Source organism: Colius striatus, chromosome 7 (assembly GCF_028858725.1).
Source record: "Colius striatus isolate bColStr4 chromosome 7, bColStr4.1.hap1, whole genome shotgun sequence".
In the NCBI taxonomy this organism is placed as follows: Eukaryota; Metazoa; Chordata; class Aves; order Coliiformes; family Coliidae; genus Colius; species Colius striatus.
In genome coordinates this window covers 10,667,569-11,159,632 of record NC_084765.1, presented here as the reverse complement: position 1 = coordinate 11,159,632, position 492,064 = coordinate 10,667,569, and the positions used below count along the sequence as shown (strand labels likewise).

At 37.4% G+C, this 492,064-nt stretch overlaps 6 protein-coding genes across 28 annotated transcripts; 2 read left to right on the top strand and 4 right to left on the bottom strand.

Annotated features, from left to right (window-relative positions):
- Positions 1 to 50,983: 50,983 nt before the first annotated feature.
- On the bottom strand, positions 50,984 to 292,961 carry SBF2 (SET binding factor 2). 6 transcript variants are annotated; one of them, XM_061999218.1, is made up of 42 exons: positions 292,771 to 292,961; positions 249,107 to 249,195; positions 192,823 to 192,960; positions 179,400 to 179,513; positions 177,698 to 177,808; positions 175,270 to 175,375; positions 157,253 to 157,385; positions 155,702 to 155,810; positions 154,872 to 154,985; positions 153,995 to 154,072; positions 151,560 to 151,673; positions 151,086 to 151,214; positions 150,233 to 150,331; positions 147,249 to 147,453; positions 145,180 to 145,289; positions 143,611 to 143,760; positions 117,676 to 117,744; positions 101,109 to 101,279; positions 100,224 to 100,486; positions 98,941 to 99,113; positions 98,616 to 98,689; positions 98,031 to 98,226; positions 96,207 to 96,334; positions 93,882 to 94,057; positions 92,828 to 92,973; positions 88,454 to 88,652; positions 86,181 to 86,377; positions 84,207 to 84,344; positions 83,037 to 83,132; positions 79,616 to 79,687; positions 76,758 to 76,942; positions 75,994 to 76,170; positions 73,018 to 73,119; positions 71,670 to 71,855; positions 66,449 to 66,575; positions 65,347 to 65,474; positions 64,510 to 64,743; positions 58,276 to 58,380; positions 56,774 to 56,967; positions 56,303 to 56,390; positions 53,865 to 53,996; positions 50,984 to 53,572 (listed from the first exon to the last, which is right to left on the bottom strand). In XM_061999218.1, the coding sequence occupies exons 1-42, from the start codon at positions 292,823 to 292,825 to the stop codon at positions 53,474 to 53,476; spliced, it is 5,709 nt and encodes a 1,902-aa protein (XP_061855202.1). In that variant the 5' UTR covers positions 292,826 to 292,961; the 3' UTR covers positions 50,984 to 53,473. The 6 variants fall into 6 exon arrangements, with proteins under 6 accessions (XP_061855202.1, XP_061855204.1, XP_061855205.1 ...); XM_061999220.1 differs by having other exon boundaries at positions 249,107 to 249,192; XM_061999221.1 differs by lacking the exon at positions 79,616 to 79,687.
- Positions 292,962 to 298,776: 5,815 nt separating this feature from the next.
- Positions 298,777 to 301,987, top strand: ADM (adrenomedullin). Its single transcript, XM_061999233.1, has 4 exons — positions 298,777 to 298,979; positions 299,564 to 299,674; positions 299,997 to 300,137; positions 300,651 to 301,987. The coding sequence occupies exons 2-4, from the start codon at positions 299,577 to 299,579 to the stop codon at positions 300,958 to 300,960; spliced, it is 549 nt and encodes a 182-aa protein (XP_061855217.1). The 5' UTR covers positions 298,777 to 298,979; positions 299,564 to 299,576; the 3' UTR covers positions 300,961 to 301,987.
- A 33,540-nt stretch (positions 301,988 to 335,527) lies between these two features.
- Positions 335,528 to 369,637, top strand: AMPD3 (adenosine monophosphate deaminase 3). Of its 3 annotated transcripts, none has more exons than XM_061999226.1 (15): positions 335,528 to 336,048; positions 339,399 to 339,624; positions 342,169 to 342,364; positions 342,809 to 342,974; positions 345,095 to 345,314; positions 347,614 to 347,743; positions 355,563 to 355,757; positions 356,003 to 356,134; positions 357,007 to 357,170; positions 358,296 to 358,422; positions 359,256 to 359,419; positions 361,788 to 361,908; positions 363,548 to 363,721; positions 364,841 to 364,951; positions 365,883 to 369,637. In XM_061999226.1, the coding sequence occupies exons 2-15, from the start codon at positions 339,404 to 339,406 to the stop codon at positions 366,057 to 366,059; spliced, it is 2,298 nt and encodes a 765-aa protein (XP_061855210.1). In that variant the 5' UTR covers positions 335,528 to 336,048; positions 339,399 to 339,403; the 3' UTR covers positions 366,060 to 369,637. The 3 variants fall into 3 exon arrangements, with proteins under 3 accessions (XP_061855210.1, XP_061855209.1, XP_061855211.1); XM_061999225.1 differs by lacking the exon at positions 335,528 to 336,048 and adding an exon at positions 336,342 to 336,591; XM_061999227.1 differs by lacking the exons at positions 335,528 to 336,048; positions 364,841 to 364,951; positions 365,883 to 369,637 and adding exons at positions 336,342 to 336,591; positions 363,948 to 364,390.
- Positions 369,638 to 372,565: 2,928 nt separating this feature from the next.
- Positions 372,566 to 384,740, bottom strand: RNF141 (ring finger protein 141). 4 transcript variants are annotated; one of them, XM_061999228.1, is made up of 6 exons: positions 384,653 to 384,740; positions 382,647 to 382,849; positions 381,071 to 381,179; positions 380,118 to 380,299; positions 376,951 to 377,058; positions 372,566 to 375,307 (listed from the first exon to the last, which is right to left on the bottom strand). In XM_061999228.1, exons 2-6 carry the CDS (start codon positions 382,829 to 382,831, stop codon positions 375,157 to 375,159), a joined length of 735 nt encoding a protein of 244 aa, XP_061855212.1. In that variant the 5' UTR covers positions 382,832 to 382,849; positions 384,653 to 384,740; the 3' UTR covers positions 372,566 to 375,156. The 4 variants fall into 4 exon arrangements, with proteins under 4 accessions (XP_061855212.1, XP_061855214.1, XP_061855215.1 ...); XM_061999230.1 differs by having other exon boundaries at positions 382,647 to 382,846; XM_061999231.1 differs by lacking the exon at positions 384,653 to 384,740 and adding an exon at positions 384,145 to 384,469.
- Positions 384,741 to 387,349: 2,609 nt separating this feature from the next.
- On the bottom strand, positions 387,350 to 397,045 carry LYVE1 (lymphatic vessel endothelial hyaluronan receptor 1). Its single transcript, XM_010207095.2, has 6 exons — positions 396,787 to 397,045; positions 393,163 to 393,322; positions 392,917 to 393,056; positions 390,186 to 390,485; positions 389,263 to 389,341; positions 387,350 to 388,523 (listed from the first exon to the last, which is right to left on the bottom strand). The coding sequence occupies exons 1-6, from the start codon at positions 396,866 to 396,868 to the stop codon at positions 388,340 to 388,342; spliced, it is 945 nt and encodes a 314-aa protein (XP_010205397.1). The 5' UTR covers positions 396,869 to 397,045; the 3' UTR covers positions 387,350 to 388,339.
- Positions 397,046 to 399,951: 2,906 nt separating this feature from the next.
- IRAG1 (inositol 1,4,5-triphosphate receptor associated 1) lies at positions 399,952 to 467,641 on the bottom strand. Of its 13 annotated transcripts, XM_061999810.1 has the most exons (26): positions 467,581 to 467,600; positions 467,266 to 467,409; positions 458,014 to 458,134; positions 444,061 to 444,154; positions 443,587 to 443,650; positions 440,238 to 440,291; positions 439,683 to 439,826; positions 433,166 to 433,331; positions 432,260 to 432,330; positions 427,993 to 428,166; positions 427,039 to 427,116; positions 426,613 to 426,662; positions 426,142 to 426,183; positions 424,403 to 424,993; positions 421,290 to 421,368; positions 418,648 to 418,768; positions 416,403 to 416,433; positions 415,470 to 415,610; positions 412,980 to 413,111; positions 412,153 to 412,294; positions 411,465 to 411,514; positions 409,733 to 409,840; positions 408,485 to 408,552; positions 405,617 to 405,736; positions 404,623 to 404,754; positions 399,952 to 403,351 (listed from the first exon to the last, which is right to left on the bottom strand). In XM_061999810.1, the coding sequence occupies exons 7-26, from the start codon at positions 439,711 to 439,713 to the stop codon at positions 403,111 to 403,113; spliced, it is 2,568 nt and encodes an 855-aa protein (XP_061855794.1). In that variant the 5' UTR covers positions 439,714 to 439,826; positions 440,238 to 440,291; positions 443,587 to 443,650; positions 444,061 to 444,154; positions 458,014 to 458,134; positions 467,266 to 467,409; positions 467,581 to 467,600; the 3' UTR covers positions 399,952 to 403,110. The 13 variants fall into 13 exon arrangements, with proteins under 13 accessions (XP_061855794.1, XP_061855795.1, XP_061855793.1 ...); XM_061999811.1 differs by lacking the exons at positions 467,266 to 467,409; positions 467,581 to 467,600 and adding an exon at positions 467,190 to 467,263 and having other exon boundaries at positions 443,552 to 443,650; XM_061999809.1 differs by lacking the exons at positions 467,266 to 467,409; positions 467,581 to 467,600 and adding an exon at positions 467,190 to 467,263.
- Between the last annotated feature and the right edge of the window lie 24,423 nt (positions 467,642 to 492,064).

Sequence of the window (492,064 nt, the reverse complement as noted above, 5' to 3'; positions counted from 1 at the left end):
GATCCTGGAAACACAGTCAAAGCTGCCTTAGCTGGGCAAATCGGCACTGATTTCACAGCACTCGTCCCTGGAGGTACAGGTCTGCTGACGTCAAGGCTGTCATCGTTGCACGACTCACAGTCCTTAAAACATTTTATCTGCAAGCCCTAGTCCAGCTCAGTGCACAGAAAAACTCTTCAAACGCTTCTGATAGGGGCCCTGGGACATAAGAACGTTGAGTGCTCTTTACACCTCCTCACTTACCTGCTCCAAATGTGCAGCTGGATGTTTTAGGGGTCTCTGAAATATGCACTTTGAGAAGCCAGTTGCTCTCCTGTTTGACTCAGAAATCCTCCTGGAACATTACAGTTTCCTGCCTGAACTCCTCTTCTAAAGCCAGGTATCCTTCCTGCTATGCCAAAGAAGCCTGTAAAAAAGCAAAAGACAGCAAAGTTCAGGAAAGCACTTATCTGATATGCAAAAAGATCACAGGTGCAACACAAAGGAATGCACATGCTCAGGATTACATGCCCGTTAGGAAGATGGAAAAGCCATTGATGATTTTCAAAGCTCGACTGCACTTGTAATTTCTATCTAGCTATAATTTTGGGGAAACTTGGAGATTCCTTTTACTCAGAAATGTTTCTTGAAAATTTCTTACAGAAAGAATATTGTTTTTATCCCTTTGCATTCAAGTAGATGAAGCACTTCATAAGCTGCTCACTGAGTACTGCTCCAGGTCAGGAGTAATTGGGGTTTTGGGGGGGGGGCTGAGACATGTCTCTTGCTGGAAGAGCTGGAGCAGAGCCAGCAGCTATGATGAACCAGCCCTGCAGTGGCGTGTGCTGGTGGTGGGATGGTGCATTGCTGTCCCAGAGAGCAGCTGATCAGCTGCTTTGCCTCTGGAGCAGCGGCACAAAGCAGCACGTGGGCTCATTTTCCCTTTCCCCATGTTCAGCACTGCAGACATCCCCTGGGGTCCCAGAGTCGCAGGATGAAAAAATCACCCTTCCTTTTGGCCCAGATCCTGACCAGACATGTGCACAGGCTTAGTGCTGAGCATGTGAGGAGCAGCCCCCATTTCCGTGGAGCAATCCACGTGCTCGAGCCTCCACACTCTCGGGAGCGGAGGAGAGAAGGACACTCAATTCTTTGGTCACCTGTTCAATGTACTGGTGGAGATCCCACCCAAGAGGGGGCTGTGCTGCACGATGGTGCTCAGCTCTAGAGCTATGTTTATTTCCATCACTCCTGGCCTTGCTGAGACCTGCTAAGAATTATCTGGGATATTACACCCCAGACGAGTCCAAACAACAGGTCTTGCTGCAGACTGTCTGTGTTTAGTGGGATGATTTAGTTACTGCTTTCCCCCCACCCTGTCTTCTTCCTTATTCCCATTAGTGACACGTTGGCTGCAGAGAAAAGTTATTCATGCTCTAGAAATGTAATATTTACTCAAAACAATTTTTATTTGGCTTGGCTTCTTCCCAGTGCCATAAAGTGATAGCCAACCCCAAGTGCTTACTTAGACAACATGTGCATCTGAGTCATATTTATGATCCTAGTTATAAAAAGCACACAATCTTGTTGTTTGGTGCAATGGGATGGGACCGAAGGCATCAGCACGTCTTGAACATAGCCTGACTCTGGAATCTGCAGAAATTTGCCATGCTCCAAATTTAGAACTTGTGGGTGGAAGCTCAGGCAGGAGCCAACTTTTTATACCATTACATCACAGGAATTGAGGGCTTCATGCCAAAGGATCCAAGGAAATTAATAAAGAGCAGAGGCTGTCCAGCTGTTTGAATTTAAAGTCATGGCAGAGAGGTAATTATTAATGAAAGTGGCTTTATTCAGAACATAGTAATCTCATTGCTTAAATTGAACATATCCCCTCTCTTTACTGCAGCTTACTATTCTGTTGGAACTGGTAAAGATAATAGCAAGGAATTAACATCTGCAAGAGATAGGCCTGGTGTACTGAGACCGTTCTCGGTAGAGGCCACGCTTCAGCAGTAACTCTGCAGCCGAAGTCACGCTCAGAGCGCTCAGGCCTTTGCCAGGGGCACTGCAGCTCTCCTGGCTGCAGGAGGAGGCTGGAAGGCTTCCTGCATTTTTCCAGCTAAAACACATGAGGTCTCAAATGGACAGTGATCAAAGCCACATCCAGCTAATTTGGAGAGCAATTCAATTTGTTTGACCTCCCTGCGCTGGGAGCTCAAATGTCACAGCCTCCCGGGAGCTGATGGCCAAGCAGCGGGGCTGCTCCCGAGGTGCAGCGGGGAACGTGACCCACCTTCCGGCCCCTTTGGGAGGCACCACGTGTGCCCATGGCCCCGCTGGGGACTGGCCCTGTGTGCAGAGCGTAGCTGTGGCTTGTGTCTGTGCTGGGGAGGGGTCACTGCCTGTGGATGTACGGGCACATATAACCCCGACACACCATGGAGTCCAGATCCACTTCTGTTCTAAAGGCACAGGGCACACAACAGGCACTTTCCTGTAGGGACAGGAAGGAGAGGCTTGACAGAGGGAAAAAAAAGAGTTTGCACACAGAAAGGAGTCATAGGGTTTAGGTGCTGAGACTTTGCATGCCAAGGGCTGAACACAGAATTGCCACAAAACAGAATACAGCAGTGTCTTCAGAAAAGAGGATCCCCAGATGCTTAAACCACAGAAATGTTGATATACTGCTTCAGATATTTACAGCTTATACTCTCCTCAAAGGTATACAAAATCCATGAATTAATAAAAGTTGAGGTTTGGGTTCTCTAGGAAGTTCCCTATTACCCATTTTACAGATAAAACAAAAGGGGGTGAGAAGCAGCTAAAAGTTGTTTCACTGCAGCAATGCTGTCAGCAAACCAAACACTAGATTTCCCAAAGAGATGCTCTTGCATCCACAGACATCATGCCACGTTTGCACATGTATTTCCTGCAGTAGCACATACCAAACAGCTTTATACGTCTATGCCTCACTGAGAGCCATCACAGCCAAGAGCAGGACCTGCAGCTCCAAACATCCCCTGCTTTACCAGGAGTACCCACACACATACAGTAATCCTTTCTGCAGGGACAGCTGATTTAAAAAACACCCACACAAACAATCAAAAAACCCCTCCAAAACCTCTTCAACCACATGTCCACAGGGTGACAATTTCCACAATGGAAAAAAACAATTACTGGTTGGGAAAATTAGAGCATAAATAGTAGCAACCCAATCATTCTTCATCTCTTACATGCGTTGTTGTTTTCACCTCCAACACTGGCATGTGTGTGCAGGGGGTGTTACAAGACTTCAGGCTGCTCTGGATTCAACAAGCTCTGTTACTACATAAACTTCTTATATTTCACCCAGAAAAAGTATGATGCCAACCATTCATTCCTGACAGAGAACCCACTGAGAGATCCTGGCCCGGCCCAAGTACAGCGCTTCAACGCTATGTGGGTTTTTTTCTCCCAGCATGTAGCTGATCATGCCAGACTGTGTATTTTGGGTTTTTTTTTGTGAGTAGCTATGAACATCTAAAGATTAAAAGCCCTTAGGTTTATTAAACATCCCATTTATAGTTAAGAGACACATGACTCACGGAGGTAAGCTGAGGTGCTGCAGAGGGCGAGGAGAATCTTTGGCTGCTGGTTCAGTCTGGGATAGGAGACATCTTTCTGGGAACCTGGGGCTGGACTGGCTCTTGTGGCTGCCTTGTCCCCATGGCTGCATGCCAAAAGCATCTGACATGGCTCTGAAACATTTCTCCACTCCATAGGGAGGCTTTGTGGAAGGACAGTACAGGGATTTCCGTGACTACTAAAAATACCTGCAACACAGGACTTAAAAGGAGGAATGGAGTTGAGTAATTAGACATCTTGAAGAGAAATTTATTTTAAAATATTATCAGGAGCAGAAAGCACCCCAAAAACTATCATCAGATATTTGTCATAGTAAAAAGACAAAAGATTCTTTATTTCCTACTCGAGTGCACCAAAGGAGGTTCAGTTTGAGGAGTAAAGTAGCCATTTCACATGCAGGTGTCATGCTGTCACTCCACAGCTTTTCAGTGCATGCTTCATCTTGTGCTGGAGAAAGTCTGCAACCTCACAGCACTGCCTCTTTGATGTGGAGGAAGGTGGAAGGAAAACAGCAAAATAAGCAGTCTTAAGGATAGCATCATGCACCTCATGAGGTGGGAATGCCTACCTGTCAGAGCCAGACAGGGGATACTCATCACCCTCAGTCCTCCTTTTCAGATATTGCAGGACAGTAACCTCTCTTCTTGGAGCACTATGCTAGACAAATAACTGTAATAAGCAAGTGATGCTGTGGAAGTAGATGAAACTCTGTGAGCTATAACCTAACAAGTTTCTAACCCATGGCTAATCTCCAACTCTCTTCCTGCTGAAGTCAGCAGCAACCCCTCCCACCTCATCTACAGCCTTTAGAAACACAGCAAACATGAAAAGAATTTGGAGACCATGTTCATTCTTACAACTGGGCAAGAGTCAGATTTCCAAGACGCTATTTATGCTGCATAGAAACTTCCTTCCCAGAAGCCCTCGTGTCTCCAGAAGATCGTCCCTTCTTTTGCTTCTAGTTCTAGACTCGGCCAACCACCACCCTGTTTAAGAGTCATTCCCTTGGCCATCATCTTCCAACAATGGCAGCAATAACTACATTTGATAAAACACATTAAATTTACCTTCTGCAATCTCAAAGCTCCACTAACAACCTCTTTTATCTTCTGGCACGTAGCTTGCAAAACCAACTCAAGCTAGTAGCACAGAAACAAATACTAGCATATAAAACATGGAGAAGGGTTTTATAAGAAGGTTTGTGGCTTCTTGGTTTAACTTTCTTCTATGAGATTCTTAAAAGTCTCGAATCCTGAAATTAGGGAACCACAGTGGTGCCTTATTTCCCAGCAGTTTCTTTAAAAGATGAGTTGTTTGGAAAGCATGGAAAGTATTAGAGGCATTGCTTTGATGTCCTTAATAGAAATTTGGTATTTGGATTTGAAAGAAATGAGGAAAGTGCTGTTATTTCCTTTTGGAATGGCAGTCTGACGTGACTGGTGCTGTTATACAACAGTGACCAAATGGCAGTGCACACGCTAACCCAGCAGCGGGCTGAGGAACTCGGCCTGCTAATCAAGTTTATAGCTGGATGCTAATGGGCTCAGCAAACAAACACTTATGTTTATTATAACAGAATGAACAGAATGTACCACAGAGAATATGAGTCACTCTTCCATAGGAAGCCTGTCTATTCTCCGGGTTTGGATAATGAAATATTGCACCTCTCGCTCGCAGTTTGTTTGACTAAGTTTTAATGAGTTCATCCCAACGAGCTGTAGCCCTGCCACATAAAAAACTGATTCATTTGCCTCGTGAAAATAAGTGTGCCTTTTGACAGGACACTCTGCTCTGGGCTCTACTAAATCAGCCAGAGAGGCTAGACTCACTCACAGGTGGTTTTAGTCTCAAGTGCTTTTTGAAAATGAAAATATGCAGTCAGCTTCAGCAGCATGTCGGCTGTTTTCCCTTGGGTGACAGGCTGTCCTGCTGCATCCAAAGCACCCCTCCTCCCCCTCTTCCTCTCTGCAGAGTTTGTCTTTTAAACTGGGGCTTTGAAACCATTACTTCCTGTAAGAAAAGGGTTTGGTTTAAAGCATAGTTTGGGAGAGCGGCATTTAAAGAATGATTACACCATTTCAAAACATGCAAAACCCCTCAAAAGCTGCCTATTAACTCACAGGAAATTCTGATTAAAGTAGGTGTCCTTATAAGACCCTCCTGCAAGAAATTCAAATGAAGGGAAGGGGAGGGAAAGAGATTTTTAAGTAAACAAGTGAGAAGAGCCAGGGAAAACAAGAGCAATGAGCCGAGTCTCAGGTGGCCGACTTGGCAGAGTGGGGCGTGAAGGAAGGAAGAGGTTGTGGGACAGCAAACCGCTGGCGTTTACAGTAGTCGAGGAGTCTCCAGAGTTTGTGACTTCAACCACAAGTTGCTTAATAATACTGTATGCTCCTTTTCTTTCACATCCAGCCCCAGTCATGTGAGTAAATCCCTATTCAAGTCAAGAGAGTGGATGCAGGTGCATGGGTGGTGGTGTGGATGGAGCTGTTTATGAAAGGAGGATCAGCAGAGGGGATGGTTCACTGGCTCTTCAAATGGCAGGAGATGTGATGAGAAAAGACAGCTCCCTTGGTCCTTGGACAGGAGAAGGCTGGTGAGTAACAAGTCAGGGACTGAGGGACTGTCCTGTGGTGTAGACAGGGCCAGTTGCAGCTAGATAGACTACTTCTTTTTCCCCCCCTGAGGTCCATGGAGGCCTTCAACTGCCAGCAGAGAATGATGAGACAGGAGAAGTGGTATGCTTGTTACCTCCTAGCAATGGGTGCAGTGGAGCAGAGGATCCACTAGCACAGAGCTGGATGTAAGCTGGCACTTCAGGGACCAATTTGTTGCTGTGGCTTTTTACCATGCAGCGACAGTTATGCAAAACACACACTCGATTCATGTTTGTGGTGGAGATTAACCTTGGCTAAGACTTTGCAAGTCAGAAAACCATTTCAAGTTAAGAAATTAAATATTCCCCAGGTCAAAGATTGCTCAGGTTATGTCATCCCTGCGGGAATTTTCAACGTGGATCTGCAAATGCATTGCTTGAAAGTTATTTAAGCACCTTTCTGTAGCCTGAAACACTAGCTGCAATAATGGGGAAATTAACTGAATGACAGAAAAGAAAACCCTAAAATAGTGACCACTCACACCAGGAAGCCTGGGGGGTGTGTTATCCTGTGGTTTTCTGTGCTTGGTAGCTATGTGTCATCACAAAGAGCCTACATTTTAACGGCTGAACAATGTGGTGCATAGTGTCACCTTCCCAAGGGCTAACTGTGCAACAGCTTCTCCAAACTGCTGAATTTCCACTGCTGAAGCAGCTCATAAAAAAAACCCAAAACAACCCAAAAATCCCCATCCTTATACAGCTGGGATTTACAAAACTCTGCAAGAGCCCGTGATGCCAAAGACCTTCATTTGGAGGCACATCTACGTTTCTAGTGCTTTGGAAGCTAGTCTTTTCCAAAAATCTTTCTATAGATGCTAAAGCAGGGATGAATCTGGCTACAGTCCATTCACCATGAATAATTATATCTTACAGGGACATTCTCTCTCTTTAAAGACTCTAATTCTTCACATGTTTCTGGTTAAAAAAACCCACAAAAGAACCAACCTTTGTGCCTATGTCAGTGTCTTAGCTGCATAAATTTAAACATTCCAATTGTAAGCTAAGATTATCTTGCCTTTTGCCCACTGAGACATGTGGGTTTGGCTTTATAAGACTCCATAACTGGCCTGCTTGAACCCTATCCAACAAGTTTTCATCTAAATTGATTAGTACTTGGAACGTATTTTCTTGGACAAATTGTGTTCTAATGAATAGAACACTCCCTCACAGCTGTCCTGCCAGAAAGCCAAGATTTTTTCTGTCTAGAAATCATCCCAAAGTGACCCTTAGATAAAGTTCAGAATCCATTTTCATTTTTTAATTAAGAAAAGGTTTGCTTAATTCCATTCCATGCATTTCAGTGCTAGGCAGCTGACACATGATTCCCCTTAAACATTTTATTTCAAAGAATTTCATTGTGATGTCAGATCTGCCACAGACAATACACATCTAAACACACTGTTTACATTAAATACAAAGCATAAAGATGTCTTCAGCAGGAGCAGAAGTCTGTCTCATCCTAATACCTGTAGGTGGCACATAGAGCAAACTCAAGGTCGGCTCTATTCTCCACACGATACATTTAAACATTGATGAAGACAAACTGGGGACGCTGTTCTAAAGCCTCTCCGAGGCACCAGGGATTTCCATGATGCCATTGCCCAGGGACATGGCTCCCCAACAGACCTCTCTTCCCACTCAGTAGGTAGATTCATGAGCCCACCTTCAAGACCAAGAGTGAACTGGCTGGGAAACAGTCGTCAATTAATGCTGGCCAAACAAAGAGGACATTTCCTCTCAATAAGGGGCCCTGGCCACACCAAGGTAAGAGCCTTCCTCTGTCAGGATGAACACACCTTTTCTTTTTTAGCATTTTGCTCCACAGTTGTTCTCCCAGGTGTCCTATCTTGAAACCTCAGTAAATGTTTGTGTTCTGATTAGCCCATCTGGATTTTTTTTTTCTATGACCATTCTCATGGTGCACAAGAAGGATTTCATTCAATCCAGAATACCCAGTGGACATCCAGGGTTACATAATTTTGCTTATCTTTTAGCAAGAGTATTTCTAGGAATCAGGAGTACAATTTGAGACAAGATCAGATTCTTCCTAGTCTTGCAAAAGATAGTCTGATCCATGTACCTTTGTGGCAATAACATACCTTCAACATGGTTTTAGAGTTTTGCTGACATGTGGCACTCAAAAGTTGAAGATGTTTGTTTACAGGAATTCAAAGCAACAAGTGTTTCAAGGAATGTGACTTTCCTGCTCTTTAAAGACCAGCTGTACCTTTAACAGGACAGGAAACTGAAAGCCACTTATGCTCAGTCTTGAATGGAATTTGGCTCCTTCAAGTACTAACTATGCTCAGAGAAGAAAAATAAAACACGACAAATTGCTCTGCTAGAGAAGTAATTAGGATTGTGGTATTGCTTGTGGAAAACAGGTCATAAGATGACAGGAGGAACGGGAAAGCTTCCTCTGTTTTCAACAGACTCTGCTTGCTCATACTTGCAAGACACACAGAGCTTCAGAAATCTACCTGAAATCCCACAGAGAAAGATGACAGCTGATGCAGTTGTTCTCCAATGCCTTTACTGAAAGCTGGTCCAGCCACATCAACGTGATTAGTCAATCTGCATGATTAGGTAAAAAAGATCTTGCTTAAGCTTATGCTGTTTTGGCAGACAGACTCAGATGGAAAAACATCACCTACCTCAGCTAGAGGCCAGGTCATCTTTGCTTGTGCACTAAGAAAACTGGTTACATTTGCAGCCATTGCTTTGAGTTAATGTTTGGTTGTTTTTTGGTTTATGTTTTCCTGTGTGCTCTTAAACTAGCTCATTGGAACCTAAATATAACGACAGGGACAAGATTTGCTAACAATCACACCATATTCTGCAGCCTACTGTTGTCTGGAAATGCAGTTATAATGGGCAGATTGTACAACATGAAACCCTCCTGAAAGCATACACAGAAACTGTGACACAATCGTGCTTGGAGCAGTTATCTTTAAGCACAAGCATGAGTTCAGCACCCAGTGGAGAGTGGTGAGCAAAGCTATGGGCCCAAGGCAAAACAGTGACCAACTGCCAAGAAACAGCCTCGCTAGTCTTTGTTAGAGTTTGTATTTTTAAAGTCATTGTGAAGTTTAATCAAGCTGCTAACACACGGATGAGAAAGTGGAAAAAAATGTGAAGACATAGGGAGATGAAATGCTAAAGCACTGAAAGCTGTCACCTCCTCTGTGAAATGCTTACATTGTGAAATAGGGAAGAAAGAACAAGTCATTTCAGGATAAGTCTGGAATGAGAGATAAGACCAGAAGATTACAATCTTCTAGTAGTCTTCCACAAACCCTCTTTATTTGCATTCTACATGGTGCGGGCTGATTCTGAACACAAATCAACGGGGCACCAAATGAAGAACACACAAGGTGAACCGCGGCCTAAGAAATGGTGTTTCAGAACACGGTGGCACTCAGGTGACCCTGAGAACTTGATCCATGTGTTTCCTGAAGACACCGACTATATACTCAAAAGGCCTGAAGATTTCATTGAGCCTAAGTCATCACAGAATGATTAACTCAGAGATGAAAGATGTAAATGGGATAAAAAGGCAGAAGACAGAGCAAGAAGAACTCAAGCCAGCCCTTGTGACTGGTCATCCCTGCATGCTACCAAGTTGATCACAGTCTTTAAGCATTATTTGGTTGAATTCCAGCTTGTTATACACTCATCTCCTCTCCTTGTTTATCTGTTTTGCAGTGCTGGACATGTGAGTAGTTTTGTGAAATTATATAAAGCTTTTAAGCAGAGGCAGCCAAAAATATTTAGATAGAGACAGGCAAACTATTTATTGAGTTAAAAGGGAGACTTCAGGCCAGATCCAGCTATGACGTCCAGGTTAAGTTCCCCTTGCCCCATTTCCAGAAAAAGAGAGGACTTCAAGCTGTCCTTGGGAGCGGCTGGGAATTTCCTCTTCCTGGGGGGGACCCATGGGTGACATCAGGCCAGATGAAGCCAGACTCATGCTCTCCACTTTTTGCTGAGAAAGCGAGTGCTCCCCAGCTATCCCATGACAGGAGAGGGCGGCCAGCCCTCTCCTGTCAGTGGTGGTCCCCTGGGGAGCCCAGCAGGCTGGAGTTGCAAAAAAAAATCACATGAGCATTTCCTGACTTCACCTCAGGTAACAGCTGCTTTGATGAGTCTCAAATTGCAGGTAGTGAAACCAGAGAAAGAAGTGAGCTACTACCAGTGGCTTGCCAGGATTTTTGCCCCTCACCTGTGCAGAAAGTGGAAGACTTTGCCCTCGCTTCCTTTGGACGTGTGGCTGCCCTTGTCTTGCTGCATGACTCAGAGGTTGGCACCCCCTCTGCATGAGCAGACAGGTAGGAGACTGACAGCAAGACCAGACATTACATTAACTCTTACATACCCAGTAATTAATCAGCACCCGTTTCACAGAAGTCATGTGGATTGCCAATGTCCCGGAGCGGCTCTGGCTCAGCAATCTACTTGTCTGTTGAATTTCTACTATGCTTAAATGACAGCTTTGCCTAGGGACAAAAAAAAGCCAACCCCAAAACCATCCCAAAAGAAGTGAACACCAAATACAGGCTCTTGGTAGTTAGTGTTTTGCAGGATCCATCCTTGTTAAAGGACCGCAGGTTTGTACCCTCTGCTATTGAATGGAGGGACAGAAGGGTTACAGGAAAGGCACACTAGGACCCTCTGTAGCCAATATATAGCATTACAGGGAATGAGCCAAAATGTCAATGCTAAGGAAGCAAAACAGAGAACCAAAGAGAGATGGGAGTGAAGTAGAAAGCTCAGAGATATGGTCAAATTAATGAAATAGCAGTACTGGCAACAGGAATAAGCTGTCAGAACTTTGCCTCTTACAAGGGACAAAAAAAATTTAGTCATAATTTCTGATGCTTTTGATTGAAACAGAATTAGGCAAGACTGATATTCTTCACACTGATTTAATTAAAACTCTTGTCAGCACTGTCAAGCTTAATTGGCCTGGTATTTAACATTTATAGAAGTCAGTTATAAAAACGTGCTCGGCACTAAAATCCACATTCTATAAATGGTTCAGTCCTAGAAGGGTCGCTTTTTTGGCACAGCAGGCTCTTGAGAGTACCCCACTTATGTGCTAAGATAACTCTAGCTGAAAAGATTACAAGCTCATGCCACATTCCTTGCCCCCACAGTCCTCTCCTCACAGTTTGTGGAAATCTGGGGTGTCCAAGGAATGCAGAGTCAAGCTTCCTGGCAGCATCCCATCATGGAAATTGTTTCAGAGAATTAATCCCCTATTCTGAACCTTCTTGTCATGTTAGATCCAAATCTCTGCATTTGCTGAGCTGTAATGAGTATGGAAGGGCAAGGACTAGACAATGGACTTACATCACTTGTAAACGTTTTGGTTTCTGGGCTGTTACATTTTTGGTTAGTGACAGAAGCAGTTCTCTATGTAGAGAAATGAGCTTGTCTGGGTGTCAGCAACAGCCTGAGGGTATAGTATGCCACAGACCTTGGTTACTGTCATGTACAGCCCTACTCATCGAGGCCATAGCACCTCTAGCACTAACTCCTACAGCTGTGGGACATACCTTCTTTCCTTAGTGGGCAGCAGCAAGTACACACCAGCCTGGAGTCACAGCACCAGTGAAATCAGTTTGGTCTCTAGTGGGCTGCCTCAGGGAGTGTTATAGATAAGATTGAAAGAGAGGTAGCAAAATTGATATAAATGAGAACAACCAACCAACACTCCCAGAAAATCCCGTGTTCTGTAATTGTTATTGCTTCACTGGTGACAGGAAAGAGTGGTGTTTTAAAATACAAGTTCACTTAATTGAATTTCCCTTAAGGCACAAAAAATAAGGTTAGATGAAGTGGTATCAATTGTTCAACAATAACATGCTCTCCTAACTGAAAACTGGGTTAGGAATTTGTATTGTATTTTCACAAAACATAATTCCTAGCCCAGTTTCCTCCTTCTCCTTGAGATAACCAGGGAGATTCTACCTCAGTGAGACTATGGGGGTCAGTTGATGCATAACCAATGTCCACCTTTTCCACACGCTGAATTAATGGAAGCTGGTGGATTCAGTAGAGGACTTTAGACACACAAAGACATGAGAAGAGTTGGTTTCTTAAATACCTTTGTAGATACCCATTCTCTCTGCTGGGGGTCAATGTGAAAAACTCTGGGTCAGCCCAGGTGAGGACAGCTGGATGCAGGACTCACATCCTTGTCCCTCTCAGGTTACAAGGCATGCAGAAATATATATCTCAGAGTACTAGAAAAGGGAAAACAAAGGATAATGAGGACCTATACCTCTTTCTGATGATACAGAAAGTGTTAAGAAACAACAGTCATGTGAAATATTGTCTTTCGGAAAGCTTGTCATAAATGTGGCTCACACCACAGGGATGGCCACGCTTTCCAAGTTTGTGCAGCAGGAAGAATATCTCCTAGGGAATAAGGTCAAAATATTAGTATTCAACTGAATTGGTATGGGCCAAATTAATGAAGTTACTACTCCACCATAGACTTCCATATGTGAAATCCGAGAAAGCGGCTGTATCAACAGCACATCAATCCACGGCACTGGTCAGAGGAACAGAAAAACTAACCTCCAGATTCAAAATTTCATTCAGCTTTGGCAAAGAAAGGTTAACTTTTGTTTAAATAATGCTTCTGAACAGATAACGTTAATTAGATGTTTGCATTCAAATCTTATTACACAGCGCAATGAGTTTGCTCTCTGTACAAACACTACGCGTCCGGTACGGAACAGAGAGCTGGGGGGGGCGGACACTAATGAGCAATAGTTCAATCCCATGGACCTTTTTAAAACTAAAAGCAAGCAGGGGGGAATGTTTGCCATCTCCAGACTCTGTGTGTGTTCGTCTCTGAGTTCCTTCTTGCTCTCCAGGGATTTGCAAAATTATGTGTTTAAATATTCATTTTCCTTCTACTGTAGCGCTGCTTAAAACTCCTTTTTCGAGCCCAACAATGACATAGCCAGTGGATGGGAATTATATTCAGTAAAAACAGAATCTTTTAGCAGCACTGGGCAAGTCAAATGCCAAGTTAGCGCTGGTGTGAAGTGAAGCAGATAAGTCATCCACCCAGACGGGAAATGTCAACAGTCCCTTAACTGCAACGGTTCTAGGTGTGCAGTTTGTCCTCATTAAGCAAGCACGATGGAACTATTTACTCTGTCTGCAAGCTCAAACAGGAAGTTTATTAAACTTGCATATTGTTGGACATATCACCTGGCTGCTGTGTTTTGTGTTGGAATGCAAAGTTGGACAGTCCATTTCTGTACTGACGTAACATACTGCCATGCGGAGGATTTCTCTTCAAGCCTAAGACCCGTTTCTCTGACCCCCAGAGCACATTGGATATTGTGCATCCAATTCCTGACAGGAATGCTTCATTTTGTTCTTGAGCAACCACTTTTGAGCAAGCCAGGAGTAGAATCCAGCTCTTCTTGGCTGAAAGAAGTAGGATGTCCCAAAATGGGGCTTTTTTAACAGATGAGTGAAAAAGCAGAGAGCCCCAAGGACCATCCCTCTCCAAAGAAAATCATACAAATCAACAGGGAAAAATTCCTCTTCGTAAGCTAGACTTTCTATGATGGTAAAACAGCTGTGTGCTGTTGGGCTTAGCTCTGCTCCAACATATCCCTGAATGTCAGTCTGTCTTTCTCAAAAAGGCCTCAAGAGACAGCAAGGCTCCTGGGTCTGCCTTTGGCAGATGCTGAACTAAGTCAACTTTAAACATGCCCCAGATTTCTTGAGGCAGAACATCTTGGTCAGGCAACTCCTCCTTGCAGCAGACTTTCCTGCCACCCCAGCACGTCATCGTTCTACCTCCCTAGGGGCTGGACACTTCTTTCCATGGGGCTTGGCTGGGCTGTGGCTTCCTCCCCTGCCCAAGGGGTGGGTTACAGCCAGCATGGCTGCTGGGGGCATGCTTGCTGCTGCCACCAGTATGCTCTGGCAGCATGGAAAGCTGCAAATACCGACCTGTTTCCCATGCAGCAGAGCTCTTACCTGCCCCAGGATGGGGAGCACAGGATGTTAGCAGGGTACAGGATGATTTTTTGGAGCACAGCATTATATCCACCTGAAGGCTCCCTAGGGAAGAAAACAAGGGTGATGTCCAAGCTTTTCAGACTTCACTTACTAAATCACCAGCTCCTCCCTGCAAATGCATCAGAGAGAATGAGAAAGTCTTGAGTAATTTTTGTAGCATCTCTTCTCTGTGCAGTGAGCTGCCGAGGATGACCACCCCTTACTTACCAATATAAGCTATGTGGCAGAATTGATTTTTCCCCAGTTTATTTGCCCTACAGAAACAATTAGTTGTTCCATGTCAATCCCAAATCATTTCTTTTCACCCTGATGAAAGCTTTCTGTTAACAGCAAACAGTGTAGTTTTCAGACTTCTCTTAACACCACTCAACATGCATGTATAATTTTGCTGAATTTAGCCACTGAATATCCTTTCAAAGTGGAACAGTTCAAAAGATTGCTTGTTTTCAGCTGAACCAGTATGTGCTAGGTGTTTTACCCAAAGAAACCCTCTGAGATTTACAGCAGGCCAAGTGGATTAATAAATTGCTCACAGATAATCAGGCAGATCTGGAGAATAGGAAACATTTTCTTCTCTATTTGTGCTATTTATTTTTTCCAAACCAGATGACAAATCCAACATCAGCATGATGTATCATCTTACAAATGCATAAAGGCCTTTCCCTGACATTTCACTCCTCACAGCAGCCTGCAGAAGGTAATTTAAGATGCAGGCATTTTTTGAAACAGACAGACACACACTCATCCAAAGCATACCAATCTTTTTTGGCCTGCTACGAGCAGAGAAATTTTAACTGTTATAAACATTTCAAGCAGGTTGGATCTCTCTTGAGATGAAGAATTACATCTTTTCACTTCTAGATTAATACAGTAGGAACAGGCAAACCCCAGTATATGTACAGGCATGTGAATCCAACAGCCATTCTTCAACACTCCTTCGTGGCCTAATGCTATTGTAATTGTTCATTCTGTCTCTGCACCTTGCCTGCTTGCTTGGCTTTGCATGTTACTGAACCTCAGTGTCATCTCCCTGAACTACCACAAAGCACCACAAAACACGGGTCAGCAGGGATGCTGGGATGTTACTCAGCCCACGCTCCTACTCAGCACGCATCTCTCACCAGTGCCAGGGCAGACATGCAGGTTCAGCTGCTGTCACACTCATCAGGAAGTTTCAGCATAAAACCCATTCAAACTACAAACCTGCTTCAACTGGGAACCACTCCGGGGTCCACTTGAGCCTTTACAGTGGTCAGGAGCCGCCTCCTGTGAAGAAGAGAGTGCTAAATAAAGGTCCTCAGGGATGCAGAAGCTTCACCAAGCCTGACAACATTATGAATTCTTACAAACTGTAAATATGACCAGATTCCAAGCTTTGGGGCATGGAGAAAAGCTAACTATATACTACAATTACATTTTCTTTGGACTTATCTATCTGTACGTGAGAGCTGGGGTTGAAAATGGTACAAAGCAGAGAGGAACTTAAAACACTCACGTCTTTAATTCAGTTTTCAGCATTTCTGTTCAAAGTAAATGCACAACAGATATAAAGTTTTAGTGTAACAGAAATTCTTTCTTTTTGTTTTCTACAATGCTTTTAAAAATGCTATCCTGTCTGTTCCATTTCCAGAGAATTAACATTCATCTGTGTATAACCTCTGCTCCAAGGACAGAGAATAGTAGGGCAAGACTGCACAGGGCACTGCTCCTGATGTGTTCACCCAGTCACTGGAAAGCAAGCAAAGTGGGATCTGTTAACACTTCTCAAGCACATTCCTTATGCAGCTGCAAGAGGCCAACCAGAGAGGATGCCCTCTGAGCAGCCTCTTGGACAGGCCAGGGGCTTAAGGAACAGACTCTGACTTTATGACACCCTCATTTTGCTCTAGTTTTTTTTTTGTCACTTGTCATAAAGCCCTACGCATTCCGTCCCCTCGCATGGAAAAAAGGCTTCTACGGTAAATATTCAGATATTTTCTGCAAGTCCAGTGAAGTTCAGTAAACTGTTTTTTCTCATTGCTAGGAACGTGTCTGCTTCAGCTGGGAAACTTCCTGTCTAAGTGCAAGTCTTTAACGGAGGAGTTGGTGCTTGTCAGACCGTACGGAAAGCTTGAGAGCTCCCTTCTCAGCAAGCCTTACACCTTTCTTTACAGTTCCTGGGGCTTTGCACACGCCTGCAACTACATGCCCCAGAACCATATGCTAGTTTAAAAGGCAAAAGAATACTTTTTTGCCAGAATCTGAACTTTGGCTTTGTTTTTAAACCTTCCCCTTTTTTCTTGACTAATGCAGCTCATGAAGGAACACCTCCCTCAGGCCAAAAGCATGGAAGATGCTTGTGATGATCTGCCAAGATTTTAACAAGGGCGTCCTCAGCACCTCAAAGCTGCACATCAGTGGAATGTGGCCTATATTAATAATACTTTAACTTCTCTCAACATGCTCAGAGACAGCCCTGATGCCAACCCACAGGGTCCTGAGGGCAGAATGACACCATCCACAGAGGCTATAAACCTGAAAGACAAACGTTTGCATTTTTTTGCTAATCCCCTCAAGTAGTCAGTATTTTGGAATCTCTTTCCTCATAGTCGCACTCACAAGATCATGGAATTGCTTATTGTATTCTGAAAGAGGCCAGTCATGTGCTGGCATTAATTGTGGGAACTGTCACTTGTTAATTGTTGTATAGCAAACGTATGGGGTTTACAAATGAAGGGCTTTGTTTAGGAAATCACTCAGATGCTTGCAAAACCTCTCTAAGAAAGAACATTTTGGAGATGTAAGTGTGAATTATTCCCAATATGCCCATGAGCATTTCTCTGCACATCCAGGAGTTAGCCTGATAGGTATGGGACACAGCTTTCCCACCCTAACCCTGTCCTGGCGCAAGCCAAAGAGCCAAGTCCTGCTGCAGCACTTCACCCAGTGTTACAGAAGTATCAGCCTCCTGCTCACTGCAGGAGCGTAGACTGACCATTGCACAAAGGAAGCCAAGGCTTATGGACTTCTCTATGGTAGAAGTCACCATGACGTCAGGAGAGATCAACATCTCGATTTGGATGTATATCTCTGAATTACTTAATCAGAGAGAATATAATGGGCAACAGAGATTCAAACCAATCACGTAATCCAGTCAATTTTATACTGGTCTTATTGGAAGATGTTGCAACAAGACACTTTGTGCATTGTTTACATTTCCACAATGATGCCACCAGAGGACAGAACAAATGAAACCAAAACCCCAAGCTGCTTCACGGTTTCTTCACCTTGACAAATCAAAGTCAAAGCACAAACCTAAAATTTCTCCACATCATCTTCTCACCTCTCACAAGGGAGTGAAAGAAGGATTCTTAAGTACTGTTAAAAGACTAACTTTTAGCAATACTTCTTCATCTCAAGTTTGTTAAGAGAACACAGTGGTTACCCTTCTTGTGCCTGGAGAAGAGGGCTTACATGGGAAGGTGAAGAAAATACCAGCAATAGTGAGAGAAAGAACAGCAAGAAGGCAAGTTTAGTATTATGGACTTGTTGCCAAGTGGAGGCAGATCTTTCCTTGCTGACATGACACAGACTTTACTCTTGGGCTAGGTGTGCTGTACAGCAAAGAGCTGGGATCCCCCCCAGCTGCTCCACTGGTCTTGGTCTGGTTAATCTCTACCAGAGACACACTTGCCAACCCTCTCCCTTTTCCAACCATCCTAAGAATCAAGGTTAAAGATCAAAATCTGAAAACAAAACATGTTGAAAGGCTTGTATTCTCTGAAAGTGAGAAGAAACTATGCCTAACTATTCAGACTGCATGCTTTTTCAGTATGGGCATGCTGGATTATCAGAGTTTACATGATAGCTTTCATCAGGGGATCAAACAACACAGTGCAAAGAAGCCATATGTTAACCCTGTGAGGTGAGGATAAAAATAAAGATTTTCTATATTTCATGGAGCAAAAGATTGAAGAACTGAGAAGTTTAGGGATTTGTCCAGGGTCTCATAGAAGCAGCAGAGCTATGAAGGGAGTCTCTGACCAAACTAACACGAATGCATGGGAACAAGTCCAAACTCCACAGTTTTCCTAATTCTCAAGAGATCACAGACCCCAAGATTTCACCAGGTCAGGTGAGCCATGGTCTGCTCAAGGATACACATTCCTTTTTTATCATGTAACCACTATGTGACCCTGACAAAAAGTTTAAGGGTTTCTTTTGTCAAATATAGACTCTTACTGCACTTTTTTTTTCTGGAGGGGGGGAGAGGGAAAGAAATGAGACCCAGGTGAGCATATGACAACAAAACAATCACTCCAGCCTCACTTCCTTTCACTTGCAAAAAAAATCAGTCCTTTCCTGTTAAGGTACATACTTTTGATATACACTGTATAGGTATATACTTTATACATACCATTCTGTTCTAGAATAACAATAACCTATGTCCTGGGCACAGCACAACCAAGAATCTCACACTGGATGATAATTATCTTGCTAGAGTCACTCATCAAGAAGTAGCTTCTCTAGGGAATAGCCCATCTAGGAAATGGAAAGCAGAGCTTGGAATTGAAGGTGCCATTGTACAGACACCCAGTCACAGTCACTTTTAGTCACCATTGCCATGCACCTCTGTTACCACAGGGCTGCGTGTCCCCATGAGCAGCAGCATTACACTTTTCATTCTAGGCAATAAGGAAGGTGTGGGGCAGATGCAAGAGCAGGTCTTCTTGTTGGTTCTATGAATACAGCAAGATAAAAACCACAGCTGTGTAGCAGTGCAGAACAAAAATAAGCTAGGCATCCCACAAAGTCATCCAACATGTCTATTAACACTCCCAGTAAGTGACAGCTTCTACCTTTTGCAGTCAATGGCATCAGAAATGTTACGAATTTAGTGATTCAACTTTTCAGTGAAGTATAAACAAATTATAGTCTCTGCAAGGAACAAATGGTCACGAAATCTGGACTCAAGCGAGATACTTTCCACAACTCAGAACTTGACAGGGTGTGCTTACAGATCTAGCAGGGAACTTCCATTGAGCTTTGGAGAAGCTTACGAGAACTTCAGTCCTCTCACTTGCAGCAGATACACATCTTGGGAGATTCATTCTTCTTAAGCAGAAAGCATTTTAACCATTTCAAAAAAATGTAAGTTCAAAACTAGCATATGTTCTGATACTGTGTGCAGAAGACAAAGTTCTCACTCGTTTCCCAGTAGGCTTAAGACTGCAGCCAAGATCATAAAGATGCCAAAGAGATGCCTCCCACAGGCTTGTAAGAACCCTCTTGCTTTTTTGAACCTGAGAAGACCTTTGGTCCAAAGTTTTGCAGTGCTGAGTTCCCAGAAATGTGAACATGCAAGGAAAAAAAAAAATCCCTGGAGAGCTAGCCTTATTAATAACCTGCTTCTCCCTACTTAAAGTTGGTTTAGAGAGAAACACTGAATCTCAAATACAGATAATTATGAGTATGACATCGTAATGCCCAAATAGGCATGGCAGAGCTCCCAGTGATTTCACACAGTCTGTTCTCAAGTTACAGAAGTTAGAGCTTCACTCACAAGTGGCATCAAACCAACCTCCAAATCCAAATCCTGAGGTATCTTCAAAGTCTACACCCAAATCTTATGACTTCTCTCACTAGCATGAACACACGAACCTTTAAAGGAAGAAATGTTGCTCTCTGTCCACTTGGGTGACAAAACGCACACACACGTGGGAAAGGTCAGAGACTGAGAGTTCATTCTGTGCTTTTATCATACTTTAGGAGACATGGGTGGATGGAGAACTAACTGCTGCCAATAGAAACATTGTTTCTTATTCACAGGACATGCAGCAGCAAAACCAAAATTACTCAAAACAAATAGTACTGAAATTACTTAGGTCAAGGACAGTGGAGCCAAGAACACCCAAGAAGGGTGGGACACAGGTACCTTACATCATCTTGACATTTTAAAGGGACTTTTGAGGGTTTAACTCCCCTGGTCTCATGAAGAGAGTGAGGAGTGTGAGAAAAATCTCTTCCTCTCCCATTCTTGAATTCTTTGAAAGGGACAGTCAGTATTTCTGACTACAGAGGGACTTTTCCTGCTGAGGAGAGCTCCAGAAAACAGCCTGCTGGTGAAGTGCACCAGAGCTATGGCAGTTGTTGCAAGTGCAACCACCACAGCAAAACAGTGGGTTTCATTCACCCAACAAAGCACTAAAATAATTGGACATATTGGTTTTTAGTAGCCATAACCAGGTGAGCCACGAATATTGAAGCAAACTACAGCAGACTTCTGAACTCGCCCAAACAGAGCTTTACCTGTCTATATGGGCAGTGCAGCTCAAACAATGCACATGCAGTATGTGTAGAGACACACAAATAAGTTTCAAACTACCTTCCAAGAAATGACACAGAAATGATCCTAGTCAAGGTCCCAAAAATCCACTCTGTTTTCTGGCCAGGTTTTACAGGCTGCAGGGACTCTCTGGCCGCTGTTAACACAGCAACAGGAAGCGGCATTACAAAACTCCCCGAGGATTACAGGTTAGGTCTGCTGCTCTGACAGCAAATTTGTCAGATTACATAACTGATTCTGAATGCACCTCTGCTGAGCCCATTTATGGTGCAGGCGAGTGGCATTACGTGCCTGGCCAACTACTACTCTCCCACCACAGCCCCGTGACACGGGCTCAGAGCCCCGCTGCCACCAGACAGGGATCATCCAGAATCACAGAATCTCAAGGGCTAGAAAGGACCTTGAGAGATTGAGTCCAACCCCCCTGTCAGAGCAGGACCACCTAGAGTGGTCCAGGTGGGTTTTGAATGTCCCCCGAGGAGGAGACTCCACAACCCATCGGGACAGCCTGTGCCAGCACCCCGTCACTCTCACAGTGAAGAAATACAGTGAAGAAATTCTTCCTTGCATTTCTTTGGAATCTCTTACATTCCAGCTTATACCCATTGTCCCTTATCCTATCATTGGACATCATTGAGAATAGCCTGGCTCCATCTTCCTGACACCCACACTTTACATATTTGTAAACATTAGTGAGGTCACCCCTCAGTCTCCTCCAGCTTCCTCAGCCTTTCACGTAAGGGAGATGCTCCACTCCCCTAATCATCTTTGTGGCCCTGGTCTGAGCTCTCTCCAGCAGTTCCCTGTCCTTCTTGAACTCAGGGCCCAGAACTGGACACAATATTCCAGATGCTGTCTTACAAGAGCAGAGTAGAGGGAGAAGAGAACCTCTCTCAGTCTACTCACCACTCCCCTTCTAATACACCCCAGGATGTCATTGGCCTTCTTGTTCATGAGGGCACGTTGCTGGCTCATGGTCATCCTGCTGTCCACCAAGACTCCCAGATCCCTTTCCCCTACACTATTCTCTAAGAGTTCACCCCCCAACCTGTTTTATATATATTTTTATATATATATTTATATAAAAATAAAAAGGTACATGGGGTTATTGTTTCCCAGATGCAAGACTCTACACTTGTCCTTATTGAATTTCATTAGATTTCTCTCTGCCCAACTCTCCAGCCTGCTCAGGTCTCCTTGAATGGCAGCACAGCCTTCTGGTGTGTCAGCCACTCCCCCCAGTTTAGTATCGTCAGCAAACATCAACATCCCTCATCAAAGTCATTAATGAACATATTGAACAGTACTGGTCCCAGCACTGACCCACCCAGGCACAGAGCGGGAGGAGCTGGGTGCCTCCAAATGCCAACCACTCATAGCATCATCTGGCCCTGGCTTTCTCTGGCAAAATTGTTTCTATAGTGGTACAAGCACAAATGGTGTTGTGTGTCAACTGGTCAGAGTGCTACTAGCCTCTGCAGTGAGGTGTCATAACCCTGTGGGCCTCCAGTCTGGTGAGTGTAGCTACCCCTCTGTTTCTGACAGCTTGCTGCCATGCAAAACATACACCAAGCCAGTTAGTTCACAATCCCAGATTAGAAAGTGTCACCAGTTAGTATCACCTGATGGCATTGTTTAGCTAAGGAATTTTTTTTTAAAGACATGTTTATAGCAGTTATTTTGATAGAATAATCACAGCACTTAGTGTTGGCTTTCATCTCCTTCATGTGACTCACTTCTTCCATTTTCTAGTGCTCAGCCGTGATTGCTGTAGTGGTTCAGCTATCTGCATTGGAGAATCAGGCTTGTGCCACCACGCTCAGAGCTGGCTCAGAAGTGCTGGGAGGCACCAGGAGTTCAGAGCAGCAGGTTTTAATCACTCTGCCGCAGCAAGGCAAACTCTTATCTCTGCAGCTGGCTCTGCTATGTGTCTGCTGGCCGAAAAGGGACAGGGGCAAGCTGGGTTTTAAAAGGTAGATTTGCTTTAGTCTCATCTCTAAACATACATGTTTAGAGATATCTTTAAAGATATACATAACTCTAAACATATATATTAAAAAATACCTTTATTTTACGTATCCACATAAGTACATACAAGGTTTCAAAAGCGTCTCACTCTGAAATCTTCCTCTCTAAATCAACAAGGGGAAAGACCAACTCACTTTGGAAATACCAAAAGCTCCTACAGGAATCTTAAAGAAGCATCTTTGTCCCTCCATCCCGACAGCATGGACAGAGCCATTGAGGAGGTATTTTGCAGGCACCAGGGGCTGGTGGTGCAGAGGTGGTGCAGAGCAGAGGCAGTCACAGCCCTACCAACTGCAGCACCCTGGCCCAGCTCTGCCATGGAGGAACCTGGTGGGGCTGGCAAAGCAGCCATGCCTCCTAGACCCAGGATGGGGTGGCTGGTGTGGCAGCTGCATTGAGCAATGTACACATGGGGAGGAAAAAACCCTTCATTTTCCTCTAGTATTTCATCATTCTACGTATTTTTGCATTAGCCAATATGAACCCTCCTGTCTTTTTCCAGCAGCATTGGAAGTATAGCTAAACATTCCCACTTTCAGCATCACTCCTTGAGTTCACTTTCTTGACAGTTTTCAGGAAAAACTGACCATACATGATCTTCCAATTTTTATGGAATTTAGGCTCAAATAATTTTTACCTAGTTAATACAGGTCACATTTATTATCACCACCAGTGGAAAATATTATCGTCTCAGATTTCCTTGCACTGTAAGCAGTGGGAATATAGTTAATCCATTCTGCAGTTATACAAACATGTAAATTGTTACAAATACAGCACTGAATGCATTTTATCAAATTCCTATGCTGTTTGCAGCTTTGCTTCTGGCAGCATCAATATCCTTCTGCTGATGATCAGATTGCTCTTCAGTCCTAGAATAATTCCTGGAATAAAGTTATTGATTAATGCTCTTGTGACATACTAACTCACATGGCAATAGGGAATTGTTCTAATTGCTGGAGGCTATTTGTCCCTCATACGTGCACACGTTCTGATGTGTCTCACAAGCTGTCCTACAGTTTGATCTTGTCTATCATCCCATTGCAGCTCTAACACTCCTGTTGCAAGGAATTCCGTTAAGCACTAGGGGTCAGTCGACTGTATCAGAAACATAAAGCAATTCACTAAACATACATTTAATGAGGCTTCAGGGAGGGAAAGGAACACATGCACGAACTATAGTTTAAGGAATCAGAAGTAAACCCATAGTGGATAAAGTCTAAAACATGATCAGTCTGTGACAAATCCTCAATATAACCCCATTCCTGGATTCTAACAGCAGACTGTGCAGTCTAGACTATATAATCTTTTGGGTCTTACCTGTAGGTGTAATTTATTATGCATTGATCAGAAACATTTTCCACTTCAACAACAACAAAACAAACACAACAAATACCCCTAAAAGTTGCATGTGAATTCAAATTTTGTTGCTGCTACTTACAAGTTTTCTAGCAGCTGTGCACGGTGGATGGGGGAGTTCAGTTTTCTCCCAGTGAAGCCACAGGCTGGTCCCATCCCACATTCACTTGTTTTCCCAGCAACTTGTGTAATTTTTGCTGGCATGTCACAATGTCGCCATCATCCCAACCAGAGCTGGCCTCACAGACAGTGCTGATGGGCAGCCAGGATCTTTCTTTGCAGAACCAGTGGTGAGGATCTCCCAATTGCTCTGTTGCATCCCCCTTCCTACCAGAGCCAGCAGTCATGGTTCATACCCCTGCCTAATGCAGTACACAGGCCTTTGGTTTCACTGCTCTGGAGAGAGATGGGCAGCAGCACGCATCTGAGCTGCAGCCATTGTGAGGAGTAGATGCACAAAAGCAGTAATCCAGATGACTGTGCCAACAGCATGGAGCAGAAGCCCAGATGACCCAAATGCTCATAGAAACCCAAACCTTATTGCTCCCTGAGGTGGGAGCTCCCAATAAAACCCATCACAGCATGTTGTGGGTGTCACAGAATAAATCTGTCCTTGTTTCAAGTGATCAGGGAGACCAATGTAAGAGGACCAATGTAATACTGAAACTCTCAACTGGAGGGTTAAGCCAGAGAAGAGATGGTCTGAAGACCATCATGCTGATCTGCCAAACAAGATGCATCACAGAGCTGAAGGTGGAAATGTTTCTACTGTGCCAGAGCTCCTCTTGCCCTTTCAGTTGTTTCATTAAGACAGTCTGGTTCCAGATAGCCTACAAGGGATGCTGTGTTCATCTATAATATCCCCATCTTCATTTTTAACAACAGGCACTATCTCTCACTTCAAGAAGACATCATGCTGGAAGAAGTACAAGCTCTCTGGATTCCCCTTAATGATAAACAAGAACAATCACTTGTTCAGTCCTGCCATGTAACATCTGAGTACTTACCCCACCTCCCTTCTAAGAACTCTCTCTTCCCCTCCAGCCTATGTGGTCACCTAACTGAAGATTGCAGCACTCCACCAATTAACGGAACAGAAATACAAGCTCCAACTGCAATGGCAACGAAGCAGCTGAGGATTGAAAAAAAAACAAAACCAAACCAGCCAGAGATTGCAAAAATACAAATGATTCAAGGCACAACTAAGGTTTCACATACCTCTTTCAGGACTGTTGAGTCACTTAGCTGTTGTGCAATTCATGCTGACTGCAGTTGTTGGGAAAGGTAAGAGAACCCAAAATGAAGAGCAACCTTAAGGAAATCTAATTTAGGGAAGAGAATTGCACAGCAGTGCAGTTATCTCAAAGTGACTCACAACAGATGGTACCATTCAGAGACAGTGCTGTCCTTCCACTCCAGTGTAACAGCTCCGTTTATCCGACGTCTTTTGGAAAAGGGGTATCTGCTTAAGTAAGGACAGTCAGTACCAACTGCAAACAAACATCACCTTGCTTCTGCATGCACTGTTGTTTTCCTCTTGCCACAGCACAAGTTATAAGAACAGATGCATTAGTCTGATTTGCACTGAATTTTTCTCATCTCCTTTCACCAAGGTAGACTGATGCCCCCCCTGCTCTTCAGAGGCAAAAGGTTTTGAAAATGTCTTGCTGTCTCCAAGACTGGGAATAACCAGAAAGCTAAAACAAAGAGAAAAGGGGGAGCAACCCAAGCTCTTTGTTCCAGTTGGCATGAAAGCATCATTCTTACAATAGCTCATTTTCTCCTTCCCCCCCAACAGCCGACAACTCATGGCAACTAAGGACAGGACTGCTATTGTCGTTAAGCAAATACTTGTCCAATCTACGTAGGAAAAAAGAAGAGCTCCAGCGATGATGAAATCTTCAAAATGCTCACAAGGGCATCCCAGGAGGCCAATAAAGAGACAGAGCAGTGGAGGAAAGGGTTCCTGAAGCAAAAACAGGGGACAGAGAAGTGGCCTCGCAGATACAGCTGTTGCAGAGGTTGAAGAGACAGTCTGTTTCACACAGCTAGGGACCCAGACTCTTAAGAGTCCACCACAGATTGCAGACTCCAGTCTGGCTGTTGTCTGCAAGTTCCTGCTGCTGCAACTATCCTCTTACAGGGCACAGGGCACTGCCTGGCCTGTACTCCCACGCATTTCTGCACAAAGTGATGGCAAAGAGAATACTGGGCACTGGAAAAGCCCTTAACACGAGCTCTTATCAGCAGGACAGTTTTTCTCCAACATTCTATGACCAGAGTGCACTGATGACACATAGTTCTGATCTCTCACAAAAAACATGAACAATCGAGCAAACAAACAACTAGCCACACACCCACACAAAATGTGTTTATTATTAGAAATCTTCTCTTTCTCTACAAAGCATGAATGCTCCCCTATATAAAGCATTTCTGCATGTTCACCACTCCAGCCACACACTGAAGGGGAAGATGGAGGCTACACATCACAACATTAACATGTGGGATGAGTTCCAAACAAAGCACAACATACATTTTTCCATGAGCAGTCTTAATCCTCAAAGCAGGAGCATTTGTGGCAGCATTTGTTTAGTGTTCTGAATTGCTATAGGATAAGTCTGCCTTCAGGGTCTACCAGCCTTCTCTCTCATTCTGTTGCATAAGGCTGCCACCCTTACTTTCATGAAAAGACATGGAGACAACAGGCAAGCAAATCAGTCTCTCCTCTGCAGTGAGGGATCCAGCCCAAGGCTACAAGGGCAAGGATTGCAAGCATGGCTCTAGGAAGCCTAGGCATAAGGGGCTTTTCAAGACTGCTATGCCTTCATACAGGTGAACCTGCAATTGCTGGCTTTGTGGGCCTTTCTTTACAGAATTATTCCAGGGCTCCAAGTGTAAGCAACAGAGTCAAACCCAAACAATTTAGGGACTCTTAAATGTACAGACCTGCCAAGAACTTACTAGGGCTTGTTCAGCCTAATACATCTTCATGGCAGCAGCACATGGCTCTATGCAACAGGCAGCTCCTCTGTCTGGCACAGATAGTCAGTGGCTAACTCATGGCATGCTGAAGGATGAAGAAGCACAAGTCAAAGGGAAAACTACTGTTACACGAGGAATCCCTTGCTACCTCTCCAGAGCTCTGAGCTTTGATTACAGTAATTTTTACCCATTTTTGCTCTCAGTCTACAAAACTAACTTACTCCCAGTCACCACTGACTGCCCGAGATGGACCGTACTCCACCGAGCAAGGCTGCTCTGGTAAGGGTGGCTCTCTGTGTGCCTGCTCTCAGACTCCTCCTTTACTGCCCTTATTGCCCTGGTCCCGAAAACTCTGCATGTCTTCAGACATGTTTGCAACAGCCTGTTTGTACTCATCACCACAAACATCTCGGTGCTTGCCAATGTTTTTAAACTGGTGCTGGCTGCATTGCGAAAACTGAGATAGATGTGAGATAAGAAGAACCACGAGAATTTAAATTTCACTTCAAGCCTCAAAATTCCATCATCTTGAAGTCAAGTGCTATGATGCAGAGTATGTAAAGTCCCAGGATCTTACACAGCAGCAGCAATGCATCTTGAGAAGCCTGGCTAAAGAGCCTGAGACTTGCCTGGACACGCTGCAACAGTTGCAGTGATACATAGTTAAAACTACTTTGGCTGTAGAATGACAGTATTCACTGCACAATGTTTATGGGCACACAATCCAACTCTATGAAACCACGGTATGAATCTTGTTTCTAGCCTCATGCAAACCATTTGCTGCATATATTTGTGCTCTGCCAGCAATGGAGTGGAGCATGTAGCACCACAAGACAGCACAGCCACAGAAAATTGCTATTATTATGCTGGCCTTCAGCAATGCTTTCCCAAAAGGAAAAATAAAACCCTAGCTTTTCCAGTCTGATAGATTCCTTCCCAGAACATTGTGGTTCAGTTCTCTTATCAATTTGAGAACTCTACTAAAGGGTTTTGAGCTTCTCAGATTGTGAAATACCTAAGAAGCCACAACAGACAGGCACTGCAGATAAACAATCTCAGTACAACAGCAGCTGCAGAAAGGCAGTAAACATGCATTTTGGCATTCTGCAGCTAAACATTGTTAGACAAAAACAAGAAAGCATCCATGATTAGGGCGATTTATAGCCTAAAATAAACCTGAAGATTGATGAAGAACACGAGACCGAGAGAAACGATTCCTTCCATTTCACCAGTTTTGTAATCACTTTGGAACGAGAGAGGAGAAGAATTTAAGAGATTAGGGGAAAGTCATTCTTCATTCCCCATGCGTCTGATCCAGAGCTTACTGAAGTCAATGAAATGAATCCCAACTGCAGTTCCACTGGATTTTTTTCGATCGGGCCACAAGAGATGATTACTAAAGAGGCTGTGCAAGAAGAATCAAGTTTGTTTCAGAAAAATACATTTAATCAGCATTTTCCTTTAAGACAGTCACATACCCCACGGGGCAGTAAAAATGTAATGCATCTAGCTTCAGTACTTAGAGGTGAATTGCTGTGAATAACATTAATTTAAGAAAATAACACTTGTTTTCAACATTTTCCCCCACCCATTTACTGTTCCCATACCCAGGATTACTAGAGGTGATAACAGAAAAGAGTGTTTTCCTTCTCTCCACTTCAGTGAACCTGCACATTTGATAACACCTTGTACAGTCAAGCACATTGTTTCCTCTGTTTTTTGTGTAGCTCTTTCACAACAGTGAGGAGAACCTTTAAGTATGAAAAGCTGATAGTATATGACAAAAACGGGAGAATCCGCAAGCAGATTTGACTTAAACTGCTCTTAATCATCATTTACAGTTGTTTGGCTTGGAAGTCAAGGATGACTCTTTAAGTTGGAGTTTCCCCTGAAATTCTGCCTTCACAAGCAAGTTTTTTCAGGCCTCTGTCCAGAAGGGGAAAATTAATGATTCTTGGAATCATCATTATCTTTTGGGTCACTTTTTTTTTTCCTCTGATACAAACTTTCTGAAACAAAGGCTCAGTCAAGAATGGCACTGGTTTCCCGGCCTCCACTGCGGTAAACCGGAATGTTCTTAAAGAAAACAACCCCATAAAAACATAGGCAAAAGAATCCCCCAAAGCCACACTGTATGCGGTGAAGCAATGTTCAGTGGTTCCATCCAGGTGCCTTGATTGGGTCAGTAGTCATCTGCACTCTGAAGTTCCTCTAACAAACATTCCTGTCTTTAACCTTTCCAATACCAAACTTCCTTTTTGATGTTTGTTTCATCCTTGCACTTGCCTAATCTGCCTAAAAATGTAAAGACAAAGTCAGCCAGCAGAGAGGAAGGTAAATGCTGCAGTTTTCAGCTCTTTCATGACACAGAAGAGCAACTGAATCATCAAAAAATGTAGCTAATTATGTTCATGTAGGCAAAAAAGTAAAAGTAGTGGAGCTGAAGCACTTTGAGGGCAGTGCCCACAGGAGAACACCACCACACCAGCGCTGTGCCAAGGCAGGGATTAGGGCAAAGCCGCAAACAGAATTGCAGCCTCTGCAACAGGGAGATAAAGCCTCTGGAAAGCCACTCCTCTCTCCTTTCTGTGAGCTACTTTTGAAGGTTACCTATTCTCTGGTTTGAATACATGCATGTAGAAGTGAAACATGTCCTGTGGCCCTTGCCACAGAGAAATTTTGGTAAAGTGGTCAGGAAAGCTAATCACCCCTTCACCAAGTAGTTAGTGTCTTTGGATTCTCACACCTTAACCCTGAGTTTAAGAAAGCTTTCAGCAAAGTCACGGCCAATTTACAATGGTCTAAAGGAACAATGTATTGCATCCTTGTCTCAGCAGGTCACCATTAACCAAGAACCAAGCTATTGTGGCTTTTGCCACTATATTCCTGCTGTAAATCAAATTACTGAGATGAGGTTTCATCTCTCTTCCCATCTTTTCCTCTAGCATTGGATTGGTTATCCTCCAGTTGCTTCATTCTCACTTCAGTGTGAAGCCAAGCTTCAGTCCCATTGTTGTCTCCATCACACTTCACATATGAGTGTACCTACACATAAATCCAAGTCAACTTTTCCATTTCTTAATAAGAAGGATGTGATACTCTCAAGGAATTAGGCAGAAGCACTTCATTCATTCAGATAATTTTAACAAATTTGCTATTTTGGAGAATAAGTATTTATCCTCACCGGATGGTTGGAACAGGTATTTTCAGCCTTATTACACAGGCATGTTAAAATTCTATTACTGTTGTACTAACAGACATTCATTTCTTTATAACCTAAACTGTTCATAACAATTATGGTACATAAAATGCCTCCTATGTCCATACTGAAAACAAATCTTAGCCTAATTTAAATACTTCCTTCCATAAACATCACTATTTCTATCTCCACAAGGCACCCTTCAGCAATTAAAAAAAAATTACTTGTTCTGATTCTAAAGATAGTACTGACTGCTGCTGCTAAGGTTGATGTTTCTTCTCATCTAGAAAAAGAATTAACACAGTTGGTTTCTTGAGGCAGGTCATGTACCTACTTACTCTGCTATCAGTGTGCCTAATCCCTACTCATGCTGCCCCAAAGTTTCTTGTGCATATGCTGAGCCCATCTCTCCTGATGCACTGAGTGCATCCAAACCTGCTGTTACACCACAGGAAAGGGTAGAAGCTCACAAATAGCTAAATATTCTTACTACCCACATGTCGTCTACTCTGAAGACTCATTTGTGACATGCAAGCTTGCATCCCATGTGAATTTGAGCCGCCACTTTATACTGCTGGAAGCCTGGAGGTTTTACCTGAGGGGTTATATAGACAGGACAGCTGCCTCATATGGTAGCCTGGAGGTGCACAAAGCGTTCCTTCTAAGGAGCCTGTTCACTGTTTTGAAGTTCCCAAGCACTCTTAGGGGAAACTATGCAGTCTGTCCCAGCTCCTCCATTGACAGCAAGGGAACTGGTTTTGTTTTTTGGGAAGGATGCATTTGCAAAAGGACCAGACTGTTTGAGCATTAATGGTTTTTGTTGCTGCTTCTACGTGGTGACTTTTTGCTCTACGTCTCTTTCCAGGTCTTACATAGAAAACCATGACTCTATCCTATGAGAAGAAAGTCCTGAGCAGGCAAGTAAGCTTCAACTTCAACTGGCTTTGGCATCTATGCCATTCATGACCTATTCTACTTACCCACACTCACAGTAGTCATTGCACTAAAAAGTAATAGAATAGTTTTTTCTAAATTTCCGCTCTTCTTTTATGTAAGTGTGAGCTCTTCTCAAATAGCACGGCCATGAACAACCAACTTTTCATAACCTCTAAGGAAGAAAAAGAGACTAGAAACATTTGAAGTCAGAATGGTCCTTATTATTAATTCCTGGCCTTTCCATTCTATAGAGGACTGAAGCAAAATTTACATCTTATTTTTGCTTAGTGCTATCAGGTCTGGTAATCATACTGGGGAATAAAACTACTATTCAGTTCTGCATTAATAGTAGACTGGTCTGTGCAGTAATTTTTAAGCTGGGGCAGGAGCCACAAAGTATTAGAGTTGAAGTAGACCCATGAATGATAGTTTTCTGAGCTTGCAAGCCCATTTCAGCTGTTGTTCAAGATTTCTTGAAGACTTTTGACCAGTTAAGCTAATAAGTAAAAATATTGATACCTTTATGGATTCCACCTGTCTGTTTTTTGTCAGGGTATTTGCACACATTTAGTTTTCCAGGACACACTGATTCTGGAGAGACAGCAGACATTTGAGAAGGCTGAACTGAAGTACAAACTGACCAACATTTTAAAGCAGCAGAAGCTGCAGATAAGCCAAATTCCTATAGAACTGAGAGAAAAAGAAAAAGATGATAAAAAAAATGTAGTGATATATAGTCAATCAGACTTACATATTTTGTGTTACTTTATTTTCATCTCCTTAACTATTTTTTGCAAGAACTCCTAAGCTTCTTGATCAGGATGAAAAGAGGAGAAAAGCAAGACTCCCACATGTGAAATAGAGGCTTTGTACAAGGATTGTTCTCTAGGCATGTCCCTCTACAAGACAATGTACAAAGTTGCTAAACTGTCCTCTTGGGAAGATGCAGCACTCTCAAAGCAGGTGATCATAGATACTTCTGCTATGGGTGTTCAGTTGTAACATCCCTGCCAGTGTAGTTCCATTCTCGGGCTCCCACACTGATCTGGTCTGCCCTACTGCGATATTTTCAATTTCGAAAGCAATTTCTAAATTAGAAACAGTGAAGAAAGAGGGACATGTCAGCAGTCTCCATGGCTTATTTGAACTTCGTACTAGTCTGAACAACAGTGACTTGCCAACAGGATTCCAGGAAAGTATGGAGGCTGCTTTACTCCTAGATTTGCTTGGAAATATACTTCCAGCTGCTACACAGGAAACAGTCAGCCCATCTATTAAAATGGCTTTCTCAAGACCAGATTTGAAGGACCTTATGAATCCTAACACCAATTATGAAAGATCGGGAAATTATCTAGGTTTCTTTGAGGTCCACAGATGAGCACATAAAGGACAAACAAAATAAGTGCTGCAAAAGGCAAACATAAACATGACTGCAAACACAATTGTTCACTTTGCCTTGAATTACAAAACAGCATTCTTCACATGGCTAGAGTCTTAGGTCACAACAAGTGTCAGTGGAGAAGAATTCAGAGAGGCGAGGATGCAATATGCTAGCAATACGTCTGGTAGGACTGGGCTTTGGAAGTAACTTGTCTCAGAGAAAAGGCTTTAATAATAAGCAAGTGTATCAGATTTCTGCAAACACACTGTTAAGGTCGGCAGAGCAGCTGGCAGCAAAGGAGAGTTCTGTGACCTGCTCCTGAACCCTTCAAACTCATTTCCTGTCAAACATCAGACCCAAGAGGACAAGCAAAAAGCTGTTAAGTTCTTTTCTAGAAGAGTCTGAGATTAGAATTCCAGTAATGGCTCAAATTCCTTTCCAGTTGTCCTGAACTGGCCACTTCCAGGGCTGAGGATTGCTACGGCAGCGCTGTCCTCCTCTGGGGGAAGGAGGAGAGAGCGGGGGTGGAAGGAAGAGTGAGGCCATGGAAAATAGGTTCCAGCTTTTCAGACAGCAAACAGGAGAGTCAGATGTGCTTGCTATTCATTTAAATAAACTAGAGCTACTTTTGGTAGATCCAAGGAGTTGGTGAGAATTGCTTGACTTGTACTGAAGAACAAAGGTAAGCCTGGGTGTTATTTGCCTCCGTAGACCTCTTCTAGAACCGCAAATCAGGAGGCCAAGTGGAGGCTTGTCGCTCAGAAAGCCGATGGGCAGGAGCTGGCACTCACAGCCAGCGCCAGCAACCCTTTCCCAGCATGCAGAAAGGCAGAAGAGAAAAGGAAGCGTCACCCTACTCATTTCAGAACATTGGAAGGGAGCTGCTGATTTCCATAGCAGCAACTCCAAAAGCATGAACAGTGGGCAGATGGGAAAAATGTTAAGAGTTGGGCATTTTTCCAAAGGGAAGCACCCAAGAGCCAATGTGTTTATTCCAGTATATGAAACATATGCAACTGCACGCATTCTGTGGAAACAACTCATAAGAACTCAATATCACTTTAGATTTTCCCCAGTTTCTGCCCCAAACTGTATCCAACATTTCACAACTAAATGAAAAAGCCCAGCAAGGAATATCTATCCATTTGCTTCTATACAAGAGGCTTCCCAGTTTTCCTGCACCAGCTCCACAAGAGTCCAAGTTCACAAGGAGTTACAGCATCAGACCAAACTTCTCAAACTCCTCTTTGGTTTATTTGGCAAGACCATTCTGGAGCCAAATTCTTCCATTGTGTACCTTATCTATGGACAGAGAGGTATAGTACAATGCCAGGAGAGATCCTCTTTTATTCCATTTAAAAAAACCACAAGTATTTCCCTCTCTCTAAGTTTGCTCTGCCATCATTAGCCAGCAACACTGTCTCTATGATAAGGAAAACAAAATATGATGAAATTTTGGTTTTCTACCTTTCATAGTTAAGGAACAGAGATCTGAAAAAAAAATTAGATAAATTTAAATTCATTGCACCTCGGTAGTTATCTTCAATTTCATCTTTCTTTTCAATTACAGTGTTATAAGCAAAACAATATATCTAAATATATAGCAGACTATTCGTATTAAGATGTAAATCCAATAATAAAGAAAAATGTTAAGGAAAACAAGTGAAGTAAACTTGCAGCAAATTAATCAAAACATTTGCTGTCAATGAGGATGAAAATGTGAATAAATCATTATGGACAGATGCTTGTAATTTTGGTTTTGTTTCTGTATTATTCTGTCTATTATTGGCCAGAGGCTTATATTCCTCTCTGGAAAAGAGTCAAATTCTGATAAAAGGCACTTCTGCAGCAGGTGTATAAACTGAACAAATTCTACAATCAACAAAAAGTTAATATTTGGCAGGATTTTTGGATTTGGAGTCTGTTTCCTCTAGCTAGTTCATTAATATAAAGTTTAACAGCCTTCCTTCCCTAACCCAGAAATAGCAAACAAACTCTCTCCTTTCCCCCAAATCACACAGCTCCTAACCACTGATTTGTGTCCTAGAGACTTCATTTCTGCACACAAATCACAATGGTCATCACATGATCCTTCATGTCAAAAAAGCTGGAGAATGCTTTAGTGGGATTAGATGTATTTTCCAGATTTACTGCTGGAAATCCTGTGAAGCCTAGGGATGAACAATCATGCTAACAGTTTAGTTCAGTTTAGTGATTCTTTGAATTGGCCAGGCTGGTTGCTGGCTGAGCAATAACTGACCTGCAGCCAGCACATAAAAACACAGGGCTAAACAAAGAAGAAACAAATAAGAGAAATGCCACCCTCAGAGTACAAGGCTTGAGCTCCTCTAGACAAACCACAGTATAACAAGATCAGCTCTTGCATCAAGGGCACAACCAGGCTACATTCTGCTCATCGTAACTTGGGCCTGTTACTGCAGGAAGGCTGCATGGCATGTGCCAGAACACCCTTGAGTATTAAGGGTTATGAAGAAAATCAGGACTGCTTTCCCCATCCCCGCCCCCAGCTTCCCTTCCTGAAAGCAAATAGTCTGTTTTACAAATCAAAGTGGGAATCATATATATTCATGCCATCTGATGAACAACTACAGCCATTTGTGGACCTGCTGGAGAGCAGCTCTGTGGAGAGAAACCCGAGAGTTCTGACTGACAGCAAACTAAACATGAGCCAGCAATGAGCCCTCATGGCGAAGAAGGCCAAGGGCATCCTGAGGTGCATTAACAAGAGTATGGCCAGCAGGTGAAGGGAAGTTCTCCTTGTCCTCTACTCTGCCCTGGTGAGGCCTCATCTGGAGTCCTGTGTCCAGTTCTGAGCTCCTCAGCTCAAGAGTGATAGAGAACCTCTGGCGAGACTCCAGTGGAGGGCTACCAAGATGAAGAGGGGACTGGAACATCTCTTATGAGGAAAGGTTGTGAGATCTGAGGCTGTTTAGCTTGGAGAAAAGACTGAGGAGGGAACCTTATCAATACTTAGGAATATCTAAAGGGCAGGTTTCGAGACAACGGGCTGTCTTTTTTTCTGTATTATCCAGTGGCAGGACAAGGGGTAACGGGCACAGGCACACGCTGGAACACAGGCAGTTCCACTTGAACATGAGGAAAAACTTCCTACAAGGGTGAGGGAGCCCTGGCACAGGTTGCCCAGGGGGATTGTGCAGTCTCCTTCTCTGGAGTTTTTTAAAACCTGCCTGGATGCCTTCCTGAGTGACCTGATTGAGGTGAACCCACTTTAGTAAGAGACTGTACTAGATGATCTGTAGTCATCCCTTCCCAACCTCAACCATTCTGTAATTCTTTAACAGCAAACTTCAAGAGGCTCCAACTGAATAGCTCTCCTTGCAGCTGAATCCTTTAGAATATACTGAAAGCTATGCTTTCAAAGATACTGATCATAAAGCATCGAGAGGTCTAGGACTCAAAACAAAAAAGTTTTTCTTTCACCTATATAAATAATTTTGTAGCAACCAAATCAAAACTTTATCTTGACAGTGCCAGGCCTTACTGACCTCAGTCCAGAAGAGCAGTAAATACATGTCTATCATAATCAACTTCCATCTGAGTTAACAAGTTAAGGATATACATACTGTTGTTTTGATCAAGAATATTTACATTTCCACCTCTTATTACAGTTATCACCTTGTGGAGAGCTCAAACCAGTTTGAAATCCATTATCAAAGTAGAAATAAGTCAGTGCAGAATAACACACACTTTGCTGTGCTGATATGGTCAAAGCATTTATGTTAATAAAAACAGAATGCTATCTGAGGTTTATCATTGAAGAAAAATATCAGAACAAAACTAAAAGTAAATTTTGCACTATGGCTGCATTTCAGACTGCAGTAGTAGTGAATGTTCTTGAAAATCACCACGTTATATTAGGTAAGCTGTTTTAGAAGGTATCACAATTGCTTTGTAAAGCTGGTGCCTATTACAAGATCAGTCCTTCTCTGGCTGACTGGTACCTATAGAAGTGAGCCCCAAATGAGTGGTGCAGCTGAGGACAGGCACAGTAATGGCTCAGGAGATCAAGATGGAACTGTGCACTGATCAAAAGTAACCAAGAAGTACCTGAAGACTTCCACAGCTCTGTCTGATGCCTATGTAGACTTGTACTAACATGGTTAATTTGACTTTTTTTTTTTTTTCCCCATTTGTAGCCTTCAAAAAAAGTTATACTTAAGGAGGCACAGCCAGGCATGTTAAAGTTGGGTTTAATACTAAGTACTGGAGTATCAATCTCTTTACAACTTCCTGGATAACTCTGGAAACCTCTCCTGCAATATGGACAGATTTAAAGAAAGATGGTACATCTTAAAGTTTTGCTTGTTCTTCCCCTACAGCCATAGGAGAGAGCCATACAAAACTAAATAAAAATAGGAACACATGCAGGGTGATTGGACTTCAAACGTTGCCTCACTGTCAAAAGTAAGGAATCAGTGTGGATAAGCACAGAAGGAAGATGAAGCTACACTAATCACATATCCCAGTGAGCAACATTTTTAGCAATCTCATTTAATGAGCAAAGGTAAAAAGACAAGGTGAGAACACATAAAAGTCAGTGACTATTTCCACATTGAAGAGTTTGTAATAATAGCTCCTGAACATATTGAAAAATAGAAACTGAATTAGGTTCAGATGGTCTGCTCCTAACTGAACCACACTGTGAAAGATTTTACAAGGCACTGCTGAAGCATAAATAGTCACACCCAGTATAACAATACATTTAACCTTTGGGCATGGGGGATGGAGTAAGTTTTGGCAGGGGGTGGGATGGCTACACAACATAGGATGGATGACACATCTGTCCAAACAAAGTTAGATCAGCATTTTTAAGTACCAGTAACAGCTAAACTCAATTTATTACCAAAGGCTAATAAAACACAACCTCAGGTATACCTCAGGCCACATGGATGTGTAAAGTCCTTTGAAAACAAATTAAGTTCTTGTACTCACGCCTCCTTTCCCTCCTCACTCACGTTTGATGTGTACTCTACAATGGCATTGACATTTTGGAATTAGATCTTACAGATACTTCAGAGTTCAGCATAAAAACTGGAGTAAGCTATTTGGAAAACTTGAGCAAGCTAGATAGGAATTGTTTTAAGTCTTCATCAATTCAATTTTTAAAGGAATGATTAAGTTAGAAATGAAGATTATTCACTTCTATCAAACAGTATGTACTGAATTTCAGTCACTAAAAGGACAGGTATATTGTGTTTGAACATTTTTCAAAAATTGCTGAAGGACACTGGCTAACAATCTGAAGTCATATCTAGGAATACTCTGAAAAGCATTAAGAAATTGTCCTAGGAAGACACTTAGGAAGACATTAATAAAACTAACCTCTCAATCCTTTTTGGTTTTGGCTTTCCATCCAAACACTGTTAAACTCAATAGTAAGAACTTGTAGAAAACTTGTAGCAAAACAAGAACTTCCATCGGTATTTAAACAAAATGGTTCATCTTCCAAACACAAAACAAAATATTGCAGCACTATCACAAATGCTCTATAGCAGGGATATTATCAACAGCATAAGGAGCTTTTACACCAAATGTCTCAAATAAGATTTCTAAAGAAAAAAAAAGCAACAGTGAAAACAAGCAAAAGTGACCCTCCTGATGCAAACACTCATCTCCTGCAATGTAAAAGGTTGTATTTGCAGTCTAGAAATGGCAAAAAGCCTCCAAAATGAAAATAAATCAATCACAAACCCAGAGTGTCAGCCACCTTCCATGTAAATTAGGAGATCTCTTCTGTATTTTAAATTAGGGCATACAAAAAAATAACCCTGCATAGGGAAAAAAATATGTCACATTGTCTAATATATTGGTTCTACTGTGCAAAGGACTAGAAGATCTAGAACAAAGGTATATAAATAATTTTGAAAACCATCAACCTTTTTTTTTTTTCTGGAAATGCCTACCCTGAAAAACTACAAAGAGTGTAAGTTTTTGCTCTAGTCATCTTTTTTTGAGTTGAGAACTTCCCTAAATAATGACAAGAAACTCGGGATAGTCAGAATAAACAGTTCAACTGGATTACAAACAGAAGGAGTAAATTATCATATTGCAAGACTGAAAGCCTGACCTTTGTGCAGTGAGGTACTTTGTAGGACATTAGGGACTGCAAATGCTCTTTGGTATTACCAACAACAGTATTTTGTTATAGAACAGGCGGTCCAGGAAGAAAGTGCATTTGCCTATATTGCCAAGCACCATGCTTAGAATGCTTTTGTTTGAGAATTCTCTGCACTAATGAACAATTCCAGGCCCTCATGTAGTGTTCCTCATTCAGAAGCATCCACCATCCTGTTTCAGATCTGATGTTGGGATACAGATGTGGCTGGCTTGCTTCTGAGAAATCTGCTAAGATAAAAGGCACTCAAGTATGATGCTCTGTTGCTTCTTGATTCACAAGGTATTTTATTTGTTTTACTACAGAACACTGGTTTTAGTTAGCACTTCCATATTTAGTTCCATTTTTCATGGGTTAAATACACAAATACTTCATATTCAGCTTGAGTTCATGTGGGCTTGAGCAAATTCCTTATAGAAGTCTAACACTTACTTTGCTGTGTTTGTGCTTTGTTTTGGGGGTTTGTTTGTTTTGTTTTAAATCACAAAGCTGACCTCATGATGTCTCTGAATTTGTATGTTTTGGAAAATGAAGGAAACATCAAAAACACATGCTCTGTTTCTTCTGGTGTAAATATAGCAACTTCTCAAGAAAGTATACAATTTTCTTTTCTGTAGGCAGAGAGGAAAGAGAAGGTCTTACATACACTTAAGAGCTTGGTGCTTTAACAGACACTAGAGTACCAACTTAGGTGTAAACTAATAGGGCTCATATGCACTAGGAATATCCTTTTCCCTTCTTATGTCAGCAGAGGAGTCATACCTGTGGAAACAAAAAAACTCCCTCAAAACAAAAGCCAAGCCAATGAAGGTTGCCACCCCCAACTCATTCATGAATTTTACCTTATGGATCTTTGCTACTGCATCACCCTTCACAGAGATGTCTGCAGTTGACATAACTCTAGCACTTACAGTATTTAACATAAACAAGGCTTTTTTTCCTGCATAAGAATTAACAGCTTTGCACACAAAAAAATACAAAATTCTTTCCAATAAATAGAGCCTGAGATCTTTCAGAAGTGGTGTTTTTATCAAAGCCAGCGTTTAAAGAAAGATGTGTTACCGTTTCCACTTTCTAAATAATGGATACTCAAAAGGATAAACTAAATGAATGACTCTGGCATACAGAGCACAGACTCTAAAGATACAGAAGCATTTTTTGGTGTATTGACATATGTCTTCACATTTTTTAACTGTGATCCACTGGAAGTATAGACTAGAATTCTAAACTTAAGTGGGACCCTAGGACTGACAAAGTCACACTGAGATACAGAGCAATGCAGCATAAGCATTGCAAACCATATGAAATGCAATGCATATAATCCTTCAGAGCAAACCATACGCAAAATCTCCATCGGAAGGGTCTGAAGTACAGAAATACTGGCAAAACCAAGTTTGAAGTTATTGCATGTCTTGCTCTCACAATAACAAATGTCATTGGCAACCTATGTTAGCAAGCAAGCTAGCACAGGACATATGTCACATTAAGCTTACATGAGCAGTAACTAGCTTTGTAAGACACTTGGAATGCTGAATTTCTTTGCCATACAACAGTATAAGTTAATATCACATGTCTTCACTAGGGTTTGGCTTGAACCAGAACAGCACATCAGAATTTCTCTGTGCTTCTAAATAGTTTCCTGAATTCAAATGGTCTGTAACTTGACTGAAGAGATCCGTCAAGTCCAGTTTTGCTTTTGAATCACGACTCAAAGGAACGTTCCTGAGTTACATTACATCTGCAGGTGGATATCTCACAGCGCAGCACTTCAGGAGAGCAAACATAGCCCTCACTATAGGAGGCTGTACTAGAACCAAAGAGCTGCCCTGCACATCACTTCAGGAATAGGTTGCTGTCTTATGTGTTAGGCTAACCTCCATTTTCTAATACTGGAGCTGTCCATCTAGAAATGTTCAGTGACACTGAATGCATTATGAACACACTGTGGTAGTTCTTCTGGGAACACACCTGCATGTCTCCTTGAAGGGTCTGTGCACAGCTTGAAAAACAAACAGGAAGAATTAGAGGTCTGCAGGCAGTTGCAGGGATATGGTATCTCATGGACATCAGGGAGATATGGTGGGATAGCTCACGGCACTGCAGTGCTGTGATGGATGGAGATAGGCTTTTTAGGGATGACAGGCCAGGAAGATGAAGAAGAAGAGCTGCCATTTGTGTGAGAGAGCAGCAAGAGTGTCTAGCACTCTGCCTTGAGACATACAACGAGCCAGCTGATTGCCTATGGGTCAGAATTAACAGGCAGCCCAACGTGGACAATGTTGGTGGGTGTCTGCTACAGACCACACAATCCAAGAGTAAGTAGATGAGGCCTCCTTGAGAAAATTGGAAGCAGCCTCACATTCACAGGCCCAGGTATTCATGGGCGACTTTAACCATCCCTACCTCCACTGCTCCTTTACTGAGTGCCACAGACTCTCCGCTGGTGCCCACCTCAGGCAGGCAAGGACACTGCCCAGCCTCACAGGCAGGGCCCATGGATCCCCACAGTCCCAGGTCTACTGACCTGCATACTCCCTTGGCAGCTTGGCCTGAGGCAAAGCCTCCAATGATCCTGGGGCAACTGCTCATTATACGTAGTTACAAAATTTTCTATACTTCTCACAACCAAATATGGACCTGACATCTCAGAATATATGTTTTACTTATCAATAGTTTGAGAGATAACTGGGAAAATTTCTGTAGCCTATACTATAACTTACGACTCTACACTAGCTTATTTTGGGCTATGTCTCTATAAGCAAGGGTTGAAGGACCGAGTCCCATTTAACACAGTAAACAACCTATACAAGCAAGATCTCAGGGTCACTCTCTTGGCTGTGCACTCAGACTGCTCAATGCTTTGACATAAAAGCTATGTATTTATTTTACAGATAATCAGAACTCATTGCCTATAAAGCACAAATTAGTTTCTACAGTTGCTGTGTTAGCAAAGAGATACAATCAAACTAGCTGACTCTGCAAAAAAAAAATTCCTGCACCATATATTCATCTTGATTACTACTTGTAACAAATACTATCTCCTTGTTTCTTCTGTGAAACCATAAATTCACAAAATTAAAACCCATTTATGGCATCACTTTCAAATCCAGTTGAAGTTTCCCTTCATCCCATGGTTATTAACATGTATTATTTTTGTTCTTTTTCCAAAACACAGTATTTTGGAAATTATGATGATAAATCCGGAGAGGACAGAAACACGGTTCCAAAATACGCTGCTAAAAGCAATCAACTTTAATAATAACAGCAAGTCTTGGTTTCCATGTGACCAAAACTCAAACTCAATTTAATAGATATGATAACCTTCATGAGGGATGAAATCTCTTCTTTGCTGAACACAGGGTGAGCTTTGCCAAACAGTTGAACAGGACATAATTTAACCTCCCCAAAAGAATTCAGAAACAAGAGTATAAAAGACAAAGAAACTAAAAATAGCCCTTTTCCTGGTCTCATATATATGTTTTCCTGTTCAGCTGCATGTTTTCCTGGATTAGGCTACCTATGACAGCAAAGAAACAGACCTGTCAAAGAATGTGCCAAGAAAACAAAGAACTCCAAATATTTTTATTGTTGACAGCACTATTCCAGAAGTCAGCTATAAGTCAAACTAAGTACTGTTTATATTAATGTAATCACAGAGAAATGCTCTGGTTGGCTACAACATCACTTAGCAGAGGAATTGATTCCTTCTGAGAGTCCGTTATATCCAAAAGTACTACAGCAAAGCAAAGAAAGATTAGTCTAAGATAGTAAAATTATCTGAAATCATCATTACAACCATTAAAATACAGTAGCTGAGAGATCTTTAAAAAGGTGTTTTAAGATCATCCTATTGCATGGTGAAAGAGGGCTACTTTATCCTACTTCATGTCTCTGAAAGCAGTCATCTATATGGAGCTCACCTATAGCACTCACCTGCCACTTATAGGAAATTTCTTTACTTAATGACACACTAATTCATATGGTTTCTAGTGTGAGCTGTTTGAATGGGCAACATCATCTGAAAAGGTCCTGCCTCAACTGGCACATCATACACAGGTTAATGACACGTGTAATGCACAAAATGCAAAGATGTAAGTATGCTACTCCCTTGATCAGAACAGAATCTTATCCTTTTGAGTGCAGGAGATTTCTTCTTGTTCGTAACAGAATGAAAGAAAGAAATATTTTCTAAAATGTCACATGCATGACAATTTTTCAGGTAAAACATAAGAAACAGTTAACAACAGGAAAAAAAGCTGAGTACTTATCAGTGCTTTATAACACACTGCAATGCAAAAAGAATAAGGAATCCTTGGTTGGGAGGTAGAAACATTTGTATCTGTCAACAGTCAGTCTGACTTCAGTGTCTCTGGCAGCAATTACTTACACATGCTTTTTAATTAAATTACAACATCAAAATACTCTCCATCATGTTAATACAATGTCCAAACTTCCTTTTATTCTACATAACTCCAACACCTTCAGTTATGTGCAGATTTGGTATTTTATTTTTCTGTTGAAGAACTCCACTGACATGATTAGGCTCAGAAGTATTTCTGATCTACACTAAATCTGTTGGGGAGTTTGGATGGGATACAGAAAAGCTCTGTTGTAATGTGAAAATTAGATATTGAAGATGTGTTAGCTGTACTTACTTTCTCCAATTTGGATAATTTTTATTTGCTTATTCTGAAGCACATCTTTTCCGTGGAGGCACATATGGAATCAAAATGTGTAATAATGTAGTAAACAACAGCTGGAGTCACCTCTTGGCTTCCTTCTCTATAGCCTATTAGCAGGTTTTGCTTGGACTATGCAAAGCTCTAGGTGCTATCACTTCAATGAAGGGAAAACACCCTTGCATTTATTTCAAAGTTAACAGACATCAGCTCAGGCAGGATGTAGTATCCATATGCTTCTTTAACAACTTTACATAAAATGTACTGTGAGAGGCTGGTGCAACACATCTCAAACACTAACCACCCAGTTACACAGCTGGTCTTTGAATAGTAAGTTGAAACTCCCCTTCTTAGGGCTAAGTTCATTACCTGTATCATAGCATTTGAGTCTTGTACCACCTACTTCAGAGCTCCCTATGAAGCAAGCTGAAGGTGACATGCTAAATAGCACAAAAAAAGTCATCAGGGAATTCCTTTAAGTACTAGGTCCCTTAACACAACGAACATCTGTGAATATCATCCCAACACAGGCTACAGATAAATAATCCAGAATAGAACATACTCTCAGGAACATCCCATTCCCAAAATACCACGCTGAAAGACTGCTGCATACTAAATTATTTCTGTTGAACAGCCTTTTACACCTTAGCAGTTTCCAGAGAACAATAATCCTTGAAATTACACTGTTACATCAGAACATTCAGCACTGCCCTCCAAACTCTCTCTGCCCCCTGCTTACCTTTTGGAACCTCCTTGGGCAAAACCACATTTAGAGCAATAGGCAATCCCCCACACACTCTCGAGAAGATGGTGGCTTCTGCTCCCTTCTCAGTGGAGGTGAAGAGGCGGCCTTGCTGCCCACAGGTGCCACTCGTCGAGGCCTGCTGCCCCGCCGGGCTGTGCACGAGGCACACCTGGGCCCTCTCTTTTCTCAAAGGGCACTCAGGACAAGTAGGAGTAAACTCTACTTGGCATGAGGACTGTGTTTCAGGATTCATTAGGCATGTTTCTCTTCTACGGTGTTTGTTCAGTTTAAGGCCTAATCTTTTTTTTTTTTAAGGCTTAGATTTAAGACCTATCGTTATGGAGGCTGACAGTGCCCCTCCTCCCCAGTGCTGCCAGGCACAGCTATGGGTCAGTCCCTGCCCTCTGCTGACCAGAGCCACTTGCAGCTACAGATACTTTCATACTGATTAACCATTTCCAAGCATTCATACTGTGTTGCATGTCTTCAGTTGTTTTGGCCCATCATCCCAGGGTAACTTCTTTGGTGCACAAGCTGTCATTTCATCCAACCAGACTGTGTTTCTGTCAAGGGCTTTAATAACCCCCAATTCTCAACCTGATAATTCTCTTTCGGAGTAATAAAGTATTAATTTAAATAACATGTACAAGAATGGTACAATTAATACAAATCACACCTGTTTCTCTACCTCTGAGTTTGTCCTCAGTCTTTTCCTTCAGAAGAAAAGGTTGCAATGATCCAACGACAACACTGAAACACACTGACTTTACCTAAATTGCAGTCTACAATTTCTGTCCATCCTGGGCTTGAGATTGTTAGACTTTTCTAAGCTCTCTGCAAGCCTGTGCAATACCAAGCAAGATGAAAGCCTTTTAAAAGTTCCATATGCAAATAATAATTTCCCATTTTCTCCATTGGCCTGGCTGCTGTCCTGTCACCTCTAGATCCTCTCACTTCTCTGTCCCCCTCCTCCTCATTTATTTTTTAATCCAGCAGTGATAATTCAGATGTTGACCAATATGAAGGTTTGTTTCTTAAGTACATATCTCACTTTGTAACTACTATCCATGTTTGTTCTCAAAAAACAGACAGTAGGTTTATCTCCTCTCTCTCATTCTCTTCAAGCCTTGCAAATCGGAGTTTGACAATGATCAATTCTGATTTTGCTAGAAATAAAGCAAAAGGAACTGCTTTACTCAACACAGCAAAAGCTCAGGTTTGTTTTAACCACATATTAGTTTACAAAAAATTGTTTACGTTATCTAGCAATTTCCTTTAGTTTAGAGAAGGAGAGCAAAGGTAACAGTCCTAAGGAGCATTACTTTCCTCAAGTAATGACATCTGAGCCAACTGTTACTGGCATATCACTTCTGTGTTGTGCTTCTTTATGCACATAAAATGAAACAGGTGAGTTTGCTGTGTGGCTTCTGATTGAAAAACATTCAGTAAGTGCATTAAAGGAGCTTTTGGTTTAGGTGTGCTCTTTGTGTTTCAAACTGCTAGGAATTCTCTCATTCTTACAGGAAATATCAATATTTACATAACAGCTCAAAATAATATTAGCAACAATTACCCTAGTAATAGGACACAGCATTATATTAGCAGTATTTGGTCAGCACAGTGGTCTTTTTTTGCCTTCTGTGCTGTCTCTGACAGTAGCTCATACTCAGATACACTGAAGAAAACACAAGAAAATTTATAACCAAATTATTTTGGTCAAACCAACAAACATTAGGCAAAAGCATCCATATTCTACTATATGGATAAAATTCTGTATTATTAATTATTCCACATTTGAGAATATCTATATAACAGATAAGTATGTTACATCATGGAAAGAATGGCCCAAATTTGGAAACTTAAGTAGAGACCTGACAGTGCATCCTTTGTACCCATCTCCAGCAGCTGATAACAATTTGGCTAAGCCTACATTTGATAAACAAAGCTGTGATGTTCTACTGGAAATACACTTATAGTAATATTAGCAATGGTATTTTCAATGACCAGAGTTCAGCATACTTGATGTTGGCTTCATGTTAACCTCTTTCCTCAGTGCTGTTAAATCTAAGAACGATAATCACATGTCAAATGTTGAGAGTGTTTGAAATCCAGGCTCAGATCCAGTTTTATGAACTGGCCCCTTATCCCTTATAGCAGACCAAACTCAATTGCCAATTCTGTTCCCCTGCCCCCTAAAATTCCAAAATGTAGACGTACAACTTGAATTAGCCACTCGTTTCAGAGCACTTTGAAAAACAAACTTTTCCTTTTGGCTTTAATTATATCACAGCACCTGCAAGTATTCTAGGCACCTCTAGGGAAGAAGTTAACACTGATCATCTCCGCTTCTCAAAAATTTCTCATCTAAATTTAGACATGATCAGACAAGTAAAGGTCAAAAACACAAAACAGGGAGACAGACAAGTACAGAGGGAGATTTTTGCAAACAGATAATGCAACTACCGAGAGGAAAGCAAAGGACCTTACAAGTCTTCCTTTGCTGCTGGAGATGTGGGTGTATGGGATCCAGTAACATGGCCTTGGTGAGAAGAAAATATAAACAAAGGTTAAGTTTAAAATCCTAACTTCTAATATACACCAATGAGAGCAGTAATACAGTCAACTTGTAATTTCAAGTGTCACTGAAGGCCTCACTACACTGTCACGTAACTCAGACTGATAATGACAACAGAAATCAATGGTCTGGAATCCTACAATAAACTGAAGGATCTCTGTCTGGTTTGGTTGCACATGTTCATTTTTCAAATAAAGTTATCAAGTTGTGCTGAGATACCCTCAGCAAAAAAAAAAAAAAAAATGCTGTCCTTGTCTCAAGTATTATATGAATGTAATACAATTAAAATATGCATAATGTTTCCCTGTGAAATGGTGAACAGGCCTGAGAAAAGAAAAAGTGTAGAAGCTGCACAGAACTGTGTTTTCAGGAAAGATCTGAGTATTAAAAGGCAACATACATGCCTGCATGTGACCTAGGGTGGCAGAGAAATATTTTTAAATGGAGGCTTTTCTGACAACAGCTGAAAAATTTTGTCTTAGTCCATAACAAGTTGCTAGGGTATACATGACCTTATTGACAGCAATATTTAGTTTTGATAGCAAAAATGGAAAATCTGCTCATATGACAAAAATCTCTGCACAGTGTTCTTTGAACTAAATCACATTCAGTATCATAGGAAATAGCTCCATGTTTGTTTATTATTCCAAGGCTGAGAAACTTGGCACATATGCCACTGTGTGGTCAGCTGTGTGGTTTAACAACTGAAATAATAATTGATAAAAATGAGTTTATCTTAAAAATTATTTTCTCTACAGAAATGTTGTGTCACTAAAGAGACAAAGTCTCAGTCTCATTTCTGCAGGAAGAAGAGGACACAAGGCTTAGCTATTTTACAGTTAAAACCAGATGTCTGATTGCTGTAGCAACAGTATGATACTTTCGGAGATTGCAGTAAGACCTATAGCCTGCCCTGACACTGCTAACATACATAACGCACACAGTGGTCTATGACACAATTCTACATACCACAACTAACTCCTCAATTTACTTCTGGCTCTGGTTCATTATCACTTGAAGGGATATTTTCCAGGTTTTCATGCGTTGCTACATATACATTCCAGAAAAGGAGACTTACTGCACACTTTTCTTGAGTCAGGAGCCTCAAGTGCAAGAAGCCAAGTTAATTTTGACTTATATTTTCACTATTTTTTTTTTGTCAGAAAACAGTTATAAAGATGAACTACTTGTTTAAAGTAAGAAAAGCAGAAGAGATTTTTTTCGACTTAATTTCATCTCACTTTAAAGCAAATACATTACTGACACTCCAGTTCAGGAGGCATTGGAAGCAAGATGCATATTTTAAATAAAAGCTCTTCGAACATTTAAAAAGAGTATCATCAAGAAAATATCTCTGAGGCATCTGAGAAACAGGCTGTCCAACTGCATCAAAATGGTAATCACACCACCAACTGTCCAAGGTTTTCTTTGTCCAAAATTCCAATCCCAAATCATTTGCCTGCCTGGAACACTGCAAAGATGTTAATGCTTTATACTAAACAAGTATTTTTTGATTTAAAAATATCAGTGTAAGCATTTCCTTCAACCATTGCATTAAAATATTTGCCAGTGATAATCTGAGCAGAGCTGAAATAAAAAAGTTTGAATTATTGTGATGGCAGAAGTGCAACATATGCAAAACCTGAACACGTTAACTATTAAATGTGAGAATGATTTTACCTGTACTACAGCTTACTATGTTGAGCTTAAATTAATAATTACACAGAATTTTATTAAGTTATTTTGAACTTACTGGAAGTCTTGATGTGAAGAGAATTATTAACATGCTGGCACTATCAATGAAGATGGTTCACAGCCAGTGCAATTCAGCAAAGCTCTCAGTGCTGTCAACATGATGCTCATTTCTTGAGCTACCTTATAATTTCTCCTTATTGAGAAAGCACTTGCACAAAATGCTCTTGCTGAGTGTTTAATTCAAAGCTGTCTCATTTGACCATCATTTGTCCATCCCATTACAAGGATGAGGTACCTAACATAAATTCTGGACAACTAATGGAGACTTCTAACACAAAGGGACACTACAAGTTCCAGACATCCTGTTTGGTGACAGACTGATCATATAAGAATCCTTATCGAGTTGAACAGAGAGAGAAATTCATTAAGCAAAAATGTATACATTGATATTTTGTCAATATGCATGAATAAATAAGTCATCACAAACAAAACATCTTTGCCAAAGAATGGGCAATGGAAAACAGCAGCATTAAACTTGCCACAATCAAGCAACCTTTCCTATTTGTAAATGCACAAATTCTGATATATAAGCAAAATTTGAAGAGAAAGGAAGAACCTTGAATTACATGATGCAACGTGAAACTGGACAAAATGTAATTTCCCATTGGATGTTGACAACAAGCAATATTTTAGAGAAGCTGAGATTAGATTAGAACAGGTTAGGCCACTGTGAAAAATATAAATAAGGCAGTATTTTGGCTAGCTACGATTAGCAGTCTGGAATTATAATTCATCTGCCAGTAGCACATCCCCTGGATTTTAGGGTTTGCACAGGGATCAAGATATAAACAAATTATGTTGGAGAGCCTGCCTTTAAAATGCAGTTTTTACCTTTTACTCCGAGATTCAGTTTTGAGCTAGGAGTAACATATAGAGTCCACATACAAAACCACATATCACTGTTTAAGACTGTCTTCTCAGGAATCACTCAAGTGAGCATTTTGACAATCCCAACTCATTAAAAGCCGTGTTTATTTCATAGTTGCTTGCTAAACCAGAAATGACATCAGTGTTCAGTCCCTTCAGCTCTTGACTGAAGGAGAAACTTCCGTATCTGTCAGTGCTAAAGAGCAAAGTTAGTACCTGAGTTTTAATTACTGGAGTATGACTGCAGACAAAGATGGTAGCCACAGTTGATTGCACTTAATTGATTTGGTCTTATAATCTTAAAGAATAGTCAATTCAAGATAAAGAACTGAAGAGTCTGAGTGAAAACTCCTAACAGCTTAGACTGGAAAAGTCTACAGCAGAAAAATAGAGGTAAAATTAGTCTTGGGAGATTTTGTATTATGCTAAAAGAAACACAAAACTAATTCTTATCAGCAATACTTATGTTAGTAATTAATTCCTTTGAGAGGCTAGCTGGACTAATAAGTAAAGAGAGGAAACAACAGTGAAGTTGCAGCATCCTTATTTGAAAGTCAATGAAGAAAAAGTTATACGTAAAAGAACTCCAGGACAGTAATTTCCTAAATAAGAATGTGGATGCTAATCCTGCCCTTGGCTTGCACAGTAGCCAAAATTTAGGAGGAAATCGATCAAATACAGACAAAACCCCATAAAGTAGGTGTGACAGTGATATTCAGCATGAACTTTAGCATAACTGTGGAACTGGTAGATTCATCTCAGTTTTCTGACCCCCAAAGCAACCACAGGATAATCATGAACAGACAAAACATTTGGATGATCACAAATATGAAAAACCAGAAATGTGATGCAGCCACTTTGACATATTCCAAGAATATTAGAGGATGAAAAGGTAAAAATGACAGTATTTGGACAAGATTTTGGACATTTTTGTTACGTCTGCAATTCACAAAACATCAGATACAAATAATGTGTGTGGGATGTGATACATTTTGAACATTTGTTCCCGAGTCTGTTAGCTTGTTTGTGTATTATTACATAACCAGTGACCCACACATGTGGCATGTTAAGTATTTTATTATTTAGTACAGTAACTCTTAAGTTCATCAAAATAAAGACTTTTATATTATATACTTGTGTGCCAGATAGGAAAGAGACATTACTAATATAACATATCAGCAGTAACTTCAAAACTTAAACTCAGCTCATCCTGTCCCCTATTATGCAGGCATTTTGTTACTCAGAACAGAGAAGGGCACATAATCTTCCCTTATGTAAAGCTCCAGATAATTCTCTTTTCTACAGTAGGAATGTTAAGATACATCGTATGAAAATTGTGGTAGGACACACCAGAGATGTTTTCTTCACCCCCAGCTCCTTGATGGGTTCCTTTTTCTGGAAAATATTCACAGGATATGAAGATGGATCCCTTTGCGCACAGAATTTTTCCCAAGCAAATTCTCCATTCCTAATGCCCTCCTTCTGCTGTCACAATTCAAACACACAGACAAACCCTGTAGCTTATGTTATGCTAACTTCTCCAAGTTTTCTCTAAGCCTCTGTTTGAAAGTTCATTTTGCATAGAAGAGACCCTCAGCGACACTGCAAACTTCGTCTTCATACCAAAAGCCTATGCCTACCATTCCTTTGCATGTTTCTTATATAAACACCACAAATGTCATGTCTCATTTCAGCTTTTATTTGGATATTTGAAAGTTAAGTTGCTCAAGTCCATTTTCCATCAATACAGACACTAAAAATTGAGATCAACATTTAAGGCAACATTAGCATCCATGCCAAGCTCAATATGCGAACCTTATCATCTAAGCACCACAGCATCCAAGAATTGTCACAGGTCCCCTACCTCCATCACACATTCCCTTTCCATTCCTCTGCTATCCCATGCTACACTCAGTAATTCAATTTAGATGGACATTCTCATGTAAGACCTTGCCATTTTTTACATTTTATTATGAACTAGGTAATTTTTTGCATAAGGTGATATAAATGAGCAAAATATGTTCCAGGGTGAAAGTATGCAGTTGATTTGTGATACCATATAGTTGTGTTTTTTAAAAAAACAGTGTTTAATATCATTATTCAATGACTTAATATGAACATTACATGTATTTAGCCTTTTAGTAAAAAGGCTATACATTGAGACTTGTTAGAATGATAACTTTGCTTTAAATTCTGGTTTCTTTAGTCTTTAGTGTTACTGTTGACAAGTGTCTGAGTTAACGATGCTCAAGTGCAACTTTTATGTTGAGAATATTTACAAGTATACAAAAGACCACATAGTTTTTAATACACCTACTATTCTTAATACAGAGTAAATAAGGATTTGTCTTGTGCCTGTGGAGATATTTCAACATGTGGGTCTTGCTTTTTTCTCTTTTGCAGTAAAAGGAAAGGTTTTACTTTTCCGTAAGAAGTGTGTTTATTACAAGATGGTTAGCATACACAGATCACATAACATACAAGAATTAAAATTAACTAGTTACAAAATAAGCAGTGGTATGTATATTTTCATTTAACCTAACAACAGGATCAGTATTTTACAAAGTACATATAAAAGTACTTCATATACAAAGAAAAATACAAATGTGCAAACATCATTGTCACAGGTGGAAATTCATCAATTCAAAAATGCTAGAAAAATCCTTCATATTTTTGTTTTGAAATTGCAAAGGCATTAAAAACAGCTGCATTTCCTATTGTGTGTGGTGAGAAATTTATGTTCCTTTCTGACAAAATACATTAGTTATAAAAAAACCACAAACAATTTAATAACTGAAAAAAACCCTTATAAGTACAGTCAGTTTGGTTAGGCTGACATTAAATTACAAGCAGAACGTCTGGAAAAATGAGAAAATAGTGAATCATATATACAAACCTCTTTCAATATTAGTGTGCTATTTACCATATTAACATTTCAAAATAAAAACAATGGCTTAATTACCTATGCATTCTACTCAATGTCATCACTATCTGTAGACTGTAAAATTTCTACTAATTTGGGGCCATTAAAAATGTTTTGCCAGGATTTTAAGCTGAACAAACACAATTTTATCAAATGTAAAAATCTATAAACAGTCTTCCAATTCATGTGCAAAAAACGTTTAAAAAGTATCAAGTCACAACACATCAAACCTGATTATGTACATATTTAGTATCTGTAATTGTTGTTAAGTAGCTAGTAATGTTCTGCTATAAATAACTTAGCTCTGGCCTGCAAAATGTTGCATTTTAAAGATTTCAGTGCAAGTGCTTGCTTCATTGTTTAGTGCATTTTGTTTGTTATTTTTTTATTTTACAGTGAGCAGAACGGCATATAAATTAACATATACAACTCACACATAAGAGATCTTTCTACTACTGAATTCCTAGTTTGTTGTTTTCTGTTTCACCTGGACAGTGTTGGCCAGTTTTCATTCCTTGATCCCATTGTAATCGCAAACAGAATCTCAAATAAAAGTGCTGTGATCTTCAGATAATCCCTAGAATTGGGAATTCCATCACAACACTGCAGAAGCACTTAGTAGAGCACAAGATTAGAGAATGACCTGCACGATGAGAAGACACTTGAAAGTCTGGTATTGGGCAACTTCACGTCTTGGTCATTAAAACTACCAACTATCTATAAACACTGGCAATCTGATATATATGTCACTGGACTCACAAGCTTAAATTATGAATTTTTATGAATTGTAGACATTTTCCCTCTTATTCATGATTAACCTGGAAATAAGAACATACTGCTTAAAAATATAAATAAAATGAAGATATGTCTCTTGTTGGAGGGAAAATTTCTACAGTTTCATTGGGACAGGTTTCCTATTTTGCAGAACTGTTCTGCTCTGAAATGAGAAAACCAGGACTAGGTGATAGTGCAAATACAGCCCACTTTATAGTTAGGAATTGTACTGAAGAAACTGGAAATTCAGGATAAATGGATTATTATTTTTCAAAGTCTCCCCTGCTGAAAAAAAAGAAAAGCAGTTACAGTGGTTATAGGCATTAAACAGAAAAGGAACTTTAGCATATGATGAACTTTCATGACTGAAATGTAAGGAAGGTTGGTTGTCTGTTAGTAACATTTCAGAACTTAGCTTCTCACAGGAAGAGGTGCTTTAAAGATGTCTTTATTATGGCAACTTTTTCCTCTCTAAGCATCTGAAATGCAACTCTGGATCCTATCCATCCATTGTTGAGCACTCTGTGCATCTTGGGCACAAAAATTATACACGCGTTTATTTGTCTTCAACTGCAAAGGAAAAATAAGAACATGAAGAAAAACAAGTCAACACACAAAACAGAGAAAGAAACCTGCAAACTTTAAACTGTAATTCTGAATGCACTAATTGGGTCTGAATGTAACATTTTTTGAACTTCTGCTGTTCAAAGTGAGGCCCAGGTGCTAGCTGTTTAAAATCTTTTGTCCTGAGTTTGCGTGACAGCTCCTTCCTAGCACATACCTTCCACAGTTAACCAGTAGGTCAACACACTAAGAAAAGAGAATTCCACATAAAGATCAAATAAGGACCAGATATACTTACATCAAAAAACGCCTTCTCGCTTGCATGTTTTGGGGCTCCAATTGTTGGAGATGCAGGAATCACAGTTTCTACTTCTGCAAGGTCTATGTGTCCCTTACAGCTCGTATCCTCACCAGAATCATAGTATCGCAGCTAAACCACAAGAGAAAAAAAAGTCCAAATACACTATTTAGATGTCTCTTTCACTTCATCCTTTCCCTGGATATAACTTGGGGTCATGGAGTGGTATTATTAGGACCTGAGGACATCAGACATGGGACACAGCTGACAGAAACCATAGGTTTGCTATATAGAAAATGGTGGGATTGGTGATAGCCCTTAAATGGCCAGTCCTCTATTTGACATCTCTGGGTAATAGCAAAATCTCCATCATCTGCTCTTGTGTAGACGTGGAGTTGGAGGAGATCCATTTTGTCACCAGAGATTCAGAGCAGAGAAACTGCAAATAGTCACGCACTGCTGCTGGGCAGAGGATGTGTGAAGGTTGAAAGCAGAACCTGATCTTCAAGATTCAGCACTCCTTATCAATCTTTCTAACAGAAATAATTTCTTCACTGTTTATTATGCTGAAACTAACACAAAAGCTTCTCTTCATCAAGGAGTTAACATAACACTTATTCTCTATATTTCAAGAATTTCAAATGATCAGCAAAAATTTAAGTATAATTGTAGATAATGATAAACTACACAGAGAACTCCAATTTTCCCACACTGCATTTAGTGGGTAAATGAAGCTTTCCCCCCCGCCTCACCCTTTGCGAAGATAATTTGATACCAATGCTAACCACTCTGTAAACTGAGTTTCAAGATACAAACAAATTCCGGAAGAGAAAATCTGATACTTGCTTAAAAAAAAATTAAAATCCATAAATCAATGCAAAATAGTAAAGCAAACCTATATATCAAAGGTCAAGCAACAGAATTCCAACCACAATTGACCTTTATTACTCCTACATCCGTGACACTCAGGAGGATATTTGCTTATACAGCAAATATAAAAGTATTCCTTTCTTCTGCAAAAATGAAACCTTTCTCCAGTACATCAGGAACAATAATTATAATTAGTACATTTATGGGTATTTTACCCTGCTAATCTAGAAATCCTCAACTAGCATTCTGAAAGATGGCTGTCTATCTATATTACCTATTCTTAAGTGTATTGTTTACAATAAATTAGTATTTTTAGACAAAAGCATACATGAGTCTTGGAGGTTACAACCTCATATTTGGCTCAATGAAAATTACTGCCTGATGACCCAACATTATTTAAAGTACTTGAGACTACAAATTTCCACTGCAGAATTCTGGTGCACATCGTAAATTGGCTACAATGTTTAGAGAAGCAGATCTGTGTTTTTAGTGCTCCTTGCTGTATAATGATTTGTCAGAATATTTATGAATAATTTTGCTACTAGATTGACATCACTATGATTAATCTAAAACACACCTATATATGGGAGATGAAATTCTTGTTCGATCAGCAATTTTGCTTTTCAGGACTTTTAGAAATGAAGATTTAAGGTGAAGTTTTAACTCATTTAAAGTAACGTACAAAATTCAAACTAATTTCAGAGTGATCTGTGATCCTGTACTCTATACTTAAAAATACTTTCATAGACTCCAGGTCAGCTTCTTAAAATACAGGTTACAGAAAACCACTAAAACGTCAAGTGAGAGAAATGGATTTTTCTGCTGAAGCAATTCAGATTATCATTTTCCAGAGTGTATAATGCCCTTTCATTTGCAAAGAAAAATGTTCATAGCAAAGTGCTTGAGGAACAAAGAGGCTGTGTGAAATACACACTGAGTATATAATAACTACTACAGTTTCAACATGAATGCTTGAATTAAACTTGCTATCAATTACTGTATTAGCTCTCTATATTCCAATTGCACTCTAGGAAATACTTTCTAAGTTTTTTACTCTCTACTTTAGAAAGAGTTTTTTTAGTTCTTTTGGAAACTAAAGAGGTCATATTTAAAGGGCAAATTACGCTCATCACTCAATTGCTTAATGACATTCTAGAATTAGCAGTGCTTTCAAGAATTCCCTGTATTCTCTGTGCACCACAATGCCCAGAAAATGTCCTTAGGCACCACATGACTTTTTTTTTCTGATGTATGAAGCAGGAAAAAAATGTTTAGGTCTAAACAACAACATATGACTTCCAGTTCAAGAAGTCTTTCATCATTATATGTTAAACAGTTACCACTCCTTTAAAAAAAATCAAAATACTAACACCCCTCTGTCCATTCAGAAGGCTCTATCAGTTACAGAATGCACAAGACCAACATAGACATATGGTCTACAATCATATAACACACATAGCACCTTTGAAAATACTCAATATTATTTGTAAAATCAATCTATACAAACCCAGTGAATAAAAAAGCAGGAAACTAGTCATTAAAAAATCCATTCTCTGAAAAGGTTTTACCTGATGTTTTGTCACATCCAGCACAAACCAGCGCGGTTTCCAACCTTTTAGTAAAGCTCCTCTTTTGTATAGCGTACCTTCGAAAGATCTGAAAGGTACAGAAAATACAAATGGCAAGTGGTTCCATAATGTGAACACTAGTGATACATAATGTATGGCTACATATATATTCAAACACTTCTTTCACAGAAGTAAAACAAATCAGGTTTAAAAGAACAGTTTAGTCATTGATAACTGCGTTACACGGATAAACAGTTTCAGTACTCTGGATGCATTACACAGGTAGCTAAAATTGTGCATTTAAAGGGAAAGACTGAAAGTTACTGCTAGGAGAGAGAGGCCCATCCATCAACTACATGTAATTAAAAGTAGTTGTGGAATATTCTGTGCATATGATTTTTCTCCCTACAGCAGACGCTTGTACCAGACTAATACAAGTACCATTCTAATAGAACTGATTATTCAGTTTACCTATTTTCATCATTCTTTGATGTGAAATGATTGTACAGCGTAGTGTTTCTTCTCTCTACTCCATTAGAAGGAGAGATATTTGCACTCTGTTCCTCACTCAGCCCACTGTCAGGTACTTCCAACAAAGACCTCTTTTGATAGGAATGTAGATTAGCTGACATCATCCCTGAGGTGCCAGAAGGATGTCTCCGGAGCTAAAAATGATGAAAATAAGAGAGAAATGGTAATGCAACGTCTCTCGCATTGTGAGATCGTGTCAACATTTTACTCATAATACATGGTACAACATGTAAGTTGTGAATTATTATGAGGCCAAAAAAATCTTCGTAATACAAGTCAGTGCTGCCTCAGAAAAGAATTCAGAGGAAAGGCAATTCAATGCCCTTCTTAAGCAGAAGGGTTTCACCTGGTGTGAGAAATCATTACTTCAGAAAAGCCTTGTATATTCTACTGACCTAATCTTGAACAATGTTTCCTTACAATATATTTCCCTAATTTCACAGAGAAGGAAGGAAAGGGTAGGGAGGGCTAGAAAGAAAAGGGCTGCAGTTTCCAAGAGCTGCTTTATAGATCTAAAGCATTTTATCAGAATCTCAATAACCTGGAACAAGAAGGATCCTGAATTTGGTCTTAATTTAAATGACAGAATCCTAGAGTTCTTTGTGGTTGACCCTTAGCTACTGCATTATCTGGGAATCCTTACTTGTATTTTTTTTCTGCTTCCAATTCAATTAAAAATCCTCAATAAAAAGTCTTGAGTTTGTCTAAGGTATAAAGTGAATTGGAATAACTCTGAGAAACATAAAAGTATATTGCTTTACTGACAGCACAATGCATATAACAAAGCAGTGCTGTGGACTAACCATTGCAAAGAAGCTGGTAAATTTGAACAAGCACATGAAGCTAAAATGTTAGGGCACAGCCTTGAGCTGCTAACTCACTTTGCCAAGTTTATCAGTAAAGCTCACAAAAAGCAGCACCCAACATTCTTCCTAGTGCACGTAAATAGTATAGGGGCAGCCTTTGACTGTCAGATATTCTTTTTACTGCAGTCAAGAATTGGAAATATGAGCATGAACACTTCCTACCTTTACTAGAATGTACAACTAAAAAATTCCATTTAGACATGGAAATATCTTTACTCATCTCTGAAACTCAGTGATGTCCTTACTGCTACTTTCAGGAATTGATTTTTAATTTTTTTTTTTTTACTTCCAAGAATCTTTTACATATATCTATCAAGTCATATATTTGTGTATTACTAAAATGTTCATGCTCATTCTATCTGTACACCTTAATCTATTCTGGAAAAGCAATCAGACAAACAGCACATGTATAAACATATTTTTCTACATGCAGAAATACAGAGCCAGTATCATGGGTTAGAACAACATGTTCAAGTTTTCAAAAGCAGTATTTTACTCCAAGAAATACAGTGATTTTGTCAGTGCCCTGGGTAGCGTATATAGCAGGAATCAAATTACTGCTCTTTTATTACTTACATTGTCTTGTCTCGTATCATCCTTTAGATTAATTTTGACCCTTTCCCACAAAAGCTGCCACCTTTCTGGGCTCTGATTTAATTTACTTTCCAACCTTTCAATTTCCTGAAACAAATAAGAAGGATTCCTTAAGGATAAGCACTTTTACCTGATCATTTCCTGGTAATTATTTTTATATTATCATTTTCTAGTCAATGTATTTACACAGAGAACTTTTAGCCCATGTTACCCAGTAAAGTACTTGTCAACCAGCTATAAACTGAAATCAACCAGACTCAGGAATCAAAGACAACCAAGTACAGCATCAGCCACATCGCTCCTCGTGCACATCACAGGCTGGGGGAGCCATTATGCTTTCATTTCTCTGCCAAGTCTCCTGAACACACAAAATTCAACACCAATTGCCACACTAGAAATACAACAATGAAAAGAATAGGCTATGTTTTACAAAAAAAACCCAACCATTTGCAAAGAACAAATTCTGTGCTATGATACCAACGTTGTACATGGCCAATATTAACATTTACACTCGTTTATAAAACATGATACAAAGCTGTAATAAAAGAAGGAAATGAAACAGAAAGATTTATTCCGTTTGGATGCCAAACTGTAACAACATGTTCTTGTTGTGGAACTTGGGAATATGACCTATGTTGATAAACTCCAGTTAGGGATACTTCCTGTTAATAAGACAGTTCATACAAAGTTAAGTAAAAAGAGGCAATTTCATTAGTTTACGCTTACTTGTGGATACTCATCAATACATTTGTCATTGCTTTGATGTGTGGTCTGTATTAATTGACATGCTTCCTTTCTGTGTGTTTACTTTCGACAACTACATTGTTAGGAAATCAGAGTCTGAATGACATCAAATTTTAAAAATCAATTTTACAAATCCAATTAAGAATTGATGCTGGAACAAGAAATTGCCACAGGACAGAGAACTCCCATGCTCTGTAAAAGCAACTAAACCCCAAGACAGTTATTTTTCAAGTAGGGACAATAAGTTTCTGACTTTATTTACTCTGAAGTAAATTTACTTCAACCAAATTATTAAAGTAGACTACATAATGTTCTCTAACTCCTATTGGTTTTTTAGAATGACAATTTCTTCAGGAAATCAATTGAAAGACCTAGAGAAAATTACCATATTTTAAAGTAAGAAAACATTTAGACCAGGAAATTAACCCCTAAATTTTAAACTCTGAAGTTAAAATAAAAAAGCCAGTATTTGATAGTGTAAACAGGAACAAAATATTTCTAAACCCCCTTCCTTGCTAAAGGAAAATGGCAAAATTAAAACGTAAAACTAAATACAAGAAATCTGGCTTCACAGCTGGAATCAAACCAGAAATTTTAAATACTGAAGGCAGTTAAAAGCCACATAAACATTAAATATTGTGGAACTTTCTTCTTGCCAAGAAATAAAACCTGAATAGTTTTGTTTAGAGTATCTTCACAGGTAGATACTTAAATAAGGAATGGTGAACAAAAGCCAGACTAAAGGCTTCTCTAGATTATTTGTCCCACTTTCAAAGTTTTGAGTGTAAAGTGCTTCCTGATGGAATATGTTTGACTGAATCAATTCACCGATGGAATACTGATGGAATACGTACGACTGAATCAATTTACCACAGACTTTTCATGTAAAAGGCTTTCCAACTTGCTGCAAAAGGATACAAGCTCTTCAGTGCTGAATGTTACTCAGGTTTTAATCTGATCTTTCTCTTTCTGCCCCAGTTTTGACTTCTGAGTACGAGTCTTTCTCTGCAAAATCTGGAAGTCACTGAAACTTGTTACTTAGCAACCGGGTTACATTCCTTCTCTTTTGGCTCCACAATGAGTAGTGTCAAGAATTTAAACTGAAAAACTTTCAACAATCTCCTACACAGAACTTGAAAAGTTAGGAATAAATTCTTCTTTAATAAACTCCATGTAAAAAACTTAAATGACAATAAATCAGTAAGATTTAATCTTGCCCCTTGAGTTTTAAATTTTACTGAAAATGTGAGATTTTTTTCCTTCCATGTGTGGAACAGACTATGAATAACTGTGTTGCCTTAAATTTATCTTTCTGGTTCATCTCCTTGAAATGTACAAAAAAGAAAGGTTATAACAAACAGAATTGTATGAATACCCACTTCCTGAAAAGGAAGTGCCTTTCAAAGGATGTATCCACTAAGTAATCTGCTTTGTAATATTTGGATGGTACAGACGGGAGCTAACTCTGCAGACATTCCAGAACTGTGCAGACTGATCACCTCCTTTGTATGCACTGTGGTCGTGCACACACGGAACAATCTGGACAAAGTCTTACACTAGTGAACCATTTCTTCTGTAACAGAGTACCCTGTTTTGGAAGTCTATCTTGTCAGTATTTTCTCTTCAACACTTGGGCTAGAAGGTTTCTGAGATTTCAAATACAAATGAAAACATGTATATGTAAAAAACGGATGTGTATCCAGCGATTAAACTGCTGCCTCTGTCAAGTGTTCAGACTTGTGTGTGCAACAAGTTGTTCATTGGATAAAGTTTTTGGTTCAGTGTCCACTTTGACGAATCAGCCTTTATGCACAAAGGTGGAAGTTACAGAACAGTTCACAATCTGAAGTGCTGTTTTTATTGTTTCATCGGTTATTCTCTGATTCCTTTAGGTCTTTACAACATATATCTGAATCTGGCTTCCTGAAGTGGCATCTTTCAGTTTGACAACCTCTCTGTGAGCAATCATCATCTAATGTTAAGTGATGTAACTGTAACTGTTTGTTTGTCAGAATAGGACACATAGGTTCATCTCTCACACTTCTTAAAAGTACCAGAATCTGAGTCACTCCCGATGAAATATGGGCATGGAATATCTTTCTAAGAACATTAGCAAATTAGTGGGAAACACAGAAGATGTGTCTGCCCTCAAGGATCTGACTAGCATTTTCATTGAAATACAGGTAGCTTACCAGCTCTAATACAACCAGCAACCAGGCATGTAGCACAGAACGGCTGAGGTTGGAAGTGACATCTGGAGATCATCTGTTCCAACCCACCTGCTGAAGTAAAGCCACCTTGAACCAAGTGCCTAGGGCTGTACCCAGATGGCTTTTAAGTATCTCCAAGGATGGAGACTCCATGGCCTCTCTAGGCCACCTGTGTCAGTGCTCAATCACCTTCACACTGATGAACTGTGTTCTCGTGTTCAGATAGAACCTCTGTTTTAGTTTGTGCCTATTGCCTCTGGTCCTGTCAACAGGGCACCACCGAAAAGAGTTTGGCTCCATCTTCTCTACACTTTCTCTTCAGATATCTACCAATATACATTGGTAAGATTCTCCTCTAAGTCTTCTCTGTTCAGGCTAAACAGCTGCAGCTCTGTCCTCCTCTCCTCATGTGAGACATGTTCCAGACCCTTAATCATCTTCATGGCCATTTGCTGGACCCTCTCCAGTAGCTTCATCTCTGTCTTGTACCTGGAAGCTCAGAACTGGGCATGGTACTCCAGGTTTGGTCACAGGAGGGCTGAATAAAGGGAAAGAATCAACTCCCTCAATCTGCAGGCAACAATCCTAATCTAACCCAGGATACTACTAGCTGTCATTGCTACAAGAGGTAGGGTGCAGGACTTTGCACTTTCTTTCGTGAACATCACTCAAGCAAGTTCTTGCATTTAAAATATATCACAACATACTCATGAAAAAGGATCATTCAAAGAGCCACTCTTTACAGGAAAGAAAGACTCAACCCACAACATCAGACTGTACTGAAGGCACAACTCTTGGATGTGCTACACTGGTATTACGGAACGTTACAAGCAAGGAAAGGGAGTTCTGAGTGTTTTTCTAGAAATCTACCTTTTTTAAATGAAGAAATTATTTTAAAGCTATTTGCAACTAATCCCTGAAAGAGAAAGTAGAGGCATAGGTGTGCTGTTTCACAATCATATTTAAAATAAAAGCATGGGTGGCTACTTTTACTATAAGTACCTTGTTTCTGATTTCTATCATGCAGAAAGGCCCTCAGAAAATGGTCTTAAAAGAAAATACCTCTGTTCAGTTTTGCTTTGGAGCATTAATGTCTCCAAAGTAGCCTTCTCAGAATTTAAGATTTGAACAATCTAGCTCATATTTGTTGGCTGCCTCTAATGTGGTAGAGGGAACTCAGAAGCTTTCTGCAGAAATCTATGCTTCTGTATTTATCATCTGTGATCTTTAAAAAGCTTCATTTATGACTAAATGAATGAACTGTGCTGATAAGTTACCTTCCTAACACTCATAAACATATGGATTTTATGTTACGTGCCCAAAACACATTAAAATGTGTACTGCTAAAAAATGACACCTTTCACTGTTAATAGAAGAGCACTACATTATACCAAGGAAAATTCTGAATTAGGACACTCAATAATTTCTCTGTTTCAGCTGTACATTCTGAAGGGGACTCTAGTTTTCAATTGAAAAATATATTTGGAACAAACAAATTTAGGCTCATCATCATAAACCAAGGGAGAATCAATCTTCACTAGTAATTCACCATGATCACAGTTTATATATTCTTTGGACACCAACACATTCTCAATGGATTTACGACTAAAGAAAGGTCTTTCTCCTACATTGGCAATAGCCTTAAATTAACAACTTGTTTTAAAAGAAAGTTCACTTTGCTTTTTAAACTTAGAGGAATATTTTTGTAACCTTTATACAACCTCTTAAAAGTTTTCCAAATGTTCCTCTCCATTGCTATCTTTTATTACTATAATCTAATTCACAAATAACATTTAAACTCTATAAAACCTGACCCACATATCTTTAGAATAGAATATGGCTAATTTCCCTGTTATGTGGCAGTTTCTCACAGTTGTGGATATAGATGGTTTGGCATCTACCCCAGGAAGAAATGGAGAAGAACATTACTGTTATATTCCTGATATACTTCTGGCCTCTTGTTACCTGATAAGTAAGCTCTGTTTTTTTGCTAAAGAGTCCCTAATATGACCCCTGCTCAGAAGCTACTCCTTTATAAGCTCTGCAAAGTTCTGACTATCTTATTTTGAGTCAAGGGGAGTTTTACAACTGATTCTTTTTCTTCCTTTTTTTTTAAAAAACTGCACATTGTTGCTGTGTTTGACCAATAATGATTGGAATGAATGAACCAAAAAATATGAGGAATGTGCCAGAATAAAGCTAACTCTCTAGCAAAAGTAAGTCTGCCCTCAAGGACTTCAGCCCATTCAGAAACTTCCAGCCTTAGGACTTGGCTAAAAATCATACTTGATTCAAAAGAGTTTGAGGACCCACAGCATATACCAATTTTCCAAACATTGCAATATTAGGCTTCATAATCCTATCTTTAATATAAGATAAAGTCTCCAAATAGTTTTCAAAATAAACACACCTGTACATAGTGATGTGTATCTGAACAGGCATGTAGCTAGAAACAATAACTGCAGGAAATTAAGAACGTCCTTGTCATTTTCCCATGCTAACAATTAAGTTGATAATCTAAATATTAGGACTGTTAGTTAATTGTAATCAACCAACAAACATTTAAGAAAAAAACAGTTGTTAAATCATTCTGAATAACTACAACAATTATCATGATAATGGGATTCTCTTTCATCTTCTAATGAAGAAAGGGTGAAACCTAAGCAGCTTACATGAGCCCAAATAAGAAAAAGACAAAACCAAGCATCTAATTCTGAAGAATCAAAATTTATCAGTTTGGTCCTAGTAAACACAAATAAATTAAAAGTAATAATGGAAAGCTTTTGTGAGAAACCTCGACAAAAATGTTCACTTTATGTATCTGCCACTCGTTAAAAATCAACAAATGTCAGACTATTTTCTGATCTGTCTGGTAATCTGTGCCTTTATCATTTTCCACACACCTACTTTAACTTGAGTAAAAGGGGACAAGGGAGCTAGATTGAACATTTGCCCAAATTAAAATAACAGTTACTGCATTCTTATAAAAAGCAAGGTAAGTATTTACTATGCTTAACTACTATTGAAGCTTGCTACTAGAAAAGTGTTCAGATCAACATATGCTTTGCAGGAAGTCTGATTGAGCGTCAGACCAACATCACTTCTCCAGATCAACCAGTTGATTTTACTAAGCATCTGCTTTGACACCTATCACAACTATTTTAATAACAATATATCTATAAGGCGATAACTTAAATAAAAAGTAAATATGAATGTCAGGAGCATGAGAGAACTTACTGTTCTGTGTAACACACATACTTACATTTAAAAGGCTGCTGATGGCATCAGGTTGTATTTTTTTAACATCATCATAACATGGCCATACTATTTTCCTCTTCGTCTGAGAGAGTGAACCATCTGTTTGGTCAGTTTCCTCTGAAACACTGCATTTTGTAGTTACCATTGTCCAGTCATAAGAAGGACCTGTAGCCAAAATCTCTTCTACATAATAATCCCACTTTTTGAGGCTGGACATATTTACACTTGGTTTCAGTGCCTATTTGAAATAAAGTTTTATGATAACGACAGAAAGGAAGTCTATGAGTTTCAGACTTCAAATACACTACTGATATTTTTTAGAATACTACAAAAGGAACATTACATTGCCCTAGGTGAGTACTGCTGCAGATTGATAATTTCCACAGCAAGATCTTGGCTCAGTCACATCAAAACCTAATAATAATACTAATTTTGGGGATATACTGCTCATTTTTATTCAACTAAATCAGGTGCCTACAAAGAACTCTAACGCAGCATATGTAGTTGGTGCCCTCACAGGCTTTTTGCCTTCTGTTAAAGATACAAAAGACACTCCATAGCAATCATCCTTCAATTTTTCATAGCAGAAAATCCAAGACTCTTCACCATCAGAGAAAGAAGACAGGCTATATAATATAGGTGGACATGCCACTTGGAAAGAAAACAGTAACATAAATTAGGCTGCCAGAGACTGTAGATCTTTCAGAGTAGCTTAAAACATACCACTTTATATTAAAAAATGGCAGGTCAACTTTGCCAAATGCTGAGAACAATTAAGATATCAAATTATACTTAAGGGATTACTCAGAATAGCAAACAACCTGGTTTTTTAAACTCATACCTCAATTTCAGCAGGGGCATAGAGGTAATTGAAGAAAATAGGGCTCCTTTTGTGCATCTTTTCAATACATTCCCAAATACAGATTCCTTTTTTGGCATGTTTATCTCCTTTATCTTCAAACAATGTTCCTAGGGAAAATAATAGCAGCAAAAAGGTAGATTCACGATACTACGTAACAAATACTAAAGCACAGCCTAAAGGAATTTCATAGGTTAAACGTATAGTAAAATCTACTACCCAATGCCACCACAACAGGGGATTGTATTTGATGAAAATACATCTGTGCTTTGCAACTGCAGCTATTCAGTAATGTTGTATTTCTAGACCTGTTCTAAAATTTACTGAAATACTTGGGTGTATTGAAGGTCCCTTTCTGCCTGTAGCTATACTGACTGAGCAGAACACCAAGCCCTGCTAACTGATTCTGGCTCCCACTACCAGAGGGTACCAGCCCTACTGGACCAGAAGAAATTACTTGCTAACTCATTTTAGAGAAAACAAATCAGACTAGTGTAAATAAGTTAGCTATAGTTTTGTGCTATCTGAAATGACTTTGGAAGGACATATAGTCTCATAGAATCAGAGAATTTAAAGAGTTGGAAGGGGCCTATAAAGGTCATCTAAGTCCAACGCCCTTGCTCAAGCAGGTCCACCTAGAGCAGGTAAAACAAAATATCAAAGAAGCGGAACACTGAAGCGAACACAAGAGAAAGAAGTAAGATACTAGAGAAATTTTCCCTTCCTGAAAGCTCAGGCACTCTCTGAAGGATTCCCAAGGACTTTGTTTCTGCTGAAATAAGGTATTTAGTAGAGGAAATTCAACCACATGGATAAATTGCTAACAACCCCTGAGACACAGCATTAATTTCTCTACTTTCTCTTAGTTCCATCAGTGTCATGGCTCAAGGAACCATTCATGTAGAAAGTTCTACATGTTCTTCATCTCCATTTTGCCTTATATTCCTGAAATGGATTTCATTACACCACCATCATGCAATTACTGAATCATCTTAAACAAAGCAAGTTTTTGTAGACCAAATATTGACCAGAACAATAAAAACAACTACAAAATCAACATGCAATAAACAAACATCACATGTACCATGCTCTAGTCTTTCGTAGTCTGAATCCAGAAGAAATGTTTTAAATCGATTTGATATGTGATGAAAAGCCAGAAACTTCAGATAATATTGATTGAACTCAAACTCGGTTGGGTATTGGTTGTGAATCTAAAGAAAAAATCCAGAAATAATAATGTGAAATGGCAGCAAAACGATTCCCATGTGAATGTTGACAATAAATACATTTATAGGCAACTGTGCATGAAGTTCAATACTCATGGCAAAATATTTCAGCATTAATTACTGATTATATTTATACTGGACATCGGTATAAAATTAAAGATTCTAAATATCTGGATGTGATATAGCTCTCAGAAATGCCATTGTTAATTTCACAAACTTATATGAAGAGTAAATTTTAAATTTTAATTGTGCTTTATTTTCAGAATTAAGTCTGGTAACTACTGAAATCCCCAAGCTTTGTCTAGCTTCACGTCAAACTTGTAAAATATTTTTAGTTCTGCAGTCTTCTCATGTCCTGTGTTTTGCAGTCCCATAATCTCTCATCATCTCTCTCAGCTCTACTTATCGGTTCCTCAAGAGAGAAATGTGAGCTTTTCAGGACTTATGGAAACTGGTATTAGACTACTTGAAGCTCCTTATATTGAGATTTTCACATGCCAGCCAAAAAACAGACCAACCAGTTAAATGAAGAAAAAACATATACATTTAGCAAAGAAAAGTTATCTACTAAATATAAAATAGTGACAGGAAAATCCTTTGAAAGGACCTATAACCCCATACACAGCATTTCAGCCAGAGATACTGTAATTATCATATCTCAATATTAGCTTGTGGCTAAGCATTTAAAATGTAAGATACTTTCAGATATCTCAGTTTGATATACTCACTTTATCCCCATTTCTCCCCTGACATAAATGACTACATTCCTCTACTGTTTTGTAAGAATGAAGCTAAGCAAATTTTCTCTGAAATTCAAGACTTCAACTTCATAGGCAAAACAATGTTTTAGTTCTCTTTAAAGAGATTTTTTTTTTCCTGGCATATATTAGATTTAAATATAGTCTGAGTACAATAACCCTGTTCCAAAATTACTTTTGAGCTGAAATCCTAAAAGCTCTGTGTATGTGTGTGCATTTAGACAAATATACAAACATAGAAAAGTACTTTAGTATACATTTTCTCCTTGTGTTAGGAGAAGTTTTCTTTAATATATTCTAAGAAGAAAAGTCTCCATTCTACTATTTGACATGACTTATACAGGGTCCTAATTTCTACTTAAAGCTCAGTCACTATTTTAATATATCTGAAGAGTTAAAAAAAATAACGTGTTACTAAAATCCTGTCATGGATCTAGGTGTTTTGAGTGATCCCATTTCTGAGATTTCTGGAACTACAAGTAAATACAAATTATAATAATATAATTTCCTTTTTAAGTGAAAACAACTATCATCTAAATCGCTTATTTGATAAAGGTGAATAATGAAGTTACTGTTATGGTCCGTGTTTTAATGGCTGTGGCTGATTTCGGCACACTTGGGACACTGGAAAGATGCCACAGATAGGTCACAGCTACTGTTATTGATGATTTGTTAGGTTGCAGTGCAGTCCCCAAAATTTAAATATGGCTGAGCTATTAGGGAAATGAATCTCCTGATAAAACACAGCTCCAACATCAGAAGTGCTAAATTAGAAATCTAACAGAGGAGAAAGTTATTTTATCAATTTAAGCAAATTAAAAGAGAGATTGATATTACTGTAGACAACATCACCACCGAGACTGCAGTTCAATATAGCTGGCTTCTCTCTGATAACTCTTTGATGCCATTTCAGTTATTTCACTGCTTTTAAGTGACATACTAAAAGCTGACATGTAAATTAGAAGTATTGTTTTATACATTACAACTTCAACACATACCTGGCAAGATAAGTCTACAGAAACAGCGTATCTTTGCAAATTACAACTGCATCATCTTTTAAAATGCTTAATCTCCACTGCATGAGAAAATTTAAAACCTCAGTAAATCAAAAGGTGTTTCTAATCATATTATGATTAGAGAAACTCAGTATTTTAGAATTCTTTTTCAAATCACCATGGTCCCAATTAAATATCTCCTAAACATATTTATCTTATACTTCCACCAGCCTTTCTTAGTTTTCTAACAAACTTTAGATTTGTAATCCCATTATGTATCAATATTTATTTAGTTTAAGTAAGGAATACAGTATCCAAAATGTCCTGTGCTAGTAATCACTAAGAGGCTACTCCTGCAAACACTGCAGTAACTGGAGATATCTTCCATGGGAGTAGCACACTCACCTCCTCTTACACAGGGTGGTGTAACAGAGGTCTTGATTGAGCTTAAAAAAAGTCAGTTCTAGAAAATAATTTTGTTTTAATTGTATTTAGTAAATTACCAAATAGATAACAGGAGAAAAACAAGGAAAGCTTCCTGCACTGACATCACTTTCACAAACTCAGTCTTAGAAGCAGGAAAAGTATCTGCCAGATGCTGCTATTATGAAAGAATGATTTTGCATTAATAATTCAGCTGACACCTGGCGATATTGGCATAAACAATGACTTTTTTCAAGATGATGCAGTTCTAATTTAGGAATCACTGCTTTATTTGTTTCCTCTGTATCTTTACTTTAACCCATGAGATTTAATGCACAACCTGGCTCTCTGTGATGACTTACCGCACCTAGTATGTTGACACTGTAATGGTTAAAATTATTTTGAAGGGACCAAATGCTTATTTCCAGTTAATGGGCAATTTTCAAAACTAGATCATAATATATTAGACTTCAAGGTCAAGTTGCAATCTAATTGGATTCTTTAGGTGTCTGACAAGTACAGAAACTAATAAAACTTAACAGAAATATTCAAGTACCAATGTTGAGTAAATTTATTTTTCGTAGTAAATTCCTATGAAGTTTAAGCATTAATTTTATTTCAAAAGTAATTTACCAAGGTTTACAACCACACTGTTAGAATTTGATAAATCAATACTATGCCATCATGAATTAGAACACTGATCTTCATAAGTCCATTTCTAGAAAACTTACTTAGAGTTGCATTCTGAATAGGATTGTAAGTCATTTAGCTTAAAGATTTTTCCTAATAACAGACAAGTCTACATTATCTATATTTCACTGATTATGCAGTAAAGCTGTGTTCCCATGCCCTTTCTTAGCTGATGATAACACTGTCTGAAAAGATTGTAACTACTAGACAGCCCTATCTTTCCTCATGAGAAGTTACTGCCTCCTTCAGATTGATCAGCTGAATTGCTTCTAAATCCACGCCCATCAAAATAAGATGGTCTTTTCTACCAATCTCTTTCTATCATTTTGATCATTAAAGACCAGCAGGTTCCTATGGATCCCTTAGCTAACAGACTGGAAGGGCTGCATCTTCACTAGAGGAGAAGGGAGGAACAGAACAAAGCAGCTGGTGCTGAGGTCCCTGCAGCTATACTACACATTTATTGTTTTACTTTGGACTTGATTTTGTCCAGTTGAGTTGATGACTCAGTTGTACACTGATGACTCCAATGGTTTTAAGCTAAGTGATGAATCATTGGTTCATATCATTTTAAGAGTTGGTGAACATTTAGTAGATACCTGAAGCAGAACTTTTGAGTTAAATTCTTTCAAGAAAAATCTAGTACACATGCACCAAAACAGCATCAACAGATACTAAAATGGGATGCTGGAGGGATTCGCTTCAAAATGACATTGCTGCTTGAATCAAATGTAGCTTTACCTCATTCTGCTAATGCACAGTGTTATCCAGTCAGTTCATCAGCTTGGAGAAGACAATTGACAGCAGAGAATACAGCACCAGATGGAATGACTTACACATAGAACTGAACAAAACACCAAGCAGATGGATTTCACTACTGGAAGAGACGGCTACTCTGTCCTGTTGCAGCCATTGCAACCAAACATTTGTTTTTTTCTACTTCAGAAAAGGAGGAATACCCTTAAGCTATTGTAAGGAAGAATTAGTGTGACAATTGGACAAATTAACTTGTTTAAATGAAAAATGCAGTACTTTCAAATAAAAATTACCCTGAGGACCACAGCCATTGGGAAACAGATTGATGAAACAGGAGATGTGAAAATGCTTCTAAGGTTTTCTAATGGGGAACGCTGTACGAATCAAATCACATTCAAAGTACATGATTTATTAACTTGCAAGGCAGCAATAATGTGTATTAATGCTGGGATACAAACAACATTTTTCTTTACTGCAACATGCTGTTCCATAAGTCTTTACTCATCTTATAAGCTCATTCATTATCAGACTCCCATGGATATCTAAAGATTGTTTTACATTGGTCTAGCAAGTTATTTAATCTGTGGAATTTGCTTCAGATAGCAGAGTAAATCTACTTGCTGACTTCTCTTAAAAGGTCTATTTCATTCAAGAGCTCAATATGAATGTCTGTTTCCAGTAAGAAGGCTGGTGCTTTAACGGTCACCTTCTGTGAGACACAGTCATCCTTAAATTTAGTACAGGTTAATAATGTCCAGGTGCCTTCTCAGCTTTTCGAATGAGAAAAATAGAAGTGGGAAAAGAAAGACGTACAGTCTTCATTAGTCTTTCATATGCAAGCTTCTATTTTCTGTTTGCATATACAAAGATTTTGCAAAGCACTTATACTTACTGGTTTGCGATGAAGAAAAGGATAGGCTTTAGAATTAATCTGAAATAAGGGCAATAGTATTAACTTCTTCCTATGTTACATAACTGTTGGTGTTCACCATCTTTTGAACATGCAGTATACAGAAATATAAGAACAGCTTAGGACCTGGTTTACAGCTTGTCTCCACAACCGATTTGAATACAAATCTTCTTCAAAGCTCAACATCAAGCACAAGGAATTAAAAACTGTTTAGTCACTGTACTAACAACCAGTTTCTTCTTTTGAATAAAGGTACTCTAGACTGCCAAAAGCCATTCTTGTGCTTAAAAAACTTCCATTTGAAACCTCCGCACAAATGACCTTAAAGCCAACCACTCCCCCCGAGTCTATTTTGTGTGGACACATCAGCCTCCTCTGGGCAACCATTCCAGCTCTTCTTGAGGTAAAATCCACTTTAACAAAACCCATAGAGTAGGGAGTTACTAGTTTTCTCTCAAACTATTATTTACAATATCTGAAACGATGCATCTGAGCACTTATTTATGAATTCTTCTTGTAAAGTAAAATTAGACAGAGATTGACTTACCTGATGCACACAGTCTAAGAATTGCAAGAAAACAGGTGTAAATCCACTACCCTGACAATTGAGAGTCAGATTACTACGTTGACTGAATTTATGACCAAAAGAGAGCCATTCTTTTTCCACTAGCATTCGGAAGCCTTCAAGTGTCCTATAGAAGGGATCACTGAGTAACTGCACCAGAGATACTACCTAGATCACAAGACAGAATACATTGTGTTAAGAGTGTCAGAAGTTAGGAGAACACTTTAGTTAATGAATATAAATATTCCATAATCTACCCACAGTTCAAGCAAACAAAAGTCTTCATATAAACCCAATTACAAGTATTTTACCATAATATTTCACATGAAAAGGCTTCAATTAATTTGAGGCTTTACAAAACCTGCAGAAGTCAAACCTGAAAAACTACAGATTCTGGAAGTTATTATAATGCTTATCACATTTAAATTACATTTGAAATAAAGTAATTTTTATTAACAAAGGATAATAAACATTCATAAAATAGTAGTGGCGACCTCAGCAAAGAAAGGATTGGTCCTGAGGGTGACTAAGGGAGTTTCTGCAGTGTTGCCGTGCTATGGTGCTTCAGTCCATTTTTATAGATAGCATCTCTGGAGACTTTAAAATGCAGCAAAGACTTCTCCCCATTCTAGCCATGTATGGCCCCTTCTTGATTCTTCACTGTTTGACAATTATTCCAATAGCTAACATTCTTTCATAGGCTTGTTTACCTAGTACCGGGATGCTGACTACACATGAAGTTTTTATTTACTAGAATCCGTGTTTACTTTTTGAACTATGAAGCAACTACATGGACACAACGCATCCATTAAATGATGCAGTGGGTCTTCATTTACCTAATTTATAGCTTGTTTTAGAAAGTTATCTGTTGTGGAAATCTGTTCTTGGAGCAGGTGTTACAGTCATTTTGGCACAACTTTAGTTTTCTTGCTGTGTGTGGTCTCCTAACTTCAATCATGGAAGGTCAATAGCAAAAGAAAGAATTCCTCTCCTCCTCTCCTGTGTTTAAAGTGTACTGTGTTGACAAAGATACAGTTGTGGCAAGTTTCAGCTTTTATTCTTACATATGCTCAGGTGCAGGAATGCAGATTTTATACCTAAACTTTAGAACCCTATGTGCATTTGAAACAAATTTAAAACAGATTAATTTTAAGGAACTCTTTTATGGTATCAATTGCAAATGAATGGAAGGATTCATGTATTCTAATTTCTTCTCTGCTGCCACAAAAGTATTAATGTTATACCAAATTCACAGTCATTTTTGTAAAAAAGTATCACCTGATGTTTTTTCATTATACTTGGTTATTTCAAGGTTTTAAAAGCAGCTTACTTGTGCGGTAATATCCCAGCCATCTTCCAAACAAACCATAACAGAGGAACCATTTTCCAGGAGCTCGGATATGATCACACCCAACTGCATTATCCTGTGAAGCTATAAAGTATTACAAGTAAGTAATACACTTATACTTAAGTTTATAAATGTTATCAATAAACACAATATTTTAATATTTAATTTACAATTAAAAAAACATATTTTGAGATCTACATATAGCACAGGGAAATTAATTCATGCAATGGATTAGAAAGCTAGAAAATGTTAACAGTCTCAGAATTTTCATTTGAACTACAACAAAACCAAGCAAAGATTTGAAGATAGGAACTTAAACCATTAAAACCAATGAGTGCTGTAATAAAAAAGCTGTCATAAAAAGGAGAAAAGGAACAACAAAGCTGACAGATTTATTGTAGAGGAATTCCATCCTGGGCTTAACACTAAAATAATTTCCTGTGAAATGTTAAGGTTCCATGAAGTCACTCAGGACTTCGATGGGAGAACCCATGTAAGATATTTACAAGGTATTTTCTAATGTTTAATGTCATGGAAGTTGAAAAAAATCTTATTTCTATATTCTGGAAATAGTTTAGATAGATAAAATAATGTTTCTTATACTTGAGCAGACTGGCTAAGACCTGGAAAGAGGATGCATTAATGATTTGCATTCCAATATTCATTATGCAGTGATATTAAAATTCCTTGACATCAATTACTATTACTTCAAAGGAAAATCTGTAGGTTTCTACTCATTTTTGCCATACTCTGACACCATTCCTGGTAAACAACATAACAGACAATATGGGAGCAATTCAGTTTCTTTACTGTGAAATGAAACTGCCCTTTGCAGAGCACGGAACATAATCCAACCCATACCAGCAGTAGGAAAGAGGAAAGATGAAAGAAAAGAGAAAGCACTAAAGGAAAAAACCCAACAAAAGGCAGTAAGACATCTAAGATCATTTATGCTAAGAAAAAAGTACATTCAGAAAGTATACAAGGAAAGTGACTCACAAGAAAATTAAACTGGAGAAAATAAAAAGAAAATAGATCAACCAGTGAAGACCTAGAAAATTTACCACTGTTCAGGGCAGTCTGATTTTTTCCTCTTAAAACCTCCCAGTCCTATGACTATTACCACAAAAACTGTGATGGAAAACACTTAACTCCTCTGCAAAATCACATAGTCATTACCTAGAAAAGAAACTATTTTTCCTGAAATTTTAATGGAAGGATCTTGAAAAGAGAATCACTTTTAAAAATAGGCAGTTTTTAAAATTGTTTTGCATTTTCTTATGCAATAAAATAGAAAAAAGGCTGTTTTTTGCCACCTTTAATGAAGAAACTGATAAGAAATCTGGTTATGTAGATTCAATATAAAATATGCAAAGTACCATTTTATCATTTATATTGAGAAGACAGGGTAGCACTTCAAATTTCTTCTTATGTCTTCACATCTTTACTAAGAAATACTTAGCCTATATAGTGTTAAAATCAATACTGTGTAACTTCTGTTGCCCAGGAGAGGTAAGAGTAATACAATAAAAACACATTTCCAAGATGACAGATCTATGTTCTTTCTCAGGAATTGCAGAATATTTGTCAAATCAGGCATAAATTAGCTTTATCACATAAGTCACATATGACGTGATTTAAACCACAGAAATGTGGTTTACATGTCACAGTTAGTGTGTGACATTATGATCTAGTCCTGAGCAGAGACTGATAACACTGTTACTTTTCCTATGCCAAAAGATTAACTCTAATGTTCTGATCTCTCCTTGATCTCTCTGCTTTTATAGGGATATGTTTATTTAATTAAATTGACATTCAATTAATTTATCTACATTTTTCTCAACTTGCTCAACTACTCTGTGATTGACAACGTTCACGTGATGGAGTCAAGTCTTCATGCTCTTCCCACTTCTCCCCTTCCTGAAGAACATGGTGGCCAGACACAATGAACAGCTCCTATACTATGCTCACTAGGGAGTGATCATATCTCAAGGGAAGAAGTTAAGCCACTTCCTGCACTGTAGCACATTTCAACCAGTACGTTTTCTGACACTTAATTACTCAAATGACTGTGTTACATGTATATCCTCCTTGAGAAATGAGCATAAAAGTCTATTCTGTTTTCTATGATTAACTGCACTTGAGAGGAATATATTCAGCAGAAGATTCCAAACATAATATGTAAATGTTAAAAAACATTCACTATAATTAAAATGGTTTTAGAGTTATGAAGAGCTGATGTTCCCATATCCTTCTTAGTTTCAATTTTGCAACATTACTTCCAGCCTTGCCTTTGCTAGTTAATATTTTATGTAAAGGAATATAGGATAGGAAAGTAAAGGAACAGATTCAGAGAGAATAGGCTGACAAACACAATCCTCTTTCCCCAAAAACACTTCCCTGTATCCACAAAAGATAACAGATGCTAGCTTATTTGTTAAATACTTGTGCAAATGGAAGTTCAGAGTGGGAACACATATGAAGAGTAGAAAATCATTTTTAAAATTAAAAGGTTCCTTTATTTTCTATACTTCTTTCTATACTACTTTTCTATACTACTTTCTTTCTATACTACTTCTGTTTTTTAAAATGTATTAAAAAATGCAGTTAAAACTAAGACCATAAATTTTTATAGGCAGAAAAAGGGGTCATCTCTACTTGTGTATGTGTTCCATGTTACAAACCATAACTTATATCATGAACACTGCCTCCCAAATTTGTAAATGTTATGATTGTGTAATAATAATAATAATAATAATATTAATAATAATAATAATAATATTAATAATAATAATAATAATGCTATACAATGACAGAATTAATATTGTGCAAAATAATTACAATGGAGAAGGAACAGTTGGCTAGAACACAGCAGTTCTCTTTCAGAAGAGCCTGAAATTTATTTTGTGAGAGCAGTGGTGCATATAGATTATTAGAAGTACTTGTCATATAAATTACCTGTGGGAACCACTCTGACTCCCCAAGTGCTTTAAGGAATGTTGCTTCAGAATCTGTAGGAATGGTGCTGGGAACACAAGCTCTCATCAGCTTTTTAAAGCTTGCCTTTGTCTGTCGGATGTCACTGAACTCAACAGGAACAAATTCACAATTCAAAGCAAAATCAAGTTTGAATCCCTGTATGAAGAGCACAACAGCAGATGTCATTGGAAAATGATGCATATTTTTCATTAACAGTCTCATTAAATCTGAAAGTCTTGCCTGATTTATTAGTAAATATTTCCATTCCTAATTTAAAATCTGTTTAAACATCTGTCCAAGACAATAAAAATCCTTACAACACTTATAAAATGTACTGTAATAAAGTCATCCAGTGTAATATAAAGATCTTTGGAGTACTGATTTTTAAACAATCTCCAAATTATATACATTTGACTGGATTTCAGACTATTTCATGCTGATTTTGTCCAATGCTTGTTGTTTGTACATCTACTAGTAATCTCTTTCCATATCCTGCATAATAACACACATCTTCATAGTAATAACATAGAAAATATTATAAGCCATACCAAGCACTAACATAGTATTGGTGTTGTTATTCTGCATATAGGAATAATCCTTGTGAGAGTTTACACCTTTAGAAGAGTCATCCTTCTGCCTTACCTAGAATAGTATTTACTGTTTGTTAAAGGCATTAGGGTTATTAAATTCAAGCCAAACAAAACATCTGTTAACAATAAAGAAAGAATAAAAATTGCCATTACCCGTAACTGAGATTTTTCTCCAAATATATAGAGGGCTGCTTGCCGTCTCAAAAGCTGACTTTGCAGAAAAGTGCTGCTACTGTAGGAAGGGGTGTTATCTTTCCCTGCGAGTCTTGCACCAACATCAATGAACGGGGTCTGAGTGTTGATGAATCGGTTGCTTGAACGAAGACTCGCCCACACACCTTCATCAAGATGAAAAATATTTAAAAACCTCCTTGCACGAGGCAGTGGAAATAATTATTAAGGCATATGCTAAAATTTAATTTGGAAAGTAGAGTGCTTAAACATGTCATATGCATCCCTCATAGGACATAATTAACAGCACGTACTGGAGAGAAGTTTTTCCACATTAAAAATCATCAAAACCATCCTACTGCATTGTCATTTAACCTAAGTCACTAATCAAACTCTGCACATTGCTTTCCACTGTAGAGAAAATCATAGAATGGTAGGGGTTGGAGGGGACCTTAAGAGATCATCTTGTCCAACCCCAAATGGTTGCTACGAAATTGCTATTTTACCAATGATAAAATAAACCACAGCATTCGAGTCCAGTTAAGTATATTGAAATTAAAGTTCTAGTGGTGTAGGGACAAAAAATTGATGTATTCACTTGTCAAAGGCACATTTAAGTCTAGTAAGAATATTAAATAAATAATTGCATTTAAAACCAGAAACAGTATCATTTAAAATTTCCTTCCCTCCAACACAATGTATTAGTGTTGACTATATTGTACCCTAATGACAAAATACGTAAGGCTGATCAACCCAAGTATTACATTTCAGGATCAGGTATTCCATATTTACTTTTGCTATGACATGATGAAAATACAGAATGAGATTAACTTTAGTTTTTAATCATCCATGCCCAAGAAACAATTAGAAATAAAAATGAGTTTAAGGAAGTTCTTTTTTTAATCATTTGTTTCATGACTATACTCTAGCAGATGTGAACACAGTACAGCTGTGTAAGTAGAGAGAAGTAGTTTGAATCTGGCAGTAAGATTGCCATTGCTCTGGCAGCAGGGCATGGTACAGAAATCTCAAAGCTAGCAACAATATGAGTTTGTAACAGTGCAGTGTGACAAGGAACCATGGACCTAGATTTGAAAGCACACAGCACTATTTGAATGGCACTGTACCAACCTCATAACCTCTGCCTCCAAACAGCATTTTTAGTTTGCATATTGTGCCTCACTGATGTTGTTATGTTGTCATTTCCAGAGGGGGAAGTTCCTACAGCACACAGACATGCTCTGATCTGATCAGAGCTTAAGTAAGTTTTGTGATTTCAACCTAAGATAGTGATGAGACAGATTGCCAAAGCCTATTTAGCACTACAGAAGACCAGTAGTAAATATTTTTGCTTCATTTGCCATAGTTAATAACAATGGTTTTGTGAGACTGCTTCTGTGTGTCTAATGTGAAGTTGTGAAAGGTATTTAATTTTCAGAATATAAACAGCACTACTTCAAAATCAAATTCCTTAAAGTATACTAAACTTGGCAGCCAAATGGCAGTGTGAAATTCTTTAACCCAATATGCAGTAAATCAGGTTATCAGAAGAGACCCTTTGTCTATAAATCTGTGAAGTTACATCCAAAAGAGGCATCAGAAATAACCCATAGTAGTAGAAATTTAGATACTACAGTACCAAAAAAACTCTCCAAACCCCACAGGAAAATCCAATAATATGCATAGTTAATATTTCTTGTATGGAAGAAAAAAAAGCTGCAGAAAACAGCAAAATCCCAGTGAGACAGCTCACCAAGTAAAATTTTTTATCCTATTTTTTAGAAGTAGGATGATGTTCTTATTAAAGAATAATTCTGTACAGTAATCTTTAACAGGGACCTTACAATTTAGCTTGTCTGCCCATCTGTCTGCTAATCTTAGTTGTGAGCAAATGAATAGGAGTAACTGAAAATGGTCAGCTAGAAACTTAGGAATTGGTAACAGTTCTAAATCGTTTCCACTTCAAAGACAGCCAGTTTTACAAAATACTTCACATAATAAAGCACTATGTTTAGCATAAACTTTTGTTCCACATCTCAGCTACTACAGATGAAATAATAATGACTTCAGCAATGAGAAATCACAGCAAGCATTTAATAAAAGAAATACTTTCCTGTTTGCTATGAAAAGACTCAACGCAGACAACTGTTCCCCAAGATGATATATACAAAAGCACACCGTCACTTCCCAACATTTTAGAAATGCAGGCCATCATTAATGCCAGTAGCACATAAAAAGCCACAAAATTGGTTACAAATATATGCAGATGATGTTTAACACTGATGGATAAAAGTGATTAAAAGACACAATTCTATTTCTATCCTACTTCTGCTTAGTATCTTTTTTTTTTGTTAGCAGTATCTAGCTTTCATTATTTGGCATATTACTGTATTATTATGACTTTCTAATTTGGAAGAGATCAATTTTCCCCCATTAACTAACATTAAAAATAATTTTGGAAAGAAAGTTCATTGACTAGGTAACAGTATTTCTTAGCTATTTGCTAAAGCAGTCGGAGTACTAAATGCTCCTCTGCAGAGCTAATTTTTTGCTGTTTAAAATTTTCACGCAGAAAATTTTGTATTTTCTCCACATTTGATCATAACTATTAAACAATAACATGGTGAAGTGTGTGAGTAATCACAGTCACTGCATCATACATTCAATGGCCAAAAAAGCCTCAAACCAAACAAAAAACACAGCACTGAACTAAAAAATCCAAAATGTTAATGTAGAACCAAGGCTTTCTATCAGTATCACTTTAGCATGTATTAAGAGATACTGTAGTAGTTAAGGAGATAGCAGAAAAGAACGTGCTTTCTGGACACAGAATACAGTACCTTGATGGACTCTTCCTTTAGTTGCTGATTTGGAATTTGAATGAGTGAAACATTTATCTCTGTACCCAAGCACTGGTAGATAACAGTTAAGACAGAAGGAGGAGGAATGGAATGCACATTGCAGCGAGACACATTGCAGGAAAAAAGAAAAGGGGTTACTTATTAATTTTCAAAGACTTAGTATATATTGAATATAGCACATGACTTATCAGACAGCACAAATCTTAGTCATCACAAGACAAAACATCAGTCAACCCAGAAAACCAATATAAAATGGGAAGGAAGTACCCATTTGTCAAGAAGGAGCAATTTTAATTGTCACTGCCAGAGTTTCAAACATGTAGCACAGTCATCATGTGTTTTTCCATATTTATAATACCAAAGGAAATATATGATTAAACCATTCTGCTGAATATTTATTGAAAGCTTCTATCCAAGTGGAAGTCAGTTTAATTGAAAATCATACTGCTGTGCTTTTTTTATTAAAAAAATGGTTTAGTCTATTATAGGTACACAATCTGATGGAGCTCAAAATCAAATCAAGGTGAAAGATGTTAGTTCCATACATCTACAAATATTTTTAAAAGTACTATGCAAAAGTATCCAATTTAGAAGCTGTGCTAGCACACAAAGAGATTTCTTTCCCTGTTGCAAAAATTCTCATTTTCATATTGGGAGCCTGATATGCTTATCAGAGGTATATTTTTGGCTCCAAAGCCACATCAGCACAAGCCAAGGCTGGAAAAGATCTTTAAGATCATCAAGTCCAACCACTAACCTCACACACTAACTAAACCATATCCCTCAGTACCTCATCTATGTGTCTTTCGAATAATTCTATTGATGGTGACTCCACCACCTCCCGCGGCAGCCCGTTCCAATGCTTAATAACCCTCTCAGTGTACAAGTTCTTCCTAATGTCCAATCTAAACCTCCCTTGGCACAGTGATGATTTTAAAAATGAGAAATACTATCTAAACATTAGCACACAGCTTTTAACTTAAATTTTAGAAGGACTTTTATTAAAAATACATTGTGTGGCACAAAAACCATAAAATGTCATTTTTGATTAGCGAATCAGAGCTGAACCTGACTTCTGAGCCCTGGTATGTGAGAGGATGAACCAGGAAGGAAAGAGGAATCCAGAATAAAAAACCACAAAAATACTGCTATTGTATTTGGTACAGTGCAGTGCACAATCCATAGCTGCTTGCTATGATAAAGTAGCCAGCTAACACCATTGTCTTTTTTTTCCTTTTTCTTTTGATTTTGAGTAATTCTTGGAAATACAAAGGAGTGAAAAATGAGCATGTTTAGATTGTTTTTTCAGTCAATCAAAATCCTGTATTTTTGGTCCTGCATTCAGTCCTGTGACAGTATTTCATATGTGAAATATAACTAGCTGTGAAAGAACCGTAAAAAACTTTGCAATAACAGATCATGTGAACCAATTTATTTGAAAACCATAATTTTAGACATTCTATATACTTTGTGTATTTAAAGTTTCTTATAAAAGAATTGTGTTTCCTTCTCTACAGGGAAATATTCCTTTTCCTTGTTCTCTCTTACCCTGCCAACTTCTCACCTTCACTACAGCTTCCATTGTACTTGTCAAACATTCTCATGTTTCAGCAAAGTCCTCATGTATCATGCTGAATTGTGAATAGACTGCAGATACTAGGTTGTAATTACACCTTTCAGATATGTAGAGTACATGTGGCATCAATCCAACAAGACACACGATAACTTCTCTGCCCTCTATTCTGATTACTGCTGAAATTTAGCCAAGGGATTTCAATGTCCAACAAAACAACATATCTGTGACCTAATACTGCCTTCAGGCTCCTTTTTTCTTCACCGAGTAGCAATAAACTCATCCTGTCACACTTACTGCAAACTCTAATCTCAGAAACCAGCAACACTTACTGCAGTAATCCTTTTATCTTCAAAAGACAACTTTATGAAGTCAACCAGCAAGCTTTCTCTTACTTATCTGGAGCACCTTCACTGGCCCTCAGCACCATTTTGCCGTTGGTACTTTTGTCCCAACACAAGGGGATGGAATACAATGAAATATCTGCAGTCATCTACACAGCATTTTCACTGTTTCACTACAAAGTCAGGCTGGGCACAGCCACCAATTTACCTAATAATTCCAGACACTATAAACTCCTCTCTTAGGTCCCTAGCTGTTTTACCTATTTAATTCAAACCACCATGTCTTTGCATCTCCATGTACTACAGTAACAAGACAGAGTTGAGAACATAAGCAGAAGTTTTAGATATGAAATATACATATACTATACACACACACGAACATACACTATACTGCATCAAAATGCACAGAATGTTCTATTTGGTAATTACTGCCCTTCCTCTCTTCCCTTCTACTACAGTTCTTGTATAACTTCTCCATGTAGCTCTGAGTATTTTCCTTTCTTCTTTCCTATCTCCCTCCCTCCTGCCTTCCTCCTTCCTTCATTTCTCTAATCCTATCCATCTCTTTTGGAAGTTTTCTCTACAAATTTGTTTTATTCTTCCCCATATGAAGCTACAGTTTTTCTAGCATACAGTAATTTAGATTGGAATGAACCTCAGTAAGTCTAAACTACTTTAGATAAGGTGTTAAAAAGGAAGAGAAGCAACTTTTAGATGCTTAAAAATAATTCTAAGAGGAACATTCAGGGTAAAAGCTAATAAATTAAATATAAAATGCTCCATTTGGGGAAATAAGATTAATCCCTATTCTAACAAACGTATTTAAGGAATTTGATGCACTAATTTATGAACGTATTTTGCATGAAAAATTGTAAAAATTTCATCAGACTGAAAGAGTAAAAGTATCTGGAATCCACTTCACAGAATGAAAGCTTCTTGTGGAAATGACACTGATGAGCTCTTGCACCTGAGAGCAACTACTTCCAAAGAATGCACTGTATCTCCCTACTTATTCCACCTGGCCACATAATTCCCTCCCTTACCTAGCGTAAAATTATTCAGACAGATTATGTGTAACTTTCTGAAGCATCAGCTAATCTTCAGCCAAACGTTGGAATAATCTGTAACTGGAGATTTTACAGTGCACGGAATCCTAATATAAAACATGCATTTTCAGGCCATACATTTTAGACAAAATAGAAATACCAATGAACCACAAAGTATTTAGAAACTTAATTCCTGATTGAGTGCTTAATTTTCCACTAACTTCCAACATGAAACAAGCTTTATTTCAATGGCAAGTGAAGGACTCAAACAGAAACTAGATACTGAAATAATTTTATGGATTGGGACTAAACTGTAATTTGTATTTTGTTGTTTCACAGAGTAATGAATCAGTAAGCAGAGTAATTATTTTTATTTCACTAACATTTTGTTATAATTCATGAATTCAAATAATAGATTTTGAGCTAGTCTTACTAACCTCCTTGAGCAAAGCTACTGGCTAGATTTACATCCAAATGTCCTGGCACTACCTGCTTAAACACAGTAGACATTCTTGAAGCCCTCCTTTCAGTGCCTAAAGTTGGTTAAAAAAAGAACAAAAGATTAAAAAACTACAGTGTTACTCAGACTCACACTTAACATAACTGATAAAATGCCCTTTTTCATACAGTACAGCTAATCCTTGACAATTTTGTACCTCAGATTTATTCTTTAAGACAGATGTGTACATTGGCAACAGTATAGAGATGTTAGACACAGCTAAGCCAGCAACATATTTTACAATAAATGAAGCAAAGCATGCACGCTTTGGGAATGGTGTTATTTTACAAGAAAAGCCACTGTTTGGCTGTATTAGGCCAATTACCACCAACTGAATAAGACAGACACAGTTGCAAGTCACATATTCCTCTAAGACATGGGGTTACCTTCACCTAAACCCTAGCAGATTTCATCACATAACAACTGAAATAAAGTTTTTGCTGCAAGTGAAGCTGTACTTGAAAATGACATTAAAAGTCTATCATGAATATGTAACACACATGAAAATACCTATATACCATCCATTGCTGTTGCAGCTAAATAGTGTTCCTCTTAATGCAGAATTGGAGCTTGCAATATTGTATTTTCTCATTATATGGCAAAGTTTTTTGCATTCTCTTCAATATGTGAGTCTCTTATTCAATATACAGTTTTTAATTTGTTATAAAAGACTTTAAAGTCTTTGATTTTGATTATGTTATGTAATATAATTTTTGCATTTGATGTTAAAGTAAAAACAAACCTTGAAAGTTTTGGCATTTTGATACTCCAAAGAACTGTATTATATTTGTTCCAGAAGTGTAATAAATTATTAATGCCTCAAGATTGGCCATCATACTCAAGTCAATTTCTTCAAAAAATATGACCCACAGGTAGATAATCATTTATTGACAGACCGAGAATACGGAAAAATAGTTTGGGAAAGGATACAAATATCCTTCTACATATGAAAACCACATTTATTGAAACTGAGAGTGAACAAGCCATCTGGAAATTGTAACAATAAAGAAACAACAGAATTCATCAGGAACACTGAATTAACATCAAATGAGAGAAAATTCACTTTTCAACTTAATCCTAGAAGACCACTATATAAAACAATACTTACCTGGAGACAGAGCAATTGTTGGCCTAACAGTGAGAGTATTACTGCCATTCATCTTACAGTGGACGGATATCACATTCAGTAAGGCTTGTAGGTATTTTTCCTGTTCTATACTGCTTGAAGATTCTAAAGAAGCAGGAGCTAAAGGAACAAGAGGAATTAAATACATTAAAATACAACTACATTTATAAATATATAGAATAACAAAATAAATAGCTTATTATCTAAAGCAAAGCACTGAAAACGTCATGGTTCAAAAAGCTATTCCTTCGATGACAAAGAATGCTCAGATGTTCATCATCTAGCTGCAGAGCAGTACCCAGCAATGTTCTCTTGCATTCCACTCCACAAAGCTAAACTTCTGAAGGAGTCTGTTACCTTCTGGTCACTACTTAAAACGTTCATCATTAGCCAGTGATCAATGCAAACAGAATGGAGATGATGTAGTCTTCCTTTCACTCTCAGAATAAAAAGAAACATTTCTAAGTTTTTGCTACTTGTCAGCAAATTTCAGACTTTTAAAAAAAGTGTGGATAACAGAATTGATTCTGTATCAAGAATACTCAACCAGCTCTTCCTCACTGCAGTAAAGGAAGGTTACTTACCTGTTACATCACCTGTTCACTGAAAGTACACATGTATCTAAAGACTCCAGTGTTCATGCACTCTGCTGCATTTATAAACATCAATGGACACAATTTACATGTCCTTCAGGCACCCTACTCCCACTCCTACTCCTAATCCAATCTTTTTAATGGACTAGAGAGAGGAAAGAGGATGCACACCTGGATAACACATGTAAAGGGATCTCCAAATATGAAAAGTAATGCCCCTGTTCCCCAGTGACAGTCCGCCTGTCTCTGGTAACTTCAGGAAGTGTCTTCCAACATGCTTACTTAAGCTGCAGGTGGGGGCTGCACTGTTATGAGAACAATTCCTTCTCTGAGAACCTCTGAATAATCCTTTACAGGCATGTAGTTTCAGGTAATTACAGATCTCAAAAACAGAATAATTTTCCAATTGTTACTGATGTTGCTTAAGTTGCTGGAGACAGGAAGGACGATTTCAGAGAGAGAGAAGTGGCTGCAAAAGACTGGATGAAAGCAAAGCCAGAAAGGAAACTGACATAGTTTAAACACAGAGAATAGACAAAAACCAAACAAACAAGGAACCCCAAAAACCAAAAAAACAAAAAAATAAAGATGTGAAGGTATGATGCTCTGAGAAAGTTAAACAGACAGTGCACTTCAGACAATCTTCAAACAAATAAGAAACCAATTACAAAACACAAAACTATGGCAAAACCCCTCAAAAAAAAAAAAAAAACACCAAACCCCAAACCTCCAAACAACCAGAAAACCTCCAGTCATTTGTGTCCAGGTGCAAGGATTTACAAGTCCTGGGCCACACTATTATGATAAAAATGCATCCAGTCTAAATGAGTTAGGTTTTCTTCAAAAGTAATTCTGCCCTAACGTTAAATTATTCTGAAAAATTAACTATTCTGATAAACTTTGTGCTGATCCTATCATGATCACACAAAGGAAAATACTTAATGCAAAGTTTCCAACTAGAATCTTTTAGGTCTACAGACAATCCCATGCATAATTGTCTCTCATATTTTATCTAAACCTCTATTAAAAGGGACAACATGCACGCATTACATAAACCAGTGCAAAGGAAAACAGATAACTAAAGGAAAATGGGAAAGTTTGCATTTCATTTGGCAGATACCAGCTTTTATGAAGACCTTTGGTACATATATATCTCCAGTCAAACCCTTCATTGACATTTTTGGAACCACTTTCACACCATTCAGGATCTGCTTTTTAACATACACTAGTTAAGCTGAATAAACTTAATATCAGATAACTACACATATCCTGAGACTTTTCATTCAATCATATCACTGAATTCCTCTAGGCATACATGTTTACATAAATTACTTAAACAGAAAGCCTAGATGCATAAACTCACTTGTAGTGTGTGTGTTTTGGGATTTGAAGAGGCCAACAACACCTTTTCCATGAAAGCCCCCAGATCGAAGTAGAAGAGTACTGTTCTTAGTGTTCTTCCAACAGACAACTGGCAGGCGATTGTGACGGTAACAGCGAGCGACTCTCTGCAGGCTGCTGTCTTGAACAGACTGAGGTACTACCAGAAGCCCAGGATAACTGTATTGACAAAAATGTGGAAAAAAAGGACCAATAATAATAATAATAATAATAATAATAATAATAAAATACTTCCATAATTTTTGAACAATGAAAGAAAAAATTGCTAAAATTACAGGGTAAACACCTTAATGAGAACATACCTTGTAGTTTATTTAGTAAACCTCATTTTTAGTACAATCCTAGCAAATACATTAATTTGTAAAGAAAACTATATTTTGAAAACAATTTTAATTACAAAACATTTGCAAGACTGCTAGTCTCCTTCCATGAAAGGTTATCCTTTCTCTGGTGGAATTTTTGTTCTTAGTGTATCTCTTACATGTCATTATAATGAAGCCATATTTTGAGCATGACAGAAAGAGAATTTTGACACATGCAAATGATGCAGTAGTTTTGAGACTTGTGTATGAAATAAGAGAACTGAAAAGAAAGAATGCTAGATTGCCTAAAGTACAACAACTACAACAATAGCTTTTTGTTTATGTCAAAATACATTTACATTTTACAGTCAGATTCCTTGGAACAGTGTATTTGAGAAGGCATTTTTGTGTACTTTTTGAAACACTGTAACTAAGAGATCAAGAAATTCACTGATCATACATCTTTAAAAAAAGAAAAGCCAGAAAGATAGTAGTTCTGTTCATGTCAGTGAAAGATGTATTCAAGCAACATGAAAGATCAACCCTACCATGATTCTTTTCTTTCTCCTCCAAAAAACATTCAAGTGCCAATTTTATATGTTAAGAAAAAACCAAAGATGAGCAGCAGGAAAACTTAGTGCTTACTAAACAACGTTGTTGTTCTATAATATACATTGTTGCCATAAATTCAGTCCAAGATCAATGTCCATAATATTTATGGTCTACTTCTTAAATAACAATAACTGAAACAATATGCCAATAGATAAGTATTTACATCCTGAGATTTGTAAACAATTCAGATATTAATTACATGTTATAAAACATCTTACAGAATATAAAAAAACAGTGATTTTAGGGGACGAAAGAGTATTCTGCATAATGTTCAAAGCTGAACAAAAATGTACAGATTTGATGCCTTCATCTGCATTGTGCTCTGTGGTGATTCAACAAAACCAGTTATCACTCTGTTACTTGGGATAACTCAGAAAATAAGATCTAACATTTTTCTTGTGTGTCCATCTTCCACGAAGAACTGGCAATTCCATTATCCATAATGAAAGCAATGACTAGCCAAAATTGGCATTTGAGAATTCAAATGATTTGCTGATATGACTCCTGTAGATATGTTTTTTGCATAAAAAAAAATGTAGCTAGTAGTAGTACACTTTTCAAAACAAAAGAGGAGTTACTAACATTCATGTGTTAAAACATAGCACGTGACTTTCAACACGACAAACTCTTAGAAGTAGAGACCTTCATGAATTCAATATAAAACATTTTCATTTGAAGAAAGTGGTTATGTAGAATTGCTTTCAAGGCTTGTTTTTTATTTAGGAAGAAAACAGATTTTATAAGCAACTGTTATATTATTAATAATTATGATATGAAAAAAATCACAGTGCTATTATAATAATATTTATATCATTAGAATTTCCAGTACCAACACAGCAAGTTACACAAATCTTAGCGAGAGTGAGTTCTTTCAGCTAACTTTGTTGGCTAAGTCAGAAAGATGAAAAATAGCCTAATGATTTAGACATCAGTGTAGAAAGCCAAGAGAGTGAAACTCCTTCAAAATGAAAATTCTGAGTATGTAGGTTAGTCTCCTGCAACAGCCACAGGGGCATTCTCAGTCCATGGGCTACAGAAAGAACCTAGAAAGGAAGACTTGCTGTTGTTTCACAGAGCTTCTGGGGCAGCTCTGAAGGCTCACTTGCAGCTATCACTGCTGGCAGTCTCTCTGAAACTTCTGAATACATATGCAGGCACCAGAAGACAAATCTCTGAATGGAACACAAATAGCTTCAAGGTCACTGGTTGCATACTCTTACTGTAGACAAAAACTTTCTCAGTTGCTTAAACGGATGCGTCATGTGGTATGTGTGTTATGTCATCTTTATTTTCAATTACTCAACCGAATTGGTAAACTCACCTCCTGCAAAGTGAATACATCCTGTTCAGTGCAGTTATTCTTAAGTATTCTGTTTTTGAGCGAGAAGAGTTGCTACTGATGGTCCCTAATCCCAAACGTTGATAGTCTCTGAAACAGGCTCTTTCTACTAACTGCTCCATCGTTGATTTTTCTGATGCTTTTAGGGTACCACTCGTGTGCAGCTCACTGTCATCTGAAACTAAATTTAAAAATTGAGGAATTTTTAATTCCTACTGAGGAAGCCAGAAGTTACATGGAAAATGATGCCATTTTCTTCTGAACAAAATTAAGTTTATGTTACAGTACATGACAAATGACATGAACTAATACATTCAACCCACAGTTCATAGAAACTTTAAGCAAGATTATCAGGGGACTGGAGCATTTTTCTTACCAGGAAAGGCTGAGGGAACTGCCATTCTATGATTCTAACTGAAGCTGTTTAGTCAAGAGAAGAGGAGACTGAGGGGGGATCTCATTAATATTTACAAGTATATAAATGGTGGATGTCAGGAGATTGGGGTATGACTTTTTTCTATACTAGCTAGCAACAGGATAAGGGGTAATGGGATGAATATGGAACACAAAAAGCTCCATTTAAACATAAGAAAAAGCTATTTTACTGTGAGGGTGAGGGAGCCCTGGCACAGGCTGTCCAGGGAGGGTGTGGAGTCTCCTTCCTTGGAGGTCTTCAAGACCTGCCTGGCTGTGTTACTGTGCGACCTGATCTAGGTGAACCTGCTCCTGCAGAGGGGTTGGACTAGATGATCTCTAAAGGCCCCTTCCAACCCCTACCATTCTATGAAAATAACATTTTAGTCAGGAAACTTGAATAGATTGCATAGTTACCTACTGCACTTGAGACTGCATTGGTTGAGAAGTCTCTCACTAAAATGCTGGAAAAAGTTCTCTCTCTTATTCATCTGAACTGAGATGAAGGCAGAGAGTATTTGTTTCAACAATTTATGAACACCTGTTAAACTCACAACTACTATACAAAGACGTACACAAAACAGAATCATGAAACGTGCACACAAATTCATTAAGCATCTAAGATAAAACGGATGGCACAATTCTTTTAAGCTATCTTTAAACAATCTTTTTAAGGCTTTGTCAAATAAAAAAAAGTTTCTGTGTCACAATTTCACAATGGATGACTGTCAGTTTCTTAATGTCTCAGTTTCAATGTCAAACAGCCGCTTTCTTCAGCCATGCACATCAGTTGCACTTTCCAAAGCAGAAAGAACTTTAACCATGAGAGATAAAAAACCATAAGTTCAAACTACACTGAAATTCAAGTCAAGCAAGGTCTCCGTACAAAACCTGCCACCTGCCTGCTATTGACACTTCCAACTATTTCCAAATACCTCTGAAAGCAGATTTACTGTTCACAGCATGTATCTGTTACTTGCAACCACCTCAAACACTGAAATATGTGCATATGAGGGGAAGGATTTCTTCATGGAAGAGGCACTGAAAATTATATAAGGATTTGAATTTAAAGCATGACTTTATACAGTTGGAAATTAAAATAGTTTTTAAAAATAAAAATTATGATACAATTAAAACATTCAGAATTGGCAGCAAGAGGAGTCATATAATTTTTTTTTGGTCATCTTAGCATAAAAGCTAAATGAATAATTTTATTGCTGCTGCAGCTCATCAGACACAACCAACAATTCTCTATTTGACCTAAATAAAGAGTTTCATCCTGTGGATATCTCCTCTTCTTTTCTGTGGTGTTGGATTTGTCATGGTAAGAAAGAAGTTATAAAATATTTACAAGTTCGAAGTGCACTAATAAGAAACAAATGAATTTTACAAGTAATTTTAATTATGAGCATACAGAAACTTGGTATTTATAATAGTTTTGAATGGAAAGCCACAACTGACTCAGGCAAGATGAGGGTTCATTTTCTAAGAGAATCTCTTCTATATGCATTTTTCTCTCATAAAGTAGACACATCAGTAACCAGAACTTGCAAAGTGTTTTCTTGTGCATAAAAAGCTAGAGATTATGAGAGCTCATATCAGTGTAACTAACATGTAGGGGGAGACAATGTTTTGCACTGTGAAGTTTAAAATGGATTTTTTAGAACACTTGATTTTGAAAAGAAGATAGATAACCCATCTATTTCACTATTTCTGAGACAATACTGTCTCCTCTTTTATGGAACACACCAGTATGAAAGAAAATACATTAGTAATGAGATTCTAAACTCTGAAAATAAAAAGATGGGAAGGAGATGGAGACAAATTAGGTGTCCATTAGCAACAACTAATAACTAGAGTACTGTACCCAGTTTTGGAAATCACATTGCAAATTACAAGTAGATCAGCTAAAGAGGACTGAGAAAAGAGCAATGAAGATGATCAGGACTAATAAAGAAAAAACTGAAAGAACTGCAGACATTTAATATCCAGAAAAGAAAAAAGAATTATTACAGTAGTCCATAACGACACTGAGCACTGCCATCGGAATGAAGGGAATTGTCTCTACATGTATATGATGGCAGTATAAAAATGAAACCTTTAAATTGTGGCAAGAAAATGCTTCAGCCTGAGCATCAGGAAGTTGCTTGTTTTTCTCAAGCATTAAGGATGGTTAAAGCACTAGTACAAATTGCCTGGAGTTGTGGAACGTTCTTTTTTGAAAACTTCTAAAAAAATTTAGGTAAACATCTATGAGGAACAGATTAAGTATGTTGATCTTGCCTTGGACAGAGAGATGTAGTAGATGATCTCCTGAAGTTCCTTCCAACCCTGTCTTTAATGTTTCTCTTTTTAAGACAATGTATCACCTGCTGCAGATAGGTCCCATTTGCCTCATTGTTGATACAGCTGCATAATTTCCTATACTTTAGTTTTTGAGACTTGCAAACAAAAAGTCATTCAGAGCGGTCAGTATAAAATACATTGCAGTGATTAAATAGCAAATTTCCTATGGCTCTTTATACTTTGTCAGAAGCAAGGAGCTACTACTGTTGTCAGTTGACTGTACCTGAAGAGTTGGTCCAGTGTGGAGAGAAAAGCATGTTCACACTTTGACAACCTTACATGTTCACAGTCAAAATGTCTGGAAAGCAGCAGGTAGGAAGCCTCTCAATTTATATATTTATGATATTGTTACAGAAGGAAAAAAGTGAATACCATTAATGTTTCTATAACACCTGTGGCCATGGAAAAATATAACTGTTTTGTACATCAGCAACACAAAAACTCTTAACATCTCTTCATTGTCAAGAGAAATATGAGCACACAGATATGATTGTGCTTTGTGCACATCTGAATGCATACTAATTCAGAACTTAAGGAAGATGATGGAAGTTCCATTAAGAACTTATTTTTTCAGCACTGTAAAGACATTTGATATTTCATCCTTTCTTCTTGCATTTTTCCCACCACTTTCATCAAAAATGAAAGAAGAGAATTGATATTTTTTAGCTTTCCTGGAATGGCTTTCTTCCATTTTGGAGATGAGAGAGATAGTGCAGTAACACAGTCCCGCTTCAGACAACTTTATATATCTGCTCATAAGCCACATAAGTTGCCTTGCTCACTGACCAAAAGGCATTTGGTATGTTTGATGTTTTGAAGATACTATTAGTGTTTGATATTTTTGTTATCAGAAATGCTTTATTTTTTTTTTTTTTTAACAAAAAAAGAAAGAATGGTATGACAAAACAATACCTGTTTATGTACAGGAGAATCTGGTTCCCTCTAGTGGTTTATTATAAATTAGCACTGGTCCAGATAAGGATATACTGACAGCAGCACATGGTAGGAAAAGAAGTATTTGGAAGACAGTCAAACTCCACACCACTACACCAACTATACAAAGTGCCCAAATCACTGTCTACCTTCTGTCCCCGAATGTGTTAAACCAAATTTTGGGAAATGGTATTTTCAGTAGCAAAGACTTCTGCTGCTTTCAGAAATCATTTGCCACTTCCACATCTGCTCACGTCTCCCGTAGTATTTGCTCTTGCTTGAATCTCACCAATTACTGCTTTCTCATCACAGACTAATTGCAGATGTCATGATTTCTAAAGATAAATGGAAGCTATAACATGCTTCTGTGCTGTTTCATCTACACTGTTATCATGTAAAAACTGGTTGAAAGATACCATATGCAATACAATAATTAAAAAATAATTATCTAGTCTTTTGCTTTCTTGATGAATGAAGTCAACTTCCTCCTTTGCTTCATCATCACAGAAGAAAACACAAAGTATGCATTGGAAACTTTTCTCTTTCCTGTCTAGGAAGACTCACAATTTCTTCTTGAAGTCACTTTTTAGTCACTATGTTGGAATGGAAGCATAATAGGACAAGACTTGTCAACCAACATGGAAAAAAATGTTTAACTATTACCAGAGATATCATCATCTTCATTCCAGCCCGGGCGATTCCCTCTTTCTTCCACTATTGTGCCTGTCTTCTTCTTTAATAAATACTGCCGTCCAATTGTCATCTTCCCAGCACGTTTTGCTCCTTTTACAATGCTTTTTGAGAAGGTACTATAAATTCACAGCAATATAAATACTTAGAAAGATACATATGATTCTCCTCAAATGCACATATAAAATTTTATGACGAACCCACTTACACAAACACAAAGTATTTCCCAATTTTTCATTTAATACAAAAGAAAAAAAAAATCATGTCCAGAAAAAATGACTTCTTATGTTGTATTTTTAAACACCAATTTTATTCTTTTGAGATAAATTTGTGTTTAATATGTCCAATGGTAAAGAATAAGCACCTATCATCTCTCTTTAGATATTTGTATTTTGTATCAGCAATGTGATAAATCTACAAAGTTGACAAAATAAAGGCAGGAAAGACAGAAATTACATTACAGTTTTAGGATTCTATGACAAGCTTGGGATTCAGCTTTCCTGTGTCAACAATGCAATATCAATCACAGGAACTACCACTGGAACAGGCTAATGATCCAGCTAGTCTAGTAAAAATTAACGTGTACAATAAATTTCAGAAGAGAACTCAAAGCTCAAACTCTAGATTAAAAAACACTGGGACAGCTGTACAGACTGCATTAAGGGTAAAATTCTAACTCACCACATTAGGTTATTAACTTATACAGTAATACATAAGAAAACTGTTTTTTACGTTGGCATAGTTTGCATAGCTAAGATGCTACTTACAATGTACGTGTTTCAAAATGCAGTAAGATGCTTGTTCAAATCTATTGCGGCCAGTAATTTGGATAACAAATGGACATGCATAATATACTAATCTTCCTTTTATTCAGTAAATATAAGATGCAGAATAGCAATCAGTTCTTTTGACTTTCTTGAAAGCTGCTTGAATGATCTGCATTACTGGAAAGCTGTCAGATTGTTCAAGGTATTTGATTAATACTAAACGAGACACACAAGTAATAAAAGAAGAATGACGACTATACCGGAATGAAGTGTTCTTTTCTTTTTGTTTTGGTAAAATTATTTGTGGTGCTGTTTGCCCAGCTGCAAATGCAAAAGTGCTGAAGATAGACTGAGGATAACGGAACTTCATTAGCTGTTTCTTAAATATTTCCACCACTTCAGGACTGACTTCTTCATCAAATGCTACTTTAATTAACTGCACATTAAAGACATGACATGTTAGAAACTGGGAAAAAAAATACAGAGTTAAAGAATATGAAATATCCTAATATATATTAGCAACATTCCCATACTCATGCAGTACTACGTCCATTGAAAAAAATAAAAGTATATGTACATGTATCTTACTGATTTTGAGAGATATTACACAGCTTACTAATTTTTTAACTAGATTTTTACATTTATGTCCTAATGCTAAGGTATTTGGACTAAGAATCATCTGGAATTCTCTTAACATCAAACACAAAGTATTTTGGTAAATCCAGGTAGCAGTGCTGGAACTAAGATGCCTACAACGGTTCAAATACTAGTCACATGGGACAGCTCAGCTTGGGAATATTCTGCCAGCTCTGCCCATATACTGAGAACTAAGTTTGGTAACGCATTTCAAAGACTCATCAAACCAACAATTTCAACATTGATACGTCACAACCATTACATTTCCATTACTGAGTCATTCCAATTTTTACCTTACCTTGCAAAGCGCAGAAAACTGCTATGAAAAAAAATGTAGTAGTGAAATCCAACCCTTAAAAACAAACTAATGCTATTCAACACTGATCCATCCACTCCACTGAAAATGCCTTTTGAAAGGTTTTGTGGAATAAGATAAACCAGCAGTAACAGTCAGTGATTTGGTGGCATGGGAGTGGTGAAGGGAACCGAGAGAGAAAATAAGGAATCCGGAAAAGGGCCTGAAAGAACTTTAAGAATGTGGAAAAGCCAACAAAGAAATATCCTCAAGCATCATTTCTGAGTGCATATCTATTCACCTTCTCAGTGTCTTTTGTTTGCCGTCTAGAAGGTGGATTTCATCATTGCTTTTTTAAATTCCACTTGTTTTGTAAATACTTTCCAAATGACTAATAACTCTGTTGTTCTAGGACCTCCTTGAAAGGAGTTCTTCAATCTTTAGAGGTTACACTGATCTGAAATTTTAAAGTATTAACTGTAGCCAAAATCTTTTAGAAGTCATAATTAATAAACAAAGAGGATGGACTATTTCATAATGCAGAGAACTCTATCTGTTACAAAGGAAACAGAAAGTAAACTGCTGCTTGTTTTTGTTCTCATAACCTAACACAAAAATATGCTAAACAAAATAAAAGTCCCCATGAAGTCCTCTCAAAAGTCCACACAAACAAGTATCTTTCAGCTGTTTTACTCACTTGTACTCCTAATCTTATGATTTTGAATATGGCATTGAAGGACGCTTTGCTAAATAATGTCCATTATTGTAAGGAACTAGTAAAAATTATAATAATCTATTTCATTATGTTTTCAAATGCTAGAGTTATTGTTCTTAATGAAAACAGACTTCTCCAGTTAAACAATCCTAGAAAATATTTCCTATCTTAAGTGCTGCAGTCTACTTTCAATTCATGACATAAAATTCTTTGCCTTCAACTTTCCATCTCTTAGGGTTTGACCACAGTTACAACTACCACCAAGAAGAAACATTTAGGGAAGATTTCCCAGATTTCATGATTCCTAATTTTCAGAAGTCCAATCCTGCCAATCATCCTGTAGTACATGCTTCTGCTGAACACACTGAAGGGCATCCTACAGACAGGAAACTACCAGGATTTGTGCAGAAGACAGGAGACTACCAGAATCTATACAAGCTATACAGAGGTTCATTGATTCTGGCTAGTGTTGGGTACACTAAATAGTTCTGGAAGTGCAGCTTCCATGTGAGACATAAGATGACTTTTTGCCATGGATTTTTACAGAAAGCTGGCAATGTAACAAATCTAGAGAAGAAAGCAGCATTTATAACTTTTTCATCTTCATTCCACGTAACTGGAGGAGAAAGCATGCTCCTACTGGCCTGCCTAGGCCTCTAGTTACTCTCCTTAAAATATGTTGGACCCAAAATAACCCTTTATTAGACCTACAACAAAAAGGTGAGGAATGCAGTGAAAGAAATCAAATACTGAAATGGCAACTCTATGTAAATATCAACCTGGCCAAGAAACACCAGGTTTCTATGAGAGGGCTGAATTCTCTATTGGCTTTACAGATCAGAAAACGGATGTCCTCACAAACACCAGGACAACATGCAGCTCAGAAGTATTTTGAGATGACTGTACTGTCATACAAATTTTCACAAAACATCCTTTTACCTGAAAGGTAGCTGAAGTGATCTGCAGTCCTTCCTGCATACTCTGCTGCAGCTGGTTCTGGATAGTGATCTTCTTCTCCTTCGTAACGGACGCAATAGGAAAGCTCCGGATCACCGTTTGCTCTCCAACTGAGGACCACAAAATTGTATTTACAGATACTTGTTATATGACAGAATCAGATCTAGTTTTGTCACATTATACTTTGAACAGACAGGAATGAGTATGTACAAAGCAACATGAAAACAATGGTACAGCACTAATTTCAGGCAAGATACTTGAAAATCTGCTAAACTCTCAAAGTTATCATTTGTAATCCATATTTCTGTTGAATTCCATCTGGAAAAGAATATTTTCATTGCTTATGAGTCTTTCTACATAATGGAAACACAAGCCCAAAATATAGGTTGGTACAGGGTGAAGAAACAGTTTCAAGCTTACTCAAATTTCAAATTGCATTATACAACTTAAAAACAATGAATGATATACATTGATATATTTACATATAACCTTGAATTTTCCACAATAAATTTCTATTTCTGAATGACAATCTTCTTAGAAAGGGCAGATGTAAAAACAAGAAAATGTATAATTCAGAAGAGTATATTAAAAAGAATTCTGAAATTATTAATAACCATCTTAGGGAGAATATTAACTCAGGAATATTTTTCATTTAACACACTTTCAGTGGCTAAAAACACCTGTATAATGAAAAGCTGTAGATCTCAGAGTGTATAAATGTTCTCTTTTACTGGTGAAGCTTACAAGCATTCTGTAAAGTAGTTTCAACTTTCACAGAATCATAGAATGGTAGGGGTTGGAAGGGACTTTTACAGATCATCTAGTCCAATCCCCCTGCAGAAGCAGGGTTACCTAGATCAGGTCGCATAGGAACATGTCCAGGCAGGTCTTGAAGACCTCCAAGGAAGGAGACTCCACAACCCCTGTGGGCAGCCTGTGCCACTGCTCCGTCAGCCTCAGAGTGAAACAGTTTTTTCTTATGTTTAAGTGGAACTTTTTGTGTTGCAGCTTCATCCCATTACCCCTTGTCCTGTTGCTAGCTACTACAGAAAAAAGGGATGTCCCAACCTCGTGACACCCACCCTTTAGATATTTATAAATGTTAATAAGATCTCCCCTCAATCTCCTCTTCTCTAGACTAAACAGCCCCAGCTCCTGCAGCCTTTGCTCGTATGAAAGATGTTCCATACCCCTGATCATCTTGGTGGCCCTGCACTGGATTCTCTCCAGCACTTCCCTATCCCTCTTGAGCTGAGGAGCCCAGAACTGGACACAGTACTCCAGATGAGGCCTCACCAGGGCAGAGTAGAGGGACTTTACAGATGAAACTGAGATATCAAGATACTAAACCTCTGGTCCATTCAAATATCTATGAAAATTGCTGAAGTATGGTCAGGGATGTCCTTACATTCTGTCTCCAACTTTAGGTAGTCCATAAAAACCCTTAATACCATGGTGACTACTGAACTTTCTCCTAAGTTCATACTATGATTTTATATTACATAAATTACTGAAAACAGTACTCTAAATAAATATCTACTGACACACAGGAATGAACAAACATTTCGCATCTATAGCCTAATTCGAATAAAGTAAGTTCTAGTTAAGTTAAATGCAAAATCAAAATCTATCATTGTCATATCTAGCAACAACAACCTACATTAAGAGACTACTCTTATATGGTAAATGTGAAAAATTGTAGTGAGGTATATACATCTTGATGTTGATGCTTGAATAGGTGGATAGGTCAGCTCAAAGTCCTTCCTATCTGAAGGACCACAATCATCACTGTTTATTTTTTCTTACCCAGCTGATCATGAGGAGTGCCTTTAAATATAATTCTGTAAGTGGTAAGGAACAAAGCTCCTTCAGCAGGGAGGATGTGAGGACCTCCAAGTAGTCCTCCTGTAGCTTCCTCTCTGCCATCAGGATCCAGTAGCACACGGAGGCCTTCACAAACAAATTCTTCTCCTGGCAGTAAAGTTGGTCGTAGAATTTTGGGCTGATGCAAATAAATGATAGTGTAAGTGTAATGGCAATATCAGTGTCATAACTCAGCCTAGTTTTAATATTTGGCTTAAAAAGCTTCAAAACAAAATTGTTATGAGATGGAGTCCAAAGAAGGGAGATGGAGTCTGGACTCAACTAAAAGAAATGCATTTCAAAAAAGAATGGGCACACAACGGCTTGTTTTTGATCAGAAGTTTGGCTCTACTACTTTCATAAGTTCATATTTCACGAGACCAAAGCCAAGCACTTTATTTATCACTGGTGGAAATTTTCTTTCACTGTTTTGATGTTTCCTCCTAACATTATGAGAGGAGAAAAAAAGATGACCAAATTGCATGATTCTAATACTTGTAAAGAATACAAATATATTTCATAACTTGCCTTCTGTATTGGTGGGAGCCGTCTACTCTCACGATGGACAGCCTCCAAGGTCTCTATGTGCATTGCTACAATGCCTGGAAAGCAGTAATACCATAAAATGAAGTCTCACTAGATATGAGAGTTGCAATCTAATTGAAACCCCAACATTCTGAAATTCTCAAATTGAAACATCAAGGGAATAACTACTTGAAATTCGACAGCAATTACAGACTAGAAAAAAATCTAACTTTCTAATGTCACTGAAAGCAACATGCTAAAAAGTGCATTTCTCTCACTAGAAAGAAAAAAGAAAGTCTTCAAACAACTTTTTGGTCACAATTCTTACCTGGTATCATACAATGAAGACCCTTGATGTGATCCTGTGTAACTCCACTCTCTGTGCAAACCTTGTCAATAAATCTAGTGATGAAGCGCACAACTGCGTTTGCAACGTCATTGTTCTCAGAGTCCTCAAATCCACTTTCAGTGTCGTAACTCTCTGCAACACTGCCTGCAATACTATAGACATAAATAAAAGACATTTCAAGTCTGAAACATTTAACTGATGCACATATGATACATATCTAGATCTAGATGTGGTGTTTTTTCTAGTTACGATGCATAAACCCCGCTGAAAGCATATGTGGTTCCACAATTACATCTTCTTTTCACTGTCATAAATACTATCTGAAGCGCATGGATGTTGACAAAGGAGAACCTCCCCTCCATGAGTACAGCACAGACAAGCCCACAAGAGGAAAAAGTGCTGTTTAGAAGTGAGCTCTGCATCTTCTCTTCATAGAGTTAATACATTATTTGCACCCAGTGGGAAATGAACTTTGAACATCTAAAAATGCCCAGTATAATAATAAGGAACAGATTAATACATTGCAACACATACCATAACCTGTATTGAGCACGTCCCAATCATAGAATCATAGAATGGTAGGGGTTGGAAAGGAACCTTTAGAGATCATCTAGTCCAACCCTCCTGCCTGAGTTTAGAGGTGTTTAGTCTGCATAAGTCAGCAGCCATGGAGAGTTTGATACTGATATCAGTCTTATCCTTTACTTGATGTCAGTGTTCTCACATAGTGTTCTACAGTTTATCAGGTGGCAATTCTGATAGATCATAGATGGTAATGAGGACAATAAGAAGAGAGGGCAGAAGACTTGTTATGAAATGTCCTGGATTTGCATGCTACACTCCTCCTGTCTCCTTAGTAGGTTAACCTTTGCAACAGTAGCTTAGCCTTCTTGCTTTTTGTGACCTCAGTGCCCTTCTTCCTTGCAGCTGTTGCACAGAAACTGTGATTTTACGGGTGTTATACAAATGCTTTCTTGATTTTAGGTTCATATACTGTATTTTTTTCAAGTTATATAAAAACTAACAGTAGTTTTGGGCTGCTGTCTTCTCTGTCATTATACCCTATTGTTTCTCTTCAACATTTGGTGTTAATAGATTATAAGTTCTTACTGAGACAATAAAATTTTTACCTTCCTTTATTGTGGTAAATTACTCCAGATTAAGTTGTGTTATTTAAGAAAATCATGTCAGACTTACGCTCTCTTTATTAATTTATTTGAAAAGAAGTGAAGACACTGAAATATTCTGGTATTTAGACCCACCTGTTTGTGACAATACTGTTGCTTCCACTCTCCCAGTCACCAGTTGCTGATGTTCTCAATAACTTGTTCTTACTTGTATCCAGTGGTACTAGCAGGTAGACCATGAGGTTAGCAAAATGAATTGCCTGACTGAAAACTGTGCTTTCCTCATTTTGGACTAGCTCCTGCTGCATTTGTTTATTAAGAGTTGGCCATAAACGCAACTGCTCAGCAGCCAAGTCCATTGCTGTCTTATCCTGGCCTGGACCTACACAATTTTTCTCCTGGAAGACATAAAAATAAATAATGAAGACATAGAAGAAATAATGAAGCTAAAAACTTCAATTAAAAAATTTAAAAACTCACATTTAGTCAAAAGTTTATTTATTTAATTGCTTGTGAATATTCTTCAGTTATTTAAATTATATATTCACTAAAAAAGAAAAAGCCAATGACTACACTCAATTTGGTTTATGGTTTTTCTTCACAGTGGTTTACTGATTTTAATATACCTGCTCTTGTTAGCTTATTCATTTAGCTCACATAAGAACAAGCATAAATCATAATGAGAAATAACATGCAGCTCAGTGCTCGATCGTATTGTCCAAATTCCTAGAATGTTCAGGTGAGGTAAACTTTTATCATAAATACTTTCCAGACCAGTTGAAACATTCACATTTTCACATGTTGGAGTTGGATGCTTATTGGAAAAATGTAAAAACTGACATCAAATTATAATGTTTTGTAGACAACTGTACATTTTTATTATTTTTCTGTTACTAAAAAAAACCCCACCAAAATTCATAACATTGCAGAAATCATTCCTTAACTCTGTATAACTTAGGAAACAATTAAAATGTGAATTAAAAAAATTACCTTGCTATTTACTTCAATATATTCTCTTACCTTTTGTCTCATCTGTACTGCATGGTTGTCATCTTTGGCTGTAAGGTAGAGGGAACGAACTTGATTCTGTACATTGCTATAAAAGGTTGTTTCCCAAAACTGTTGGTTAGTCCAGATAGGATGGTCTTGTACACAGGTGTAAGCAAATTGACTAACTCCAGGTGCTAATTTCTGAAAGTAAAAAAGTGTAAAATAAACAAATTAGTTCTATTGTTTCATTTCCTATAAAGGCCATGGCTTAAGTATTGAAAAATATATATGGAACATCAATTGTACAGACTGAAATATACAATATATACCATACTTTGTACTGCAATATAGGAAAGAGAAATTATCTCCAGCTTTGTGCCATTAAAGAAATTAACATACAGGAAGCTTTTATATAAGTCTAATGCTAGTGCAAGGCATGGCTTTTTTGATTCAGAGTAGAAAAGACTCAGGAGGAAGAACTCAGTGGGGACAGCACAGAACACAGTTCTAATATAAAACGTTATCCTTGCCAGCAGAACGTAGTATTTTTGATAACCCAGCCCAGCAACATAGAAATCAGTATTAAAAAAAAATGATGAAAAATATTTTCCCATTTTACTTAGAAATCAGACTACAGTAACAAAATTGAAAATCATTTTAAGTGGCAACTGAGTCCTTCCAATAAACGGAATTTGTTGCAATAGTGGAAGCTTAAATAAATTATCTTCATTGTTATCTACTACACTGTATGACCCACATCTAAGTCCTGAAAACTTATATACAAATTGGGTATATTCTTTGAAGTTGCAAGGTCTGGATCCCTACAAAATCTCAAACAAAACCAGAACTGTTACAGCATTACTCATTGTGAATGTACCATTTTTTTCCCCCAAGTAGATCTATTTATTTAGGTACGACTAGATTCCCAGTGAATTGTTTAGTATTCTTGATAACCACATACAATGAATGGAGATTTATTTTAATGACCTGAACCATGAATAACAAAATCTTTTATCCTACCGTCTCACTTTTTGAAAAAAAGAAAGCCACACACACAAAAAATTGTGTAGTATACTGCATGTAACAAATCAAGCAGGTAACCCGGACACCTGCTTATGATAACGTCTGCAGTGGAACTCAAGTAGTGCATTACTGGCTGCCTCATTTCATTATTTTCACTCAGAATACTATCCATACCTGAAAGATATACTGTATCTATAAGTTAAATTTTAATTTAATGGTTATGTTGGATAACACTTTCCTGTAGATCATACATACTACTTGATTTAACCTTTATAACTGTGTAATTATACATGACAGTCAGTACATACAATACCCCCTCAGAAGGCATCCAGGCACTCAAGTGGAATGCTTGGAAATTACAACTGTTTTGCAATACTTTGAACTGTGTTTTCCACACTCTGCTCTTCCAAGTACATCATGAACTAAAAGTCCTGATCATGTGCCATGTGTTCATTCCCTATCAAAGACAAGGCCCTTTGAAATGGTATGTTTGAGGAAATAATATGTGACAAGCTACTAAAATTGACCTAAGTGAAATGCCTTCTATGATCGGACATAAAAAAATGAGAATGGGAATTTTATTTCATCATGCAGAATTTCATCAAAAATCTCTTGGTAGCCTGGTAAATGTGTGGAAGACTCAAAATATATTAAATATAATCATTCAATACAAACTGCAACAGAAGACAGATTGTTTAACAGATTTACAAATTTCACTTGTGATGAGGTTTATGATAGCTCATAGGAAATTATAACTGACCACAAAATAATGGCTCCCATGCTTGATCAAGCTGTAAAATCACAGAACAGGACAATTCAAAGTGTCCTATTGATGCTTGTAGTGACTGCAGGGCATCCCTTTAAAAAATCTCAAGCATACAGAATACACACAGACTCACGACTCTATTAAGACTGTCAATTAGCAGGATGACTAACTGTACATGAAACCGAGTCTTTTAACTGTAAAAATGGGAAAATGTTAGACTCAAATATATACAGGAGGACTATACACCTGTAAATCTCTCCCCTTTAATTTTTATTCTTTAAGAGTTGTACACAGTTCCTATCTTTAATCATTGGTAGGTGTATATACAGCTAGCTTAAAATGACACAATATGTTCAGCTGTGGTAATTAACACAGGACTCACAGGATGGGTCTGGCCCAATCAACCACCTAACTCAAAATGCAGATGCATAAAACTTGTTTTACAGTGGAATGGGGATGACAGGTAAATCATGGAAGATAAATATGAACAACTCATCTTGAAAGCAATAGTTACTGCTAAAGCAACATATGGGATTTTACTTTTGATTTTTTTTTCCACTACAGTAATTCTCAGTCACAATACAGCTGCAGAAAGGGAGTATGATGTCAGGAAAAGAAAGAGACAAAAGAAGAAACAAGGAAAAGGTAAGCATCTGTTCAAGTCTAGATAGTTGGTATTGGTCAACTCATGCCAATTTATGTGGTGAATGCCACACAAAGGAGTGATTTATCAATCTGTCAAGTTGCCTTTGATGCCTAAGACCAAATCAGGTAATTGTGTAAACTAGGAAAAGTTGGAGTGATCTTTGGCACAAATCCAAAAGTAATTTTAAACTCATAACCCTGTGTCCATAGACATAGTGTACAGAAATTAAAATTACACAAATCATTTTCACATGGAGACAAATATGACGGGAAAGCTGAAGGGCTTTTAGATGCTCTTCCTAAGCTCATAATTTAAAACTATGAACAGCCATGCACAAAACAATTTTTAAACGATGGAGATTTAAAACACAGCAATATAAATCAGCACCTATGACAACTCCTATGCAAAGTAAAAACAGTTTGTTTACAAAAGGTTGAAAGCTAAACTATCATAAACATTACCCTTTTCATCATCTGCATGTGTTGAAACAAATGGCAAAACTGACTGTGGGTAGAGTGCTGAATTAGTCAGGACTTGAAATTCCAGGCTCAGCACTGCCAGGTATTTTGGACAAAATCACTTTGGATTCTCAGCTTGTTTTGGTTAATTTGTTTGCAAAAAAGCAGTATGAAAACTAACCTGAAGAAACACGCTGCTGCTCCTATGCAGTCAAAATCCATGGACTAAAAATACTTCCGGTACAAATACAAGCAATTCTATGAAGCTGGCGGTGTCTGTATTCTCTGCCCTGGAAGTGCTTAGTCAGCCTGTTTGACTGGAGTGGAAACTAATCTAATCTATCAAAAGGGCCCCAATGTTTAAAGCTGTATTCAAAAGAATTAGCTCAGAATTTCTCCAATTTAAGTAAAACAGTAGTTCAGTGGTTTTCATCAAGCAACAGTACATATGTAAACCAAATCTGCACCTACTTTTCCATAGGACAGCTAAACTACACTTATATTTATGTTCTTTCTCCCTGTCCTGATAATTCATTTCTGCCAGACAGAGTGAATGTAGGAGCTACCAAAAGAATTTCCTACTTACAAGGGAGGATTTAAGGGCTGATAGTTTAAAAAAGACACCAAAAGAAAATGATAAAAATAGTTCTGAACTGGTGAATTCCTCATTCTGAAGTTGTCTATATGATAGTTTAAATGAGCATTAAGGTGTAACTTGTAATAATCAAGAGGAAATGAGTAAACTTCTGCACAGGACATGGAGCTCTTCGAGTTCTTCTGGGACTTAACCCTCCCTCTTCCCTCACATATCACACATAAAACAGGCATTAGCCATATCAAAATAATGAATTACAGTTTGTGAAAACATAAGGTAAATTTGGGACTTGCTATGCGTGACTACATGCAGCTTCCCCATTTCAGGAATTTTCTTTCCATTATTTCCACCTTACTGAGTGGCACTGGATAATATCTGCCTAGAATTTGTTCTCTGTTTCCTGACACTGGATACTTCGATTCTGAAAAGGATATCTGCAGGTCAATAAAAAATGCACACCAACTCCAAAACCCCCAAATTTACTGTAAGGTGCAGGTCTCCAAAAAGTTTCTCTATGGCATTATATTAATTAGATTGCTTGTTTCTGGAAAAGCAAAGTATACTTTGCGCTGATCACTCATCAGTCATCGTCCTTTACAATACAAAAGCTTAAAGAAGAAAACAAGTTTATTCTAGTAAAGTAAAGGATCCAGTTATTGATTGTGAAGCTGGAAAAAGAGTTATTGAACAAAAAGAGTAAAACCCAGAAGATAAATAAATATACCTCAGACTGTGCTCTTCTCACAGGATTTTGCTGCATGTCTCTTGGCTATGGAAATGATGGGGAAAACTCACCAGTAGTCTATGTTTCAGAGAAATCCAGTTTAGTTCAGAAATAAATTGGATTTCTGACCCCAACTTATATCCTGGCTTATTGGTTTGGATATTTTTGGTGAGAAGAGGAAGGAAAGAGGAAGGAAAAGGAAGCTGCTGCTGAATGCAAAGAATAGCTTCCTCCTCAGCTCTCGAGGAATCACTGTACTATCGGTTATCTTGACCTCAGTGAAAATGCTTTTGCAAAACTGCTTTTGGGTGAAATTACCAAAGGAGATCACAGCACTTCCTCTCCTATATTGGTTAAGGTTCTCCATGGAAGTCTGCAAGCGTAAGCTCATAGACCACCCAGCACACAGTGACATTGCTCTTTTCAAGGGTTACTCCCCATCTAGGAGCTATTTATACAGTCAATTGCCACCTGTTGCACAACATGAATAGGCACCAGTTACTGTAGGCAACACACTGCCCCTCTTCAAAGGATGCAAAGTCCTTTATCCAATGTATACTGTGCCTCTAGCAAGTTCAAAAAGACTTCAAAGAAGATATATAGGATCAACCGTGCACGTATATCAGTATTTATCACAGCACACACGTACTCAAACAAGTATATAGTATATAAGTTTTCAAGTCTGAGCACTGGTGGATAGCATCAGTCGAAAACTCAATGAAATAAATAATTTTCCCATTTGATCTAAAATAGAAAATTACACCTGCATGTATTGTCCACACAAATGAGATGGAATGCCATGAAAGCATAAGGCATGGACTGGGAAGCTTCATGTTTGGGGTGTTTTTTTTTAGTTTTAATTTTTACCACTTTAAAAAAAAATAGACAACACAACTTCAAGCTTCTTCTCCAACTTGAAAAACAATTTGCCACCTTCAGAAAGACATCAAACAAGACTGGACTAAAGATTTACTTATATTTTAAAATACTGTGAAGTGTGAGTAGCACTTCATTACACTGTTATTTCACCATGAAAAAGAAAAGAAAGGCCAATGCACTTCAAATTCAGCACTACTAAGTCACAGGCAGGTTCATTAAACCAGCAGAGGGCAATACAATTCTAGAATTTTGCAAAATTGGGATGTAAGTCTGCATGGAGCATTATTTATTGTATAGATTTTCTGGCAAAAGTGACTTAAACATCTGACTACTCATGATCTTTAATTGTAGATTCCTGAAGATCATGTATAATCTGCTACACATTACTGAAAGCCATACAGAATATCTCAGATTTCTATATAAATTTATCAAGACAGATATATGGTAATAAAAAGTTACATATAACTTACAATACATACAATAACATACTTCTTTCTCCAAAGATATAATAAAAACATTTACAAAGTTCTGTTACACATCAGACACACTAAGTAAACAAAAACCATCTAGAATGAAGGATATTTAGAAACCACAAAAAAAGAGAGAAGACTTTTTCATACCCGAATGTCACTGTTTTAAATAAGGTTAGGTTCCAAGAAATTTATAAGAAATATGCTGATTTTCTGCCCAGCTATAGCACATTAAAATTGTTTTCTTAAAATCAAATTGCTTTACAGAAATGACTCTATTCACCAGAGTTTAAATCCATTAGTTAAGTTACAGAATCCACAAATTCTCTGTTGTGGTGTTGAATCCATCTGAAGAGTTTCTCAAATTGTAACACAGCTATTTTGCAAATGTAAAATATCACCATATTCCCTTGACATTGGGTAGCTCAACAGTGAGCATGCACCTGTGAGACTGCATTGGAATGGTGGAATTTGCTCTACCCACAAAAATACTCTCCCAGCAACACAAGGTGTTATCCAGGGCTACGCTCAGAAACAAAGAACCCCACGAAAATCTCACAAGGTTATGATTTTATTTATATTCAGATATAATTTATAATTTATATTCTGTTCTTAGAATCACTGATGATCTGATATGAAATATATATTCTAAGCCCAGTTAATAAAGCATCTATCTCCAAAAGAGTAATAAAGTAATTCTAAGCTCTGTTACTTCATTCTAGTATTTCTTTAATTACTGTTTTCCTTTTATCATGGCCATTTTCTCTTTCTTGAGTGGTAGAAATGTCTCTGAAGTTCTCTCAACATACAGCGTTCCCTTATCTGAAGAAACAATAGTCCTTAAGTAGTCCTCAAGAACAAGATGAGCAAAATAGTCAGAAAGATGAAACGATACAATATAGAATATAAATTGCAAACTGCTAAAAAAAAAAAAAGCCAGAGTAGTAGATCTCACCTTGGCAATAAAAATGATATATACTACATGGTTCAAAAGGTGAAAGAGAGGAGGGACAAAACTGGGAAAAGCAATATCATTAAGAACTCAGAAATTAAGGACAAGAAACTGAACTTGTACTCTGAGGTAAGTTATTTGAAAGATTAAATCAAGATCCAGTCGCTCAACAGTGAAAGAAAATGATTGTGGAGGGGCTGGAGGCAAGTGCAGAGCAGGACATTGTAAGGAACTCTTCTGCCAAACGCTAAGATCCAGATATGGAGTGAGCACTGCATGAGGGAGAGGAGAGCTACAACATATGCCTACTAAATTCTTACTGGTAGGAGTGTTTTGAACTAGAGACAATGAGCTGATGTAATATTCACAAGTTCAGAGGAAGTGAAGAAGAGGATCCTAACAAGAATTTCAACTGTAGGAAATATTATGAAAGACAAACAAGCAGCAAGAGAATCAAATGCAGGGATGTGGATGAAAACATGAGTAGTAGACATAAATTATGGGCTTGAATCACTGGGAGAATAATAATGTGTATGAGTGAAGAAGAAACCCATAAGACAGGGAAGCATTTGTGACACCCCAATTGTTTGGCCACATCCAGTTTATATAGCTGATAAGACATCTAGGGTGCCAATATAGAAATTCACACAAAATCCGGCAACATTCACCAACATATCATTCACTGATCTCCTGTATCATCTGTAAGCATTTGTTCTCTTCTGGAAACATAAAATAATCCTGCTTGAACCATGACAGATAATAACGCTCCAATGAAACTGAATCCAATAAAAGGAATTCTATTTTCATGCAGAAAAGTTCCATTCTACTGGAATAAGATTGTAGTGATCAGGAAGGGAAGCTGAACTTACAGATATGTAAGTTCTCTCTTACTTCAGATGCATATTTCTTCACTTCAAGGTCAGAAGCTTTACAAAACATTTTTATTAAACCATCAAAAATTCTTTCATAGTGAAAACTGTAAATGAAACAGTATTTCTGTAACACTGTAATCACTCCTAGAAATAAGAACGAATGGTTTATAACTAAATCAAAGTTACAGTCAAACCAAAGTTCCATATCATTGTTAGAAAAAGAGACCAAGTGGAATCAATATGAATCACAAATTACATAATCCAATGCTTGTGGGAATACAATGGAAAGGTTTATTTTTAGTCTAGAAGATAGTGGATGAGCTCCTCAGTTACAGACCTAAACATTTACTAGAACATTTATCTTTATTTCTTATTTTAATTGGAGGAGACCAATTAAACCCTCCCACAAACCACTAAGAAAGGAACTGCACATTGCAAAGTTCTTTTCAATGTTTCTCATCATGTTATCATTCTGGGAAAGTAAGATTCATCAACAGAGAAAGTTACTACAGTAATTAATTTCCAAAATTCCTTGTAAAGACACGTTCTTCTACTTAGACTCTCCCACTAATGTGCTAAATTGTTACACTACAATTTCCTGGTTTATTCCTTACAGATTATTTTCACCTAAAAATAACTTTGGAAGTGAGATATGTTCTGCCTATGAAGATATAAAATCTGTTCTACAGACATGTGTTATGTATCCATGAAAACCAAAAGTACACTAATTAAAATCTTAAGGATCAAAGATGACATTTTGGCATCGGTGTTTGCAACTAACACTGTAAAACCACTCAATCGTAGCTAACAAGAATCCCTAGATTCCTGTTCTAACCTTAAAACTATGTTTGCTCTTACAAAAATAATTGAATGAACTACAATCTTTATATGAAAGGAACTTCCACTGTATATAATAAACCTCCTTGTCTGCAAGAGGGTTTGGAAATATTGACAAGAACTTTGACCATGACCTTACTATTCTCTTCATGACTCCACTCACATTCATAAGCACCTGCCAAGTAACCACATTATCCTCTCTCAAAATTCCATAAAATACTGCTTTTATATCATGTCTATAAAAACTTCAGTCACAGTTAACTTACTGGCAGACAGAATCACCAACAATAATGATGACTAAAACTGCCCCACAGCTTCCTTGCAATGCCTCAAACTGCCTGGCTTCAAGTATTATTACTTATTTCAAATTCATATTATAAGTTCTTGAGGACAAGGATCTTCATCTTTGTGTTTGTTTGCATGAAAGCAAGAGCAGTAGTTCTGGTCTGTAATTAGGGCTCCTGGATTTTCTAGTAATGACAATAATGCTAATAAACACACTGTAAAATACTCTTAACCAATCTTTTGCTTGGCACCTTGAATACATGCAAAATGAGTAAGATCTCTGCATGAAGAATTGTTAAACAAGATGATATATGGAAAAACAATTTACATATAAAATTAGCTTAAGATTTTATAATCCAGTTTATAATATAAAAATACTGCATAATGTTTTTAAGTTACACTAATGTCAGAAACCTAGGAACTGACCACAGTATAAAGGATAAACGTGCATTTTTTCTTACAAAATACCAATCATCTCTAGGGATTAACACCCATCCCTACCCCTGCAAAATAGGTCGTTTATCGTGCCCTTTTACACTTTTCACCATTACCATTTGCCTTCTCCTAACAAGCCAGACTGGTATCTGGAGTTGGAACATTATAATCTCTGCTGACATAAAGCAGCATTAGGGCTCCAATAATGAAATAACAGTAAAATTCAATGATGAAAGCTAATACATGTTCTTTTAATATTTATTACTTCATTTGAAGTAGTGCAGAAGAAGCTTTCCTCTTTCCTGCATGATGTCCTCATTGCTTATTTTAGAAGACTTATGTAAAAAATAGGAACCACTTACAGTGTGCCTACATATATTTTCTTTCATGGTTCAGCTTCTTCCACAGCACCCACTATATGATACAGATATGTTCCTGCTGTTTTTTAAGCAGGCAACTTAATATGTTTCTACATTGAAGGGATTACCATTCAGAGAACGGACAAATAAGGATAAATATAGAATTAAAAATAATGTTACTTGATACAATTTCAGGCATAAAAGCACTAAGACAGATTCAGAACTGGCAGAATAGAGATACAAGAAAAAAATGGAAGCAGAAAAAACTTCTTGCCAAGACAGTAAAGCAAGTCTTTCAAGATGGGAGTTTCTTAACTTAAAGTCAGCAATTCAAGAGCAGAGAATTTTGAAGTAGAAATTTATCTCAAGCATAGCAGAGTAAGACAGAAAGGAAAACATAGTAAGACAAAGGGAAATACAATAACTAGATGAAAGAATGACAGTATTTTAGTACAGAAAGCTAACACATTACATGAAGTCTTTCTAGCTTTATAGAGGGTTAACAGCATGCTGATGTTTGAGAATTACTTGGGCCAATTGCAGGTGCACAGAAAAACATGATAAGAATGAAAAGTCATGTTAAATGTAAAAACTCGACTACTTTTGCTTTTCAAAATTAATTGTATCATTGTATAACTTTGTGCAATTCCCTGGTATTTACACAAATTCTAAAATAAAGACAAATTCTTAGTTATTTTTTATAAAGTAACAGATAACTGTTAGTACCAAATTCTCCACTGTTCTCCATAGTACAGTTTGATCAATAATTCCACTTTTTCCATCTGATACTAACTATAAAATTTCCATACTAAAGACATAATAATGGAATCAGCTCTTCACCCATCATCACAGACTTCCACATCAGCCCATTAGGTAGCTTTTTGTGACTTTGTAACTGATGCTACACAACAGAATGTACATTTCAAATGACGATGCTTCTATTACATGATTAAGCTTGAACTGTGTCTCTCTTGGAAGAGTACTTAACGGTAGTAGTTAAAATACTGTCAGCTACTCAACTTCTCTAGTACTACCTCTTTAATATCCACAGAAAGCCCTTATTGTTAAAACTGGAAATCCCTAACACATCTAACAGGCTCTGGAATAAATTCATTTATTTAGGCATTTCAAGGAATAAAGGCTTTTATCACTACCCTATGCAAAAGAGCATACATATTTCACTGTGGAAAACATGAGAATTATTTACATGGATGTCTTCACATGGAATACTTCCAGTTTCCCATTTTATCATTAACTGATTTTTTTTTCTTTGATGACAGTTTTGTACTTGCCCTGAAGATTATTTTTAAAAACTTAAACAAAACCCACTTCCAATAAACACAGACTAACATCTTTTTCATCTTGAAAAAGCTGCTAGCATAATCCATAAGATGAGCAGAATAAATGTCCTGTACTATATTCAAAGTTTTAAGCAAAACATTTAACATCATTTTGGATATCTTTTAAAAACATTGTATAAAGCAATTCTCGTATTTAATATAATTCTACTTCCTTCTCTGTAGAGAAAGATAAAGGCATATGGAGCACAAATGATAAATGGGCAAACATGCAGATGAATAGCCAAACAATAGCCTGCCCTAAGGGTTTCAGTCAGCCCTAGTCTGAAACATATTTATCTGATGTTTCATTGCAAGTTCTAGAATAAAAATAGCATCAATATATACGTGAAATGTTACTCAAATTTTGGTATCTTAAAAGCATTAAAATGACAAAAAAAAATCCTTAAAATAATCAGCCCTCCCCTCAATCTCTCCAAGAATTACAGAATTTAATAATACAAAAACTATGAAGCAGTCACCGATGCATCTCACTGTGTTCTGCTAAATGACAAATGTCAATTGAATGTAATACAGTCAATCTCTGAGACAGCTCTTAATGCATTTGTGTTATTTTTACTAAAACTAGATCAGCACTATCCAACTCTACAACAAAGTCATTAAAAACAAATGACCCAGAAACATAAAAAATTACATACTTGTGATTTTGAAAATAATACTGCTCTGGCTGCTGCAATTTAAAGAAATGCTCATCTACAAAATCTGGAAGTCCAGTCATTGTTTCTACAGTGAAGAAATCTTACTTCCAGAATAGCATATTTCTTTAATGTCACTTCCTTTATTCAAACATAGTTGATCAAACCTGTCCACTCTGAATGGCAAATAGAAAACATTTGCAAGTGCATTACTATCTACTATGTAATGTGGTAGAGTATGCTTAGAAAGGTATGGGAACAGAGATGATGATAGAGTTTAAGCATATCATTTCAATTATAAAATTTTGAAAAAGATCCCCTGAAAGTGTATTGTAATCTGTACACTTAGGTTCTGCAATGGTTGAAGGATACAAGAATGTCTGATCAGACTGACAAATATCACCTCAGCTCAAAAGGGAGGGAAGATGAAGTGGATCCTGACTGTGAGTTGGCATGGAACAGCAGTGAGGTGGAGAGCTTTTGCTCTCTCTGTCTGTTGTCCAGCAGACAAGCTGAAACTGGTGCCTGGCCACTGATCATCACATCAAATCTTCAAGAAATGTAGCATAGTCAACATGACACTTTGCCATTTTGGCAGAGACAGAATTAAAACACAGTATCCAAATCCTGTGAAATTGACCATGCCAAGCATACAATTGTCAAAGTGTTTTCCTTCATGAGTTAAAATGAAAATATGATGGAAGTATGTCCTTTTCATCTTGTCCTCTCTTCACATGTGAAAATAAAAGATTTCTGCAGCACCAGGGAACACCAGATTTCTGTTTTATACACAGAAAAAAAGGACCACATACCAAATAAGCATGGGTCATCTGTACAAAAAAAAAGTGGAAAAATTCTTTTATCTTCACGTATAAATACATCTTATTTACACTGTTTCCATTTTAAACAAAATTCCAACAGTATTACTAATGGTAAACTAAAACCTTTTCTAACTCAGAAGCAAAAGACGTGTTTGTTTTTGTGACATTAACAGTACACACCAAAGTCCATTGTCACTGATGAGTCAGGTTTTGCAGCTCATGTCTAATCTTTAAAATTCTAAAAAAACCCATTGCTACCATTTTTCCTAGAAAAACCTCAATTTTTTCTCCAGGCCACATATAAGCAACCAGTACTGACTTCCTGTCTACTAATTTAATCCCACCAGCTACGAGTTAGAGTGTGATCAAATCCTGCCTGATCATGTTCACAACAGATCACACACCAGATTTCGGGAGGTGGAATTCTGGAGTGTCACCAGGCACTCCAAGAGCTGATAGCATGTTGCAAACAAGGTGATGTTTCTTGTTATTTAATTACATATATATGTAGAAATAACCTAGACTAATCTTTACAGAAGCAAAGATGTTAAGACAAGACCTGTTAGAACTTGCAACCTTGCTCCTTTCTATAAATTTTCCTCTGTTTTCCCAGGAATATTTTAAAATACATCAAGGCTAGAGCATTGATTGCTTCATGAGAAGACCATTCCAGAATCTTACCAACATCATCCTTAGGAGGATGCTTCTCTTAATACTCAGTTTCTTGTGTCTCATTTGCGGGACTCAAATCATTATTTATGCACCTCAAACACCTGGTCTCTGCACCGTATATGGCCATGTATAGTAAAGCCATTTAGGAAGAACAAGGAATCGTTTCATTAACTCTCTGCTTTGTGTTAGGTAAATAAAATTAAACTTAACATTTCATATACACAATAGTCAATTCATAATAGAAAGAATTTACACGACATCACAGTTTCTTCATTTAATTTGAAGCAACAGGAATTATGTTAACAATAAAATGTTGTGACATGATATCCCATCATAATCTCCTATTAAAACGCTATAGCAAACATAGATGGTAAAATAATACAGAATCACAGAGTCTCAAAGGCTGGAAGGGATCTTGAAAGATATATTTGACTGATAGAACTCTACAACATTTTAAAACTTATTACAGGCTTTCTCACTGACAACATGATGTGGACTACCACTTGTGCAGTAATATCAATGCACAAATGAAAGCCTGTGTCACTATTACATTCAGAACTTCTGTATATCCCTAGCTACCAAGAACACTGAGCAATTTCAAGTGGGCTAGGAGAAAAAAAGTATTTAATATGTTGCTGGCACTAAACATGGTATTCTGATAATCGAAATAACAACAGAAACAAGTCCATACTGCCAAGTGCTACTACACCATTTTTTGGGAAGCCAAAACACAATGACACATAGCAGAGGTAAGACAGTTTTGCATACTAACTCAACAGTACTGGATGACCTGTGCTCTGCCTACAGAAAAATGGAATGCAGCTTGAAATGCAAGTGTGCACGTGTGTGCTTGTAAACTACATTGTATACGGTAATTAAACACAATGGACATGCAACTCACTAGAAAAGGCACTGACATGATTTGGCAGTGCAAACATACCCGTTTTCCTGAAGATATTTTAATAAAAACCAAATAATCAACCAAGTAACCTTAATTTTAATTTGTACATCCCTCTGGACTTATCAGAGGCAGAAAAGCAATATGCTGTGTCAAGCAACAAAACTTTAATCACTCTGTCTAAGATTCCAGTAAAGGGAAACCAATTAAAAGAGAACTTTTGATCTGTTAATATACTTGAAAACAGGAAGCACAAGGGAAAAAAATAAAGCAGCAGGATTTGAGAGAATTTATCCCCAAGACAAGGGAAAATGAATATTAGTTTAGTGTAACTCCAGAGCAGGAATCCCTCCAAAGGGTTACAGAGGTGTTAATAGAGTGGGAAAATGACATACATTTTTCTTAATTCAGGGAAACTGACACAGAACATTGGTCCTACACATGTTCATGTCAGATAGAATATACTCTAGTGTGGGACGCAATTTTGGAAAGAGAGAAGCTGAAAAATACCCTGAAAAGTTTCATTTTTACTCAAATTCCAAACAGAACCTTAAACTGTTAATCTTAACTAATCGCTGCAATGTTTGTCCACTGATATTATGATCCTAACAACGCATCAGTTTGTGTTTAGTATGAATAGTTTTATACCAAAATAAGTACTTTTGCCAAAGAATTGTATCTAATGGGACATACCAAAGGGGACCATCACTGAACCTGAGGATTAGATCTGGGAAAAACAAAATTCTTTTTCTATTATGCATTAACAGCTGGCTTTTGCAAGTTAACAGTCAGGTTACTTTAATTTCATGTCAGGTCTGGAACATTAGGAAAATAATCATGCTTTGCTACATCCGGGGACTCACAGTTTCCTGAGTGTATAGGCTTGGAGTTAAATAGTAAGCATGAGGCCGGGTTTTTACACAAAAGACATCAGATAACTTTTTGAGAGAGGAATGGTGTGAGAGTATTCCTACCAAAACCACAAGTATATTGAAAAACCAGAATCACAGATGGTAGGGGTTGGAAAGGACCTGTAGAAATAATCTATCCCAACTCCCTTTCTATAGCATGTCCACCTAGATGAGGTCATACAGGAATGCGTTCAGGTGGGTTTTGAAAACCTCCAGAGAAGGAGATTCCACACCCTCCCTGGGTAACCTGTGCCAGGGCTCCCTCATCCTCACAGTAATGAAGTTGTTTCCCCCCTCAACTTGGGCAAATTTTACCAAACGAGGAATCTAATCAAACTGCTACAACTCCCCAAAATACTCTCTGCACCTCTAGAGATAAAGAGCTATGTGGACTTTCTTGGCCATTTTTATTGGAGGAACTAAATAAAAGAAAACTGAAGTCAATCTTTCCTCATAACACAGGATTAATACAAGATTAAAATAGGAATATGGAAAATCTCTATAGCTCATTAGCTTTCTCTAACTTAAGTATTATTGGCAGCAAGAAATGACAGCTCTCAAACTGCTACTTGAAAACTCAAAGTAGAGGGAACAGAAAAATATAAACTTTTAATTAAAGATGGGAGAAAGTTTATTCATTGCAATTGAAATATGTAATGTGTCACCATGCTAGCTAATATAAGAGAATGAAAATGCTCCGTAGACTCCTTCCAGAAAGCAGTTGTGGAGTATTATGTACAGCACAAAATAAAGCCCATTTAAATAACACTTTTTTCACAATTGAAACAATTAAAAGAGAGAAAATCTACCACTTTATGCTTCATGCATGTAGTAAACACTGTCTTAGGTAGGAGATTTCAAGAAGCTTCCTATGCATATGACTGTGTCAAACCTGCTCTCATCTTTAGCAGATGTTTCTGTGTCCTATGACCGGTACAGGTCCACATTTTTTATTCTAAAATCCACATCACAGGATCTATTTGTAGTTTAAAACAATCAGAAATTATTCGCTTAGAATGTACAGTTTAAATTAAAAAGCATTGGTTGATTTATCAGCTTATTGTTGTACAAACCTTAGTTTCTATTCAGCTAAAACAGGAATCTCTCTGCATTTTACTTTTGGGTACTCATAAATACCTCACACACCATCTGAAAGACGATTTTAATTTTCATCACATTATGAATGTCTAGCTAGACTGTCACAGTATCTACCACTTTGCAGTATCATAACATACCAACTACCAATGACTAAATGCTTACTTCCCAAACTGAATTGTGTAACAATATTCACATTAAATAAAGATTATTTAATATTGCAAGTAAGTACATGTTCTGAACTTCTCATCTCCTCAGATATGCACATCCTAACAAGTGGCACTTGAGCTAACCAGAAGTGGTGAAAATGCTAGTGTACTGGGATACTGAAATAACTACAGCCTTGCTACAAAAGTTCTGGTTTTTTAATAATTGCTTGTTGAATTTGCATTACTTACTTTTTTTTTTTTTTAAATTTACTACCATATTATATTTTATCACTATCAAACACTGCAAAAAAGGAAAGGGGAAAAAAAACCAACATGAGAAATCAAACCCAAATATACATTTAAAATAAGCCATCCACAATATTCTCCAAAGTTAACATCTACAAAGACTGAATGCTTCACATAGACTTTTTGGCCAGTGTTTAATATGTCAAATGAAACAAAAAAGTATTTAAGTGAACAGTTATTTTATTAACTAATTATAGATGATAATTCTCTAGCTCACCATATAAGCTGGCATTTAGTTCTAGGTAAATTTATTGTAATCATCATCGACCAACACCAGCAAGTGTAATTCTGAAGCAATGTCCATTGCAGTCTATTAAAAGACTTTTGTTGGCATCAATCCATTTTAGAATGAATCTTCCCACCTGCCATGTATCTCTTGGAATCACTCTTCATTTTAACAATGTACATAATGTAAAAGAAAACCGACAAAAACAGGAGGGTAACAACTTACCCTATAAAAAGCAGTTGTCAGGGGTAGCAATGCTGCAGCGATGCTATATTCTTCTGAAGATGAACAATCCTTCAAGAAAAACATATGAAGAAAATAAGTAAAACCATTTTCAATGTCATAGAACGGTAGGGATTGGAAGGGACCTTTAGAGGTCATCTAGTCCAATCCTCCAGCCGAAGCAGGTCCACCTAAATCACGTCACACAGGAACGTGTTCAGGTGGGTTTTGAAGACCTCCAAAGAAGGAGACTCCACATCCACCCTGGCAGCTTGTGCCAGGGCTCCCTCACCCTCACAGTAAAATAAACATTCTTATGTTTAAATAGTACTTCTTGTGTTCCAGCTTCATCCCATTACCCTTTGTCCAGTCACTAGATACAACAGAAAGAAAGTGGTGCCTCAATTTCCTGACATCCACCATTTATATACTTGTAAATATTAATGAGATCCCCCCTCAGTCTCCTCTTCTCCAGGCTGAACAGCCCCAGTTCCTGCAGCCTTTCCTCATAAGGAAGATGCTCCAGTCCCTTGATCATCTGCCAGACTCTGTCCAGAAGTTCCCAGTTGCATTATAATTTCATTTCTGCCTTACGAAGTCTCTCTGATACCTCTCCTATATAACTCTTAATCACTTGATATCATGTAAGAATAATGGATTTATGTGTGTGTATCTCTCTATTCTGCTAGACAGATACTGCTATGACTCCTCCCATTTAAGGAATTTATTAGCAGCTTTCTCACTTTCATGTCTGAATCAACTTAGTTTACATGTAACAAGGAAAGTATTCCTCATTTAGGGAACAATAAAAAGGTAGCTTGCTTCCATTTGCGTCAACAGCGTGTATAACTAAAATGGTGTGATGACCAAGGAATGTACTTTCAAAACATTTACACAAAGAAACTGACATTTATTTAATATTAATCACCTCTACAGCCTCTACAAAAGTTTGGCACAAGGTTAACTTTATAAGAAGGTGAAAACCCATTCCCTTCACAGACTCAGAATGCCTCATCCAACAGTCAAGTGTGTCATTCGTGCCTCTCTAGGCAGAAAAAGGGTATGCCAAAGTAAATCAACTAGTAATTGCACTGATGAAAACAGTGATTTTATTACAGAAATGCTTTAAAAGAAATCAGAATTGGAATGTAACTTAATATTTAAAAAACAAACTACTTGAATTTTTAAGACTTTAAAAAAAAATGTAGAACAAAACATACCAAGAGTTAAAAAAGATACTTTAAGTGGCTTTTTTCTTAGCTCTTTTTGCCAACTCAAGGACACAATAATGTACATAGTTCTACTAGACAAATGTACCATCATTGTGCCCCTGGATAATGATAGTAAGACAACACTTCCATTTGAACACTCATTTCAATATTTTTAACATTCACTCTTACAATGGGCACTCTGCAATTCAAACCACATGTCTATTAGCTATCTATACTTCTGATCAAATTCCAAGATTGAAACATCTCATGTGTTCCTCTGCCAGACTTCTTTTATGCCTTCATCTCATATCAGAGGTCTCTAGAACACTGCAACCAGCAAAAACTTGGCACCAGCCAACTGTGAGAGCAGAAATATGAAATCTGCATTGCAGGAACAATCATGTTAAGGATCATTAGGATGTTATTTGTATTCATCTCACGTTTCTTCTTTAAAGGGCTGCTGAGTGATTATGGACTGCAGGTCTAAAATAAAACCCCCAAAAAACTCATCACAAGACTCTCTTGTTTCTCATGACTTTAAAACTCCATTTCATCCTTTGTGATTTTCCAGTAACAGATGCTTTATATTCCATTACTTTAATCAAGCCCTCCTAAACAGAATACCAATGTCCATACACAGTTAAATACAGTAATTTTAGAAAACTACTTACACATACATTCTGAAAAATACCATAAAGTGTTTTAATGATGTCTTTCAGTACTGACACATATATAAACCCCAAAATTAGTGTATAAGATGTCAGAACAGTAAGACTAAAGTACACAGCCTCATCTGCTTCTTATTTTCAGTTTCTGCATTATTTTCAGTTCTTATCTACATCCTCAACCCTAATGTGGAATTTAACACAGTATTTGTAGTTTAATATAAAGGTATGATAAATACTGTTAGTATTTTTTCACCTAATCAGAAAACTTCTAAAATCGGAGCTTACGACCTTTAGGTTGTAATGTTCAACAGTTTTCAAAGAAATACATACCTTATTTCTGTACTTGCTTATTTATAACCAAGTATAAAATGATCCATCCTCATTGTTTCAAGTTATCTACATAATCCCTTAGCTTAAACTACTTGGAAAAGTTTTGGCTTTTATCCAAGGTACACATAAAAATATCTTTATAAAAACTGAGCAATGTATCTTTACCTAGAGAGCATTCAATATTCCAAGAGCTAACATAGGTCTCAAAGATATATATCATCACCACATAAACAACAGCAGATTACTTTTCCATTCCTTCTTGCAAGTATGAAATTCTCCACATATTATACGTCAACAGTATTCCCTGGACTTGCAGTATGGAAGTATTATATAGATATATTTTTTCTTCTCCAGCACATGACAAGAAACATAAAATGATCTCAGGAATAAAGTATCATATTGCTGTCTTAGGAACAGTAAAATCAATTAACTGTTTATTTGCTTTGTAGCTGCAAGACAGAATGCCATAGTTAACAGAGGTGTTGCACTGAAAGCTTCTCAATTTTACAGGCAATAGAAAGTACTGGAAATGTCATATATATATCTCTCTCTCTATATATATATATATTATATGCAACTAATTTAGACTTCTGAAACAATGTGATTTAGCTGCCTTATATATAACAATATCTCTACCAAACAAAAGTAGGCAAATCAAATGCCATAAAATAATTAAAGCTGCTCCCTCTAAGTGGCATGACATGAAGCTGAAACATCCGAGGAACAAAAATCATTCTCAGCAAACACATAATTCTAAAAACGATGTCTTACGACACTGAAATACAGATGTCCGCCATGCCATGTGCAGAGTACTACTCTGAAACATTGCCTGACTGAGTGAAGACCTGGCACATTATTCTGGTCATACTGATCATACATTGAGATATTTGCTGAACTCTGTAGCAGATTGGAAGCATTACAGGAATTCACATACATTTAAAACAGCTTTGCTATCCTAAATCGACAAGCGAATAAAAAAAATGAGAATGTTTTTCCTTACATTACTTAGATAACACATGTGATTTACTTTTACGTTCTACTCAGTTTAAATAGGCAATTTAAATGTTCTTCGACTAGATGATCTCTAAAGGTCCCTTCCAACCCTACCATTCTATGATTCTATGATATTGCAGGCCTGACAGGTAGGACGTTACAGATTCTGACTGCCTGGACAGATGCATGGAACTGCTACCATCTGTTGATGGCTTTTGGAATCTGGAAGGTGGCTTAAGCTTCTGCTACTGTAAAGGAGAGGCAACAGACTAGCTGAAGAAAAGCCAACCCAGGTAATGGTTCCTCCTTGATCTGCTATTGAAGGTGCAGGCCCAGATTCAAAAAATCTTTGCACCCTTTGATGTGCCATTGACTACAAGAGCAAGCTGGAATCAGTGAAGCACAGTGACAGTGAAATTGATACTTGGGGATTTCTGCTTTCTCTTAGTCACATGAGAAAAATCTTAGGAAAAAGATATTAAGTGTCTGATAACATCTGGAGTTCAATTTTCTATTTAAATCCAACTTGAAAGTCCTTCTTATTAATTGCTCGCTGGTACAGTATGTTTCCTGTGTTAACCCACATTCTGCTTTGGGCAGCAAGCTTTTCAGACAGAGGTAACATTTTAAACAATCTTTAGAAATTCGAGTATGCTGAAAACTTGGGACTCAATTTTGCTTTGCATTTAGCAGCACTATAAATAAAAGGGATTACCTGCAGGCTCCACTACAGCATGTGTGCACTCAAACTAGAAAGCTAAACATGGCAGCTCTCAATCAACACTTTTTTGGCAGTACAGGATGATCTATGCTCTGTTAAAACTACTGCTGAAGTAACCCTCAACGCTGCATTGTCCCTCTTGAGAAGTATCAAATTATGTCAATTTTCATGAATACCAAGGGTATTCATCACCATACAGGTCTAAGCTCATAATTAATCAAGAAAGAATGACAGAACCTAGAGTTGTATGTGTTTTTAAAGCACTAAGACAAGAATTCTTAAGTCAGCACGTGTAAGGTAAACAAAAACTATATGCAGTGCATTGGCTACAAATTACAGGTCAAATATTGGCTCCAAATTGAAAGATGATTTCAGGTGTGCCAGGATTTATCCTTATTGTTATAGACATAACGGGTGGGTGGTTTTATTGAATCATAGGATTTTTATTGCTGGTGTAGTTGATACTTTAGAAACATAAATGGTCAAACCTAAATGCACAAGACTTTTTGTCTAAAGAAGAGAAATCAGCAGTCCAGTTTAGAAAAAAGACTTTGTTAAAAGCAATAGCAATTCATCATGTAGAACTGCAATGTAATTAAAAACTAGAACTGAATTTCAATGAGCTGATTTAGAAATATCATTCATTTTCATTAGATAAGCTGAATTAAGTTTACACATCCATATATAAGTACAATATTAATGCAACTGAACTATTAAAAACGGTAGTTTTTATCTAAGGAAATCTATTCCATGTTAATTGATGTTAATATTAATGTCCTTTACGTTCAATCTCAAACTCAAGAAAATAAACTGACAATTTCATAATGTACTGACTACATCTACTACAATAACATGCAGCCTTGAAAGAAAGGTGGAAAAAATAGTCCTATTTGGAATTTCCAATGGAACTCTTAAAAATATTTAAACTACAAGTTTTATCTCCATAGGATAAAACCATCATCTGAAGCAAGAACCAGAATGACATATTTTGCTGGAATAAACACCAACATGGCATTAATTACTTACGCTACTTACTAACAACAGCATATAATTAACTTAGAAAGTTTGGAATCTTCTTATTGAAAACATAAGCAAAATTTTTTCCAGTGAAAATTCAGGTACAGTTTCTTTCTACCATTCACATACAGTTTTGCATACTGAAGTGAACACCACTGGTAGCCACTGCTGTTTTATAATGGATCAAAGCTGTTTTGTTTTGTTTTGTCTTTGTCACCAATGGTGAAATCAAACTTTATTGAGACAGCAGCAATTTTGTTAAATGCAGCACTTCCAGGACTTGAGAAACAGGGTAGAAGATAGACATATATGAGGTCCATATAGCTGACTACCTGTGGACTTACTTATCAGCAGAATTACAAGAACACACTCAAGACTTGGAAGATATTGTCTTATGTAATCCTCATGAATTTTAAAACTTCTCATTTTGGTAAGGTTATGTACAATCTTTCAAAATTATTAACTCACAAAACCACCTCCTCCCTCATAAATAACCTCAGCACATTTTACCTGTCACTCCTTACCACAAGCTTTTAACTTTTGTTCGACTTAAAATATTGTTGAAGTGATTCTCAGTTAATAAAACAAAAAATGTACATTCTCATTCTCTATTGATTCCATGTTTAACACTGACCAGAATCCCACTTTGGGCTTTTAAGAGGCAACTTCTCACATTGCTACCTGGCTATGATCTGACAGCAGTAATTCAACTCAACATCTGTATTAGAATAGACTTCCCCCGTGCTCTGAATGATGCTGGATGTAATACTTTCTTTATCCTCTACAGCTGTTACATTCATATGAATGCCAACACATAAGATGATGGAATTGCACCCAACCCAGAGAAATTCTCACTAATTTGTTTTAATTTTGTAGTCTTTCTGCCTGACTAGAAATCTTCATAAAGACCATCTCATTGAGGAAACTAGGATATCAGCACTAGGACACAAGATGTTGTAGGCCTGTCATTCCAGGTAACAGCAGATCCAATTCCATTTTTAAAGGCTGTTACTACGCCTTGAATTCTCACAGGTTTGTCTGTCCTTGCAACATAGTGGTATAAGGGACAGAATTCAATTGATACAATTTAGACAGACAAGCAGACAATGTGAAGTTTCCTTTAGCTTTACAAATGTAGCACATTTTCTCCGCAGCTAGACTTCTAATCTCACAGAAAAACAAAACAACGCTTTACTCAAAGAAGAGCTGTGGAGTCCACTCCCCCACCCTCCACCCCCCTGCTTCTTTCCCAATAAATACATTTCTGTCTAGGGTTGAGATTAGTCATTTCCTCCTTCTCGTAACAAATTATGTTTAGGAAATCAGGAACCTCAGTTTTTATGTGCATAAATTCCACATTCTTCACTGTATTTTAGTGTACCCCAAAAGTGTAAAAACATTTAACTTTTTTTTTTGCAAGATACTGATAAACACAAGAATGCCATCCCTTGCGTCCAAGCACATCTGAGTTTCTTTAACAGAAATGCCATGCATGTTTCTGAATACTGTCATGAGGCCCATGGCAATAAAGTTCAACATACTCAGGCTGTAATCTTCTCCCAAGGAAATGGTTGGGATGCCAAGATGCCTTTTGACTTTTATTTCACAGCAGGGCTTCATTCACAGTGACTCTGTCCAAACCTTAAACTACACCAGCTGTGATACAAGCTCCTGCACAGTAATTCGTAAAAAGTATTTGACAAACAACATTTAAATGACAGAAGACATTGCAGTTTTTGACAAAAGTGATCGATATCTATTAACTACTTGGTTGGAAAGGGGCAATTAATTAATAATATATCTACAAACTTCAGTGTACTCTTAGAGCCCTGGTAGATCAAAGGACTTACGCAGTGATTACAAAACATAAATACAGGATACTTTGTAAATCACTTTACAGACAGCTTGGTTAACTGATTGAAAGAATAACAGAAAAGTCCTTAAAATGCTAGAAGAACTATTAAAATATACGTCATATTCCAGCATATTCTAGTTATCTATTTGCTAACCAGCTCACAAGTGCACAGTAGACATTCTTATGCATTCCAGCACTCATTCAGCATGGAGCAGCGTCCCTCTCCCTTAATGACAAGCAGTCACAAACTTGTTAAAATACAGTCATTCTGCTTAATTAAATTTTACTGTTCTTCTCTAAGCTTCATGCAATTTTGTAAAAATGCATCACATCATCAGTGCACATTCTATAGAATTTTTAGAACACAACTAGAATGAACATCTTTCCAAAAAAAGTATCAGATGAGTATGAAAAGTCCTTGTCTGAAAGATCAGTTTTTCACTTCAGAAAAATGTTGTTTGGATAGAAGTGTAATTTTACATCTATCTTCTGAAATGCAAAGAGTTGAGAGTCAGCTCAAATCAATTACCAAAAATATTCTGGCTCTTGTTCACTATGGAGAAATTCAACAAAAAATGGCTGAAAAAAAAATGTGATTTGAAAGTAGGGATCACTGAAAAATTTTCCTTTGAATAGCATCTAAAAGCAAAATACTTTTAAAATTTATGCTAAAAATCATCATCTTAGAAAAGAGAAACTTCTAAATCCCAAAGTCTTCCCCTTGGGAGTCTCTTACAAGTAAGTCATCAATTATAATGGATTTTGTGGGGAAACAGAAGCAAAACCTTGGGGAACACCTCAGAGAAGGCAAGGTACAGCTTCAGGAGATCTCTAGGTTGCAGATCTTTCCTCATAGAAAGCATTTCCAGATATATGAAGAACAAGAAAATGACTGAAGACAGAATGCACAGGCTGAACAAGGGAAAATGGATCAACCTACACAGAAAAATAACAAGCACTGCAGCTGAGGAAAGAGCAGAGTATCTCATTTACCTTGGCTTTAACAGGACTTTTGACACAAGCTCCCCTGGTGTCCTTATAGGCAAGATGGGGAGACAAAGCCTAGGATGAAAGTGTCAGACTCAAAGGATAGTGGCCAATGCTTCCAAGCTTAACAGGTGGGTGGTTAGGAGTCGTGTTGATACGGTAGCAAATGCTACCTAATGTTCTCATAACAACCTGGAAAATGGCATGAAATGTAACTGCATCAAATTCCTGAACAACACCAAATTTGGTGGAGTGATAAACGCTGGAGGGCAGGAATGCCACTAAGTGGCATCACAGCCTGTCAGAAACAGATTGACAAGAACTTCTTGAACTTCAACAAAGGCAAATGCAAAGTTCTGCGTGAGGGACAAGGTAACTCCATGCAAAAGCATAAGTTACATATGAACAGCATATGGACAGCACTGGGAACCACGTGCTGTGTTACATATTTCAAGCCAAGACCATGCCCTAAAATTCAGAAGAAGGGCCAAAATGAATTACTTTGTTTTGTTGATGGTTTCAGCTATCGGCAAACTGTACAGTACAGACAGCTTCAAGGAATCAATAAAATAGGTAATACTGCAGTTGCACAGCTACTTAACATGAGAGGAAATGGAAAAGTACCTCGATGTCAGAAAAAAGTCATTATAAGAACAGCAACAGCCAGAAGTGAACAGATTTACAGTTGTGATATTAAGTTTCCCCTCAAAATATATGAAGTAAATAATTGGAAACAATGCCTAAGACTGATGGGAGATAGAAGGAGGAAGAATATCTTGTACCAATTCAAAAATGGTAGAAGCATTTGTCCCACCAAAAGACATAATCATAGCAGGGGTAAAAGAAGAAATAATTAGAGAGTTTAACGATCTCATCCAAGAGATGGAAACTGTCAGGAGTGCAGAACTGAAAGAAGCCCAGAAGAACTAAATAAGTGTATAAAGGGAAAACACTGTGCTCAACCAGAAGAGACAAAAATTCCTGGAGAGGAAGCCAAAGCCAATGATGACTTTTAAAAAAAAATTTAAAATAAATATATGTATGTGTGTATATGTATATATATGTGTGTATACACACACACACAACACCCTCCCAAATGCATCTGCAGGGCTCTGGCAGGTGCTCCTTGGAACCCAAGTGAATGTTTATGTGGAAGTAACACTGCCTCTGGGAGACGAATTTTTCACAAACTGCCAAAACTGGAGTCTCTCTTCAAGATGTATTTGACATCTTGTTGCCAGATAGCTTCAGTTTTTCTACGTCAGCCTTGTAGTACTGATAGTACTGAGAAGCTTTGCTACAGTTTTGGCAGAGGCACCAGTTAGTCTGTGTACAGCTGCACCAAAGGACAACAAGAACGACAATGACCAGCTGCTTCTGGAAGAGGTTTTCTTGGATGAGCTTTGTTGGTGCAGCTCCATTTCTGGATTCATGAAACAAGTGTCAGCTGCTGGAAGAGGATATTTCTGGGATGACCAGCAATGGCTGCAGAATTTCAAGGATGACAAAGGGGAGTTTTGTGGTTTTTTTTGAGGTAATTCTGCTTATTATAACGTTGGGAATATTAAATTCAGCCAGCAAGGGCTTTTCCATGCTTAGGCACAAATGACACATTGTATTAGTTGCACTGGTGAATTTGACAGAACCTGAAATCCCTTGTTTTCAACCCCACTGCCAGATCTCTCAGTTCCCGAATAGACAGGAATGTAAATTTTTTGTTACTGTTCAACCAGTAGGTGCAGTTTTAACAATTCTAACACAAGTTGTTGTATAAGTTGCTTAATCTAAAAATCAACCTTATAACGACATCATAATGTGCTCACTTCACATGAAAATGCTTCTTAAGCCATTATCATAAATATCCCCTTTTTTTTCTGGAGGAAAATCTCCAGCAAATCCTTCATACAAAAGAATGGCTATACGAAATTCTGGAAATTGAAGGGCATATGTTGTGTGTTATTAGGTAGCATGTTGTAGAGCAGTGTACAGCTTGATTAGCACATCAAATCTTTGTGATCAACGAGGAATGTTGTTGCAAAGCCTGAAAAGCCCAGGAGAGCCAGAGATTTCAAGAGCTGCTTGATTTAGTAAAGAACTCTCTGCAATATAACATTCATAATGAAACTTATACATTCTAATACAAATATTTCAATTACGGAAAACAAAACCTAAATAGAAATATTTTATTTAAACTATTCTGGAGTGTTGAGATTGTACTTTCCAGTTCATGGGCTTCTTCCATATAGATTTTATTTGAAATCTTCCAGTTTTTTGTGATTCGATAATACAAGTATAATAAGTGCATGTGATGTGTGGGAACTGTTTCCTATGAAACTTCTATTAAAAACAAATTCCCTGAATCTTAATCTCTAAGAATACAAGTGAAACTAAGTGTGAAGCTTTATTTTTAAGAGATAGAGACAATGGAAGTAACAGTAAAACAATTTTGAACTGACGTGTGTAAAACTATCCTCTCACTCTTTCATAAAACTTGTTGAATTTATACTTTTCTCTGGGATTTTCAAATGATTCCAGGAAATATGAAGGTTAGAATTCCATGAAATAACTTCTCTGACTTTAGTTATTGAAGTAAAAATGTAAGTTCCCAAAACATACTGGTTTGTCAGCTGCTTAAAGAGGCATGTTTCAATGTCTTTGAAACAAATTATCTCTCTGCAAAAACAGTTATTTAGGACAAACACTAATAGAGGAAAGAAGAAATCCTTGAGCTTGGTGGGTACCTCAAAGAAGCAGAAGTGTAGGAGAGAACTTTGCTGTAGCACTGCCTTCCAGCAAAACTGTTACTTAGATATAAATTCTAAGAAATCTTGGTCTGGTCCTTTTCTGTTCCACAGACTTCTAAATCATTGCTAGTAGCAGCATTGAGCTAACTAGACACAGATAAGTCATCTTTGCAGTTTTTGGGTTGTCAGTTAATCCATTTAAAAACCCTGACACATCTTCTCCTAGACTATGTGACCTTCCTTCCTTAGTGTTTCAGTCCAAACACTTTTCTGTCTTATTCTTGAATTTACACGGTAAAAATGCAGCAAGATGAGTTCTGCTGTGGAAGCACAGTAAATGGCAATGAAAAGATTCATAAAAGGCAATTTGGGATACAGTGAAATATTAGTGAAGTATTAAGTCCTAACTACACTCACATTGTTTGAAACTCCTTCCACACAATTCATATTTGGAGCTTTCAGAAAGATGAGCCAGATTGCAATAGCTGAAAAAAAGAGCAGGTAGTGAAAATAAAAATGAGAAGTTTAACCATTAGCAATGACTTTGGCATCCTAAAAACATCGAGACTCCAGTTCCAGTAGTAAATTACAGAATGAGTGCAGGACAGAATTCTGAAGATCAATAGCTAATTTCTGGACAATATGTCATATTTAGTGTGTATTCTGAATGAAACATATTTTATCAGCATTAACTGTCAACTATGTACAATAAACACAAATGTGATGATTCAAAAGCTAAATATTTCTAATCTGTGTCCGCTCTGAATAAGAAATAAGAGCAGATATCCTGGTACATTTCACCATATCCTGAATATATTTCATCACCTTCTCAGTCTTTTTATCTTACCTGCAGTTCTAAATAGCAAAGAAATCCTTAGGCTTTTGGGGAGACCTTCACTATTACAGTAGACATGAATCTCTCAGTACCCATTGCCTCTCTTTTAGTATCTTGTATTGAGGTATATTTCAACAGTCAGACATAGTTGCTGACTTGTAAAACCAGATAATTTTTTAACAAATTGCAAGAATGAAAAGATTAAAAAGGTCTCCCTTTTTGTGATAATTTACCAAGTATCTGGTATGCAACTACAGAAATATTTTCCCAAGTTTTCAAAAGAATCCACCATTGCCTTTGAAGCACATGACTTTCTTCTGACGTTAAACACATCTAAGTGGCAGCCAAATTTCACCATTGTTTAACAGTAACATGGAGATGCTGCACATCTGATTTTTATGAAAATCTACAGAAAATATTTTGTCATTAAATGTTGGGCCCAAAGTCTTTACCTTCATCCTGAATGAGTTAAGTATAGAGACATACTATGTGCTGCACTTCTGCTAGTTTTTAATAATGGCATCATTGCAGCCAGTACACAACAAAACAAGGGTTACTCTCCTGTAACAGTGACAAACTTAGCATCAATACACGAATGGGAGCTTTTATACACCTAAAATAACACGATTAATTCAGCTGGGCACACACAGAGTGAACAAAACCAAAACATTTAAAGATACGCTCAGAAAATCTTATTACCTGCCAGCTTTTACTAGCATACCAGTAATCACAGAAGTAAGATAAAGGAAATCTATATGGTAATACTGGTAATCATTAGAGGATCATAGCAGAGTCTGCGGAGCATTGCAACTATTGCTGGAATATGCTAAAGTCTCATCACCCAGCAGTGTCTCAAATCAAGACATGAAGAAACCCTAAATGAAGAAGACATCTCTCAGTTGAATTTCAGTAAGTTTCAAAACATTGGGTTTTCAGATATGTCTTTTACTGACGTATGATTTCCTAAACATAGTCAACAGATCCACCTATTTCACAATCAGTCAGTTGTCTGTCATAAGGAGAAAAAAAAAGTGAAATAAATCACTATGGAGTGCTGACTAAAAAAAAAAAAAGCAAGAGATTTAGTATCAGTTAAAATATTATTTCCAAAGGATGTCTACCAAGAACACTGAAAAGAATCTAGAAAAGAATAAAAAGGAGACTAAGAAGGCTCGGAGAACATTACTTTAGCTGCTCTGAGGGCATCTGTTCTGAACTGAGAGCTGGGTGCTGACTAGGAAAGGATATCAACTTATTCTGTTAATAATATGGATTATAAATCATAGAATCATAGAATGGTAGGGGTTGGAGGGACCTTTAGAGATCATCTAGTCCAATCTCCCTGCAGAAGCAGGTCCACCTAGATCAGGTCACACAGTAACACAGCCAGGCAGGTTCTGAAGACCTCCAAGGAAGGAGATTCCACACCCTCCCTGGGCAGCCTGTGCCAGGGCTCCATCACTCTCACAGTGAAATAGTTTTTTCTTACGTTTAAACAGAACTTTTTGTTTTCCAGCTTCTTTCTATTACCCCTTGTCCTGTCACTAGATACAACAGAAAAAAGTGATGTCCCAACCTCCTGACATCCATCATTTACATACTTGTAAATATTAATGAGATCCCCTCCCAGCCTCCTCTTCTCTAGACTAAACAGTTCCAATTCCTGTAGTCTTTCCTCATAAAGAAGATGTTCCAGTCCCCTGATCATCTTGGTGGCCCTGTGCTGGACTCTCTCCATAAGTTCTCTGTCCCTCTTGAGCTGGGAAGCCCAGAACTGGACACAGGACTCCAGATGAGGCCTCACCAGGGCAGAGTAGAGAGGGAGAAGAACCTCCCTCGATCTGCTGGCCACACTTGTCTTGATGCATCCCAGGATGCCATTGGCCTTCTTGGCCACGAGGGCACATTGCTGGCTCATGTTCAGTTTATTATCAACCAGGACTCCCAGGTCTCTCTCTGCAGAGCTGCTCTTCAACAGTTCTACCCCCAGCCTGTACTGGTGCATGGGGTTGTTCCTCCCCAGATGCAGGACTCTGCACTTGTCCTTGTTGAACCTCATGAGGTTCCTCTCTGCCCAACTCTCAAGCCGGTCGAGATCCTGCTGAATGGCAGCACAGCCTCTGGGGGATCAGCCAGTCCTCCCAGTTTGGTGTCATCAGGGAACTTGCTGAGGGTACACTCTGTCCCCTCATCCAGGTCATTGATGAAGATATTGAACAAGACTGGCCCCAGAATCTATCCCTGTGGAACTCCACTGGCCACAGGCCTCCAACTCGAATCCGTGCTATTGATCACCACCCTCTGGGTTCTGTTATTCAGACAGCTCTTGATCCATCTCACTGTCCACTCACCCAAGCCACACTGCCTGAGCTTTCTGATGAGGATGTTATGGGAGACAGTGTCAAAAGCCTTGCTGAAGTCAAAGTAGATGACATCAATCTCCTAATAAATGCTGCTAACCACTAGTTCATGCATAGTTCCTGCACACATTGATAAATTACATTCATTTTTTAATAAGTACTTCATCTTTTCCTTCCAAAAAAGGTACATATTCACATGAAACTGTGATAGAGTCAAGTTTTACAGTGGAACAGTACAAGCTAAAGGTTTGCGAAGTGAAGCTAGGAAGCTACTAGACAGTGAAGCTCATGATCAAATGTTGGGTTTAATCTTTATAGTATGCTTTTTAAAGTCTTTCTTCAGGAAAACATTTAATTGGAGAATTTTGAAAGTATTTAGGTTATGACTTAAAATGTCTCCATTGAAATTTAATTTGTTCATAATTTCTTTCTTACTAGACTGTTTCCTGAGTAGCCAAAGATGTTTCATCACTAACATGGAGATTACAGGCTCCATCAGGATTTCAACTACCCCCAAGGGCCTCTAAGGTCAGCTTCTTTTTACTGACCAGAAAATGAGCTACACACTTGTTCACTTTATTTTTTAAGTACATAATTATGTTTCTATTTTTGAAAATTAGATAGGAATAGATGTAGGAGATTTTAAATGTTTTGTAATACTCCCTGTTCTCTTTTAGCAAGCATCTTTGTTTCTTACTCTTCATGTTCCCAAGAGCATGTACTATCAGTAACTGAAACCAAATTTGAACTGTCATTGAAACAACGCACATCAAGAAAATATGCAGACTTAGGTAAATTTGTTACACATTACTTGGTTCAAGCTGACTTGGAAACGAAGTCGTTGTCCTCCCAATCCCCTTCTCCAAAAACAGTGTTTATGGAGACCTCAAAAATGTTTGCGGAATATTAGAAAATTTCTGGCTGCAGAAACACTCTTTAACGGGCTCTTGTGGAAAAACGCATCCAAGAATAAGCTATTCTCCCCAGAGTTTTGATTACTCCTAGATGTAATACAGATAAGATGTATTTCGAGTAGGCTATTGGAGAAAGTGAATGTTTGTATAAAAGAGAGAATCTGAATGCTCACGTATTTCTTACTTTTAAGCACAGAGCGCCTCCAGATTTGAAGCCAGGAATGAACACCACTAATGGCACTCCAAGTACCCTTCAGGTAGGATCTTACACCCTTCTCTAAGTGAAAGCTTTTCATGAATAGTCAATTATGGTTTCCTGCATTGATTTTAAGTTTATCAGCTCTGATATCTGTTTTCATATGCAGGTTGTATCTTCAATTTGAAATTAGAATTTAGACAAGATGGAGGGCATTCAAATCTTTGTTTTATGGCACTTCTATATGAATTTATCCTGAAGCAGTTCTTTGCACTGATCATCTGTAAAATGCACATGGCAGTCTGAGTCCCTTTGCTAATGTTCAGTTGAAATATGGATATTTAAAGAAATGATTCTCACTACCTCTCAAAATCCTGGGTTGGATTTTCTCTGGTTTTCATCTTTTGATCCATGCAGCACTGTTGGCCTATTGACTCTGCCTAAGGTTGTGAGCAGTAACAGGAAAACCCCAAGCCTACTGTAAGTCAAGTTTTCTTCACAGAAAATGTTTTACATAGTAACTAGCTCTGTAGGGATGGAGGCTATATGGACAGGGGATTGGGAAGCTAACAGCTATCTATCATAATCAAGTTAGGATCAAAGTCCTTGACTTCCTTACACATGTGATTCAGAGGCTGAGTAACAAATTGTGTTAACATAATTGTAGTTGTGGCCTGTGGCTTTTAAACAGAGCCACATATGGTTAGTATTTCAGCTGTTCCCAAATGACAAAGGCAAGGCTCCAAAATAGTCCATTAAATAATTTTTTTCCTTTCATTCTTTTTTTTTTTTCAAAAAAGGTAATTATGCCTTTTAACTTCACAAATGTAACATGCTAAATTCCAATGAAATCAAAAGTCTAGAATCCTGAATTTGACCTGAAAACAATAAATAAAAGGCCATGTTTAGTCCATTGGCTTTGCCTGCATTAACATTTTTTTCTCTTCTTACAAGGAAAAAAAATGTCCAAAATAACAACTTGTTTTGCCTCTGTTCTAATACAAAAGTAAATTACTCAGCAAAGACTTTACTTCATTTGAGGGTTTGAACTCAAGCTTCTGCTGGCATATAGGTAAGGCACTGGCCAAGAAACATGTTGTGGGCAGGCTCATATTTTGTGCTGTTCTGACATTCTGGCTTATACTAATGCTAATGTTCTTGCACAACTGGAAAGTATCAGAGCATGCAAGATATTTACAGAAGTAAATTTTGTGAGACTTGAAAGCACAGGAAAACAAAGCATTACTAACATCAAGGTATTAAAAGTGAAAAATGAAGACTTGTTGAAAATTAAAATCACCAGTAGTACTGAAAGTATGTATAATAAATAAAACTCAGATGCTTATGGTTCTGATGCAGACAGAATATTACAATGCAGATAAGGAAAAAAGATGAAGTTTCTAAAGATGAAGTGATGAAAATCAGGGATGCTCATAGTCCAGATTGATTTTAAGTGTATTATTATTCCTACAGTTAAAGTAGGAGATGATCTAGTAAGATATTTCATTCCATACGTCTGGAAGGGATAGAGAATATTATATTCCAATCGTATGCAACTTATCTAGGTATAAGAAAGGATATGTATTCTCTAAAGCAATGTTTCAATTAAAATTGAAAGCAAAAGTTTTACAAGGTAGTCAACTGACCAGAGGCATTAATTTAATCCAAATAAGTCACTTTCATCCTCAGAAGTCAAATAATCTAAACACAGAAACTAATTCAACTTGTACACTCACAGACATTGTGAGATTTTTGACTGCTAAATGCAATTCAAACTTTAATTCCTAGCTCTCAAGTGGAGTTTTGGAGTTGAAGAATCGGAGGGAGAAGTAGGGAAGGGGGTTGGAGGGGTGGTTCTTTTCATTTGTTTGTTTTATCTGTAGGCATTAGGCTAAGTTATTTTTACATACTTTGTTGGATGCCAAAGCCAGCTCCCCTGACTGTGTACACGGTTGGTGAGGAATTACTCAAAGTAATGTTCACCATAGCATGCTTCCTAAAAAACAATTCATGTAAGCCATAAATCTGGGCTGTAATATTGAAAAAGAATGTGAACAGCTGCAGGGTCTTTTCACAACATATGTAGATTGTCAAATGTTGTTTTGTTTACACCTTTACTTTCTGGTTTTGTTTTATGACTTCACACACTTTTTGTTTATGCAACAGCAGAGATAGATTTGTTAAGAAATCAATTCTTACTCTTTTTTCCTAAAAAAATCCTTCAAAAATGCCACATACGTTCACTAATTTTTTGTCATATTAATGCTTTTGTCAAAGTTTGCACAAAATATTGATAAAACCCAGAACTGGCCTATGTTTTATGGTATTTATCTCAACATCACACTTCAATTTTTTTAATACAAGCTGCCAAGATTTCAATTGTTTAAACCAAAGGTTATACAAACATTACAGCAACCAAATGATTTCAAGACTTCTAATATATTTAAATGTTCTTCCTGTTTTAGAGTGACTATATGAGAAAAATACATTATGATCTCACAGTCACTCATTGGCATCTTTAAGCAAATTCCTGCAAAACAAAATATTTTAAAACAGTCAACTTGATAAAATTCTGTATAGAAACAACAAGTCTGTCTTCTATATGGCATGTTTCTTCCAAGTAAAGTACCATCAATGATGAATGGAGCGTATTCCACTTCAGCTGCTTTACTACACCTTGGTTTAACAGTTATTTGAGGGGTGAAACACAAGATGGGGCTTAGACCGGAGTAAGGCTATGCTAGGCAAACTCTTTCCCTTCATTTTAGTAATAAAAGACTGCTTTTATATAAAGCTAAATACAGACGTGCATATGGGCGGTTCACTGAATGGGTACACTACATGCATAGTGTATAACATTTTGTTACTTATATACATAAAATGAAACTCAACACAGATTAGGTGCACTTACACATATCTAAGAGCATTATACACAAATCTATATGGAACTATGTACCTATACTCAAATACACATTAGATACATTACATAAAATTGAAAATAAAACCAAAATCCCATGTGTTCTGTATTTTTATTAGACATAAAACTTGTAAAACCAGAAGTCACTATTTCACGTAACTTATTCTATTAGCAAAATGCCCACTCTTTCCAACATCAAAGACTTCTTTTGAATTTTGCTTTCTTTTTAGTACCTTTCATCAGTCCAAATCTTTCATAGGCAAGCTAGAGAGCAACTACTCAGCAGTATAACCCAAGTCTTAAACCAGACTTTTTTATTTACAGCAGTGAGTAGCATACAACCACATGTCTGCTTTTCATCAGGACGACCAAAAATATTTAGAACACAGAGTTATTAGGAATACTTGGCAACCACAAGGCCACAATTAACAGTAATGAACACTTAAGAGCAGTCAGAGCCTACCACATCAACGTTCCAAGAAACTACATGGTTTCAATAAGATACCTATGTGTTAGCAAGCGTGCCCTGCATTAACAGCAAATGCAAGAGGACTGAAGAAAGGCCAATGACAGGAGACATCCATTAAGAATAAAAACTGCTCTTGCTGATGAATATCCAAGACCCAACCAGGATGGGTGAGTTTATACCATTCTCCTTATCCCTGCTACTTAGTGTGACACCCTCATTCAGTGTCTGATACTCTAGGGCTTATTTCTGCATCCTAAAGGCTATCATATTGTTATCTATCTAGAAGCCAAATACAGTCCAACTGAAATCTATGTAATACAGACACAGGCCAGATGTCTGCAGTTTGGATACTACACTCCATATTTTTTTCTGAAACAGCTACATTGCTGTGCAAACGCCATGTAAAATCTGCTAAAATATGCTTTATGCTCTTCAAGATCATCACAACTCTTAACACATTTGATTTTGTTGCTGCTGTTTCACTTCAGGGGCCTCAATTTTGATTGTGCAGTTCCTCTGTGAGGGCACGACATGCTGTAGGCAGCCGGGAGCTGTGAGGCACCCTGGGCTGGTATCAGCTGCTGGTGGAAGCTCCACTGTGAGCCCCAAAGCTGCAACTCAGAGGAGCTGATAGCACTACTGCTCACATGTGCAAGCTGCTTTGACCATAGCAGGACTTTGAGACTATTTTAACTTCTAACATTTCTACTGAGTTTATATTTATTTGTATATATGCATATATATTTCTCTATATAATAGACAGATATCTGCATCACCTGTGCTTCATGTATGTACATGCATATGTATATACATAGAGGTGGGGAGGAAGTGTGTGAACACAGAACATTTTGATGAGAAGCCAAGAGGGAGGGAGGTTGAAGACAGTTGTAGGTATGGACAGCACACCATAAAACTCTTGAATTACTGCTCATCCTTCTCTTCTCCTTTTTTTAAATAACAGTCACATGCAACAGTTATGGAGGGTAGGTCCAAGCAGAAGCCACTGATTATCAGAAATAGGGTCTCAGATGTCTGCAGGGAAATGTCTATCTAGGAAGTGCCCAGCCAAACAAGAGCTCATTCTTGAACTTCTCCAGTGACACAGGACCAGCATGAAAAGCAGATATGCTTTGAGACAACCACCTTGGTGCCTGGACATACAAGCAGAACCAGCCAGCCAGCTCTCTGGGACAAACAAATGTCCCTAAGTGATGCAAAAAGGAATTACTTGGACACTGTCATCTCCACAGAGAGAGCCCTGGCCCAGTGAAGAATAGCTGCTACTATGTCAAGGTGCCCACCTCCCTTGAAAACTAAAGAGTGGGTAACTGTGGGCTGGTCTTCTAGCAGAATAATAAAGCTAAAAAGTCTGCAATGCTGAGTGACAGCAGCAGACATATACCTGCTTCACCAACACATACATACATGTGCAATCTTACAAAGAAAGAAACTCTTATTTTCTGGATGTCATAAAAAGATGCCTGTGAATGGATTTTTCCCGGACTGTGTGGCCATCTGATGAGATGGGATGTGCACAACAGCATGTTAAGAGCAAAGAAAAGAAAGAACAGATTAGCAATACAAACTGTTACAGTATACTTCCAATTTTTTTCCAAGAGAAAGTCTGTGACTACCATTAGTTCAGCCACATGCAATGATATTCTAGTACCTTGCAATTTCTTGGGAAAGAGACACCATCACAATGACTCAGAAACAGCAGCTTCTTTGATTAAGTCCAGAACATTATCGTGGACCCGTAAAAAGTCAGCAGGATGGAAAAACAAATTGTTTCTGCTTTTTGAGTAACAGAGCTATGGACCAAAGAAACTATGTGATGGGCCTATTGTGACAAAAAATAATCTGCAGTACAGTATGGAATTAAATCTCAAAGTTTCAAGTTCATACCTTAAATACTATAAATCTCCTTACTTTCACTTAATAATACCATGACTATGTCTATGATGCAAAAGAGAAAATTGTGAATAACTGATGAATTAATCAAATTGTGTCTCTGTTAATCTCTCTACATTATGTACTTTTTATGTTTTAAAATACCTTAAAATATTTTCAAATGCTGCTGTTATTCCAACATTATGTGAGACTCTCCACTTCCAGGAACGCAAGTCAAGCTTGTAACAAAAAGCAGGCTATGAAACAAAAGTTTGAAAGGAGAGAAACCTACTATAGTTTTCCAAAATGAAGACATCTAGATACATAGTTTTCAACACAAAAATATGAGAAATGCTAGTTCATTTTATCCTTTATATTGCCAAGAATTTGAATCGTACAACAAACACACACGACTGATTTTCTCTCAGAAGTAATAAAATCTTTCCTGTTATCGGACAGTATTTGCAAACCTCTGAATTCTGAGAACTGACTGACAATTTTAAAACTTTATCTGGTGGAATAATACAATACAAAAATTACTAGCATAAGAAAAACACATTTGGTATTATTTATAGAAGGTCTTTTTAAATTTTGCATAAGAAAGTTTCTTTCATAACAGACAGTATCGTAAGAGCTAGAAAGAATCCCTTATTACACCAAAGTGATACAGAACAATCACAAGCAAAATTCTAGAGACAAAATTCATCTATAATATTTTCAACTGCTTTTGGCCATTGCTGGAGAACAGAATGCTGGCCCAGATGTACCTTTGTTGTAACCAATACAGGTAAAATTTTTAATTTTGCTCTGGTTGCTACTAAGACTTCCTACAGGTTTTTTTTCATTATGCTGTAAACTTTTGGAATACTCAGTATATTCTATTTGAATAATAAACATCTGCTTACTGTGACTATGAAAAGCCCTAGTGAGTCAGTAGAAATTACATAAATCTCTAAAATTATGAAGAATTTCTCTACTTTTGCCCAGGTGTGACACTGGAGCAAACCTAAAACAGCATTGATGATGTTGTGAGCTTTCAGATTAAATCATGTCATTAGAAGACCTCACCTCTTTCCTATACCTAAAGAACATAATTTCAAAAGTAATTATGCATTGAGATGCTCTATGCATCCTATTCCAGCTCCAACTACATTTAGATTAAGTACTCCAGATGTCTGGGCACATGTTTTCCAATTTGACCCACATTTGCCAAAGAAAAGCATTAATATGCAGTTAGGCAATATTACTGACAAGTATCTTAGAAAAACAATGTTACATTGCAACACTGTCATTTTGGAGTTTTTCTTTTTAAACTAAAAGGTTTATCTGCCTTTAACTCCCAAAGGAAGATCAGGACTATGAACTAGTTATCTGAAGAGACTCTTTCCCCAGAAAAAGAAAAAAAAAAGGAAGCCTTATTTACTCCTCTTAAGTGTTTTATGTAAATTGTTTAGAGGGTTTTTTTTAATATACAAATTGTTTCTGATTATCAAGTACCCTCCACCTACACAGTGGGAGAAGTTACCATCTTCAGGTCTCTTTTTGCCTTTACTGTCATTTTATCAAATGAAGTGCTCCTATGACCCTGCTTGAGCAGGGGGGTTGGACTAGATGATCTTTAGAGGTCCCTTCCAACCCCTACCATTCTATGGTTTTTTGTTTCAGAATTCGGACTTCTCTTGCTGCAGCCACAACAGAGGCAACTGAAAATCTGGACAAGTCATGTTGTTTGTAATAAATTAGTGAAGAAGTATGCAAATTGAGCCTCAAGATAATTTTTGCCACTATTTCTTAACAAGTATGAAAAATAAAATATGTTGCTGGAAACATATAGAAAAAGTGTTTCTCTGGGGAAAAATAGGCTTTTTAGTTGCAAAAAATGTTCAGTAGTCTTTTCTGAAAAGTTTGAGAACAGCATTTCATTACAAAAAATAAACAGAAAACCTTTTAAAATAGGAACTTCTGTGTAATTGCAAATTATGCTGAGGTAACCACAGCAGCATAGAGTAAATATGATGGAAACAGTTTCTAGAGAAATAATTTTATGTTTTTCTCATTACAATGCTATCTGTATGAATTCCGTAAGCTTTTACAACACAATGGGTTTTTTAACAGTAATTTACTTCCTTAACACATGGAATAGAACATAATGCTTCTGCCTGCTATCACAGATATTAACTACTACTATAACACAGCTGATATAAATGTTTGTCAGAGTATATTATTTATCAAGGAAAAAAAAAAATCTTACTTAGGACATGACAGAGTGTTGAGCAGGAGGCCAACAACAATTTCTAGCGAAGACATAAGCAAATAAGTGGGAATTTAATTGCCCTCATCAGAATACATCTGCTTTAATCCACGAGCAATGCAGTCTATATGTAATTTTGATCTTCCTGCTACTAACAATGATCAGAAATATTTCTTTAATTTTCATTTCAGCAGCAGCCAATGCTTTGCAGACACAAATAGACACAGTAAAGCATGTTTATAATACTTTGATACTGACTTACTGCATCATCTTACCTTAAACTGCACTGGTAAAGCCAAATAAAACTACCACAAGGACTGACATGCAGCTGTCTACCTGCTAAATAAGGCAGATTAACATGCAACTCTATTGTACTTTTCCATAGGTCAAAAGCCTATTAAAAGTGAGGTCTCGTCCATTACCTTCAGACTGTAAATGGTCTAAAGTAGAACAGTTTAAAAGAATGTCATGCTTGGACTGAGAGACTCAAACTGACAAACACCAGAGACCTGGCAAGCCCAAACCTGGCAAGCCCAAGTTTTGCCATCTCTAGAGAAATCAGTAAAATACCACTCTCCCTTCCTCACAGTTGCAAAATGGCTAGATATCAGATACTTGGGGAAATATAGCTTAAGTACGTTTTCACTAAATTCAGCCAGCTATTAACTCGAAGCAATGGTATGAATATTTCATTCCTCTTCCTTAATCTATTTTCTATCACTGTTGTAGTAGACAAGTCACACAAGATACAATGAGACCAGCAACAATATACATGGTGAAATTATTACTAGTATTCTGTTAAAGTACTGATCTTCATCTACAAAACTAGTTACACAGAAGCTCTGAAAAAGCATCTGATTTTTATGAATTCTAGTAAAACAAAAACATACATTCTATTAAAAGAAAAAAGCCTGACACTAAGCAACCAGGAAAATCTTGAATAATAAGAGAGGGATCTGCAAGAAACTTGCACAATGAAACCCTGGTTTTGTAACATGTGGCACTGTTGCCAGCAAGACACAAGAATTCAGTACATGCCAATAATACAGTTTCTTATTCAAAAGACACTTTTAAGAAATGGCCAACCTGTACACATGTTCTGCAACAATTCATGTTATCAGTAACAGAGGTTTAGTGGCTGTGGAGCATCAGATTTCCTATCTGCATGAGCTCTGCCCAACCTAGCAACTATCCTGGGACCCTCCCTTCCTCTCAGTTTTTGTATCAGCTCTATATGCCTCTTGGCCACATCAGTATTTTAGTTTGGATTTTACAGAAGCCAATGGGCATACTCAATAACATACTCAGTTGGTACGACTGAGACAGTTTCTACAACTCCAGTAGTTTGGTAGGTATCAAAGCGATACAGTCCAACTCTCCCGAGAAAACTCCATCATCATTAATGTGGTTTTTCCGTAAAGCTTGAATACATTTCCAGTTAAGACCACATTCCTTAAATTAGATTTTTGTATCTTTTTAACAGACACTGTTTAAATGACTCAGTCTTATGACCAGCAGTTTAAAGAATTCATTTATCTACAGCAAAATGCTGACTTGCTGAGTCCTACTGCAACAAGGGCAAATCTACATACATTCTTGATAATGTTTTTCTTGAATCAATAGAGGGAAGCTCCAAAACGTTGCAACTTACACATTGTTCTAAATAATACTGTTGTCCAAATGGATTATAAACCATGCTTTTATCTTAATAAGTAATTTCATATGTCATTAAAGTAGATCTACTAAATACTTTCTTCTAACTAGCTGCCCAGTGTCAGGAGCTGAGATGTCTTCATATTGGCCAAGCTTACACCTGAGAACTGGAAATTTCCATTTTATATTTTCAAAGATATGAAAACACTGTCATAGTCAAAAACAAGCACAGCAACTTTTGCCTCCTTACTTGACCTCTGTTTCCTTTGCATGATCTGAGTTACATTTGCTAGTTTTACTGAGAAAAAAACCACGCTATTTTAATTTTATGAAGACTTCCAGATACATTCATTTCTATGAACATCGAAGTCCTTCTTGGCTCTTCAATTCAAATCATAGGGAAGAAAAAAAGAATTTCTCCTAGAGAAAAACTGGATATTACCAATTTATTAAAAGGTGATACCAGTATTTCCTTCCTCAGCAAATGAAATTTTCTCAATTCCCCATTTTCTTCTGCTGTTTTGTACTAAGACATGGCAAATAACAAGGATCTGTATTTTGTTCCTATTGTCTAAAAAAATCTCATTTTTTTAATCCCAGAAATGATCAAAAGAGTAGCACATCTAGACAATCTTGTTTTCTGCTTTAAAAAAAAACCCATCTAACTCTGGAATACACAGCAGATACAGTATTCCATTGGTTATGATCTTGGGCAGAGAAATACAGTTTCACAAATAATTTCAATTTTAGTTCCAATCTTGAATCTAAACTCAACATCTGTGCCAAAAAAGCACACTTTGGTAGATGCTGTCCAATTTCAGCCAGCTGAGTTTAGTTTCCATCTATTAACTGAAGGTAATTTTACTTCAAAGAACAATGCTCAGGGAATGCTGAATTTTGTTCCAAACAGTGAAAATCTTTTATTGTGAACAAATAAGAAATATGACAACAAAATGACCTGAAGTGGCATTGCTCAGTCAATGTTAATCTATTTTATACTTCAGTGAAACCTATATGTAGTACTTGCCTTTTTAAAAATATGAGTCAACAAAATGCTGTAAAATAATGTCAGCAGTTTTTAGGTTAGGGGAGAATGGGGTTATAATACCCATGTCTCAACCAAATCCCTAATTTGATACAATAACTTAGGGGCAATAAGAGGTAAATTATAACAAAATGGAGTCACAATACAAATTTTAATAAATACTGTTCTCAGGTATCAGAACGAAAACCATGATGTCTGTAAAATATTTCTGATAATGAACTGCAAACAAGTAAAGCTAAACCAAAAGAATTATTCCACATATTTTACTCACAGGTAGCTGCCATCATATGATGATGTTTATTCCACATCAAATTATCAATTTAACAGTAGAATAACTTAGTAAATGAACTGTAAACACCTTCAGCATGTCTCTTGCAAACTCAGATGTCACTATGACAAGTAAAACCACCACCATTAACCATGGAAGCGGAAACTATGCTTTCTTCTTGAACTATGTTCACAATACAGATGACAAAAGGACAAACTTATAGGATTTTTTTTTACCTAAGCAGTGATACACATTTTAGGAACTCAGAGTTGAAAATTACCTGGAACAGCTGATATCCATTCATTTAAAAAGTACTTCAAGACATTAACATAAATCACTTCAATACTTACCAAAACTAAATTATAGCTAATTATTAATAATGAGAACAATTCTCTTTCTGTTTTTCTTATCAGGCAGCTCTGTATAGACCTGGGCATTTTGTCCCTTATCTGTTAAATGAAGCATCTTAAATTCACTGTTACGTAGTATTCGCTACATCACTGTAGTACATGGTCCTATAATTTAATTACTTTGCTCCTCCACACCACTAGAAACAACTTCTTCCTCATCATAACAACAAAACAATCAAAGAACAAAACTTTCACAAACTGTACCTGCAAAGCACAGTTCATCATTCGCACAATGTAGTCAAACTGCTGATGGTCCAGTATTGCTCGATTTTGTTTAACATGCAGGCCCAATTCCTGTGTCAGGCAGTGCCGAGCTGCCTTTCCTTTTAGGGCTCTCAGAGCTGCAGGCAGAGTCTGGAAACAAGAAAATCTTAACTTGATTAAAATAAAATTAAATAGCATGATTCATATCCTTAAATCTTTATTAATCTTTCACATAATGGTTGATGTAGCTTGAGTCATTAAGTATTCAAGTTTTCACTTTTTTTTCCCCCCAAATGCATAGAACAGCATTTCTTATCTATATTTGTACATACAAATGTCCAAACTGGGACAAGCACTGAACGGATGTGAAATCAAAAATGAATTCTTGTGCATGAAAGCAAGGGCTCTATTCTGCACCAGTCAGGTGTCAAGTTAGTCTATCAAGGCCAACTAGCACTTTTTTTGATAAGCAGGGAATGACAAATGGCTTTAGAAGTGGCATATCTCTCATAGCAATGAGGCCACAAGACTGCTATGCAGTTTATCCTAAACCAGTGCCAACAGACTATTTAGCCAATGTTTCAAGGATGCAGCAAGTGCTCCATCAGTGATTATCAACTTCAGTTCTTTAGAATTGATGTAATGAGTCGCTACAGATAAATACAAAAAGGCAGCCTACTGCTTAAGAACAAATTTACTATGCAGGGGAACATAAGGCTACTGACATTTTCCAAGCATCTATAAGTCAAAAGACGTTAAAAACTACTGTGTTACACATGAATCAAAATTACTTAAAGAGAGCTACACATTTACTGAGACTTTTCTCATACGCATTTCTGTTACATAACTTCTAAATGAAGAAATGCTCATCCTCTATCTCGAGCTGCACAGCCTCAGACATACCCAGATGATACTCTTCTAAGAAAAAAAATTAAAATCTTAATTTTACAGTCATTTCCATAGGTAGAATTAGATTTGAGTGTAAGTTTTAGTGACTGCTCTCCAATCAAGAATTTAAAACCATGGATAGAGATCTACAAAACCTGGCCACTTCATAATGTGAAAAAGTAAGTATATAAAGGATGACAATTCACTTGTATATTTTAGCAGAAAGGTCAAATATTTAGAGTCATCTCTGAGTTCTATCAAACTATGAATTTTTAAAACCAGCAAAATTTACTGTACTTTAAATTTCTAAAAATGGTTGATAAACACTGAAATATCTATGTATGCCTTCTGTTTACAAGCCTCCTATTCAATACTGTTAGAGAAACACACACTCTTCTTAAAAAAATCATGTGGACAATACTATGTATAATGGTAACAGAAATTAGTAAAAAGGGTATGAACACCTATTACATATAGGTTTTGAAATCCATTAGCTTCATATTACATACAATTTTGTATTTAGATGATTAGTTATATTGTTTACTTCATTCATTTAAATGATTGAACTAATCATTAGTTTTTGAAACAAGACTTTAAAATGTACTTTCTGACAAGTTCTGTCTCTACTCTCTCATAAAGAGAAGAGGCCTATTTGGGAAAGTTAAAATTTTGGTTTATTACCTTTTCAGTCTCCAAAAACTTGTTTTCAAAAATGAATGAGATGCAGTTTCTAACAACTTCCAGTCTTTGTGCACTGTTGAAAACTGTGCTTCCTTTTTCCATTATGGAAACTGACAAACAAAAAGAAGAAAATATTTGTTTAAAATGTCTCCTGTACGAGCTACAAAGAATATCAGAAAAATCTTTGAAAACAAATAATCATTTTAATGTGCCCTCCATTTTGTTGAAGCAAACACCAATTGTAGACATATGTAGATGGGGACGTAAGATCCCAAATCTTTGCTTTTCCTATGCTCTCTGAATTTTAACTAGAGTAGCTGATTCTCTTTACCTCCTGTTCTATTTGTCTCATAAAGGTACACACCTCTAATATACCAATGAAATACATAAAACCAGTGTGTGTGCTCTGCAGTGAGCTATGTAGCCATCCATATTTCATAGCAGTACACAACTAGTTTTTTCCTAAAGAATTCATTGGCCGTGCCAAGAATTCTACAACACGGAATAAAATCTGACAAACCTGTTCTCTTATCGAGGCTGCAATTTGCTGAGATCTAAAGATTAATTTCTTAATGCACTGTTTACCTCTGAATTTTCAGGAAAATTCAGAATGGAAGAACTATTATTCTCTTTTTCTCTTTAGTAACAAATACATAGAATATAAACGCAGAATATGCTCTTCTTACAGATAATTATGAGCTCCTAGTATCCAAGGATTTTGACACAGGAGAGCAAGGAGTATGAGTGTGAAAACCATTCCTTGAAAAAAAACACAAAAAGCTTTGACATAAAAATAAATTTATTAAGAAATAAAACTTTCTCTTGTATCTAGTCTTTTAAAGAAAGGCAAGAGAAGATAACTACCTACCCTACCCTTTAAACTTTCTATAAGTAACAGATTCAATGAGATAGTCAATGGCAAAGGTGAATAGAGTTTATCCTCTTCTGGCATAAACCCAAAGAAAAACAGGGCTGGAAGGGGCCTCAAGAGGCCATCTAGTTCATCCTGCTGTCCCTAGACAGGATCAACTGTATTTATGTTATTTTTCATGTTTGTCTAGTATGTTCCCAAAGTTCTGTGATAACAAAGACTCCATGGCTTCCCAAGAAATACTTTCAACTGCCTCATGATCCTCATTTTACCAAGCTTTTCTTGACAAATAACGCTCCTTTTCTGCTGCAATTAAACTCATTATTTCTTATCAGTACAGATTATTCCCTTTCTTTTTTTTAACAACCTTTTATGTAATTGAAGACCTATTAAGTGTTCTCTCAGTCTTCTATTTTTCAGCCTAAACAACTCTCCATCCTTCCTTGTAGGTCACATTCTCCAGACCACTGGTCATTCTTGTTGCCGTCTTCTGGACTCCCTCCAACAGAACCAAAAACAGAGACAGTCTTCCAGTCTCCAAAAATGGATACAAACAGTCCAGCTGAGGTCTTACTGAGTACAACAAAAGGATTTCTCCATGGGGTTCACTGACTGCACTCCTGTTTATACATCCCACTAAAATGTTTGTCTTTTTTGCAATAGCTTGATATAGTTGGGTCATGTTTGCCCTATGATCATTATAATGCCCAAATTAATTTCTGAAGAACTAAGCTTCACATGTTCTGCAAGACTGCTAAACATACTTGCTTACACTGTCATTCACACTGATGAATATGACAGTGACTAATAGAATTTCTTTGGCACTAAAATTAAATTGACAGGCCTACAATGTCTACATCTGGTCTTTGTATTTAAGTATAGGTATATTTCTTTTGAGACAGATGCTATGTTTATTCCTTGCCTTTTTCCAGTACTTTCCGTGCCTTTTACTATTGTCAATGGAGAAACCGTTAACAGTTCAGAGCTTGTTTCAACCAGTCCTACCAGTAACCTACTCATACTCTGGATGTTTGACTTAGTAAAGGCTGATGTAAAGGGGCTTTTAAAATTGCTATGACCATCAGGCAAATCTACGAATTAAAGAAACTGGGAGCAACACATTGCAGCCATGCTAATTATATATTCAACTCATGCAACAGGATGACAAAAAGGTAAGTTGGAGAACAAATCAACATACCAACAGGGGGACCTGCTGGAACAACACATTTCTTGTCCCCCCGAGTGGCGGGAGGGGCACCCTGACTCCTTGCGAGGCCTTCCTGAAGCAGCTCCTGCACCCGGCACTCGTTGATCCGGGGGAAGGGGAGGATGTGAACACGCAAGTGGGAGCCCTCTGTGGGCCGTGGCACTTTCTGGAACGCTATGTGGGGATTGGGATTCTCCTGCACGTCAAAAGCAAAAGGTTACACACGAATGTGTTACACAGTGTTATCATCTATCTTCTCCAATTTTATTGCTCTTTTGCGTATGTCATACTTGAAAGACTAAGAAGCCAGATGTCTAACACAGCTGACTAATATAATGCTTCATATTCACATCACCCTTGATTCACTATCTGTAATACTTCCAATGTCGTTAGAGACATTATTTTTGTCAATATGCAAAATTCCAGAACAAAGAGAGTAAAAGAAAAATCAGTGCTTAACTTCAGTTGATTTAATCCTGCTTAAAGAATATTTAGGACATGATTGAAGAATATTAAAACATATAAAACACTTCATCAAGTACTGAGAAATATTCTCATCTTAGTCAAGACCATGAAGTGAAAATTCATTTTTGTACCACATTATATGAAACTGTGGCCATCCCTCATTAGAGACCAATTTTATACCTTCTGGATGTCCAATAAAACTATGTCACAGTGCTCACTATCCGCAAAAAAATAAGAATGAAAGAAGTCAACAAAGATGATGAGAGCAAATGAAGGACCAAAACTGTAAGAAAAGTAAAAAGAAGCTGTCACATTAGATACGGGGGTGTTCTTGAATGATAGAAACATTGTTGCAAAACTTTCAGAATTTCCTCTATGAAAATAAATGTTTGCCAACGTGATTTTTCACTGACTGTTTCATGGGCTGTAATAAGGAGTCCTAAAGAAAATTTTTATCTTTGCTTTTGGGTCTTCAGAATTTATTAAAAAAAAAAGTCTGATATTGCACAACACTGTCTGGTTTTACAAAAATAATTACCATACAACAGAGATGTGACTCTCTGTGGGATATTTGAAGATTTGCTCTATGTAGGTAAGCTCTATTGGTGTTTGTCAATATCAGATGCAGTACTGGTGCGATATATGTTCCTATATGTGGACGTGCATCTTCTGCCCCTGCTGTTCAGCAACCAGAAAGATCATGTACATCACAAACCACTAAATTTCACTCAACAGTCTCCACATTCATTTCAGCTTGCTTTAAAACATACTTTCCAGGGAGAAAGATATAAGAATTCACCATTTAATTTAATTTTTTCTTCAAATGACTGATAATCTTTCCTTTTAAGTTTGGGGGTTTTCTTTCTTGCTTCACATTGTACCTTTCCCAAAATATAGCTGAAATCTACAAGTTCCATGAGGATTCTACCACCATTCATAGGATCACATCTCACATCTTGAGTGTAATGACCAATGAAACAAACCAGGACAATTTAATCTCTTCATTCATACATCAAGGGTTATCATCAATTATGTTTACATTTACTGTTATCCAATTGGACTCTACGCTGTTACTTATTACTCATTATGTACCACTGCCAAAGAATTCTACTCGATCAACTAGATTTCTGTTATACCAGCACAACTAGCTTACAATAAAACTTGGAAACAGTAGCTAGCTTGATACTTTCGTTTATGGGAGCAGAATGTAACAAGATTAAATGCATCAACTTGAGAAATAGCAGTCAAAACAAGCCAGCTACTGAGCCATATAAATTCCATGCAGAGCAAAGTTTAATGAAACAAGACAGAAGTCTTGCTAGGGGAATGAGGGTAGCAGATGAAGACAATCTTGGCACAGGGTAACAGATGACACATAGCAGAAAAAGTCAGAAAAGGAGAGTAACTATTCTACATTCCATTTCATGGAGACAAGAGATCCAAAGGAGAGATCCCAAATCTTGGACATCACAAATGTCATGTCAGCTATATAAGCTATTAGGAATGTAAGTCTAACTACTGAAGCAGTAGATGCCAAAAACTTGTCTAGATTTTCCAGTTGTAAAAGCTAGACAAATTTAAACATTATCTCTCCCTAACAAATCTTGTTTCTCAGTAGTACCTTCATTGTCACAATTACAATATGATGACTATTTAACTGTGGAACAAGACGTCAAAATACATCATGCAGTGAGTTTAAAATCAGGCATCTCTAGGCCTAACTTCTAAAAGCAATGTTAGATATTAAAGTTCCTTACTCCAAGATAGCTGCATGCATAACCACTAAAAATCTGACCTTTTAATACAATGTTATTGACTTAGTAGTAGTGAAGTAGCAGGTCAATCCCAATGTTATAAGTAAATCTCATTACAAGAAAAAACAAAACCAAATTAATTTTGATACTGACTTTAAGAAATAATTTAAGTGAAAAACAAAAGAGATTTTACAAAAGAGACTTTACAAAAGCACCATGCAACATAAAGGTGTGATAGGAAGGCAAGAATGAAATGGGAAATGGTATTGTAGGAAAGCTAAAGAGTCCAAGAAACAGGCTGTAAGAAATTAAATAGCACTTGCTGAGCACAATCCATGGGGACTGGGTTGTACAGAAGGAAAGATCTGCTGAAAGTACACATTATGCCAAAATGGATGTACAGTTTTCATAAGAAAATTGTTTAGAGGCAAGAAGAGACATGTATTTGGTATGGACTGATTGTAGCAGAGAAAATAGTAGTTTACAAACATAACGGCAATATACACTAAGAAAATAGAATGCTAAGTAGTAGTAGGTATACATATATCAATATTAGCATTAATAAAACAATATTACTATATTAAACTTCCTTCACACGTACAAAACTGGTGCCATTTCAAGTTCCAAAGTCTTTTGTCACAATGCAGATGATGAATACCATAAGCAGTTATTTCCACTTTCAAACACTGAATAATTGACGAAATTTCAAGGTTATTACCTCCACTCTGAAAGTGCAGCGAGCAATAGTTAACTTACATTTTTGAAGAGTTGTTCTGCAAGTTCTCTAACGTGCTTTATCATTTTTGGTGGATTCCCTTCATCAGCTTTAATTCTTTCGACTTCAAAGGCTACCAACTTTATTTTTTTTTTTTTAGAAAAAAGAATAAAAATTACAATAATTCAACTAAATTTTTTTTTTCCATTTAAGTTAAACATTAATCTTGAATTGAAACTGAGCAAAGAACACAGAACACTGAAAAATGTGCAAAGTCACAATTCTCTGGAACATGAGACATTTTCATTTTCATACAGAGCTTCTGTTACCAGATTTTTTAGTGCTACCTAACACAAAGTCCTACATACTTAAAACATTCCTTTAATATTTCTAATACCACAATCCATATCTCTCATAAATACTGCTACTAAACATAATAAGCACCCAACTCTAATTCTACTCTACATTCAAATGAAAGCCAACACAATAAAAACATGGCATTACTGTATAAAAGAAAAACTGTTTATGACAGTTTGTACTTTTGGCATGTTTTTAATTTAGTATTTCTCAATTACTTTTTCAATGCTTCTAAGAATATAATTAATCAAAACAATCCTGTACTAGCATGTCTGATGCATTATGAAGTTCCAAACCTGAGAACAGGAATGGCATTACCATGACTTACATAACTTTTTAACATTACATGTATCATCAGGGCATAGTTTTATGGAAGTAAGCTAAAATGAATGATTAGTAGAAAATAAGAATTGAGAAGATTAATATAAACTTTATATAATAATCACTGAGGATTCAGGAGAATTTCAATAGTTTTTGACATGCTGAACTATCACTGGTACATTTTAATTTTCTTGGAAATACAGAAACAGTTTTCACCTCATCAAAAAGATCACAAGCTCTGAAAGGAGGACCCCTCTCTGACACAAAACCAGCAAATGCCATTCCATTGAGAACTTTGGTTAGGAAGTCATTCTCAATTAAGCCTCGCTGCCCCAAGAAGGCTGCCTGTAATAAAGACAGAAAAAATCCATGTGTTTTAGCAGTATCAGAACTACAACCAGCTATTAGAAAACTAGTATTGTCTAACTCCATATGTGTATTTTCAAAAGTCCTTAATAATGTCTCAAATGTTTCTGTTTAATGTTAACTTCTTCTCATGTTTCATCACTGCCCCTACAATTAGTTCCACTAAAATTTATATGGTGCTATGTCATAATGACTTTCCTCATGTATGTAGATTTTTCAAGTTTCGTTTTTTTCAACTTTAACACTTGTATGTAAAACAAACCCATGGGACTATCATGATACGAACAATGACTAACTAAACACACATAAATGCTTCTCCTTTACCTTATGGAAATGAATTACTGGTTCAGCATGAATTCTGATCAGCTGAAGACATGACCGGTAGCCTTGGAAAAGTTGTGCAAATAGCCTAAGGAAGATTGCTCGCACTTCTTTATCCTGTAAGCAGTAATTAAATATGCTGTCAAAACATTTTTGTTTCTAAAATTTTTCACATAGTATAGAGCTGAGAAATGCCTACAAATTCATCAAACAATGGAGCAGTGTAGCACAGAAGTGGAGATACTTTTAGACAGATGATGTTATCTTACACGAGGTTATGGTTTCACTGACCTGTCCGCAGATGGCAATGACAGATTTAGTACATATTCACTCACTTTCTAATGCTCTTTTCTATGCTAAACAAAAGGCTCTGGGCAATGCAAGTGTATCTGCAGGGGTGGTCAAGTGGTGAACAACATGAAGGAACAGCCACAAGATAAAAATGATTCTAAACTAAAGAGGGAGGGTACTTTAGGATGGACTTATTCCTTAAAGTGTGTCTCTGCAGCGGTACACACGCAGTGTCATTGCACTGGATGGGGGGTCAGGGAACCACAGGAACCCAACCTGGCATTGCTGCTGCTAGAGGAAGCAGGCTCAGTGCAACACCAGCACCATCCTAACCACCTGCTGAGCCTCTGTCAGCTGACAGGACTGCTCTGTTTGCTCAGCTACTTCTCTAGGACTCCTCCAACTCATGACTGCACTTGCCAATGTACTGCAGCCAAAATAAGACAGGGTTAGTTTAAAAAGTTTTAAATAGCATATATTTAAAAATATGATTTATTTTGATTTAAATTAGTAAGGGAGCACATATATAAACACTGATGGATCAGTGGAAATTACATGGATGGTTGGGGACAGGCTTGAGGCAGCGACATCTTTCACTGGCCCAGATGAAACTATAGAGGGTGATGAAATTCTGAGTCACTCATGTTATCATATTTTAGCTCAGGTACCTTCTCAGACTGCAGCCATGTCTAAAATCTGAGGTCCTAAAAATTCTTCTATGATCTCAGCTTTTATGGTGTCTCAAAGGACTTCTTAAACAAAGTTTGACTTCAAAAGTTACAAACAGCAAAGAATATTGGATTAAGTGATCAGGTAAACAGTTGATGAGCTAATCAACAAATAAATACAACGAAAATAAGCTCAAGCTTCATCTCAGAAGCAGTTCTTCCACTTTGGCAAAATAAATTGCCAAAGCCATTTTTCTTCCAGAAAATAACAGCTATATTTCAAATATAATGAAGAAGGAGGTACAGCACATGCAAATTTCCAGCATGAGTGGAAATTCTAACCGCTCACTTTACTAATATTCTCATTTTCTTTGTGTCTAGGCTGTTCTTTAGGATTTTAATGAGTATGTCTGTGATTTTACTTTTTGGAATACCTGAAAAAACAGTAATTTCTTTCAGATTTTTTTAAAAAATCTTATTTTGATACAAAATTCTATTCCTTTATAACTTCACTATTCAAAGTGAGATCTTAGCTGAATTCTGCCATTAATTTAAATGAAATCCTGATGACATTTCCTGTCTTTAGCAATGGAAAAAAGATCTTAGAGCAAGAAATAGAACACAAATATATTGTAACACTTAAGAGTTTTACATTCTAGAATATAACGTAGATCACAATGTCTGTTCTCAAAATAATTTGGCTTTTGGATTTCTGTTTGCATTACCAAGTAAATTTTAATTCTAGATAGTCTTACAAGCTAAACCCCAAAAGTTGTTACCGTAACATTACAATTACTTTTAATTTAAATCAAATAGATCTTTCTTGAAAAGTTTCTACAGGTGTTTTTAGGATAGAGAGCTAGACAGTTTCATGCAGGCTGAGGTTTGCTAAAGCCATTTAACCTCATATGGTTAGAGAAGAATATGTAACTCCTTTCCCAATATATCCAAACATAAAATGTATAATAATTACTAAAGTAAAACAAGTGACATGTTTTCCTGACACAGCTACCCCTCTTTTACTCATATGTACTCTAAAAATGTCTTGAATGACATTTATTAACCTTTTGGGGGGCAGGGGTAGTGTGTCAGGGGATGGGGAGGCAGACCTGTCTATAGGAGAACTTAGTTTTAACATTTACACAAATACACAGAAATCCCATTTGTCCACTCATGTAAAAATCTACAGTTTTTCTTGTTTACAAAATACAGGAGGCATTAAACAGCTACATTAGAAGAAAATAAGATGTTTCAATGTTGATACAAATATAAACAATACGTTAATAAAACGTGTAACTGATTAGAATGCTATTAGAGAGCAGAACGCAAAGTCCAATAGCCTTTCTTTGCTCCATCAAGAATATTATGCATAATATAGATATGGATAAGAAAACACAAAGTAGATATTCTTAAATAAAACCTAGGCTAATATTTCAACAGTTTTCTACTGAAGCAAGTCAGACACAAGAGAAATCTTACCAGCATTTTTGAGTGTGATAAAGCTGTTCGTGGGGGAGGGAATGCATAATCTGCTGTTTCCAAATCAGGATGCAAAACCTAGAGAATTTGTAAAACAAATATTTTTTCCCTCCTCATTTTGCTGAGGAAAGGTTAAATTACCTTTTCTGTTCTTTCTCAAATTAGTATTCTCTGACAGTAAGCACCTCAAATAACAGGCTGAACTAAATTACAAAGACTATATGGAAATGAAGGTGAGATTAATGTCTCGGCTTCAGATTTCTATAAGTGAGCTAGTTATCAAAACCTCCTACAACAGTCAGTGAAGCTAGCCAATACAGTTAGAGATTTTAGAGTTATCTGAAACAGATTAACAGACATAAAATTCTTCTAAGGTAAGATTTGTTATGAAGTCTCCAAATAAGGCTTCTGTCTGACCTATGGTAATGACAGTAAAAAGACACTACTATTTTAGTGATGTAGAATCGATCATTACTGAATATTGATATAAGGGAATTATACAAATAAACACTAAGACAACCTTGAAATTCATTTATAAAAACAGAAAAGAAGCTAAACTGAATAGTAACAGTGCTGTTCAAATACTGAGGTTGAACTCTTATTAACAACTCATTATTTGTTAATATTAGTAATATTAAAATTAGTAATAATTAGTACTACCTACCTCTTGAATAATAATAAAAAATTCATTAGTAAATTATTGATGACATTAACTCTAACTTCAGATAATAAATTCTTCTAGAAATGACTGCTGTCATGAATCAGTTTTAAAACTCATATTTCCAGTCTGTTTGAAAGCGATTTAATACTGAAATTCATTTTTAATCCGTTAAAAACCGACGAGAGGGTGGAAAAAGGGGGTTGTATCACAACATACTAGAGAAAGTGCCATTTGAGTCTGATGTAGCAGTGGCTCTGGCAGCTGAGAAAGATGAATACATTCAGGAATTTTAATTGTGCCTCCATCCAGGTCTGCTATGATTACATCTAACTGTAAGAGAAAACGAAACACATTACCAGTAGTGTATATTCTGAGCATCGTTTAAAAACATCAGTTCAAATTTTATGATCTGCACATAAGTAAAAATTGAAAAATTGAACCAGCACTAACTTTAATGTGTAGAATGAGAGAGGAAATACTTCAAGTATTTAATATTATTAAATCTAGGCATGAAAAAAGAATATACTCCAAAGAAAGTGAATAAAGGCCAAATTTTCAAAAGCAACTTTTTTTCCGCATATTCCAAGTCTGTGTTCAGTAATTTCAGGTATCTAACAGGCTGTTTGCAAAGGGCATGGTGAGGACAACTGTAAATGAAATTACATGTTTCTAGGCAGGCCTGAAACCATTCTCCAGCCACATGCTTTAGAAGTAAGGATAACATAAAATAATTGAGGATAAATTTGAAAATCCTAATTGAATTGTTCAGATGCATGATGAACACGGGACAAGGCCTGAAATGCATCCATTCCTTCCCATCCTGCTCCAAAATTAAATCACTTCCCTCCTCTATGGTCTAAATGTATATAAAAAAGAATTGATACTTTTTCTTTTTTCTCCTCCTGATCGTGTCCTCTTGCTCTCTACAATAATATTTTAAACATAGGAATTGTTCACATAAACCTCTCTGAAGCACAGAAAAATCTCTGCAACAAAGTATCCCAAGTGACATTGTGACTATGAATATGCTGGTCAGACATACTTACAAGCTCATGAATGTCATTGCGAAAGACAGAATGTACACCGATTATGAAAGGAGTGGGTGAGCTGAGAACTTCCAATAGCTGTGCAGGAAGAATTGGAATATAGGGATAACTGTGAAAAGAATAAAAATAAAAGCTTCTGACTATCCTTTCACATAAGGCAGCTTTGTTAATTTTAAAAATTAATCTTCCTGTTATGCATTACATTTACTATAAATATCTGCATTTGATAAATAGAAAACATGAAAATATTAAGTAGTTCTTTATAAGGAGCTGTACTGTTGAAATAAGTGAATTTTGCAAAATAATGGAAGCCTATATTTATAACACAAATATGTTACATGGACATTGTATTTGCCCACAACTTTTAGGTAACTAGGGACACTAAAGTTATACACACTATCTTCATTTTAAAACCATGGCTAGTTTTTGGCCAGACACCTACAATTTAGCCTTTTGGTAAAATGTCATTAATAAGAAATCTTAAAATAAAATCTTCTGCTTCTGTATTGAAAGAATAACTAAACATTATGTATAGTATATTGTATTTCAGATACTATTTACTTGATTTACCAGAGCACAGTGAAAATCAGAATCTAAACTGATCATGGGATTTCAACATATCATTTACTGAAAATTTACATTTGTTACTATTTTAGCATTAAGAAATGCATTCCAAAACTCACTTTCAATTTTTTTCCTTCTTATTCTATATGTAAACAAAGCCATTTCTGAAATATTTTAAATAAAAATATGCTATTAAAATACAAGTATCTTTTGAAATATGTGAGTCAGAACTAGAAGTCTTCTTCCTGAAATAGCTAAACAACTTGACATTAAGCTTTCCCTTTCTAAACTGGATTTGGATGTAGCTTTTTGGAGATGAACAATTTATTGACATAAGTTCACTCTCTGGCAGACACTTTTCAGTGACTTAACTGTGATACAAGCTAATGTAGTTATATTAGAACTACAGTATTTTCTGGGCTGTAAAGGGCCTCAGAAGATCATTTAGTGTAATCTACTGCTCAAAGTAGGGTCAAGGCTCAATGTCCTGGGCTCTGTTGTCCTAGGCTCTGTTCAGCTGGGTCCTGAAAACCTACAGCGATGCAAGCTCCATAAGCTTTCTGTTCCACTGTGTAGTTATCTTCATAATAAAACATGCTTTTCCTGCCCATAGTCAGAAACTTGCCTTTCCCCTATTTCACTTTTTGACTCCAATCTCCTGTTCTCTTGCTGCACATCTCTTATTGGCAAGCTGTTACTAGACCTCTCCTCTATCTTTTCCATGCATTTACTCATGGATCATCACGGACAAGTTTTACTATCCAACTGATGTTGTGAGTAGAGTTTCCATTGTACCTGTAGAGAGCATGCTTCTCTTTTAATTGTTTCTACTGTCGTGACACCATCAGATTTTTATTAAAGATGTGTACAGATTAAGGCTTGTATATATGACCATGAAAACCACAGTACATCTCCTTTTTTTAAAGACAATGTAAAGACAAGTTAAAAAATTGGTCAAAGAGTTCAAAGAATCAAAATTCAACTCACCTGTATTTGAGGGGAAACATCAAAGACTCCAGAGCCCTACAGGCATCACTGAGTCTCTGAAAACTTGCTGAGTGAAAGAGAACCTTATTTTCTGTAAGCACAGCACAGAATAAGCTGAGTACATTTTGGATTCCTTAAAAAGAGAATAACAAGAGAATCCAAACTGTAATAATGTGCCAAAAGAAGAATCAAAATTATGTTAAAATATACCATTTTTCTGAAGGAATTTTCAAAAAGGATATGATAAATTTGTCTAAAGTTGTCAAACCTCAAGTTTTTCTACCTTTTAACTTCTGCAGCCTCCTTTCTACTCTTCATTTTGCTAAAATACTATCTGAATGTATTTTTACATTTCAATTATATTGCATTATATGTCCATTTTAATACCACTTTCAAGGATTTTCTCTTCTCATCACAAATCCCAGCAATGTTTAATAATGTCTTCAAACAGTATTATGTGTATGTTGTGCATAGCCCCTTGTGTATCTAGAATTCAATTCTATTCACTGATCCAGGCTTAACTTCTACACCTTCATGTATCTCCATGGGGAAAAAAAAAGATCATACTGCTGAGCTCAAAAGAAAATGACAAAGACTTCCTAACAAATACATACTTGATCCATGGAGAATATTCTAGGAGTCACAAGGTTAAAAAAGGGCAGTAAGAGCACTCATGTCATTAGAAAGATATGTTAAAGAAGAGCAGCTGACTGTTTAAACAAGCCCCATTAGATTTAGGGTAAGACTCACGAATCAGATGATGGGGTGGTTTTTTAAGACAATATAATTTACCTAGGACACAAAGCCATGTGCTTTCAGGGAAAACCAAAAATATATTTCCTTTAAAACAAAGTCCCATCCTGAGAAGCAGACATGTCTGAGATATGTGAGATATGCTGAAATTTATGAAATTTCCTGAAATATGCTGGAATGCATGATGTTTCCCTGAGGACACAGCCTGTGTTATCAGTTAGACAGCCTGTATTACCTTTACAAAGCCACTGCTTATCTTACAATAATCTTCCCAGTAAGAAGTGTGACTCCAGAGAGCCACTTAGTATTGTAATTAACACTTTGTTTTGCTTAAGTTATTTTTATTACATACTTGGGACTTTTTTTCTTTCTTATGATATTCTATGAAAATTTGCTTTGATAGGAGTGAAGCTTGGTTCATAAATAGAAATGGACAAAGATTTGCAAAGGGCTGTTGAGAAAAAGACCTAATTCTAGAATGACAAGGCTGTCAAATGCCATTCTTCAAGAATCCCAAGGACAAACTCACGAAATCAAAGGCTAAGACTTGAGAGGACTCAAGGACAGAAGGTTTTGTTACGATGTTGAGTGAGTTACTCTTGCAACTATTAGCTATTGTTTTCAGTGGCATAATTAATACTGCATGAGTATAAAACCAACTGCTTTGTAATACACAATGTAAGGATAGTGTTATAAAGAAAAAATAAACTAGTTTCCTCATGTGAATGAAACAGCACTCATCAGTGAATGGCTACAAGCTAACCTGAAACAGTGTCCCTTCTTGGGTGTGTATGTATTAGAAATCGCTCCCTGGTTAAAAAAAAAATCTCTAAGAATTTAAAAACTTGAACTGCCCTTTTTATGCAAAACTACTTCTTAGTTTAAAACAAGTTCTTGTTTTCAAGCTTTTTGCCATTTCATTCCACATCAAATTCTTCATAAAACGCTTAAGAGTATGGAATTTTAAACATCTGACACATCTGTGCTATCATCAGATACAAAAATTCTCAAATTATCCTCTATAAACCTATAATGTTCTGGCAGGTACTGGTGAGGAAAGCAATACCTAAAAAACTCACAAATATTAACATTTTGTATGACTAAATTATCTGAAATAAATCTCTGTTGTTATCAAAATATCTATGACTTAAAACTCTTGAAAAACATGGGTTTCCATTCCGTATATCTTAAAACTGCAACCTGGGCATCCATTTACTCAAAGTATTCAAGTCAAGCTGTCTGAAAAAGTAGCCCATTTTCCTAGCTATAGAATATTCTCTTGCTGTGGATTATGACAATTCAAGAGTCTAGAAGGAATATCTTAATTCTACTACCTTTAGAAGTCCTAAAACTTACCCAATATCAGCACTTTTTACTTGGAATCTATTCTGAATATAGGATTCCTCATCAGATATCAAAACAATACACAATCCTCAATAGTACATAAAAACTGGGTACTTTAAAAATTCAAAAATTCTACTAATAAAATACATGAATGAAGTGGAAATCAAGATTTTGCTTAAGTATAAGAAAGACACCTGTAAGTCCTTCATAGTATTTGAACATTGGTCATCTAAAAATATGTGCATAAAACATTCTTTCTGGTGTTGATACCTGTCTATGAAGCCAAAACAAAATATTATGTTTACACTGACATTTTTGTTCTATTACCAAAAAAAGGCATATATTAAAGGTCTCTTCCACCTGAAATGGTTCTATGATTCTATGATTAGCTGTAAAGCATGAGATCAATTGTCTCCTAGGGACTACTGAAATGATCCACTATTGTATAGTTAATAGGTAATCTTCATGCTCCTATAATAGTGTTAACCTATATGTCTGATTTTTATATTTACTATGGTGAGAAACAAATTTTGGTGTCATCAATTTACAGAAAAAATTTAGTGTCTCACCAGTGTATTTTTTTTTCTTGATAGTTTCTTTTAAGAATCCAAGTTCATGTACACTATACGTTTGAAGTCAGGTCAAAACTCAGCACTGATGTTCCACTGAAGTTCAACTTTTCTACCTAACAAAGTATGTTCTTGGTAATCAGAAAAAGAGGTCTTCCTTTCTGTAAAACTCATGGAAGATAAAGTAAAGCAACAACAGTTTGGCCATCTGAACTCAACTACAGTAAGTCTGGAGTTCACAAGTTCTATATTTTTGCCAAGCTTTTATTGGGAGATAAAAGGACTGTACTCAAAAGGCAACACTGAATTTAAAAAGTGGCAACAAATAAATAAACACATGCTGGGATTGTTGGGGTTTTTTTGTGTTTCATTATTTATTTAAACTATTAAGGAGTGATGATACAGTTTATGAGGCTTTCACGGTTTCACTGGGTTTGCTGCATATTAGTGGCCATGGATAAAGCTTCGGTTTGTACTCCACAAAGGCATTTCTCAGCCTTTCATCAGCACCGATATAATTTAAGATGCGACAACACTGTGAACATGTTTTATTACATTCCACTAGTCGGTCTCTCAGGCGTTCACTACATTTTAACCGCCATGAAAGATGAATTTTAAATGCCTGCTGTGACATGAATGCACTAGATTTGCTGAGTTAGACAAAACCATTGCTTTTATTTGCAGAACTTATGGAAGTGACCAAAATTTAGAGCACCTAAACATGTATTTCATAAATAGCAGGTCTTAAGAGGAATAGCAGGAAAAAGAAGCAGTAAGTATACCAGAAAATACCCAACCTTCTCTATGAGTTTGAACAGAGACAAATGAAAGCCATCACCAAAGCAAGAAGACAGGCTAGTAGGGGCAAGGAAAGCTCACCAGCCAACTGCTCACATATCAAATGTGCTAAGAAGTACTGTCTCTGCAGTCTGGCAATCCCTATCACAAGTTCAAGCTAGCAGATCCTTGGAAAAAGTAGTTAAAAGCAACTGAGAACCATGTATATTACTGCTGTGCAGTCTATTATTAGCTGAAATCCCCACACAAGGAAACACATCAACAGAGAAACCTGCATGGGAAACATGAGATAGTTACCTAATGTAACTAACATAACTTGAAAGATGTTCTTAACTTGAAGTTGAACCTGGAATTTTCAGTGGATTGCATCTCCATCTATAAGTAATTTCTAAATTCTCTCGACGGTTTTGTGCACTCAGAATGCAGAAAAATCCAAAAGTTACCTCACCAAAACTGACCACATTTCAGTAGAAACTGGGAAAAAGAGACTAGGAATCTTTTGTGCTTGCATTTGGGAAAAAAAAACCCACCCTATTTTAATTTCAGCAAGGTACCTACAATACAAAGAGATATCACAGTAAGAGTATTGTCCTGTGTAATCAGGGCTCATATAGAAATGCATAAATAACTGTTATAAGAAATAACAATAAAAAACCCATCAAAAAATAACCAAGGTCATTTCTTTAGGTACCTTTCTCAAAAGTCAGTTTAAAGCGACAACTTCACTGGTTCTTACTCTTTTCTTTCTGAAATGAAAGCCTCACGGCCTAGAAATAATAAATTTCTACCCAAAGAGAAGTTCTGTAGTTTTGGAGGGTTTTATTTTACGGCTTGTTTTGTATAACAGAAGTGCTCTTCCATTGAGAAGCTCATCACCAATATTGACCAACTTCCTGAAAACAGACTACTCTGTTTGGAAATGCACTTGGACTGTGAAACCCAGACTAACGCACTGAATGAAAAACTTGCCCAGCCCAGACAGCTTCTTTGGTACCAGTCATTTTCATTTCCTTTTTCTTTTTTTCCCCCCGTTTTAACACTCTGTATACAATACAGAGGAATATAAAATAAATAAAATCAAGTGTACAATATAGACAGCTAATCTGGAATTCTATTATTTTCAAGATATTAGGCACTGACTTGCACAAAATTCTTGTTCTACACATTTTGAAATACACGTTTTCATGAATATCAGCAATATGATGACTGTGAAGGAAATTTTCATCTGATAGAAGCAAATAAATTATAACTAGTAAGACTTTATTACTTTCCTTTTCTAAAGAATTTAAACCATTGATTAAATTATTTGATCAAGCCACCAAGGTGTTGTTTCAAGTCTTCCATGTTTTTTACTGAAAGTAAACAGTTCCAAATAACAGCCTGAGCCCAGTTTCCTCATGCTACAAGACACAATCGTGTCAGTCTGTAACCTTGAACCGTACACTGGTCTTCAGACTCCACACTACATCCGATGATAATTTGTCAGGGCATAAACAGACAACACGAAAAACAATAAACAAGTTGATTTTTACAGATTACTCTTTTGCAGTCTACAGACAGACAGACATCCTGTAAAATATTATACATATGCTGGAAAATTTTGAATGGAGGCTTCCTGACCTTCACTGTTTTCAAGTATTTAAAGAATCTGTAATTTGTACTAAATTATCTGACATCCTACATCAACAAATGTATCATTCAGCCTGCTTCCTGTTGTTCTAGAATTTAAGTATTTATTTAAGCATGATTAAAAAAAACCAAGCAGAAAGTGTACTTGACAAATTATTGACTGTCCTCTATATTGCATGAAATCAAAATATTACCACTAACTTCTTCAGACTTTTGTAAAGAGTTAGAAACATGAATTTGGAAAACTAAACGAGTTGAATACATTATTGTGCCAATATGCCATTCTTGAATAACTGGACATAAGAAAAAGCTTAATAGACAAAATAATCCATAACTTAGCCAGACTAATCCAGGAAATAGGTCAACAAAGACTCAAAAGCCTTTCTGAAAGGCCGCTGGAAAGTGCATAGTACAAGTTCTGTGCCAGGCAGTGTCAAGTCCTAAAGATAGCTGAGAAAAAAGTAGAGAAAAACAAAACTCTTTTCATTGTTATTTTTAGATGTAGCAACATAGCACTGCTAATGAATAAAATGCAAGCTTAACTCATAAGAGGCAACAATTGTACTCTGACATAGGTAATCCTTGCCAAATTGTATCCATTTGAAAATCCAAAAATTACATAGTATCTCCAGACACATAAACAGTCAAAACAACCTCCCAAAATTATGTCACTCAGTTCAGTGACATATGCCCTTATGTCACTTAGTTCAGGATCAACGCTTATTTAGAAAAGTATGCCATTGTTACTAGAGAAGGACTGCATTGCATTCTACGTGATTAAATCACAGCCAAACTTGCCCACGAATGGGGAGCAATGTAACTGTGCCAGCACATTTGTTAGGGTTAACTTATCCTGCCTTCTGGCTGGGTAGGAGAGAACATGAATCACAGAGCATCCCAAGAGATTAACCTTGCTTTTTGTCAGATTGAAGAGGAAGAGAAGCAGTCTCTCAACTACAGAGCCTTCAGTTGAGCTCCCTCAATGAATTAAACATTTCACAAATAAAGTGTTCATACTATTTTCTGAGCACATGGAGCCAATCATGGGTGTGACTAGTACTGAAATCAAAACACATTTTTAGACATAAATTTTTGATTTAGCAACTGAAGGTCAATTTAGTGACTGAACCATGAATGCTGCATGTTCTTTGTAAGAAGTAGGACAGAATGAACACTGCTCTACAAACCAGACTCTGGAGACGGTAGAAAGAGGTAAGGAACAGGAGGGGCCATACAGAAAAATTACAGTGTAAATGCAATAAAAGCCAACTGACTATTAAACAGTCTATCAAAGTGTTGTAGGTGTCCGGAAGGCCTTGGGCTGTAACGCGAGAGGTGGAGGGTAGAGAAGAGGCAGGCATGGGGTGGAGTGAAAGGAGGTGCTTCTGTTAGCAGACAAAAGTACATGGTGTAAACAATTAGTTGGAATAAAGCATCATCCATGCTGTGTATGTAGTGATCTTGTCCCCTCAGTAGGGGTGGGCTGAGTGATCTGTGTGGGTGGCCTGGTGATGTTGCTGGCAGCGGCAACATCAAAGAGACTGTAAAAATGAGTATATGCATAAAAAAAGATCTCTTTAGCTGACAGATAAATACTCCTATCACTATTGCTGCCCCAAAGTTTACTAGTATCAACCGTGTTCTGTCAGCACTGAATCACACAGACGGTTGTCATCCAAACCCAAAATTACACAGGCACCAGGAAACAGGGATTAAGCACAGTATCTGATCTACTTAGGAAGACACACAACAATGTCTGTCATTTGCATGTTCAAATAGTTTCATTATTAATAACTGATTAACTTCCTCTGCAGAACTACTTAAAAGAGTAGCAAAAGCCCTCTGAGTATCTTGAGGCTTCAAACACAGCTCTGCCAATACACTGAGTGAAAACAATCAGCAATTTGGGGTTTTTTTCAGACACAATGACATACCTGAAGCTTCCAAAGTGGGATTGATAAAATCAAGATTTATATGAGTGTGTTGCATGAGTTTTCTCAATAAAGTAGCTCGTAAAACAAACAAATAATGGTTTCATATATAGAAAATACTCATATAGCAGGTAGGTAAATGCCAAATTTCCATGAAAGCGATAACTGAATTACACAAACATAACCTGCATTACTGAAAGCTTTCAAGAGATTTTATGTCTGGATCAGACAGGCTTGACAGGTGGTACTAAAAGTAGATTTAGTTACTGTATTTTAAATTGTTGGCTTTTCATTTCCATATAACCCACAATAACCAAAACTCAATCAAAGAATTTTGTAAAAGAATTTTCAATGGACTGGGATATAATGAATTGAAATGCCGCCCAGTTTCCTTAAGTAGAAGTGGGAGAGTACTACTGAAATGTTCCCACACTTCTAGAAACTTTTAGAGGTGACTTTCCTTCTTTAGAACTGCCTTTGTAAAACACATGAATTTATTGTTTGCACCAAATATTTTGTAAAACTTTCTCTCTCACATATGTTGAAAGATATGTTGGAAGAACAAGAGCAAGTTACAAAAAATCATATATAGTGGTTAGTCAAAATGATCTTTCTTTATTCTGATATCAAATCTAAAATCACATGATATGAAGAAGTTACTTGCAACTGCTGAATTATTTAAGCAATCAAAACCAGTTATTAAAATTTACCAGCTCTCCAAACTGATTCATATATGGTACATATATGTCTGAATATAAAGGAGGATTTCTGTTCAGCCACCAATAGATTTTAAACTTCAGAAAGAGCATTAAAAAAAACCTGTCAACAACCCAATCAAAAGAAAAAAAACAAAACATTCAAAATCAGAAAAACTGTAATAATAAGGAAATGTTAACTCTTCTGACTCTAGATTCAAAGCCTTAAAGCCAGTTGATTAGAAAGAAGAGTTACAGCCCTTCAGAAATAATTCTGCATATAAGCTAATTAGCACCTACATAAAATTAGTATGTAATCTAATAGGGAAGTGGTACATCAAAATTAAATTACTGTATGTATCTCTTCATTTTCCATCTTGACCATTCAAGAATCATCCGAGAATAAAGCCTGAACAGCTTCTACACATTAACAACAGCCTTTTAATGGGACTTTGTCGTGTTAGCTAAGAAGCACCAGAAACCTAGTATGATGATGTCCACTTAAGAACAGCAGCATATCATAGAACCTGATCTTGACTTCTTAATCTTTATTGACTTCTAGGCACAATGTGCAAACCAAGAATTCTGAAAATACAAAGGTATATGCTAAAGGAATTAAATCAATAGATCTGATCTAGGTGAACCTGCTTCTGCAGGGGGGTTGGACTAGATGATCTCTGAAGTTCCCTTCCAAACCCTACCATTCTATGATTCTTTTCACTTTCACCAATGCAAGCAGTATATGAAAACTCTTAATGACTTCTTACCTTGATAATGGACATTTTTGTCATCTTTGCAGTTATATATGAAAAGTCAAGTCTCAAGTGATCTGAATTAAACTGCAATGACTAATTTCAGATAAATACAAGGCAAATTTATTCACATAAAAACTGAACTTCTTACTCATAGCTATGAACAAAGCCAACAGCTAGACAAAACAGAGAATTAAACCCACAAAATTACAAGTAGCTGCAGTACGAAAAAGAATAGTATAATATTTGGGCAAGACTGACATGTGTAATGGATTGTGAAATATTCTTAGTAGAAATACTGCAAATTAAATCCTGATGAAGCAAATGGATAATTTGACTGGGTTCATTTAAAGTAGAAAAATGTCCTTTGACAAAACAATGCAGAGTAAGAATACTACTGTTAAGATCCTTAGAAAGAATATATCTAAGAATGCAAGGAGTTTTGTCATTCTTGAACTGTACACAGGAAAAATGGTCAAGGATACACAAGAAATTGCAAACATATCTGTTTCCTGTCTAAGGACTACAAAGTCTTTCTCAAGGGACACAACTACTGAAGTATTATATTAATGGAATCAAATAAGTGCAAATACAAGAAGAAGAGAGGTGGTTGATCAGGATATTCTGTTGGAGCTATCTTCAGCCACTGTTTGTTGATATTCATGGAGCATAATCCCACAAATATTACATTAAAAAAACTTAAAAATATCATAACTCTGAAAAAGCCACTTCATTTTCTTAGAAGGTCATATTTGGATTCTCTGCAAAACATTTAGCAAGCTTAAAAAAAATATTTCTTTGTGAAACTGTCTGGTATTTTCCCGAGACAGAGATATCTCATCCCACACTGCGACTAAATAGCAATTCTTCAAACATGGTTTTGTAAGAATAAATATATAGAACAAAAAATCTACAGAACTGTTTTTCCTTTTCTCTCAGCACCAGATTAACACTGAAGTTTTGAAGTTTTAAGTTTTGCAAAGTCTTATGCTTAAACCACTATTAAGTCAGAATGAGAAAAGTTATCTCTGCATTCAAATCAGCAAAAGTAGAAAGAAAAGTACTTTGTTCCAGGAAGGATCTGTTTCAGTATTTTCCATAAGCAGTGGTATCTTTAGCCTTTTTGCAATTTGTGTGTCTATGTATTAGACAGCTGCTCTTTGGAGTTGACATTTTGTTCATCTCTGGAAAACAATAATTTGTTTTCACTCTTCTGCACAGCGTTTTATAAAGTCCTACTACAAATAGAAAATCACTCTTCTCAAATATCTCAAAAAATTTTCATTTAACAGCTTAAAAAACTTCATCTTATTGTTAAAGAGCGAACAGTAATATACTATTTTATTCATTTTCACCTTAAATAGCTTCCTTTTAAAAACCAGCTCACTAACCACAGCCCTTTATCAAATACATAGCTCAAGTTTCTTTACTTTGACAGTAGTATTTACTTTTGTCAGAAAAGTTTTCTTTCTGAGATTTATAAATTACATAAAATGAACTACTGCATATTCTGCCTCATTAAAAGAGGCATTAGTAATACAAGTTAGGACTGGATAAAAAGCATCTTATTTCATGTGCTTCATGTGAATAAGAAATATTGTTCACCATCTCTCAACACATTTCAGAATCCTGTCTATCAACAGCTGGCAGCACAGCATCAACATTACACTGGCAGATGACAGGGCTCTTGGTGTATCCACACATGCCAAACAAATGTGAAAAAAATGAGCAGTGTATTCTGAAGGAACAGCTTGACATGACCTGACTGTAAGTTGTTCTAATGGCTGTCATTATAAGGCATGGTCTTATCCATATGCTGCTGCCGACTCCTTACACCGGCGTTAAACCTCACAAGAGTCAAAGGCGGGCTAGTTCAAATTGAAAGAGGGATGGATCTGTTCTCACAGCAGCACTTGGCTATTAAACTGATATAACAACAGCATCAAAGCCCAGCCTGAGATTGCTGACAGAAACCAGAGGTCACTTTCCCTCCTTCCACCTTCCAAATAATTTGTTAACTTGGTGAAATAAAATAACTCAGGATGTTACCAGTAAGCCAAGCATCATTTTAGCAGAGGAGAAGTGGCAGGACTATGCAACTGGAAATGGATGTTGACAAATGGGATCGGTTGCCTGGTATTTTACGCTGCTGGGGAAACGAAGCTTCAGTGACTGTCCACAAAGTGGAGCTACTTGGGAGTGCAGAAGAGTCCCTGGACAAAATTTACTATCACAATATTACTTTATTCCCAACATATCTAAAAGAATACTTTCTTTTTATTCTGCTTTTGCAGCAGTGAGGTCCTATTAGCAGTAAATGCCACATCAGATCCCTTTGTAATCTATTTTTTCTTTGACAGACTGCACAGATCTACTTGGAAAGCTAGAATGGAAAATTCTATTTTGCTGGATTATAGAGCTAATTGCAGCTCATTGGCCATTGGGATTTAAACTGAAACTGCAACACAAGCCAGCAACATCCACTCATGCAACATGTGGTACCAGGTTCCATAGGGTGTAGAGTACACAATTTATTAAGATCAAAGACTGCTTAAAATTTTTTTGATTACGCAGTTCAGTAGAATTGTCTTAATTCAATCATGCATACTGTTGAAGTCCAACAAAGGGTATTGATGTTCCCATCACACAATACACATCATCTCATGTAAAGAGACAAAATTGAAATGGGTAATATGTTTGTAAACAATCTGATTGAGGTAAAAAAAACAAAAGTTCTGATTCATATCACTGAAGTCTCATAACAAACCAAAAGATGTGGAAAGGGAACCACATTGATGCTTAGTGCATTTCTCAGTTATAGGTATTACGATACTGAACACACTGCATTTGGTCACTTTATACACTTTGTAGATTATATCTCTCGTTGCTTAGCTGCCTTTACATTATTTCTGAACATAATGAAGTATTAAAATGTAAACAATTCTTGTTCTATGTTGAAGATAAAGGATTTTCTTAATTGACAAGTTGAAGCCAGCTCACATGCTGAATGTGCAGTGACCCTTTCACGTCCCTTTCATGTTTCTCAGCCATACAAATACACATATATATTTATCAGAATGCCTTTTTCCATTTATATGGTAATCTGATAGTTATCCTTTGGCATAATGTACACTGTACGAGAGGCTGATAATGTTACATCTCCCCTAAACCAAAAACTATTGCATTACAAAACATTCCTCAAAGTCTTAACAAATACAGTCAAAAGTAAAAACTCTGACTACTTTAATATGTGCTGGATTTAGAAACGTGAGACTGAACACTCTATAAACAGTGAAAGAGTCCAGTCTTTTGCCATCATGTCTGTATCATATAATCCCAAATTGATCAAGCTTTGTCTTGTAATGTAATGTAATGATACTGCTTGACATTACTATTGACAACTGAAGACATTTCAGAATTTTTCTCCTCTCATGGTTAAAATAATCTTTCAACTTCCAGCCTTTATTGACTATGAGTTTGTTCTTGATGTTTACCATTTTCCATAGCTTAAGCAGGTGTGCCCATGAACTCTTCTAAGCTCACTAAGGGTGCACTCTTTTCCCAAGCATTCAGTTTCTCATGCTGTTAAACTACATGGGACACACAACTAAACATTTCAGCCTCTCCCCTACATAGGATGAGGTTTAACCAGAACAGCCTTGTAACTCACACACTTTTGACATCACTGCTAATATTGCACTCCTCTGGTACATGTGTCTACTATTCTGCACACCAAACTGGGACAGTCACTAGACTACAAGATATTCCTCTCCTTCAGCAAAGTAAAATACCTTGCACTTGAACTTTTCTGCTATCTAGTGGTTTTGACATCTGATTCATCACAGTCATTCTTTGTACTTAAAACTGAAAGAAAAAATTACAGATGATCTCCAGGAGATCAATTCTCTGCATTCTCCACAGGTCAACATTTGCTGAAGTGTGGGATGTTTATCTTTGCAATACATAAACAATTGTGCTCCAGTAGCTCACATCATAACTTCTGAGGTAGTACATTGGGAAGCACTAAAATGTTGGACAGGTTGTTAACAGATAAAGACAGTTTTATTGTGGAATGCTGAACGTCTGACCACGGTGCGGATTTTACGGTCAAGGAAGATCTCTTTCACAGGATCCAACTACACCAGGCAGGAAGCAGTACATGATTACATCTCTTGTAAGACTTGCAAGGCTTGATTTTTAATATCAAAGGGCTCAAAACTTATTATGATAGTATCAAAATACCAATTTTCTCAAGACTTTAAGAAGGTAAACTGCGAAAATTGAAGAACCAGCAGCTGCCAGAGACGAGTAGGTGCACACTGTCATGTAAGAGAAGACAAGGCAGGGCCAAGTATCACAATAAGGTGGAAAGAGGCAGCACCCTTACCAGCAAGTGATGCAGTCCCACAGTACAAAGAAGAAGATGAGTTGGGCAGTTCTGCTGACAGCAGCCAGATTCAACCAAAAATTGACACAAACAGGAAAGCCTACAGTGATGAGGAAGGTCTGAGGTCAAGCCATGAAGTGAAGTCAGCAGAGCAGGGTCAGGATCAGGTCCAGCAATGGCAGCCAGGACAACGACAGCGATCATCAGGCAAGTCCATAGTCATGAACAAGACCTGAGATCCAGTCTAGCCCATGTTCGAGGATCTGGGTGATAGAGGTATGTTGCCAAGTACAAGCATTGCTGCAACATGTCTCAGACAAAGACCAAGAGTACGGCCTGAGCTTACGTACAGCATCTAAGCTAAGAGGTCAACGGGCCCCTCCTTGCATCTTTCACACAGTTCTTTCCTCAACAGTTTGAACCCAAGCAAGGTTGCACAGCTGTGCTACATCAGCACTGACCTTGAACACAGGCAGCTCAACACTGCCAGAAGGGGTTGTGGGGCTGCTGATGCACTCAGGGCTGACACCAGTTTTCAAAGGAAATACTTATAAGAACCAAGGACAGAGCCTGTTGAATTATAAGAGTAAGCAGAGATTTCAAGTCTTCCAAGAGCAAAATGTATGCTGAATGTTCCTGGCACAACTACAGGATCACTTTGAAAAGCGTGGGTTTCAATGAGTTAACCAAAACTGTAAAGTGCGAGGTTGACAGTTTTAAAAATCCCTCTGCACACACAGATATCTACCTTCATATAGAGATGCACCAACACATTTTCATTAAAAAATAATTAAAATAACACTGTTGTGGAGTCTCTTTCCTTGGAGGTCTTCAAGACCCACCTGGACATGTTCCTATGAGACCTGATCTAGGTGACCCTGATTCTGCAGGGGGGTTGGACTAGGTGATCTCTAAAGGTCCCTTCCAACTCCTACCATTCTATGATTCTATGAGAATTAAGATCTCCCTTTAAACAAATTTTTGAACACACAAAACAATTTTACTATATTCATTATCAAAACAACAATATTTTTAAAATCCCATAGTTCTTCATCAGTTTCTAACAAATCAAGTGACCAAAAAATGAGAAGATACAACATTTATTTTTCTTCTGTACATTTTGTCAGTCCACCCAAAACTTATAAACAGGTATGACAGTGAACATACAATCCCATAATTATGTTAAGAATGGATTTATTACTGTATAACAGTAATGGGTTTTGGCTCCATGACTGTTTAAACCAACAAAACCCATCACTGTCAGTGTCTCACTATGGAAATGTGTAGAAAATCATTCAGTTGCATTTGCTTGCTTAGTGTTAATTAGGTAATTAGTTTTAAGCAGCTCTCTGTGGTATCAGAGATGTATCTGCTCTCATGCAAAGGAAAGGTAGGAACATGCTAGTAGAGAGAAAGGACAGATAATACTCTGAGCTTATCAGATGCAGGTCAGAGTGCTGAATTTTGTAATTGAATAGCCATATTAAAATAATACATGTTACCAGTAGTACTAATACTGGAGTGGAGCACTTTTTAACCGCTTGTACTGAAGTATTTCCATGCTTATCAAATCTGCCATCATCATACATATCCATCCTAGTATTTATATTCTGTGCAACTGTAATAATCTTTAAAAGTTCAATCAACCAATCACTTCTGACATCTAGAACTTGTGATATTTAATGACACTCCAGTCTTCAGATATATTATTTTTAAAGTACTTGTTTTAAAGGCTTCATATATTGGCTAATGGTATATACACAATTTCTAGATTTAAAATACTTTAAAATATGGAAAAAGGTTGAAGGATAACACTGTTTAACACTTTTACATAAATTATATCTTAGGTCAGACAAACACAAGACAAGCTTGCCAAGTAAACTGGCTCAAACTAGCATAACAATTCATCCTCATCCTGTTCCATCTATTTCATCTCTGTTCTACATAGCCCCAAATTCAAAAGCACCCTTACCTTGTGTCATGCAGAAGATTCAAAGTATGTTACTTCAAATTTTCAGTTTTACCACTTAAAAAAATGACTTTCCTTGTAACACTGAAAGTCAGTCTGAGTTGTACTGAAAATACTTGAGTGGTGAAGATATGAGGAGGAAAACCAGTACAGACAAATGAAATGGAACAGAGGAAATAAGGGGATAGGAAAACAGCCCAGATAAGAGACTAAACAAGAAGGAAAGGAAGGGAAACTCTTTTGTCTTCAATTAAGTGTTTGGAAAGTAGGGGGAAACATTAATTCTTCAGGAAAATAAATTCTCCTAATTGTTCTGCTCAGCTTAGCAGTGTGATTCACACTATTAGCCCTTGAAATATGCAAAAATTAAAAGTGCTGGTTAAACCTTAAGTTCTTGTTTTGCTGCTCAGGTCCCTAATATAATTTTGTATCTTAGGTTCTTCAGAAAATACTGCCACTAGGGACATGGAGGTATATGTGTTAAGACACAAATGACTGAATATGATGGTGCTGAATAACCACACTGTCAACAGAGTGGGGAAGGAAAGCTGGGTTTGAGTTTGCAGAAAATATAAAAGCTTAAGGCAGAAACACAGGACTGTATTGTTAATGCAGTGAGAAAAAAGAGAAATATAACCAAAATATCCTTTGAGTCTGAAGATTACTACGTTTTAAAGCTTTTATAGATAACTACCATGTTACTAACAGACAATGAGAAATACAAGAGTATTGAAAGTCTTCTAGCTACCATAGATTATTTTTAAAAGTAACTTTGATTACTGTTTTTTCAGCTAATCCTTGTTGATGAAATCATTTTTAGGTGTAGTGATCCAGCTACAGGCCTGGCTTTTGGCACATTATTCTCATATATTACATTTTTTTTAAATAAAAAAAGGGAATGCATGATTTCAAATGTCAAACACTGCTGTTCCTTATTATTAAGCTTCAAACCCTTTGGGGATGTTTTTCCCAACTGTAGTTAAACGCCTAAGTAAAAATAATGTCTATTTCCAGATATGCTGCGAACTTGGTAATACAGGGAGGGTCATCTGCTGACACAGTATTATCCTGCCAAGCAGAAAAAGCATGATGAGACTATTATTGCACAATAATTCTCAAAATAAATGTTGAAACGACTTTTGTATCTATTCATAGCGGTAAATTTTGTCTTGCTGCCCATCTTTGTCAAAGAAAGCTATTTTTAAAAAGGTGATCTGTGCAGTTCACAAATATTTTTCTAGCTACTCTTCAATCTCCTATTAAATAATTAAATAGGATTAAGTGACATGTACCGGAAGAGAAATAACTGAACATGTCGTTACTTGACAAACAGCCTAGTCAATATTTGTGTCCTAAACACCAGCATTTGATGGGATAACAGCTGACATTGAAGTAACTATCAAACACTACCCCGGACAACAAAAGTAAAATGCTTTTACCCAGACTAGAGACAAATGCCCATTAAACTCCTGTTCCAATAGAACGAGAGAAATAGACCAAGTGTGAATATCATTACAAAAAGAAAAGAAAAACTCTGACAAGCTCTATCACAATCTCCAAAGGAAAGCATTAGATCTTAGAAAAAGTAATTTTTTCAAAGGAATAGTCTAGTAGGTTCGATCACATCCCCCCCGATTCATTGCCTTTAACTTTTCATAAGACTACATAAAAAGTAAGAATAAATGTGAATTTATTTAAAACAGCCTGCTCCTATTTCCAGGAAAAGGGAAACTGAGGAAAACATGGTCCTTAGTTTCTTCTTCCCTATTTACATTCCAACTCTGCCTTTATAGAGTTTCTTCTATTAAATTTGATGCATAAAATAACTTTTCACAATTAATTTCCTTTGTCATCTTCCTCGGACTGCTCCTGTGACAAAACAGGAAAATCCCAATTCATTGTACAAAAGCTATGTCACAAGCCATGCTAGCTAACCTATCTAAGCACTACCTAAAAGCCCTACTTTCTTCGACATTTTCAGAGCTGTGAATTTTTAGCAACCTTCACTGCTATTACCCGGAATCAACTGCCTCAACTGTGGTATTACATACCATACTTAGAAAACAAACATATCATACTACATGGTATATCTTATCATACTATATAGTATCTCAAACTATAATTTATATCTTCAGAAACGGGGAAGTCGTTGGACTTACCTATGTTTAAATCACTGATTGAATCCTATCAAAGTAACCTTAATGTATCTTGACATAATAAGCCACATAAAACTTCTGGGATTGTGGTAAGGATAAGGAGCACCTATAACATGTTCATAATGTTTTTAAATTTAAACTGCTATCAACAAAATAATAACATGCCTTTAGAGTAATATTCTGCTTGAAATGATACAATTACATTTTATCAGTAGAAGATGGCACTGTGCTCATCAGATCTGATATTCCTTTCTGTGACACAAGCTATCACTTCACTGTTCTCCCCAGTTTGCATCCATTCTTATGGTCAATATGTGATAAGCATGGATGACAACATGTGTTCTGAAGTCAATCAGTTACTTAAGATTAAACATGAGGTTCACCAGTTCAGAAAAGGTTATTAATGACACGCTTATCAATGGCTGCTGCAAGCTTGTGCTTCAAAGTCACTTCAGAAACCGACAGAAAGATGACTAATTGAGCATTAAAATTGAATGAGACATGAGATTAGTATTGAAGCAGCCAGGTAACAGCAACACAAGGTTGTAATTGTAATGAACAAGTAAGCATTTGAAGCTGACTGTGTCAAATAATAACAGATTGATATGAATTCCACATAGTTACCAGTACCAGAACATAGTATTTTCTCTACTAACCTTTTCAGTTACGCTAATTTTATTATAACCTCCTCGGTTTTGTTTGGAATTTGTACAGTATTCAAGGGGCAGGTTTTACATAAATGTTTTTGTAATTAAACAGAGGCCAGGCTTCCTTCTGCTTGCAGTACTTTTACAGACAGTACGTAATATTGGAGATAACCTACCACAGGCAGAGTATACAAGAAATTTATATGAATGAATGTCTGATTAGGGGATAAAGACACTATTAGTCATTCTTTCATTCAAAAGAAATTTGTACTTACTGTGTAGCCTTCTTGGCACATGAACTGAACTGAATGAGAACAGAAAATACCCCATTCTAGAATTTTAAAAAGTGTTCTGTTTTTTTTTTTTCCAAAGAAGACTTAGACATACCTAGCTGCTGAAAGAGAAGAGCCACACTGGTGCCTGTAACAGGAAGGCTATCATGTAGAGGAGTCTGTATCAATTGTCGGTCTCCAGCTCCCAAAGAAAACAATTTCTGTGGAAAGAATTTTTTTTAATTGGGTATAAATTTAATTTATATAGAATAAACAAGTTGTTGTCATAAAGATAAGAGATTCAGCCTGATAAAACTATGTTGTATACATAAGTTTAAGGTCAGTAAGAATAACTGAATTGACCAACAGAATTCTGAAATATAATTTGAGGACAATGATATGTCTCCTAGAACCTATAGCACAATAGTGTCTTCCTTGCATCTCCACTGAATTAAGTAGTTGTGGCTTTGAAGGTATTAAATATTACATTGTTAATAATACATTAAAAAACTTCCAGAAAAATAAACAATTAACAGCTTAAAACCCATTCCAAACAGAAAAAATATGTATTGTTTTCAGAGTTCTTTGATACCTACTGTCTGCCTGTCTGGTTTAAGTATGAACACACTTGTGAACTATGGGTATTGAAGAGGACACTTTTGCTACTCCCATATTCATGCTCTGTGTACTAAAGTAGAATCAATCCTTTAGTTACCTTTCCAACACAAGAACATACCTCCCTTGAGAGAAATGGGAAATGGGAATGAAAGGAATGCACTGGTGTATCACATCCCAAAAAGCACTGCAACTGCAAAATAATCCTGCTTTCCTCCAAGTAAATCCACATGACATTCAAGCAGTGGGTGATTTCAAGCAGTTACCACTACCATGGGGTGAGAGCATTTCTGTACAAGCAGTAAGTGTGGTACAACTCCCTGTATGGCAGCAAATATGTTGAATACGTGAAGGTAGCAAGCTTCAGATAATGTTTGAAATCAAAATGCTCCAAAGTAAAAACCAAGCAAGTCCCTGAGCTGTAGCAGAGATGTTTGTTCCCAGCACTTTAGCAGCAGTCTTGGATGCAGGTCAATAACTAGTTTCACAGTTGATTATTTCAATAGTGGAAACATGAATAGCCTGGGAGGCTCCTCCAGGACTTATGGAAATAAATATCAGTACAGTGTTCTCGTTCTAAGATATGTAATTCAGATTTAGCCTTAGAAGCATGAAGTTTAATAAGCAAAAGACTAAAACTTAATTTGTTATTTAAATGAGAGTTTGACACTAGTAAATTTATGTTCTAACTGAAAGAACATTTTATTTAAAGAGACAAAGCAGAAAGCACAATAGCCAGAGGAGCATGATTTGTACCCCTTCCTTTAACAGAGGTAAGAGTCACTGGAGAAAGTTGTATTTATGGATGGAGAGAAAAAAAACAAAAAAGGAGGACAGCAGTTCAAGCGGATCACCAAAACTTGTAATATGAGGTTCAAATATTGATAAAACTGGAAAAGACCATTTCTGATGAGGAGATTACTCCCAATTACTCCTGTTAAAACCCAAAAAGCTTAGGATGCAAAAACACAGACGTGGTTGCCCGGAGAGTAGTAAGGTAGATCTTTGCTAAGCTGAGAGGACATTTTGCCACTTACACAATTATGAGAAATTCCAAAGTAGACAAAACTATAGGAAAAACAGAAAAGAATCAGAGATTTGTAGGATTTCAAGAAGGTTAGATTATCAGAAAATGTGTATGAAATTGACTCTAAAATATTTTTTGTACTTAGTTTCCAAGTGCCTTTCATGATTAAGGACTACAATTTCCCAGAAGTGTCCACAGCATAATGTAAAGGTCAAGCAAGTAATATCCAATTGCCTTGTCAGAAACCTACAAATGTATCAGAGTCACTTATTTTAAGTAAATCAACAAAAGCTGACTTCCTTCTCACAGAAAGCATAGGTAAAAAGCTGAAAGAAGTGTATTTGCTGGAAAACGTTATCTTATTTTTGAATGCATGGGCTACCTGGAATATTTCATTATCTCTGAGAAAACCATGTGCAAATTACTTTTCTAACATTTTTTGTTATATTTTGTGAAAATAGACATTTCAGTTACAAAAGAGAAAAAACAGAGGAATCATGAACTGCATCAAGGAAAAGACACAGGTAAATGAACTAAAGTGAAAGACATGTTAAAAAATGGCAAAGAAAAAAAGCTCTTAAAAAAAAAATCTGTAGCAAGCAGAAATGTACTTGAACACACATTATTATTAAAAACTCAACTTATACAAACTACTTGATTTGTTACTGTGCCTTGTAAAAAGCCAACTCTGTGACAAAATTAACCCTTTGACCTTATCCTGGAATGGAATTTTTGCTATCTTTAAAAGACAGGCCACAGGGAAAGCACTCATAGGCCACAGGGAAAGCACTCAGCTGAACTATGATCTTTTTTTCTTCAAAAATATTCCAAGAATTTATTTTTTGTTTTTTTAATAAATTAAATTAACTAGATTTTTTGTTGTTGTTGGTTTTGCATTTACCTGAGACCCTCCAGAAGCGGGGACAAGGCATGAACACAGATTTGCAATGAGAGTCTCCAGAGACACATTCAGGCTGTCCACATAGACAGTATAGATCAGGCCAAGGCAAGCCTAGAAAGACAGACAAAATATATTAGACAATATATATGTCAAACTACTTAAAGATCTACATACAAAATTTTCATTAAAAAAGTTTGTCTTAACAGTTACTAATGTAGTGAAGTACTTTTTCCAACTGAAGATACAGTACTCTACTATAGAAGCAACGATTCATTTTTAAAAGTTAGCTTGGCCATTTAGAGGGGATGTTTTGTGCTGGCAGGTGTAGTTATACTCCTTTTTTAAAAGGAATATCGTTAATATTTGTGCTCTGTTCCATATTTTGTTTTTTACTATAAGTTCCTTTTAAAAATTATGAAATCAACATGGCTTCATCTGTGCTTTTAATTCAATAATCTGACAGGTTTCCAGAATAGATGACTGATGAATCCATGAGTTTTTGAAGCTCATTTAACGACTAGCGTCAAAGATCAACAATGCCATATCATATTTAACTTATGTTTTTATTATTTCAATATAAACCCTTTTTTTAATGAACAGTATATTAACACTTCAGAACTTTTGAACTAGAAATCACAGATACAGCTTTATTATTTTTAATAATAATTAACGGTAAATTGATTCAACATTACATTCTAAGAAGGCTTTAGAAAAAAAGTAAACAAATAACTTTGTTCCACAGAATCCCTTTGGTGCCTTTTAACTGCTGTAGTTTTGATAAATCAGCAAATGTTTAGGAATTCTCTTTTTAGAAATAATTCCAACAGTAACTTTTCATATAACACATAGTTAAGCTGTGAAACTCCTTGCTATGGGTTGCTGTAAGAGCTGAGCCTTAAGAAACTGGACAAATTACATGAAAAAAGTCACACAGCTGACGCCTCTAGTTCAGAATGTCATTTAACTATAATTTACATTGAATTAGGACAGTATTTTGTGGCATTATTTCTACAGCCTGTTCTATTCTTATACACTTTGCTTTCCTTGTGCTATGAGCCACTATCAGAGACAAAACACTAGGTTACATGGACTTTTAATCTGAGTCATTTTTAATGTCCAATGACAACCTAACTGTTGAATGATTTCCTCCTTTGATCTATAAACTGAACTATATTTGTTTCTGTTAATATGTATTAGCTTACTAAATATTAAGCTCTTCATTTATCTTGGATCAGTCATATTTCATCAGCTGAAAGTAATTCAAGATCCTAAATCTCTGTCATGCATCTTAATTTGATCTGGAAGAGGCTCTGACATTTTGCCTTACATACACCAGAAAACTTTAATTTACCCTAATAACTTTAAACAAACACTTTTAATGCCTTGTTTTCACCTAAGCAAGTCTGTTTCTGTCTTAATAATTCCCTCTGTTATACAGTAAATTGAGCCTAGAAAAATCTCTATCTTTTCTGCAGATTTAAAACTGCTTGGAGGGTAAAAAAATGCTGCTTCAACCTATATATAGATGTTATTTACTGTCCTAGACATTGAATTTTATCTAGTTCAATCTAAGCTTACTTTTGCTCTTAAATTCCAACATCAATCCTGAGATGTTTTAAATCAAAATTACTGTCACTGCTACTCATTAAAACCAGATTTGTCTGTTGACATATATTATAAATGGCAATTCCAAGTTCTTTACCCTGAAAATTTCTGGATAATCCAGTCTGGACACCAATACCAGACTTTTAGGAGCAAACACTTCCGCAGGCGGAATTAAACCAGACTCCTCTTCACCTTCAATTTCTTTTGTTCCCTTGAAAATAGAAACATTTCAATTAATAAAAAAACCCTCAAACTAAAATGTTAGCATTTTTACAAAAAGTTAACATTTCCAGAGCTTTAGAAAACAAACACATTATTTGAAATTAGTAACAAAATTAACCAACATGTCTGCACTCTAATGGTTGTCTGACCTTCCTAAAGCTTGTACATGTAGTTCAACTTGTTGGAACTCACTGGGAAGTCATGCACCAATATACATTAAAAAGTTCTCCAAGACAGAAGCTTAACAGGACAACATCTCACATTAAATTCTCCCTGTTTCACATTTTAGATAGTGATGTGGATTACAGAACAGGATCCTTTCACATCAAAGTGCTACTTGGCTTGCAACAAACCATGCACAAAAAATACAGACGTAATATCTTTCACAAAAGAAGTTTCTTACAGAACTGATGTTACAGCTAAAATTATCTGTAACCTCCAGACTGACCTAGTAAATTTGGAATCTAAAGGAATTTCTTCACAGGAAAAAAAAAAAATCCCTCAAACTTATGAACCATTAAGTTTCTAAAGGGGAAAAAAAAAAAAAAAAGAGAAAGGTACACTGCACATAAAGTTGCAGTTCATGATATTGTGCAAGTTGCTTTAATTTCCTTGCCATCACTTACCACTCAATCACAAATATTTCATTATTATATTCATGGCCAAAACTAATGTCATTAAATATTTTCATTTCTAAAATTCCACACATTCTTTGACAAATTCATTAACTGAGTAAGTTTCCACATGACATAAAGTCTGTGCTCTCCAATTTTTGCATGTAATTCTCTCCACCCTCACACCACCTACCAAATTTCTGTGTATCTGATTTGTTCCTCTGACTGAACATTCTTCTAAGCAAAAATCACTCTATTATCTTAATTAGGAATACGAGAAAAATTACTTCCATTTTCATATAACAACATGAAATATCTGCCTTCTATTTCTGTCCTGTTATTAGTCATCATTCAGTTTATTTAGAAAAAAAATTTCTAACATGACTTTTCTATTAAGTGGAAGAAACGTGATAGAAATGTTCTTAAACGCCAGGAATGCTGTGAGTTCATGAGCTTTATTTCACAACCTCAATTCAGAATGTATGGTTTCTTGAAGGAAAGACATGTATCCCAATAAAAGCAGTTAAAGCAATGATAGTGAAGCAGTTAAAAAGCAGACTTATTTAATTCTGAAAAATGTTTAGTTACAATGAACTTCATGTGGGAATTTTATTGGTTGTCTGAGACCACCATCCTACAGTGTAGCTGGAAACTAAATAGGTTAACTTTCAAAGCACTTGTTGTTTTAACTAACCTAAATCACTTTCTCTTGAAAAAACAATTACCCACTGTAAGAGTCCTATCCTGTCCAGTTCTGTCTGCACAATCCTGTGTGCCTTGGCCAGAGCCAAATCACAGGGTTTGGAAGGGACCTTTAGAGATCATCTAGTCCAACTCCCTCCATTAAAGCAGGATGAAGAGATTAGCTATCAAGCAGTAACAGTCATAATCTGTGAACCACTTAATCACTTTTGCCTCCACATCAAGAGCTGCTTGATATGCTCTCCTCAGTTCCAGCACCAAATTGAAAAGGTCACTATGTAAAGGTCTGGTAGCTGGGCATCAGCTAGAAGCTGCACTGACAGCTGTAGGGTAATAAAGAGCTATTCCTAACCTGACCCACACGTGAAGGTATCTATATTAGAGCCTTTAGCCATTCACTCATCAAGACAGAGCTGGCCTTTCAGGCTTGTGTTCCCAACCTGGGCATGTGTCTCTTGGAAGCTGTTCGAACACATCCAAGTTCTGTGTCAACTTGTGCTGAAGCGCTTCTCACACACACTCCTCTGAAGAATATAAGATATATAGGTATGTGTGTGTGCACATGCACCTTGGTGCTCTATTTTCACCACTATATATAGAAAAAAAGGGGATGTACTTTTTACATAAATATATAAATACACACACCCACATCCCCTACTCTCCCAGATGAAACACAAATGATATAGAATAGTTTGGTACTGTTTTAAAAAACACAAGCAGATTCTGGGGTTCCTGTAAAACTGCCAATGTGATTCTTCAGGACATAAAAGTTAGGTGGTATTCACGAATGCTACATCATCCCTAATATAAACAAGGTATTCAAAACCAAGAACATAACAACCATTGCTATATTGAGTCAGAAAACAGATTAATCTAAAGCTTAGCACCCTATCTTGGGAGCAAGGCTGCTGAAAGAAGGGCAACCTTCATGGCGCTGTTCCTCTGGTGCATTCTCCCTGTCTCCAGCAATCTGCAGCTCAGGAACTTCCTGACCTGGAGACATCTTCCTATCTAAAAACCTATACAGCCTTCAAGTAAAAATGGTTTAAAAACAGAGTACTTAGGTTTGTATTAACTAAGTTATCTTAATTAAAAGATATTTATAATGTTTTCATAGCAAAGTAAAAGCAATTGGCACAGCACAGCAATATATATACACATGTGGGTGTACAATTACCTTTGTAGACTAATTCTTACCCAAATGGTAACCAATACATACACAATACACATATGTAGTCTAATTTGCATCTCATTTCTATGTTAAAATTACGATTCACAAATTAATAGTGAAACACAGTAACTCAACAGTCACGCACTCCACACATGTCCACTTCCATCCATTATAATATTGACAAGGAGAGCTTTTACATTAATGACAGTTCCCTCCCCCCACTCCTCAAAATGCAAGAAGAATTTTAAAATTGTATTGTAGTGGCTACATATCACTAAATATATAATCAACAAAAGTTTATTGTATTAATTGTTCTGAAGAGTAATTATGAATTCTAGGCATAAAGATGACAAATTCTGGCTATCTGACAAATTGTAGATCCTGACAACATTAGGAAAAAAACCCCATATTACACATTTCTGAAGGCAAGGGAATAAAGAAGCTTCTCTATATTCACACTGCACTATAACAATGAAAACTCAGGGTGCACGAACAGGGAGAAGGTTTCTATAAAAAGCCTTTTTCATAAATCCACTCAATTTCATATCAAATCTTGAATTAATTCATAATTAGATCTAATTGAAAACTTTAAGGGCATAATAGCAGCACACTATTGATCTGATAAATCATTTACACTATAAAATTACTCTCTTCATAAAACATTCATGGAAAAATGTAACGTGACTAGTCGTATTTTATGACTAAATGTTCTGACAGACACATAGAGACATTATTAGGCGTCAGTAGACTAAGTAGATAATCATTTCAAACACATGACTTTTAACCTACTTTTCAAGCAAAGTATTAACAGCATAAGCATTCTCTAGCAATTCTAAACACAAAGCAAAAACATGAACTTGATTCTATCTGAACTTTTGCTCAGACACATGCACATTTCATCTTTCTTTATCCCTGATCTCATCTAAGGAAAAAATTATTCTCTAATAAAAACAAACCGAAGAGTTGGTTGTGGTTTGACACAAAACCTTAATTGCATGGCTTCCTTGTTCACATATATACAACTGCTGGCATATGCATGTCTGGGTATCTGTACCATGGAATATATATAGGAGTATTTAATGTTTCTTTTAAAGACTCTATTTTTAACTCTAGCCCTCACTGTATGTCTTGGAGAAACAGCATTGCCAAACTGTTAAATTTCTTAAACAAATTTTAAATCATCATATTCCAAACTGTAAGAAAAACATAGGTACAACTTCACTGTAATGACTGTTAACACTTACATCCCATGAGATAAAAAAAGTACAAGAAAAACCAAAATAATCAATTTTAAATACAACTTTAAAATACATTTAAACATTCTTTTATTTATTGTGCTAATAGAATATGGTTGAGGATGTATCATAAGTTTAAACAGAGAAGTCTTATCTGGTTTTACAGGATGGTGTTTGATTTGTTTACTTGTCTTTTCCTTTTGTTTCCTCTTTTCCTGCACAAATAATATATAATAAACAAATGCAGAAAAACAGTAAAACTTCTTTTGAAGGACAGATCATGCAACTTAATTTTGCTCAAGTTGTTTGTTATAGATGGAAATTTGCCTCTTAAGAGATTAGACAAAAACTGTGCACTCTGTACATTTATATATTATACATCATACCCTTAAACTTAATTTTTTCATGTATTTCATGTGGGTGTACATACATATATCTATGCTAAAAATATACATACAGACAACTTTTGTCATAACACAATAATGAGTTTCATAGGTTCTTATCCTTCATCAGACTTGTGAAAGTAATGGAATAAACTTCCAACAACAACCAACTAATTTAACAGCACCACTTCAGAGTTTAAGAACTTGGTCACTAAAAAGTTGATGAATTAATAAATAATTTGTGCAAGCATTTGAAAACAAAACTCACAAAATAATAAAAGTTCACATGACCAAATAAAAAATAACCAGCATGAATCCCCTGACTGATAAACAATAGTTTAGAAAAATTAACTGTGATCTGCACTGTTCATCATCACTCTGCTATTTGTTTGCATGTTTTCTGAGAACAATTTGTTCCTCAGTTTATTCAAGGGATATATATGGCATTAATCCCAAAGCAGACAAGTTCAGACTAATTATTCAAGCATTTTTTAACGAGGAAGGTAATTGACAACTAGAGTTACCTACCAACAGATTAGGCGTGACATCCCAGATCCATGGTGATGCCAAAAAAATGCAAGGACTCAACAGCCAATGTAACTATTTAGCAGGTATTCTTTATTGCAGTGCTGGGTGCATGGGGGATACATGCACACCCCAGTCATTTGGTTTTCACCTTATATTTACAGTAAACATGCATATTCATTACAGTTCTTAAAAGAGGTTGGGTTATTCTAATCACTTCTAAGAACTCATTATCACCAGTTCTGCCCATTGTCCTGCCTTAAGTCCACCCAGATTATGCCTCCATCAATGCCTCCTTTCAGTGGTCCTGGGGGGCTTGTTAAGGATGAAGATCTAAGTCTTCCTCACTGTGTACTTTTCACCTTTGGGTTCTTGTTGTTCAAACTGCAGAACAGGACGAAGCTGGACTTGTTCTGTCAGTGCTAGACAGTGGTTCTGTCAGTACTAGATAACAACAGTAGTTAGTAGTTCCTAAGAAAAGTTCCCAAAAAAGTTCCACAACATTTGATAATGTTAGCAATTTCACAAAGCTAATATTTCAAATACCTAAGAGCTACAAATGTATTCTTGCAGTTTTCTAGCTAATAGTTTATGCCATATATAATGCCCTGTAAGTTCTTTCATTGAACAGTAGAAAACAGGCTTAGTATCTTTTTAAAAGATACAGTTAAGTTCAATTACTTCTAGTGTTTATTATTAAATAAGGTATTGCTTTGCTTATGACCTTTTGCTGTAAAAAAACACTGTACATTTATAAAAAATTGTAAGAACAAGTGGGCACAGTTTGCAGCATGTGAAGTATACTGTAATGAGATCAGAGTTTGAAAGCTTGGTATTGAAGAAAATTCCAAGTATTTAACAAAGAGTAATTTAATAATAAAATATAGCACATCTTCCTCAAATAAAATGGTGTCAGTCAAAAGCAAAAACTTTCTTGAAACCAAAATGCCCATTAAATGTTTTCTTCATATAATATACATGGGGTACTATGGAAAAATTATTTACACAATCTAATGGCACAAGTGATGAGCAGTCGTAGCTCTTCCAGTTCAGTCTCCACGCCAGTCTATTTAGAGAGATGTTAAAGGGAAAGTAATGAATAATAGAAATGTATGAAAGCATAAAACAGAGAGTGCACAGGCTTATCTTTACAGCATATAATTGATACTGTTCCAAAACTTCGTCTCCTGCTTCTTCAGTATGCACTATATGAACTATTCAGTAAAACTTAAACAGGTATAAAGGTGAATATGAAGTAGTCCAGTGCCATTTTCTTCCCAATGCATTTTGTTTGCTTTAGATCACAAATACATATTTAGAGTTGAAAACTATGAGTATCAGACAACATTGTGTAAGGTCAAGAATAGTTTAAGTGTTTAGTTTCCATGCTTAGCATCAAAGGAGCATATGAAAGAAATTTCACTGGAGCTATTTTGAGTTCTGGCTTGCCAAAACAGAAGTAGTAACACTGCATGAAACATGGCAAAAGCTCAAACAATCAAACTGATACCAAAACTGTTAGGAAGTCCTTTGCATCAGCTCCTAGTCTTATTGCTTAGTTTTACTCTTTATACACTTTCTACTACTGACACCAATAACATCATATAGAAACTGAGCACCTGAAAATCTGAACAAAAGCCAAAACACTAAACCCAAAGTAAACTGGTCATTCATAGTTAGTCTTCAGGAAAAACAACAAAAACAACCACAATGATATTCAGCATGCTAACTGAAATATGTTCAAATCACGCAATGGCTATTTAACTTCTAAAATTCTTCTGCTACAGAATGGTGGCAATGCAAATGCATACAGGGTCAAGAGAAGACTGGACAAGTCAATGAAATCCACAGAGCAGCAGGTACACTGGGCTCAGCTACAGAGGCAGAGGAGGGAACACTTGTGGAAAAGTTGTGTACACTCTGTTCTTATACTGCTCCCTAGACATTCAATCCTAACCATCACCAGAGACAAAATACTACGCAAGATCTCCTTCTGATAGGTTCTTCCAAGCACTTAATGCAACATATCTGAATACATTTGAAATAAGATTTGAAATCTTATTTAATGATACAGCTTCCCAGTATTATTTAGATTATAAACCAACATAACTTTTCCAGTATATTATATTCTGTGTTCACTGGTAGGTAACAGTTTCAAAACCGCATTAATTCTCTTTTGATACTTAAATCACACTCACAAAAAGTACCATTGCAGGGCTAAGGATAGGTGTCTTAAACGTACAAAAAAAGAAAATTAAAATGATAAGCTCTTTTTGATTCCTTTCTTTCTTTTCTCTCTGAATGAACAAACTTTAAGGACACAAAAATCTAAACCTTTGGTTTTTATTCAAAAGAAATACTCATTGCTTTGATCCAGTCCTCAAACATTAAGGTTTCCTCTTGAACTTTTTTGTCAGCTCTGTTTCTGAATATTGATGTTTAACTTAAAAATAACAACCTAGTCAAAACATACATTAGGAACTGAGGTCAATTTTTAAAGATGAAAGACTGTAGCCATTGTTAAGGGACTTGCACAGCTTGGTAACACCTTAGCATCTGCTCCATTGACATGCAGCTGAATTATAGCCCACATGAAATGTAACTATCCTTCCTCTCCTGTCTTTTCAACCCCATCTTCAGAACTTGATGTCCATCTTACTATCCAACTCTCCAAATCTATCAGTTGTCCAGTCGTCACATCAGCTTTGACTCCTCTCAGATGGACCACCATGTTCTTCTGGGTCTCTAAACTACATCTATGGCAGATAGCTCTGTGAATTGCCTTTGTTAGAGATGACACTCACTTTTAGACATGAAGGCAACCCAGGCATGCTGACCTGATATATTCATATCAGAGGTGGATGCTACTGAAGTCAGTGCATTTAGTTCTGGTTAATGTTGAATGGAGAAAAATTAGATTTGCCTTCACATCACAATAAAGAAAGTCAATTTAAATTGAAGTACTAACAGAAAACTTAGAAAACACAATGCATTAGATGTAGCTTTACTGTTCTGAAGGTGGAAGCTGGCAGGCATTACTTGAAACCAAAGGAAATCAAATGTGAACAGAAAGTTAAATTAGAATTGTACTTTTATTAATTCATTCAGTTCTAGAGAGAAAGCAAACATGTCCCATTACAAAACACTCTAGTACTTCATTATAATTGTCAAAACCAGTTTGCCCTATTCAAAACTTTGCACTGAAATTGTGCCAAGTTCAGCAAGCCCGTTGTTTTCCTACTAACTGCCCAGTAAAGAAGATTTAGAGACCTTGCATGATTTCTTATTTTAAGAAAAATTATTTTGCTTTAGTAATGTTGTGTCAATTGCTCATTTGGGACAGATCCCTTTCTCTCCATGTGACTTAGCCTCTGCTTGTCTTATTTGCAGCCAAATACACTCTTAGCTGGTTTATTAACAATCAAAAGCCAAAAAAACATTCAGCATCAATTAATTTTGTTTACTTTTCAGATTATACAAACTCATGTATCCAACAAATTCTAACACATGCATAAAAGTTAAAATAAACTTAGCTGACTGCCTCCAGAAGACAAATCTGGATCCTGCCTGCAACCCGCTGTACTGAACTAAAACCACAGGTGAATAGATCTACACGCACAGAATCAAACCACTGCAGCAGAACATACATTGGAATAATTGTACCAGCATAAAAGCCATGATCTTGATTTAATAATTTCAAAATGGGATGGTAAACTGTAGCAATGCACAGTAGTAATTCTATCAAAGAAAAAAAAGAAAAGGATCAAAGACAGAAATTTTCACGAAGATCATAAACTTATCAAATAGAATAACCTCAAGTCTCTAGAAGAAGTCAGCTCATTCACTCCCTAAATACTACTGACACTTCAGGACACTCATATGTGAAAATAAGAAGTTTACATTTCTGCACCTAACATAAGGTGAGTAGTAAGCAGAACAAATGGCAAAACACATCAACTTAAGAAAGTCGGTAGTTCATACCCTCTTTAACTCAGTCATAATGCTTTTTATACCTAATAGAATGGCATATGTGCAAGTAGACCAAGGCACCATTTTTCAGCAGATTTAGAAAGATGATGATGTAATATACTAAATACTACTTTTAAAATTAGGGGTTTCTTCCTACAAAATATGTTTTGGGGCATTGACCGTAAGATGACATTTTCAGAACAAATTTAGCATTTGCGGATATTCACAAAAAGTTACTAAATTTCATCATAAGAATAACATGCTAACGTAATGTCCACAGAGGGATCAGATTTCACACTTCAGAAAGGGTACAATTGAAGTGAGCGTTGTCATCCTCTGCTAAAAAACAAATGTCAGTGACTCATGAAGCAGCGTAAGCTTTAACACAGTAGGATCACCAACTTTCTAGTCCAAGCACAAAAATGAAAACTTTATGAAGCACGAACTCATTCTTTGGCAGTTTTTCCCTTGTCTCGGGAAATATTTGCAAATGTCGTGAATCTGACATTTTATGGTTTGGGCCTTTCACAATTTCTTTTTCCTCTTTTTGCAGAGGGGCATAGAGAGAAAGAACTGCAGGAACTGAGAGGCTTGTGAATTATTACTTATGGGTGTTCTCTATAGTGATACATTTAACCTCACCAACTCTGTGACTGCAATGTGTTAATGTACATATCCTTAAGACAACACACAACAATAATCTTGTAGTAAGACTGCTGTGAACAAATGTTTGGGCTTTCGTGCTGATCTCATTGAGCAGATTTTCTGTAACATAAAAAATGGAGTTGCATAGGCTCAGTTACTGGCATAAATCATTCTCTAATTTGTTGATGGCAAAGTTGGGGACACTAGCTAAATTTCTTTCAAAGTACAAAGCAATGTACAGTTTGACCATTAAGTCCTCAAATGAGTCAGCACTTTCAAAAAAGATTCTATTTATGGTTCTTTTCCAAGCATTGTTAAGTACAAATTCAAACTGCGTAATTGGTAGGAAGCACAGCTGAGGCCAGTGTAAGTATCTGCTGAGTCAAACGTATTAAATCAAGTCTTTGTGTGTCAAGTGGTAACGTCCAGAAATTGCTGTTTGAAACGAGAACCTCATTTTAGCAAACAGTGTATACACCACAGAGAGCTACACGTATACATATGTATATATGGGGGGGTGTATACGCATTTTTTGAAGGCTAATAAAGTTACACACACAGAGTTACCAGAATTTTATGGGTGAATTCCGTAGATATAACTTACAATTCCTCTGAATACCTTTTGGCTGGTCAACAGTTTCTGCCTTTGGCTGCCAGAAAAATAAGCTAAGTAGACTATTTTTTTGGTCAATGGGACAAGGTCTTCCTCAGATCTATGAGGTTTCAAGTGGATTTCAAATCAATGAGATTTGAAGTCCACAGCAACAAATACAACCACAATACAGTAATAGGGGAAAAAACCAAACCAGACCCTTGAAGGTACTGTAAAGGAAGAAGAAATATGGATGTTTTTACTTACTCTTGTCCTCCTAAATAGTGTAGATGTACACAAGCCAGTATGGCATTCACTAGAGCATCTAAATGGCACCTTATGCCAGACAGAAACCTGGATCAGATCAATATGTGCTGGAAACATAAAAAAGCTGGAAGGGAAAACCAGTGCAGTATCTCAGATTTCTTTACACTTTCCATTGGTAGGAATTTGAAGTGACAGAAAAACCTTGTACATAGAACTGCTCTGAAATGTATTAGGGAAGTCTTTAAACGACACCAGCTTTACCATTGCTAATTCATTACTAGACTGCCTGTAGTCATCTAGTCACGTTCCAAACTCCTGTTAGGGTCGCAATTTCAAAGACTTCATTTTAATCTCAGATGAGGAACATATCTTACACATCTATAGCACTTCTAGGACAATGAAGTGAGACTAACATCATAAAATGGAACAATTAATGAAGGACTACATGGCAAAGCTGTTTCACCTGCATTCAGAGCACCAATGAGTTCTAGTCCCATGTTTAATGGAGTATCATGTGTTCACCTTCCTCATGAGTACAGATATGGAGTATTAATCAGACTGAACGTAACATTAATCTTTTCCATGTATCAATCCTAACTTCATGAGGGCTAATTGCCAATCAAATTGACCATAATCCATGTAGATGACAAATTCTGGGTCAGTTCAGAATGACAGTACTGCAACAATACAAAACGTGATTCATACATATCAATAACTGACACAGTATTTTATTTTCTATCTGGGGGTAGGAAGTTGAAACTAGGTGACAACCTGATTACTAGAGCCTGTGCTGTTCTCTGGTAAACTTGTTATGACACACAAATGCCAAGATATCAACCTGACTTCAAGGCTTTCAGAGACACCAGAGAGAAACCCTTTTTCCTGCAGAATAAATATCTTTTAATGTTGCTATATAATTCTTGCACCCTAAGTTATCACAGGTATCATCTGGATACCTCCTGAGTATTACCTCTTTATTTTTCAGATAGTATTTATTTACAAATTATCCTGCAGCAAACAGCTGAAGCACAAATAAAAGGAACCGGAATGACACATGTAGCCTTCTGAGACCCAGCTTGATCCAAAGTGTCAAAAAGGTTCTTGTTATAATCTGCAGAAGGCTCTATTTTAGCATTCACAGGCTGAGAAATTAGTTTGTTTTCACTTTGCAGTTTAACTAACCACAGAAACTTCCAAGTAGTTGATTCCAGTTTTTTGTAAAGATGATTCTGCCAAGCCAAACATCTGTTCTGCTCTAGCTGAATTCTGACCGCTCATGTCTCAGCAAAGTTTACCTGGTGAAGGCTACTAGGAAAGAAGTAACTCTTCTTTTTTTTGAAATGCAATCTTTTGTCTTAGTGAGCTACAGCATTCAGTAAAAAAAAAAAAAAAAAAAAAAAATTGTATTTAACTGTGAAAAGTACTGTTCAGATTTCACTTCAGGACCTGGGTACTACCTTTCATGGACTGTTCGTTTAATGAAGCATCTATCTGAATGGTTAAATTAGTATTACTTTCATAGCCCAATGCTCCATAAGCTTATGTTTCATTACAGATTGTACATGTGCTGAATTCTTGTCTAATGACCATGTAACAGGGCACGTTCAATTATTCTCTTTGGGTTTTAGAAAGAAACAGGATGTTTGGCTATAAACAATGCAGTCATAGAATAAATTTCACCACAGCAAGTTCATCTGAAAAATATGCATTCTTTACAACACAGCCAGGAATGGCATTATGAGAACCAACATCCTGCTGCACTCAGTTTTGGGGTTTTTTGGTTTGTTTTTGGGTTTTTTTTTTTTTTTTATTATTAATACTTAGGCAATGTACAAATAAACCTTTTAGTTAATATCGCTGTTTTGTGATGAGCATTATCTGAAAGATGTGCATAGTGAATCAAAAGCAGCTGCTAGAAACCACAGGATAAATAACAAGTTGGCTAAATTTTGTATACACTATGAAATACATAGAGTAGAGGAAGAGTGAACCATTGTAAATTTTTATCAGCTGGGAAAGAATTACTATATAATATTTCACTCCTTATTAAAGAAAAGAAAACGAACAGACATTAAACACTGACTCTTTTAAATAGGAGTATGTGAGTTGATCTAGACTAAAATACATGTAATTTTTGTTACAGTCCTGCTTTTAACTCCTTTGAATAATCTACAAAAATATCCACCTGAATTGTAATGTTAATGAAGTAAGAGCAACTATTCTTCTCTGGTTTCCAATTGTTCCTAGAAGAAGCACAGTATTATTGTTATTACGCTGCATCTTTTAATTATTCCACAAACAGGGTAACATTTCAATTCCAGTGTTAAATAAGGATAGTACATTTGCATTATTAAAAGTCTTTTCTTAAAATAATGAATGTCATAGTTCTCCATGAAAGAGCACCAAACATTACTTCACTTAGCCATCTAGTTAACTAATTTTAATATAATTTATGCCAAGGTTTCATTTATTTTTTAATTTTCATGTGGGAAAGAAAATATTTCAAAGACTAATAATGCCAGCCCGCAATTATAGATTGGATTAGGTTTTCCCTAAGTTCTTGCTTCTAAAGATTCCAAGTATTGTGTCATAGAGATTCTGTGAAGTACTTTACATCAAAAGGGAAACAAAATGTCTATTTTTGAAAGACTGAGGTTGCCCAAAAATAATTAAATACATGTTTCAAAACAAACACTGCCAAGTAGCTGACACCCAAAATCTGACCTACCTAAAAACTGAAGAATTGTTCTATCGGTTTTTAAATCTTGCCATTTACACCCACACAAATCCTGCCAATACACATACAAGCAATGTACACATTTTTCCTGTCCTGGCCTGAGAGAGTTGGCCGGCAGAGGGAGCAGAAGTTAATAAACTTTTTCCTACAAAGATGAAAGGAACAACATATTGTCTGTCCCATTAAAAAACAAAACAAACCCAAAACCAAACATGGTGGAGAAAAAGAAGTTCTATCAAGTGGTTTTGGCTATTGCTTTTCTTTAAAAGCAGATAAAACCAAACAAACAAACAAAACAAAACCACAAACAAGTACATAGAGCATAAGCTTCTGTATGACAGAAAAATACATCTCTACCAAGCACAGCAAAATATTTTCTAAATTTGTCCTGTATAATATTAATCTATTGTTTCTAGACATCTGTTTCTGCATTTTTGTTACTTATTGTAAAGATTTTACCTGCAGGTTAATCTCAGCTTCATAGAAAGTTAAGCAGGAGCAGTAGTGTCTCTCTGAGTCTATATCGGTCAAAACCACCACAAAGAACGTTGGCTGTTTTCTCTCTTTCGAAAGCTGCCATCCTCCAGGCTGGCAAAACTAATGAAACAGAAAAAATGAGACATATAGTTAAGCAATAATATCAACTGGTTTATGAAATGTAAAAAAATATATATACTTTTAAACAACAGAACATTATCTGAAGCAAGAAGCTTATTTAAAGTGAATATATGCATGGTTGGAGGTCTTGAAGTTGGTCAGACACATACATCCGGCTCTGTAGCCACCAAGGGAGATATAATAAAGTCTACAAAGTGAAAATGCATTCCTTTGAATTCAGTATTCAAGATTATCTTTATAGGGTCTAACAAGCAACAACAGGAGTTAACTGACATGTTATGCAAGTTTCATGACTTCAGTCTCAGGGACAAAGAGAATCACTTGCTTGTCAGACACAGATACTGCATATGTACTTAGAGTATTTTAGCTTGGAGAAGAGGAGACTGAGGGGTGATCTCATTAATGTTTACAAATATGTACAGGGCAGGTGTCAGGAGGTAGGAGCTAGGCTGTTCTCAGTGATGTCCCATGACAGGACAAGGGGCAACAGGTATAAGCTGGAACGTAAGAGGTTCCAAGGAAAAGCTGCTTCACTGTGAGGGTGAGGGAACACTGGAACAGGCTGCACAGATGGGTTTTTGAGCCTCCCTCTCTGGGGACATACAAATCCCATGTGGACGAGATCCTGTGTGACCTATTCTAGGTGGTCCTGCTCTGGCAGGGGGGTTGGATGATTTCCGATGTCCCTTCCAACCCTTGAGATTCTGTGATTCTGTGATATTTCCAAGTTCTTGTAGCAATGAGTAGACTAACTATGTGCAATACTTAAAACATGTCAAATAAGCCTAAGTCTTTTCAACATTTCTTCAGTTTCTTCAAACTGACTAGGGCCTTGGCAGTGCAAGCCACCAAAACTGAAGACAGTAATTCTGATCTCAGAAAAGAGAGAAACAAGTAGCATGAACAAAACCAGAACTAAAACTCAAAAGTAAAGTGAAAAGAGCATGGGGTTTGGGTTGGGTTTTTTTTAAGCTACTAGAGTACAACATCAGTTAATAACTTGTAACTTGTTTCAAGTAATGGAAGAGTGAGTTGAGATTCAGGAATCAGTTTGCTGAAGATTCTTGAGACTATCTTTATTGAATCTTGTATTTACCGTTTCTTTTACTTAAGGCTGAAGTCACATTAACAAGTACATTACTATTAGCAACATTAGAATTTACACAGAGTAAAGGTAATACACCTTGGATGTACTAGCAGTAATAAAAAAAACCCAACCCACAAAAAAAAAACCACAACCCAAAAAACCTGCCCACAAAACCCAAACCCAACATTTCTACAAGTGTTAATGCAGACACCAAAGGAACCAGAGAGACGGGTCAAGATATCATGTTCCCAGCAATTGCTTCTTTACTCTAGACAGCTGATAAAAACTATAAGAGCATGAAGAGTAAGTTGCAAACAAAAACTTACTACAGATTCATCTTTAGAACCTCTAGAATAAAAAAATTGGGTAGTCTTAGGTGAACATCAGTTAAAAGTCTCCCTCTGATACTCAGTTTATTTTATGATCCTGGGAAAATCTTAAAAACCAAAGTTTTCTCATGTTACATTCTTCAAATTCTAGACAGTCAGCTTAACACATCTGAATCTGTATCCTTAGAAGTGCTAAGTACTCCCTCCTGCATCAGAGAATAACTGTTCTGAACATCAAAAAGTCCTCTGAGAAAAGACATCTTAGTCATTCCAAGCTAAGCATCCAGTATTAGTCCATGAATTTGATAATACTGGCATAATCTCCCTTTGTTTTTTATCTCATGTTAGTTAAAAACAAGAAGATACCATTATTAATCTTGCAGGATTGCTATAAAGATAATGTAATGTGATAAATATATACAGACATTTAACAACAGCACCATTAAAAAGTTTGACAATAAAGTCATTAGAGTTCTGTATGTATTGCAGAGTTTAGGTGGTGTGTGGTAAATGAAACCCGGAATTTGTAGATCAAGTAAGATGAAAACCCAAACTTCTGAATAGCTATTTATTCAATGAGTATGAGCAGTAAGACTCTGTTAATAAATAAAACCTTTCCATGATATACTGTTAAAAGTGAAACATCCATACAAGGTAGGTCAAAACCAGGTTTTTCATGCAGCCCTGGCTCTGCCACTTCTTAAACTCTCAACACTCGAGTTACAATCTTAACACTCTTTCATATCTGTCAAGTCTGCCAGTCCTCACAGGAGATCCTTGCTGGTGCCATTGCCCTTTAGCTTTACGGTTAGTTTCCCATCTTACACTTGTAGTAGGAATCCATCAGATTTTCAAGTGTCTGGAACTCCTGGACAAAGGACCATTCTCCACACACCAAACACCACCCTACTAAAGGCACAGAAGAGCTGGAATATCCAAGTAATCCACAAACAACATACTCTTCAGCCAAATGACAAATACATGAGTTTGGGATGTGTGGCTTGTGCATAGTGGGTTTTCACATGACACACAGAGAATTTGTCTTTGAACTCTGAGGTATGGCTAAGTCCATTTATAATCTACTTTTTGGATTTATGTTAAAATACAATTATTTTAATATTTATTTTTATTATAAATAATGGGTCTACTACATAAAATTTATACCAACAACTGCCCTGCAAACTCAGAAATGCAAAGGGAAAATCAATAGCTAAATTTTTAACTATCAAAAGTGACTGCTGATCTGGGCAGGCTGCTCTCAGTAGCAATCTCTCCATCTTCATATATATTTAAACTCTACTCCCATCAGTGAGCATTCTTCCTGACTTCAAAATTATATTGCGCCTAACATATGCTTACTAGATTCAACTATTTCACTAGAAAACAACAATTAGTGATTGTTAAGAAAAACAGTTGGAGTAGAGTACTCCTACTGGCTACATTGAGAATCTGTGTTTTCAAATAAACTGGAAGGAATTTATAAATACAGAGATTGAAGATAAAGACAACATGCTCCTCCAAGAAATTAAACAATAAGGAAACTGAGAATCCTTCAAAGTAAGGTAATAAATATTAGTGTAATAACTGAAATGCAAACAACATTGAGAAGAACTTTCCAAGTTAGTATAAATACATGTTACTATCCAGCCTGACTAGCAGCACAGTCTGGCCACTAAGAACAGGAAAATGTTTCCTTACCAAACCAGATGCTATACCAAAACAGACAAAAGTACCACTGTGAATACAATTCAAAGGTCATGTGCTTCTTCGGTAAACAAGAAAAAAGCCCCAGAAGTTTACAAATGAACACACTCCCATATTGTTTCACTTATTTGCCAGAATTCTGGGAACAGGAGCATAGTTTCTATCAAAGGCACTGAAAATTAGAAAGAGTCAGATTGTCCAACTCACTCTTTATACAAATGAGTCTCTAACAGTGGCAAGTGCTTCAAAATGACTCCAAATTACAACTTATTGCCTTCTAAAATCTGGTGCAAACAGCCAGTTGTGCTGAGGTACATGCAACTCCCTGCCCTGTTCTTCTCTACGGAAATAGATAATTTCCATAAATCACCATCTACCTTAGATATACTGTATACAACTTTGGTGTCTAGAATCACAGAATCATGGAGTATCCTGAACATGAAGGGGAGGATTGAATTTAACTCCTGGCTCCACAGAGGACAACTTCAAAGTTAAATCATGTATCTAATATATTAGTGTTTTCCACATGCTTCTTGAACATCAACAGCCTTGAGGCCACAATCACTTCCCTGGGAAGTACTCTAAAGCCTGTTGAAAAATTGAAGAAAATGTAAAAATAGTCACAATTTCTATTAAACTGTGGAAGAATTAGGATGTAGGAGGAAGGCTTACTTGTTAGTGTGGAAGCCAAAACTACAGAAAAGCAATAATATAGAGTTCAAATCTCATTACAGAAAAATTTTAGCTATTTGTATCCTTACCATGACAGAACTATATTATTTTCCTTCCATATCTGTTAATCAGAAATTACTTATTTGCTGAATTGCATGTTAGAACTTTGTTATTTACCTCTGGACTTGCACCCTGAGAACAACCAAGATCGTAACAAAAAGTCGAAGCAATATTGAGTCAAATAGCTATAGATGGGAAAGACTGATCTGCTCTCTCTCTGTGCTTTCAGAATTCCATCAGAAATCCACTACTTCTGATGGTACTACCAAAGCAGAAAGAGGAAAAAACTTATTTGAAAACTTACAACACCACATTCTTTGCAAGTCACCTGTTGAAAGCATTCTTTAAGGGTTTATAGAGAACATAAGAGAAAAAAAAAATCTGTCATATACTATTACAGAACCAGGCACTTAACTAATTAAACAATAGTTAAAATATATTCTCACACTATATATTGTCTTCAAAATATATTTGCACACTCAACTCTTGTTAAATAAAATCCAAAGCTATCTGGATGCACACAAAATAGAAAACATTTGAACTGCATTGACAAGACTTGCATTAAAAGATCCCAAAATGACTCTAGAATTTAAAACATCTGACACAGATATTCACCTTCCTTTCTAGTTTAACTCTTTCATTCAACATTTATTTCTCCTTTGTTTCACTCTGGGTATAAAGTTTCATTGTATTAAGTTTGCTTCTGTAAGCTTCCTTTTTACTTTTCAAATAACTGTGTTTCATTTTTAACATGTATCATCATGAGGTTTTGTTTTTTTCAACAAATCTCCCTGAAAACAAATGACCATGTTCTGGACATTATGTGAAGGAAGTTTGTTCCATCTGGACTTGCATGACCTAGCACCAGCTGCTGAGTATTTCACCATTTCACCATTCACTTATGTATGGAATTTTGGCAAAGCAAATTTTCTTTTTCAGATGCATACCTCTACTTAAAACAAACTATTACAATGCTCATTGGCATAATAAAAAACCAATGTTATGAAGCTGTAAATCTGAGGAAATGCTTGAAGCTTTGGGAATATCTCTGAATGTAAACAGAATACAAAACATACATTGAATTTTATAACATCTTGCTGCCTTTCAACATCTTGCACCTAAGAAACTGCATATTCACCCTCAGCCTTGTCTAAAATAGAACTAAAAGCACTTAAAGTATACACTAAAGTATTTCCAGGTAAAAGCCTGTTTCAACTCTTGTAAAAGATTTTGATGATCAACTATAAAAAATTCAATAGACAAAAAAAAAAAAGCTTTTAATCATAAAATAAATATAAAGGCCTTTTTCTACTCCAGTATGTACTAAAATAGAGTTCCCCAAGATGAACTTTTGCACAGTAGTCACCTCATGCCACCTGTGAATTGCTGGAACCTACTGCCAGGATCCACCATAAAGGCACATGCAAACCAGCTGCCCACCCCTCTTACCCAGCCCAGTCAGAGGCTGGGGGGTTGCTGAGGCCAGAGAAGAGGTTTAAAAGTCAAGAGTCACATATTTAATTATCTTCAGGCTTTCTGAAAATCAAAGACATCAAAGAGATAGAGAAAAGGGAAAAGGAGAGTGAATACATATTGTTCATCTGAAATCAAGGAACTACTTTCTACCCATAGCAATGTGAAAACACACACATCTACGGGCACGCACATGCTGATGTTACTGGATACTACTTGCCCCTCAGCCTCTTACACTTGAAACTCGTTCAAATACTTTGGAGAATCTCATTAGATGTGGCAGGAACGTTGTGACTACAGGTGACACTACTGTCCAAGAAAAGCTACAGGCAAAGATTCTTTCCCCTCCTTGCCTGAGACAGAATCTCCCCATGCGCTGTAGACATTTCCAGCTCAGTAGGCAGCTCCTCAGTCAAACGTAAAAATCATGTAAAAAAAAAGACACTAAAACATTCCTCCTCAGAGAAAAGATCCTCAACTACATTCTTGGGCTTACTAAGACTGAAAGTTGCTGAAAGATGTCTCAGTGGCAGTAATCCTGTGCAAGTGACAGATGAGGTTCTTCTCTAATGTGAGCTACAGATTACAGTGACCCTCAATTATGAGACACTCAACCTCGTCACAGAGAATGAGAAGCAAAAGTTCAACAAAAGAAGAAAAGTTAAAATATTTTCATTAACATAAAAAAACCCACCAGCTTCCAGTGCACTGCTTTGCCTTTTTAAAAAATTAAACACTGTTTAATTTTTCAATACCTTTCCCAATGAACTGTGTTGCTGAACCCAAACTTGTAAAAAGCTTTTCTACAAGGACTCTATTCCTAGTTTGTCTTCTGAAAAAATATTTGAACTGGCTTTTAGAAAGAAAACTACACTCATTGAGGAACCAGCTTCTTTTTCTGCTTTCAGAACACTGAATATCTTATAAACCATCCCAATGGTTTATTTGGAAAAGACCAAAACAAACAAATCAACTACTAAACAAAACAAAAATCCCAATAACCTGTCCAATAGTCTGATTATTTCTAGCAAAACCAACCTAGACTACCATGTGGTGATTTATGACTAACCATTGTATGCTAACACCTTTATTTCAGAAATACCACAGGATTAATTACAACATTCTGAATGGGGCTTTCTTCTCAAAATGAATTTCCAAATCTCTTATCATGTTTAGTAAGAAAATATAATTAGTGTGCCTGTGCAAATAACTGCTACTTTGGACTTTTTATTCCTTTAGGTTAAACCATGCTTGCTCCTCTTGTTTTCAGTCAAGATCTCATCAAGATAATCTTTATGGTAATTAAAAATTCTGAGACCCGTGGACCCAGAATCTTTTTTTACCACCACTCCCAACAAAACCAAACACATCTACTCCACTCTGCTCTGACTCAGGCAAAGAGAGCGAGATAGTTCTGAACAGCAATCAGAAATTCTTAGATGCCCATTGACAAGTCGAGCCACATACAAACACGTTAGGTGTTTGAAACATATTTTATATCAGAAAATTATTTTTTTAACATACATTTTTCACTTCACCAAAAATCATCATAACTTCATTATAATTTTAAACTCTCATAATTTGCAACTGAAATTCAGGAACACATAGCCTGCCTTCAAAATTTTCCTTTCCAAGAAATGCTTGTTAGTCAGCAACAATTCCTGACAATGATACCATCAGTCAAAAGAATAACGAGAAGTCTGAATACTAATATTTAGCGTGAAAGCAGATGAGACAATTTCAATGCGGCAATAAAGTTAAGTGAGGCATGACTTCAGTAAGTTACTCTTCAACCTGAAGAATATATATCTACAGTGCATAATTTGTGTTTAGTTATGAGAGAAAAAAAGACAGTATACATGGAAAATATCTGATATTTAGAATATTCCTGAAGCAACAATGAAAAGAGTATAATTTGCACATACTTATCAGTCAAGCATGAAATCTTAACTTTTCCTAATGCACTCTTCTTTCTTTCCCTCTTGTTCCCAAACCTTCTTTCTTTCTCTTTCAACAGTAGTAGCATTCTGCTACAACAACAATAAACTTTTTGAAGCCTTTAATGACTTCCTGACTCATTTTCTAGATAAAACTATAAACTATCTTTCTAAAGATACATAGCATGTACAATTATTGCATTGGTTGAATGTAAAAAAATAAAGTATAGCAGGTTAATTAATGTACATCACTCAACAATTACAACTGGCACCACAATAAGCTATTTATATTATTATGTATCTTGAATTGACATTTTAATCATAGAATGGTAGTGTTGCATGGGACCTTTGGAGAACATCTAGTCCAACTCCCCTGCAAAAGCAGGTCCACCTAGATCAGGTCACATCAGAACATGTCCACGCAAGTCTTGAAGACCTCCAAGGAAGGAGATTCCACACCCTCCCTGGGCAGCCTGTGCCAAGGCTCCGTCACCCTCACAGTGAAATAGTTTTTTCTTACATTTGAGTGGAACTTTTTGTGTCCCAGCTTCATCCCATTACCCCTTGTCCTGTTGCTAGCTACTATAGAAAAAAGGGATGTCCCAACCTCCTGACACACACCCTTTAGATATTTGTAAATGTTTCTCCAGAGGAACTGATCAATGTTATATAAAACACAGCTATAATACATAAAGTCCTCGTTATCTTATTTTTATAGCTTACACCTGCACAATCAGACTTCAAACCATACTGTTAATATCATGACCAGCCTTGCTACCATGTTTGAAGATATGTTCTATTGTTCTTTAGCAACTATCAAAAAAAGTGCACAGAGACTTGTATTAAGACTTTTGTATTCTTGACCTCATAACTTTTTAGACTGTATCTGCCAGAGTAGGGTTCAAAGACTCAATACTTAGAGAAAAGTCACAGCAGAAGTGTGGGGGTAAAACATGTAGTAATGTAGTATGAACTGAAATGAACATTGACTTGAATTCACACAAGTCTACCTAGCAACTAAAAGGCCTGTGACTGCTGCAGCAAAACAGACTTAAGAGATTTAAGAGAGATGTCAACAGCCTCAAGACAACAAAATACAGAACAGGAAATCTTGAAACATGCAAATTAATTAACAAGTCAGAATTTGTTCTTAAAATAGACAGTAGAAGTTAGACTAGACTAGTCAGACTAAACGATAAAAAAGATAATATATACCTTAAAACCTCTGAATAATGTTCACTTAATGCAATCAAAATTATTATTTTTTTTAAATATATCCCTTTATAACATAACTCTCAAACTCACTTTGAGTTCCAAAAAGTGTCTGAGAGGAGCAGCAGAACAAATGACAGGAAACCAGAGTCATACAAGCAGCAGGCTGCAAGTTAGCCAATGTAATACTGGGAAGGGATATATGACTCCAGACCAGGCCCTCAAGGAGTTTGTTCCAAAGCTCCCATGTTTTGTATAAAATCTCCACGTTCTAGGATAGGTCACACACAATGTACACTGGATCCAGCTAACTTCTGAATCTTGCCTTGCCTGATATCTGCTGTCCAGAGGCTGAAACAAACTGGTTTCCTGAAACCAGATCTAAGTGTTCTGGTCTAATCATTCTCTAGAAATAATGCCAGCAAAATGGTGGTGCCACTTACTGCTGTGAATTATTATTACTTCTTTTCATCGTTTTAGACATCCAATATCGGGTTAAAATACATTTATCTACCTTAACCTGTCTCATTCTTATTTTCAGATGCAAATACTGTTGTAATCCAGTGTATCTCCAAAATGTGGAACACAGACAATGCACACCAAACAGCTGTTAGTTTAGTCCAGGGAGAGCCTGTCCCTCCCAGTATCAGCACCTGGTAAGAGGAAATCAAGGGGACAGAGGAGGGGATGGTTGGCAGGGGGAAGGGGCTTTTAGAAAGCCTGGGGAACTTCAAATGTGTTAGCAGTAACTTAGTCCAGCATGAGCCCCTCTAGCCACGTGGACAGAAGGCCTGAAAAGAGTGTCGAGGACCACAACCTACAACCTGCCACTTTGCAAAATGTGTACTCACAGCAACCGGTTCCATTAAGTACTGCCCTACACCTTGCACTGCCCGCTCACCATCACCCTCAAACTGATCCGAGATGCAAGAGACAGAGGCAACTACACAGTTCACCACACCAAAAACTCTATTCAGCTCAGAACTTAAATTAAAAATAAGCAAGGGAAATTACAGAAAGGACAGTATATTTTAGGTCTGTTCATTTTGGGAATTGAACAATGCTTCTTACATGCCTCCTGTTACTATTTCCCACTTACGGTCACAGTCAATTTCCCCTACTGCAGGTGTGAGTTTCCTCAATGAAACAAAAGAGAAAGAACATAAACAGAAAAAAAAGTGCTGCTAAAAATCTCACAAAGAAATATCATCTCATGTGAGTAAAAGCCTAGACTAGGATCTGAAATAAATAGGAAGAATTTATTGGATTGCAATATGAATGTATCCCATTAATGAGGTTACGTACCTTGGCTGCTACAACTGAATTCTACATTTCCACAGTGTTCATTAAGAAAAATACAAGCTGCATTTCCTGTCAGAACGTTCCCCAAAAACAGTGTAAAATCTGCACTGAAATGACAGCTGAAAAGTTTGGTGCTTTCCATTGAGTTTCAGTTTCCTGTGTAGAAAAATGGGATCAAAAACATGAGGCATACTTGTCCTCTCTTCCCACAAAGCTGAGGTTTGTATTATAACTGGTGGGCATACTACTGGACTGTATTTACAGGATGTCTTTAATGACTGTGGTAACAGAAACACTTGTATGAGAGTTTGTTTGGCAAAAGCTCCAGTATAAACAAAAAGGCTTTGTGACACTGCAGATGCTTTCACATTCACTGTTGGCATTACAATAAACAGCTAGTTTGAGGAATAGACTCTATTTCCTCCAGGTAGGTTTGCAGAATGTAGCTGTTTCTAAACGAAGACAATAAGAGACTCCAAAATCTGTCAAAATGAAACTTTGGAGAGGTTTGACATTGAGAAAGTTTGTACTTGAAGTCTCTACCTAATCATAGTAACCACTTTTCCTCCCTTTTGGCATTTCTCCAATGTACTCCATGTTTGAAAGACATCTTAAACTTGATTTTTCCATAATTGCCATAAGACTGGAACTTGCATGTTCTCCATACTCTACCACACGGTAATTAAAACAGAGCAAAATAAAGCATTAAGTGTTTTCATGGGGAGCATGCTTCTGTCATAAGATGTTACTGGAATTAAAAAAAAAAACTGAAGGGAGAATGTGAGAACTTCTGATAAAATTCAACATTTTCAAACAGACTGGCTCAGGTAACTTGCATGCAAGAGAAAAGAACTGAGGAGCTCTTCACCATTAAAATTACTATTCCAGAAGTTTTCCAAAAGGGGGAAAACCCTAGGAAATTGGATACTGCAGATGTTATTCTTATGCCTTAAAAGGGTGCAAAGAATGCCCATAGGAAATTAGAGACTAGTTCAACACAATAGTCAACTTGGTTAAATTAACAGAAGGCAACTTGAAGCTGTATTAGAGATAAAAAAACCCCAAACAAACCCCAGAAATACAATTAAAATGATGACTGGGATGCTTCCGTAGAAAACAAGTCATTAAACCAATTTGTCAGGGGTGGAGTAATAGAAATAGAATGCAGCTAATAAATGCAACCACAAGGTATACCTGGATTTTTTTTTCTTTTTTCTTCTTAAAGATATTTATTTTGATGCTTTGTGATAATTACATTTTAAAAGTATGGCATATACTCGATGGACTAAACGTCTGGCTTGCTGACAGACTGGAAAAGATAACTGTTAGCAGAGACACATCTGTGATACCACCTTTATTGAAGAAGCCTTACCTAATTCCCCATCCTCTTCCCAGCTAGAAGGCCTGTCCTTTCCCATGTGTTATTACTGGGCAATCATAGAACTGCTATGAAAATCAGTTTAGAACACAATGTAGAAAATACAGAAGAAAGTTTTCCAAATAAGACCAAAGAAAGCAAACACTAGAGCTGGAAAACAAGTGTCGTATCATGAGTTTAAAAAAGCTCAGCTTTTTTAGTTTTTTGCAGAGAGCTGAGCAGCACTTTACAGAGTGTTTGTATATAGGTAAGGTGTTTGCTAGTTAGAGGCTTCCAGATGAGAGTATTCCAGGTCCAGTGTATTACAAGATCCAGTCACCATCATAAAAATCCAAACCTTCAAATAAGATGTCACTCCCTAGTCAGTGAAGGGAACAGAAAACTGGAATGTGTTATCAGCAGAAGCGTGAGGCTCCCCCGCAGTTGGAGCCCCTCAAGTGAAATTGAACAACTTTAGGAAGAAATTGTTCTCTTCATGCATGTTGGCACAGGTCAGTCCAGATTGGTGTGGGATCTGGAAATCTGTATATGAAACCTCCTGGTTTTTTCCTTTTCAGGGCCTGTATATGTTCATAATACTTAAAGCTCTACATTGTGCTATGATTATAATCAGATCTCATACTTCAGAGCTTTGACCATTCAAGCATGGACATTTAGACAGAATTTCTACCTGAATACCTAAATCAACATGAGTTTTTGCAAGAGAGCCAGCGACAGCGATTCAGCACTCCATGGGGCTGTCAAGTACTGCAGAGAAGTCTGTCTGGCCTGTCTTGATTATGTGACTAAATGTTGTGTGCCAAATCAAGGGCTGAGAAGGAATTTTCTACCAAATCAAGTGGAGAAAAATTCCACAATGTCTTTCGCTTGTTTATTTTCCTTTTTATCATATGGCATGCTGGGATCATCAGTGCAATCAATTCTCTTAAGCTCAGGAGATGCTCTGGTCTCATCCTAATCTTAAGAACATTATAAATTTGGACAGAATTAAAGCTAGCTGACATAACCAGAACTGATGGATACTGTATCACAAATCAATGGTGCTAATTAACAGACTCTAGTTAGACTAAATAAACTGATGTTATTACATATGGTCTTCTCCATGAAGCAAGAAAGAGGGAAAAAAGTTTGAAAAAATAAACTTCCATTTTAAAAAGAAAGTAAGATTTACTGTTTATGTGAAACATACTCAAAATGTTGTATCATTTTTATATCGAAAAATTTGGTTCTTTGGAAACCACTAAGTAGGACTGGATGTGAAGGAATAAATATTTTTCAAGTATGTTGGTAGGGATTAGATAATATATCTAATATATATATAATATCTTGGCTTGATAATTTAATACAAAATAACTGGTCAGACTCGATACTTATAAATTATTTTACTGCTTTAAAATGTCACTTGCTGTTAATTAACTAAAACAGTGCAATCTTAAGAGAACTGAAAAATATAAGCTGTTCAGAAAAAAACCCACATATTTTCTCCTCTGTCCCAAGGCAAGTAACAAGTGCAGGAAAAAAAAAAATCTTCTATAAGCATAGTTGCACATTTGAGCTGCCCATACGTGTTGTCTGCAGTGACAGCATGCCTAGAAAAGGCCTTCTCTTAGCTCTTCACTTTTGGGTTAGTTTCAGTCTCTTGCATCCAAAGGCACCTGGGCTGCCCTTACAGATCTTTTAATCTGTACATCACTGAATATGATTAATTATAGATCATCTCATAAAATACAGTGAGTAAAAACAGAAATCACATCATTTTTCCTGTAAACTGTACAAGAAGTGGGGAAAATATGTTGCCGTTATAATTATTTGATAACAATTTCACAACTGTATTATTTACACAATAGAAACTATTGAATAATAGGAATTCATGCATAGAAAATTACATTGTAAAAATCACATTCTCACTGAAAACCTAAGACCGCTAACATGTTTCTTTCCCCAGATAAACCCAGTGTTAGTGGTACTCCTATATATATAAATAGAAACACTAGTCAACCATAGGGGGTTCCCTTCTACTGTCCCATAAGCACACAGAGGAAACAGAAATATTTCAAGGCATCTGTAACATATTACATACTTTGAATATAATAAAGAGCCAAAACACTTAACAGTACTGAATTTTATTCCAAATTATACCCAGGAGGAAGCCATCTGCAGGAAAAATAAAAAGTAAGACAAAAAAACTCAACACACTTTTGACTTAGAGATCACTTGTGCAATACAGCTATCCAAAAGGACAGCATGTTCTTTTAAAAGAATGACTACTTATTCCTTCATGATACAGGCAACATAAAAATCACCTGAAAACTTCCAGGCTTTTTTTAACTAATAAGAATCATGTATACATTGTCCCAGTGAAACATTGAACTACTTCTGGTGCTTTTATTTTTTCTCTCATCTAACAGAAAATACAATTACATTGGCATAAGCTACCTCTAGAAGATTGTGAAACTGTTTTAAGTTGCCCACAGTCAAGCAAATCACTGCTCCTAAGGTTAAGTTTGAAAGGAGACCGCAATCTAAGGTCTAAAGTGGATTAGTGGTTCAGCATTGACACCTACAAGGCCATGAAAGTTTGAAGCCGCTGGTTTAGACAATAGAAAATGTCAGGTAACATTTCAATACAAAGATAATTACATACAGTTCAGCTATACGCTCACAGTAAACTAAAGTTCAATATATTAGGAAGATGTTTACAAAATGCTATTACAAGACACCAATCTATGCCGGTAAGATGATGACTACATGATCATTGCCGAAGATGTCAACATCTCAGACGATGGTCCCAGCTGAGCCGCGAGGACTGCAAAGCTGCCTACAAATATATCAGCGTGTTCATCATTTTGTCTCAGGAGTAATGATACAAGATGAGCAGAAATATCCTACTGCATGCAGCATTTCCTGATGCATCAATGTTTCCTACATTCCTAAGTCTCTAAAATATGAAACAGATCATACAAAAAAAAAAAAACAATATGAAAAATATTTGCTGTAAAATCCAAACAAATTAAGTGAAAATTTGAAAATAACTACGCAGTACTGGACAAACATTAGAAGAATAATATATGAGCTTTGACAATGTGTGTATGGGTTACATTAAAAAAAAAAAAAAGACAAAAAAAACAAGTAAAAACAAACTCCTTTCAACAGTTGCATACCAGGAAACATGTGCTGACCCACGACATTGGAACAGCTAACAATACTGTCCTACACTCAATTTACGACAAAACAAAATAAAAGCAGTTTTTCAGATTATTTGGGGATTGTAGGACCCTGTAGAACATTACAGATTTTTTCTGCTGTTTCCATATTTGTTAGTCAACACCATGCAACTTAAGAAACAATTTCTTTTTCTTACAAAAAAGCGTAACAGGCAGTACGTTCTACCTAACCATTTTGGCCCACACAGAGAAATTCAGAGTAGATGGCCAAAACGATTTTTCAATTATGCAAAGATTTCTACCAAAATAGAAACAATGGCCTATTTTTCAATAAATAGCATCCCTCATCCCTCCTCCAACTTTGATAATAATAACAACTATGTCCTTAAAAACTTAAGCTTCAGCAACTTGAAAACACCAGTTGTTTAGAGAGGCCTGTGTCACAAACAGAACAAAAAGAACTCTACATATAAATCCAGAACTATGTTCCAATTTCTTCTTAATTGAGCTGAAATCTTGATTACACGAACATAAGCCTCAAAGTCCAACATCCTACTGAATGGAATGTTTGGCAAAATTTTCCCTAGGGACTGGAAATAAACGTATTAAACAAGGACAAGCGCCTTAGTATTACTGTGAAAACGCTCACACTGGCACTGCTGATTTGAAAGACTGCAGCTTTCATTTTCAACAACAGTCCAGCTAGATGACACCAGTTATAGTGCTACATTAACTTACACTTTTTTAATATCTAACCTGGGTCCAAGCAACCTATACCCAAAAGTTCCCCTAGATTAGGATATGAAGAAGATCTCATCAAGTTGGGTAAAGGGAAATAAAAAATCCTGCACATGGAACTTAACTTCTCAAAACAAAACTATAGAAGTAAATCAACTTCAGTGTTTCTGTGCAATAACTTTAAAAGATCTCTAACTTTCTATCCCTCCCCAAATATGGAAACTTATCCATTACAATGAACACTGATAGGCTGACATGAAAGTCTATTGAAAATGCTTGTAGCCTTCCCCAAGTAATTATCTCAAACTGTTAAAATATCAAAATATTCTACCTCTTTTCTCGTAACTAAATCTCTTACTTAGAACCTAAAAAAAATAATTTGTATTACCATGGAACAACTGCTGCATTTAAAAACATTCCTCCGGATATTCATTTTAAACAAAACACAACAACAAAAAAACCCCCAACCAAACAAAAAACCATAAAAGCCAAATCTGAAGAAATAAATGAATGTAAAAGAAAAGTGACTTAAGCAGATAAACAGCAGATACAGGAAAGAAAAACATACCAAAACATCAGGACAAAATTAGGCAGAGGGAATGGAAAGAACAGTTCTGCCAGGATCTAGACAATGTTATCTGAAACTATAGATTATGAGAGCTCATGGACTGGTGTTCTTTATTTCTGAACCACAGCTAAACAGTATCTCCCAGTCACAGAAATCGCCATCAAATATCCACATGTAACAGTAAACTTGTCAAATAGTTCCCTCCACATTGCCAGTAACGGAACTGATGACCCCATGCCCTCATTCACCGACTGATTCTGACGTTTTATGGTTCAAAACTAGTGAGACAACCATGACACTAGAGAGACAGAGGAAAGTCAACAAAAAGACATCATGTATTTCATCATAATTAAGCCAAAAGAAATTAGCAATACACAAAGATACATCATCACTTCAGAGTAAGAACTAGATATATAAACATGTTTACAGACTGAGTGGCAGACCAAAACTTGAATCATTATCCACAAAGTCTATTTCAGTTGATCTTCCCACCATCATCCAGGAAAATGTGATTCTCCGCCAGAGCTGACAATCTACTCTTCCTGTCGCCCAGTGACGCACATCTTTGACCCATTCTTCACTCATGCCTGACTCTACTTATGCTTTATCTTATGCCATTTCCTTTATAACCTCTAATAAATATCTACATTCTATTGATAATTACATACTTGAGATACAGCATCTCTTGATCACTATACCAGAGAACTAAAGCACTACAATTTTAACTGATTTTTATCCTGCCGAGAAGTTGTTTTTTCCTTGTTCCAACTGCATCAGCAGCTTTGCAGAATCCTTTCTTGGGTTCTGTCTTCCACATCAATGTCACAATTTTAAAAACTAGATGAAGAATTTACCTTTCTCTCACACAAACTTGCTCCCCCTGCCACATTCCCCTCTTCTTTACTATTTTTCTCATTTAACTTATTAATAACACGTTTTTTATGTAGGTATTTATTTTCTTCAACACTTCCCCAAACCAATAAGCTTTCAAGTGTGCCTTAAACCTCTTCATCTCGGAGTTGTCCTGTGAAACAGCTTCATTTAATTAAGACTCCTAGACAAGATTTTCCGTAATTTTTGCAGCACTACTTACTACTAATTACTTCTAAATCCTCAGGTTATTGAATCAGCATATACTTCAACTAATTGATAGTGAGGTACAGGATACAATGCTACTTTCCAATTCTTTTCTCATCAGTCATATTGCATTTGAATCCATGTTTAGCACTGCAGTTACAGACAGTTGCAGAAGACAGTTTAATTTGGGACTATACAAACGTCTTTCACCTTAATTCACACTTCACAGTGCAACATAATTCTGCTGTTTCTTTTTGTAGCCATTTGTACAGTTACAGAACTCCCTTTTCACTACCCTTTGCAATCCCATTCAGCTTGACTTCTAACAGTGCTCCTTTGATAGTATCCCATTCACGAAGAGTAAAATGCCCTTTTTGAAACTTTTTTCCTCCATTTAGAAAATTTCAAAGTTGATTTAAAGCTGGACACAATGGAAATCTGATGGAGAAATGTCGGCAGAAGATCATAAATCAAGATAAAAGTTTAAGGAATCAAGAAGTTTTAAAGAAAACAAAGTGGAATACACTTCTACATTTGCAGGGACAGACTTTCAGTGCTCACAGGGGGCAGACCTTGGTTTTACATCTCAGCAAAGCTGCCCATTCTAAAAAATATTCCCCCAAAACCACAAAGAGATTGTAATGCTATAGCCATGACTCAATCCCAAGAGAATCACCTGCTTTTCCTTATACTACAATGAACTTTATTTGATGTTTCTTCACATATATTGAGTACTGTACTCTGAAGACTCTGAGAGATGAACGTCCTGTAAAAACGAAACTGGTAGGCTACAAACTCTCAGACCTTGCCTCAGAAACAGTAAACCAGGATCTTTTTCTGAAACAGGAAGTCACAGCAACAAGGAACGGTGTTATACATTTTAGCTCTTTAGTTGCAGATTACAAGACAAAAATTTTCTTAAGTTAGTAACAAAAATATGTACATCTTAAACTGATGGAACCAAAGTGTGTAACCCTGTCCACTTCTGCAAACTCTTCTTCATAAAACTGGCACAGCTATATTATACTTGTTGGCCTCTTGCCTGAAGCACTGATCCCACCCTCTAACCGTAATAACAGTCATTACAATTTCTGGAATGGTGTGACGGGATTTGAACAATCTGGGCATTCTTCCACTTTCTGTGGTGACTGTGCATTTAGTAAGGTGCAATTCTCCTCAGCTAAATGCATTAAGACTTCCATATTTTTAAGAACGTTTGTTTAATATTCTTGTTTGAAATAACTCAGATCTTCAACAACTGAAATTAAAGATGTTAGTGAAGACTTTTCCTTACTTCTCTGATTTATCCAGTGAAGTAAAACAAAATAACAAAGAATCACTTGTCAATGGAGTTAAATCCAGTTGGCAGCCGGTCACAAGTGGTGTCCCCCAGGGCTCAGTACAGGGGCCACTCCTGTTTAACACCTTTATCAATGATCTGGATGAGGGGATAGAGTGCACTCTCAGTAAGTCCACAGATGACACCAAGCTTGGTGGAAGTGTCAATCTGCTTGAGGGTAGGGAAGCTTTACAGAGAGATCTAGATAGGCTGGATGGCTGGGACAAGGCCAGTCCCATGAGTTTCAATAAGGCCAAGTGCCAGGTCCTGCACTTGGGCCACAACAACTCCCAGCAGCGCTACAGGCTTCAGGAGGAATGGCTAGAAAGCTGCCAGGCAGAGAGGGATCTGGGAGTGTTGATTGACAGTAGCTAAAAATGAGCCAGCAGTGTACCCAGGTGGCCAAGAAGGCCAATGGCATCCTGGCCTGTATCAGGAACAGTGTTGTCAGCAGGAGTAGGGAGGTGATCATTGCCCTGTACTTGGTTTTGGTGAGGCCACAGCTCTAATACTGTGTCCAGTTTTGGGCTGCTCTCTACAAGAAGGACATCGAGGTGCTGGAGAGGACCCAGAGGCAGGCTACCAAGCTAGTAAAGGATTTGGAGCACGTCTCCTATGAGGAAGGGCTGAGGGATCTGGGGACTGTTTAGCTTGGAGAAAAGAAGGCTCAGGGGAGACCTTATCACTCTCTACAACTACTTGAAAGGAAGCTGTAGCGAGGCAGGGGTCTTTCTCCCTAGTAACAAGCAATAGAACTGGAGGAAACAGCCTCAAACTGTGCCAGGGGAGGTTTGGGCTGAATATTAGGAGGACTTTCTTTACTGAAAGGGTTGTCAGGTACTGAAATTATCTGCCCAGGGAGGTAGTGGAGTCACCATCCGTGGAAGTGCTTAAAGAGACAGTTGGATGTTGTACTTAGGGAACTGGTCTGGTGGTTGATAGGCCTGGGACAAAGGCTGGACTCAATGATCTTAAAGGTCTCTTCCAGCTGAAACAATTCTATGATTCTATGCAACATCAACAGCTCTTTCTCAAAATCAAATTGGATATATTTCTGCATGATTTGATGTCAACCCCCAGATACAACGGTGTTTAATAGCATGCTAGCCAACAAGCATGGTTACAATTAACCCTAGGGTTGTTCTTCCTATCTTAATAATATTTAGGTCCATTTGCTCCTCAGAGCTATCACTCTGCTGTCCATTTTCTCTTTTTGTCTGCAACTGCTCAGCAACAGCCACAAAGACAGTTTACGCAGCAAATTAAGCTATACATGCTGAGTAAAGTACAGCATAAAACAAAGATCAAGAACACTGCCTTGCTTGTAACATAGCAAAACCAGAAACTTCCTAATGAATTTACTAGAAACATTTTATGGAAATAAGCAAATGCAGTTGGAATATAAAGATGACTTCACAATTTCTCCTTCCACAGCAAACCAATTTTACTAGCAAATTCATCACCTGTAAACATGTCACTTATAAGCGAACAGAAGAAACTTCAGAAAAGTGAAGGAGTAGGGACAAGTTGTGCATATAATCTGTTAAAAGAAGCGAGGTGAGATGAACAGAAAACGTTGGTAGTATAAAACAAGCTGAGCTTCCAGTACACTGGGGAAGCACGTCTTCCCCAGTTCCTGCTGACAGTCAATGTGGATTTTCGACAACTCTGCTCTGGCAGAACTATGCTGATGTTCACCCCAGACCACTGAAGGACATGGTTCTCATAGAACGTACAGAATTAAATTAAGACTGCCTACAGCTAAGACTATGAAACAAAGACTGCCATGAAAGCTGAAGGGTAAATGATCACTCTCCTTTAGGACAAAACACACAATCAGCTTTAATGAAAAACAACAAAACCAAACAAAAAAAGCAAAGAGAATGCAAACACATTTCATGACAATCTTTGCTTTAAAAGCATTTGGGAGCTATTTTTAAAATAAGGAAGAAAAATGCATAATATTGTATTTGACACTGCTTAAAATTAAAAGTGGTATCTTAATTCCAGTACTAATAATGTAAATGTTCCAAAGAAGATTCATTGCTTCCAAGACAGGGAGAGAACAGCTGCAATAAGTGGGCAACTATAAACACAGAACAAACAAATGAAATGTTTGTACAGTATAACAATACATTTATTTGATCAGTCATAGAGGTAACCAATTGCTATTATAATTAACTACCATTTATCCTAGTGCCTCTGCAAACGATTTTCTGTGTGATGTTGGAAAGCCACTTTTTACAGATATTCCGAAACTGCTACAACTGGACACCACAGTCACAGAGCCAGACTTTCAGAAACACTGGCCTGTGGCCAGTGGAGTTCCACGGGGATAGATTCTGGGGCCAGTCTTGTTCAACATCTTCATCAATGACCTGGATGAGGGGACAGAGTGTACCCTCAGTAAGTTCCTCGATGACACCAAACTGGGAGGATTGGCTGATTCCCCAGAAGGCTGTGCTGCCATTCAGTGGGATCTTGACCTGCTTGAGAGTTGGGCAGAGAGGAACCTCATGAGGTTCAACAAGGACAAGTGCAGAGTCCTGCATCTGGGGAGGAACAACCCCGTGACCTACCAGCAGTTCACTGGGGGTTGAACGGCTGAAGAGCAGCTCTGCAGAGAGAGACCTGGGAATCCTGGTTGACAGTAAACTAACCATGAGCCAGCAATGTGTCCTCGTTGCCAAGAAGGCCAATGGCATCCTGGGATGCATCAAGAAGAGTGTGTCCAGCAGGTCAAGGGAGGTTCTGCTCCCCCTCTACTCTGCCCTAGTGAGGCCTCCTCTGGAGTCCTGTGTCCAGTTCTGGGCTCCCCAGCTCAAGACGGACAGGGAACTTCTGAAGAGAGTCCAGTACAGGGCCACCAAGATGATCAGGGGACTGGAGCATCTCTCTTAAAAAGAAAGGCTGTGGGAACTGGGGCTGTTCAGCCTGGAGGAGACTGAGGGGGGATCTCATTGATATTTATAAGTATGTAAATGGTGGATGTCGGGACGTTGGGGTATCATTTTTTTCTGTTTTATCTAGTGACTGGACAAAAGGTAATGGGATGAAGCTGGAACACACAAAAAAAATCCATTTAAACATAAGGGAAAAACTATTTCACTGTGAGGGTGATGGAGCCCTGGCACAGGCTGCCCAGGGATGTTGTAAAGTCTCCTTCTCCGTTTTCGTTCAGGTCTTCAAGACCTGCCTGGACGTGTTCCTGTGTGACCTGATCTAGGTGAACCTGCTTTGGCAGGGGGGTTGGACTAGATAATCTCTAAAGGCCCCTTCCAACTCCTACCTTTCTATGATTCTATGATATACTTTTGAAAGTGTTTTCATTTAGCACAAAACTCAGCATTATTACCAGTCTTAAAAGAATTGAGTAATACATATTTAGGATTTGTCGAAGTTGCGGAAGACATAAAATTTTTAAACGTGACATAAGCTTTGAATATCGCAGCTCTAAGGAACTGCCCTCGTGTCAAGGAACTATCTCTGACAACAAAGAAAGGGACTTCATATCCTTCCACGATAGCCTTCAACACATCCGAGACTGAAGGAGGAGATGTTTACCTAGATTTACCTAGGATTTTGAGTAATCTTACTCGTACTTGATCATCTCTAAGGCATTCACTACTTCAGTCTAAGTAGTGAATTAAAAATGATTTTTATCAGTAAGATTTCCTAATACTTCTTTAAAAAATATTAAAAATTAAAAAACACATACATCAAAAAAGAATTTATGAGACAACTGCAGGAAAAAGTGATGGCTACTGTTTCTAAGAACAAGGTTAGAGCACCAGTCACGCCTCAAATCCCTTCCTGTAGTATAACACAGATTCTCTACTTCTATTGGAAGAAAAACTTTACATACCCACAGGATATAAATATGAGAGGAATAAATATGGAAGCATGACCAAAGTATATTCATGGTGTTTGATGTCTGCTTGAGTTTATAGGCAGTGCCAAAACAAAAATTCTGAAAGATTTAAGTTAATTTCACCAACTGTGACAGCTCAATGGTGCTACTTTAAGAAGACCAGACCAACACCAAAGAGAGAATTTGTAGCACATGAACTCAGTCATTAAACAAGAACAGCACTAATTTTTATCTGATTAAGGGCCTAAACAAGTTTGGAGATCTTTTCCAACACAGCGTGGAACTTGAAATTAGGAATCTGCTGAGTCACTGTGTCAGTTCTGTCTCTAGATTAACATATTGTAACAAAACTCTGAGGAAGGGTTTTTTGTTTTGACAAAGGTAAGCAAAGAAGGTAGTCTTTCAGAGAAATGCCTCCTACAATGACTTTGTATAATGTGCATGGACAACTTCAGGGAAAAAGCTCCAGAAATCTTACAGTAATTAAACCTCTTCAAGTCTTTTTTATAAAAATATTTGGAACTGGCAGCAAAAGTTTTTCTTGAACTTGGTCTTTAGATTCCTGGTCCACAGATGTTTTGTAACAAGCTGTTGACAATATTCAAGTTCCTGCTGAAACCAAAGATGTTCATGTTTGAAAAACACAAAATGTTGTCAGGGCTTGTCAGAACAATAACTTCCAATCTTAAGTTTTATCCTCTTCTTTAGCCAGAATAAACAACATGTCTTCAACCTACCAATTCAAATCTCATATATGACAACATGAACTTCTTATGTGGCTGTCATTTGCATCACAACTATCAAAAGGAGTAATTAAGTACTTCAGTAGTAACGTCATTCCACTCTTGTATATCCTTAATCTACAACTGTTTCTTCTTACTTATAGTCAAGTAACATCACTTTCAATATCTTTATCGACCTGTAGGCTCAGATGATTAGTTCTTTAATACGAAATAATGTAGACAAACTGGTCAGCATGTGTGCCAGAGCAAAAAAGTTCAAACACTATTTTAGGCTACTGTATAAGCAGACAGATGCACAGACAGGGCAACAATAACTATAAAATCTTGCACTTTAGAAACAGCTGATATCTAAGACATGAAACACAGGAAAGCCTAAACTAGGCATTATTTTTAATTCATTGTAATCAAGGAAAAAAGGTATTTTTTTAAACAGACAAGATCGAGAAAAGTTTAGCATGAGATTCCCATTTCTGAGCTTCTCGAAATATAGTACACTTACAAGAATTATATACGAATAAAGAGGGAGAGATGTGCCAGAAATGAGTCAATAAGCTAACTCTGAAATTTGGGAAAACTCTGAAGTTTTGCAATACTGGACATTCAAAAAATCCTGATCAATCTACAAGACAAAAGGTATGTGATTTGGAATTTATGAGTTTAAATACAAAAGAAGGGGTGAATAAAGTTTGAGAGGAAAGACATTTTTAGCTGGCAAGCACTTTTTACAGGATAACCAGTCTTTATCTCGCTCGTGAGACCTCTTTTGGATACAAACACATTTGTTAACCATTATTATGAAGACAATAAGGCAACAGTAAGACAGCGTGTTTGTATTCTTTTAAAACAAATCGCACATATTAATACATTCATCATTTTTTATTATTATTTGCAAATTCCACTTTCATTAATAAACAGCTTATTTTGATAAGTAAGTTGATTCCAACTAACTTGGCAACGTCTTTTAGATGAGAACTTTTTGTCACGAGGAACTTCAATGACTTAGTGTGCATTTCTCCAAAGAGTGAGCACATTACAAAATCCCAAGACACAACATGAAGTATAAAACAATTTTTAAAATTAGAATGTAGACAAAGAAATGCCAAAATTAGAACATGAACAAATACCTATGAGAAAACTGATTTGTCCACTGCTTGAAAACACAATGCCTCAAATTCCTTTCAAAATCCTGAAAACCCATAAATGCTTATTCTAATCTTCACGATGAATTTGGAGTTTCTCCATGAAGAAAATCAGCCAACCAGATGTGAATACAATCAAATACGTTCCTTTCTAAGGCCAGAAACAAAGCAAAAAATCCACCAACCCCAAATCCACCAAAACCAAATTCTTCAACTCTACTGAGAGCTTCAAGTTTTATATTTTTCTTTTATATTTCATTGGTTACAAACCAACAACAAAAAGTGTTGTAGATCAATAACCCTAAACACTCATCATCATTTGGGACAAACTTTGACACTATCATCAGGGTGGAATTGATTAATTTCACCTCAAAGGTGACAATGATGACCCCAATTCCAGAAAGCTTGCTTGAATCTGAGCACTGGAAAGTGAATCTTGTGAGAATAATCTTACAGCGACTGAGCTCACATATGAAGCTAACAAACTTAGTGAGACAAAGCAAAAACCATTGAGATAGTTTTTGCATTACATTTGCCACTGCTTCAGATCTTGAAATACAATGCACAGACTTTCCAACAGATTCTAAGTAAAATCAGCCCCAGGCTAGTATCACTTCCCCTCCACTCAGACAAGAAAAGGCTGGTTCTGTTTCCTAAAGCAGGCTAGCACAGAGACTGGAAAGTAACATCCTTATGGAACTGCACCATGGCCATAGTTAATCTGCAACTCAGACTCTCAAAGCATGGACAGCTCTCTGCAGAGACCTGGCTGTTTCATGTCACAGTGGCTGCACTGCCCAGGAAAGAATTTTTTCTCTGCTTTTTTTTTTTCCTGTTTCCTCTTCCTTTCTTCCTTCCATTCTTCCCCCTCTCCCCCAGCATAAATGACTAGACACAAGCAAGATAAGAGAACAAGAAGTGCCAGTTTGCTTTCCTAGGAAGCACAGAAAATGTCTTGTCACAGTAAGAAATGTGTATGCAGGTAGAGATATGTATCTTTTTGGTAACTCTGTATTAAACATTTTTAAGTTTTATGGAATATAAACCTATTTTAACAGTTGCATTTTCAATTATTATAAGAAACTGTGCAAACATCCCTTCTTCCTCTTCTATTTTTTTGTTCTTGCAGAAAGTGTATCATATGCAGCCTTCCATGTTATTTGCATTACGTCCTTTCGCATCTGTTCTAAATTCCTTGTCTTCTGGCTTATGTAACAATTCTGTTCCCAAAGAAAATGCCCTACCTCTTACCAGTAATCACCAAAAGCTCCATAGAACAGTATCTGTGGGTTAAACATCTGAGAAACGAAGTATGGAAAGTAAAATACAACATGAAGGAATCTCAGATTCTTAAGAGTCTAGCTAGTCTAACTCCCTTTTAAGTGTCGAGAAAAAAAACCCCAGAAAGCGTTGAGATAAAACCTCTGAAGAAGATGCAAATCTGGTCCTTTTACCACATTTGTTTCATGGAATGCAGAATAAAACTGGTATGTCTTCATTTACAGGTCCATTGCACACTTTAAATCTACAATTTCACTACAGACCACATTTCCATTTATTCAAATTACAATTTTGGAAAGTCATCTATCTTTGGTGAAGGAAACACCTCAGTGTAGCACTAAAAGCTGACAATAGTATTCATGGTGGCCCAGCAAGCACACAGGTAAGTCTCCAAGCTCACATAGCAGGAGAAAGAGCAATACCTTACTATTTGGAGTACCAAACAGCAAGTGTTCCCAGGAACAAATGCTCTCCCTGTCATGATCCTGATCTCTGTTAGACAACAGAGGAAAACAGATGAGCCTGAAAGAAGTATATGTCAACAAGATCCAGTTACCTCAGATCATCCAAGCTCTGCCACCTCTCATCTTCTCAGAGAATCCTAGTCATAACATTGCAAAGTCCTCTAGGCACAAAGCCTGAAAAGAAAGTCTTTCCCAAGTATACTCTTCTCTTTCAAAATTGAGAAAATGCCTATAGAAAATCCCATGAACTATGCATAGTATAAAGTCTGCCAGAGACATTAAAGCCATGTTATGCCTTCCCCAATGAAGTGTTTTCAGTTCTCTACAGGGAGTAGCCCACAGATGAATTCTCGAAAACTGGCAGTGATGGCAAAGTTTCCTGTTAAGATTTAGAACACACCAAACAGTCCGAGGAGTTGAATAGACAACATAGAGATTATCCAGTTTGCTCTGGAATTTCTCCAGAGCTGGAGGAACATGCATTACATGGACTTGCAACTTACAACTGGACTTGCACTCAGCAAGAGTTGGGCTTGCAAGTATCTCTGAAACACACATCTATGCTCTGTGTACTGATGAAGAAAGTTACTTTCATTGAGCTCAGTAATGGTAAATACATAGACAAGCACTGAAAACAACAGCAATATTCCCATATAAAGAGCTATTTTTTTCCCAAGTATTTATCTTGAGCAGCCAAATTAGAAGCATTATTCATCTAAACAAACCGTAAAATGGAGTGTGTTTGCTGAGATTATAAAAATTGTTTGGGTAACTACTGAAAACTCACTTTGGATGATTCTCAATGGGCTGCTGAAGGTTTAGTAGTCTTTACTAAAGCATAAAACCTCACAATGCTTGTTTATACTGTCTGAGCACATCATAGTCCTCCTGTATTCTTTACTACATTCTGCAGTTTTCAATTTCAGCAAATATAAATGAAAAATTAACTTTTTTTTTAGTACTAAGAAAATGGCATTATAAACACAGAAGTTATACTATCACTAGTATAATTCTGCACATCAAACTGTTACTTTCAGTCAACAAAACCAAGTCCTTCTGTTTAATGGGAACCATTCACAACTACAGTGAAATCTCTACTCATTAGCATTAACAGTCTTCAGTGTATAAAAGTCTTTGGTGCTTCTATTAGTGATGAAGCACACAACACCAAGCATGCTGGTCAGTGGTTCTCAGGCTCCTGAAGTGAGAGAATAAACTCAGACTCAGAGAGAATGGAGAAACTCGGTCTCTATGAAGTAGTACACAGGAAAACAAATGCACCTAGCAGATGAGTTTATAAAAGTTGAGTAGAAAGCTCAAAGAAGACAAAGAGTTTGCACCTTTAGCTGTTTGTCGTTTCTCTGGGAGCTGCTCATCAGTGAAGCATAGCTATCTTGAAAAAGCAAAGCAACTAGGTGGGGCATTTTTATGGGTTTCCAAACCCCAGAAGAAAGAATCTGAGATGAGCTTACTAAGAACTGTGAATGTATCACGGAATCAGTAACTGAACTACATGTAAGAGCATAACGTAACGGTGTTTTGGACACGAGTGGCAGTTTCATTTAGCTCTATAAACTTACACAGATGGAGATGACCAGAACAAAAGGTCTTCTGTATGTTCTTGTTGAATTTCCAGAGCTTCCTGTCAGTCCATTCCTCTGGCCTGTCTAGGTTCAACAGAATGACATCTGCTCTCGAGTGCATCAAACTGCACCAGTTAGTTTGACATAATCTGCAAATTTGATTGTGCTGCAGTCTGCCTTCTCCAGACATTGTTTTTCACAGGTTTTGATGATGGACACAACATACTTTTCTCTCCAGTCACCAGAAATCTTCCCTGACAAGTTTCACCAGGAAAAGAGACACATACATAGAGTATAATTCACTAAATGATAATTTACTAGGTCTTACCATGTAGAGTAATAACGTAACTTTTAAAAGCATAGTTCTAATGTTTGTCTATGTATCTTTAGTTTCTTCTCTTTCAGAAGGACAAACATTATGGGTTATACTTATAAAACAAATAAATGGAAAACAAAAGTTGAACTTAACCACCATATAATCCTCTGACTAAAAAAGCACAATGCATAAGCAGTTGCATAAGTAATAAAGACAAATAAGCAATGTCATACTAGAGCCTACATTCCAAACACTAAAGTTGGTTTGTTTGACTATGAGTTCCATGATATAAGATATGGAACACTTAATCCTCCAAGCAATATACATTCTTAAAATTATGATACTGGCATGAATAGTTAATATGACCTCCTCACTGAAAATCACTAGCCTGTACAAGATAAAGTACTGTAAGCATTTAATCAGAGGTGTTATTTTTATTTAGCAGAGCACTTTTAGTTGTAGTCACTCTTGCCTGAAATTAATACAACGCAGCAAGGATGAATAGGGTTTTTTTTTTTTTTAACTACAACGCTCAAATATAATCCTCAAGTATTATCATTAATAAGGGTTAGTAAGAGTCAGGATTAGAGGCAGACATAAGTGAAATTACACACAGAGATATGTATTCTCATATCCTAAGTTTGTCAAATGAATCAAAGCTACTCCTACTAGCTTCTTCTCATTTGAAGCAATGTGTTTGATGACAAAACTGAAATTCACACATTCACAACAGCATAAAGACATTAAACAGTTACACAGAAAAAATATTTAGTCTTCAAGTTTTACTATATATTGAAATATAACACACCTAAGAAGGTCCCTAAATGTAACCAGACAGTCTTCTTACGTCAGAACAATATGCATCTCCTGCCTGCATTTTTGTCAAAGAAAATAAGCCTGAAAATATGTAACTTCAGATAAACTTAGATTTCCTCTAACTAAAAACAGGTGTCAATTCACAAAGGCTGATCATTTCTGCATGACTTAAATACATATACACATATATAGATTGAATTCAACTTCATAAGCAAAAGAGTTTATCTCACACACACACAGAGCTCCTCCTACACTCTTAGTCAAACACATACAATTCAGGAGAACATCCAATTGAACTAACTTGCTACCTACCACTTACCAATGCTTTTGTACTGCCCAGTAGAGATACTGACTGTTACGTATTTCACACTTATCTGCACACACTGTTTTGGAACAAGTATTATCTATATATATATATACACCCTTAAGTTCACTTACTATTGAAGTCTAATGAAGCTTGGAAAAGTGTTAATAAGGGTTTTCTGTCTGGTGATAGTAAGCTTTTCTGGTTTGTTCCATTCTTAATTTATAGCCTCTGGGACACTGTCATGCTGCTTAATGCCTTAACTTCCTCTCTCCCTACCGAAAAGCTTCCATTATTAACAACATTTAAAAGGATTACTGTTATAGAGATATCTAGCTGTAGGCACAAAGAGGCAGACCTAATATCTTCTTCAGGTAATTCATGGCACCTAATTAGGGGAGCTATATAATGAGGGGCATAGGAAGCTGCTCAGAGGAGTTGCTTCCTTGAGGAAAAAAAACCACGCCAAACAGCCCAGAATGAAAAGCTGAGATAATTGATGGTAGCATTCAAGCAGCTCAAAGTCCACCGCTCCTGAAAAGGGAAGGTGATACACTATACTAGCTGAGCACCCTGTAAACAACCAGCAACATGAAACCCTAACTGCAAATATCTGCACTTGCTACTAGGTTTGTGCTTGTTACCCAGGATAAACAGGCTTCACTTTTCCTAAGAACATGTTCTAGACATGTCAGTAACTACACATTAATTCATGCACCAGAAGGCAGGTAAGATTTTGAAAAGTAATCTGACTTTGGGCTATCAAATACAGCTGCAAAACATTTATTGGTAAATGTGCAAGAATTGGGCTCCTAGCAATTCCAAAGTCCTTGAGTTCTATCAACTTCTTTAGAATACACATAGAAGAAATATTAGCATAATGAAAATTAAAATAGATTAACTCAATGAAAAAAAAACCAAACCCACATTCAGAAATGAAAGTTGGCAAACATTAAGTTAGGCTTGGATCAAAATCAAGCAGCAGCAGTTCTTCCAAGCCTTTATTTCACCAGTTACATCTTTAAGCATGTTACCAACACACACAAGCACAAAATATGAAAGGTGTCTACCTATAACAGAAATTTTAAAAAATTCTATTAGTAAAATCCCCTACCAGCTAGTAACACAAAGAACATTATTTTTCAAACGTGACAAATGATTTTCAGAAAGCTGGTCATCAGTATTTTATGTGTCACAGTCACACATCTCCAGCAGACACAGTTGTAAAGGCAATTCCTCCTCCAAAATATACAATTTCTAGGAAACAAAACAATGCTTGTTCCACTCCAATGCTCATTCCATCTATGCCATAAAAACATATACAACGGAATCATCAGAAACAGATACATTTCTCTCAGAATTAATCTGTTTTATCTACAAACATGTGCATCGTTTAGCAAATCAAGACAGCATCATGTGCATCTTAGTGATGGTTCATCTTCTTGGCAAGTGAAAGGTATGCACTACCCATGGTAGTCAGCTGTTTTGTTTTTTGTAGTAATTGTTCTCAATGTTGAGAAGGCAGCTGAAAAATTTGGTCAGCAAAAACTCAGTTAAGCCAGAAAGTCTGTTTAAAATAGTTCTTCTGCTAAATTGCCTAAAATGCACTGTGAAGCCCAAACAAATTTGTGTACACCTACCAAGCTTGTTTAGTATTACAGAAGATGTATCTACACATGATTTAAATCAGAGGCAATGCATCCATTAATTAGCTCACTAATTTTTAATGACATCTGCTTTGCCTGTTCCAAGCAGGAAGAGGAACATTTATTAATCATATGAGATATTGAGATATAACTCCTCTAACAAACTCTGACTTTAATAAATTAAAAGGCCATCACTCGTTTCTAAGGCACAAAGATGTGTCCTGATGTCAACTGGACCTCTGCATTCCCAAGGTGTCTGTTCTACTGACTAGCCCTGCTCAACATGAGCTGAAAGGTGTCTTTGTACTGTACCTGAGCTTTCCAACCAAAAATCTGCACACTGTTCCAAAACTTCAAACACCTACAACTCAAGGCAAAATGGTACAAATGTTTACATTCCCACACACACATACCTCTCGACAAGCTTTTCATCTACCCTGTCATTCTAGTAATCATTCCCAAATTTCTGTGATTCCAGGCAACAGTGGAATTACTGGTTTATGGGGTTTATTTCCGTAACGCTATTCTTAACACAGCTTTTGCTTTTGACCAGTTGCTTACCAAGCCAGAGGTCTTCAGCTCTGCTGTCTAAAATGTTGCTCAGATGTCTTCTAAATTTATAAAATTAATTCATAACACAATAAAGTTTGTGCACAGTTGAAATTACTTCCTTCAGTATGCATGCTTTGCATTCATCAGCATTGAATTTCACCTGCCACCTTGCTATTTGGCTGCCCCAAAATTCCCCCATGGGATTTACCTGATTCTAGCAAAATAATTAATTCTAATATCTGCAATCTTGCTAATGCTATTCCTGATATTTATTGCATATAACCATTCACTTATCTAAGAAGAACCACTTCTGCTGTGGTGAACACTTACAGTAACTTTTTGTTTGCTTTCAGCTCCCTTGATCACCACCTGATTCCTGACTGTCCCTCGCCTTGCAATTTCCTTGACCTATTTTGAATGGGTTTGGCAAAGAACTTGGAATTTCACTTAAACAAATGTCAATGACTTCAGCTGTATCCACTGTTTGGCTTATACAGTCAGAGAATATTAATAGTTAGTGAGTTACAGTTTTTGGAACCAAGAGAATTTTGTTCAGCTCCAGTTTTCTTAAAACTGCACATTTTAATCACTAGTCTAATTACAAAATGTAACAACTCCTAAGGCTAACTGAGGTTACTCTTCAAATTCTCGACTATTATGGTCCTGCTGCCACTTTTTATTTTATTTCACACAACTATTAAAACCTTAATATCCCTTGTGTTTGTCAGTCAAGGTGAAGAGAACGTCAGTTCCTGGAAAAGGAAGAGCCTGTCAGCAGGATGCATCCTTCTTTCTGCGTATGTTGTTTCTGAGGTTTCCCTAAATAACTTCAGAACCGACAAAAAAAACCCCAACAAAACAACAAAAAACCCACACGTGCTTAGGACGAGGTGACAAGCATGGAAGGATTTACTGAAATGGAATGCAGGAGAGGGGAACGAATTCCTTATCTGATGTGTCACACACTCCAGGTCACAAGATAAAGGGATCAGCTGCATGGACTCAGCAACCTCTCCATCCGCACTACAACTGGATCCAGAGCCGATTGTGCACTCAAACATCAACAGATTCATAAGGCATAATTCTCTTTTACTTTTTACTTTTTCATTTACTTTTACTTTTCATTTCTTTAATTTACTTTACATTTCTTTTACTTTTTACTTTACTTTTTACTTTCTCATTTACTTTTTCCTCTTTGGTATCTTATTCATCTCACTTTAGAAAAAAAAAAGATCTGCTGATTAGTTGCTCTGGTAAGTATTACCATCCTTTCAGTGCACACACAAAAGATTTTATGCCACTTTCATTTTTATTAATACAAAAGGGATGCAATAGATGGTCTCAAAAAACGTGCCCGTTTCACTCTCCATAAAGAGTTCTAATGACCTATGCAATTAAGGCCTGACATGTACAGTATTTATTAAATCACTCAGTGTATTTTTACGCAGCAATGATGTCTTTCCTGCAGGATTTATTGCTCTTAATTACTAGGAGTATGTAAGCAGTGAGTTTATTACTAGACGTATATAAACATAAATAAATATGCATAGCCATACATTTTTCTGTCATGAAAACATTGCTACTCACTTAAATAAAAGACATCAGCATTTAATTTACCATCAACAAACTACAGCTAGGAATTCTAACTGTAATGCAAAACTAACTGTAAAACAGTGCAAAAAACCCCCACAAATCTCTTAAAGTACAATGAGAGGTAACAGGTACAGCCTTTCCTATGAAAGCTCTTAAGAGTAATGGAGTTAGTGAGTTGATTTTTAAAAACTTCACTACAGTGTGAGCAAATACTGAAGCTAGAAGTAGTATATAGTGCAGTAACTAAAACAACATGTGAAATACTGGATTTTACAACAGTACATAAACAAAGCAACTCTTCTGATTATAATCACACCCATCTCTTACACTAAGATGTTTCAGAAAAGCTGGATTCTCTTGTTTTAAAATGAGCTTACTAAGTAGTAACATCATGCTTGTGGTCAAAAGCTTTTTCTGGAATATGCTGTAAATGAAAGGAATCTTGGCAGGTCAGTATCTCACTAGAACGTGCAATTCTGCATGTCATTGCTTCTTGCTTATTCACTGAAACAACAGATTTCATTACAAAACAAGTAAGAGAAACAAACATCGCCTCTTGCAGTTCCTGCTTTATGAGCAGTGTTCACCTTTCCTTTCCTTTATCACAACACCCATTGCCAAGACCAAGTCTCACCGCAGGACAGGAAAACAAAAGAATTAAAGAATTGCTAAGTTGAGTTCAGTTATCCTTAGTCACCAACTGATGACACTCCTATTTAGGCATTTTTTAAAGCAGTGTTCAAGTACTTCCCGGAAGCTCGTGCTGCATTCCACAGTACAGCTGGGACTGCACTGTAACAATGAGAAGAGTTTAAAAAGTCAAGTAGGCTCTGTCAGACAAATATCTCCAAGCATAACTGTCTGGTGAAGCCTCTGTCAGGTTTGCCTGGCAAATCTCACATGAAATAAGACACAGAAACATGACAAATTTCACAAAATAAGTGTATGGGTAATGTACAGTTCATGTAGAGTTGCCTTTCTCTAGATCACATTGTTGTCTGGGGGCAAGAGGCACTTGTTTAAGTTTCATTCTCATTTCCCTCATAGAATCTGTTCATTGAAATTATTGAAATGCAAAATGCACTGGAAAAGCAGTCTCTGTCTAAAGCTTTCTGAGTCCCCTCTTTCTGTATTAAAAGAAATCTTCCAGTAATAATAAATAGGGCATAAACATTTTGATATTTGCACCTCCCTTTTCAATAACATATTTTTAGGATGGCGCATTAAAAAGCCATGTTTAATTACATTTCATCTACAAGATGCAAAAACTACCTTCACATTTTGCATCTCAAGGCACTGAGATATCTTTGAAAGCAATTCCCATAAAACTTGTAAACAGAAAATATGCTGGTAATAAAGACATAAAGGTCAAGCATTTAAGATTTTTAAAGATAAAAATAGCCACTTCCCCAACATGGTTATTTTAATTTACAAAAGCTCTTGCAACAGACAAAGTCTTCTAAGTTTTGAACATTCATTCTATACTATGAAAAAAATGAGTTACTAAAAATAAAGCCATATGATATAGACAAAGACAAGTGCAAAACATTATGACTCTGTCTTTCACATAATTTACTGAAGTTAAGTATATATGTATATATAGACATACACAAATAATGCTGCGTGATCAAAATAGAGTTCCAAGTTCAACCTGTGATTTAAAAATCACTCTTAAAAAACTAAAAGGCAAAATAAATTTTAAAAAAAACACTGTTGTGCCCACTAGGCTTTTTATAGAGTTTTAGAATTTTTTTTTAAAAGGAAGAGAAACATTTGTCTATTGGCCACAACCAGACATCTGTGATAGAAGACGTAAGAAAATGAGAGAGCTGATACACTGACAATGGAACCAATTTCTGCTTATGGGTTTTGCTTCCTGAAAATAAAGCAGTTATGTGACAAAGCAGGTGAATTTACATGTCCAGCCTTTCAAGTTGCTGTTTCTTACATCTTAAGTGCCGTAATTACAAGCAATACATCCATGGTGAAGAGAAAGACCACTCTCTGTATATATAACCTGTATACACTATATTTATATATTAAAAAAACATGTTCTTCATCTCTCAAGGAAGACTTACATTCCTTCTGGAACAAAATGTGAAAGGATATTCAGGCCATATTTACTAAGTCTGCTGTATTCATCTTCATTGCATTTTCAGCAGACACTCATGTCCACCTACAAAATTTGTAACAAGCTGCCATCTACCAACTAATCGAAATTATCATCACAACAGTTGTCTCAAGTTTAAAAGGCACCTATTGTATTTCTCAATAGCAGGCATATAGGGAAGAACTTCACAGAATCATAGAATGGTAGGGTTGGAAGGGACCTTTAGAGATCACGTAGTCCAACATCCCTGCCAAAGCAGATCCACCTAGATCAGGTCACACAGGAACGTGTCCAGGCAGGTTTGAAAACCTGCAGAGAAAGGGACTCCACAACCTCCCTGGGCAGCCTGTGCCAGGGCTTCATCACCCTTACAGTAAATTTCCTTAAGTGAACCTTTCTATGTTCCAGCTTTTGTACATTATCCTAGTCCTATCGCTGGACGCTACAGAAAAAAGTGTTGCCTCATCCTCTTGACATACATCTTTCAAATACTTTTAAGTATTAATGAGGTCCCCACTCAGTATCCTCCAGGCTGAACAGCCCCACTTCCTGCACCCTTTCCTTGTAAGGAAGATGCTCCGGTTCCCTGATCATATCTGTGGCCCTGCACTGGACTGTCTCCAGACGTTCTCTATCCCTCTTGAGCTGGGGAGCCTAGAACTGGACACAGGACTCCAGATGAGGCCTCACCAGGGCAGAGCACAGGGAGAGGAGAATCTCCCTCAACCTTCTGTCCTCAAGTAACTTTTGACCAAGAGATCTGATGACTTAGAAGTTGTATCTTCTTTTGTCTTCTACTGGTTTCTAGGAACCCCACATCACTGTAAAATAGATGCTGTTGACTAATACCATAATCAAGGCACAGCAATTATTAAAACCAACATATTGCATAGCTGGTTCTATGTGTGAAAAAGAAATAGAAACGAGTGACTGGACGGAGCAGTAAAAACAACAATACAATAAAATAGCAACAGCACCTTCCATGAACTAGTTGATTTCTTTTTCACCTTTTTCATATGCAGATTTGTGACACAGGTCACCAGTTATATCAAAATACTGGAGACTAAATATAGGTCTCTCTCTCTCTCTTACATTACATCTCAGCACGTTGACAATGTTTTACTTTTTAAAGTAAAACATAAGCATTTATTTCCAAAAAGATCCTTTAAGAGATATTTCTGAAGTACACATTTGGGTTTTGTTAATAGGCCATAGCAGCAGGAGTTGTTTGTTCTGTGCAACTGAAGGAAGTCTGCTGTTACTGATGATCAGACTGAAGAATGGCATCAGAAGTATTCTTAAGATGTAGGGCAGAGAAAACAAGGAGAGCTGAAAAACAACTCAGCACTGTTATTTTGTAGTTGGTTTCTTATAAGTTAATCATATGATGTGTGTGACCTATCAAGTTATTCAATGAGTTACATGCAGAGATTCATCTCTGCCTTCTAACTTAGCAGTAAGGCCATTTAGCAATGTAGTGGTTGAGCTTCTTTTTTTCATATTAAAAGTCAACTTGCAGTGACAAGCACACAGTGTACTCCTAGATTACTGTTTCTTAGCTATTTTCATATCTTGGAGAAAAAAAAAAAATTACAACCAAAAAAAAATCAATAAAAGCAAATGCAGAACTGGATGAAGAAAAGCTGTATTGTCTGGGAGAGAAGCAGTTGCCTGAATGACAAACTTCCTGTAAGATAACTGATGGGATGAAAACAAAGAGAAAGACAACATATTCATTCATATAATACTAAGATACATAAGAAAAAAACACCTGAAAAAAATCAACAGTTCACAATTGCAAACTGAGTATTATACCCACAATCATCTGGATTTCTTTAAGCTTAAGAAGACAGAAGAACACTATTTACCTGGGAAATGAATTTAATATTGAATAGAGATTTTAAATAGTCACATTTCTGAACAAATCTGTCAATACTGCCTTCTTCATAATTCTACTTTATGTTCCTGTTTCAGCTAAGTCACCCAATACTTGGACACAGGTGCATTAAGAATGAGGATGATGCCAACAGGGGTGGGAAGAGAACAGCTGACAGACTAGCAGGTAGGACCATTAGTGCGGGAGACATGTTCAGCTTGTGGACACAGACTTTAGTCAGAAATCTCAACCTGTATACTCTCTTAATGCCAGCACCAAAAAAAAGATAAACCAAATAAATATTAGAACCAGATAAAATATTAAGTGCATGTATGTTCACACTATATGCTACACAAAAATGTGCAAACAGAACTCATGACTGGCTCCCATAAGGCCTGCTAGTCTATTTGGCATGACTAATATTAGTAATGATACAAAGAATAAATTATCATAACAAGAGTAATGAGTAAATTTACTCTTCAAAATACATAAGGAATAAATCACCCTTGTGTTAACATTTCAGAAAAATGGGTTCATATTTATGCCTAATTCTAATGTCTCATCTACAATAATTGTTTCCAGAGAGAATAGGTTTTAATTTTGTAACGTAAAAATAGTATTCTTACTAAAGAAAAGTCTTTAGAAAGAAAACTGCCAAATAGAAAAAAAAAAAAAAGTTATAAGAAAAATCTTCTGCCTAGTCATTTCCAATGGATCCACATTCAAATAGTCCCAAAGACTTGCCGAAATGTACATCGATACTTAACAATGTTTAACAAGCTTATCCCTCCCGCCCCAAAACAGTATTATACCAATTTTTACATGAAACAGAACTGAAGAATAAGATTCATTTGATTCAAAGTTAGACAAGAATTATAAAATATAAGCTATTCATAGAATCATAGAATGGTAGGGGTTGGAAGGGACCTTTAGAGATCATCTAGTCCAACCCCCCTGTATTACTAATAAACTGAATACATTGTTGTATTCACTGAAGTACTACTTATACGTGCACTTTAAAAGTCATAGTAAAAACACTATAAAATTCTCAGTCACACATTCATTCACTACCCAGAAATCCTAAAAAACAAGGGATATGTGAAAATCCAGTATGTTCATACACATATTCAGTCCCACTGACTAAACTCAACTTCAATTATGACTCAAGGTGTTCCAAAGAGTGGGTTCACAGCCTCAAGCATTTTACTTTTCTAGATGAGATTAAAATGTCCACTGTAAGAGAAAACACTGCATGCAAATTGCAATCTTGCATAAAACTTATGGGATGTGGCAGTGAAATCAGAGCCTGAAATCCTAAGGAAAAACACTTTCTAAATCCCATAAAATATTTTTTAAAAACCTCACAACTACTCACATCAGTACTTTTGTGCCACAATACTGCTACTCTTCCTCTATAGCCGAGCGGCTGGGAATCTTCTTCGGGTTCCTCAGTGAAGGAGACCAAGTTGTTTGCCATCTTCAACATTGACTCTCATAGAGGGATGAACATGACACATTCAGGAAGATTCAACATGGACAGCCCCTGACACTATAGTTGATTGCAGGAAGATATAAAACACATATACATTTTTCTCCTTGAAGACATTGGTTGGGTTTTGGATATGTCTCTTGTAGGGATTCTTTCTGCCTCCCTGCCTAGGATATGATATAGAACGTTCCAATATTGTGACTCTACTAAAAAACATTGTGCATAGAAAGTAAAAAATGTACCCTTTGGATCCATTTCTTTATTTACTTTTAAAACTAAAGCAGAAGGAAAATCTGACAGGCTCAAAGACCTATGTTAGAACCTGCCAACCAAGAGCTATGAGTTCTTTTAACATACTCCACATATCAATACCTGCTACTGAGCTGAGTAATATAGATTCAAATACTTAGTAATTTAAACTAGAGAGCGCTACACTTTCAGATTTGGATTGCTTTTACTAAGAATTACTTCATGCTAAGGTTATAGTTAGCAGATACCATACAGTTGCAGTATCGGTTCCTCCTAGTATCTAGTAATATAATAAATTCCTCACTAAAAATAAAGGCAAAAACAGTCAAAATGTAAGCTCTCTGACATCTGCCAGTTTATTTAAGAGTATGACAGTATGTCTGGTCTACAGTTCAAAGAGCTGATGAAAGAGTTACAGATAGACTAAGCTGTAACTGCTTCTAATGGCACAGCTGCATCCCAAAGAGGATGTATGAACAAGTTCTAAGACAAGTACTCAAGTTTACAAGTACCATGTACTTACCTCTTTTTGATGAATATATATTTGCTATTTCTTTGTTTAAGAGATCTTTACTACAATATCTGAAATACATATCTGACCAAGAGAAACTTAACATTCAATTACAAGTATGATATTTTCAAGTAAACATGAAGAAAAGGTAAATTAAGTATAAATATACAATATGTAATGAAAATACACATAAACTAATTTCAAAGAAGAAAGATAATCAGAAACAGGAGGTTTGTTATGGGAATTTCAAAACTCTTCCTACTGAGAAAAATTCAAGCAGCAACAAGCATCACAAGCTCCAGAGCTCTGTTCCAAATGAACACGAGTGGGCTGGCCGCAGGCTTTCATGCAAGCACACTCTTGGCAACTTGGTTGGAAATTTCAGAGTAAAAAACCCTGCTTGGTATAAAACTCATTAAAACTCATTCCTTTCAGCTTTCAAACTTTTCTTTAATTACATGTTCATGCATCAAATACTAATTGAAAGGTTAAAAAATTCACAGTAACTATGCAAGAGCTGCAAGACCAACACTCAAAGTAAACTTTTTGTCTTCCCTTCCACTTGTCTCACATCCCAGGCTACAATAAGGTGACCCACACAGTTCCCTTGGCAAGCTATGCCCACACACTGCTGCTCTGCATGAGATACAGCTGCTTCTCTGCCGGGAAAGCAGCAGGGCAGCCTGAGCATGTTGGGCCAACAAAGTCCCACAAAACAGCCCCACTTGGAGCCTCTTCTTCTTTCGCAGTACAAAGAAGTCTCATGTTAGGACAGCATTACTCTAAGATATGACCTACACACTAGTAGCCTTGAACCTCTTTCAATAGAACACACCCTCAGAGTAGCAATGTCCCCAGCTTGTAAGGAAAAGCAGGCTGTAAAGGCAGTGAAGCAGGAATATAACCGATACCAGCAAGAACCTGTACCAAGTTGCTTGTTGGACGTTTGTGTGACAAACCTCATGTCGACTCAACTGTAACAAAAAAAGTACTGATGAGTCTGAAGTTTGTTGAGAGCAGAGTGCATTTCAAGAAACAGTCATGTAATCCTCTTCTTTGGAACTGATACTCTTAAGTATTTTCAGGCAAACTTATGGTCCTAATATCACACAGTAGCCATTTTTTAAAAAAATAAAATACAATTAACCATCATGAATAAGAGTCTTGTACAAGTTAAGGAAAGTGAAAGGAAGCATAAAATCTAGCAGATTAAACATAAAGCTACTGATAACATCAATCAAAAACATTTGGTGGAGAAGTCTGCTAAGGAATAAAAGTTACCACTAAAATATATTTCAAAATTAATCAGAAGCAGAAAGGCTGTAGAAACTGGTGACAATAATACATAACATGAGAACAAAGGTAAAATGATCACTCAAGACTAACGAAGAGCTCCAAAAACCCCCATCAAGAATTCTCTACATTACTATTCCCTAGAGAGGTGGTCTGGGGAAGTTCCCAGAACAAAACTGTATTTTGGACAGGAAGATACAGAACATGTCAGAAAATGAAAATGAAAGTACCGAACCACCAGGAACTGATTTCCAAGAGTTCATTGTAAACGAAATACAAATTTAGAGAGCTATAAGTTGTGATTTTCATTTTCTACCCCTGGAGATGATAGTGCATTATTGGAAGACAGGCAAATGTTTCAACTGTTTTTAAAGTTACCCAGAATTTTTGCTCTACATTTAGCCAATTTGTAAAAAAATGTCAAATTCCAGACCTAGTTACCCAACAGATAAATAAATTATACTGGAAAAGTATAAGAAAGGCTTCTGTACAGCAAATTCATACGTCATTCATCTATTAACAGTTCTTCAATGAAAGTAAATGCATTCACAGAAAAAAAAAAAATCTCACACTAAATTTCCATGGGGTAGGATAACAGTTTTCTTCTGGACTAATAACTGATTTGTTCAAGTCAGAATAAATGGTTAGTTTTCCCCAATGGAGGCAGATTAGAAACAATATTCACAAAGATCTCTGGTGGGACTAGTGCATGTGTAGCAAGGGCTGATATGACACAAGGTTTTTGTGTTGTTTTTTACAGACAATGTAAAATGTATCCAAAAGAAGTTCAACAGTGAATTGGTCAAGTCCAAGGAAGATAAAGTATTTGGAAAACCCAAGGCTAAAGTCTTTTGTGATATTACATGGAAGAGTCTCACGATACCAAGTAATTGGGTAACAAAGCATCATCGCATGACTCCTAATTGAGAAGTGAAAACTAAAACACACACAAAAACTCCTGAAGATGCATATGCAATAACAGACTACACCATTACCACTCAAGAAAGAGAACCTGAAATATGTTTCACTTCCATCTGTAGTAAGCATGGGAGAGGGAAAGAAAGCCCAAAATTACTAGGAAAGACACTGGGAGGTACACACATAGTGTAAGACTTGCCATTTCGGTTCACGCAGTTCAGAAAAAGATCCATTTGAACTAAAAGCCAGAAAAAAACAATAGTATCCAAAGGTTTGGAAAGGCTTCTGTACATAGAAAGCAAGTAACAGAGGGGTTTCTTCATACAGAAAAAAAAAAAAAGCTCTAGGACAGTAATATAACAGGCATCTACATGTTGATGAACTGAATCAATAATACAAATACATAATAATTCAGTATTTCTCATGAAAATCAAGGAGAGAACACTATATAAAATGATCATGTGTTGACATACAACATACAGAAGACTTTCACAGAACATAGTGTAACTGCAGAACACATTGCTATGGACTGTTAAGAAACATAAAAGAATAATGGACCCTAAAACTCTCAGACAAAGAAATAGGGGAGAAGCTTCTGACAAAATAAAACACATTGGCCCAAATATAGTCTGTCATTGCAGAAGCCTCTTAAACCTGGAGCAGCATATGCCCGCATACTTATGTAAAGAACAAACAGAATGTCACCTTATGGTATCTTACACTCCTCAGAAAAGGAGGCTTCAGAGAGACCTTATAACTCTCTACAACTACCTGAAAGGAGGCCGAAGTAAGGTGGGAGTCAGTCTCTTCTCTCCAGTTATGAATGATAGGACAAGAACATATGGGCTCAAGTTGTGCCAGGGGAAGGTTTAGATTGGAGATCAGGAGGAACTTTTTCACCAGGAGGGTTGTTAAGCATTGCAACAGGCTGCCCAGGGAGACTGTGGAGTCACCATCCTGAGAGATATCTACAAGACACAGAGATGAAGTGCTGAGGGACTTGGTTTAGTGGTGAGCTTGGCAGTGAGAGGTTAGTGGTTGGACTCAATGATTCTAAAAGTCTTCTCCAACCAAAACGACTTTATGATTCTATCTGGCACTGATTCCTGTTGGATTTTGGACAACACCACTGATCAGCTTTTATTCTGACCTTTCACTGCTTTTCAATGGTAATATTACAAGAATCTCAGGTTATCCACACCTTCCCATAAACTTTGTGTAATTGTGGAAAGTCACTCAACTATCAACAGCATTAATTGTTTTAGTTGTAGCTGAATTAATACATCTAAACCTACTTGTCTGTTACACTGCTAAAACAAATGTTTAAAACATAGTCTTTCAAAAATTTGTGTGGTTCCTATAGCAGTAAGGCACATACTTCAGGGAAATCAAAGGTAACACAGAAACTATTAAGAATACAACCTCACAGAAATGGTATAGTCAGCTTTTTGTCACTAGGTTGAAATTTAAACAGCAAGTCATCGCAAAGCTGTCTCAGTAGAAAGTGTATGTCTTATCTGTGCTTTCTCTCTTACTGGGGTCTGAAAGATGTAAGTCCACTTTGCCAATTTTTATGCATATCCAGATTGAAGCTTATGTAACAGAGCTGCTTTCTCATCTCACTCTGGATCAAGTGCTGGCACAGAGAAAAACCTCATCCTCCCAAGCAAGGAAACCTTAGGAAAGGAGTAACTAGTATTAAAACTTAATGCTGGATGACTCATGGCTACTCTATTCTTTCTTCATTCAGCATAAGACATAAAATACAGTGAAACTAAAATTTTTAAGGTATGTTCTTTTCTGTCATGCTCAAAATTGATAATCTGAAAAGATATTAAGTTTCCCTCTTTGAACACATTTCAGAAACCTACTACATTCTATCCCTAATTTAATTAGGGTTTCCACTGTAGTATTGCTTTTGCAACTGACAAGTAAGGTATCATCCATAATAGGTAAAATAATGTACATAAATATGCTGTTACCTAACTCATCACAGTAAATTAATACTTTAAAAGGAAAGCTTATAAGCACTATCATATTTAAGCAGTAAGACATAAGAGGGTGTGCAAATGCCATAATAATGACACACCTTAATAATACAAGAAGTATGTCATTATTATCCCATACTACACACCCTAAAACGCTTCAGTATAGATCACATCTATGTATTTAAGAAATGAAATTAGGATGTTCATTTTGTGGCTGATAACTTCAAAATGTTTCATTAAAAAAAAAATTAAATCACAAAACATGTCACTGAGTATTCCTGCTCAGATAACCATTTCTAACAATTCTTTTTCCCATCATCACCAAATTCCAAACACAGACTGTTCAAAAATACTTGTGTCAGTGAACACACTCCCAGATCCTACAAAAACAGGTTAAAAAAGGAAGGAGAGACAGTGAAAAGCAGCTCTTACTTTCTGGAATTTTGAAGTGTTCCTGCAAGCCTAATGGTGAGTTTTGAAAGGCAAGGTGCAGCTAAAACCTTTAAATATGCTGTTAAGGTTCTTTGTTTAAACTGCTTCTGCCTTTCCATTTTAATAAACCGTGAAATGGTTTAATAAAACCATTCCACATTGGTTATCTCTATTAATTCACAGTCTGAACTCAGGGACTGAGGACTTAAACATTTTTAGTGGAGCTCTTCCACAACAACACTATATTACTTGCAGTCTAAAGCCAAAGTCAGCTCAAAAATCTGATATTCCATTATATTTTCCTTAATTATAGCATTGCTTGCCTTGGAAGTAAATGGAAACATTTTGTAAACCTTGTTGTTGAACACTTCACTGAACACTACCTACTTAGTCTTTCCCACACAAAACAAACAAAATTTAACACTCATATGCCTTCAAACCCAACTGAAACGTACTTAAATATTTATTAACTGCATATGATTCCACAGAATTTATTACTGTAATACGTTTTCTCATGCATACTCAAAATAACTCAGCTACTTATTTTCTTCAGCTGAGGCATACTGTTACAAAAAACTAACATCAACAATCTTTCAAGCTTGATCAAACTTGACAAAATAATTGTCGTTTAATGGATTTCCATTCATGTAATGTCTCTTTGGTTCTATAAATTGGAAACAGTTTCCAAATTCATTTGAACTTTTCACAATTGTATTACCCAAGAACAAAGAAAAGTGTAGCTATTAATTTATTTTAATATTCCTAAACTACACAGTTGGAAACACTGCTAATCTTGTAGATGAAAGATATCCAGACATGAATTACCAAAACACATCCTTTTAAGTAGTAGCACTGAACAAAGTCAAAAAAGAAACAAATCTTGAATTTCTAAATAGAAAACTTTGAAGACGTGATCATAGAAATGATTCAGCCTTAACCAAAAACTGTGGTACTTCCAAGCCATTTTTGCTACTTAGGGCAATTATGATGACTTTCAGTATGTACAGCGACCTACTTCATGTAGAAGTTGCTGCTGTTAACACACATTGGTCATATGATTAAAATATCTAAATTGAGGGTAGGGGGTTAGGGGGAGAATGCACTCTCCACCCACTTTTTGAGCTGTCTTGCCAATTCCTGTTACTTAGGAGAAGGAAATCAAATTCAATATACAAGACATGAAACAGATACGAAAATGGTCCAACAACAAATCTTTAAAATTGCAAATGCCAACAAGTCCCTACAAGTATATTACTGGGCCAGAATGAAGGAAAATCATTGTGAAATAAGCTTTTCTGGTATGCAGTTATAGCGAACAATCATGAGGTGATGCCGAGAACTAGACAAATCTGGTATTCAAAGAATGTTAAAAACACTGAGGTCACGAATGCACATTGTAACTTTAGTACCCACTTCTTATCCCGCTATTTTGATATTAAATCTAATTCATTCTTCATTCTAAGCTTCTAAGCCATGATTTTAATGAACATCTCTCATGTCCACATGCTATAAGCCATGTGGAAAAGAAAATAATGCAGTTAAAAATGAAGTGAGTTTGATTTTCCGTATGCCATTTACATTAGGGAGATATTGCTTGTTTTTGAAATGCTGCATTACAATGCAGAATTTTCAGTAAATTATTAAATCAGATATTCCCACTTACACCAAAATTTTTCATTTATTTATGACTTTTTGGAATAAAAGATGTTTCCTGCACTCTTAGCTCACATGTAAGCCTAAAATAAAGCATCAAAATCATATCTACATTGGACATTTTTACTACTACATGTATATTTACTTGATTGTAATTCAGTGTCATACGCTGTGCCACTTTATGCAAAGTAATTGCATCATCTCACCTTGTCCCACCAGTTTGTTTTAGAGACACATTAGAATGGATTTGGGCTTAATTGCATTTACTTAGGTCAAGAGCTAAAGCTCTGAAGACATGGAGACAGAGAAGGGACAGGGAACTCAGAAAGTTAAAGCCAGTTCTTACATTAAATTTCTTACAGTATACTGCAAAATGATAGCCAAAACATTACCAGCTCAATAAAAACCACAGAGCATTTTATCTTGAGGTGGGAGGTGTTATTACACTTTTTTTTCTTCCCTAATTTTACATATATACTGGTTGCTTCAGTTCAAGTAACTTGACAGAGATTCAAGTCAGAATACATATACCTTCAATCAAAAGGAATAAAGACTTTACTGACTCAAGGATAACTAAGAACCTGTTGAGTACCTGAGTATGCTCTGTTTTTCGTTTGTTGACATAAATGAAAGATGTTTTTTCATGAAGATTAAGGAATAAGTCAGTGCAAGGAAAAGATGAGCAAGTAGTCTGGGGACATGTGTGACAAAATTCAGACAGGAAAGTGTCTTCATAAGCATCAGTAGTACTTTAATTAGATACAGAAATCCAGAAAGATGTGGAGAGGGGGGAAAAAAAAACCTCAGGACAATGACATGATGATAAAATTTATGCTTTTAATATGCAGAGGGGGTTGTTAGGGTTTTTTTGTCTTCTTCAAGTCTCACAAGTGGAGAAAAGTATTGCAATAACTTCATGTTAGGGAAACACACAGAAGGCAGGTGACATTTCGAAATGTATCCACTTTTTCTTTACCCCCAAGGGAAACCACAGTAGCTACAAGAAATAAACAAACAAATAAGAGACAGATGCAAAAAGGAACAAATCACTAAGAATCATATCAGAACAAACACAGCTGGGATATGAATCCTTGTACAGAAGGTGATGGGAGATGACATGTCCTGTCTTCTCAGTTTGCATTAAAATCTGCAAGATTTGTGATATCTGGTCAGGGAAGGTCTTGGGAATAAGTTCCAAAAGCCATTCAAAAGAAGACTTGGGTATCAGTGGTCTTTCTCTTTGCCAGGATTCATCCTGCAGCTCAGATTTAATGAGTTGCAGGCTGAAAAAGAACTACAAACTACAAAAGATTCATCATACTAGTAGCATTAACCACAGCTAAAGCCTGAACTGCCTTATCTCCCAATCTATTGAAGCTGAGCTTCAAAGATCCCTACTAGAGGCCAACTCAAATGCTTATTACTCTATTGCTGATATAGAAATAAAATTGCTTTTCAGATTATCCTGGTATCCATAACAGCTAAATAAAAGTACCCATTCGAGTGATACTTTGACAGTATGTCCTTGAAAAACATACAGACACTGCAACTAAACATACCTGAGAGAGGTGTCTCTCAGCAATATTAAATTATTGCATCATTAACACTCTCACCTTTGAAATTTGTCACTTCAACAGGTTTTGGCCTCCATCAATTTATTTCTGATATTCACAGAGCAATGAACACACAAAAATCAGAAAAGGTTTCTCCGTGACAAGGCCAGGTAAACTGCTGCCAAGTTACTGGTTCCACAATACTAGTTCCATATTCAGAATTCATTCTAAGAAGGCATGCTTATGGCAGATCCCCACCCAGGAGAATTTCAGTACAATGGTAAAAATTCTTCACCAGTGACTAGCCCTAAAATAAGCACTAACAAATCGATCTGAATATATCTCTGTTTTTCTTCTTCCTCTTAATACAAACCATACCTTATATAGAAATAAAATTCTCAGTTTCTTACCAAATCCTTACTAAAATCAGTATATCAGAACCATATAAAATTACTAATTATCATATTACTAAAGAATAGTACTGGAGGAAGAGGGCCATCTATACAGCTCAGCTCCATTTTATATCTTCTAAAAGTTCATTCATAAACTTCTTCTTTGTTCATCTACAAATACCATGTTTCTGTATACAAGAAAACAATATGCAATATGTTACTAGGAAACAGGACAGAAGAGTATAAAAAAGGCTGTACAATAAGAATGGAACAACGTGAAAGTGGTTTTGCTAATTCCATACAATTAGTCAGAAGACAGCACCAACACGCCATACTGAAACACTGTTAAGGATTTACAAATTCAGCTCTTTCTTAACTGAAGTTAGTGATGGTGCTTGAGGCCAACATGCTGGTTTTGAAAAAAAATTGGAAAGAAGCCTCCAAGACCTTTCCACAAGACTCTGCATGGCACAGTCCAGTCAGACACTGAAGCACTGAAATCCGATACTTTCTCCCCAAGGCTGCATAGGTGTTTGTGCCAGGTGTATGTTTAGAGCACAGAGTTACTCTGCAGTGCTTGGAGTCAGAAAGGAAAATATACAAATTGGAAACAGCAAAAATTCTTGCACCAACATTCTTTTGGCTTCTAATTGGATAATATAAGGGCTGACAAAATGAGCTAAAGCACACAGAATATACAAAATTGTGGAGAGTCATTTTAATATTGTACATTGTGAGGGGTTTATTTTTTCCTTTTTTTATGAACACAGAGTACACCTTTAATAACATATTATGAACAAGCACCAATACTGCATAAAGACATCACAAATTTTCAAGTTTAAGACATTAAGCCTTAAAATCACCAATACGAGTTAAGCCAGCAGAAGAATTCTGTATCAAACATAACAAAATTTATATAAAGAGTACAAATTTGAAGAGTTGGTCAAATATAATCACTATAAAAAAACTACCGATTAGAAATTCTTATCACAAAAAGTATCAGCTTTAACAAATAAAAACTATTAACAAAATTGTTCAGAAAAATGTAAAATAGTCTTTATTTTCCCTTACTCTGTTTTCTTGAACTATTAAAGAACATTCCAAATTGATTTATAGTCATAGGAATCAACTTCACAGATAAATTATTTCTGGATTCCCAGAACACATTCTATGACCCAGTTCAAATTTCACAATCTTGTATTCAGCCCAATAGACTGTGTTTGATTAGATGCACATTATTTGTCTTTCTGCTCCTTCACACAACCCTAGAAAGAATAGCTTTGTGACAACTGCATATATAGTTATAAATTCAATAGACAACAGTCTTGCTTTCTGGCTCTCTCCAAAACCACACAAATTCTCAGCTCCCTGCACAAATACACAGAAAAACCAAAACAAACAAAAACCCCAAGAAACTTCATTGTAAAAAACTGCCTAAATTACAGTACTTCAAGCATAAAAAGAAGTTCCAATTTCTTACAGATGTATGACAAATAATTACCTGTACTAATGAGCTGAAGCAAGACATGGGAATTTTAAACCTCAGACTGGTAAGTGGTTCTAAGGTATTTCACTTGAATGCCTTACTAGATTGTTAGATGTGTCCAAGTTCAATTTTTTCTCTTCCTCTCTAGTAGTTACAGGAACCTAATCCAACAATGACATAAAGAACTCTTTAGAAAAAGCTTGCTGTAGTTAACAGCAAGGACAAATACCTGACAATCATACCTAAAGACTAGATCTCATCTTTTGCAATAATCCACAAAGATTTCCTCATTCACCACTATTCTGATGTCTTCAGTTTGTTACCTTCCCAATGAGTTACTACCTTCTCTCTCTACAGAGAAGCAAACAAGCAGGCAGACAGAGCCAAAGCCATAGCTTTTCAAATTAACAAATCTAAGAGAGACTAGGCAAGCTACTCCCTTTCTCATGCCATATTATTAGCCCCACCTCAAGGTCATGTATTGCATACATCCAAGGTAACTTTGGAAAATGACAGTACATCCAGAACCAGGCAATTCTATAAAGAGTTCAATAAAAATAAAGCTGTAAAGAAATAAAAAAATAATTTTTTTCCCCATAATTTTTCCTCTGAAAACCTTAAATCTAATAGGATTTCTACTCTTTAGTTTGGGTTTCTGAAGATACAGCTCATTTTCATATCACGTGTCTGAGTTAGATATTGGTCTCCTTTTTTAGTGTAGATCATTTTGTAGTTCCTCTAAACAAGTATGAAAAGTATTCACAAATGTCTTTGTGTTCACACTGAATACATACAAATAATAGGATGAACTGATAAGTGAAAAAATTCTTACTGAAACACATTAGCCACAAAACCGTTTATTCCATTTCTACTTTTATACGCTGCAAAACTGAAGAACATAAAGAATGTCCTGTAAGCCTCCAGACTCTCAAATCTCAGAGCATGGGGGAGACAGGAAAATGCCACGTCTGTGTAAGAATCCTAGATCGACTCAACACAAGCAGACAGAATCGTTGAGGGGAAGAACTACAGATTATTCTCCTAATACCTGTAGGAGAGAGAACTCCAAGAAAAAAATGATAATACTCAGACGGTTACATCAGTGAATCTCTCCATTATCTCCATCACTATGTATGGAGGGGTTTTTGGTTGGTTGGTTGGTTAATTTCTTTAAATAAGGAAACAAAGAAACCTACAACATTTAATAATCAAAATTTCATGACCTTCAGTGTCTTCAGAAGACTTCCCACAGACAAGTCTGTATAGGTATAAGCTGAAAACACCAAGATACTTAGAGTTTTGCAAATGTTACAAGACCAGATGACTTAACTGGCAGTCTCAGAACAGAAATGCTCGTGTTGCAGTCTCTTCTCTAATTTTTATAGAAGATGAGAAAAATTTATGGAGAAATAATCCAAGCAGTCACACACAAAACTTGGGTGGAAAAGATCACCTTATGCAGCCAAGTATTATTTGCAGAGATGACAGATACCAAGAATGGAGAAAACCAATCCAAATTCTTCTATGATTCTAAAAACTTCTGCACAAGAAAGCTTCTAAAAATGGCTTTCTCCTTCACAAGATTTAGGAAGAATTTAACTTAATGTATCTTTCAGGGAGGTGTGAAGGAGATTACAGAAATTCCAAACAGTTATTACTTCATCATTTTATCATTTTTATCCAAAATGTTGACTGTATAACAAAGCGTTCCATTTCTATTTTATTTTCCCAACTGAAAACAAAACAATTAAATTAATAAAATATATCAATTGCACCCTTTCAGAGTATTTAGTCAATTAAGATCAAGTTTTCCTACACAATGACTACTTACAAGTCCTTAGATTTTAATATAAAATGATTTTACTCCACTAACCTACAAAATCCCAGAGCTAAAATCCACTCAGTAAAATCAGTGGGATTATAAAACCAGAATATAACTAATTTACAACACAGGCAGAGACACTGCTGTAAAATACACCACATTTATGGCACTCTGAGATTGTCACTGAAGGGTAGTACATATAAGTTAAAGGAATATAAACTGAGTCCATAATGTAACTCCAACAGAAAAGGTTGATGTACTTTTGCTGTCATCTGCTCTCTACTATCTGCTGAAAGCACTCGTACTGCAACATGGTGAGAACGAAAGAACATAATGCCTTTTTAAGTGCTAGACTGAGCTCTCTCATGGAGTTATTTATTAAATAATTACATGTGATTATTATGGAGAGGTAAAAACATCTTAAGGGGGAAAAAATAATTAAAAAAGCACCCAAATCACAAAAGCAAAATCCCTGCAGCTGACCAAGTGCACTGAAGGTTAAACGGATGCCGTAGACAACGCTTTATTCAGGTCCCTTAAAAGCATTAGTGTTGCAGAAAAATTGGCTTACAGATCAGCTAGCTAAAACCAAAGCATTTACAGATTAACCCTCTTAAAACATTAATCACTTCAGGCCTTAACTAATCTGCAACCCAGTTTGTCTCTTACGTCTTATCTAAAATAAGTGGCAAAATATTCAAGCATCCCTAGAAAAGATGGCCTTACACTGAAATCGTAAAACAAAAGTAAATGAGTGATTAGCACTTGAATTTTAAAAGTATTACTCTTGATAGTATGTGTAACAATTTTCAGAGACTCTCCATCAGGAGTCTCGAAAAGTTTCAGAGTTTACTACTTTACATTCTGGCTTACTTGAAAATGTCTTCAGTTGAGTGGCAGAAATTCTATTTTTCAATGTAACTCTGAAGACAAATTAGCTGGGCTTGGGTGGTTTTTGGGTTGTTTTTCTGTGAAGCTCCAATAGGAGTATATATTCACTTAAGATCTCAGAGATATAGGTGTCAGTCCTAAGTTATGCACATCATCATGAAGTGGAAATCTGTACAGCACTGCAAAGCTCGTTTTCATCAAAAGATTGAGATCTACTAGGTTAGTCAAAACACAGATATACTTTAAAAATACTTAAATACTGTTTCTTACTGTCATTTATTTCCCCTCCCCATATCTCAGGTTAATTGGAGTTTGAAAGTTGAATCCAGTATTTAATAAAAGACATAAGTCCCATCTATTTAAGCATTCATATCCGAAGCTGCACAAAATGCAGAAATACTAAGATCTAGAGGAAAGATAAGGGTCTATGCAAAGGAGTTATATGCTCATTGCAACAATACCAACTCCTCCTCCTCTAGAAGAAAGCAGACATCAGATCTCTAAGGGACACAAAGTCTTTCTTCAGAAGCACTTCTTTTACTATCATAAGTGTACATTGTCTTCAAAGCACTGTATTAAATAATAGTTTTTACAATCTACAATTATATATTATAATTTAATTAATTATTTGGATAGGTGATTAGCTTGTCTAGAAATGTATGTTGATTTCTATACTTGCACATACTTGAAACTAAAATTACTAATTCGTGACACTGCTACTACCACCGCCAGTTGCAGTGGGAAAATTTCTTCCATGCTACTCACAAACTGCACGAATACGTTGTATCTAGTTTAAACTTCCCACAATGTATCTATTTCTAGGTATGACTTTCATTGGTCTAATTAACATTAAGCCTCCCAACACTGAGCAATGCAGATGACACTTGGTTTAACTAATTTAGCCCTGGGACAAAAATGGGTTTACTGTGTAACATTACATACCAAAGCTTCCTCCTTTGATGTGTGACTAATTATGATGTCTGGAAAGGTATACAGCAGAATTAAATCTGGATTATTAGTAAGAAAAATATGCAGAAATACAAAGCCAACGCATTTAACCAACATACTCTCTTCAAGAATTCTTTCTACAAGTGAGAACAACAAGTTTGATTATCCTAATTTTAAACTGCTCTATATGGTCCCAGCAGATTTGAAAGGGTTATTTATAAACTTAAGCTATGTCCCTGTAAAGCTGTAATAACTTACATGAAACAGACTACACAAAAGGATACTCAAACATGTTCCTTTAAAATAGCATGGGGGGGGTAACTATCAGATTGATATGATCTAATCACATTCTTTTGAAAACTGATCACTTAAATGCTTTTGAGACCAATACTTTACTAATTTCAAGAGTGAATATAAATCTCTTTCCTCTTCCAAGTCAGCTTACTTCTATGAAACTTGAGGAAACTCGTTTCAACGTGTCAGCAAACTGCAGATGCTCGGCTATTTGTCAGTAAACTGAAAACACTCAGATTCTAGGCTGAAATCATAACAAAAAATGTTTCCTATATTCATCCTGGTTATCCCAACAAAACTTTCTACCAAATTTAACAGCATCTTACTGCTTCTGAAGTAAGAGTAGATATGTGTAATATACAATATTAACAAATATCATACTTTATTCTCTATCACACAACACAATGAATGGTATAAGAATATTAAGGCCCTTACTAGCTACTATAATTAGACACACAATTTATTTAACAAGACAAAATTTAAAACACTTGATCTCAATAAAATTTCATAAAGTATATTTCTGTGGAATTTTGGATAATGCATTTATTCCCTAACTTATATGTCTGTTAAGCAAGATCAGAACATAGTTAACATGCTACACACAAACACAGGAACAGTTTAAGTAATTCTTAATCCTTTAATACAGAATATTTATACATTAAATATAACACTCTTCAGTAAAGTTCAGACTGCAGTAACATTGTATAATGACCCAATTCTCTACATATTTGTGTCAAATTAACAAAACGGCCAATACAGTCAAGGCTAAAAGTTGAAATATGGTCATCATCTGTCCTAGATAAGATGTTCTCAACATGATCCCTCTTCACTCAGCCAAGGGCAGGCCTATTAGACACAAGTCTTTCCCATGCTGGCCTGTTTTTCAAAACTGGGCTCAACAAAATGAAAAATATTATTTGTAGTGTTTTTATTATTTTACTTAAAAACTACCTGTACAGCTCCATTCTCTACATTGCCTTAATTTACGTCTCAGAAATCTGATCACACAAATTCAAGCCCAGAAGGGTGTGGACATGCAGATGAGCACTTCAGAAAAGTCTCTGAGGACTTTGTCTGTAATAGCTTTTGGCTGGATCTTGGACAAATGGCACCTCTACAGTCTACTGAGATCACCAGAGGTCCACACAGGCATTTTCCATCTTAAAGTATTACAGCTTAGGGGGTGGGCATAGGTCTTTTGCACTATTTCCCCTTCTTTTGTTTCATAAAATGCCATTAACAACATGAATGGGCAATAACTACTATATCATATCACCCATTAGATGCCAAGACAAATCACCTGATTCAGTCTATGTTATTTGGGAAAAAAAAAAAAAAAAGAAATTAAAAATCCAAATGTCCACATTCACAAGCAAATCATTTGCTTTACAAAGGGGAGGAGGCATGGTAGCAGTGCAGACAGGGCATTGAGATCTCTGCTAATAACCAACTGAAGATCTCCATGATTCATGGCAGAAGAACTGATTTAGAAGATGAGACTCAAAAATGCGTTCTCCCTTCATTCCTACTGCTGGGCATGAAAAGCTTTAGCCTTGTTTTTACTTCAGGAAAACACAGTAAAGAGAGCTTAACATGCTTTTCATATCCAAGTCATGGCATCTTTTCCATTTCAGATAAAGCATTTAATTTCATAAAGATCCTTCACTCAAAGGACAGAAGTACACTTAAGAGGATTTTAACTCAAACTACTCCTAGAACTAAGTGCTATTCATAATAGATTTACCTTCATTTTCATAAATAGTTGTGTTAGCTACTCTGTTCTTACCTTCTTTCTCCTCTTCTTTTGCCCCCAAGGTTTGCCTGTTACCCACTTAATGATACTAAAGCTGCCCTTAAGGCAGTAAACAGAAAACAGTAACACAGGTTTCCATGAATTAATGTTGACTCATGTTACATTCATCCAAAACCTTGAAAAACATATCCTGCCTACATCTGACTTTCAGAAGTGATTTACTTTAGTACTTCACCTTTGTAATATCTATCACTTCTTGACCTAAATTAAAATTTTATTCCCATGATTGGAAAGCAAATCAAAACTTGGCTAATTTTGCCAACTGGTTGAATTGATGTCCTTAATTTTTAAGTCATCAGATTTCATATTGCTTGGGAAATTTCAAGGCTTAATGGTTTTGCCTTATGAGTCATTTGAGAACTGATACAAAAATATCATTTTGTTCAATCAAGAAACATGAAATCTTCCTTTAGAAAAGTATTTCTTTTAGCGATAATAGCCTACAACTAAACTTACATGGAAAATAACATTTAGGTAAAGATGTATCACTTAAGAAGCTTCACTGCTTTAAGAGAAGCTGTGCTCATTTCTTTTAAAACAGCACTGACAGACACATTGCTTTCTTTGAAATAAGTAAGAAAGATTTGTATGACAAAATAAATCTTAGTGTGACTCAAACTCTTGCAATTGTTTGAGGCAAGATCAAACCACTCAGCTCAACCCAAAGAGAGCGGTTAAAAAAACCAAACATCCCTAAGCCTTGGCATCAAAGTTTATTTCTCTTCTAATGAACTAGGACTGTGTATACTACATAAAAAAGCCACTTATCTGAACTCAGTCAGTAGTCATCAAGCACATGCTTGCTAGGCACGTATTAAGTAGAGATGACCAGCTAGAGCAAATAGCAATTGCTCTACAGAGTGGTATAATGTTGTAACAGTAGGAGAAACACTTCAGAGAAAGCAGGAGCTTCCATTGTTTCAGCACAGCACTGCATTGCCAAATGTAGTATTATGCAAGTATACCACAAGCACTGTAACTATCCATCACGTGTATCAGAAATAATGCTTACAGCAATGATTAATGTATGACATCCCCAAAACATAATGCTTATGCTTGACTATGAAGAAATGAAAACCACACTGTTGAAGAAAATGAGCAACCAGTTGTGTACACCAGTACACAGTGAATAACATAAACCTCTGCTAAACCAGAAAGCAGGCAGCAAACACAAAGATCCTCTCCCCTCTCCTTCACTGGAGAGGGAAACACATAGCCAATGACATGTTATGAGTCATAAGTGAGCTGAGCACTGGTTGAAAGGTATCATACTGGTAAAGGCTTGCTATGTTTGCTGTATCTTTGCAATAAATTCAGTGAAGAGTCAGTGTCTTTGTCCTCTGCAGCTGATTTTGTCCCACAGTACAAAGACTTCTATTGCAACATTTCCTACAAGCCATCTCCTTCTCTAGCTCATCCTGTCCCAGAAGTTCCTAAGTTCACAGCAGTAAGAGTTTCACTCTGACTTCTCAGAAACCTAATTTGCAGACTACAGCCACAGAATTTCCTTTCTCTGCAGGGTTTGTAGAGCTGTATCTTTAATGAATTGGCAATCCAGATGAGTAAGTTATACCTTTTCATTGCATCTCACTAAGGGAAAGAAGTGGCACTTAGTGAGTTCTCAGAGAGAGCATTTAAAATAGATCACTGTATATTAGCCTTGCTCTGTTATTGGGACAATATTTAATTCTGTTTTAATTTACTATATACAAGTACACATTCGTGTTTGTTTGTAAATAACAATGAAAAGTAGTTGCCATCTGAAGGATGCTTCTAAAAACACTCAGTGATAAACTTGTTGACACAAATAAACATTTACTTGTTTCTAAACTTGCATTAGACTTCTGTATTCTAGGAGATGTGCTTACTGGTACAGACCAGAATAAATTCTCTCCTGTTAACAATTTTTTTTTTTCTTAAACCTATTATCTATCCCCTCTACTCACATAATCTCTATTCATTCCCTGATAATAATACAGATCATTGCATGAGGGCAGATGCATCTTCCAATCATATGGGATCAAAACTCTAAAATTTACAAAATGTAACGCAAACTTACCAATTCTATTCCCTGTGGAAAAGGTGTGTCTTCCCAGTCCTTCTGAGGAAATCGTTGTATTATTTTTCCCAAACCTTCTGTTGGGCCTGCTGAAAGATAAATTTCTATTACTTAAAGGCAAACCACCGCAATTTAAATCACCATAAACTTGAGAATGTTTTCAGAATGTACCAAATAAGGGGAAAAGTTTCACCACAACAGACACAACAGGGTCCTCAAATGTGTCTTCATAATAAATACAGTGCTAGTATTCTTCAGCAGTAACACACAGACTCACTACATGAAATGAAGCTGCAAACTGCATCCAGCCTATGCCCATCACACATTTTCAAAGTGACAGATGATTACCGGTAATTCTAGCCTCTCTCCATAAATAGTAATAAATTTTAAACCAATATAATGGATAATGTGATATTTAAACAAGAAATCAAATGTTCGTCATCAAGCAGAATGAAAAAAAGTCTATAGATTAAAAATCCACACAGCTCATTCAGGACACTCTAGTTGCTTGACAGTACTTTTAGTTGGTTTCCTCAGATAAGTCAGCAGTGATTTTCTATACAGAAAGGTATAGAGAAAAACTAATTTCTGATATATGCTCTAATGCAATTTTTGTTTTTTTAAAAAGAAACTCCTTCATTTTTATAAAGCCACAGTGCTATAGATAGGGGACCCTTCAAAAATACCACAAATATTCAATGGTAGCATCCTGTCATCCTGAATGATACAGCAATTGACATACAAATATGAGTTCTGTTCTTCAACTGCTGATGCCCTAGAATAAATATTGAAAAGAAATATACCTTTTTATTTTTACTGAATCTTAGTTCTGATACACATCACAATCTGTGACAAAGTGAAAGTAATTTATCCATTAATTTTTACTATCCTGAAAGAATGTTGAAAGCCAGGATCATCTTCAAATAAGTCACTGCACAACATAAAGTATGAAATCAATAGCCTTCAGCTTGTGTTCTCCACATTTAAAGCATGGTACAATAATGCAAAGAACAATCTTTTCTCTAGCACAAATCTTGCCTTTTCCTACAGAAAAAAAAAAAAATCTAATTCTTTGCTTTATGTATCTTATAAGCCAAATAAATGGAAAGATTAGCAAGTTGATTTCTGAAGGAAACTGCTTTAAACACAGCCAAATGTTTCACATGTGCATCCAAGACCTGTCTAACATTCCATACACATTTTAAATCCAAGAAAACAAGATTTTGTGATATACATACCTATCTCTCAGTCTTTGGTCTAGCAAATTCTGCAACTCTTGGATGACTTGAGTGTGATTTCTAAGCTCAGCAGACATAAAATACACACATACTTGCAAGTCAATTGCTGGGTAGAGACAACAGCTCCAAATACATCTACGTTCCTCTACTCTCACACTCAGGCAAACAGCAGTTACATTCAAATTGACCAAGCAGAGCACATACAGCTCTAGACTACCACTATATTCCTATTGTGTTACTCAGTGGATCACAGGAGAAAATGGCACATAAGTAAGCAAGCTGCTATGGCTGGGAGCATGGATAAAAGTTTCATTGTATCTGTTTCAAATTATCAGGTTTTGTTTTAACACATACTTAGGAAAACAGTTTTCATTGAACTACAGGTAAAGCCTCCTAAATGGCAAAGCTGAAATTTGCAACCATGTCAATTATCTTTTAGTAGTTTTAATAATTGACCCTGACCCGTCATGTTCAACTGGATCACCTTTTCTCAAGTCATACTACAAAACTCTGAGACAAAACGTTAAAATTTTAAAACACTTTCTTGTTCAAACCTATACTTTGATATTATGAAATGTGTGTGTTCACCACATTCTCTGATGGCATTTTTCAATCCAGCTAGTTAAACAGTAAAATTGTAATAAGTGTCTAAATCCCACGGTTTGGGGGGAGCGGATGTTGATGCTATCTGCCTTCAGCTGAGTTATTCATCTTTCAGCAGAGCAGTTCTGTCTCAAAATACCAGATTACTCAAGAAGTGGCTGCAACTCAATACCTAAATGATTTTATGTTCTCAACTGTTTTAGATACATTAAAAAAATCCAGATCATGGGATTTCAATAACAGCTAGAATTTATTTAAATACATGCTACTGATAACTACTGACAACTTTCAAAAAACATCAAGGCCACATACCAAATATTAACTCATTGTTAAATCAAGTTTCATTCACAGTTTTACTTTTTAAATGCTTTTTCAAACACAGAGGTTGCTGGCGTTTTTTCATTCTTCTGATCAAGTATTTGAAAACACTCGTGATCCATAATGGTAATTTCTACCTTATGGAACAGAATCAATTACAAATATTTAACACATGTTGAAGATCTCTATTAAAGAACAAACTAGAAAAATCTGAACAGAGGAGAGAGGGAAGAGCAAACACTTACATGTATCATTTTGCCCTTTTGGCAATGCCTATGCCTTTTGCATGCATTTAAGTGTATCCGCTCGTCTCAAACATTTTGTATAAAGGTCAGTTGCTCAGAGTCTGTGTGGACTGAAGCTCACTACATCAGGTGGGCTTCAACACTGCATACACTGACACTGTGACAGACTGCAATTTCTATTCTGTACCGCAGTACTCTCTACCATGCTCTGGTCTCTACTGCTTTCACCAGACAAGTAACAGCTTTTGCAAGAGAATCTCCCTTATGATGAAAGGCTGAGGGAGCTGGAGCTCTTTAGGTTGCAGAAGGGGAGACTGAGAGGTGACCTCATTATTGTTTACAAATATGTAAAGGGTGGGTGTTGGGAGGATGGCGTCAAATTCTTCTCAATGTCCAATGATAGGACAAGGGGCAACAGGTATAAGCTGGAACATAAGAGGCTCTAAAGAAATATAAGGAAAAGTTGCTTCACTGTGAGGGTGAGGGAACACTGGAACAGGCTGCCCAGATGGGTTGTTGAGTCTCCCTCTCTGGGGACATACAAATCCCACGTGGACGAGTTCCTGTGTGACCTATTCTAGGTGGTTCTGCTCTGGCACAGGGATTGGACTAGATGGTTTCTTGAGGTCCTTTCCAAGATTCTATGTAAAAGAAGGTGATTAAGATCTTCCCATGAATAAGTTTTATATCCCAACCATGTTCCTTCCACTCTGCTTCTATCAAGCCCCTTTTATTAATTCCTAACACTACAAGAATATTTCTTCAATATCCAAGTGAAATTCCCATGAACTAAGTAAATGTGACACTACATTAAAAACACACACATACTACACAGCCAGTGAACACCACTAAGTAACCTCCTCAGTCTGACAGCATCTGCTTTATAGATCCCAGCTCTACAAAGATTCCAGGGGATTTGCTCTTCACTCCTCTTAAGAGTGACAGGAAAAAATGGCATTTATGAGTATTGACACCTTGTTGTTAAATTGAAAAAAAATCATTATTGCAGTGTTAATAGATTCAGATAGCCAGCAAGAAAGATCTATCATCAATACAAAGATTTCTGTCTTTCAATAACATGCATGTTGCCCAAAAACCTGGTGGAAAGCTCACAGTTAGCACTGCTCACTGAATTCAAAACAATTACACAGAGGTTTCTGGAGGGTTTTGAAACTGCTTAAACCCATGTACAATATACACATCTCTTGGACAACAAACTACTTAACCTAGCATACATGTGCGTGAGTATAACATGGAAAAAGCATTGCATATTAACAATGTGTTCCACATAAAACTGTAATTGCTTTCATTATTATTCTATATGCAAAACATGCCTGGCAGTAAAAAGAATTCAAAAAACATATTTCCAACAAAACTACTGCCACTACTAAACATCCACACTGTTATCTTCATAAAATTATTCCTACAAAAGCAACGTATGCCTATATTTAACTGAAATATTTTGTCATTTTATTTGTCATTTTCTAGTAAAATATTTATAAACTGGGGTAGAGAAATCGCAAACATACTGCAGCCATTTCCAAAGTTGTCATTTTACAACTACAAAAATGGCTTGCAAAGGTGCCAGGTATTAATAATCATCATCATCCAATAGTATCTTTAAGATGGCTTAACTCTTCAATCCATTATGAATCAAAGCTGACCATAGAACAAATCAGATTACAGTACATTCTTGTCCCTGTAGAAGCATATGCACAGAGTAAATTTGCTCAAGATCAAAACCAAAATTTCAACCTATAAAATTGCTGAATGGACAGTCTATACCTTAAGCTATTCATGGAAAAGCAACTTTTCTCCCCAGTTAACCTCTTCTGATCTGCCCTATTTCTCCTGCCACATTTCCCATCTTTTTCTTTAAACAATACGAACATGCAACACATTAAAATTCTGGCATAATTTGCTGGTTCCTGAACCCTAGTCCCCTAAACTCCCTTCTTATATAAATCTTTCCCCATGAAAGGTCACATGCCATCTCTTGCTTGCCCTTGAAATTCCAGAAGCAAGTTGTTAATGCAACTTACATTCCAAATTAATGAGAACTGTGATAAACTCTGTCTTTTCACTTACAAACCCTTGATAAAAATACATTTGCGCTCTAAGTAGTGTTAATCATATGCACAAAGCTTTGAATGGAAGCACTTTGGTGATCTGTTACAAAAGATGTAGTTTTCAGGTCTGTACAGAAGGAACACACTACAGATCACAGAGAAAGATCAGTAATTGTGACACATAAAATACTTAAAACTACCATTACAGATCCCACATGTAAAATTAATAAATCATTTCAAGTCTTCAGAAGTACAACTTTAGATACTCAAAGTTAGCCACACATTGGCAGTGTGAAAGCTATACAGACAGATGCAGGTGGGAAAGTACAGTACCAGTTACCCTTCTTTTCAAAACTCACATGAAGAGCGTTTAACTCTGATGTATTCTAAAGAAAGAATTTATTGCAGCCTAAAAGCCACAAAAATATTATACAAAATGCTGTTTTATTCAGGAAGATGGGTTGAACACAAGCTTTCCACAATGACCATAGACACTATTTGTACAACTGGCAAAATTCATAGTCAGTTCATCTTAATCAAGTCGAAGAAATGCAGCCAACAATCTCTGGAATTTGAACAACAGACGTTCTGGAGGCTTGCTGTATTATCAAGCATACAAAAAAAATAATAAGATATGAAGATGCTCAGGCTTGTGGCTGAATTCACCACAAAAAAAAAAAAGAGTATTTAAATCTTCCCTCAAAAGTACTGGCATTCCTAGTCAAGACTACCTGAAATACTTGCATGGTCCAAATTCCTGACTGTCTCCATATTTATTTGATTTTGGTACTTTTCTATTTTGCAGAGCCATTAACCCATCTCATACACAGGGGAAAGACAGAGAGAGAAAATCATCTGTGCCCCCAAACAACATAAAGAAACAGGCTCAATAGACACAACCCAAACCTTAGGTTAGTAGCCTCTTCACAGGATCACCCTTCCAGCTATTGCAATAGATATTCTCCTGTGCAGGTGTACTACGATCTTCATTATTCCTAGGTATCAGAAATCATTTCTATGCTTTCTTAATAAAGGAAGAAAAATATGCTAGCTTGTATTTTAATTAAGTTAAAGCTGGGGAGTAGGGAAGAGAGGCAGACATGGCATGTCTTGTTCCATGAAACAACAGGTGTTTGTGCTTAAAGGAGGTTAACAATTGCTACTCAGAAAACCTCTGAAATAGGCTTGAAAAGTCTGGGGAAAATTCACATTTAAGGATGAACTTCATCCAGTGAAGTAGTATCCATGAAAAGAAAAATGAAAATGGATAAAGAGCACAAGAGCACCAAAAGCAGGAAGGAAATCAGAGAAAAGGGAAGCATGTGTAGAACAAAGAGGAAGAAGAGGGAATAAATAAGGATGTTATAACCATCACCATAGGTTAGATGCATATTTACCTACTGCAACAGTGTCCCTCTAATACTGCTCACAGGACTGTCTGACGATGCACACAATGATTTTGGTCAGCTACATACCAAGTTATACCCAAAAGCTGTTAGTCATGTAAAGCACTGGCTAGATTTGAAAGCTGTGCTTAAGATCAAAACCGTAGCAATCAATAGCAATGACTTCCCCAACACTTTTCAGAGAGTTCTGTAAAAAGCTCTTTTTGCTGTTGTTGCATCTACTCTTTTTAAAAGCCCACACAGGAGCTTCTGCAATAACATGAAGTGTCCTTTAAAAACTTTTTCTGTCCCAGGATCTATGATGCTGTCAGTTAGTACTGAAGAATCCTTCAGTGCTCATCATCATTCACCTTTCACTAGGATTCCAAGTCTCCCAAAATTTTATCCATATACACTACTGACACAATTACCACAATCTGGCTCTAATGGTGGGATCTCATGACTCTTCCTTCCAAACAGAAGTTTGGGACATAAGACACTTTTGGACATACAGTGTATTTTTGAGGGGTGGACAATAATCTGGCTTTGCAAAAGTCTTAAAAGGAAATCATGAAGAAAAGAAAGCAACACTGAATGTTAAATCATTTCCAAGAAACTCCCTATTCAACAGTTAGCATAATCTTCAAGAAATTAGAAAAAACCTTGAGGTCTGGCAGGGAGAAAGTTTCCTGCTCACCAACAATTCTTCTTGTTTGCAAACAAATCACTTTGCCAGCTTCTGGATAGGAAGGGAAGACCAGACTTCAAATAAACATTCTATGTTAAACAAACTTTCTTTTGAACACACCGAACTGAAGGAGACTTCTCAGCTCACTTGGAAAAACATTTTTTATTTATTTTCAAGGAAGGTATAAAAATTATGATGACAACTGTGTTCAGCTTTGTAGTCTGAATCAACGTCACACAGCGTCTCAGACTGATCACAATTTAAAAAAAAAAAAGAAGGAAATTTAAGCAGCTTCTCAATTCTAACAAAGAATGTATATTGCTTTGCTTTAGACATAACACTGGACTATTTATTAAATCTGACTTCTGTTTTCATGAAGTTATCTTCCTCCCACCATCACCCATTGATTTATTTTTAACTGATATAACCAATAATTAAGCTCCACTTTGAAATTTCCAAAATGTAACTGTAAGATTACAATTTTACCCTAAAACATTTTCACATTTTCAATAGTATCTTTTCTACATACTAATCAACACTCATTTCAGCATATAAAATTTGAATAAATTATATACAAAACTAATTGATTGAATACTTTTGTATTTTTAATTTTTTGTTTAGTTGGGCTTTTAACCAAATATGGATTGCAGAGTTAGATTAAGCATAAAGATATTTACAGTCCAGAGCTGTAAGTAGCTGTAACTGTACAAAGAAAAGCTATGTATACTCTAAAATCCAACAAACAAACAATTTCACAAAAAAAGCTTTCTACATTTACCCTTGAAACATCTGCTTGTTTGCTGAAACTTTTTTTTCTAAAACACTTAGTACAATAGGCAAGGAAGAACCTTTTAACAACAGTTCTTCTGTGTCAGTACACATTTACAGGATTCCTAAACATGAAATTCAGGTCTAAATGCAATAATGAAAGCATATGTAAGGGTGACGGAGCACTGGAACAGGCTGCCCAGGGAGGGTGTGGAGTCTGCTACCTTTGAGGTCTTCAACATCCACCTGGACATGTTCCTATGCGACCTAATCTAGGTTGGCCTGCTTCTGCAGAGGGGGTGGACTAGATGATCTCTGAAGGTCCCTTCCAACCCCTACCATTCTATGACTCTATGTTGGAAAAACTGTTTTACCTTTTAAGTGTAAGCATGTTTTAACCTCTGTTACTTTATTCCTTTTCCAGGAAGCAGCGTAGAAACAAACTGGGGCCACAGGTGAAGAGGGAATCCCACATCCATAATTTTACTAACTACTGATATTTCATTAGATCTACAAAGTAACACTTTATAGTGTCTAATCCTGCCTGGTAATACTCAGAGAAAGTAATAATTATGTTTACAAACAACATCATACAGGTAATGAGTTTAAACAAAATTCAGGCCCAGAAAACTGAATAAGGAAACACGCTACTATGGTCTTGAAAACGTCAAGGATATAGTTTAGGGAGTTTTTGAAATCAACTTCATTCGCACCTGTGTGAACATCAATAAATGTTACAAAGTCAATATAAAGAGAATCCTTCTGTGACATTCCATAGAAATGTGAGATATATGACCAAAAATGAGATAATGCTGCTGAAAGTAAATTTCATTTTAAGTGCTATCAAAAGTATCATAATAAACTACTCATTTAGGCAAGTTTCAGACTGAATCCTATATAAGTCTGAAGAAGTTCCCTACTACTGTAATACTGTTTTCATCTTTAAATTGTTAAATAACAGATTTGAGTAAGGGAAAAATGAAGTTTAAAAAAAAAAAATCCACAAAACTTCACTACAAAAAAAAGAGGAAAATCTGGATTAAGAGAGAAATAGCAAGCAGTCCTGTAAGCAAGAAGCTACTAAAGCTTGAATTCCTAAAGGACTTGATCCCACTTGTCAGAATCTCAGTTGAATAAGTTCTGACCACTGGTAATTTTTTCTTGCATCCCTAACACCTGCATCACAGCTGTCTGGTGTGCAGCATTTTTTTCATACTGTAACCATTTTCTAACTTAGACTACTCGTACAGTTCTTCCATTGGACCTCCTACTTCCACAAAACTTGCCACAGCTCAGTACTTTCAGCATCTTCTGAATTGCTGGCTCTTTGGCTTGAACAGAATATCTTCAACCTTCCCCAGTTAGTTTCCTAAGGAAATGAGGCCTATGCAGTGCATACTGTTTTAGTCTATCATCTTCTCTCCACTCCCTTCAGATGCTAGCTATAAACAAACTTGCAATAAAAGCAGGAAAACCAAGCCTGAAATATACCAGTAGGACAGAGTCACTGTTAAGCTTAATGCATCATAACACTTCCTATTTTTGCTGCTTATTCCATGATACAAATAGGGAAAAAAATATTTTGCAGACACAGTGTCTTGAATTTACTAAACGCTTCTGAAACTGATGCATATGCTACCAGAATAAATTAGATCTGTCTACTTGCAAGAATAAGATTAGTTCTAGTTCAATGTACAGTGTGGAATAAGCATACAACAGTTTGAGGTTGGGTCTTCTACTGTAGAAGATGTGTGAACTCTTAGGCAAAGACACTTTTCTAAGTGTCTGAACAACTGGTTTGATTTGACAGAGGAGGTCACAGAACTCAAATTCTGTCAGGAAAGAGCTCTGAAACAAGTTCTTATGAAAACAGTGATTCAGAAGAGCCTTCTGAAATGAACAAAGCTATTTCATGTCTATTGCATCCCTAAATAAAAAGTAGAAACAATGTAAAGCAAATGGGTTTCTAAAAACCTATGTAAAATTACATACTTTCCCTGCAAAGAGACTCATAACCACCAAGATTAAAATTAAAAGAAAATTACAATGGTTTATGTAACATCATTTAAGACCATCAGGACTTCCAGAGAACATTCAGATTGTATGAGGAATCTTACCCCTACCACAGCCTATCTGTGAAAAAGATAAAATTAGATTACCAGTGTGAATTATCACCTGAAAATTTTGCTGATGAGGAAAACTGTCACTGTAGAAGACCAAATGTGTCTTCTCAAGTACTGACTTGTTTCAAAGGCACCAGAGAGTCGGATGTATCTAATTAGCAGGGAATGCAATGTTGCAAAAGAGTAAGCAAAACACTTCCCAGAGCTGGCTGATAACTTTAGTTCAATGGAAGTCTCACCAACATAGAGACCCATGATAAGTGAGGAGAGAGTACATTTTTTGAGCAGCAGAAAGAAGACTCTGCACAGATTTTCCATTCCATGAGGAAGAGCAAATACAGCATTAGAACATAGTTCTAGTTATACCAAGTTCCCATATTTGAAGAAGGTTTAGACTCTATATTCACTGAAAAATTAATCTTTACTACAATTCAGACAGGTTTTTTCCCTTTTAAACTGAATATATTCTACCTTTCCCTAAATCTTCCTATGTAATTTAAAGTAAACTGATCTGTGTAAAGATCACAGGTGCAGTAAGAAGAGAAACACGCAACTACAGGTTTATGCAGCTTCACTTATCTGACGAAGCAAAAATACCAAGACAAAAGGTCAGAGCAATTCAAGTTATTTTTGTAAATGTTTTAAAATATTTAGACAGTCAAACATTTTGCAGCTATCTATAACATAAAGCAATAAACAATAAAAGAGATAAATCATTGTTTTAAAGCCAAATCATTTGTCATTAGTTATATTTCTGAGGTTTTTTACGTAAATAACCTGAAAGATTACTCATGCATCCAAAAATGCTGTCTCTCTCTACAGCATTGTTATATTAGCTAATCTCCTTGAAGATCAGCTTGCTAACGAGGTAGACCTGTATAATCCAATTTTTTAACACCTTTATTGGTATGCTGCTAACGTCAAATCTAGCTGAGCAAATAAAAGTAAGATTACTATAGCAACAGATAACCAAAGAGTTTGTTTAACATCTACCAGATAGAAAAGTGCTGAGTTACTCATCATAATTCTGTCATTAACACATGGCACAGAATTCACTACAGTATTCAATTGAATATCTCAGTTGAAAACTGTATTACCCTGCTTCCCATAGGAATAATCTTGCGCATCACATACCAGTCCCTTAAGGGAGATGTGATGTGAGAACATTTGTAGCACGAGGCTAGGTTACCACAGGTGACTCACAGAGAGGGAAGCTCATAGCATGTCTCCCCATTTTTCATTTTTTTGCCTTAATAAATGGTGAGGATAACGATAAAGAGAGACTGCTCAGTTTTCCAAAGATTTTGCCTACTAACTTCTCTTCAGCCTAACAGCTGTACTCAGAAGGTATTTCTTCTTGTGCCAGATGTCTGAACACAAACTTCATGCTTCAACTTAAAATACTTTCCATTTTAATACCACAACACTTTTAGTAAAGGAGATCACTATCTGTGGCTACCATGGTGACAGATGACCTGTCAAAACACGGGCACCTCCATTTTATACTGAGTGAAAGATTAATTGCTCAAAACCACAAGTAACAAAGCCATAGATAAAACATCTGTAGAGTTACGTTAGACCTGAGTGAAAAGCCTCCAACAATGGGGTTAAAGTCCTGTGTATCCACACAGATAAACTCTTACAATAGCCATTTTTACTAAGTTGCACTATTGCCACAAACATTAATTCTTACCAAAACTCATTTTCTATATCCTAATGGCAGACATTCTTTAAACTGTAACAAATAATTCTCTTTTGGTTTGTAGTATTCTTACGTAGTACATATATAGAATATATTTAAATACCACAGTGAAAAGTCAGCAGTATGAAAGGCACTAGATGGTGGTTCTCCAAGAGCATTTTTGTTTATACAGTAGTTTTTAAGAAGACATCAGCTAAGATCATTCTTTTACATGCTTCTGAAGTCCTGCCCAGATGTAAATTAAATGACCCAATATGAATTTTAACTCAAAGAGCCTCACAACCCAGTTATTTGAGACAGAAAAAGGCACATTACTGGGACCAAAGCAGACTACCATACTGTAATGACCGTAACAGACTTCCACTCATAGTAACAGGAAGCAACAAAGATGGAATAATGCTACGGGACATTTACTTTACAAGAACAAGACACCGAGCAATGTGGTGCTCAGGCAGTGCTGAGTACCTTGACATCTGAGACTGCAGAACATTCTAACACAGAACAAGAAATATATTCAATCAGTCTTGAAAAATAAGCATGAACAACCACCAGGCTAAGCAAGCCTTGAATTTTCTCTATCATTTCTCACGAAACAAAAATTGCAGAAGGATCAAATATCAAACCTTCTCATCTATATAGAAAAAAAATGGGAGTACGGATGACATACCTTGTCTTTCCTTAGCTAGGAAGATTTTTAACAGTACAATCAAAAATCTAAGTATGGTCAGACACCCTGATGTAACTGGGACTGTATCCAAGAAAGTTTGGCCACAAGCTCATTTAGAAGCAGTTCCAGTTGCTGTAGGAAGGAAAACACTGACACTTCACATCCACCACTGTAGCTGGAATATCATGTCTGCTCTTCATGGTTTAAAAGCAGGACACCTCAAATTTACACATCACAGTTCAAAGCCCCACATAGGTAAACTACTGACAAGTGAATTTCTACATACCTATCACAAAAACCTATTTGCTTATTAAAATAGAAATTACTCTGCATCATCTTACCTGTCAATCTAGTAACAGGCAGTGAGTCTGTCCATCACATCTGAGTTTTCACTCATTTCAAAGAATCCAGAGCCCTACAGCACTGATATACAACTTCTAACCGAGACCACAGTCATTGCACAACATGGCAGTGAAAATTAGTTTCCCAGCTCTCATGAAACACATCTGGTGTCACTTTTTTGGAGGAGATGAGGAAGTACTGAAAAATACTATCACAGCAGATCTGAGCAATGTTGACCCACTTACCAACGGGATGCTTGCCAAGAGAACTCAGAACGATTTCAGATTAGTTGAAGTCATCTGAGGTAACATTTGGTGCAACAAGTCACACAAATAGGTCATCTGTCTTTGGAGGAAGACATACTGATTTACCATAGTGGTTAGTCAAGTACATAATCACAGAACCAAACTTAAATATTAGAACTGTTTTTATAGGAAGTAGGTCTATTCTTGTAAAGATTCAAGAACAACTCCAGTTATTCCACAACTTGCATTGGTACAGTGTTCAGCTTTTGCACTACAGCTAACTCCACAGACCAGTGCCATCTACGGTTCTCAACTCCTAAAGAAACGTTCTGAAGACATGTCTTGAAGACAACTTGGATTAAGGTGTAATGTTGTCTGGTTTCAGTGGGCAGGAAGTCAAAGAAGAACAGCTTGTTTGCTTCCGGAATGTAACACAAAATAATTTTACAGCCCAACTGCACTGATGCTAATGAGTAAATGCCTCTGCTGAAATCTGCCTCATGCTTCAAATGTTTGCTTTTGAAGCTGGAAAGCTTACTTAAGAAGGATTAAAATAATTATTCACTTCCTAAAGATCTGGTAGTCTATTTACCCCTTGAATAGTGAAATGAGAGTGTGGAGACTTTCAGGGACAGAGTGTACTTAGTACAGTTGCAATAAAGTTCATTTTCTTCACAGAAACCTATATGATGCTGTGTTTTAGGAATGTGACAATGTTGATAAAGCAACATTTTATCTGTCACTCAGCAGTGCTTATACAGCATGAAGGTCTTCTGTTTCTCACTCTGTCCCCTGCATGGAGTAGGTCTAAGGGTGGTCAAGAGGTTGGGAGGGGACACAGCTGAGACAGTTGGCCCAAAACTCCCAAAGAGATATTCCAATACCACATAATGTCATGCTCAATAAGAAAACTGGAAGAGATTTTTGAACAAAAGAAAGATGTTACTTGGAGACAGGCTGGACTTTTGTCTGCTGGTGGGACATCAAGACTGGTTACTTTTGCATCACCTAGTAGTTGTTTTTTTCTTTCTTCCTCCCACCTTGAGATACTTAAATTGCCTTTATCTCAACCCATAAGTTTTTCTTGCTTTTGCACTTCTGATTCACTCCCACATCCTGTTGTAGGGGACTGGGAAAACAACCGGGTGAAGGCTTAGCCACTGGTTGATATCCACCCATCACACAAGAAGATTCAGGAAGCTAATCAGATTTCTTTAACAGGCAATAACATCCAGTCTGCAGACAGATGATAGGTCATGACCAAAATACATGGTTCCATTTCCATACTGAAGGAAATTCTCTACTTTTTTCGGCAAGTTTCATCACTGCAGTATATCTTTTCGAAGATAAAAACAACAGTTACAACAGAGACAGCCTTCTAGGCAGATTCTGAGGTACTGTTTCCATGAAGATGAGGAATTATCAATGGAAAAGTAGAGACTTACCTGCTTAGAATAAAATAAACTTACACTGTTTTTTCTCTGTGATTGCATATTGTAACACATACACACTGGCTGAATGCCTGAACTGCAGCCACAGAAAAGGAATGGGGGTCTTGCGGAAACCAATCTAGAACTCACAGATAAGGAAGATGCTGCTGTCTTAATTCTGGCTTCTTATTTTCATTTCCCTGGCACAAGCAGCCATACTCTCCAAAGTGTGAGGTCTTGAAAACGTAGCACTTCAAGCACAAATTAATTTCATCTTTGTGGATTTTACTGCATGGACTGTATGCTGCACAGGTTGTCAAATTTATCATGTAGACAGAAAGGCAATATCCTCAAGGTGGACTTGTTAGGATAGCACCACCTACTGAACTTGCTGACAAAAACTTTCCAGGCACTCGAGATGGTGCTAAATGGTCTGATTTGGGTGGTATTGATCCACAGAGATATTCACTGACTTTTCAAGAAGGCAATCTTCCCACTTAGAAGATTTTAGTCATTTTTGGTTTGATAATGGATCATTCGTGGAACATCTTTACATTTCCACCTCTGTGGTAACAGGGATAAAACAAATGTGGAGTAAAAGATGAAGTCAGTTCTTAAGTTGCAAAAGAAGAATTTGGGAAGCCAGAATAACTTGGATAAAGAACAAATATAGAACAACTTTTTCTGCCACTTCGAAAAGAAAACAACTCACAGCTATGGAACACTCCATCTCCCCAAGGAAGAGACGTGCCAGATGCATTCCAGCTAATATGTCCACGTGTTTTCTCTTTCTCCATGCATGGAGCATGAATGTTCCATCTACACAGTCTGTATAAGGAAAACATTCCCTATTCTGAAATTTAAGTGGTGTGTTCATATTCCTGTGGGCTATATTCAAATACAGAACTACAAATTCTGTAGTTCTTGAAGTGAAACATGCATAATAGAAGAAACATTGTTAAAAGACTCAAGAAGTCTTCCTTCTGTTTATACTCTAATTCTGTAGAAAAATTACATCAACCATACTCAAAAGGATTTTTATCCCTCTGGAATAAAGGGCAAAAAAAGTACAACCAGGGACAACTGTTCTGTACTGATGTTCTCTGTTACCTTTTGTTCTTATTTTTGAACCTTAGAAAAATTTCAATAATGGAACAGAACCAGATGGATCAGAGCAAGTCACTCCGTCTGGCACACCCAGACAAAATTTGCTTTACATGATTAAACATGACTAAACCTTAAATATTTAGTTTTACAGAGTTGCCTACCTATCAGTGACAAGCTGTAGTCACTCAGAGAGAACACTTCAGAAAGAAAAAAATTAAAGCCCAAAACAATTGAGAAAAAAAAAAGTCATAGTCTCAGAAAGAAACTGAAGCCAACGCTCCACTCTTACCTCCCAAAAGAAACTAAATAAAAACAGTATCTGAAGTTCCAAAGGAAAAATCGCTGAACAGTTGTTCAAGTGTGGAAAGACTATCCTAAAACCCTTCCAGAAATAAGTATTGCCTGGATAAAAAGAACATTGGCTTAGTCTAGAATCGACTTCACATTAAGCTCTAAAGTTCAAACATACTGAAAAAACCACAAGAGTGATATAAAAGATTTATGACTCGGCAAGAGGACCTGCTTCACTTCTGTACATAACCCATATGTACATATTGCAAAACAGCGAAGAATAGTGACACATGAGATTTGTTACTGTTAAAACTATTCTACCTACAAAAAAAAACCCAATCACGTATACATACAAAGCTACTATATTCCAATCCCAGCTACTGGCTATGACTCTAGCATGCCTTCTATCTGATCTATAGGCCATTTATGAGTGTCTAAATGTGTAAGTCAACAATAATTGTAATGAATTGGATTCAGCACATACCACAATCATAACACTCAATAAAAATGTTAAGAAAGCATTCATAATCGTTACTCGGCACCACAGACACCAGAGTTTATTCATCATTTTTTATTCAGATTTCTAATCACAAAATTGTAAATACTTAATTCGAAGTGACACTTTTAGTTTTAAAATGCAAAAATCAAACTAAGAGTAAATCATTACTGCGTTGTTTCCCAGATTCCAGATCTAGAAGGTTATCACAGAAGACCCCCTGGGGGCTACAGGCACCACTATCTTTAACATACAACCTCCAAACTAAAGTACTACAATATTATCCAGCCCTGCCACTACATGCAAAAGGATATTAAAGTGCAAAAGCCCTATAAACTTCAAAATCCTGTGGGATTTAAATGTGTAATACAGTCTGAGTGTCAAATTGCCAAATTACTTCCAACTGTTCTTAAATGCATTCTTCCAGATCATCACAACTACAGAGAGGAAAGAATTTCTCTGCATGCTGAAAGTGACACATCAAAAATATACCCCATCAAACTATTCCAAGATATCCTTCCTTATGCATGTTGTCACCCTAATTCAGTATGGATTTTTTTCAACTTCATTTATCTGAAAAGTACAAAATGCTCTGTCAAACAGTAGAGCCTAGCACGTCAAGTTTAAACAAGATGTTACCTAGCTTTACTTTAAAATCATCAAAATTCTTCTATTCTAGGATGAATATTTACTCAAATTAGACCCAGGAAATAACAGTCAAGCACCGTGAGCTGGGCACCCAACTAATTACTCAATGTGTATCATAGAATATACAGCCTTTCCAAATCCTTTTACCAAGTTCCACATCACCTGCGGCACGGAGGAAAAGGAACTTGCTGCAGCTGTGGGAAGGATATGATCTTGTGATCCAGCTAAAGCCTGCTTAGTCAAACACTTGCCAGCAGCCACTGATAATATCATAAATGCACCTACAATGTTCCCCAGAGGACAGATAACAATTTACATGGTATTTTTATTTTCAGGATTGTCAGGCCAGTTTCCACCCATGACATATGTCTACTGAATTAGCAAAGTGCTGCAGCCTTTTGTACCAGAACTTGGAAGCCAAAAGTATGCTGGATAAAAAAACCCACCATATTTTGTAACATACCTAGCTAGAATAAATGCATAGAAATGACAGAATAGATAGTCACTATTTCATATTAATATATTCAAAAGGGTTTCACTATGCAACTAGATTCTAATAATGTCTTTACATAAGCAGATTTTTGTCATAGGAATTCATGTCAGTTAAGCTTTGTTTGTCAAACTGATAAATTATACTTTCTGAAGTAAACATTACTTTTCCCACAGAGGTCTGCACTTCAAGTACTCTTTGTCCTGTACAATGTCATCCAAGTCCTAGATGTTTTCACTGCATATTTACATAACACTCAATTAAATGTAGTTTCAAACACTCTCTCTAAACCATTCTCCTATTTGTTATCCAAAACAGGAGCCCTTAAAAGATACCGTTGTACCATTTAATGGCACACACGCAAAACCTCCCATGTCTATTTTTCCAGAACACACTTCTAATTCCTTCTTTAGTGCTCTCAGCAACTATCCTCAGAGCAATTTATTCCTAGAGAAAGAATTATCAAAGTACTTTTCACACCCTACTACATACCTTTACACAGAATTTTCACTTTCCAACCTTTTAATACTATTTTTCCTCTGTTTAACTGTACGTGCAAACATTTTATGAAATGAGAGATTTCACCTGTTTTTAAAAGGAAAACAAACTGTTTTTCTAGTCTGCATCTGGTCGAGCATTGCCTAGATCACCCAGATTACACATGAAATGTTACCTTCCATATCTGTTTTTCTTGTTCCTCTAATAACACAACTGAAGGCATTTTTTCTGCTACCTGTGACCCAGGAACATGAAAAGATATGTTAGAAGCTCATGAATAGGCAAGACTAGTCTACCACTCCATTGTAAGAAGCTATGCTACCATTGTAACTAGTATGACAATTTCATGTGGGTTTTATCATTAAGTAGTGTGTTTGAGGTCTTTTTCCCCAATCTGTAACTAACAGAGATATGCTTTAGGAGGTTGGGGAACCTGTATTAAGCTATAAATATCTCTATTTTACAGAAGAGCATCAGGGTGCATGGAATTCTCCATCTTACCAGTTTCCAAAGCAGGAAAGGACCATTTTGTCCTGGCTCAGTCTTAAAAGTCACTCACTTTTCCAAGAAGAGAAGCCAGAAAGCATAGCAAGAGAGGGCAGTAGAGGCTGCTGAAATGCTTGACATTGCCTAGGCAAGAGCCAATCTAAATATCACAGCAAGTAAGAAAGAGCTGTACAGCTTAACGGCTAGATCCTGTACCTCCAGACAAGTAGACGGAAAAACAAAAGGAAAGGTATAAACATGGAAAAAAGGTACACATCCTGATTGCACATTGTTTATCTACTACCATATTTTGCATTATGTTTTTCCTCTTCCAAAAATGAAAAAGAAAAATCAAACAGCCATCACAAAAGAACCCACAAGCACAAATTCAAGTAAATACCAAAGACAACAAAGCTTTTGCAGTTCTCTTAAGACCGAATCCTCAACATTCCCCAAAGAACATCCTCTAGCCAACCAGCCAGAGTATTACGAACCATAAAAAATTAGGTAGGATAAATTTAAGTCTAAACACATTATGAACTTCCCAGTTTTTACTTCACATCAGTTTACTTTTACCCCATTTTCTTCTACCAAGATTCAAATATGTTCAGAAATAGACCAAGATGCTAAGCTAACTTGGCATACCCGTAACAGAAAGCACATTGTGGGGACTTACTGACGGGATCATTGTGTTCAGAACACTATTTTAGCAGATATGTCAAGTGCTGTTAATGCCACCTAAGATGCCATTAATAATACTGTTAGGACAGGGACATACTACTACAATAGTTTGAAGAATAGAAGAAAACTCTTAAAGAAAACATAGAATTCATTTGAAGTCAAAACACACTTGTAATCCAAATCTGTCTCACATGAAAAACTGACTGTATGTTACGGTCTTTAATTTGTTCTACTGGGGGTTTTTTTGTGGTTGTTTTTTTTTTTTTTTCTTTTTCCTTTTGGAAGATGAAAAACGTAAAAAAGCAAAATACAGTAGCAGAAAGGTTTCAATACTGTATAGAATTTATGGGTAAACAAAAATAATGTGTAAGATTAGAAACTATCAATAATTTAACTTCTAACCTTGAATGATACTCCTCCAAAGGGTTGGCTATTTCCAGCTACTACCAGTTCATCTTTTCTTCAACATGACCTAGAAAGTACTACCTACATTCTTGGATAATTTTACACTGTAAATTTTTGCTTTAAATAGAATTCTGAACATCTACCCAGGTAATTTCAATGTAATCAAAACATTTCTGCATGTAAACTTACTTGTAAGAAGGTCAGTGTGAGTTAGCAAATGGGGAACACTAGAGCTAGAGCAGATTCATATCTACAAAAATTATGGGGCTAGCAAATAACTACATTAAAACAACAGAAAAGAAAATGCAATGTCTATCAGAGGTAGTAAGCATGAATTCAAGCTGTCCTTTTAGAGAATGAGATAAAATTAAGCAGGGAGGGAAAAGAAGAAGCAGAGAAGAAGAACAGGATCAGTAACCTAATGAAATATATGTAGGAATGTTGCTTTTTGTGATGCAAATTTGATAATAACACACTCCTCAATAAGCTTCATTCAAACCTGCTTTGTGATTCATTGTCAAACAAATAATTCTAATGATTCATTAACAAAAGAATGAATGATCTAATACAGTTTTGAGATAGACAATGTACAGTCTAGGAGAAGGTTGCCATAGGTTTAAACATAAACATTACCTTAAAAAGTGAGACTTTCTTTTCAGTTCACAAAAAAAACCATTAATACATAACCCTAAATATATAACACTACTGATAGCTTCAGAAGTGATGCAATTACTCCGTATTAGCAGCTTAAATACAGTTTATTTATTTATTTAACCTATTTATTTCAGCAACTTTGTTGATTCTGATGGACTACCTCAAAGATTTATTTATTGAATCAGTTCCAGTTTGGGGGAGATATACACATAGCACTGCACAGCAACTGCAATAATTTCCAATTATTTCATTATGTTCTGCAGAACAGCTAATGCTGTATTCTCAACAGGTCAAAGACAATTCACTTAAAAACTGAATTAAATGACAAATTAATAATCATGAATAAAGGAAAATTAGGTCTTGATATACTGAGAAGAATCTTCAGTTTTTAACCACTTTAGTCTTCCACAGAAAGAGGAGAGAAAACAGTGAGCAATTCACACTATAAGGACCTTAGTCTCATCTGTGCTACTAAGAAAGGTGTAATGTGAGAGAACAGCAACATTAAAGGCTAAGGGGTTTTTTGCTTTGTAGGGGTGACTGGTTTGGAGGTTTTTTTGCAAAATACATTTATCTAGGAAGAGAACAGTCCGAATGATGCAATCTGAGTTAGCTACAAATGATACTAAATCACTTTGTTCTTCAGTCAAGTTTAAGTATGTAAACAGTGGAGGTAAATACTTTCTCTGAGTACAGAAGAATTTACTTGAAATACCTTTCATATGCTTTAGAGTGTACATGCCTTTGGATGAGGAAAGTACAGGGAACTTCTGCTTTTTAGCTGGGAAAAAAGATCAGCAAAGATTCAATTCCTGATAAATGAAGAACCTGTCATATGAGATTAATCTGTCCGAAAGTATTCTGACAGTTTTCCTTTTTTTAAGACTACTGAGATGCAAACTTCACGTTACATTACAGACTTGCAACAATATGAGCATCTCCTAATAACTTTGTTTCTTTGCTACTTGCTAAATGCAATCTTTTCCATAATACGTATAAATTGTTCCAACTGCTTATATTCACTCTCTTCAAAAAACATGCTTTACAAGTCTTTCACATTATGTATGTTTGGCCAGGTGCCCCAGAACAGCAGCACAAGACCAGAGGGCATGGGGAAGTTGGTTATAAGCCACTTTTCCATGTCCCTTACCCTTTGCCTGCTAGGAATAAGATCAAGACTCAGAATTATGTACAAAAAGCCTAAGGGTTGTTCTTAAACATGCCCTTCAAGTGGCTGTTACACAACCTGAAAATTGCATGGCAACAAACGTTTCTTTCAGTGAGGATTCATCAGCTATAAAATTCCTAGCCCTCTGCTTTCTTCAGCCTCACAAAACTAGTACTAAACTCTGCTACCACTGCACTACAACCAAAAAAAAAAAAAAAAAAAAAAGTATTGAAAAGGAGATGTTCTGGACTGGCCATTAAGTTAATGAATTCACTGAAAAACAGAGCATTCTATGTCAGATATTTTTTTCTGATGTAATGTAAAAGCTTCCAGCTTTGTCATTCCATAACAATAATAATCATCAACCCTGAAGTTCTCTTCACTGTATCTGAAAGATCTTATTTAACTATTTTGTTCATAAAGGAAATCATTTTTACAACCTAAGGAAAAAGCCCAACACTTTCAAGTTTATTCTTTCCTCACTTTTCCAACCTTCTCTACATAATCAGTCACTCCTGAGGGGTAAAAAAAAAACAAAACAAAACAACAAAACAACTAAAAAGAAAAATTTTAATCCCTTCACAACACAGACAAATTACACAAACTACACCCATTCCACTGGAACACCTGATACAGCAACCATCAAAGAAGGGGGGAGGGAGGAATTACTACAGCCTATTATTTTGCTCAGGATGACAATATTTTCAGATGTTACCCCAAAAATACATACAGAAACACAAGACAAACAAGAGAATATATACTATATGTATTTTTGACCTCTGTATCTTGGTATATCTTATTGTAGAAATAAAAAATAACCATTAGAAACTTAAGACTAAAAATCCAGGAAAATGACATACAATACATTTAAAATTGTTTCTAGCTATTCTATGAAGGGCATTTTTGACATGCAAGTCTGGTCCACTAGGATAAAGGCTAACAGATATTCTATTTGACAAGCATCATAAGCAAAACCAAAAACTCTATCTTGCAAACAATCTATTTGCAAAAGTAAACAGTTTTATCACTGTATTATTAACAAAAGTACCAATATTTTGAACTTGTCTGTCTTTCTGGTTTAGTACGTCAAATAACCGAAGTACATATACAGATGAGAGATGCTCTCTAAATTTATCAGCTGCAAGCTTCTTTTCTAATCTAACCAGTGTTTGGTATCAGTTGGAACCTTGACACTGAAGGAAAACCATGGCAGAAAAACATTATCCAAGCTGAACAGCTGTCTTCTCCAACATCTCTTTTTTTACATGCAGTATTGCAATCTAGCCACCATACACTAAATAAATGCATAAGAATTTTCCTACAGACAATGCCAGCTCCTTGGAGATACATTATCTACTTTATATCAAACATTATTAAGGTAATAGAACAGTTTATACGCACCCTGCTCAGCCAAGCACACACTCTATATACCTCTATTTTTTACTCCTCTTTGCTTCTTAGTTACCCGTTTCAACTTTATGCAAACAGTCTTCCCCAATCCATCTCATTATTCATCTTTTACTTTCTAGCAATCATGATGACAAGAGTTAACTATCATTGCACTGCTACAGAAAAGTTCAGGTTACAATTTCAGTACTGTTTTTCAGTTCTATATCCTTAATAACTATGGCACTGGATAAAAGTGACAGTACACTAATCAAAAAAAAAAACCCCTTGCTAGATTTATTTCCTCATTTATTTGTTACTTTCTCATCTGCTGTGGAAAAATATAAAAAGGGGGGGGGGGGAAATCCATCAATGATTTTTTAAGGTTTTTCATTAAATCATGAAGGTACTACAGATGGCTAGTAAAGTGGTCTTCTACAGACTTATTACACCATGTTGAATCAATTAGTATGATAAAACCACAATATTGCAATATAAATATCCTGAGGTGCAACTTACAAAGAAGTCATTTGTCTTTACACTGAAGTAGTCTTCCATACACTTCACGCAGTTTTCTGGTTATTAGCCATTTATGCACAATACGATCATAACAATTAACTTCAAATTAAGAGAAATGGGAGAGATTTAAATGCAGAGATACAGTGAAATAAAACAGGAACCTAATCAAACCAATCCTTAAAAGGCATCATCCTCCAAAACAAACCAAAAAATTGTCTCTCCTGCTTTCTTCTCCCATCCTGAAAACTGGAAACGCAGATGTATTTTAATTTATATGCACAGTATGTGGAACTAAGAGAGGCCCATACCATTTTTACACTTCAGTTAGAGCACCACAAGTTTGCAGAACAAGAGTCAATGCTCCATAACTCACTGCCCTATCCTTGAACAATATTTCAACCATACAAAGGTTGACATAGTTTAGCGAAAATGTCTTCCCGATTCAGAGGTAAAAAACCCCTCTCGTGTAGCAGAAGCATGTCTTACCTTTCCAACCTCACGCTCTCTATGTATTACCTCCCTCAAGTGGCTGACCACATGCACTATAAAACCTATTGCTATGCATTACTGAAAGAAAGTACCTGACAGAATCCACGTGTGGATCTTAAGGCCCCAAACTTCAACAGAAAGCACATGACAAATTAACTACATTATTTCGGGGTTAAATGGGGGGGGTGGTAGTGAAGGGAATGGTGGAATTGGTTAGGTTTTTTGTTGGTGGTTTTGCGGTTTTTGTTTGGCTGGCATTTTGTTGTGGTGTTTCTGGCTCATTTCTTTGCCCTCCGAGGGCCCTCCTTGTTTTTGTGTAACTTATCAGGGTGGTTTTTGGGATTTATTTTTGTTGAAGTAGCAGCTAAAACGAGTTACTTAAATGCTTGCTACCAAGAATAAAAATATTTTGACAATTACCGAAAAGAGCTGCAGACAGAGAAGATGCAAACTTTCTACTGTCTGAAATTTGGAACTTGTTGCCATTCATTTGGTTTAGCAAAATAGTCATATTAAAATAACTTATTGTCAGCTGGTCAAAACTTCAGTTCTTTCAACAGGACTTGTTTTTCAGAAATCTCAACAGCTAACACTACATTGAAAACTCAGCAGTCATGACACAGTATTCCTGGATTTAGAGTACATCCTGTGTCCAGTCACATAGTGAATACAGTTTTGAATTTTAATAGGAATTTCCAGTATTTTTTGGCATCACCATAATTTTCAAGTGTTATACTCTCATCTTGCACACTAGGTCCCTGAGGACTTGCATTACTTAGTAACTATGTGTAACTTTCTGTTAAAACAAGGTTTGCACACATCATCCTATTAGATTCATCCCACATCTGTACCTGTCATTATTTATTTAGCCTCAGCGACTTTTTCATTAAGTTTATTGTCAACATAAACACAGAGAAGAATTTACAGAAGGTGAGAATGTTCAGAATAGGATATTTACTCTCAATTTCAAAGAAAAAGAAAATGTTTTTACTAAACATCTGGATCCTGATTTATTTTTATAAGCATCTTTTCTGCATAGAGGGGAAAAAAATAAACAACTCAAAATCCCATTCCTGAACGCATCACTGACATGAAATCTTCTTGTCTTATTAATCCTAGCAGGTCCCAACTCTATTGTGTCTATCGGAATAAATAAAGACATCTCAGCAACTCCTTCATGACTCAAACCAGAACATAACTAAGCAGACAATTCTTGAAAAAAGTTTCATTATAGCCCTCAATTTAAACTGAAGAGGGCCAAAGTCACACGTCTTATGTCCAGTTTCACAATATCTTTCTTCGAGGACCATATGATATATACTTAGAGCAGAACCTACCAGACTAATTCTGCATAGTCATAGCAACCTTCCGCTGCACCTTAACACACTCGCATACAGCAACACACTTTGAATGCAGTTCTGGAATTTCTGCACAATCTCTTTGGCACTGCATATATGTTCCACATACATATGCCAGCTCAAAGTTGCAGTTTATAGCTTGAGTGTGAACTGATCAACATTTTACTCAAGATTTTCCAGGTCTTTCTGGAAAGCTTACCTCTTGGGAGAGACACTGGGATTATTTATAATGAATACCATGGAACGGTCAGTATTACAATGCTGAACTCACAAATGCACAATACTTCAGTATTCACTCAGCACTTTCTTCTTCAAAACACCCTCATAGGTAAACTCAGAAACTATGGGTGAGAAGAAGACAGTGAGGTGGATGGAGAATTGGCTGAATGACAGAACCCAGAGGCTGGTGATCAACGGCACAGAATTGAGTTGGAGGCCTGTGGCCAGTGGAGTTCCACAGGGATCGGTTCTGAGGCCAGTCTTGTTTAACATCTTCACCAATGACCTGGATGAGGAGACAGAGTGTACCCTCAGCAAGTTCCCTGATGACATAAAACCTGGGAGGGGTGGCTGATACGTTCAGTGAGATCTACACTGGCTTGAGGGTTGGGCAGAGAGAAACCTCAGGAGATTCACCATGCACAAGCACAGAGTCCTGCACCTGGGGAGGAATAATCCCATGCACCAGTACAGGCTGGGCCCAAGCTGCCAATGCTATCCTGGAGGTCATCAAGAAGAGTGGTCAACAGATTGAGGGAAGTTCTCCTCCCCATCTGCTCTGCCATGGTAAGGCTACATCTGGAGTACTGGCTCTAGTTCTGGGCTCCCCAGTTCAAGAGAGATAGGGAACTTCTGGAAGGTGTCCAGTGGAGTGCTATCAAGATGATGAAGGGATCGGAAAATCTCTCTTACAAGTAAAAGTTGAGAGACCTGGGGCTGCTCAGTCTGGAGAGGACTAAGTGGAAACCTTATCAACAGTTCCAAAAAATACCATATGGCAAATATTGAGAAGATGTGGCAAGTCTTTTTTTCTGTAGTACCCAGTGACAGGACAAGGGGTAACAGGCACAAGCAACAATAAGTTCCACTTGAACACAAGGGAAAACTTATCTCCTGTGAGGATGAGGGAGCCCTGACACTGGCTGCCCAGGGAGGATGTGGAGTCTCCTCTGGAGGTTTTCAAAACCCATCTGGACACGCTCCTGTGCAACTTGATCAAGGTGGGGCTGGAATAGATGATCTCCAGACTCCTAGCATTCTGTAGTCCTGTGCTATGCAACAGATCTGTGCAATCTAGATGTCATGTCTAGATTCTATGAGAAGCAGTGACTGCTCATATAAAAAAATCATTTGTTTGCAATTTGAAAAGTAAAGTTAGATTTCACAAGTTAAAGCACAAGAAGTAAAGTACATCCATGAAAAGTCTGAGATCTGTTGGAGGGGGAAAGGCCAAGAAACTAAACATGAGCCAGCATGTTCAGTTCCAGGACAAGGGAAAAAAGCAGCTAAAAAGAATAGCTTGTTTTGGTGGAAAGCATTTTGCTTCTGTTTTTCCACTGACCTTTTATATTGTAAATCTTCAGCCAAAACTAAACTTGTTGATACCACTGTAGTAAAGTATTAAGATGAAAGCAATTAATATGGATCTTATTTTAGAGCTATCCAACAGGGAAATGAGTATTTTTTAAAGAATGAATACCTCAGAAAACACTACGGGTACTACCACACAAATATATTTTTTCAAAAAGAGAACTGTTAATTAAGGCTAAGATGCCCTTAATTATGCAGACTGTATCCCTCACATGGCAACTCCCACAGTGAAGACTCTATGCAGGCAAATCCTCAACAGGTTCCTTCCATTGTTTTACTGTACCATCCCACTGAGAGTAGGATTTGCCTTGGGCTGCATTAACAAGCTCTACAGACCTCTGTGTACCAGAATGACAAGTTCTGTTGTAACAGAGCAGTACTTTTTCCCCTAAACTTGAGGGTTTAGATTTCATGTCTGGTTAATGACTGAAAACAGAAAGGCTTATATTCTGAGTTTAAAAAAAACATGCATCTTTTCCCACCTAAATAAGTAAAAATTGCCTCAAAGAATAACATTAATTCTATGCTTGAGACAATCTGTAATATTTTATAATGTTTCTTTAGAAGTTCTTTATGTTGTCTTACCAAATAATACAAGTGTAAGTAAGTAATCATCAAGGTGGGAATAATGTAGAACACGAGGCATTATGACAGTATTTACATCAAATTAAAAGTCCTTTGCATCTTCTCACACATGGTAATTACATATTTCATGTTCCAAAAGACTGTCTTGCAAAGAGAGGCTGAATTTGCAGAGTGTTTAATTTCAAGCTCAATTCCAACATGTTTACATCTCAGCTGTTTCATTATACTCATTTTTCCCCAGAATTCGAAGTGATAATTTGGTACACAGTAAAGTATCCAAATGCTTTGTAAAGTATATTCTGCTACTTCTTTGTCATCAAATGTGCACATGAAGGATTACAGTAAAATTAAGCAAGAAATAAAATGAACATCTGTGTAAAAGACTTAGCAGAAAAAAAAAAACAGTCCCATCTTCAAGCCAAGAAACCAGAAGCCAATATAAGCATGCTTTACAATATGCATCTTGCCTTACAATAAACAGAAGAATCCTTCATAAATAATATTCTTTATATACAGAAAGTAATGTATTTTCTAAAATTTTCAAGGTGAAGCTTAACAAGTCTTTGTCTACTTTAAGTTTAGGTGCAATGTGGTTTGTTGTTTGCGATACCAGAAACATACACCACAGAAACGGCCAAGTGTAACTTGTTGAAGTTGGTATGACACACATTTAAGCAAAACAATCATCACTTTAAAAGCATTTCCAGGTTGGCTAGTTGACCAATAAAATAAATATTTCCATAACATCAAAAACCACATTGATAATTTAGAAAAAAGCACTTGCTTGGAATCTAAGTAAATACATACTTGACCCAAAACTTATTTGAAAGGTCCACATTTCCTGCTAAATTGCAACACCAGTGTAGCTTAATACTGCTTTACATTGGACACACTGTCACTCTAGAGAGTTATAATGACCTCCAAAAATTTAAACTTACTTTTGAATAGTATTTGCCAACTATGTTAAAAATTAACATATCTGTAAGTTCAAGATATTTTTGCAATACACGATCAAGTCAGATCACTTGAAATTTTCAACGGAGTTCAGGCAATAGAGACAGATTAACCCTTTCTGTCTTCAATTCCTTGTTTTGAAAGCAGTATCTTCAGACACATCTCTTGTTCATCTGTCCCAAACCTAAACGATCCTCCCCACATCTGAAATCTGTAAAGATGGAATCATCCATATAAGGGACTTTTTAATAGCCCACACTGCTCCAGAGATATCATGTAAGTTATTTCTCTAACGGCCTCACATTAGCCTTAAACCAAGTGTTTGTAATTCCATATCACACATCATTGCAAAATCCTGTTTCATACCTTGCTCAAGATACCACATTTAAAATTCAACTTGTAAATGTAATTTAGCACATCTCAACATGCAGTTGTTTGCTCTGAGATTCACTTCCTCCTGATCTAGTCTTCAATGGTGTGCAACAAGAAGTTGCCTCAACTTTCAAGTCCTTTACTTACCACTCCACCACCTTCACACAGGATTCTTCCTCTGTACACTGCACACTTGCTCTTTAAAAGACAATATTTTTAATCTTTCAGCTCCTCATCCATTGCCCTTTTTCACTCCTTGTTGTTATTTAAAATTATTTTCTATAATGCTTCCTGCCTCTAAGCATTTACAGAGCCACGCTCTTTCAGTAAGCAGAATTGGAATATAGAGTTGTACACACTCAAACCCCAGCAGACATCATTCCCACACATCACATATCAAACTTCCTCATGTCACAATTCAAAATTTGTTCAAACCTTACAGAATTTTGTGACTGGAAGGTCATGGCAACTGTCTACTAGAACATTATTTTCCCTACAACTTCCTTGCAACTGCCATTTTCCTTCAGGTGATGAGATGCACACTGAAGGTCCACACAGAATTCTAAACACTGCCTTCCTCATTTGCGTATGGCCTTAGTACATTTACAACCAGAGTACAAAGAAAAAAAACCCACAGCAATCCAACACAAATCCATCTGTTCTCTCATTCCACATCAATTTTTTACTGTACATATTTTTTGCATTGATAAGGAAAGTTATAAAACATTTTTTTTCTACTCAGAGTATCAGCAATGCATAAAGGATGAAGAAGCAACCTTTATTCTCTTTTTTTAATGGTGTAACTAACCAGCTGCTAAGGTTTGGGTTTTTTAAGTCTACATGCCATTGCTCACCTACAGGTGATGAGAAGTGGAGTCATTTGGGACTTTCCCACCCTGTGTATTTCCTGTGGTTCCAACAGGCTAAAACAATTAAATAATATTTTGATCTTACCAAAGCAGGATTTTTACATAACAGCTGTAAAAACGCACATTAACAATACAATTTTAGTGCTTTCACTGTTTTCCTCATGCAAAATATTTTCAGAAGGCAGATGATAAATGAAGCCTTACAAAGAAGAATGATTCACATATCCTGGTAGGCCAAATATTTTGTCTGGACTGACTATAGACTAAAAACACAACAAAAACAAAGAGTTTCCAGTAAGTATGAGCATATCTTATGGTCCATATGTATTCAGCAAAAAATAATTCCTCACCCACCTGCTAGAATGGCATTAATGTCAATGTTCAGGCTGGTCATCAAAGCTACTGGCCAAATCCCACACAAGTACACGGAAGCCACTTTTGTAAAGAAATATGAGATGATCTCAAGAGAGTTTGACTCTGAGTGCTTAGACACGTTTTGCTCTGCATTTTCTAGTGCTCCATAAATTCCATACAGGTGGAGGGGAGGGGGCATGAGCAAGACCCCACAGTTACCTGCCTTCTGTCACAATGAGATTTCAAAGAACTGCTGTGTCACCTTTCAAATATCCCTGTGTTACACCTTGACAGAGCCTTACAGGAACGCTCTGCTGTCCAAAGGGACTTACCTGTATGTACATTTTAGAAGAATAAACTGGAACACATACTGAGTAGAAACATAATACAGAAACAATATCCTAGAACAACAGGATCAAATAAATAGCCACACAGTGCAATCCCATCAGTGCTAACTTGACTTAAACCAAAGGGAAACTGGCAATACATGCCAGTGATCACACTCACACAAAGGAAAATGCAAGCAAGATCGCCACAGTAGTCAAAAACATCTCACTACCTCATCTGATACTGCATGACAAACTTTGTTCTTCACAGCTGCAGAGAAGTTCTAAACAGTATGTTTAGCTTCCCAGACAAAAACAAAAAGAATGAGTCTACTTCAAAAAGGCAAACGAAATGAAACCCATTGTTTGAAATACCCAAAAATGTCCACAAGTTAAACACTATTTATTTGTGTTCTGGCTTTCAAAGGTTAACAGTTTATTTCATTCCCTTCTCCTCGAAGAAAGCAGCTGCCAGCATAACTCAATTGAAGTGAGGATCAACACAAAGAATGTACTCCTTTAGAAGAGATGCTGAAAAATTTGTTGTAAATCTACATACATGAACTTTTACACATCAGAAGTGTTACTGGGTATTTGTACTACTTCTAACACCAACAGTCTTCACTAAAGGTGAACTTCCTATGATGTGACATATTTTGTCCATGTAGCATAATGTAATAACAATATCTCATCTCCAGGCAGTTTAACAAGTACTGCAAATGTCACTTATCTGATTAAAAAGAAAAAAATCCACCCAAACAAAAAGTCCTAAAATAAACATCAATTTGCGATTTTGAACAATGAATATGTTCTTTTCGTTTTGTAGATATCTCTTCAAACTGCAATGAAAGAATAACGTATGAATCTCTGCTTAGGTACTAAATCATCCATTTCCTTACTGCCACCTCACACCCCATAAATAAGCTATGCTGCCAAGATTTTACACGTGCAAGTGCATTTCCAGTGCATGCACCATTAGCAATTAAAATAGTTTAAAAAAAATACTTCATCCATACTTTGTAAATGCGAGAAAATGAAGAAAGCAGTTGTTTGAAATTAGTGAGTAATTTAAGAAAATAGAGCAGCATCCATGTCCTGCCAAACAATTAAATGCTACTTGACTATGGGGCCCATAATAAATTAGTAGAACACAACCTCTCCCCTTCTGAGATTGTGGCAGGCCCAGAATATTAACTGCAGCATATTGTAACGTGTCTAATACAAAGGAAAGCAGATATTCCTTTAAGTGACCATAAATCATAAGAATGCTACTTTCAGATGGGTTTTCTACAGAAGCAAGGTTCATGTGATCAACTACCTTGAACCCAGATAAATGCTATCTACTAACCTTGATTTTAAAAATGTTCGTATTCAAGACACCCTGTTGTTTGTCTGGTAGCACTACTACTAGGGACATTCAAGATAAAAGATAAACATGTGCAAAAAGATGTCACTAGTTCAGTTGTTTATGAACTAATTTGCTAACTTGTTTCTCCAAGTAGTCTGACTCTTAAAATATAACCCTATGTGTACCACAAAGCATCTCACATTCAATTTGCCTGGGAACGTCAATTGAACAGACCTGCAAATTTACAAGTCTTTATGTGATTTAAGGCTTGGTTCTTATTTTGGAGTGGTTTTTTGTTTGTTTTTGATTGGACTAGATGATCTCTAACGGTCCCTTCCAACCCTACCATTCTATGATTCTATGAAACACAAAACATAACTGAAGCTGTTCTCTTTATATATCTATATATATATAAACAGAACATATGCACATACTTTTTATATATATATGCATGAATTATTAATTACCTTCAGAAAATGCAGATAATAAACATGTTAGAGGATAAGACAAGTGTTCAAAGCTATCTTGAAAGACTGGAAAAAGTTATGAAGAAATGTTAAGAGCATGACTAAAGTAAACTGTGAAGCTGCAGTTTGGGCAGAACAGCTGATTGAACTTACACGGGATAGTTAATAACTAATATGTTAAGAGTTTAGTTAAACGGGATGTGGAGGTTAAAGCAGACCATGAAATGACTCTCAATGTTGCAACATTTTTTCCCCCAAGTAAAAATATAATAAAAATCGGAGTGATGCCTACACATGCAGCTGCCTGCAAAACCAGTAAATAACAGTCTCATTATTACTTTTGGTAATATTTCATATAAGTTATCAAATCCAGTCTGGTCACCACACTTCAAGAAGACCAGCATTAACATGCTTAAAACTGTACCAAAAGCTACTTGAGTCGAACACCACAGAAACCTTTCCATAAGTCTTTCAGAGTAGCACTCAAATCGACTGACAAAGCAGGTTGTGAAAGTGCTGTTATTGAGAGGTTTTAAGAAAGAGTCAAAGAAAGATCAACTCCGCCCAAAAAGGCTACAGCTCATTGTGTCTTGGGGGTGAGGAACTGACAGAGTGATTTCCCAGAGTCCTGGTTCTGTTTTTCTTAAGATGAAAGACTATGAAAACCAGGGAGGAGCAGGATCTCCACGATTCACCTCATCTACTCTTGCTCCCTAGACTGCAAGTTCCAACATCACAATCTTTTCTGGTAGGTTGTTTGGGTTTTTTCTTCAATTCCATACTGTTTATTTCTGAGTTCATTTTTGTCATTATCACCAGACTTGAAGCTGATGTTTACAAGAACCATCCCAGCAAATTCCAAGAACTTTTTCACTAAGTGACAATAGCTGAATTGGACATTATTATTATGAATGTATGTTAGGAACATTTCTTCTCACTACTCTTTGTACTTTAGCTTGTATTTACCAGAACTGCATTTCATCTAGTTACCCAGTATCATGAACTCTTTCTGGAACCCTTCACCATAAGCTTTAGATTCAGCTATCCTGAGTGATTTTGGTTTGCTTCTTTAAATCATCTGCAAGTCTCATCCCCTAACTATTTAATGTCTCCTTTTACTTCATATTTACAAGTTGAACAAAAAAGGTCTGCAAAATTAACTTCAGTAGTCCATGCTATCAACTTTGGCTATGAATAGTGACCACTTGCTTCTATCCTTTAATCTACTCATACCACTATGAGATTCTTACCATTTAACCAGCGACAGCTCAGATTCTTTAAAAGCCCCAGATATGAAAATTTGCTGAAAATTAAGATTGGCAAGACGTTGACAAAAACCTTGCTCATCTGCTGTAAAAAATGAAAGAAGCATATGATGCTTTGTGCAACTATATTACGACTACTATAGTCCAAACCATTTCTTGGCAACTGTCAAATCCATAGAATTAAAAAGACTCAGGTCTTCTGAAAACTATAAATTAAATCAATTTATTAAAATGTAGAATTTATGTTTTGATCTCTGCAAATCTATTTTCAAACCCTTAAGAAAGCACAATTAATTTTAGGTAGGGAGTACATACCAGATTTAGACAGTAACGCTGCTCAATAACTACTGCTCATTTCTAGACTTCAGAGGGATTTTTTTTTAAGTTAGACAGCTTTGTATCAGATTTTTCACAAAAGCCATGTGCTTATCCTTTGGTGGGGAGGGGGGCAGGTATTGAAGAGTTTTGCACAACAAATAATTCCTGGTACAAAACCTGTGTAGTTGTACATAAAACAACAAAAAAAACCCCACAAGACAGAGCACAGAATTATCAAACATGAGGGATGCTTGATCAGAATACCTGATTAATTTTTATATTCTGTTGAAATATTTATATGAGGGGGTTTTTTTTCCAACACAAAGAAGAAGGTTCTTGATAAAACAGGAACCGATTTTTGATTTGGAACTGTATGCTGCAGTTAAAAAGTCCTCTGCTTTAGCATTTCCAAGTATTTCCTTAGTAGCCATGACCTAAATTCTACAAGAAACCTGAAACAAGAAATATAGTGATTTAGGGGGGGCTGAGAGGAAAGAAGTTAGAAATAGGGAAACAAAACAAATCACAAACTTTATTATAACTTTAAGCACACTGTCTGAGAACAAATAAAACATACAGAGCTCCAACAGGGGAAGACAGAAGTTGCACAGGTTTTGTTTTTCAACATCATATCTTTAGTCGTGACAACTCTGGGAAAGGGAACATCTCCAAGGTCACTTCCATAACACATACAGTACTATGGGTCCAGTCCAAGTTAAGACCTTTTTTAATTACTTTTATATAATTCTTATGTCTGGGTTTTCTAACTTCAAATAATGATAAGCATATTTTCAAGAAATAACAACAGATTAGGAAAACAATACCTTTCTCAGTTGGGCCTCTAAAATCCTATCTCATTGTATCGAGGAACAATCCTCACTTTTGTTAGATGTGGATGTTAATTGCTAACTTCTGCCTTCTACTAGGCTACTAAGAAGAAGTGCTGCTGAGACTATGTCTATAGACTAGATCAGTAAAGCCACTCAGGCTTGAACTGCAATTTTCTAAAAATGAGCATTTTAATAAATAACTGGACCATATATATTTTTTTTTAAAAAAGGAAGAGAAAGAAACCCATAGACAAACACATAAACAAACAAACATTTTAAAAATGCAAAAGGATCTCAGAAGGTCAGAAAGACAGAAAGCATGTTTTCTGTATACTTTACAAGACCATTCTCTAACAGAACATAAAATGCTTTAGTGACAGTCTTGCCTCTTCCAAAAAGATGCCATGTGGCACAAGAGAACAAAATAAGAACAGCCCACGCAAGGATATTTTGTTAAATATGTATGATCTCATCTCTCTTCATAATAAACACTATAAACAAAATATTTGGAAAGCACAGTACTGAAACAACAACCTTACAAAAGCATCCCTACTTGAATCGACACTGTTTACTCAGTGGCAAACCTGGTATCATTATTTATGCAGATTAATTAAACAGGAAAGAGAACCTTTTGAAAGAAGAGTTTTGAATTCCAAATCACAAACATGTGCCTCTCTATGGTTCTGTTTTCTTTTCAGTTGCCTGTAACTGAAAAAACATGACACTTGCTTTGGCTGTCCTGCTGAATTCTAATGCCATCACAGCTGACACACCACAGCTTTGACACTCTAGTCCTGGTAGAACCTGCTGAGATGGTTTGGGATGTTCCAGTTTTTTGCGCTGCTTCTCTGCTGGAAACAATCAACCCCTCAGAGCTGGAAAAGGGGAATGTGTGCTCAATGCCTCAATCATGTCAATACAAATCCACGTGTCTCAGCTTAAAGCATATTTACTGGCAGCTTGACTCAAAACCTCAGCTCATTAGTGGAACTAGCATGGAACTGGCACTGTAAGTGTCTAAAACTGCTGTAGTGGCAGTTGTCTCCAGCTAAAGGGCAAATTTGAGACTTCCACAAGCATTATCATAACTCATTTTAGCAAAGTGAACCCGAATTTGTTATTTAAAATAAGCACTTAATTTTTAGCCACTATAGAATACCTAGAGGAAACATTTCTCTGCAGCAGTTTTAACACTTTGAACTTGCCTGTATTTCTGAACACAAACTCTAAACTCTGACTACTTATTACCACAGAAAATATACTTTTATTCTGTGTAGATATCTCATCATCTTATGTGTTTTGGAAATACTATTAAAAAGCATCTATTCAAAACCTTGGGCTTTCTACCACTGCTGAAACTTGCTCATCCTGAGCAACGCACACGCTAACCAGTTTCTCATTTTGGAAAAGCAAGCAGCTCCTCAAATGAAAACAAACAAAACAAAAAACCCAAATTCATTAATTATACTTCTGAGAAAAGTGAGGTGAATCCCAAAGGCAGTGTCCAGACAGCAACTCCTTCTTCGCATAACAGGGAAATACAACTAGTTCCTCAGCTTGACAATCTATTGCTCAGGCAGAGGCCTCAGGCCCAGGTAGTTTACAAAGAACCAAATTCCGCCTCAAAGCTCACCCACAACCTCTCCAGTCACAGCACCTTCCAAACTGCACAAAAGCCAGCTCAAGGGTTCACAAGTACTAGAAGATTTCAAAGCTGGGAAAGAAGGTATCAAGGGCAAATCCAGACCCTTCTACTAGGCACAATGAATTCAACAGTAATTTTCAATTAACCCCATTAGCACCCACTACCAGCTCTTACAGGATCAATATTGAGAGCTGTGTCTACCACTAAATAAAAAACAGTGAAGAAAAAAAAAAAATCACAGACTGGAGATTCCAAGAACTCACAACCTTACAGACCAGAAATAGATAAAATTAGCAATATAGGGGGAAAAAATGTAGTTTAAAATATGTGGTTTAGGAAGGAAAAGTATGATCATTTTCCCTTTAAAATGTTCTTTAAGAAATCCCAACTTCCTCAAAAAATGGGGAACCTGCTTCTCTCTTCGCAAGTTACAAATAAAGAAAGAAAACTGAAATTCTGCTGTGATTTCTACCAGAAAAGTCTGTATTAAACTTAGTTTAAAAATAGCACATACAAACAATACAGAACACTAGCAGCTTAGTCATTGCACAAGCTTCATAAAGCTACTATGTATTTTTCTGGGAAAACACACTCATGATGAAGACACAGTTTTGCAGTTACAAGGCATGTGGCTTTGTTATGCAATTACAATTTGCATTTTTATAAAAAGCAGCCTGTGCAAATAGCATTAAAAACACAGATTTCTTAATTTACTGTTATTTCAAAAGTACAGTGTGCCCATTCAACAGCATTTCAAGAATTAGAAGTCCATTACAGTTGTATTTATGACAAGATCACAATTTGGTCCTTTGAAGAAATCTTGAGTATTTTGTTAGTCATGCAGTTTAGCTTCTGCTTACTGCCACTTAGGAATTGTATTTATAGTTCATAGAACAGTAGTCACAAAGAAAGAACAAGTGTCTGTATTTCTTTGTCCAAAGCAGAAATACACACGGTGAATGTTCAAATTTGAAATGTGAGAGAGCTTAACTATGCATCAATCAAGGTACAAGGTTGTGCTATAACTGGTGCAGCTGTAAGGAACACAGAAGCAGCTTGAGTGCAACACTTTTTAGATATGCAAACAGCCAACAGCCATAAGCATTAGTAAGGGTGCTCTAACCTCTTATATAGAATAACTATTTTCCATTCTTTCTTACCTAGCCAAACTAAATGTACCATATTAAGTCTCAGTTATTAATATCTGCCTCTAGCTCAATTATTTTAGAAAACTTCACACCAAACACTTTTTCTGTTTCTAAGAAATAAGAGTAAGGTAAAGGACATTTTGCCTAAACTAAAATTCTACCAAACACTTTTAGCCCCAACAATTACATCAGGGATGAAATCTGGCCTTGGGGTATATGTGATGAATCAATATTTATTTAAAGATGCAAACCACATAAAATCAGTCTGACTGGACAAAAGGACTTCACCTCAGAAAAACACAGAGTAGATAAAAATGGATAAAGAGAGATTAAGGGAGAGAGATGGAAGGGAAGGAGGGAGAAAGAGAGAGATGCTAGGGTCAGAGTGTCTTCTGGGGTAAACCTAGAAATCCAAACAAGAAAACAGAAAGAATTTTAGAACACCAGAACATGTCAAACGGAGCAAACAGGAAAAGTGGCCACTCTCTTACAGCACAAGCGTTCCCAAAAGGCATAGAAGCGACATGCAGCCCTCTACACAGCCTGAAGGAGACACTGCCAACTGACAACACTCGATACTTCTGGCATTAATATTTACAGCATCTGGCAAGACTAGCTCAACAAAACCCATGTTCCAAAGCACAATTTTCCACAACTGAAGTCAAGATTCTAGAAAGAAGAGTTGTCATTCCTTCGCATCCACAAGTATCTGAGAAATCCTCTGCCAGAACGTCTCATCTTCCTTCCAGTTACTATTCCATTAGATCCAACATATAAGTCAACCATTTAAAAAGACATTTCTGATCTTGCTGAAGACCTATTCAAATGTCAGACAGTGAATTTTCTGGGTTTTGCATTTTTAAATCCTAGGCAACAACATACGAACCACATTAAAAGGACATTATTCTTACCTTCCCCCCCACCTAGAATTTCCGAGTGATTGATTTTGTAACCGTAGTAAACATTCCTTTGTCTCTTTTTATCCATTGAAGTCTCCTAAGGTCTATTGTGGTTTGCTGTCCTGAATGTGTACTCAGATTTTGTGATTTCTGTGTATTAGCATTCCTCTACTACAGCTACCCAAAACCTCAGTCTGCACCGTCATCAACTACTGGTTTTGGCTGCAGTACTACAGCTTCTTACCTATGGCCAGTTTTGTGGAAATTTTGTGATCAGTTTGTTGTTACCTTGAGCACAAGACTAAAAGGCAAACAAAGAATTCAAACTATGCTCAATGATTGCATTTTTTCATATTTTACAACTTGCAGAAGACTGAAAACTGAGAATTGTAAACATTTGAGACATGAAATCATGATGTAGCCTGTCACCAACAGATAAGCAATAACAAGCATGATTCTTGGCTCAATGAGCACGGATTTAGCTGCCAAATCCCAATCAACACTAATTGGATTGTCCTTGACTTCAGAATATACCACTGACACCAAAGGAATAATTTATTTCAACAAATACATGTAACTGGAATAGTTCCCACAACACCAAGTAGAGGAAAATCAGTCAATAATTATAGTGTTATTGTTAGAAATATTTTTTTCATTATATAAGCAAGAAGCATGAAAATCTCATGTCACTGCATGGAGGAGTAAAAGAAAAGATGAATCAAAGGACAACTTCCTAATTACAAGTATATACTTGTAAGACACAACTTTCACTGGTGTTTATCAAGGCTGAACAGTGAATCTACTGTTCCACATTTTAAAACGATTCCACAGCAACCATGGTTTTCCTTTGTTTTCTACTTTGAAAGTAGTAGTATTTGGTGATGTAGCTGGTATCTTTAATTCATGTCAGTGAACTCCCATAGCAGTATAACTATCTTCCTCACTGTTATAAGACTATTCTGTGTGTGATGATGAAGGAGTTAAATGTCATTTTCATTGTCCCTCCACTGAAAAATATGCTTGCGGTTATAGGAGGCCAGTGCTGAAATAGTATTCAGGCTTGCATAACGGACTGTTTTCCATGAACACACTGCAGAAAAAGTGTCTTTTTGTTAGATAATCCACAAAGTTAATCCAGGACAGAAAAGAGTAGACAGAATTTCTTTACTGCAGTTTAGTCTTAAAATATCCCCTAAGATATGAAACGCTGCTTCCGTCAACAGAATCTGTGTCCTCGCATTTCAGGACAAATGAAGAAAACAGAGAATACACACTCAGCCTCCATGAATCTCCTGATTTAAACTGAAAGGCTGAAAAAACCCTGAATTTTAACTGATGTTGTTACTATAATGGCAAGACCAAGGGAGCAAAGAGTTTCAAATCCAAGTTCTTTAGAGGTATTCACTAGTAGACATTTGATGGAAAGTTACACTGATCTGTATCAAGATTTGTCAAAAATTATAGTGAATCCATAAATGAAAATAAATTTTCTTAGCCAATATTATCTATTAGAAAAAGCTGCTTGAATGCATTTTAAGAAAAAACACTACCAAAAAAATACTAGTGCTGCTGGGTTTTTTTTCCTCCAAGTAAACTTTCAAGATAGCCTTATCTCACAATAAAAAGGCACCAATGGAAGGACTCTTCTCTCAGTCTGTTTTCAGCATGGCATTGTGAAGACTCTTGCTTTTGAAAACAAAACTGAACAAGGTCAAGGTCTGTAGAAATAGATAATTTCTTATGGTAGAGCAACAGTTTTGGTTAGGACAGGTTTTTTTAGACACTCATGCCCTTCTCCAGTCAGAGTCAACTACAGTAATTTCTTACCAATACAGAGTTATTCGCATATTTGCATTCTTCTTCAGTTCTGATATTAGACTTGATGTTTCATTAAATTCCAGCTACAAAAATTCCCCTGCCACAAAAAAGGAGGATTTTGGTTTTGTTGGGTTTTTCTTGCCTTTATGATTTCCCTAGATTGCATCTGAATCAAATTAACCTGCAGCACAGGTAAGAAAGCCACTGAAATAACAGTTGATTCCCTTATTTTTGTACATTTTCTGTTGTACACTCTTATAGATGGGCTAGATCACAGCAATGCTTAACTATGAATATACAACAAATACACCAAAAAATCCTCATGATATTATATGCTATTTACTCCAAATCTGAAAAGAATATTCTTGACAGGCAAAATCTGCCCACAGAATAAAGAATCAGACAACTGCATTTAGGAACTTCTCCCACTCTATCATCAATCACTTGTCTCGTTTCAAAACCTACCAAGATATGAAGCTATGTTAGACAAGAAAGGCTTCGCTGAAAAGAAGTTGATAAAAATCAGAACAGAAACAACCACAACAGAGCCTACACATGTTATATCAGCATTTATCAGTTATGACTGGAGCCAAATAAAACTGCTACACTGTTGCAAGCTTTCTTGCATACACAAGCAAAAGAAAAAAACATTAGTCTGCCTTCTTACAGAAAACATTCTGCTCCACCTCAGAGGCTTTCTGTTAACTGCCGGGTACACAGCAGCATCCTATAGGAAAGCCATTATGGGCATATGGGCAAACTAATCAAATCAACTATTTAGTTCTCTTCTTTAACCTTACCTTTCAGCTACTGAGCTAGCACAGACACAAAACGTTCTCTCTTTTACCTTTTCCAAGTGCCATCACATGAAAATTTCAGGGATAAAGTTATGGTTACAGCTTATATCAGGAAAAAAATGAACCAAATCAAATAGCACTTTCTCATGCCTTTCTGCGACCCTTGCAAAGGTCTGTGTTCTTTCTAGATCCCATTCACATTTCAACATGCAAACATATCAAAAGGGCATATTTGGCAAAGCACATCAATTACACTTCTAAAGGCATGGAAAAAGAAAATGGATATACAGTAAGGTCTTTTGGGATTTTCTCTGGCTTATAACCTACAGTGGTTATATTATCTAGCACCTTTGTTCCCTTCAGAGACTTCTCTAACTAGTTACGTAACAGCTTTATTTTGTGCTGATATTTTGGAGAAAAACATAGTTATCTACCTTAGTAAATTTCAGCAGAACACAAAATCAACATAGTAATCCACCTTGGTGTATCACCAAAATCCTTCACATTTCCACTGTTAGAACAGAAACAAGTGGTTTCAATAATCTGGGGGGATTTTTAAATCTGGTTTCTCAAATTGTCAAGATGCTGAATACTAACTTTTGATAGAAGCCACTGCTATTACGGTTCTTTGTAGTGGCTCAGAATGCGTTACACAACAGCAATTAAAACTGATCTATTTAATCTTTCACTATAAAAGTAAGATAACAGACTGAATAATTTTTAGATAGGAATACAGTCAACTGTATCTGAAATACATAAAAGCTAGGTGAATCCTTCACAACACAGAGACTTCTCCTTAGCTTCTGATGTGCCTGAAAATCTACTGACACTTAGGCTGTCAACAGCAAAGCTCATTCACCACTCATGTTGAACCTCCATCTTGCCAAGCATGAATAAACTGTAACACCAACTATTGAAAAGGCACCTATGGTTCTCCTCACAGCATGCAGGAAACTAAAGCACCTAACATCTTTGTGGCCAAGGTTCTAGGGCCATTTAAGCTGATATAAATTCAAGCTGCGCTGATTTGTTCTGCATGCTCATAGTGGCATTCACCTGACATTCTGGTGAGCCAATTCCATTTGAAAAACTGGCAGAAAAGTAATCCAGAAAAAAACCCCACAAAATACGATGAGACAAAATACTCATCGGGAAAGGTCTTTCTGACAGGTCAGAATTCTAAAACAAGCTGAAAATGAAAAGAAGATTTAACACAATAGGAGTAACAACTCTAGGACTACATAACATCAATTTAGCGCATATTATCCAAACCGCTGTTAGCGTACAGGCTGGAGAAGGGAGGTTACAGGATTTTTGTTTGCTTGGTTACACAAAGCTATTCCACATATTGTTCCTGAAAAAAAAAAATAATTATAAAATGTAACTATATTCAACATCAAAATCAAACATATTAAGCCAGAAGGCTGAAGATTAAAAAAAAAAAACCACAACCAATCCAAAATACACAAATCAAAACATTTTAAGTTTCAAGGGTAGTAAGTCTACAATCCTAGAAGTGTTTGTGTCTGCTTTTTCACATAGAAGGAAGCATAATAAATGCATCAAGAACTATGATTTTTACAAGAAAAAGAAAGGTCAGTACTGCATGTATTATGGAACTGCATGTGGGGGTAAAGGAATTTGGAAAACAATGCATGCCTAGTCTTCAACAGAATGTTGTTCCTTCAAGCATTTTTAGTATGAAGCATGAAATTAGTAATAAGTAATTTAAATAATTAGGTCTAAATAGTTACTTTCTGGGTATGACCTTTTCAAATTAAGGATCTGGTTCTGGAGTTACTTCTGAATCTGCTCAATTTCATCCATGAAAGCAATTCTACTGAACTTAACCAGACAATTTATGTACAGGAAGTTAAACACATACTTAAACACTACAGATGAAGACATTTTACAAACATAAAGCTTTCCAATGTAATCTGTAACTTCATTTCACATAGTGGCTACGTCAGATTGCTCATACTCTTTAAGAAGTCAGTCTGTTTGGTTTGCCTTCTCCTTAAAAGCATGCTTGGATTTTTTAGTTGCTTCTTTCTTTTGATTTGAGCTACTACTGTTGTTGCAAATGTTCCAAACAGAAGGTCTTTATATTTAACATACAATACTGTACATTTCATTTGTCTCTTACTTTTGTCACTATAATTAAGACAAGTCTATTTCCAAATGAGCTGGAAGAACCACGCTGTAGTTAATGGAATTATAATATTGTTATAGTAAAATCTAGGAGATACTTAGTGGACTTGTGTAACCCACTGTATCTCAGGGAAGTCATTTCACCTCTGTGCTTAAAAAGTTTTGTTTATTTTTAAACAAAGAAAACATTGCTCTAACAGTTTATTAGCTACACTTTTACAGTGAACAAATAGATTACACAGATCTGCTACTTCAAAGAATTACTTGAGTGTTGCTTGGTTTATGCATAGTCAAATAAATTAGAGGACATTCAACTGTTTAAAGTATTGTTTATTAGCAACTTAAATTCAAAGGATCATTCTGAGACACCCAGCACAAACACACACCAGTTGACAATCATTTCATTTTCAGATCAGTTTATATAGTGATTTAAAGTCTCTCCAGCAACAGATGTGAAAATAGAAGTTACATAATAGAAACCACTTTCTTTACCCACTAAACTATAGCAGACACCACCACTTTCAGAAAACATATCGATTCTCTAAGAAAAGCAGCCATTCCTGAAGAGCCTACCGAGTGCCACAGCCCTTTCCCAGGTGTTAGCCGCGGCACCTTCTGAACAGCGATACGCTGCAAGCTCCCACTCAAAACAGGCAAAAAAGGCACAGTGCCTTCCAGGGCCGTTCAGTCTTTGTTTCGCTTTGAGGCGGTGGGTGTTTGTGTCTCAGCTGGCAGCACAAAGGTGGGGGAGCGGCGGCCGCTACCGCCGTTATCTGCAGTGAGGCGCGGGAAACTGGCATACCCAGACGCCGCACTGGCCTCCGCTGCCTGCCCGGTGAGCACCGGCTGCCGGTCAGGGCGGGGGGCCGGTGCTGTGCACGCCCGTGGGCGACACTTTAAGCTGCCCTCACTTTCTCGAAGGAACCGCTGCCCGCTTCCGACGGCCGGGGCGCTGAGACAACGCCACGGGGTCCGCTACGGGGTCCGCCCCGGCCGGCTACCGCCAGCGCGACCCCGCGCCACGGCCCGCTCACCGCGGGGCCGGGGCCGGGCTGGGAGGGGGGCTGTCAGGTGGGTTGAGGTCGCCAGACAGAGGCGAAGCCACGCCGCAGCCCCGAGGTGCCAAGGGCCGGCCGGCCGGCCGCCCGGAGGTAGAGGAGCCCCTCCACTTTCCCGCTGGCCCGCTCCGCCTCGGGAAAGAGGGATTAACCCTTCCCTCAGCCACGCCGACCGCTTCGCGGGGGTGAGGCCGGCCGCGCTGCCTTCAGCCGCCCTCCTCCCCGCGGCCGGACACGCGCTCCGTGTGCGCAGCAGTCTCCTCCTCCTGCGGCCCGACCGGAGGCGGGAAGGGGCCGGGGCCGAGCAGGAACGAGGGGAGGGGGGAAGAGGCCAGGCACCGCGGGGCAGCCCTGCGCGCAGCCACACCTACCTGTCTTCTCGTGGTCATAGCCCACCACGATGAAATAGTCGGCCAGCCTGGCCATGGCTGAGAGGAGCCCGCCTCAGGCCTCACCACCCCTGCTGCTGCTGTGGCGGCGGCTCCCGGGAGGCTCAGCATCCTCCCCGCCGCGCCCGCTGCAGGAGAAGCGGCACCACCTCAGCCATGTTGGAGGCGCGGGCGCGCTGTGCGCCTGCGCGCGGCCGAGACCGCTGCGCCGTGACCTCGCCGGGCTGGGCGTGGGCTGCGGGCTCGCGGGCGGCACGCGGCTGAGGCGGCCCGGCCGCGCTGCCCCGGCCCGGCGGCGGCACGCGGGGCCCATCGGCGCGAGCGCCGCCGCCACGCCTCGCAGCCCACCGCCGGCGGGGGACGGCCCGGGCGGGGGAGGGGCGCCGGCCCGCGGTGGGCTTTGTCTCCTCGCAGCCTCCCAGCGGAGTACCCACCCGCGGGCAGGGGATCCCGAACGGTTTCTCCTTTAAGGCAAATTAAAATGCGGCAGGTCCGAACCATCTGCGCGCTCGGGAAAACTCGGGTGCCTGAGCGGGACGTTCACCTCACCGCCCTCGGCAGGGACCTCTCCTGAGAGGAGCTGCTGGAGAAGGGCATCGCCCCTCCCCGCTTCGGCTGTGAGAAACTAAAACCCGACCTAACGCCATCCTCCGCGACCTCAGCCTCGGGAACCGAGACTTTGGTTTCCAGGATGTTTCCTGTTTACGTTTTGTCCGGGATGTGCGGAACATGCCGCCACGGCGGACGTTGGTCCGAGCGGCTGCCGCGGCGCTGACAGCTCCCACGGCGCGGCCCGGGTGGGCGCTGCAGCCGTGCCCGCCCCGCCTGACACGCAGCGAGTGTGGAAGAGATGTCGTGCCGGCTGTCCCTCGCGCCGGCAGCCGCGACCTCTGCCAGGCCCGGCGCTGCCCGGTCCTGTCCTGCGGTGCCGCTCTCTGCTCCTGCCCGCTCTGGCCGACGTGGGTGCGCCTTCCAGGCAGATCGCGGTGCTTGGAGGTGGGATCCTGGTGGTGGCATTAGCACAGGGGCGATGGCCGGCAGTGCCTCGAAGTAAACCCCTCTGGCCTCTGACATGCTGGTCTGGGCACAGGCGGTGGCTGCCAGGGTGCTCTGCAAGGCAGGAGGGAGATGTCGTGCTGTTTATACAGTACAGATGAGGCCAACACCTTTCGCACTCATCCTAACCAGCAGAGATGCTGGTTATAAACAGTGTCTGACCGTACAGTGCTTGGTTAACCGGTGGAGCCTGACAAAACATTCTGATAAACTTCCATGTACATCCTGTTTGACAGCACAGAGAGAACAAACAATGCAGAGGATATCAGTTGCACCAAGCTGTATATGGAAAAGCAGCAAATTCACTGGATTTGCTCCTGATGACCCACCATCATGAGGAAGCCAGCAGACAGTCATTAGTGGTTTCACAGAGACATTCCTCTTTCAAATATGCAATTCTTACACCTCTTACTTAGCTAGGACATTCTGATGTAATGTCTTGCTGATAATCCGGGGGCAAATTGGTTGGGAAGCTTTGACAATCAGTTACAGTGTTCTCACTTGTTCCTTCTCAGTGGAGGGCAGCAGTTGAAATCTTCTTGGAGTTATGAAGTTGGTGGCTTAACTGGTTTGAAGTAGATGGATGTAGAAGGATCTAAACTTGCTTGTTCACCTTAGCAGTAAGGAAAAACACATATATATTAGAAAGATTGGATATGATTTTGAGGAAAGAGATCCACTCTATAGAGTCAGTCACTTCCTACACTAGGTAGGAGCTAAAAGAAAGAATACCTTTATTAACTTATGGATAGGCATTTTGGTTCATGGTGCTGTAGGCTAATGACTGAAACTCACAAAGCTGTTTTCAAAACACTGAGCTTTTTGATTCAAAGCATTTCTGAAGTAGTAACAAAGGAATGCAAATCTTAATGAAGCCACGGGTTACTCATATGAGGTGGACAAGGACAGAGCTCGTGGCTGTAACTTCTTGGGGGGAACATTCTGCAGTAGTTCAACACACAAAGCCAGGACATGCAACAGTTTAGAAAAGCAAGGAATAATGCTCTTTACAGCTAAATCTGGAGGGAAAGTTTGGAGACATTATGAAATCACCTATTTTGGAGCTGAAATGGGACCTTAGGGTTATCCTATCTGTACTTACAGAAAGGTTCAGTATGTAGTAACAAAGTCTCACCACTCTTTTAAACCAGTAACCTCTATTATGAAAGTATCACCTAACACTTTTCCCAGGGCATTAACAACTCCTAGATCAAGATGAAGATGTCACCTTGATTCCCCAATACTACTAGTGCCCACTTTACATCATCTTGCTGCTTCATCCATCCAGACTACTGCAGCAAAAGCTGCTGAGTTTATAAAGCATGTAAGAAGAAATGGCACATCTTAAGTACTCATATAACAGGAAAGGCATTCTTCATCTGGGTTTGAACATGGATGTGTACCTGTATGAACAGCAAAAGAAGTTAGTCATCCATGACTTCCTTAACTTACTCTTAAGTCCAGAGCAGTCCTATGTTCTCATAGGACAAATGTGGAAATGGACCAAACAGACTGTTTTCTCATCTAAAGTCTAATGCAAAAAAAACCAACTTTCATCCAGACCACCTAAACCATAATTGCATCTATTGCAGCAGTGTAGCCTGGCTCCTCACTGGAGGTGGAGGGGCTCACCAAGCCTTGGCTCTGGGAGGACATCAAGGCCTAGGCCTCCATAAGGACTCAGCAGCCATGTATTTATGTCTGGGGAAGAACTGCAGGGCTGCGGCCTCTCCAGGGGACCAGAAGCACACAAGGAACAATGTTACCACACTCAGACTGTGCACTTATGACCTAAAAGGTGTGAAAGTTCACTTTACCTTCTACAGTGAAGTCCTCCTTCAAGTCACACTCCCTGCAGTCCTGTCACCCTGCCCCATGTGAGAACAGCATGCACTAACAGCAAGGCTTTGCTGTGTGGAGCTTGACTGAGGTTGTACATCCTTCATGCAATGTCATTCTTCTATTAGATCATCTTTATGCTGATTTCATACATCCTGAAATACCGTAAAGTATATTCATAGTCATGGCATTTGTTTAAACCCCAAATGAAACATGCAAAGGCACTTCCACTGCCTTCAAACAACAATTTTCTTGCATAATCAGCACAGAATATTTGCCTCAAACTGATTTCCCATTGATGCCTACAGATTTCAGAACTTTCTTTTTGAAAAAAAACACTCAGACTGAGTAAAAAGCTGTGCAAACAGCACCTAATCTTCACAATCTCCCTGCCAGAGCAGATGCATATTGTAAAGTCTTCTGTACATATGGCAAGACTGAGAGGCTGAATGACATGCCCAAGATAATGAATAAACAAGTACAAGAGCTGGATGTTTGTCCAGGTCAAATTCCCCACAGCGGATGAAGCAGCATCCAGAGGAGACCCTACACTTCAGAGTCCAGTCTTTGTGAACTGTATGCTATTGCCTCAGAATAATGGTTTGTGAATAATATCTCCATGGAACATTCTGTGTAGCTTTTTTATCAAAATGGAAATAAGTGACTATTTATGAAATAATTTTTTTAAGTGGCTACTGTTACCTCATAGTACAAATTCAGTGACTTACTCATTTCCAAACTGCACGGGACTGCAAGTGCTAAGGAAGAACAAAATGAGCATATGAACAGAGAACATGATGTTTTGTGTAAGATTTGAACCAGCTTTACCTGCAGAAGCCCTTTCACAAATGATATCAGCAACAAACTTAGAATTTATGTGCCAAAGTTTGCCACCTCCTGAATTTGAAAGAGCTAATTTTCTGTCACTGACAGCTGTAGCCAGTGTTGAACTCACATGTGTGTTGGATTACTACTACTGTTGCTATTCCTAAACTAGCATAGGATTCTTTCTGCAGTATTTGTCCAAGAGTATACAAAATACACTTCCCATTTAGCCAAGGAGTTTAATGAGGGATTTTCCAGCATTTGGGGAAGTGTGTAATTTTTTTACTGGAACAGGAGGCTTTATTTGAGTCGAGACAATGCTTATCACACAAAATCCTGTCTTCTCATTTGGAAAAGTTAGATTCAGTTTCAACTTCTGCTGATCGAGGAAATGCTTGAACACGCTTGAGTCTGAGCAGCCTCATGGTGTCTCTAAATTCCAGTCATCGCAGTCTGGGTGCAGCTCTGGTCGTGACACAGTCCCGTTCCACACCACCTATTTCCCTATTTCTTCCTCTTTGAGTTTTCACCCCTCCGTGCATTTGTGTCCCCGGAGCACGGTCCGCGGGGAGGGCAGCGGGACCGTGGCTTCGCGGAGGTGCCGGCGCTGGCGGGCGAGGGGCCAGGGAGAGCCCGGGGCCAGCGGCTGCTCCCGCGCCCCGTGCCCGAGGCAGCCGCCGCGCCGCCCCGATGGCTCTCGGTGCCTCCGGAGCCGCCGCTGCCCCCCCACCCCCCGCCACGCTCCGGCCGGGCAGGTGCGGCGGCGGCGCGGATCCGGGCTTGCCCGGAGGCCGGCTGGTGACCGAGGAAACTGCCTCCCTGCCTCGGGAGCCGCGCCGGGGACTCGGAGAAGCGCGGCAGGCTGGACGGAGGACGCTACCATGCCCGTCGGCGGGTGCCGGCAGGGAGCAGGTAGGGGACGGAGGGGCGGCAGCCGGACGATGTGGCGGCCTCCGGGGCAGCCTGCCCCCGTACAGGTAGATGCCGGAGACAGAGCCTCCAGCTGCCTGGATGCTGGTGGCGAGGGAGAAAGGGAGGGAAGCAGCACCTTATACCGAGTCAGCCGGCACAACAAAGTTTCCGTCATCCCCCTGCACATACCTCTCCAGGGTGGTGTTATATACCGCGGTTCTCTAGCAAGGCAGAGTCACGAGTACGCACTTATATTATTTTTGAAACACTTTCCTTGGGGTAAGATATGGGAGAAACACCCCGCACATGCCAGATCATTCCCTCCTCCCGAGTATCTCTCACTGGGAAAGAGACCCAGGTGCCCCAGGGCACAGGTCTCCTGGGGCATTTCCTCGGTTCCGCTGAATTTGCACTGCGACAAGTGAGCAGAGACAGTCCGTCTGATGCACCTCCTGCGCAGTCGGTCCTCTGCATTTTTGAAGCATCACGGAGCAAAGATGTTAAAGACTCTAAAAAAGAAAAACCAAAACCAAACCCAAAGGTGGGCAGACTAAGGTTTTGCTAGTGGCCAGTGGGGAGAACACTACTAGAGACCTTGCTCCTGCCCTTGATTAGCTTTATAACCGGGGAAGTAAGTTCACCCATGTATTAAAGGTTTGCGGACTGGGGATGAAACGATGTAATGGCAGGTCTTCCCCAGAGTCCAGAACCACACGCATGTCAGTGACCCCGTGTTTGCTCCAGAGCAATGCTGCTTCCCTTATTCAAAGGTACAGAAATGCTGTTTAACCTTCATCTTCCAACATAATTTCATTTGTGATTTGCTCGGATCGATAAGTAAATCAAACACATTTTATTAGATAAAAAAATGCACCCGAGTTGCGTCATAAATATTAATGACACCCGATTTGTCACCTCCTTATGTAAAGAAAGCTGGCACTCATACAGTTACTCATTATAATTCATGTTGTCCAAATATGGGTTTATTTTTGGAACTTTAGTATTTGATGGATTTGCATGGATTTTGAGATTGATTGAGTCTAGTTGATACTCCCCTGCTTCCACATGCCCGAAGTTAAGATGCCTAGAATGAGAAAATATGCTATAGACCGTGTAAACATAATTACATCTCGGCAGTTAGAAATTCTGCCTGTCCCCACTAAAACACACGGAGGGGCTTATCAGATTTTGCAAGTTATGCCATGACTCGGAATCCCTGCCTCAAAGCTGTCATTATAACTAACAAAATACCAACGGGCATGTTTAAGATAATTTCCAACAATCCTCTTATTTTACTTTAGGATGGGTTGCCCCCGCTGCACACTAGAATGATGAAGAAGTGCTCGGGGTGTGGGGGTGGGGGTAAGTGTCAAAGCCGAATCGGCGGCCACGCCAAGGCCCACCCCCTTCCCGCGCTATAAAGGGAGCGGTGGGGCGCAGCCCGGCGGTGGTTGCTTCAGACACACAAAGAAGGAGCTCTCGCTCCTCAGGAAAGCCTGCCAGTCCGGATAGCTACTACCACAGGAACATTTGTCTCAGTGGATTATCCTCACTGCCAGGTAAGAACTACTTTTTTTTTTTTTCCTCCCTCAACAACAGCAAAAGATGCAGGGGAGGTGGAAAGGAACTAAAAATCTACTAAACCTGGACTGTTTTGAAGAGTTTGGAGTTATGCTGCTGAGTCTTGCACTAGCTCTTGGCATCAGCTGCGGTTTACAACATAAGATCCAGAGCTAGATGGTTCTGCGTGTGAAGATGAGCTATCAGGGGATAAACTTCCAGGCAGCAAAACACTTGCTGGAGTTTGGAAACGATGCGTCTGATAGCCAGCTCGCTCTAATCTCCTGCGTTTGCTAAATCCTAGTGCAAGCCGCTGGGGGTATTCTGGAAATCCTGCTGGTTTTCAGCCGCTTCTGCAAGTAAAGCTCTCGATAAACGTAAACTTTGGAGGCTCTGTTATTTACTCTGTGATAAGCTGCTGAGCAAATATCAGCTTCTGGTTCATATCGCTCACAAAGTCCCCGGGTAGCCTAGAGGCTCTCCGGGGGAAGGAGATCTCTGGAATCACCAGAAAAAAAGGAGAGACCTTACTTGACTTCTGTTAGCAACCATGCTTACAGTTCTTCTCTTTTCCCTCTGCCAGGAGCCCAGCCAGCATGAAACTATTTCACGTAGCCCTACTCTGTCTCGGCTCTGTGACCTTCTTCGAGGTGGATGCTACAAGGGCGGACGTAGCGACAGCGTTCAAAAGAAAGTGAGTACAGGAGCGCGCCCTCCCGCCTGCGCCCGCTCCGCTCGGGAGCTGCCGAGTCCCGCGCCGGGCTCCGGCCCTGGTCAGAGGGACTGGATTCCCTGCGGGAATTACACAGCGCCTTAAAGGCCTCCTGCTCATTCAGGAAACATCCGGGGAAAAAACCCAAACAAACAAACTCCTTAAAAAAAACCCCAAAAAACCAATCCAGAAAAAAAAAATCTCGGTACTGGCAAAGATTATCGCCCCTCGAATGTATTTGGTTTGGCTCCCGCCCTGCAGGCTTGCGCTAACAGGCTGTCCTCTTCCCTTGTGCTCCTTTCAGATGGACGAAATGGGCACTGAGCCGAACCAAGCGGGATGTGAAGCCCGCGAGCGCGCTCCGAGGACTGGGGGCAGCCGCCGACATGCAGCTGCTCATACGGACCCAGGACGTGAAGGAGGATCCCCGAGTCTCGCATTCTAGGTAAATTCCAGCCCCGTCAGGGCTCAGGCACTTGCTCGGGACAGTGGGAAGTTTGAGTCCCCACGTTTCCGGGTGTTCGGGCTTATTGTCGCTATAGATCCCCCAAGCCCCGCAGACAGGTCCTGCCCGGGCTGCACATAGCGCTGAATGCAGGCTTCCGCCTCCTTTTCCCCGCGGTCTTCAGCTGGCGGGAGATAGCAGCGCCTTTACTATGAAAGTCAAATATAAATAGTAACTTGAGCTCTGAGTTCATAGATAAAGTAACAGCCACAAAACGGCGAGGCCTTTCCTCCCATAGGCAGCAAGCTCTGCTCTGCGACCAAATCGCCCCTGTCCTGCCGCTCGGCGGAGGGCAGAGCTGGGGGGTGGCGGGGGGAGTTTGCACCGTCGGGATGGGCCCGCCTCCAGCCTGGGGGCTCCCAGCCCTCCCCGCCCCGGGCCTACTGGGTCCCCTCCTCCGGGGCCCCACTGCACTTTTCTCATGCCCGCTCTCTCTCTCTTCCTGCCTCGCAGCGGCCGGGAGGATGCTCACATCCGCGTCAAGCGCTACCGCCAGAGCATTAACAGCTTCCCCCACTTCCAAGCCATCCGCATGGGATGCCGGTTCGGGACGTGCACGGTGCAGACGCTGGCCCACCAGATCTACCAGCTGACCGACAAGGATAAGGACGACGCCGCCCCCGCCAGCAAGATCAGCCCCCAGGGCTACGGCCGCAGGCGGCGCTCCCTGCCCGAGCACCGCAGCCCGGCGCGCTCTCCCCGGCCCGGCCGCCGGCCCCGGACGCGGCGGGCGCAGTCCCTCACCCCCGTCCTCGGGGTCTGAGCGCCGCGCTACCCGGCCGACAGCGTCTCGGATGGATGGACTGAGGCATGGACGCTCTGGAGGTCCGCCGCCGCTCGAGAGCCGCCTCCAGGATGCGTAGAGCGCGCCTGTCCGGGCAGGACCCCGGCGCGCCCTCCCCGGGCCGGGGCGGCGGAGCGGCGGGCCGCGCCGCCGGGGGCCGGGCAGAGCGAGGGGCGGCCGGTCCCGCGGTCCCCCACCCGCGCCTGGCGCGGGGAAGCTGTGAAGGCCGCGTCCCGCCGGAGACGCGCAGGGGCTGCGCCCCCCGCAGCGGCGAGGCGGACAGTGACTTTTTCTTTACCCTCCCCGGGCGAGGCACCGGCGGCTCCCCTGCCCGCCGCCGCCTGGGACTGGAAGCGCTCGGCCGCGGCCGCCATGCCGCCCCCTGCCCCGGCGCTGCACCGGGGGGACGGCGTTCCTCGGCGGCGGGCCGCGCCCGGAGCTGCCCCGGCCCCGTCTGCCCCCAGGAGGGGTTGCTCAGGGGTTGCTCTGCCCCGGCCTCGCTCTCTGCCCCCGGCTGTTGTGGGGGGGGGGGGAAGTGCGCGTTCGGCCCCCCGGAAAGGACAGGTCGCCTACATCTGCTCTACCCTCTGCGTTATCTGCACCCGGCAGGGAATCGGACACTCACTAGTCCCTGCGGGGACTGCGATATACTTGAACGTCACAGAGAGGAAAAGTGCAATTGTACGTGGTTTTTGTTAATATTAAGTGCGGTGTGTGTGGATCATGAGATACGTATCGATATTTAAGATTGTTCTGTGTCATGTCCTGTTTGTATCTTTTTAAAAAAATATATTTTATTTTTATACGTTTATATATATATATTGCATAAGGGCATTTTAAAACATTGTATCCCCTCTATTTTCATATCGTGAATGTCAAACATTAAGCTCTTTTTCCAATACCTTTTTTTATCTTGCATTCCAGACTGGTAAAAGATGTAGAGAATGTTATCATCTGTTCTCCACGGACAATATGTGAAATAAAATAAACACTATTACATAAACCAGTTCTATTATGCTGTCTTCAGTGGGGGCAGGTGGTCAAGACGAATGATTTCTTATTGTCTTCAGTCCTACCCTTACTAACCTAGCATGGCAGTTCTGTGGCAGAATAAAACTGTCTAACTACAAATCTTGTTAACAGACGCTTTATCTAGTCAAATCAAGTAAACTCCAAAGCAAGCATGCATCTTAAAAATCCCTGGGAGATCTATTGAGAGGGCTCTAAGGCTTTTTCTATCGACATGTTCCAGCCAGGGCTGAAACGTGTCACAGCTTGGATTGATCATGCAAGTTTATTTTTTACCCTAATTAATCAGAGAAACAACTGCACACTTCAACATTGCACAACAAAGTAACAGATTTATTGAGGGAGCACGTTCCAAAAATGGTCATGGCAGCTTCCAAGGTTATTTATGTTGAAGGATTTCCTGGGCCACAGTTCAGGTTAAAGTTAAATGGTGACCGGTTCAGTGTGGGTAGAACATCTTGGATAAAAGCTTAGCATGAGGGATTTTGTTGTTTTCTTCTTCTTTTTTTTTTTCTTCTCCCCCCCCCTTTTTTTTTAAAAAAAAAAAAAACACAAATTCCAACCACAGACCAGAAAACAAATGTGAAACTGAACCTTTTTAATGCACCACCAGCACCATCTATTGGTGTCTACTCTTTGCACTCGAAGAAAACAAACTAAACTCTTTTAAACTGTTTAGTCCTAAAAACTAAACCAGTGTATCTGAATAACATCTTGGATAAAACATACAATTTCCCCTATTTTACAGTATCTCTGAATGTAGTTAACCTACACTGGAGAGGACTGAGGAATAGCAGCCCCAAATGCTGATAGAATAAATGAAGTGGACATATTTTTGTACCCAATACTAAATGCCTAAGGAACACATATTTGCAACAAAAAAATCAAAAGAACCAGCAATGATGCCATTGCAGGAATACTGCTGCAAAAAAGCTTGGCTAGAAATCCAGTTGACTAGACACTTGGCATATATTCATTATGATTTTTCTCTCAAAAGTTTTGAAGTTCTGCTCAGAATTGCCTATTTTTAATTACTTTCCTAAACATTTTCAACTAAGAATTTTGCGATCTTGAGAGGTGGAGTTTCCACTTGAAATATTCTTTTCTTAACCAAAAATGCATAGATATTGACACTTGCCAGTTTTAATTACCATCTGTTTTTTAACAGCTGCGAGAGAATTTACCTCTCTACTGCTGGTGGACTTTCTGATCAAGATTTTGTAAGGTGTAAGGGGTGATTGAAAATGCATGATCTTCAATGCAGATTATAGCTGCCAGCTGAGAAACAAGCAAGTGGCTTCTCTCAAATAATGAAAGATCTTGAAATCAGAATAGTTGCTGCTTAAAAGTTTTTGTCAGAATGCTCGTGGTGGGAAATTACAGTGTGCATGTGAAAGCGTGATTGTACTTAAAGTACACAGGACCACTGAAATGACAAGTTAACAGCTACAATATTTTATTTATGGGTAACATAACTTGGGACTCGAGGCTGGATTGGGCTATAGCATCCTTAAGTATGTACTTGCCAATCAGATACTTGTGTTTGTATTGATATTTTCTTCATTTACTACAAAAACCGAGATCCCACTTAAACTACCTCTTTTACCTTCCTTCTTTTTCACTGATAGAAACCTGAAAGATCCTTGGACAGGGCTAAAACCAGCAAGCTATTGCTGCATGGCACAATTCTGACCTTCCTGACGCGTAGCAAGTACAATTTCTGTTTGGAAGGATCAAGAGCACCACCTGCCGCACTTGTAGGGAAAAGCAAAATTCTGCGCTTGGCAGGAAGCAAAAAAAACATTTACAAAAAATAATTTCCTCTCCCCTAATCTTTGAAACCATGTATTTTAAAGTGTAAAGGTCAATAATGCTGAACTAGACAGAAAGTAGTGAGTAGCCCTGTGCCTGAACACAGCATGTTCTTTAGCTGAGAAAGCAAACCTTGGAAACGCTATGACTTTGTATTTTAGTGAACCTTGTTAAGCTAGGCTAGATAGGCTGAAGGAGAATTGACAGAGCAGGCAGGGTTTCTTTCCCACTGCACCGCTAAACCCATATCACAAACTGAGCTCCAGATTTTGTGAGAGATAAAATACACAGAGACAGCATTGCCTCTCCTCATTTATTTCTGCAACTGCCCCAGAGAAGAGCTGTCCAGATGAAAGCTCTTCTCCGGCCCAAGTAGGAGACATTACTGACGAGCTTTGTCTAAGCATTATTTCACTATGAACATTCCACAAGCAAAATGTTGAGCCTTTAAACAGTACTTAAAATTCATACATGAACTACATCAAAATCTCTGAGGAGCACAAGGATTTTGAAACTCATGAAGTCTCAGGGAGAACAAGACAAACAGTATCAGACCATGAAAGAAACCACCCTCTTAAAATCCCAAAAGTCCAAGAAGAGCTGTGGGCTTAGGTCAAGGCCAGCTTATGCTTGAATGTGATAGATGAGATGTGGGAGATGTCATCAAATGCCTCCAAAATCAGGAGCATCTGTTTACACACCACCTCAGTTAAAGTATGAGTTTCTAAGAAGTCTGTTGTTGCACAGGCCAGCATTTCAAAGGCTGCTTGAAACATGACTCTAAGTTCAGTTTAAACAAGATTCTAAATTGAAATTCCATTTTGCAATGGTAAATATGTATTGGAATAGGAATTCGTCCTTGTCCACCAGCCTGTTCAAGTGTAGATGCCAAAGGAGTGGTCACCATTCTCAGCAGGACCTCACTGTGAAGTGTCAGAACTGAATTCATGGACTTGGTTCATAGACTATTCTTTATGAGTTGTTCTTTATGAGTTTATGAGTTGTTCTTTATGTGAGTTTATATGAGTTATTCTTTATATGTTGCCATTTATGAGTTGTTATTGTGAGCAAAGAAAAAGTACTTCACTATAGACAATTTTTTACTACTGAAATAGATTGCAAAGGCTATTTTTATCTCAGAAAGGTTTTTGTGGCTCTATTATTAGTGCTATACAGAATAGTGTCAAGGGACCTAAAATGCTGATACACAAGCACTTTCCCATAAAGTCCTAGTGCAAATCCCCTAAACTGGAAGAGGGGAACAAGTAACTATTTTTCTTTTTCCAGTTTGTACCACAAAACTTACTTTAAGAAGCCATGTCACATTGAAGTGCAAAAAATGTTTGTTCTCCAGTTATATCAGAAAGTGGTCACAGAGTTCTGCCACTGTCACCTAGGAACAATTTCCACTGTATCAAAAAAGTAGAGATGTTGGTGTACTTTCAGATAATAACCAAAATCTACAAATCATCTTGGTCTGTGCTAGTAAGAACTGCAGTCAGGTGCCAGATAGAAACTTTTTCTGCAAGTACAATGACAGAAAGGGGAATACTAATGAATACTTTGGCACATATGAAGCCTTTTCTGGCTCATTTAGTACCCAAAGGACAGCAAGTCATAATTAAAGCCAATAATGGCAACTCCAGACAGCCATCCAAATATTTTCCTTGTGCCGTCAATACACCGTTTTATATTATCTCACATCATACTTAAGTAGTGTGGAGCACACAGGCATTAGGAGAAAAAATTCCAGCATGACTGAGTACAAGCAATAACTAAATCCAATTATGCTTAACTAAAATTTGTTTATTGTGTTCACAAGGGTATGCTTTTACTATCCAAATATTTCCTAAAGAACAGGGTTTTTTTTTCCCTACATAATTTGTGTCAGCTTTGAAATTGTTTTAATTTTTAAATAATTATTTGGAGCAGAGCCATGTATCCTTCATGAGGAGAAGGATCATAATTTGTTCAAGAGGTAAAGAACTTTGCTATGTAAAAGCCATTTTACTACATGCTGTGTACACTAGTCAAAATGCTTGATAATGTCTCCAAATGTCTCAAAACAAACAGTTGCATTAAGACTAGAATCAATATAATGATTTGATAAGACTGGAGTGTTTCACTTGCAAAATTCCCACCATCAGCAATAGCAATGAGGAAGCCAAATGAAATCTTTGCCTTTGTTTTATTCTATGATAACTTTTACCAAACATTTAACTAGACCTCCTTGAGTCTGTCATCTGCTTACAAAAGCCTGGGTTTTTCCAAAGTCAGGAAAGATCAGTCCAACCCAGCTGAAGGCAAATATTTTGTAATAAATTCTGACCCTCAGAATAGGTTTGCAAAATAAGTATTCTTCCAATCTTTCAGTCAACTATCACTTCCCAGATCTGTCAGTTTGCAAATTACATGCAACTTTTCCAGTAATTATAAAGTGGTTTATAGTTTCTTCATACTTTGCTAACGTGGTGTCAAAACAAACAAACAAATGGCCTGGTCTTAATCTCTGATGTCCAGTAGTACTGTCAGAAATAGGAGAACAAACATAGCAGATCTTATCTGTTATTTCAGGACCAAATCAAGCAGTTCATCAAACAAACACAATTATTGTTCTTTTAATAAGTGGTGACTATCACAAGAGTTACCATGAAAATTAAACAGCCAGACTAAAAGGCCACCACTGCTGTTACAGGAGAGGACAAAAGGTGGTGTGGGTTCCCCATTTCCCCTTACATGACTCGTGGCTCTCTGCTAGTAAAGTATCAACTCTGAGAGGCCATTACACTTCCTCGTCTGCATATAAAGACTCAGGAGCAGATCTAAGTCTGCACACTGCAAGAAGACAGCTGCACCTTGTAAAGTAAGTTTGGTCTCCTTAGAGACAAGGAAAAAGTGATGGATTTGTAAGTCACTTTTTCTAAGTCTTTTTTTTTTCCTGGGGCTGTGCAGCTCTGCATTTCACTCAGCATAAGGAACAAATTCACAGTCTGGCCCTTTATTGATAAACAACATGAAAAATATGCAACTGGCATACATCATTAGTCTCTTTACTGCCTACAGACATCAGACTTTCTGGCAGTGATGAACTGGTGAGCCAGATAGGAATCTCCACACCAAATCCCAGGCCTCAGACTGATCCCATCTAATTGAAACGAAACTTCTACTGACTTCAACAGGAAAGAAATCTAAGATACAGCTTTCCTTCAAAAACATTTCTATTTTTATTCTGAAAGATTGTACTGTAAGTTTTGCTTTATACTTCATTTATTCACAAGTTCTGGTTTTAAAGACTGAAGAAACTACTGTAAGGTAGAAGGACATGGACTCTATAAAAAAGAGGTAACCCAAATCAAGATGCTCAGTTCAATCTGAAATGAATCCAGCAATGCACGATCATTGCCGGTCCTCTTCGATGGATATGGTACTGCTTCCAACAGCAGCTTCACAGATGTACTTGTGTCAAATGTGGTGCTAAATGTGTTCATGAGTAGGGGTTGAATCCCAGAAACTTCCAACATTCTCGTCCAGACTCCAGACTTAATTTTTTATTTAATGCAGTAGGATTTTGGAGTGTTTGAAACACTATGACTTTATCTAGCAGCACTTCCTTCCTTCTCTCTCTCTCTTCTCTCCACTTTGAAAAAAAACCCCTCATCTCCTATTTTGAAGTCTTTGAAAAGGATGTATGCAGACAACCAACTCAAATGAGAGAGTGAGTGCCATACACAGCTCACAGCTGCGAGAGATTGGCACTCCAAGCTCCTGTACCAGTCAAGGTGCACACACAGTCTGTCCCTTGTGTGATATTTGTATGAGGCAATCAGTACCTGCTTAATGAAGGCTATAAGAAGATTTGCACAAATAAGTGATTCCTGCAGGCACAAAGATGATTTACCGAGTGATAATTCACATCATCTCATTCCTACCTGATTTTATTAACTCCTGGTAATGGGGGAAAGAAACCTCTCACATTACAAGTGCATGAGGACCATTAAACCTGATTTATTGTCTTAACCACACTGCAAGACAGGCAGAAACAAATGATATGTTTTTTCCATGGAACATTGTTAGAGCGTGTGTACTAAGATATTTTTCTTCTTCTACTGGTCTGGCACATCTGTACAACTTTGCTGCCATCTGCTGCCTTCTAAAGAAAAATAAATCACTCCCATTGAAAATTATTGCTGGATGTCAAAGTGGCACAGTGCTGCTGCCAGCAGGGAGGCCTGTGTTTGAAAGAATTTTATATCTGGCCTGGGCTTATTACTCAATATGCTGAGTAAGGCACGGACACACATTTTTCATTCCTCCTGGGCTTTACTCAGAAAAACCAGGAACATCACAATACCTTTACATATTCTGAGGAGATGAAGAAATGAAACAATTCTGTTCTTTTTGTTGTTCTGAGCAAGCAGAACAGTGGGTTTCACTTTGCCCAGCAGATGTCTGGTACTTCTCCTATCCTGATACCACTTTGCCACTCTGAGCTACCAAGAGAACAGTGAATACAGCAGCATTTTTTTGAGAAAATAACATTTTCAATGTATGACATAAAGTTTTTCCAGCCCAGAAAAGCAACTGCCTTCTGCCTAAATCTGTAGGGCCCCAGGTAAGACTGAAGCACTGCAGGTGACTACTGGCCACTCAGGCAGAGGAGTGGGAGACATGACTAACAAACAGGCTGAACCAGCCCTACCCAACAGATGGATGTGTGCACACAGATACGATCATGGAAGCACAGAAGCACATGCATGTATACACACCTACCCAGTAAGGCACATGGTAGGACTGATGGGAAATATCTTGAGAACCTTAGGCCTACTGTTCCCTATAGGACATGTCATTAGTAATAACATCACAACTGACACACACAGAAGAACACGAAATAAAGCTACTGCCAGCCCTCTTGCATTAAAGGCTGTTCACTGGCGATCATTAGAGGCAGGCCCCTGTGTGAGTAAGCCCAGTGAGAATCTAAAGAGCAACGTGGAGCAGCCAGGGAACTCTTGCTACTGTCTTGAAACAAACACTAGTGCAAAAATGAGTCTAAACAGCCCTTATATTGCACAGATATTTACTGGGGGATGCCAGATCTCAGTCAAATTCTACTTTGAAATGGTAACTTTTATATGTAAGTGTGTTTGAAAAGGGTTTCAAAATGATATTTTGAATACTGTTCAAGATCCAGTTTTGGTTTCAGTTAGGATTCCATTCTGCTCTCTGGTTAAAAGCACAGCAGTTTGGAATCCCCAGTAACTGAATTAGTCTGGATTTAACACTCTGGCAGCTCTCATATATTCAAAGTAAATATGACCTGGGGAAAAAAAATCTGTTATGGAAAAAGGGACTGAAAAAGCCCAGTTCTTTCAAAGAATAAGTGCTGTAGGCCAAATGAGAGACAATGAGAGGGGGAAAAGTGACTTTCTGTCTCAGTGTCCAGCAGCAGCCAGAAGTCAGTATGCTGGGCATAGTCAGGAAGGTTACTGAGAATGTGACAGAGAGGTCAGCCTGGCACTGTATAAAACCTTGGTGCACCTCCACCTCAAGTTCAGCACACAGTTCCAATCTCCACATCAAAAGGACAGTAGATTTACAGAGGCAAGAGAGAAAAGCAATGTAAAGAGTCAAAGGGATGGAGTGGCTGTTTTCTGAGGAGAGATTAAAAAGCATGGAACTCTTCTGTTTAGAGAGGTGAACTGCTGAACTGCTGCGGAGCAGTTTAGGTTTACAGAATCACTGAGGTGGTGGATAAGGTGAACACAGAAGTGTCATTCATCAAATCCTTCAACATTACAACTGGAGTGAGTGAGCAGGACCACTCACTAAAACTGTCAGGAAAATAGTTTAAAATTGATAAAATACTTGAGCAAGTCTCTGGAATTTCTAGTCCTGAGAGGCTGTGAAGGTAGATGGCATCAGCAAGTCCTCTCCTAAAGAAGAGAAAATATCTCAGATCGGAGTATTGAAACATATACTTGAGGAAATAGGCAGAAGTGTGCTCTTTAAAACCATTAATCCCAATGATGCCAGGAAAGTATGAGGAGAAGAGATCACAGGAAGTATCCATATTTACATGATGTCCCTAAACAGCATCTCTATTCACTGCAGGAGACAGTAGGGACAGCTCATTGGCCTACTGCTCTAACCCAGTCAGACATGTTTAATGTTACTATGAATAAAACTTCTGTGTGGAGAATCCCTCTATGCAAGAAAAGCCACTCTATTGTGCTACAATGGGAGTGGGAATGGTGCCAAGGCTATAGCAGATGACTGGAAAACTAGCTAATGAGAGCATATAGGCATAGAAGCACTTGTCTGCACTGTAAGAGGTACCAACTGGATTGTCCAACCTATGCCACCACACACTCTACAACAGCAGCTTGAAGCTCTCAAAGACTGTAAGGTTAGAAGAGAGTTAACTCCTCTTTCTGAGGCCTTGCACTGTAGATAACACAAAAGAAAAACTTACAAAAGCAGATACTTTCTGCCTGGACACAATAATTGTAACCACTGTCACAAACAGTTGGGAGGGTTATAGAAGCAAATGACCAGTTTAACAACTTCAAGGGTGCTGCAGAGTATTAATGGAAACTATTTTAACTATGTTCTGCTTTCTCTTAATTGCTACTTGTTTGGGAGCAGTGTTTTAATGTTTTTCTTCTTGTCAACCACTATAACGAGAGAGAAACTGTTTCTTTTGACTTCAGTGTAGAACAGCAGAGGTCTGTGATATGCTCTGAGTATAACTGAACAGAATTATATTCAATAAAAGAAAAAAAGCATGGGTAAGAAGCTGATTCTTTGTTTTTATGTGTCTTGCCTATTTTTGAAGTCACAAGTTATTGTTGATTAAGGAGTTTTACTTTTACCCTGCTTTCTCACCAGCCTCCTTGCTGATGAAGGATGAATAGGGAAAGTGTTGACCTTTCTCTGTATGTTCCAGTTAATAAATACAAATAACACTTTCTTGTATCTGTGCCCAGTTTGGATAAAACACAGTCTGATAGATACTGTATCCCAGATGTTACATCTGATAATTAGGCAGCTTTAAAATGTAACATAACTGAATGTTAAAACCACTAAAATAAAATTAAACCTTCATCCCTGTCATATTTTTATCTGCAGGAAAACAAGTTTTTGCCTTAAAAAGGTCAGCTTAAAGAAAAAGCATCATGATTTAGAGGAAGGGAACTTTCAGTTCTAGCTTCTCTATGTTAAATATTTTGCAATAAACTGCTCATCAGTTGCCTATAATAGGAAAATCAGTCAGCTGGTAAGCTCTGCTGCTTTTGTGTATTCTAGCACACTTCTAGTATGATCCAGAAAATCCAGGCAAGAGGTAATATATGTGATCACATGACTTGTTATCTTAAATGGTTTCATATGTGGTATTTGCTCTGGTTATTTGACGTGACTCAAGTTGACCTCATTGTTTGTATGTTCAAAAGGGAACAATTATGCAACTACAAAATGGTATGGAAGACAGCAATGCCATACAAGACAGAAAAGAAAGTAGAAATGCAATGTCTAACAAACTATCAAAATGTCTCACACCAACATAATATTATCTTTGTACAGTCCTATGTTGCAAAACAATGAAAAAGTGAACAGTTACGCTGGTAAATCTCGGTTAATCAAGACATCTTGTAGTTCTTGTAGTCATTTGGAACCTACAATTTTTGTGGTTCTCACCTCAGACCTGAATATATCCAGATAAGTTGCATATTTGCCAGAATAACAAAAAATAAAATAACTAAAGCAGGCAATAGTAGCACTAAAAATAGTATCTTATGACAATGTTGTCAAATGATAACATATATAAATTGATGCATATGTATATATAAAGAGTGAGTTTGGCAACATCTTAAGGAGGACAAGGAAGCAAGTACATCTGTGGTTTAATCAGTGGTTTATAAAAAACAATGATGAAACAACATAGCAGTAGTTAAAGCTGAATAAGATACAAATACTTTAACTTTCTTCTTGATACTGATCTCCTTCTTGCAGAAGCATTTATGTTAACAAGTTAGAAAATGAGAGATGGAAGTGTCTCGGAAAATTCACTAGTATCTATTTAATTGGATTTCAAGTTCTTTATTTTAGATTTCCTGGCACATATTTCAAGTATTTGTAAGTGAAAACATGTAACATTTTATGAAACTCCAAGGCCCTCTCTGAAAACAATCTTGCTAGATTTCAAATCACCTTAATGTCTTTACAGAGGTTCTTGTTGAGCAGACAGATATTACAAGACATCTACTATTCTGAAGCTTCTGACTCCAATCTCATCAAACGTCAGTAGCTAGTGAGTGACTGAATGGACAACACCCAGCTGAACCAGCACAGCAGGCAGTGTGTTAACAATGCACAAGGTTGAGCACTTTCTGCTGATTCCATGATGAACCAATGGGTGACAACAGGCTGCTGGAGGTACTTAAAGATGATGTTAAATTGTTAAAGATGTTATTGGACATTCTGTACTGCTTCTAGTGTCCTGACTAAAGCCCACACCTGAGGAATTGCATGCTATATTCCCTAGTTCTTCCTCCTATTTCAGTATGTTCTATTCCCCATTCTACATGTCTCTGGGCATGTTCAAGAAGGTGCTTCAGTGAAGTACTAGAGAAAAGAAACTTCAGAAAATGCAGTAAATGTCTTTGGCTAACACACTAATGTCCAATCAACAGTATGTGTTGGCTTCCTACCTAGCATACTAAGCTTTCCTTGTCCTACTAGTAGAATTGCTGTTGCAGATTGGAGAGGGCAAAAGCCTAGATAATGCGACAGTGTTCTTTTGGAGCATGGAGGCTACTGTTGTAAGTTTTGGGGCAGGAAGGCCTTGATGCCTGAAGATTTATTAAAGTTTTCTCTGGACACTTGACAACATGATCTTGCCTCCAGATACTGTGTTTCTTTCAATATGCCAATGTGAGTAGGAATATCAGCTTCAACTAGGATGACTTTAAAGCTGACCAAAGCAAATATCTGTTACAGTCAGTCAGCATGGTAATTACATCCACCTCAGACATTACAACAGAAGAGTGATTGCTTTATGTGTTAGAAGTGGATGGCAAAGGAAAACAAACATCATGATTTAGCTCACAGCCTCAGAATCAAGAGGAGGAGAAAGATATTTTTGCTTACCCTAACACATTCACTGTTTTGTTCTGGATTTCTTGGGACTTCTCTCAAATACTTAAGTGTCACAGACAGGAGAACAAAACCTAAATGGACCAGATGGCTGATCAGAGTGTTTTTGTCTCCCAAATAGCTGGGGACCAAATTGTAGTTTTCAGCCTTAGACTCTTTTGTTCTGTTCAGCACAGTCTGATAGTAACTGTGCTCAGTTATATTCCTCACAGCTGCTCATTCTCAGTCTGAAAGTGATAGTGCACTTCAGAACCACAGTGTTTCCCACTGAGCCTCAAAGCCCACATTATTGGTACCCTGAAGTGATACTTCCTGACAACATTATCCTGAGCCAGAGGCCAACTATGTTCCCAGACACACATTGTCAAGCTTTTCCACCTGAACAGCATTTGTCCCTAAATGGCTCACTCTCTGTAGCAACCATGAGGGGAGTACCAACACTTCTGCACATTTGTAGCACTTATCAGCCCAGGTGTTCCCTCCTAAGTTCACTGCTATGATGTGATCCATTCCTTGTGGTAGGTTTCAAAATTATTATCCAAAGCAGAATGCCTTGAGAAGGTAATGGCTTTTCTGCATGTGTCTAGGTCATTCTGACCTAACCTCTTTCCTGTAATATTGTCAGACAACTGGCTAACTGCCAATGTGCTCAACGGATTTAAAATGCCATTAGAAAGATTATGGTCTGTGTTCAGTCCAGATTTTCCCCAACTCAGATCACTGTGAAAATGTCTGGAATACTTAAATATTGCTCACACTGTGCAGAGGTACAGTAAGATTTTTTTGCTTCTGTTGACTCCTGTCTGAAAAGCTCTTACAATCTCTAAGTTATTTTCATCCCTGTTTAACATGAAAGATGGATAAAAAGAGAAGCTGACATGCAGATGTATGCCAGCTTTCCAAATGCTAAATTACCATTACTTTCTTGCCTCACTACCAACTAAGAAGAGTGTGGCTACACAAATAACCTAGAAATGGAAATATTAGTCTGCAATACAGCTGCACTTGACTAAATATCTAAGTAATTACAGAACTAGAAAGCTGAGTCTGCATGATAGCAGTCTGTGAGCTTGTGGGGACATCATTCTCTCTGACTTGTAAACATAAGTTACCTCTTTTAGCAAAACTTTTCTATTCCTGGGCTTGGTGACAGATTAGTTTGAGGTTTTTTTTCCCTGTAACACTGTGTACCTGATACTTATTCTGTAAAGCAGGAGGACTGATTGGGCAAGGAAATAGATATCATTAATCACAGGAAGATGAGAACAGGAAACAAAGATATTCTGTGGAGCCTGGGAGCCAAGTGCGTGTGAAGAGGCTGTACTTTCATGGATTATGTCATCTCCTCCAAACAGCAATCCTTGGTCCCTGACCCAAGTAGCTCTACTTTGTTCATGCCTGCTTTGCTACCTGGACAGAGTGGTTGCCCACGTCTGTGCTGACAGTTGGGGTGTAGTTGGGGAATTGTGACTCTCTGGAATAAAACCTGACAAACTTCAGTCTCTAAAAGAGAACATGGAGAGTCCAAACCAAAAAGAAGTTTGAGGGGTCAAAAATCTGATAAGTGCATACTGGGAGCAGATAGTCAAGGAGAATAAGACAGACTTGACACAACACAGGTTAGAGAACGTGTGGTAGAAGTCAGTTCTCAGGAGAGAGATGTAGGAATCCATTAGTCTGTAGAGGACTAGTGTGATGCATAGACCTCTCCCAGACATCAACACAGGTTCCTTGTGCAATAAAAGTTATCCAGAAAAATAAATGCAATTAATAGCATACACCATGTAGAACAGAAGATCTAAGAAGTACTTAAGAGATTATATATCTGCATAAAGACACCTTTTATTGATAACAAGGATTAAATAGATGTATCTAAGAAGTCATAAAATATATAGAATCCCAGAATATCACAATACCTAATACTGACCTCATTTAGCTGTGCACTTCTCTGTAAATTTGTGGAATGTTCAGCTAGAGGCATAAGTATCCATCTTTATTTGTTTACTAAGAACACTATCTGTGCCTCTAAATGGATTTTCAAAGTACATAGTTGCTCAGAACCGACTCTTGCAAATTCTATATGAAGCCTGTGCATGTATGCTAGTGTTTAGGTGTTACTCTTTAGCCCTGGAAAAAGTTGGTTGGAAATTTTAAAAAATGGGAAATGCATCAAGTTAGAATCCTTTCCTATTACCTCTTATAAGGATCTTTAGTCCACATGAACTCATGTTTTTCTTCAGAAAAACTGCAAATAATTTTCAAGGAAAGAAACTATCTGTGGACTATCTGTGTTTCTATTATTGTGGTTGTTTTTCCTCTGTATAAAATGCTTTAAAAATATGTATATATACATGGTTAAAGAGGGGCCCTGTTTATCTCCCACAATCTTCAGGTTTTCTCCAGAGAAGTGCTTTTTCTTGCCTTATGTTTCCCTTTTCACGTGTCATTTGATGGATTCCTTGCTTATCTTTTTGGTTACTAGAAGGCACTGAAAATAATACAGATAAAAGACTTCCTGGTCTCACTGTGATATCAAGGCACATTCAAGCTTTGATCAGGTGTGACAAGGAAGAGGCAAAACCTTCATTTCACCTTGAGATCTCTAATCTCTGCTCTCCTTGTCACTTGCCACTGGAAAAGCTCATGGTTGATACTCTTTTATTCAGGTAGCATCACAGGTTGTCTCATGGCATTTTGCCAGGTTGGACATTTTTACTGAAGCAGTAAATGGCCATTGCCTGCAAGCATCTTTCAGGAACCTGTAAAAATATCAGGTAGAACAACTGGTTTTCAGGTGTTGCCAGGTGAGACAAAACACCCCTTTCCTGTGGCTCTGGTGACATGCTTATGCCCTGCTTCTGAAAGATCTGCAGGAATTGATGCGACAGAAATCAATTTCTTCTAGCACAGAGCAACTAACCTTTGGAAATCTAACTTATACTTTATATCAGAGGCTTTGACTGATCTGGTACTATGAGGGAATCTTTGTGAACAGAGATGCAATGCAGTCAGTTAACTATCTTCAATGCCAATGCTGAGACTCTTCTTGACTGCATACTAGAAGTCCCCTCTGAGCTCCCGAAGCAGCAACCCAGCTCTCTGTGCTTTCTCAAGTTGCAGATATGTAGCCTTCCTCTAGTCAGTGCTTCTGGCAAGGAAACTGTTACTCTTGCAAGAGTGGAAATGGGAAAACCTGCATTTCTCCAAACTTGCCTGGAAACCCATGAGGGAGAAAGACTCTTCTAACAGACTGCCAGCTGGACCAAGAATAATGAAGTTTCAAGGTTTAAACAGTGGTCTGCTCTGGCCATTCTTGACGTAAAAAGATACTTTTGCTCCCGTTCAGTTCAGTCCTCCCACTGTTTAATGTTTTTTGTTCCCTTTCTTGAACTTCTACAGATTAAAAACAGAAAACAAACAGCAACCCTTCCCTCACTTCAGAAAAACACTTTTTCCTGTTTTCTTGTCAGAGTGCTCCTTTCACACTCAGTGGGTATCCTTGGGATATCTCCCAAGGCAGGCCCTGCACAATGGCTCAGCACCAAGAAGCATGGCTGGGTAGTGCCGAGCAACACTGATGTGACCTCCAGTGGTGTAATTTTATAATTACTGTCTCTTAGATACTATGTGAACTCAAAGTGATCTTCAAGACTCATAATCACACCAAAATCTCCCGAAAGGAACAGAGAATTTCACTGGCCTCAATTCCCTTTCGGAAGGTTCCCAGACATAGAGCCCATTTTCTTTGTGTTTTATTCATGCAATAACAGGAAATCCCAGAGAACAGAACAAGAGGTTTCATTGTTTCCCAGAACTGGTAACATCTTGATGGCTAATTTTTTGGGGGGGCAAAACTAACTAAAAATCCCCAAAGAACCAACCCCTTCATTCAACTGTATGATCTTATAATTAAGCAGCAATTGCAAACTTGCATTGACCTCATTGGAGCCAAGACATCATCCCAAACACATGATTGGTGCAGATGACTATCTGTCACTGTCCTGGAGATGTGCAATTCATATTCTCAGATTCTTTCTTGAAGTTTGAAATCAGAGATCCCTTGTCACAAACATCTTCTGAGTGACATCAATGAGAAACCACAGTGTTCCAAGGCAGCTGACCCTTCACAATAACTGATTAGATTCACAATGTATTTAATTTCTGGATCATATTAGTCATTTAGACACCTTAGCACTATTTCAAAAGCTTCAACTAGATGATACTTGAAATCATATAATTCATAAGTATTAGAGGAGCATACTCTGGTAGATCTTCCAACTTCTGACTACAATTGAATAGTTTGGCAAACATCCTTTGGTTCTTCAGACAGAGGACAAAGAGAGAATTTAAACAACAATATACTTCTCTTTCTTGGTCATGCCACAATCTTTACAGGGATAAAAATGCCTCCAAATTCAATGAAGTTCATCACAACATTTCCATAACATCTGATAGAGTGGTAGGATGACCTTGGCTGGCTGCCCACCAAACCACTGCATTTCTCCCCTCTTCAGTAGGACAGGGGGAGAAAATAAGATGGAAAAGAACTTGTGGGTTAAGCTAAAAGCAGTATAATAAAGCAAAAGCAAAGGCTGTGTGTAGAAGCAAAGGAAAACGAAAAGATGTATTCTCTGCTTCCCATCAGCAGGTGATGTTCAGCCACTTGGGAAGTACGGCATCAGTACTAGTAGTGATTGCTCTAGGAGACAAACATTGTACTAAGGAATATCCTTTACCATCCTCCCCCCCCCCCAACTTTTATTACTGGGCAATATGGTATGGAACATCCCTTTAGTCAGTTTGGGTCAGCTGTCCTGGCTACAATCCTCCTAAGTCTCCTGGGCTTTGGAGGTGCTGGGGGTGTTGGAGTCTTGATGTTGCAGGAGCACTGCTCAGCAATACCCAAATCACTGCTGTGTTATCAACACCTTTCTAGCTACCAATACAAAGCACAGCACTATGAGGGCTGCTATGGGGCAAACTAACCCCATCCCAGTCAGGCCCAGTAAAGACAGGTTTTCTAGCTCTCTGGCCCTTTAAAGTATTGAAGGCAATGTTCAACATACAACTAAGCTTTTGGCTAACTACATTGATTTGCTGCAAACAAGTAATTGCCAGTTGCCATGATAAATGTTAGTAGTTTCCTTTAAAATTTGGTATTTCCCCCTTCTAATATGTGAAGGTGTTGACTCACAAATACAGGCAGATTTAGCTGATGGTGGCCCTCAGCTGCTTATCTTTGTGACTGCTCTTTGCTTCCCACAACAGAGAAATGGAATAATCCATCCAGCTGTTTCTAAACCGTTCCACTATAAATCAGGACTGATCCTGCTTACAGAATGTGGTGATTTGTGGGTATTTTTGCATGCAGTTCAACTGTCCCTGCAGTAGAGGTGACAATCTTTGGAAGGAGGCACTGGGAAGGCCTCCACTTCCAAGCTGAGTCCCACTGTGCTGAACCCCACTGTGGTACTGTTGGGTATTACCAGCTGTTTTCATTTCTATACAAGAAATTAAGAGCATATTGTTACTGAATCTCAACAGAGGATGTAATTCCTCCAAAGACTCGGGATTTGAAGAATACCTCTCTGTGACAGACTAACAGTAACAGTCATTCTTAGACTATTTACGACATACATTGGCATTGGCATGTAAAAAGCAGTGGACAAATGTTGAACTTATGCTAAACTCAAAATGCAATACATTACCAGATTACTCTCATATAAAATGTGAGAGATATACAATTGGACTATTGTAATTCAGCTCACATCAGTACCCCAGTATTAACACGAACTAGGTCAAAATTGTTCTAAGCTTTTTATAAAGAAGGTTTGCAACACCTAAACTGCCTAACCTAAACGTATCCATCAACAACTAAGGTTTTACAATTAGACTAAAACTAGTTTCTACATTTTGTTAAGCCTCAGTTTATTTAATGATAGAAAAAATGCCCCACAGCTAGGACTGGAACATCACTTTGTAATCTGTTCTGAACAAAGTAGTAGCATGGAGCTGTTTTTGTCTTTAAGAAAACTGCTTCAGTCCTGCATAAGATGAAACGTAAGTCTCTTCAGTGCAATGATCTTAGCAAATGACTGGGGAAAAAGAACCAAAGCTTCCTTTTTAGTTTTGCAGAAGCAGCTTTATTTCTCTTACCTGTAGGATTAAGCTCAAGAGAGAAATAAAGGGGACACTTTATGCTCACTTACATCTCCATATAAGGCCATGATAGCATATCTTAAGAGACAGCTAATTGATTAACAGACAAACCATCCAGATATCAAAGAAATGGTTGGTTATAAACAGTTTTTGCATGATTAATAATACAGATTGGAAATTAGAACCCACATCTCTCACTGCCCATCCTCAAGTCCTAAACAGAAGAGTTATCTAGCAGTTCATTTGCATAATAAATGAGGCTCTGAATCTGTCTTTAATAAAAATTTAGAATCATATAGCTAACTTGCAATTATGAAGAGAAGCAGGGGTCTGAATGATCCCACATGCATATTGGGAAGTACACAGAATACTGCAAAGTTATAAAAACCTGCTGATTTCTATTTGGTTTAAGATTAGGCAATATGTGTGCTTGATCAACATTCCAATTTAATAACAGCCCAGTAAATTCCTCACAAGCTATGTAAGAATATTTTTAAAGTATTTATTGAAAGAAATTATTTCCATTAAAGAAACTTGGACAATTCTAAATGCCTTCTTATGTTAGCTAGCTAAGAATATTTTATTACAGGAACCACAAAACTTATCTCTAATGTTTATAAATTCATCATTATTTCTTCATTAAACCATATAATTCCCAGTAGTTTAATATTAATTACATGTACTATTAATTTTTGCAATTAAAAAGTGCATACTTGGAACTAAACTGTAATTACATTGTGTTCATTAGCATGTTGTTGATGGTGGGCTACTTAAGCTTTCACTATTCATTAGGTTAATTTAGCTTAATTTTCCCATCACATGTAAATGGATCTGAACTTTTTTTTCTGTTCAAATGTTGAAGTCATGGGACTCAGTCCTCCATGGTCACATTCAAAGGAGGCATATTCACATTTCCAGAAACAGACAGTAAAAGTGACTGTAGCCATTCCCAATGCCATTTCGTATGTTCTGGCCCAATCCAGCTTTGTGGCTTCAATAGCAGGAACGGCTGAAATAAATGGTTATCCACTCCTTCAGCAGCCTCAAATTGAAGACTCATCCTTCCAAAGATAAAACCAGAAGCAGCTCTCACTAATACATCCATCTGTAGGCGAAGTGGAGAACACTACCTCCATTAAGCACTTTCTGCTCTAAGGACTGTAAACTCCAAGAGAGGAAATTAATATAATAATAGGCCATCTCTCAAGAGTTTTTACAAGCAATCTGGGGGAATTCTGACAACTGAGGTATACCTATAAATTCCTGTCACTGTTTGTGACAACAGATTAGTGTCAGTAACTCAATTTACAGTCCTATCTATTTCTAGCCTATAGATCTCTCTGGGTTCACTTACATCTCTGAATTCCTGTCAGCATTAATTAGAAATGCCTCCCTCCAAATGATGTTACATTTGGAGTGATTCTTGCTGCTCTCCTGGCAGCTTTGTCATCTTCTGCAGCTGGTTCTCTCTGCTCCAGAATCACTAAGTCAACCCTTTTGTTGCTGAATGGAGCAACTAAATCCACTTAAGAACCATAAGTCAGGTACATCCCACAATATGCACGTCCAGTATTGCCTCATGCATCAGACATGTCCCTCCTGAATCGCAAGGGCAAGAGACTCAATTGATTTAATTTTAATTTCTAATTATCTTTCTAATCTAAGCTCAAAGGGTCATATTGAAAAAAATAAATCAAAGGTATGAGTGGTGTTACATAATGTTGTGTGTTTGCTTCCTTCCCCTAAATAGCCTTTTAATTTCATTGGAATTAGTTGCATAAAGCAATCTGGATTTAGCTCAAATTCTCCTTTCTGTGGATTTTTGGCTTTAAATTAGATATCTTTTGATTTTTTTTTTTTTTACAGTGGGTATGAATCTTAAAGGTGACAGGTAAGAGCTACTGAAGATACTTCAGTATCTTACCTGCCAGATCAATGATATGGCAGGTAAACAACTTCAGCTCTTACTGAGTTGAACAGGAAGAATTTATCTTGGGATGGTAGGTTGAGGAATTGTTTCCAGGAGGAATGAGCAGAGCTCTGTTCCTGGGATTTCTAAAAGTAATCTCTGCAGGACTGTGAGACTGAATGGATCCCAGCAGTTAGGGGAAGAGATTCTAACATATTTGGACTAAAGTTCTGGTGTATTCTGGTATTCCTATCAGATGTTATTTGCTTTCTTAGTTTTCAGCTTTGTAAGGCAAAGGAATAAAAAAGAAAAGCAGTACACAGAACAGTTCTAATCTTGCAGATGTATCACATGGATCCACATCAACTATAGGAATGTATTTTTGTGTTGAGTCCTTGTACCTGTGCACAGCACAAGGCCTTTGACCAATTTGAGGAAGCCTTAGCTGAGGTGTGTGATTTGCTGTTTTTTAGAGATACTTTTCCTATACTGAGGATGCTACAAGCAAATCTCAGCACTGGCCCTATCAGCATTTTGCAGGGCTGTGGAGGCTGCACTACTCTCCCACAGAACTGGAGTGATTAGTGGAAGGGATCATTGCTTCTGTTGGGCAAAAGAGACAACAGATACCTAAGTCCTCTGTTCTAGTCCCTCTGAGGCCATCTTTTTCCTTCATCATTCCCACTAAGTCATTATTTTTCTCTTCAAGGACTGAATCATGGCGCCCTGCCTGTGTCCTTGTTAAGATCTCAGCTACAAAAATGCTTTTGCTTAAGAAAATAACATCATGGGAAAGGCCATGGCAACACAAACACTTGTTTTGCCAGAACACATTTATACTGGATGGGTGGGTAGTTCAGATGGCCATGAACACTTAATAAAGCTCATTTTTCTAGTAATTCCCCAAGGCACTTTCTTAAAAAAAAAAAATTATAGAGACAGACATTTCAGTGGAAACTGCCAGACTTAAAACAAATACAATTACCTTCTTTTCATCATTTTTTCCTGTCACCTTAGCAATCTAGGGAAGGCATTTTCTAGTCTAAATAAATTGGATCGAATCATGCCTTTTCAACTCTTCAGTCTTTTCTAAGTTTTGTTTTTGCATCCAAAATCCTAACAACAGCCTGTAACACATTTACATTCCTACATTCTTGCCTCTTTTTTGTTGGGTACACAGTATTCCTTCTTTTTCTTTTTTTTCCCCCTCTCTCCCTTTGGTAATATAATCATTCCACATTTTTCCAGATTTGGGCAAACAGAAATGTTTTCAGGCTCTAGTTATGGTTTAAACAACAACAACAAAAAAGTGTCTCTGGCTTTCAGGCATGAATTTAAAACATTAAATTGAATGCAGAAAGAAGCAATATGAAATCTAGGATGACGAAGTCAAAGCTGTCTAAGAAATCCAGAGATTTAAGGCCAGGATGAACCAATAGATCTTAGTTTGACTCCTGTTTGTCAAGCTCATTACATGTTAATCAGTTATTACTATATTGAGATCCATAACTCGATTAAACTGAAGTACTGTTTCCAGAAAAGTACACTGCTTTAAAGTGAGATCAAGAAGTATAAAATCAACAGCTTTCCCAACATTAATTAATAATAAAAAAACGGGTAAAAAGCATGCCAAAGTTGTTATTTGAATTGGATGACCTCACCTTACTGACCTTCATTCTCATTTTTCCCTCTTTCTACAATATTAAAGGGTCTTCGTGTCCTTTATAACTTCATACAGAGAAATTTCTACTCACCCTTGGTCCATCAATCTGTTTAAATTGTACCAATTCTCCTCAAACTGCTGTGCCAGATTTTGTTTGACTTAGTAAGCCACAGTATTACCTTTTCCAGCAACCTCCATGGTACACACCTTTCCTGGACACAGATTCTCTGTTCTCCCTTCATAGAGACAGACCAAACAACTGCCCTCTCTCCACTTTTCCAAATCCCAGGGGAACCTCAAGGCACTCCCTGCAAAATCATAGCTGGGATTACATTTTGCACCTTATCAATTACCTAAGGTGGAAGGCATACACACATAACACACAGTGCATATGTTTTAAAAACATTACTGCTCTTCATCTAGATAACCCAGGGAATACAATATATGTTTTCTTGACATATCCTAAGTCACTTGTTACATGTAGATACCACATTGTCTGGAGTTACTCAGAACTCTTCTCTGAAAGACCCAGCCAGAGTATCTCCTGTTCAGCTCACTTCTTCAGATCTTGCTTCCTGCAGCTCAGACCTCTCATCCCCTGTTTCCAGTTCCATCCTATATAGAATCCTTCCATTTCATTCCATATGCTTGATCCTTTTCCAATTTATATACACCATTTTCAGCATCTAGCTTCTTTGTTTTGTTTTGTTTTGTTGAAGTTTCATTTCCCTGCACAAATGTTTAGAGTAAAAAGTTCATCTAACTTTTCTTGACTGTCTGGTCAAGCTATAAGACTTCTCTGGTGGTTTTCAAAACCCACCTGTACGTGTTCCTGTGTGACCTGATCTGGGTGGACCTGGCATTATGAACATGCCTTAACATTAAAAAAGTGGCAGAATCTTCTATTACATAGATAACATTCCCTCACTTATCAGAACTATTTTTATAGTTTTTGATCAAGGTAATATTTGATTAGCTCCTGAACTAATAAATCACTAAAACAACCAACACTTCTATAAAATCACTTTAGCTCCTGATCCTGTAAGAATGTGCAAAACCTGTCCATGAGTTGTGTGAGAAGCTGACAGAGCAAGGGCACACAATCTCAGACAATATCTCAGGACAGGTCTGACAGGGGTGGCTCTGCTTTCCTATTTTGTCCTTACTGGCTCTTGTCACACAGCATGGGTCCATGTAATTTCCCCTGCTCACAGATTGTGCCATACATGCGAAAATAACATATTTTCCCTTCAATCTATCACAGCATTTAACTCTTCTAGAAAGATAGAAGCATCTCCCACAGGAAGGGAAACAAATGGCAAGTTGCTTTGTGTAGCCCAAAATGGACAGAAAACCCAGTTCTTTCGAAAGATATTCAGACTCAATTGTTACAACCTCAGGCTTCGACCTATTGTGTGGACATGAAGCATGTAATGAAAAAGCTGGCAGAACAAACATGGGCATGCTGTGGAGAAAATACTGTCTTGGCATTGGGACCTACACGAGGGATGTGCAAAGTCACTTTGCAGAGAAGGCCAAATTCCATCTCTAATGACTGCTTGTCTATATTTAGGACTATATGATACACTTAATCTACAGCAAGATGCACACTGATATCAGGAGAGTTCTGGCATTAAGATCAAGAGGATAAACTATTCTTTTGTGCTATGATAGCTAACTCTGGCTTAGAACTATGATTGCTTTTTGCTTGAGGAAACATTCCATCTTAACTTTCACTGTTAGTTTTGCACTTTGATTTTCTTCATTATAGTTTTCCTTTTGCTGCTATTAATTCTCTTTCACTCTCCTTTTCTGTCTTTTTCTTCCCTTTCCTTGGAGTTTTCTTCCCTATAATAATTCCTCTATCTTCTCATGCTTAATTTTAATTGCCTCCAACCAAAAAGTTTTGCTAAGCACTCCATGCCATTAGATTAAACTGTTCAAAGACAACTAAAGTAATTCAGAGTATTATTTCAAGTTGCCTATTTGTAAAGTCCTAAAGAAAATGCTTCAAAAGTTTACAGTGAGTTCATGTTTAGAATATTGTAATGGATTTTTTTTCTCTCAAGGGAAAGCAATGGGTGTAACCACTGTAGTATAAACTATTCCACAATAGTTGATCTTAAATAACTAGTTGCAGCTTTTAGAAAGCTCAGAAATAGCTTATGCCATGAGAGCTGCATCAGTCCATTTCTTTGTGTAGACAAAAGCTTTTGTAAACAGGACAGCTTGGCACACATCAACTCTAATGTAAACTTAAATTCTAGAGAAACTGGATAGATCATGCATTTGTGCAAGTACATCAGCTGAGGAAAATGGAAACACTCCACAGACTCAGATAGGTGTTTTCTTGTCTCTTTTTTATGAACCACATTGTTGGCTCCTCTCTGTCCCTAATTGTTGCATTATGATCTTTCTCGTCTCCAGCTCTTTGTTCTAATGATTAAACAGGACTAACATCCTTTTGAGGTCCCAGTAATAACACAATAGTCTCTCTGAAAAAAATATTTTACTATGAGAGTGATGGAGCCCTGGCACAGGCTGCCCAGGGAGGGTGTGGAGTTTCCTTCCTTGGAGGTCTTCAAGACCTGCCTGGACATGTTCCTATGCGACCTGATCTAGGTTGACCTGCTTCTGCAGGGGGATTGGACTAGACAATCTCTAAAGGTCCCTTCCAACCTCTATCATTCTATGATTCTATGATTCAGTAAACAGAATACAGTCATAATGCATTGTGATATTATCAGAACCTTAATTTTTACCTTGGGCAATATTTTCACTGAAGAATGACTGGTTTTTAGAAATTTTGACTATATAGAGGGCAGGATCACAAATAATAAGCAATAAGGTTTATAAAGCACAAGACTCATGTTTCTTATCTTGAACCCACTGGGCAATTATTAAAAGAAGTACAGGTGATGAGTGATTCCTTTAAAGGAAAGTGTTCTTCCTATATAGTCCCTCCTGTCTAAGATGGCCAACCAGAAGTAGCTTCCAAAATAACTGGTATACTTCTGCCTCATTCACATATTCCTTGAAAGCAGCTGATTTTCAGTAGCTACTCCTGGCCATGTGGGATTCAACTCTGGAGAATTATTAACTCCAACATTCTTAGGCACCTATGTGGAGATCAAAACCATTTTTTGTCAGTGTTTGCTTCTTCTCATGGGCTCTAAAGAAGCTTAGAACAGTACCTCAGACTTAGACAATTATCTCTTAGACAACTAACTTGTCCTACTTTTGAATTACATAAATGCCAGAATGCTAAATGGACATTAGGATTTAAATGAATCACTGCACGCTGCCTAAGGAAACCATACTGCTAGAGCAGATATGAACAGAAAAAGGAAAAAGAAGAAGAATTATTATGGGACAATGACTTCTGACATGGATCTGGGAAGAGGTGGTTTATCTCAGAAACATCAGCAGCTCTTCCTGGTGTGACTATTTTTTTGTGATCTATCCTATGTCTCCCACGGCAGCAGAAGCTCTTAGGTTGGCTCAGTCATGGTCTCTGTTCTGTTTGCTTCTGCATTCACCTTCTTAGGCTACACTAGGAAAACAAAGCCAGTCCAACTATCTAGACAATAATAATAAAAATCATGTTTCTTTTTCTCCAGAAGATAGATATCCATGGAGGCAGAAAACAACCATGTGACTGTGTAATAAGGGAAATGACTGTGGATGACCAATTTTGAACAATTATATCTGAGATCACCATGAGAAATGATGAGGTAAAAACCAATGTAAATTGTGTGCATGTTTATTGTGTGCATGCATGTATTCCATTTACCACGGAGATAGCAGCCATTGAAGCTTGTTGCTGCATTTTGAGGAAAAAAGTAGGAAATCTGCAATATGTCTTCTTCCCAGCTTTCTGACCAACTCCAGAGCACTGCATCAAGTTTGATATACCTTACTGTCAAAAAGAGTTCACAGAAAGAGGGCCGTACTACAGAAAACTAAGTGTACAGCCTGAAGCATCAGGCGACAAAGTAGCACGGGTATCTGAAGGGTTTAAATGAAGAAAATGGAAAAGAAGGAGAACTGAAAATGTATAACTAAAAATGATAACATAAAAATGGCTGAGGCTAAATAACGGCCAAGTAATAGAAATCTCCATGTAAAATTTTAACACTGTCAAGTCCTGCACCAATAACAATTTGTAAGAAAAGTTTCAGGGATTAATATGAGACTGTGAGCTGGTTTCCCTTTCTGACCGTTGAGATGGCACTTAGATTTGTTCTTGCGCTTTCAAGTCCAAACCAGACAAATCTGTACATTTTAAATTCGATCGCTAGGTGGCTCTGTTGGCTTTTTTAACTACAGCATTTCCCAAGCCTGCAGTACTTCTGAAAAGTGGCTACGATTCACAGAGGAGTGCTCACTGACAGGGGTTATGGGCTATGTAACTTTTTCTAGGCAAGTCCCTGTTGTGAATGACCACAATCAAACACAGAAATTATTTAAAAAAAAAAAAAAAGATCCTCGTCCCCCTCCCCATGCCCCAAAGAAATGTCTGCAGCCTTCCACCAGCTTGGAACTGATAGTAAAAGGGGCAAAGAGGCATCAGCTCTCCATTTCTCCCGTTTCACTGAATTTTCAGTTAATTGTGCCCACGGGCTGCCTGTGTGTTGACTGATGACAGGAAAATGAAGACATGGATTCTGGCCCCATGCATGGAAAAAGGTGGCAAAAGGGCTTTTAAGCTGTTGACAGGCTCCTCCAATTTCTGAATCACTTTGCTACAGTCTGTATCCTATGTTAGAAAAACTATCCTTTTTGTCTCGAGCTGGTTACAAGTAACTCAAACCACTGGTAAGGCAGTTATGGACCCCTAAGTCATGTAAGCATCCCTTTCTTTCCACAGTGTTGCAAAATGTTGAAAGATCATCCTGAGGGATCTTTGGAGTCCATTCTTTCCGAGTGATCTTCCCAGAGCTGGCCAGGATGACTAGCAGTCAGATAGCTTCTTTTCAGAACAAGGGATCCAAATCAGCCTTAATTTGTAGGAAAACTGATGTGCTAATCTATGGCATGTTACTTTGGCTCAAGAGTACATTGCTACGATCTGTTTAAGCATTAGTCAGAGGATGTCTTTGCAGTATACGGAGGGTGAACATGAGCTTGTGCTGGCTGTGGTCTTAACCAGCAAAAGCTAAGGTGCTAAATCTGTCCATACAATTTTGGATCAAAGCTGGCTCACATCCCCCTGGCTCACAGTGCACAATGAAGCTGTAGAACAAGCTTGCTACCATAGGATGTTGAGGACACCAAAACAGACACTGTTAAAAATGCAACTGGACTCATTCTTGGAAGACAAGACTGATGACAATCAGGATAGTCCAAATTTCACCTCCAGTTCATAAAGATGATAAAGCAATACAGGTGAGGCGCAACAGGAAAATGATTGCTCTGCCTTTGACACTAATTATGTACTTGTGTTTCTGTTCATACTGGATTTTCCTTATAGGACTGGCTGGGCAACAAATGAAATTAGCAACAAATGAAAAAGGAAAAGGGTATGAAGGTGTAGGGTCAAAAAAGTGTAAGTACAGAACCAGAGAAAAACCCTGAGCAGACCACCCTGGTACCTCAATCCTCCAAAGTATCTTCAAGGCCTTTCCAGGAAAAAAAAAAAAAAAAGGTAAAGCAAAGGGAAAAAAACCACTACAACATAAAGCCAACCTACCAAGCAAAAAGCCCAAACAAACCACACAAAACCCCACTCCTCCAACTTACCAGAGGTACTAAGTGAAAAAGGAAAGGGATGTAAGAATTGCAGGATCAAAAATTGTTATCGAGGGAATTGAGTGAAGTACTAAGTGTAGAAGCCCTGACAGTATACTGCATGAAGGTATCTCAAGTGTACATCCTCTGATAAAGCTCAGCCTGCACAACGTGGGACAAAAGGAAGGCATGTCTCCTAACATGTACTAGAGACATAGTACTGAGCTAAGGGGCTCTTTTGTCTAGTCCTGATGACACTTAAGTGACTTGGAAACCTATCTTTGCACACAAAGAGCAGAATCAGGTCACCTGAGCTACAACATAAAGCTTGAGATACACACAACTTGTCTGTATTGTGGTAAGTTCACCTGGGGCAATAACTATGATAACGAGTAGTCTTAGACTCCCAGAAAAGGGTACAACTATGACCCAGGTGCGTGTGCCGGCTTTTTGAACAGAATGCCATTTCTGTTTTTCCGAACAGAACAATTTTTCCCTAGTGATCTGCCCTAAGGTCACCACCACATCTCCCGCTCCTCACCTCCTCCGCTCTGACAGTGGCGCCGGCGGCGCCGCGGGACACGCAGCGACCCGCTGACATCGCGGCAGCCCCTGGGGCACGCAGCGACCCGCTGACATCGCGGCAGCCCCTGGGGCACGCAGCGACCCGCTGACATCGCGGCAGCCCCCCTGGGGCACGCAGCGACACGCTGACATCGCGGCAGCCCCCTGGGGCACGCAGCGACCCGCTGACATCGCGGCAGCCCCCCTGGGGCACGCAGCGACACGCTGACATCGCGGCAGCCCCCCTGGGGCACGCAGCGACACGCTGACATCGCGGCGGCCCCTGGGGCACGCAGCGACCCGCTGACATCGCGGCAGCCCTCTGGGGCACGCAGCGACACGCTGACATCGCGGCGGCCCCTGGCGCACGCAGCGACCCGCTGACATCGCGGCAGCCCCCCTGGGGCACGCAGCGACCCGCTGACATCGCGGCAGCCCCCTGGGGCACGCAGCGACACGCTGACATCGCGGCGGCCCCTGGGGCACGCAGCGACCCGCTGACATCGCGGCGGCTCCGCGGGACACGCACCGTGACGCGACCCGCTGACATCGCGGGGCGCGGGGCAGTGCGCAGGCGCGGGCCGCTGCGAGGGCACGGCACGGGTCCCTCCTGGCTAACAGCGGTTACGAAACATCAAGTGGGTTATTTTCTCACAGTCTACAGGGTAGGAAAAAGAGATGGAACGTTTCTCCAGCTGTAGATTGCCACACCTGGTATTTTAGGTGAGCTGTTTGGAAAGATGACAGGGGCTTGCCAAGTCGTGCTGCGTAGGGGCATAGGCCAAGCGATGGCATTCTCTACTCAGGAAGGATGGCTAAAAATAATAAAGAGCATCTCCCCCCGAGCTGAAAGTTTAAGTTTCTACACGCAAATAAGAGCATTTTGGGTTGGGTTTCTTGCCAACTGTGTCTCCTTCACACTACACAAGCAAGATGCACAGGCTGGTTTGGGCCATAAGTGGCTGGGAGGAATCCCTTTGTGCACATGAATTGCTGGGTTTGGTGGGACTAAAGTTGATAAGAGAGACTTGGAAAATGGAGATACTTGTGAAAAAAAGAGAAAATGGGGGATATTCTAGGGACAGGGAAGACTGCAGTTTGCCAACACCTAGCCATGAGTTAATTTAAGGGTATGTAACTTTTCTGTAAGGTTATGCTTAAGCCATATCTTGTATTTCCAAGTTTCTGAGCCGTTAAGTACTCCACCTGCATCACACAGATCTGTTATTTGGCAATGAAGCTTCTGACTTGAATGCCAAATAATCCAGATGCAAACCCTTGTTACAGATTATCACAAAAACCTTCATGGTCATCTAAATGCAATAGTAATGCAGAACTGAGTATCACTTAACAGAACTATCTGCATTTCCATTATAACTGTCTGCAAACCCATTACAAACATACAGTTTACATTCTCGTACTTTTTTTTTTTTCTGAAATCAAATACTTCAGAATATTCTTTATTTTTTTTAGGGGTTTCCAAAATAGACTACAGAGTTACCCTTTGTGAGCTGTAATTACGTTGTTTCATTATTTATCATACACCGACAGTGTGTAATTTATTACACTGTTGCTTGCTAAATATTTTATTTTCTGTGCATTCTGAGCCAATAAATTTCCAAAGCTGACTAAAATAGCATTGTACACCGGGGTGGTGGTTAAAAAATATTTCACCTGTATATCAGATAACAGATATGAAATGTTACTTCCAGGAAATTATCTTTTTTTAATAAATCAAAGGTCTTTCAGCTCCATATACAGGTTTGTTTAATACAAATGAATTCTGAGAACAGTTCCAGAATTTCAGATAAGTGATGCATAATGTCAGAGGAAGCCAGTCTTCCATCAAGGGTAAATACTTGCAAAGTCCAGGCTAAGTGGGTTTGAGATAAACTGGTTTTAAACCAGCATTTCTACACAGCTGTTGTGGCAAAGCAAGGCAGTTAGTAGATGCCAGCAAAGAATTTGCCAACTGGCTGGAAAGAAAGCTTTCCAAATACCTGATTGACAGCTTACAATTCCACAGTGTCCCATCTTGCTTGTAAACCTTTCTTGTGCAACAAAGTATTACAGTATATTCCATTTATAAACTGATGGAAAACTTCTGTTATTTCAGACTCAGATTAGCACTGTACAGATACTTTCCTAGTTTATTTTTAAAGCAGTGACTGAACAGTCACATCTTTTAGTGATTTCTACAGTTCCCCCTTTCATTTTATTTTTTAAAACAATCAGATTTATATTTGCCTGCTGTATGTATGTTAATTTATGATGATATACTACAGGACAATTATACTCACAAGTATTCTTTCAAAAAGGAGAATGTCATTTGACTGAAAAAAACCCAACAGGATTCAAAAGCAACCATCAGTTCTAACGGTGGTTGCAAATCCTTTTCACACCATTCTGCATTTTGCATAAGCCTAGTTGTACCTTGTATGTACATATTCTGAACACACAACTATCCAAGATGGAGTTTACAAAATATTGGCCTAACCAAAGTCTCTCCTTGTTGTTGCCCCTCTCACATGCTTTCTGGAATGGCCTTAAACAGTCTAAAACATAGAAAATTTGATGCTTATATTTAGAGTAGGAACCAAACTTTTAGATTTACAAATTACAAGTTTAACTCAATACTGAGAAAGACCCAACCAGCGGTATCAAGAGTTCTTAACTGGGTCTAATTCAAATACAGGACTGAATATTCATATGCCCAATTAATTTCTACAAGCTTCTTGAAAAGCAGTGCCTAAGAAAGCAGATCCTTTTTGATTTGCTGACTTCATAAACCAGACAGATATGATTTGCTTTGTATCCTTTCAATCAGAGGAATAATTTTCTTCCTTTTTGAATGATTATAATTTTCAGCTGTTGTTTAAGAAGTTGAACCATTCTTCCTTTCTACTAGAGAGTATTTGATAATGTAATTAAATTATGTTTCACTTTTGGCACAAAGCTGCCCTCCAGCTTTTGGAGATTACTTTATTTAACCATGGGTTTTTTTGCTGTTGGAGTATCAGTTACTCTTCAGTAAGTAGGTGCACGTGTGCCAAGTATATCAGTAACTGAACTAACTGAAGATCAGTTCTAGGTCTAATATTGCTTGGATGCCGCTAATGGGTACGTTATAGATTGAAATACTTCATTTGATCCGTTAGTTGTTTGGTTGTTATCAATATCACAGTCAGTAATATGAGTCTATTTAAACAAAATAATTCAAACTCCATTAGCTTTAAGGCACGGCTCAAATGAAAGCAGTACATTATAACAACCAAAACAATTGCAAGTGAGAATGAGAAACTATTTATTAATTTGATGAATATGCATTCCAGTTTCTATCATCTGCCAGACGAGATCTGTCTATTTCTGAAAATAAGTATTGAGAATACAGATATATACTTAAGGTTTTCTTTATTTTACTCCGTTCTTCAGTAGATGTTGATATGCAAGGAAATCCTGAAAACTTCTATCACATTTCCTATTGTTTAGTACAGACTGGCTGTGAAAGAGCACTTCAGATACCAGGTACACTGGAATAATTACGAGTTTACTATTGTCACCAAAAGAATAAAGAGGGCTCTAAAGTAGGGCTCAAAGGAAGGTGAAAGCATAATAGAAGTACAGAATTAAAAAAATAATACAAAGAGACATAATAATTTGTAACTGTGTGGTAAAAGGGAGAACTTTTTGCCCATATGAGATTAAAAAGATAAAAAGAAATACATTTTGCACAGTGCAAAAATTACCTGAGAGAACTACTGCTTGCTACACAAGGCAAGGGAATCAAAACTCAGATGGCTTCAGAAAGAACTGTCATTTTACAACAGGAATCAGAACTTTTAAAATAACTCTGGAGATATTTGTACTACCTTCAGTATGGTATATAAAAGTATAATCTACCCACAAACTTGACTGGCAGAAAGACTCCTTCATAGGACAGATGTTAAGTGTTAACAGGGTGTTGTAGTTTAACCCCATTTGGCAACTAAGCTCCATCCAGCTGCTCACTCACTCCTCTGCACTGGGATGGGAGAGAGAATCAGAGGGGTAAAAGTGAGAAAACTTGTGGATTGAGTTTAAGACAATTCAAAAGGTAAAGCAAAAGCTGTACACCCAAAATGAAACTGCACAGCAAAATGAAGAGTTCATTCACCACCTCCCATGGGCAGCCATCCTCAGGAATGCCAGGCTCCAACATGTGTAATGGGTTCTTGGGAAAACAAACACTATCACTCCCAACATCCTCCCCTTCCTCTCCCTTCCCCCAGCTTTATGTGCTGACAACATCATGCAGTCTGGGATATCTCTGTGGTCAGTTGGGGTCAGCTGTCCTGGCTGTGTCCCATCCCAACTTCTTGTACACTCCCAGCCTCCTCAGAGGTGGGGTGGAGTGAGAAGCAGAAAAGGCCTTGACTGTGTGTAACCCCTGTGTTGCAGTAATGAAAACATCCCAGTTACCAACACTGTTTGCAGCACAAATCCAAAACATAGCCCTGTAACAGCTACTATGAAGAAAATTAACTGTATCCCAGACAAGACCAGCACACAAGGTGCTAACTGACATTACTGGAGTGTTCTAAGTCTGGATGCAAAGTTTAATGCCTTATGTCTTGCAGAGGCTAATGGAAGCATACAACAAAATCTGTTGTTAAAAATAAGTTATGTCATTGCTGCCAGCATAATGTTATTGCATTTCACAAAGATACGTGTGACTTGTTTGTTATGAGAGCAGAGATGGGACGTGAAACTGGACACACTAGTCAAATATATGTTCTGAATGCAGTTCGTACCATAAGCGGTCATAGTAATTGCTTCTGAGGAAGTACTTAAGAGGAGGTACCTTCTTGTTAATTTATTACCATTACTCTACTCTTACAATCCACTCTGACTTTATGACAGGTCTTGTAATAGTATCTTCTTAATGCTCCAGTTACTATAGATGCATTTACTAAGTTATAATCTCAGGTTTCCTTTAAACATTTCCAAGCTGTTACAAAAAGAAAGCTCATTTAAGTAGTCATGGTCACCTAGAACAAGTGTACAACATCCTCATGGATTCGTACGGCAGTGCTCATAGAAGCTTTTTCTCTGTCAAGGCACTTTTAAAGGCCTCCCTTCTGTATGAATTCTCTGGCCATCATAAAATGTGAACTCATAGTGCAACGTTTTCTTCACTTGGGGCATAGAGAACCACCTATTTCCCAGAAAGAATACTGTAGAAACTCTGTTATCTTTAAGACCATTATTTTTTCATTAGAGTTAGTAGAAAGCCAGCAATAGCACAAGAGGGAACTCTTCTAGGCTCTCACATCCCATAGTTAGAAGAGAGATTAAATCAAGTGTGCAGGCAAGACCCATATGCCAAGCTGAGAAGATGAATGGGATACTCAAGTCCAGCAGGCAGAGCACAGTCATGATTAGAGAGCCACTAAGGAGCCCATAGTGCCCGACAAACACTGTCATGATAAGCAAGCAAATTTGGGCAAGTTCAGATGGGTGCTTGGGATATGGGAACAGGAGAAAGGAAGCAGGATAACAGATCAGCAATCAAGGGGTGTACTGAATGGCCAGGAGCAACAGGTGTCCTTTACTCATATCATGTGGGCAGGGCAACCATGAGTCAGACTTACACTTTGGTGTGTAGCTTCCTGGGTGGCAGATGGCTTGTCTGGGTGTAGCCTGGCAGCAGCTGATGCAGACATTCGGAGTTACTGTGACAGAAACATGCACATGCAGCATAAGCTTTTTTTTCCCCCCAAGCTAAGAAACAACGCCTATTTCTTTAAGTGATTAAAATCAGCTAATTTTTATGATTGACTGACTCATTTTCAAATGCTTTGGACTGGTACGTGTTTCATACAACAGCTGTGGCCATAATTCTTAGCTTTTTTACAAGCACACGAGGGTGATTTGGTTCGATACTAGTGTAAGAGCCAAAATATCTGGTGGTCTTTGCAAGTCAGACATTGCAAAGTTCTGCAACTCTTCTTTGTGATTCAAACTTTGTATGGTCACCGACTTTTTTTTTTTCATTTCTATTTCTTCACCAGCTGTGTGAAGTCAGGGAACTTCTGAAGCCAAACCCCTCTCACGTTTATGAATAGCGCAGTTCTTCGTTTATCAGTCTGGGAGCACACAGAAGGGACAGCACAGTTGTACAGAACTACCTGATCCCTCATGTGTTTTAGATCTGCCTGCTTGTCTTTTTCCACAAAGGCCCCTGCATTCCCTGCACTGCTCCCTACGGTGCTACCCCCGCTGTAAAGACACTTTTATATTGAAATGTCTTCAGATTAGACTCCCAAGTATTATAACCCATATGTACCCTAAACATTTCAGGTTCAGGGTCTAGAATCTCTCAAAATATGGTCAAATTATTTTACGTGTTAAGATCCTCATTCTTGTTAAGTCATACTTGTTTTGACCTTCGGTTATTTATCTTGGGCTCCTTACCCGGTGAGTTGTTTGGGGTTGTTTTTAATACATGCGAGCACGTGAACCGTGTCACTACACTGAAGGACGGACATGGTTGAAAACACTTCTGACATCGTCAGCAAACTTACTTATTGGGTGTCATCTTCGCACCAGCCTCACGACGTTCTGGTCTCTACCTTAAAGTGCTTTTTGAGGAGAAGTTTTGAAATAAGTGCTTAAGAAGGCGGCACTGACGGGGCGCCCCGGGCCGGCCGCCGCGCGGCTGCAGCAAGATCAGGCAGGCTGAGCTGGGCCGGCGCCGGGCCGGGGCGGTGCGGCGCGGCCCGGGTAGCTCCCTCCTACGCCGGCCAGGAGACATGTGACAGCGCGACTTCTGCTTCGAAGGCTCCAGAGGAACAGGGGCCGCGGCGGCACGGGGGAAGGACGGCTCTCCTCGGCTTCTCCGGCTCCCCCGGAGGCCGCGCCGCGGAGGAAAGCGCCGTCCCCGTTCTCGCCACTCCCCGTCGCTGCAGGTGCTGCCGCGGGACGAGGCGGTGCCGTGAGCGCCCGAAGCGGCTGCGGACTCCCAAGGGAACCCACCCCCGCATCCTTGCGCGGGAGCCTCCTCACTGAGGTACGGACGGGGCGCGGGACCCTCATCGCCTCGCCCCGCCCCGCCGGGGCGACCGTTAACGGCGCCCCGCACCGCTCGTCCCCCGCGCCGGGGCGGGGCGGGCGGGGGCGCCCCCGGAGCTGGCGCGTCGCCCCCGGAGCTGGCGCGTCGCCCGGCAGGGTTGCAGCCCCCGCCTGAGCGCCCTCCTTCCGCCGGCCCCGGCCCCACCTGCTGCGGAGCCGCCCCGGGCCGGGATGCTGCCGGCCAAGGAGCAGCTGGCCGCCTCGGCGGGGTCGGGGGCGCGGCGAGAGGGCTCCTCCGCCCGGGGGCCGCAGCAGCCATAAAGGGCCGGGGAAGGGGCGGCGCGGCGCGGCACTGCGGTACCGGGGTGGCCGGACGGCGGGCGAATGCGGCAGAGAGGAGCGGCGGCATCTGGCGGGAACGGCTCCTCCCTCTGCTGCCGCTCGTCTCCGCCGGCGGCTTCTGACAGAGTCTGTCCAGCCGGTGGGAGCGCCGCTGGCGCGGCCGGGCCCTGCCCCAGCATGGCTTTCCCCGGGGCGGTAGGTAAGTCCTGAGGCGGAAGGCAGCGCCGTGCCGGGCTGCCCTGGGCTGGTGGTGACCTTGGCCGCAGGGACGGGCCCCGGGCGGCAGTGGCGGGAGCGCCCGCGGCCGAGCCCCGCGCCTGGCCCTGCCCCACCTGCCCCGGCGGCAGGATGCGGCCCCGCGCTGCCCGCTGCCCATGCACGGGGCTGGAGCGGCGGCAGTTGTGCTTGTCATGGCGTATGCTCGTTCCGTCTCCAAACCCATTCAGTTCTTGATCGAAACTTGCTTTTTAAACAATCGTTTCATCACTTTTTATGCTGAATGTTTCACGAGAAATAGCTTTCTTTTCCTCTACAAAGAACTACAGAGCAGCCAACCCAGCCAGCTTATCTTTAAGAGAGATATTTAGGAAAAGAGTATTTGCTGGTTGCTGGACAGCATTCATACCCCCTCCCCATCCTGTTTTCTAGTTATTGCACTTCCAGTCCCTCACCTTGGGTAAAAGATGGCACTTCTCTAGAAGCATGCTGGATACCACATCCTCATTTGTCTTCCAGTTTGCGATAGCACAGTTTGCATGAGTATTAAGTGCTTCATGACTGTTTTAGGTTTATTAAACTAATTTCTGTGACATAAGCCAGCAGTGATGTGGGTGAAGCTACCTTTCCAAGTGTTTTGTGCCTTAGGTTCTCATCTCTTGGGGATATAAAATCAAGTCCTGTAAGTAAAGAAAAAAACCCTTTTGGCCTCAATAGAGGATTGTACATGTATCTATACATTCTAACTCTTTATTATTGTAGTGATTTAAAATACAATAGTTTCATATGCAATGTGTTTCTGATCACAATTCTCTAAGAAAAATTTCATTTATACGAAGAAAATGCTCAGCCAGTGGTAATAATACAGCCAATTACTTTTTCCTGTCCCAGGCAGCTAGTACTGAAACTATTTTAATTGCTGATTTAGCAGCAAAAGAAACATTATTCCACATTACCATTATTACTAGAACTCTTTCTGTAGTCAAGTAACTCTAAAGACTGTTCTTATCTGGCTCAAGTGCCCCAACAGGCCCTTGTTGCTCACAACTGTATGTATGGCTGTACTGTTGCTGACAAGTGTGCTCATTGAGGTCAGTGGAAAGACTCCCATGACTTCACTGAGGTTTGAAATTGAGAAACTGAACCTAAGTTTGGATACTTGGAAGACATCATACTGCATTGTCATAGAATCATTTGGCTAAACGTCTGTATATTTTTGTTTCTTATGTATGTATAGTTGATTTTTATGAAGACTTAATACTAATTGCAAGGCAAGAACTCTCTGGGCAGAAAAACTGCATAGTCTTGGGTCCACAGTTATTTAAAGCAGGGATGTTTTTCCGCTGGGCTGTGAATTGGTACCTAAAATATAAAATGCAGAATAATATAGATGATTATTAAATTGCCAAGTTAATGGTCCAATGTATCTCTTGTCACTTGGTCATGCTATATTTACTTTTAGGATAAAAGCAAAGGAGTTCTCAAAGCAACTGTGAAAACAGGTGGATGTTAATTAGAATATTTTAGGCTGAAACTAACAGGATCACATATCAAAAGGATCACATATCAACATGTGAAACTTGCAACATGCCTACAGAAATACCATAATGGGGGTCCTGATAAGTTCTGCCTGGAGTGATTAACAACTGCCATCTTCCATGCTGACTCACAGCATACATTGTTCTTTAAATTAATGCTGTCCTAGAAAGTGTGTTTGCATTTTTGTAACCAAAAAGGATTCTGAAAAGCCAGTTTTGGACCCAGGCTTCACATTCTGGCAGTGCTTGGATCCATTTGTTTTGACGTGTTTGTTGCTATTTTTAACTTATGTAATAAGAATTTAATCTTATTTGGTACAAACTCCATCATACTGAAGGCACTCAAAAAGCTTTATAGTACATACTAAGTAATACCAGTCAGTAACTTACAAGTGCTGTATTTTTTTTTCCCTGCCGGAATGCTACCAGATATGCCACAAGTCATGTTTTGGGTTGTATGAAAATGAAATACAAACATGAAACTAAAGAAGAATTGCTAAATATGGTATTTCAGTAGTACTGTTATAAAGAAAAATGGAAATAGTGATGAAAGGATACTTAAATGAAAGTCTATAATACAAAGCTTTTTTTTTTGAAAAACAGTATTTAAATCCCAAGTAGAAATTAAAGTCTCTATCTTACCTGCTTCCCACATACAACTCAAAAGCAGGATATGAACTACTGAAAAAAAAAAAGGTCCCTGAGTTAACTACATCAGACTTGCTTGTGTTTTGCAACCATTTTATTTCCCAGCAAGTCCATGACTTTTGTATTTGTCGAAAGGATGGGGTGAGGTAGAAATTTGTAACCTTGTTTTCTAGCTTGCTTGTGTCTCTAAAATTGGTTTGAAGTCCCTGAGCAGGGATGAAGGCAGGAAACTGAGTGATTTCCAAGTTCAGTGCAAGTACACACAGTTAAGTGTATGCTACATCGTAAATCATAGTCACTCTGATTATGCAAGTAAGTTGGGATCTATTGGCCAATCTGTACCTATGCGTCTTAGGAATTTTTATTAGCATACCAAGAAGTCCCTAATTCACTAATTAGCATAGCTCTGCAAGAAAAGATGCTCAGTGGATGGCTGTGGTTCTTGTGTACTGCATACCTGTTGAAATTCTGTCTAACTGTTTTCCTTTTCTGCTTTTGGTCTAACCTCTTAATTTTAGTAGATGTACTATGAAAAAACCCCAACGCTCTCCCATATAATTACAAGAACAATAAAGATATCTTTGTCAACTGTCTCCCTTATTAGCCGAGATGCCCAGACAATTTCCAAAGCTGAACATCTCTGATGTTGATGAGCATGTGCGACTTCTAGCAGAGAAGGTATTTGCTAAAGTTCTCCGAGAAGAAGACAGCAAAGATGCCTTGTCACTATTCACTGTGCCTGAAGACTGTCCTATTGGGCAGAAAGAGGCCAAGGAGAGGGAACTGCAGAAGGAACTGGCAGAACAACAGTCTGTGGAAACAGCAAAAAGGTTTGTTCAGTAGTTGCCTTCTTAGTGGAAAATGGGTTTTTCAAAGAGTTTAAGTTAATATTGAAATAGCTGGCAAATAACATACTGCCTGTTATTACTTCAGGAGGAAGGTCAGCAGCAGGTACCGGTCAACAAAGGGCACTGATGTGATGTCATTGTGTGCTATGCAGAAAGTGTGGGGCTGGGCCATGAGGTTGTTTCAGCTGCATTTCCAGCAATAGCATAGATACAGCTTAAGCAAGTTTAACAAACAGCATAGTTGGGTAGAACTGAACGCAGCCCTAAAGCTCTTTAATGTAAAAAGAGTCAGAAAAGGAAACACTTCCTCACATTCTAGTTTAATTCAGAGAAATGGAAAATTTTAACACTGAGAAAATAACAGTGATGTGATCCTTCTTTTAGTCTTTGTAAAATAGATGAAAGCAAAGAGTTGACATTTAACATCAAGGGAGAGGTGAAAAGTGGTATTGGCATAATGAGGTTATTTGCAGGTTTCCTTAACTCACAGAGATAAAATCTAACTACTATCAGCCATAAAATAATGTGTTTTGACTTTTCTGGGGGAAAAAAAAAAACGTACAGTCTACCTTTGTTTTACTCATGAATCTAAAGAAGCAAAACTTGATTTGGTTTATGATTGTCTTCTGTGAGAGTTGTAGCCTTACCCTGATATCAGACTGTTCCAGTATCTTGGCTTCAGTGGACTGGCTTGACTGTTTCCTGGAGTCCTGTGGCTCAGCAGCAGTCTGACACCAAATGGCTTGTGTGTGTGTTCAGACTCTTGAAAAAGCAGGCAAACACGGAAGCCTTTGCCAGCAATAGCTAAACACATGTGCCCACTTAGCTGCAGACAATCAGTTGGGCAATGCTTGGCATCATATTTCTGGAACAGAAGGGAGAGGAGTCAGTCAAGTTCAATTAAGGCATGACACACTGATGATATAAAGCGGAGACTTTGGATTTTGAATTGTGCAAGTGGGTTTCCCACTTGGCATGTTCATACACATAAAAGCTCAGAAGGAAAAAATTAGATGTTTCCATTCAAATAACCATTTGCTGTGTCTTTCTTCATGAACAAATAAGTTTCACTTTTAATTTGGGAAATGGTCTTTTAGAAATATGTTCTGTTAAACTGTACCTCATGTTTTTGTACAAGTTCAGCTGTCAAAAGTGGGAAGTTATATGTACATTGTTTACACATGGGAACAGAACGTGTGTTCTTCACTGTCCTATAGGACTTTCAGGATAGCTATGTGAGGAAAACTTCTTTTTTCAGCTGCAGTTGATCCAACACTGCCTTTCAAGAATTTCATACTGATTTCAAAGGTGGCTTTAAGTACCTAAGAAAGGATGGAATTTGGTCATAGGGTATTAATTATACCAGCATTGCATCTTCAGGGAGTTGGACTACATGATCCCTTCCAAAGCTTAAGATTCTATGATTCTTATTTTTCCGTCTATCACAGAAGTATTATACAACTCCTAGAGAATATTCCAGTATTCCTTTTACTTTGTTAACTTTTTGGGGACTAGTTTGTAAAACGAGGACCTACTTCCACAGTGCAAAAGAAAGTGATATCACAGGTAGTTTCTAACATGATATTTATTTATTATACGTATAATTAAAATACATTTAAATATATTGAAACTTGAGTAAAGAAAATGAATTAAAATCTTTATATAAATTAAGTCTTTAATTCAATATTTAGATATGTTCTAAAACTTCACTTGAAGTATTGCAATTACTTCACTGAAAAATGCAGTATTCATTTTTTTAGCTGGTTTTGTACACATCTATCACTGTTTTGCTGAGGAAGGGTGAAAGTTTTTATATCTACAGAGCTTAGCCATTTAGTGCTCTGAGGGAAAGAATGGACTTGTGATCAGACCCATGCTGTTATTACTCTGATAACCTACATGAGCCTTTTGCTCAAGTCTCATCAAACATTGCCTGAGAAATAACTACGTGCTCATCCTTTTTCTTATAAACGTAACTGACTATATGTATTTTGATGCACAGTCTTGACAACCGGATGAGTTTTTCAGTCCTGTGTGTTTTCAGAAGAATGAACAGTGTATGTAATAACACGACAACTTACAGCAACTTAACCATAAATAACATTCACTTGTTTCTGTCTGATACTTCCTGAATTCTGGCACCACCAATCTCTTAAGAATAAACTTCTACTAAAGTAAGCACAGTGGTCACGTTTTCCCTCTGTATAGTGGCTTGCTGAAACTGAATTTGTAAGGAGTGAAGCAAAGCAAACCTTAGGACATCTTACAGTGATTGTACATAAATGATGATGTATTGTATTTCTGTGCAGGGTAAGTGCAATTGTGTAGCATATATCATGTGAAATGTCAATACAAAAAAAAAAAGCTAAAAGCACAAATATTTTGAGACCAACATTTTTGCTGTGGTATGAGGGATTTCATTTGTAAAATTTCTTAGGGGGAGCTTTCTTTGCTGTAATGAGTTTTCCAGTGTATTGTGTGTTTTATACAGCACCTTATTTTATGCTTTATACCATGAATTTTTAGGAAGAAAAGTTTCAAGATGATTCGATCTCAGTCTTTATCATTACAAATTCCATCCCAGGAATGGAAAGCACCATCAGCTAATCCTGTTCTGTCTCCTGCAACACCAGTTCTTCCAACTGCTTTTGTGCCAGTCCAAGTGCCATATGATGTACCAGAGTTTCAGAGAGTTTCAATCAGTGGGGATTACTGTGCAGGGGTAAGAAGCTTCCCTTCCCCCCACCCCACCCTGCCGCGTCCCATATGCGATGGGGAAAAGAAGTCTCAAACCACAAGCAGTTTGTGTATGATGTGTGAAATGCCAGTATATTATGGCTCTCTTCAAAAACAACTATAAATTGCTTTGTGAACATGTTGATTTGTAAAACAGGTGAAGTAAAGGTTAGGTTGTTTTATATTTTTTATCATAAAAAATAAATATAAATAAATGAGTAATAAATAGTAGGAGGGGGAAAAAATGTGTTTTCTATATTAATTTGGATTTTGCTTCTGTCACTCGCTTCCTGAGACCTTGTGTAACAGCCTTATAGTCAAGCTACATACATTGCTGGAAATTCAGTCTCCTTATTACTAGCATGGATTCAGTTTGTTGCTAAAACTGCTGTTTTATTTTTGTCAGTATTTATCCAGGCTTTCTTTTCAGGTTACAGTTGATGATTACGAGCAAGCTGCCAAGAGCCTGGTGAAAGCGCTTCTCATTCGAGAAAAGTATTCCCGTCTTGCCTACCACCGCTTCCCAAGAACAACATCTCAGTATTTGTGTAGCATGCGAGACGAAAAATGGAAGGTTGAAGATGAAGTGTATCCAGGTGAATATTCTTCCTTCTGTTTTTGAAATACAGAATTAAACCTGTGCACTGCTGTGGTAAAAGTAAGCTGGATTTTATGTGGTGATCTCTTCTGAGTGTCTTTGCTTCTGTAATTTATTCTGTTGGAATGACTGTTCTAATCTGAAACTCTGAAGCTGTCGAAAGCTAAAAACCCCCATTTTAGATGCTCATTGATATTTTTGTTTTCAGCAAATGGGATAGTAAGTATTACACATGTATTCCTTCAGAAAAAGAGATATATGGATATGATTCAAAGTAAAAGGTCACTCCTCCTGATCTTGGCAGGCTGAAATAAGAGGGATTATGAGCTCACCTACATTGTCATTGTAAATTGAAACACAAAGCAGATGTGCCAGTTGGCAAGCCCTGAGTCAGTAATTTCAGAGGCATGGTACACTTACCAGGTCAAGGCTGGAAGCTGTATAGTCATCTTTGTTGGGCATTCTGCCTGGGTTAATAAACTCTAGTCTCTCAGCAAAGCTTATTAAGTTGAACATAATCCCCACTATATATGTCATAATTCATATTTTTTTCCACTTAGGTGGGTTGTGTTTTGAAAGCTTTGTTTGTGCATTAAACTGCTTGCACTGCTAGTTTTTGGATGAGCCTGTGAGAGGGAACTTTTGTCCTGTACACATGTGCCACTGTAGATGTGTCCATATTGTTGGTAATGTATTCTCAGCCATAAAGTGGCATTTTAAATCCATTACCCTCTAGCTGAGTGGTTGAAAGAGGGTTAATTAACATGTTTTCATGCAGAAGATATTTTCAAGCTATTATTAGGTTAATAACTTTTTTATCAATTATGGTTTTAAACTTGTGACATAAATGATAAAATCTCATTACACAATGTCTTAACACACATTTGAGCTGGATAGTTATGAATGGTATCAGTTTATAACATATTCAGGTGCTCTAAGTGAATGAAAGGAGTGGTTAATTACTTTTCTGTCTTGGCTTAACTGAACAGGTAAAAGAGGGAATCTCAGTGATAAGATCGAGCCCAAGAATGTAGTGCAGCTGACATCAGTGTGTCTGAGGGATTTATTTTATGCTAGTTGCATTAGTAAGATGCTGTGAAAGAAGCAATGAACACCTACTAGCATGAATGATGATGGCTGAGTGTTCACATTAGCTGAATCTCCCAGAAGTATTTGTGTTTACCTGATTCTGAGAGTGGGGGGAAAAAAAAATGTACTGAACAACTTCCAACTGTGCTTCTGGTACTTCCTGATTTTGGTGATGATCAAAAGTCTAAGAGTTATATTGTACTATCTCTGGCTTCTGTGCCTCTTGGTTCTATTAAAGAGCAATTAAACATAAAAATAAGGATTTTTGTTTAAAACCAAAACCAACCACACACAGAAAACACACATGAAAAAAATGCAGTCAAAACACCACAAGACCAAAAAACCAAACAGACCTCCCCAGAAAAAGAGAAAGTTCTACCACTGCCTCGGCCAGCAGGAGAAGCACTGAGTCTTCAGTTATTGTCTGCTCTATTAGTGAAGTATATTCACTAATAGTCCTAATATGTATGCCCTGGTCTGGCTCACTGGACTGTGGGATAGGCAGAGGTGAAGAAGTAAGGCACAGCCTGTTCTTTTCTGACAGATGTTTCAGTGTGAGAACAGCTGCATTACTGTGTGCTTCAATACAAATTTAAAAAATAACTACAGTGAGCAGAAGGGGAAAAGAAAATCAGTGAAGGTGGGTATGAAGTCAACTGTTTTATTGTTCAAAAATCTCAACTGTACTTTCAACTGTCCTAAATTAGATACTTCAGGAAACTTATTCTGAAACTTGTGCCATCACACATTAATTAAATCTATCTATACACTGGTTCAGAGACCTCTAATAGCGTATAGTATTTGAATTAAGGTAGGCACTTAGCTTTGAAAGGGGCTGTAATTAAAGCTGATCAGAATAAAGCTGTGTGATAATAACACATCTTTTATGGTAACTGAAAATGTGATTTTACTGAGAGTAGTAAGATTTGTTAGAAATGAAGCATTATAGAAGTAGAAGGCCCTTCTTGTAATTTGTTTGCCTTCTGTATAAAATATTTCTTCTAAATATAAACATAAATTTATTTCCAGATTTCCATTCACCACCAGAAGAAAATGAAGACCCTTACAATCTTGATGATGCTCCAGACAATTTGGATTATGTTGTGAAGATAAAAGGTGGCATTCCCTTTGTTTATGATAACAAAGAAATGATGGAACTCAACGAGCCCCGGAGTCTGCCGTATCCTGACCTAGAGACCTATACCCTTGACCTGAGCCATGTTCTTGCTCTAATTGCAGATGGTCCAACGTATGTTTGTTTTCTTTCTTTTCTGCCCCTTCAGGCTCTTGCCTTTAGTTTAATTCTTCTCACTTTTGTGATATTGAATTGCTCAATGTACTCAGTCTACAGTAATGTTTTGTTTTGCCCTTCTGAAGCATTAATGCATCATGGAAAGACTTAAAGGAGAAAACCAAACCCATCATAAGTCTGTATTTCACTTTCTTCAGTTTCTTTGCATCAGCCATAGCAGAATGAGAACCAATTGTCATAAAAGCAATACATTTACTAAATGTTAAAGTAAGATCTGACCTGAACTATTTGAGGCATGGGAACTGAAACTTGGGACCTCACCTTTTTATTTTGTTTTGGCCTAGACTGAGTTTGAAGCATTTGAACAGTTGAAATTCTTTAGTATCTCTTCTACTTTTCCTGCATGAAAAGAAACCCTGTATTTGTTGAGCATACAGAACAGCTCAGCAACATAAATATGAAGTCTGCTTTGTTCCCCATGTGAATTAGGTGTTCACATGCTGCAAAACTGATGCATGCATGCTTAAAATAGGCCTGAAGTTTCCCATAACCATCAAACTCCTGGGAGATCTCTAAACCTCATCAATATAACAACTCTAGTAGAGTCTCTGACACACTCTTGACAAAGCTCAACATGGGGAAAGGAGAGGAATCCACCTTAGGACAGAGCCGGTGGGAACCTGGACTGTCCTTCTGAACTATTGTTCTGCCTGCCACCATTTCATTCCTAATCCCACTTTTGAAAGATAATCACTTAGAATGTGACAAGTTAGTTACACCTGATCCATTCTTTCCTCTTGGAGTCTGGGTTTGACACCTGCAGCATAATATACTTGCCTTGTGCATTGGTAGTGTCAAAGCAGATGGTCTGAGCAGAACTGTCCTGTTCCCTGTGCTTCTGCCAGCATTATCTGCACTCCTGGTCCAAATCAAAGCTACCTTGAGTATGCTTGTTTACAGTATGCAGTGGGTAAATTCATTTATCCATTTCCAAGAGACAGATATTGAGAAGCCTAAAGGGCAAGGAGGAAAAATTTTAAACAAAAGTCATAGTGAAGACCCTTCTTTTTGCAGCTTTTGTCATCATCAGGAAGCCATAAATAAGAAGGGCCTTGGTAGGATGTGTTGGAACACTCAGCACCTTTGTGAATGCAGGAGCAATAATCTCCTTTCACTTCTGCAGATTAAGCTTTTGCTGATTCACATTCCCTGATAAATACAAACAAGCCACAATGAAAAAATCTTTTCAATAATCCTGTTGCATAAGCTCTTCATACAGTATTGTTTCCCTCTTTGCAGCAAGTGCTCTCCTGCCATTTATGTCTGTCACACACAGGGCCGCTTGGAACCCATTGTTCTTTAAGCTTTGCTGTTCTTAAACTGGTGAAATCTCACCCCTACTCAGTCTTCTGGTCTCCTGAATAATAGGATAACCCAACAAAGACTTCTTGCAGTGGGCAAATGGGTCTTGATCAGTATCAAATACAGTGAGCAGTGTTTGAATTAACTTTCAAATCAATAGTGGGATTTCTGTCCCACTGAGGACAGATTGTCAACAATAAAGCAGAAAAAAGAAGGCTATTACACTAATAGTGGTACAAAAATATTGTAGACTCAGTAAGAATTAACAGATGGTGAAGGGAAAAACCATGTCATTGGTTAAAAATAGAATGAGAAAGATAACAGAAGATGAAAGAGCAGCCACAGGAGTAGGCAAGCAGTGACAGAGACACATAATTTTTCTAAGAAGAGCACAAGAAATTATTTTGGGAAAAAAGTATTTCTACCAAAAAGATACGTGTGTGTGTGTGTGTGAAGGCATAAAGAAATTCAAGTATATTGGATACATTGAAAAAGCAAATCAACTTTGGGTTTGGTTTTCTTTAAATGCTTCCCATAGTGAACAAGGTTGGATTACAAGGTGCTCCTGTTCTGGGTGAGGTCATCTGCTCTAGTGGAGGTACATTCTCAGAGTAGTAGCAGCTGACATCATATTCTATTACAGGTTTTGTGCTTTCTCTGGTCATTGTTACTGAAAGAACTGCAGTTTATGCACAGGTACACTGATAACAGTACATAGACAAACCACAGAACGTGGTTACGTAGAGTTCTATTTGAGGTGTTGTCCATAACTCTGGTCTGAAATCATATTGGATAATCACATATTTGTTAACCAGTAGGATAAGAAAACGTATTTGTCTTGATCTTCATTTAAAAGAAATTTACTATGAAAACTTTCAAGTTCCGAATTTGAAACATTTCAAGTTACGGTTAATTTTTGTGTTTTCTTTTACAGAAAAACATATTGTCACCGGAGGCTGAACTTTTTAGAGTCTAAATTTAGCTTACATGAGATGTTAAATGAGATGTCAGAATTTAAAGAACTGAAGAGTAATCCCCATCGAGACTTTTATAATGTGAGAAAGGTGAGTGTGAAAAGGATTAAAGGCATGACATTATTTTTAGTCAGAGTTCCAGCAATTTTGCTTTTCTTGTGTGAGGTGTAGATGATATGCATGAAGTGGAGTGTGCTTACATCTCAACTGAATTACTTCAAGAAAATTTTCCTACATGGGAACTGTACAGGAAAATTAACTTGAATGTAAGTGTGTTAAATGGATTATGCTGAAGTAGATCTGTTTACTTGTTCAGAATCAAAGTGGCTTAATTGTGTGTAGATTGCTTTAAAGGAATGAAACTGAGTTAGTCTAATGAAGCTCACTTGGATTATGAATAAAAATATCCACATCAAGGTTTAATTCATTTTAATTCACTTACTTGGAAGACAGTCAAGTGCATTTTCCTGCCTTTATGTGGGTAAGTCATACTAGGCTGTAGTAAGAACATGTGTATAGATTTTGGATAAAAATTTCCCATCCGGTTGAAACTAGGTCTTTAAATACATATCAAAAGAAAAAAGATGTCCCACAGAAAGAGAACTGAGTGTTCATGCTGGCATCAGTATCTTTTAAAAAATATCTGTGAAATATTAAGTAAAGAGATTATTTGATTTGAGTTACAGTCTTAGCTGACTCTGGGATACACTGGGATGTAATTAGGGGACAGGTAGGGAAATCGAGGAGCCGTTTCATTTCCTGGCACCTTCACACTCAGGGGAGCTGCATTCTCTTCAAAGCATGGAAGCAACAATGTTATACCGCTTCATTTGCTTCCCTTTTGTGCAGTTAAGAGGAAGTTACTGGAGAGAAAATGCTTCAGTTTGATAGGCAGGTTTCCTCGCACAGCAGTAATTGTTCCTGGTGGTGTTAACCCTTTCAGGTCCATTTTGCATTGCTTCGGTATGCAACTGGAAGAGGTAGTTAATATTTTGTAATTTCAGGGTTTAGATCAATACTTTAATTATTCTTATATTTTGGTTAGCATTAGTACATCAAAAAGTCCTTTTGGCTTTTTGTTTTTGTGTCTAGGGTGCTGGCAACTGGATGTTTGCTACTGTTACAGAATCACAGAATGACAGGTTGGAAGGGGCCTGTAGAGATCATTTAGTCCAACCCCTTGCTAAAGCAGGTTCACCTTGATTAGGTTGCATAGGAACATGTTCAGGTGGGTTTTGAAAACCTCCAAAACAGGAGACTCTCTAGCCTCCCTGGACAGCCTGTGCCAGGGCTCCATCACCCTCACAGGAAAGAAGTTTTTCCTTATATTCAAGAGGAAATTCCTGCGTTCCAGCTTGTGCCTGTTACCCCTTGTCCTGTCACTGGGCACTAGAGAAAAACAGGCTTGCCACATCCTCTTCGTGCCTGCCCTTTAGGAATTTTTAAGCATCAATGAGGCCCTCTCTCAGACTTCTCATCTCCAGACTAAACAGCCCCAGCCTTTCCTCAGATGTTCCAGTCCCCTCATTGTTTTGGTAGCCCTCCACTGGACTATCAAATACAAAACCTGCTAAACAAGTGTTTGATGAGTGTACCCCTCTTGGTTTGTTAGGTAAAGTCTAATGAATGTCACACTTTTATCTGTTAAGCATGTTGATGAGAGGATCTAGTAGCTAATTCACTCAAGGAGTATTCAACTCTAAACTTGACAGTGTGCTTGCATAACCCCGGGCAAGATATTTACTCCATGCCACATTCAGAGAAAACACTTCGCTAGCTGACAGAGACATTGATAGTAAGACATATGGTGACTGAGAGGTGTGAAGGACAGAGATGTGGGTCAGGTAACTGCCAAGCCAGTCAGATTGATTACTGAGAAGTTGCTGTTAATAGGATTATACTTGCTACTTTCAGTTATTTATTTAAACACAAGTGAGCAATGTGTCTGGGCATATCTTAATTATTTTCTAATGATCTACTTTTAAATAAGACAATGTACAAATGGATTCATGTTGTTAAAAAGCACAAAATGTGCATCACTTCCCCTTTGGCAATAGTTGAATTCAAGAGAGAAGGAACAAGCCTGCCCTTCCCTGGCAGAGATCATTCCTACTGCTAGTTATTGCTTTAGCAATTCTTGTTGCACAGAATTAATCTTGCTTAAAGTCATAAAGCCAGCTTACAAGTAGTATTTTTATGAAGCACTCTCTATGGAAAGTAAACTGCATTGTTGATAGACTCCTCTAAGTCCCCAAAGAATCTTGTTTCCACTATTTCTTGCTAACCCAAGTAATATTTGGATCTGTAACTTCACTGAAATTCTTCCTCTCTAATAACAGTATCATCAGTGAAACTTATACTATGAAACAGCCACTTCTAGTACCTATTATTTTCAAGATGTCTCTCTGTTAGTCAATCCTAAAGAGTGTATACTTCTAAGGAAAGAGTTCAGCGCAGGGCCACCAAGATGATTAAGGGACTGGAGCATCTCCCTTATGATGAAAGGCTGAGGGAGCTGAGGCTCTTTAGCTTGAAGAACAGGAGACTGAGAGGTGATCTCATTAATGATTACAGATATGTAAAGGGTGGATGTCAGGAGGATGGAGCCAGGCTCTTCTCTATGATGACTAATGACAGGACAAAGGGCAATGAGTATAAGCTGGAACATAAGAGGTTCCAAAGAAATACAAGGAAGAATTTATTCACTGTGAAGGTGATGAAAGACTGGAACAGGCTGCCCAGGTGGGTTCCTGAGTCTCTCTCTCTGGAGACATTCAAAACCCACCTGGATGAGTTCCTGTGTGACCTACTCTAGGTGATCCTGTTCTGGCAGGGGGGTTGAACTAGATGATCTTTCAAGGTCCCTTCCAACCCTTGAGATTCTGTGAAAGCAAGAAATAAGGTTCATCTAAAAGAGCTATTAGTGAAGTTGTCTATTACATCCTTCAGACACTAGTGTGGAGATCCTAGTACGATCTGTTTGCTTATGTAAAAATGCCAAGTAACTGGTGGAAAATGCCAAAATGAAAACAGTTATGAATGCAGTAGTAAGGTCAATCAGTGAACGTGTAGTATTGCTTTTAGAAAGATGCAGTAGAAGGCTGGCCAGCATTATTTGCTGGCATGACAGCAAAAAGTTACTGATTTTTTTTTTCCTTCTCCTGCTGGTTTAATAGTTCTCCTGCAGTGGGCTCATCCCCAAAATAAGGCTCCTATTAAATAAGGGAAATGTATGTGTGTATCTTACTTATTGGACTTAGCAGAATGCAAAGATATGTTTTGCACTGATCAAGCTGGAACTGAAACATTGCCCTTTAATAATCAGACAGATATTTCTGTAGAGAGGTAAGAATCCACAGGTGGTAAGACAGCGTGGCTGGCTCCTCTTGGCTCCCTGCCAGAGGTGGACAACTGTCTACATAGAAGGCTAACTTTAGAGAAGACTGATTTGAGTCTGCTATCAGCAGGGCTCTCCCACGTTCTCCAGCTGATGCATAGCAAAGTGCATTCAACACAAATCGTCCACATAATCCCAGAGTCGCCTGCATTAAGGATGAAATTAATTAACAATAGTTTTGCTTTAAAGCACAAAAACTCTGACCTGAGTTTTAGTCTTTGTATACTAGGGTGTCTTGCCTTCCAAAACAAGTATGTGAGGCTTTTTTGAGTAGGGCTTCGACAATAGACCACTGTGCCAAACAGCCTCAGATAATTCAGAGCTGATAGTTTTTTTACCTGAAGTACACCTTCAAAGGAAAGCACCTATACTTGAATATTATGTTACTTTTATTAAAATATGCTAATTGGAAGAGGCATTTATGGTGCTTTCTTGGTCTTGGTGTGCTTCTTGTTATTGGGAACTTTTGTTTGTATTGTTCTTTCTGGGAGGGGGAGACTGTTCCCCTCGGTGAAGCCAAGATATTAGTTTGCCTACCATCTATTTGCTGCCTGTATGACATATATCTATGTACTGCATTGGCAGCTGCACTTCACTGCAAATGACTTTGACAGAGTTTTCTAAAGATAACAAAATGACATCCTGAACCTCCTGCCATATTCTTTCTGTCTTTAGCCATGTTTCAGTGTGTCAGCAAAGCAAGGCTGAAGGTATGTCATAGCAGTGACTTTTATACACCATATTCTTCTGCCTGTGGACTCACTGCGATGCCTGCTCTCAGGCCAGGCTGACTGTGCAGGGAAGAACACAGTTTCTACAGTGGCTTACACAGTCCTGCTGAATTCTGTGTTGCAACAGGTGGTTGTTGCTGTGACATACCATTTGGTCTAGATCATTGCAACTGATTATTATTTTTAAGCATTGGTTAGACAAAAAGGAAGTGAATTCTATCTTTTGTTTGTGACCACAGGGTGAAATACCACTTGTTGCTTCTAAGAAGGGAAGTTAGAGTGGGTTTATATAGAGACATGTTTAGGGAGAAGGGGAAGGGAAAAAAATTATAATAGTGATTCTCAGAGAATAAGCCTGAGATGGTTAGTTCAGCTCAGAGCTATGTGTGATATGCACTAGGCACTGGAGAAGATTTCTCAGGAGTTTACTGAACTGCAGAGGCATTTTTGAGAGTAGTATTTCTCAAGAGGAAGCAAGACTTTAAAAGAACTGCAGTTGCTACTGTGTCATATGATCCTTGCATACAAGCAAACAAAAGAAACACAATGCCTCCTTGCTTTCCATCCTTCCCCTCCTAACAGCAGTGAATTCATGTTGATTTAAATAAAGAGGAAATGTTTTGTTTTGTTTCAAGACTCACCCACTCCAGTACCTGAGCCACCACTGGAACCAGTGCATCTGCTTCAATAAACTGCACTTATTTGGCTTCCCTATGCCTGGTGTTCTGTGACTTGCTTTTCCTGAATGTTTAGAGCTTGTAGGGCATCTATTAACTGTTGTGTCTCTCTCCCATATACATTGACCAAGCCCAGTAGTTTATACTATCTCACTGTTCCAGGAAGAGTTTATAGTAAAATATTTGTTTCAAAACGAGAAGACTTTGATTAACCTGAGGAAGCAGGCTGTATGCAATGAACTGGGCTTCTGAAGTCTATACAAGTACTCTGAGGAGTGTAATAGTGTGTTAAGTGGATCCAGTTTTACTATTTTAGACACAGCATTGTTTAGTGTGCATTAGTAATGTACTTCATGTTGTGTACTTAGAAAGTAGTATGTTTCTTGATTTTCTATATGTCTCTAAAATGTGTAGCATATTTGATTAACAATTAAATGTCAATGTTTAGGATTCAGTTTATATCCTGGTCTTTAGTTATACTATAAACATTGACATGGGAATAGATTTTACCCTTAGAAGGCTGCAACGGCTCTGTAGGTATAAACTGCAAATTAAATGACTGTGTGCCAAGTCAAACAGTGGCAATTCTGTGGATTTTATGTCATAGTTTAAACTGGTTTACAGTGCAGGAGTTAGATGGCTGATAGATATTGAGGCACTTCGTAATGCATTTCCTACAGAGCCTTAAAAGCAGATTAGGATGTCACTGGCTTATGTTGAGGGAGTCTGAAAGCTGCAGACATAGTCACTACACAAGGGGAATGAATGTACTCATCTCACATTGCAATGATCTATGTCTGCAGTTTCCTGGACAGAAATGTCCTGGATGAGAGTAGGTTGAGTGACTCCTTACAGCTGATTCATCTGAGGATTCCTTCTAGTGTGATCTCCTGCTATGCAGCTCTTCTTGGGAGTGTGTCCCCTCCAGTGTTAGTTACCTGAATTTTAAAAAGCACAGTGCAGTGGGTTTAACTGTCCCAATGTAATAAGTATCTTTAGGAACTTGTATCTAATGTCAGCATTGGATCTTACATCCTTGTTACATCCTTGTTAGTGAGATTGAAAGCCCCCTCTGTGCCTCATGGTCTTTTCTGGATGTACAAATACCTCTGTATGGTTTATCAAACCAAGTCTGAAATTGCACCTTGAAAGCCAACTAAGTTTCATTTTTACAATCACGCGGCCATGTGGGTTTTTCACTTTTGTTTCCTTTTGTGACATTTCTTGGGAATGCTGTCAGTACTTGGGTTTTTTAAACCTTTAAATGTAGGCAGCAAAACTGGCTGCATTTGCACTCTGACAGCTGCAATACAAGTGGTGTGCAGAAGCAACATTATTTTTTAATTTCTGCTTTGAAGCTCCTTACTCTGTATGAGGAGTTGGAGCAGCCCTTTCCACTACAGTGTCGCATCAGGCTTCATGCTAGAGTGTTATATAATGATTCCAAACCATCTTCTGCCAATATATAGGACAATACTGGGTGGTGCTCTTCAGACTTATCTGAACCATCCTGTCTCTGTTCTATATCATCTCAAAACATGTATTACAACCTGACTATCTTGTTTCCTACTCCTTTTGCAGAATCATCTGCCAGCTGATCTTGTAAGACTTGTTTCCAGTAACAGGCAGTTGGTGCACAAGGAAGATGTTAGAAACAGTGAAAGTTGGTGATTGCTTCTGACAACTTCCCTGTGCTTACAGTAATCTTTGCCCAAGTAGGGCCTGGGCTGGAGGAAAATGGGAATCTTAGCAGACAGACTGCAGCTTCTGAGGGAGCTGAAACTGCTCCTGCTAGGAGACGCAGTCTGTACTTGAAGGCAACTTCAAGTTATCAAGCTGTCCCCAGGGCCATTGCACTCATGATTCACTGTGGAATCTAATCAGAACAGTGGTTTGGTTTGGTTTTAAATTGATAGGAATTTGTTGGTAGCATAGTTTCATTGTTTTGCGTAGGACATGCATTAGGCTGTTTTGTTCAATCAGAATTTCTCAAGGAAATGAAAAGCAAATGGACCCCAGAGCAGCAGCTCTGCTGCTCCACATGCTGAGTATTGCTGTGCTGATAGATCCCTTAAGGCCACTATCCTAGCTAAGGCCTGTTCCTCTCTTTTAGGTACTTGATCCTTAGGAACTACAATTAGCATTACCCGCCTCTTCCAGCAAGATGAAGTTGGGGAATATACCTGTTTTTCTTTAGCTCTTTATAGGTGTAGTTAAGATAGTCCCACAAGGAACTGCAATGGAGCCATTTTACATACTTGCTGGAGGCACCTAAGGAATTACACATAACAAAGGGAAAACAAAAATCAATAAACCAACCTCCAAATCTCATCTCTTGTTACTTTGAGTTGTGTTCTCGTACAGGCTGCTCAAATAGCACTGTAAGCTTCTGAGCAAAAGAAAATCTTACCTGTGGAAACCATTTAGTTCTTGTAATTTTTTTGCTAAAAAATGGGACTCCCACAGCAACTGAAGTACTGTCAGCCCTTCTGTGAAGCTTGCACTTCCCTGAGTGTGTGAAGAGATCTGAAAAATCTGTCAGTGTTATGAGCTGCTGTATTATAATTAAACTTGGGAAAAATTAGTGACAAAAATCTCTCCAATGTATGTTTTGCAGTTCTAGTGGCCTAAGGTGTTTCATGTGGTTAAAATAGAAAAATGAATTATGCTTTTGGAAATGGCTGAGAATTACAGGTCCTTTCAGTCAGAGAAGATCATTGTAACTGCAGTCTAACTGGAAAGACATCACTCATTCATGGATGAAATAAAATAATACTAAAGGACCAGAGTGTCCTTCAAGCAAGTATCAAATTTAATCTGACCCCAGGTTCTGTGATTGGCGCTTACAATATATCTCAACTTGTTGAAAAACTTATTTAAATAGGAAACTCTTGAGGGCTACTTTATTTATAGTTCTGCTTATTGAATAATTCCTCCAAAACCAAAATCTCATGGTTCTGAAATATTTTGACTTGCCTAGGCATTAATCCATTTGTTAGTCAAGGAATATTTTAGAAGGCTCTAGTCATTGTTGTCACTGAAATACTTTACTAATTTAAGTTTATGTATGTGGATGATAAGCATGAATAACCTTTTGTTTTCAGGTTGATACTCATATCCATGCTGCTGCTTGCATGAACCAGAAGCACTTATTGAGGTTTATTAAGCACACGTATCAAACGGAGCCTGACAGGATCGTTGCAGAGAAAAAAGGCAAGAAGATTACTTTAAAGCAAGTCTTCGAAAGCCTTCACATGGACCCTTATGATCTCACTGTAGACTCTTTAGATGTCCATGCAGTAAGTCTATTAGAATGACAAAATAAATGAGAAAATAAAAGTTTTTTAAGTGTGAAATTCTGATTTCTACAGTTTTTGCATGGTAACTTACGATATCAGAATTTGAACTCATGCATTACTTTGCATGTTGGAAGTAATTTAGCATAGACCTTTTCTTTCCTGTGCATTTTATTGCTAGGCAATTTAATTTATAAACTATTGTATGTACTAAACCCCATGATTATTTGGGTTTTTTCCTCTTCCAGGGTCGTCAAACGTTTCATCGATTTGACAAATTCAATTCCAAGTACAATCCAGTTGGTGCCAGTGAGCTGAGGGACTTGTATTTGAAAACTGAGAACTACATTGGTGGCGAATATTTTGCTCGTATGGTCAAGGTAAATACGTTTCAAGCTTTTCCAGCTGTACACAAATTAAGGCTTGCAAAAGATTCATGATGTATTGTATCTAGAGCAAACACTGTTGTTAAGTGATTCTAAATATTGGGTTTGCTTTAGCAGTTCGTCAGAGAAACCTCTGCAAGTCAGCCACTGCTGCTTTCTGAATTTCTGAGTCACAAACTCATACAGATAATGTGTGCGTGAGTTTAAAGCAGAGCTGTGTGCAGTTTCAAACCAATGGAGAGCAGCCAAAGGTCAATTCACTGGCTTAATATTTGTTTTAGGATGTAGCTGACTAGTAGTAGCTGCTACGGAAAGAGAAGCTAGGGAAGAGCCTCTGCATACATCTTGATCTGCACGTGCATGTACAGACTTCAAATTAATTTCTTACCACAAAAGAACTAGTAGTTTTCATGGATTAGGTGTCAGCTCTTCTTAAGTGTACGGGAGTGCTTGTCTACAATTAATAGGCTTAAAATGGCTTACTACAGGGATTCTGGGTCAGATTCTCCATTGGTATGTAGATTTGAGGTAGTCATTACTACAGTTCACTACAGTATCATTCTGGTTTATCTATTTAAATGTATGTCTTACAAAGGTGTTAGTAGTAACTGCACAAGCATATTGTCCTCTAAATCTAGGTGTTCCAGTTAGTTACATGCAGATGATATCTGAGATGGCTTGCTAGTGGAACATGTAGATGTCTAAAATAAAGTAACGGATTAACAGACAAGAGATTCCCTTTATCTTTAAAGTGTGACAATACTGGTCTACGGTCTGGTCTAAGGAAAATACGATGATAAATATACTGCTGGCTGTAAATGATCTTCAGTGTCCATATTAAAGCAAATATATTTATTACTTAATAGGAAGTAGCCCGTGAACTAGAAGAAAGTAAGTACCAGTATACAGAACCTCGCTTATCCATTTATGGACGATCTCCAGATGAATGGCTGAACTTGGCAAAATGGTTCATTAAGCATAAAGTTTATTCCCCTAATATGCGCTGGATAATTCAGGTTCCCAGAATCTAGTAAGTAATCAGGAGCTCTTGGTAATTTTAAAAGTTTGAAATCATACCAATGATTTGTCTTAATTTCTGATATTGTTTAGATGGTTTATGAGCTGTCCTGTAGTTCTATTTATAAGCAATAGCCTGGGAAATTTGTTCTTGACCATTGCTGCAGTTTTCCTGACAGTCAGGGAGTGGGAGACAGTAGATGGGGTTTGAGTCCATTCCTTATGAAACTCTGCAAAACTACTGTGAATTATTTGTAAGTCTGAACATACTAAACCCCAAATTACAACTGGGTGAAATTCAGCTGCACTCTAAGGCAAGTGAGAATACATTTTAGTAATGAAAATAAATCAACTCTTGAATTCCATAATGGAGTAGAAAATTCTGTGTAAACCCATGATCATGAAACTTCCTCAAGATCAGTGACTAAAGCTTACATTAGGATCAGGATTTCTTAGTTTTTAAGCATCCTTTGGTACTTTATTAAATGATTCTTTCTTTCGAATACTGTGTATTGCAAGACGGTCTTCCGTGATAATTTTGTCATCCATAAAGCTGAACTTCATGTTTTGAAATTGCATAGCTGGAATATGAGCAGAGAAAGAGCTGTCCTGGTCCATGAATTGCCCAGAGGCTGTTTCTCACAAGGGAGAAAGTTTCTCTCCTTTCATTTCTTCCATAGCGATTTCTTACATTCATAGCAAAGTCGTGCACCTAATGACACCTTCAAGTACCGTCCCTCTTTTCTGAGGGTTGCACTAAAGCAGAACATTCTGCTTTCATCCGGAGAAGTTACAACGTTAGAAAAAAGATTTTTCACAAGAATGAATTGCGTATCTGCCCCATTAGGACTTGGATTGCTGTAAGGGAAAGGGTCACTGTTTTGAGACTGCATCTGCCCCCCATAGTGTCTCTATTTTTGGAGCACTTGGGAGCTTCAGCAGAGCCTGGATGAAGCAGAGTGCCAGCAGTGCAGGAAACAGCACAGAAATACTTGCCCTGAAATAAACTTTGAATTTCTGAGTGCTGGTAGAATTGAACCTGTAGAATATACACAAATAACAGAAAATATGAAGGTGGAGGAAAAATATAAGCTGATTAAAGAATGGTCACAACTGTGTATATTTTTTTCCCCTTCAGTGATATATTTAGGTCAAAAAATATCCTGCCTAGTTTTGGGAAGATGTTGGAGAACATCTTTGTACCTTTGTTTGAAGCAACAATCAATCCCAAAGACCACAAAGAATTGCACCTTTTCCTCAAATATGTAAGTATGTCGGGATTTTTGTTTCACATGAAATGGATTCTCTCCTCCTTATTAATTTTGTTTGTCCGCAGCCGCTTTGAGACACTAAAAAAGCTCCTTCCTCCGTAGATTACTAGTATCATTGTTTTAAAGCCCTGATATACAATTTGATAAAAGCCTGGGTAAGGTCCTGTTGTCAAACAGTTGCCATTTTTTTCCTCTGAAACTGCCCAACAATTACTTATTTGTCCTTTCAGTAATCCTCTCTGTAAAGAGTGACCAAAACCCATTTGCATGCTCTTGTGCAGAGAGCACATCGTAATCAAGGATGTACATTCTGAGCTTGCCTCTGGGACTGGCCTCCAAAGAGGAGGCAACTGAAAGGAAGCATTGTGTACATCCTGATGGGGCTGTAGCTGCTGGGACATGATTAAGAGACATTTCTGAGATTGCCCCCAACTCAGAGCTCTGAGGTTTCCTGGGAGCCTCTGTCTTTCATCTGCTTTTCAAATAACAAAGTAGATGTGTTTAAAGGATTATAATCTGGATCTGAGGGAGTTTTACAGTCCTATGCCTGCCTACACCCCCAGAGTCTGAAGGCTTTTCTGCACCTGGGCATGCTATTTCCCTCAGGGAAAAAAAAAAAAAAGGTGAAACTTCCTTTGAGAAAGCACATGATTGCTGCTGTCTGTATGGTATGGTAGGAGGGCAGACCAGCAGGACTGCTAGAATAAGGAGGGTAATGAAGAAAGAGGAGTAGATGCTTTGTACAAGCAAGTCCTGGATGAAGAGTAAGTAATGTTGAAGTTTGCATCCTGAAAACACGGATTTCTGTGAATCTGATCTCCCACCAGGTGACTGGCTTTGACAGTGTTGATGATGAATCCAAACACAGTGGCCATATGTTCTCTGACAAGAGCCTTAACCCTGACCTCTGGACCAGTGAGAAGAATCCCCCATATAGCTATTATCTGTATTATATGTATGTGAATATCATGTTGCTAAACAACCTTAGGAGGTAAGTAGTTCTTTTTCTCTTTTACAAGCCTCCAGAAAGAACAGTTAATAATCTTGGTCTTAATCTAAGTCTAGCTCATGTATCTTTCGAAGCAAAGGTTATCTTGACTTACTTTAGAGAGTCCAAGAGGTGTACATGAGTTATTTTGAAAATGTTAACTGCAAAATGAATGCAAACGAAATACTCAGAAATTGTGTAAAGGTGTCAGATCAGTGTCTTGGTTTGACATCTGTCTGTATTTTTGTTTTGTGAATTCCTTACATCTGAATAAATTAAGTATAACAAAAGAAGAAACCTCACAAAGTTGACTTGTTGACTGTTGGATTCACAGTGTATTTTCAAATACAGTGTACATCTTGGTAGCTTGTTATCTCCTGAGAATTTAAGAGATCCAAAGTTATGTGGTGAAATATTGGCTTAAGGGCTGCTGCTGTTACCAAAGATAAACAAAGGACGGCATAATTATAAACCACACATCTATCTAACTTACTTCAGCATGCTCGTTGACTCATTTGGTTTTACCACTTTTGAGACCAATGTCTAGACAAGTAATGCAGGGAGTTGTGGTAGTGAATGTGGGATCATGACTGGAAAAGCAGATCTCGGCATCACACTCAGTAAAGCCTGAAATTCAGCTTGAGGTTATGTTCCTGACTTTGTGGCTGACTCACCGAGTGATCTGCACAACAGATTCAAATTGAGGCACAGTGAGGTTATCCGTTGATATTACTGACCTAGGTGAACCTGCTTCTGCAGAGGGGGCGGACTAGATCATCTCTAAAGGTCCCTTCCAACCCCTACCATTTTATGATTCCATGATTATGGACTCAACAGTGGATTTGATACATTCTTATTTCTCAAACTTTTGGGGATTTTCTTATAGCAGGTGTACAGATTTATAATTTTAACAGGTCTTACCCAAATTAACATTCAAAACGTTATTCTCTCCCACTGATAGCTCAAGCATCTCTTTCTCTACTGCCCTAAATAATCAAAACTCATCATAAAAACATCCTTCTTAAATTTGCTGGTACCTGCAACAGACAGGTCTAGTTGATAGTTTTAGTTCTATAACAGAAAGGACACAGTCCAGCATGCATCTAAGTCATCCTTTTCTCCTGATTTCCTTCACATTCTCTGTAGTCTACCTTTTTTTTTTCTTTTCCAAAGACAGAGATTCTTTCAGAACTTGGGCATTTCTTTTTTACCTGAAGATCATTGAACTACTGTTTGAAAATCTCCCTACTTAATCATTAAATGTTCTTTACAGCCTGGTGACATGATGACACAGTTCCTCAAGGAGTCAATAGAAGTATTCACCCTGTTAAACACATTGAGTATTTGAGACACCACCCCCAGTCCCGTACAAGACTGTTTTATACTTTTTGGTACTATTAGCAAAGTTGTCAAGGATGGATTACAGCATAGAATCATCAAATTGAGTCCAACCACTAACCTCATCCTGCCAAGCTCATGACTAAATGGTGTCCCTAAGCACCTCATCTATATGTCTTTTAAATATCTCCAGGGATAGTGACTCCACCACCTCCCTGGACAGCCCGTTCCAATGCTTAATAACTCTTGGTGAAGAAGTTCTTCCTAGTGTCCAATCTAACTCACCTCCCAGGTGCAATTTGAGCCCATTCCCTCTTGTCCTATCATTCATTACTAGAGAGAAGACACCGACCCCCAACTCACTACAGCTACCTTTCACATAGGGAGTGATCATGTGTCCCATCAGTCTCTTCTACAGACTAAACACCCCCAGTTCCTTCAGCCGCTTCTCAATCAGATTTGTGCTCCAGACCCTTCACCAGCTTCGTTCCCGTCTCTGGACATGCTCTATCCTCACATCCACTGTCAGGGGAAAAGTTAAGAAATGTCCACCCTGGACATTGCTTGTTGAAATTCTTTGTTGTCTGCCCTGGATCCATTATAACCTAAATCCAGCATAATTTCTTATGTAGATGATAAAATAGTTCTAGATATCATAGTGTGAAGTCTAACACTCCTAGCACTCTGTGCTACTGAGGGTGTGGTTTTATGCTATACTTAATGTGGTAACATGGCAGGTTGTCATCAAACTAGAGTGCAATAGATTTGCAGAGATGCTAAACAATTGCTAAGTGAGATGTAACTAGTGAAGGAAAGAAGAAGGAAGACACAAGTATGTCAGGTGGTAGAAGCACCTTAAGTAGAGGGACCTGTCTCTTTGACAGTAGCCCACAGGTAGGCCCTGATTAGATGTCAGGTCAAACTGAATAAGAATGCTTATATTTTTTCTTAATTCCCATATTAATGATAATTATATACAAAATTGATTAACAGTGCATTCTTTGTTAGTGGAGCTTGCTTTTAATCTCCCCAGGGAAAGAGGCATGTGTACTTTTCTGTTTCGACCTCACTGTGGAGAAGCTGGGTCTATCACACACCTTGTATCAGCCTTCCTGACAGCAGACAACATTTCTCATGGATTGCTCTTGAAGAAGGTATTGCTTGGTTGCTCACCTAAACTAATCGATATTTGCTTAGACAGCACTCACTGGTTCAAACAGCAGTCACCAAATTGAGTTTATCTGGGCAGCCCAAAATCCATTTTCTTAGCAAGGCACAAGTAACTCTTCATTTTGATCAGAGACCCCACCTGTAGTGCTGCCTTCAGCTCTGGGCTTCCAACATACAAAGGGCATGAAGCTGTTGGAGTGGGTCCAGAGAAGGTCAAGGCCTGGAGCACCTCTCTGTGAAGACAGGCTGAGAGAGTTGGCGTTGTTCAGCTTGGAGAAGAGAAGGATCTGGGGAGACCTTTATAGCAGCTTCCAGTCCCTAAAGGGGCCTACAGGAAAGTCAGAGAGGGACTTTTTACAAGGGTTTGTAGTGATAGGACAAGGGGAAACAACTTTAAATGGAGAGAAGATTTAGATTAGATGTTTGGAAAGAGTTCTTCCCTGTGAGGGCACTGAGACTCTGGCACAGTAAAATAGTATTTTCTTATGTTTAAATGATACTTTTTGTGTTCCAGCTTCCCCTGTCCTGTCACTTGTTTTTGATTACTCCAAGGAGTGCTAAAATTAAATGGAGAAAACTTTTTAGACTTATTACTACTCCCTGGTTCAGGCCCCAGAAAAATTAAAGTAAGCTCTAGGTTCTGTACAGGAACAAAAGTAATTTGCCCTGGCTGTTTCATTTAGAAGTTCATTAAGGTTTTGATTATTTATATCTAGAGTAACTGGAATCACTTGATCGAGAAACTTAGCAGAGCAATATTTTGTATACAACTTGATTGTTATGACAGGACAAACGTTATCATTCCTGGCATATCAGTTAATACAAACCAGCATACAACTCACCCCAGGCCACCATTTTGTAATTAAAGTAATTGGTCAGTGGGTGGCAGACTTGCACTGAATTTATTGTAATGAATTCTCCAAGTTAATGCTGGAAAATTCTTCTGTTTTTTTCAACATATCCAAGGACAAAGAAAAATTTTGCATAAAAATGTAACCAGTAATTCCTGAAATTAGACCCAGATAGAGTACTAAGGCTGTATGTGACCAAAGTGTTCTCCTTTTCACTCTCTCCTGCTTAGCCTGGTGTGATAACCTCACATAGCAGCTAATAATAATAAAGGTACGTGTTAGATTTACAGTTCGTAAGTCAAAAATAGTAACAAAGTTGAGGTGATCACTGATTATTTATATTATGTGCAGCAGCAACACATGACTTCTAATAAATTAAAACTTCTTCTGCTCCTAAAATTTACCTTTTGGGCTTCAGTTTTGAAAATAACAAATTGCTTAGCAGTTCTTACACATCTGTTATCTGCCACTTCTAGGCTTGGAGGGAAAGTATGCAGTGAGTATCAAGTGCAGTGCCTTTAACAGTCACACATACTAAGCTACAGTAATACCAGGCACCAGATTTTTAAAAAGAAGGTGCATATACACTGAAGAATGGAAATTAGTTTTATAAAGGTCAGTAATGTTTAAAACTTAGACTTTTAAATATTTTTTAAGGAAGTCAGAGTTAAAGTGTCAACGTCCTCCTCTGTAATGCTGTTTCCCTTTTAGACAAGGGAGATCTTTCTTCCATATCCTGTAGTACCATTAAATGCTGTGTTCTCTTTTGCAGAGTCCTGTCCTCCAGTATCTTTATTATCTTGCACAAATACCCATTGCTATGTCTCCACTAAGTAACAACAGCCTTTTTCTGGAGTACTCAAAAAACCCACTACGGGAGTTTCTACACAAGGGACTTCAGGTGTCTCTCTCCACAGATGATCCTATGCAGTTTCATTATACAAAGGTAAGAATTCCAAAAAGCACTTGTCTTTGAATTTGGCAACAGTACCACATAGGCCCAGAGTGACCTCAAAGCTATTTTATGTCATTGCTTAGGGTATAAAGTTTCATGTCTTTCAGTCACTTCATTCATTATTCTTCCTCATTCTCAGTCTACTACTCACTGTTAGGTTTCAGAAGGAAATGTCTGATTTCCTAATTATGTTTCTTTTGTACTCTTGCCTCTCCAGTGTTGGCTGTTGAAGTATAGAATGAAGGATGAGGCTGAAGGGAGGTTTGAGCCTTCATAAACAATCCTCTAGAGTGCCAGGAAAGTCCAGTTTCCTTATTAATAAATCTGGGGAAGTACATTACAAAAACATTATGTGAAATCTCTGAAGATGATGTATGAGCTGTTTGCTCAGTGAAATGAAACAGATTCTTGTCCTTGGGTGGCCTGGCAGGACGAAATGCCTGGTCACTGGTTTTGATGCCCCGATTTTGTAGTTGGCACTGACTTAAGTCATGCTGTGCCTCAGAGTGACCTGCACATTGCTCAGTTGTCTGTGTTGTGAGGACAAGCTGAGCTCTGGCGTGCTTCACCCAGGCTTGCTTCTGGCCCAAGACACATCTCTGCTAGAAAAAACAGAGATTCTGTGGGGTTTTCTGCATGGATCTAACACAGCACCAGCCGAATTACACACAGTGTGGAAGATGTCAGCTGTGACAGCCCACTAGAGTCAGACCCGCCCTGCTTGTGTGGGAGGTCAGAAGTGAGAAATTGCCCTGTTGTCTGTGTACCTGTTCATTAAAGATGTACAAGGAGATCCTCAAAGGTGTTCCTGTACTCTGGGATGTCCTTCAAGTTGCCTAATAAATACCTGTAAGGATCTGGACTGCAGGTGCAATTTCTTAGTCTAAGATAACTGGATATCCAGTGCCTATTAATTATTTAAGTCACCCTTGGGAAATTTGAAATGGACAATTCTGTTTGTTAGTAATTATGATGTTAAAGTCTTAAACCTCTAATTTTTCACAGCTATCTAAACAGCATGTATAAATGCCTTAATTAGTAATGAGTGCATATCCCCATTTAAATCTTATCTACATATAATTTAACTTTAAACGTATTTTGGTGACACAGGAAGCTCTCATGGAGGAATACGCTATTGCAGCCCAGGTGTGGAAACTGAGTACCTGTGACCTGTGTGAAATAGCCAGAAACAGCGTACTCCAGAGTGGACTGTCAGACAAGGTAACTGTGGCTGGAAAAACCTCTTTTGTGAGGATCAGGGCAAGTAGGAACTGAGAAGTCAACAATCTGAAAATTGAATAGTAGGTGCTTATGTGATATATTAGTGCACATCCCTATGCTCTTGTCCAGAAACAGTCACACACCATCAGCTATGCGGTCTTACATTAAAAAAAAGTAGTAATGTTACGTTTTTCCTCATTAGCTTTGTTTTGGAATTCCCAAAACATGCAGAGAGACTACGTGCCTGTTCATACTCAGTTCTGCCTCCAGTCTCAAACCTTTACTTTGGGTAATATCCCTTTGCCAGTAATTTTATACATCATGTCTTGCATTGAGTAAAACACAAACTGCCTGTCGTAAGACAGACATGTTTTTGCTTAGAAGGGAGTACCACTGAAAATATTCTGGTTTAGATAGGCAGTCAGATTAGATTAAATTCCCTTTTAGCTTTAAAATTCTGTACATCCATGACTTCCTCTAGGGTCTATTTTAGAGCATCCTCTCTTCTGTGTCACTTTCAAACATACCTCTCAAGAAGCTGGTTTGTGAGGCGGCTTTACAAACATATTTTGTTGTTTCTCCCAATATTCTCTATTGACAACTACCGATTTTCCTCTTGTGCAACATTTAACTAACAAAACAAACCTCTCTCTGAGCTGTCACGTGAAAGACATAGTAGTCATGATCAAACACTAGCATAAAGAGCTTTAGCAAGCCAGACCCAGTGCACTGCTAAGAAATGATACATAGAAACTTTAGCTTTAAAATCTCCAAAACTGGTTAAGACTCTGAGGCAGAGTTCAATGGCCAGCTGGTCGAAGCTGCTCTTTTCATTTCCACTGGAGTTATTCACCTAACAAATACTCAATTATACAATAAATCTAAGCGGCTGAACTGACTTCTTCCTTTTTATGTTTAATCCCGTTTACAGGAAAAACAGAAATTCTTAGGGGTGAATTACTGCAAAGCAGGGCCTGAGGGGAACGACATCCGAAAGACAAATGTTGCACAGATCCGGATGGCCTTCAGGTACGAGACGCTGTGCAATGAACTTAGTTTCCTGTCTGATGCTATGAGAACAGAAGAGATTTCTACTCTGTCCAAGTAGTTACAAGATCAAAGAAACCAGAACATTTCACTTCTAAGCAAGATAAGATGCTGATTAACACTGAGTCTGTCTTTGATGCTACCAAGACATAACTACGTAACTGAACAGCACAGAGAAAAGCAGAGTACCCGTGGAAGGTAAACAGCGTTTGCTGCTATCTTTACTGCATTATTCTCATTGCAAAAGTTTCAGTTTCTACATCATGAGGCTTTGTAAGATTGCTGTAAAAATGCAAACTCAAGAATCGTGTTAATGTTTGTTTCATACTATCCTAACTGTGCACTGTATTGCAGCTTGGAAAACAACAGAGAATATTCACAGTGCGTCTGTGATAAGCACCTTAGGATCGTGCCGGTGCCGACAGTATACATGCACTTGGTTTTGTCTCGCTAGTCTCAGTAATAATCATGGCATTTAGCTCTTGTAAGTTTAACCCTTTATTTGTTAGCAGTTTGTACGGGGTGCATCATTTGGAGGCTACCCTTTGATTCTGGAAGGCACTCTGACACAGTTTTTATGTTTCAGCAGTTCTACTGGAAAACAAGAAACACCAAAATCCGGTAGCCTTGTTTAGTGACTAATTACTTCCTGTTGTCATGTAGGCTGTTTATGAAGGACAGCAGATTAACGCTTTTTAATCTAGTAAGTAGAAAACATGGTGTCAAGTCATCACTATTGTACATTGTAATAATGAGTCTAATTATATCATAACTTTGCCTTGAAAGTTGAGAACACTTTTTTATTGCTTTGTAATGGGACTATGTGGATATGCCAGTTCAAATTACTTGGAAATTTACGGAGATAATTTTGGTTGCTTATAAAGGGAAATTTTTTACTTGAACAAAGAAAGTGTTCTTACGAATCAGTAGTAGAAATTCCAGACCTGGGTTCTGGTCCTACTTCTGACATCTTTTTACACATTTGTGTTAGTTTGTATTTTAGTCACGTAAGAGTTGAGTGAGAAGTCAAACTGCCTATTTATACAGGAGCTAGCCCACTTCAAATCAAGTTATGTTAAACTTGTTATATGTAAGGGAGTGGCCAGTAAGATACAGCTACTGGAATATTTATCACTTGCAATCTTTTTTTTTTCTGTTTGATCATCCTTCTTAAGACACAGTGCTACTCATTCAGAAAGGATTGAAGGCAATAACCTGAGCATTACTGTATTGTAGAAGCTGTACGTAGCTTCCCACCAGAGCCTCAAGGCTTGGGGCAGCAGAGGATGTTGATGCCTCTATGTCCACCCTCACCCTACTTAACTTGAAAGCCTGTAGTCCCTAAGCTGAGATCCTGAGCCTATGGTTAGACCTGGGTATCTAATGTAATACATAGGGCGCTCAGCATCTTAGAATGGCAGTTCAGAATTAATGCATAGAAGGCAAATAATGAGTACTGGCCCATGAAGCCTCACTGGACACAAAACTCTGCATGTTTTACTACATCAGACATCTTGTGCCATTTGGATTTCTCAAGCCAGGCCCTGCTTCTGGGGCTTGGGCACCTCCATCCTTTGTTTCAAGACCTGATCAGGTTTCATTTTCCCTTGTAAATGCAGCCAGAAGTAGCAGTGGTGACATCACCAGTACCAAACCACTCATGAGGGTATGTATGCAGTGAAAACACGTGCTCTCTCCTCAGGCCGTGGCAGTTCAAAGCAATACCTACAAGGAGACTTTTAAAATCTACTGTTTGTCCTGAATGGTGATTGCAGGGAAATAACACCAAAGTCAGGGAAAGAGGAATTCCCTGCCATCTGTAGCTGGTCAGCCCTTTAAGAGCCCTGTAAGGGATTAAACCTAAAGCCCAGAGACGAAGGCACAGGAGCAGAGTTCTGGCCATCCTGTCCCTGTCACAGTTGGCCAGTGTCACGCACAGGGAGCTGCAGTGATGGCAGACATTCTTCATCCAAAGTGGGAGAGTGGGAGAGTGGGAGACAGAGTGGGAGAGTGGGAGACTTGACTGAGTGGGAGACTTGACTGTAGGTCTTCAGTGACCTAGCCTAATGTCTGCAGTGTTCAACCAGTGCCAGATTTTGTATTCCTTGTGCAGCTGAAAGTTATGTGAAACTGTGCTGTGCTGCTCAACTGTATGATAAAAAAAAGTCCTATGTTCTTAAGTTAACAGTGAACTACTGGCCTCACTGTTAGAAAATTTAGCAGCTCATACATTGTCAGGACTGGCAAGTGCCATTTTCTTAGGATGAAGTTAGGAAGTGGTTCAAGCATTTTAGCTGCATAAGATGCAGATGTCTTGTCTTCATTTGTATGATGTGCTAATAAATTGTTATCAACATAACATTATTTACCCAAGAAAAGCATCCGCATCCAGTTGAAATAAACAACATGCATGGTTGAATTTAAATTCAGTAATTTAAATTGGAAGTATTTTCATCTGATAAACATTGCTTTACTTTAGTTGTTTCACCTTGATTGCTACTAGTGCTGCTTTTTGTGTCACTTAGTTCTTAGAGTTCTTAATATTATACCAAATTTGTGTATGTTTTACCTTCTCAGCTTTCCTGACCTCAAACACATCAAGTTCCAATATGTCTGTAGCTCTTATTAAAGAAAACCAACAAAATTGGATTTGAATATTGAGTTAATGGACAGTAATTGGGATTTTGACAATAATACAAACACACAAGTGGTCATGACCACTGTTTCTGCTTTCTGTGCTTCCTTGTGTGCTGCTCTTAAAGATAAATTGAGCTAATAGTGTTATATTTAGGGCAACAAACCAACATATTTTCAAGCTTCCACTACTACATCTCTTAGTCATCTTTTAATTAGGCAAAAGTTACTGATTCTCAAGTTCAGTTCTTAAACCTCAGCTTCTTTTTGTTAAAGTTGCACTTTTGTTCTAATGTATGGCTGTTCAAAATAACCTTGCACTCTTAGGCTGTGTATGTTGTGAAGGGCTGATCCAGTGTTGAGTGTTACTGACACCCAAACCACTGTTGTACACTTTCACTCAAATGCAAGGCAGGGCAGCTGCTGCTTCCCCCGCCAGTGCTGAGATCAAACCTGGTTACACCACAGCTTATCTTTTACTCAAACAGAAAGGGACTAGAACATCACTGTAGGTGGTGGCTGAAACAAGTGTTGCTTCAGAATGAGAAAATATCCTCTTTTCCCATCATTTCATTTCATTGGTGTTAAGGTTCAAACAGTAGTCAAGACTTCCTAAATTCTATTAACTAAGCATTTGATACTTTTACCTAGAAGGGTTAGTTATTGTTACTTGATGTTTACAAAATATCTATCAGAACAATTTCCAGGGATGCTTTTCCATTCTGTCATGTTACTTTAGCAAACCTAAGGCATTTGCTCTGCCACTGGATAATACCGCATTTTTTGTTGCTCACTCCAGAGTTACCTTGTCACGTCATTGTTTTTGTGGCTATACCTTTCTGTTCTATTTGCCTAGTTAAAATCCAAGTCTGAAAAAGGTGGTGGTGGGGGTGAGGGATATCTGTAAAAACTGCTTTTTCTTTCTGTGCCTGGGTTAAATGATGTTTATCTTTTGCCTCTTGTGGAAGCGTTAAACATTACACTAATAAATAAATTCTAAAATAATATGGTTTGGATTTTCTTGTGTGTATACTTCAATAAAGTTGTAGCTGCTGAAGATCTCCACACTTACGTACAACTAAAAACCTCTGCAGCTGTACTGTTAGTACTAGAGACGACTAAAACAAAATAAAGGAGTACCACAGCATAAAAAGTTAAAAATGCCAGTGGGCATACAGAATAAGCAATATTTAGAAGGAGCTAAAAGCTTAGCTCACTTACTTAAAGCAAGTCAGTGTTACTGAAAGCCAGGTCCGCTGATTTGTGTGAACATAATACTTGGCATTAAGTCCCAAAGGGAAACTGTATGGCAGGGCCACCCCCACTGCATCTTGGTGCCCTGGTTTCCTGCTCACCCACACTGAGCCTCAGGGTAAGGCACGTGGCACCCATGTCTCATCCCAGAGCCTCATCACGACGTGAAACTGGGAGTCACAACACCTCACTGTGGGAGCAGGAAAGCAGTTCTCACACTCACACTTGAAACAAACAAGCAAAAAAATCAGTAAAAAAGCAGTACACAGAACAGCTTTACCTGACAAAAAGTACGCAACTCAGAAGCCAATGTGACAAATGGAAATAGTTACTATCAACATTCTGCTACTCATGATGACTTTTTTTCCTCAAAGTTTAACACAAATTACTTTCTTCAGTAGGAAATGTAATAAAGCTTTTAAAATGATTACAATGTTTGTATTTTTCTGTATACAACTCTTTATTTCTGTATACAGGCAGCACACAGCTTCATCTTGAACTGAATGTGTATTTCTTCCCCCTAACTCTCAAAGCACTAAATACCAACATGAAACAGCATAAAGAATAGTATATATAACAGTGAGACATCAACACTGCTAATTTGTTACTCATTAACTTTGACCAATGTGTACTATCTCATAAAAACTATTGTTAGAAGGTCTATTAAAGTGGGTTGGAACCACACTGGCATGGAAGCAGAGACTCCTGTATCAAAACCTTACGTTATTCCACATGTGATTAAATTCTAGATGAGCGGCTTTCTGACTAATTTAAGCTTAACTCATAAAAACACCTTGTGTTTTTAAGTAGCACTTTGAACCAAAGAGTGCTCCTTTAATTACCTGTTGGATAGTATTCTTCGTTCCACTAGTTCAGATAAAAAAGTAGAATGTGGCATTGGATCCTTCACAGACTAACATTCAATGGAGCAGGGCTGGTTCACAGCAGAACCCAATATCTGGGCAGCTCGTGGTGTGGTTACTGCAAAAGAACACCCTCCCAATTCAGGGTAATTTTGGCTACATCCAGCAACAGTAAAGAGTGTTCACTCTTTTAGAATATGTTGCCATATGATAAATTCTAGGCCTTGGAACCAAACATGTGAAGAAATGACAAAAAACCCCTTGTTTTTGAAATTACTAATTTTTAAGACACACTTGTAAGAAAGCAGAATTCCATTTACCCACTTAAAACAGGGGAGGACAGAACCCTGGAGGACAGAATGGCAAGTTATCTTCAAGAATGGTTTAAAAGAAAAATAAAATCGTTCATTATTATAATATTAGTCACAATATAATTACTTCCATTACAGAGCATGTCTATTTAGGGGGCACAAACTTGAAGAATGACATTTCACAGAATCACAAAATCTCAAGGGCTGGAAGGAACCTCAAAAGATCATCTAGGCCAAACCCCCCTGCCAGAGCAGGACCACCTAGAGTAGGTCACACAGGAACTCATCCAGGTGGGTTTGGAATGTCTCCAGAGAACGAGACTCCACAGCCCACCTGGGCAGCCCTTTCCAGTGCTCCCTCACCCTCACAGGGAAGAAACTCTTCCTTGCATTGCTTTGGAACCTCTTAAGTTCCAGCTTGTACCCATTGCCCCTTGTCCTATCATTGGACATAATTTATGCAATGTCAAGAATTAAGGCCAGACATTTTAACATGCAGCTCCTGCTTCTATCAAGCCTCTTTAAGGCTCCCTGAGGTCACTACTGTTCCAGGATGCAGTGGGACACAAAGCATGAAGATGTTCCCTCTAAAACCTAATGCATTTGGCACAGACAGCACAAGACTGGAATTTAACAGCTCAGTTCAAACCTTTAGCACAGAAATCTCACTTGTTGCCTTGTGTTTCCAGGACTGCAATAAGTGTGGTTTAGAAATATATCTATAATTATATACATAATTCTCTTTAAAGATGTAAAAGTTAAATACGCTATTTCCCACTAAAACCCCCAACATGCACATTAAACTTAAAACCTACAACATATAAACATTTGTTAATTCCTCAAGTGCATCCACCTCCTGGGATGTCCAGCAACTGGTAAGTTTTCCAATTTTAATTTCCTGATCTGTTAATGAACTCCTCTTCCATTCTCACTTGAGTTCCAAAGGTCAAAACAGCCAAATCAAGTAACTAGATAGGGGAAACGGTTACATTAACTATATAATTTCAATTCTTATTAAAACAAACAAACCCAAAATCTGAGAAGTATACTTCACTCCAAACCTTAGCATTCTTAAGCTTTAAAATAATATTAGAAACATGACAGAATAACTTGGGGAAAAAGTAAATCACACTTCTCTGGAAAAAAAAAAAATCCTTTCCCCAAAGAAAGTTGCTCCTCCTCAGCACAGTCATTTGTTTAACTTTTCCTATTACTGCAGAATGTTCCAATTTATTTGTTTTGATGGAAGAAAACACAAGAATCGGAGTGAGTCTTTGTCACAGAGCTGCATTTAAGCTACCTTGTTAATAGCACACTTAAATAGATTTTAAGATACATAAAATTTAAGAGGCAATCTTAAATAGATTTTAAGAGACATGGGGCTCTTAGTGACATACTTTTAACCCCACCACCTGTAGAATGGAACTGTAGTTAGACAAAAATCCAGTTTACAAATTTTTGGAGTGTTAAAGCCAAGAGGTTCCTTAATCTTAAAAGAACTGACATTTCTTCCAAAGTAACTTTATTGCACAAGTCATACACAAAGTTTAACATACTGGAATGTCCTTAGCTATTAATACAATCTATAATGTTTAAATTACAATTTCACATTAAACCTGTAAGAAATCTTCACTTAACGCAAGAAGTTTAATTTCTTCTAATGCCCTCCACGAACAACTACTCACGGTGATTCACATTTTCAAGGTCCCTGCCAATGTGATTCCTTTTCTGTTTTCAAAATAGTTAAATGTAGTGCTTCAGACTAGGTAATACCAACCAGTTCCAAATTCCTAGTTTTTCAGTGTTAACGTATCTATTATCCCATTTAACATACAGTACGTATATTTTACAAGGCACACATTACCTACACTACAGCAACTTAATTTTAAAAAGCTGTACAGAATACAAAGTTTAGTCTTTCACTATTTAAATGATTTCTGCATTAGTTTATATTGTAATTGCAAGTGTCATTACGCTGCAATTAACAACCTGTTTGCATCATTACAAAATTACACTTTAAGAAGTCCATGTAAGTTCTCAGCAGAAAGAAAACTTAGAAAATCTCAGTTCAGAAGTAAAATTCCTGAAATACCTGAAAAATAAGGTCAGCTTGAAGCTTTAATTTAGATGCTCTTTTTGTTCCAGTGATAGAAAAAGTTTAAAAAATTCAAAGATTACTTTAAAATTCTGAACATGGACTAATGCAAGATCAAAAAGCCTAAAGAAACCAAACATGTATGATTATTTGCAAATATTTTAGTGGAAAATCCTGGACCATTAGCGATTTTCAACCCAAATAATAATTGCCTTTATGCAACCAAACAGTTCACACACTTTCTGAAGAATATCTCATTGGATATCAAAGGATTAACAAAGGGAAAATATTGTTTCTAAGCTATATACATCCATAAATGGATTTTTCAATAGCTAAATACAGATTTACACACTAAGCCATACTGGCTTTTAGACAATACACACACGAAGACTATGTTGCTTATCTGTCTTCAGGCCTATGATAAATTTGACTGTGACATAAGCCAAACTCCAAAAAGTGCCATATGCTATGCAACTTCCTTAACATACAGAAGTATAATAGAGAAATTCTCAAGATCTCTTCCTCAACATAATTATTTTGTAGTCAATTAAGAAAAAAACCCCAAATGCACATAACTGTGTGCATAGCTACATGTGCACATGGCTTTTAGTTAGAACCTGTCTGTGAAAAAAGGCCTTATTTAGCCTTATGGGATCACTGAATTTTAACAAGTAAGGTAATAAAAAATATAGTGTTAGAGTAAGCAAGATTTATACTGATAGTCTCTCAAATGCTACACTTGAATATTTCTCACTCAATAGCCTCAAGTTAGAACCATTAATGAAATTCTCTACAACAATAGTTGATTTCCATAACACTATTTATGCAAAAGGGGTTTAAGTTCTTAAGTTCTGGGTTTCTTGAATACTATTTTAGACTGTCTAAACTCAGACCTTTAAGATTTTACTCTGCTAGACACAGAAATACACTGTTGCACTCCATTTGTGATATTCCTTTTCCCAAGCTATCATATGCACAGCTCGCCACAAGCAACATTATTAAAGTTTCTGCTACATAAAAGCATATTGCACTTGTAGATAGAAAGCACAGCACCCTTTAACTTAGATTATCACCTTATAACTCTTAGCATACTAAGTATACTACCTTCTAACTCTGATTTCATCACTTCAAGAAATGAGAGCAGATAAAACCACAGCATCAGACTAAACTACACACCTGCTAAGCCAAATAAAGTTATTCTCTTTTGATATGCCTCATGATTACAGATAATTTTGTCTCTTCTTGATCAAAAAACTATAAAGAAACTGATACATACTTTTTTAGGATTGTTTGAAACTGTGTAATGTTTCCAAGCTAATAAGACTATCCTAAATACCATATCTTAAAAAATATCCTAAGAGACAAACTTGTCAGAAGAATAAAGGGAAGGGCAGAAGAGCTGCCTACACTCTCCAAAACTGTTTTTAAATACTTTACACTAAAACTCCTAACAGATCTGATTGAAATCAGTATCCGTCAATACTAAAAGCAGCAGTAGGTAGGTACTGAAGAATAGGCAGAGGGACATCTTCAGGTTTCAGCAGTAAAATTTCAAATTAATAACTAGTGCTAACCCATCATTTTTATTCACATTTGTCATGAAACTAAAAGGGACTGCTTTTTAAGGATGAGAACTGGGAGGTCAAGCCACATGACACGGTTCATCTTCTGTAGCAGTACACTGTGACATTCCAACAGCAGTTAGCAGCTGTAGTTGTGCTGTTATAAATTGCTTCATCTAGTAGTCATAATTAATATGGAAAGTTGTTAAAATAAACTTTGTTAATGATCAGAGTTAACCGAAAGCACGGATTAATAACTGAAGACTGCAGGCACACACACTGGCCCATATACGCTGTATTTTTAAGGAGCTGCGTAGATTCACCGCAGCCAAGAGCAGTGACAAACAGACTGTGGAAGAGTAGCAGCGAGAGGAAAAACAGATGTTTGTGAAAACAAAAGCTTCAAGTGGTTCTGCTGCTACCAGCGTGCTGGCCAGTGTCAGGGTCTGAGAGGCTGGCCCACCTCATCTACCATGTTAAGTATATAAGTAGCAACATCATCTTCTGTAGGAGCATCTGAGACCACCCAAGAATCGCTTGCCCCAGCCACTTGCCGACGGCAGACAGGACAGCTTCCGTGGCGATCGCTCCTGTTAGGAAGCCAGAGAAATGAGTAGTTTTCATTGATGGCCTCTTCCAGGCCAAAAAAAAGCCAGAAGATTCCCAAAACAAAAAAAAAAACCCCACCAAACCCCAAAACAAACAACCCACTGAGAACTTCAAGAATGAGCAGGTTAACTGGATTAGGCCACCTATGTATTTTTTGCTTGTTTATAAACTTCTTTGTGAGGAAGACTGGACAACAATTCTGAATGTAGCTCTATCCTTTGAGTAATAAAGTTGGAGTTATAGATCTCATGACCAAGTTTGCTCAGGTTAGATAGCATGTATCTAGCTACCTGTCCAGAAAGTTTAAATGTAAATCCATGGCCTAAATTAATTCTTGTTATCTTTAGATAGTCACCTGAGGGACTTCAGAAACCAGTGCCCATAAGTTTCCTACAATAAAAAGGAAAAAGAATCCTTTTCCTGGGTTATTCAGTCCACTGAAATTTGGGATTGGTCCCTCAGGGCCAGTCATCTTCTGAGCTGGAAGCCTCTGTTATATATCTAGGTCAAGAAGGGATGAATCTTAAAAATTGAATAGCAAAAAAGAATGGTGTAACTGTAACTTAGCTACGAGTTCAGCTGATTCATTAGCCAATGTAGAAGGTAATACGCTCTCCACCACAGTTGTTAAACTAGGCTCTGTATTGCTGACAGACATTAAAATATTCTCCCGGGAAAGAGAGATAACTATTTATACTCTGAGATGTAGAGATTTTTACTACATTTTTCTTGTGGCAGCATGGCATTTTAAGACCAACTTTCTCGATAAGCCTTTGAAAAAGCCACAAAACAAATTCTTACACACAAATTGTGTCACTCAAATGTAAAATCATTTGTATGAATTAGTCAAAGAAAGTCTTTAAATAAGAATACCTGTATCACCTAATGCTAGCCTGCTGACCACCTGCTTAATCCTTGGGAGTGTTTCTGCATGGTCAGAAAAAACCTTTTCTCCCTCACAAAGCAATCTGTTCGCCAACAACTGGTGTATCTGACAGATACAGAAGCTGAATTCAGTCTACTATTGAGCTGAACATCTATTGCAAGATGCATTTACACGTGAATTTGAAGGTGTTGCTATTGAGAAGAATTTTTTCCTGGAAAAGTCTGATATATTTATAGTAGTAAACTATGCTATTTACTTCAAGTGACAGCCTACTATATAGAAAGAAATCCCTCTGGGTTATTTCTCAAATAAGTCATAGGGCAGTTCAACTTGCTTCATATTTGCAGTCTTACACACTGTTGATCCTTTTGTGCCGTGTAACATGCCACAGCACCAGCATATACCCCCTCTTCTCTAGTTTTCAAGCAGAATACAATAATTTAATTTCACAAGAATAAAAAGACATAAGAAGTGAAAAAAGAAACGCTGAAAGGTCCTTTAACATCTTTTTCCAAAATTAAATTCTTCCTATAGTGTTCAAAAATTCTGAAATCCCTCTTTCCTTCTGCAGCAGTCAGATTTTACTCAAGCTTGCTCTGTATCTTATGCACGCTACCTTGCAAATAATCTTCAGACATTAAATGATATGGGAACTAAGGAATCTATCAGACCAAACTGAAACATGTCAGATAAGCAGGACATACTTCAAAATAATGAGTAGTCTTTAAGATGTATTACCATTTATCAATGCATTTCTGGCAGAAACTGTGAGCACACGGCAAGATTAAATCAGCACGCCCATCCATGCAGATGCAACACTCCTCTTCATCTGTCAACTGTTTAACCCTGTGGAACAGAAGACAGCGTTTTCTTCCAGATAACTAACAAGTATTGCATTTATGCCCCAGTAACTACACTAGTTAATACATTTCACTTAATAATTAGCAATGGACAGAAAGGTACACCTGTGCTTATCTGCAAGGAACATGTAATTTTGTGAAACAGAGCGGCTGCATCATCCCGGCCTACATCAGCAGTCACAGCCTCAAGTTACCAACAAACCACAGTAAATAAACTAAACTAAGTTAGAATATGCATCTATTTTTTTGTGTCCTGCGGTGCTTTTGGTGTTGCAGAGGACTATGCAAATCCTTTTTCATATCAACAAAGAAGTATGAGCAGATGTACCTTAAGTATCACAGGACTGAGCAAAAGAGCAGAAATACTCTTTACATTCCTTTCAGTGTGAGGTTGAACTATTTTATAACAAATTCTGTCAAAGTTCATGTACTGGCTTATATCCTAGCTAAAACATGCATGTCAAGAGGATCACTACCAGAATGCATTTTCAGTAATTTCACAAGCCATCAAAATATCAAGAGCTAAACTGCTCATCAGATTGAGAAAGCTGAATTTAGCTTGCAATGCACTCTTCGTGAGTCTTCCTTCACATTAGGACTCTCAAGTTGACTGCTATCACAGCTTTTCCAGTTAAGTTTCTAGGTATTCTTGTTGGGGGGATAAGGTTAAAGATTAGATGATTCCCAAGACAGACATTTGCATTTTATCTGTCTTAAAAGAGGTATGCATACGTAAAGTTCTTTACAGTAGTATATCAAATGCCTGCATTACCAAGACTTCTCAAAGCGCAGCTTTCACTGATCTAACAAGACATGCAAAGTTCCCCAATTTTAAAGCCATGGCTCACTTTGAAGACAGCTGAAAAGTGTTCTGAAATTTGTAGGTTTTCCAAAACTACTGACTCGGGAATCCCTCCTGTGACTTGGGGCGCAGAGGTGCATTCTAGAAAGAATGGCATTTTGGGAGACAGTCCACCATCATGACTATTGACCAGAAGGCTTTTACTTAGACATCTTGGGAGCTTGTCAAATACAGAATAATTTTTAAATTAATGGACAGCAATTGATATGCTTTTGTTTAATTCTTCAGGGGGTCCTTGGGGTTTCCTTTTGAAATTGTTTTTTGAGAAATTACTTTAGAATGCTAGGAGATGTTTTGCTGTAGAATTACAGATAGCGATCCACGTATGTTGAGGACAAAAGTTTCCAATTATTAGCTCACTATTTTCTTCTGATGTAATCCCTTTCATTTCTCTCAACTCTGCAACTCTGAGTACCTTTGACAACACTTCCATTTTTAAGATTTGCTGGTGAGTACACAGCAGTTATACTTAAAATGGATATTCTATTTATAAAGTTTCTGTAAGCTAAGATTTAGCCACAGGACTAAGTTGCTGAAGAAACGGTAAAAGATAAGAGTGACAAACTAAGGAAAGCCTTGTCTCTTCATTATCAGAAAGCATAAAACACTGATATTTTGGAATGTTCTGAGTAGGAAGTGGATGTTCTAGAGAAACGGAGTATTATTCTGGTGGAAGAAGTTAAGATAAGAAGAAGGAGGAAACAGTTAATATATGCTATTTTGAGGCAGTGATGGCTAGCTCTTACAGAGCTGAAAAATGTCTAAAGGAGGATGTCATGGAAAAACAAACATTTCCTCAGTGTAAAATACTTGAAGGTGCTCCAGCTTGTATTTTCCCTAGTGACTTGAAAAAACTTGGATAAGACACAAGTTCACTTATTTCCAGCATATTAGAAAAGTATACTCTTGTTGTTATTATTTGTCATTCATACTACCTCAAATAATGAAGCTTAGAAACACAAAGGATGTTCATCTCCCCCACCTAAAGTCTGAATATTGACAAAGAAACTCACCTAGGAAACCTTATACCTACTAACTGACTTCAGCAATATATGAAATCGTTTTGCATATCCATCTGGGTTTCGCGTTTTTTTTAGTTTGTTTGCACTAAAAGGCCATTTCCAGATATATGTGTTCTAGTACAACCACATATCCTTGAGAAAGAGCAGGAAATATCTTTCCCAAACATGGCCACTATTTACTACCTAATTCTAGCATTTTCATAACAGCCAATAATTTACAATTATTTGTTTCCAAACAAGAGAAACAGGAAATTAAATGAAAAGAACACATTCTGCAATACAGTGACTTATAAAAACCAGTGGGCTCTGTCTGTAGAACGATGGCATAGTTGGCCCCTTTCTTACTCTAACTACTGCAGCGTGACACTAAAGACAGTTAATCAGCTTGGCAATTTCTTTTGTTAAAATACCTGGCTCCTGGCTCTTTCCTGGCTGCTATAGAGAACAATACCATTTACTTTTTATTTTAAAACCTATTTCTAGCTCACTTAAAACCAAGTTATAACTCAGTACTAATTCGGAAAGTTAAAAGTAAGGAATCACTGGCAGCAGCATTTCCACACAGGTTGACAAGCTTCTTGCTGTTACATTCAGTTTGAACTGAAGTTATTGCAGGTGTTGACCTCAGTTTTTTGCTTTTCCTCTAGTTAACAAAGCAGGATGTCAACATGTGTGAGACAGTTCACATTTTTCCAGTCTTACAAGTTAAATTATTACTATAATGGATGAGTTTCTAGGGGCAACAGATGGGAACTTCCACACTGCCAAAATGTAAGAGGAAGAGAAAGTTTAAGAGGAACAATAACAAAATCTGTTTAAACAAACACTGTCAAACCCTCTAGATTTGTGGTTGCAGCCGATTCCATTTCCTCCTGTTTCCTTATTCAGGAGATTCAACATATATCATGTTTATATTAGAATTGATCACTAAAATGACTGTTTCGAAGCTAAGGTATGGTAGCACCAACAGAATTTCCCTCAAGCACACTGCAGCTCTGTCGGTACAAGAGAAGGTGTGCTACTCATCTTTGTTGTGACACAAAGGATCTGCCAAGAGCAGGCAGTTTTGATCATTAGGTGGCTGTAGTGCAGGTTTTACACATAACTCCTAAAATCTTTATTTTGTTAACTGTGTTCAGTAGCTTGAGTATATCAAAATACCTTCCCATCCACAAGCTGGCCTGACAAGATGACACAGACATCAAACTCTCAGCGGCTTCTTCAGAAGTACCACTCTGTGCAAGAGCTCCTGCTGCTTGACTGGTGATGTCTTTATAGAGTTGAATGAATTGATACAAGTTCAAGATTCTGGAAGCTTCCACGATGCCACTTGTTTTATTTATCTTAAGATATAAGAATTATTTACAGTTATGTATCAAATTTTTACTTGACATTGCTCAGACCTCTTCTAATGCACAGCAATTCTCATGGCAGTAGCCTCTTCCCCAAGCATCCGTCACTTTAAGTAAATTACAGTCTGCTTCATTAAGAGTTAAGACCTGCAAACACGGCTCTTCCATCACAAGGAATAGCACAGCTAGGACTTTATTGAATAGGGCAAGAGCGTTACAATCACTACTCAAATGTGTTTGAGAGTCGGCTTAGTTCAAAGTGCATGTTAAGATTGCTCAGTGGATTCAGGACCATTTAAGGACATTACTTGATAAGATAAAGCAGGGAAAAATCTCCTTAGAAAGAGTAAACTCAGTAAGTTTGAAGACAAAACTAAGTTAAATGTTTAACTTTTAGACTGATTTCTAAAGAGCCGAATACATTAGCTCAACTAATAATACCTGCAATTTCTAACTTCTACTATCAACCTACAGAATCCCCAGTTGGTTGTACTGTTTGATTAGTACTACTTGACCTCACGAATCATCTGAATTTGTAAATAATGGACTGTAAGTGCTCCATTGGAGAACATCATTCCTTTCAACTCAACAAAAACATTTTCATAACTTACTCTGCGTTTTGCAGAGTTAGAGTTTATAGACTTATCTCAAATAGTGTGCTTGAACGCATTACCTGAATATATACTCAAAAAAATATGTTAGATTCTACCAGTAAAAGTGACAGTCCTCAAATCCCACTAAATTAAGTTTCAACAATCTTACTTTAGTACATATTATCCGAACGACCACCTTCCAGAAAGCAGAAGAATCGGAACCAGGCTGCACTTCAAATAAGAGATGTTTGTCTTGTCCAGAAGCCAATTTTTCAGTACTGAAATAAAGAAATATCAATTTAACATCATGTGCTAGACATGCAAAGATCAGCAGCCTCAACCGCTGTGGTATTATTTATTGTTCACCTATGTGCCCTTTATCCTTAAACCTTAACATCGCCCAAAGACATGAAATTAAAAGAGTAATGGCCTTTTTAGCATGTCATTATGTATAAAACATGTAGTATATTTCACTTTAAATTGCAAACTAAATTTCAGAAAATGATGTGCAAGTCTTTTGATCCAGCATCAGCCTTTATGGACATTTAAATTTAGATACACTTTCAGTGTTTATTACAGTAATCATACAATCTTGTGATCCAATCTAAAACACTTATTTCCCTACTATGTATGTAAAACAGCATGCAAGTACCAACACATGTGGATGAGGTGTATTTTTGTTAGTATATATTAATAATGAAGCAGTCAGATGAAAGCTTCAGGTGACCCTGAGATTCTGATGTGTTTTCTCCTTTCTTTTTTAATGGAACACAGACACAGAGGCCTATTCCATAAGAATCAGAACAAACTATTTTACATTCAGGCTGAAGTACACACTAAATAAAAATAAACTTGCATAACAATTATATTTTTGGATTTATTTATATTGAGATATGCTTAGATTCTCAGGAAAAAAATAAAGAAACAGTCTTCAAAATCTACTTATATGTCTATGCAGAAGACAGCTACCTGTTCTTGAAGATCACTCATAAGTATGACACTGTATAAGACAACTTCTAGACTCAACACACATTCACAGTATAGTTAAACATCAAATACTACCAATAGTCACAGGCACTACCACAAAGCCTTTTCAGTGTGTATGTTTCCACTTCATATGTTTTATACCATAAACATTGGGTAAAAATGACAGCTCTGCATTTTTGTTAGTTGCACTGTCAATGTCTCAGTTAAACTAAAGACAAGCTATGAAAAATCTTACTTATGCAGCCCTTTGTTTGGGATTATCCTGGTCACTGGTTTCAGAGAGTAAGGCAAGTCTCATCTTTAATGAGGAACAGCACTGCATGTCCACAGAGGTGGTAGAGGTAGTCACATTTCTGCCTTTGGTACTACCTTCCTAGTGTAGCTGTACTGTCTTTATAGAGCTCGTATTGCTACTTCCTACCAAAAGTGACTGGATCTTTAGGTGCTCAGTGGAGGGGGGAAGACTAAGGCAGAGAGGTAACACTAACAAAAAGATACTGCTAAATGTGTACCTCTTGTGAACTTGTATGAGACAAGCAACACTTGCTGGAAGAGAAAGTATTGGAGAAATGTGAATGTAAAGAGGAGAAATGGCTTTGGTTTTGAATTCTAATTACAACCATTATAGAAACTTTAAGAATTGAAGGAAAAGGTTCAAAACCAGATGGCCAGTTCTAGCTTAGCCAGCACAGAATAATATATTGCATACAAGGTCTCTGCAAAACATGAAAAAAAGAAGGAAACAAAGTAAGGCTTACACATCATTAAGTTCAGCTACTCTTCCCAGAAACTCTTCATACGTTAGGAAACCACTTTCTTGAACCAAAGAGGCATGCTTTGCTACTTTTTCTGGCAACTTGTTAATTACAGTTTGTGTGTGGCTTGACATTTGTTGACCCATGGTGAAGCTCTTCACCTCAGTTTCGTAGAAAGAAGTTCTCATTCATCTGCAGTATCTCTGCTAAAAATATTTTAGAGAGTTACATTGGTGTGTTTTACAAACTGCTACTCCCTCATTTTCTTTTAGTGTAAGAGATATCCTACCCACTAACCACTCTAATTATTCTACAGTAACACGACTTAAACGGTCAAAACAGAAACAAAGAACGCTAAGAAGAAACTGGAATGTGGCATTAACAGCTTAAGAAAAATGGGTTTTTTTCAGAGCAATACTTATACTAAAGACAGATAATTTTTCGCGCAGATTTCTCAGCAACTCAAATAAATATCCCCAATGGAATGGAAAAGAAACTCTTAAGATGACAATGGTAATTTATGACAACCTTTGTTTTTCCTAAATATTTGTGCATGTGGAAGTCAGAATGTCAACAAATAAGCATATTGATGTATGTCTGTACAGAGATGTTACATTAGGAATTAGCTTTCTTACTTCAGACTGTCATTGGCAGATAAAAAGAACTCTCATAGTATTCTTGAACTGATAAGACAAAAAACATATATCACTATAAGCCCATGCAGAAATCTCCCTTTCTGCACAGAACACTCAATTTGGGGATTTATTACAAAACTGACTTGCTCAGACTTTCACCTTTCCTTTACATTGGTATAATTTCCCTGAAAAGTCTGCATAAAGATCTACCCTATGCCTTCTGAGTTGTTATTCATTTCCAACCCTTGAATCCTCCTACATTCCTCTCAAATTGCTCTTTGTCTTGACTTGGCAGAGGTATGCAAATTGACTCGGTGTGTGCAAAGTCTGTTGCTCATAATGCAAACCAGTAGTTTCACACCCTATTAAGACTTCTACAGGTAGAGACCTGCAACAGCACCCTAGTTGTAGAACATCAACCTTAAATATGGAATAATTTGATACTAGGTGTATTACAAACACCTTCTAAGACATACCACAGCAAAACTGAATTTCATCTTGCATGGACATACAGTTGCCCTTGGGGCATAAAGCTGCCCAGGAATTGCCCAGATATGGCCTAGAGCTGTCAAAATCTTGACAGAGTGTAAGAAAAACACAACACACATAAAGTGAGTTCATATCAGCCTACAAGCTACTGCAGAAATTCAAATAAGAGAGTAAAATTACAATTTAAAGTTTGATTTTTGAACAACTTATATTTTCAGTGTTCCTCCTCAAGTCACTTTTATTCTTCCAAACCACGCTCCAATCATGTCCTTTTCCGCTATCTAGACGTTGCATTTGGTGAGCACACACCCAAATCACTTGAAGCACAACCTCTCCACAGCATAACCTTTCACCCCTCGAATGTATTTAGCTCAGACCTTCCAGTTTGTGTCTTCCCGAGGGCGAACAGCGCCGTGAGGGAGTTCTACCGAATTACTAAGACTGCACCACTGATATTTGGGCAACAAAACCCACAGAAGTGTTTCCAGAAGCGACTCGTCTCACATGCTCTTCAAGACCAGTCGTACACAAAACTATTCACGGAGAAAGGTGTCCCAGGAGCTTTCTCCCCGCTCAGCCTCTCAGGCCGCGGCGCGGCGGCCGCTCCACTTGACCATTAACCGCCACCAACGGCCGCGCTCGAGACGGGCCGCGCGCGCACGACCGCCTGCGTCACGCCCGAAGCGGCGGGGCCCGGCCCGGCCCGCTCCCCCCGCCTCCCGCCCGCCGGGTCACCACCGCTCCACCCTCCTCGCCCCACGGACGCTTCAGCGAGGCCCGGCTCTGGACGTCCACACCCAACAGCTTCCCCGGACCCGCGCCTTGCGCTCCCCGCAGGGCGCCGTGAGCGCGGGCCGCGACGGAGGGCCCCACCGGCAACCTCACCCCGGGGCCCCGGCATCCTGCTCGCCGCCGCCCGACGGGCACCGGAGCGACGCCGCTCCCCCGCGCGCCTCGGCAGTCGGCGAGCGGCGCAGGCGCAGGGGCGGCGGCGCCTCGCGGCGCGGCTGGGTGACGCCACTGCGCGCATCGCGCCGTTGCCGGGGCGAGGCGAAGGTCCGAGCTCACCCCGCGGAGCTCCCGGCGACGCAGCCGAGTACGGGCACTGCCGGCCCGCCGCCGGCCCGTCTCCGTGCCCGCCACGCCGAGCCCCGCCGCCGGTAGCGCTCTGTTAGCCATGGCATTACAGTTGAGTGGCGCAGGCCCAGCTTGAACGTCCTCCCAGCGCTGCAGTAGAAACGATATATGGAATGTATAGAATTCTTGTGTTTTAAGAAAGATCATGTAACAGCTTGAGTGACCAAAAGAAAGTAACTTTCGTACAGGCCCACTCAGTGCTGCCTAGCTCAGGGTTCGCAGCGTCTGAAAGGATGTAATGCTGCCTGTACTATTCTCTCTTTTCTGTTACCTCTTAATAGAAAGTTAAAAGAGACTTCCTGGAGGCTGAGTGCGTGCCTTGGTGGGATCATCACAGGCGGTGCAAAACACTTAGCTGCTCTCTGCCAAAACAGCCGGGAGCCAGGGGGAGAACACCCCCCCCAATCTGCGTTGAGTGTGGGAGGTGGATGTGGGTGGGTGAAGCTCAACGCTCTCTGCCCTTTCTACAACAAACCCACAACACTCGTGGATGATAAGCCATTTAGGAACAGAAATCCTAGAACATCCCCTAGGTCACCCACATCCTGATGCTTCAAGGTTTAATTCTAGAGTTGGTTTTGGGTTGTTTTTTGTTTTTTGGGTTTTTTAAGAGGAAAAAAGGAGTAATACTTCCCCTTCCTGCCCATTTCTGTTCACGCATAGACACGATAGACACACGTACTTCCCACAATTAAGGCACTCCTGTATTCCAGACAGGGATTGGGCTGGACTGGGAACCTCACTCTATTTCCTGCAGGCCAACCAGCCCTTTGGTCTAAGGTCAGCAAACATCTGTAGTCTCAGTGTGGGAATCTAAGTAGTGTTACTGTCAAATGACATATAAACTGTGGTCTCCTGATAGGTGGAATGACTTACTCGTCCAAGATACTTGAGCATAATAATGTAAGTACTGAGACATCAGGAACTTCATAGCTATTGAGAATGTATCATGAAAAAAAAGCACGACAGTGAGGAAAAGTCAGAAACATGGAAGCATTTCTCTAAATTTTCTGCTACTACTAGTTAAGGATTTGGTTTTTTGACACTTTCTGTCTAGAACTTAAATAAATGTTTCCTGTTTGTGTTGCAGTGGCACATCCCTTGCAGTTCCATTAAACAATGAGCAAGAACATTTTGTACTTTCTAATTTGAATGTGACTGAGTAGTACTTATTACATACAGACAATATTAAATACAGTACTTGTTGATTAGTACTTATGGCTGGTTTTTATTACGTACAGAACAGTGTAACAGAGTCCTTTTAGCCTTTGTAGTCTTGGCAGAATTTGTGTAATGGGAGGAACGGAAAGATCAAACTGCATTGGCTAGGTGTCAGTGTGAAGGTCAGGAGGAAAGTTGAGTTTTTAAGGTACATGATAAAAAAAGACATTTATAGATTAAGGTAATAGCTTCTTATATCAGCTAGTATAGATTGTTTAGAAAGTAAACATTTCAAGGGAAAAATAGGTGCCCTTATTTAGCTCTAAAACAGAAGGAACAAACATCCAGATGGAGTGGAACTAGAGGACAATTTTCTGATTTTCTTCAGGTGTGAATGAGACAATCTGAGAGAAAAGGAAGTTGATACCTGGGGAACAGAGGTAATATTAGTAGGACAGCAAGAGAAATGATAATTATCTCTTGGCGGTGAGGAAAAGAATAGAGAAACAGGTAATTTCTAATGGCAAAAAACATGGAAAAGAGAGGCAAAAGGGAAATTGTAACATGTCACCAAAACATCCCACATTACCTGGAATCCACTAGCGTTGCCCATGTCCTTAGGTCCATTTACTATTCTGACGCTGTCACGACTAGTGATGGCTGTGGCCATTCCTGATGCCCTTATTTCTGCTGTCTACTCTCACTGCTCACATGGTGCAGACTGATTTCATTCAGGTTGTCAGGAGAGATACGTAGCATTACTGCAATGTTTTGCAAGGAGGGGAATTAACTGAGTGGCAAGATGGTATCTAGTGCATTCTTCCGGTGCACGTTTTTCTGCTGAAACTCTTTTGATGGACATCTGAAATTAATGTTTTTTAAAGCTGTATCAAATCACTGTCTTTCTGCAGTAGTATGGCTTTAATGGCAGCATGAGATTATGTCTCGATGCAGTCCAGACCCTTGGAGCCATGAAAGATTTCTGAGCTGTGAAAAAAAACACTCCAAACCACCACCACCACCACCAAAACCCAAGAGAGAAAACAAAAATCACCACAGGGAATCTCTAAGTATGCTATTAGCAATACACTGTCACTCACTATCTAGTGGAATATATAACCATCTGGCAAGTTTTCATTTTGTGTGAATGAAATTTAGGAAAGTTCATAACCCAGTATCCTACACTGTAGAAAACACAGCTCCATTGTTTTATTTGAGACTTTGTTTTTCAAGCTGCTTGATCTAAAAAGAAGCTTCTTTTACCACAAGAACCACCTTCACATATAAAAACAAGTTATCCAAACCATTTATTCATGAAAAAATGTGATAAATTGCTAGTGCCATTCTTTAATAGCAACTAATAACTTCTGTGATATTAAGGTTATATGAGCTCTTTTTGAGAGACCTTTCGTGGCAATAAATTGTCCAGACATATATATCAGACTTAATTTTTTTTATAAAGTACTTCAAACATCCCATACCACTTGAGATTTTTACCTTATTATTATGAGATCTTTACTTTATTATGAAAGCCACACTTAAATATACACAAAAGATCTTAAATATCATTGTTGAGATCCAGTGTGAGTTTTTTCCCCTGTCAAGTATCTGATGCAGAAGAATGACACAAGTTTTAATAAATAAATCAGTAAAATATGATATGATGAAGATATCCAAGAAAGTTATTAATTGTTTTATATATATAAACATCAGCATCTTTGTACCCTTTCTTGGGTATTTGGATGACAGTGGATTGATCCTTTGACTTTTTTACTCACTTGTAAACAGGTTTCCTTCTTCTGTTTGTAAACAGACATTTTTAAAACAGTATGCAACTGCTGCTTGGAAATAAGCTGATCTACGTGTGGAAGAGCTACAGTATCATAATCCTATTTTAGACATTAAGTTAGCAGACGTCCTCCAGACAGATTAAAAAACCCCAAACCTTTTGATTATTTATTGATCTGAATTCCATGCAATTAGTGGAAAGACTGCACATAATCAATAGCATATTCCTAATTACTTCCTTATTAAAGATGAAAAATGAGCTGTAATATGGATTTTTAAATTTATTTAAAGTAAACAAGATACCATGTTCTTCTGCATGAGCATTTATAGCTAAAGATGCAATTACTAAAAAAACCCCAAGTTTTCATATGTTAAGATAGAGAAATTCTTCATTCATGCGTATTTACAATGACCCATGTTAAAAAGCATTGCTGAGTTCTGTGTGCTTCATTTTATATTTCTATCAAGAAGTGTACATTTTCCCCCTTAAACTTCTGCTTCTAGACATTTTACTGTGGCCTCAGGCTTGGCTTTAGACTCTTCTATTTTTTTTCCATTGTTTGTTTCCTTCTCAGGTGTTTTGTCATTTGACTTAGCCTCTTTGAGAGCAGTAGTTTCAACCATTTCTTTTTGCTGGTTCTTGTTTGAAAATGGGAAGGTTTTCTTGTACCTTTAAACAGAAAAGAGAATAGTAAAACAGAAACATTAACATAGTTTGAGTATCACTCAAGAAACACAGTAAAAATATAGTAAAAAATCTCTAGAATTAACTTTCTTTGCCAAACTCAAGCAAAAGCCTGACAGAGAACCATGGCATGCTACACCATTGTGCTTTTTCCAGCAGTGTGCTTTTTCAGGCAATATTTTTGTATTTTTTTAAAAAACAGAGAATGTATATTCAGGATTCATGGTACAACAATAAAACTATCTGTTCTAGGATGTGAGAAATTAATACAAGTTTTTGATAAGATTTAATGATGCTCTCTGTTGGAGATCTTTACCCCATGACAAATGAGCTCATCAATTTTTCTGAACACAATCATAGTCCAAAAAAAAAAATCCCTTTTACCTTGAGTTTGATGTAGAAACAGGAATAACATTGCATAAACAGGCTTATATACAAACAGATGCTCACTTCAGTGTTGGTGTGTTGGCACACTTGGGAATGTTTCACACTAGACATGACTGACTAATCAAAAATAGGAAATATTTATCTTTGGTTCCTTTACTAAAGCAGGGAATGGCAACAGCAACAACAAGCTGCAAGTGTAACAAAAGGGTTTGAGATGTTGTTCTTTGTGCTGCATTGTTATGTCATTATCATTCCTCCTCTGTTATATTTAAAATATTCACTGGTTGTACTCCAGGAGTTAACTCAGACTAAGAGAAAATTTTTAAAAACCACTTACTTTTTGATATAGCAGACTGCTAAAACAACTGAAATAATGAAGAAGATGACTGCCAGTACAAGTAGTGCTGTGGGGATACCTAGAGATAAAAACAAGGCAAGCATAGAGTTTTGTATGTACTTCATTTCGACTTTCTAAAGGCTCACGAATGTAAATCCAGCTTTTTCTAAAAACAGCCTAATGTAAGAAGTCCATACACATCAACCCAAGGATGGAGGTATCAGGAATCTCAAAAGGTTAGTTGTTCCTGCTCATTTTTTCCAAGACAGACTGGAATGGGTATTTAGGCAATCTCTGACAGACATTTGTCTAATCTGCTCATTGGAGGGTTTTTGTAACTTGCCTAGAGAACACATTTTTGTGATTAACTATCCTTACAGTTAAAATGCTTTTCCTCATATTTGGTCTATTTGTCAGTTGCTGTATATTAGGGTTATTTATTCTCACCTCCTATCTTGAGAACACCTCCATATTTGCACCTCAACAATTCTCCTGAAAACTTTTTTTGGCTTCTTTTAAGAGTCTGCTGAGTTTTCCGTTGCTCTGAGCACATGGGGCTGGACTAGATGATCTCTAAAGGTCCCTTCCAACCCCTACCATTTTATGATTCTATGGTATTTGCTAAGACTTTCTCAGAAATATATTTACCCCAAATTGCATTAACTAGAATGAACTTCCACCATTTCATATTCAAATTTTATCAAAAAAGTTTAAAATAAGGCCTTCGACTTTAATATTCTTTTAAAATCCTCTCCTTATAAGCTATGCTTTTGCAAAACCACAACGCTCGTGTTCTGCCTCCAGGTTCAGCTGTATCAAAACGGATGCTGGAGTGGCAAACAAAAATAGCATGAAATAGTTTTACTACTAATATGTATGTAACTAGCTCTTCTGATTGAATAGCTACCATATATGGCTTTTACCTCCAAAGACAACGGCATCGTTCTTAAAGGCAGCATGGGAAGTGTAGTTAGGAGAGTTAATGGGTGAGTATTCCTCTGGCATTTTTGTTGTAGTCCCCTCTGTTGGTAAGATTGTTTCAGTTATACATATTACACGGAATTTTATGTTTTTCAGGGATTGTTCTGCCTCAGTCACATTGGGCATTGCTGTTACATTCTCAGTCAAATCAGAGCCTGAATATGCAGTGAGGTCCGTTGGTGCACTTGATGAAGGTAGTATAGTTGTAGTTGGGTCTGGTTTACATGAATTAATCCAAACATCTGCATCAGGGAAAGGAAATATGTAAGAGTTGTGTTGGATGTTAGTTTTGCACTTACTGTACACACACATGTATTGAAATTGTTCCTCTGTCATTCTCTTCTGGAAATTATTATTTATATTTATTCACAAAAGCCTTACCCAAATCAGGCATGCTTGTTTCAAAACGTGGCTACAACCTAGGTTATGCACCTTTTCTAATTACTGACAGACTTTAACACATTTTTGAGCAAGTATGGTGTTTGTTTTATAATTGCATAGCAATACAAGAATCCACCGGAAAAGTACTTAGAATAATAATGCACATAAAATCCAATTATATGACTCAAAGCAGACTTAAATGCAGATCTAAGATTCAAAAATATTTCTGTTATATATGTTTAAAAGACATGGATGTCCTGTTGAGACTTGGAACACTGCTTCAATCTCCTGAGAACAAAAGTAGCCCATAAAACTTTCAGGTAAACCAGGCACCAGTGTGAGACAAAAAAGTGACACAATTCTAATGGGAGCTAGAAAGAACTTCAGACACACTCAGAAATTAAGTAATTTAAAAGATCTGAATGTTATCTATGTAAAAATGTGGGTACAAGTGGATGGTTGTATGTAAATGAAAAAGTTGAATTCTGAATCAGGCTCATGAAAATGGGAAAACTAGTGAGGTTCTATATTCTGTAAGGCTATAAAAATTTCACTAAAGTAAAAGCAGATTACAACATAAATAATAGGGAAACAACGTATGTGTTGTTCTCCAAATGAATCCCCATGGGAAGTCTGATGACGCAGTTGCATTCACAGAATAAAAAGCTAAATGGCAGGGGCTTTTTACTATTTCCACTACAGTTTTAAAATGATTTTGGCATTGCTTTGGCACAAAGAAAAATGACAGAATGAGCTTCTGCCAAGAAATGCTTAGAACAGGCAACACTTTGGCAAAATAAAGAAATGCAGAATCATCCCAATGTTAAATATACATGACTTAAAGTTGTTTTCTACCCATTCAGCAAGCTTAACTTTCTTCTCATACTGTAGCAGTGTATATTTTTTTTTTCTAAATTAAAGCTAAACAAGTAATTTGAAGTTACTTGCTGCCTCCTTAGCATTACCCAGCCTACCCATTTCTCTATGCAGAATGACACATATTTTGTGCACTGAAACACCATTTTGAAGAAGAACCAATAGGAGTAGCTTCTTTTGGAGCAAGTTGCCACAGCACTAATTCACCAATGCATTCATCAATAAAAACTAAGGAATACAGAGAAAAGCTAAGTGAATTTAATCTTGTCAATTTTAATTTCACAGGTTAGGCGATAAGTGAATTTTCAATGGTGCTTTCTCTGCAGTGCTTTCTTAGCAGCAGTAGGATACTTTGTAAGTCAAGTATTTATATTATTTATCCTCCTATCTTAAAACGGCCCAGAGTCATGAACCAAGATCCACTGGTGAAGGCATAGCCATGTCCTTAGCAGCTTCACCCTCTGTCTCCTCCTAAGTTCTAGTGTTCCCATTCGCCAGACATGGTCTTAGGTCTCCATTATCTTTGTATATCTATCTTTCCCCTGCTCTTTCCAACCCTTGTTCACACATCTTTCTCTAAAAAATTCAGGATTTTGTGCATAATCTCTTGCTCTTGTTATCTAAAACTCATTGACAAGGTCTAAGAACTGATTAGAAATAATTTATTGATCTTGTATGTATGGTCTAATTATTGTGATACTTGTTACATAATAGTCATAGGTATAGGATGCTTGCAGGACCATGATGCCTCTAGTTACTTATTCTTAGTTAATACCACAAAGTTGTTAAGAAACAATACTGATATATTTTTGTGCTGAAAAGATCTAGTGTCTATCAAGACCCGAGTTCCACTGTTATATCTTCTAGCTAGGAATAGATGGTCAAGAATGAGGAGAAGGACAGGTCTCTTAACAAATAGGATGATATGCACATTGAACTTGTAATCTAGTTAGTTTATGGTTTGTTACCTATTCTAGCTTACATTTTAATGTAGTTTAATGGATACATTTCCTTTTATAGAAAACCTTAAACTTTTCCTGAAGTATCCCACTGTTGGTCTTTTTGCAAGAAAATATGGACCAAACAGACATGCTGGTTAAAAATTTAATTCACTGTCTTTCAAATGGATGTGTTTAAATGATTAAAACATATTAAAAGCATTGTGTCAACACTGCAGAATGGTAAAAGCAACTCTTCTTGAAGAGCTTTTGTGGCATTAATTTGAATTAACTGAATTGACTATTTGTATTTCTTTAAAGCTTTATTTCCCCTAAAGAAATAAACATAGACTGACATTTAAGACTGGAGGTAAAAAGGCCAACAAATTATAAGAACAAACTCATTCATTATAATTTTTTCATGCATTAAAAAAAATCAAACCAAAACACAAACAATGTAGTTGCCACGCTTACATACCTGAGGAATTGAAGCAGTAAACCTGAAATGTTTTGAAGTGTTCAGCATACCATTGCACTAGTCCAATGTTGCCCCTACCACATCTGTTGTTGGATATTATTCGAGGAATGACAACAAATCCATCCTTCACCCAGCCATAGCTACAATAAAAAACATCATTCCTTTTAATATTGGATTCCTTAGCAGCCTTAGATGTGTGTAAAGATGTTAACTAAAGGTAGTGAGACACTACCTGATGTCATATACCTGCATGTTTCAAAGCCATGTTTCAAAGCCTTTTCAACTTGGTCTTTACTTGCCAACTGTAGATTGAGTTGATTACATGCATTACTTGCTTCTGAGAAATTCACTTTTTCCTCAAGATAAATTCCCACACCTGTGATCCTGCAAGGTGGAAGACTGGAACCTGTAATTTAGACATAAATATTCAAGGTTAGTATTTGAGTATTAACATTCCTCATGAAGAATTTAAGATCATGTTCGACTGAATTGAACATTGTTAAAAGTTTCTAACTTGAGGAGAGTAGAAAACTAGTTTCCATTAGTAAAGACATACTTTAAAAATGGAACATATTTTCTTAACAAAATAGTCTAGAGGCTTGGCTGTTATTAGGCTAAAGGTACATGCAGTTGGCATTTGAGTTGCTATCTGAAGTCAGTTTCTTGCTAAAGACACTTACTTGTCATGTTTAGTCATGTAAAATAGGAAGAGTAATCAGTGTTTTTTTTAATTAAAAACATTAAAATGCTAAAACTAACAGTTGCATTGAGGCACTGATTCTGTCAGTACACCACTCTGACCAATGAGTTCTATCAAAGGTATTATACATATTTTTTCATGGAATTGTGATTAAATGTTTGGTAGAGCAATCCTTAAATTAGGTGGAATTCTTTCATCAGTGATGGAGACTATGGCTTCCCATTAACACTTCTTGGTGTGGTGTAGACTGAGTCACTTGGCAGATGAGCCACTGAACACTTTTAGCAGTCCCCATAGACAAACTGTGGCTGCATCCAGCTCTGACTTGAACATAAGACAGACTCAAACATATTGTATGAGAATGCAGGGAAACCTTGTTGCCCGTTGAAAAGGTGTGTGTAGGCATGAAAGAACTCAAGTCTATCCAAGTAGTTCCAATGTGAAGATGATTCACACGGTCAAATTTCTTCCTTTCAGCCAACCTGTCTTCATGAATTTCCTCCTGTGTGTCTTCATTTTGGCCAAAGTACTTCTGTGTTAGAGAGGTCAAATACTGGAATAGGCTTCCTAGAGAGGTGATCAATGCCCCAGGCCTGTCAGTGTTTAAAAGGCATTTGAACAATGCTTTAAATTGGCCAGCCCTGAAGTGGTCAGGCAGTTATACTAGATGATCATTGTAGGTCTCCTTCAACTGAAATAGTCTAATTTATTCTGTTCTAGGTGTACAAGTGTCAAGTTTTTTCTTTATTTCCTTTTGCAAACAGGCAACTCTCATGGTCCTGTTGAGAATCATTTATGATTTCCTGCCTCAGCTGCTGAGGCACATCCCACAATTCCTCTTAGTTTTTAAGACCTTGCTCCTTCTTTAGGAGGAATTATGCCTGATTCCTTTCTCCCCTTACTATGTTTTATGATCAGACTTCACTCTTAGTCTTGTTGCTTATTAGTAATTTTTCCCCATCTTTATAATACAACTTTAAAAAAAATGTCCTGTTGAGAATGAAAGTTTCTCAATGACCAACTTTACAAATTTCAAATAAAGGTGAGCAGCTGACTGAATGGAAATTCCTGAAACCTTAGAAAGTCCCATAGATACTTATGAACTATTACAGTTTTCAGTTATTCAGTTACAGGACAAATATTTTTATGTGAGAATTGCATGATAGGCACATAGCATAATATAAAAATTCAGTACCATAAAATTAAGTCTTAAATGATAAGTGACTGTAGGACATGGACTAAAATTGTACCTTAGAATTCACTAATCCACTTAGAACAAAATGGTAAAGTAAAAGAAAAGTTTTGGAAAAGTTATCAGCTTCAGTCTAAACTCAAGATGGTTTTACAGTGTGAGGAAGAAATCCTGAAAGAGAACAGTAGCTTCTTCATCACTTCTTAAATCACGTCTGAACTCTGTTCTAAAGACGCTTGAGTTTGTACAAGAGACAGATTAATTCTTTAGAAACATATTATACTTTTTAGTCCACAAGCTGCACATAGCTGTACTTTTAAGTTTTGCTTTATTTATCTAATCTCTTAATAATGGGACATTCTCCTCAGTATTTGGGTGTGGTGTGAAAAACCTGCTTTACTGAGAAAGGTGGGAAGACATAGACACAAGAATCTTATAACAAGACAAAGTTATCATAGGACAAGAAGAAAATTCAATTTTTGTAAGCTATGGGTATTGGCTTTATCATACATTAGTTCTCTTCTTGCTTTTTTAGTGAAGCTGTTGTTTCTGTCTCCTTGATTTGTGCCAAACCTTCACTCTGATTCATTAGAGAGAGTTTCCTTTGGCTGCTGCTGTGAGGGAGGACACAGAAAGAGGAGCCAGGAGCTGAGGGTGACCACAGCACAGCCAGGGCAGTGCCCTCACTGACCAGGGCACTGTCCCACAGCACCTGAACAAGACCATAGTGGTGACAGTGGCAGGTTTCACTGTCAGCCCCAGAGAGAGCAAAAAAATGAGTCAGATTCAGGATTCATTCTGAAAGTCCATTTGGGAACAGCAGAGATGATGCCACCTCTAACATATGCCTGAAGACCATCCTGGAAGCAAGTCTATCTACAAACTAAGTCCAGAGTCCATCTGTGGAGCCCAGTCACTAAGTCATTACAGGAGGGGACAGGGCATGCTACATCACAGCTTAAAGACACAATGGGAGATCAGCCCTGAGCTCAATGAGCATGGGATGCACAAGTAGGTAACCCAAAGGGAGGCATGGAGAGGATTCTAAGGGGTGTTCCTAATAGCTGGAAGGAATAGTCTTAGGACTCAAACTCTCAATTTCCCCAGTGAAAAGTATTCAATGGTTAGCATTGCTGGAGAAGATTACTGCCATTAGGTAGTCAGGTCCTGTGGAATTTCAATAGAACATCAACATCTAATTCACTCAGTCCATGTTTTGTTCAAAAGCCTTTCAATAGATAAGAAAATCAATTATCTGCAACAATGGTATATAATCTTTTACACAGGTAAAACAAGCATTTACTCCTTGCAAATCGCAGTGAAACATCTGGAAACTTATGGTGCACATTGGGTATCCTAATAGCTACTGCAGTTAGAATAGATTGTGTCAAGTTGATTAAGGAATTTGAAAAAGACATTCAAATTTTATTAACATATAGAAGAAAAGTGTATTATATGACTGATCGAAAAAATAGGTTCAGATAATTCTGTTTGAGGGAAGAGAGTTACCCAAACACTATGTGATGAAGTTGATGTTGGCAATTCACTGTGTTAAATTTTTCAAACAGAGTTTATACAAAATAAGAACTTTTGTGCTGTATTAACTGGAGACAGGTATGACTACCCTGGAGATGAACTGTGAGATCCCTGCCACACATTTCCTTCAGTGTTGCAAATCAAGCCATTGAAGCCATCAATCCCAAATGCAATACCAGATCCTTAAAACAAGCAGATCTATAGCATTTAGACAGTAATGCTATGGCATTTAGACAGTAATTAAATGAGACTAACAATGCAAGTTCTCCTTATATGCTAGGGTAGTTTCCATTGCACTGTATTCATAAAACCTGTCATTTCCTATGCTAGAAACGCATTTACACATGCTCCCTTCACCCTGCATTTGTTTGCAAATCCGGCTACCTTTTTTAAGCACTTTACTGTTAAACTAGGAAACTTTAAAAAGTGGAATAGTACATACCTGTTATAAAGTAGTGTTGAGCCATGAACGTCATAAGCCAGATGAAAAACACTTCTAAGGTAACTCCAAAATAAGTTGCCATTGTCACCAACTTGGAAAATTAAGAAATTCAAGGTGATTTGTCTCCTGTGCTAAGAAAAGTTAAGATTTGGATACTGCCAGACCACCTTTGAGATGACTTCTTGAAAGTAACTTCAGCTGTCACAGCACTGCTTCATAGAAAGCAACAAGGCAAATGTGTTGTCTGTCCCACTCGAAAATGAGGTCACTGACTGGAAATCCCTAATCACCCTTTACACTTTCTTTCATGTAGGACTTGCTGGAAAATTTAACTACTGCTGACTCAGAAAACACAGCTGAGGAAGGGAGATAAGAGTGGAGATTGCTCGATCAGTAAACACTTTGAAAGAAGCTTTTCTTTTGCTGTTTTTTCCTGTTTTACCGATTAACAGCTCATTACTCCTGTTGTCTGTTCATCTGGTATATAAAATGTATTCTGTATTGTACCACAGCACACCAGACAGGAACTTTCTTTTGGAACTGGAAGGGCATCCATTCCTCACTATCGTATTTATCTTGATATAGTACTTTTACTTTCCTTTGTCTTAGAGTTCCAATGCAAATATAGGTACCGTAACACAGAGATATTGTGATACCTAGTTTTGAACCGACTTGGAGATACACTGCCGTAAATGGGATTGCCTGTGAGACTCTAGGGAGAGGTGTAAGCTGGTGCCTTCACTGCTGCCTTTTGTGAAGCTCCAACAAAGAATTATTCCAATAGACTGGTTCAAAACACAGATGATCCTCACAGCTATAACTCAGAAAACCTTCAGGAAGTCTTTGCAAAGCAAGTTTTTTTCCCCCAGAGATTCCAACAGAGAGCAGGAATGGAGTTCAAGAGATCAGCTACTTACTTTTACTGTCAAAGTCAGCTGTATTTATGTTATTCCTGACAGATGTTTGTCTAACCTGTTCTTAAAGACTTCCAGTGACAAATTCCTAACATGTTCTTAAATGCTCTATTCCAGGACTTCACTGTCCTTTACTGTGAAAAGGTATTCCCCTAGTCTAAACTAACTTAACCATACTATGGTGTAAACCTATCACTTTTTTTCCCTATTTGAAAGGAGTATGAAAATAGTCTATTCCCTTACATTTAACAACAGTCTTGTGTATTTAGAGTTATGTTTCTGCTCCAAATTTTCTTTCATGTAAGAAAATCCAGTTTGCTCACTTTCTCTCTAGTCAAGGTCTTGGCATTGGCAAGTACTGATTAATAAATTTCTTTCCCTAAAGGTTTATAAATCCTCACTGTTTACACAGTTCAGAATGGTGTGAGACTTTTATTTTTGCAAGAGGATGATATTGTTACATCGTGTTCAGTTTGTAATTCAGTACACTTTTAGATGTCCTATATCCTCAGGCTGTTTTCAAGGTCCTGTAAACAGACATGTAACAGTTGCTACCTCTTTGAACTGTGGTTTGCGTTATAGAAAGTTCCCACTTAATATATTAAGACAGTATTAACTTTTATCTGGGCACAGGACCAATCTCTTATAGCAACATATAACATGGTTATGGGTTATACTGTAAAGTAGACAGGCAGCTGCAGGGCTGAGTGGAGAATGCTGTGAGTTAATGAACTGCTGTCTCCATTAGCATTAAACAAATGAAAATGGGGTTATGTTTGGACTATGGCTTGGAACTGAATGTTAGTAAAATTCCTTGAGATCTTAAGATAAGTTTCTTGCTCCAATTTCTATTCACTCCTTTACTGAGTTGTACTTACTTGCCTCTACAAAGTGATGGCAATCTGAAATATGGCAATCTCACGGAAGCAAGTTCTAAGTGGATTCACTTGCGTTTACAATCGACGAGAAGAAACTAGGAGTTATCGTGTACCTCTCATGGACTAGTAGACTATGACTGTAAACATAAAACAGATTCTTACCATCTCCATGCTCACTATGAACTGCTACTTCCTACCATGAAAACTAATCAAAAGCTGGGTTTCTGACTTTTACAAATTGCATGCTAATTGTCCTTTCAAGTTTTAACACTTTGTGCATTACACTGGTTGCCAAACAAAAATACAAGCTCCTTCACGTGGTTTTGTAGGATCAAACTACAAATTAGAAAAGGGAGAAAAGAATTTTGGAATCATGAAGTGAAACTGAAATAACCTTTTTTTTTCCTTTGTCAGTTTCTTCTTTTTTGTATTTCAGCTGTTCCAAAACTGTGTAGAAGATGATTTACCTGGACTGTAACAGAACAAAAGGTTTTTAACCTGTTTGTGGGTCTTCATCATAATTTGTGTGGTCAAAAACCCCAGCCTTATACTGAATGTTTAATTAGCATTTAACCTAAATATTTATAGTGACTTATTTGGAAAATTCTCAGCATCTCATGATAGCATGTTTTAAAATCTTGATGAAGATTGCTAAACAGAAAACTTCTGATATGGGAAAACAGACTTAACTGTTCTTTACAATAATTTCTAAAGAGACTTTGAAGCCTGAACAACATGAAAGGAAACAAGTGAAAATAAAAGTTTATGTGTAAAATACAAATATCAGGGTATTTTCCTGGTAAGAGTAATTCATTTCAAGGTTGTCGCTGTCCCAAAGTTTTTCTCCCTGACACAGACCATCAGAGATTCCCAAAGTTAACATTTCTGTACTCTGTGGAAATTGAGTATTGCCTCCTTCCTGCTGGTCTTGGCAGCACAGCCCTCCACAGAGCCCAGGCTTCCCAATCCTGCAAGCACACAAACCAAGTAAAGAATCTTAATCTTTCACTCAGCTTTGTTTGGTTACAGATTTCTCTTGTGGCTTTCCTTGTTCAAACTCCTCAGTCTCCCTCTGAAGCAGGAGTTAAAGTCTCTCCAGGATATTTCAGTTTCCTCTTTCATCTTGTTTCTAGGGTATGACAGACATGACACTGTTTACAAACACTTTCTCTATTGAGTTCACCTGCTTCTTCCACATAATTTTCCTGAAGAACTGAAAGAACAAGATCTTTGGTGTGTGTAACATGGCACTACATTATGCAGTATGGACAAGGCAGTATGTATTTTATCAGAAAGAACATAGCCATGAATATGCAGACAGAGCACACGTAAAAAACAAACCTTTAAGGCAGAAACACTAAGGGCTTTGAAAGCATACTTTTATTTCACAACTCAAGTATATGATACTATACAGTACAATACCAGCACACTTGTGCAAAATCTTACAATATTACAAATTTAAATATGATACACAAAAATAGTGCCCTTTTTAAAATTCCTTTTACTAGAAACATCTGTGCTGTGCAGGAAAAACAATAACTGTGTCTTGTTAAAGCAGAAAAAGAAATATTGCACCTCAAGAAAACTATTTCAGTGTTAATAGCATAAATAATAGATCTCTTTCTTGTTATCTGATGTAATCTTCAAACACAGAAAAGTTTAGAGGGGTTTTTTTTCCAGATAAAGTAAACTAATATCCAATGATAGCATTACATTTAGAACAGTTTTTGACCTCAGTCTATTTTCTTGTTAAAAAAGATGTCTTCATTAACTAACTGAAAAAATAAGCAAAAATATTTAGTGTGCTGTTAGTCACTGTGGTTCATTATTTTTAGTGGACAGTTTGCTCAAAGTAGTTATAAAAAGGACAACACTTTTGTTTGAAAATAAACTTTACCTTCATCTTTTCATCCCCTTTAAAATCTTTCATCTCTTTCAATCTGTTCCCCAGTAAAATTAATAATTTTGTGTCTGAATTATATTGGCATTAGACATGCAAGCAGTTCAGTCCAAATCAGTACAGCTGCTTACTGAAATTCACCCTTGTGCACTAAATCCACTAGAAGCCAGTGTGCTGAATTTCAAGAGAGGATGGAGACATCATTCATTCACTGGTCAAAAAACACTTAGCACATGATTAATATTGATCAGTTCAAGAATTCTATTGATATCAATACATTTCTACACGTACTTAAAAGAAGGTGTTAAGTCCACATCAGTGCAGGTATAAATATGAGCAAATTCATTCCATTATGGGCACTGTTAATTATTTTTCCTCAGTGCAGCCCAATACTTCCACAATCACATAATCAAATATGTGCTATATATTTTTGGCACAGAGGATTCTGAACCTTCAGATCTCTTTACCTTCAATTTTTATTGCCTTATTAAGTTATCAATGCTATTTGTAAGGAATATTAAGTTAAAAATATTGACTTGAATAAAGAAGTATTCAAAGAGCAACCAACGAGTTTCTTCAAATACTAAAAGTACATGAAATGTCACAGTAGTTCTTCATAGTCAGATATTCTAACTGAAGCAAACAGATACCAAGTAATCTGCAAGAAACCTTCTTCTGCCTTATTCTTTTACCAATTACAATTTTAGACCAAATGACACTTTCCCATTATCCTTTTTGAACTTCCTTAAGCACACTAGTCTTCAACAATATATATTTTAAAATAAAAACCAAACCTCCCAACTGCTTTTACGTTTCCTTCCCCTCCGAAAAAAAAAGTGATAGTGCTCTGTTGGGACTTTTTTTCTTTTTTTTTTTTTCTTCCTTTCTTTCTCCATATAACTATCTCTTAAGAAACGTGTGGCTAAAGATGTAACAAACAGTTGTTCACCAGCAGGATATTTGTTACTAGTGCCAGATACGTGATTTAAATTGCTGACTGAGTTAGAAACATGTTTTCTTTGACAGCTTGAGGTTCAGTGTTTATACCAAAAGAAAACAAGACAATACTAACTGCATCTGAACTGAAATTACAGTACTTCATAACATACTTTTCCTTTAGTTGGTAAACAGACCTGTTAGTCAGTCAGAAAATGCCAGAAGAGTGCAAGACATGGGTGCAATCAAGTGTAACACTAATTTTGATGTTGCAGTTAGATTCAAGCATATAGCCCATCTTCAATCAGAAGTGATGTTCAGCAGGTACTCGTGGTATACTTTCAGTGATGTGCATTTTGGTCTCAGCCCCAGGTGATGTGATTTTTACAGATAATGGCTTCACAACTTTGAAATTCCTTGTCTAAAAATTTCAGACTTTCACATTCTCCTGTAAGAACTCACAACTCCCAAATAGGCAGAACTGTTGAACAGTCTGGACAAAAGATTAATCTATCACAACCTGATATCTTAGTTTTGAAAGCATTTCAGAAAAGTTATATACTTGGCATCAGATTCTGAAAATGAACTACTAAAAACATGCAGTATACTTCTTTCAAGTCTTCTCTGCTTTCATGTTCTGATTCATCTAGTCACTGGTAGGGTTTTGGCTGTACGCAGAACTCTGTCCCAAGAGCAGATCCCAAAGGATATCTATTTCCACTAGTATCAGCAGGGCAGAGTCCCTTTAGTGTGATCACCTGTATACAGAGGTTTGAAGACTGTTTTTTTTATATAGATAAATAAACAATCGAATGATTCCTTCCCACGTCCAAGACTGCTGTATTTTGAGCTTGGGCAACAAACCTAATCATCCAAACAGCAACTACTTTTTGCTATAATCAGTATTGACTCTGAGCAGCAGACACAAACTTGTTGCAAAGCATGTTCCTTTGATGTATCAGAAGTCCCCAGATGTATTTGGTGATATCAAGTGTGCCACTTTGACCCCATTTTAGGTTTTGTTGTATACTCCATTTATAAAAAGAAGTGGTGGTTCCATTCCTGAAGTATATCATAAAAACATTTATGCATGTACTTACTATTCCATTTAAATAATCATACAGATAATTTCTCTTATAAGATTACTTTATCAGCAAGGCATTTGGTCTGATAATACAATTCTAACCTTCCACGGAAGATCTTCTATTTCTACCCAATAATCATGAATAAGGAAAAAAGCCTAAAGGACTTAAGTCCTAAAGTCCTAAAAGCCAAAGGACTTAAAAGCCATTAGTACTTCAACAATCACCAATAAACTCAGGAAATGCTAAGTAAAACTCTAACTGCAAATGCAGGTTTTACAGTTTTCTTCAAAATCATAGCAGAAATGTCAATGTCCTGTGCAAACAATTCTTTTAAATGTCTCACTGGTTGCTGATTACTTCCACATCTTAATCACGATTCAATATTATTTCATTTCTATCATTCATTCCCAATAAGAGTACAGAGGATTATTTATCAGATTGTCATTTCAGCAAGGCATGTTCACAATGCATCCCCAAACCTGACGGTGTGGAGTAACTCACTTGTCCAACAGATCACATTTAACAGCCATAAGGAAGACAAAGCTCTACCTTTAACAGTGGTCTAATATGCATACTTGCTCAGGTACCACAACTACATGGTTGATCCTTTATTATTCAGTGGGTTGCTCATGTCGAAATCCTGAGTTCCACCAGGAATATTGACGGGCAGCAGAACAGCTGGCCTTCCCTTCAGGTCCTTCTGATTTTTCATCACAGGAGTTGTACGAATGGTAGATTCCCCACACCACAGCAAAAATGATTATTGCAGCCACTACAAGTAGTATCACATTCCAGTGTTTACACAGTTTGGGGTAGAGTATATGCAAATAATTAATGATGACTTCAAGTCTGCTGTAAAATCAAAAGAAAATTGTTATATATTAATCATATGAAAATGTATTACACTAAGCTCTTCCATTTGAGAAATTTCATAGTGTATGGTGCATGATCTTTCCTCCAAAGACAAATACTTTGTCAAAGAAAAATCAGTCTGCTAATTTCTTTCAAGAAGAGCTGTCCATTCAGATAAGAGTGGTAATTGCAAGTCAGCTGAAGATCGTAAACTTGACTTCTATTTCTCCCACCTGTCAACTAATAAATCTCAGAGCTTGATATGATGTAGAACTCTGCTCTGTTCATACCTTGCTCAGCTAATTAAACATTAGAACATATTGTAAATATTTCTTCCTAAAAGTTTCACGACTAGGGAGATACTTGCCCTGCTGAACATGACTGAAATCAAATTAACAAACGTTTATAACCATAATGGTTATAGAACAGAAGTGAATTCTGGATCAGGTGAGAATCCCTACCTTAGCTTGGAACTGGATGCATTACTTGCTTTGGCCAGGATTCAGTTCCTTTCTAATGCAAAAGTCTCTTTTAAAAAAAAAAAATGCAGAAAATTGCAGGTATATTGAATTGGGTGGTAGAAACACTGAGGAGACTCAATAATTAACTCTAAAAAAAGTTGAAAATTTCTGAAAGTTTTCCAGTTAGGCATCAAATCTCCAGTGTAGACAAAGAGCATTGGGTTCAGATGAATGCAATAAACACATCACACTGGTAGAAGGCAAGAAATCCAGCATAGTGCTGTTCTGCTGCATCTAAATGGCTTCCAGACAGAGCAGGCACCTGCCTCTCCTGGGCAGAGCAAGTCCAACTTAGCCGAGAAGCTTGTCTTAACCGGCATTCACCTTGTAGATGTACTGAAAGTTTCACCTGTGAAGACCCTTCAGGAATGGCATATGGCACAAATATGGGCATCAGATTTCTGAACTCCAACTTTTATCAGACAATGCATGACTACTGAAAAATACATTCTAGCATCTAAAGAACTTTTGTGGAATATTTTTTACCTCTAATCAAAACCAAAACCCCATCAAGATGAAGCACCTTGATGTCAACACACAGTTTTAGTTGAAACATCAAAATAAAAAGTTTTGCATTTTGCAACTATGTTCTCTTGGAACATGCCTTTCTGTGAAAATACTGTTCTTTCAAATATACTTTCCTAGATTGCAAAATAATATGTCAAGATAATAATATAAAGCAGTTAGTTGGGTACCACAAATAGCAAAAAGAGGCTCCGCTTATACGGACATATTACACCATTGTCTCACCTGTTTTTTAGGTCTTTTATCTCATGTTCATTTTCACTTTCTTCATGTTCATCATGACTTTCTTTTGGTGTCTCTTCATCTTCTTCCTTTAGTTCCTGGAGTTCTTTGGTTTTCTTCAAGCCTTCTTGATAACTGTAATATACAAAACATTTTACTTAGTTTAACACACTTAGTATAAGCTTATTCTTATTCATTGTTACATGCAACAAAACACAAGTGGCAGTGTTGCAGCACTCAGACAAGAGTAAAAATTAGCTCAAGAGCATGAGTATGGCACACAGACAACCATTCCTTAACAGAGAATTATATTAGATCTGTTACCAAACTTACCTTGAAAAAGACATTATAGTCCTTACCAGAGCACAACTTTTATCTATTGTAAAGGAGTTGATAAGTATTTCTATTTTATTTTTCCATCATTTTGAACATACTCTAAGTATTTTTTTCCAAAAAAAATCTATTATAAAGATAGAAGGCTTCTTGCATTTTGCAGCAGAGGATCAAAACTTTTGCCTCTTTACATAATGCAAACTTCATTGCTTGACATTTAGAAACAGATCCAAAAGCTAATTGCCACAAAATGTGCTGTGTGAAGCACTTTATGATGCAGACAATATGAGTTTACTGCAAGAGTTCATACTTACACTTGACTCATTTCCAGATACACTTTCCAGAAGAAACATTTTAGAAAGTTTTCTACTATCCTATCATGAAGCTGAACACTATTGACATAAATATACCCACTCAAGTCAGAATCACCAATGTAACAACTCTCCCACAGGTTGGTTAACATTAATAAAGGATGAAAGTGAACAGCTATGATGTGGATATGAGTGAAACTCACTTGCATTGTTTCCACATTGCTTCAATTATGAGCATCTTCTAGGAGCTCATACAGATGTCACTCATTTTGCATTTAAAATGACATTATAAAACATATGTCCTCATCTAGTAGCACATATTTACAGATTTATTTCAGATAAAATATTTTCACCCTTTGTTATATGCTTCCTCTTCTATCTTGGCTTTAGTTTCAGGACTGATCTCTTCCAACCCACTCTGTGTCAGCACAGAAGTGGAGGCTTCACAGTCAGGCTCTCCATTACTCTTTCCACTGCCAAGACAAAAGAAACAGACAGATACAAAGTAACACCACTGAAGTGTATTCTATTGGGAGTATGTTACTGGACAAGAACAAACATGTGCAATTTTGTGACTCCTGATTTTTCTTTCACATACATCAGAGAAATGAAATATCTTTCAAAAAAAACCAAACCCCAAACACTAAGCAAAATGAAACTTTAAAAATGTTGCAATTTAAGAACAGTAGTTAATATGTTTTAAGGTATTAAAACTTGTATTTTGTTTCTTCTTTTAAAAAGAAAATAGCATTTGTTTCCTGATTTATCCATGGAATTTATTTGCTATTCTTGAAAACATTTTCCTCAATTTTAAAAAAATCATCTTTTAGCCTACAATACTTTAACAGAACATTTTTCTTGTTTGCCTTTTGCTGCTCTGCTGGTTTTATACACTGAATTGATGCACAGGTTAAAAAACTATAAACACTTACATAGCTGTCATTACTAAAACTCTTCTTAAGTAAAAGCTTTGATCTAGTAGGCTAAAGAGAATCTATTATATATTGCTCTCTTTTTGCAGTGCTCACCTGTCCTTACTAATGTCTGGGACAAAGAGTTTAAGTGATTCAGAGACAGCTTAGTAAATCTATCAAAATCAAGATTTAATAAGATCAACAGTTATTGAAAATGTAATGTTCCAACTTCTAGAATGTAATTCCTTTCGTAGGCCTTATTTTGTCACTATTCAATGGCAGAGTAACTCATCCAGCTTGAAACCATCTGTGGGCAATGGATGTTCTCTGAAGAAATCATATTAACAGTGGGTATTATCTTTACTTGGACTTCAAACAAGTCCTGAGTGTAAGCTTGAAATATACATTAAAAAAAGTATAAATGCACAACACTAAACTATGTGCATTTACACTACTATAGCAGTACACGACTATGCATACATACTTATGCTCAAAATCAAATTTCCAATTCTACTTCTGTTAGGTGGTCGCATGATTTGTTTTCTTAAGATTCAGTAAGAAATATTAACAAGTTTTTGTTTTTTCAGAATTTCTGTACAGCTTTAAAAGATGGTCTCAATCTTGCAGAGCTCTGTTGAACTGTAACAACTAATTCACCATTTCTGTTTTCTCAATCATTGCTTATTTTCTTTCTTAGTAAAACACAGAGATAAAACAGATATAAGATAAATTCTGTCCTGCCTCAGTATTAATCTGTGTGAAATTAAATATTCTGTACTGATGTGAGTTCTACATATTTTAAAGCTTTTAACTTGCATGTTTAAAACCTCCTAACAAACACCACTTTAAATTAGTACTGTGGAAATATTTTATTTTGATGTTGTAAATAGTCTAAATGACCAAAGTAGTAGTAGTATTAGTATTATTAACAACAACAGCAAAAAATCAATGATGTTTTAGTAAGTTTTGCTTCTGAAACATGAGCAAGCAACTTCCTTAGAGTCTGAAAGACTTCCAGAAAGAGAAGCATTAGGAAAAGTGCCTGCCAATTTTTTGGTTTCGCTTCCTAGGCTGATGGCTTACACAAATAAAGCACCTGCACCCATGGCTTTGTAAATGCAACAGTACCTGTATAGAGAATGGTAACTGTTTACAAAAACTGTTTACAAAGTATTCCTTCTGCTCTCAACCCAGTCTTGCATGTTTTCATATTTTCCACCTTTGGTTTTGATTTACATTTTCAATAACTTACATAAAATTAAATTGCATGTCATCGTGAATTTCAACTGAAAGAACTTAGAAATTCTTTCCAGACAGGTGTAGATTGACTGCTTTCCAGCATAGCAATTCTTCACTTTCCTTGTTCATATAACAAATGTTCATATTTCCTTGTTCCTTTGATCCAAAAGTAGGAATATTGAAATTCATGGAACTATTACAGATAATCGATAACAAGAACACACCTTAATCTATCCTGGATAACAATGCTAACAGTTTGAAATAAATGCTTGTTACCAGCACAAAGAAACCCAACGGTCTCCTCTTTTTAATCTCTATTTTTTTTTCAGTTTAAATTATAAACTTCTCTGAGTGCTATAACTAAAGTATCAGGTTGTTAAAACTAAAATCTCAATCCTAATGCTTTGGTTTAGTTGAATATGCAATTTACTTTATTATTGCCCAATTTAATTGAATATTTGTCTTTTGCAAAATACTCATGATCTAACATGATAAATTATACTTTCGAATCTCATATACTTCTTTTTATTCATTTAAATTTAAAAACCTACATGACATCGGATATTACAGCATTTCAAAACATGATTCTTACTAGCTGGCCGCATGTCAAAAACACAAAGGCAGAACACAAACTTCTCATACTAGCATAGTCAGGATAAGGAGTATTCATACCGTGGTCACTCATGATCAATTTTGGATAAAGCATTAATTTTTTCCAGGTAATATATATTTAAAAAATACCCACATGCACTGTATGTAGTAACCTTAGTTTTGTGAAGTTCTGAAGGCAAGCCTACAGAACTTATATGTGTAAACATATAATCTCCTGCTGCATTTTTCTGCTCTTCACTTTTGATGAGTTCTAAAGATCGTAGCAGGCTTGATTTAGTTATGAGACAATAAGTAAAATGGAGTTACCAGATCATGAATCAATCTAAGACAATACTGTGTTACCGATTTCAATACCCTATACCTTGGTATAACTTCTGTTAAGAAAGACCGCAGTGATACCCATTACATTCTAGTATGAAATGAAAATAGTAATGAGATGACCTAGAGAAAACTCACTTTTCTAAAAGTGCCGGCAGAACAGGAGTAGACGTTAGATTGCTCCTTCCGTTACTTGGCGATTCAGACTAGAGGTGAAAAACAGCAATAAAAGTTACATCCATTAATTAATTAAAAATGAGTCTTCAGTAAAATGACAAAGTCAATGCGCTGCTTTGTTTTTCTTCCCACATCCATAAGCAAGTATCTTTCAGATAGATCTTCCAAGTTACTCCCATTAACCACAGTACACAATGGACTTGCACACTAAGAATTTTCTGTGACATTCCTTTCTACCCTGCTTATTTTTTTCAAGGAAAGTCTTTCTCCCTCATATATGGATCACTGAACAGTAAAATTACTGCATTACTTCTCTCTATATTATCCCAGGAACATTAATTTGTTAGCTGAGTTTTCAGTGGAAACCTGAAGAAAAATATATCATATCATGGTAAATAAGCACATTTGGTTCCTGAAACAATTGACTCTGTGCTTAACAACATAACTGCACAAAAAAATTGTTTTAAAAATCTAAAATGAATTTAGCTTCTCAGCAATCCCCCTCGTTTCTCTAAAGGTCCCTTCCAATCCCTACCATTCTATGATTCTATGATAATTTTCAGGTTATGTGCCATCATAGGTCATCTCTGAACAGCTGGTTTACCTTGCAGTTTTCCTCCCAAGCATTTCTGTAGATTTATTAAGTTCAGACTACATTCACATTCCATTTACTAACATTTTCTAAACAAGAAGTCAAGGCAGAGGCTGATAGCTCCACTAATCCCTGACCAGCACAGAACTTTTAAGTATGTACCACATACATTTCTGTACTTTAATTGCAAGTTTTTCTGTTTAGTGGACTTTTTGGCAATGAAGAGAAATAGACCAATCACCTTCCGTGCTTTCTAGTTAGAATTGCTCTTCTACAGTGGAAAACTATATTTACTACTTCTCTCCAGTATGTTACTACCTTTACAGCAATTACATCAACTAATATAAAATGCTTCCGAACCATCAGTTACTCTAATTCAGCTCTGTGATCAAGGTCATTGCTTATGGAGATAGACTCTGAAGGCATACGTCTCTTACACAACAGGAATCTGGTTTTGTGTGATTCTGTGAATTACCCTTGTCCATCCTCTTCACTAAGATGGAGTCAAAACAAGGTAAGCCAACAAAAGGGCTTATGTTTTTAGTAACTATGGCTTGGCCCTATGTAAAAATGGTTTAGACAAAAAGTAGTATCTTTAAAATGTGGGATTTACTTACCAGGGATGGCATTGAAGGTATGGGTGAAGCTGTCGGTGACTGACCAGGAATGTTTAAGGAGTTAAATTTAGGAACAACAGCAACACTGACTCTCCTCCGAGGCATATTCTGTGAGAAGCAACATTTTTTTTCTATTATACAAGATAAATTGAAGAACAATCCTACAAGCTAATAGGTGTGGCGAAGATACACATTCATGTCCCTTGGGGGAAAGGAGAGTTGGGATTAAAATGAAGACAAATAGCTCTTAGGGCTGTGGTTTTCCCTTAAACTTCCTCTAGCACTGTCTGGTATGGCAAGTGCTTAGCATGAAAGGAAGTGTTTTACAGTAGTGCTACCCTTCTCCCTCCACACTGAAAACCCACAACTTAGTCTAAGTCCCACAACAGATTATGTTCTGAGTTGATATTGTCAGTGCTCATTAGAGGCTATTCTCTTTGGTTAAACCAGATGTATAATGATACTGGGAAAAGTGCCAGTCTTACAATGACTGGAAAATAATGAAGTTACACATGAAACTCCTCTCTTGCCACGTACCCATTATGATATACTATACTCACTACAATATATTAATTATTTCTATACCTAAAAACTGTAACTTAATAAACAATAACATCCGTTCCCTCTGCAAAAGGACAGAGCCTTCTTCCCCATCCTGGAATGGTTGCACACTTATCTAGCCTCATGCAACGTTGCTTACATTTCCCAAAGACTATGGAAATTCTTTATATAATGAACACATGCTAGGTGTATACAATACACTGTAGCTCAAGTACAGAGCATGTAAGTGTTTGCTGTCATTAGGTAAGTAGCCAAATGCTTCATCCTATGATATCCACTTAGTAAAATCTACGCTTCCAAGTAAAACTTCCAAGCATTTACAGCACCTAACAGCTTCACATTCATGCACATCCAAACACTTCTAAGATTCTGCTCTAGATAACTTCATAGGTAAGGAGTTAAGCACAGATTTAGTAAATGTATAGGAGGAGTCACCTACACCATGATTCTGGGTCTAGAGAAAACCAACTATATTTATTCATTAATGACAGAGATTTATCTAATAATAATAATAATCTAATAATTTCATGATGACCGCAATGGGATTCAGCTTTCTCAAATCACTGGTTCTTTAAGGAAGTTTTGTAATAAAGTTAATCATCAACACCTGAAAGTTTTGCAAAAGTGGAACACTGGCTATGTTAAAGTTGTTAATTGGTTAAGCCAAAACAATCTGAGATAATCTCACTCTGAATAGTTTGTGAAACCAAACAAGACACTTTGATGCTAATTGAAAAATGAGCCCCACTTAAAAACAACTGTTTGCATCCACAGTACTTCAAATGTAATCTAATTCTTATGATAATGAAGATTGTACTATCACAGAATCACAAATCATATAGTCAGTTTTGATTCAGTGTTCAGCTTCCTCACTGAGGAACTAGAACAAGGCACAGGAGCTATGCCATTCTCTGGAGCACAGGCATGTGGCCTGCAATAACATTTTTCTTAAATAAATAGGCCCCTTTATTATTTATAGCTTCACAGAAAAATTATTGCACAAAACCATCCAATCGTGTATCCAGAATTTGAAAGTACTTGCACTAAATGGCATTATCAATATTGGGAATTTAACAATGCTGTTTTGAACACAGCTTATAAGAGTATATGGAAACAAAGACATTTCACTACATAAAATGTTAAGTTATTTTTCTTTATATTGTAGAAATACCTTTCCAACAGTGAGAGACATGGATCTAGACGAACGAGGTACTCCATCTTCTGCATAAAAACAGTGGATAAAGAGCAGTCTTAGACTATATGAGTATCTATAAGCCATATTAATAGAGCCAAACTCAGATATAGAATATTTATACAAGGTCTGTAGAGACCACACATTTATCTGTTATATAGTTCTGGTTTCAACTACACCTGCAGAAGAAATCTGAAATAATTGCAAAAAATAGAAACATTACTATCTACTGAGATCTGGTAATAGCCCACTAGTTGCTTCCATATATGTTTTTGCAAAAGAAAACACTCAGATTTGAGTTTCCAGCAAATTGGGAAATAAAAGGCTGCAAAAACAATAAAATCTTTATAATAATGAAATTTTGTCACCTGTCATCTAAGAGGTAGTTGTGTTAAAAGTGTGCAAGCTACACATATGTGCAAGAGGCCAATAAAAATGTCATTGGATCTCATCAGTGTTTGGTGATAGCAATTTAAAATTACTGTACTATAGCATTAAGTATGGCTTAGATGAAATATTTAACTGTTATGTCTATAAATTTTTGAAATCTACTCCTGTAGATCAGAACTTCATGAAGAGGTTTCATGATCCTTCGCTTTTCATCATGATTTATCATCAACACTTCTTTGTATAGAGGCAACACTTAAATTTAGATTTTTTTTTTTACCAGATGCACCGTAGCTTCTGCTAGAATTCTGATTGGCAAGTTTCTTGAACTCCATTAGCTCAGCATGGTCCTTTTCATATGTTCTTTTTAGATTTTCAACATACTGCATCATTACTTCTGTTGCCTTTGACATACGCTTCTCCTACGGAAGAAAAGAGGGGAATACTCAGGTAACTTCTACACTTCTCAAACAAATCTGAAACAGTTGTTCTTAAAAGAACGTTGATACCTTCGTGATCACAAATTCCTAAGCTAATTAGAACACAAAGGCACGTGCATTCATATATCGCCACAGAATAATAAATCATTTACTCTGTCATATATACATATATGTACATTTGTTTTCAAACCCTCAAAGATCTCAGTCATTAGCATAAGCCCAGTTACTTTAGTGGGCAGAGGCAACAGTCTTGAATCTGGGAGGATATTGCTATGTTCTCATTTATGTTTGCTCTGACCTTATACTCTTCATAGTTTTCTGACTAAGCTACTGCCAAAGGCAGATGACTGAACTAGATGAGCTTTTTGACCCTGAAATTTTTCTTATTCATGTTCCACTGATTTTAAATAAGTTTCTTGGGATGCAGATATGGTTTGGAATAACACACATGTTCCTATTGTGTCAATGTTGAGTAGTTTCATGGGTAATCTTCTGGTTTAAATTCTATTTCCAGACTGGTGTCTTATCTGACTACAATAAATGTCTTTCATCTGCCAAAAAGGAAAATAAAATTCAAAAGGCTAATATAACCACTAGCTATGGATGACAAAAAGAAAGAGTGAACATGTGCAGTCAGAATACATGGTAAACACCAGGATGTTCTTACCTGGCGAACAGCTCCAACCATCTCAGCACGACTAGACAGCCTAGCAGCTAAACGCCGCAGAACAGCAATATCCTCCAGTAGCTTCTGGTAAGCTTCTCTGTGTTCATAGTGATGCCATAAATGAGCTGAAGACTGAAGTGGAAATATATAAGCTTTCTTGTCATGTCTTCCCACTTTTGGTTCAGATTCAATAGTCTGATCCACAAAAGTGGGGTAGAGATATGTAGGCAGAGATACACATGGACAAATTAGCCCCAAAGGAGTGCCATCACTACTACCATAGATAACTTAGTGCTGTGCTCTGTTTCAAAACAGTGCTTCACTGCATACTGCAGGAACACCTTGCAAGGAGTTACAAATGGCTAAGCCCATTTGCAATTATTTTCTTGTTAAAATGAATGATGATTCTTGCCTTTACAAATGCCAGGTTTATTTGAATTAGTACTTACAAATGATTGCCAAACCACAAGGAACATTTTAATTCACTGGGCACAAGGTGTTAAGAAGGCCACTTACGTTCTTTCAGATCCACGATACTTCACTTATTTAAAAAATAAGACATTATGGTCTCAAGAATTCCAAATGTAAAAGAGTAATAAAAACCACTATGGCCTGTAAATCAAATGGCAATTTCTTAACCATTTTCTGTCAATCAATACACACATTCATGCACTAGATTAATAATATCAGTTTGATAGCTGAGATTAAAACTGAAAAACACCAAAGCATACAACTTCCTTAGTTACCAAAACCAAGAATGAATTTAGATGTTTTCTTAGCCAAAGCCTTAGCGAACACTTCTTCACTGAATTAAGTTTTATGTGTACAGCAAAGTTTGATATTAGAACACCTGATACAATTTAGTTCAGACTTACAGGCAGACTTTGTGATGCTGGATGATTCCTATATTCTTAAAGTGCATTTTCAGGATGCACCAGTTTTGACATTGAGGTTCTACGATTACTTATCATAGAATCATTTTGGCTGGAAGAGACCTGTAAGATCATCAAGTCCAGCCTTTGTCCCAGTCCTATCAACCACTAGACCATTTTTCTTGAGTACAACATCCACCCATTTCTTAAACACTTCCAGGGACAGCGACTCCACTACCTCCTTGGCAGGCCATTCCAATGCCTGACAACCCTTCCAGTAAAGAAATTCCTCCTAATATCCATCCTGAACTTCCCTGGTGCAACTTGAGGCTGTTTCCTCTTGTTCTATTGCTTGTTACTAGGGACCAGCCCCCTCCTAATAAATCACTGTGTTGCTGTTCACACAATTCTCCCTCTGATCAGCTGCATTGTGTCCTAGTTCTCTGCAGCACCTCATTTGTATTACCACAAGAGTAAGTCAATGCGTTAAAATGATGTGTGAAAGAATAACCTTGATGTGCAGTAACTTTTTGAGTAGAGTCATTTGAGAAATTGCATTTGTAGTGCAAGCTTTTGGTGTAGAGACAGCCAAGAGACTGATGACAACAATTGCAATGACAAAAAAAATCCTTAAACATGGTTATAACTGAAGCTAGTGTGACAATAAATTGCAGCTGAAACTTGACTGCAAGACCCAAGAAAGCATAAGGGAATCTGTCTGAGAAAAACATTCACTGCTTTCAGATTTTCTGTTTTTTGGGTTTTTTTTTTATTTAGCAACTGTAACTTGCTTATTTTCTTTAACAAATCTGAAGTTAATGGAGATCAGCTTTCTCTTAAAGTTAGGTTTTTGAACAAAACATCAACCATCACAAGATAGATTTAAAAATCATGAAGACCAGTAGAACTGTCATGGAGCCATATAACATTTGCCTGTCCTGCAAAGATAAACTCCCACTGAGATTGGAATAAGCCTTGATCTACTCCGATACAGATTATATGGAGGTCATAATTTCATTTAATTGCTTGTTAATTTATTCCATTGCATAGAAAAAAAAAAAACCTTCCACAATATGGCAGTTTCCAATTTGTTATAAATTATATAACAAACTGGTCAAAGCCAGACTGAACTGCATAAAGGAAGAAAAAGCTAATCACATCTGTCTGCAGTTAAGAAGTCTTTCAAGTCAAAAATCTCAGGACTCAGGCTGCAGACCATTTCAGTATGTCACCTAACTAGGCACTCAAATTTATTGCTGTAAAAAGTCCTGTCTAGGACAGTATGGTGCTCAAATTCCAGTGCTGAATGCTCTTAGCTTTGTCACAGAGTTATTGCATGAACTGAACAGGAAACTCATAGTATTTTTTTCCAAAATCTGCTAGATGTAGTGAAACCTCCTCTGTGCTTTTCAAGCAATGTGGTCCAGCTCTGGCAGAAAATGTTGTCTCTTGTGTAGAGTTGTAGGCAGCTAACAGTACAGAGCTTGAGCAGCAGAAAATGAAGTTTTGGGGCTGAATTGACATTTGGTATAAGCAAGCACAGCCACACATATTTCAAATGTGTGTGCACTGTCATGTACACTATAGTTCAGAATATGCAATATTGTCATTTTCTTACCGTAATGGCTGCTTTAAAGTTTTCCAGTTCCTTCTCCGCATTTTCTTCTGTAAGATTTCTCTCTCTCTCTGCTTGGTTAATTCTAGATTCCAAGGTATAACTATCATTTCTAAAGGCCAAGGAAAGTTGTACAAACACATTCTGTTTGGATTGAAAAAAGGCATTTTAAAACAAATGTTACAGTGACGTAATTTCCAATAACAACTTCTGAGTAAGGGATGTGGTTATCTAACTTGGGTGTTTAAAGAAGTATTGAAACAGAAAATGGAAAAAAATATTTTAAACCAGGTAGATTCAAAATTCACTTGTCTTTTACTTCCTCTAAAATGTGAATAAATGTGTTGCTGCCTTTTTTGCTAAATGTTTTTTTTGCTGGGAGATCATTAGAGCAGAGACACGATGAAGGAAGTAGCCTACCAGAAGTATCAGAATCACAATGAATCTGTTTTCTAGCTGGACTTCCTCCAAGGGTCCCTAAGGTTTTTAAACAGATAGTCTGTGTAGAGGAAGTCCAGGGATGAGCTCACCATTAGCATTGTTTTACCTAAGGCATAAACACCTACCACTAAAGCCAGCAAAAGATTAAGTGCTAACATTTTTATTCTCTTGCACTCTGCTTTTACAGATTGTTTCTTTCTTTACCAGATGCGTTATTTGTTAAGATTAATACTTCGTAAAGTATAAAGCATCAACAGTTCTATTAGATGGGAGCTAGGTAAATAAAGACCTTTTCCTTGACTAGTGAGTGAAAAAAAAAGAGAAGAATCAAAGCCAGCAAGCTAAAGAGTGCCCATATGGCATAAAGTTGTTATTTTAACTGAGCTCAATACGTGTTTTTTCTGATTTTTTTTTAAAATTCCATTGCTTTGTTCTAATAACCAATCTTAGACTTACAATAACCACATATCTGAAACAGTGAGTTTAAGAACACACCTCAACTTCTTTTTCAGTAAGTGCAGGAGAGCTAGAAAGTAAAGAAAAAAAATCACATTACAATCAGTTTTGGCCCCAAAACAGAAGCTATTATAATTTTTAATAGAAAAAAACAAGAGACTCCTCTAATTAAATATTTTCTGGTTTCTTTTGGTGAAATGATAATTTAACAAACTCTATTGTACTTGTTATGGCTAAGCCCCATGGTTTTCTTATAAAGCAACAGCGCATCATTAGCTGAGTATTGACAAACACAAAGTTTCTGGCAGCTGCAAATACTGCTATCTGCACTACATCATGATGAATGGCAAGCACAAGAACAAGACAGAAGACCTTTAGAGTTACGGGTGACTTGATACACTCTGGACTATTTTCTTCATCCATTTTCTTTCTGTTAACAGTTGAAACCTCATGACAACGACCACAGATAATCACAGATTATTATTAATATATTTATAGAAACTTTTCCCATTGTCTTTTACTGTAATCACCAGATTGAGTTCTAATTGTGCCTTGGGCCTTCTAGTTTTCTTCCTGCACAACCTCAGAGCCTCCTTGTAGTCCTCCTTAGCTGCCTCACACCCTTTTTCCAAAGATCATAAACTCTTTTCTCTCTTGAGCTCCAGCAGAAGCTCCCTGTTCATCCAGGACAGTCTTCTGCCCTGCCAGCTCATCGTCTTGCACATGAGGACAGCTTGATCCTGCATCTCTAAGCTTTCCTTCTTGAAGAATGTCTAGCCTTCCTGGATTCCTTTGCCCTTCAGGACTGCCTCCCAAGGGACTCTGGCAACCCACTTCCTAAACATGACAAAGTCCGCTCTCTGGAAATCTAAGGTAGCAGCTCTGCTGCACTCCCTCCTTGCTTCTCTCATCATTTTATAATTACAATACTCAAGGGGGCCATCACATCTCCCACAAGAACTTCTCTGTTCATAACACCTTCCAGTTCACAAATGAGATGGACAACATTTTACTGCAATATCTCACTTAAAGGCATTTGATTTGACAGATTCTTAATCTCTGTAATTATTCCAAAACATCAGGATGCTTTTTAGTTTTATGCAAGTGAATAAAGATGAGAAACATCTGAAAGAAATGATGGGAGCTGTATATACAAATTCAAGTGGAATTCAGTGATAGTAGTTGTGGTTAACACATCTATCATGCACTATGCATACATGATACCTTCGGAAAATTCAAATATTATTGCTAATATTCATTGCACCATTGATCCTAAATGTAGAAATCAATGCATCTGGCATCAATAAGCAACAAATTTGTCTTTTTGGGTAGAATAATATTGATACTTATAGTAGTGACTTGAAGAAGGAGGTATGTCTTCTGTGTGAGGAAACTATTTTGAGCCTAAAGTATTAGTGTTCACATTACTTATTGTTGTTCTAGGAGGAAGCCTAATAGAAGGAGACATCCTTCTAGAAGGAAGATCAAGCATCTGTATGTGTAATAGAACACAGCACAGAATGATAAAATTAATGTACGTTCTTTGGCTGAGAATGTTCTGATAAATCAAAAGTTACATGTGTATTTATCCAATAGATTAAGACAACTCATTAATGATTAAAGATGATTAAAGAATATTATCTGAAAAACCAAAGATCTATATATTATCTGATTCTCAAAGCCAGTTCAGCATTTACCTATTTTATATTTAGCTATGAAACTACTTTCCTTTTCAGCATCTGATTACAATCAAGTAATGGTCTCTTAGAATGTCTTCATCTCGTGCATTCCTTTATATAAAATGTTGTATATAAAAGTACCCTCACAACAAATGTTAAATATTTGTTTCACCTCCAAAGATAACACTGCAGTAAAAGTGCAGAATTCTTTCTTGCCCAAATACATTGTCTGGCCTTATTATGTTCCTCAGGGAAAGAAATACTAGCATTTTCAACATGAATTTATATCTGCAGCAGCAATCCTGAAAACCAGGACTGGACAGACCAGTGGAAAAATCTGTATTAAAATGTCCTTGTAGCATGCAAGTTTGGTTTCAGAGTTTTTAGGTAGAACTTACATGCTAATTTTCAAAGTTGGTCAGTTACTGGAAATTGGTGTACTCCCCCAAAATTTTTCAGATAATCTGTGTTGCACATTTTAAGATGCAGTAATTTCTCTACTTATCCAGATCCCCTGTGAATGGAACTCCACAGAGGGAGATCACTGGAAACTGTTAGCGTGCTTTCTCCCGGATGATGCCTTTCTACTTCTAATGAGCTTTTACCTTCCTGGAAGTGATTTGTGCACTCGCAGTTTTCGCAGTAATACATCAGGAATGCTCGGCATGACATCAGAGCTATTCTTTGTCTCTTCCTCTTCGGTGGGGGAAGGGAGAGGTGAAGGGCCTAAAGACATTTTCAGATAAAAACCTTTCAAGTCATGCATTAACTATTAATGATCAGCATCTCAAAGCCAAACAGGACCTTTTAATCTAACTTATTTAAAAAAAATAAAATCAATCAGGCTTTCACCTCAACTCTGCTGGAAGCAAAAGTGAACAACAGGAAAAGGTCCATCCCTTCATGCGAAATGTTACCTTCTTTAGTGCATATGGTGATACATCACTTATCTCTCCTTTACTGCTAAAGAGCCCATGTCCTCCTTTTGAACAGCAGCAACAAAAGTAATTATTGCAATTGTCATCTTTTAAGTAGAAAGAGTGAAGTAATATGTGCTCTGAAAGTCTCTAATGCATTGAAAAATAATTATTGTATTACTGTTTTTCCTACAATTCAAACAACCCAAATTTATTACTGGAATATCTAATCTAATATTTTGCATTTGTGCTTCACAAGTACAGTTACATAATTTCTGGAATATTTTACCTTAGATTTTGTAACAGAGTACTGTTATTTTCCAAGGCTTTAAATGCCAAAATGAGGTCGAGCGTAATGAACTACACTACAGATCTGTGCACCATTTATGCTGCACTTCTTTGCACTGTATGTTCATTGAAACAGCATATAAAGGTTACAATTACATTCCTTGCTTCTGTCACTTTTACAAAAAAATAGACTGGAAAAATAGATAGTGTGAAAAAGCTAAAAGTTTGTAAATGGGAAGAGCATTAACATGAAAGAAAATAATGGGAGATTCTTTCTAGCTTCATTTTAGTTCTTTGCCTTTCCTTTATATTAAAAATTCCAGTATGTACTTAAGAATAGTCACGTGTATCCCCATAAAAAGTCAGTCTGACACTACAAAGTCTCCAGATCTAATGTATTCCACTTATCCAAACTTCTGTAAATAAAAAGTTATGTTTATTCAGTTGATCACAATAACTTGGCATTGATAGTAAAATATGATGGAGCCATTATATTTGATTCATAACAGTAATAATGAAGTATCTGGGTATTTCCTACTGTTTAAGTAGAAGGTGGCTTTTATGACAATATAAGGAAGTAGGTCTCCCTAACAGCAAAGGAATTGACCCCTCACTTCTTTCCTTGCTGAGGACAAGGAGTTGACCCTCAATGTTCTGGCTATCACTTAGATAAGTTACTAGACTTTAAAAAGCTCGTGATGCTCATGAGATTTTGGTTGAAAAGCTGGATAAAATAATACTTAGCTTTTAATAGTGTTTTCCTCAAAAGTGTCAAATTTGTCAAATGATGGAACATGCTGGTAAATGGCAATTATTTTTCACTTTCAAACAAAGCCTGTTAAATATCTGGGAAATGAGATATTAGCAGAGTGACAGGAGTAATATTACTATGTCAAATAATCCAAAGATATAATTACAGAATATAGAAAGAGCCTAAGAAGTCTCTTAATCTTCTTTTGTTTAGACAGAAGATGAGTCTAGTTCGAGAGATAACCTAAAATGTAGTATCTCAGTCATCTCCCTGTGTAACAGAAAATTTAAGGCCTTATGAAACAGTCCCAAAGCAAATCTATGAATTAGCAAAATGAATAGTATTGGAAAAAAATGAAAATCTCTTTGAATCAAATCTTGGACAATCAGTTTCATCTCCTTTCATATTAATTGTCTCTGTTTAAGTTATTGTGGCCTTAAAAACACTTTGAATTAACATGAAAGAAAATTTTCAATTGATTTCCCAGCACTATTGTTACTTAGTTCTTCCAGCTGTTGAATTGTCCTCAGGATCATATCTTCGCTCTTTATGCCTATTCTGAATCTTTTTAGATGCAGCCTACAGGCATCACGTCTCATTTGCTTGTGTTAGATTGGAAAAAATACTTGCTGCTAAATTTCTGTTTCCACATTTATGTAGAGTTATAAGCCTTTTCTTTAATAAAAATCATATAAATTAAATTAAGCACTCACATACACACTGATTGCAAGGCATATTTTTCCAATCCCTCAGTCACATTTACATCTATTCTCTGGGTCTTACTCTTACCTATCCACATTGATGTAGAGCTGTGGACCAGAAGTAAAGGTGTCATTTCAATATTTGCTACATAAATACTAAAATAAAAAAGCAGGAATAAAGCATTGCATCTCTTTTTTATACTTCAAGGATTAAATTCATCCTCATGGCCACAATATTTTGCAAGAGTCACATTCATTCAGTCCATCGCTAAAGAAACTTTTTCTCAGAAAGTCACTGAAACTTGAGACAAACTTCCACCCACAAGTACAAGCTAGGCTCCGTTCCGTACACACCTTTTCATTTAGTTGTCATAATATCCACAGTAGCTTCCTGGCTGAGACCATCAAGAAATTCAGATACTTCCGTTATTAGTCTCTCTTATTCATCATTTACTACCCTTCTCTATTACTGCTTCATTGCAACTACTAGTGCAATTGAAGAAAAATCATTTTCCCCCCACTCCATATTAGTCAATTATAAACACCAGCATATAACGAACACACACTTTCCAGCTTTTATGATACTGCACCTTTTTCCTGTTCAGCTGCTTCACTAAGTTCAGGAAGTTTAAGTCCAACTAAATTTTGATTTCTCATCAAAATATGCTCCTGTTAAGAAAAAACAGTAACATTTCTAAGTAACATAAATAGGAATCTCAATTTAAATATCTCTGATGTGATCACTAAATGTAACATTTACTTTACATAATAATCATTATGGAGGTATTTATATTAAGTTATAGTCAGATGCTGTATTGTGCGGATACATGTACATTTACATACACTTACATATTACATATTTCAACCTTCATACATGCATTAGTTAGAAAAATGAATGGTCATGCAAACAATGATTTGCGACATGTGCCCGTTATTCAAGAAGAAAAATGGAATTTTACTAAATGAGAGAGAAAAAAAGCAATTTTGGATATAGTCATAGTAAGAAGTCTGTAAGAAAGGAGAGAAAATTCCAAAATTAAGAAATTTGAGACTGCATCATTTTGACAGTAGAATTTGTTTACACCAAATCTTAGTACGCCACAGCTGCAATACCTCACTGTTACTGTACTCTGCTTCTACTCCTTAGAGGTAGGGAAGAACGTACTCTCAAGGATGAAACCTTGTCATTTTATTTCTCCTTCTATCATCCCCTCATTTTCTACTTTCTTATTCCTAAATACATTTAAAATTCACAAACATCTGCTTTTGTTTATATGTAGACAATTTCTACTGGAGAGATGTCAAATCTCACCTAACTGAAATTCTATACCATGTTATATTAATATTCTGATTCTAACTACTATTTGTGCTTATCAGCTTCTAGGTCTTTCAAAATTATGCATCTCAAGTGTTTCTGTAATCCAGTATACACATGCTAAGAATGTGTACATTATATACACAATTACATACATGTTATATATAGGATCTTCAAGTGCCACTTCCTCCAAGATCCATTGGCCTTCTGGCACATTGCTGGGTCATGGTTAGTTTGTTATCAACCAGGACTCCCAGGTCTCTCTCTGTAGAGCTGCTCTCCACCATATCAGTCTCCAGCCTGTACTGGTGTATGGGGTTGTTTCTCCCGAAGTGCAGGACTCTGCACTTGTCCTTGTTGAACCTCATGAGGTTCCTCTCTGCCCAACTCTCAAGCCGGTTGAGATCCCGCTGAATGGCAGCACAGCCTTCTGGGGAATCACACAGAATGGTAGGGGTTGGAAGGGACCTTTAGAAGTCATCTAGTCCAACTTCCCTGCTGAAAACAGGTGTATCTATATCAGGTCGCACAGGAACTGGTCCAGGCAGGTTGCTCTGTGGAGAGGGATCTAGGAGTTCTGGTTGATAGCAAATTAAACATGAGCCAGCAATGTGCCCTCGTGGCCAAGAAGGCCAATGACGTGACGTTCTGGTATGCATCAAGAAGAGCGTGGCCAGGAGGTTAAGGGAGGTTCCTCTCCCCATCTACTCTGCCCTGGTGAGGTTTCATCTGGAGTCTTATGTCTAGTTCTGGGATCCCCAGCTCAAGAGAGACAGAAAACTTCTGGAGAGAGTCCAGCACAGGGCCAGCAAGATGATCAGGGGACTGGAGCGTCTTCCTTATTAAGAAAGGCTGCGGGAACTGGGGCTGTTTAGTCTAGAGGAGACTGAGGGGGGATCTCATTAATATTTACAAATATCTAAATGGTTCTCTCAGCTAGGTTGATGAAGATGTTGAATATGACTGGTCAAATTAACTGATGTGCAGAATTTGAGGACCTCATTGTCAGCCCTGACTAGATCTTAAAATATTAACTACTGGAAATCAAAGGAAATGTTCTTATTAGGCTGTTAAAGATAGTAACTAAAAGTATTTCTTTTTCTTTCAAAGGTAATTTTTGCTATACACACACAGTGTTTGGTTTATAATGGTAATTTATCATTTCATGCCATTTCTACTTTTTCAATACACTGTTAAACTCTTAGGGTTGAATTCTTAATTTTTACCAACCATTTAGATGACCATTTAACAACAGATTAGTTTATAGATTTCACAGTCCAAGTGTACCCTTCAAGAAGCTGACACATTAGCACTATGTTGGAATTTGCACTACGTAAACCTAGTCATCCTCTACCTGTTCTTACACTCAGAGAAACCAGTTTTAGAACTCTGGACATTTTGAGAAATTTTTCAAGAAAGTTCAAAAAGCAAGAAGTCATATCAAAACAATTTCCTGCCCTGAGATATTGCAAATGCAATGTTATAGCAAAGGCTAATGTTCTTGTATGACGGAACTACTACCCTTAGAAGGGAGAATGCCAATCAATATAGGACTCAAAAACAGTCAGCTGAACGATATATTTTTTTCCCTGAAGTTTACAAATAGTAAGGTTTTCTAAAGAAAGCTTACAAATATTATATGATACACAGAGGCTTGTAAGCACTTAAACAAGAGTATTGCAACTGTCTCTGAATTTCAGTTTTTTAAGATTTCTGTTTATACACAGGTCTCAGTCCACCCATACAGAAATCAGTCAGTTAGTCAATATACTGTGGGAGTCCATGGATATGAGGACGATTCTGAAGGAGCAGAAAAAGCATATCACAGGGAGGCAAAGGAAGTAAAACAGCATTAGTGACCCTTTTCAAGAGAATGTTGTTACATCCTGAGGAAGGAAAGATTCTTCACATCTAAAATTCTCTTTAGAAATCAAATTAGATCACGTTAGTCCCAAGTACATTTTACAAACAACATAATTGTTAATCAGTTGTTTCCTTTTATTGGTCATGTAAATGATACAAAAATGAGATATATTGTGTTTTAGACTCACCTTTCTGTCACAATGAAAGCAATTAGTACTTCCTTGACACCAGTATTACAATTTTTTTCAAGGGATCAAAACCTGCATGTACAAGAGCATACGCACATGTGTATGTGCATATTGAAGATGCAGTTGATGCATATTTAAAGAGAACTAAGAAACACAATAATTTAATGGAATTTAGATATAGGTTGCAAGGGAAACACATGATACAACTCTGTATTGATTTTTCTGAAACTGTTTCCCATATATTACTGGATGTTTCTTGCAATGACAAAAATAATGCTAAACAAGTTGAAAGAATAAGACAGGAAAATAAGAAAGGATACACTGATGACCGACTTACCTCTCTGAGCTTTGTCAATTTCTGCATTCGAACTGGTTGAACTTGGATTTGAAGGTCTTTGAATGCTTTTAACTGATTGCTGGATTTATTACCAACAACAAAGCTTTTCTCTTCCTCAGATGGTAATTTTAAAGGTGTTTTATCTTTCTGTCCAGGCTCCAAACTATCCCATGAAACAGCCCGTAGTAGAGGAGGACGCAGTCCACACAGTTTAAATTCTGGTTTACATGAAACTTTATGGTCCCTCATTTCTGGAACAGGAACTTTTAGCTTTGAGTCTATATTTCCTATTCCCGGTCCTGGTAGATGGGTTCTTAAAGGAACATCATTTTCTTTTGCTTTCTTGAGGAATGATTTTCCAAGTTCATTTTCGCAAACATTCATGCGAGTGTTAGACATTCTGCCACCATCACCACCTGAAGGGGAGCATTTAGATACAGTATCCATATGTTTACGTGGATCAAAGTTTTCCTTTTGTTCTGAAAGCTTCTCTTTGGTGTTTTCAAAAGCAGCAGAACGAGGAACCAGCCTTCCTTGAGAAATCTTTCTTTGATCATTCTGCCTTCGATCAATTAAACCTTTTGCAGCATTCTGAAAGTAGAGGGACACACATAAAATAGAGAAACAGGTGTAGATTTATCTTTTCCCCTGTCCAAGGACAGACTTTTGCTGTAAAAGCGATTTCCTTTTTAGTGACACTTGCTTTTAAACACATGCTATTGACGAGAGAGAGAATTTTTAAAAGGCACTTGAAGGAATGCTGCTCCAAAGTGCAAAGGGAATCTCTTCTCTGAACTTTTGAGATAACCTTCTCTAATTCGAGTCCATTACAGCAACCCTCACATAATCAAGTTTCTCATCATCATGACGTAAGGCTTGAGTGAGTACCCACCTCTAATCCAGTATCTTATAGCAGTGTTATTTTCCTTTGATTGTTTTCCATTAGTCCCTCTCCTCCCAAGGGAAAAAAACCCATGGGCTCGTACACTAAGTTAAAGCATATACTGTAATTTACCTCTTCTTTCTTTGTGTGCAGTACCATAAATTATCATTTGGCTGCAATCTCTACAGGATAACTGGCAAAAGAATGTTTGCCTATACCTTGGCTACTTTAGTACTGAATTTGTATTTTGCCTAAGAGCACCTGTGTAAACAATTTAAGGCAACCAATATGCAATCTATCTGTGGGCTCTGCCTCAGGTATGTTGCTCTCCTTCACAGCTTCTGCTATGAAATTCAGTTGCCATACTAGGTTTTTTTAATGTATTGCCTAGTCTACTCAGCGCAAGATCTCTTTAAAACGCTGTCTGGTATTACCTAAAACAAATTAGGAAGCATTCCTATAAACAGCTCTACCAATAATTGCATGGAACAGTAACATCACATCACTGGTGCGCAACAGGAGTTACAGTAATCACTTCCACTGAACCATACATCTGGAAGACAATATCTGTCTAAAACACCAACATACACCAAAATGGCTATAGAAGATACTTTTATGTTCCTTAGTATATTGATTTTAATTGAGCTACAGCAGGGTGAATTACAGGATGTAAAGTCTATCTGTAAACCCACTGTCCTCTACTACATTTGCAGGTCCTTCACCACTTCTTAGAGCAGTATAATTTTTCTTCTCAGTCACTAAACAGTACTTTTTAGCCTTTTTAGTCACATCAACATCATACGTGTGCTAAGACAAATTGGCAGACTTTGTTCAACACTTAATAGGGAATACTCACCTCTACAGTTTGTCTGTCATCCTCTTTCACAGTTCTGTTATTCTAGTGAAAAAGGAAGAACAAAGTTGGCTTACAAAGTTATTTTTCATCTCTATGCCGCAAACATTAGATACAGATATTAATGGATGAACTTTGAATCTTTTAATTTTTACACAGCTTTTCACATTTATTTATGAAGTAATTTAATGGATTTTTTCCCCCATAGATTAGGTTTATACTGGATCTTTTCCCATTGTATACACTTAACAGGTCTCTTCAGTGCTTGTTACCCCACAGATTTTTGTCTTCAGAGTAAACATTTATTAGTCCCTCACCTCACTGTGCAGAAAGAATACAGATCAACGATTCCATCTTGGTATATAAAATGATATTCAAGACATACAATTTTCCTCAGGGACTAACAAGACAGTACAGTGTAATACAGCACTGTATTAACCACGTTACTGTGTAGATTACTCAGCTCTTTCTTACCTGTCCTGGAGATACTGACTCAACACCACTGGTTGTACACGTATCAGACCCTAGAAAGACAGAAACATAATTAGGGCATATATGCACAGTTCTATGCAATATATTAAGGATAAAATTTAAACATCTAAAATACTATATAAAAGAGATTTTTTTTAATCTTAAACACAGTAAGTGAAAGATCATGAAAGTTTCTCAGTACTACATTATTGAAAAGATTAAAAAATAAAACATGCAACCTAGCAGCACCACAGGAATAGAAAATGTAATACAAAACATATTTGTGAAAATCAAAAACTAAAACATATTTGTGAAAAAGGAGAAGATGCTTAAATCTTCAGATTTTGACTTCTCTTCAAGAAATACTACAGAATACAGTTTTGCTGAGCTTTTATAAGTTAAAGTTTGAGACTGCATAGATCATTTTACCTGATGGAACTGGAAGAGTGAGAGAGTTGCTTCGAAATGCTACTGGTGAAACTTTAGGACTAAGTGTAGGGGAAACTGCTTCATTAAAACAAAGAAAAAAAAAAAGAAAAAGGTAATTTTAGTGTCTAGGCTTATGGCTTCCAAATTTTTCAAATTCAGATAAGATTAAAAAGTGAATCGCACAGTCATCAGTCCTGTGTTTATTCATTGCCAAGTTGTACTTGGTAATTAGAAACTTAAGAGTAGGTTTTATCTCGTATGCTTTCCATAGACTAATACAACGCTGTTGATTCAGAAAACCAATGAAAATAAAAAGGGGAAAGTGTAATTTTAAAAAGCATAGTTGTTTTGCATTAAGCCAATTTTAAGATAGAACTTCTGCACTGGCATTTCAAAGCTATATGAAAGTCTTAGTTCATTATAAAATGGCATCTTGGTCTATTTTTCAAATACTTCATCTGAAGGAAAACATCTATAATAAAAGATTTTGTTCTATTGTTTTTAAAGGAGGTTTTGTGCCATTTATTTTAGTTTATGACTACATTCAGAATAAAAGTCTGTGTAATTACCTCTGGAGAAATGTTTTTTCAGCAGTATGAATCTTGTCATTAAAACTTCATTGTATGTACAGTATGAACTTTATGAAGAAAATATTCACAAACAGAAATTTGTGACCATTTTTTAGAACTCAATAGAAATACTTCATGCTTTCCTGTTACTGTGTTTGCAGCCTGTCATTCAAGCACTTAATAAAACACTGTTACATCTGAACGTAGAGATTGGTCTTTTCTGTTTTATATGGAATTGTGAGGAGACACAGCATGATTCTGACATTCAAATTTAATAAAGTGTATGTATACAGTAGCAATGTATGCATTACAATAGGTGCCTGTTGGTGCCTTTGCAGATCTTTGAGGTACAATATAAAATCTAGTATTCAGAATCTGCACCTACCTGTAGGTGACTCTGGAAGGCTGCTTCTTGACTTTCTGCCTCTGCGCATTAGAAATCTCTCACTCACTTTCTTTGCTTCTTCTAGTAATTCAAGGTTCTTCTTCTTGTCTTCTTCTGATATTTTGACATCTGGTAGCTGATCATTTACCAGATCAATCACATGACCACTGTTGTCTGGGCAGAAAACATCAGAATTAGAGCTGTACCTCGTATTTCCAGATATGTTGTGGCATTTCGGAGTAACAAGTACAAAATATATCTCTAAATGTAGTTTTGAGCTTGCATTTAACAAATATTAATGTCTGTTCATTTCTAATGTTGTTATATTTTCAAGTTCTCAATGACTAGATTAATCTCAGCTGGCAGCTGCAGCATCTCTGTCACAGATTCTGTTTTTCTGAGGATTTTCCATATTTAGTTTTTCAAGGCTAAGGTCCCACAAACTCACCTGGCAAAGGTTTAAGAACACTAGTTTTAATGTATAGGTGATTCCATCATATAATCTACAAAACAAAGTGCAGAGTTTGGAAGTATAAAGATTTTATTCTATGCAACAAATGCAGAAGAAGCTGCATCTGGCAAAACAGCAGGCGAAATAAGTTGAATAGCTAAGGACTGAAAATTATAAAGCTATTTAAAAAAGCAAATAAACCTCTACCATGTGGTGGATCTGCAAGAACTCTCCAAAGGAATTGGAAATCCCATTAGAATATGCACTGCTTAAAGAAGGTATTGTTAGAGATTGCTTTTCCTCATGCCCGCTTATGTTGATGTGTTAGATATGTGAGCCAGGAGAATGCATGGACTCCTACTGCAAGTCATTGCTTTACATTTAAACCGTTAGATTAATGCATTGTTTTCTAAACAATTTTTAATTAGTTGTAGAAAGAATCCATTAATCCCTAGCTTTCAAATGGGCTGAAAACTCTAAACTGTAGAGAGGTGTTTTGTTTATTATCTCCATAAATTTGATTCCATTTCAAAACTGTCAAAAAACATTAATTAAATCTCTATTTTGTTTCATACCAAGATATGTGTGTCTAAAATTTGAGAAGGATCCCCCATGGCACTTTCCTTGGACAGCAAAAGAGGTGAGCTGCAAGGCATGCTAATTTCTATATTCTTTGAGCAGATAGATTTTCCTCACTCTACTCAATACCCTTGCCTTTTTAGATCAGATGCAGTTTTCTAGATTCAGTCTCATGAATAAAAGGCAATTAGCACTTTCCATGATCTACTGGCAAAGCTTCTATTGGTACACTCCACAACACTGTCAGACTGTTCTGCTTTAAGGGTGTACTGCTGGCTCATGTTCAACCCACTATCTACTGAGGCCTCCAGGTCTTTTTCAGCAGAGTGCCTTCTCAGCTAGCCAATTCCAACTTTCATCTACTGAAAGGGGTTATATCTTCTCAGATGTAGGACTCTGAATATGTCTTTGCTGAATTTAAAGAGGTTCCTACTGGCTCATTCCTCCAGTCTGTCTAGTTCTCTCTGAACTGCAGCAATGCCCTCAAGCATATATTAATTGATCTCTCTCAATCTGATTTTATCTTTTAATTTGAAAAGAGTACACTCCATCCTGCTCCAGGCCATTGATAAAGACAGAAAGTACAACTCATTTTCTTGAGTGAGTTCCAAGATACAGTCAAAGGCCAGCAATAGCAACTGGAAAAAAAAAGCAGACTTGAAGCAAAGTACCGTTTTCAGTAGAATGATATCTGGAAAGGTTTGCTTCTTTCAGAGAGCTTTATCTATTCGCTAATGTCTAGGAAGTCAATCAGCCACTACCCCAGAGCCAAACTATTCAATCAACTATTTACCTGTCTACTGGTCTACCCATCCAGATTGTAATGTCCTAATTTGAATACTAGACGGGGGATGGGGATGTCGCTGAGCAGCTCTTGCTGCTTCTTCTCAGAGTATGGAGGAATAATCAGTCTTTTGTGTAAATCTGACTTCTGTAAGTATAGTTCCATAAATTGACTTCATTTCCACAAGTTTAGTTACCTCTAAAATCAACTGCTCTCAAGCAGATTTTAAGTGTTCCAAGATTCTTTACATGGATCTGAGTCAATTTACATGGCTCTTATCTCCATCTTAGTTTTGTAGGACACATAAAGGAAGTTTCCCATTAAATGCAAGCAGCCAAAACCCACATTTAATGCAGAATTTAAATTACCATTCACAAAACTAGAGCAAATGCACACAACGCCACAAGTCTTTGAATCTTCCTAACAATCCTTCAGTGGGCTTTCTCTTCACTACAATTTTATAAGCATATTGATGCATCTGAGTGCCCAGTTACAAGAGCATCAGAATCCCAAATTAGCAAGGATTAATTCTGACTGTTATTGGTATGAATAGTTAGCACCTCTCTGCAAGTCTGAGACTAACTGTAGTACAACAGTGGAAATACTGCTTAACAAGATAATAAAATATCGTATATAAAAAAAAGACAAAGTTAAGGATGTTATGCTGAATCTAAAAATCATAGAATCATAGAATGGTAGGGGTTGGAAGGGACCTTTAGAGATCATCTAGTCCAAGTCCCCTGCAGAAGCAGGTTCACCTAGATCAGGTCACATAGGAACATGTCCATGCGGGTCTTAAAGACCTCCAAGGAAGGAGACTCCACACCCTCCCTGGGCAGCCTGTGCCAGGGCTCCCTCACTCTCACAGTGAAAAGGTTTTTTCTTATGTTTAAGTGGAACTTTTTGTGTTCCAGCTTCATCCCATTACCCCTTGTCCTGTTACTATCTACTATAGAAAAAAGGGATGTCCCAACCTCCTGACACCCACCCTTTAGATATTTATAAATGTTAATAAGATCATCCCTCAATCTTCTCTTCTCCAGACTAAACAGCCCCAGTTCCCACAGCCTTTCCTCATATGAAAGATGTTCCATACCCCTGATCATCTTGGTGGCCCTGTGCTGGACTCTGCACTTCCCTGTCCCTCTTGAGCTGAGGAACCCAGAACTGGACACAGGACTCCAGATGAGGCCTCACCAGGGCAGAGTAGAGAGGGAGAAGAACCTCCCTCGACCTGCTGCCCACACTCTTCTTGATGCACCCCAGGATGCCATTGGCCTTCTTGGCCACGAGGGCACGTTGCTGGCTTATTATCAACCAGGACTCTCAGGTGTCTCTCTGCAGAGCTGCCCTTCAGCAGTTCGACCCCCAGCCTGTACTGTTGCATGGGGTTGTTCCTTCCCAGATGCAGGACTCTGCACTTGCCCTTGTTGAACCTCATGAGGTTCCTCTCTGGAGGGAGGGTACACTCTGTCCCCTCATCCAGGTCGTTGATGAAGATGTTGAACAAGACTGGCCCCAGAATCGATCCCTGTGGAACTCCACTGGCCACAGGCCTCCAACTTGATTCTGTGCCATTGGTCACCACCCTCTGGGCTCTGTCATTCAGCCAGCTCTCCATCCACCTCACTGTCCACTCATCCAAGCCACACTGCCTGAGCTTTCTGATGAGGATGTTGTGGGAGACAGTGTCAAAAGCCTTGCTGAAGTCAAGGTAGATGACATCCGCTGCTCTCCCCTCATCTAGCCAGCCGGTTATGCACTCATAGAAGGATATCAGGATATCAGAATCTCCAATTCTACATTTTTGTGAAACTAGCCCAAGATCCCAAGTCCACAAAATTATTGGATTTTTGTAATCTCACAAATATCAAATTAATTCCAGCAAATTAACCTTCATAAATCCATGAAAAGTTAAACAAAATGTGTAATAATCAATATATTGCATATACTCCACAGATAGCTATGGAGAACTAGTAGAACTAATTATGTATGAAAAGACTCATTAGAAAGTGAAGAAATTAAGGAAATCTTCCCCTGGATAGCTTTTTCATTTAAAGTTTACCCTGATACAACAGCCAAACTAAATATCATGAAACTTAAGTGTATGTTAAGCTCCTTGCTACAAAAAAAAAATTTAGTTGTTCAAAAGTAACAAAACCAGTATTTTGCATAAAACAAGAATTTTAAGCATATATATCTCCAGTCTTAAAATATTAAGCTAACACACTAATCTAACAACTTTATGGAGCTAGCCATATGCATAAGTCCCTAGATCTGGCTGCCTGCAATCCACTTACAATCACACACTCATGGTCACAACCCAACATGCTAGCAGTATGCACAAGAAAAAAGCTGTGGTTAATAATGTCAGAATCTACATTTTTAGGTCATTATTGCACATCATATCTTGCGAGAAAACACTCTAGGTTAAATGAATAATCATTTTTTACCAACAGAAGTCAAAGAACTTGTTGGATTCCTAGTGCCACGGTTAGAGTGTCTCCTATGAGGACTACGAGGCCTAGAAAGAAAACCAACAAAACATAAAAATTCTACTGCTTTATAAAAATTCAACATTAAAAATAAAAGCTACAAAGTTCTTATTGGTTCAGTGGAAATATGTTTAAAGGCAGCATTACTGATGAATACATATAAGTAATAGACCAGAATTAGGGACTTAGCTACTGAATGGAGAAATTTCCAGGGGGAGGAATACTTCAGGAAACACAAAACTGCTCAACTGTACTTTTTGTATCCATTGACTGAGTCTAAATAAAGGTTAAAATTTGGACAGAGGGAGAGTTTTATGCATTACCATGTGCAGAACATGAGGAATCCAACTGTCAGTTATCCTTGTAACAGGAGTAGGATTGTAAAGCATGCATACACACACACCCCCTCCCCACACTCCCCCCATTATACATCTACAAAAGGAAATCGACCAAGGAATTTGTTTCCTCTCCAGATCACATTTTATTTGCTATCAAGAGGATGGACTTCAAAAATTACAGCTTTTAGTCCAAATTATGCAAAACTTTAATGTCTATTATTGTTTTAGTTTCAAATTATGTTATTCTGAAAGAAAGAGCATGTAAATTTAATATATAGTCAGGTTGGCAGCCTTTGTATTATATGACACTACCCTTTTAGCATATTATATTATGTGCTCAATTATATTCCTGTCCCCTCATTGTGTTCCCTACATCTAAAAACATCATCATCAAAATATAAAGACAATACCATCAAACTACAAATAGAGATAGAGCAATAATATTTTAGAAGCAGCATTTTAGAAACAAAGCTCCTGGGATTAATTGTACAATTTCTGCAGAGATTGGTAAATTATTATATAGTACCTGTTAAGGAGATTTTTATCAAATTCTCCCTCTGGCGTAACAGCATTCTCTGGAAGAACTATAGAAGGTGTACTGCATGTTGTCCCTTCAATAGTGGTGTCCTGAAGAGTTTGTGACAAATATATAGTTAAACAGAAATTAAAAATACTGAATATTGACACTCTCTCTAAAAAAAAAAAAAAAAAAAAAGTGTGTTATAATAACAGTTGGTATAATAAATATATTTTTCTAACAAATGGCTGAACTAAGTGAGAATTAGCTCTTATTTGATAAAATAAATGTGAATTAGAGGCCTACAATTAAATTGCTAAGAAGTGTTGATGGAGATTTGGAAAGTATATTTTCTTTATACATTTTTAATGCATGCAAACGAAACTCAATAATCAATAATGAGAAAGGTTTGAAATGGTAGACAGACTTTTCACACAGCAGACCATTCTTCTACTGAAGTACAACACTTAGTGAATTTATGAGCTGAATGCAAGAGTGAAAAGCAGCTACATATAACAGCTAGTTCAGGCACACAAAATCTCCAAGTGGTACTAGTGTGCAATGACAGCTTGAATAAATGCAGTATTAGGTGTACACATGCCATCTGAAAAAAACAAAAAATAATTATGTTTTTCTTATCAGTGTTCTACTTGCTTTTCTCTCCTCTTAATTGGAAAAGATACTTTTTGCAAAATAGTTTGAAAATATTCGAAATAACTGCAATATTTGATAAAATACAATACGATTTTTAAGTGACAAAGAAACTGGCTCTGAATATCGGTGTACACTTGCCTTCCTAAAAAATAGGAGAACTTAATTCCCAAGAGCTTAATTCCACACCTTCTACCATAATGATGCCAACCAGCTGAAGCAAAGGAATGTTTCCTATGAGATATCCCAAATGGAGATTCATCTAGTTAGAATAAAGAACCATGGACTCCTTATATGTGGTCAAAAGGTTACTGCTTCTACCCCATGTATTACATTCAGATTGACGACCCCACCCCCAGCCTCCCCCAAAAAATCAACCTCTCTGCTGTTGAGAGGCTACATAAACAATCTGGTGTTTATAGTCACTCAAGAAGTTGAAGAAAATGATTCACATAAAATCATGCAGAGGGGAGGAAGTTTAGGCACCTCTTAGAAGTTGCTTTTTTTCTTTAGAGTACACTCATGGGATAAGTAAAGTATATCATAGCAACGTAAGTATTTATAGCTGGAGGGAAAGCTTCCCAAAGGTGGCAGGGCTGTCATCAATCAACTTCTAACATTTAAAGAATAATTTGTAAATCTGCAAATCCAACTTGCATCTGCTACACATTGATATGTACAAGTACTTTATTTTATTTAAGGAGGTTTTCCTAATTTTTCCTTGAAACTACATCCCAAATTTTCATAAGACATTTCTACTTCAGTTGACATTCGATTAGATAATAGGTTATTTTCTGTTGGAAGGGACTTACAATGATCATCTAGTCGAAATGCCTGACCACTTCAGAGCTGACCAAAACTTAAAGCATGCTGTTGAGGACATTGTCCAAATGCCTCTTAGGCACTGACAGGCCTGGGGCATCCATCACCTCCAGGAAGTGATCCTTCTAAATATTCTAAAATGTCACAAAGCCAATAACATTCAACTGTTGTAAACATTTTTTTTTTTAACTGAAACAACATTTACTGTAAATTTTGCTTACTCTTTTTGAGAATGTTTAACTACTAGCTAAACCTAGGGTTAACACAGAAAGACATTAATTTTAGTAATATTCATTAAATAGGCAGGTAATAAAAAGCTGCTATTGAAGCACTAATTTAGGCATTTATAGAATGAAGCACGTAATAGCTCTCAGTTTAACAAGTCAACATTTTAGAATAGAGAAAATGACATCATTTCAATATTTTAAAATAAAGGCCATCAATCAATAATTGTTTCAGACAGCTCCTGTCATGTGGAGAAATTGGCATAGACATAAGGTTTATTACAATAAACAAGTAGTCAAGAGTGTACGTGGAAATGGAATTACATACATCCAGAAAGCTAACAGTAACGTGGTTGCTAATATCTAGCAGATACATCAGGACTGCTTTCAACATCTCTCCCACGGCTTCATTTTTTTCTTGTTGAAATAATATATTTTCTCATCAATTCAAAGAACTCTAGGAGCATTTTGAAAATGGTTTAATATTAAAATATATAGCCCAGCATTTCTTCCTCTCAAAGGCTATACAATATGCTTCGCTTTGGACATCTGATTGAGGATTCTTGATAAATACATTCCATGTAGCTCCACATTTCTATAACCATATCTCTCATATTACATTCCTCATCAAGTTCACATTGTCAATCACAGGAAAGCACGATAGGAAACATGCCAAGAAAATAACAGGAAGATTTAAGTTTAAGAAAAACATAGTTGCAATATTGGAAATGTTAGAATGTATAAGCATGATACATTACATGACTCAAGTGCAAAATTGACCTTGTATGACAATAGTTTGAAAGCAATTTTCAGTAGCATTCTTGAACATGTTGCTAACTAACAATATGTTTTGTCTAAAAGTCAATGCCAAAAGTTCAGGTGACTGTCCTGCTTGTTAGACACGCACAAGGCTTATTCTAATCTCATGACTGCCAAAGAGCAAAAGTTTTTGAATGATGTAACATCAATCTTAAAGTCACTCAAGTCCATTTTAGGACTAAAACCACCTCATTAAAGAAAAAAAAATGAAAAGAAAAAGAAGGTGGCTGTAGTTCATGTCAGAACACATTCATCTTGGTTAGCAGCTACAGAAGTTCAGCTTCTACACAGATGAAAACTCATGCCTCTTGTTGTCCACACCTATTGTACATTTGTATAGCAGAAGGGCAGGAAAATCTAGAGCATGAAAGTCTTTGCAGGGCCAGCTGACTTGAATCAAAAGAAAACTTTATATTGTGAAGAGTACTCAGGCTGCTATACGTAGATCTTGGAAGAGAAGATCTAACAGGAAGCTTAAGCTGTCTCACAGTTGTACATCCACACAAAGATGATACAGTTTTCCATCACCCTCCCACTGCCTGCCTTTAACTGCCCTCTCCGTGCTAGCTTCCAGACAACTCTGTTCCCAACAGCTGCCTCATCTTGTAGTGCCAGTGACTGCATGCTATCAAAGCTTTGGTTTTGGTTTTTTTTTTTTTTTTTGTCCCAAGTGCTCCTCCCATAAAACACTGGGTAAAATTGACTCCACCTCTATGGCTCAGGTGGGAACTGATCCACATGCTCTACAAGGAAGACTATGTGCCATCCAGTCTTACAGGGAGACTTGTGCAGGGCTGAGAGGGTGGCATATGCAGTTTGGTCCATAGGGCTCAGGGATACTCAGAGTGGGTAGGATCAGCTGACATTTTGGCTGTTAAGCTCTACCAAGCCTTCACTAAGCATGCAGAAACTATGTATTTAGTAGTTTTATAATCCAGTCAAATTTGGATAGATTTGATCAGTAAGGGGGGAGGGTAGCCTGTGTTGGGGGTGAAATCTCTGCAAAAAGAACCACCCTGCCAGGACAGTCAGATGATAAAGCTTTACTGCGTACCACCTGAATTCCTTAAAGTATTGGGAAAACAAAAAAATCCTCTGCCACCTGGTCATATTCTTCCAAATTTATCAAAGGTCCGGACTGAATTTCAGAAAAAAATTGTCCTGAAATGGACACTTATGTGAAAGGCTTCAGAAAGTTGTGTAACTTAGAGTAGTCTTTTAGTGATATGGATTTTAAAGCCTAATTTTATTTGTTTAAATAAAGTTATGAGCTTTCAGTTTATCAAGTGAGGTAATGAGTTTCAATCATATATGCATGTAGTTCAGACAGATAAGAGAACAAAATAAACACAACTCCTTCAGAACAAAACAGATAAGTTTCAGTGATTTGATAAAAGTACAATACAAATTTAAATAAAAAAAGAAATGCAGAAGTTTGAATAAATGAACCAATATACAAGAAACATTATGAACATCTGAGACAGACTTTACCTCAGCAGTCAGAAAAGCCAGTAAAATAGCATTTGAGATACAAAGAGAGGAGAAAGCTGGAAATTGAAACAGAGATTTTTGATTTAAAAACAGGGAAAATAGCAGCTCACAACCAACCACGAAAATATAGGGAAATTTATAAGCCATTATAAATCTTAACATGACTAGTAAGGAACCAGTTTTCTTTGCTGCAGGTTCACATTACACATATAGAAATTATATTTTTAATACCCCTAAAAACTGATTTCAGGTTTTTAGTATCAGAGAAATAATATTTTAATAATATATTTCATGTCAATTAATATATAATATTATATCTATGATATATTGTGTGATGTGAATAGAAAATAATATACATGGATATTATTCTATGTTAAATAAATCTCATTAAATTAAAATGGGGAAAGGATTCAATAATCTGACTATGATTTATGGTGGGATAAATGATTCTGTATAAAACATTTCTAACATGTTCAATCCTTACTATAACAAGACAGCACACAAACTAAGAGTTCAACTAGATACTCTTAAATTCAGACTATTTCAAACAAGGGGCTAAAGTTCTTTGAATTGCATTAACTGCCTTCAGGTCTGTATTATTGGGAATTTCACATCTATTTCCCTCAGGAACACAGAGCTAATGAATATTAATGTTGTTAAGAGTCAATCAGAATGGTCAACATAGGCTGCTGTAAGAAATAATTAAATGGAAAACCATATTTGTTTTCTCAAAACGAATTTGAGAAACATAACTAGACACACTTTATGTAAGAGATGATTCTAGACTTCAAAAGTTTTGTTCAACAGTAGAAAACAAGTCCACCAGTTATTTACTTTTGATGTCCTCTTCTTCCTTGCCCTCTTCTTACCTGTCGATGATAACCTACTTTACTTATTACATAGTCATGCTGTAGAACTTGGACTGCAGCAAGACCCAAGAGTGATAATAGGTACAAATAAGATCAAATTCTCACAAGCTTGGCTAGATGCAAATTTTAACTTATGCAGGCTCATGAGCAGTGTGTTGGTTAAAATCCTTCAACTGTTAATTTGTCCATAAACATAACAATTTATCTAAAATTAAGCATTTTGTACAGCTGACTGATTCATGAACTATCACATCATTATAGTTCATTGCAGACCTACCTCTAAAAGGTGTGTATAATGCATTTAGAAATTGTTTAACCTTAGGTAGTTGGAATTGTTCATTTCTCCCTTTGACAATAACGCTTAGAATTATATTCATAGATGTTTGCTAGCTTTTCATATTTTTTTCCTCTTTGGATATGTTTTACTCAGCAAGTCTTTTGTACTAAAATACTACTCTTCACATTGATGAGTTAAAAAAATAAAATCTTCTTGACATAATATATGTTCTCAGCTAATAATCTGATGAACTTGCATCCATCTGGGGTGTTTATCTTAAACCAGGAAACTAACACTCAGCACAATGTGCAATTTAGATGGAATGCATAACAAATCAGTGTAGGGCTTACTGCTGACAATATTTTCCAACAATGTTAAAGTAGCGGATGTTTTCACCAAAAGTGTAGAATACAGTGTCCTCGAATCCAGGGACAGTGACACATTTTTAGTTGAGGACATGCCAGATCATAAATCCCCTCTTTACACCAGTTTGCATAAAACACCCACCTGCACTCTGTACAGTTCCAGTATAGGTTCAGCTACTGCAGTGGTGAATAAAGCACTGAGAAAGACTACAAACCAAGAAGCAGATTTCCATCTTTCACACACACATGAATTGCATAGCATGTTCTATATCTGTAAAGGTAACACTAGATCTTTCAAGACTACTCTGAAGTACAAGCCTAAGTTCTTTTCTCAAGGGTTAAAGCTTTCTGCAATAACATCCCAGAGAACATTTTTTGGACAGCTTTTATGTGGTTCAGAAAAGAGAGACATGTAAGCCTCTGGATCAAATTGATAAACAAGTGCTTCAGCAACTTCAGTTTTCATTCCTTAGTCTATAAAATATTTGAAGAATTCTAAGAATATAAACTGAAAGATTATTCGTAACTTCATCATTTAATCAAAACACTGTAATACATTTCAATTATTAGATTTTATTTTATCAAACTCCTAAATATACACAAACAGGTTTCAGCCTCTGGTTTCTGACAAGTGTCAGAAAACACCATTGTAAGAGTGCTTACTTTGGCTGGAGGAGAACTGTTGTGTTGTGCCTCTCTTGATTGTCCCTTGTCTTCAGGTAAGGTTGGCATGGTGGACAGTGTGAAGCACGTGGAACTGCAATGTGGACTAACAGGACCATGCACTGCTGAGAATATCTGTTTCAAGTTAGCCTGAAGGCATAAGCGCTGAAAGGCCTTGTGATCTGCAGGCTGTGTTAGATGCCAAAAATACAAGTCAAATCCACTTAAAACACTATGCTGTAACACTGAGATCACTTTACAATAACAAACAGTATTAAAGTTTAAAATTAAAAATGCTATCTTGTGTTACATTAACTAAAGCTTTCAAGGTGAAGTGTAACTTACCAAAAGCATGGACACCCGTTCTTGTTGCCATTTATATCTATTTCCTCCATCTTACTGATTTTTTTTTTCTTTTTCATTACTATGGCCGTTTTGGCTGTGACCAAATTATCTTCTCTAAAAATCCTCTAAGAAGGAAACAGCATCCTGGATATTCGTAAAAAATCTTTTAGTAACTAATGAAAATCTTAAGTCTAGCGTGATCTCAGATCTTGAAGAAAAGAGAGAAACTGTAAATGCAGATGGTGCCAATTCTGCCTTTGAGCAAAAGCAAGGCCTGAGTGAATTGTGCAAAGAATTGGTGTACATCTGCACAAGACAACAGTGTGCAAGTTGACACTTCCAAAGCAAAACAGCAGTAACACCCCAAAGGAAAAAAGCACTAAATTGCTGCCTATTAGTTGAGAAAATTATTGTTATTAGTATTGATGGGAGCTACTGCCTTCACAAGGATACTATTAGTATTAAAGCCTATACAGTAACCTGAAGATGAGAAATATTAAATACTAATCCTTATAGCTACTGTGTATGTATTACAAGACTTACTGTGACACCTACCGGATAATTAAGGAATAGTCTTCATAGATAAATCATTCGACTCCTTGGTGGTGCCTATAGATAGTAAACAACAAAGTTATCAGAGACAATGTGGTACGTTTCTGATTGTGCTAGTAAGAAGTAACTATATTCCCTTTACAGTTAATGCACAGCTGTGTATAGACTGGAAGTACATACTCAAACAGTAATATAACTTCTATAGTGTGCCAAGGTGATAAATATAACCAACAAGCATAGGTTCAAGTTATAAAACTTCTCCTAAACCTTAATTACTAACCAGATCTTGACTCTTTTGTGCAAATGAAGATATATGGAAAAAGAGGTTGAGATGGGGAGACAATTTGAAGTTCAAGGCACTTAGCAACATTGTAAGTTTCATCTTCTACAGTTTTTCCCTTTAATTTCAGGGAAAGGCAAAGAAATGTACTCAGGAACATGTCAGTTTATTGAGGCTGACAAATAAAATTGTGAAAATAGTTGGGTTTTGTTTTTTTTTTTTTTAAAAAAAAAGGAAAACGGAAAAAAACAACCAAACCAAAACCATTCACAGGAAATACTGAAGCAGCCACAGCAGTTACAAGTTCCTCACCTCCGCTTTCACATTAAAAATTCTGTGTTATAAAGCCTACAGAACATATGAAAACTTTGCATTACATAAGAAGCTAAGACTTATGCTTTTATTAGATTAATTTCACATTGTATTGAAAACTTGACTTTCTCCTTTACTAGAAGAGGAATCCAAGGCCACCTCATATGAAATTTAATGCAGAAATAATAGATTGTAAATATTATCTCTATAGAATTATTAGTGTGTTCAGAAAGAAATAATTATTTCCTTGAAGTTCACTGATAATGACTGTGGAATAGATACAGCATATATGGTATCATTATGAAGAACAAGCTAAAAATTTTTTTTAACATTAACCATCATTTCCTTCAAAGCAGCACACATTTGAAGTTTTTCTAGATGCTTTGAACCTGTTACAAGGGAATTTCTAGCTCTACTGCAATAGGCAGAATCTCATGTTTGTCTCATGATTTTACCAACCTCTGACTTCCAATATGAGTATAGGAAGCTTTCAATGAATAAAAATAATATTTTAAAATCTTTATTAAGGCAAAACAACTTTAAAGTCCCTAATATGACAGAAAATAGACATTTACCATTTCATATGTTTTAATAATTCCACAGAGATTAGGCAGACAGCAGTAACATTAAACATCTGGGTGTTTCAACAACAGTTGAAACAACAGTTAAGTATTTTTGTATTAAAAAACAGTCATCAACTACTAACAACACATGAAGACAAGATAAAAGTGAGGTAACTAAAAAAAACGATGTGGACTTGCTCTTCATCTCTGTAAGAAAATCCTGGCATCCTACACAATTTCTGAGTTTGCAAGAACTCAAATGCAAACAAAAACAAAAAAGAAAAGATATAAATTTGGCTGTTTATCTAATCCCTCTTAATGTTTTTCTTATGAATTTATAAGGGTTCCAATAGGCTCAACTCAAGAGAATGCTGGGCCTGAAAAATCAGGAATGTTTCAAGTCATGGCCAAAGTGCATTTGCAGTCCTACATGGAGTTGTAGAAGCTCCTGCATTGAAGCAGTTTATTCCCAGTCTTAGCTGAGTTCCTAGTACATACTAAACTTTAAAAAGTAATGCAAGTCATAGGAAAGAAGATAGAACTATTAAGCACATCAAGTTTCAGTTCATTTTTCAGCTTTAAAAAGCAAAAAAACTTCAAAAGAAAAGAAAAAAAAAAAAAAGTCAGTAGGCTTGTCTAAGAATAGAAAGGGACAAATCCCGATCTGTGCTGTCTTAGAGATGCAGCACAGAAAGTACAGCCAAGGGAGAACAGCGGGTAGAAAGATGAATTTACACCACCTTAAAAACCCCCAGATATGGAGTGGACTGAGTTCAGTCTATGTCTGACACAATTAGAACCTTACTCTGACTTCCTTACAGAGCTTTTTTGCAAATCAGAAAATGTTCCAAATCTTTGTGGTGCTTATCAGTAGAAAAAATTCTTCTGACTTTCCATTTTTTTCCCCAACATCTCTCCAGAAACCCCAGTGTTGAGGACTGTATTGGAGCAGTGAAAGCTTGCATAGAATTATTCATATTCTGAAGCTTCCTAAAAGAAATGCAATCTTTACACACTTGGACTACACTGCTGCAGTCCTCTAAGGTGCTAAAAGTAAGAGCTACTACTTCCCAGTACTTCAAGAAAATAAAGACGTAGTTCAGTTCACAAGCTATATGGTTTATAACTCTTGAATGATTATTTTCTCAATCTAAAAGCCTATGTAGTATTCTTAAAATCACTAGTCCAGATCCTTTAATGGCCTTATGATGCTTAGCCAGCACAAACATCACACGTAAATGCAAACGGATATAACCAATGGAGCCAATATTTTGCTTCATGCTGTGTGAGGAGCTGTCCTGTCTTCTGTATAAATTACTGCCTTCTGATACTAATAGGAAAGGTGAAGCTTTAGGAATGATGGAACCTTAAGGTACTAGTGAATAAATATTGTTCTTCCATCATTGCTGAAGTGATCTTATGTCTGATCGGACAATAAAAACATCCCCATTACATGCCCGTGAGAGTCAAAATATACAGAAAAAAGGCTTTGCGAGAACATTCTAACAAGAATTAGAGGAGCTGATCTGCATCACAAAAATGCAGTAAGAAAAGAAAGAAATGTCCTTGGAAAATGTATTTCCCTGGAAAGCACATTTGTTCTCCTTCAGTAGAACATTAGGAAGTACTGCTTTCGAACCTACAGAAACACGCATCTCTAGCTAGAAACCCAGCTTACAGTCTTACTGAACCCTGGGCCAAAGTGTAGAGAGCATGACTATCCTGGTTCTAAGCCTGGCCCATCTGCCAGCTAAACAGCCTTTGGAATCATGATGTCATTAGCTTTGCCAGCTTTATCTCCTTTCCACAAGCATAAACATGTTTCACTCAAAGAAGGAAATGATATGTTAACAACACTTGCCATACAGTGAGATAGCAACAGAAACAACTATAATTATTGTCCCTGAACATACTGAAAGGATAGATTAAAAAACATCTTCACATGAAAAAGAAGTAATGTTCATAAGCACATGTTAGCACCCTTAGTAACTAAGACATTTTCAAGATTCTGCTATTTCTTGTTTTAGGCATTGATCAAAATTTGTCTGGCCCATCTCTATCCTATCAAAGTATGTCATAAGATTATTGTAGTGTTTTATCCTAGTAAATGATCCCACTCCAAAGTTTCAGTCTTTTTGAAACTGAAAAAACTTCAAAATTACCTTTGAAAATTAAATACTTGTAGAGATTAACTCACATGTCCCAAGAAGAATGGATGTGGCTGAAGACCTACAATCTCAGTCTGCACAAGCCTTTTGCACCTACAAAATGAGTTTTAAAAAACCACAAATTACCTATCCTACTCACGAGATTCTGCTTATTCCCACACTAAGATGAGCCAATGTAAAGAAAAAAAGAAAGAAAAAGAAAGAAAGCAGAGAGGATGGAGTGCTTTTTCACATTTTGGTCTGTTATTGTAAACTTATTGCTTAAAATAGTAAGGAAAAAATGATCCCCTGAGCTAAAATTTGTAGTCAGATATAGATCAGTGAATGCAGAGAACTTTCTTTTACCACTGTGTAGGCTTAGAGTACAATCTCCAGGAAATGGTGATCTGGGAACTCTATTCCATAAAAGGGAAAAGTATTTAGAGGCCCTTGGCTTTCAGTATGTTCTTTCTGCAACTCATTTTACCATAGTAGAGAAAGCTAAGTATAAGCAGTTAACTTACCCTCTGAGTCACAGCTGTGCTGCGTTAGTGAAGGCTTAGATAAAGGTGCTTTACTCCATCTCCACTGATAGCTTGGCCGTTGACCTCAAATGCTCTATTCACATTACAGCAAGGATATAGAAAAAAAGAGGCAGAAATAAACAGTTAAGAAAGCATTTTGTTAATATTTCATGACCTCACGCAGCCTGTGGTCAAGTCAAGCAACTGTCATTTGTCAACAATGGGAGTTGCATACTAATGACCACAGTTGAACTGTGCAATTCCGAGCTCCTTTTCATAACTTTTTGCTTTGGTGCCCTCTAAAGTAGTTGTGAAACGTTACCATATTAGAAAGGTATCATTTTGCACTCCTTTTATATAGCTGTAAAAGCATTTAGAATTCATTAGGTTTTGCAGCTTTGAAGTACTTAAATCCCACTAAACTTATTTCATTCAAACCAAGCATGAGCAAACAGGGGTGTTTTCCTTATGTTTGTACCACGGAGCAAGTTTTCAAACACAAAGCATGGTTATAGTGTATAAGACAGACAAACAAATTTTGCTGGCATATATTAGCTATCTCAAATACTTTTTAAAAAAACAACATCACAACAAACCAAACAAAACCTTTAATATTTTGCACTATGACTTCAAAATGCTTGTATAATAGAAACATTCACCAGAACTGAAAAAAAACACAACTAAAGCTGACTCATTTACATTCCTTCCCTACGTGACAAGAGATAGTATGTGGAAATTGGAAGACAATTTCTTTGTTATCTATAACATAAAAAAAAAAAAGTGGCTGTTTCCTGCTGCATCTAGTTTTTATGACAAGTGAGTGGTTCTGATATTACATACTCAAGTTTGCAAGATATTAAGATAATATGTTAATCAGTTTAGCAAAACACACAGTCATGGCCCCAGGACTAATATAAGGCATCTCTGTGATAATGGAAATTATCCAAGTCCTATGCACACTAATATCCATACAGCTGTACAAGGGAAAATCTGGAAGACAAAGTGGTTTCTCTGCTTATAAGATACAGAACACCACCACTGAGGTTTGCAAAGCGTATGCAACTACTAGGTGAATGCAAAGCATCTGTTTTCGTTCTGAGAAGTATTAATTCCAGAGCACTGATATGAATTCTTAAACAACTTAAATAATCCTTGACAATTGGAACACTTCCAGGTTGCAGCCTCAGAGACAAGGGACAAGTGCAACTAATTTTGAAACAAAAATATTTTAAAGAAAGAAACTAACAGAAGCACACGAAGAATACAGCAAATGACCCTCAGCTTGTAAAAAAACTTCTGTCTTACAAACTCACTGGGTACAATCTTAGGACTGCAAGCGAGCCATATATAGGACTTGCTTTACAGAGGACAATGACAGGAAACAATCTCCTTCTCTGCTTCCTGTTTTCCTCATAGCTCAGGAGCACATAAAACATTATGGTTTTCAATCATCTGCCTGAATGAGAGAAAGGAAAAGTTAGGTCAGAAAGACAGTAAAACGTTCTTGTGATGAAATTCCAGAATGATCTGATTGGGAGCACTGAGGAATCTCTCTAGTAATGGCTAGTTATGGCAATCAGCTGAGCTTGAAAAATAGGAAGTTTTGGAGTGTTATGTGATACTGATCCATTATCAACAAGACCAGCTCCTTCAACAAAGTATTTAATTTGATTCTCTATCTAAAATTTTATATCAGAGTTTAAAGAAAGCTAATAGCTAACTCCTGCAGATTTTAATGGATAAACTTTTCTGGCAGGATCCATCAGGATCCATTATGGTCCTAGTTTTAAGCTTTTCCCTGCTACATGAAGAAAAAAATCAATTGGACTCCATTTCACTCACAAACAATTTTAACATAGTTAAATGGAAATTTAAGACCTACTAAAAGATCACAACTGTATCTGAAAATATTTTTTTTTCCTGTGAAATACTATCATCCAGCTTTGTTTGTTTTAGCAATATTTAGATTTTTTGTTTTGTTAGCAGTCAACATTTAGGTTTACTTCTCTTGCAGCAAAGCAATTGGAGGAGTGGCTTACAATCTCTCTTCAGGAATTCTAGTCTGAATGTTATGCTGCCATTAGTGAGCAAAACACTGAAGAACTTACATATTTCAGAAACATTGAAGAGCATTGCTTCACTACTTTTTTAGACTACTAGAGACAGATTAAAAAAAAAAACCAAAACAACAAGAAGATACGTTTATTTTAAGCAGCCTGAAAGTTTTCTGACTCCACTTTCTTTTTGGAGTTAATATTGCATGAATCAGACTTGTATAAATTACTCTGTTTCTAATCCAAAGGTTTTGCTTTCAGTTTTTGTTTAGAACTAAAAAGAATTTAAGGAAATGAGGTTATAAGTAGCATTATTTCCTCATAAAAAGAAATGGTTTTAAGAATTGTATACGAGCTCACAAAAACATGTTCTGTGTGAACTTGTAGGTTTTACTCATTCTAGGGCTTCCTTTCAGGTTAAGTATGGGCCTAAGATACTGGCCTCAACTCTTATATAGAAAGGACAGCCAAATGGAGTTATAGGAATAGATCTGTGAGGTTCTTAGAGCAGAGGCTTTTACCCAGTCACACCATTGCAAGAATCTGGCACTCCTAATATCCTGTGCTGGAGATAACGGGACAGCTATGGCAGGAGAACCAAAGGGAGGTGGCACTTCCTCAGGGATTCCAGACCTGAAAGCTTTTACCCATCTGTTCCCCCTCATTCAATGGCTTGCATCCAGCATGGATGACAGTTACATTAATTTGTGGCAGCTGTTTCCAAGGTCACTTTTAAGACATTCTCTCCAAGGACTCTGGCAAAAGAGAAAACAATACATGTGTATCTCTGCTTTTGAGTTTTTTTCTTCACTATCTGCATCATCTGTTTTGTTCTTTTATTTCTCTCCAAGTACTTGTGCATATTTCTTAGCCAAAAGCAAGGAAGCTTCTTTAGAAAGCAGAAGAAACCGCAGCCAATGTGAAGCCATATGTTCAGTCTTTTCAAAACAGAATAGTGAAAGCCACCTATATATTTCACTGAGCTTACTAAAGGTTTAAGCGCAAACGCTCTCCAATAGTGAACTAGTTAGAGATTCAAAATTTTAATTACAGAAAATCCTTCACTTCAAGGGAAATTATCCTCCAAAGCCATATAAAAAACCTCTTCCACACATGAAGAACAAAGTGCACAAACATGTCAAATGTCAGACTAAGTCACAACTGCCTAAGAGATCTCACCATGCAGTTTTAGATATGCCTCCTGCATTTTAAATTTCAACTAATCATTGCTAAACAAATTTACTTATATAATTTCAACAACCCTTTCCCTTGTTTTGTGTAAACTGCCCCCAACAACCCTCCCCAGTCAAACAAAAAACCCCCACACAATATAGAAAAAACATGTCACTCTACATTTCATAGATAGATCATTTCTCTAAGTCCTGTTAACTAGCAGACAAAGATTCTACCTCATTCTGTTTCTTACTGACTTCATTTTTTTTCCATCAGTGGGCTTTCAGCTAGAATGACAAGAAAAAGACAACAAGCAGCAGAATGGGATCTTTTAAAATATATATGTACTAGGTAGTTGTGATACTAAGGAAAAATTAGGCCCTGATTTGTACAGTATTATGCATAAGTTAAGGAATTCAGCCTGCAGCATCAAATCTGATGATCAGAAGACTGTCAGATCTCAAGAAAGAGTTGATATGTTTCTTAATTGCAGATTAATTTTGACAGACTTTAAGGAAATGCAGTTTAAAGGAAGAATGTGAACATGGAGTAGGTGGGTATTTGGCATGGAGAATAAGGATTTCTAAGCATAAGGAACAGCATATAATACGGTGTGAAGAATGGGAGAATAATACATTAAGTGTCACTCAGGAGGGTAGTTCAAAAGGAATCTAGAGCTAGGAAATATCTGGGGAAAACACTATTGTCTTACAATATAAAGACAGTGACCTTGAAATAGGAGACAAATCCAAAAAACTTGAAAGTAAAATATGTCACTCTCTTCCTCCTCCTAAACAACTTACTATTGGAAAGAAACATGCAATTTTGTTTAGGAGTCAGCTTCAACCTTCATTCCATGGTCATGAAAGACCTCCCTGATGCAGGACAGAAATTGCTAACGATAGTAGTATTAAGAATACCAGGAGATAATATTACCACCAAAGACAATTTTGCCTAAATGAGCATCATGAACTCTGTAACACAGGGTCATTTAGGTTTCTTTTACTCCCTCTTGTACACTTGGAGAAACCCAGATATGTATCTACTGTCTGGACTGCATGTATTATACATCATATTCTAGCTACACATTTATTTTTGTCTAGGATGTAGGCAGGGTTGGGAGCATAAGATGATATTTTCTCAAATTGTCACTTGACTATATTCTTAGTATTAACTATATTCTTAGTATTAAAAAGAGAACAAATTTGCTTGTGGGGAGGGGAGACAGTTAAGATCAAGGGGAAAAAACATCATGTCCTTTGGTGCTGATTCATTCTTATTTAATAAAAACCTTAAGGTTGTTTCACGGAGTAATATTTTCAAATGCGTTTTTTACATATGAACATTCTATAAACTACTCTGTTTTCCAGGACAACTGGATAGCAACTTTATTCATTTGGAAAAAAACCCAACTACTAAAGGCCTAACTTAGAAACATAAATAAGTTGAAGGTAATTAGGGCAGAACAGTATTGCTTAGTGACCCAGGAGTCTTGTTGCTACTCCAGCAAAAGATTTTCCAGATGAAGAAATTAAACAAAATTCTTTCTTTCCCAATTACAAGGGGTAATCCCAGAGGGCACACTTTGTTGAACAAACCAACAATTAAATAGCCTTCTTGGGATCCTAAAATGCAACTGTGGTCTTTCAAGCAGGGAGGTTATGCTCAGCTCTGCATATTGCAATGGCAGAGCAGCAAAACAAGGATTTTATTCTCACTTCATGCTTCCTAGACAAAATTAGATTCATGGTTGCTTACTTCAGTGATACATATACATGTATTTGCATTGCAAAAATCAACACATCCAAAAGAGCAAGAATGTGTCTCACTTCCTTTTTATGAAAAGAGAATTATGAATCCAATTCCACTGAGTTTTTTTAAACTTTTCCGTACAACAGGAAAGGAATAACTATATTATCAACTTATACAAATAATCAGCCATTGTGTGGACTTTGACTGTTGAATGCTTATTTGACTACAGTTAACTTACATGTTACTGTATGATGGCCAGACTGGAAGATCAATTCCCAAAATCTAACACTTCTTCAGGTTTGAGGTCAACCCCCTCCTTGAAGTAGGGTCAGCACTGAAAGAACTAGACTAAGTTGCTTTGGACTTTGTCCATTTGGAACTTGAAAACTTCCAAGGACAAAAATTGCAGAATTTCTGGTAGATCTGATCCAGTGTTTAATTACCTCCACAGTAATTCCACCTCCTCATCTTTCTATGTAGTCAGAATGTCCCTTGTGTACTTTATGATTGTCTCTCATTCTCCTGCCATGCAGCTCTGTAAATTGCCCGAGTCCATCTTGACATGGATCTTCATATATCTTATACAATAAAATATTAATTCTGTAGGAGGGTATTTCATGATGCAGCCACAGCACTGATTTAAACCTCAATCATAAATAACCTTTGGCGAGCTTTGTGAGATGAACTCTTCTGCAAGTAGCCCACATTATGGCTTTCCATGATTTGCTCAGATTTCTAATCTGAATTGATGCATGTTCCAAACTTCCACTCCAAACTAGTCCTTGAAATACAAAGATTGAGGGCAGCTGAGTTCTGACTGAAACTTTGAATAGAGCAGTCTATCATATTACCATTACAACTACCTACACAGATACTTCAACTGATTACTTGAAAGTAAGATTCTGCCTACTGTCCCTACTTCAAAAATATCAGTATCTCAGGAGGGAGTCTTAATCTCACGTAGTACTTGCAAGTTTTTCTCAAGTAATCTCTGTCTGCATTCCCTACTTGAGGGGTTAACTATCATGAATCTCTACAGCTCTTACATGCCAAACTCAGCTACTTGGACAGAACTATATGAGGCCTAATCAAGGAACTGAAATCTGCCAGAAGGAGACTTCCCAGTGGCTGCAGTCTAGCACCCACAGCCAAAAGTACAAGAGGAATAATTTGCCCTTGTTTTACCCTTATTTGATGTGCAGGTGAAGTAGCTTCAGGAAAAGTAAACCCAAGCTCTCTCTGTATGTTGATGTGTGGAAATATATTTCTATATATAGATGTGGGGAAAAGGGAGAAAGCATACTGCTTTATCACTTCAGAAAGAAAAGATTTTCTGACTTGTGGAAAGGATGGTCAGAAAATGAAAGCAAACAGTTTATGAGAAAAGCAAATCAAGTTCCCGTTTCCTGTGTTCTCAAAGCTCTGCCCTTAGGCTTCACTGGAATCCATTCCAATGGCAGCTCAATCATGCTATACTATATGACCTTCAAAATATTAACGCTCAAGACCCAAAGACCCATCTATTAATGGTTTCCTCACTTTGAGGAAACAGATGGACTACAAGGACTACATTGAAATCAGCATTTTCAAATGGCCAACCTTAAAGCTAAGTTCCTAAAACGAGACTTAAAAGAATGAAGTATATAATTCCTCTTACTTTTAAATCCTCTCAGCAGGATTTATTGGTATTCACACAGAAAAAAGGGAGGCCAATTTGGTTACTGGCTAAAGTTCCAGATCCGAGAGTTTTACAGTTCACACTCCTATTTGGAAACTATCCTCACTGGCTATCCTCTAACTATCCTCTGCTAGAAAGTATGGTAAGAAAATCAACAACTTTTAAGTTTCGTTAAGAAAATTACCAGATACAAAACTCTAAGTCTTGAAGAACAGATGGTTTGCTAACTTTATTTTTGTGGTTTTCAATGATTGTTCTCCAAAATCCAGAACTAGGAAAGTTAATATTAAAGATCAAAGTGATCAGAAGAAGAAAGGAATTTTTATGTATTGACTGGCACGTACTGTACAAAAAAGGCACATTTTTTAGCGTAATTAGACAGTTCAGAACAAAGCTTTGAGGCAATCAACAACTCTTTCCTTCTGGAATAGCACAAGCCAAATGTAGCAAAATGTTTCTCATGTCCAATTTGTCAAAATCTTTCCCTGAAAAAATTATTTAGCCACCACCATTCCATCATTGATTATATCCAGAAGCCAATCCAAACTTAACGTGCCAGGTTTATACACAATCTTGTCTCATTAATATCTAATAAACCACACACTCATTTCTTATGGTTTTCTCTGTTGTGCACAAGGAGCCTCCCTGGCAAAGAGGTGAGATAAACAGAAAAATACTGCAGTGGGGAAATATAATGATATATTTTGAGGTTTACATTTTATATATTAGCTTTTAAAAGGAAGGCCTTAAATCCTAAGATTTAAATTGAGGAAGTGAGGAAGGGGTAAAAGCAGCAGAGTCACTCATAGAAGAGACTTTAAAAGATAAACAGGACATATCAGAGTCAAGATTTGCAATGGAAATACAAGATGCCACTCCAGATGTTGTGTGTCCTTCAGAGCACACTATTTCTATGGTAAGAACAAGTGAATACTTGCCTTTTGGTCATCTCAATTTACAACCAGCAGCATAGCTCAAGCTGCTAATGCCTGAAGTTGTATGACACACCCCTGGTCCTTTGTAGCTGCTAGAAGTTTGATAGCTTCTGCCAGAGGAACAAAGTGACAATGTGAGGCAGGAGCAACATTCACATCTTGATATTGAGCTACATCTACCAGAACTCATCTTTCTTAGCCTGTTTCCTAGTGCTTTACCAGCTATGAAAGAATTCAATATTGCGGTTGTCATTACTACCTTAAGAAATTGTTATGTGTATCTAATTATGCTCATTTAGTAACTTTATATATTAATCAGATAAAAGGGTATTCTTCATTTGCCTACTAATAAACAATTTGTGTGCAATAAGTCTATATAATTGGAAATTTGTTGTCTTACCATTTTTTTTTGTTATTTCCTTATACTGAATAAACTAAAAAAAAGTTATATTAAAGTAATGGAATGTGGCTACTTTATTTTAAATTCAAAGCAGGTGTAAAAAGTTAAAGAATTGTAAAGATTCAATGACTAATATATTATAAAATTAAAAGTACAAAACAGGCAAAATATTTCAAAAATGTATCTTCAAAGAATCCATCGTACGTCATTGTAATTTTCAAAATACCAAAGAATTACACAGGTAAAACTAATTTAAAATAGAAATGTTTCAAAAGCTATATTATTAATCAAAGCTTTGGGGTGTTAGAATGCCTCTGAATAACGTTGGCAAATGCCGAGACAAAAAGCTGCTCTTAAACCACCTGAGGTAGTAGAGGGCAAATAAAAATCCTTAAAGAGACTAAAGCAAACAGTGTAAGTTCACTGTATCTAAACATCTCCTTCAATACTTTGATGTAGATCTTGAAGTGCTTTGCTATTCTGCCAAAACAAAACAAATCTCTTTGTTTGAAGACTGATTGCTTTATAATTTTATTATCACTTAAGGCTTTTATCTGAATTCCTAACTTTAAGATAGTAACTGTCCTACATAAGAAATGTATGCAATATTTTATTACTAAATAGATGCCGATATGAGAGTGAAAAATTAACACAGGACTTTACAACATTCCAAACTTCGTTTTTTTCATTACATTTCTTTACAGAAGCCAAGAAGTATTTTAATACAGGCGATATGTATTTTCAAAGAGATGTTTTCACAAGGTTCCCTACCAAACATCGTAAGGAAGCTCTTCTCTCACAGGACTAGAGGGAAAGGCCTCTTGTAATTTAAGGAATAAAGGGTAGACAGTACAGTTCTGCCTTTCTGCTGCAGAGATTACACTCCCACAGGGACTGTGTTCAACGTAGTCATGAAGAATCTGGAAAAGAGGCTGTGTACAGCTGATTAAAGATGTGACAGGATAAACAGATCTAAAGCCAGCCAAGGCAGTTTATAGGATACTGAGCACCTGAATGATAAAAGAGCAGGTGAAATACATTGCTGAAAAATGCAAATCAATGCACACAGGGAAAAATAACCACAAAATATACTTAACTAAAACAGAGCCTGCTGTTATGTTTTACCATCAGGAAAAAAGATAGTAACTTTGGATAGTTCTCTGAAAATAGCATTCAGCAGCATCCAAAAAGGCAAAAATGTTAAGATTTTAGGAAACTGGGAAAGAAATGAGAACAATATAGATTATGAGCATATTATGCCTAAATCTGCAAAACAGTTCTAGCCAAATCTAAAAAAATAAGATAAATACAAGGGGTACATAGCTGTATGAAGAAAACTCCATTTGACTGCAATACTATTTAATAGAAGGCACAGGTGCACACCAGTATAGAATCATCTTTCCCTCTTCTTTTCCTAAGAAGATTAAGAAGTCAAGCCTGGCATGAAAGTTTATAAACCCCTTGATTGCAGAGGATTATTGCTGCTCTTTATGAGTTTTTTTCCACCTTATTGTCTTAGCCTACAAGTTTCTTCCTTTGCCATCCGCTTACCTATCACATATATTCAGTCACACAGTGCTGCTTAAACTCATACTCACATGTGGCTGAGTCAGAAAAAACATGTAAATAATCTCTTCTCAAATCAGCAGTACAAACTGAGGGAGTATTTTAAGATGCCCTTGCAACTCCTACAGGATCTACACTAGTAGACCTCAAAGGAATAAATCAAACTTTCTGAGACAGAGAGAAGGGATACTTGCAGCCTCTAATTAATATGGTCCAGATGCAATGGATGGCCTTCCTCCCTGAGCTATTCAAAATAATGATTTTATAACTATAAAAATGATTTCACATGGGAAGTAATAGTTCCCTTGTATACTCAGTAAGCTGAAACTATAATAAAAACTCCACAATGAGATGCTTTAACAATGAAGAAATACTACATACCATTATAACTTTTCATGTGCTATTGCTAGATTCTACAGCATAGGCTAGCTGTACAAAGACAACTAACAGCTCCTGTACAAGATCAGCTAATCATGTAGAATTGGCTTGGACAGGAATACACTCTTCCAGTTCACTGCTCTTCAACTGAGGCAGGTTAAACACAGCTTGACATATCTTTATGGCACACAAAGTATAAATATCTCAGTAGTGAGAATTTGTCCCACAAATCAGTAGCACTTACATAATACTGATAAATGAGCTAAGACTGAGCTTGTTGACCTTTTTTCCAAATGCATTCTCAAAATAGAAATTGCAAATTAATATCTGAGAATATGATGGCACTACCTTATTAAAAATTATTTGGTTCCATTACAGTTTTGACATAGTTCCTCTTTAAAAGAAATTTCCTTATGAATAACTCAATTTTTACACATCAGTAAAGCAACAGATGTATTATAAGGGAAATATATTTCAGTCATCTTGTGTAATTGATTACATAGTCAGTTTTATAGGTATGCCTTTTTTTATTTAAAAGATTTTATTCCAGTTCTTATCTTTGGCCCAGGAAGAAATTGTTATGAAATATCAGTTACCATCTTATATATTCCAAGTTCAAAGCTTCTGTGATACAATCACAATGCCTTAGTATCAAGCATTTAAAATTGAATATTTTCTTGCAATTAAAAAGGATCAGGATTGAGAACTTTATCTAAATAACATACATCTACAAACATTTCCTACAAAGCAGGAGCAAAATATAACTTGTTTATTTTACTACTAGCATGACAATTTCTTCAAAGAAAAAGGAGTTTGTAATTTTTTCTTGCTTTGACACATAAAAACTGCTTTACAGAACTTTTCAAAAGATAAAGAGTGTTTTCAACATCCAAAAGTTAAATTCTCATCTCAGTATCCTTCCTTCTACCCCATAAAGCAATCATGTTTGAAGTTTTGCTTTGAAATTGTGTTTTGGAAACCATTATGAAATTTCCTCTGGTTTACCTCTATCTCTTTTATCAATTCAATTAAACTGAAAACTAGATTTACATTATTGCCATTACAGGTCTCAGTGTTGAGGTAAAGAAAGCAAAATTTGATAAGCTGAGGACACGATTTTTTTTTTTTTTCCTTACAGACAAGGTAGATATTTGCTTTACTTGTCAACTGAAAATGCTGTTTTCCTTCAAAGATCCATGTATTTGGATATGGCTGGAGACATTTGCTAAATTCTGATCAAAGTTTTCTTACAAATGTTTCTAGCAAAATCAGTCATGCCAAATTTGATCTTCTCTGTGAGAAAAGGAGCAAAAGAAGAAAAAGAGCCCAAATCTATTTTATTCTCTACATTATCTACAGTAAAAGAGTAATTAGAATATGAAATTACTTCAATAGATTGAGAGGCACAAGAATATGTATAAAGGGGATCTTCAACAGAGATTCACTTTAGCCTAAGGGCCATTTGTCTCCCTAAGTTTTCTGCTTGATTGGTTAGGTTGGCTTTTTGTTTATTTTTAAGTCAACTTAAGTTCCTGCACAGAAATGATGAATTTATGCTCTCTGAATTGCACTCTGGAGGAACCACTCTCTTCTCAGATGACTACAGGGGAAGCCCAGGGAAATAAACTTCACTAGGCTAAAATGATCCTTTTTAATTTAATGTCCTTTTCTAAAGTGACTTCAGATTATTTTCCAAAAATAATTTTTCCTTTACTTCTTCTTTATAATACAAAATAACTGACTATGAACAGGTAATACTTGCCAAGCAAGTTTAACAAGCAAGATCTATAATGTCTATCTATATATGGAAAAAAAATTAAATCTATCTAAAGATAAATTAATGCTACTGATACTGTGTGATCTGTGTAGATAAAATGATGTCAAATTGTGTTCAACATGTTTCTAAGGCATGTAAAGATTTTTTCCAACACAAACTTTTTTGTTGTTGTTAATGTTTCCTAGTTAGAACAATGTTTATTTTAATTTCCATGGTGCTTAATGGCAACCCACAAATTCATTTTCTAAGTGTTCCCTCCAAGTGTTTTGTTTTTAACCCTCTTGAAGGAAAAAAAGTATATTTCTACAGAACAAAGAGGATAAAGGTACTAACTGAACACACCATATTTGTGTTTTTGTTAAAGGAAATATTTAAATTTAAAGCCAGATCCAGCTATGAATTTTTTTCCAAAATTTCCATTATCCAGATAACTCAGAAAATATTTTCTGAACAAAAGATTCTGGAAGATAAACAAACAAGGCAACAACAATACTTTTCAAAACAGTTCATTTGCCAACCTGAGTAAATGGTACCACACTTTTCTATCACATAGGTAAAATTAAAAACCACTTAAACTCTAAATGTATGTTAAGCATGCTTTTGAACTAAGTTGAAGCAAAATGGAAATTTCAACCACATAGCTTTTTAAAATTACAACAGATACCTTAACTAAACATTATACTGCAGAGCTTCATGAGTATTCAATGACAGAGAAACCAATTACACAATATTAGTGCTTTTGATAGTAAAAATTACATTTTCTTCCTCGATTTTGTAGCAGGATGGAAAAATCAAATTTTATTTAGTTTACTCTGTCTTCATTTATATTTATGAAACTATACCAAGGTAAAGATCAGGCATTAGTAAGTAACATAACTTTTCTAAGTCATTTACTCTGAAAAGGTACACAGAAATTATTTTCTCAATTGACTTTCACAAAGCTACACAGTAGCAACCATTACTATGAGGAGTTAATATTCCTTTGGGAAGTCTGTATATTGAAAACATTCTGAATGTGCTTTACACTGGTAAATTCCTCAGTCTTTGTAACTGAGTGGAACAGTGAAATGTCACCAATTTAAATCATTATTTCACAGCATCAATGCAACAGAAAATACTAGAACCATGTGTTTAAGAAAGCAAGGGATGCAACAGTTCAGTTCTGAACTATCCAAGAGATCTGGCTCTTCACTGTACATTTTCACTGTATAATGGCACACCTTTCACTATATCCTGCAAGTATTTTGGCAAACCTGAGTTTTTGTGGGTTTTGTTTATTTGGGTTTTTTTTTTTTGAAAGATTTATTGAAGAACCTTGGAACATTCAAAATACTAGTAACATAATTTTCCAAGCTTTTTCAAATGAGCACTTGCTTATATAGCTAAGATTTACCAAGAAAAACTGATCATTCCCCAACACACTTAAGCAAAACCAATCACTGTATCTTACCCCTTCACCTGAACTGTTTAATGGGTGCTCATTTGTCTAATACTGATCCAGATTAGGTCCTAAATATTAAGTTTACTATAGTAAAACTCATAACGTTGTCTAATAGTAGCTATCATTCTTCTGGACTTCTGAACTCAGTCTCATTTTTGTCACATACCTAAACCATATTGCATGTTCAGTTAGCAAGAATGCACAGTTACATACTGATTTTTACGACATAAATTCCATCCCTGAACTTCCACGCATCGAGGTGAAGCACTAAACTCAGTGGGAATTTGTTTAATAGTTATGGACAGAAGTATAGCTCTTGGATATTATTTAGGCAATCTAACAATGATTTTTATCTTCTAGTTCATTAACTTCAGCTTCTTATCTGGAATGTAGAGGATTAACATTTTCACAGACATTAAGCTATCCCTGTTGGCCTCAATAGAAGAACGTACACAGAAATCGGTGTTAGATAAATACTTTCTTAGTGCTCCATAACTTCACATCTATAACTTTTGTACCATTTTTAATGAACATATTTAAAGAATATTTTAAAAAATAGTTTATGAAGCAGCATTTACTTGAAAAAATAGCAAATGGTCAACATACATGCTAATCAACCAAAAAAAAATGGCTGCTGTGTTTTTGAAAAATGTCAGAACAAGTAACTAACCAATGTAACTCTTATATGCACAAGACTCTTGTTAACTTCACTGGATGAGACCCATAAATATGAAATTAGCCCAGCTGTTTCAAATAACAGAATTAAAATTTAAAATGCAACCAGAAAAGTAGACATTACCTATTGGAGGACTTTAAGGTCTGGAACTGTCATGGTCAGAATAGTGCCCTGTAGCACAGGTGAAGAAAGGATATTGAAAGTTCATCAGGCTGTTTGTTGGAATGCTGTAGGCAGGAGCTTCCTGTTTTAAATATAAAACCCACAAATTTAATGTTATCTAGACAGAAAAGGGTTTTTTTGTTTGTTTGTTTAAGTAAAACAAACAAGTTCTTCCAAAATGATTAAACAAAGAAAGAAAACAGGATGTTACCACAGGTTAATTTCTTTCAAATAACCATAGAATAACTAATCACTGACAGAAACTAAAATCACTGACTAACAGAAATAAAGTACATAGTCAGTTTGCTTAAAAACAAAAGAGATCTTATTCTGTCATTTTTTACTGAAGCTAATTTCAATAAAAAAGGCCTCTAGAAATGTCTAAAGTGAGCTTAAGGAAGTCAGGGGGTGGGGGTTATATTTAACAGGATCACCAAATCTCCTTGGTTTTGTGAGCCTCTGGCTAGTGTTGGTGATTTTTCCAATCTTATTTAAAGATTAAAAGAAAAAAAATCTGTGATTAAAAGGGTACCTAAAGGAGCAGGTACAAGTGTCTGTGATGTGTAACTCCTGCAGTTTTGTCAGCCTTGCTGCTTGCATACTGACGTCACAAGTGCACAAAGGGAACCATTAATGGAGAAACTACTTCAGATGCAAGGAAATTTTCTGGGAGCAGATTCCTAAGCCTCAGTTGTCTTCTTCCAGTGACCAAAAAGCAGTTGAAGGCTGCTGTCTTTGGATATTTATTTACTCTCCCTGGCTGAGCTTCAAAACATCTGTTGCATAAGTAAAGTCTAATTAGAGTGGCTGCCTCTACCCAGGCAGATGACATTTACTTGCCATGGGAAGAACCTGTCCACTGACAACATTCCCATGAACCTGACTGACATGCCTGAAGAGCAAACTGAGTAGAGTCTGTAGTGACTGCACATCCCTTCAGGCACTGCAGTTTTTATGGAAAAATCTACAAAATAGATGCGGGTCTGCAATCTAACAGTGCTCTGCACTGCTTTGGACGGAACACAAACGTATGGACTGCCATCATCTATTAGAACTTGGTGTTGAAATCACAGGAGAGTTATCAGCATGTAGCTTTCATGATGTTTCACACACATTTACTAAAGTTTTTCAAAAGTTCAGACATCAGTGCACAACAGGTTTTGTAACCTACGTCTCTCTACATCAAGAAACAAGTTGTTTCTAAGCAGCTGAGCTAACAAAACCTGTTCTTTGGTTATTTTATTTTTGTACCTTTTGTATCTTATCTTCCACATAATAAGCTCACTTGTCTCCTAGTCTCCTGCCAGTCTGGAGGGACAAGAGACAGCATTTGCAGTGCCTGGTTTTAAGCTTCACACATGCCAGGTTGCCAGATGGCAGATCAAACAGTATCAATTATAACTTCAGCTCACAGCAGAGTCTTTCCCCTTTTGCGGCACTAAGCTGGGTCTCTCCTGTCTTACCACACCACTGATTTTCACTTGTAGGAATGTAGTACTTTTGAGATCCTCTCTTGCCAAATTCAACATGTTGGACAAGTTCAAAGGCTACTGGGAGGGAATGAAGGGAGGGCAGGGAAGAAGGGGGAAGGATAGTTGGCTGACAATCAGAGTAACAGGCTAAGTTGTATTCCAAGGAAAATACAACCAGAAATAGATTTTTTGAAAGAATAAGTCCATAACTGACACTTAAAGAAGTCTAGTGGACAATATATAATGAGAAATGTCTCTCTACCAATAGCCATAGAATTCTTTTTTCCTTGGAAAAAAAGCTTATGGAGCCATGCTGCCTGTTCAACTCTCTTGTCTCCTTTCAACTGCAACAACTTTTGAAGCTGGTGATCAGTTTCAACCCAAGCTGACGCAGGTATCTGGCAGTTTGCATTTCCAGGGCAGATGTAAGTTCAGAGGTACAGCATCCAAAACAGTAACTATACAGAACAGTGTTGAAATACAGAATAAAGTGATGTTGCAACAATTTTGGTGAGGGTGCTATACATACAAGATCCGGTTCTAGGGACAATCAGGTTTCTGTATTTGAAGTGTTCGACAATTTCTTGAAACATAAAAGCAACAGTTCATAAGTTTCACAGATTTCCTCCTCCTGTTGTCTTTTCTCCCTCCCCAATTACATTATTCATATAATCACATATTTTCAACAGTAAGAAGTACAATATTATAAATTATATAATAGATATGCTAATTTTACAGGCACACTATGTGTAACCACAGAAGCATCTCCCAAGCTTGATATAAAATCATATCATTTTATATATTACGTATTAAAAATCGTATATAAGATATAATTATATAAAATATATTTTTCATTATAAGAAAAATCATAAACTATTATCAATAAATATTTATGCATCTAAAATCTGGACTCCTCTGTAAGAATTGTTAGGAAGCCAAATAAAAACAGACAGTTCCATTGACATTTTTGTTTAATAAGGTGGCTGTCCAGTACCCCATATAGAATTTGGGAAAGACACGTGCTTTCATGCATATAGAAGTTTATGCAGCTATAAAGTTACAAAATGTCAAATTTCTTAACAGGTAAAACCAAAATTTAAATATTGAAAATAAATCCCAAAGATGATAAAATTAATTCACATTCATAATGTAATGAGTTCCAAATACATCTATTTTGTAGCAGAAGTGAGAGAGGTGCTACTACCTACGTATGTTGGAACTAATCTATGTAGGATCTCTTTAATTTGAGAAAAACTATAAGGCACATGCATGACAGTGATTTACTCAGACTTTTTACAAGAATAAAGTAGCCCAAATTTACTTAGAAGTGTTAGAGGATTTAGGAGTGCCCTCAAACTAGAGTTCCATAGTGCCTTTAAGAATAATTTCATGCGTATGTTTACCAGCATAATGACCCTTGAACACGAGCATTAATCACTATATATCAGCTGAAACAAAAATGAAAAATATGTATTTTTAACAATGATACATTCTTGATATTAGACCTCTCGGTTGGAGTTCAAAGTATACATTAAGGACAATGCTTGAAATAATTATGTGACTCTTGTGGACTACCATATCCAAACTGAACAGCATATTGTCACATAGTTCAAGACAATTTCCTTTGAATGTTGAGGATTCTTCAAACAATTACAAATAAAGAGAACAGAACAGTTATATTGCTTTCAAACAAAGTTTATGTTTCATAAGTCTTTTCTTCCTTAACTTACTCTTCAGTAGAAGCAATAACAAGGCATAGAAATGCCTGAAATAACAATTCAGTTCCATAACTGAACTTATAGCTGCCAAAATAACATGCCTTGTTTTATTTGCTATGTTTTATGAAGGAAATTGAATTTCCTGCTCACTTCAAGAAGCAACTGGGTGTACAAGGCTTTGAGCCCCAGAAAGATGCTAAGGATTCCATTAGCTACTATTTCATCTCTTTTCTTTTGATAGTAGGGTTCCCATAGCTGCCTTAGGAGCAAGAGCATTTCAGACTGACAATTGTAATGTAACAGAGAGGAAATCTACACATCCTGATGCTCTCTGTATGCCAATTTTCATACTTGATATCATTGGACTGAAGAAGTTTAGAGAAAAGTCAACATTTTCAGCAACTTCTCCTGAAGACAAATGGAAAGTTGCTCCAAGTCTTAACTCTGTCATACAAGTCAAAAAGAAGCAACTGACCTAAGTAAGGACTGTCTATTTTGACATAGACACTTTGGGATTTATAGTTAGGCCCCATTTTATTCCCAGTATAGGGCACCTGGAACTATATGGCAACTGTGCCCTCTAATATACTGAGCATCTTTGTCATATTCTCAGTCCCAGAAAGGGCGAGCAATGCACTATGGCAATTCGTACATCATTTTTTTATATTTTTATTGCTATAGCAACTGAATGCACGCATTTAAACATAGCAACAGACTTTTTATAGCACTTTCTTGGATGTCAAAATGGCACACTGGTTTATTTTCTAAGCAAATACTTAGAAGATAAGTACATATGATGATTGTACAGTACCCACCTTCAAAAGGAAGAAAATGTCACAAACTGAATCATATAAGCAGACAGATAACTGTAAGGCTTATTGTGAGTTTAAAGGATTTTGTTCTGAGAAGGCATATCATCAGCTACTTCCTGAGAACAAGATCAGGTGAAAAACTTGATTTGTGTCTATTTTTAAAAGGATATGCGAGAAATTTACAAGGTCCTGCTCTGAAGGGAAAGACTTTCCCTCACCTCTGATCTTTACCAATTAAGCAACAGAAAAAAGGGAAACGATCTTCATACTAAGTGGGGGCAGATTCTTCGGAGGGATCAAAATCCACTGAGAGACTCTTAGTTCACACACTCAGGCAAAACTTCACACATTCCAAATGCAGTGGTAGTGATTTACAAGAAGTGAAGAGTTTGATCTGCGATGTGGTTCAAGGAAATACAATTCACCATTTTCTTCATAAGAAAGGCTACTTTTCTCTGGTACAGTATTTTTCTCTGAGTCCTTTAAATTCTGTATCATTGCTACAAGCGATGAGCAAAAAACACCACTTGGTGCTTAATGTAATTTCCGAACACATTCCTAGACATGGAAATATGAAGCAGCAACAGGATAGATTTCTTGAGATATCTTTAGGTATTTTTCACCTTGCTGTTATGGTTATATATCAGCTTTGTATAGAGTGGAATGGTTGATGTTTGCCATTTTGCCACCTAAAAACATTCAAAATCTGTTCATAGGAAATGTCAACAACTTTAAAAAAAAAAAATAATCCAACAGGAAACATCAAGAACTTCCTACAAGGGTACAAGGTTGTTAATATTCAATTAACACAACAAAGAAGTGTTTTGGAAATGACTTTTTTTTTTTTTTTTTAAACGCAGGAATGGTTTCAAACAGGTCCCAAAAGATAAAAATAGAATTTGTGGGACATATTCTAAAACCTTGACATATAAAATTCATTCTCCCTCTCCCTCACAGATATTTTCACTTAATTCAAGGAATAATTACAGAGCATTTTTCAATTCTCAGAGTCTTGCTTTAAGATATTTGGGAATTCTGATACATCTGTGTGGTCTTCTACAGTCTGCTCCACTGATTACTGCACTTCCTAAAACCAGCTTTTAGAGCAATGATGACAGTTACACCTACCAAAGAATACGAATGATATTTTATGTGCAGTTTATTAACTGCAACAGCTCTCAGGAAAGTCAGGATGATAGGCGCAACTACACTTGTATAGGGAACTAAGCACAATATTTAGATTTGCTTCCAAGATTTTTCGCATCTGAGGTGATATGCAGAACATCAACTTGACTTAGCCCTTCCTCCTGGAGCAAACTCCACCCTCCATTGTGACAAGGTTCCTAATTATATCATGCTATTTTCATCACACCAGAGGTCAGTCACAGTCATTCAGTATTTTAAAAGAAAAATATGGGAAATTCAATGGCTGAAATTGTGAAACATGTGCTTTTTAAACAGTGTAAAATTACTTCCCTTCCTCTCCACAAGCTCTACTTCAACTTACAGTTAGACACTTTAATTTTTCTGTTCAGCAGTTAGAGCACATTTCAGCACAACTTTGGAAATTTTAACAGGAAATGTTAAGTAGAGTATATAAAGCATGGTATGTTGCTAACTGCACACATACACTCAATTGTAAAAAGGCCTTTTCAGAGACATTTTAGAGAAACCAGGGGAACACTGGAAAATGAAATAGTGGATTTTTCTTTCCAAAATTTCCAAATAGATCTCATGCTATGGAATATATCCTTTGTTAGTACATCCTTTTAAGTCCAAAATGAGATCAGTGAAATCAGAGATCATTGCTCATACTGAAATTCTCCTAGATTTTCAGATTCTAACATTGCCCTTACCTTTGTGATATCTGCTAAGAGTCTGATCAGACACCACTGCAAACATTGCAGATCATTTCAAAAGCAAATGTTCAGAGCCAAATACCCCATATATAACTTAGCTGTTACAAAACATTCTCCAGGATTATGTAAACAGCAGTAATTTTACTCTGAAGACAAGCTTCTAGCCCAAAGCAATTACTGTACTTAACTCTGCAGCGCAGAAGATCTAACATGTACCAACTTCCAGGATGCAAAACTTTACACCAGGTAAGAAAAAACATTCAACTGCTAGATAAAATGCTTCCCTCCATGACCACCATCCTGTTTGTTACATCAAGTTTTCAGTTCCTTTGTGGAAATTTGAGTAACTAGCCCAATAGACTAGCCCACTAGACCCCAGTTTACAGTCATGAGACAGCAGCTCTATGTGGACAATCAGTACAGGAAGTGTGTGTGCATATAAATTAATGGACATTACAGTGATTAGAAATTGTAACTTTGAACTGATAAAACACAATGGAGTCTGCTTTTCGAGAGCTTTGGATTTAGACAGAGTTGAGTAGAGTAGTAGTAAAGGGATGGTAGAAACATAAATTAAAAAAAAATACATCTACTCACTGAAAAGGATTAAATCCAGGGATGCTATCAGAACCCAGGCTCTCCAACAAAACCTGAAGCTGCAAGCCCACTTGCTCTAAGTATCAAATCCCTCTCTCCTTTTCACAATTCTTAGGACCTACTTTCCAGAATGGGAAAATGAGTTATTATTTCAAAGTGCTACTGTAAGTCACACAGTTAGTTCTCCATAACATACACATGTACAAAAGGAATAACTCATGTCTTCAGTCACTAGTTTATAAGCTTACAAAGATCCATCACCCACTTAGATTTCCTGTCTGTCAATGATACTGAGATTCAAAACATCTTTGACCCACTTTTCAAAGGAAGTACAAGTGGAGAACACACCACAAGGAAATTCTTCCATTTAGTTTACAGGAAAGCTGCAGGTTGGGACAGAAAAGAGTTCTCTCTCTGCACACAAACCCCCCAGATCTTTAAATAGCCCACAAGACCTTGAAACAGTATGGATTTTCTTTCCCCTTCCACTCACAAGCCATTTGATGCTTCTTTTTCCCCCACACGTAAACACTTCTTTAAGAATGTCAAATAGCTGAGGCAAGAGAATTCCAGGACATGTAAGGAACATACACATATGGCCTTTAAATGAGAAGCTTTCAATCTGTTTCTTCTCCGTACCAGCTCCCTATACCTCAGTTGCCATAATCTGTCTTAGCCAGCTTTTCAAAAAGTGATTTGATACCATAATATGAGTAAAAGTTGTCAGAAAGCAGACTGATCCAAAGGATCACGGATGAAGCTGGTGCTGGAGATTAAGTCTAGATGCTAAATAATTCTTAACTTTCACTGCTTTGGTCCCAGATAAATAGGACTAAAGTTATTAAAATCCCTGGGTACTTTATCATAGGGCTGATGTTAACACCCAGTTTTCACTATGTACAAATTAAATTACCCTTATTGTCATCATAACATCTTTACTACAGATAAATTTACACGTAGGCACAGTATTATATATTGTAAGTTACAAAATAAAAAAAAAGGACTGCACGGAATAAGAACAACAGTTGCAGAAATGCTACAAGATATCATATGTTAGAAATATATGATTCATGTGTGAAGGAGTTACAACACAGATTAGTTACTCCAGTCTATACACAGAGTTAAAAACAGTAAAAATGAAGCGCCTTCTAAATACCACATGAAGTTGCACATCTTTGCACAAGTAAAAGTGGTACAGAAAACATCCCAAGTAAAGTAACACAAGCAAGACCAGCAAATCAGAACAAGGGTCTTTGGAGGCTAGAAAGTACAAGAAAATTAAAAGAATATTAAAAAAGCAAGGACTCTCTAGTATTCACCATTTAATATATTGGACTGTTTCTTAATGTCCACTGTTAGTTCTAATAAATTGAGATTTCTATGGGTTACATCATTAGATTATTAACCTCCAAGTTTGGTATAATTGTTGATTTGGAATATAGCTGCTGCTTTAAAACATGACGGTCAGCTCTGATATTAACCTAAAAGTACCGAAGTGTTCACTAATGGTAGTCCAGAGAAAAACAAAAGGAAAATTAATTTCAAGCTTTGCAAATGGCTCTGAAATGTTTTAACAATTAAGATTCATTTATCACATTCCCCTGAAGCTGGATGAAGTGAACTTTCATTAAAGTATACACAACACCATACCAAATATAAACGCAGTAACTGTTCACTTGCAAGAACACTGTCTATGCTCAGAACTCTAAATTCACCCAGGCTTTGCATAGCATAAACTGAAAGCTACCATCTGATTATTCTGCAAAGAAGGAAAATCACTGCTGATTGTGATTTTCACCAGATGAAACTACGTTATATATTATTTGAAGACTCAACTCACTATCATAAATTGTTACTCATATGAGTTCATAACAGAACCCTGCATCTTCCATTTCAGCTATCATTTTCCTGTACTGACCTCATTCTTTCAAGTCATTTACATATTGCTGTCTAAAAAAAAAAAAGAGCAAAAAAGTATTTTAATTTGCCAAGAAAATAAAATACCCTTCAGTGCAGAGTACCTACCAAATAGCACAGATACTGCAGAGTGAAATATGAGTAAATGTAAATACTATGAGTCTTCATGCTAAAGCAAACATGCTTTAACATTTGAAGGTGGGAGTTTCTGTACAGCATTCTAATTAGACAGAACTTCATGGTATTAATTTACATTAAGTAAAATTAAAAACAGATAAAACCCAAACAGATATTTATAAAGAAATGGCTCTGCAAATGCCTTTTTAAAAGATAGGTTCCAGACACAAGTAGGTAATCCATCAAAATGAACAACTTTGGCACTGTTAAAAGCAAGGATGTAGGAAGGAAAGTCATACAGTTAAAAAAAGAAAGAAAAAACAAATCTCTTAAATATCTGTTTCCCTGTAACATGTATTGCTGCTATCTAGTACTCTCTAACAGCACAATACAGATAACAGTATCTGTGAATCAGGTTGCTTTGAATTACTGACTATGTACCTTTATTAATCAAGTCTCAGTATAATTAACACAGCTTTTTCTTTTTTGTTCCTGTATATGCCCAAACAGTACATAAGAAGAACTAGGTTTCCTTAACTACACCCACTTTTTAAGAAGCTAAAATCTGAAGAAGAGGTAGGATTTGAAGGGGGGTGGGGAGGACAGAAAGAACTAAGTACTCGGTATCACAACAAGGTACTGTACCTTTAAGGAGGAAATATGGTTCCGTTCTGTTTCACGGCTGAAAAAGAGCTTATCCTCAGTTATAGAGATTACTTACCTAAAACTTCAGTTATTCCTCTTTTTCCTCTCAGGCCAGCCTCTCTTCTACTCTTGGGAGCTTTTACCATTTAAGGTCAATGTTACATCTGGCTCTAGTAACTAAAGCTAGAGCAATTTTTAACTCGGAGATCCAACAGGCTGTCTAACATTAGAATGAGAGTTTAAATTTAAAGTAACTCTTCAGTCTCTTTCTTGCCTCAGAGAATTACAGAATAAAAGACTTTCCTATTCTAGCATAAGTACTCCACATACAACATAATGCAGACATCCCATTAGCATTCTTCAAGTTCACTGCATATAAGGCTCTACTTACTCATTTCTGATTAAAATAGGCAAGTAGGAAGAACAGATGAAATGGTTTACATCATGTTATGTTAACCCTTAGAATTTTCTCCTGAAACAGCTGCTACTGTTTTTCATTTCCCTCCACCTCCCTCTTTGTTTGGTCAGAAAGATTCTAAATTAGAGAGCCAATACAAGGCATGTGAACTCCTAAAGAACATTGGCTTCAATCCAGTCATGGGCTCTGCTCTCTGCTTGCAGAGTATGAATAATTCCCACTGAAGTCCACAGAAGTCACTTGTATCCCATCAGAGAATGTAGCTACAAATGGGGCATGGAGAGGGAGAAGAAACCCAAATCATTTACCACACTATATTCAGGTACCTGCAGGTGAGTCACATGCATGTGATTCAGAGCTCTCAACTCTGAAATGGACCTAGATCTCACTCCAGCTCTTTAGCCAAATCAGAGTATTTGTTTGTAAGTATTACAATTACATCCACACATCCTAACTAAGATTTTAACATAAGCATGTGCTTATGCTAGGTGCTCTAAAGTTATTAAATGTAAGCAAGCCAAACCCAGTTCAAAAAAAGTTTTCACAATTCAAGCAGAGACAAGAGAGTTGAGGGTGGGAAATGTCAAAAAATTGCACCAGAATGTATGTAAAATAATTTGGTATTACGTTTGGAGGAGACACATTGAGCTGATTTGAGAGAATGGAGCAAACAATGATACCAAATTAATTCACTTTTGCTAATGGTTAATAAGAGCAGCACGGCAGAAACAGATCAAAGGAAAGTAAGGATTTGACACTCCATAGAGGGGTGATGCATGGAAACAGGAGGATGATTGTTGAAGTGTGCAAAATTGAGTTGATTGCAACCTAACACAGTTGCTGTAATGTAAGGAGGTAAGAGGCTCAGTGCCTTATTTGTGCCCTATCAAGCTTGAGCTTGCATTTGGAAATCTACACTTATTCTACACTTAAGACACTATTTGTCTCCAATATAGTGAAAAAAGTTCTGAAAAACTCCACTAACATTGGCATTTAAACTTCATCCCAGTGAGTGGCTAGGTGTTTCAAAAACCATTTCAGGTCTTTATGTCTTTTGCCCACTTACAGTCCAGCACCACTACTAACAAAACATTTTCACTTATCCTCTTTCATCTTCTGAATTACTATTTCATTACTCACAAACTTCTGAAATATTCTCTTGTGGTTACAGTCTTCCATCTAGTTATCTGCAATTACAGAAGTCTTACTAGCATCTGTAATTCATCATTTTTATATTTTATTTTCTCAGAACTTCTAGGGTACAAGTGTCAGATGTTTTATTTGTCTGCAATAGAGGCTGTGTTTCTCTTAAATCTACATGCATCCCTTTCATAGCAACAATTGTTTTGAATCCAGTGTGGGCAAAACCAAGTTGCTTACTGCCTTTTAGCACTATCGTCTTCTGGGAAATAAAACTTTTTGATTAAGTCACTTACTTATTGCTCTAGCCACTATAACCACTGTTGGCCAAATATAGCCCAAATTTGTTAAAAGTAATGGAAGTCTCAAAATATTTTCAAGTTCCCAGAAACTTCATGGAGTCTGTAACTTTTAAAGGAGGTTTAAGCTACTGCCCCTCATAGGAAAAACATATAGAAACAGAATTTTGGCTCTGTTTTTTTTTTGGCCCATCCACTTGCATCACAAAAACACGTCTAGGGCTGTTTAAGGGACACAGAAGGTTCCTGGAAGTACTCATAAGAAAGCAAAAGTGATATTTCCATCAAACTGCAGCTCCTGAAGCTGCTTGCATATTTTAGTATCCTATAGCATGCTCAATGCTTTAGCAGATGCTTTTCCCAGAGATTTGACATGAAGAATCTTGGGCCAAATGGAAGTGAAACATGCTAGCTGAAATAAAAATGTTTCAATGGGGGAAATGTTAGCATGAAAAATCAATTATTTGAACTAGGTAGTTAAAATTGTATTAAGAAGGTGTAGTAAGACATAGTCTATAAGAAAGATTTTTTCATAGGGCTTTTTTGTCTGCTTGTTTTGTTGTTTGGTTTTTTTTTTACAATCAGGTGATACCAGATTCTTTTCAAACATTCTAATATAGATGTTGACATACAGTAGCAACAAACTCCTCCCCCTTTTCTCACAAAACTCAATATGTTTCTATTGCCAGTATTTTGATAATGTACTCCCCAGGAATAGTGTAAAATTATTCCTTTATAAATGTTCTGTAGTATTTCAGAGTAGCTAGATATAATTTTTTCTCTGGAGGGTATACATGGTTTGGCAGTGGGATGTAGGTGCTTCCCCCATTTAACTTCCAGTTTTCGTGATTTTCACAGCTTTGTGACCTATGAAAGTAGAAGTACAGGATGTATTAATGCTAAGTTTCATGACTTGGGTTCCCTAAAGTTTAAGGATTTCTGTTTGTGCCTTTGAAGAGATAAACATAAGCACTAAAATCCTGGTCATGCCGAAATAATTGAGAGTTCTGCCTCTAGGGCTGAAATATAAGATTTTATGCAGGAACTTTATTTTTGGGGCACAATAATTTTCAAGCACAACAGCAAGCAAGAGATCTTGCTACAATATCTTTTTGCCTAGTTTTGGCTTTAGACTGGGAGGTAAGAACTTTAACTCAAAATGTTTATTTGAGTAGAAATAGTTGTAGGTGTTTTCACTTGAGCTTTTGATGGGCTCAGGAAAAAGCTGTAGATACGCCACCTCATGTATACAGTAATGCCTAGAAACGAATTATGTAAAAGAGAAATGCCCCTATGATTTTGATGAATTTATGAGTCAGGACTTTAAAATATGTTGTATTATTAAATTATTATTACATAACGTGTTGTATTATTAGAAATGTTGCCTGTTATCCTTTCTGCCCAAACATAATTGCCATCCATAGTAAAAAAGCATGTTATAGCTGACAAAATGTAAGTAGTAACACATGATTAAACATTCCTTTCCTTATTCAGGGACTGAAGTAAAAGGGTTATTAATCATGCAGGCTAAAAATTTGCAGCAGAAGTTATAATATTTGCACTTAAAACTGGAGTTCTATAAGATCATTTTTCATATTTCATTTTGCAAACAATCCTCAAAGTATTTTTAGCAGTTAAGACATTGTCATGTCATAATTAGAATACATTTCTGTCAGTCTCAGGTTCATCTCACAAATGCCAATGAGCATCAGCAATTTTGTTTATTGAATCAATTGTATTAGCCATCCTCATTGTCGTACTTCTCCTCAACTGTATGGAAAGATCAGTTAACTGAGTTCAAGTTTGTGACCAAGATTTCATGTTCACTTGCATTTTCTACTTTAAATATTTCTTTTGGCATGAGATTTGAGTTTTCTGTGGGGTTTCTGGCTTGTATGTTGCTACTCCTACAGTTCATGCAAAAGTGAAGTCACCTTATCTTACACACTGCCATCCATTATGCAGACCTCATACGGATGCAACTCTAATGCTGTGTGTCAATCTTACCTGCCAGCTTCACCTTCACCAGACAGGATGAAAAAAACAACATAAGACTAAGTCTGATATGTAAATGTATTACAAAAAGACAAGGCAAAATATGCAATAAAACTTATCACATCTGGAACTCACTCGTTCTGCTGGATACTAAATCCCAGTTGGCATCTAGAATACTTGAACTAAAATGTATGCTGATTCAACAGGATGGTGTTACTTAGTATTTGCTTTGCCAGTCAACTGAGCAGCTATGGTAGATTATTTATGAAAAATGTAAAACTTCATGGTTCTTTTAATAATGTTTATGCAGCAACTTTTACAGAGGAGTCTTCTGAAAGGCAGTTCTGCTTCCAACTTCCTCCAGCAAAAGAGCAGCACTTCATAGAAAATCAGAAATGTTAAAAGGATATGCAACTGCAGGATAAAATAAGAGTCTGTAGAACAAGATAAGAAGTATGACTCCAGTGATCTTAAAGAAAACATTTATATTGACAAACATGTAAATACAGTTTGCTTTGAGGTCATACTGATGGTCCTGTAAACTAGTCCACGCTGTGTAGAAAGATTTGAAATTGTAGAGAGAAGCAAAGTGCTTGCAAAAAACCTACTAATGAAGCCACAGCAAATCTTTTTATTTATAAAGTTAACATTTTTCTCAGTCTCAAAATAGCCAGCTAATAATCTCTATATGAGACAGACAGAGTCCATGAAACAAAATGTCAATCTGTTTACGAGCATTCATTGCCAGATAATCAATAAAACAATCCAAGCTGTCAAACACAATGGCCAAATCCTTTTGGATAAATGCTACACAAAGCATTTACAGAAACCATTATTTTTGATTTCCCATATTCGTGTCTTCTTATTTTCTCCTCTCTTTACGAAAGTGGTTTAAAAAGTGAAGTTCCAATAGAAGCACCATATTAAGATGTTTATAATAGTTCACAGGGAAAGCAAAACAGTCTCAGAAATTTAAATCTTGTAGGCAAGGAAGTTATTCTGTTTCCATGTCCTTAAAATCTTGCCTGACAAAAAGCTAAATAAATAAAATACTTTTTCAGTGCACACAAAGTCTTTCAAGGCCATCAATGCATTTCATTGAATCATACAGTCACAGAACGGTAGGGGTTGGAAGGGACCTCTAAAGATTATCTAGTCCAACCCCCTCTGCTCAAACAGTTCCACCTAGATCAGGTCACTCAGTAATGCATTCAGGGAGGTTTTGAAAGCCTCCAGAGAAGAAGACTCCACACTCTCCCTGGGCAGCTTGTTCCAGCGCTCCATTTCACTTAGTCTAATGAGCAATTTTCTGAGGTTCACTTTTAATTTCTACTCATATTAATTGAAATCTTAGCATGTGTACAAGTAATGTGTTTAATACACTGTTAAATGACTGTCCTCTGTTCTATGGAAAAACATTTGTAGGAGATGATCCAAATGAAAAAAACCCTACAATAATATTTTTGATATTTTTGGATTTACAAAGTTTTTCAATCAAAGAAAATATTCCAGAAGACTTGACACAGTCATGGCCACTATGTGAATTATTATTCATGGAGAACACCTCCCACTAGAACTCACTTTGTTTTGATTTGGGGAGAGAGGTGGTGAGGGAGTGGGTAAGGGGTTGAAAAGAGATCTACAACAGCAGGATTCTAAGAATAGGGGATGGATGAAGTTTTTACAGTTACTTCTCTTGGGATCTTTTTAGAAACCTGAAGAGGTTAATACTTACATGACTAAGCTTCATCTTACCTTGTCTGTGAAAAGTTAGGCAAAAGTGAAGAAATAGAAGAAAAAAAAATCCTAAAGGATGACAGTCTTCTTCTTGCATGTGGATGTATAATTGCACACTACTGTAGTCCAAAGTACAAGTGAAGGAGACTAGTACTGCATATTGATCTAGGCCAAAATAGTAAAGTTATACTCCTTTAGTTCAGTAGTTCATATTGAAGTTTGGACTTCCTATCATATTCCAGCCTAAGAAAAGGGAAACTTAAATATTGCAAGGAGATACTTTAATCCATAGGGAGAAAAGCATGAGTTTTTCTTGGGAAAAGCATGAAAGATATACATTTTTAGGTCTTTAAGATGACATTCCTTAATGAACTACTCCTAAATAATATTTCTTAATCACATGTGAAATTTGATATCAGCATGTATCCTACCCATATTGATCCAGAGTGTTTGCAGATTCCATTAACAACTCTAGGTTTAAGAATTACTTGCAGGGTGAAGAGTACATTTACCACATTGTAAAAATAAACTTATCAGGAAGTAATGTGGGAAGATTTTATCAGAGACACAGTAAGTTATCGCCATTCCTACAGCAGAAAGTAAAAATAAGTACAACTGCTGACCAGAGACTTGGTTAATACTTATTTTTGATGCTGGAATTTTACTCTTTGTCATTTATTCTAAAATTTCCAAGCAGCTTGTCGGAAAATACACCCAAAAAAATCCTCCAATGATAGAAAACTTATTCCACTTCTGTCAGAACAATTCTGTGGTAAAGGTTCGACTCACATTTTTGATGATGACTGCTGGTGCCAGACTGTTGCAGGGTTTATTGGATGGTTAATGTCTTTGTGTTTTTCCTTAGAGTAGATTAATGTATTGCACTTTAAAAAAGCAAATAATAATAAAAAAAGAGAATCAATAGGAATGTCTATAGTTCAAATTGTCTGTCACTTTCCATTGTGACACTGCAATTTTGTAAGTTAGGTTATTTAAGATATGACAAAATTGTGATCATTTGGGTTAAAGCAACTGGCTTCAAAACACTGATCTTCAGTCACCATTGTTCAACTGTTTCCCTCACCAAAAAAGTTAAATTTGTTATATATGCTGAATGCATGCAAAAACATTTCTGGGGCAAATTTTAAAGAAGTTACTTGATGTTTTACAGAAAAGAGATTGAATCTGTGGATGCACCTATGACTTGTGCTTGTCCCTTTGAAATCATCCATTTTTTAAAAACTTTTAAAATCTTTTAAGAAGGCTCAAAGAACACATTTCTACTAAGCAAATGCTAAAAGTCTGGAAGTAATGGATTTTGCATATTCAGTATCATCGGGTGTATGTGTATATGTATATAGCTAAGTGTCTCACAGAAACATTGCAAGGAGAAAACTGGGATTAATAGAATCATTTATTCTACTTTTTGCTAGCTTCACATAGAAGTAGTTGTTGAGCATTCTTGGTCAATGTTTAAAAGGATGTGTTTCCAGTGAGAATTTTAGTCAGATCACACTTACAGCACACTGCATTTCTATCATGCCACCAGAACTGCCTAAAACACAGCTTTATTACTTGTTGCAAAAATATAGCAGTATCAACATGAGACTAAAATATCTTTACTGTTCCTGCTTCTTTCCACATTCCCCTTTCTGTCTTCCTGCTAATCTAGACAGCACATTTTTCACCTCAAATCTAAAACATATTACCTTCTCTCTACATTTTCCCCCATATTTGAGTCTGATAGTGATTTCCTGGTAGGTGTTTCTTAATGGGCAAGTAGGTAGGCTATTTTTCCATATTCCTAGGATCCTCTCCAAGGTGAATGTCCTAGTTCTAGAGGACACAGTGTTTTTGTTCAAAAAAAACCATTGAAATTGGGGGAGGTTTGTTTTTGTTATGAGCAAGATTTTCTATTTTTCAGAGACATATTCACCAAACACACTATTATTTTTAAAAAATTGTTATTTTAAAAGAAATGTTAAGCACCTAACAGTAGTCTTGTAAAAAAAAAAATCAACACAAAAATCTGAAAAACAAATACTCTAACCTGTTTATATATATATATATATATATATATATATATATGACAATTCAATGTCACTTGTGAGATACTGATACAAAACAGGAGATTGACATGCTCTTACCAGCAACTGCTTATTCAGAGTTGGTTCATGTTATATTGCAACAAGGCAATGAAACATTCATTAGTGTTATGTTTTAATGACCAGAGCAAATGTTTCTGCTTTTTGAGATAGCGCTTGCTTTATCTAAACCATATAATCTCCATTCACAACTGTTTCAGACCTTTCTTTCACCTAATATCCTAGAACAGAAAAACCTAAATAAATGCAAGACAAAACCAGACCAATTCCAATATTATTTAGAGATACTTACCAGAAAAAAAAGAGAACATATAAATAAAAGGGAACATGGAGAATCCAGAACTTTGAGTTATGATGATCCTGGAATTCAGAGAGTTCAACTAAATGTTAAGTGTATTAATTAGCCTTGAATCTAGTAATTTTATATTGTGATGCTGCCATTGTAGTAAAGCTTAGTAAGAAAACAAGTTGCCAGAATGATATATAACTGTGCCAACAAGTATACCCATGTATATAAATTTAAGATAGGTGCTGCATCTGGGAGTGTCACAGTACCATGCTTTGAACCAGATGTTGTAGTGTAAGGTACCAATATTAGTAGCTGTACAGTACTCCTGCAGGTCCAATGATGGTAGTGAGCTCACATTATCTCTTTCTCCCTCCCTCCAGTAGGGCTGCAACAGAGCAGAAAGAGCTTTTCTAGTTTTATAACAGAGATCAAACAGAGTAGGTTGAAAGCCACTTCCCAACACAGAGTTTGAAAAATATTTGAGAATACTCTACTTGACAATTTTCATCCCTCTTTTTGCATTGGAACTTATATTTCCTTTGAGTAGTTTTATTAATATTAGAAAGTATTTAACTGCATGGGATGAAGGAACTTGCTCAAGACATCAAGAAAAAATATTTTTTTCTTGGTTGATTCCTCAATGTAAATACAATAAAATAACCCTCATTCTTGCCTTTATCCTCAGAACTCTCATGGTGGTCTTTCATACCAGGATCAGTTATGCCATAAATGGGAAGTTTCTGCCTTACAGTATTATTAAAATTGCTTTAACAAAATGATGACACTGTCTTGGTATCAAAATCCATTTTAAAATTTTAAACGACTGTCATTAAAATATTCAAACAATATAACCTACATTTATGCAGCTACACACTGCAGTTTGCAAATGTTTACTTATATGGACAGCTACTTCTTTAAAAATATACATAAAATACTTTTTTCACACTCATTTCTGAGCCTAAAGTCCCACCAACCAAAGCGTAGAAGCCTATAAAGAAAGTATAGGAAAGGGAAAATAAGGAGAGCCTCCAAACCCTTTATTTACCTGATTCACAAAAACAAATCCTACTTTCTTACTGAGAAAAAAAGCCAGGGAAAATAACTAATGCATGGAGTTAAATGTAACCTGCTGATTTATTTTTATTTTTTAATAGCCACTAAGTCAATAATCCCTTCTTTTGAAATCTTACTCCTCTTTGAAAATTGTACAGTTGCTGGTTTAACAAGAAACAATTTTAATTTTAAAAGAATAAGAGACAATTAAATCAAGGTTATTAATAGGCACCAAAGGGTTTTTTTTTTTTCCCCCAACAAAACAGTGCTTCGGGGAAGAAAAGTATGCTAAATGCCATGTTTTGCCCATCTACCCTTTAGGCTATAGGGACCTGAACTACTGACTTCTGTAAGGCCACATTTGGTCCAGAGGACAACAAAAAGCATGCTGAACAAGCACATTAAGACATTGGGTTTAAAAGTGCATTTTGTTCACTCTAGTATTTGATCCTTCTTTGAGGAAATGCACAGTTGGCTAATAACTTCTGACACACTTTATAAAATTTGCTTTCTATCCTACTTTGATTTCTCTAAAAAAAACCCTACTATGCTTATTCTTGTTTTATTCAAAGACTTAAAAGTTCTCTACATTTATAACTTATTTGTTTCTTTTCCAGATTCAGTCTCCAAAAAACTAGAAAGATGCTAGCTAGTCTTTGTATTCTTGAATCTATGCTAGATTCTTACATTTTCTTACCAACTTCTCAAACTGTGATCACATAAAAATGTATATTGGTATCTGTTTACAGAGCTATGCTGTTCTACTTTGTTTGCAGAAGAAAAATAGAACTGCATCTTGCACAGTGCTGGTTCAGTTTACACCCCATCGAAATTTACACCCAATTTACACCCAATCAAAATACAGCTCTGAGAACATAGATCAAGCTAGATAAAGCTATATAGAGTCTAAAACTACACTTGACTTCTGTAGAATTTCTTCAGCTCAAATTTCATTAGGATTCATTCATATCTGGAAACCACCAAAAATGAATATTTTGTGTTCTGAAATGAAAACCAAAACACCCAGTTACAACTCTATTATACAGGTAACAGAAAGAAATAGGAGAGGATGGGATTCAGCCTGGGCTCTGCTTTTCTGCAGTTACACATTGTCAACTTAGATTTAGAAGGGAAAGAAAAGGCAGTTGCAACAATGACCCCCACCTGAAACAAAAAAAAAGCCTGAACACACTTAGCAGTTTTTCCCTCTGTCAAAACAATAAAACTGAAGTACAAGAACTGAACAACAGGTTCCTATCTGTACACTCTGGAGAAAATTCCCCTCAAATCCAAATTTGGCAGACAAGTTTGAACGGAGTAGAGTGTCTAAAACTAATAATGTATATGAATTACAATCCATTCTATCATTAGATGAAAAAATTGCCCCTCATAGAGTTTTTATTTTAAATTATATACACAAAGCCTACTGCTAGTTCCATGGAGAAAGAGACTCCCCATCAAATAGAAGAGGCAATAGATGTTTACACAAGTGATTTGATGAATTAAGTGCTAAACCCCCTGACATAAGGAGAAGGCAACAAAAAGTGTGCAATAGTCACCTTAGTGATTTGAATTTTATACATGAAATCCTAGTAAGACTCTTGATTTGTGGCAATAAGTCTTCTTAGCAATGGGAATCTAACTGTAGGGATGTACAATTGTTCCTGTATTATGGATTAGAAAAAGGTAATAAATTAATGACAAGCAAAAAAGGCTGCTAAGAAAGTATTTTCAAGCTTTACTACTGCATTTTTTACCGTGGACCATGTGTACATGTGCAAATTAAGTGGGGTTCAACAGGACATATGTAATGATTTTGAGGAACTGTTATATGTATCAATTAGGAATAACAGATCATACATTATCACAATGAAAACAGCTATATCCATAGAACAAGTTTACTTCTGTTAGTTGACTATATATTCATGAAGCTAGGAACAATGGAAAAGGCTGAAATTTCTCCACTGCTCTGACTGAAAAGTTTGAATGTTGAGGATATTGGCTAGAGTTGGAAAGAGCTCTTTATCCTTTTATCTTTCTCAGAAATGGGTGTTAGGAGTTACCCTTCCTTAAAAAAGAAAAGAAGAAGAAAAGAAAGAGTGTCTTGGGAAGAAGTCATGCAGAAACAAGGATGTGACTTCACAAATCTAGGAAAAGGAAAGACAATATGCAACAAGCAGAGTAAGTAGCAAAAACCTAGTCAGGATGAAATGTAAAAAGCTGGATGAACTATATGGTTTAGAAGACAATAATGACAGAAATCCTAAACATCTTTAATTCCCAAGACCGTTTCAAACAGATGAGAGAAGATAAAGACAAAGGAAGCATTTTTTATGCTGTTGAGTATTTTTCACGCCATTAAATACAGCATCACATTGGTTTAGGACTCCCTTTCTTGTATTGCTATAGCCCTTATATAGCCCTTAGACAATATATCTGTGGAGTAATGTGAGGAATCTGTCATTCAGTTACTTGCCCTCAAACAAGACAGAAAAACTGAGACAGGATGTTTCCAAAACAGCTGGGATTTAGACTTCTACTACTTGAAGGAGCAGCAGAGGAAAAATGCCAGAGCCAAAGGAGGAAAGTATGTCAGTGCGTACCAAAATTCTTGGAAGCCAATTTCATGCAAGCCCAGTAGACTCAGTACAGAAGTCTAACAAAAGCCTGAACAAGATGACTGTTACCACATTTGTGGCACAACTTGAGAGCAGATCATATGTTTAAAATTCATAAGCAATAAGTTGGAAGGCATTTCATTCAAGTATCTAGTGTTTGCTAAAACACACCGTGAATGCCAGTTTATTTCTCAAGTTTTCCAAAAATTTTCTGACAACTGAGTTGAGTCTTGTGCTGACCCTTACACTGGGTATGACAAGATTACATAGATTGCAAAGTGAATTATTGTGACACGCTATATAACTGAAGTTGTGAATGTCTATTAGAAATAACTTTTTCCAGATGCTCTATAATAATCAAGCACATTTTCTAATCATTAGCATCAATTTAGAAGGCTTCACTTTGCTATTGTCTGCCATTCCATTTTCTTTCAAAGGCGGATTAACAGAGTTCAACACAGCAGTTAGAAGCCTAGGTGAAAAATTTAGTTTCTCTTAATGTGCCTTAAAACCTACCAATTTGCTTTTTAATACTGTCTCTACTCCAGATTGCAGATTCTTCTTCATTCTCCATGTAACATCATGGAAAAGCACTTTTTGATGCAGGGAACTGTACACAGTCCTCAGACACTCCAGGCTTTCAACAGGAAGCTGCAAATCCCTCACCAATATAGAGAAACATCCATGGAAAGTCTCCCAAACAAAACCCCTCTGTTTTCTAGACACTGCATGAGATAATTTTTGGTGCTGCTAAAACAGATACAAACATACATACACATATGTTTTTAAAATCTTCTTTTAACCTGACCATGAGAAAAGCCTCATGCTAATAACATGTTACTTTTTAGCCAAATGACAGGAACTTTAGGACAATTCTTGTGACTGTTAGGAGAATTTAATTCTTGCAAGGAACAGGAACAAGGAGTGGTGAACAAGTGTTGTTTGCATATGCATGAGAGAATGATGATACAGTATTGCAAAGAAGAATGTTAAGCAGTCATTTTTCCCAGGAAAGGACCTGAAATTATTAGAAAGCCTGACCACAACTTGACATATAAAAACCAGGATTATGGGATGTTTTACCAACAAAACACTTTAAGAAAAAAAAAACCAAAAAACAAAAACCAAACCTAAACCCAACTTTTAGCAACATGAGAACAAGTTATTAGCCAGAAGAGGAAAAATCTAAATCACAGAAATCAGATCCAAATGTGTAGCCCCTAAACCAAAATGCTGCAAGCCAGTTCAACATTTTCTATCTTGAAGATACATTTTATGCTCTTCCTAACCGTTGACATCATTAACGAAACCCACACCTTCTCTACATTCCTGCATAATCTGCACATGCCAATTTAAGCAAGGGAAGGAAGTAATAAACAAAAGATGTTCTTTTTAAAGCCTATAAGCTTTTGAACACGTGCTGCCTTATTAAAATACTGCACATTTGTCCTGCAGAAGTAACTTTATTATTTTCCTTACGAATTTAATGCCATTAATTGATTTTAAAAAAAAAAAAATCCCCTTCTGAAACTATATAGTCCTAATGCTCTAGGCCAAATATACCCAAGCCAACCTTAAGTGAGATATTGAAGACAGTTTGGGCATTGCAGTAACTTAGACAGCTTCGTGCTGCTGTTATTGGGCTAGTATTTAAACTACCTAATTTTTGCTGCTTTGGTATCAGTATGTTACACTCCAGTCTACAGTGCATAGAGGTCACAGTTTTATAAATTCTTGCAAGGTGAGTCATGTGAAGAAGTAACCTGAGTTATCCTCTTTCATGTTATCCCTTGCATAATCCGGTATTAGTCTACAAAACTCAGATTTGGTGAAGCCGTATGCTCAGTTAATGATCTGAACATTTTGATTTATACAAGTATAAAATCAGAAATGAAAGTATATGTCACAAATTTAATCTCTTACCTTGCAGAGGTCTCTCTTGTTTCTTTCATCTTAAGATGGATTCTTCACATACAGAGTAACTTCTCTGTTCATGTTAAGAAGCAGAGATAATGCAACATTTCAAGTATATAGATATGGCTATTAAAGAGCATTTTTGAATGGCATGGCAAATGCTCAAATAGGAGAACTTTGCAAAGACGTTATCAGCCTTACAGTAGGTACAAGTAAGAATATAGTATCTGCATTTGTCTTCTACATAACTCGGGCAACAATATCCTGGCAACCACATTTCAATGGAACAAATCCAGGTAATTAAAATGACTAGATCTAGCATCCATCTCTTTTTATCATGCTACTTGACAGGACAGGTTTAATCATTAGGAAACAACGGTCAAAAGTCTGCTACGGACAGTAAAACGCTACCTGTCTCTCAGCTATAGGGCCTTTAATTTTGTTCACAGCCATCCATTTAGCCATCTATTTCACAGCACTATTCTTGTAAGACCTTCAAACATAAACTTTATTCTTTGGAACTTGTGATTCATTTTAGACATATGCACAGTTTGGTGGATTTCATTAATACTTTACCAATAATCTTGCCAAGCTTTGTGTTTTATGTATAAAGGCTAAAAGGATTAAATTCACTACACAAATAAATCACTTCATGCGTTAACATCCTGCATCATGTCCGCTCAGTCAAACTTTTTACTGGATTCCTAATATCATCAGTCAAAACCTTGGCTTCCACATCTCTGCAATTGCACAGCTTAATCCCACTTAGGAAGCCAATTTTCTATTAAATCAAACTGAAACATGCGTTCAATAATAGTTTTTTTATTCACTTTATTTCAATGGTCATGTGAGCAACTGCTAAGGACTGTGTGTTGGCAGATGGAGACTTCAGCAGCTACTCCATTCCTCTGAAAAAGAAAATGAAATGAGAAGCAACCCTGCAGCAAAATACAAATGAATGTCTATTGATCTAGATCACACACTCTTGATTGAAACAGAACTCAAACTGACAGTACTGTACAAAGCACAAAAGTGATCTTGCATTTGGGGTTTTTTATGCATAAATTTAGCTGTAGGGATGTATTTTATCTAGATAGCTACATTCAAACTTATTATCTGTAAAATTCAAGTCTCAACTGTCCTGAAAGAAACAGTAGAAGAAATGGTAAGAAACAGGCCTTATGGTGACAGCATCCCTCATAAGCAGGCACGGCAGAGCTGGTAACCTACTGAAATACTTTATGTTTACTTGCACCTTATCACCACATACCCTTAATTCCCATACTCTAGCCTGTTACAACTACCTCATTCTTCTCCTAAAAAGGAGCAATTTTATTAATGGAGAGGCAATTTCTATTCTTGGTTTTTATAGCTAAGGTTGCTGGTACTGCCACAATGACACATTTTAGCAAACGCATCCCCTGGGGGTTCTCATGGGGAAATGGAAGGGAAGCTAAGTCTTTCCTTCAAGAAGATTGACTTGCCATTCCTTTCTTTAAGCTTACTTTCACAGCCCTATCACTTAATTAAGGGGACTGGATTCTCTTAATTGTATTTTGCCTAGTTAAGAAACCAGCCTAACACAATAGGTCTTAGGTAGGAATAAATTTGGCTTTGAATTACATACAGACCATAGCTCAGCAGATACACACAGACACATAGTGCCAGTTTTTCTTAAAGAATCACAGACAAGCACAGCTTTGGAACAATCTTTCCACATCTATCCACACGGTTATTCTCCTCAAAAAATTACCTTGCAGTTTACCTTGCCAATACAACAGTCACCACCAACTCACATTATATTATCCAATTACTGTGCTGAAACTTAAGATATGCGACCAGGAAAACCTAATAGCATTTTTCAAACTTATAGCAAAAGAGGAGTACACACACATATACCATATTCCCTGCTGCCCAAGTGGACCAAACGTAATATGTCAATATGAACAAAATACACTATCAGCTTCTGCACGGAGGATGCCCTAGCATTTGAAAAGAACAGGAATATTTTCATTATGACTCATGAAGCAGAGTTGCTTTTGCTATAGATTCAGAACAAATAGTTCACTTCTATACAAATAATTCTCCTCTATTTAATATTGTAAATACAAAAATTGCTTGAAACAACTGGAGTATTTAATCTGAAGTGACTACAATGGACTAGCAAAAAGGAACAGATGGGAGTTGAAGGGTTCTTCTTATACTTTTACAAGACTACTTTTAATTTAGCTGTTGAAGTACCTTAACATTTTATTCTTTTCAATAAATTTTCAAAAAATTTATTTACTGGTCTTATTTCTTTATAGAAATGCTGGTGGTTTGAATGTTACTGTCAGTTGTTCTGCAATGCACAAGTAATCCTTCACAAGGAAAATGAGTTGCACCAATCTGACAGCAAATGGGCTGCAGCTACCCATCAAACACACAGATCACAGAATACAAGAAAAAAAATGGCAGCACATTTGCAAAGTCCAAGGGAGAAGATAAGTTTTAAATCTATGTTCTTAGAGAATGTTAATATATACAATAGAGTATGCATTAAAATTAGTGTGTTAACAAAATTAAGTTAGTAAACTCATAGTAATATGAATATATCAGACAAGGTCATGTTGATTATGCAGAAAGGCTTGCAATTCTTTAAGTATATTTAACTGAATCTGCACAGCAGCCTCTGCAGCATACATAAAGAATTCTCTTGAACTTCAAACAAGAGGGGAGCACAAACCTCCAGTCTGGGAAAGACTGCCTTTCCTCAGCATTTCAAAGACCAAGAAATGGACAGTGAAAACTGTGTCAGCTGTTAGACCCGGTGATCAAAGTCAGAATGATCAATGATCACATTTTAAACCTGCTGAAAACCAGCTTGTCCTTTTAAACAGGTAATGTAATACAGAATAAGCATATTGGTGGTATTGTTATTCAGAAGAGAACAATGGACAAAAAGGAAGCACTGCAAGAGTACAGGTAGTATCCATGCTGCTAAGAAGACCAATATCTATTATTATTAAAGCTGAGTGTATTTTCAACAAATTTCACTTTAACAGGAAATTCAAGATGCAAGTACTGCTTTCTCTCTACTTTATGAAAAAAGAGGTTTTCAGGAGAAGAAAATGCAAACACTTACAAACTACTAGCAGTAGTTCCTAGAGAATAAAACAGTTTTCTACTGCCACAACATTCTACTAAACTCTCACTTTCATGACAGCTACACAGCTATAACCACCAGTAACCAGCTATTGCTTGTGTGTATACTTTTATACAGAGGCATATTTGCCTGTTGTTTCTACATGTTTTGTAGTGAGCATTTCCAAAAGCAAGCCTGAAAAAATATTGAACGTACAGCTGAGTTTAGGAGAGAAGTCACTGTTTTATCACCTCCTTGTACTTGCATTTCTCGCAGCAAGTCTGACATTCTTTTGAGACTATAAAAGGCAGCAACAGATAAATTATTGCGATATTTAGAACAGAGCAATAAAATGCTTTGAAGTACCAAGGAACTAAAAAAGGAAATCAAACAGCCATTACATCAGATGAACAACAGTCATCTGAGAATTAGTTTAAAATTTAGCCTACCATATTCTTATATGAGAATATTCAGAGACATGTTTTAGTAAAAAGCATTATTGATCCTTATGGCATTTTAAACTTTTAAAGCTTCAGCTCACAGAAGAAATTATTACATGAGTCTTATTAAAGTTTCATGAAAGATCAAATATTGGCTATACCAAGGTTTAAGCAAAGCATTTTTACCTCACATTAGAAATTTGTTTCAGTATCTGTTTAGCTCCAGGTAAGCACATACTTCATTATTTCTAGCAGCTCACATGTGACAACTGAGCCTTGAGAGTTGCCACCACGTGCTTTTCAGTCTTCCTACCCAGTCTTTAAACCTTTCTAACCCTAGAAGATGACTTTATAGACTTTATATGTAACCTGGTAGGTCAGGAGCCAGAGGCAAAGAGAGTAAATTCTACAATTAAAAATACTGCATCTCAGTGACCTGGTTTTTTGGCTTACATTATCCATACCACATCACATAAAGACATATCAATAAAGATGTATCTCCAAGTAACCAGTGGATTAAAAAAACCCCAAAGGGACAGCTACAATGCCACTGCACTTATCAACGCTTCTCAGATGTCTTAAAAGACTTTTCTCCTCAGCAAGAGCGTATCATACACATATTTAGCTCAAAACCACACAAATAGGAACTGTGGCCTTCAGCTGTTTTTCTAACAGTTCTTCCCACCCCAAATAGTATTCCATTTTCTGGTTTACATAATTATTCATGATTTTATCTATCTTTATTTCCCTTTCCTCAGCTTTCTGACACTTTTTTTCAGAGTAATTAGCTTCTTTTCACTTTACAGACAACATAGTTTTTGAAATTTTAATTAAATAACTGTTTTCCAACTCAAAATCTAGAACTCATTGTTAAATACAGAACTTCTCTCAAAGAGTAAAAAAAAAATATTTTGACCCTAAGCAGTCTATCCCCAGGAAGCTAAGGAGTACTTACTGAAGCAAATCTGAACTAATATAGGATGCCTGTACTTACAAAATTACTCTTCCAATAGTCAAACCATTTTACATCATGCTATATTTTTTCCCAGAACTACACAGCCAGTCAGTGGATTTCATATGTTTACTATGAATGACACAATACACATGGAAGCTTCATTGCCAAATAGGGAGAAACTGAATCATAGAATCATAGAATGGTTAGGGGTTGGAAGGGACCTTTAGAGATCATCGAGTCCAACCCCCCTGCAGAAGCAGGTTCACCTAGATCAGGTTGCATACCCAGACATAAGATGAAAATATTATCTCAGAAATCTAAAGTGTTTGTTAAATTGCCCTGTATTACTTTGCATCTAAAATCTTGGATTTTGGTTTTAGTTTGAAAACTAAAGTTCATAGGGCCTGGGAAGATGGCAGAAATAAATTATTCTTACTTATCATCGTCTTGGTAGTGGTTGGATTTTCTGCTTTTCTTCTACATTACTCTGACAAATCCTTTGTTTCATTTGATTTTTTTCTAGAGAGCAGAGGCTATATTTTGGGATCTTTGCTGCTGTACAAATAGAACAATATTATTTATCAAAATTTACTTTATTTTTTAAAATTATTAAAATATCTTCTTCTCAAAATATAAAATGGAGCCCTCTGAGCACAGAGGTTTATTTTACATCTAGAATGACAACTTTGCTAGTTTATAGTATTCTTCCAATGGCTTATTTGTTATACTGCAGTTGATTAGACTTAACAATACTGAAGTCTTTACTTCTATAAACTCTAGGTATCTGTGCAGTCTTCACTGAGTCATACATAAACAGTCTGCTGGAGACTGAATAAGTGCTGTCTATGGCCCTTTGATAACACACCTTCTCACTTTTAAATATTTAAAATAGCTTTGCTTGGCAAAGTTATCTGCTTTAAAATATTTAAGTCAATTTCTCCTAACTTAGTGTTGCTCTGAATATTCAAGAGGGAGCACATTTAGACTGCAAGCTCTTCAGGACAGGGACAGAATTATTTTTACAACATCAGGAACAATGTTAGGATCTTTGTGCTTTACTGTTAACTAAATAAGGAACTCTGTTGCAGAAGATAGATGAATATAAACAACAGTTTGCACTCTGCCTGTTTCTCCTTATCCCTCTATTAGTTATTGAAGTTGTTTGGATTTTTTTACAAAAAAACAATAACAACAAAGTTCTAAATGTTTACATTAAATAGAAGCAAAGTTGATGAGAATAAAAAGCCATTTCGTTTAAAATGCAGATCTCATAAGCTATCATTTATGTATAGCTGTTCAAAAAATAGTCTTTAATCAAAAGCATCATTATTATTACTATCTTATATGCCAAAAGAGCAAAAACAGATAAAAAAAAGTATATCTTAATAGAATATTCTCTTTTGCCACTGCCCTTTGAAAGTAATAGCAGCTTTCGCTACTTTATGCTAACATACATTCTACAAACTTAAGGTAAAAAGAAATGTATGTGGAGGGAAGTTATATGTGCTTACACATTATGGTGGTAATCCTATATTTAAATGAAATCAATGAAAATTCATGCCAGGAATACAAAGGCACATGGATATACCAACTGGATGTAGCCCTTTTCCAGCTGAAGGAGAGAAAGAAAAAAGTAATGGTGCTTAAAACTTGGAAATTTCACAACTTACATTTTAATATATAAGTAAAACTAAGCAGTCTTTACAGAGAAAAAAAAAAAACAAACCAAAAACCAAGTATTATCCCCCATTGCAGGGAGAGGCCGGTGAAGTCAGCAAGAATTTTGCCATTGAATTCAGTGAGAACTGGATAGAGCTTCAAGTGACTGACTACATGTAAATTACTGTCCTGCTTACAGCTTCATGCACAGGTCACTGAGAAAGAGACCATTTAATATACTTGTTACAAGAAGGAATGCCTGCATTCACAATTATTTTGATGCTCATTCTCAAAAATTCACCAAGCAACGTTGCTATGAAATGTATTATTCTCAACAGTTCCTAAGAACAACATGGTACTTTTTGTAATTATTATTAGCTATTGTGAGCAGCCTTTATTTATCTTATTCTATCCCTGCCTTTGTTATGACTCATTTTCTTCTCTCATTAAAAAAAGGAAGAGTAGTTACACAATGGATTCATTTCTCCCTTTGCAGCTTGTGATGGTTATTATCTATCAAACTGCTTCATTTAGAAAAATATAAGCACATCTATACAGCATTTTAATGAGTGTGTGATAGAACAACTTAAACATAAGTGTAAAAGTGTGTTTTATCAGCTACAAATAGTAACACCAATTAGCATTGTCGTCACTCTGGGGTTTTGTTACATTTGCTGTAACACAATTGTATTGCTATAAAAAAATTCATCCCATGATAGTTACAACAGGAGAAATGTCTGCTGAACAGCAAGAAAACCCAGGTATGATTCTCAAGTGGGAAAACAAAACCAACAAAAAGCAATTAAACAGAAGACTCTCTGCTATAAATTAAGAGTACTTGATTTCTCAAATCCTACTTAATTTCTTCCTTTCTCTACTAGTTTGATACACAGACAAATTTTTATACTGCTGTTTTAGTTACACAAGCTTAGGTTTACTGTGCTACAGATTTTACAGTTTAACCTCAGGTTTAAAAAATCAAACCAAAAAACCCAACCACACAAAAATATCTCCACACAGACAACCTCTCAGAAAAGGACTCGGGAAAGTTACTTTACTATAGTAGGATTTCTTATATATATAATGCTTTGCAGCACTGTGCTATTAGCAGTCCATTGAACTCTTGTAATTCTATTTCATCTCTGGGTTTCATCACTGAAACCCAAAAGAAGTGTGCCAAGGCACTAGTATCTTGGTAAGTAGTAATGTCAGGAATACTATGTGCAGGGTGTGAGCAGGGGGGAGGCAGCAGTGGCAGGGAAGATAGCTAAGCATTAAATTATTAAAATGTATTTATTATCCCATCACTATAGGCTCCATTTACAAATGCTTAGTTTACTGAAACTTTGTTATAACTCTAAACCAGTGAATTTCACATGAAAGCCTTAAAAATTGTCTTTTAAAAGAAGGCAAAATTTTTCCTGTGGTTGGTTTGTTTTGTGTTGGGGTTATTTGGATTTTTTTTTACAAAATATAGAGATTTAACTACACATGAATATCCAGGACAAGGAAGAGGACAATCAACACAACAGTCAGAGGAGCAAATGTTATTGCTTTTTATTTGAATATTACAGTAGTTAGATCATAGAGGGTAAAGAGAAGGTCACAGAAGATTGTAACTGTAGAAAATGATGTATTTCCTGTACCATGAGGTACTTGGAAAGCAACAATTTTCATAAGTTACAGTTCAACTATGTACTTCTCTACATATTTCTTCTTTATATCATAAGTTCCTATTATCATAAGTAGTTTACCATCTGAGCATCTTTTCCTTCATCCATACCAACTGCCTGCAGATATTGTTATGTAAGTGGTCCAAGATATCTGAGTGCTCAGTATCATCACCTTAAAAATCCATGTCTGACAAATAGCACTCTTAATAAGAATTCTGGAGTTTTTCTTCTATAGAGAATCAGTCAGCTTTGCTAGCCCTCTAACTGCCTCAGGTACTACTCAATTTCCTGCACAGGAGATATTTTATTACATTAACCTGTAAGCTAAAGGAATAGAAATGAGCCTTCAAGCATATAAGCACTTCTCCTTGGACTTTAAAAGCCTTCTCTTTTTACACATTATCAGTCTAGTAAGAGATAATTGCTGCAAACTTTCTTCAGCAAAGTTTGAGTAAGTTTGCTTGGCTTTAAACTTTCATAGCAGCATTACCATTTCTCATGGTGTGTTGTTGTAATTTCTTGGTCTTACAAGTCACATCCCAATATGTTTGAAAACAATTTAATTTATATGTAAACAACTTGAAACTTCTTTTCACTGCATATAATAAAAGTGAAAAAAAAATTCAGCATTAAGTTATCCACAACTGATTTTGTATTGCTTATTCTTCTTCATAGATACCAGCAAAGAGAATATAAAGTTTACTACATTATCACTCTTCGTTCTTCCCCCATATCCCATCCCTGTGCCCTCAAATCTCCTATATACCTTCAAGGACCTTACTAACTGAATCACTCTGCAGCACTCCCCATCAAGCCTAGTCCTCTCTCCTGTAGTTGGAGAAGATACAAATCTACAAACCAAAGAAGATACAAAGTAAGACTTCTTGAAGTACATCTGCACCAAAGGGAAGACTAGAGAGAACGTGAGCCCACTGCTGAATGAGATGGATGCCCTGGTGACAGATGATACTGAGCTACTGAATGTTAGCAGGCATGTCCCATGGTATTTTGTAAACCATGAGTCAGAACATCCATTAACAGCCATTTACACACTAGTGTCTAACGTTCATATGAATAGAAATGGCAGAATCAGAAGTGAGGCTAAGACTATGCTATGTCATTAATGCTTTCACAACGGCTTCCTAACCGAACCGAAAATCGAATTTCCAAGGTTCATTCCAGAAAAAAATAAAACCAAAACCAAGCAAAAAACTCAAAACACACAAACATTCCTCCCACTACCATAAAAGCCAACAGCCAGATAGCCCTTGAACATACTTGTGTTGATTTTTAAGGTGTAACACAGGGCAAGGCACAGTCTGTCACAAGTATACATATAACATTTGTATCCAATCATTTTCATGCAAACATGAACACTTAAAAAAACTAAACGGGTATGGCATCTTAGAATAAACCTAAATTTCTAGGCCTAAGATTCTAAAACTCAAGTCTTCAGCTTCCCAAACACATCTGACCACTATAAAATAATATCAAATGGAGCCAGTCTCCCAGAACAAGAACAAAATCAGCTCCACTACCCCCTACCACTTCCCTGCACAAAGCTTTCCTTCTTTGGGAGGCTCTTCCTCCCCATCTTCATCATTCGTATCTATGAGGTAGGGTTTCACAGTTTCTGCCTGCCCACAAGAAATCAGACTCACCCTCCCATCCCTCTTCAGAAAAGTCTGTCTATGCAACTGCTTTGTTATCTCCTTCTTTCAAACTTTCTGTGTTTAGGAAATAAAGCCATTTTAAGAAGTAGCATTTCTCAAACCACAGCCAGCCTCATTCCTTAGAGCTGACCTAATGAGGAAGTAAACATGATCTGGACAAACAGTACACTGCTCTGCATATTCCACACTGCTGCTCCAGCTTCTTGCCTGTAGAAGCAGCTGCCCCACACTTCCTGCCAGCATGGGCATTGGCTTAAAAGCTCCCTTAGTGGAATAAGTTCACATTTAGAAAACAGATTTCACAAACTGGTTAGCATTTCATAAGCATAACAAGAAGGTGCTTCCTCCCTGTACCTTCATCTGCTCAGCAGGTTTTATTTTTCAAGCAAACACACTGCTTGCAGCACTGCATATAACATTGTATGAAATAACTCTACAAAGCTGACAGAAGGTTGTGAATATGCTAATAAAAACCGTATTATTTTTGAAGTCATAACAAGACAACGTTGATACTGCTGCTCACAGGGCACCCAGCTTAGTTCAAGGATGTATTTAATTTTCAGGAACTCAGTAAACTGCCCTACAGATCACAGTGTTTTAACACCCATTTAAGCCCTTTTCTCACTCAGACTGTAAAGCATCTTGTATTGCTAATCCTGTACCCAAAACATTGATCCTTTCCATTACACACAATGGTTTTCCTGTTCTGATGTCACACAGAACACACTAAGTGCATAACAACTGATTTGGTTACCAACAGTTCATAAAAGTCAGGCTTACTCTCACAGAGCAAGGTAAGGTAGCCATTGCCCAGTATTGCTCTAGTTAGGCATAAACTACCCAGACGTTCAGCCACTACAGAATTTCAGTTGGATTTTTCTCCCTTTTTATGTAATCTCAGGAATAAGAAAAATAACACAATTCTTTAAAAATACATTACTTAAATAATATCAACTCTCCAATTATTCCTCAGTGCTATACCATCTGCTCAGTACTAAACCTCCATTTCTACTTGCTAAACCTCCATCTCTACTTGCAGTGTTGCAAAAAAATGCCATTAAGTATCTGTGAGCTGAGTTACTAGATAAGAACTTGACTTACAAATATATAGCAGAATTTACAAACCTTAACCAAGTTTAGAAGCCCATTAGGAGAGTCCTTGTGCAGAACCAAGTATGGACACACTTTCTCATTTTTTGAAACAAAGCTACTATAGTAACCTACCATTTCTTAAAAAAATATATTGAATGAATGAAAAGCAGGCAAAAGGTTTGCTTTCTTCCTTTATATGGTTGCTCTGTCTATAGTTACACTAGTGAAAGACCTCATAGATAATTCATTGTTAACGGTGTGTCTTTGCAAAATAGAAAGAAAATTCCTACCAATTTTTTTTCCAGATTTTTGTTTCCATGTCAGAGGTAGAGAACCCATATCAGGCTTTTCTTATGAGATATACTGATCACTGTTTGCTTTTAGAAAGTTTATTGTAGATAATTAGCTACATGGATTTGGGAAGACGCACTACATACAGTTGCTTCCAATTCCAGGAATGTGAGAAACATGTTTCTAAGTGCCCTTACAAGTGTTTATAAGAAATTCCACCCCCTCTCCCATCCTTTTTTTTTAAAGGTTCAGAGTAAATTTGGAAAGGAAGGATTTAAAATTTACTCTAACTTGCTCTACAATATGAGGCATCTAAACATCCTTGAGAGTAAATCCAGCTTATTTTATTTTAAACAAAATTTTTTGAACAAAATTCAGTTTGCCAAAACAAGAGCAGCAT

Coding starts and splice junctions, on each gene's coding strand:
- SBF2 (XM_061999218.1), bottom strand. CDS start 292,825: ATGGCCAGGCTGGCCGACTATTTCATCGTGGTGGGCTATGACCACGAG. Junction 101,280..117,675: donor TGACAACTGCTTTTTATAGG/GTAAGTTGTTAC, acceptor TTTTACTTTCAG/AAATTAGCACCTGGAGTTAG. Junction 100,487..101,108: donor CAGTACAGATGAGACAAAAG/GTAAGAGAATAT, acceptor TATGTCTTCCAG/GAGAAAAATTGTGTAGGTCC.
- ADM (XM_061999233.1), top strand. CDS start 299,577: ATGAAACTATTTCACGTAGCCCTACTCTGTCTCGGCTCTGTGACCTTC. Junction 299,675..299,996: donor GCGACAGCGTTCAAAAGAAA/GTGAGTACAGGA, acceptor TGCTCCTTTCAG/ATGGACGAAATGGGCACTGA. Junction 300,138..300,650: donor CCCCGAGTCTCGCATTCTAG/GTAAATTCCAGC, acceptor CCTGCCTCGCAG/CGGCCGGGAGGATGCTCACA.
- IRAG1 (XM_061999805.1), bottom strand. Junction 427,117..427,992: donor CCTTCCAGAGTCACCTACAG/GTAGGTGCAGAT, acceptor GTTTTAATGAAG/CAGTTTCCCCTACACTTAGT. Junction 412,295..412,979: donor TGGTTGGAGCTGTTCGCCAG/GTAAGAACATCC, acceptor TTTCTTCCGTAG/GAGAAGCGTATGTCAAAGGC.
- LYVE1 (XM_010207095.2), bottom strand. CDS start 396,868: ATGGCAACTTATTTTGGAGTTACCTTAGAAGTGTTTTTCATCTGGCTT. Junction 393,057..393,162: donor CATGGCTTTGAAACATGCAG/GTATATGACATC, acceptor TTTTTATTGTAG/CTATGGCTGGGTGAAGGATG. Junction 390,486..392,916: donor TTACTGCTTCAATTCCTCAG/GTATGTAAGCGT, acceptor TCCCTGATGCAG/ATGTTTGGATTAATTCATGT.
- RNF141 (XM_061999228.1), bottom strand. CDS start 382,831: ATGAGAACTTCTTTCTACGAAACTGAGGTGAAGAGCTTCACCATGGGT. Junction 381,180..382,646: donor GTAGCTGAACTTAATGATGT/GTAAGCCTTACT, acceptor TCTTTATTTCAG/TACTGAAAAATTGGCTTCTG. Junction 380,300..381,070: donor TTCGGATAATATGTACTAAA/GTAAGATTGTTG, acceptor TTATATCTTAAG/ATAAATAAAACAAGTGGCAT.
- AMPD3 (XM_061999225.1), top strand. CDS start 336,435: ATGCGGCAGAGAGGAGCGGCGGCATCTGGCGGGAACGGCTCCTCCCTC. Junction 342,365..342,808: donor GTGGGGATTACTGTGCAGGG/GTAAGAAGCTTC, acceptor CTTTCTTTTCAG/GTTACAGTTGATGATTACGA. Junction 361,909..363,547: donor ATGGATTGCTCTTGAAGAAG/GTATTGCTTGGT, acceptor TCTCTTTTGCAG/AGTCCTGTCCTCCAGTATCT.